The following is a 576,716-nucleotide window of genomic DNA, read 5'->3' on the forward strand; positions in this document are numbered from 1 at the left end:
ATGCATATGTGAGTGCTACGTGTTTATATACAGTATGTGTCTCCCCATGACAATAGCAGAAAATTGCCAATATTAGCATGCTAGCAATGCTAATGCTAAACAGATAAAGCTTGGTGTAGGTACTAAAACGATTACATTCTGGGGTGTTCAGGGTCCTAGAATTTACAGGTGGATAATTGTGTATGAATTATGGTAATGAATTGATGAAGTCTACTTCAAAGATTCCTAACAGTGAAGGGCATCACATTTACACTTGCACAATTGGGACATGTCCGATAGGGAGTATAGGAAGTAGCAGTACTTATACGCAATTACTTTAGAAATACAGTTTTGTGCTCTTATCTTTTATAAACTAATGCAACACTTAACTCCATAACACACATTTACTGTTTTCATAAAGAAATATGAAGTGCACACATGAATTATTAACCATTGTAGCTTCAGGCGACCCAAACATGAATTATTGACCTTACAGCTTCAGGCGAGGGTGTATTCATAGGGGAGAATATGTGTGCTCCATGAATAAATGATTCAATAGCAGCGCATAGCATGGAGAGTCGTTCACTTACATGTAATTGTACTTGATCTCATTAGATTATGTATTTTTGATTCAATAGAACAAAAAAGAGAAACACCATCTGTTGGTTTATTGCAGGGGTGTCCAAACTTCTTCCACTGGGGGCAGAATGCTGAAAGTTGACGGATGCGGAGGGGGGGGGGGGCTACATTGATATTTTTCACAGATTGTAGGTAATTATGGGTGTAATTGTAATTACAGATTGTAATTGTAGGTAATTTAACCGCTATATATAGTGGTTAAAACATCTCGCTTGTGTATGCATGTTGGGTTAATTGACGACTCCAAATTGTCCATCCCGCCTCTCGCCCGAAGACAGCTGGGATAGGCTCCAGCACCCCCACGACCCTCGTGAGGAAAAAGCGGTAGAAAATGAATTAATGAATGAATTGTCCATAGGTATGAATGTGAGTGTGAATGGTTGTTTGTCTATATGTGCCCTGTGATTGGCTGGCCACCAGTCCAGGGTGTACCCCGCCTCTCGCCCGAAGACAGCTAGGATAGGCTCCAGCAACCCCCGCAACCCCCTTGAGGAAAAAGTGGTAGAAAATGAATTAATGAATGAATTGTCCATAGGTATGAATGTGAGTGTGAATGGTTGTTTGTCTATATGTGCACTGTGATTGGCTGGCCACCAGTCCAGGGTGTACCCCGCCTCTCGCCCAAAGACAGCTGGGATAGGCTCCAGCACCCCCGCGACCCTCGTGAGGAAAAAGCGGTAGAAAATGAATGAATGAATTGTCCATAGGTATGAATGTGAGTGTGAATGGTTGTTTGTCTATATGTGCCTTGTGATTGGCTGGCCACCAGTCCAGGGTGTACCCCGCCTCTTGCCCGAAGACAGCTGGGATAGGCTCCAGCACCCCCTGTGAGGTTAAGAAATTAAAATGAATGAATCTCAATATGGGGGGATACTGTAGCATCTGGCTGAGGTCCGCGCCGTCCGAATGCTTTTTGGGGAAAAAAAAAAACAATAGATGAATAAAAATGAATCAGGGAAAAAAAACGATAAATAGCTTCCCGCCATCCTAAGACATGCAGCATTTGACGTGTGTCTTTAAAAGAGATGAAAATACAGGAATAAAAAAAGGTGGCTTTGACCTGCCAATGGGAACTTGTTTACGACTGTGATGAGTCACTGTTGAGAGATGAGTCAGCGTGATGAGGTCATTATTGTTGTCATGTCTCTTTGCGGGGCAATTCCTCGCCATCTGTTCCCCCTGCCACACTGATGGAAACAACGCTGCCCAGCCAGGCGTGGACCAAACACACGCATACACACACTACCGCGCTGCGCTTCCTCTCTCCTTCCTTGAGGGACCTTGAGGTAATGATGCCTGCAGCGGTCAATAAATGCAAGCAGGTAGAATCCTACTTCATTAGCCTGCAAGAAACATCTACCTACCTTCTATGGACTAAACAAGGCCAGCTGTGAGACAGTTACTCCAGGTCAAAATATCTATACATATATACATTTTTATATTTATAAAAAATAATAGTAAAATAATGAATCTAGCATTTTATGTTTCATCATTAAATATTCAATAAATAATCGCATCCGTATGATAGCACGGTACTCAGTATTTACATACGGCGAGAGGCGGGGTACACCCTGGACTGGTGGGCCAGCCAATCACAGAGCACATATAGACAAACAACCATTCACACTCACATTCATACCTATGGACAATTTGGAGTCGCTAATTAACCTAGCATGTTTTTGGAATGTGGGAGGAAACCGGAGTACCCGGAGAAAACCCACGCATGCACGGGGAGAACATGCAAACTCCACACAGAGATGGCCGAGGGTGGAATTGAACCTTGGTCTCCTTGCTGTGAGGTCTGCGCGCTAACCACTCGACCACCGTGCTGCCTTTGTTTTTTTAATTAATACAAAATTCTTTTGACTTGTACGTATTTTTCCATTATTTTTTTTACAATCAAGGCCTCACAGCTGGGAAACTTGAGTTCAATTCCACCCTTATAACTAAGGATGGGAATATTGTAACAACGCTATTTCATTGACCGCCAAGTCTACAATAGCAAATGCCAATAGAAGCAATATAGCAATAAAAGAGCTGCGGCTGTAGGCAACCTCCCGATGCCATTTTTTTTGCACTTTATGTTGTCACAAGATTAAAACGTGACAAGATTTTTTGTTCCTGTGGGCACAAGACTTAATTATTAGACTTAATAATTAATCACACAATAAATGAAAATGGGGCTGTACGGCGGGCCTAGTGGTTAGCACGCAGGCCCCACAGCTAGGAGACCCGAGTTCAATTCCACCCAGGGCCATATCTGTGTGGAGTTTGCATGTTCTCCCCGTTCATGTGTGGGTTTCTCCCACATTCCAAAAACATGCTATTATTTATTATTATTTCTATTATTAAACACTGATCCACGTTATTCTTTGGGTTATGTAATATCTAATGATTATTTTGTGCCTTCCAATCTGGTTGTGTTGGCACATTACAGCCAAGAGACACAAGCAAACAGAAATCCCTTTCACAGATGAACCACAATGAGCTTACATAACCTTTCCCTCCTCTCTCTTTTTGTAATAACGACAAGAAAGTGAAGGAGTGCGTAATACGAGGCCTCCTCTGACTCCAGTCGGCCTGAGGCGGCTTAAGACTGATGTTTCATTTCTGCACTTTTTCATTTGAGATAACGACCTGGTTACAGCCGACACCTCCAGGGTGGAAACTACCTTGTCATCCTACGAGAGGAAAAGTTATGACTGAAATCCATCTGTACTCCAAAGTTCTTCTGCCGACACTTTGTCAAAAAAAAAAAATGCTGGAAATTCTGTGTGTGCAGATAAACTGATTTGTTCATATTTAAGAGTGGCCTTTTATTGTGGCCAGCTGAACCTGTGAGGTGGATGGATCGTCTCACAAACACAAATTTTGACTTTTTGTGCACACAGAAAAAGATGGGAGAAAATAAAAAAATGTTTCTATTTCAGTTCAGTGTCATTTCCCTGGACATCAACATGTTGATTAACGCTGATGTCAGCTAACGCTAACAAGCTCGCGTGGCTTCGCACGGAACAGATAATGGGCCGTCAGCGCGCTTAATGGCCAGCGGTCGTTAACTGCAATGAGCCGAAGCTAATGGGATTGTCCTTTTAACTTTAACCAGGAAGGAAGCCACTCGGACTCGACCAAAGGCGACATTTAAGGTGCCATTTTTGGATTAATCATGCCTGAAAATGCTAACATTTTAAATTGAAGTGGAAAGTTTAGAAAACAACATAAAAAAAACAAGCATGATAAGTGAGCAGAAAAAAACTGTTTCCGACCTATATTTTCTTGCCATTATTAGAGCCCTCCATACATGAAATAACACCCCTATAGTCACCTTTACGCTAGTATTATATAGGCGACATGATCCACAAAAATACAGTAAGACGTGAATAAGACTCATGTTCATGTGTGTTGGGAGCTGAGAGTGGAGTGGGGGGCAGACAGGAAGTGACACTGGGGGTTCGGAGTTTTAGCTTGGCAGTAGCTCATATCTACCGTAGGTAGGAGTACATGGTAGAAATGTGTCCTAACTGTCAGAGACCATTTTCACTGGAAGCCGAAATCCAAAGAAACACAGCTGAGTAGGTGCAGGTTCTGGAAGAACTAGAAATTGAGGAATAGGTGCAGGTTCTGGAAGAACTAGAAATCAAGGTGTTTTTGTGCCTACCAGATTACCAGATTTTCAGCAGCTAATCAGAATGATGAACATACTAGCATTATTAAGCATCATTTTTGGTTCTATACTGTACTATAATCTTTACTGTATATTCAATGCAAAAACTGTTTTAATAGTATTTTATTTCCTGTCATTGTTATTGAACCACAGCTAGCAACATAACAATTTAACATAACTATTTTTTAGTTTAAATAAAATTACCGCTTGATTCGTTCTTTTGTGTGTTTCTCATAATATGGACTTTTTTTTAATGGGTATTTTGTCATTAATATTTCGACTTTAAGCTACTAAAATGACATTTTTCATACTATTAAAAAAATATTTACAGAAAATATGAAATTTTCTCATTGGATTACAATTAGTGATGTCTGATAATTATCATCATAAAAATGTGAGATTGGTTGTGTTGATCGATAGATTTTTTGCCCATCGTGAAAAACGATTTTTAAAATGTTTTTTTTTTTTTAATGTATACAACACATATGTGTTCATTCCACCATACTGGTATCGGCTGATATCGGTATCAGAAACTGAGAGTTGAACAATATCGGCATATCGTTTTTCGGCAAAAAAGCTAAAATTGGAAAACCCTAATTCCAACTTTTTCCTCTTAGTATTTTGACTTTATTCTGATACAATGACAGATTTTTAAAAAATTGTTGCTGTTATTTTCCCGTTTATTCCAGGGTATTTTTTAAAATTACATTTTTAGAATATGCTACAGTCTAATAATAAAACAGCCACGGGTCGCAAATGCCCCCTGCGCCACACTTTGGATACCCCTGACTCAGAACCTCCTTAAAATCCCAAAGTGTGTGCGGGAGAATGTTCTGAACTCCTGTTTCCATTCCAGTGCATTCTATTGAGAAGAACACTGCAGCCAGGAGAACATCAATCTTTTTCATAAGCATCGCCAACGCGGAATAAAGAAACACAATAAAGACAGCAGTCAAAAAGAGTGTAAAACATTGACGTCATAGCTTTTTGTATTGTAGCGTAAAAGCGAGTTTTGTATACGCGCATGCATCCATTTACATTCTGTACAAAATGATCAATATACATGGTAGATATCGTCATGAAGTAAATACTGTTTTCCTGTACGTTTACCTTCATGTCTAACACACACAAAGCAAGAAGCGGCAACCACGTTTACGCGCTTGTTTCTGCTACACTGACAGCAATGGATAACTTCTTCTCAGCTTTGGACTTGTAAAATACTTTAGGGATACGTAAGAGGGTAAAGGTTTATGTCTGCGAGGTTGACTCATCCAAACACACTTTATTATTATTATTATTATTATTATTATTAATTGAACCCCTTTATATGAACATACACCACATCTGGAAGGCATTCAGCAGGAAATACACAATGTCCAAATAAGGAGTTGATTGTCAGTTTTAAGCTAGTATCTTTTATTTCCGCCCCAAAAACGGTCCTTGACGATTGCTTAGTCTGCCGACTGTTGCTAGGCTAAGCTATGTTAGCTTAGCATAAAACTGAAGAATAGCTTGCTAGCGAAACGAGCCTCTTGACGTTTGCCTTTGTTTAGATGAATAGAAATATTGTCATTTTTCTCTGATTAATCAACTTTTAAGTAAACGGTTACGATTTTATGCTAAGCTAACAGCTTTGCGTCTGCCTACCGTTGCTAGGCCAAGCTATGTTAGCTTAGCATAAAACTGAAGATTTGACGTTTGCCTTTGTTTAGATTAATAGAAATGTTGTAATTTTTCTCTGATTAATCAACTTTGAAGTAAATGGTTACGATTTTATGCTAAGCTAACAGCTTTGCGTCTGCCTACCGTTGCTAGGCCAAGCTATGTTAGCTTAGCATAAAACTGAAGATTAGCTTGCTAGCGAAAAATGAGCCTCTTGACGTTTGCCTTTGTTTAGATTAATAGAAATATTGTCATTTTTCTCTGACTAATCAACTTTTAAGTAAACGGTTACAGTTTTATGCTAAGCGAACAGCTTTGCGTCTGCCTACTGTTGCTAGGCCAAGCTATGTTAGCTTAGCATAAAACTGAAGATTAGCTTGCTTGCGAAAAACAAGCCTCTTGATGTTTACCTTTGTTTAGATTAATCAGAGAAAAAATTACAACATTTCTATTAATCAACTTTTAAGTAAATGGTTAGGATTTTATGCTAAGCTAACAGCTTTGCGACTCGGACGTCATCACATTTAATGCACAGTGGTATCTGCCTTAGCTGAATGGCGAGGCTAGCTAGCTTGTTATGCGAGTTTGCCTAAATTAATCACATACAAATGACAAGATTATTTATTAATCAATAATATTAATTTCGTGCAGCAAATGTAAACAGTTTTATACGACGCCAACAGCTGTGCGGCTATGGGCTCATTATTTGAGTGGTACCAAAGATCTTGTTTACAAAATACAGTACAGTCGTCCCCAAATTGGAAGATCTGATTACGTTTGCCGTTTTTAATCAGTAGTTTAGGAGGTAAAAAAAAAAAAAAAAGGAGAAATCCAACAGGAAAGCTAGCTTGAAACTCAAAGTCATCAATAACGTACGGTATCTCTCAATTTTGGAATTTTTGTCAGGAAAAAAAAACAACACAAATTCATTTCCAGATAAGAAATAACGCACACAATTTGAATAAATACAAAGTGCATGTGTGAACAAGTTGTAAATTAGAGCACTTTTATATTAGCGAGCTAACTAGCTTTAACATCATGGGAATTATATTCTTGTATTCTAGTTTGAGGAATGAAAATACAAATTTCCCCACTGAGGGGCGAATAAAGGCATATCTTAATCTTAAAAGCAGCATTTTTTTAGGACGTAAGCAGCATTGCGTCGACACAATTCCGATTTTTTAAAAGTTTAGCACAACCAAGCTAGCTAGTTTGCTAGCTAGCTTGCACCGAATGCAGGATCAGCCGACATTTTCTATCGAAATACTATAAAAGCATCGTAAATGTGCTGAAATAACGGCCACAAGCCAACATTACATTAACAAAGAATGTTTGTGGAAGTGGGAAATGGAACTAGAAAAGAAGAACACAACTTTTTTTTAGGGGGGAAGTGAGGGGTCAAAATATTATACCAGTATTATTGGCTTTTTGGCACAAGCTAACATGATTGAATGCAATGTTTAAAAGCTTAAAAATCCTTTTCAGCACTTTAGGGATTGACTTTTTGCACTGATTCAGACAACGTTTGTGTCTTTTAAGTTGTTACTGTTCTACAAGGCAACCTGGCAAACTAATTATGATATATCGCCCTCTTGTGGCCATCCGCTTTATATACTGTACATCAATTTGACAGGCACTCACAATAAGCGTCATTCGCTCCACTCTCCGCCTTTTGAAATCACAAAAGCAATACAACTCCTGAGCCACATTCAAACCTGTAATAGCGCTCCATTGCAAGTTGCCAGCGTTTTTTTTCTTTCAATAATAAATAAAAGGATTGCTTATGAGACACCGCTTTCCCAGTTCTAGGTACAATATGTGCAAAAGTTCCACAGGTTGGCCGCGTAGACCTTAAAGACAAACCCGTATTTGTTCTTCTTGAAGATATACAGGGAGAAGAAGTGGACTGCAATGCAGGTCTGTTGGTCCGGTGGACTTTTTTTGGGAGGTTTTGATTGTTGAAGTCCAACTTATTAAGGCCGGTGGAATCTGAAAATGCATACAAAATATATTCTTAATATTTATATGTCATTTATTTCACCCATAATAAATATTTGGACAGAAACATAAACCTTTTCAATGTTAAATTCCGCAACGGTTTCAACAAATCTGGTTTATTTTGTAAATATTTTCATGTGAAATAAATATTACAATTAAGTATAGGTTGTTTTTCGAGATAATGGCCAATAATAAATAACTGGAGAGCCACTCCAAGACACCACAGCGGGCCGACGTAACAACCCAAGCACCCCCGTTACCTGGTAAAATGTTTGCTGTCTTCGTGCACCTCCATTTCTCTGCTCTTGAACTCATTGAGCTCCTTGCGGATAGCGGCCTGCAGCGGCGACACAAAAAAACGAAACCACACAAAAACACACACAGAAATGAAAAACCATAACAAGTGTTCAATGGCCACCCGCACTTCCTGACGTGCCATCACCTGCGGTGCTTGTGTTATCTTATCTGCGCTCACTGGTTTGTTTTGCGGCGGTTTGAAGGCCCTTGTGGGTATGCTGGAGCCTATCCCAGCTGATTTTGAGCGAGAGGCGGGGTATACCCTAGACTGGTGGCCGGCCAATCACAGGACACATATAGACAAACAACCATTCACACTCAAATTCATACCTATGGACAATTTGGAGTCGCCAATTATTCATTCATTCATTCTCTACCGCTTTTCCTCACGAGGGTTGGCGGGGGATGCTGGAGCCTATCCCAGCTGACTTTAAGCGAGACTGGAGGCCAGCCAATCACAGGGCACATATAGACAAACAACCATTCACACTCACATTCATACCTAAGGACAATTTGGAATCTCCAATTTAGCTAACATAATTTTATATATATTAAAAAAAAAAACCTTATGCTCAGGTAGCATAGGAAGTTAGCATAGGAATTATGCAACAACAACAAAAACAATACAAATGTGTGTGGTAGAAGATGTTTAGTTTGAGCCTAATTCCACTTTTTAAATATATTATGAGCAGTACCATATTTGAGCAGCAGAGGGCATGCCTGTCGTGTGAACTATCCCCTCCAACTAAATCTGGGTTTCAGATAAACATTCTGTGGTTACAATACATTTTTGTTCCAAATACAATAAACAGGCTTATGCATATGCTTGGCTTTGCTTTGAATGGCTTGTATTTCAGTGTGAAAAGTTCAAATTATGTAGAAACGTCAATGCATAGCCATGAACAAAAAGAACGGCTGGAGAGAGGAGGTTAAAGAGAGGCTTCTTTGGGTGCGGATTCATCCATCTTCTACGCCGCTTATCCTCACTAAGGTCATGGGGGTATGATGGAGCCTATCCCAGCTGTCTTCGGGGCGATAGGCGGGGTACACCCTGGACTGGTCGGTCAGCCAACCACAGGGCACATATAGACAAACAACCATTCACACTCACATTCATACCTATGGACAATTTGGAGTTGCGTGTTTTTGGAATATGGGAGGAAACCGGAGTACCCAGAGAACATGCAAACTCCACACAAAGATGGCCGAAGGTGGGATTGAACTCGGGTCTCTTAGCTGTGAGGTCTGCGTGCTAACCACTCCAGAAGACAATCAGAAGATCAAAATGGAGATACACCACACCTTGTCAGCAGGCGTGAGTCGCGTCCACGGCTTGTCTGCTCTGCGGTCGTAGTCCTTGGCGTCCGTGACCTCCACGTACTCGTTGAAACGCAGGATCCTTCGAGCGATGAGCTCCGCCACCGACGGCCGCACACTCAGCTGCAAAACACAAAGCAGACATTTGTAGTCTCTACAGTACTTTCATGATGTTGTTCAAACATGTCCCGTACCCATCTGAACAACAAAATTGTGTCTAATCTGGATCTGATTCAGTTTTTCAGCTAATTAAAATGAAATTTATCAATTTTCGAGCATCTTAGACAGTGTCACTTCACTTTGCCGTGTGTAAACAATCTGAACCATATTCAGTCCAGATCTGATCCAATTTCACAACAATGTAAATCTACTTGGATTTGATTCAGATTGGCTGCAATTTAAATGTAAAGCCACTTTAGACACATTTCTAAGTTTTTCAGCAAATTAAAATGAAATTTATCAATTTTCGAGCATCTTAGACAGTGTCACTTCACTTTGCCGTGTGTAAACAATCTGAACCATATTCAGTCCAGATCTGATCCAATTTCACAACAATATAAATCTACTTGGATTTGATTCAGATTGGCTACAATTTAAATGTAAAGCCACTTTAGACACATTTCTAAGTTTTTCAGCAAATTAAAATGAAATTTATCAATTTTCGAGCATCTTAGACAGTGTCACTTCATTTTGCCGTGTGTAAACAATCTGAACCATATTCAGTCCAGATCTGATCCAATTTCACAACAATGTAAATCTACTTGGATTTGATTCAGATTGACTGCAATTTAAATGTAAAGCCGCTTTAGACACATTTCTAAGCTTATACCGCTAAGATGAGGTCTTATTTCTACCTTGGCCACGTGTCGGCCATCAGAACGTGCGCTAAGACATGGCTACCTTTCTGGAGAGTTTCCTTTTAAGCTCCTGCTTGGCCTCGTGCGCCTCGGCTTCATTCTTCTCTGCAAGCACACAGACAACACAGTCATTTCACACCTACTAAGCCTGCGTTAAGAGTACGCTTCTATTTACGACTGTGATGATATTTTGTTCTGTTGAAAGCATTACGCTTGGTTGCTTCAATGCACGCCTGACGGGCAAATGATGTTCTTTTAATAGCAGCACAGAATAAATACGTCCTTTTAAATCCAGTCAAACGTGATGATGGAGCGTTATTAGCACTACCCGGACAAAAGAACCTTTAATGTTGAATGTCCCTAGAGTGGTACAATTTAGAGTTGGGATTATTATATGTAAAATATGTCTCGGTATCATTGTGTGCATTTTTTTATGTGAGCAAAAACTCATTTTTGCTCCCATTTTTAAACAAATAACCAATTAGCTAAAAATGTCATCTAATACTTCTCTACAAGAGCGGAGAAATTTGATCTCAGGGAAAAACTACATTTGAAACACTTATATGCTAGGACTACGTTAAAAATCCATAGCATTTCAGTATGTGGAATCAAACTATGGAAATGGCAAACTATGGAAATGGATACAAGCAGTTGATGTTTGCTAAATATGGTGTATGGTCATATCACCTCGTACTTCGGTATCGGACAAAAAATTACAAAATAAAAAAAAAACAACAACCTTAAACTGTATTAGGAAAGCAGGAAGTGAACAAAAGTAACAGTTACTGATTGTAAAAGTACCAGATGGAGGGGTAGGATTTAATAAGCTTTGCTTCTTCCTACTCCTTTTGGACATGTGGAACTGTGAACTGATTATGGGATGCATTCAATCTGATGCATGTTCTAATGAAATTAAACCATTACCATTACCATGACCAAATACAAGGATGAAGAGTCTTGAACCAGTCATGATGTGCTATATATATCACTATATTGACGGTTACTATGGTACCCATCATGCCATTGGATGGTCATATCACCTCGTACTTCGGTACGTGACAAAAAATACACAAAAAAAAACCCTTAAACTATATTAGGAAAGCAGGAAGTGAACAAATGTAACAGTTACCGATTGTAAAAGTACCAGGTGGAGGGGTAGGATTTAATAAGCTTTGCTTCTTCCTACTCCTTTTGGACATGTGGAACTGCGAACTGATTATGTGATGCATTCAATTGTAATCTGATGCATGTTCAAATGAAATTAAACCATTACCATTTTTCAAAGATCCACCTCACAGGTGTGGGATATCATGAATGCTGGTTAGACAGCTTCAAGAATGCACAGGTTTGCTTTAGGGTGGCCACAATAAAAGGCCACTCCAAATTGTTCGCTTTCATTCATTCAACTCCAGACTGTGACTGAAATATATATTTTGGTATGACTTACGTTTGAGGATGTTCCTCTGCTCCAGTTCCTCTGTGGTTGGTCTTTGACTCAAGCTCCTGAAATGAGAAAACCGTGTTGACTCCATGCGGATCAAATAGGAAAGGATGTCTTCATGATGTTACATCTACGGGAACATCCAAGTTCACCTGACAAGTTTGGAGCCGATCTGCTGACGGAGCTCGTGTCTCTCCGTCTCGGAGCTCCGAGGCAAAATGTTCTTCTCCTCCAGCTCTTTCTTGCTGGGCCGGTTGCCCAGTTTGATGTTAAGCGTGTCTCGTCGCCGGATCTTGCTGGCCAGAGAACCTGGAGGTGGTCGTAGGCACAAATGTAGGTCAAACACACTGAAGCACTCCTCTGAGGAGTGGATCTGCGTTCAAGTATCTCCGTACTGTTAAGGTACTCGTCCTCCTCGTCTTCTTCCTCGTCGTCACGGTACAGGATTGGTCCGTCAGAGTCCGAGTCGCTGGTTTGGCATTCTGTCGCCGGCCTATCAGGGATCACCGTCACCTCGGCGTTCTCGGTGTTCACGCCGTGTGGCTTCACGGTGTCCGACTCAACTGGACTAGATTGTACACAAAGGATAATCATGCATTAAAACTGGATTCAATTAATGTGTACACAATCAGAAACAAATCTGGATTGGTGCTAGATTGGTAGCAATATGAATGTAAATCAACCTTAAATGTGTTTAGATACATTTATTATTTAAATCAGGTTGTCATTCGTATATCAGTCTTTTTTGATGGTTCTGAACTCCTCTTTCCATACTAGTCTAATATTGGGATTGACTACATTCAACAGTCAACATCACCAAACTAGTCCACACAAACGATTGCAGAAAAACCCACCTGGAGCACGTCTCTTCTGCTGACTCTCCATTTTTCTCCCGTGTATCATGCCCGTCTTCTTCCGTTCTCCTTAGTTCCTCCTTCTTCTCCTGGGAGTTGCTGTCAGCGTCCGCCTCAGTGAAGGAAGTGTCCTCTGTGGCAGTGTTCACATGGGGAGAATGGGTAGCCGGGGGCTCGGGGGTTGCGTCTTTGTGGGTCTCTTTTCCTTCAGAAGTATCACCGCAGGCAGGTTGGTTCTCTGGAGCGTCTTCTTGAGAAGCAGCAGCAGCAGCAGAAGAAGAAGCGTCGTCAGCCTCAGGGAGGGAAGCTTTAGACGAGAGGATATCAGAGGAGTTTGGTTCCTCAGGCTGACTGGGAGTCTCTGAGGAGGCTTTCTGAGAACCGGAGGATGCTCGAGATTCTGCTTTCCGACCGGTCTGAGCGTCTGCGTTTTCGCTCTGTGCTGCAGCGTCCTTTGGTGGTCGAGAGCGAGCCGGGCCCGTGGAGGTGGTGGCTTTTGAACCGCCTCCTTGGATCTTCTTTGGATGAGAGGATTTGGCTGAGGACAACAAGAGAAAGTTCTTATTTTGGTGTCTATTAGAGAGGAGGCCACTATTGAGGACACACAAGAACCGCAAACTACACTCTAAAGACAAAACAGTGAAATAAAACCAAAGTGTGTAGAGGAAAAAGAAAAGAAAATAGTGCCGCAAGTCCCTTGAATCCATGCACGAGTGTGTCTTTACGCATGCGGTCAAAGTACACAGCACTTACCGATTGCACGACTAGCGTTATTAGCGCTCCGCGTGGCAGAGCCCTGCTTCCCTGGGGGTTTAACAGTCCTTTTCGCCACAGAGGAAGCGTCTCTGTGCCGGGCTGTGGTCGCAGTGCCACCCGCAGGCTTGTAGGAGGCAGGCGGCGGGGTGGCGGCGACGGTGGCGGTGGCGGCACTGGGCTGTTTTTTAACTTGAGCGTCCCGAGGGCGTGACTGAGCAGCCCGGGTGATGGTTTTAGAATCACGTTTCTCTGAGTGGGTCAGATGAGGAGGACAGAGTGGGGTGTTTGAGTGGTTAAATGCGGGAGATGGAATAAGTAGGGCGGGTGGAAGGTTAGAAGCGGAGTAAAAGGTTAGGATGTTAGCAGGTGAGTGGTAAAATTAGGACACCTCATCTGTATGACAATTGTGGCACCTCCTATTGATTGATGGGTAAATTTAATACATATATAATATAATATCATATTGTCTTTATGGCCATTTGGCTACAGAGCACATACTGTAGACTAGGGATCGACCGATATGGTTTTTTTCCGGCCGATGCCGATACCGATTTTTTTCCATCACCCTGAGCCGATGACCGATTTTGCTTGGGCCGATATTTGTGGCCGATACTGCTTTTGCTACCTCAATTTATATGAAAAAATTACTATGGGGGCGGCACGGCGGTCGAGTGGTTAGCGCACAGACCTCACAGCTAGGAGACCAGGGTTCAATTCCACCATCTCTGTGTGGAGTTTGCATGTTCTCCCCGTGCATGCGTGGGTTTTCTCCGGGTACTCCGGTTTCCTCCCACATTCCAAAAAACATGCTAGGTTAAATGTCGACTCCAAATTGTCCATAGGTATGAATGTGAGTGTGAATGGTTGTTTGTCTATATGTGCCCTGTGATTGGCTGGCCCACCAGTCCAGGGTGTACCCCGCCTCTCGCCCCAAGACAGCTGGGATAGGCTCCAGCACCCTTGTGACCCTCGGTAGAAAATGAATGAATGAAAAAAATTACAATGATAACAAATATTACAGGTCCCAAGTTTTAAATAATGCGGTGGAAAAATATATCGGCGAACTCACGCGCGTATCGGCCGATACCGATTCAAGTAATAAAAAAAACGCAAATATCGGCCCGATATATCGGCCGGCCGATGTATCAGTCGATCCTTACTGTAGACATTTTTCTTGATGGCGGCCATGTTTTCTGATCAATCATCTTGCTAAGATTTTACACAAATATGCTTGTCAATCCCATAAAGGTATGTACCAAATTTCATAGCGATTGGACAAAAAACACCATGAACTTACAGTGGGTGTTTTGTAAATTTCACATCAATCCGGCGGTTAACAACAGCGCCACCTTAAGGTGCATTCGTCAGAAAAATAATAGCGCAGCGGTTCAGTAGTGGAAAAAAAACATCAAGTATTAAAAAAAAAGGAGTCACCTTTCTTGTCATCATTGCTCCCAGGGTCAGCAGCCTGGTCGGCGGGTCGCGTCACCAACGACTCAATCTCCACTTTGATCTGCTCTGGCGATACGCTGGATGTGGCGTGTCCGTTCAGATTTTCCCTGCTGAGCGGCTCGTCTGTCGAAATTCAGAAGGTTTAATTTAGCAACCTGAGTTTTACAGGTACATGTCCACTTTGGGGGGGGGGGGTACATGGAGGGTGATAATGTGTATCGCAAACAGCCGGTTCTGATGTGTGTGTGGTGTAAATAAATTAACATGCTAGATCAAAAAATGGCTTCTACCTTGACCAATGACCCTACCCCTCTACAACATTTTAAATAGTCTTACTAAGTTTTGGGAATGAAGGATCAGACAAACCCTGTTCCGGAATGAGCACTCCCTTCTTGATGAGCTCCTCTCTCGTTTGTCTCGTTGAGATCTTCCTCTCCAACACTGCAAAGATGAACGATCAAGGTCAAAGCCCGCACGTCTCAAACACTGAAAGATGAAAAAAAAAAAAAAACTTACCTTTTGAGAGATCCTGGAACCTGTCGCTGGTCTTCTTCTTCCTCCACTTCCAGGGTTTGAACAGTCTTCCGAGACTGGACAGTTTGCCTCGCTGCTGCTGCTGCCGTGACGCAGGTGCATTGTGGGAATCGGCGCCGCTGTCCACCACCACGTCGCAGCTGGCCAGTGATGACGATTTCTCCAAAGCATCAACTGGAGGGAACATGTCCAGATGACCAAAACATGAACATGTATTACAATTACAATTAAAAAAAAGGAATAGTGAAACAAAAAGACTAAAGTTTTATTTGTTATGATAATAAGCCAAAATATTATGAGAATAATCATTACTTTTATGAGTACAAAGCCATAATTTTTGGGAGAAAAATATTACATGACAACATTTTATGAGCATTAAGTCTAAATATTACAAAATTAAAGGCAAAATATCACAAGAAAATGTTATTTCATTACAACAAAGTTGTACAAAAAGGACAAAGTAAAATATGTGAGACATTTAAAAATAAAGAACAAAAATTATGTGACAAGAAAATCTAAATATTATTTTGAAACATAAAACTCAAAATATTACACCAAAGCCCTAACTTTACATGCGAATAAAGCCACAATTTAATAAGACAAGAGTCAAAATGTTACATCGTCAAAGTGATGTAAGAATAAAGTTGCAATTTTAACATAATGACATCGTCGTAATTTTACAAGGAAAAAGTAAAATAAGTAAATAAAAGTAAATAAGTCTTAAAAATAATTATTTTATGAGTGCAAAGCCATAATTTTTTTTAGAAAAATCTTACATATGACAACCTCTTATGAGCATTAAGTCTAAATATTACTAAGTTGTACTTTTACAAAAAAGGACAAAGTCAAATATGTAAGACATTTAAAATTAAAGAACAAAAATTATGTGACAAGAAAATCAAAATATTATTTTGAAACTCAAAATATTACACCAAAGTCCTAACTTTACATGCGAATAAAGCCACAATTTAATAAGGCAAGAGTCAAAATGTTAAAACATTGTCAAAGTGATGCAAGAATAAAGTTGCAATTTTAACATAATGACATAGTAATTTTAAAAGTAAAAAGTCTTAAGAATTACCACAATTAAGTCAGAATATTGCACACAAAAGGTTTTAGTATGAGATGACATAATATATTTAATTCCAACGTTTCTTCTATTAAAACGAATAGTTTATCATAATCATAATTTCCTGGAATACAGTTCTAACATTCCAAGAACAAAGAGAGCGTGATGATTCATTGACACCAAAGTGAGTGACGAGGCTGGCTGCTGGAGAATGTGGCAGAAAAGAACAGCGAGTACACACGCTCGACACTGCAATTAGACAGCAATTAAGCTGATAAAAATAACAAGAATGAAGACATGAAAAGTACCGCGCGGAGATCAGCACACTCCTCCAGACATTAATCTGCTCCTTTCACACAAACACACAGCAAAATTGTTGTATTTACAAAGACGATTCAGACAAACAAGAAAAACCATGTCAAAGATGGCGGTGGTTTGTTTCTGATGCCTTCAGGTGTAAAAAAACAACAACATTGCTACATCGGGAAAATTGCAATCATTCCAACATAACATTGAGAATGACTTCAGTCCAATCAAGGCACGCCCTCTTAATGCGCCGCCTCGTCTCACTTCGCCCGGTGAGGACTTCAAGTTGTCGTCGTCATTACAAAATGCTGACTCGACGGCACGATTTCATGCTGGATTTCACAAGGAGGTGTTTGAGGCAGATGACTCGTAACATCACGGCAGATGGGCGAGTCTGTGTGTGTGTGTGTGTGTGGCGAGACGCCCAAGTTAAAGCCCAGCAGACGTGACATTAAAGTAATCGCACGGAGTGTTACTCGGCAAAGCCAACTGTTAGTACTGAACTATGGTGAAAACCGTCCTTGCAGAGCAGACATTGAATGTAACAGAGTAGTTTGTTGTGCATTTTTAGATTTTATACATATGGACCAAACCACTTGGGGAAAAATGTCAAATGACACCAAGTGGGGACTGAGTAGTCAACCATGAGGGACTCCACTTCCTTAATTTTGCATGGAATGAGGAACAAAGACATCAGAGATTATATACATCCATTATGAAAGTATATTAAGAACTGTATTATTTGTATTTTAGGTCTGGGAAAAAAATCACTGCGTTAAATATGGTCAATGAAAACCCTCAGGGACCAAATGGTGAACCTTGAGGTACGCCACTTTAGATAGAAGCTAATCAAAAACCTGATTAGAAGAGTAGTATATCAGTTTTGGAGCTTTGTATGAATTAACATATACATTAAGAAAAAGAAAACATCATAATATCACTAAAATAAAAGTAAAAATATCAAAATAAAGAGTAATTCAATGACAAGTCAAGGTGTAATTTTGCAAATCAAGTCAAATTGTGATGACAAAAAGTCAGAAAAACAATATTTACAAGACAATGTTGTGAGAGGCGGTCCAGTGGTTAGCACGCAGACCTCACAGCTAGGAGACCAGGGTTCAATTCCACTATCATGTGGAGTTTCTCCGTGCATGCGCGGGTTTTCTCCGGGTACTCCGGTTTCCTCCCACATTCCAAAAACATGCTAGGTTAATTGGCGACTACAAATTGTCCATAGGTATGAATGTGAGTGTGAATGGTTGTTTGTCTATATGTGCCCTGTGATTGGTTGGCCACCAGTCCAGAGTGTACCCCGCCTCTCGCCCGAAGACAGCTGGGATAGGCTCCAGCACCCCCCGCGACCCTCGTGCAGAAAAGCGGTAGAAAATGAATGAATGAATGTTGTGAGAAAGCAAAAATATTTTTAAAAAAAGTTTAAATGAAACAATAGAGAACAAACGCTAAAAATATCGCCATAATTCTGTGAGACCAAAATCAGAACTTGAGAATGAGAAAAGAGTTGAAATATTGCAACACAAAAGATGAAATTAATTGACATAAAAAGACTTTCATGCAACTTAATATGCTTAATTTGACCCAAAAAAAAAGATGTCACAATCACACAATCATACTTTTTCCTCATAATTCTGACAAAAATTTCATTCACAAAGCATAATTTGAAGTTGTTACTTATGCAACATTATGGTTGGGCTACATTTGAATTGAAACGAAATCCAGTTCCGATACCGATTCCGTGTTTTGATCTTAGTTTGTAACCATTTTCAATTCCAGTGCTTTCAAGAAGCAGAGTCATAAAATGAGTTCTTTTTGGATGAAATGCCTTAACTTCCCCATTAATGTTCCCCCCCCCCCCCCCACATCTACTTTCACAAAAGATGTTTACTTTTAAAAAGCTCATGCAAAAACATCTCCACATACATATGCTGATATTTATGCTAGTGAGCGCGTGATGCTGCAGGCACTGAAACACAATATCAAACAACTTGTAAAAAGGTTTACAAGTTGTTGTCTATGAGCTACGAGCCTTAGCCGAGTCTGTGTATGAACGAGTCTTCAGCTACCATTTTAGTAGTTGTATACTTTGCTGCCTCAATGTTAGGTTTTTTTTTAACAGCACCCTTATTTTGTCGTTACAATTAAACAGGATGTAGTGCAAAAAAACTCTAATTTTGAAAGTGTGTTGCGTGGACTGACTTTTGCTAGTAAAAGAGACTCGCTGTGGACAGGACGAAACTGCATACTGCAGTCAAGTCAATTAATTCTATATTTTCTAGAAGTATGTGATGTGTAACTGTAGTATGTTTTTGTGTAAAATTGTATATTATGTAGCCAACAACTGGACACCAACCCTTATAATATAGTTTCTTTTTAAGGTCTTCTAATGGGGGGATCCATTATTCCAAGTTTTTTGCCATTCGCATAGAGCATAACCACTTGAAATAATAATATAATATTGAAGGGGGGATGTTTTGTACCCGCTTATGACAGGAACAAGTGTTGCAGAGGAGGAGGAGAGGAAAGGGAGAGGCTTCCTTCCTATGCTGCATGTCGTCACAAACAGAGGAAGAAGGATTTAGGTTGAGAACGATCAAGTGCGTGGACGGGGTGGGGGGTAATTGAAAAATCGGGTATACACACACACCATAACACGTCAAAGAAGAAGCCTCAACTGGGATAGCGGAGGAAGTCATTGCAACACAGGCTGGGCATTCTCTGCGGTTTTTAACACTTGGTCTTACAATCCTTGATCCAACTAAAGTAGGTCAGAGCCCTTAAACCTGGATTCTACAAGGACCACGAGGTGTGGATTATGTATGATTATGCTGCAGCATAAAATAGTTTACTGATGTGGGGGGAGGGGGGGGGGAGTAAGGCATAAATACAATCACTTCCCTTTCCTCTTATTTTAGTTTGTGGACGCACTTTAAGAGTGTTGTCCCATCATGCAGCAAAGCAATGACAAGGTTTATTTACAAAAGGCTTGTTCTCAAATATTCCCATTAAAAAAAAAAAAATGTTTACTTTTCGGCACCGCAGACCTGCAGCCAAATTAAAAAAACATGATAGCATTACAAAAAAAAAAAAACACGCCAATGCAATTCTGAACGGACAAGAATGCGCACCTTACATTTCACCACCTTGCTCGCCATCAGTCTGCACAATCTGCAGTGACGCTGTAGTTTATCTAGTTGCTGTTGCTCAAGAGGTGTCAAACGTCAGCTGAGGAAGGGCTTTCATAAAATTAAAAAAAAATAAAAAAACAAACATGCTCACAAAAATATGTAAAGAACGTCCCCCCCACTGTGAGGAAACTATGGCGGAATGTGATGCAACACTTGTCATAGTATGCTTATTTAGTGCTTTCGTTTCTGCACTTGGAACTATTATGCTGTTCTGACAGCTGTTTTTAAAATAAAATGTATAACTACAATGAAAGTTATATATTTTTATTTGCTGTTATACTACCTTGGCTGTTTTTTTACCTTTACCTTGGCTGTTTTTAGTATTTTTGGAAAAATGCACGGTGGAACAAAAACTAGCAATCTTTTTGTTTTGTTATTATTTAAATATAGAATTTAATTGAAAAGGCAACATCTTGACACTATTAATACAAAGCTTTATATAAAAATATGTATGCAAAATGTGCCTGATAAAAAATATAAAAGTGTCCTTCTGCATCCTTTGATTTATTAATTGGACTGGTTGGACATCCCTGACCCTGACTAAGGTATTAAGTACAAGTTCAGACCCGCTTCTAAACAAAGGGTCTTCTCTACATTGTTCGATTTCCTTGCACAATCCATTCCTTAATTTGACTCCACGGACTGATATGATGAAAGTGTTGCGTGGGCATGCACAGAAGATGCCAACTGCCCCCCCCCCCCCCCCCCCCCACCATGATGTATTCCTCCGCTTCCAGAGCTGTGGAAAACAAGCATAAACACACATGCTACCTGTGCAAGACGTCAATCTTCAACTCCAGCTTCCTGTGAAGCTGTAAAGCCAAAATGCCTTATTGCTTTCAAATGAGTCTGTCAAGTCAAACAGGTTCCCGGCTGGTCGCCGGGTGTAGATTTAGCTCATCTAGATAAACTCCCACACGGACCATTGGTTTGTTCTAGTGCTAACACGCCGTCTAGTAGTTGCGATGCTATGTCCTCCCAAGCTAAAGCCACTCACGCCTTAACAATTGTTAGCAGCGACAGTGCAACTTCTGTAAACAATCCATTAACACAACAACAACAACTCCGCTTAGCATATTAGCAGTAAACATTTCACACTTTTATCTAATCCAACTATATCAATGCGTTAATACGGTGTGAGATAAAGCGGAGGCGGTTTAAAAAAAAACATTTGACGGCTAGCACGAGAGTTAGCATAGAAGTTGCTATGCTGGCTAATGTTAAAGTTAAAGTCAATGTAAACTACTAATGTATTTACACTTCCTGGGGGTAAAGATAGCGGAAAAATAAGCAGAGAGCAAACACTCACCGCTGGCGGTGTGAGACACGGCAGACACAGCGGTCTGGCCCATGTTCAGCTTCACCGGGTTAAGGGGGGGGACCCCTCCTCGACCCTCAAGCCGCAATCACCGCTCCCTATCGCCGCATAAATCCTCACAGCATCCGCCCTGAGAGTTCATGTCCGCGGTATTCGTCGCCGACTTGGGCTGGAAACTTTTTTTTTTTTTTTTGCTTGGCTGTCTGCAACTACGTCGTAACACTCCTCCTCCTCCTTCTCCACCTCCTCCCATTACTGTGGATGCTCGGACTGGGCGGATCAATTCAAACATCGATCATCACGTCGATACCAAGGGTAGTATCCTTATCGGATCGATAAGCGTCATGAGCTCGATATACATGTTTTAATTGTATTCCATGTTTATTGTCACAATTTGGAATTTTATCAATTATTTTTTCTTTTCTTTACTTATTTTTTTACACTAGTACTGTGAATGCATTGTATGCAACTGTATGGTCATATCACCAAAAAAAGACCTTTTTTTTTTTTTACTATATTAGGAAAGCAGGAAGTGAACAAATGTAACAGTTACTGATTGTAAAAGTACCAGATGGAGGGGTAGGATTTAATAAGCTTTGCTTCTTCCTACTCCTTTTGGACATGTGGAACTGTGAACTGATTATGTGATGCATTCAATTGCAATCTGATGCATGTTCAAATGAAATTAAACCATTACCATTACCAAATACAAGGATGAAGAGTCTTGAACCAGTCATGATGTGCTATATATATCACTATATTGACACTTACTATGGCACCCATTATGTCATTGTATAGTGATATCACCTCGTACTTTGGTACGTGACAAAAAAAAACAACTTTAACTATATTAGGAAAGCAGGAAGTGAACAAATGTAACAGTTACTGATTGTAAAAGTACCAGATGGAGGGGTTAGGATTTAATAAGCTTTGCTTCTTCCTACTCCTTTTGGACATGTGGAACTGTGAACTGATTATGTGATGCATTCAATTGTAATCTGATGCATGTTCAAATCAAATTAAACCATTACTATTACCAATACTTGTATGATTATATCTTAGCGGATGCCTCTCATTCCTCTATGCCAATGAGAGTGTGTTGGGGTCAAAGTTCAGTGCCCTCACCCCTTTAGGCACCTGTAGTTTAAGAACAGTTAAAGAACTGAAAGAGGAACGGCGCTCTAAAGATTCCCAATGTGACGCAGCAGCGAAAATGAGTTAATTTGAGTACAGTGCAGCCTCACGGGGATGTATTAGAATTTGTCTGACCGTCATAGTAGCACGCCACAGAAGCGCGCGTTTAATATTAGTTGCTTGACCTCAGGCAGGCTAACGTGGCCGATCACACGCTCCTGCTTTCAGCTGATAAAAAAGCAAACAAACAAGAGTGTGTGTGTGTGTGGGTGTGTGTGTGCTGCCGTCGCTGTTGACAGCATGTGGAGTTGAGACCTTGCAGAACCAACCCAGCCGCTATGTAACTCATTCAGACCTTTTCCACTAAGACCAAGGCTGCCACCTAGTGAGGAGGAACAGCACCTCACAACCTGAGCGCCGCAAGTATTGCTGTGGGCTGGATTACCTTCAGTCTTTGTGCCACACCCTAACTCTAACTCGCTCCGCCACAGCTACTTTTAACGCCAGCAGTCATTTCAGCTAATTTACTGGGCTGGGACCGCCAAAGTAAACACGACAGAGTCACTCATGCAAAAGTAGTCTCAGGTCTTAAGCCTGCATCTTGGTCCATTAGTCCATACTGTATGATCCAGAAAGAACCCAGAAAGACTCCCATACCACATCATGTGACCAGCATGGTTGTCTACTGGAATAAGTGCTCCAAAATTCATTCATTCATACATTTTCTTCCGCTTTTCCTGACGAGGGTGCTGGAGCCTATCCCAGCTGTCTTCGGGCGACAGGCAAGGTACACCATGGACTGGTGGCCAGCCAATCACAGGGCACATATAGACAAACAACCATTCACACTCACATTCATACCTATGGACAATTTGGAGTCGCCAATTAACCTAGCATGTTTTTGGAATGTGGGAGGAAACCAGAGTACCCGGAGAAAACCCACGCATGCACGGGGAGAACATGCAAACTCTACACAGAGATGGCCGAGGGTGGAATTGAACTCGGGTCTCCTAGCTGTGAGACCTGCACGCTAGCCACTCGACCGCCGTGCAGCCATTTTAATATTATGACTTCATTCATTCATTAATTTTCTACCGCTGGAGCCTATCCCAGCTGTCTTCAGGCGAGAGGCGGGGTACACCCTGGACTGGTGGCCAGCCAATCACAGGGCACATATAGACAAACAACCATTCACACTCACATTCATATCTATGGACAATTTGAAGTCTCCAATTAACCTAGCATGTTTTTGGAATGTGGGAGGAAACCGGAGTACCCGGAGAGAACATGCAAACTCCACACAGAGATGCTCGGAATCGAACTCGGGTCTCCTTGCTGTGAGGCATGTGCGCTAACCAATCCACCGTGCAGCCTTCAGAACTATCAAAGTACCAATATTTCAGTATCGATTAGCACATTACTAGCGTGCTCTACTTAAAGTGTTAATTTCAAGGATTCTGTGCATCGAGAGGGAATATTTTCCCAACTAAATGATTCCGTGTAGGCGATGAAGAAGAAAGAGGGTCAAACTTCTTGTGGGTTGCGGGTTGTGGGGGGTGCTGGAGCCTATCCCGGCTGTCTTCGGGCGAGAGGCGGGGGTACACCCTGGACTGGTGGCCAGCCAATCACAGGGCACATATAGACAAACAACCATTCACACTCACATTCATAGCTATGGACAATTTGGAGTCGTCAATTAAGCTAACATAATTTTATTCATTCATTCATTTTCTACCGCTTTTCCTCACGACGAGGGTGGCGGGGGTGCTGGAGCCTAGTCGCTAGTTAACCTAGCATGTTTTTGGAGAACATGCAAACTCCACACAGAGATGGCCGAGGGTGGAATTGAACCCTGGTCTCCTAGCTGTGAGGTCTGCGCGCTAACCACTCGATCACCGTGCAGCCATTGCTCCAAAATTGATGCTAGGAAATGAACCAAAAACTCAAACAAGAACAGCTATGTCCATCTTGTGGACTTAGCCGTAGCTTTTTTGGAACAGCCGCTTATTGGAAACCCGGCTGGTTACATACTCTCATCGGAGCACAGACCAACACAAACGTGGCACAAATGATTGTGACTATTTGGAGCATGGGGAGGCCGGTGACATCATCACGGGACATCGTTCATCTTGAATAAATCAAAAAGTACAACAGCACAAATAATCCTTTCAATGGCACAAACCAAAACGGCACACAAATGGGGGGGCCGGGGTTGATCTTTGTATTCCAACAGAGCGTTTTCACGAGAAGCACAAAATCCAAAGAAAAACACCTGAATAGGTGCAGATTCTGGAAGAACTGGAAAGCTTTTTGTGCGGGTTATTGTGTGTAGCTGCTCTATAGAAGTCCACAACTCAATACAAATAGCATAATAATTCCCTTTTAAGATAGTAGTAGTAGTGTAGTGAAGCCTGCTGTTTTTAAAATGAAAGGTGGTGTTTATCATTTATAAATGAGCAATCGCACATTACTTCCTGTTCATTAAGGTGGCATTTTTTTTTCAGGACGTTAAATAACAGAGATCACATCCAAGGTTCCTGACCTTCTTATTGACCGGAGGAGGAGGAAAAGCTCTGAAGGGAAAAAGGGGAGTCATCAAATATTAAAGAGGTGGCCTCAGCGGAACAAGGGGCTAATAATTGTTTAAGTGCTACTTTTGAGAGCCCCCCCCCCCCCCCGCTCCTTACCTTGACTTATTCATTAAAGTCAGCCGTTTAGTCCCAGCGAAAAGTACGAGCTAATTACCAAAGAGATGCATGCTTTGTAAAATGATCCGAGTGGATGTATTCAGCGGCTATACTGGGATTGGGATTGTTTAAGAGAGAAGTGTGAACTCCAGTTTGGCTTTCCAAACGTGGCAAATTCCTGCAGAATATTTAATGAATAATGAATAACCTGCAAGCACCGTCTCCTTTGGTAGTATTATTACGGGATTGGTTACTGTCATTTCTCCTTCTCTTCCCATCTGCCAGCCAGCTTGTCTGCAACCCGATCTCCTGTTTGTTGTGTACTGTTTGGCACCGGCCGTAATGCTAAAATGTTGCCTGTATAAATCAATAGCTGACATCCTGCCAGACGGCCAGCCGGAGGGTGAGATGCAGCCAAGGCGAAGCCCCAGAAAGAAAGGAGGCTGTAGTAGAAGGAGAGGTTGGTAACAAAGCGCTGAATAAAGGCCACCGTTACAGGGAAATGAGGCAGCGGACGTGGCTGTGTGTTACAGGAGTATTAAGCAGCTCGCATTCCTTCATATTTGACATACAGACCTGTCTGAGCTTAACACAAACACTGGAGAAGCAGACTTAATATTGCTTTCTTACCCAAACAATGTTGTACTATGGTTTGCTTTTAAAGCGTTCTCACTGGTTAACAAAGTTGATTGATATTGAATACGTTGTTACACCAATAGGACGGTGTTTTTTTTAATTAAAACATGACAAAAAGTGTCTTCAGATAGCATTTATACTATATAGGGGAAAATGTAGTAATCTGTTTTTTCAGACATGTGATGTACCTGTATCTAATACCTAATGATATTTTTATTTTTGTAGTTGTTATTGATTTTTTTGAGGCCATTGAAATTGTCCTAAGTTATCCTCCTGACCATCACAATTTATGAAGTGACGTAAACATGAATGTTTCAGTTAATATTTGCTCAATATCCATTTTCTATGCCGCTTATTGTCATCTAAAAACAAAAAAAAAAACACAGGGTTAAGCTGGAGCCTATCCCAGCTGACTTTGGGTGGGAGGCAGGTACATCCTGGACTGGTGGCCAGCCAATCACAGGGCACATATAGACAAACAACCATTCACACTCACATTCATACCTATGGACAATTTGGAGTCGCTAATTAACCTAGCATGTTTTTGGAATGTGGGAGGAAACCGGAGTGAAAGTTATGTTACGTTTGTTTCTCATAATGTTACCACTCAAAAAAATAACATGTTTTCTAAAATGACCTTATTTTTCATCATATCACAACGTTATTTTCATACAATTTTGACTTTTTCTTGTTTGATTTTTTTTTGTTTGCTTTTTCAATGTGCCAAGGGCCAATTAAAAAAAAAAAAAAGACTCCCAATTTGGTCACACCTACACTTGATGGAGCCACATACCAAACAACAGTACTGACTTTGTTTTGCCCTGAAGGGCTACCACTCATCTGGTACAGGCAGATTCATATATTAATTGCAGCACTCATAATTATATACATACATGGATATGATGGCATATGATATGGCAATGATATTATCCAATGCTGCGTTTGGTGAAACTGGAAATGGGAAATGCAGTTTTCATATTATCCGGTATTCGTATGATTCGGGAATTTTTTTTTCTCCAAAATTTGGTCTCAATTTTTGCACACTGTCTCAGTTTTCCTACAGCATCACACGTAACACACTAATTCAACCGCTAAATAATCCACCATGGGGCCAAAGAAAGTCACGAGTGCCAGCACTTTGACAAAGAACTTGTCATTTTATCACTTTCGCACTTTGTCATTTTAAATTATACTTGAATAATATTTTTTCATGTAAAAGTACATTTTTTTGTGATGTGGGCAGTCAAATGATTAAAAGTTTTAATCAGATTAATCACAGTTTTCAAATGAATTAATTATTCATTTCGCACTTTGTCATTTTAAATTATGTTTGAATAATATTTTTTCATGTAAAAGTAAATTTTTTTGTGATGTGAGCAGTCAAATGATGAAAAGATTTTAATCAAATTAATCACAGTTTTCAAGTGAATTAATTATGATTAATCACCATCTGCAACTATGTGTGAAACATGGCCATTTTTACTGTATTTTATGAACACAGGACATGGAATGTATGTATGAAATGTTTTCCCAGAAATAGCCTCTTTAATAATAGCAGAAGACTCAAATTACATTTTTATCGTGCCATTATAAGTAACAACGAGTTGCATTCAAAGACACCAGGTCATTTTAGTTGTGAGGAGTGTATTTTCTGCGATTTCTAGGCCGTAAGCGCATGCTCAAGACCTACTTGTGATGTTCGGAGTGTCTTTGAATGCACCTCACAGTTGTCTAGTGAGGAAGTGTAGTTCATACGTTGAATATTTCGGACTTTTCAACAACAAAAAAATCAAACGCGTTGCTACTCGACTAGTTGAATAGTTTGTGATGTACATATTCCATTCTTGTCAGGCTGGAATGTTGTTTTCACACAACTAAGAAGTGCAAATAAATCCTGCCTGAATAGCGAGGCACATTGTGTTCTTTTTAAAGCTTAAGTTGAGTTGTACTGTACTCTAATGTGGAGGTGGCTGTGAGGAATAAATGTTTTTTGTCTGCTTGCAGCCAAATTGTGGATACATTCAAAACAGCACAGATAATTCACTTTAAGGCCACTCCAGAACACATAAGCATGTTTAAAGATAACAAAGTCATCAGTCAAGCACATATTCCGGGTTCAAATGAGCACAGGAAACATGAAAAGGAGACTTTTTCTCCTGGTCACCATTAATGGTGCATTCACACTTTGGTTAAAAGGAACTTTTCCTCTGCTAGTGCGGCTCCTTTCCTCAAATGTGAATGCACTGCTCTTTAAAAGTACATTTTAGAAGCTTATTGTGAAATCTAAGTAATATACTATAACACCAGTGTGGACCACATCAAAGTGCACCAGGGTACCGAACCACAAGTGTGAACTCGGCTGAGATAAACCATATAAACTTGTGTCGTCAACCCGCCGCCAATGACATATATGACATGTCGCTCCATTACACCCAACATGGCTAACAGCAGCAACAACAACAACACACCTGACAATGGCTGACATTATGTACAGTGCAAACACATTATGCCTGCTTCCTGCTACTATTTAATGTGGCTTAAAAGGCGGATGCTCCCACTAGTCAGCAAAAAAAAAAAGGCCACTGGTTAAGTGAAAGGTGTGCGCTCCCTGAATATGATGATTATAAATATTGCAAAAAGTACATAGTACAGCACACAATTGACTAGAATTATCTTTAAAATGAAGCAGCCTGGTCTAAAAGCTGATTAGAATGGAGACTAACTCACCATCATGTTCCATGACTTGACCCTGCGGGGGATATTATCAGCAGTGCGAGTCGATCCTCGCCTCTTCCCGACATCCCTCCCCCTTCCGCTGTCCTCCTCACTCCTCTCCCTCGCTAGGCTCCTCCCACCTGCCTCCAATAAGGAGCATTAAAACTTAATGTCTCTTTCCATCTCAGGTCCTCGTTCTCCCTCGCCCTTGCCTCTCCCTCATGTGCCGAGGTCCCACTCGGACGCAAAAAAAAAAACAAAAAACAAATCATAAGTAAAAGAAGGGGGCCAAGCAGAGGTGTGACCAATGTTTACCTGCCGGTTATGATTTATTACAGCCGCCTGCAATCAGTACATGTCAATACGGCACACAGATAGTCGGCACTAAAAGTCAAAGTTCATGTTCTAACCATTGCGGTGACTACGCCTTTAATGTTCATCTTCTGCGTTGCATATTGAAGATTGCAAACATCTCACGGCACAATGTCAAACAAGAAGGTCACCAAAGGTATCGTCTTTAATTAGCATTTAATTGTTCTGCCTGTCAAAATGTTACTCTTATTGTGGTTAACTGGTTCCAGAAGTAGGATTCAATATTAATAAATTGAATATTTTCATTGTTAGAGCATAGAAAACCTGTTTATGACTTTCTAAATAATATTTTTACACCTTGTGTCACCCTGACACTCCTATTCTTTGTTTACACATATTGTTTTCAGGCGAGAGGCGGGGTACATGGACTGGTGGACTGGTGGCCAGCCAATCACAGGGCACATATAGACAAACAACCATTCACACTCACATTCATATCTATGGACAATTTGGAGTCGCCAATTAACCTAGCATGTTTTTGGAATGTGGGAGGAAACCGGAGTACCCGGAGAGAACCCACGCATGCACGGGGAGAACGTGCAAACTCCACACAGAGAGGGTGGAATTGAACTCAGGGCTCCAAGCCGTGCTAACCACTAGGACACCGTGCAGCCAGAATTTAACATTCATTCATTTTCTACCTTTATCTCATTTAGGGTGCCTATCCCAGCTGTCTTCGGGTGAGAAGCGGGGTACACCCTGGACTGGTGGCCAGCCAATCACAGGGCACATATAGACAAACAACCATTCACACTCACATTCATACCTATGGACAATTTGGAGTCGCCAATTAACCTAGCATGTTTTTGGAATGTGGGAGGAAACTGGAGTACCCGGGGAGAACATGCAAATTCCACACAGAGATGGCCGAGGGTGGAATTGAACCCTGGTCTCCTAGCTGTGAGGTCTGCATGCTAACCACTCGACCGCCGTGCCGCCCACATTGTAATGTAATCAACCGTAATGCATGGGCAATGATCAATACAGGGACACGAGTGACGCCCACCGCTGTAAACATAGTATGCCACCGAGCTGACTAGCAAACCTCCAATTGATTTATTCTATATTACAAAAGAAGGGATTCAAACAGAATGAGGGAGACACCAAGACACCAAAAAAAATAATACCACTTCCACACTGAATGGGAGGAGAACATTTGTTGCATGCAGTGTGAAGGCAGTATAAATCGAAGATAATGTCTCTTTATAATGAACATTACTGGCGCCGACTGACAAGAATACTACATGCAAGTATTCTTTCGATATTTTTTTTACTAATAATAAGCCATAATCAACCACCAAATCATAGTCATTAATTAATTTTCAAAAGTCAGGGAGCGATTTTCAAACCGCGAGGTAGTGATGGACGACTGTATATGTCACTAGCATAAATACAACAATAAATAACAATTTTCAGACTAATTTGATGATTTTTAGGTCTAATGTGTGGTTGGGAATCACTTGCCTAAGGAATGTACGTAGATGGCTAGCAGCAGAAATAAGCACAAAATAATAAGTATTCATAAAAGTATTCAAAAAAACAGTAGAGTCACAACACAACACAGCAGTAATGTGCATTTCTTTTATCGGAATAAAGCAGGATGTTATGGAAACATAGTGCCCTGTATACGAGCAACCACAATGAAACTAAATGGGGCCACAGCTTCTCCATATGCTGATATGATGCATTTCAGCATCTATTAATACACTTAACGGCCTTGGTGAGTAACCAATTACAGTTACTGATCAATGGGAAAGTAAGGCTTTAACTTTACACACAGTCCGGTGAAAAGAGAAAAAAAGCTGACTCACAGCATCAAATACTAAGTACACTAGAACCTTGGTTAGCGTCATTAATTTGACTCTAACCAAAACCGATGAGATATAATGTAAATTCATTAATTAGCCTGCAGAGTCAGCTTTTTCCAGGCTATTTTCCTTGTGAATCTGTACTGTGCGCACAGACACCACACACAATGGAGAGGACAAAGTCAACCTGCTAATTTTCTGGATTCTGAGGCGTGACCAAGGTTGTGTAGCCCCTTTCAGATCGCAGTTAATTTTTTTTTGCTGTATGACTGTTCTGTGTGAAAGGATAGGAGAAAAATATCAGCAATTTGCTGCATTCTAAAATAGTATCTAAGGTGTCTGAGATTGTCTGAAAGTTGTAACAGAGGCGGGATGGTGACTGGTAACGGATGGTCCGGTGTAGCCCCTTTCACACTGCGCTGAAAAGCCGGCTTTTCCGTGTCAGTAACGTTAAATGGGTTAAGGACAAAGTTGACCTGTCAAATTTATGGATGGTTGTGATAAGGTGGGAAGGCCCTGTATTGCCCCTTTCATACTGCCCTTAAAAGCCAGCATTTTCCAGGCTTCTTCCCCGGTGTCAATGTTCTGTGTGAAAAGCACCGACACAAAATGGAGGACAAATTTTCCAATTTGTTTAGGTAGTTTTTAGTTCGTAACAGGAACGGGACAGTCACTAGTGTAGCTGTTTCACATTCTTCTTAAAAACTCTTTTCTGGCTTTTTTCCGCCAGTGTCAAGTTGTCTGTGTGAAAAGCACCAACCTTGAATGAGTAGGACGAGGACAACTGTCCGTTTTTGATAGCCTTGGATGGTGCCTTGTGTAAATACTTACACACTCACACTTAATCGCTGGTTGCTGTTCTGTGTGAAAAGCACTGACACTAAAAAATGAAGGACAATATTGTAATTTTTAGGGATTCAGAGGTAATATTACAGATGTAACAGACACCCTAACAGCTTGCAAGCTTGGAACAGGGACTAGAAAGAGTACTTGTAAGTAGCTAGTACTGCCTGTGGAAAAGTGTCAGTACCTAGCAGAGCCAAGTAAGTACCTAGCATATATGTATGTATGTCCAATTTATCCACAAATATAATAATGCTGTTGGGTTTTCATTTAGAATTGTCAAAAGGGGCTTGCATAGTTTAGTCGGAGGCGCTACGGCTGCTCTGCGCGATCATAAGACAGCATTTAACAAGTGGTTATTGTCGACTCACAAGCTCTGTAATCTTTGCTATTTCGAGGAGCAAGCTGACACTCCCCTCCTCTTCATTTCTTCAGCCTTTTCCATCTGCCTCCTCTTCCTCCTTATTCATCCTGTACGTGCATTTCATTTCACACACTCCGTTTCGCTTTATTATCACTTTTTTTTTTAACATTACGGCTTCTACCTCCAGTAAATCTCGTCTTCCTGTGGACGTATTCTTTATTCCTCCTCTGCCTCTGTAATTACAGACACATAATAACACGGCCATTTGGAGGAGCAGTCCACCCGTCCTCCAATATAGACGGAAATTATTTCCCTGATAATGACGATGCTCGCGCTTGATGACACGCCGTCCACAAGTGGGCCCACATTGCTCTACACAAAATAATGCAGTGCAAGGTTCTCGTCTGGGGACGCCTCACACACACACACACACACACACACACACAAATGGAGCAGGAACAGGAAAGTGTTCGCAGAGCAATACTGCCACCCACTGGTGTTTTATAGGTAGTGCTGGAATTGGTGTTGTGTATAATATTCACGTTAAGATTGTGTACAAATTGTCACTTCCAAAAATTATTCATTCATAAATTATCACTTTTTAGTAAAAAAAAAAAAATATATATATATATTCTCAAACACAAATTAAATGAACTAAAATAAAAATACAAGGCAGAAGAAGCATTGTAATTGTGAATGTAATATTATACATTGGTCACTAGGTGTCAGTGTTCAGTAAGGCATTGATAGCAGGTTTAAATGATCTCATAACAGGATAATAATACGGGCTGCTGTTGGGGCCATAACCCACGACAAGCTAAAACTCAACTCCAGACCTCTGATGTCACTTCCTGTCCTCCACATATCCGTCCCTAACTCTTATTATGTCTACTATTTTGGGTAATACGAATGTATGTTCTGTGGTTCTGAACTGGTAGGGTCACGGAGCTATTCTGGGTGGGTCGACAGACAGCTAGTCATATATACACGGTACACATACATATACTGCAGTCGTGGGAAAAATGATTAGACCACTTTGTTTCTTTTGTATCTTGTTCATTCTAATGTCCGGTACAACTAAAGGTACAGTTGTTTCGACAAATATAGCAATGACAACAAATATTTTCATTTTTTTGGAAGTACAATCTCAGGGAATAACTAAATTTGAAACACTTATATGCTAGGGCTACGTTAAAAAGCCATAACATTTCAGTATGTGAAATCAAACTATAGAATGGATTGAGTAAGGAAATCAAACAATGCACAACGATGAGCCAATTCAAGAAACAATACAAGCAGTTGATGTTTGCTAAATACAAGGATGAAGAGTCTTGAACCAGTCATGATGTGCTATATATATCACTATATTGACACTTACTATGGTACCCATTATGTCATTGTATGGCCATATCACCTCGTACTTTGGTACGTGACAAAAAATAAAAAATTATAAAAATTATTTAAAAAATTGAAAAATTATAAAAAAAAGAAAAATTATTTAAAAAATTATAAAAATAATGAAATATTTTTTTATATTAGGAAAGCAGGAAGTGAACAAATGTAACAGTTACTGATTGTAAAAGTACCAGATGGAGGGGTAGGATTTAATAAGCTTTGCTTCTTCCTACTCCTTTCGGACATGTGGAACTGTGAACCGATTATGTGATGCATTCAATTGTAATCTGATGCATGTTCAAATGAAATTAAACCATTACCATTACAATAATTATAGTCATTCATAAGAATATAAGTCATTTTGGAAAAAAATTAAGAAAACGATGGAAGTTGCTGGATATCATCTCTTAAATTAAACTCTATTTATGTTATCATCATTATATGTGCCCAAACTGTACATAAAGTGAAAGGTGGTCTAATATATATTTTTTTTTAAAGAGGAATGAAGGCTGCTGATGAAAAGCTCAGTAGGAAACGCTTTTAACCACAGTAACGATTCAGGTTGCAAAACTGGAACAGACTGACATTTCAGAGCAAGACAACCAGAAGAGAAACAATCGACAATGCCATTTGCCTTGGACAGTGCATTTGGGTTGCTGGTGTCGAGGTTGAAAGTCAGATATAACGAGTCAATTCAGCACCGATGACTTCCAAACGACACATAAATGCTTTGGTGAATCAAATATCAGAGCAAAAGCAAATGTCACTCAACTTTAATATAGAAGACAGTTGCAACTTGATGCTATGCAAATGAGCTTTTCTGGAAAAAATGCATGAAATCTCGCAGAGACTTCGGCACACCTCGTGGGAACTCGTGTGAGTGAGCGCCGACGATTGAGCTTGTTTGGCTTTTTCTTTGGCTTTTACTTCCAAACTATACACCGGTTTCATGCAGAAAGGCTAATACACTGACTGGAATCACAGTGAAAAAGTAAACAACAATGGCGGCTGCTTGTGTGTCATGTCTGCTCTTACCTGAGCTGATACCTCTGAGCCTCAGCAGGATCCTGGCGCCAAAGCCGGAGGCGTCACTCTGAGAGCGGAACCTGGGCAGGGGTCGCAGGGCAAGTAAAGACTTTATCTCTGAGCGGGAGTCCTCATTTTCCTCCATGGTAGCCCTATGCCTAACAAAGTGGTCGGAAAGAAAGCGACGGGTTCATTGAGTGGAGAAAGTAACGCCGCTGCACCTTCCTTTCCTGCTCAGCTTGTTCAAACTTGACGTGTGCGCGTCTGTGGCTGCGTGTCTTCCTGTGTTTGTCAACGCCTGTCAAGCGTGGAAGTTGAAATGCGACCTGAATGCACTGAAAAACCTGCTCTTTGAATTTGGAGGTTGCAGTAAAAAAATCATTTTAAACATGAAATCAACAATCTTGAATATTTGAAGCACCTTCATTTTGAATTATAATTATAATAGACACGCATGAAGCCAAGTTTTACTGGCTATGTTGGCCGATTCTGAGGTATAATCATGTGTAGTCACTTCCCTGAAAGACGGCCTTTCTGTGTGAAAAGCACCTGACACAAACTGGGGTAGCGAAGTCACCAGTTCACCAGATTTAGAGGCAGCATCACAGCCAGAACAGAAACAGGAAGCCGGCTTTGTGCTGTCACTGTCATACTTCCTTGATAAGCCACATTTTTACGTGTCGCTGTTCTGTGTGAAAAGCACCAACAAAAACTGAGCAAGAAACAAAATTTAAAAAGGCAATTTTCTGGATTATAATGTGGTATTAAAGCTGTAACAGCTAGAGGACGGCACCTTATGTCACCCTTTTTATACTTTTCCTAAAATCGAGCCTTTTCTGTGTCGCTGTTCTGTGTGAAAAGCACCGACACAAAGTAGAGAACACACAGGTTTACTGGCTAATTTTGTGTGGATTCTCAAGTAGTATCAGAGCTATAACAGGCGGTACGGTGACTTGTGTGGCCATTTCATACTTCCCCTAAAAAAAATCTAATTTTTCCGTGTCGCTGTTCTGTGTGAAAAGCACACACAAAGTGGAGAACACAAAGGTTTACTGGCTAATTTTGTGTGGATTCTCAAGTAGTATCAGAGCTATAACAGGCGGGACGGTGACTTGTGTGGCCATTTCATACTTCCCCTAAAAAAACGACTTTTTCCGTGTCGCTGTTCTGTGTGAAAAGCACACACAAAGTGGAGAACACAAAGGTTTACTGGCTAATTTTGTGCGGATTCTCAAGTAGTATCAGAGCTATAACAGGCGGTACGGTGACTTGTGTGGCCATTTCATACTTCCCCTAAAAAAAGGACTTTTTCCGTGTCGCTGTTCTGTGTGAAAAGCACACACAAAGTGGAGAACACAAAGGTTTACTGGCTAATTTTGTGTGGATTCTCAAGTAGTATCAACGCTATAACAGGCGGGACGGTGACTTGTGTGGCCATTTCATACTTCCCCTAAAAAAAAACTACTTTTTCCGTGTTGCTGTTCTGTGTGAAAAGCACTGACACACTGGGATAGTCAAGTCGTCAATATTCAAAATTTGGTGGTAGTATCAGAGCCATAACAGAAATGGGACACTGCCTTGTGTTGTCACTTTCACACTTCCCTGAAAAGCCGGATTTTTCCATGTTGTTATTCTGTGTGAAAAGCAACCAAAGGAACGCAAACAAAGGAAGACACAAATTTTATGAGGTAATTTTCTGAATTCTAAAGTAGTATTAGAGCTGGAATAGCTAGCTAGTATCGTTGCTTTCATACTTTCTGTCACTGTTCTGTGTGAAAGGCATTGACACAAAATGGGGAAGTTGAGTCTTAATTTTTTGAAGATTGTAAGATAGTAAATGAGATGTCACGGTCTTTGTCATTCTGTGTGAAAAGTCATAAAATTTCCTAATTCTGAGGAAATATCAAAGTTGTAAGAGAGGCGGGACGGTGACTTTGTGTTGCCCCTTTCACACAATTCTTGAAAGCCAGCCTTTTCTCCTTTGTTGTCCTGTGTATAAAGCACGCACACAAGGGGGGCAGAGTTGCACATTTTCTAGATTCTGAGGAAGCATCAAAGTTGTAACACAGGTGAGACGATGGCTTTGTGCAGCCCCTTTCACACAACCCTTGGAAACAAACTTTTCCCCTGTCATTGTTTTGTGTGAAAAGCACAGACACAAAATGATGAACTGGAGTTGCCGATTATTCTCTGAAGTGGAGCTGCAACAGAGGTGGAGCTGCACTTGGCCCCGTTCATACTGCCCCTAGAGGTCGCTGCTTCTGTGTTGCTGTTCTGTGTGAAAAACACCAACACAAAAGGGGGTAAGACCAAGTTTGAGTGACTAAATTGACTTCAGGCTAGAGCCGGGGTAGGGTGGATAAATTTAACTGGCTCATTAGCCAGATTCTGGGGTCCAAATATGTGTTTTTTTAAACTTGAATGAGTTGGGCAGCCAAATGTTAAATAGTGTGCATCAATCATACTGTATAATAATAATCAAAGCTGAGAAGGCCTTAAGCAATGCACAATGTGGCCACTAGATGTCGCTATACAGACACTGAGTTTTGCTGCATCTTCTGTGACCAATTTTAACCAAGAGCACAAAGGTAAAGTAACCTCACTTCTTTTTAAATAAATTAATAGATAAACAAATAAAACCAAAAAGGTGGGGAATAAGGCTTACTTACTTAACATCTGTGGCCAGCATCTGCGATTACATCAGCCTAATCAGAACAGTGGAAGTGCTGTAATCTTCGCTTGAGCGCCGCTCTTCATTTGTGACGATCTAGGCTCGTCAGTGCTAGCAAGCCTTCGGACTGGAGCGCCGTCCTCCGTGTTGGTGGGTCAGAGATGGGCTGAGGCGGAGAACGGCGACCCCCAGGCAGCTCCCAGTGAGGCGGTTACCGAGCCCACAAACTCGGGTAAGGACGTGTTCGTCGCGGTGGTAAACGTAGCCGTGTGCTTGTTTAAATTCTGTTTGGAGCTGTGTTTCGGTTGTCGATGGCAACGCCTCGTAGGACCAGCGCTAGCTGGATCGGGTTAACGTGTCAAATAAACTTCTCTCATTGAGTTAGACACCATAGTGTATGAATTTTTAAAATAAAATATAATTGTCAATTTGTGTTCTAGATAAAAACGACTAGCAGATGTGTAAACGGGTGCAGCTAACAGTAGCCTGCATTCCTGTTAAACTTGTACGCTAACAAGCTAGCTAGTTCGGCTAATGATTTCGCTAACCCAGGTAATAGTCGGTGTCACCAGTTAGGATAAATAATATTGCTGTACAAACTTAAATCAACACCTGTGGATAGACAGAACCCTTGAATGCGAGAATGACCAACTACGCGGAGGGAGGGAGGCCGAAGCCTGTCAAACCTGTTCGGCCGACATGCTGGCAGAAAGTGACCATGAATGTTTAGCCCTGATGCGAAGTACTAGACTGTGACCTTTGACCTTTTTTTGACCTCCTCGATGTCACTTGTGACCTTTGCAAAGTGGACCCCTGTTACGTTCGCACTTAGTATATACAATGTTTATTTTTATAGATTAAGGTTACAGTGCAGCACTGTACGAAAGCCACATTAGCTAGCATTATGTTCATTATTTTAGTGATGCAATGCTAGCTGACATTTATTTGCCCATTCTGTTCTTTGGTACCATTATAGCTAACATGCTAACTGATGGTGTTCATCGGACATTTTTGGGTTTAAAAAAGTAATCAGGAGTGGAAGAGGGATAACACCTTATAGCAGTGCTTCTCAAATAGTGGAGTGGGCTTCCGTGGGGGGGCGGTTACTGCAAACCTGCCAACAAGTAAGAATTAGTTGTACTTGAAAGGCAACTTTTGGGTGGACTAAGTATTTTACTGGAGTCCATTAATTGACTCACTGACTTCAACATTGAGTTGCATTTGGTTTTATGTTTGTGACTGGTTTAACAACAATTTTAATTGTATCATGTAAATAAATTAAATCTCAATTAAACCCCCAGTTTGGTCATGAGAATAGGAGACAATGAAAGACAATGAAGAGTCTAACAATAATGATAATAATACCAAACGGTGGGATTTCAGATAATTTCCATATGAAAAACTCTTTGCCAACCCATAACCTTTGTTTTTGTCCTATTTACAGCTTATAAAGGCTATTTATTTACTCTACCTGGAGAAAAAAGGGCCTGTAAAGCCAGTTGAGGTCCTTAGATCTTTATGTTTATGTGTAACAAACATGCTTGTTACACACATGCACGTAACCGCTTCACAATACAGCCTTGATCAGAACGCGCTGACAACCATCAACAAGAATGGCTAACTGCTTTGTTATAATCCACCGCGGTAACAGAAAATTTGTAAAACTGTTGTCAATTCATCGAAAGACTGCGGCGTCTCTGTAGTAACAGTGATTTGAATCATACCGCTTAATGGAATTCGAACAGCATTGTACCCGAGCTCGGCTACCTTGCTCAATAGCACATCAACAATAAACCTTAGGCCTGTAAGCAACCACAAACTAAAGTCCCGACAACCTCTCCTGACGAACACAACACAAGCCCTGCTGTCTAAGCACAGTCGCCATCAGCAGCTGTTCCCCACGACAGAGATGGTGGTCGTAATGAAAATATTGACTCTGCCGAGGTGCCCAGCTGGCCCGGGCTGATTTTATGGCCCGTCCTGCGTGACCAGTTGGCCGCCATGTGATGCTGGACAAAAGCCCCAGCGTGGCAAATGTTCACTTTCTGTCCCAGTCGGTTACATGGACCGTACCCCCTTTACATTTTCCCCTGTAGCCAAATGCCTTCTTTTACATTCACCAAACAGTTCAGACATGTCACCCATCAATACAAAAAATTTCAAAATTCTTCCAGAAATATTATCAAATCATGTCTTAAAGTGTAGAAGACGCTACTACTCGTGGACACAATGTTTACACTGACACATGTGTTTTGTAAAAACATCCTAATAGTGCTAGCTGGCTCGAAAATACAATTGCAGGCTGTCAAACACAACAACAGGTGCTACAGTAGGACAAGTTAAGCCAATCAGATGACCCAGGGCTCGACAATAACGATGTACCGATGGTCCGGGGTGAGTTAAAACAAAATTCGGGCAAGTAAATCCAATCAGTGATATTCCCGTCGGGCAAGTGCACTTTGGCATGCCATACTGGGACAAGTTTTTTTTTAAAGCGGTTCTTGTTTGGTGTTGGTAAAACACGGACTGCGTAATTCCGGTGGTAATTTGCAAACCAATCCTTGCAAATCTTGAAATGGACCAATCAGAATCGTTTATTTAGACCGCGGTCCGCAGTCCGCGTTTTACCCACACCGTTCTTGTTCGCGATCAACCGATCGTTTGACTACGAAAACATCTATCATGGCGTCCCTGCCAATGGTCTAATTCTTCAACAACTTCTGAAGGAAAACACCAAAAACCGATAAACAAGTATTTTATTAGCGGCAGCAAATCAAATGATGGCACAGGTGAGTGAATCACCTTGCTGTGACAATTTGAAGCGGTCACAATGAACCACCACCGATTAGATCCAATACCAAGTGCTGATTTTGCACAAGCTACAAAATCTAGCGGTTCCCCAATAGCGTTTACCCAATAACTTGTGTTGTCATTGATTATTTAATAAGCACAATGTTTATTCAATCATGAATGTACTTTTATTTATCAAGGCAAAGTGCCTAGAAGTCTCTTGACAATCCAGATTTCCATGCAACGTCATGATCTATGTAGGAAAACAACCACAAGAAATGATAATCATTTCATCTTTATTTGAGATTCTCATGTGATGCCACAAAAAATGAGATGATATCATTATGGCAGTGTTTTCATTTTACATTGGGGCATGTTCGGGCAAGTTCTCACCTTAAGGATTCCCCATGCGCAAGTAATTTTTGTTTTTAATGTAGAGCCCTGTGACCACATGGGGCCAGTAGTTGGTCATCGGCAGTGAATGTTAATTTTGTTGTGAGTCGTGTCAATTATGTGAGCGGCACAAACCTAACAACAGGCCTCCATTGTCGTGGACGTTCCCGCTTGTTACTATTTTATCAGACCACAAAACTTTAATTACTTCAGAGCAAAGAATTACGAAGATTTCTAGAAATCTTCAAAACTTTGCAGAATAACTTAACACAGCCACATCTCACAGCCGCCCGACAATCGATGCTTATGTCGGTCGTAATCGTTGTCTTTGACAGCGTCGCTGCCTTCTCCTGACTGTGTGTGTGTGTGCGTGTGTGTCTGTTCAATTCCCTGAGATGTGCTCTGACTCCATACTGCACAACAAGCGGGTCTATTGTCGCCTGGCTCTGCCTCCCGTCCAACAGCACAGAGCTCATAATGTCCCAACGCAGAAAGAGCGTCTTTATCCGCGCTTTCCAAAGAGCTGTCCCGCTTGCATATTTTAGCCTCAGCCCAGAAGGACAGCGGCTTAAACAGGCCGATGTCACAATATGCTTACAGTAACGCTTGCTCGCCCACCCACCAAGGCCTTGACATTACTGTCTCTCACACACTTAACTAGTTAACACTTGTATAATTAATGGTGTCCATCCTGAAAGAATCAAGTGTCTTGACTGAACAAGTTCAAACTTGTCAAAGAATAAAATGTATGCATCGCTTATATAAAGACAAAGTCTTTTCTTGCAGACATCGCTGTAGACCACAATCACAGTAAACGTACAGGTAAGGCTCCCATGTTTATTGCTGGGCGACCTGCCGTTGGTTCATTTTGCAGAAATTGAAATAATCTGGGGCGGCACGGTGGTCGAGTGGTTAGCGCGCAGACCTCACAGCTAGGAGACCAGGGTTCAATTCCATCCTCGGCCATCTCTGTGTGGAGATTGCATGTTCTCCCCGAGCATGCGTGGGTTTTCTCCAGGTACTCCGGTTTCCTTCCACATTCCAAAAACGACTCCATAGGTCCATAGGTATGAATGTGAGTGTGAATGGTTGTTTGTCTATATGTGCCCTGTGATTGGCTGGCCACCAGTCCAGGGTGTACCCCGCCTCTTGCCCGAAGACAGCTGGGATAGGCTCCAGCACCTCCCGCGATCCTCGTGAGGAAAAGTGGTAGAAAATGAATGAAATAATCTGCTCATAATAATCTGCTCATAAATCTTGTGATAATAACAAAAATTAATGACACAATAAGTAAAACTGAACTCGAAAATTTTGCTGGCCTCTATATATTGCCATTTATATGCGTTTTCTTCATCACTCACCTCCAAACAGGCATGGAGAGGGTTCACTCTGTGCATTGGTTGAGCACCTAGATGCTTCAAGGTATACAGCAGCATACAGAGAGACGTCTTGTCAGTTATACATTCGCTTTGTCTCAGTGTGTGTGTGTGTGGGGGGGGGGGGGGGGGGGCGCTACACACCGGAACAGTGCAAAGTGTGTCATCGCAAAACAAATGTTGCTTTTTTAATAGAGTGGAAAAGCCAACTTTGCAAGAAATGCTGCAAACGTTTGACAGACAGTACGAATTACCTGTGAGAAAATACATGTCAACAACACCAATTCCACAAGTTTGCAAAGTGAAAGACTACATATTGAAGAAAATCATGTACTAGTTGAGGTACCGTTTACCAAGCTATCGAATAATACGTAAAGAATACCCAACCCAAGTGAGTGTACATACTACATATATGAAAAATATAGTTTCTTGATCGAGATGGAAAAACTAGAGCAGGTGTGTGTCATATGTCTGCAGGTTAAATCGTGCTCACTCTCTCTCTCCGCCTGCGAGCATGCTCAGTGAGGTTTTTTTTGGTCTTTTCTGCTTTTGCCACGCTCGAGTGGGTGCTCGGCTTTCGCAGGGAGGAGGAGGAGGAGGTGGGGGAGGAGATTGAGTGGGCAGGCCGGAGGCTTGCCAAATCAGATGAGAGTGCAGTTGGGAGGGGATAACGGAACAAAAAAAAAAACGTAAAGAGACGGAGAGAAAGACTGAGCGAGGACGGCAAGCAAAAAAGCAGAAAGAAAGAGCAAGCCAGGGTGGGTGGAGGAGATGGAATAGAATGTGACAGTGTGTGTGTGTGCGTTTGTGTGTGAGTGTTACTGGGGAAGAAAAACAGGGACGTGGAGACTAAAAAAAAAAAAAAAAAAAAGGGAGCGAGAGTGGGTAGGGCTGATATAAAAGGCGGGTTTTGGTCCGGGTCACGTGATCCAGCAGCACACTGAAGCTGTAGGTATCAAAATTATATGAAAGACATTCTCTTTAAGGTAAACGCAACACAAAGACACATTCTGATTCTTCTTCTCTTGTTTGTTCTCCCAGGATTTCTTCCTCCTCTTCCCTTCCGCTCCCTCTGTTTTTGGCCCGTGCAGGCCAGGGAATGTCCCGGCGGCGCCATGCCTTACGTGGACCGGCAGAACCGCATCTGTGGCTTCCTGGACATCGAAGAGAACGAGAGCAGCGGCAAGTTCCTGCGGCGCTACTTCATACTGGACACTCAGCAGGGGAGCCTAGTGTGGTTCATGGACAACCCGCAGGTAATTAGTGTTAGCTTAGCACGTAGCATCCTGTTTGCAAGGGGCCGCATCTTTTGTGTTATTGAGGGAGTACTGCAGGCTTGCTTAGTCTCTTTATCAGTCCGATTGTAGCACTTGGATTTTACAAGCGAGCATTTGAACGCATCAGTTAGGACCGGGACTGCAATCAGCTCAACCCTGGCTGCGAGTCGTCGGAGTACGTCTGCAATTTTGACTTTGTGTAGTCACGTTTGCATTAGCGTGGTTCTTGTAAGTGCTCCGTCAACATGAAGTATTCATAGATTGTGTAGTGCCGGAGAAAGTTTGAATAATTCAGTCAGTCCCTTTCTTTTTATAGAAACAAAACGCTTACATTTTAATGACGTTCAAATCAGAATCCCACAACTTGCGTGCTTCCAACTCTTGATTTTTGTTACTGTAAACATACTTTTTATTATTTTTGTAAGTTTCTCATCGTTATTTTCTGCAGAATCTTCCAGTGGGTGCCGACTGCGTGGGCTCCCTGAAGCTCACTTACATTTCTAAGGTAAGCCGGCGAGTCTTATCTCGAACCTAACACGAGATTCCATCGCACTGGTATCAGATGTGACGTACTTCGGTTTTGTTCTCCTTCAGGTCAGTGATGCTACTAAGCTGAGGCCAAAGGCAGAGTTCTGCTTTGGTAAGAAAATCCACTTTTATCACACTTTCAATGTCTATAACAAATGGCTGACGTGTTTGACGTGTGTGACATCAAAGGATTCATTTTCTTTGTTTTTTTTTTTGCGTCTTTTTGTGCGACACGTATTCCAAAAAAGAAAGTGCAGTAGTTGCAAGATTTCAGTATCAACGCACATGTTGTGGCTTGTTATCAAAGTTAGGCTTTTCAATGTCTTGCAGCAGCTTGAGAAAAATGAAGACATCTTAAAAGCTGCTTTGATAACTTGAGTTATGTGATAGTGTTTTTTTTAATCAATGAAATGCGTGATACACTTCTTCTTCTTCTTTCTTTTTGGGCTTTCCCCATAAGGGGTCGCCATAGCAAATCAACCTCCTCCATCAAGTTGAATTGATCGAAGGTTAAAATGTTCTCTATAACATGTTTTACAGTTAGTAGAATCTCGAATGACAACAGTTTGACCCTGTAACAGATCATTTGGGAGTAACAGAAGGTAGCCTTCAAGTTATTTCCTTTAAACTTAAATAGCCAAAAACTTACCACTTCCACACGGATAGGGAGGATAACTAATAACAGTAATTTAATCTTTAACATGAACATTAATCAAACGTAATCATTTTTTCTGGGTACATGATACCATACAGCATCCATATCAAACTTGCGCGGGCCGCACTAACATTAAACTTTCATATCAAGGCGGGCCGCGTGTTTGAGACCCCTGCATTACATTCACACCAACGTTTTAAAGCACATGCAGAGGTAGATGAAACTGCTGGATGCTGACCTCTCATGGTCAAAGGTAGCTACTGCCATCTTGTGGAGTTAATAAAACAAAAAATCAGGAAGTCGCCTACAGCCATGACTGCCAAAGTTTTTTATTTTTTTATTTTTTATTTTTTTGACAGGGCACTATTTCGAGACCACTGCAGTTTATTTGCTTTTATATGGATCACACACCCAGCAATTGTAGGAGGGACTGCGGTTAATTGAACAGAGGCGCTAACGGGAGTACGCACGGCACGAACGTCCTTTTGACATTTTGATATTAAAAGGCAACAAAAGCCCCATAAAGGTTTGGGCCTGCACAGCAGCGCTGTTTATGTCATCGCACTGTTCCGCTGCTGTCAGTTGCACACACACCGGACACCAGTTGCCATGGTCACAGTGCTTCCCACTTGAACTTTATACATGCGGCTTGGCTTTGTTAATTGCTTTAATCCGCGTACTGAGCTACATAGCAGGCCAATGAGGAATTGTAATTAGCGCTTGGACGCTAAAACGCAGCGTAATGTCATGCTGTTACATTTGTGTCAACGTCCTATTATTCCCTGTTGTTGTTTAGCCTCCTCTTTTCCAACGCTTCAATTGCAGGAAGTGCTCGTTTGTGACAAGAAGCTGACTTATAGGAGTGTGTGTGTGTGTAAACCGGTGGCCCTGCCGAGGTCCTGACAGGATGTCGCCACTCAAATCGGAACCTGATTCACAGATGTCAGGGGGGTTATTTTTAAACCACCGTCGTTTGTAGGCCACATGTTTTTACATACATCAGTGAGTTCCGACTGCACCGCCTCTTTCCCGCAAACACCCAGCAGCCTAGCTTAAACCAAGACAAGTGGTGCCACCACCACCAAACAAGTGGCGCCACATTAGGGCACAGAGGTCACGCTCGCAGGTGGGTTTTTGGACCATTGTATCTGGCGCTGACACCTCCACCGTCTGTGTGCTACGTTTCCCAGCACACATTTCACTTCTGTCGGTGCTGCTGTGAGTCACACAGGACACGGGACGCTCCCACGCCTACATCTGTCCAAAGACCAGTACACTCTCACAGCACCGGTTCACACCATTATTTACAGCAAAGTGAGGGAAAGTGGAAGAGTGAAGAGGTCTTACTCGTGCACGATTACCTGACCAGATGTTCTCACGTAGAAAGCGCTCATCTCAGTGCTCCCCCAGCACTCTTTTAATGCCATTTAAATGTAAAATGATGATCTGCCCTGCTAGAAAGGAGCATGAATTTTCAGTTGAGGTCGAAGGCTGTCATGCTGAGAAATGAGTAGGCGGTTGCAGAGTGAGGCAGCTGAATCGTGCAGCGTCATCCACACGTGGACGAAACTCCATCTGAGTCAAATTGTCAAGAAAGCCATTCTTGTAATACGTCCAAGCAAAAGTCGGAGATTGTCACTGCATTTTTTTTTGTAGTACGGAGAAACCTCTACAGTTGTTAAATGGGAACATGTACTTCTAAAGTAGCACAAAACTTGAGTTTGAATGCCATTGTCCTTGGTAAACCTTTGTGAACATCAAAGGATTAATTTTCTTTGTTTTTTGCGTCTTTTTGTGCGACACGTATTCCAAAAAGAAAGTGCAGTAGTTGCAAGATTTCAGTATCAACGCACATGTTGTTGCTTGTTATAAAAGTTATGGTAGATAATGGCTTTTCAATGTCTTGCAGCAGCTTGAGAAAAATGAAGACATCTTAAAAGCTGCTTTGATAACTTGAGTTATGTGATAGTGTTTTTTTTTTTAATAAATTATCCAGGTTTTTTCCAAAGGTTTCCAGGATCATAATGGAAAGGGGTTATGCTGTATGACGTTGCCATCATGTGACGTGATCTCCTTGTTATTACTTTTTTCTTTTTTTTTGTCTGCGTTAGTCATCAATGCCGGCATGAGGAAGTATTTCCTGCAGGCCAATGATCAGCAGGACCTGGTGGACTGGGTCAACGCTCTCAATAAAGCCACTAAGATCACGGTGAGAAGTCACCTTAAGGAAATGATCAGTATTTCTTGAGTGGACTGATGTTGTAAAACTTAGGAGTGAGCAGGTTTGACAAACAGGAAGCTGTAGAGATGTTGTATGGAGTCCATGGATCAGAGGATTTTCTGAGCAGCACAAAGAACATATGTTAAGAGGCTTGCCACGATCTCCTCGTGCAGATGTTTCAACTTTAGGAAAAGGGTGTTTTCCCACTTTTTTTTACTGCATGTTACAGTAAGAGCGGCCATTATCATAATAGTCTGTCTGTGTCTTTCCCTCAGGTTCCAAAAGCATCAGACGGCCAGCAGAACTCCGAGAACCACAAATCTTTGCTGGACGCGGTAGGACCCAAGAAGCAAGTGTCTTATAAGACTGAGATCATAGGAGGCGTCCCCATTGTGACCCAGACGCAGGTAACCGCAACACGTGTGTGTCTTCATGCTTAAAAATATGTTGACACACCATCAGTGTTGTGTTGTTGACAATGTTTAAACCCCACATTGCTATATTTTGAGTTTTAAAGACAAAACAGTGAGTCAGTTTCTGTTTACGACTAATTTTTTTTTTTCTCAGCGAGAACACATAACATAAAATTAGAAAGGCACGCAGTTGATTGCGAACCTCCACCAATGCCAAACAACCGCAAAAGTGTGTGGCAAACTTGTTTTATTTGAAAAATCCCAGGCAGCTGTGTTCCACTCCTGTCCTGTAGGTGGCAGTAATTTCAATGCAGCAATCTACTGGATCTGGACAAGTGCACAACTGTAGGGGTGTGACAAGTCAAGATGATCCTTTCATTTATTATTATTATTATTTATTATTATTGACGTATGGCTAATTTTAATGACACTTTTTATCCATGGTTTCGGTCAGTAGGCCCCATATGTTTTGATTTAATTTATTTTTTTTTTTTATTGAACTTTTGCTGGCTGCACGTCGGAAGAGTGGTTAGTGTGCAAGCCTCACAGCAAGGAGACCCAAGTTCAATTCCACCCTCTTTGTGCGGTTTCCTCCCACATTCCAAAAACATGCTAGGTTAATTGGCGACTCCAAATTGTCCATAGGTATGAATGTGAGTGTGAATGGTTGTTTGTCTATATGTGCCCTGTGATTGGCTGGCCACCAGTCCAGGGTGTACCCTGCCTCTTGCCTGAAGACTGCTGGGATTGGCTCTAGCACGTGACCATCGTGAGGATAAGCGGTAGAAAATGAATGAACTTTTGCGTATTTGAAAAATAATTTATTAATATTAGACACTGACAATGACATTCATAAAGTAGATGTTGCACAAATTTGCTTCATAACACAAAGTTGAGATTTCATTCATTCATTCATTTTCTAACGCTTTTCCTCACGAGGGTTGCGGGGGGTGCTGGAGCCTATCCCAGCTGTCTTTGGGTGAGAGGCAGGGTACACCCTGGACTGGTGGCCAGCCAATCACAGGGCACATATAGACAAACAACCATTCACACTCACACAAAGTTGAGATTTAGTTTTGTATTTTGTACATTGTTCACATAGTTAAGCATATATTGCTTCTAATATACAAAAATATATCAAATTTTCCCCCAGCATCCTTGAGTTTAATTTTTTTTATGTGCAGCCCTCGTACCATCAGTCCCGATGGTGTAAATGTTGCCTCAGGATTCTCACGGTGTTTCTCAATCTTCCAGCACGAAGGCGGCGATGGCGCAGACAGAGCGGAGCGGGAGGCCATGCACCGCTCGCACAGCCAGCTACCGTATTTCCTAGCCAGGCCGGCCCAGGACAACACGGTCATCAAGTCGGGCTACTGCGTCAAACAAGGCGCTGTGGTGAGTCCTTGCACTTCTCCTATTTTCATTTCCAGACTTTTTTTTTTTTTTAACTTTGTAGAGTTGTTGGACGCAACATATTCTTAATAGGCTGCTCAAGCTGCATCGCAGAAATCAATAGCGGCTTGTTCAAGCGGAAATGTAAAGTCCTATGACTTGTGGAATATAAAAATAAATGTCCCTGCCTCAGGAGACAAACAGGCAGAATGCACATTTCTATGTTCCTCAGTCAGCTACTGTGGTCTCACCAGCCACTTCTTTAAGTACGGTCTGCATTTACCAACACGTTCAGATCATAAATAAATGCAAATAATAATAATTGTACATTACATCATATTATGTGCCGGAAATAGGATATCCATATAGAGTTCTTTAGGGCTTATGTCAAGGTCAAAGGGTTAAAGTTCTTAATCTGAATGCAAAATGACATTATGATGCCATGCATAATAATAACCATGTTGGAAATGAATACCTGTCTGACAGTGTCAAAAAAATTGAGCATTATTTTATTTCTATATTTATATAAGACAGAATTTCTGTATTGTATTATGCATGTTATCCAAAAATAATGTTTTTCTTCCTTTACCAGATGAGGAACTGGAAACGACGATATTTCCTTCTGGAGGAAAACTCGATGAGCTACTTCAAGTCCGATCTGGTAATTGACTCTTGACTTATAATAGACTCTTAAGGACTCAGCGTTGTGTTAAATTCATTACACGTGTGGAGGAGAATCAAGGCCCCCGCCATGCTAGGTGGGGTCAACACAGCAAACGCATAGTTGTGTGTTGTGGCATGTTTTTACCAGCGAGTCAGTGGAATTTCATGGCCTTCTCTTCACATGTCCTGTCATGCCTTGTTACCGCTCCTGTCTCCTGTTAGCTAAGCCTTTCTTACACACACACACACACACACAATTATTGTGTTTGAGATAACGCCGCATGTCCCTTGTTGATCAGATTTATCCGTCTTTGTGGCCCTTGAGGACATAGACTCTCTGTCTGCTGCACGACAGTATCATTATTATCAGCCTTTGTTTTAGAGCAATGCGCCCACAAATGAAGCCGTTTATCCAGTCGCCGTTTCTATACAAACCACCGTGTCATGCTCTTCTCGCCTTCAGGAGAAAGAGCCGCTGAGGATGATCCCGCTGAAGGAGGTTCACAAAGTGCAAGAGTGCAAACAGAGGTACTTGACCAAGCGCACTGTATTGCTTCCACATTAACCATGTAACAACCTGTCTTGTTGATGCAGTGACATCATGATGCGTGACAATCTGTTCGAAGTCGTCACCACATCGAGGACATTTTACATCCAAGTAAGATCTACGTATCTATAAATACAGTAAACATGAAGCAATGCCTTGTATTTAATGCTGCGCTAATAGACTACAGTGGAGGAAATACTCCTTTGGAGCTGGAATTGAAAGAAAATTACTTTTATAAGCCCTCATGGGAACATACTGTTATGTGTGTCTGTAGGTTTCATGCTAATGATCTGTGTAACAAACATTACGGAGAACGTGAGCAACAATAGCATAGCTACGATGCTAAAATGTTATTATCACGCTCACATTAAAATAGCCCCAACCCGTTAGGTTAGCCCAGGGGTGGGCAAACTACGGCCCGGGGGCTACATCCGGCCCGCCAAGTGTTTGAATACGGCCCGCCCAATCTTTCAAAAGTATTTAATTTAAACTCAACATACAACCTGGCATCATGGCCTGAGCCAACCTTTTGATGGTTTTATCAGTTTTGTTGTTTGACATGGTCTATTGTTTACAAAGTTCTCCTGAAAAAAGAGACACAAGCACATAATAATAATAAAAATTTAAATAATAATTATTATATTATTATTATAACTATTATGATTATTATATTTATTATATTAATGCTAATTATTATATTAATTATATATAATAATATTGTCATATTTGCATATTTTACATAATAATATAATAATTATTATTTAAATTTTATTTTAATTATTATAATATTTTATTATTTTAAAAATATTTAAATATAAATATAAAATAATAAATAATAATAGCAGATTGCATGACAATTTTACAGATACAATAATACCAGGTGGACTGTTACGTGTAAAATATATAGTCTGCCCCCCCCCCCCCCCCCCCCCCCCCCCCTCGGAAATTTTGTTATATCAATGCGGCCCGCGAGTCAAAAAGTTTGCCCACCCCTGGGTTAGCCTGTTGGAAAAACAAAACGATCAACCTTACAGCTCTCAGGTGTGAAGTTGACAGATGGATCAGTAGCAGAGCTCCAGGCTTCATTTTAAGATGTGTAGTGAAGCCTAGTGGGCTCATGAAGACAGGGTTGTTTTTCCTTTTGAAAAGTGGAGCTAGCAAGTGAGGGACGGTACATATAATAGTAATAAAAATACATTTTCATAATACTTGATCTTCTCTGTATCCACTAGGCAGACAGTCCAGAGGAGATGCACAGCTGGATCAAGGCCGTCTCGGGGGCCATCGTGGCCCAGCGTGGGCCCGGGAGGTCCGCTGCCACAGTATGTTGTCACTCTTTAGAGGAGTAGAGTTGTAGTATAATTACTTTTACCGTAACAGACTCAACACTTAAAGAACATTCAGACAGTCTGCTTGGAGCCTCCGTGAACTTTGGCAAAGCTGCAAGCTCATTCTGCCCCCCCCCCCCCCCCCCCCCCCAGACCACAGGTGCATTGTGGGTCGGGAATGAGCTGCACTTCAAAGTTGGATTTAAATGTGCTCACTTTTACCTTTTAAGTGAGAAGCCTGGTGTCCAACAAGCGGTACAGTTCACTTTGCGGTGTTTGTGGTGTATGTTGATGGTAACATCATCATGGCTCCTGGTTTCCATCATGTTGACTGTGGTGTGGACCATTTTGACACCATAGCTTTATTATATTGGCTCTTGGCATATTCTATATTTTTTATTTACATAATGAATGAGGGACGGCACGGCGGTTAGCGCACAGACCTCACAGCTAGGAGGACCAGGGTTCGATTCCACCCTCGGCCATCTCTGTGTGGAGTTTGCATGTTCTCCCCGTGCATGCGTGGGTTTTCTCCGGGTACTCCGGTTTCCTCCCACATTCCAAAAACATGCTAGGTTAATTGGCGACTCCAAATTGTCCATAGGTATGAATGTGAGTGTGAATGGTTGTTTGTGCCCTGTGATTGGCTGGCGACCAGTCCAGGGTGTACCCCGCCTCTCGCCCTAAAACAGCTGGGATAGGCTCCAGCGGTAGAAAATTAATGAATGAATGAAGTCATAATATTAAAATGGCTGCACGGCAATCGAGTGGCTAGCGCGCAGGCCTCACAACTAGGAGACCCGAGTTCAATTCCACCCTCGGCCATCTCTGTGTGGAGTTTGTATGTTCTCCCCGTGCATGCGTGGGTTTTCTCCGGGTACTCCGGTTTCCTCCCACATTCCAAAAACATGCTAGGTTAATTGGCGACTCCAAATTGTCCATAGGTATGAATGTGAGTGTGAATGGTTGTTTGTCTATATGTGACCTGTGATTGGCTGGCGACCAGTCCAGGGTGTACCCCGCCTCTCGCCCAAAGACAGCCGCGACCCTCATGAGGAAAAAAGCGGTAGAAAATGAATGAATGAATGAATGAATAATGAATGAGATATGTTATTACATATTAAAAATAATAATTGGCTTTGTCACCTTCAACACAAAGATAAGATGATGATGTTCAACATAACATACACTGCATACAATGCTTGAAATGTATCAAAACGGTCCACATGCATCCTTCATTTTTTTCTGTATCGATGAAAAAAGTTGTGGTTGGTCCTTCAGAAGGAGGCTGCCAAAAAGTGATCCGGCATTGATCTGTTGTGTTTCAACAATGAAGTGAACAGTCCTGCTAGGCGGACACAGGGCATCGAAAGAGAGCATGAAATGGATGTAATGACTTGTGACTGACACCGCATGACTTAAATGTTTAGCGTATAGGAAGCGGCGCGGACAGAGCGCCAGGATGTCGTCACCGGCGAGAGGAGACGGCCGCTCTGTTCCCGCCCTAATGTAGTTGTTTTTGTTTCAACACTGTGACGCAGCTGTCGTATTCCCTCCTCCTCCTCCTCCTTCTCGGACACCTGTTGTCTTCCTGTTTCTCTCTCTCTCTCTTTGTCCCGCATCCTTTTCGTCACCTCTTCCTCCCATGCCCCTCTTCTCCCCCCCCCCCCCTCCCATGTGGGCAGACGGCCCATCTGCTCTAACCCTGCTTTGCGCTGTGTTGTTGCAGATGCGGCAGGCCAGACGGCTGTCAAACCCCTGTATACAGAGGTATACGTCTCGAATTGGGGAGTGCAGCAGCACGTACGTCAGCTCGTCTAAAAAAAAAAAAAAAAAAATGTTAATAGCAACCAAAAAAACAAGCATCACTCCCCTTCCTTCTTTTTAAAACTTTTATTTTTTTGTGCTTTATTTCTTATTCACTGGCCGGCCCTTCCTTTGGAGACCAGATCTCATCCCGGCACATCTGATGCTCCTATTTTTTTTTTTGTCTTCTAAAAAAAAGAAATGAAAAAACAAATAACAAGCGCTGCTCCTCCCTTCACACCTCTTACATCCACTTCTCGCTTCTCCCTTTCGCTGCTTTACACGCAGTTCAAAGTTTAAGCTGTCGTTTTTTTGTCGCCTAGCTACTGGCTGAATAGACATAGACATATAAATACACCTAACCACTGGAAAGACTTGCCCCCCCCCTCCTCCTCCTTCTCCCCCGCCGCCTGCCCTCGCCCTCCAAAAAGTATACAGTATCTCACGAAAGTGAGTACATCGCTCATATTTGGCAAGCGTGTTCTTATATCTGCTCAAAGCACAATACTATTCAGTGGGGGTCATATAACTAGAGTAGTCAGTGTACAGCTTATATTGCAGTGTAGATCTACTGTCCACTGAGTCAACAAACAGCCATTGTTTATCCTGGGTGTTACTAGAATCCTCTTCCACTCCTCTACTGGTGGACACCAATCCTCCCACCTTATTTCCTTCGGGTGTGTTGACTCATTTTCAGTGGTGCTATACAAGCTTTACACTGCCTACTCTAAAGTATAAATATATTTACTTTCTATCGCATTGTTCCTTGACAAAGCTTGCCGAAATATGAGGGGCGTACTCACTTTGGTCAGGTGACCGTCCACACACACACACACACACTGGCTGCATGAAGGTGTTTCTTCCTCCTTTCACATCACTCTCTTTCTCTCCCCTCCGTTGCCCTCTGTTTTCTCTGCAGCCTGCTGCAGCTGTGCACCTGTCTTAGATGTATGACATCCTGCTTGTGTCTCCTCCTCCCTCCTGTTCGATGCCTGTATGTCTTTGTTTTTTTTTCCTTCCCCCCACTTCTCTCTTTTTCCTGTAAAACACAACACGCGCCCATTTCTAACCATTAATTGAGCCTATAGGTACACACATGCATACACTCCTAATACCCAGTTTATTTTTACATAGTGTCATGTAGTGTAATATACTATTAACAACTGCTTGTATTCTATTTGAATAGTAATACTTTATAATTAATAACCAAAACATCCTACATAAGCACACAAAGATGCAATTTGAAACGATAAAAACAATTACAATTGCTAAGTGCGGGAATTGGCATGAGAAATTACTTCAAACTGCACTTATTTGGGGTGGAATTTGGGTTTACTTAAAATGAGCGGTCGAGTGGTTAGCACGCAGACCTCGCAGCTAGGAGACCAGGGTTCAATTCCACCCTCGGAGTTTGCATGTTCTCCAAAAACATGCTAGGTTAATTGGCGACTCCAAATTGTCCATAGGTATGAATGTGAGTGTGAATGGTTGTTTGTCTATATGTGCCCTGTGATTGGCTGGCCACCAGTCCAGGGTGTACCCCCGCCTCTCGCCCGAAGACAGCTGGGATAGGCTCCAGCACAACCCGCAACCCACAAGAATTTTTACCCTCAATCCTCTTCATCGCCTACAAGGAATCATTTAGTTGGGAAAATATTCCCTCTCGATGCACATGCCTCACAGCTAGGAGACCCGAGTTCGATTCCGAGCATCTCTGTGTGGAGTTTGCATGTTCTCTCCGGAAACTCCGGTTCCCTCCCACATTCCAAAAACATGCTAGGTTAATTGGCAACTCCAAATTGTCCATAGGTATGAATGTGAGTGTGAATGGTTGTTTGTCTAAAAAAAAAAAAAAGAATGAATGATAGTTCTGGGCGGCATGGTGGTCGAGTGGTTAGCACGTAACTCGTTCTCCCCGTGCATGCATGGGTTTTTTTCCGGGTACTCCGGTTTCCTCCCACATTCCAAAAACATGCTAGGTTAATTGGCGACTCCAAATTGTCCATAGGTATGAATGTGAGTGTGAATGGTTGTTTGTCTATATGTGCCCTGTGATTGGCTGGCCACCAGTCCAGGGTGTACCCCCGCCTCTCACCCGAAGACAGCTGGTATAGGCTCCAGCACCCCCGCGATCCTGGTGAGCATAAGCAGTAGAAAATTACAGAATATTAGTTTATTTATTTTAGTTTTATTAACTAAATAAAACTAAAATAAATTAGATTTTAACTATTTTTATGCTGGACAATGGAGGTTTCCATGTTCTCCCCGTGCATGCGTGGGTTTTCTCCGGGTACTCCGGTTTCCTCCCACATTCCAAAAACATGCTAGGTTAATTGTCGACTCCAAATTGTCCATAGGTATGAATGTGAGTGTGAATGGTTGTTTGAGGATAAGCGGTAGAAAATGAATGAATGTATTATTTGCGGACAGACATTGTATTGAAAGACCTAATCCTGCACAGGCGCACATTGCACATCTGTGTACAGTATTTGTGTAAAGGACCTGTTCCTTCCTGCTGTGTGACGAGTGTGCTGTGTGTTGCAGAGACTAAAATCTGAGAGTGACAAGCTCCTGAGCAACGAGGCCTTCTAAGGCTGCTGCTTCTTTTTCTTCTTCTTCTTCCACTGCAACATGTCCCGACTACCAAACTAAAACCCCCGCTGACTCTCCACTCCTTCCACTGCTACTACTACTACTACTACTTGTGCTACTTCCACCAGCGCCACTCTAACAATGCTACTACGTTCTCCAACCTGCAGCACCAACACTGCTAAAGCCTCATCAGGCCTCACAGGCTGGTCCACTCTTTCTAACATATTTGCATTTGGCGCCAAGTCGCCAACACAAGGAGTGAAAACCTGTTTGCTTGTCTTGCAGGAGCACAGCGGCCGCTCCACATTCTACCGCAGCTCTACCGCGGGCCCCCCAGTCCCTCGCTCGCCCGTATCCGCCATGCCACCCCGTCAGCCAGAGCGGGGGGCCGCCGTTGTCGCGTGCGGCCCATGCCCGCAGCCTGGCGTGGGACAGCGAGCACTTCATGAGCCTGCTGCCCCGGCCTACTCGCAGCCGCACGCCGGCACGCCTTTCCCTGCAGGAGGCCCGCTTGGCAAAGTGAGCGCCGGCGCCGAGGACGCGGAGGAGTCACCGTGGCGGCGGCGGAGCACCTTTGAGCCGTATGCGCTCAAGCAGCCCTTGGATTTGGATGACGCCGACCTGCCAGTGAGCGAGGTCTGAGCCGAACTTGTAATGAAAAATGGCGGACACACACACACACACACGCAGAGGAAGCTTCGCTGGACTTTTAAAGCTCCTCGCCCGGTGCTGTCGGTGCTAACAGGAAAACAAAAAACAAAAAAAAAACATGGGGTCATCCACTGAACTGTGCTTGTGTCAAAAACGACCCAGTCTTCTCCACCCTCTCATTTACGGCGACGAACGCGACTATTTACCGTGACATCACACAACTTTTGCTCGCCTCTCTTCGCCTCCCGCTAGCTTTATCTGCACTTTTTATAAGACTGACTAACAAGGTTTAGAGTTTGCATCGCGTTACTTAGCCAAGAGTGCTGATGCTCGCCATAATTGCACCCTAGAACAAGCAACCTGAGGTTTTCCCTCACCTAAAAAAAAACACACCAATCGTGGAGTGGAACTCTTAATTTAGACCTCCATCTTGGAGGTTGCTTTACACATATCTACTTTAGTGCTCCTCATCGGTCAAATAACATGATTTTTTTTTTTTATGTTGCCAGTATTTGCAGCAGTCACAAATGCACCACTAAGCCCGTCTTATGGTATCTTGATTGATTTATAGCTCTTTGGCGGGGGGGGTTGATGTGTGACTTCTCCACCAAAACAACTCTTGTTGATGAGCTACTTAGCTTCCTGTGTAGAAGTAAACAGTGGCGATGTCGACGTCCATATTGTCGTTGGAAAAGTAACTAATTGATGTGGAACATCACTCACTTTTAATGTAAACAGTAGCGATGTCGACGTCCGTATTGTTGTTGGAGCAGTAACTCACTTTTAATGTACAATATGTATGCTGTGAATTTGTTGCCCATATTTGCTTTCTGGCATTGTGACGCTGAAGCATAATTCTCCTTCTCGAGCGCTTCTTCCAACCTTTCTCGCTGTAGTATCAGCCGATATTTTCATACAAATTAGATATCATATCAGTATCTTGATATCAATGCGAGCATCAAGCTCAGTTTCTTTATCGTCCATGTTATGCCGGAAGCTCTACTGATGAGAAACGGGTACCGCGGTACGCACTTTTCAGTGACCACAAAGCAGCTGCACATCACGCCAAACAGGAAACAAAACCAAAATAAGAGCACAAAACAGGAAACAACCTGACAACTGTGGAAAAACCAAAAGTTAAGTCCGACATCACATGAAGTCCTAGCGTCCACACGCATACTGAAAAAACCAAAGGATGCAAGGCCACTTTTACCTTTAGAACATGTAAAACCCATGTAGAAATGCAAATACATGTTTTACATTTTAAGAAAAAAAACAACCTTAATTTCAGCTTTGTGTCATGTTATTAGTAGGAACCTTTTATTCTGAAATTCATTCATTCATTCATTTTCTACTGCTTTTTCCTCACGAGAGTCGCGGGGAGTGCTCGAGCCTATCCCAGCTATCTTCAGGCGAGAGGCGGGGTACACCCTGAACTGGTAGCCAGCCAATCACAGGGCACATATAGACAAACAACCATTCACACTCACATTCATACCTATGGACAATTTGGAGTCGCTAATTAACCTAGCATGTTTTTGGAATGTGGGAGGAAACTGGAGTACCCGGAGAAAACCCACACATGCACGGGGAGAACATGCAAACTCCACACAGGGTGGAATCGAACCCTGTTTATCCTAAAATTACACTTTATTTAAATAAAATTTTGTTTTCATAGTTTTTTTTTTGTAATATGACACTAATACTTTTACCCAACCTTTTACCCTCCCAAAATTGCGACTTGATTTTTTTTTTTGTTTCTCAGAATATTTTGACCTAAAAAAACTTGACTCGCCAAATATTTCATCTACGTTAAAATTTCTGCTTTTTTTTTTTTTTTTTTTTTGTAGGCAGGGTTTTGGATGCATCCAGTAGAAGCAGCATAAAGTGTCCCATACAGTTCCACAAATTAGCTCTTGCCGGTATCGGTCAGGAAGTGCTGGATGATGTGCACTCTAGTTTTGTCCCTTGATTATTCATCGGTTGCCGTCTTTAGGAGCGAATACAGATAGCGGCAGTGAAGAGAGAAGCAGAAGCGGTGTGACGTCACAGCGGATAGACCGCTTTGACCACTAAGTGCCAAGAATAAAAGGGAGCGTTTAGGGATCATGTCTCAAAAAAAAAACAAAAAAAAAACAAAAAAAGGAGGACTGGACTTGGTGTCTCTCTACTAAATAAGCTGTGTGTTTCTTACACTCAACACTGGATTTAACTCTTTTGTTTTGTTTGCCAGTGTTTTCATTTCATTTTCACCCACATATGGACAGGTTCAGGACCACCTGCAATTAAGCATAATATAAATATGTGTTGTGTGTGTGTGTGTGTGTGTTTGTTGCAGCCATGTTGAATTTTCTAACAGTCCCAGTCACATGTTCGTATTGTTTTGAAGCACCCTCGGAGACTCCGCGGTACAATTATAATTTCACAAGCTGGTCGTTTTGCTGTTTTAGTTCAAAACCTGTTTTAAAATGGACAACAAAACAGAATGCTTTTTTAATGCAAACTAGAGATGGGCATCATAATCCGTTTGTTGATGAAATTGTTTAATTTGTGTGGAATTGCATCCATTTTTGCAGCCACTGCTTAACCTGTTGGAAGATTCAAAGCCAAATACCAGCGTGCGTCACTCTGCAGCAACCAGCAGAGGCGCTGTTGAGTCGATCTTTGACCGCTTTGCTGTTCTAAAAGAGGCGTCACATGACATCACCGAGCTATTCCATTGGGTACATAATTGTCAAAGCAAAGTTTATTCCAAGGATTTATATGCCCATCCCTACTCAGTATTTTTAAATTCGCTGTGTGCGTGTGCCGTGTTTGCAAACAATTTTTTTTTATTTTTTAACGTGTACTATATGTATGCTTCTTTGCTCATGTGTTCCAGTAGCAGGCAGCTGCCACCATCCCCCTCCTCCCCCGCACTCTTAAGTCCTGCCTGCCAAACAAATGTACAGTACTCACAAAAAAAAAAAATCACATCAAAAGCTATTTTAACCCCAACCCCTTCCAGTCTAATCTGGTGTAATTGCTTTGAGAATTGTCTCTATTTATTCTGTGGATGAAATAAAACACACTTGAAAATGTCCCATTCTGCCCCCTTGTGGTGGCAACCAACTTCACTCTGGTGCACTTCCTGCTTCCTTAAACCTGACAGCATCATTGGTGGATTGTGTTAGAATGGGGTTAATATTATTTGCAAAGGATGTCTGTATAAGACTGTAATGTTATTCAACCCAGTGTAATCATGTTAAATTATTTTTAATTTTTCTGCAATATGAAAGTGCAATTTATTTCTATACTGTAACAATTGTATTATTTTTTTAAGCTATATATAATGGAATGGTGCACATGTTTTCCTGTCATGGCAGAAAACATGACTTCATTTCCTACCCAGGGTTGTGTTAGGAAGGGCATCCATGTGATAAACTCGCAGTGGTGACCCCTGACAGGCTGAAAATTTTAAAAATAATTTTTTGTATATCTTCCTCAATAGGTACTTTTCTATGTAACATATGGAGCAACATCGCTGCACATGTTTGTTTCTGCTCTTTTCACTTGCAGGACACACTTAGCGGCTTCACGCACGGATTAATTAAAGCCCAGACATCACAACAACCTCAAAACGAGGTCACGACGCCCAGCCCCGGCCTCAACAGGGGTGTTCCTTATATTATGCACGCAGAGGTCCTTTTCATCTCCTGTTGTCTGCTCGCCATTTGTGGCCCTCGTGCGACGTCTTTCTCCTGCCTGAGTGAGTGGATGCATCCTTTTATTTCATACACTTGGAACTCTTATTGGACCAAATGCTAAAGTATTATTCATCAATATGTTTATTGTCATTGTAGTTTGCAACGGTGTAGCCGCTTTAAAAACAAAAACTAAGTCAATATGTTGTTTTATGAATATTGCACTTAATATTTTACTGACATTATTTAGCTACGACATGACAGGGCAGGCTGCACGGTGGACGAGTGGTTAGCGCGCAGACCTCACAGCTAGGAAACCCGAGTTCAATCCCACCATCGGCCATCTCTGTGTGGAGTTTGCATGTTCTCCCCGTGCAATGCGTGGGTTTTCTCCGGGTACTCCGGTTTCTGGAGTTAGTGCACAGACCCCCCCTTCCCCCACTCAAAGCCAAACGACTGAATGCGTACATATACACCTGCTGCATGCAGTTATGTCTCAGATGCATGTATTATTCCTTCAAAAGTGAAGGGAAATGTCCTACAAAGAATAGAATAATGTAATCCCAATGTCCACCCGCATTAAAGCTACCTCATAGACTTTCATTCATCCATCTTTTTGTGAATATGTTTCATAAAGCCAGTCCACCTTGCAAACAAACAACTTCTTTAGAGGAGGTAACAAACTTGAACCCTATTCGTGGCTTCTCCTTCAAGAGGTCTTCAGTTGGCAAGTGCTCACCAACAAAGCTCCCCACATGCTGAACGCCTGCTTCCCAGTCATTTGACTTTACCAGCCTTGCTATAAATTAGTCAGTGCTGGCCTCAATGCAAACCTTACGGCCTAATTAGGATTAGCAGCGGTGGAAAGTGGAGGTCAATTTATGACTTCACAGGATTGGGTTAAACTTCAACTAGACAAGGACACGGTTCATCCGCGAGGCGGTGATTGTTTGTGAGTGGATTATAGCGCTGCGTTCACTTACTCCACAGACGTGGGTTGTTATGTTACTCAGCAAGAGCCATAAAAACAAGCGCTATAGGAATGATTCGATAAAATGACACACTTTCCCCAAGATCCGGTGCCAGTAGTAAACACATAGCGAGTCATTAAACGCCTCGCAGCACAATGACTGTGTGTTTGAATGAGTCTTTCCTTTCAAATACAGTAGCTGGATGATGGGGGGGGGTCCGGGAGGAGGCTGCGGAATTTGAGCATCTTGGCCAAGAGGAGATGAATGCAGATTTACCCTGTACACAATTTCACTTTTAAAGTCAAATTGTGTAGTTTTATTATTATTATTTTTTTACTTTTATTATTTTTACTTTTATTTAACTTTTACTTTATTCATCAAAAATGACTATAGTGATGTAATGGTATCCAATATCACTAAAACCAAACTTATTTTCATATAGTTTTAGAAAGCTATCCTATGAGTAACCAGAATTTGACTTAAAATTTTTATTTTATTTTAATTTTTTTGTTGCCCTGTCGTCTTAATTTTTTTTTTAATCACACATCAGTACTGGACTGTACAAAGTAAAAAAAAAAACTATGCCCCTGTCATTCATTCATTCTACCACTTATCCTCAAGAGGGTCGCGGGGGTGCTGGAGCCTATCCCAGCTGTCATCGTGCGAGAGGCGGGGTTACACCCTGGACTGGTTGCCAGCCAATCACAGGGCACATATAGACAAACAACCATTCACACTCACATTCATACCTATGGACAATTTGGAGTCGCTAATTAACCTAGCATGTTTTTGGAATGTGGGAGGAAACCGGAGTACCCAGAGAAAACCCACGCATGCACGGGGAGAACATGCAAACTCCACACAGAGATGGCCGATGGTGGAATTGAACTCAGGTCTGTGTGCTAACCACTCGACCACCATGCAGCCACAATAAAATTCATTTTACAATAAGGAATGAATATGGGGTATTTACAGCAGGTCTGTATGAAGATGGACACATTTCATTGGTTGGCCTTGGGCGGGCTTCTGTGTGCTTTACTCTGTTTTAGGACGATTCCCCTTAACTTTATGTACAAATATCATGCATAGTTGCTGTGTAATGTACTGTAAATGAAAGTACACATGGGCGAGGTTTGTGATTGTTTATTTGTGCTTGTTCTTAGGGACACAATTCAGGCATACAAAGCTTATATGGAGGTCTGCTGTCTACTGGGACCCGTTCTAGTTGCATGTAAGTGACTTTTTTCTCTCTAAATAATGCATGAATTGTAAGTATAAAGACATATGTAGCAGATAAGTACTGTATCTACGACGTGTATAACTTGATTCTGATCCAAATGTGTAGTATTTGGCCTTGGAGGAGGAATTATGAGGCATCACGCTCTGCTTCCTTTGAGTGCGTCACAGAGGCCCAGCCAATCAGCAGCCTTGTTGTGGTGTTCCAAAAAGAGAGAGAGTGGGAAGTCAGCCAACAGAGAGTAAACTCAGCTGTAAGGAGCTCGTCTTCTTCTGTCCTCATCCTGCACCGCTGCAAAACAGCAAACCTTTTTAAAGTTCACTTTTTTAAAAAAAATCATGTTTTGGTCACTGGTCCTCTTCCTGGCTTTAGCGTCATCGCAGGCAGACGCGCAGACATCCGGCCGCTTCGTGGTAGGCTGCCCCTCCCGGTGTGACAAGTCCATGTGCCCCCGACCTGCAGCGGAGTGCCCCGCTGGGAAGACACTCGACGCCTGCCAGTGCTGCCCGGTGTGCGCGTCCGGGGAGGGGGAGGCTTGCAGCGGCAGCGGTAAGCTCGGCGACCCGGTGTGCGGAGAGGGGCTGGAGTGCTCCGTGTCCGGCGGCGTGGGCTACACAGGCACGGTCCGGAGGAGGAGTAAGATCGGGATCTGCGCGTGTAAAGTCGCGGAGCCCGTCTGCGGCAGCGACGGCGTCTCATACCGGAACATCTGCGAGCTGAAGAAGGTCAGCCGCCGGGCGCAGAAGCTCCAGCAGCCGCCGGTCATCTTCATCCAGCGTGGAGCATGCGGGAAAGGTACGGGCGATGGCACATTACACAGTATGGTCATATGCTAGTAGACAACCACTGGCTATCCCACGGGGCATCTTGTATAACAAATATTTAAATTCACAAATTTCAGTGACAAAATACACAAATAGTAATAGTAATATATATATATATATAATATATAATAGTAATAGTTAAGGAATCTGTGAATATGTAAGATTGCAAAGGATGACTAGGCAATGTACACAGAAGGGGAAAAAAATGCCAAAACTTCAAAATGAACGAAAAGTAACATTTTTGGTCCAATGTTGTAAAAATGTATTTTTCCATTTCAATCCCTGAAAATATTGAAAATATTACCTTGAAAATAATGGTTTTGGATTTAATTTGCACAAGATTTTAAGCAGATTTTAAGTCGTCATATCATTTTAAAGCGTTTTAAAAGTACAAGCAAAGTACAAGTAATATATGTTACGCGCTAACGATGGATCTGCGCAATCGATTGGATGATGGATGATGGATGATTGAGATGGATCCATCGTTAGCGCACAAATCGATCGATTTCTTCCGCTCACGATCGATGGTATATTACTGCGTGTAGTTTGTTTAGATGCCAACAGATGGCAGCGCTGAGCGTTGTTACTCACAAGAATCAACAAGAAGTCCTTTCGTTCATTTTCTACCGCTTTTCCTCACGAGGGTCGCAGAGGGTGCTGGAGCCTATCCCAGCTGTCTTCGGGCGACAGGCGGGGTACACCCTGGACTGGTGGCCAGCCAATCACAGGGCACATATAGACAAACAACCATTCACACTCACATTCATACCTATGGACAATTTGGAGTCGCTAATTAACCTAGCATGTTTTTGGAATGTGGGAGGAAACCGGAGTACCCAGAGAAAACCCACGCATGCACGGGGAGAACATGCAAACTCCACACAGAGATGGCCGAGGGTGGAATTGAACCTTGGTCCTCCTAGCTGTGAGGTCTCGCTAACCACCACACCCTAACCCTAACCCTGTCATTGTATGCAATTAGCAGATCAACGATTGTCATTGTATCGTCAGCGCAGTGTCAAAGCATCGGTCTCCAGCGCAAGGCAGTTAATCGATCGATTTGTGCGCTAACTATGGATCCATCTCGGGCGCAGCGCTATCGATCGATCGCGCAGATCCATCGTTAACGCGTAATACAAGTACAAAAACTTGCATGCTGACATTTCCTTTTATGTTCATGTCATTTCTTTAAATACAACAAAACCACTGATCCGTGACCTCATGAATTGGACGTTTGTGGTTTCAACATGGGACAATCGTACTGAGACGCGGTGCTTGTGTGTCTTTCACAACATCAACTCCTATGCTATTGTGTTTCCACATGTTTAAACATTTGCACCACTGATGAAGTCATGAGTATATACAGTATATACAGTAAGCCGTGTGTGGATGTAAAGCCTGAGGTGGGGGGGGGGGGGGGTGCAGCCGGCACTCATACGGCCCTTTCATGGGCTTGATAGAAGACAGGCAGCCAGAGTAATTTCATTACCTGAAATCCACATGAAAGGTACTGTATGGTACAACGAGGCTATACAGTATATTTAAAACACTTTGCAACACTCAGCCTGCACTCTATTATAGCAAGTCATGTGAAAAGCATTCACTCTTCAAACTTGGCTGTCTTTACGTCTGTTCAGTCAACTACAAAGCCCAAATACTACTTTAGTGGGACCCCTAAAGTCCAAAAGGGTCCATTCCCTTATCAAAATGGAAATAATCAATTCCAGATACAATCTGACACTGTTCTGAAACAGTATTAAATATCATACAAGTGTAAAAAGTGGCATATTTTTTCAGTTTTTAGAGGTTCCGCTGAATTTTGTTGCCTCGACGGGCTGCGGGAAAAGTCTTAACAGGAAATATAAGTCCCTAATTGAGCAATGGTTGTTTGAGTGCCAATGCTTTTTTGAAACTTTAGAGATGTTGTATGTGGCTTTAGAGATTCCACTGTGTTTGGTTGCCTCGACGGGCTGCAGGAAAACGCTTATTAAGAAGTACAAGTCCCATATTGAAAAACAGTGCTTTAACCTCCAATTTTTTCCGACTTTTTTTTTTTACAATTTCAAAGTTTTCACTGTGTTTAGTTGCCTAAACAGGCTGCAGGAAGACTCATAACAGGAAGTAAAAGTCCCATGTTGAGCAATGGTGGTTTGATTGCCAACATTTTTCACCCAAAAATCCCAATGTTTTGTGAGTTTAGAGATTCCACTGTGTTTGGTTGCCTCGACGGGCTGCAGGAAAACTCTTACCAAGAAGTACAAGTCCCATGTTGAAAAACGGTGGTTTAACCTCCAATGTTTTTTTCCGATTTTTTTTCAATTTAAAAGCTTCCACTGTGTTTAGTTGCCTAAACAGGCTGCAGGAAGACTCTTAACAGAAAGTAAAAGTCCCACATTGAGTAATGGTGGTTTGATTGCCAGCATTTTTCACCCCAAAATCCCAATGTTTTGTGAGTTTAGAGATTCCACTGTGTTTGGTTGCCTCGACGGGCTGCCGGAAAACTCTTGACTAAGAAGTACAAGTCCCATGTTGAAAAACGGTGGTTCAACCTCCAATGTTTTTTTCCGACTTTTTTTTTTTCAATTTAAAAGCTTCCACTGTGTTTAGTTGCCTAAACAGGCTGCAGGAAGACTCTTAACAGGAAGTAAAAGTCCCATGTTGAGCAATGGTGGTTTGATTGCCAACATTTTTCACCCAAAAATCCCAATGTTTTGTGAGTTTAGAGATTCTTCTGTGTTTGGTTGCCTCGACGGGCTGCAGGAAAACTCAGACTAAGAAGTACAAGTCCCATGTTGAAAAACCGTGGTTTAACCTCCAATGTTTTTTTTTCCCGACTTAAGAGACATTTTTTTCAATTTCAGAGGTTTCACTGTGTTTAGTTGCTTAAACAGGCTGCAGGAAGTCTCTTAACAGGAAGTAAAAGTCCCATGTTGAGCAATGGCGGTTTGATTGCCAACATTTTTCACCCAAAAATCCCAATGTTTTGTGAGTTTAGAGATTCCACTGTGTTTGGTTGCCTCGACGGGCTGCAGGAAAACTCAGACTAAGAAGTACAAGTCCCATGTTGAAAAACGGTGGTTTAACCCCCAATGTTTTTTTCCCCAACTTAAGAGACTTTATTTTCAATTTCATAGGTTTCACTCTGTATAGTTGCCTAAACAGGCTGCAGGAAGACTCTTAACAGGAAGTAAAAGTCCCATATTGAGTAATGGCGGTTTGATTGCCAACATTTTTCACCCAAAAATCCCAATGTTTTGTGAGTTTAGAGATCCCACTGTGTTTGGTTGCCTCGACGGGCTGCGGGAAAACTCAGACTAAGAAGTACAAGTCCCATGTTGAAAAACGGTGGTTTAACCTCCAATGTTTTTTTTCCCGACTTAAGAGACTTTTTTTTTTTTTTTTCAATTTCAGAGGTTTCATTGTGTTTAGTTGCCTAAACAGGCTGCAGGAAGACTCCTAAGAGGAAGTAAAACCCCTATGTTGAGCAATGGTGGTTTGATTGCCAACATTTTTCACCCAAAAATCTCAATGTTTTGTGAGTTTAGAGATTCCACTGTGTTTGGTTGCCTCGACGGGCTGCAGGAAAACTCTTGACGTTGAGCAAAAGTTACATATATGTAACTTAATGCAAATAATTTAGTCCCTAAAGTACGTCTATACCTAAAACGGAGGCAATTGGAACGTTCCACAGGCTGGAAAAAATTCCGATGTGGATACTGGACTACTGGACTGACTAGATTGGAGTCTTTATGTTTATCTTCTTCTCATGTTCTTTTGGCAAAAAAACTGATGAAATCCTGAATGGAGGACACCTGTTGTCTCCAACCTGAGGCTAGCTGGTCCCCTTCGCTCTCCGACCATCATCCCCTTCCTGTCTGGATCGACTTCTCAGCGCTTCAATCATAAATCACACTCGGCAGTCACATGACGACATGTCTGCCTTTGATTGGAAGCCACATGTCCCTCCTCGGGCAGACGGCACGGAGGAAAACACAAAATTAGCAACCCGTAGTTTTGGGGGAAGGTTTACACGCACATCAAAAAGCAGCGCGGGCGCAGCGGTCGGGCGGCCCGTCGTTTGTTTGCCACTCATGTAAGCGAGATGCAAATGGTACAGTCTGCGAGGGCAGCCCAGCCTGTGGCAAGGGTTACTGATTTTTTTTTTTTTTTTTTGCAAAGCTCCCACAGTGAAAATTTCCACAGCTGCAGCGAAACGTGGAACATTTTATTTGGCAGGAGTAGAATAACGCAGCTCTCAAGAGATGTTCATGTTGAAAGGAAGTGTTAAAGCACATGCAATGCAGGCCTGTCTTGACCCCCTCGCCCCCCCTCTTATTAAAGGTGCCCCATATTTTTAACAAAAGCAACTTTTATATGGCGTCACTTTCAGTCATGTAAAATTATACAAGTGTTGCTCTTGGCAGGATAACTGGACCCAATGCTGCCTTGGCCAGTTTGACTTTTGCACACATTTTAAAAACATTATCTACAATGGATGATGATGATGATGATGATGATGATGTTGAGAGAGGAAAATATGCATATGCAGCGTTCTGGAACAGACGCCACAAATATTTGCCAACATGAGGAATTTGTATTGGATGTGGACACATGCACTTTATCGATAACGGCTTCATATTATAACATTGTGTGTTCATAGTGGTTGGAATGATTGACAGGGGCGGCACGGCGGTGTAGTGGTTAGCGCGGAGACCTCACAGCTAGGAGATCAGGGTTCGATTCCACCCTCGGCCATCTCTGTGTGGAGTTTGCATGTTCTCCCTGTGCATGCGTGGGTTTTCTCCGGGTATTCCGGTTTCCTACCACATTCCAAAAACATGCTAGGTTAATTAGCGACTCCAAATTGTCCATAGGTATGAATGTGAGTGTGAATGGTTGTTTGTCTATATGTGCCCTGTGATTGGCTGGCCACCAGTCCAGGGTGTACCCCGCCTCTCGCCCGAAGACAGTTGGGATAGGCTCCAGCACCCCCCTCCGCAACCCTCGTGAGGAAAAAGCGGTAGAAAATGAATGAATGAATGATTGACAGATTGGAGCATGAATGCTAGGACGCATCATGACACGCTCCGCTTGTTTTTGGTTTTCCTATGTTCCTGCCGTGCATTTCCTTTACCCCTCAGCTGGCGCCTTTCTGCTAGCTGTCGCTTCATTGTCGCTTGCTTATGAGTGTTTGCTAGCACGACTCCTCCAGGAGATTGCTTCACGGTCACATGTTTATTGTTTGGGAGTCTGGAGCCCGTGCGCCAGCATCTCCGTGGCAATTGCTGTGTCGTCGTGATGACATCCTGCGGACTGCGGCGCCAAGATCGTGCGCTAGACAGACTGACATTCCCAGGCCTACACACACATGCATATGTATGCTACACACATACCTTACCCCCATCACAATGCCGTCGCCGCTTCATCATCCTGGTGCCAAAATATGCCCTCAACTGGTGCAAGTCTTCCAGTTCTTTACTTGTAAAGTGTGCTTATGTATTTGTATTGTATTGTATTATATGTATTATGGGTGGCACGGCGGTCGAGTGGTTAGCGTGCAGCTAGGAGACCAGGGTTCAATCCCACCCTCGGCCATCTCTGTGTGGAGTTTGCATGTTCTCATGCGTGGGTTTTCTCCGGGTACTCCGTTTTTTTCCCACATTCCAAAAACATGCTAGGTTAATTGGCGACTCCAAATTGTCCATAGGTATGAATGTGAGTGTGAATGGTTGTTTGTCTATATGTGCCCTGTGATTGGCTGGAGCCTATCCCAGCTGTCTTCGGGCAAGAGGCAGGGTACACTCTGGACTAGTGGCCAGCCAATCACAGGGCACATATAGACAAACAACCATTCACACTCACATTCATACCTATGGACAATTTGGAGTCGCCAATTAACCTAGCATGTTTCTCCACACAGAGGTGGCCGAGGGTGGAATTGAACTTGTGTCTCCTAGCTGTGAGGTCTGCGCGCTAACCACTCGACACTCGTCCACCGTGCAGCCCCCCCACCACTGTTATTGAATCCATTATTCATCCAAACGTATCATTGAAAATATGTCAGATAAGAGTGATTTAGAGCTTGTACCACATCAAATATTCAGTTCGTCTTTGCAGCATCTCTCAACGCTTTCCAGCTTTCAATAGGGGGCTTTTTTCCCCTTGACTTTAAATCTAAATTCTGTCTCCCGGGAGCCATGATAACTTTAAATTACCCTTGCGAATCAAAGCAGCGTTGGGGCTTTCAATATAGAAAGACGATGAGAACTGTGCTAAAAGTGTCTCCTGGCTGGAGAAGTTAATTACCAGGTGTACCTCGCAACATTTCCTGACTTGCCCGGCGTTGCACGAATGAATGGGTGGTTGCCGGGTGGGGACGGGCCCCAACCATTCAAATTAGCAGCTAGAAGCCAACAACCTAGGCATACATTTATATATACTCTTTTGTATATATAATGTGTGTGGTGTTACATGTGTGAGGGCTATTTAAAAAAAAAAAACTAGTGGTAAAGTTAAAAGTGTTTCCAGTTGACATACTAAGGGTGAAGGTCAAGGTGAGGAATGTCATGTTTATGACCATGGTTAAGTAGTAGTGTATGTGTTCTTGTTTTTCTATCATGGCGGAGGACAACCTATGACTTCCCAACAGTACTAGGATGACCTCTGTGTGTGTGTGAGCGATTGTTCTTGTCTTTGTATCTTAGAGTGGCCCAAACCAACCCATCCTTTGCTGGATGGCCTACAAATTTCTGCAGTTAAACATGGAAAAGTCAGAAGTCATTATCATTGGCCCTGACAACAACAAAGTAGCGCAAATATATCCAAACACTTGCCTGCTGACCCCCAATATCTCTCAGAAATGTAAAAATTCATTTTTGAGTAATTCCCCGTGTATAGCCCTTGTCCACTTCCAAGGCACTCAAAGCACATTGACACTGTGAACACAATGGGTCTCAAACTCGCGGCCCGCATTTCCTCATATTAGCCCGCGGGCCGCGAGCCAATATGAGGAAACAATTTTAGAAGCAAAAAATAAATTTTTTTATTAGCAAAAACTTGAACCATTAAAAAAACAATTTTTCAAATATTAGGAGAAACATAAGTTGAAAATTAGGTTTGAGAGAAAACATCGTCAAGACTAGTAAGCTTACAGGTTGACCTGAAATTTATTTCTTCTAAACATAACAAGCCAAAAAAAAAAAAAATATCACCACTTCCACACTACATGGGAGGAGAACTTGCCTACAGCCACCAATGAAATATATCAGTGATCATTTGCTTTGGTAGAACACGTACAAAAGCAATTACTATAATAGAGGTGACAACTGGATGCATGCATGTTAAAGCGTTAAAAGAATGAAGGATGACTCGGACATGATCACGGAGGATGGAACCCTCAACCTTCCTGAGCCATGCCCCCATGTCCCATTAGTTATGACTGATCCACACATGAAAAATGCTCAGATACGCTCTGTTCCCTTTGTGTGTGCGTGGAATGGAATGGCCTTTATTGTCTAAAAAAGACAATTTAACAAGATACTATATACAAGATATATACAAGATATATACAAGATATATACAAGATATATACAAGATATATACAAGATATATACAAGATATATACAAGATATCCAAAATATACACATAGTATTGCACAGGAGCATATGCAGGAGCAGACATATTGCAGATATATTCATTTTAGTGCAATGATAAATATAGTTTTTAACATTATAGAGCCCTCTATATAAGAGATAACACCCCTATAATCACATTTACACTTCTATTACCCAAAACAATTTAGCTTTAAAAACAAATTTGCTAAAATATGCATTTTAGCGGCGGCACGGCGGTCTAGTGGTTAGCACACAGACCTCACAGCTAGGAGACCAGGGTTCAATTCCACCCTCGGCCATCTCTGTGTGGAGTTTGCATGTTCTCCCCGTGCATCCTCCCGGTTTCCTCCCACCTTCCAAAAACATGCTAGGTTAATTAGCGACTCCAAATTGTTCATAGGTATGAATGTGAGTGTGAATGGTTGTTTGTCTATATGTGCCCTGTGATTGGCTGGCCACCAGTACACCCTGTACCCCGCCTCTCGCCCGAAGACAGCTGGGATAGGCTCCAGCACCCCCCGCGACCCTTGTGAGGAAAAAGCGGTAGAAAATGAATGAATGAATGCTTGTTTTTCTGCGTGTCTATGTAAGTATGTATGTGTTTTCCTCTTGTCGTGACAAAAGTTTTGGACATACCATCCTTATTGTGGGGGCATTTGGACCGGCCCATGTCGGAAAAATGCAAGGATAAGTGACTTTCCGCGTATTAGGCACCATGCACACGTGTGTGTGTGTGTGTGTGTGTGTGACATCCCACCTTTTATTGTGGCGACATGTTTTCTCGGTAGGGACATTGTGACTTGCTCATGCAAGAAAAATACTTGGATGAATTACTTTGAGCACATGAGACAGCCTGTATGTGTGTGTGTGTGTGTGTGTGTGTGTGTGTGTGTGTGTGTGTGTGTGTGTGTGTGTGTGTGAGACCCGGTGGAGACAGTCTGAACCACACGAGAAGCGTCATTTCCTCACGTGTTATGACAAAGGGAAGTTGTTTGTGTTCTCACATCACTAAGCATGTCGCTTTGACTTGTGTTTGTTTTTAATTGTCTCACATCCAACATTTGTGTGTGTGTGTGTGTGTGTGTGTTTTGCATTTTTGCAGCTCAGGACAACCCAGACAGCCCGAGACACAAGTACAACTTCATTGCCGACGTGGTGGAGAAAATTGCTCCAGCTGTGGTTCACATTGAACTGTACCGCAAGTAAGGAGCAATGCACCACCTGTGTGTGTGTGTGTGTGTGTGTGTTTTTTTTCTCTCTTTTAGAATGTGCACGCTCGAATTTATAGCCCACCTGTGGACTTAACCACCAGAATGCAGAGCGGTTTCCTATCCAAACATTTTGTCTTTTCATCAACCGGCTTCCAACTTCCTCTACACTTCATCCTGGCTTGACTCCTCATCGTAGCTTAACCAGCTTCTATACTCGCTACGCTGCTTATCACGTGTGTACTACTTCTTATCACATACTACAGTATTAATTGGCCCTGTACCCTAGAAAGCGCCCATGAATGATACGGGAAAAGGCCGAAATGATACTGTGTCAAAGCCCAGGGTAGTGATACTTATAGGTTATCACATGGTTTGTCTGGTATCAGGCCCGGTATCATGCCCCCAAGTGTCAGTATCAGCCCGAGACCGAAGGTCGCGGAAGAGGTTGTAAATTTGAACCCTGGGATTTAGAATTTGGATCACAAAGCGCCATCATGCAAGATGTTAGGTAAGCTTCACCAGACCTCAGATAGGCAAACCTGCTCTTGCGGCAAGACAAAATGTTAATTATGATCATTGTTGTATATTATGCCTTTTGTATAGCTGTTACAAAATTACCAATTATCCCTGGATGGAAGGTTTGTGGAAAATTCCCAGAAGTCCTTCTCCCCACTTGCAACCCTAACTAGTGTCAAGTAAAACAAAAGCCGCACTTTAACGAAAGAGATATTCGAGTAAGATGACACAGACAGATGGAAAAGAATTAGAGGTTATCAAGTGTCAGTATTGACCTTCAGTCTCGGGCTGATACTGACACTTGGGGGCATGATACTGGGCCTGATACCAGACAAACCATGTGATGATCTTATTATCACATACTATTTAATCATGAGCTTATTATCACGTACTATTTCATCAAAAGAAGAAAGAGATTTTGTTTCCAGAAAAAAATCAGTTTATTACATGTATTATATCTAAATAGTGTAAACACAATAATTGCAAAAATATTTCGACAATAATATTTTATCAACAGTCTTATCTTATCAATGTCTGACAATTAAAGTTCCATTAATCAAAGTTTGAGTTTTTTGGTGACTGGAGAAGCACTAGGCACTAAGCACTCGTGCGCTGTTCTCTGATTGGTTGTTTCACGGGCACGATACTAGAGCAGCGCGCTCTGAGTGGACAGCTACGGGGGCTGATACTGGACATGGTTAAACTCTATATTTTATCAGTATCACTGCGCTGGGCTTTGACACAGTATCATTTCGGCCTTTTCTCGTATCATTCATGGGCGGTTTCTAGGGTACAGGGCCAATTAATATTGTGATAAGAAGTATTATCACATACTACAGTATTGGTCAGGGCCAATTAATATTGTGATAAAAAGTATTATCACATACTACAGTATTAATTGGCCCTGTACCCTAGAAACCTGTACCCTAGAAATGTGATAATACTTCAAATGTCATAATATACAACAATGATCATAATTAACATATTGTCTTGCCGCAAGAGCAGGTTTGCCTATCTGAGGTCTGGTGAAGCTTGCCTAACATCTTGCATGATAACGCTTTGTGATCCAAATTCTAAATCCCAGGGTTCAAATTTACAGCTTCTACTGCGTTTGATGCCTCCTGTTCATTTTACCTTCCCTACTTTTGTGAAGAATGACATACTCCAAGCGAGAGGTAGCCGTCGCCAGCGGCTCCGGCTTTGTGGTGTCGGAGGACGGTCAGATCGTGACCAACGCCCACGTGGTGGCCAACAAGCACCGTGTCAAAGTGGAGCTCAAAAGTGGCGCCACCTATGACGCCAAGATCAAAGATGTGGACGAAAGGTCCGATATCGCCCTCATCAAGATCGAGGCCCCGGTGAGTAAGCCATCCGCAATATCGGGTACATCCGCACATGTCTATGTCATCACAGGGCACATATAGACAAACAACCATTCACACTCACATTCATACCTATGGACAATTTGGAGTCGCTAATTAACCTAGCATGTTTTTGGAATGTGGGAGGAAACCGGAGTACCCGGAGAAAACCCACGCATGCACGGGGAGAACATGCAAACTCCACACAGAGATGGCCGAGGGTGGAATTGAACTCGGGTCTCCTAGTTGTGAGGCCTGCGCACTAACCACTCGATTGCCGTGCAGCCATTTTAATATTATGACTTCATTCATTCATTAATTTTCTACCGCTGGAGCCTATCCCAGCTGTCTTAGGGCGAGAGGCGGGGTACACCCTGGACTGGTGGCCAGCCAATCACAGGGCACATATAGACAAACAACCATTCACACTCACATTCATACCTATGGACAATTTGGAGTCGCCAATTAACCTAGCATGTTTTTGGAGAACATGCAAACTCCACACAGAGATGGCCGAGAGTGGAATTGAACCCTGGTCTCCTAGCTGTGAGGTCTGCGTGCTAACCACTCGATCACCGTGCAGCCGCTAAAATGCATATTTTAGCAAATTTGTTTTTAAAGCTAAATTGTTTTTGGGTAATAGAAGTGTAAATGTGACTATAGGGGTGTTATCTCTTATATAGAGGGCTCTATAATGTTAAAAACTATATTTAGAATATTTTAAACATGTTTTTTATAGTCATATGAAATAATTTATAAATAAGGAATTTAGTCATTTAGTTTTCATGCTTGAAAATGCAAATTTAATATAAATCTGATAAATCTAAATGAAGATACAAGACCGCTAATGTAATTTAATGGAACAAATACTTCAATTTAAGTTTAAAATGTAGCTCAATTCCTCTGGTAGTGGTCAGGCCAGCAGAGAAGGCTTTGCTAGCCCTGATTGCACATCATTGCACTACTGTGGGACCTTTAAGATTGATTTAAAATGCTTGAAAAATCATATAATATTGGGCTTTTTAACACTGAGTGCGACAAAGCTGGAATTCCCAGAAGGAACCAGGAAAAACATGCAAGTTCAGCAGAGAAACACCACAGCCAAGATTCCGAAGCCAGAGATTGTTAGTGCTAACCACTCTTCCTGTATCATACCATAGCGCTACACTTGTGTGTGTCCTGGTGTTTTGTTCTTGTGTGGTGTGGAAAAGGGTATTTATTAAAACACCAAAACTACTAGTGGTCCAAGACTACATACGTAGGTCTCCCTGGATGACGAGAGGCATCCACGTTACATGTTCATCACGTCACGGACTGCCTGGCATGAAGCCAGCATGTTTATCAGAGTGACAAGACGGCACAAGAAGCTTGTGACATTTTTTTTTGACAAGCGGCGGTTTTGTTTGTTGTTCGTTTGTTTTATTCTTCCAGTCCTATAATGAAAGCAGGCAAGCAGGGAGGCGATCGGGCGGGCGGGCGTTTTGATGACAGGCTGCGCTTTTCCTTCTGGGGGCTTTCCTGGGTCGTCTTGCATCAGATGTGAGAGTGCTGTGGCGGCGTCTGCGCTGTTATTATATGCTGTGTTTTTATTGTGGAGATGTGAAGAACGATGTGGAATCACTACACAAGCCAATAGAAGAGGAATTAAACAGCAGGTAGTCCAGTACTATTTTAGCGTTTTAGTACATTTAAATGTAGATCCTAATAACCCCAGATCCTAATAATTACAGTTTACATGATAATGTAAATACAGGGTTGGCTAAGTAACCTTCAACACGAACACAATCCACATCCAAATCCAAATCCTCAATGGGATTTCGGGGGTGTGCTGGAGCCTATCCCAGCTGACTTTGGGCGCACACACAGAAAGAACATGCAAACTCCACACAGAGATGCCCAAGCGGATATTCCAGCCCATGGCCAACATGCTAAGTAGGGGAACCTGTTGTCGTTCTATATACACTGTAACCTTCCAAAACACAATCCACATCCAAATCCTCACTGGGGTTACGGGGGTGTGCTGGAGCCTATCCCAGCTGACTTTGGGCGCACGCACAGAAAGAACATGCAAACCCCACACAGAGATACCCAAACGAAGATTTGAGCCCATGGCCAACATGCTAACCACTCGGCCCAATAAAACTCAATAAAACTAAAATAAAGTAAAAAGGACTCACCATTTTGTTCAATTCCACCCTCGGCCATCTCTGTGTGGAGTTTGCATGTTCTCCCCGTGCATGCGTGGGTTTTCTCCGGGTACTCCGGTTTCCTCCCACATTCCAAAAACATGCTAGGTTAATTAGCGACTCCAAATTGTCCTTAGGTATGAATGTGAGTGTGAATGGTTGTTTGTCTATATGTGCCCTGTGATTGGCTGGCCACCAGTCCAGAATGTACCCTGCCTCTCGCCCAAAGACAGCTGGGATAGGTTCCAGCACCCTCGTGAGGAAAAAGCGGTAGAAAATGAATGAATGACTCACCATGTTAGCACACCTCACAGAAATGTAACACAGAGAACAGTTATCTGTTTGCTGGCAACGTTTGTGGTCATTTTCACGCTAGTCATTAGCCGTTGTGCTAAATGCTATTTACAATTAAGTAAAGTTATTTTGTTATTTTGTTTTTCTGAAAAAAAAGTACACACATAAAAATGAAAGTAGTAATAATATATGCTTGGTAACGTTATTCATTTTTATCTGACAAAATTACACACACAAATAATATATACAAACAACACAGTTGTTAGCTGTTATGCTACATGCTATTCATGTCAGAATTTCCTCGGTAAAGTTACTATGTTTTTATGTCATGGCTAATTACAATTTTTAGGGGAAAAAAATGCAGACACAAATATAATACATGTCTTCAGATCGTACCGCTCGCCTGAAGACAGCTGGGATAGGCTCCAGCACCCGCGTGAGGATAAGCGGTAGAAAATGAATGAATGAATACACTATAAAAATAAAAGCAATGAAATACTGTATAAAAAAATAATAATTTCGCCGCATTTCTATGCTAGTTGTTAGCTGTTATACTACATACTCCAGTTCCGTTCTATGGTTATCATGACACTTTTGCTCTTGGCCATCCCTGGTAACTCTCTTTGCTGGCATCACAAAAAAAACACCAAAATAAATCCCCATAATCCTTTTAGAGCTGAAGTCTGTCATGATACATGTTAACATTATGAAGATTTGTTTAACTTTTGAGGCTTTTTTTCCTCTTTTTACCAGAAAAGTTGAAAATAGTCGAATGCAAAAATGTCTGTTCCTCCACTGGTGAAAGTGGAGTCAATTCCTGAGGCTGCGCTCAAGCCTTCAACTCTGGGGAATACATTAAGTCTGGAATTGTAGAGGGGACGGGAATTAGAGGGAGGGGAGTCCTGTAGGGAATACGCTGGAGGATGGTGGTTATTTTTTCGGGAGTTGGGGAGGGGGGGTAATGGGGGGTTCCGAGACAGAGCAGCAATGCGGTCAGTCTGCTTGGAACGTGCATCGTCTGCATCACAACACGGCGCGTGCAAGCGAGTGATTCTTATTATTATTATTGTTCTCATTGAAAACGTGACCTCTCCAACTTGAAAGCGAACCATCTCAGCATCTTAACACACCAGTTTAGTGGTTGCCATGGACACCGCCTCAAAAAGTCATTCATGATCCCGCGTTAGAGTCTGGCTTTGAGTGGCAGCCAGTGCAGGCTTCAGTAACGTAGCTGAGTTCACAGGCGTTCATAGCGTTGCAAACCCATTGGCCTGGTCGCTACACTGTACCCGTTCAAAACCTCAAAACCTTAATATGCAGTGGAACCTTGGTTAGCGTCATTACTTTCTCCTAGAAGGTCCGACTCTAACTGAAACGGATGTAAACCAAATCAATTTTTCCCATACTAAATTTAAAAAAAAAACAGAAATGGAACTTACTGTGACGCAGGAAAGGGTCTAGCTCAGGGGTCTCAAACTTGCGGCCCGTGGGCCGCATTTGACCCAGTAATTCCCCTTGTATAGCCCTTGTCCACTTCCAAGGCACTCAAAGCACATTGACACTGTTAACACCAGGGGTCTCAAACTCGCGGCCCGCGGGCCACATTTGGCCCACGAGACGCTAATTTGAGCCCCCCACCTTGATACCAAAGTTTAATGTTGAAATGACAGCTTAAAGCTGTGTGCACACCGGACACAATTAACATGATTTTGCCCCGCCCATACTGTTACCCTACCCTGTTACCCCGCCCTGTTTTTGCTTTGGATTAGCAATGAAGCTAAAGGCTTATGACGCTGGGTACAAATAAATGCAGGAAATGATTTGGAATAAAAACGGAAAATACACATCAAGATAAAGCATCTCATCAAACTTTATTTTTGTTGGATTAAACAGCTTGGCTTCTTTTTACACTTGTAAGATGTAGTCGCTTTAACATGCATGCATCCAATTGTCACCTCTATTCTAGTAATTGCTTTGTATGTGTTCTACCATAGCAAATGATCACTGATATCTTTCATTGGTGGCTGTAGGCAAGTTCTCCTCCCATGTAGTGTGGAAGTGGTGATTTTTTTTGGCTTGTTATGTTTAGAAGAAATACATTTCAGGTCAACGTGTAAGCTTACTAGCCTTTTTCTCATTAGAAGACGATGTTTTCTCTCAAACCTAATTTTCACCCAATGTTTCTCCTAATATATGAATATTTTTTTCAAGTTTTTGCTACTAAAATTTTTTTTCTTCTAAAATTGTTTCCTCATATTGCAACATTCCTATAAAATTATGACTTTTTCATGTTTTTCTCTTTACATTTTGACTTTATTCTTGGAAAAATTACTTCTGATTTTTCAATTTTAGCCGTCAAACTCCGTATTTCCTTCCACTTTCAAAAAGAAAACTATTTATCCATTCCAGAAAGCCAAAAATGTTAACACAAAACACGTTTTTGTAGTTTTACAATGCAGTAATGCATGTAAAATCATATACACGATGAATGAAAGGGATTAATGAACATTTATGGTTACTTTTACTTTCATTTGAAGACGTGAAAACCACCTTCTTGTTTTGTCGTGACTTATTTCTTGAATCCTCACCTCAAAATGGAGCCACAAAAAGTTTCAAGTGCCAGCATTTTGATGAAGAGAAAGTGAAAAACTATTGAACTGACACGGGTATCGTGGTATCATGTTTGCATTACAAGAATGGCCCCACCTATTATTACAAGGGGGAAAAAAAAAGAAAACATTCTGTCTGGGAAATTTGCCTGCTGCTGGTTTTTGGTTAAGCCGCTTTAGGAAACATGTCCGCATAAAAAAAAACAACGTATATCCTGTCTTCATATACAGCATGAAATGTGCTCCTGCCATTATCTATTTATCTGCTACATCGGGTAAACGTTTCCTCAGGAAATATGAGATTCCGACATTGCATCCGTGGTCCCTGGTTGAGGACGTGTGTGTGTGTGTGTGTGTGTGTGTGTGTGTGTGTGTGTGTGTGTGTGTGAGTGAAGACGAGTCAGTCGGGACAAGGAAGGCTAAGTGTGTTGCCAGTGGAAAGACCTTCATAGACAAGGCCAAGAGGAATGAATCACATCCTTGGCTCCCTCTCTTTGACCCCTGTCTTCTCATCTCTTCATCTCTTGTCCATGAAAGCAAAATGGCTCTTCCAGGATACTTGAGAAGGAACAATTGTGGGAAGTGTTCCAAGGGAAATAATCACAAACTCGCTCTCTATGTGATGGGTGGGGGGGGGGGGGGGGGGGGGGCTCTAGAAACGGTGTAATTTTACAATTTTGAAAACTACGTTTACATTTGATCCCCGCTTTTTGTTAGGGTTACAATCTGGGATCAACAGCATTTTTTAATTATTATTTTATTATTATTAAATTATTAATTCGTTATTATTATATTATATTATATTATATTATATTATATTATATTATATTATATTATATTATATTATATTATATTATATTATATTATATTATATTATATTATATTATATTATATTATATTATATTATATTATATTATATTATATTATATTATATTATTTATATTATTTATATTATTATTTATATTATTTATATTATTATTTATATTATTTATTAATTATTTAACTTTTTTTTTTCATTATTTGGACACACATTGTCCAAGTCTCCAATAGAATTATTATAGCATTTTTTAATTATTATTCAATTATTAATTCTTTGTTATATGATATGATATGATATGATATTATATTATATTATATTATATTAGATTAGATTATATTTTAATATAATATTAGATTATATTACATTATATATTATATTATATTATATTATTGTTTACTAATTAACGTTTTTTTCATTATTTGGACACACATTGTCCAAGTGTCCAATAAAAATATTATAGCATTTTTTAATTATTATTATTAAATGATTAATTCTTTGTTATATTATATTATATTATATTATTATTTACTAATTATTTAACGTTTTTTTCTCATTAGAAGAGAATGTTTTCTCTCAAACCTAATTTTCCACCTATATTTCTCCTAATATTGTGACACAAAACCTAATGCTAAAATGCTAACATGCTAAAGCTACTTACCATTGAGAGACATCTTGACGTAACCTCTTTTCTTCAGAAACTTAGGACTGTCCAGTCTCTACTTCCGGATCAAATTCGGGATCCAACACATATGGTTGTATGTTCAATGTGTTGGACACATGTTGCTCTTTAATGAAAAACAGGTATTAATATTATTCACCCCCCCCCACATCTTTTTCCCATTTAAGTACATTTGTGTGTCCAGTGGAAAAACCTGTATCTCTGTTTTTCATTCCATTTTTTCAATTAATCATTGAAAAAAAATGCATCTTAATATTGGTAAAGAATGGAAATCATACCCAATTGAAACCCAGGCCTCAATTTGATGAATAATGTAAAAAAAAATGCTACAAAGTAATGAAGTGGAAAAAACTGAGACGGAATTGCCTCTCAAGTGACCTCTAAGTATAATCAATCCCAGCATGTAGCCTCATCCATCCATCCATCCACATGAGATGACTTGTAATTGAGTCAGTCATATACTGTACACTATAAAACCACTGCTTTCTCAGTTCCCGGGTCTTATTTGAGACTTCTGTGTCCAAGCACATGTCCACATCCACCCCGGGGCTCTCACGGGTGACATGTGGCCAGCCGGTCAGCATCACTTAAGAACGCCGTAAGTACACGTTTGACGGCAAAGAAAATGGCCACACCATGCCTCATCTCTTTCTCATCATTGTGATTTGGGCACTTCAAAGCTTTTCTGTGGTGTCTCGCCCCAGAGCGGGGAATCGCACACACACACACACACACACACACACACACACACATGTGAACTGCTAGTCCTTCAGCAGCAACACATGGAAACCAGAGTGGTTTGATGTCAACAACATTAGCATGGCGGGCTAGCAGGTTTGACCGCCGCATGATGATGATGGCGGCTCTGACTAACTCCTGGAATATGTACTTTGTTGTTCTGGGATGCTTTGCATACACTTAGCCTCTGATTCAAATGTAAAAAAGCTCTTTTGTTTTTTTTTTTAAAACACCACCACAGATGACAAAGGAATGTGTGATGATAACCGTAGAACCAAAAATAGAATTTACTGTGACGCAGGAAAGGGTCTAGCTCAGGGGTCTCAAACTCAATTTACCCTGGGGGGCACTGGAGCTAGGGTCTGGGAAAGGCTGGGCCGCATCAGGTTTTTTTAAAAAAAAAACAACAAAAAAAAACGCATTAATTAAAAACAGAAAAATATACAAACTTTTTCAGTGCTTTGGTTCCGATTTTCCACAATAAAAGCTCTGATAAAACATTCCACTGTTCTCAAATATCTTAATTTTTATTTGTCTGAACAAAATAAGATGAAAAATAAACAAATCAAGAATAAAGAAAATCAATCAATCAGTAGTAAATAAATATAATAATAATAAAACGGCAAATAATAAAAAATTAAGAAACCACATATAGTATTTATTTATTTTTATTATTATTTATTTATTATTATTATTTATTAACAAAGCATTATTAGAGCCCTGTAGACATGACAAAACACGACTATAGTCACATTTATACTTTTTTTTATTTACAACATATTGCGCAACTGCAGGGTCTCTGAGACACATGCTAACTCGCAAACTCGAGAGCTAGCGACCTAAACGGTAGCACTCCAAGTTATTTCCTTTCAACTTAAATAGCCAAAAACTTACCACTTCCACACGGATAGCGTTAATTTTTTTTTGCTACTAAAATTTGTTGTTGTTTTTGCTGCTAAATTTTTTTTCTCATATTGCAACATTCCTATAAAATTATGACTTTTTCTTGTTGTTTTTCTCTTGATATTTTGACTTTATTCTTGGGAAATTACTTCAGATTTTTCAATTTTAGTCGTCAAAGTCAGTTTTTTCTTCCATTTTCACTTCCTGTAGGTGTCCGCGGTTGTCATGTAAGTCTGCGTGACACTCGAGTTGTTACACATGTGCCCTCGAAGGTCGTGAACTGAAGCATTCAAGGGTTGGTGGTGGCGCTTTGATACACAACCAATCCAACGTAGACCAAACCATGCTATAAGCTATAAGCTATCTGCACAAAACACCATTGGTTTTGTACTATAAGCTAATTAGTGTCATATGTAGTCATATATCTTATTCATAATTAATTCATTTTCAGTTTTAGAATAATCCAAGGGGCAAACATGTCCCCTGAGCCGCACTTTGGACACCACTGCATTAACCAGAAGCTTTTATTTGGACCTCTAAGGTTAAACAATGACACCCTCTTTCTGTTGCAACACCGGCGTTTATCCTGTCCATCCGTCTCCTCCATCCCACTTCCCTTTCTGCACGCTGGGAAAGTGTGTGTGTGAGCTCATTGATTCACTTCACGCACCACTTGTTCCCCGCGCTTGTTCCCCCTCGCCAAAAATAAATAGTTAATCCACTTTTCCGACCTTATCTGCCAGACGGTTTGTGAGTCACTGGTGTGCATTTTCTGAGCGCTCGGCTTCTTCTTTTTTTTTTTTTTTTTTTCTAAATTCTGTGTATGTGGATTTGACTCACACGTGTCACGTTGTCTTCCTGTAATTTGTGGTGCAACTTGTTGCCTTCCTGCTCTCCTGTTTGAGTATCTTTGGGGTGAAAAGCCAGTGCATGGCAGCTGAAATAGCAGCACCAGACTGAGTCACGCTGGGTCTCTCTCTCTCTTTCTCTCTTTCTCTCTCTCTCTCTCTCTCTCTCTCTCTCTCTCCTGGTTTTCCACAAGTTCTTGGAGTTTGCTGACTGGTCACATTGGAAGAGCTTAGCAGGTCTACCTTCACACCTGGGTGCTGTCATCTTGTTTTGTTTAGTCTTTGTTTTGACTAGCATAGCCATGACCCTCAGCTGTAGTGTGGAAGTGGATGTTTGTTTGCTTGTTTTTTTTTTTTAAATAATTTTTTATTAATTTATTTTGGTATTTTGGTTAATATTACTTTATGTTTCATTTACTCTGTGATTGATCTGTGACGCCCGAACAGGAAATTAAAGGCCAACCGGAATCCAGCTCACATGAATAGTTCTTAATAATCAAATAATCAATTAAATAAAATAATATTATTTTGTTGAACTGTATTCAGCGAGTTCATTTAATTTGGTTTTAGTTCGGTTGTAATTTTAATTGAATTTACTTATTGAATAATTTTTAATTGTATGCAGAAAATGTAATTTCATTCATTTTTGAACATAGCATTGCATTTTATTTAATTATTAATGTATTCAATTTATTTAACTAAATAAAGAAGGGTAAAAATTAAATAATAAAATTAAAAGAAAAAATATAATAAAAATGATGACATTTAATTTAATAAATTTTAATTAAATGTAATAGTAAAATAATAAATAAAATAATAAAATAATAAAATAATATAATAATATAATAATATAATAATATAATAATATAATAATATAATAATATAATAATATAATAATATAATAATATAATAATATATTATATATTATATAATTATATATATTATATATTATATATTATATATTATATAATTATATAATTATATAATTATATGATAATATGATAATATTTATTAAAAATAAATTGTTATTTTTTACATCTAATGTAATTTAAATATTTTTTAAATCAAATGGTTTGATTATAATTGTTTTATTTTATAATTAACTCATTGATAACCTGATTAAAAATGATCCGCAGGCCCCCGTTTTTCATGATGGGCAATCGACACGTGAGTGTGCGTTGCCATAGAGACGGCTACGCTGGTGTCAAGTGCCTGTTTGTGTTTGTACATGACAAATACCCTACAGACTCCTGCTTTCTGTACATATATGCATCATATTTGCTTTTGCACTGACCCGCTAAACGCCACAATGTCCCGGTTGGGGGGGGGGCGGTTGCCCGTTTTGGATATACATGTTTGTGTTTTATTGGAAAACGTGTCAGTGTCGTGTTTTGAGTCCATAAATAGCAGAAGAATCGTTCATTGCTTTTTGATTCCTTTTCCAGTCTTCTGTTTGACTTTGAAGCTTCATTTAGCTTCCATTCATTTACGGAGTAAATAGAAGGGACACAAAAGGAGCAGAGCTTCTTAGGATTTCTTTGAAAGATATGCAAGAAGTTCATAAAGAGGCAGCTTGATGTGGCTTCCCATGCAGTAGGCGATGATTTCACCAGTGTGCAAGGATAAATATATCCTTTCTCTCAGTGTGTGTGTGTGTGTGTGTGTGTGTGTGTGTGTGTCAGTATGTAACCCAACTCACCACACTGTCATTATTTACCTACACAAGCTCATTTGGTTCCACCATCTGTTTCCATGCAGGCACAAATGCTTTGTCAGCAAGGCTTCCATTGCAAGAAATAATCGAACCTTTTCTGGCTTTATTTGCTCGTTTTGGGGCTTCTGTGGGAAGAGGAGTCATTGTTTTTTTTTTGCATGGGAGAGTTGAGTGTTCAGTGCAGGAAACATCATAATGAGAAGGTCAGCGGGGGTTTTAAAAATGCACCCTCATTCCTGCCGTGATGCAGCATCAAACACGAGGCTTGTAAATGGAACACATGTGATTTACGAGGCACTTTTCATTGGCTCCTTGTTGAATAGAATGGAACTTTATTGGTGTTGTGAAAAAAAAATACAACAATACAAGACTTGAATGCTTTTTTTAAGCATAATATTAATTAATCAATAATTAATTATATTAATGAATATATTGAGTCCGCTACGGACAGTGCCTATTCGGGTAAGGTGTTGATTTGAGGGAGGACTTTATTTGTGGAAATGCATTTTCTTAAGGTATTTTTTTGCAAATAAATAAATACATTATATGATGAACAAATCCAAATAATTTAAAAATATATATATATTAATAATATAATAATGATATAATATTAATAAAAATGTATATTAAAAAATAATCTATCATATTATTTATTTTCTATGCCACATCATAATGAGAAGGTCAGCGGGGGTTTTAAAAATGCACCCTCATTCCTGCCGTGATGCAGCATCAAACACGAGGCTTGTAAATGGAACACATGTGATTTACGAGGCACTTTTCATTGGCTCCTCGCTGAATAGAATGGAACTTTATTGGTGTTGTGAAAAAAACAACAATATAAGACGGTTTAGCATCTCCAGGTTGGACATAAACTTGAGAGAAATATGGAATTATTAAATTAAAATTCTCTAATATGGTAAGGCATTGATTGGGGGCGTGGCCTCTATGAACCTAAAAACATTTTTTATCATGATATTAAATGTTAATCCAATGCAATGAAATATTGTTGGATACCTTTATTGTATAGTCAGTCAAGTGCGTTGTACTACCTTATTATGTATTACTGCAACTGCAAAAAAACTGCCGTCTGATATGGGTAAGGTATTGATTAGGGGCGAGGTATTTATTCCCTAAATGCTTTTTTTTTTAGCATAATATTAATTAATCAATAATATATTATATTAATGAATATATTGAGTCCGCTACAGAGAGTTTTTTATACGGGTAAGGTGTTGATTTGAGGGAGGGCTTTATTTGTGGAAATGCATTTTCTTATGGTATTTTTTTGCAAATAAATAAATACATTATATGATGAACAAATACAAATTATTTAAAAAAATAAATTATATAATAATATAATTATGATATAATATTAATATTAATAAAATGTATATAAAAAATAATCCATCATATTTATTTATTTTCTATGCAGCATGTCCTCATCAAAGTGGACACCCGACAATTAATGGAGGCCGTGGGGTCTATTAGAGTGGAAAAAATGTGTGATTTCCGCCATGAATGTCCGACTATTCCAAGTATTCCACTCCTGTCCCCTCCGTCCGCAGACCAAGCTTCCGGTGCTGCTTCTGGGCCGTTCGTCGGACCTGAGACCGGGCGAGTTCGTGGTGGCCATCGGCAGCCCCTTTTCCCTCCAGAACACGGTCACCACGGGAATCGTCAGCACCACGCAGAGGGGGGGCAGGGAGCTCGGCCTGAGCAACTCCGACATGGACTACATTCAGACGGACGCCATCATCAATGTACGGGTTCCTTGATTGGTGATGGCGGTGGTGGTATCACGCACACGCACAATTGACACGTGTCTTTTTGCTTTTTTACAGTACGGCAACTCCGGAGGTCCTCTGGTCAACCTGGTAAGACGTGAAAAAAAAAAAACCTTGCAAGACATTCCCACTGCTCATCGTCAGGTTCTGACCTCAAGGATTCTACTTTCAGGACGGTGAGGTGGTCGGAATCAACACGTTAAAAGTGACGGCCGGCATTTCCTTCGCCATCCCTTCGGACAAGATCCAACAATTCCTGGCCGAGTCCTACGACAGGCAGTCCAGAGGTACGCGTACACGGACCTGCGCCAACTCAGCACATTTTTTCCCCTAAAGCCTTCCATTGTAATGATTTGACACAAGCTAATGCAGCGAGTAGCTTCTCACGAAAGAAATCCTGTGGTGTTGGAAAAACGTAATGGCCTCCATCCACACGCAGCAAAAGAAAACAACGAAGCAGACTAAAATTAGCTTGAAGACGGTCCAAGGCATTATTAAAACGCGGAAGGAAAGTGGTTAACCGGCATCTTCCAGGGGGAAAATATGGTTCGCTGTGTTTTTAATAGTGTGGAACATTTCCATAAGTACAAAGAAGAATTCAAGGGGGTCGGGATTAAACAGATGCGTCGTTTTTTGGAAAATCGCTCGTCTTCAGTGAGGCTAATTGGGGTGGGGGGGTTGAGGAATTGTTAAAAATCAGGCGATGGCACAATGGGGAAAAGGTAGTGGCGGGCGCTCAGGGCCAGCAAAGCCTTCTCTGCTGGCCTAAAACACTATGAGAAGCACTGACCTACATTTACAATTTAAATTCTAGTATTTCTTTAACAACATTGTTTTGATGTATTCTCAACAGTTTATTATCTTATTATCTTTATTATTTTTTCCACCGAGGACCACATAACGGAAGTTCCCTTTAATGGCGGCAAATTTTTCGATGCACGATTAACATGCATGCTTCCTGTTTGAACCTCGGCCCCCGCCGTAGTTTGATTGAAGCATGGTAACTCTGTAGCCACAAGCTGGAACAAATATTGATGTGAAATAGAGAAATAAAAGAATATTTACATTGGTAAAGTTAGCTTTAAAGCCCCGGCAGATATTAGAAAAATAGTAATACAAAAGTATGCTTGCTGACCGTATTTTTTAAAAGTAATTCCCAAATTAATATCCCTTTACATAAAATTTTATGTACTTATCGTTGTAGTTGCACATCGAATCGTTTACCACAAAGAGATTTCCCCTGCTTATTATAGATAAAAAGTTATTTCCATCTGCGATTAAATGTGATTAATTGCGAGTTAACTATGGACAAATGTGATTAATCATGATCAAATATTTTAATCGATTGACAGCCCTAGTAAAAATGCTAAATCTAGATATGGCGGCGCGGCGGTCTAGTGGTTAGCGCGCAGACCTCACAGCTAGGAGACCAGGGTTCAATTCCACCCTCGGCCATCTCTGTGTGGAGTTTGCATGTTCTCCCCGCGCATGCGTGGGTTTTCTCCGGGTACTCCGGTTTCCTCCCACATTCCAAAAACATGCTAGGTTAATTAGCGACTCCAAATTGTCCATAGGTATGAATGTGAGTGTGAATGGTTGTTTGTCTATATGTGCCCTGTGATTGGCTGGCCACCAGTCGTTCTAAATGTGAAATTTGTAAATAGTTAATGGTGTTATATTAGTAAATGAGTAGTTATTTTCATGTAAAACAACCATTTTTGTGTTGTTTATGCTGTAGCCTATCCCAGCTGTCTTCGGGCTAGAGGCGGGTGTACACCCTGGACTGGTGGCCAGCCAATCACAGGGCACATATAGACAAACAACCATTCACACTCACATTCATACCTATGGACAATTTGGAGTCGCTAATTAACCTAGCATGCAAACTCCACACAGAGATGGTCGAGGGTGGAATTGAACTCGGGTCTCTCAGCTGTGAGGTCTGCGTACTAACCACTCGTTCACCGTGCAGCCAAAAAGAAAATTAACGAAAGTTAAAAATGTCAATTTTAGTTAGCATGCTACTTTCCGGTTTATGGAAGCGACCATTTTTGTCTCCCAACGCTGAAAAATTCTTCTAAATCTTCATTTTTTTCCGGCTTTGCACCAAATTTTAATAGGTTTTCCTTCGGTACTCGTGCTGACGTTCCTTAAAATGTGATGGATGTTGGTGAAATCTTTTTTTTTTTTCGGAATGCTACTAATGAAACTGACACACCAGGATCACAACAGTACTTCTCATCCAGAACAAGCACATAGCCAAAAAAAATGGCCGTTGGGGGTATCAGGCAGTTTCTAATGCAAGCCAACTGCGGCTGACAAGCGGATGAATGATGTCCTTTGCGGTGTTCCCATCCCTCTGCAGGCGCGGCAGCTGCTAAAAAGAAATACATCGGCGTGAGGATGATGACGCTCACCCCAGCGTAGGTTGCACACGCCTACACATCGTACAGCACATACGCGTTTCCCGTGCTGCGTGATTGATTACTGCACTCTCACCTCTACGAAGTCACATATGGTTTCTTTTTTTTTTTTTACATTTGCAGACTGGCCAAAGAGCTGAAGAGTCGACATCGAGACTTCCCTGACATCACCTCTGGCGCTTACGTTATGGAAGTCATTGCTAAGACGCCAGCTGCGGTGTAAGTGATATTTTTCACACGTGCTTCCAAAAGCACAAACTCATTTTAGGTGAAAAAAGTTTTATTTATTTTTTTATTGTGCCCATTCAAACTATATTTGTGGCGTGTCTGAGTACTGTTAGTTTACAGCAGGGGTCTCAAACACGCGGCCCGCGGGCCAAATGTGGCCCGCAGGACACTAGTTTGAGGCCCCCGCCTTGATATAAAAGTTTAATGTTAGTGCAGGCCCGCGCAAGTTTGATATGGATTCAGAAAACGCGTTGTGATATGTAGCATTCTATGCTAGGCACTAGATGTCAGGAATGTTACATTTTGCTACATTGATAGCCCGACAATAGCCACCACGGAAAGTTCATTTCTGTTTGCTATTTTGGATAATACGAGTGTAAAGGAGATTATAGGGGTGTTATTTCAAGTCCAGATGGCTCTAATACTGTTTAAAACTGGATTTAAAAGGTTGGATATAGTTTTTTGTGCTTTAACTATGAAAATATTCCATTCATAAATAAGGAATCTGACTTCCCTGACGGGTCTGGAACCAATTAACTATATATAATACTGCTAAAGTATATACAAGTGTACTATCTATAGCAGGAGTCTCAAACACGCGGCCCGCGGTCAAAATGTGGCCCGCAGGACACTAGTTTGAGGCCCCCGCCTTGATATAAAAGTTTAATGTTTAAAGTTTGATATGGATGCTGTATGGCATCATGTACCCAGAAAAAATTATTAAGTTTGATTAATGTTCATGTTAAAGGTTAAATAACTGTTAATAGTTATCCTCCCTATCCGTGTGGAAGTGGTAAGTTTTTGGCTATTTAAGTTTAAAGGAAATAACTTGAAGGCTACCGTTTTAGGTCGCTAGCTCTCTAGTTTGCGAGTTAGCATGTGTCTCAAGACCCTGCAGTTGCGCAATATGTTGTAAATAAAAAGAGTATAAATGTTTTTTTTTGTTTTTAATAAATGCGTTTTTTTTTGTTTTTTTTTTTGAAAACCTGATGCGGCCCAGTCTCACCCAGACCCGAGCTCCAGTGGTCCCCAAGTAAATTGAGTTTGAGACCCCTGGTTTACAGGCTACTTCCTGCTGATAAAAGCTAAATGCAGCGTGTCACTTTGATTCTGGTGCAGGAGGAATGGTTTCAATGTGACACAAATAGCAAAAAGGAAAAATAACCCCCTCAAAGAAATGGAAGATTATTGTGGTAGTTAGCCAATTACTTCCTGGTTCATGAATGACAGGAAAGGATTGGAGCGTGCCAAAAACAGCAAATATCATATATTGGACCTCTTCTGGGTGTACAAAGGATGATGTAAGATGACCGGAACGTACCATTTTTTTATTTTGGGCCCGGTAAAATGTTCCATGGTGACACAAACGGCAAGAAATGAAATTCTCAAACAAAAGGAGCGATATATTTTTTGTTTGTGTGACCATTTTAATTCTTCCTGGTTGACTCAGGATGATATAAGACAACTGGACCATACCATTTGGTATTATGGTGCAGGGGGAGCGATTCGATTGTGCAAAAAAAAAAAATGTGTTTATGGTTGTCCATCCATTTGTTAGTTAGACGGCTACTTCCTGGTTCACAAAAGTTAATATAAGACGGTCTGATAATTAGCGGTATCGAAATTATCGGCCCAATATCAGCATAAAAATGCAATTGATATCAGTATCGGATTTTTTCCCTATTATGAAAAACGAAAAAATGTGGTATACACACATATCGGTATCGGAAATTGAGAGTTGGACGATATCAGCATATCGGTTTTAAGCCCCCCCAAAAAATCCAATATCGGACATCCCAAGTTATGAAGTGATTCTACCGTGTTTTGCTAAACAAGGCCCCAAAAGACGGGGAACACAAATAAATCTACGGCGTTGACAACCCTCCTCCCTTCTTCCACCATGGTAACCCCCACTATTAACGCCCGTACCACAGCAGTGAGGGTCCTGCAAAACGCTGATGTCAGCAGAAACCTCATACCAGGACGGTGCCTCCTTGCCAAGCCGTGTTTTTTTCCCCGTGCGTCTTGTCAGGGTCTGTAGTTGTTTTTATACTCGCTCTCGTTGTCTAAGGTACACTTTAGTGGTTTTTAATCAGACTTCAGGGGGGGGCTGGAGAACCTTCCATTAGCGTGATTGGAGACAGAGCCGTGGCACAGCCTAGTTGGCACCATCGGTGGAGGGCTTCACATAACAGAACATTAGAGTAGAAGTAATAGCAGGGTTTACTTGCCACATATGAGTGGAATAATATCGGGCAGGGGTGTCCGACCAAGGGCGCCGTAATGGGGGGGAATGTTCGGATAATTCCAAGGGTCTTAAAGTACTATTTAGTCTGGTTTTTGTTCTAAAAATAAATAATTGAACCATTTGTTTCCTATAATGTACATTTGTTTGATGATTTAAAGATGGATGGGTGGATGGATGGATGGATGGGTAGATGGATGGATGGATGGATGGATGGATAGATGGGTGGATGGATGGATGGGTAGATGGATGGATGGATGGATGGATGGGTAGATGGATGGATGGATGGATGGATGGATGGATGGGTAGATGGGTGGGTAGATTGATGGGTGGATGGATGGATGGATGATGGATGGATGGGTAGATGGATGATGGATGGATGGGTAGATGAATGGATGGATGGGTGGATGGATGGATGGATGGGTAGATGGATGGATGGATGGGTGGATGGATGGATGGATGGATGGATGGATAGATGGGTGGATGGATGGATGGATGGGTAGATGGATGGATGGATGGGTAGATGGGTGGGTAGATTGATGGGTGGATGGATGGATGGATGATGGATGGATGGGTAGATGGATGATGGATGGATGGGTAGATGAATGGATGGATGGGTGGATGGATGGATGGATGGATGGGTAGATGTATGGATGGATGGATGGATGGATGGGTAGATGGGTGGGTAGATTGATGGGTGGATGGATGGATGGATGGATGGATGATGGATGGATGGGTAGATGGATGATGGATGGGTAGATGAATGGATGGATGGATGGGTAGATGGATGGGTGGGTGGATGGATGGATGGATGGATGATGGATGGATGGATGGATGGATGATAGATGGGTGGGTAGATTGATGGGTGGATGGATGGATGGATGGATGATGGATGGATGGGTAGATGGATGGATGGATGGATGATAGATGGATGGGTAGATTGATGGGTGGATGGATGGATGGATGGATGGGTAGATGGATGATAGATGGATGGGTAGATGAATGGATGATGAATCGATGCGTAGATGGATGGATGATGGATGGATGGATGATGGATGGATAGATAATTATATAATATAATTATAATAATAATTATTATAATAATAATAATTATTATTATTATAAATTTAATAAAAATAATGTAGAGAATAGACATATATTTTATTTATTATTTTAAATATGTATTATTATTTAGTATTATTTATTATATAATATTTATAAATATATATTATTAATAATACAATGTGAATGAATTAATACAAAATACACATGAAAGCTTTTTCATGTCTGACTTATGAGGATTCTTTCTCTAATGTGAGCTCCAATGGGAAACATGAACTTTATTTTCATTGGACAATGTATGTATTCTGCCTAGCAACAAGTATCCACCCGTGTGTATCACATGATACACTTTCATTTGTGATGTTTGACATCTCCCTCTTGACCTTCTAGGGGCGGCCTGAAAGAGCACGACGTCATCATCTCCATCAACGGCAAAAGGATGTCCACGGCAAACGACGTCAGCGCAGCCGTCAAAAAGGACAAAACCTTAAAAGTTGTGGTGCGCCGCGGGAACGAGGACGCCATCGTCACCATTGTTCCTGTGGAGATCGACCCTTGACCTCGCAGTTGGAGCCAAGTTGTACCAGTTATTTAAATAAAGGGGTGGGGGGGAGAGGCAATTCTATGGACATGCCATCTTCATGTGACTTCAAGGTCAAGTTGCCAGATTGTGGAAAGTTCTGGCCGTATGACTGTACCGTTGCTGTTAAAAGCAACGCTGTACTTTTTATTTGTTTAATGTGTGTTGTCACTTTCTGCTCTACAGGAAGCTATTGTTGTTGTTGTTGTTGACTTTTGCTCAGTCAGACCTCCTTCCTCTGCACATTTATAGCTATTTAGGGACTCGCTGAGCTCGTCTCATGTGTATAATTGTTTTCTAACCTCTTTTTAAACAACAAAGTACTGTATAATATTTTATTACTTGATATTTGCTCAAATGAAATAAAAGATTCACCATTTGTTTTTGTTTTTGACAGTTTTGCTCATGTACGTTCCACCAAAAGATACAGTATTTGTGGTTTGAGGGTCAAAGGTGGCATAAAAAACGGGAGGTTTTGCTGCCATCTCATGGTTGAGAGTCATAACTGCAGGCACGTGAGCAATGAGCTAAATACTTCACACAGGACTGTTTTTGATACAGACTCGAGATTAATGTGCATAATTTGATTATCTCAAAAAATAGAGTGAATAAATTTTAACCAGTATGTAATCAAACGATTTAAAAATAACAAATTTAGAACTCCGTTTGGGCGTTAAAAGTAGTGCAATTAGAAAATATACACTTCAGTTGTGTCATAATCCTCATAGTCGACCCATAACAGTATTGCTGTTTTCATATGGTCCTCTGTTGCCCCCTATCGTTTATTATGACTCTCATTTTTTAAGCAAATCAGCGTCTTGTTTACTCAATCCACTACAAAATATCCCAACATCTGATTGGTCACTTTGCGTCATGTGGCGTATTACATGTTGGCTGTGCCAAGACAGCGAGGAGGGAGGGGATGTTTCAATGGCCGCCACTAACGCTCCAAAATGCGAAAGTCCGGATTACCCACTGCATTTACACCGTGCTTGAACGCCCAATATTGTTTCTTTTGGTAACCAGGGGTTTCTCTGGATAATTTACCACACGGGTATGTGTTTTTAGTATTGTTTCAAGTGTACGACACGGACTTTAGCCGCTTGGTTTGTCCGCGAGTGGGGGATCAAGGCCTAGCCGGCTGGCTAACAAACAAGCCTTCGCTCAGCTACTCGCCGGAGTTGAAAGGTAACACAGAGTACTCGTCAAACTCTTCTCATTTGGACTATTTTCGAAGCTTTAAACTCACACTTTTGAAATTTTCTTATTTAGTCTCCCCTACGGGAACGAATTTTTAGCACCCTCGACGATGTGCGTGGCCAAATGTAAAGTGTAAACTAACGTTAGCACACTAAGCTAACCGCTATTGGCTAACTTTAGGAGAAGTTTACAGGCAGGGCGGCACAGACTGAGCTGTGTTGCACACATAGTTGCACGCAAGTTCGTTGTACCCACCTTATGTTGAGTCTTTGCGTTCTTAAAAAGCCCCCATATGACGTATCTTTCTACGTCTCCCATCATTAAGAGCAGCCGAGACGTTGAAAGCCGCTGTGCTAACTTTTAATGCTGTCACTTTTGAAGTACAAGTAAACAAGCCCGATTTTACTCAACCTCTTGCGATTAAGTTGCATATTACAAAGCTGCAATTAGTATAGTAAAGGCTTTGCACGGAAAATGAAGCAAAAATAACGGAATAAATGCACGATTTTGAGTGAAACCAGCTTTAAAACGCATATGAATCACCTTAGTCCCATCATGTTCGACTTTTTAAATTATATCCAGACACCAAACTATTCGATTACAAACCAAATTCAGTTTGCATGTTTACATATGCTAAAAATCCACGAGGTGATTACATTAATTTTGTAGAAAACATTCTTTTAAAACTACTTTATCCAATTCAAAAGTCTTTATTTAATTTGAGTCTGCATTTCACTTGTATGCACTTTTGGCACATTTTATAATTGAAGAAGACTGAAAATCCCATGTGTACTAAAAGTTGTGTCACTTAATCTCGCAAGTAATAAATGAGATTAAATGAGAAAAAAAAGAATTAATCAAATCACTTCAAAATATGACTGGAAACAATCCACAGTCAGTGAAATAGCATTAATACAGCAGTGTACAAGTAATGGCACAAGCAAATTAGCTCAATGTGATTGTTCCTCCACTGTTATCGGTAATAACTGACACATTTTTAAAATAAATAAAACGGTCCAAAATAACCCACAAAATCAAAACAAAAAAATGCCATATAAAAATGTAATTGCCCCGCACCAATTATATATACCTGTCGCATTTCACTAATAAAAATCAATCCAGAAAGTCCTAAATTGACAGTCAAAATCTACAGAATGCCTGCTTGACTAAAGTTGTCTCGTATAATTAATGACACCGCTCCCCACCTTTTTATCTTATCTAACCATCACATTTTATCAAATCACTAGGCTCCAAAATAGCCTAAATAACAATAATGTCTTCATACCAACCTTTTGTCCACCTTGTGCTCCAGTTCACAGGTAATATGTAACATAAAGCCACCAGCATGACATCCAGATTTGGCAAAACGTATAACCGCAAAGGAGGGGAGGCTAACTCAAAGTTCGAGGAGGTCTTCTCCAACCGAAAGCCCACCCTCTCCACCAAATGGGGCGAGACCACCTACAAGGCGCAGCTGGGTGCCAAAAGGCCTCAGCTGAAGTCGGATGTCCCGGCTGAATTGTCCAAGAGGCCCCGGCTTGAGGACAGCGACAGCGGGGATGACGACCCCTTTGGTTTCGACAGTGATGAGGAGTCCAAAGGTGGCGTCGAAGGCGTCGTGGCGACGGCGGCCACTGTGGCGACCGTTGTGACGACGACGACCGCGCACTGCACAGGAAGCGCGGCAGCCAAAATGACAAGTGAGTGAATTTAATTTTATTCAGTTCGTTTTGAATTGTATTCATCTGTGTCATTCAAGTGTAAGAAGAAGTTAACCACTATTTCTCAGCTTTAGAAGTTTTTTGTGGCTTTACAGACATATGAAATGTCTTGGAACACTGTGCCATTGTTTGATTCCCTACTGTGTATGTACATTTTTAACTGATGGGTGTATTTTTGTCCATTCACAGGCAAGCCACCACCAGATGCAAAAGTTGTTGAGAATAACAAGCTGTGGTGCGCACAAGAGAGCAACCAGAAAGCTGCGATTGTGACCTCCTTGTCAAACACAACCTCCTCAGGAACCCAGAGGACCGCCTCGGCTCCGACTGCACAGGCTTCCGTCACGCAGCCCGCCGATGAATCATGTGGCAGCACAGACCTCCACACCTCCTCTTTGAATGATGCACCGCCGCCGGAAGAAAGTTCCGAGCCACCCCCGGAGCCCGTCGACAACACCCCGCCATCCCCCTTCACCCTCAGAGCCTCAAACTGCAAGAAATATCAGCGGCCGAGTCGCTACAACAAGTCGGTCTCACACTCCGCTGAAGGCGAAGGCGACGCCGACGTGGTCCACAAAGTGGCGGACGCTCAAGCGAAGCCCAACAGTGCCGTTTCTGCCTCCACAAGCAACGCCACCAGCGCCGCCAAACCCGCGGCCAAGCCTGCCGGGCGGGTGCGGGATTACACCGTCTTGCACCCCTCCTGTGTGTCTGTGTGCAACGTCACCATCCAGGACACCATAGAGCGGAACGTGGAGGAGCTGGTCACCCCAGCTACACCTGCTGACCTTGGAGATGCAGGACAGATGAAGAAGAAGTCTGATGCTCCTCCACCCAAACCTACAAGGTCAGTCATTCAAACAAATGGTCCCATATACAGTCATGTATTTTTGTAATAATGACGTGGATAATAGACTCAACCAGCCACTATATTACCTTCTTAGATTCAGACCCACTCAGGTGAAAGCCAAGAAAACCAAGACCGAGTCAAAGTTGGAGTTCTTTGGCTTCGAGGACGAGGAGGCCCAGGAGTGTGCGGCGTCTTTCGACGGCGGCGCGGCCGCGGCGGGCAAGAGCAGCTACAAGATCAAGTATTTTGGTTTTGACGACCTGAGCGAGAGCGACGACAGTGACGATGACGACAGCTCGGCTCAGGCCAAGGAAAAGAAGGCCAGGAAATCTGCGGTCGCGCTGGCCGCTCTGAGCTCCAGCGTGGACAGCCCCCACACCAGTGACTCCCAGGACAGCCAGGCCAGCAGCAACACAGGTGAACTGGCCCTTTAAATTGTTATGGTTCAAATGGAGAGCTACCATTTTTACACAAATCCCCCCCACCCTTGTTAACTTGCTACTGGAGTTCATGTCACTTGCCATCACCACTGTTGTTTCTCCTGCAGACAATTTTGACTTCTCTGATGACTCCAGTCCGGGGGCCACGGAGGGACAAAAAGGACGCTCGGGGAAGCAAAGCGAAAAATCCAAGGAGGTCGGCAGCGGCCTGAAAAAGATCTTCAGCGGGCCCAAAAAGGTTGGCGCCAATATGCAAATTATTCTTAAATGAGTCACAACGCTGCAACCGCTCCGTCTAATTGCTGAGGTCAAGGCCTTTTCACCCTTTAATGTTGCATGAAGAAGGGGTTAAACCTCAGCGGCCATGCATACCTTTTGGGCAAGCTCATCTGAATTATTCCGCTCCAGTTTGCCGTGTAGCATCGGCCTGTTTATCTTTATTATGTTCTGCAGTGGCTTTGGGTTGTTTGTTGTGGTCCCGTCTTCCTTTTTATTCAGAGTCTACTATGTCTCACACACACACACACACACACACACACACACACACACACACACACACACACACACAAAATCCCACAGTGCTGTGCCTGTACGTTGTGTTATATAATTGCATAGCGCACTTTGTCATTTTCAGGAAATAGTTTTGTAGCGCTCGGGGGACTCATCGTGCCTGTGTCTTGGCCTTGTCATTGTGATTGCGGTGTGCAATATTTATGTGTTCGCTTGTGTTAATCTACAGCAGTGGCTTATGTTGTATGCCACTGTGGTTCATTCAGATGACACTAAAGTCCGTACTTTTTTTTTTTTTTTTTTTTTGTAACGTTGCATCTTTGGTGGTGTGTTTTTTCATTGGGATTTAGATTTAAAATAATTTAATCAACAGACAAGCTGTCATCACCTACAGTAACTGTTGAAGAAAAGTATTTTTTTTAACATTCCTGACCTTCATATATCAAATAACAAATAATCCATACATAAAATACAATTATTTTAAATGTAAATTCATTTAATTGATGAATTTACACATAAATTAAATAATATAATAAATCTAATAGTAGAAATTAACAATGAATTAATTACATTAGAGGTAGCTGTGGCCCACACTCACAAGGGAAGAAAGTTACAGAAGCATAGTTAGCATAGCACATGTTGACCTATACGGTTTTTCTGTACATTGCCCTCTGTACACAAAATAGCCAAAGAAAAAGCACACTTATATTGCTGTTGATACTCCCTGAGCATGTATAATGGTGGCTATTATTAACTATTACATTGCTGCACATTATGGCATTAAACCCTCTAATTGTCTCCGTCATAGTCCCCTGCCAAGGCGGTGTACAACGCCCGGCACTGGAACCAGCCGGAGCCCGAAGAGATTCCCACCCCGCCGCTCTCTCGATCTCAAACGGCCCCGGTAAGACATCACCTTTCCCGCAGCTTAAAAAATTGCCTCCTCCGCCCCTTTTTTGCTCCACAAGATATTCATCAAGTGCCACTTAGGGCCGGTGTTGAAAAAGATGAAGCGTGAGCCTTCACTCAGCACACAATACGTGCCGCATTATGGAATCATTACCATTTGTTACACAATTCCCCGCTGAGCCCTCCGAGCACAAGCTGAGTTTTGTTTATTGGCCTCACAGTAGTCAACAGTTCTGCTTTTAATTGCTCTAATTAGTCTCTTTCGCTTCATGTGGAATCGTTTGCCCAGACAGTGAACTTCCATTTACCCAAAAAAAAAACAAAACACCCCTTTCCATGCGAGTAAATGTTTGCTCAGCGATGGACAAATTGCACTTTGGCATCTGGGACTTTTAAAAGTTGCCTTTAACTTTGCACTACCTCATCTGTTAACAACACTTAAGGACTTAACAGACTACTCGGCTGCATTAAACTGTGAGGACATGTCATTACACAGATTTTCTAGCCGCCGTATGAGCCCCCGTTTCTTTGCCTTTTTCCTCCTCAGGCCATCCTATCCAGTAGCGGCGGCGGCGGCGGCAGCAGCAAGGACAGCAACTCCCATAAAGATGATGGCTTGTTTAAAGCCCCTCCGCCTCCGCCCAAAGTCATTAAATCAGAGACCATCCCCACGCGACCCTACCAGGATATCGTCACGGCTCTCAAATGCAGGAAGGAGCACAAGGAGGTGGGTTTACTTGTACAGTGGTCCCTTCTTTATCGCGGTTAACTGGATTCCTTTAGACATCTAATAACATCTAAAAAATGTACAGTCAATCCATGCGATCGATATCGGACGAGCTCACTAATGGATGATCGGGTTTGGATTCGGCAGCATAAAACCCTGATTGGAGCGTCCCTGCTTAAAACATGTGTTTTTATTCTCACAAATTAAAGTGACAGATTAAAATGGAGTGCAGAGGTGTGTAGATATGTAGTGTGGCACCGCTCTATGGGGGTTACTAAATGTAACCCTGGAAAAGGTACACAAATCCTTAAAAGTGGCCTTTCATGACAATTTAGTGTTTTTTCTGTTTTGCAAGTGCTTCTTTAATTTGAGAACACGGCTAAATAAACAAAAGCGAAGTAAATGAGTCATCTGGGACTTGATCGCCTCCTCACTTGCACCCTTGGCTACCCGAGCCAGATGCTGCAAGGTGCGTAGGCGCCATTGTTTCTGTTAATAGCGCCATTAGACAGAATAAGATGGAGTAAACAGTCAGAGCCTTCGCAAAGTGTGTGTGTGGGGCCAGATGCCCTGCGTACCAATTAGCTGTAATTAACCTTTATTTGCCTCCCGCCCAGCTGTACACCGTGGTGCAGCACGTGAAGCACTTCAACGACGTGGTGGAGTTTGGAGAGAATCAAGAGTTCACAGACGACTTTGAGTACATGGAGACGGGCTTGAAGAGCAGTCAGCAGCTCAACACGAGATGCCTTAGGTAAGGTGTAAGGAGATTTCGTCGCCAGTGAACAATGAGAATTGAAGAGTCGGGATTCCAGAACTGAAGCTAATGTAATAATTCCAACAGTCACTTTTTTAATACTTTATTTTAATATATTTTTTAAACAAAACGTCAACAACAATACAAACACACTCAAAACAAAAAGGGGGCACTGGACATACACAGCGCACAATTTGGCTATCCCACATTCCCTGTCGTGCAATTTGAGTCATTTCCTTGATTTTTGTCAGTGAACAGTGTCCATTTCACCCATTTTTCTCCACACGACTTCTTCAGTCCTCAATCTATGTGCCAATAGTTCCACGTCATGTATTGTGTTCATCACACAAAGCCAGGCCTCCAGTACCGGGCGTCTCCAACAGTCACTTTTATTGCAAATGTTGTTCTGACATCGTAAGAGAATGCCAAGCTCGGAGGTGGCGGAGCAAGCAGTGGACATTTTTAATTTGCATATCATTTACTCATGGATTTTTGCCATAATGTAGCATCCGGGAAAAACAGGGATCAACTGACAACTAGCGTAATTTTTTTGTTTTTTTTTTCCATAGACCCAATCCCGTATCTCGTCTTGTGACAATACAATATGACTATGCACTGTTAGTCATTTGGCGAGGTGGAAACGTTACGGTACGGCAGAGCCCTGCATTGACACAATGTACAAAATAAAGAATAATAGCGTAGGGAGTAGTCCGACCCATCCCGGTACTTAGCTTTTTGAAATGTGGCCCCCATAACAATTTAGTCGAATAGCCCTGCCTCGGTGGTATTACACCGAGGGAAGTACTCTGATACAATGAGTCTGCCTTCACAGATGTGATGTTGTCCTCCTCCCGTGGCACATTAATGTTACTGTTTAGCATGAGCTCCAAGTAGAACATTAAATTTGATTGAACGGTACAAGCACTTGTCACTTAACATTTGTTCTTGTCGCTGAATATTAGCCAATTTTTAAAAGCCAGTAGAGCTTCTGCCAAAGCCCACACTTGAATGCAAATCTGTGTCTTAATCGCATCTGGAAACGCTCCAGGTTTTTGAAAAGGTTTTACATTAAAATAATTTGACCTACTGGAGAGCGCGCGGCAAGGCTCTGAAATCTTGATTTGGATCATCACAAAATAATCCACATTTTTAAGATACCACTTGTACATGCCGGCCGGAATGCTGTCATTAAGAATAATGCAAATGTCAACAATAGTCTGTACTGTGTCATGTCTCTCATCATCTACTCTACTTGCTATTACTGCAGTATAATCAGCTTGGCAACAAGGTGTGCCATGCCCAGCTTCAGGATGCATCTGCGGGCCAGAGGGAAGGTGGCGCAGGTCTTCAAAATGCTGAGTGACGCCGCACAACACCCAGTCAGTACCACTTCCTGTTTTCTGCCCCACGCTCAAGTGTACAAACTTAGCCACGCTTATTTCCTTCCGTCAGAACCTTGCACTCTGCACGGCTGCCCTCATGTACATTTTGAGCCGCGACCGGCTCAACATGGACCTGGACCGGTCCTGCCTGGAGTTGATGATCAAGCTGCTGGAACTCGACCAGGACTACTCTGCCCACCAAGACCAGCTTACGGCCAAGGAGATGGAAAAGGTCAAGGAGAAGATCAGAAAGCTGTGCGAGACGGTACACAACAAACACTTGGACCTGGAAAACATCACGGTGCGTCGCCAAAACCGATACAATTTCAGCTACCAGAGACATGTTTTTATTGCTTACTAGTATGATTTTATTTGTAGACGGGCCACCTCGCCATGGAGACGCTGCTTTCTCTCACTTCCAAGAGAGCTGGTGACTGGTTCAAAGAAGAACTCAGGCTCCTGGGAGGTTTGGACCACATAGTGGACAAAGGTAAGTGTTTGTTTTGTGTGCTTGAAATAACTTGTATGCGCCACTCCCTTCTTATTGTTAATTGTTTTGCAGTAAAAGAGTGCGTGCAAAACCTGAGCCAAGAGGACGACAAGGAGAACCTCGTAGCATCTTTATGGGGCGCCGAAAGATGCCTGAGAGTACTTGAAAGTGTGAGTAGGTCTTTTCTTAAGCAGGTGACTTTGAAGACCAAATTGAGTGCTAAAGCTATGGATGGTTGGTTAAGTTTTATCTGATTGATGGATGCTCACTCCTAAAAGTGTCAAACTGTCAAAAAGAAAAAGAAAAAAACCTGCTTTACTCCTTCATGGCCCAGACTCTTCTTCTTCTTCTTCTACAACAGTTACTGTACTTGCTCCTAATTGATGTCTTTCCCCTATGGGCCAACAGGTGACTGTGCAGAACCCAGAAAACCAGAGTTACTTAATTGCCTACAAGGACTCACAGCTCATCGTCTCGTCTGCAAGGTGAGGACCTCAAATCATTTGCAGTGCAGCCTCCTGTGGGTTACGTGGAGAAATTTAAGCATCTACATATTTCTCTTGACCATCTTCAGAGCGCTGTGGTACTGCGAGGACATGATCCAGCGCTACAGCAGGGCGTTGGACGGCTCCCTGGCGTCGTCGGCGTCGTCGTTGCCTCACTGTAGCTTCAGCAACGTGGGCAAGGCCGTGGAGGACTGCATGAGGGCTGTCATCGGAGTGCTGCTCAACCTCACGCATGACAACGGCATGTTTTTATTTTTTTTTTGTTTCCTTTATAAAACCTCTAAGAGTAACAGTAGTAGTAGCTCCACTCCACTCTTGTTTTCCCCGGAATAACAGGAATCTGTTTAAGTCCACCAACTTCATAAAGTCGACATACATGGTTACGCTTTTGACAGTCACTTAGATCTATGCAAGCAAGACATGTTGTGTCCTAAAACAACACAAATGCTTTCATTTCTTATTTTGTAGTGTCGACTCTTACTAAAAGCGTAATCAAGTGATATTACTCAGAATACTGTAGGTATGAGAAAAAACTGACACATTTACTTCTTTGAAACGGCACTGTTTTGGAACCATTTATAATCGGGCACATTCATGATAACATGCAATACTTAAAGTATTTTGGTCATTTTAAGCATTAGCAGACTTTCCTTCCTGGGAAGGAGGGGAGAGAAACAAACACGTACGCTTGGTGTTTACTCTTCCAAACTCAAAAAACAAAACACGGCAACAATGGCGGCAGCTCTAATGTGTAGCGTTACCTTTTCCGTAGCGGCCTGAGGCGTTGTGAGCGAGGATGTTGTTAAGCTGGTTGCTAGCTGGTGTGGTGTGGCTTTTCCCTAGCTGGAGCTTCACACTGTCTACATATGAGTAAATGCTGTAGTTTATGATGTATAACGTATATTAAATGTCTTTTTTTTGTTACAGAATGGGGAAGCACAAAGACTGGTGAGCAGGATCAGCTCATCGTAACTGCTCTAAATTGCGTTCTTCGCGTTCCACGCTACATCCCGCCAGAGCAGCGCTTTGACATACGAGTCCTGGTGAGGCGCCTTTGAACTATTACATCCAAAGAAGAACACGGCGACCTTGTTTGTTGCATACCATAGTATGTGACATTTATGTATTGTTTCCCCATACCAGGGTCTGGGTTTGCTCATTAATTTAGTGGAGTACAGCTCCCGAAATCGCCACTGTTTGGTGGACATGGAGTATGACATTGACGACTTCTGCCTGGAGGACAGCCTTATGCAGGCCGCCGACCAGACGCAAACGGACACGATGGCCACGGCCGAGACTCAGGAAGACGGAGCGGAGAAGCCGAAGGCCTCTGGAGCGTTGGCTGCCCTGGTGAAGGTAAGGAACTTCATCCTAACGACTGTCTAAACCTCTTGAGTTTTAAATGGCACTTGGCTCTAGGTTTAAGCTGTTGTTGTTGACTACCTAGCTCTTCCTGGAAAGAGAGCGCGCTGCCATTCAAGCCGAGGCCAAGACCGACGACCTCATCAGCGAGGCGCCCAAACCGCAGGACCAGAGCGGCGAGTGGAAGGAGACCATGGGCGAGATCCAGTGGGTGGCGGCCGAAACCAACGACAGCCAGCCTGAAAAGGAGAATCCAAAGAAGGAGGAGGATGATGAGGAGTTGGACCTAAATAAAGGTAGCTGTTGTGTTTGACAGCAAATATTTCTCTTGTTGTCAGAATATTCAGCTGATTGGTTATTACCATTTCCATAACTTCACACTGTGGAAAGGTCACGCTGAGAAACACAAAGGACTTTTCCTCTCAAAACCAATTTGTAATTATTTTCTTCTTCTATTCTTCTCTTTTTCTTCTGATTTGTGAAGCTCTGCAGCATGCAGGCAAGCACATGGAGGACAGCATAGTGGCCTCCTACACGGCCCTGCTGCTGGGATGCCTCTGCCAAGGCAGCCAGGTCAGCATAACACACACACTCACACACTGGAATGTCCAAGATGGAACATGACACTTGGTAGGCCTAATATAAATGATTCATCAGTTTCAGCATCAAACTGTCACCTTCATAACACTTTTATAAACCTTACAGACCCAATGTTGAAACATTTGAACATTTTTCAACTCTTTTGAAAGTGTAAAAAGACTTTTTTACTGGTGTTAATGTCAACACAGAAGCACCTGGTGTGACAAATAAAACGGCGACAATTGCTTTCAACACAACAGAAGTGAATGGCGGGTCTTAAACCTGACACCCCAGTCCCATCACTACCTTACTTAGAAGGTTCACATTTGGCCCCTGTGTCTATCTGTCTGTCCCGCAGGTTAACGTGACTACTGTGAGAGAACACCTCCCTAAAGGAGATTTCTCCATCATGACGGAGATGCTGAAGAAGTTCTTGAATTTTATGAACCTCACTGTAAGTACCACACACTAAAAAATGCAAAACACAAACTTTGTATTAGCTGTCGAGGCTGCTGTCAATCAAAAGTGTAAGAATAACAGGCTGTCATTGCAGGTTTGAGTTATTTCACAACAGCCACATTAACCCCCACCCGCTACTGTTGCGGCCATTATCCACACGCGGCACATCCTGTCCATGTCTTAGATGGCTTACTATATGGGTATTAAAATTGTAAATGTGACTATAGGGGTGTTTTTCATGTCTACAGGGCTCTAATAATACGGTTAACAAGAAAAACCTATTCAGAAGGTTGGAAACCGGTTTTATCTGCTCCTAAGAAAATATTCCTACTGGTTTAAATTCACTTATCACAGTCAGGTCTAGAACCAATGAACTGCGATAAATGAGGAATTACTGCACATGGTCATGACACCCAGTTGGAGATTGGATTTATGGCGCGTTGGAGGGAGACGAATCTTGAGACCGGCTCATTGGCCTGATGGATACTGAATTTTAAGTTTGCGTTATGTGGAAGCCATAATTGTATTTATTTACTGTTAGGAAAGGCTTATTCATAGAGAAGAGTAACTCACCCATTTACTTCTTTTATGCACAAGGGGTATAGTTTTATCCACAATATAGGGGTGGCACGGCATTATATAGCAAGGCTGGAGGTGCTCAGTGAGGTGTTTAAACCCGACATTACTCACCACCGACATGGGGATCGCTTTTTTTCCCCGTTACGGCTAATGACTTTTTGCACGTCCCGTGGGAGTTTCTCATGTGATGGCGCTTTTATATGCACAGTTCTGCGCCTCTAAAACGGGAAACTTGTGCATGACAAAAGTTTTGGACCCGTCTTTTTACTACCACACCTGTGACATCACTCCTCACTGGTACGTTGTTAGCACGCTAGGAAGTACAGTTGTTGTGATCACATGGGCTCTATCCTGTTGAGCTGAATCGACGTGCAGGAGTGTTAGTTTTTCAACCAAATTTTCCACATGTGATTGTCAAAATTTATGGTTAATCTGACATATTGTCGTTAGATACTGCAACAGTGATGTATGTGTCAGAAAAATAATGGCGCATGCTAGTGTGGGTGCATATTTTGACAGTTTTTCCACTCTGTTGCGTGAACTGGTTCAGGAGTACAAGACTTTGTTGCTATGACAATTTAACAATAAGGCATTTATTTCCGTGCTCTTGTCTCACTTTTTGGCAGTGTTCAGTGGGCACCACAGGGCAGAAGTCCATCTCCCGGGTCATTGAGTATCTGGAGCACCTCTAACAGACGCCCCGGCAAAGCTAACACACTGACTGACTGACTGCACACTGAAGCGGGGGACGCCAAGCAGACTGCAGCTGGTGATCACCCTACAAGACCCCCCCCTACACAAGGGAGTCATTCGGGGTCATTCCAATGACTCCACCCTCTGACCACACCCAGGGCCGATGATGTTGGGGAAAAGTTTAAAGAGGTCGCACGGCCTCCTACCAAAGCTCACAGTCAAGATAGCACGCCGTCGTCGTCGGGGGGGGAAGGTTCTCGACGGAGCGTGAAACCTAACCACCCCCCCCCCCGACCCCCCGAATGAAATTTCACGGATGGTTACATTTTTAATCTTCACTCATTCTCATCAAAGCCGAGAGTGAAATCACTGATTAGCATGAGGAACAATCACGTTCATGCATGTCACAATGATGTCTCAATGCATATGGAATTTTAATTTTAATTTTTATGACTACATGAATTCAGTCACCCTCATGTTTGCAGTTTGCCTCGAATGTCAAGGGATGATGTATTTCTCAGTCGTTTATGTTCCCTTGTCGCCCATTCATTTTTTTTTTTTTAGGACATTTTTCTTTCCTTCCTTGCTTAATGAAATGTGGATTGTGTGACTATTATTTGGGTGATAATGGCTTCAATAGTTTCTCACACATTATCAACTTGAACATATTTACTTGGTGTGTGTGTGTGTGTGTTTTAGACTATTTAAATTTAAGAATACGTAGTTTAAATTTAACCTCACAGACATGAATTGCTTTGTGCACCCCCTGCCCTTCCTCCAGTTCAGAATCATATTTTTAATGTATTTAATTTAATACTCCTTTATTTTGTACCATCTTAAATTCTGCATATTGATTATGTCATTGTGGACAGGCTGGGCATAGTGTAGTTTGAAAAAAATTGAATTGAAAATTGAAAAATCGAAGATTAAATTAGACCAGATATAATTTGCAGGTCTAAATTGTAGTCGCTGGATTATCTGCAAATATAGGATCTTTCTGATTTAGACGGAGAAGTGCTACATGTATTTCTGTATGTCCAGCCACACTCCACACATGTATTTATATTACCATGTGTGTCACTATTACCTGTGAAAAGGTACATTTGATAGCCATGCCCGTCTAGGCAGGCAGACGTCACCCGCTTCTTACAATAGAGGGTCTGATGAATGAATTTATTGTTACTCTCCTTTGCTCTAAATGGAATTGTAGACTGTAAATACTGGTGTACATAGGTGCTTGATGGACATTTAAGATGCTTAGACTACTCTTACCCTCGCTCCCTTTTTAACCCTCCCAGGAAACTGATATTTTAATTTTATACAATGTTTCCCTGAGTTGGAAAAACACACACACAAAATGAGAAAATGGAGTGGAAAAAAAAAAGTTTGTACCTGTTTCCATGTAAATAGTTGTATTCTGGAAAAAGTAAAAAAAAAAAAAACATACCCGCTTTCACAACATTCCTATTGGGATTTATTTGTCGGCTTGGAAGCGGCACAACACCAACATTAACTACATCAGAATCTTAAATGTATGGGATGTATCCTGCTCAAAATGAGACACAACATCAGATGAAATGATGCTGTGCTCTGGCTTTCATTTGCGGTCTGTCAATCAGGAAAAAAAACATCTCAGCATCCATGTCTGCTTCCCCGCCATTGAATCTGTCTGCAGGTATGTTTCCCACCACTAGGGGGAGTGAGTGCTCTGCCCCAACTTGTTTAAATTGAATGTTTTATTTATATTTTTAATACACATCAACGCGCACATCCTCTCATCAGTGGTGTTGCTTGTTGATTTGCCCTCAAGCTGTAAGGACCCCTGTCTTTGGAGAGAAAATATCCTCATCTTTACTCATGCAGACTGGTGAACGGTGCGTGTTTGCAGAGCATCAACACACACCCGAGTTGTTCAATTTTTGGTGGATTAATTTCACCTGTGGCAATCCATAAATGTCACGAGCTGGATCGTTATAATATGAACACAATGTCAATATAGTGCAAATAGACGTGCTTAAAGCTGGAGGAGAAGGCGAAATATGGCCTGTTTTGCAGTAAAACATAATTTTAATTATATTCAGGTATAATTGTACATTTAATCTAAAGTTAAAGTATTATTGGTTCAACGTGTTTTCGGTGAATTTAACGATACGCCGCCCATGAACAAAACAGGAAGTTAACCGGAAGTAGGTGGTCTAATTGGAGCACCTCCATTGGTCCTCCCATCAAATATGCCCGCCTACCGTCGGAAAGTTCGACCGCTACAAAACTACGAATATCGAACAATAATTCGATAGAAACTCTACAACTTCGAAGTAAGTCGGCGGAAAGAAAAGGTACATTTTTATTTAATACTCTGTTAAACACCTGACTGTAAATATTTGTTTTTATGGTTTTTTATATGTGATTGTACAAGTGAATATACTTAACAAAGTCACATTGGAGTACGCGAAAATGAGTGGGAAAAAGCAAAGCAGAACGAATGTAATCTTAATGTCATAAAACATTTAGTGCTGTAAAAGACTGAAAATGTATCTTTAAAGTGCTTAATAGGTGCTTAAAACACACAACAGTTCACATAGTATGCAAACCCAATCATCAAACAGGAAGTTAACCGGAAGTAGGTGGTCTAAATTGGAAGTTCGTTCTTCGTCCAGGCGAGCATCTCCATTGGTCCTCCCATCAAATATGTCCGTCTACCGTCGGAAAGTTTGACCGAACAAATGTTCGATATAAACATTACACCTTTGAAGTAAGTTTGCGGAAAGAAAAGGTACGATTTTATTTAATACTTTGTTTGTAAATATTTGTTTTTCAATAATACTTTTGGTTTCTGGTTTTTTATTATGTGATTGTACAAGAGATAGTTGAGTTTGAATATACTTAACAAAGTCACATTGGAGTACATCTCTTGTTTACATTGTAAACAGAACTAATGTAATCTTAATGTCTTAAAACATAAACATTTAGTGCCATAAAAGAGTGAAAATGTATCTTTAAAGTGCTTAATAGGTGCTTAAATGTGTAAAATGAGTCCTGCCTATGGCTTCCTGTAATGTAAACGCTTTTACTGCAGTGATATACTCATACACAAACACACAACAGTTCACCTAGTATACAAACCCAATCATTTTTCTACTCCACTTTTTGTTGTCACAGGGTTGAGTGGCGGGAGGTCTTTCCACCCCCTCCCACCCCCAGTCTGTATTCATGCGTGTACGTGACTTGCACTCCATTGGTCGGGTTTTTGTCCACAGACGACTAGCAGAGCAGGCGCCATCACCACATTCGCGCACGGACTTGGCCTGTTTGGTTCCTTGGACCTCAAGGGTAGCAGCCATCTATCGTCCTGAGGCGTCGGAGTGGAGGGAGGCGGGCAGCAGGCTAGACGTACGGATGTGTGTGTGTGTAGATGGGTTATGTCCTTCTGTGTTTTCTATGTTGAGTATGTGAAAGTGGACGGAGTTGTTGGCTACGTCAACAAGGCTACGTTCACATTGTAGGGTTTGATGCCCAGTTCGGATTTTTTGTTGAAATCAGCGAATTACTAAAAAAAAGAAAAAAAAAATGAAAAAATTATATCATATTTCCTCGTTCTTGTATCTCATTGTATACGTTCAACTCCAACGCTTGCTCCTAAAGACGTATTTTACAGTATACGCCTTTTACGTTTTTTGCGCCGGAGGCACAAAGAAGAGATGATGCAACTCCACAATAGAAAACATCATGTTTGGTGCAGTTTTAACCTGTACAAACAACCACAAGGTGGCAGAATACATTTTATAAGACCTCAGCATGCATCTCTCCCATAGAAATCCATGCTTTGCAGCAACCAGGAAGTGAATAGGCATCTCGCCGTGTAGCGTGAAGGAAGGAAATTTCAACGCAAGCACACACAGTTCGGTTCTATTGCTGATTATTAAAGAACGGAAAAAGACGGTAAAGTAAAGTAAGTTGAGACTGACTCAATAGCGCCTCTGATGGTTGCAGACTAGTAATGCACTCCATTTTTGCCTCGATACACCATCAATTCCGGGTTTATTATGTCCACCTTTACTCAATCAAGTGAAATAAATAGTACACAAAGCTCTCAGTAAAGCATTACCACCATAATAAAGTAATATTTTCATATTTATCTCCTCGGTATTAGCATTGTGTGCTCTTTTATTCCACCCTCTCGCTCTCGCTGCTGTTGCTACTGTTGCTGGATCTCTGAGTGATTAACTGCCACTGTGCAACCCTGGAGGGCAAGGCAGTCCAACTAACCAGAGACCCCCGTGGCTTCACAAAAGCAAAGCCTTCTAAACGCAGACCTTAATGGTCGGCACAATGCTTCGCCGCGGGGGGGGTCGCCCTCCAGTCAGACTAAACTTTTCAACGCAGAGAGGTAGCAAACATGGGCTTTTGTTGCATAAGGTGTTTTAGACGTATGAGATGTTGTACGACCTCGGGGAGGAAATGAAAATGACATAAAAACCGTTCAGCATATCAATACGTGGAATAAAAAGATGGACGTCATTAAGCAAGGAGCGGAAGACCAGTTCAAGAAACGGTACAAGCATTTAGTGTTTACAAGATACATGGAAGAATGTTTACAAAAACAGTGTCTGATTTTAATTACCATTTTTTTTACTCCAGTTGTTTTATTTTACATTTTATTTGTTTTTTATTATTATTTTTAATTTATTTTATTTTTAAACACTTTTTATTTTTACATTTCAACATAGGAAGTGAAAAGACGAGCAGTAACTTTTTTTGTAAATTTTTTTCAACTTAATTTGTATATTCTGTTAGCATTTTTTCATTTAATATTTAAACACGGGAACATTTTAATTTTTATGTATTTGCTGATGTGTTTTGTCTTTGGTTTTCCCATATCTTTCCAATTTTATTCCATTTATTTGTATTCATTTGTTAGGAATATTTGCTAGATTAGCGATTGGATAAATTACTTAATTAATTAAGAGCAGGGGTGTCCAAAGTCTGGCCTGGGGCCTTTTGCGACCCACAGCTTGTTTTTTATTTATTTATTTATTTATTTACATGCAGCGTATTTATTAATAAATAAACAGATATTCCGGGATTATTGCGTTAAAAATGAAACCCAATTTAATTTATTTTAATTTAAGTCAACTATGACTGCACAAAAAATTTATTCTCTAATAAATAAATAAACTAAATAAATAAATAAATTAAATAAATAAATACAATGAATGGATTATTAAAATTAGATGTTATTAAAATTAATATTATTATTTATTATTATTAAAATTAGTTCACTAAAATTGTGAACTCCCAACAGTTAAATTTGACTTAATTCAACTAAAACTAAAACTAATATATGGGAAAAAAATTATATATGTAGTGTTAAGAGAATTATGAGGAACAATGTATTATATTAACATTACTTACTCAATTTCTTTAAAAGAATTCAAGAAAATAAAAAGGTTATCAGACCCCTGGCAAGGAGCCGTCATCCAAGCGCTATATGAATATATCCAGTATGCAGTAACTGGAATAAGAAACCACTCCTGAGATACTACAAAGCAACAAGAAGGGAGACAAACAGCAGACAAAACTTTTTCAAGTTGGATAATTTCAAATAAGTATACTTTATTCCTTAGGGTCAAAGACGGGGCGGGAAAAAAACAGTTTCTACAAAACAAAAGTATCGATTTGGGAGTTTTTTTTTTTTTCTCCTTTGCCGACAAATGGAATAGTTTTACATTTATTAGCGTCTGAGCTGATTCACTGCCGTGCTTTTTACGCATACTTTTTACTTTTAACCTGCTCAGATAGCCTTTTTCATTTAGCATCTTGCTTGAACCGAATACTAGTGACACCAAGATAGCTCCCCGTGCGAGGGTTGGCACTTTGGAGCGATAAAATAGTAAACACTTCATGCCTGCTTGTCCAAAGTGTGGTAGTTTTCAAGCAGCCAAGAGACACTGGAACTTAGTCTCTTACTCAACCAGCTAGCATTTTTGGTGTAAATCATGGACCAACTTATTCAGTCGCTTTGTTTCCATTCCGTTCTTTATTGTCCAGAAAAGGGGTGGAGTGCCATATCCGGGTCCGGGATGGGATCTTGTCCCAAGTGGACGAGTCTAAGTACCTCTGGGTCTCGTTCACGGGTGAGGGAAGGATGGAACGAGTGAACATCAGGCAACGTCTGCAGTGACGCTGATTCTGCATCGGTTCTTAGTGTTGAAGACGGAGTCTAATTTACATTTATCCACGTTTCGACCCTCAGCTATGGTCATGAGCTTTGGGGTAGGGGACCGAAAGAAGGTCTGGTTGCGATGCCTCCTGTTTCCAAACTGTAGGAGACCCCAGGGAAGACCCAAAGAGACTAGTCTTTCAACTGACCTGGGAACGCCTGGAATGCAGTACAGTATTCTTCTGGTTCTGGTTTTGGGGGGCGCAATTCCCGGCCTCTCTTGATCATCCAAGACTGTCTGGGCAATAGTAGGATCTGTTCACTTGGGTCTTGACTAGGTACCTTTGGTGCTGAACCAAGCTCTGGATACCATTAAGGCCTACGTTGCCAGTTTTAAAGATCTGATCATTTTCTCAGACCAACCGTGCTCCTTGGTACCAGTCCCAACAATGGGGTGTTGTCACTGGGGACCATTTGCAACCGGTCGGCACCTTTCATTCATACATTTTCAATCGCTTATCCTCAGAAGGGTCGCGGTGGGTGCTGGAGCCTATCCCAGCTGTCTTTGTGCGAGAGGCGGGGTACACCCCTGGACTGGTGGCCAGCCAATCACAGGGCACATATAGACAAACAACCATTCACACTCACATTCATACCTATGGACAATTTGGAATGAACGCTAATTAACCTAGCATGTTTTTGGAATGTGGGAGGAAACCGGAGTATCCCACGCATGCACGGGGAGAACATGCAAACTCCACACAGAGATGGCCAAGGGTGGAATTGAACCCAGGTCTTCTAGCTGTGAGGTCGGCACCTTGTAATAGGGAAACACTGCAACGTTAAAGAGAAGGGACGAGGGCCTTTAAAAAAAACTTGTTTCATTTGCATAAAACATGACACATTTTTCTTAACTTTTAAATGAAATTTCTCGGTGAATAATGCATGAATCCTAATGACAAAATTGGTATTCATTGTCAGGACGTTGGCATATGCGAGGGTGCTGATCCAAGTATTAGTGTTGTGGCTTTCTGTTCCAGTAGGTACTCAATAAAGCGATGTAACACAGTCTGCGTCTTCTGGTAACTGCTGGTCGGGAACACACGAGGTCATCTCTCTTCAATACGCTGTTTGCTGAAAAGAACGCTCCCTCTCTCTCTCGCTCTTTCTCTCCTTTCTCGGTGAGTCGAATGAGAGCGCGGATCCATTATTAATAAGACTATGTTTATTCATGACCCCGGGCGGCCGTTATTCAAATGCACAAAAAGCAGGCTTTACTTTGGGCTACATATCAAGAGATTCGCAAAATGTATTCTCTGTAAAACAAAATAATGAGCCCCGTCAGTTCATATAATTATGCAGACAGTCTTTAAAATGTGATTATTCATTAATCACGGAAGCCCGTCTCATTAAACCTACCCTTGATAGCGCATAATTACGGGAGAAATCTCTCTTAATGACATTAAAAAACACTCTCGTCTGCTGTATTTGCAATGTTTACATATTTTAGTCAACTCTTCACACTCTTGTTTCTTTTCCAAGCAACAGTTGCAGGAATTATTATTATTATTATTATTATTATTATTATTATTATTATTAAAGAGCAGCTTCAGGCTTTCCTTCTGCCGTTACAAATTATATATACATATTTACGTTGGTTACGTTAGTCACTCCAGTTTAGAATAATAAACTGTGTCTTCTTAATACCTTCTATTTGTATTTTGACATTTCTTCAGTTGCTTAAATATGCAAGCGGACTAATAATAGGCCCTAAAAAACTGAGTGGACACCCCTGGTATAGCGGGTAAATATGTTCCGGAGTGTAGTCATTACAGTTTAGAATACTAAACTGTGTCTTCTTAATGCCTTCTATTTGTATTTTGACATTTATTCAGTTGCTTAAATATGCAAGCAGGCTAATAATAGTCCCTAAAAAACAGCGTGGACACCCCTGGTATTGCGGGTAAATATGTTCCGGAGTGTAGTCATTACAGTTTAGAATACTAAACTGTGTCTTCTTAATGCCTTCTATTTGTATTTTGACATTTATTCAGTTGCTTAAATATGCAAGCAGACTAATAATAGGCCCTAAAAAACAGCGTGGACACCCCTGGTATAGCGGGTAAATATGTTCCAGAGTGTAGTCATTACAGTTTAGAATACTAAACTGTGTCTTAATGCCTTCTATTTGTATTTTGACATTTATTCAGTTGCTTAAATATGCAAGCAGGCTAATAATAGTCCCTAAAAAACAGCGTGGACACCCCTGGTATAGCAGGTAAATATGTTCCGGAGTGTAGTCATTACAGTTTAGAATACTAAACTGTGTTTTTTTAAATGCCTAAAGAGCAGCTTCAGGCTTTCCTTCTGCCTTTACAAATTTTTGATCTGATTTGTATTGCCAGGCAGACGTCCGTTAATGCCGTGGTTATTATTACGACTCAATCTGGAACCTCTACGGCGCCACATTTACATACACTGCATGAGCAGGATATTAGAAGCACCTCAGAGTATAAAATACAATTATTTCCGTGTAGGATTGACTTAGAGCAGAAATCTATTGTCTCTTTATGTTAAAATAACTTTTGAATCAGGTTGAGGGGACGAAAAAGAGCAACATTGTGATGTGTCTCGTCCAATTAATTGATGATTGAATAACCGCTTTGTCATATTTACATTGGTAAAACAGTGTATTAGGGCCGCATTGAAAAATAAAAACAAATCTGAGATTTCCAGAATACAGTTGTAAATTTATGATGAAAAAAAAGTCCTAATATTATGACAATGAAGTAGTAATTTCACAAGAAAAAAAGTTGTAAATACGTATATGAGAATTAAGTCATAAATTTATGAAAAAAGTCATAATATTACAAGAATATAAATGACAGTCGTAAAGTTACGAGAAAAAAGTTTTTCAAAAAGAAGTAATTCATTATTTATTATTTATTGTAAATTTACAAGAAATAATTAGTAATATTACGAGAATGAAGTCATAAATTCACGAGAAAAATTTGTAAATTTATCAGGTAATAAGTAATACATTTATGAGAAAAAAGTCATAATATTACCAGAACAAATTAGCAAATTTATGAGAAAAAAAAGTTCAGAGAAAAAGTCCCTAAATTTATGAGAATAAAGTTGTCAATTTCAGAGAAACTAAATTGTAATAATACTAGAATAAAGTTGTAAATTTATGAACAAAAAGTTGTAAGTTACGAGAAAAAAGTTGTACATTTAAAAGAAAAAGTCATTAATTTATGAGAAATAAGAATAATAAATAATTCGAAATAATTCGTAATATTACGAGAATGAAGTCATAAACTTACAAGAATGAATAATGAATAATGAGAAGAAAAAAAAATCAAAATATTAGAAGATTACATCCGTAAATTTATGAGGAAAAAAATGTGTAAATTGACAAGAAAAAACTAGTAATATTACGAGAATAAAGTCGTAAATCAACAATAATATAAGAATAAAGTTTTAAATTAATGAGAAAAAATGGATTTTACTAAGAGAATACATTTGTAAATATACAAGAAAAATTCTAATGTTTATGAGAATAAAGTTTTAAATTCCCCCAATTTCTATATTACGGTAATATTTTTGGGCCAAACATTGCAATAAAATGATTTCAGTGTCTTATTTACGACACCCAAGCTTAATTTTGCTTCAGGGCGATAATGCAAACGGTAACCATTATTAAAGTATGAAATATCTAGTAGTGCAGTTATGTTTTTTTTTCAAGCACTGCATCAAAAATCCCCTTCATTATTACCACATTGGCCTTTGTTGTGTTTCATAGGCTGTGTACCTGTAGCCTGCACCATGATAATAAAGTCAACAGAGAAAATGTTAAAAAAAAAAAAGCTAATTAGTTGTGAAACAGGATGGCAGGGCACAAGGCGAGGAAGCTTAATTGGCTTTGTCTCGACACAGCTTTAATAAAGTAACAGCATTTGTGTGTCACGGCCCAAACACGCTTGTTTGGCCTCGTGCTGCAGCGCTTTGTTTTGACTCCATCATCACTCACGCAGAAGAAGTATGCACCTCTGTACGTTTCTTCCTCTGTGTAGGATTCCTTATTCATAAACGGAATATTTTCACAGTCAGAGCATTTCTAAATGTGGTTATTAACATTATTAGAGCCTCCAAGACATGAAATAACACCCCTATAGTTACCTTTATACTCGTATTACCAAATATAGTAGACATAAAACCAGTAAATATGTTCCGGAGTGTAGCCTGTGTTATGATTATTATGATTATTATTATTATTATTATACCCCGCCTCTTGTCCGAAGACCGTTGGGATAGGCTCCAGCACCCCCCACGACCCTCGTGAGTAAAAAGCGGTAGAAAATGAATGAATGAATGAACATTATTAGAGCCTCCTCGACATGAAATAACACCCCTATAGTCACCTTTTAGTCACCTTTTACTTGTATTACCAAATGTAGTAGACATAAAACTAGTAAATATGTTCCGGAGTGTAGCCTGTGTTATTATTGTGATTATTATTATTATATAATTACTATTGTGCCAGTCGTGATGTAATCCAAGATTGTTGTTCCGGCCATCATGTGGTCACCGAACATTACAGTAATATTACTGACACCTCGTGACCAGTTTAGAATACTAAACTGTGTCTTCTTAATGCCTTCTATTTGTATTTTGACATTTATTCAGTTGCTTAAATATGCAAGCAGGCTAATAATAGGCCCTAAAAAACAGCGTGGACACCCCTAGTATAGCGGGTAAATATGTTCCGGAGTGTAGTCATTACAGTTTAGAATACTAAACTGTGTCTTCTTAATGCCTTCTATTTGTATTTTGACATTTATTCAGTTGCTTAAATATGCAAGCAGACTAATAATAGGCCCTAAAAAACAGAATGGACACCCCTGGCTATAGCGGGTAAATATGTTCCGGAGTGTAGTCATTACAGTTTAGAATACTAAACTGTGTCTTCTTAATGCCTTCTATTTGTATTTTGACATTTATTCAGTTGCTTAAATATGCAAGCAGACTAATAATAGGCCCTAAAAAACAGAATGGACACCCCTGGTTATAGCGGGTAAATATGTTCCGGGGTGTAGTCATTACAGTTTAGAATACAAAACTGTGTCTTCTTAATGCCTTCTATTTGTATTTTGACATTTATTCAGTTGCTTAAATATGCAAGCAGGCTAATAATAGTCCCAAAAAAACAGAGTGGACACCCCCGGTATAGCGGGTAAATATGTTCTGGAGTGTAGTCACTACAGTTTAGAATACTAAACTGTGTCTTCTTAATGCCTTCTATTTGTATTTTGACATTTATTCAGTTGCTTAAATATGCAAGCAGACTAATAATAGGCCCTAAAAAACAGCGTGGACACCCCTGGTATAGCGGGTAAATATGTTCCGGAGTGGAGCCATTACAGTTTAGAATACTAAACTGTGTCTTCTTAATGCCTTCTATTTGTATTTTGATATTTATTCAGTTGCTTAAATATGCAAGCAGGCTAATAATAGGCCCTAAAAAACAGAATGGACACCCATGGTTATAGCGGGTAAATATGTTCCGGAGTGTAGTCATTACAGTTTAGAATACTACACTTTTTCTTCTTAATGCCTTCTATTTGTATTCAGTTGCTTAAATATGCAAGCAGGCTAATAATAGGCCCTAAAAAAACAGCGTGGACACCCCTGGTATAGCGATTTCTTTATTTCTATGCTGTGCTGCTGCAACTGACAGCCAAGATCCAAGCTCAAAAACCTCTCCAAAGTGGACTCTCAGACCAAACAGAATCTTATCAGTGCCAGACCTGAGAGGTCTCCTTCAAACTGCGAGACAGAGAATCTTTTCAAAGGTAGCGGTGAAAAGAATACGCTTCCACTGCTTTCTTTTGCTTTTTTTGCTCTCAAGCTGTGCTAATGTCTGGACTGGCACGGGATACTGTGACATGAAAAAACACCACTCGGAGACCACTTGAAAAAGTTTTAGGGCCTCACAGATCGATTCGGTATGGATGAGCGACGCAGACGAGACATTGGCATCGAAAATGCAAGGGTGACGGAAAACGTGGTAACAATGAGACCGCAAACTAGTACTCATAATCCTTGCAACTCCTGTTTAAAGATGTCACCTGATTCACTGGTCTTTCTCAGCATTCCGGCCCCCGACGTTAGTAGACAGCAGTACGGCCATCTTTAGAGGGTTTCCCGTCATTGACGAACGCATTGCAGTCGCTTTCACTTTTGCTCACTTGCTCGTGTTCCCGTGACTTCTTCATGCATGCGTGACCGGGAATGCAAGCAAATCGGAAACAACTTCCTGAGCGCCGCTCCCCTGAGTTCCCAACTCGTATCGAGCGACCTAGACGGTTGACTTTGCGGAAAAGTTGACTCTGACTTTGTACGTTTGGTTTGCTGTGATACGGAAAACGATGCATGACTTTGATTTTCTTGACGTTTTTGTTTATGAAAGCAACGCAGTAGAGGTCAAAATATGCCGTAACTGTCCCTGCGTGATGTGGGCCGTGTTAATTATAGATATGTATATTTTAATATGCCGTCGACTAATATTAGAACGTGCCCCCCGGGACGGACTTTGGACACCCCGAATGCAGGCTGTGCTCCTCCATGATCATGTCTGTTCCCTCAGTGCCTATTTGTGGTAACCATGGCAGCAGCAACAGTGGACTGTAATGAATGAAAATGTGTGTGTGTGTGTGTGTTCCCCTGGCTGACCCCTCCGACCTGATGTGCGCTCATATGTGTGTGTGTGTGTGTGTGTGAAGCCTTTTGTCAGAAGTCATTTCTCCAAAAATCACACACACACACACTCAGTCTCATGCACAATTAATGCTCCGTCTCCTTTAATTACCGTCTCCATCAGAGCTTTAGCTCAGCAATCAAGCCGCGTCCCCTCGCGGCCTGCCCTCCCGCTGACCACGAGGTCTCATTCCAAGTCCGCCGGGCCCCCTCGGCGAGGGTGGCCGCGCACAGGGGGAGGGGGCGTCATCGAAGGTGTCTCACGATCCCCGCAAATCATGGCTGTAAAAATAGGTTTTATTTTAAGAAAGCGTTACTTAACACCTGGGGAGGACGCATGAGTCCTCTGCTTCATTAGGCTTCCTAACAAGACGGAGACGGAACACCACTCGGCATGGAATCACTAATCAAACGGCTAATTTCATTAAGCTCGCCTCAGGAATGTCATCATCATTCCCATGACTGGAAAAATAATTGGATTTACTTTACTCCGATGTGGGCCGTTGTGGACATACGTCAGGAGCTTTCTAAGAGCTCCGGAATTTTGTCGGATTTTCTCCAAAAAGTAGGAAACCAAATGTAATTTTTATGTTACAGCAGAACCTTCAAAAGTTGGTTCACACCCCCAAAAAACAAAACAAAAAATCTGGGGACCTTGGTTAGCATTCATCCCTGTTAGCATATTTTCAGTTAGCACCAAAATTTTGCTTTTGTTTGTGAGGTTATTGTGTACGTCTTCTTGTGCTATTAATACACCATGTTAGCATCTTTAGCTTGCTAACAAAATGCCAACTAAGTCACCTGTCTAAAAACCAAAACAAAAAAATGTGGGGACCTTGGTTAGCATTCATCCCTGTTAGCATGTTTTCAGTTAGCACCAAAATTTTGCTTCGGTTTGTGAGGTTATGGTGTATGTCTTGTTGTGTTATTAATACACTGTTAGCATCCTTAGCTTGCTAACAAAATGCCAACTAAGTCACCTGTCTAAAAACAAAACAAAAAATGTGGGGACCTTGGTTAGCATTCGTCCCGGTTAGCATGTTTTCAGTTAGCGCCAAAATTTTACTTCGGTTTGTGAGGTTATGTTGTATGTCTTGTTGTGTTATTAATACACTGTGTTAGCATCCTTAGCTTGCTAACAAAATGCCAACTAAGTCACCTGTGTAAAAACCAAAACAAAAAATGTGGGGACCTTGGTTAGCATTCGTCCCGGTTAGCATGTTTTCAATTAGCGCCAAAATTTTGCTTTGGTTTGTGAGGTTATGGTGTAGTATGTCTTGTTGTGTTATTAATACACTGTGTTAGCATCCTTAGCTTGCTAACAAAATGCCAACAAAGTCACCTGTCTAAAAACCAAAACAAAAAAATGTGGGGACCTTGGTTAGCATTCATCCCGGTTAGCATGTTTTCAGTTAGCGCCAAAATTTAGCTTCTGTTTGTGAGGTTATGATGCATGTCCTAGAGTTGAAGTTCTACAAGCGGATGGTTTCATTTCCAGGTTTTGTTTGACTTTAGAGGCAGATTTGAACTGAATATTTTGGTATAACAACAAACTTTTTGGCGCGTGAAAACCAAATAACTTTATTTTAGGTTACAGCAGAACCTCAAAAAAAAAAACAAAAAAAAATATGGGGACCTTGGTTAGCATTCGTCCCGGTTAGCATGTTTTCAGTTAGCGCCAAAATTTTGCTTCTGTTTGTGAGGTTATGATGTATGTCTTTGAGTTGAAGTTGAAGAATTTTTGAGGCAGATTTGACCTGAATATTTTGGCATAACAACAAACTTTTTGGCGCGTAAAAACCAAATAACTTAAATATATTTTGCAAATATGGCAAAATATATATATATATATATATATATTTTTTTTTTTGGACAGGATATAGTATTTGCTATGACATGCGTCACCATCCTATACATTGTGATCAACTTTGAGACTTTGCTGGTTGATTGCGAAAATGTAGGAAAAATAAATAGCCTCTTTGAGAGTGACCAACAGGGGTTTTGGGTTCCACACCGCCTCGTTTCGCCCCCAAAAATATCTAATCAACCACCATTTTTAGTCTTTTCAGTCTCAAGTTTTTAAGAATGTCCAAATAAACATGATTGAAATGCTTTAGTTGGCTTGAACGATCCGTTTCCAAGATATTGCTATCGGGCTGAATAATTCGCTTTGCTATAAATCAAATGAAATGTTTGTATGATCGATCTGTTCATAAAACATCTTCTCTCTGCTGTTAGAAAATATAACAAAAACACCCAATCCTTCCCATCACACCATTGTAAACTACCAACAGGGGACCGACCACCTTTGGACTCTTTGTTGTCAACAGGCTTTCAAAGTCCTCCACAACTTCTTAGACCTTGCTCACCTATCTGGGGTGGCACAGGTGGTGGTTGTTTTTTTTTTGGGGGGGGGGGCATTGTGAGAGACCCCATGGGGAGGGCTGCGGAGTCAGGAAAGGCAAACAGAAGCAGCAGACAGCGGGAAGAAAGACGAAAAAACAGTCAGGAATCCTAACGAGCTGCGAGGTCTCGTAGCGACTACAAATTTCAGCAACCGCACACACAATAGATACCGCATCATTTATTAAATACGACCATATCTATTTCTCATACAACTTTGGAGATTCAATCAATCTCCTAGAATTTTGATTCTAATAAATTAGGTAAAAAAATGTTTTCTGGAATAATGGTCTTCCAAAGCCAGACATATTTTTTCTATAGTAATTTGCTAATAACTACTATACTGTACGTGACCATGATAAATGACCAGAGAAACTTGCCAAAAACTGCTCGTTATGCTAATTAATGCCGTCAGTACCTTCAAGAGACCACTAGGTATCTAGTATCGATCCGAAAACATCGGATCCATCATCCAAAAGTGACTGAAAACCTGGAAATACAGTAAACCTCGGATAAATCGGATTCAATTGTTCCCACTGGTTTTGTCCGATATAAGCGAAATCCGTTATATGCGTATACCGGAAAATGTCAGTTTTACGCATATATCGGATTTATATCTTGTATATGCGTAAATCGGATTTTATCCGTTATAAAAAGGCACTTCCTTGACTATGTTTCCAATGTACCTGGACGCGCAGGCAACGCTGCAAACGCTGCAAATGACGTCGTATAGCGGCCTGTCACGATTCGGCGAATCGGAGCGCCACGATGCGGCCATCCGATATATGCGAGGGAAATTTAATGGAAATGCATTGGAACGGGACTGGAGATTTTGTCCGAAATAGGCGAAATCCGTTATAAAAAATCCAATATATGCAATGAATTTTTATTGGAAATGCATTACAGAAAAATCGGTTATTTTTTTATCTGTCCGTTGTGAGCGAATTTCCGATATATCCGAGTCCGATATATCCGAGGTTTACTGTATTGACATAACTGGTGCAGGTGTCCACGTCATAACATGGGATATTTAGTCAACAAAATATTTTTTTTACTTAATTTTATAAATGCTTTTTTTTTTTCCCAAACATTAGCCTAGCATAAAAGTCATTAATCACCGTGCTCCTCCTGGGAAGTAAAACCAATCAAGTCATTTTGACGAGCATCACAGTTGAGCAGCCTCATAATTCTTTCATCACACACTTTGTCAGTCTCTCTCTCTCAGTCTCTTTGTTGTCTAAATGCCCTTTAGCTTCAGCTATCTTCTTCATTCAGTCCAGCCTTTTGAAAACCCGATGGTGGACGGTTGGATGTCCGAGTAGCTTAAAAAGAAGCTTCGACACTCGGATCAGACTTACTTAAAGAAAAACTGCTATTTTTGGGCCATTTTGTCAATCATACGCAATCCTGATGTTAGACATGAATACATGTCATTTTATTATTTTTTTTGGGGGGGGGGTGGTGGTTAATTAACCTTCTTTTTGTGTTAGCTTTCTGGTATCATCTCTTATGTTAACGGGTCGGTTTTGACCCATGTATTAAATCAGCTATAAAATACACTAAAAACAATAAGTTACCATCAAATTTTTTTATTATTATTTATTATTATTATTTGGGCGGCACGGTGGTCTAGTGGTTAGCGCACAGACCTCACAGCTAGGAGACCAGGGTTCAATCCCACCCTCGGCCATCTCTGTGTGGAGTTTGCATGTTCTCCCCGTGCATGCGTGGGTTTTCTCCGGGTACTCCGGTTTCCTCCCACATTCCAAAAACATGCTAGGTTAATTGGCGACTCCAAATTGTCCATAGGTATGAATGTGAGTGTGAATGGTTGTTTGTCTATATGTGCCCTGTGATTGGCTGGCCACCCGCCTCTTTGTCTCGATGTTAATGGGATTAATTCAATATTCGAAGCGTTTTCACGTCATCTGTTCAAACGACATTGAGCGAATTTGAGCACATTTTGAGTAGTTATGTTTTATTGCACTCAAAGAAGCTGATATTCAGCTCAGCCAGAAAGAACTGACTTAGCCTCCACGCTCAAATCCCAGTTTACTGCTGGCGGGACAGTATCATCCCTGCTTTGTGAGGCTTCAACATGAAAGCCTGAGGGGGGGTTCATCCCTGATGGCATTTTCTCCCTGAGACTATATATTTCACTGAGCCTGTGAGGTTGAGTATTATTTTATGTTTTTTTTTCTTTTTTTTTTTTATTCTGGGATGGCTTCAGGCGACACCCGTGCTTGCAAGTGGAGATGTGATGTGGATGCTGAGTGACAGCGCCACAGTGATGCACGCCCAGGACACAAAAAGGGGCTGGGAATTTGATTGTGAAGGAAGAGGAAGGACGGGGAGATTCATAATGAACACTTTACCAACGAGGAAACGACATTATTCTGGCAACCGCAGACCTCCAGTAAGGCCAAAAGACTGGTCAATAAAGTTGAGGTGGTTTTAATGTGCATTAAAGAGTGACTGACAACTGCCAAATGTTAGGAATGGAATATGTTCCACTGTTAGGACTGCAACATATTTGGTGGTTGTTCATGACGTAGCGATAACACACGATGACAACAAACATACCCGATCTTTGGAGCCAATCCCAGCTGTCTTCGGGCGAGAGGCGGGGTACACCCTGGACTGGTGGCCAGCCAATCACAGGGCACATATAGACAAACAACCATTCACACTCATATTCATACCTATGGACAATTTGGAGTCACCAATTAACCTAGTATGTTTTTGGAATGTGGGAGGAAACCGGAGTACCCGGAGAAAACCCTCGCATGCACGGGGAGAACATGCAAACTCCACACAGAGATGGCCGAGGGTGGAATTGAACCCGTGTCTCCTAGCTGTGAGGTCTGTGCGCTAACCACACAACCGCCGTGCAGCCACTAAACTTTTTAAAGCTAAATTGTTTTGGGTAATAGAAGTGTAAATGCGACTATAGGGGTGTTATGTCTTATATGGAGGGCTCTATAATGTTAAAAAAACTATATTTAGAACATTTTAAACATATTTTTTTCACAGTCATATGAAATAATTTATAAATAAGGAATCCTACGACCGCCATGCAGTCGCTAAAATGCATATTTTAGCAAATTTGTTTTTAAAGCTAAATTGTTTTGGGTAATAGAAGTGTAAATGTGACTATAGGGGTGTTATCTTTTATATAGAGGGCTCTATAATGTTAAAAAATATATTTAGCACATTGTTTTTTTTATAGTCATATGAAATAATTTATAAATAAGGAATCCTACGACCGCTGTGCCGCCCCTGGTCGGTTATTATCAAGTATTATTATTAAGTATATCGCGCAACAACAGAACCAATGTTGCATTCACGGCATATTATCAATTCCTTCAGTTGCTAGGTAGTCCGCAACCATTTTGTAATGCACATTACCGTCATCCAGGGGTCTTGATCTCGAGAATGTGCTGGAGCATGGCGGGTATTTTTTGTTGTCATTTCTACAGCGGTACCTTTGTATGCGCATGTTTTTTTTTTTTTTAGATACCCATTAAATGATCTTCTTCTGCTTTTAGTACTGCGAGTCCGTAGTGAAAATACTGAAAAACAGCATTCTGGTGCTTGGAGGCCTTGTAGCCTCAGTCACGGATCGCTCGTTGACGCGATAATACGCAGCTATTTTGCTCTATCAGTCACCTGTATCCCTCCGCCGCCGATGCCGCCGATGCCGCCGATGCCGCCGCCGAGAATTCCGTCTTTCTTGTCTGGGCTGAATGCCTCTCTCGACAGGGGACCACCTAAAACACGGGTTAGGATGTGACGGCTGCCGGTTGCTCTCAGGTTCACCTCCCAGCATGCCTTAGCAATACTCCCAGGCATCATTTGCAAGTCTGATGCCGACGAGGCAAACCCCTTTTTTTTTTTTTACACGTGTGAATTGCAAATATGTACAAACACGGAAACACGGCTTTTCAAAGCGCCGTGTTTGAAATGCACTTGAGCGCTTAGCTGTCTGCCGAGGCCATACGCCCGTGTTGCTCAGGTAGCGTGTAGCGTTCAATAACATCAGCAGGCACATTAACGTGTATGTCAGCATTGCATTCATTTCCAAATGAGTTAAATTCGGTAGTGCTGGTAGAGAACATACTAACTCCTTATTTCTAAAATGACAAAACACTTATATGCTAGGACTACGTGAAAAAGCCTTAGCATTTCAGTATGTGGAATCAAACTATGGAATGGATTGAGTAAGGAAATCAAACAATGCACAACGATGAGCCAATTCAAGAAACAATACAAGCAGTTGATGTTTGCTAAATACAAGGATGAAGAGTCTTGAACCAGTCATGATGTGCTATATATATCACTATATTGACACTTACTATGGTACCCATTATGTCATTGTGTGGTCATATCACCTCGTACTTCGGTATGTGACAAAAAAAACCAAAAAACATAAAAAGTATATATTTTTTAATATTTAATATAATATAATGTAATATAATATAAGTGAGTGGGAATGGTTGTTTGTCTATATGTGCCCTGTGATTGGCTGGCGACCAGTCCAGGGTGTACCCCGCCTCTCGCCCAAAGACAGCTGGGATAGGCTCCAGCACTCCCATGACCCTCGTGAGGAAAAAGCGGTAGAAAATGAATGAATGAATGAATATAATATAATAAAATAATAATAAAATAAAGTTTAAAAAATAAATTATATTAGGAAAGCAGGAAGTGAACAAATGTAACAGTTACTGATTGTAAAAGTACCAGATGGAGGGCTAGGATTTAATAAGCTTTGCTTCTTCCTACTCCTTTTGGACCCATTATGTCATTGTGGGGTCATATCATCTCGTACTTTGGTACGTGACAAAAAATTAAAAATTATAAAAATTATAAAAAAATATTTATTAATTTTTTTTTAATTATAAAATTATTTTTAAAAAATGTAAAAATTATAAAATAATAAAATAAATTTAAAAGAATTTAAAATTATATTAGGAAAGCAGGAAGTGAACAAATATAACAGTTACTGATTGTAAAAATACCAGATGAAGGGGTAGGATTTAATAAGCTTTGCTTCTTCCTACTCCTTTTGGACATGTGGAACTGTGAACTGATTATGTGATGCATTCAATTGTAATCTGATGCATGTTCAAATGAAATTAAACCATTACCATTACCATTACCATCCCTCAAACTCCTGGAGACAAAGCTGTGTCATCTCCGGGCTTTTACTGTGAAAGTCCGGGCACGTCTGAACACCAGTCTAACCCAGACCGGGTCCCTCAAGACTACTCAAAGGGCGCCCGTGTTAGAATGTGGTGCGGCACGAGCCCGGGCCCTCCTCCTCTTGACGGGCAGGTATGGAAGCGGGAGCTGGCCGGCACTCAGCACAGCGCGGCTTCTCCGATCTCATTCAAGAAGAGGTTTTCATTCCCTGCACGCCTTGTTTCATTTGCTGCTCTTTTGTTAGGTGCAAATTCAACCCCCCCACCCCCCCCTCCACCTGCGAATGGTATCCATTGCTATTCCGCACACTTCCTCTAGTTGCAGTGCATTGTTGCTCCATAATTAATTGATAAGTCCCCAGTCTTCCTGTCATCATGTGCTGTTATTTCCTCCTTTTTTCCCCGTCCCTCAGCTTCCTCTCCTTCCTCCTCCTCACTTCCTCATTCCATCTTCTTCCAGCCCTCTCCTCACCTAATTAGAAACCCCCCCGCAGGTTTTGGTTACAAAGCAGAATATTTACTCTCAGCGGTTCAGTCAAGGGTTTCTGGGTCACGCGAGGGGAAAGTGAAAGTGATAAGCCTCAAATTTGGAGGGGTTATCTCGGCCAATTCAGCCCTGACGCCGCCGCCGTCGCCACCGCCGCTGCCCCGACTGTCGCCCCTTCCGCCGCCCCTTCCGCCGCTTTCTAATAAAATCACGCTTCAGCCATTTTGGGGCCGCGCCACTGAAAAACACTCCTATTATAATGGAACTACCTATCCTGTTTCCCCCTCACAGATCACCGAATACCGTGATGGAGTGGACGGTTACCTAGCAACAGCATGGATTGATGAATGCCAGCCAAAATTTGACAAGGGAAGCGATGAACAGGAACTTCAATAAATGGAGAGGTAGTGTCACCGTATGTCATCACTTGTTGTTAAAGTTGATAAACAATGAAGATGGCCACAGTTTGACCTCGGAACGGATTATTTGTGCTATTTCCATTCTTCTCTATAGGCTCACGCTTTTTCAAAAATATATTCATTCAGCCTGTTAGTCAAAAAGTATACATATGTAAGCACATTTTACTTACATTGTTACCCAAATGAAGGATTTATAAAAATAATATAATAATTTAAGGCATTCAAAGACGCTCATTGGTCACTAGGTGTCAGTAATGTTACGGTAATGTTACGGTGAGACACACAAGCACCACGCTACACAAATTTATACCAACTATAGAGCCTATCCCCGCTGTCTTGGGTAAACTTTTGGACTGTTAAGTTGCTGTGTGATGAGTTTAGTAGCAGCTTCATTCATTTTCTACCGCTTTTTCCTCACGAGGGTTGCAGGGGGTGCTGGAGCCTATCCCAGCTGTCTTGGGTATACTTTTGGACTGTTAAGTTGCTGTGTGATGATTTTAGTAGCAGCTTATACACTGGAATTAACAGTCGCCCATTAGTGTGCTGCATGTAAAACCAGAATTCATTCATTCGTTCATTTTCTACCGCTTATCCTCACAAGGGTTGCGGGGGGTGCTGGAGCTTATCCCAGCTGTCTTGGGTATACTTTTGGACTGTTAAGTTGCTGTGTGATGAGTTTAGTCGCAGCTTATACACGGGAATTAACGGTCGCCCATTAGTGTGCTGCATGTAAAACCAGAATTCATTCATTCGTTCATTTTCTACCGCTTATCCTCACGAGGGTTGCGGGGGGTGCTGGAGCCTACCCCAGCTGTCTTGGGTATACTTTTGGACTGTTAAGTTGTTGTGTGATGAGTTTAGTAGCAGCTTATACACGGGAATTAAGGGTCGCCAATTAGTGTGCTGCATGTAAAACCAGAATTCATTCGTTCATTTTCTACCGCTTATCCTCACAAGGGTTGCGGGGGTGCTGGAGCCTACCCCAGCTGTCTTGGGTATATTTTTGGACTGTTAAGTTGCTGTTTGATGAGTTTAGTCGCAGCTTATACACGGGAATTAACGGTCGCCCATTAGTGTGCTGCATGTAAAACCAGAATTCATTCATTCGTTCATTTTCTACCGCTTATCCTCACGAGGGTTGCGGGGGGTGCTGGAGCCTACCCCAGCTGTCTTGGGTATACTTTTGGACTGTTAAGTTGTTGTGTGATGAGTTTAGTAGCAGCTTATACACGGGAATTAAGGGTCGCCAATTAGTGTGCTGCATGTAAAACCAGAATTCATTCGTTCATTTTCTACCGCTTATCCTCACAAGGGTTGCGGGGGTGCTGGAGCCTACCCCAGCTGTCTTGGGTATATTTTTGGACTGTTAAGTTGCTGTTTGATGAGTTTAGTCGCAGCTTATACACGGGAATTAACGGTCGCCCATTAGTGTGCTGCATGTAAAACCAGAATTCATTCATTCGTTCATTTTCTACCGCTTATCCTCACGAGGGTTGCGGGGGGTGCTGGAGCCTACCCCAGCTGTCTTGGGTATACTTTTGGACTGTTAAGTTGTTGTGTGATGAGTTTAGTCGCAGCTTATACACGGGAATTAACGGTCGCCAATTAGTGTGCTGCATGTAAAACCCAGAATTCATTCATTCGTTCATTTTCTACCGCTTATCCTCACGATGGTTGCAGGGGGTGCTGGAGCCTATCCCGGACTGGACTGGACTGGTGGCCAGCCAATCACAGGGCACATATCGCCAATTAACCTAGCATGTTTTTGGAATGTACGCATGCACGGGGAGAACATGCAAACTCCACATGGGGTTGGATCGAGGGTGGGATTGAACTTTAGGGATTGAACGCTAACCACTCGACCGCCGTGCAACCCGTGCGTTATTGTTTGTGTACCAATTCCGATGTCTTCATTTGCATGTATTTATTAGCACAGCATGCCCTTCGATGCCACGCTTTTTACGCATTGGCCACAAAAAAAAAATAGAAAATATTTCAACCCTGAGCTGAGGGATTGACAGAGGTGTCTCATGTCAGATTTATGTGTTGTCTATCACCGACAGCACCGTGTTTTTATTCCACGGCACACTCGTCTCGTGAATTATGCAACACTCCAGGTAGAGATACAGCCTTGGGCGTCTTTTTTTTTTTTTTTTTACCTTGCAGTGTGTTTTTTTTTTCACAGGGAATTTGCATTTCAGCCTCCAATTTGCTATTTTCAAGGGGATTGCGAGTTGTGCAAAAGGCGGAGACATGAGCAGTGCTTTGTTAGATGTTTCTGGTCTAATCGCAGCCTTTTTATGTGGCAATCATCGCTCTCGCACTGCAAGAAGGACAATGGGGTATTTTTGGCTTTGTTTTCTATTAGTTCTCTCCTAGAGGTGTAACGGTACACGTAGTCCTCATCTGACTTTTTGGGACGGTATGCAGAGGCGTACCGAGTGTACCTCTACAGTGGTACCTCACGTTTTTGTTATTTATCTATGTGATGTAAATCTATGCCATTTATTCTAATGTACAAAATGACCTGACACATTTGTAGGTTAAATAAAACGCAAATAAAGTAAAAAAAACAAAAAAAGTGTTGAAAGCGATTATCATTGTCCAACACTGTACAATCTACTCTAATTAACTGATGGATAATTATATGACAGAGTGGAAAAAAAGTTCTCCCATTCCATGTGGAAGTGGTTAATCTTTGGTTTCTTAGTTTGTCTTTCTATCCCACTCCATTTAAAACATTTTAAGTTTAGAACTAATACACAGTTAGGCAAAATGATCTGACACATTTGTAGGTTAAATAAAAGGCAAATAAAGTAAAGAAAAAAAAAAGTGTTGTGTTGAAAGCGATTATCATTGTCCAACACTGTCCAATCTACTCTAATTAACTGATGGATAATTATATGACGGAGTGGAAAAAAAAGTTCTCCCATTCCATGTGGAAGTGGTTAATCTTTGGTTTCTTTGTTTGTCTTTCTATCCCACTCCATTTAAAACATGTCAAGTTTAGAACTAATACACGCTTAGGCAAAATGATCTGTCACATTTGTAGGTTAAATAAAAGGCAAATAAACTAAAGAAACAAAAAAACAGTATTAGAGCCCTCTGGACTTGAAATAACACCCCTATAGTCTCCTTTACACTCGTATTATCCAAAATAGCAGACAGAAATGAACTTTCCCTGGTGGCGATTGTCGGGCTGTCAATGTAGCAAAATGTAACATTCCTGACATCGAGTGCCTAGCTTAGAATGCTACATATCACAATGTGTCCAATGTGTTTTCTGAATGCCTATTGGTATTTTAGTTCATGTAGCCATTGAAGGTGCTTAATTTCAGCCCAAAATACATAAAATGTGGTACATATGTACATATATACGGCTGTACGGCGGATGAGTGGTTAGCGCGCAGGCCTCACAGCTATGAGACCAGGGTTCAATCCCACACTTGACCATCTCTGTGTGGAGTTTGCATGTTCTCCCCGTGCATGCGTGGGTTTTCTCCGGGTACTCCGGTTTCCTCCCACATTCCAAAAACATGCTAGGTTAATTGGCGACTCCAAATATGAATGTCAATGAATGAGTGTGAATGTGAGGGTGGTGTACCCCGCCTCTCGTCCGAAGACAGCTGGGATAGGCTCCACCACCCCCGCAACCTTCGTGAGGATAAGCGGTAGAAAATGAATGAATGAATAAATTCTGGTTTTAACCGTTAATTCTGGTGTATAAGCTGCTACTAAACTCATCACACGGCAACTTAACAGTCCAAAAGCATACCCAATAAATATAGGAACATGTACCTACTCCTTTGTCCTCCATGTTTTCATTGATTTAAATCCAGAAAGCAGTACCCTGCCTCTCGCCTGAAGACAGCTGGGATAGGCTCCAACACCCCCCGCGACCCTCGTGAGGACAAGCGGTAGAAAATGAATGAATGAATGAATTAATTCTGGTTTTACATGCAGCACACTAATGGGCGACCGTTAATTCCGGTGTATAATCTGCTACTAAACTCATCACACGGCAACTTAACAGTCCAAAAGTATACCCAATAAATATAGGAGCATGTACCTACTCCTTTTTCCTCCATGTTTTCATTGATTTAAATCCAGAAAGCAGTTACTTTTGCATTTTATTTCTTTACTGTACCCAAAGTGAACCATAAAAACGAAGTACACACCAAAGGGTGATCATGACGTACAATTTGCATGGTTCATACCTTTGCAAGGTCTGAAGTCCCATGCCTCCTCGCACCCTTGAAAAATTTAAACAGGCATTTCTGCTCTAGTTCTGGCCTTTTTTTGTGTTTGTGTGTGTGTGTGTGTGTGTGTGTGTGCTAGAAGTCAAGCGCTGCAATGGAGGTTATGGCGCCTCTTGGAGCATCCCTTACACATGATTACACACCTTTTTTTGTTTCTGCTGCTCCACTGCCGACATCCAGTCCTATTTATTGACCTTTTTTTTTTTTGCTACATATGTATTTGTTCTTCGCTTAACCTCTTCTACACTGAACCTAAGAACCTTTTTTTCTGTATGGTCTTACACCAGCCACTAAGATATACAGTAAACCTCGGATATATCGGATTCAATTGTTCCCACTGGTTTTGTCCGATATAAGCGAAATCCGTTATATGCGTATACCGGAAAATGTCCGTTTTACACATATATCGGATTTATATCCGGTATATGCGTAAATCGGATTTTATCCGTTATAAAAAGGCACTTCCTTGACTATGTTTCCAATGTACCTGGACGCGCAGGCAACGCTGCAAATGACGTCGTATAGCGGCCTGTCACGATTCGGCGAATCGGAGCGCCACGATGCGGCCATCCGATATATGCGAGGGAAATTTAATGGAAATGCATTGGAACGGGACTGGAGATTTTGTCCGAAATAGGCGAAATCCGTTATAAAAAATCCGATATATGCAATGAATTTTTATTGGAAATGCATTACAGAAAAATCGGTTATTTTTTATCTGTCCGTTGTGAGCGAATTTCCGATATATCCGAGTCCGATATATCCGAGGTTTACTGTACCAGAGATAATGTTAGCAAATGTGAGCCTATTACTAAATGGAATGTTTTTTACTTCCCTTTGGGTTATGCCCCGCCTCCTTGGCGCTCTGTGAAAAAGGCTGAGTAGTTGTACACAAACAAGGTCCAGCTTTCTCTTCGCAATAAATCACTTTACCAAAGTGTTGCGTCCAAGAGAGGAAAATGGCTGCCTTCTCATGATGCAGCCCTTCAGCTCTTCTCTTTTAGATTTCTGTTGAGTCGCTTGACCTAACTGTCTAATCACCGCATCCCAACCTCCCGTCGAGTTCCGGGGCGGCGCTGAAAGGGATAAAAAGAAGAAGAAGAAAAAAAAAAAATCATCCCGCTGTGTTTCCTCCTCCGGGCCGCACACGCCGGGACACAATTAATTCATCCTTGGCTCGCAGGCCTTGGACCGTCCCCCCTGCACCCCCCCTAGTATGGACATCTCTAATCCCACAAGCTTGCCTTTCTGTTCTCTATTTGCATATCAAAACGTGCTACACAACGCCGCAATTTAGCAGGGACGTGTGTTCATAATTCAAACGCCGTTTGCCGTGGACCGCTACAGAAGCTCGACTCACGGCGGTGTGGAAGTGCTGAAGGGAAGGCCGACTCCGCACGGGTTGGGGGGGGGTAGAACACAACATGCATGAGTGCTTTAAGAGAGACCGCCAAGACCTCCAGCGAGAGTCTACTGTGTGAAGGAGGGGAAGGTCCAGGAGTTCAATCACAGAGAGGCAAAACTGGTGGAAGTGGAAGTGCTGTGAGCTTCCTGTGGTGAAGAATCCTCCTTCCAGCCCTCTTCATTTCATCACAACCTTTGACCCCCCCCTGAGCGCAACATGAAAAATGAAGACATGTGAGCTTTGGAAAATAGCAGAGGGAGACGATTACATGAAGTAAATCAAGTTTTCTCACAATGAAAGTGCTAAGATTGGATTGACTTAGGCTGCTTTTACACTGTAGTGTAGGCCTGTTCAACTGGGGAATCAAACTGGCACACAATTCTGGAATTTCTTTTTCCATCCGTTCATTTTTTTTCTGCTGCCCGACTCTTGAGAGTCTGGATTGGTCACCATTCATCAGTCAACCCAATTATTCATTCATTCATTCATTTTCTTCCGCTTATCCTCACAAGGGTCGTAAAGGGTGCTGGAGCCTATCCCAGCTGTCTTTGGGCGAGAGCTGGACTGGTCACCAGCCAATCACAGGACACATATAGACAAACAACCATTCACACTCACATTCATACCTATGGACAATTTGGAGTCGCCAATTAACCTAGCATGTTTTAGGAATGTGGGAGGAAACCGGAGTACCCGGAGAAAACCCACGCATATATTTATTGGGTATACTTTTGGACTGTTAAGTTGCCGTGTGATGAGTTTAGTAGCAGCTTATACACCGGAATTAACAGTCGCCCATTATTGTGCTGCATGTAACACCAGAATTCATTCATTCATTCATTTTCTACCGCTTATCCTCACGAGGGTCGCGGGGGGTGCTGGAGCCTATCCCAGCTGTCTTTGGGCGAGAGGCGGGGTACTGCTTTCTGGATTTAAATCAATGACAACATGGAGGACAAAGGAGTAGGTACATGTTCCTATATTTATTGGGTATACTTTTGGACTGTCTAGTTGCCGTGTGATGAGTTTAGTAGCAGCTTATTCACCGGAATTAACGGTCGCCCATTACTGTGCTGCATGTAAAACCAGAATTCATTCATTCATTCATTTTCTACCGCTTATGAATGAATGAATGAATTAAGGTTTTTCATTCATTCATTCATTCATAAACGGTAGAAAATGAATGAATGAATGAATGAATGAATTCTGGTTTTACATGCAGCACAGTAATGGGCGACCGTTAATTCTGGTGTATAAGCTGCTACTAAACTCATCACACAGCAACTTAACAGTCAAAAAGTATACCCAATAAATATAGGAACATGTACTTACTCCTTTGTCCTCCATGTTTTCATTGATTTAAATCCAGACAGCAGTTAGTTTTAAGCTCCAGCACCCCCGCGACCCTCGTGAGGATAAGAGGCAGAAAATGAATGAATTCTGATTTTACATGCAGCACAGTAATGGGCGACCGTGAATTCCGGTGTATAAGCTGCTACTAAACTCATCACACTGCAACTTAACAGTCCAAGCGGTAGAAAATGAATGAATGAATGAATTCTGGTTTTACATGCAGCACAGTAATGGGCGACCGTTAATTCTGGTGTATAAGCTGCTACTAAACTCATCACACAGCAACTTAACAGTCCAAAAGTATACCCAATAAATATAGGAGCATGTACCTACTCCTTTGTCCTCCATGTTGTCATTGATTTAAATCCAGACAGCAGTTAGTTTTAGGCTCCAGCACCCCCGCGACCCTCGTGAGGATAAGAGGCAGAAAATGAATGAATTCTGATTTTACATGCAGCACAGTAATGGGCGACCGTTAATTCCGGTGTATAAGCTGCTACTAAACTCATCACACTGCAACTTAACAGTCCAAGCGGGAGAAAATGAATGAATGAATGAACAGGATTAAGCTTGATCACCCTGCAGTTGGCCGCCTTTGATGAGGGTGTCTGGTGTTGCAAAGCCGAAAACGCCCACCAAAAGTATTCAAAGGTACACGACTGATGGACTTTTTCCATCAAGTGTATTTGTGAAGTGCAGACACCTCGGCAATCAGCCCAAAGGCACATCCATTAATGCTCCGGCACACCGCTTTATTAGCATAATTACAATATGCAAAAAACCTTGGTCTGATCTCCCGCCTTAATGAGCCCGTAATGTTGTTTGACTTGGACGCCACACAGAAGAACCTCTTTTCACGCTGTTTCTATTCTTAAAGACAAGCACGGGGCTGCAGGATCATCCGGCGGGCGGGCGGCGGGGTGGATGGATGGGTGGGTGGACTGAAAAAATCGGCAACAAATCATCCCTGCACGCATGACCCCGATACTCATTTTGGGCGTCGGCGCCTATATGAGGTCCGTAAACGCTCTCCGCTCACGTAACTACTCTTGCCTGCAGCGAGGGTCCCTGAGGCCCCCCCCCCCAACACCCCCGTTTCATCACCTACCACTCACTTTGCCTGGCAACAGATGCTCCTTTTAAAAAGGGAAGACTAAGAGAATCAAAGCTTTGCTCTCTTTGACCTTTACTGTAAAGTATATTTAGTTAGCGTTTGTCTGATGTTCTCGCGTGCACCACTTCCTGTCTGCAGTGATTGAAACAGCAACGCTGGGTATCATATTTTAATGATTGGTAGCTTATCTACCAAGGCTGGATGTTGGTGAGAATCAACAAACTGATCCACGAGAGGAAAAAAAATCATTTCCTTGATATTTTAGCGCTACAGATCACGGCCAAATTCCATATGTTTTGAATGAAGCTTAATATTTGAATGCAACTGGAGGAGTCCTAGCGGCATAGCGAGTTTCATTCAATTCCCATCTACACCGCACTGCAGAGAGGCGGGGGTACACCTGGGACTGGTGGCCAGCCAATCACAGGGCCACATATAGACAAACAACCATTCACACTCACATTCATACCTATGGACAATTTGGAGTCGCTAATTAACCTAGCATGTTTTTGGAATGTGGGAGGAAACCGGAGTACCCGGAAAAAACCCACGCATGCACGGGGAGAACATGAAAACTCCACACAGAGATGGCCGTGGGTGGAATTGAACCCTGGTCTCCTAGCTGTGAGGTCTGCGCGCTAACCACTCAACCACCGTACAGACGCTAAAATGCATTCATTCATTCATTTCTACCGCTTTTTCCTCACGAGGGTCGCGGGGGGATGCTGGAGCCTATCCCAGCTGTCTTCAGGCAAGAGGCGGGGTACACCCTGGACTGGTGGCCAGCCAATCACAGGGCACATATAGACAAACAACCATTCACACTCACATTCATACCTATGGACAATTTGGAGTCGCTAATTAACCTAGCATGTTTTTGGAATGTGGGAGGAAACCGGAGTACCCGGGGAAAACCCACGCATGCACGGGGAGAACATGCAAACTCCACACAGAGATGGCCGAGGGTGGAATTGAACCCTGGTCTCCTAGCTGTGAGGCCTGCGCGCTAACCACGCGACCACCGTGTAGCCGCTAAAATGCATATTTTAGCAAATTTGTTTTTAAAGCTCAATTGTTTTGGGTAATAGAAGTGTAAATGTGACTATAGGGGTGTTATCTCTAATATAGAGGGCTCTATAATATACAGGGTCAGGTAAAATAATCTGCCACTTTTGTAGGTTAAATAAAAGGCAAATAAAGTAAAGAAAAAAAAATAAGTACATATAAATGCCATTTTTTTTCCCACGCATGCACAGGGTGAACATGCAAACTCCACACAGAGATGGCCGAGGGTGGGGCTTAATCCAATTTCTGTGTTAACAGAGCCCCTCGGACCACACCTTGGACACCCCTGCTTTACAAGAATGTTATTATTGACGACTCTAAAGTACTCCTGTGTGTCACTCGAGCTTAAATGACACCTCCAATTTGGATTGCACCATCACTTTTCTCATAATTTGATCATACCATCACATGCTTGCATCTTTGATAAAGTACCGGTTGTCTTTCATTCCCGCTCCACATAGCGGCACTTCACATGCGACACATTATCGGAGTCCATAACCACCACGAAGCCAACATAAATACACCCATGCTGACACCTATATGGAAAACATACAGATGCATCAACAGTCTTTTTGCTGTTTTCCCGAGCATTAACCCTTATGAGAAATATAAACAAACACGGATGCATATTATCTCCTTGATTACCAGGAATGCTCCTCAAAGTGACTCAAATATATCCACACAATGAACGGAAATGTGACAGATACTCACTTATGCAGTTTTTCCATACAAGGACACTTCCCATATAAGTCAAGGTAAATCTCCTTTATTGTGACGTGCATCTGCCGCCGCTTTCGCACCTTCCAACCCATTTGGGAAATCAAAATGACACATACACGCAATCAAATCCTTTCGGCACTTACTGTACATGTTTTAGCAGGTGCATGTATGCAGATAATAGGCTTCAGGTGATGTATGTATATGTCAGATATGCGGCACGGGAGGAAATCATGTGCCGTTTTCAGGCAGGCAGGCCGATGACAATCTTATCAAGCGTTACACTTCAGTTCAAAGGTGGAGAAGACCGGAGCGACTGAATACGTAAGAGCGCCACGTTTGCCCCGTGACCTTTTCGATTTCTACCCACGCGGAAAAGATGTTCACACATGTTGATGCATAAATAAGTTGAAGTGCATATAAAACGAGGGGAGGTAAATTATGGAGCATGAGCGCCGTGTGATGATTTTTAACGGGGGTGTTTTTTTTTTTTTTTTTTGAAGAAATGATACTGGCTTTTTTTGCGAGATTGCAAGATTTTTATTTTATTTTTTTGCACTGTAGTTGAAGTGATTTGAAAACAAATGCCCACGCTAAATATCGACAAAAAGGAGCAAAACATTCATTCATTATCTACCGCTTATCCTCACAATATCCTCACGCCTATTCCGGACCGGACTGGTGGCCAGCCAATCACAGGGCACATATAGACAAACAACCATTCACACTCACATTCATACCTATGGACAATTTGGAGTCGCCAATTAACCTAGCATGTTTTTTTTGGAATGTGGGAGGAAACCGGAGTACCCGGAGAAAACCCACGAGAACATGCAAAATCCACACAGAGATGGCCGAGGGTGGGCTTGAACCCTGGTCTCCTAGCTGTGAGGTCTGCACGCTAACCACTCGACCGCCGTGCAGCCCCCAAAGCAAAACATAACTGTTTTTTTGTTTTTTTTTTAAGAAATTAGCGGTCAATTTAAAGTCTTGGTTTTTATTTCGCAGAGAGCAAAAAAAAAAAAGAAAACATTTTTAAACCATAGAAGTACTGAAAATCAATGTATTTTTTAAAATTTATTTACCTATTTTCATTTACTTTTTATTGTTTTTAATTGAATATTATTTGTTACTGAATTGCCTTTATTTAATCAAATTGGGGAATGAACCTATTTTTAACCCTGCCAAAAATTACAAAATTTGAAATACCGGTTGCCCCCACGCCCCCAAACATTTGTAGGCTCCCAACATGAAAAAAAAAAGGATTGTAAATCTTACCGACTGCAGGTGCAAACTGAATATTTCATTTGATCATTCAAGTTAATTAAAACAAAGACCGTGTTTTCTGGGGAATGCCAGAATTAATGTGCTCATCCAAATGGGTGCAGATGGCTAGAAAGGGTTCATAAAAATACATTTCTGGGGGCCGTGACAGATGGAAAAAAATCATTTTGGAAGCCAAAAAGTAGACATAATGTACAAAGCAAACAATCAAGAAGCATTTCACTTTTAAACAAAGCAAGGTGGCGGAACATATTTCACTCCGTTTCCTGCACTATTATTCAAATATGCAGATATTGGGAAATTGCAAATGGCACAAATCATGCACAAAGCTAATAATAATAATTTTGCAAACATTAAAAAGACTAACTATAACTATAAGACATGACTTTTCTGCAGTCATAGAAAGCTTAGTGTCTCCCATAATTCATTCATTTGTGGTGGCCCTCCACTAACAATTTTTTTGTTTATGTTTTTGTTTATGTTTACAGGTTAGGTGTTAGCATGTTTACAGTCAACATGTTAGTATGCTAACGTCAGCGCATTTACATGGGTCCATTTTCACAGATACAAACTTGCACAAAGGTTGAGCTAGGTTTTAGCACGCTAACGGCTAGCATGTTAGCATTGCTAGTATGCTAACATAAGCATGTTAGCTTTTTTGCTATTTTAAAAGGCAAAAACTTAGAGAGTGTTTTCATTTAAGGTTTTGGCATGCTTACCAGTGTTATCAATACAAACTTACACAAAGGTTTTAGCACGCTAACGGCTAGCATGTTAGCATTGCTAGTATGCTAACATAAGCATGTTAGCTTTGTTATTATTTTCAAAGGCAAGAACTTAAATAGTGTTTTCATTTTAGGTTTTGGCATGCTAACATTAGCATTTAGACATTTTTTGAGAAAATACTTTACACAGACACTTAGTGCTAGTTAGCATTCTCGCTATAGCTTTTCAGTCCGGCTTCGGCTAGTTGGTTTTTGGGCATGGGATTCGACAGCTAACATTCACACGCTCACATTAATACCTCGGGACAATTAGCATGTTAGCATTGCTAGTATGCTAACATAAGCATGCTAGCTATTTTTTTTTACTATTTTCAAAGGCAAAAACTTGTGTTTTAAAAAGACTAACTATAACTATAAGACATGACTTTTCTGCAGTCATAGACAGCTTAATGTCTCCCATGATTCATTCATTTGTGGTGGCCCTCCACTCACGAATTTTGACCGCCACTGATCAATGGGTGACCATACTGTATGTCACCCATAAAAGAATGGAGTGCCATCTCCGGATTGGATGAGTTTAAGTACCTCGGGGTCTTGTTCATCGGTCCTGTCCACATTCCTACCCTCCCGTATTGTCATATCCAGACGAATATGAAAATCAGAATAAAGTTACTATCCATTAAAGAAACCCCCGAGGTTTATTTTGTTGAGCTCGCATCAAACCAGGGTCCGATCTATAAGGATCCTATCATCCTGATCAAGTCCAGAAAAGGCCAAACTGTTGCATGAGCGTTTGCTGTGGCGGATCTGACGATACGTCCGACTCAACACTTAATGACTAGATAATCCGTCAAAGATCAAGATCAATAGTCGTCATGTTGAGGCAGAGTCTTAACCAGTCGACATCGTTAAAGGCGAGCGAGCTGTCAGGCGGTCTGTCGGACATGTTTTATCCAAATGAGGGCTTTGAATGTAACATATGCTTCCAGCTAGGGAGCTGCAGAGGAAAGATGGAAATCGTGGGATCAAGTGTGCATCCTTTGGATATTTCCTTCACCTAACTCCTTATTTCCTGCCACGGCAATCAGGAGAAATCAGATATTAAAACTGGCAATAGTGTCAATCTAGGTCGAGTGGTTAGCACGCAGACCTCACAGCTAGGAGACCAGGGTTCAATTCCACCCTCGACCATCTCTGTAACATTATAGAGCCCTCTATATTAGAGATAACACCCTTATAGTCACATTTACACTTCTATTACCCAAAACAATTGAGCTTTAAAAACAAATTTGCTAAAATATGCATTTTAGGGGCTGCACTGTGGTCGCGTGGTTAGCGCGCAGACTTAACAGCTAGGAGACCAGGGTTCAATTCCACCCTCGACCATCTCTGTAACATTATAGAGCCCTCTATATTAGAGATAACACCCCTATAGTCACATTTACACTTCTATTACACAAAACAATTTAGCTTTAAAAACAAATTTGCTAAAATATGCATTTTATGTCATTGGATGGTCATATCACCTCGTACTTCGGTATGTGACAAAAAAAATATAAAAATTATTTAAAAGTTTGAAAAATTATTTAAAAAATTATAAAACATTTTAAAAAATATTTAAAAAATTATAAAACATTATAAAAAAATATAAAAAATTATATAAATAATAAAATAAATTATTTAAAAAAAAATGATATTAGGAAAGCAGGAAGTGAACAAATGTAACAGTGGAGCCTATCCCAGCTGTCTTCGGGCGTAAGGCGGGGTACACCCTAGACTGGTCGCCAGTCGCATGCACGGGGAGAACATGCAAACTCCACACAGAGATGCCCGAGGGTGGAATTGAACCCTGGTCTCCTATAAAATAAAGTTAAAAAAAATAAATAAAAAATAACTTTTTTATATTAGGAAAGCAGGAAGTGAACAAATGTAACAGTTACTGATTGTAAAAGTACCAGATGGAGGGGCAGGATTTAATAAGCTTTGCTTCTTCCTACTCCTTTTGGACATTAATACCTCGGGACAATTAGCATGTTAGCATTGCTAGTATGCTAACATAAGCATGCTAGCTATTTTTTTTTACTATTTTCAAAGGCAAAAACTTGTGTTTTAAAAAGACTAACTATAACTTTAAGACATGACTTTTCTGCAGCCATAGACATGTGGAACTGTGAACTGATTATGTGATGCATTCAATTGTAATCTGATGCATGTTCAAATGAAATAAAACCATTACCATTTTAATGTAAATGCTAAGTAATAGCAATTGTTGTCAAAGCTAAGTGAACAATTTGTCATAAGTAGCAAACTTCCAGCCATCTTTGGTGGACATTTAAAAGGAAATGAGCCGCATCTCTTTCCGTGTATTTATAAAAGTAATATCATACTCAGCATATATATTCCAAGAAGGAGAGTAGTTGCATAACTCGGTCCAGATCTTCAGGGAGACATCGTCCCAGCCCAGCTTTAGCTTGAGGCTCTGTGTTTAGTGATAGTGGAAAAAGGGTGAAAAACAAACAAAAAAAGAAAAGTATGCATAGTCCGTCATGTCATTAGACTGCTGCCTCTTCGCTGGTGGCGCCGCTCATCCGTCACAGATGGATGCTGATGCGGCTTTTGTAATATAGCGACGTTGGGATGAAGGCAGGGTTGAATCCCTCGACAACAAAAGGCACAGATACACCTTAGAGCGTGCAAAGAATTGGCTTGGTTTGACCATTTATCACTTTTTATTACATTAGGCTCAGTTGCTACTGCGTGTTTCTTATCAGACGATGGTATCAGTAGCGTAAAACTGCCAGCTGAACTGATAATAATAATTATAGTACACGTTTTGTTTATGTTTTTACTTCAAGGAGTTCTTATAGAGTCACAAAATCTTGGCGTTCTTCTAAAATTGTATTGCTAACCTTCACTTTAGTTCAGGTAGTCAGGCAGCCCCAACTATTTTATAAATTAAAAACGTAAATATAGCATGTTTACAGGTTAGGTGTTAGCATGTTTACAGTTAACGTGTTAGTATGCTAATGTTAGCGCATTCACATGTAAGCCATTTTCACAGATACAAACTTACACAAAGGTTGAGCTAGGTTTTTGCACACTAACGGCTAGCATGTTAGCATTGCTAGTATGCTAACATAAGCATGTTAGCTTTTTTATTATTTTCAAAGGCAAAAACTTAAATAGAGTGTTTTCATTTTAGTTTTTGGCATGCTAACATTAGCATTTAGACATTTTTTAAGAAAATACTTTACACAGATACTTAGTGCTAGTTAGCATTCTCGCTATAGCTTTTCAGTCCGGCGTCAGCTTGTTGGTTTTTGGGCGTGGGATTCGACAGCTAACATTCACACGCTCACATTAATACCTCGGGATAATTAGCATGTTAGCATTGCTAGTATGCTAACATAAGCATGTTAGCTTTTTACAATTTTCAAAGGCAAAAACTTAAATAGAGAGTGTTTTCATTTAAGGTTTTGGCATGCTTGCAGTGTTAACATGTAAGCCATTTTCATAGATACAAACTTACACAAAGGTTGAGCTAGGTTTTAGCACGCTAACGGCTAGCATGTTAGCATTGCTAGTATGCTAACATAAGCATGCTAGCTTTTTTACTATTTTCAAAGGCAAAAACTTAAATAGAGAGCGTTTTCATTTTAGGTTTTGGTATGCTAACATGAGTATGTTAGCTTTTTTACAATTTTCAAAGGCAAAAACTTAAATAGAGAGTGTTTTCATTTAAGGTTTTGGCATGCTTACCAGTGTTATCAATACAAACTTACACAAAGGTTTTAGCACGCTAATGGCTAGCATGTTAGCATTGCTAGTATGCTAACATAAGCATGTTAGATTTTTTATTATTTTCAAAGGCAAAAACTAATATTAGCATTCAGCCATTTTTTTTTAGAAAATACCCAACACAGACACTTAGTGCTAGTTAGCATTCTAGCCATAGCTTTTAAATCCGGCATCAGCCTGTCGGGTTTCGGGCGTGGGATTCACACTCTCACATTAATACCTCGGGACAATTTAGAGTCGCCAATTAACCGAACATGCTAACCCAGGTCTTCCCGATCTCCTGACATGCGAACCACTCATTAACCACTATTCAAGCTGTTTTTAATTTGTATACATGTACCCCCCTACGGCAAAACTGCGCACCCCTACGCTTACCGTGTCGTTTCCATAGCCAGTGTTGCATTCATGGGGTTCACTTCCTATGTAAAGGTCAACGTTATGCGACTGCTGCTGATGTGAAATCAATAGTCTCGATATTTAATGTAGTCATCGGTCACAGCAAAAGCAAGCAACCGCATCTTGAGTTTTGTTTTAGATTTTGTAAAAAAAAAAAAAAAAAAACGGTCAATGACTTAATGACCTTTTGCGTTGCATGAACCCCTCCCCCACGCAACCGTCTCGCTGCAGTGCTTTTCACTGGAACCTACACATCACGGCGGACAGAAAATCAATAGGACATTAGTTTTTATTTTATCCAGCGGGCATGCATCTGAGTAATAATGTAAAAGTTTTTAGAGCGCATTGCTACTGTGGTGGTCTTTAAATTCAGACCACATGACCGCTCCACTTAACGTAATTTTTACCCGACTTTAATGGTCGGGAGGCGGCTTCTCATTTATTTTCACCCCCCCGCGTGACATATGAGGATATACACCTTTAGAGTGTGCCGAGTATATCCGGCCTGAATAGAAATGAGGTTTGGTCCGAGTGTTTGTTGGGGTAATTAACTCCAATGTTCTTCCTGCCGGAGCCCAGGCAGCAGTAATGCGGGGCACGCCGTGTTCCCTGCGGAGGTTACGGAGGAGACTTAGCCGTGACGATCCAAGCGTCCGATGAACTTCCTTTTCATGCCTGAAGGTCAGGGAAACATTTAGTTGGCTCGTCGCTCGATAAATAAACTCAGAGGAAGAAAAGAACTGCAGAGATTGGAGTAAATATTTATATGAAATACAACGCAATTAGATATATCGTTTTCATGAGTGCAGGCGCTTTAGGGGAAAGCAGGAGGGACTCGGACAAGCAGCCATTAAGTCACAGGTACAATCTTGTATTTGCATTCAGCCCTTGTAGTCAGCAAAGTGAGCACACCCTTCACATTTCATTGTCTTGAGGCACAATACTACAGATAGTACATTTGTATATACTTTAGCAGTATTATATATACTTAATTGGTTCCAGACCCGACAGGGAAGTCAGATTTCTTATTTATGAATAGAATATTTGTTGTAGTTACAGCACAAAAAAACTATATCCAACCTTTTAAAAACAGTTTTAAACAGTATTAGAGCCCTCTGGACTTGAAATAACACCCCTATAGTCTCCTTTACACTCGTATTATCCAAAATAGCAAACAGAAATGAACTTTCCGTGGTGGCTATTGTCGGGCTATCAATGTAGCAAAATGTAACATTCCTGACATCTAGTGCCTAGCATAAAATGCTACATATCACAATGCGTTTTCTGAATGCTTATTGGTATTTTAGTTTATATAGCTTAATTTCAGTTCAAAATACATAAAATGTGGTACATATGTACATATATACAGCTGCACGGTGGTCGAGTGGGTTAACGCGCAGGTCTCACAGCTAGGAGATCGTAGTTCAATTCCACACTCTGCTATCTCTTTGTGGAGTTTGCAGGTTCTGTCATGTTTGCGTGGATTTTCTCCGGGTACTCCAATTTCCTCCCACATTCCAAAAACATGCTAGGTTAATTAACGACTCCAAATTGTCCATAGGTATGAATGTGAGTGTGAATGGTTGTTTGTCTATATGTGCCCTGTGATTGGCTGGCCACCAGTCCAGGGTGTACCCCGGGATAGGCTCCAGCACCACCCGCGACCCTTGTGAGGATAAGCGGTAGAAAATAAATGAATGAATAGTATACATATACGTACATATCCGGAAGTTCTTGAGAGCGCTCGGGAATGTGACCAATCACAGCGGAGTGGGCGTACCTAGAGGAGGGGCGGGAGTGGAGTAAAGTAAAACAGTAAACAGTTTGGATCAGGAACAGGAAGTGTATAGAAACACTGCAGAGGTGCAGAATCTGGAAGATCTAGAAAGCTTTCCGTGTGGGTTATTGTGTGTCGCTGCTCTATAGGAGTCCACAACTCGATCATAATAGGTCCCCTTTATTGTCAGGAGTAGGGCGGCCTGTTAGTCAAAAAGTATACATATGTAAGTACATTTCACTTGTATTGTTACCCAAATGGATGGCATGGCGGTCGAGTGGTTAGTGCGCAGACCTCACAGCTAGGAGACCAGGGTTCAATTCCACCCTCGGGCCATCTCTGTGTGGAGTTTGCATGTTCTCCCTGTGCATGCGTGGGTTTTCTCCGGGTACTCCGGTTTCCTCCCACATTCCAAAAACTAGGTTTTGGATCAGGAACAGGAAGTGTATAGAAACACTGCAGAGGTGCAGAATCTGGAAGATCTAGAAAACTTTCCGTGTGTGTTATTGTGTGTCGCTGCTCTATAGGAGTCACGGGGAGAACATGCAAACTTCACACAGAGATGGCCGTGGGTTGAATTGAACCCTGGTCTCCTGGCTGTGAGGTCTGCGCGCTAACCACTCGTCCACCGTGCCAGTATATCCACATTTACTTTCTATATTATTGTCTAATATGAAGCTATACGGTCATAAAAATGCCTTATAAAGAAGGTCTAAATGTGAAATGTTTTGTTTTTACCTTCATTTATGAAGCACTAACTACCTTACTGGTATTTGACAGCAAACACTTTTTGCAATATTTGTTATTGGCAAATAAATCCGACACGGAATAGAAGTCTCCAATGCACCGCCAAGCCAAGCTCATTTGTCCCCGGCCCGAAGACGTGCTTCTTAATACATAATTTCATTTCCAGAAAGACAAAATGCTTTCATGAAACAGTTAGCAACGTGTATCAATAATTTAGTACATAAGTGCTCATTAGTTTTGGGACAACGAGGGTAGAGACGGTTTTGAGGGAGCTTAAAGCGGCAACAAACAAAAGCTCCCTTATTAAAACCATGTCTGCGGTGCCGTGCATCCGACTCATTATGTTTGCGATAAAGTGTCCGCAGGCGTACAAAAAAAAAACACCCGCATCATCATCATCATCTTGTATCCTTAAACTATCTCTCCTCCCTGCGGTCTTTTTGACTGACAGCGTCCGCTTGTTTTCCAAAAAACAAATTTCCACTCGGATATAAATTAGGAACGGAAATTACACGAGTGCTTCTGTGTGATTATTCACCTGCGCAATTGAACGGTGTTGAGCGTAAATGTCACAAAGGTTGACAATTGTATCCATGCTACGGTAGATTTGCGTCTATGTCGTTGCCATAGTGACCCCAGCTCACCCACTTTGGTGAACCACTTGTGGGGAAGCACATTAAAAATTGCAGTTAAAGGAATAAAAGAATAATACTACTTGATGTAGATTACATGTAAATATGCCCCCTAGTGTATATAGACGGGTATAACAGTTTGGATCAGGAACAGGAAGTGTATAGAAACACTGTAGAGGTGCAGAATCTGGAAGATCTAGAAAGCTTTCCGTGTGGGTTATTGTGTGTAGCTGCTCTATAGGAGTCCACAACTCAATCCATAATAGGTCCCGTATATTGTCAGCAGTAGGGCGGCACAACGGTCGAGTGGTTAGCGCGCAGACCTCACAGCTAGGAGACCAGGGTTCAATTCCACCCTCGGGTATCTCTGTGTGGAGTTTGCATGTTCTCCCCGTGCATGCGTGGGTTTTCTCCGGGTACTCCGGTTTCCTCCCACATTCCAAAAAACATGCTAGGTTAACTGGCCACTCCAAATTATATATGTATTACGTCATTGTTTTGCCAAAAAAGCCCAATATTTGAACTCGATTAAGACAAAAAGTCACATGACCGTAGTGACGGCAGCACAGCCTCCGTCCCTTTAAGTACTTCATTTGTCTCCAGCGTGTCTTGTGTTATTATTTGATGTATTATTTGGCTGAACTTTGTTGCGTTCACAGGCCTGGGGCAACACTTTCAAGATGTCTCCCACTCTTCATTTCTGCCTCAAAACGCCTCCGCATACACACACACACACACACACATACACTAATAAATACAGTATATGTATTCTTTTTCTTCCATGACGGACCTTTCTTCAAAGTGTAGCGCCGCATTCGCACGTCTTGATGCGCCTCATGAAAGCGGGATGAAGGAGGAAGACATCCTTTTCGCTTCATTTGCCTTGACTGCCGAACTTTAACACGTGGAGGAGGTACTACAGGGTTATTGTACTACTACGGTTATTGTATCTTGAAGAAGTAATTACTGAAATGTGTACTATATGCTAGTCATTATCATTATCATTCATCATGACAATCATATTACGGTGATGAGTGGTTAGCACGCAGACCTCACAGCTAGGAGACCAGGGTTCAATTCCACCCTCGGCTATCTCTGTGTAGAGTTAGCATGTTCTCCCCGTGCATGCGTGGGTTTTCTCCGGGTACTCCGGTTTCCTCCCACATTCCAAAAACATGCTAGGTTAATTAGCGACTCCAAATTGTCCATAGGTATGAATGTGAGTGTGAATGGTTGTTTGTCTATATGTGCCCTGTGATTGGCTGGCCACCAGTCCAGGGTGTACCCCGCTTCTCGCCCGAAGACAGCTGGGATAGGCTCCAGCACCCTGCGACCCTTGTGAGGATAAGTGGTAGAAAATGAATGAATGAATGCTTAAGTTGCATTCAGGAACATCACGTGGTTACATCTTACCCACGCTCCATATGATTCATTCTCATTCTAACGTCAACACTTTTTACTCGCTGACATTTTGTTCATTTTCTGTGCGAAAAGAGGATATTAATATGTAATATACCCAAATACGAGGTCAAATAATATCTATAATGAATGAATGATCAATAATGACACTAATTTGAGCAGTGTTAAAGGAAACCTCCCAAACAATCATGTCATCGCTAGCTTGCTAGCTTGTAAATATTCGGTTTAAAGGAGTGACCGAACAATGGCCGACTGATTAACATGTGGCTTGGCATCGGGAATGGATGGATTGGTTTGGAGAATTAGGTCTGCTACTGCAGCAATATTGTATATTTTAACAAGGATACAAAAACGCTACAGAGTGAAACATGCATGAGTGCTCGAATAATTTTGTGTATCAGACCTGAAGGTTGATGATTAAAATTCAAACAAAGTTTTGGAACTTTTTTGCGAGTGTTTCAACAAGAGAGAAATGTGAGAAAACATTATTATTTACAGCGTTAAAACACGTATAATGTCTCCTGCATGTGTCATCGCTAGCTTGCTAGCTTGCTAGCTTGTAAATCTTCGGTTTAAAGGAGTGACCGAACAATGGCCGACTGATTAACATGTGGCATGGCATCGGGAATGGATGGATTGGTTTGGAGAATTAGGTCTGCTCCTGCAGCAATACTGTATATTTTAACAAGGATACAAAAACGCTACAGAGTGAAATATGCATGAGTGCTCGAATAATTTTGTGTATCAGACCTGAAGGTTGATGATTAAAATTCAAACAAAGTTTTGGAACTTTTTTGCGAGTGTTTCAACAAGAGAGAAATGTGAGAAAACATTATTATTTACAGCGTTAAAACACGTATAATGAAGATGGCGACTTCACTTATTACGGGATAAAGGAGGGAACTTTGTATTCTTTTAAAACGTCATCTTTCACTCTGTAAAGTTGTGGAAATGTCACCTGTGACATATATATTTTCTCACAGACAATTCATTCTGTCTGTGAAACCTTTGCAGCATTTCTTTTTAACTGCATTAAAGTAAATGACTCTCTGTGAACAGACACATTTGGGCATACTGGCTCACTTTGCTCGATTCCCACAAAGGGGGCTATGCCTTTCGACTCCTCCATTGCTCCTCACGACGTTCCACTCTTGTGTGTTTGCTAGCGGCCCCGCCTCCCCCCATCACAGTTCATTTTCATTTTATCGTGTGATTACTTCATTATTTTTTGTGATTGCGATACTACTTGCCTTAGTAATAAAAACATGTATAACATGTCATATGTTGTTAAATTAGTCTTGTGAGATCGGTGGTCATAATTGTATTAGTTTGTACTCTTGTAGTCTTGACAATATGATGAGTTGCTCTTGGAAAAAAAAGTATTACATGGACAGCAGCGCCACAATGTTAATAAAAGGGAGTGGATCCATTTTTGCACTGGGGAGACTAATAAATGAGATGACAGAGACGTTTAGTTTAAAAGGATTCACTTTAATGATGGCGACACGCTTCCAGTATCTTTTGGCAAGGACTGAAAGCGCTGAACCCGACTGACCTTGTTGTTGTTGTTCCTCATAGTTCCAGTGCAGCAGGTGCGAAAAAAAAAACAAAACATTCGATTACCTTTTTCATAAACAGCTCGTGCGTTCCTCCCTGACGTTCTGTTTTGTCGCCTATGCTGGTGTAATTCTCAACGGACAGCATATTAATTTGGGTCTTATCGCTTCCTTGCAAGAAGCCGTGGTGTCAGATTGCATTAGTGGAAGAGAATCTTCTCCAGCGGCTCGACAGGAGACCGTGTTTCACGTATTAGTTTGGCTCATTCTAATCGAGACTTTTCATTTAGTTCCATCACTGATGAGTAATTTTCCCGTTTAGCGGCGGTTAAGACCGGATCAGCAGTACCTCTCTTGTTTTGGAGCCAAGTGCCGCACCTCCATGAGGAGCATTAATCAATTGGCAGACTCTCCTACCCGGCGATATACATATGGTGTAGATCAGTGGTTCCCAAATTGGGGTACCTCAATTGCCATAGGGGGTACATGAATAAAAGTGAAAATCAATTAGCGCCTAACAGTCCAAATGACATGTGTGCCTGAACGCCTCATGGTGCCAGGAGACGCAGCAGGATGAGTTGTTCCTCGCTCTGTGTGCATCGTATCAACAAATAATTAAGTCTGAATGATGAGTCTTGAAGATTTCTTTTATATTGTTGTTCCTATTCATCACAATTCAAAACCTGGCACTGTGAGTGGAGAATCGAACATGAGGCTTTATTGATGGTTGTATGTATTTTTGTATTTTAGATACTACTAAGAAGTGGGTAGTGTTTTTTTTTTTTAGAGTTGGGGCACTGTGGAATTATTCCAGTCAGATCAGGGGTGGGAAAATATTTTGACTTGTGGGCCGCATTGAATAAACAAAATTGTCCTGGGGGCCTGCATATATATTTAACACACACACTATTTTATGCGTATAATATTCCTTGAATTATTTGTCTAATTTTATCTGTAAAAGTTAAAATTAAATAAAAAAAATTAAATTAAAAATAAACTAATTAAAAATTAGTTGTATGTTCTCATGTCCCTTTTATTCAGGAGCGCTTTAAACATCAGACCACATCAAACTATCTCATTTAATTTTACAGGTTTATTGTTTTTTTTTTTTTATACTAAATAAGACATCCGACTTGCCAGTCATGTTTCCAGTTTGTATGTTAAAAGTTGAAATACTTAGAAAGCAACTGGCGGGCCTCATTCAAACGCTCAGTGGGCCGCATTTGGCCCCCGGGCCGTAGTTTGCCCACCCCCGAGTCATGACGATCATGAACACTTCATGCTCAACAAGCAGAATCAAAACTAGTAAACTGCTGTCATGCTTTATTCTAAAATGGTGCATTCAAGTGCATCACGTGACTCCTGGGACACAAGTTGCCGCTGCATTCAGGGACACTTGTAAATCACAGCAGATGTTTCACTTGTTGCTCATACAACAACGTTACCAAATGTTCTACTTCTAACAGACGTCAATGTTAAACAAACCTGTGACGGATACTACTTTTTCGTCATGAATGAATATGCAGACTTAAATAGTGATGGGAATAAAGGCATTACTAACGCCATTATTTTTTTTTCAGTAATCTAACTAATCTAACAAACAGTGAGGATTGGCACAGGTTTTAGTAAAATTGCGTCTTCAGCCAATCAGAGAACTTGAGTGGGCGGGTGTTTAGAGAACATAAGCAATGAGGATTGGCTAATGTTTAGTAAGATTGCGTCTTCAGCCAAACGGCGAACTTGAGTGGGCGGGTATTTAGAGCACATAAGCAATGAGGATTGGCTAATGTTTAGTAAGATTACGTTTTCAGCCAATCGGCGAACTTAGGTGGGCGGGTGTTTAGAGCACATAACCAATGAGGATTGGCTAATGTTTAGTAAGATTGCGTTTTCAGCCAATCGGAGAACTTGTGTGGGCGGGTGTTTAGAGCATGTCCAAAGTCGTACCTGCACAGCGAGAGATGGCGAGTGAGGAGCACTCTAGTGAGAAGACAGCGTTTGCCAAATGGAAGAACAGACACTACTTTAACTTCGTTGATGTCAAAGGTAAAATATACTTTATGTCCCCGTAAAAAAACTTTGTCCACGTCTTGTGTGAGCAACTCAAACCCACAGAAACACCTGTCGACTAATTGCAAACCTCTGTAATGGTAACCGTCTGATGCTGACGTCATAGAGGAATAAAATATATGTAGCATGATAACTTATGTATTTATTAGTGCTCATGTCAAACTTTATCCTAATGTCACTAAGTGTTCAGTAGCATGGCTTCAGGTCAAATGTCAGAACCCCTCAGTGTTTTCCACTTGATTGTATCAATAATAAATATGTCTATATCTGATACAGATATATGGAAAGATATGTAATTAGTCCAGCGGGTTGACTGATTAAGTAACAACATGATTTCCAAGCCCCACAGTGACGCTCCAAGGCCAAAAGTGCTTTATTGATGCCCGTGTGGAAAAAAAATGACTTTTGTGTGGTTTTCCTTGGCGGGTCAGAGCTTCCTCTTCCTATAAATAACAACAACAGGAGCGGCGGCGGCGTGGATAGATTCAGTAGTGCGCTGAAGGCCAAGGAGGCACTTTTCAACTCCTCATATGAACTTCTGAGAACACATCGACCCCACGAATCCACCATGTAAAGTAAAAGTTAAAGTATCGATCGGCAGTGTACTCAGAATTAATGTTTTTTTTTTTATTTTTTTTGGCTGCTGCAAGAGCTTAAAAACTAAGGATTTGGCTTCGGACTAGAGAGTCGGTCCAAAAATTGCTTTGCAGCAGCATTTTGTCAACAACATAGTAAAAAAAAAAACAACAAAAAAAACGCATTCATTAAAAACAGAAAAATGAAAAAACTTTGCTTTGGTTCCAATTTTCTACAATAAAAGCTCTGATAAAACATTCCACTGTTTTTCTGCACAAAATAAGATGAAAAATAAATAAACAAATCAATAAATCAGTAATAAATAAATATAATAATAATAAAACAGCAAATAATAAAAACTTAAGAAACCACATATAGTTGGTGGGTAGACAAATTATTTTTTTCAGATTAAAATGAACAAAGCATTATTAGAGCCCTGTAGACATGACAAAACACGACTATAGTCACATTTATACTCTTTTTATTTACAACATATTGCGCAACTGCAGGGTCTTGAGACACATGCTAACTCGCAAACTAGAGAGCTAGCGACCTAAACGGTAGCCTCCAAGTTATTTCCTTTAAACTTAAAAAGCCAAAAACTTACCACTTCTACATGGATAAGGAGGATAACTATAACAGTTATTTAACCTTTAACATGAACATTAATCATTAGTAATATTTTTTTCTGGGTACCATACAGTATCCATATCAAACTTGCGCGGGCCACACTAACATTAAACTGTTTGAGACCCCTGCTCCACGCTATTATTACTGCACGTGTTGAAGTAAATATGGCCATCACATGTTTAAGGGACTAACGGATTATGGTGGAGCAGTCAAGCAGGTTGAAAATAATAATGAAAATCATAAAAAGTAGTAATCTGTCACAGGCAATTAGGTACACGTTGGCGTCTTGGCGCTGTCACAAAGTAGTGACGCTTGAAATGAATGAGCATAGCACGGGGGGGGGAAAATGTTTAAAGACGTTTACAGATGGCGTTGCTTTATGTTCCTACACGTCGGAGGAGATATTAAGAACAAAAATGGACTTTTCACTTATGCTTTGCTCCGTTAGGCTTCAACCCTCGGGGTGTTTCTTCTATTGCATCTTCATTCAGGAGCTGTGAAAACAGGCGGCATGCTCGGCTACTCTGAATGATCGCTTCTTAAAATAAAAAAATAAAAAAAAAATCAATCAATGAGCTTTGTTTTGTGCATGGCCAAGTCATCTTGGTCCCTTTTCTCCAGTCTAACTCCTCTAATGGAGTGATTTGGAGAGCATTATGAAGCTAAGCTACGCCAGGCGTTGTGGTCTCTTTGATGGATATCCCTCTTCTGATTGCCTGAGCTGGAGGCCGTAAGGAACGTCTCGGCCGTGCCTCTGAAGAGCGTGTGACTGATGCTGAGATGGAGCTATCTGAAAGGAAGGGAAGGGGGGCGAGGGGGAGGTCTGCACGTGGATAATGAAACTTCGAGCAACACGCAGCCGCGGAAGACTCACCGGGAGCCCATCAGGATGTTCCTCAGCGGGTGTGAGGTGCCTGTGCACGTCGTGCCGAAAGTCATTTTCTCTTAGACCGGTATCATCCCTGCATGGACCGAAACCACTTTGCCAGTAAATACTCACCTCGATTCAGTTAACCCAGTGTCCCATTGTGGCTGTAGGAAACCCGAGTGATCAGCATCTTTATGCATATAGCTCTGCAAGTATTGCTACTCATGTAAAACGCAAGTGTGTTACTCTTCTTGCAGCTATCTTTTTTATTAAACAACAACAACCAAAATGGAAAAATCTGCAGTAATTTTGCAACAATAAATCAAATTATAATTTCCTAAGAATTATGACAAATAACGTCATTTTAGTAGCAAATATTCTTTGTATCTCTGATCAAGTTCCACGTGCGATATCAAGCCCTAAGTGCAATATTCATAATGCCTCATATTTCATATTGTATTCACTAGCAAGATCTCATAGTGTATATACTGGTCATATATTTCATATTTCATATTATCTTGTTTAACTGTATTTGTAGCTAATCCTGGGTAAAATTGTTCATCTTTTAGGTTGTTTATATTGTTTATTTTTAATTGTTTAATTTTTTACTGTTAAGTGGTTCTGGCTGCAAGGCGGTTGGGTAGTTAGCAAGGAGACCCGAGTTCAATCCCGCCCTCGGACATGAGGCAGCTTTGATGTAAAAAATATATATTTCTGACTTTATAAAAAAATACTTTTTTAATGACATATTTTAAAATCACAATCAAAATCACCTTTTTTCACAAGATGAACTAATTAATGACTGTGCTGGTTAGCTAAGATATTTAACCATGTTGTTTTACATTAAGCCGAGCGGTTAGCACGCAGGCCTCACAGCTAGGAGACCCGAGTTCAATCCCAATGCGTTCAATGCGTGTGTTTTCTCCGGGTACTCCGGTTTCCTCCCACATTCCAAAAACATGCTAGGTTAATTAGCGACTCCAAATTGTCCATAGGTATGAATGTGAGTGTGAATGGTTGTTTGTCTATATGTGCCCTGTGATTGGCTGGCCACCAGTTCAGGGTGTACTCCGCCTCTCGCCCGAAGACAGCTGGGATAGGCTCCAGCACCCCCCACGACCCTCGTGAGGATAAGCGGTAGAAAATGAATGAACTGGTTCTGTCAAATTTGCCCACTGAGGGAGGACTCCTATCCATCATGGTCACTCCCGCCTGACACTTCTCTCCACCAGTTCCATCCTGCCTGCACACGATTCTTCACCTCCTTTTCACAATCTCTGACCGGAAGTACGTACTTAAAATTCTCCACCTTCTGTATCTCTTCTCCCGGTAACCTCACTCTTCCACTTGGGTCCCTCTCATTCACACACATATACGTACTATGTCTTTCTGCGGCTAATCTCCAGTTGACTACTTTAAATGTTGATGAAAGTCATCTGAAATGCAAACGTGAAAAGTGAACAGTCACCTGGTACGGATTGTGTTCAACTTCCGACAATAAGACAGCAATATGTGTGTGTGTGGTGGAGGCCGGAACCCCCCCCCAAAAAAAGCATATATCTACTCTGACATTTGAGAGGCGTGTGTTTTCTCCGGCGTGTGCAGTCTGGCTGAAATGTTATTGGTGGAGCGTGAAAGTAAAAGAGTCGTGTTGCACAGTCGGGAAGGCGTGGCTGAAACGCGTCTTTTCCGCTCTCTGCAGAGTTCTCATCATTCCGTGTCCGAGAGATCCTAAGTCAGTCAGGCAGGCAGGCAGGGAGGGAAGGCAGGGAAAGTTGGAGGCTTTTGACTCGACTTAACTCTCCGCTTTAGAGGAGCACTTTGCCGCGCTGAACGACTCCACCGTAGGGAGTCGGTGACGCCTGAGTTAGCAGATGCTTCTTTTCAAAATAACGGAAGTAGAAGCTGTTATTGACAATACAGGCAGCGTTTCGAGTCACACTGCGTAATGTGAAGTGTAACCATTGTATGGGAAAAACAAATAAAACTAAAATACTCAACATAAAAGAGTGATGCAAAGCCCAACAATAAAAGCTGTCTCATAAGATTTACTGAGTACCCGTTCTGATTATGTTTTCAACGCCAGGACTTTCAAGGCATAGGTTTTTATCTAAAATTTTGGCTCTATTTGCTGTTCCACTTCAGAGGAAAAAATACAAAAGCAAAATGGCACTTTAAGTTTTATGAGAACTGATTTTGTTCACTTTTAAGGCATATTTTTTTTCTTGAAATTTTGGATTTAACTTATTTTGTACATTATGATTATCATCACTGGTACCGCTTCTGTGGTGGCATCACAAAAATGGGGAAAAAAGCGAAACAATAAAAAAATAAATTATGTTTTGTTTTTGTTTTGTTTGACTTATTTTTCTTGAAAAATTTGGTTGAAATCCGAATTGTTCCTTTGGAAAAAAAAGCACTGTTTCATTATATTTACTGACATCATTTATGATATTTTGACCTACAAGTTTGACTTTTGAGTCTTATTCTTCTTGAAAATTTGGGTTGAAATTGTTTTGAAGTCACCCCCTCCCCCCAAAAAATAATAAGAAAAAAAAATGTTTTTGTTTGAACTCCAAATTTTCTCCAAAAATATTGATTGAACTCCAAACTGTTTCATTTCCTGTCATATTCTTCTTTATCATACCAGTACAACTTTTGTCTTGCTATCCTAAATTTTTTTTTTTAATTTACTGACTTCACATATAATATTTTGACCTCCAAGTTTGACTTTTGAGGCTTATTCTTTTTGAAAAATTTGGGTTGAAATCCAAATTGTTGCTTTTGGAAAAAAACATGATATTTACTGACATCATTTATGATATTTTGAAGTCCAAGTTTTCACTTTTAAGGCATAGTTTTTTGGTTAAAGTCCAAATTTTTCCATTTGTTGTTCCATGGTTATTATCACTGGTTCTATTTTGGAAATGGAAAAGACGAAAAACAAAATAACAAATTGCCGTTTTATGAGATTTGCCTTTGTTTGAACTCTAAATTGTTTCTGAATTTTGAGGCTAAATTTCCCTCCAAATTTTGATTGATCTCCAAATTGACCAATTTTGTATTTTACGCTTATACTAGTACCGCTTCTGTGTTGGCATCACAAAAATGGAGAAAAAAAATTAATAAAAACCAATTGTTTCATGAGATTTACCAACAAACACAAATGTATGACGTTATTTAAAATTTTTTAAGGCATAGTTTCCCTCATTTTTTGGTTAAAGTCCAAATGTTTTCATTCTCTGTTCTGTGCTTATTATCTTATTATTCATTGAGCAAAAACAACATTAAGTTTAATGAGTTTGAATTCCAGGTTTTGTTCATCTTTCGAAGCATATTTTTCATAAAAATTTGTTTTGAATTCCAAATTGTTCCATTTCTTGTATTACTACATTTTTGACACCCAAATGAACATAAATCTGTTCCTTATGTCATCTTAGTTAAGCCATTTTTGTATCATGAGTGACAACCACGCAAGTTAACGTACGTTTATCTGACTCATCCACGCGACTGCGGCTGCGCTGCATTTATGCCAAAAATAATCGCAGCCCACCGACGGCGAAAATAATAAGCGTCTCAATCGTGTTTGGGTCACAGAATGGAACGCTTGGCACCTCGTCTTCACACACCACGTGGGCGCCATCATCCGCCAATTAATTAATCCTAAGGAGCCTGGATGTGTCGCTTATTAAACACTATACTAATGATCAGATGCCAGCAGGGAACTGTCACCACAATTGTGACGGATAATCGCCCAAATCCGTGAATGTAAGACGTCTGTCACAAGTGAGAGTTGGTTGTCAGGGTATGTTTGCATTGTATTGGATGGCGGTGCCTTTAAAGACATTAGATGATTTTGTCTTTGGGAGTGTTTAGTTTGCATAATGGAGACCAAAGTTTTGCTGGGCCGTGTGCTTGAAAGTGTTAGCTGTGTGTGTCTTGGTTATATCAATCCTCTTGCTCAATTTCCTCCCTCCGGAAATTTCGATTTCAATTAGTTCGATGAGTTAAACGGCTGCTGCAAGCATTCCGCAAGATAGAAATCCCTGCTGGAGGCTCATACTAGTTCCGCGCGGTGCAGCTTTGTCTGGGGTTGAACTTTTTTTTTTTCAGATGCCGGAGCACTCTCTGGTCAAGCTACCGCTACCGGAGTCAGTGTGAGTGGCATTTCATGGCAAGACGGATTATGGGAAATTTCAGTTTTACAGCAGCATAATGTAGTACAATACATAGTACACAAGAGCAGATAAAGTGCATAAACAGAGTAATACAAATCAGAAATTATACATATATTAGGAAAATTTACTATTAGGAAAATATCATGAAAAATTGAAATGAATAATAAATATAAAACCTCAAGATAAATCGGTCATGATATGAATATATTGCTCATAAAATAATAAATTCAGTGCAATGATTTGATTCATTTAACTAAAGGATTTCAGACTTTAATAATGAACTCAGACTGAAGTGAGCTATTATCTTTGCCCCCCCCCTCCTACCCCCATCCCCCCAAGAAGGCAAAGCTCCTTTGCATTGTGAAACGAGCTCATCCCTTAACGACCGACTGGCAGTCTGTGTTCCAGTGAAATGTAGTTCGCCCGTCAGCGGGTTCGATAGCACCGCCCAGGGCACGCGCAACAAATGACCCGGCGGTCGCTGCTAGCCACATAAATCGTAAACATCTCTGCAGGCCAAATTCATTTGATATCGCCAGCCGGCTCGTGCCAGATAAGGGGGGGGATCTCCGGAAAAGCTATTTTTATTCCATGATTCATTCTTCACTGGATTACCCTGATCAATATGGCTGCTTAACGAGCAAGGGAGGAACTTTGGAGATTGGGAGTAATTCATGTTTTTGTTTTTGTTTTTTAAATAATTCAGGACATTTTTTTAAAGAGATGCTTTCCAACACCATGCAGATTATTTTTCATTTTTTCGTGTGATTTTAATATCAGAAAACACTGTTGGTCGTGAAATCCTAACATTCATGCTATATAATTAATTTACAGTTGAAAGGTAGTTTCACATTATTCAAATATAATACATGATTTTATTGATTATTCATTTATATTTTTATAATTAAAATGTGCAATAAATAAATAATCCATGAAATAGTTGGTTATGAAATTAATAATTAGGTTCGAGTTTCAACATAATAATATGAAGTATTTAACTGGTAATTAATTATTTGTAACTATTATTTGTTTAATACACTATTATTAAATATTGTGAAAATAATATTTTGCTGTTTTTTTAAACATTATTTTAACAAATAAGACATTTTTCATTTCTAATTAAATTTAAATAAAATTTTAATTTTAAATCATTTTTCTCATTTTTCAGTTATTTCCAATTACTGCCATAATATTTTACACTATTTTATAACAGTAAAAAAAATTCACAACCAAATTTTTAGCAAATTACAACTTTAAAAAAAAATGTTTTGTGTGTTTTATTGTAATATTAAACTTTTTGAAAAAGTCCAATATTTCACCTTAATGCTATTAAAATTAAATAAACTGAAATTTTCTTTATAAATTCTTTATTCTTGTAAAAAATTATGACTTCTCTTAATATTTTGCTGCTGATTTTTTCATCACATTTTCTTTTTTTTTCTGATTAAATAACTTTGGACACTCCTAATTTAGGATGTAGTCTCAAAGTACAATTTGTTATACACTCCCAACCACTAGGGGGCACCAGACTGACAATAAAGTGCTGTTAACATGCAACATGTGAGTCTAACAAAGCAATTAGCTATTTTACATAATCTCTTTGATATCCATTGTGCTCACTGTTGTCCCCTAAAGGAATGAGACGGTATTACAAGTGCTGTAGTGATTCACTATTTGCAGCATAAAAGCCATGTTGTGCTAATTGAAGGTCAGAATTGCTTAACTAGAGAAGAAGCAGCCCATAGTTATCTTTTTTTAAAGGTCGAATGCGAGGGAATTTCTTTTTTTTTCTTTCTGTAAAGCTGACAGAAACTTTTGACGTGCTTGTCATCCGTCCAAATTTCTTCCTCGAGGTTGACAGAAACATCCAGCGCTGTCTCGCCTCTTTTATTCGCCAGCATATTTCACCACACAACTTTTTAATATTTCACCAAAAATATTTGGAGATGGGGAGGGGGGGTTATACGTCGCACTCAACAGTTAGCTTATTGAAATTCGTGCGGTGCGATGGAGCTCATGCTTGTTCTGCCATAACATGATTAATCTATAATGTTACCTGGGGCTGTGTATTTGGAAGAGAGAGCGCCGCTTCTTCACCTCCTGGATCTGCAGACACCATTTTGCTATTCCACGCACATTTTCTACCCTGACATGAATGAATTTTATTCCATCTTGTCCACCCTACCGATACAAAAAAAAAAAACGAGAAGTGTACGTCTGCTTCAAATTGGCAGGGAGTGGTAACGCGGGGAGTGGGAATCCCCAGAGAGCGATGAGACGGACAGGGCACAGACGGTCTGACCTCAGACAACCCATAATATTATCCTGCCGTGCTACTTCATTGCGGGTCATTTTACTTGCTAATATCTCTTCTCCGCAGTAATATTGAGTGACAGGTTGCATGTATATGGCCGCTCTGATGACGTTATATTGAACTGCAGGCTTCGCTTACTTCTAGGGGGGGCCGTACTTTTTCCACTAAGGGCTGCAAAAAAAAAAAAATCAAAGGATGCCAGAGGCAACTTTGATATAAAAAATATATATTTCTGACTTTATAAAAAATACTTTTTTTAATGACATATTTTAAAGTCACCATCTAAATTACCTTTTTCACAAGATGAACTCATTCATTCATTCATTTTCTGGTTGCTGGAGCCTATCCCAGCTGTCTTCGGGGCGAGAGGCGGGGTACACCCCTGGACTGGTGGCCAGCCAATCACAGGGCACATATAGACAAACAACCATTCACACTCACATTCATACCTATGGACAATTTGGAGTCGCTAATTAACCTAGCATGTTTTTGGAATGTGGGAGGAAACCTGAGTACCCGGAGAAAACCCACGCATGCACGAGGAGAACATGCAAACGCCACACAGAGAGGTGGGATTGAACTCGGGTTCTCCTAGCTGTGAGGTCTGCGTGCTAACCACTCGGCCTAATGTAAAACAATATGGTTAAATATTTTAGCTAACGGGCTGCACGGAAGTTATTTCCTTTAAACTTAAATAGCCCAAAACTTACCACTTCCACACGGATAGGGAGCATAACTATTCAATCAATCAATCAGTAATAAATAAATACGTATAATAATGATAATAAAAACTTAAGAAACCACATATAGTTGGTGGGTAGACAAATTATTTTTTTTCAGATTAAAATTACCAAAGCATTATTAGAGCCCTGTAGACATGACAAAACACGACTATAGTCACATTTATACTTTTTTTTATTTACAACATATTGCGCAACTGCAGGGTCTTGAGACACATGCTAACTCGCAAACTAGAGAGCTAGCGACCTAAACGGTAGCCTTCAAGTTATTTCCTTTAAACTTAAATAGCCACAAACTTACCACTTCCACACGGATAGGGAGGACAACTATTAACAGTTATTTAACCTTTAACATGAACATGAATCAAACGTAATAATTTTTTCTGGGTACATGATACCATACAGCATCCATATCAAACTTGCGCGGGCCGCAATAACATTAAATTTTCATATCAAGGCGGGGGCCTCAAATTAGTGTCCCGCGGGCCGCGTGTTTGAGACCCCTGGTTTAAACATTCCTGCTTGTCGGACGTGTAGAGCGGCCTCAGTATCTCTTCTGCATGGACGTGACACTAAAAAAAAGCGGTGCTAATCGATAAGGTCAGAGAGCAGCCACAGCGGGAGGGGGCGGGGTTGGGGGGGGGCATGTATATTACCCCTGTAAACATCCCACATAGAGTGCACCGCCTCCAGCAGCGCTGTCAAGGGATAATTTAAATGTGGCCGTGCTGCATTTGAATAAACCTGGGGGGTCAAGCTGGCCGTTACATCACGACAAAAGGCTTTTTATTTTTTTTGGGGGGGGGGGTAAATAAAACAGAAAAGGGTTTTTTTATCCGAGAACAGTGGACTATTAATGAGTGACTAATCCAATAGCGGTACTCATCCATGACTAACAGCTTGGCTTTGCTTCTTGTGGCGTGCTCTCATCATTTAAATCCACTTTTTGGGGCCTCTTGAGAATAGTCGAGTACTCGCTAATCACCCACATCCCCACCGTGACACCCACAGACGTAGCGGAGATGCACACGGGGCCGCAATAAAGACGGCTTTTTTTTTTTTTTTTTCTGTCATATGTTAAGCCTGCTTATGAATGCATGGTGCCGGCCAGGCCGAGTTATGGCGCAACAGGCGCTGTGTTGTTTTATTCCTGACGCTCATAAATAATTTCCCGGAATAAATATTTGAAAAGGCAACTTCTTCCAGGGCATGTGTGTCCGATATGCCGCAATATGAAGGGTTGCGATGACCAACGTTGCCTCTCATGCTTGTCTCAGCACTTGGCAAAAGGGGTGGAGCAGTACTATTTTATATTTTATATTTTATATTTTATATTTTATATTTTATATTTTATATTTTATATTTTATATTTTTTATTATTTTATTATTTTATTATTTTATTATTTTATTATTATATTTTGTATTTGGCCTTTTTTCACAGCACAGAGCCGTACCAGTTCCCCTGCACTGACATCTACAAGGGTGTCAAAAGTGCGGCACATGGGCCATTTGCGGTCATGCAGCTGCGGGCCTGTGGCACATTTGAAAAATATAATTTAACAAGAAAACTAAAAAAATTAAAATATGGAAAATCTGCAGTAATTTTACAAAAATAATGTTTTTTGGCCGATAAAGCTGAAGTATTAAAGAAAAAAAATATTTTTTTAAGTCATAAAAACAAAACACATGAATAAAGTTGTAATTTTTGGAAAATTAAGTTGCAGGAAAAGTTATGTTATAAGAATACAGTGGGAATATTATGGGAATAAACTCAAAATTATGAGGAAAAAAATGTTCAAGAAGAAAGAAATAGCGAGAGTAAATGCAAAATATTCAAAAGAAAGACAAGTAGTAATTTTACAAGAGTAACGTCTATTATTATTATTAGTGTTATTTTTTAATATTATGAGAAACAAACAAAACAATGAATTTTGTTGTCATTTCTGGAAAATTAGGTTGCATAAAAATGTTTGAAGAATGACATCAGACTAAATATTATGGGAATGACATCAAGAGGAATATTTATAAAAAGAAAGTTGAAATTTGAGAAAAAACACAACAGCAGAAATGGGAAAAAATGTCTGTAATTTTATGAGAATTAAATCAAAATATTAAGATAAAAAAGTTGTATTCAAACAAGAGAAAAAGTCACAATTTTCCTAAAATAAACTGGTAATTTTATTAGGAAAAACAATGTCATTTTAGTGGCATAGCATTTAAATATTAAATAACCACTTTCACAGTAACAATGGTTATTTTTTTAGCAGTAATCTCAGCATAAATTCTAAAAGAAATATAGCATTACTGTTAATGATGCAGTCATATATACGTATATAACATTCCCTCACTTTTATCCTCCCTCCAACATAATGAGCAGGCGGTTTTTCCTTGACTTCGTCGCCAAAGTGCTTGCTCATGGGGTTCTTTAACGCCACGTAAATTGCCTTGATAGAACGTCTGCGGGGGAATCATAAAACTCCCACGAAAATGACTTTTACTCTCCTTTTTAAAACGGCAAGCTGTCCATAACAAAACAATGCACGTATTCATTGTACGATATGTTGATTATTGTGCTTTGCAGTGGCAAATTTGCATATTATTGTACATAATAATCAACATATTGTGCAATGAATACTTTTATTGTGTACTGTGTACTTAGCCATGTACTGTATAGCTACAAGGACATGTATGTATATGTCATCCTGATTGTAGAAGGTGACACCTCCTGAGAATACAGTAATATCAGCAACATATTGCCACATAAATCAATAGCAGCAAGTTTTTTCTGCTTCCTCTGCTATTACTGACTGATTTTTGATATTTTATATAGGATCAATGCCTATGTACCAAGATTAATGTACACACACACACACACCAAAAAGGTCCAATCTTTTATTCTTGCAGCCTAAATATTCACACTAAATCCAGCTGGTGCCAAGGGAATATCATCTTTCAAATAATTATTTTATTTTTCAAAGGCACCGTACTAAAATAGCTCGCTTTGTTTTGTCTATTTTTAAACACAAGAGGCTATAAAAAAAAAAAAAAAAAAAAAAGCTGCAAGGAGTCACCGCCACTGCCACAACTGCAGTAGCCACCAGTGGCCACTAGGGGCGGTGTATGACTTTGGCAACTTTTGCGAGATGCATGGAAAGCAGATGAGGGTGGGATTACTGCATGAAAGAAGAGGAAAAAAATAGATTTAAATGCAATAAATCATAAATATACACATATATATACATTACATATAAGGTAATTATTGTCTTTATAGGCGGTCATCTTGCTGGGTGAAAGTTTGAACGCACTTAACCGAACAATTAAGAGATATTTCCGTCCTCGTCACACGCACACGAGAAATATCCTTTAATTGTAAGGCTACGTGGGTCCTTCCTCAGCTTCCTCTCCTGCGTCGCGATCTATCTATCCACCCCACTAAAAGAATCCACTCAAAAGTACAGGATGAAACGTCCGTGGATTCTCGCATCCATCTCCGGGAATCATGCGCGCGCACCACCACCTCCTCTTCTTCTTCTTCTTCTTTACTGCTGCTGCAACTTCTCCAAAAAAAAAAAAAGTAAGGTGCACGTGCCCCCACGTGCACGCCTGGCGTCTACCAGATCAGCGGACGCGCACGTGTGTGTGTGTTTGTTTTTTTTGGCGCATGATGTGCGTCTTTCTCCATCACCTCGCAGTCTTTTTCTAGTCGGCTCGCCGGCGCAGCATCAGCAGCATCCACTCGCTGAAGTCACGTGATGCCTAACCGGTTTTTTGGTCGCTTGTGTGGAAGCGCGCTCCTCCTCCTCTTCCTCCTCCTCCTCCTCCTGCTCTTCATCCTCCCGCATCTTCCTCCTCTCTCCTCTTCTCCTCCTCGCTGGCTTGTCACGCTGGAGGAGGGCGGGAGCATCAAGTCTCTCTCACCGGACTTGCGCGTCCTTCCTCTCGGTCCTGCATCATCATCATCATCAGCATCATCAGCATCAGCACCACCGCCAACATCCTACTAGAGTCCAATCCTCTCTGGAGCGCTTTTTATTTCTCCGGACTATCTAAGCTAGTCTTTCCTTTTGGAGTGGGAGGGGTTGGAGTGTTTTTGTGTGTGTGTGTGTTTGTGTGTGTGTGTTTGTTTGTGTGCGCAAGCGGGTTCTTTCCTCCATTTGGACCACTTGGACTATACTGGACTGGACTGGACCTGAGCTTCTTTTTCTTTTTTTTGTCGGCTTTTTTTTTGTGGATGTGCTACTGCTGCTGCTGCTGCTGCATGAGCTCGCCATGGAGCTGCTGCTGGTTTGCTTCTCCTTGTGGATATTGCAATGCAACTCGGCTAAAGCGGACTCCATCATACACATCGGTAAGCTAGAAAAAAAAAAAAAAAACACGACAAGCTTTTTTGTGTGTGAAATTGTCTAGTGGAAAAGTTCTTCTCTTTATACGTTCAACATCTTTTAGAGTGTTGCCATTCAAAGTGCTGAGAAACGAGCTGTGTGGAAGTGGTTCCCGAGGCGTATATCTGCGTGTCTTTTAGCCAGCCGGCAAGCCTCAACTTCCACCGGGACGTGACTGCAATGTCAATACAGAGATCAGCGACGGGTGGCAAAAAAAAAGGGGGACGTCAGGGGGACTTTTTTTTTGACGTACATAAAGAGCCTCTTTGTCTATTCAGACCACTTCAAGCCAAAATCCCCCACCCCCCCAATCATAAAGCTATATATCCTGGAACTGCGTCCTATATCTGCGTCCACATGTATGACGTTGCGGCGTCTTAAGTAGTAAAGCCATACATGTTACCGTTATATGTGATGTACGCCTGCCGCGGCGCTCACTTCTTCTTCTTCTTCTTCTGCTGCTGCTGCAACAGTCTGGCCAGCAGCAGGTGCTCCGTCATCAGCTTAGTGCAGCACTGGGACTCCGTCCAAGTCATTCATATCGGCTGACGCCAAATATACTTCTCCCTTTTCCGGAAAACCGCTCTCTCTCTCTCTTTCTCTCTCTCGGCATTGACATATATACGACGTGTCTGACAGTGATGCCGTAAAGAGACAACAAGGGTTGTGTGTGTGTGTGTGTGTGTGTGTGTGTGTGTGTGTGTGTAGAGAGAGAGGATTATGGGTACTATTTGGTATGCCTAACACACATACATGTATACAAACACAAGGCCCCAATCCAATCATGCTTATTTATTTATTTTTTGCTTGTATTCCCTTTATTGTCATCAACTTGTGTTGTTGTCCACCAACCTGCAATGAACTTATATACATTTGATTTTGTTTGTTTTTTTTAACCTCCACAGGGGCCATATTCGAGGAAAACGCGGTGAGGGATGACGAGATATTCCAGCTCGCCATCTCGGACCTTTCCCTCAATGATGACATCCTACAAAGCGAGAAGATCACCCACTCTGTGAAGCTGGTGGAACCCAACAACCCCTTCCAGGCTGTGCAGGAAGGTAGGCGCTGGGGTTTTTGTTTCTTGGACTGAATGTGTTCCTGTGTTTTGAAAACCATACTGGATTACATGGGAAGGAGCGTATGGAGGAGGTTTTGAAGTCAGAGCGTCGGCCAGAAGGCAGAGAGGGAACAAGGAGACAGGCAAGAAGGAAATGAGGAAGCAAGTAGCCATGACTGAAGGACAACAGTCAAAGGAGCAAGGAAAGAAGGGGGTTGAGAAGAAGGAATGGAACACAAGGAAAGGAAGTCGGATAGGAAGTATAGTAGTGGGGATCAGTAGGAAAGATGCAATGCCTGAAAAGGAGATAAAGGTTGAGGAAGGAAAAGGGTGATAGAAGTAGGAAGGAAGGGAGTATTTAAAAAGGAAGGAAAGGGGTGCAAGGAAGGAAAAACAGGAGCAGGAATGAGGAGGCAAAAGGAAACACGGAGGAACAAAAAGAGGTCAATTTGAAGGAATGAAGGAGGACATAAAGACTTGTAGTAGGTAGGAAGGGAGTAGAGGAAGGAAATGAGTGTGAAAGGAAGAAACCAAGGAACATGAGCAAGATTAAAATGGAAACGGGAAGGAAAGAAGGCAATAAGAACGGGAAAAGAAGCAAGGATGAGAAGCACAGAAAAGGAGGAATGGTAGGATGTTTTGAAGGAATGAAAACAGGAACCAAGGGCAGGAAGCAAGGAAAGAAGGCAATAAGAATGGGAAAAGAAGCAAGGATGAGAAGCACAGAGAAGGAGGAATGGTAGGACGTTTTGAAGGAATGACAACAGGAACCAAGGGAAGGAAGCAAGGAAAGAAAGGGAAAAGAAGCAAGGATGTGAAGGACAGAGAAGGAGGAATGGTAGGACGTTTTGAAGGAATGAAAACAGGAACCAAGGGAAGGACGCAAGGAAAGAAGGCAATAAAAATGGGAAAAGAGGCAAGGATGAGAAGGACACAGAAGGAGGAATGGTAGGATGTTTTGAAGCAATAAGAATGGGAAAAGAAGCAAGGATGAGAAGCACAGAGAAGGAGGAATGGTAGGACGTTTTGAAGGAATGAAAACAGGAACCAAGGGAAGGAAGCAAGGAAAGAAGGCAATAAAAATGGGAAAAGAAGCAAGGATGAGAAGGACAAAGAAGGAGGAATGGTAGGATGTTTTGAAGGAATGAAAACAGGAAGCAAGGAAAGAAGGCAATAAGAAAGGGAAAAGAAGCAAGGATGAGAAGCACAGAAAAGGAGGAATGATAGGACGTTTTGAAGGAATGAAAACAGAAACCAAGGGAAGGAAGCAAGGAAAGAAGGCAATAAGAATGGGAAAAGAAGCAAGAATGAGAAGCACAGAGAAGGAGGAATGGTAGGATGTTTTGAAGGAATGAAAACAGGAACCAAGGGAAGGAAGCCTGAGTAAGGAAGGAAGGAGAGAAGGTCTTCTTGCTGTTGTCTTCTACCAGGCTAAAGCTAGGTGGAAGCAGTGAGTCAGATGCTAACAGCTTCACCCAGGGAAAAAAAATGGATATTTTTGTCTTTATTATTACAATTATTGTTTTTTTTACGCCGGCTTGAACCAAGGTTACCCCTCGCTTTGTGAAAAGTGACCCAATAATGTTGCGATTAAAAATTCCTGGGCTAAATGAATCATTAAGACTTTAATGGCCGCCAAGGGACCTTCAAAGTCTGTCTGCTGCATTTAGTCCTTTTTAGTCGCCTTTCAGTGGTAGTAGCTCATTGCTATTTGTGCTTGTTGTTGCTGCGCTAAACGCCGTTTGCCCATGGTGTCGGGTGACAAAGTTTGCATGAGGTCGACATGGAGTTGTCGTAAGACACGCAACATTTTCCACCTCAAATTTCTCAAATATATTTAAACAGGTTTGAATTTGAGGTAACAAATACGACAGTATTTCAGCACTGAACAGTTCCCGGTGATTCAGCACTAAACAGTTCCCTGCTGACATTCAACATAAACGAAATGCATTGAAAGTAATGCGATAACTCATTGCTCTTTACATTGAAAGTGCCATACACATGCTAATGATTAGCATTTTACACCTCCATCCGTCTATTCCTGTGTGGCTAACACATGCTAACCACTTGTACACCGTGCGGCGAATTTACACCTCCGAATGTGACAATTCAACAGACGCACTGCAACAGCTGGTATTTATTCATTCATTCATTTTCTACCGCTTTTACAGCTGGGTTTTCTCCGGGTACTCCGGTTTCCTCCCGCATTCCAAAAACATGCTAGGTTAATTATGGTAATGGTAATGGTAATGGTTTAATTTCATTTGAACATGCATCAGATTACAATTGAATGCATCACATAATCAGTTCACAGTTCCACATGTCCAAAAGGAGTAGGAAGAAGCAAAGCTTATTAAATCCTACCCCTCCATCTGGTACTTTTACAATCAGTAACTGTTACATTTGTTCACGTCCTGCTTTCCTAATATAGTTTAAGTTTATTTTTTTAAATAATTATTGACTCCAAATTGTCCATAGGTATGAATGTGAGTGTGAATGGTTGTTTGTCTATATGTGCCCTGTGATTGGCTGGCCACCAGTCCTCTCCCCCCCGAAGACAACCTGGATAGGCTCCAGCACCCCCGCCACACTCATGAGGATAAGCGGTAGAAAATAAATGAATGATGCTACAAAAAGTTGCTATTTTTCACCATTTTTTGTCACCAAAATTTTAATATGGTGGTCTTATGTCGTAGGTTCTCAATGTCGGCCCAAAATGAGCCATTTTCTACTAAATGTGCTGTTTTTGTAATGCTATATTGTTCATATATAAGGACAATGTCACTCAGAGTATAGACCTCCGCCAAGGCCAAAGCTGGTGGAACTATAACATTCGTGTTGCATTATATTTGTATTTTTTGTCATTCTGTCCATTGGATAGCTAGTTTTTCTTGGTACAGCAAGCGGCGCCATCATGCTTCCAGATCCTCATCAACTTTTAATGGCGCCACCTCTCTTCAGACGGTTTTGGTGTAATCCTGTGTAAAACTGTATGTCCTGCTGCATAAAGAGCTTTACTTTTTTTTTTTTTTTTTTTTCTATTTTAGTCCCAAAAGTCCCCTCGTAGTCTATTGGAATAAAAGTGCTTTTAGTAAGCCCTACTGGGAACACACCATTTTGTGTGTCTGTAGCTTTAAGGCTAATGAATGGTGTTTGTCCACTCACTTCATCCATCGACTCTGCACTTGTCTCCTGTAATATATGCCTCCTCTTCTGTGAGGCTCATCGGGTCGGAGTTGTGGGTGGGTGGGGGGAGGGGGGTGCTGTGTTTGGGTTGAGGGTCGACGGGTGGCCCATCCTCACACCAGACCGGGGTGGTGACTGTTGAGTGACAAGCGGGTTAATTGACCTTTCTCTTTGCTCTTTCGTTGGCCGTGAGTGGCGGTCAGGAACTTGCCACCAAAGAGCGGGCGGGCGGGGATTGGGAGGGGGCTGATGTCGAGAAACTGCAGGATTTGTGGCAACAGTTGGACTGGAGGAAGTTGAATAAACATGAGTGGACATTGGGGGGGAAGCGTGGGGAGCTCGGAGGTGCATTGATGAGGAAGCCAAGTGAGAGCAGGACATGCAGTGTCATGCTTCCTTCTCTCCTTTATCCTTGCCGGCCACTTTGAGGTGCTCTTGTCATGCAAAGCTGACTTGGAGAAGAAATAAACAAACTCGGAGACCGTCCGTTGCGTCCCGTCCTGAAGGGGGTTGTTGTCATGCCAACCGGCGCTCATTGTGTCATATTATCTTTACTGTGCTTTAAGATCTGCCATGTACGATGGCGCCAGATTACTGGGACTGGAGAAGCGAAACGCAATTTGACCAGCATAACTAGCTTTCTGATCAATCCTAACAGTATTGTGCCACTTATCCGCTTTGCAATCACTCAGGAGGGCTGATCTTAAGGAAGCCTAACTTTGGATCAGGTGTTTTTGGGTCTTAAAGGGATTGGTACTCAGTAGCTATGTTTCAGGCCTCTTTTGGGAGGCAACATTCATTTGAACGTGCATCAGATTACAATTGAATGCATCACATAATCAGTTCACAGTTCCACATGTCCAAAAGGAGTAGGAAGAAGCAAAGCTTATTAAATCCTACCCCTCCATCTGGTACTTTTTCAATCAGTAACTGTTACATTTGTTCACTTCCTGCTTTCCATAATACAGTTTAAGGTTTTTTTTTGCTTTTTTTTAATAATGTACCGAAGTACGAGGTGATGTGATGTCAAGTCAAGTCTATTTAAATAGCCCTTAATTACAAAATAGCCTTTCCGTATGTCTTCTGAATGCCTTATGTTGGGATTTTTATGCTTAAAAATGCTTAATCTAGGCCAAAACAAACCAAAAAGATTAATTTAACCAAATAATAGACCATAGTATGCCGCAAAACAGCATATGATTTAAAAAAAAAACATATTTTGAAAAAAACACCAGTGAAGCTGCGAAAGTCGAAGCGCATATAGCGGCAAGGGACGACGGTAGTCGGCTTTATATTGATTTAATTTTAGCATGAAAACCTCCGTAAATGTCAACTTCATGTATTGAACCAAGTATTTTTATTTCATAAAGTACAAAATAAAGTTGCAAAGTTAACTTTGCAGAAAAAAAAGTTCCTCCTCTTGTGTATTACTCATACGACTTGAACGCAACCTTTTACAATTGATTACCAAATACACCGTAGGTGTTCCCGTGTTGCTTGGTTATTTCTGTTCTCGGAGCGGGTGGGAGGAAGTTTTGGACCGCACGTAAAGTACTTTATGTAAGTGAAGGCCAGGTGATAGAAGCAAGAGGAGAAGATTGACCCAAATGATGGAAGAGAAGTTCTTCAACGAGGGAATTAAAGAAGCTGCGCTGGTTGAATGTGGAAAAAAAAAAACAGCAAGAGCGAGTAGCTATACTGGGAATTGTCTTCTAATTGGTATCCAACCTAATAAGACCCGCGTTGATCCTGTTGTAATTGCAATGTTTTTAAGTAAAATAATGCGCTCTTTTGTCCAGCACAGCTTTCCCGGGAATGAATCCGCAATGGAAAACCACTTAGCGGCAGGTAGACGCCGGCTCCTCTGCCGTGCAGTAATTTGTTGAGTGTTCTGCCCCACCGAGTCCACTTTACACCCCACACCTCCCAAGCACGTCGCCCCACTCCCCCCTGCCAAGGTAAAGTCAAGGACGGCTTCGTCCTTTTGGCTTCTCCTGGTTCTCCAAGCCAATTTCCACAACTTTCCCTCCTCTGCTCCGCTTAATCCTTATTTTTTTTTACGCGCTTGTGTGCAATCTGTCATGACAAAAGGTGAAAAGATGGTTCATTTGAAGATGTTGGCACGGGTAATTTAATCCGCCATCTGATTGTGGGGGCTTATGACAACTCATTACTCGCCGTGCTCTAAACGTGATGGAACGCTGCCTGTTCAGTATTACTCTGTCTGGAAATTTAATAATGTGGCATAAATCTTAGTAATGGATTTGTTTTGTATTTTGATGTCTTTTCTAGCATATTCAACACAAAGGCCGGCGGAATGTTCCATTTCGCTTTGGCCGTGCTAATCACGGCGCGGTTATTTGAATCCAATTCACGGTCTTGATCAACTAGAGTGCTACTGCGGCAGAGTGGAGTCGGCCACTCTGAAGGGTTAATCTCCCCGTGGGTTACAAACAGCTGCTGGTTCCTCGCCTCCGAGTCGGCACGATTCTCCAGTGTGAGTGGGCTGTTCAAAGCGTCTTTCCAGAAACCGCCGGAGTCCGTTTCATGGATCGGAACGGAGGTGCTGGAGGTGCCTCTTGCTTGTGTTTGCACCTAGGAATAGTTAGCTATATGCAGTACAGGTTGTTCAACAGTCCAGGATGTATGAAAACCATCAAAGAACCTAGACCTAGATGGTAGTTTTTTTCATTTCTTAACCCTCTTGTGTTAGAGTCGGCGCCGACCCGTTTTACATTTTAATGCATAAAAAGAATCACATAAAATTTGTCTATTTCAACAAAATAAAACCAAAAAAATAAATTTTACCACCTTTTAAAATGGTCTGGTTGAAATTATGACCACTGTATTGTTAGGGTCAGTTTCGACTCGGTTATAATAAAATGACTATAAAGCAATATTAATATAAGTGTACAATTAGCCAACACAATAACAACCAGCTCCTCTTCTCATCATGTAAGCTTCAAGGGATTCTCATTTTGACCGTTTTTTTCCAGTATACCAGCAGAAAAACAAGGTCCAGTATACATGGGAGGTGAATTCACTCATTTGACTGATGGCTGATTTCACTTTTACAATTCAGATCATGGAAATAATGGCAAGAAGTGCAGTGAACCAAGATCTGGAACTGTTTTGCTTTTTGATTTTCAGTTTATACTAAAGTTCTGTTGCTGAAAACAATAACTTTTTGACCCGAACACCATAGATATTTCTTTAGTGATTAATACTAAAATGAGAAAATAAATAAAACTAGTTGATTTAAGAGATATGTTCTATAGCCCTCAGTAATAGCCACGTAACAAAATCAATTTATTTATTTTTTGATATTTTTTATATGTAGTTATGTTTATATATATATATATATATATATATATATATATATATATATATATATATATATATATATATATATATATTTATTTATTTATTTATTTATTTATTTATTTATTTATTTATTTATTTATTTATATATATTTTTATATATTTTTTAATATTTATTATATTATTTATTTATAACAAACTTCAATTTATTAATATGATTAATATGATTCTTTTGAGGTTCATTTTACCATTTTCGGAAATTGAAATTGAGGGGTATAGTGACAAAAAAAGGCCTCCATGCCCAAACCAAAAGTATTAAAACCAACATTTTCATGGATGAGGAAGCCTAAGAAGGTAACCAAGACATGATAAGCAAATTTGATGGTAACTTATTGTTTTTAATATATTTTATAGCTGATTTAATACATGGGTCAAAACCAACCCGTTAACATAAGAGATGATACTAGAAAGCTAACACAAGTAGCTGCATTTGAAGTATCATGAGCGGTCAGCTTTATCTACCTCTAGATGCGCTTTAAATGTTTAAATGATGTTTAAATGAAAGTCATACGTGTTACAGTTGGTGTAATCTACCGTTATACGAATGCTAATAGACCAGTTTACAACTATTACAACACTGGTTCTGTTGCTGCTGTGTTGTGTAAATTTTCTGCACATGTTCATAAAGGACCATGTGGTCCAAAATTCATCGCCGCAATGCGTTGGAGTTCAGTGTGGGTGCGGGTAGCCGCCTTCGGTAGATGTTTGGCAACACGCAGTCCAGGTGGGTTGTTGTCACGAGGCATCGATGAGTTTGCACTTGTGAGCAATTAATCCCCCATCAGGCTTTGGGGTTGTTTGCAGAGCTCTCCCCTGGCTTCCAGACAAACACGGCTGATGTTGACTCATCAGTCCAGAGCACCTCCTGACATTTTTCCTGCTCAGGCGTTATGTTTTCATTGCTATTTGTTCTTTGTCATTTGCAGAGTAATATTCATTAATTCATTCATTTTCTACCGCTTATCCTCACGAGGGTCGCAGGGGTGCTGGAGCCTATCCCAGCTGTCTTCGGGCGAGAGGCGGGGTACACCCTGGACTGGTGGCCAGCCAATCACAGGGCACATATAGACAAACAACCATTCACACTCACATTCATACCTATGGACAATTTGGAGTCGCCAATTTGAAAACCCATTATATACTTTAATAATGATTTGGGGTGCATGAAAAAGTCAAAAGCCCATATGGTCATTCCTATGGACAATTTGTAGTCGCCAATTAACCTTGCATGTTTTTGGAATGTGGGAGGAAACCGGAATATAGCATAGAAAGCATAGAAAAATTACCTACAATATGGTTTTTACCACTATTAGAGCCCTCTAAACAAACACTAACACCCCTATAATCAGCTTTTCACTCGCATTACATGAAAACTTACACATTAGTATTAGGAATACTAACATTACTGACACCTAGTGACCAGTATAGAGTACTACATATCATTTATTGTTCAATAGTCACAAAACAATAATCATTCATTCATTCATTCATTTTCTACCGCTTATCCTCACAAGGGTCGTGAGGGGTGCTGGAGCCTATCCCAGCTGTCTTCGGGCGAGAGGCGGGGTCCACCCTGGACTGGTGGCCAGCCAATCACAGGGCACATATAGACAAACAACCATTCACACTCACATTCATACCTATGGACAATTTGGAGTCGCTAATTAACCTAGCATGTTTTTGGAATGTGGGAGGAAACCGGAGTTTCCGGAGAGAACATGCAAACTACACAAAGAGACACTTGGAATCGAACTCGGGTCTCCTAGCTGTGAGGCATGCACGCTAACCACCTCCACCGTGCAGCCGTCGGAACTGTCAAAGTACCGATATTTCAGTTCTGCGGTTCTCCCCGTGCATGCGGGTACTCCGGTTTCCTCCCACATTCCAAAAACATGCTAGGTTAATTAGCGACTCCAAATTGTCCAAGATTTTTTTCGATGGATATCATAGATCCCCATATGAAAGGGGATCTAAAATAGATCCCCATATTAAAAGGGATCTATTATGCTCATTTTTGACCCTTATAGTATTGAGTTGTGGACTCCTATAGAGCAGCTACACAAAATAACCAGCACACAAAGTCAGAATCTGACCGAAGACAGCTGGGGTAGGCTCCAGCAGCACCGCGGCCCTCGTGAGGATAAGTCCTGGGTGTACCCCACCTCTCGCCCGAAGACAGCTGGGATAGGCTCCAGCACCCCCGCAATAGAAAATGAATGAACGACTTATCACGGCCTGGTCTGGCACCAATTAATTGCGAGGAACAACTTCCTTTAGTTTTACTTGCTCGACCTTTCCTCTCCTCTCATCAGTTGCTGACTTTTTGACTGAAAGTCGTCCACAAGAAAGTCCATTTAGGATCAGATATTTCTTTTGGAAATCGAAAACAAGCACCCTGTTGGGTTCAGCCATTTCCAAGCTCAATGACCCCCGCTGGACATCTCCTGTGTCCTAATGGCTGTCAGCTTGGAGTGGCTTTTGTTTGCTTCGCCACTCCATGTCCTTTTTTTCATGCTTCTTCACGCTTTTGGCTTCACAAAAAAAAACGTTGCGACGTGTCCTTCTAGTCTTGAGGTTTTTCAGCCCGTCACTGCAGAATAAGGAGCCGGTGGCATGGTGCTGTGCACCCCTGCTGGGGTGGAAGATTGTCCGATGGGGCCGTCAGTTCCTCTGACAGCTTCGTGGTGCCTCTATTTTCTTTTAAGAGTACTTTTTGTATGCTCGTATTTGATTTGTTCAATTGATTGTGCTCCCCAAAGCCTTGATCCAATCAGAGGCAAACAATAACACCAATGTGACCAATTAACCACAATGTGCTGCACATGAAACTCTATTATGTCATGTTCATTTTATTTCTAATACAATACAATCTGTGTCTAATAACGTTTGCTTATTAAAAAAGTCACATGATGACATTTAGGACATGATGAGCCAGTTGAAGCAGAGGGTTGGTTTCATCCAATGAATGCAGTGATACAATATTGTGTATGACAAAGGTTTTCTTTATGAATTAGATTTTGTTTTCTTAAAATAAATACAGTATTCTTTTTTTCAAGTTTTTGAACTGTTTAGTGAATTTATTATATAAATGCAGGTAAGATCTAAAGTCATTGTACATTCACAATTAGAATGCTTTTAATGGCTCATCCATCCATCCATGCATCCATCCATCCATGCTTCCATGCATCCATCCATCCATCCATCCATCATCCATCCATTCATGCATGCATCCATCCATCCATCCATGCGTCATCCATGCATCCATCCATCCATCCATTCATCCATCCATCCATCCATCCGTCCATCCATCCATCCATCCATCCATCCTTCTGTCCATCCATCTGTCCATCCATCCATTCATGCATCCATCCATCCATACGTCCATCCGTCCATCCATCCTTCCTTCCATCCATCCATCCATCCATCATCCATCCATTCATGCATGCATCCATCCATCCATCCATGCTTCATCCATGCATCCATCCATCCATTCATCCATCCATCCGTCCATCCATCCTTCTGTCCATCCATCTGTCCATCCATCCATTCATGCATCCGTCCGTCCGTCCATCCATCCATCCATCATCCATCCATTCATGCATGCATCCATCCATCCATCCATCCATGCTTCATCCATGCATCCATCCATCCATTCGTCCATCCATCCTTCTGTTCATACATCTGTCCATCCATCCATTCATGCATCCGTCCATCCATCCTTCCGTCCGTCCGTCCATCCATCCATCCATTCATGCATCCGTCCATCCATCCTTCCGTCCGTCCATCCATCCATCCATCCATCCATCCATCCATCCATCCATGCATCCACCTACCCATTCATCCATCCATCCATGCATGCATCCATCCATCCATCAGTCCGTCTGTCCGGCCATCCATCCATTCATCCATCTGTCCGTCCGGTCATCCATCCATTCGTCCGTCCAGCCATCCGTCCATCCATCCATCCATGCGTCCATCCATCCATCCGTCCATCCATGTGTCCATCCATCCATTCGTCCATCCATGCATCCGTCCATCCTTGCATCCATCCATCCGTCCATCCATGCATCCATCCATCCATCCATTTTCTATACCACTCATCCTCATTATTTTTCTGCCTCTTATTTTAGTCCATTTAGTTACTTCGTTTAGCCATTCTCATGTTTGAAAACCTGCACGGTTGTCAAGTGGTTAGTGCGCAGGCCTCACAGCTTGGAGACCCGAGTTCAATTCCACCCTCGTTCATCTCTGTGTGGAGTTTGCATGTTCTCCCCGTGCATGTGTGGGTTTTCTCTGGGTAGTCCGGAGAAATGAATGGATGTTTGAAAATGCTTAATTTAGGTCAAGAATAGGCAGGATTTGCTTTAATATCCAGTTAATTATTATTTTTATAATTCAACCATTCAACCACAAAACAGCAATCATTTTGTAATGAAATAATTTTGAGAAAACACAGTCAGGGAGTCGTGTTTCACTAAATACTAACCTCTCCTTCCAATTGTATGACAGTTCAACTTATTCCAATGCGACTTCAAAACAAAACGTTTTATGATGGCAACAGTTTGACCTACAGTCTATTGGGTAGAAAAAAAAATATTTCGAAATAAAAAGAACTCATAAGTCAAGTGATGGTGTTTGACTTTAAAGCTTCAACTCCACACGCGGTCTTGACCACATCTTCAGATTTAAAGCCGTGGTCTCGTGTTCGGAGAGCCCATATATAGAGCAAAATGACAACACGCACTCATGCTTGTGATGGATGTCCCGCCTCCTGATAACCTTGTGAAAGCTTGAACATCAGTCCTGAGGATTTATGCGCTCTGCCGTGCCACTGTGCAAACAAAGTGCACGTGTGATTTCTCACTATATCAGAGTGCATAGTGATACTTTGTCCGTGTAAAAAAAAAAAAAAAAAAATGCTGTATGGATTATACAACCTGTTTCAAGTGTCCGAGCTCTACGACAAGAAGGTCCGTGGGGCTGCTGTGTAGTAGCTTAAGAGGTGATGCTTGAGTGAAGCTGCTGTGCATGTGATGCGAACAGCAGACACACTTTTTTTGGGGGGGGGGGGGGGGGGCTTTTTAAAATAGAACAGCCATCGTCAGCAATGTCTGCTAAAACTGTACCTTCAGAGGGATTGGATAATGTGTGTCATGCACTGGATGGCACTTTAAGACACTCTATTGGCTAGTCTGTACCCATGTACAACCCCCCCCCAAAAAAAAATATATATATATGAAGAATCGTGGTGCAATGTGGTCTGCAAACACTGAAAAATGTATGTTATGTTATGTAAGATGGCGGACTGTTATTTGGAGATAATTACAGACAGATTTCATTCATTAATTCATTTTCTACCGCTTTTCCTCACGAGGGTGCTGGAGCCTATCCCAGCTGTCTTCGGGCCAGAGGCGGTGTACACCCTGTACTGTTAGCCAGCCAATCACAGGGCACATATAGACAAACAACCATTAACACTCACATTCATACCTATGGACAATTTGGAGTCGCCAATTTGAAAACCCATTATATATACTTTAATAATGATTTGGAGTGCATGAAAAAGTCAAAAGCCCATATGGTCATTTACGTATATCCAGTATACTGCTTACACAGTACAACAGCAGCAGAATCAATGTTGTAATAACAGTAAGAAGCAACCAAGTCAGCCGCCATTAATAGTATTAATGGGCTCATTGTAAACAACAATAAGGTTTGTTGTAGCATGCATGGGTTTCAAACCAACAACACCACCAGCATTTTGAAGCACATGCAGAGGTAGGTCACGTTGCTGGATGCTGATGAATTATGATAAAGTAATCCTGTTAATTACTAAATAATATTTTGTGGATGGGCGGCACGGCGGACTAGTGGTTAGCATGCAGACCTCACAGCTAGGAGATCAGGGTTCAATTCCACCCTCGGTCATCTCTGTGTGGAGTTTGCATGTTCTCCCCCCACATTAATTAGCGACTCCAAATTGTCCATAGGTATGAATGTGAGTGTGAATGGTTGTTTGTCTATATGTGCCCTGTGATTGGCTGGCCACCAGTCCAGGGTGTACCCCGCCTCTCGCCCAAAGACAGCTAGGATAGGCTCCAGCACCCCCGCGACCCTCGTGAGGAAAAAGCGGTAGAAAATGAATGAATGAATGAATCCTGTTAATTAATAATATTTTGTGGATGGGTGGCACAGCGATCTAGTGGTTAGCACGCAGACCTCACAGTTAGGAGACCAGGGTTCAATTCCACCCCTCTGTGTGGAGTTTGCATGTTCTCCCCGTATTTCTCTGGGTACTCTGGTTTCCTCCCACATTCCAAAAACATGTTACGTTAATTAGCGACTCCAAATTGTCCATAGGTATGAATGTGAGTGTGAATGGTTGTTTGTCTATATGTGCCCTGTGATTGGCTGGCCACCAGTCCAGGGTGTACCTCGCCTCACGCTCGAAGACAGCTGGGATAGGCTCCAGCACCCCCGCGACCCTCGTGAGGAAAAATGGTAGATAATGAATGAATGTTTTTTGGTTGAATGTGGCTTATTATTAGCCAAAAATGTGCATATTTAAAGAAATTATTTGTATTTTTTGCCTAAATTAGGCAATTTCAAGCATAAAAATTGCAAGCGGAAATGTACTCTAAGATATATTCCACACTAGTGTGACTGCCATCTTGCTTGCGAAGATAATAACGCAACTACACGAGGAGGTTGCTGTTGTTAATAGCAGTGTTTTTGACCCAGCGCTAATCAGAGACCTTGATGGTTGTTTGCTTTTGCAGACCACGTACCTGGAGACTGTAGGAGACTGCGGTTAATTGGATAGGGGCGTGAGCAGAAATGAAAAATAGCTTTCTGTCAGGTAACATCCAAAATGTTTATCGCCGAGAACGTCTGCACAAACAATAAATTAAATTTGCTGTGTGAGCAGAATGTAAAGAAATTAGGATAAAAATGAGAATAATAAAACACTCGATGGGGTAAAGTCTGAATGTGCGGTACAGGTAACGGTATACACATGCAGTATCTCTACATTGGGTTAAAAAAAATCAGTGGCATCAAGCAGAACGTCATACTTTCTCACGGTGCAACAAAAGGAAAACACAACACATCCAAGTAAGTAAGTTAACGCATCACATAAATAAAAAAAATAACTAAAAATAACACATAAAAACAGTTAAAACAGTTATTTCCAAATGCCCGCAAAGCATGCTGGGTAGTCCAGCTGTAACAACAATATGACCTTGCATTGGAAAATCTGACAACCTGCTTAACGTGTTTTGCAAGCGAGCAAAAATGTTTGGACACACATGTTTGGAGAAAGCTAAGCTACCCAGCATGCCTTGCGGGCGGAGTATAAAAATGTTTTTTTTGTTGTTTTTTTTAACATGGGTGTTGTGGGTTGACATTTGCACTGCATGTCATGTTGCCAGGAAGGAATTCGGAAATGCCTGGTGCGTTGGATTAACATACTTGGCGGGCCTGATGTGGCCCGCGGGCTGCAGTTTGCCCACCCCTGTTGTAGCTTATTAGATTGAAAACATGCAAAATTCCACATCAATCACCAGAATTATGCTCTTGGGATCTTGAAGGTTAGGTCGTCTGCTTAATTGCTTAATTGCTTAATTGCGATGAAGCGCGACAATATGAATGGAAATCATCTTCTTCAGATCTTTTAATCTGAAAAGGTTTGACGCCATCGTCTGTGTCGTGCTAAATGTCACCGCCATGAGTGAGGGGTTTTACTCTGTGTACACACAACAGTACATACTCCTCGAAATACGCAAATAAATGATTGAATGGAGCGGGAGAAAGATATGGCAATGCATTGCTTCCTTTCACTTTCTTTTTATTTTTTCATCTGTAATCCGAGTGGGCTTTTTTTTTGCGATGAAACGATGCTGCGCCAATTAGCACGGGCGACTCGTCGTGTTTGGGTTCTCGTGTGAATTTGTATTCAACGCACATAGCGGCAGACGTGGAGGGTTTGATTTCAACGTAGTCTGGTATGGCTTTCCATGCTGGCGCATTTGAATGAAGATGCTAGTGGAGGAGGTTGCTAATCATTTGTGGTTGTCTAGAAAGCGTGGATGGTATAAAAGTGAATTCACAGAGACGTTAACTGGGAACAATTGCCAAAATGATGGATTCGTTATCGTTGTATCGCTAAAAAGGAGCGTCTACCAGTTAATCTTCAAAGAATACATCGTCGGCCATTATCATCATCATCGAATGAACACAAAGACTTCCGGTCATGGGAGGCATTTGTACCCACTTCCTGTCAAATTAAAACTTCATCCAGTGGCTTCAACCTGGAAACTGCATTTTTAAATTGGCCCACCCAAAAAAATAGTATTTTTTTTTATTTTAATTGAAGCCATTTTAATTTATTTATTTATTTATTTATTATTTGTTTCATTTTAGTATTTTTCATTTGCACTTTTTTGAGGTTATTCAATTTTTACTTTGTTTTTTTCCTTTATTTTGATTTAAGTCATTTTATTTTTATTATTCAAAGTTTTTGTTTGAAGTCATTTTATTTTATAATTTTTAAACTTTCAGTGGTTTTATTTTTATTAATTTTAATCATTTTTTACAGTTGTATTCATTTTTATCTCATATATATGTATATATATTAATTTAATATATTAATTTTAATCGTTTTTTACAGTTGTATTCATTTTTTATTTCATATATATATTTATATATTTTTATTTCATATATATATATGAAATTAAAAAAATAAATACAACTGTAAAAAATGATTAAAATTAATAATAATAATAAATTATATCATATATATGCCTTATTTTTATTGTAATTGTTTAAAATTACATATAATCTTTGTTTTTTTGGTTATTTTTTGTTTGTGTGTTTTTTTTTTTTAGTTTTCTTGTTAAATCGTATTTTGAGAATGTGCCGTAAGCTAATAAAAAAAAAAAAAAAAAACAGTGGCAGGCCGCAAATTGTCTCAGAGAGCCACAGTTTGGACACCTCTGGTTTCCACTAAAATCCTGTACAGGGGTCCCTTGTTCTCCATTATTATTATAGTTTGTTGTTTATCAGAGCTTCTCGCTTTTGGGTGATGCGGTCAGTGAGGCATGGTTTTTCCAGGTTTTGGGGGTATTGCACTGGAAATGTACTACAGTGACAATATCCATATACGTATACCTGAATAAATACACATCCAATCCAATTCAATACAATTGCCCTATTAGCTGAATAAATCAGGACAATAGGTGTAGACTACACTGAGGAGATGTACTTGCATTATTTTCAATACAGGAGCAAATGGCTAGGAACGGTATTGACTCTCCGGCATATTTTATTTTATTTCCTAATGCTGGATAAATGATTGAAAGCCCAACAATGGCTCAGCTATTCAGGAAGCTTCACGTGTCACTCATGGCCACCATCAGGCCGTGTGTGTTTTGCATAAAGAGCGACATGTGTTCTCCCTATCACAAAGCCCGATATCTCACACACGTCGCTTTCAGCTGTAGAGCTGTAGAGAGCACGGTGACAGATGTCGGCGCCGTGCCTCGACCCCGCTGCTGGAGCTCGGCCGTCAATACCGCCGTACCTGTCCTCCAAAGAGCGGTTGGCCCGCAGGATGTGTCCCCGTCCAGTCAGATTAATGCTAAGGCGTGTGCGGTGATGAATCACCTTCCCACATGTTGGTTCCGCCATCCCGTCTTTCATTCTTATTCGGCTGCGTAAAAAATAAAATACGCCCAGAGATGATGGAGGCGGGATGGATGGATGGCGAGTGGGAGAGGGTTTGTTTGTTTGTTTGTACATCCTGGCATGAGGGAGTGTGTTGTTGCAGGTGAGCTCCACTGGAGCGCTACGCAGGCGGGTTTTGTCTTTTGCAGCGTAACTTCAACAACCGATTTCCGTGAAACATTGTGGGGGTGCGTGGATTGAGACATGGAAGAAATCTTCTGGGATTCAGGATCAAGAAATGTCTTTTTTCGAAAAGATGCACCGAACATGGCTTGTTTTTTTTTGTTTAGATTAGATTATTATTTTTTATTTGTACTCAATTGTCACGATTAATTGGTTGGATTTCCACAAAGTAGGATTCCTTATGTATAAATGGAATATTTTTGGAGTTATAACATAAAAAAATACTTTTTAAATACAGTTTTTAACATTATTAGAGCCTCTAGACATGAAATAACACCCCTATAGTCACCTTTACACTTGCATTATGCAATATGTTTTTGTTTAGATTAGATTATTATTTTTTATTTGTACTCATTTGTCACGATTAATTGCTTGGGTTTCCACAAAGTAGGATTCCTTATGTATAAATTGAATATTTTTGTAGTTACAACATAAAAAAAAAACGTTTAAATACAGTTTTTAACATTATTAGAGCCTCTAGACATGACATAACACCCCTATAGTCACCTTTACACTCGCATTATGCAATATGTTTTTTGTTTAGATTAAATTATTATATTTTGTTTGCACTCAATTGTCACGATTAATTAGTTGGTCATATCTGTATTTCCACAAAGTAGGATTCCTTATGTATAAATTGAATATTTTTGTAGTTAGAGAATAAAAAACCTGTTTAAATACAGTTTTTAACATTATTAGAGCCTCTAGACATGAAATAACACCCCTATAGTCACCTTTACACTCACATTATCCGATATGTTTTTTGTTTAGATTAATTTTTTTTGCACTCAATTGTCACAATTAATTAGTTGGTCATATCTGTATTTCCACAAAGTAGGAATCCTTATGTATAAAAGGAATATTTTTGTAGTTAGAGCATATAAAACCTGTTTAAATACAGTTTTAACATTATTAGAGCCTTGAGACTTGACATAACACCCCTATACTCACCTTTACAGTCGCGTTATCCAATATGGTAGAAATAATAATAGCAAATACGCCATTTAAGACATAAAATAGAGTCGCTGTAAATGTGTTCCGGTGCACTGGAAGCTGATTGGTGGATTGACGACCCCGAATCATCCATAGGGTGTACCCCGCCTCTCACCCGGGGTAGGCTCCAGCATTGTGAGGATAAGCGGCATAGAAAATGAATGGATGTATAGTTCTTGTCACGTACGTCAAATGTGCTTAATGTCTAACATAATCACTTATCTAATCATTTCCTCATTCTCGTCAGAGCGTACACTGCTCATTTCAGAAACTGTTGCTCAGACATCCAAACCTGATTGTGGCTTTGACGTTGAGTTAACTATTGTCGTGTTTAGTCCCGGTCGGAGGTGCTGTTAGCGACCATTAGAGGCCGGGGGAAGGGTGACGATGTGTGTTTGTGTGCGGTAAAGTCACTTCTAATGGCGCCTGGCCGCGGGTGTGTGTGTGTGTGTGTGTGTGTGTGTGTGTGTATAATTTACTAGGCAGCGCCTGCACCGCTGGCACCTCCAAGACTCTTTAATTCCAGGACAAGACAAGAAGCAGAGAGTGAGCCCACGGCTAAATCCTACGAGAGGCTAAACAGGAGTCAGCGGCTCAGGAGGAGACATGTTGAGAAGGGTGCAAAAAAAAAAAAAATAATAAAAAAAAGACAGGTGAATTCAGTCGAAACAATGGACTCCGCCTCGTCAATGAGGTGACGCCAAAATGAATTTGGGAGCAATTGTTTGCATTACTGCCCACAGACAGGATGAGCCAGCGAGGCCATCTGTCACCGTGGAGCTTCCTCGCTCGCCCTCTCTATTTCTTCCCGCCCGACCGACGAGGAGGCTAAGCTGGTGTGTAAGCTCGCTGAAGATGAAATCAAAACCCAGCGCCGTAAAAGAGTTGAGACGTGAAAACGTGCAGACGTCAGGGGAAATCGGGTCAAATATGCATCTCGGTATAAATATGCATCATAGCATTTGGCTCATCACACACCATCACATAATTACTCTGCTTTTTTTTTTCTTGACCTTGTAATCATTTCTTTGGCTTCGTGTTCATTCAGCTGCCTTTTTTTTCTCCCCAACCAAGCTGTTTAGTGTTTTTTAAACTGCTTGTTTAACAAATTATTCCCAACGATGAACAACATAAGGAGCACTTGATTGGATGGGTACTGGGAACAATGTTTTTCCACTCCAGTCCACTAGATGGCAGTAAAGCGTATATTGCAAACGTATTGGATCTGTTGGGTCACTGCCCCACTTGGCCCCAGTGTAAGTAGATTTTAAAGGCAGAAATGAAAGATAGATCATTTGATTTGATTTGCACAGTTCACCCAGATTCCCACCAAAATGTGCAAGGCTCTGGAAGATCTAGAAATCTATTGGAGTCCTTAACTCAATACAAAGGGCCCCTTTTAACGCTTCTGACAACATTCATTCATTCATTTTCTACCGCTTATCCTCATGAGGGTTTGGGAGGGGGAGTGCTGGAGCCTATCCCAGCTGTCTTCAGGCAAGAGGCGGGGTCTACCATGAACTGGTGGCCAGCCAATCACAGGGCACATATAGACAAACAACCATTCACACTCACATTCATACCTATGGACAATTTGGAGTTGATAATTAACCTGGCATGTTTTTGGAATGTGGGAGGAAACCGGAGTATAGCATAGAAAGCATAGAAATTTTTAATTTAGCCATTTTAATTTATGTATTTATTTATGTATAATTTATGTATTTATTTATTTATTTATTATTTGTTTCCTTTTAGTATTTTTTATTTGCACTTTTTTTAGTTTATTGTGTTCTTTTTACTTTTTTAATTTTGATTTAAGTCATTTTATTTTTATTATTCAAAGTTTTTTTGAAGTCATTTTATTTTATTATTTTTAAACTTTCAGTATTTTTATTTTTTTATTATTTTATTTATTTTTTACAGTTGTATTTATTTATTTAGCATTAGGAATGCCTAATGGTCACCTTACTGACACCTAGTGACCAGTGTAGAGTACTACATATCATTTATTGTTCAATAGTCACAAAACAATGATTATTCATTCATTCATTTTTATTCACGCTTATCCTCACGAGGGTCACAGAGGGTGCTGGAGCCTATCCCAGCTGTCTTCGGGCGAGAGGTGGGGTACACCCTGGACTGGTGGCCAGCCAATCACAGGGCACATATAGACAAACAACCATTCACACTCACATTCATACCAATGGACAATTTGGAGTCGCTAATTAACCTAGCATGTTTTTGGAATGTGGGAGGAAACCGGAGTACCCGGAGAAAACCCACGCATGCACGGGGAGAACATGCAAACTCCACACAGAGACGGGCGAGTGCGGAATCGAACTCAGGTCTCCTAGACACTCGGCCTCCGTGTGTTATTGAAGTTGTGTCAATAGCATTTGATGGCTATGAGGTCTAAAGTGCACAATTGAGTCGTCAGAGGTTTTCTTTAAACGAGCGGGGCCCAAAAAGGTTGGTCCCAGTAGTGTAAATGAGTCGCTGCGGTGCGGTCACCCCCGCTGATGGCGTCTGAGGAGCCACTATAAAGCTCAAAAAGTCTCTCCACCGCGCAGTGACCTTCTCATGACGAATACATTTCCTTCTTCGGGGGCCATTTTCTCTTGCTGCATCTTACATCACCTTTTTTTGTACTTTTTCTCCCTAGAATTGACGTCTTTACTTTTTTTGTACTCTTAACATTTGTTTGTTTTAGCGCTCATAGCATAGTTTGCTCGCTCATCTGCGTGAAGGTCTAATGGGTCCACATTACTCAGAGACAGAGGCGTCGTAGAGAGCGGCGTTAACGGCGTGTTTACGTCTACAGGGGCGCTTCAAACCCGAGGCGACGTGCATGATTCATGGTTTTCTCTCCAACACGAGCGACTCGCATTATCATGTCACAAAAAGAGAGACGGTTTGTGTCTGTGTTTGTGTTGGGGCAACGCCGCTTGTAACACCGCCATGTTTTTCCTCGCAGGAAAATAATTCGACGTCAGCTCATGTATGGAAAACCGTACGGAAAGTTAAGCTGTGTATTGTGTCCCAGTCGGATTATTTTCCAAACATGAGTGTCACCGTACCTGAGGATGTGCAAATCGCGGGGATTTGCACATCCTCTGATGCCTTTCAAAGACACAAATATGTAAAATTCTGCCACGGCACAAACAATTTGGGGAATAATAATACATTAATTGATACTTTAAAAATATGTAAAAATATGAATATGTTAATAATAACATTCACACAGCTCTTATTTTGACTCATTAGTTTGGAATATACAATAATTTATAAAAAAATTTAAATATGGAGTCAATAATAATAATAATAATAATAATAATAATTATGATACGGTTTGTTGTTGTTATAATTAATTCTAAGACAAGAAAAAAATTGTATGAATAGTTAAGAACAGAAAAGACGATTAAGCATCGTTACTTTTTTCTACAATAATTTATACAATTTTGCAAATATGGAGTCAGTAATAATAATAATAATAATAATAATAATACAGTTTGTTGTTATTATAATTAATTCTAAGACAATTAAAAAAAAATTGTATGAATAGTTAAGAAAAGAAAAGACAATAAAGCATCTTTTAAGCATCGTTACTTTTTTCTACAATAATTTATACAATTTTGTAAATATGGAGTTAATAATAATAATAATAATAATAATACAGTTTGTTGTTATTCTAATTAATTCTAAGACGATTAAAAAATTGTATGAATAGTTAAGAAAAGAAAAGACGATAAAGCATCTTTTAAGCATTGTTACTTTTTTCTACAATAATTTATACAATTGTGTAAATATGAAGTTAATAATAATAATAATAATAATAATAATAATTAATAATAATTAATAATAATAATAAATAATAATACAGTTTGTTGTTATTATAATTAATTCTAAGACAATTAAAAAATTGTATGAATAGTTAAGAAAAAAAGACGATAAAGTATCCTTTAAGCATCGTTACTTTTTTCTAACTTTATTTTAATCGTGCAAAAAATAAAAGAATTCCTAAGAATAGGAAGTATTACACATTGTAAAAAATAATGACAGAACCAATGCTTTGTCCTTTAGGAAGGACACAAATATTCACTTTCACAAAGTCTGCTGCCTCAGCTTTAATGATAATATTTGTATATATTATAATGATGATTTGCATATACTCCAAAATGTAATGAAGAATCATATAACGAATGGCAATTAATGACAAAGTCCGTCTTTGTTGTGAAAATTAACTTCATCCAAAAAAACATTTCCACTGCATTTCAGCGCTGCCACAAAAGGACCAGCTGACATCATGTTAGTGATTAACATAACATTGTTAACATCGGTGAGAGTGTGGACAAAGACAAAGGCCGGACCCTGACATGAGTGACATTAACAGACTGGAAGCTTTGTTTTTCCTCTGTTAACCATCGGAAGGAAACACAAAACCATATGGTGGCACCTATATCAAACATGGATCGGATCATTAAGATCTTCAAGGAGAGAGGTTCAAGTGTCTGTGAGTTTCCTTTGTAGGATGACTGGCCTCATCTGGGCAGGCCTCAGAGTAGATCCACTACTCCTTCCCGTGGAGAGGAGCCAGTTGAGGTGGCCCAGAGGCCCCCCTGGTGAGGCGTTCTGGGCATGCCCAGCCAGGAGAAGGCTGTGAGAAGGCGTGAATGCATCTGCATGCACAGAGAGGTTGCTTCTAAGCCAAGGGAGACTTCTCACTCACAGTTTTGCCCAAGAACACAGTTTATGGATAAAGAACGGTACAAAAACATTCCCCGGAAGCAACTTCTCTCAACAAAAAAGTAAGGAACAATTCCTTTTCTGAAGGCAAAAGTGATAACCGGGTGGGATGGGGAGAAACCACATCGTAACAAAAAAGATCTAAAAACACGGAAGCAGCAAAGTTGTGTCTTTCTTCACATTTCTGGCTCACGACGGTCGGTAGGCCGTGTTATTGTAACAAGTTCCACGCTGAAATATGTCTACGCTCGGGAGAAATACACAACTAGACATATTTCATGTTTGACGCGGTGGAGACCAGGAAACAGCGTGATGACGCCACATGCGGCGTCTGCAGACGAATCATCCCGACATGAAGCGAAAGGAAGTGACAGTTTGCACAATAATCCGTCATGATTTTTCGGTATGTTATATTTACTGCAGGGCGGCACAGTGTCCAAGTGGTTAGCGCGCAGACCTCACAGCTAGGAGACCAGGGTTCAATTCCACCCTCGGCCATCTCTGTGTGGAGTTTGCATGTTCTCCCCGTGCATGCGTGGGTTTTCTCCGGGTACTCCGGTTTCCTCCCACATTCCAAAAACATGCTAGGTTAATTGGCGACTCCAAATTGTCCATAGGTATGAATGTGAGTGTGAATGGTTGTTTGTCTATATGTGCCCTGTGATTGGCTGGCCACCAGTCCAGGGTGTACCCCACCTCTCGCCTGAAGACAACTGGGATAGGCTCCAGCATTTCCCCGCCATCCTTGTGAGGATAATCGGTAGAAAATGAATTAATGAAATATAAGTCTAAAACCGGCTGCACGGCGGTCGAGTGGTTAGCGCGCAGACCTCACAGCTAGGAGACCAGGGTTCAATTCCACCCTCGGCCATCTCTGTGTGGAGTTTGCATGTTCTCCCCGTGCATGCGTGGGTTTTCTCCGGGTACTCCGGTTTCCTCCCACATTCCAAAAACATGCTAGGTTAATTAGCGACTCCAAATTGTCCATAGGTATGAATGTGAGTGTGAATGGTTGTTTGTCTATATGTGCCCTGTGATTGGCTGGCCACCAGTCCAGAGTGTACCCCGCCTCTCGCCCAAAGACAGCTGGGATAGGCTCCAGCATCCCCCGCGACCCTCGTGAGGATAAGCGGTAGAAAATGAATGAATTAATTGTCCATAGGTATGAATATGAGTATGATAAGCGGCATAGAAAATGGATGGATGGTTTAGTCGATGCCACACCTGGTGACTAATTGAGCAAATCTATTTCAAATGATGGAGATATTTGCTATAAATATGGTTAAATATGTTTCCTTTGGGGGCTGCACGGCGGTCGAGTGGTTAGCGCGCAGACCTCACAGCTAGGAGACCAGGGTTCAATTCCACCTTTGGCCATCTCTGTGTGGAGTTTGCATGTTCTCCCCGTGCATGCGTGGGTTTTCTCCGGGTACTCCGGTTTCCTCCCACATTCCAAAAACATGCTAGGTTAATTAGCGACTCCAAATTGTCCATAGGTATGAATGTGAGTGTGAATGGTTGTTTGTCTATATGTGCCCTGTGATTGGCTGGTCACCAGTCTAAGGTGGAAATCGGTAGAAAATGAATGAATGAATGAATATTTACTGCAGTTTTTATCGCCAACAAAGAGCAGAGTTGTTTTTGCGGATTCAATTTATGACCTGAAATAGTAGTTGTTGTGTGTCATATTATTCATATAATATCATAAAGCCACTTTGGATGTGAATAATGCATCCGACTGACTTGTGGCCTCACTCTAAGCCAAAATATAGCTCTATTATCCTTTGGATGGGTCCCACCAGAGCCCTTTTGGGGCGGGCTCCGTCATTAGAGGGGGGTAATTTCCTGGTCATCATAAGGCAGAGTGTCTTCCACGTGACGACATATATTTAATATATGAGCTCATAAAGCCGGCGCCTCCGACGTGTAGCGCTTGGAAATTAAAAGCATATGAGTGAAGTCCCGCGGCGGACATTGTATCACGGATTAGTGTCCCCGGTGTGTGGAAGGGACTTGGAAATCCGACTTCAGGAACCTCAGGTTGAGGTTAGCATACAGTGAATATATGCATAAATAAATTTATGGTTCTTTATGAAATAAAGTAGTTGTATTTAAGTGGTATAAGCGGAATACTCAGGAACCAAATTGCGTTATACCTTTACGAGTTTTAGTTTAACAAGAGAAGTAATAAGCAGAACGCAGATCTCCGCCAAGGTAGGACATTCCTACATTCTGACCCTTTTGTCTAAAAAATGAAGGTGCTTTACTCCTCCAGTCCAGTAGGAGGCAGTACTGTACATGCACATTGGTAATGGTAATGGTTTAATTTCATTTGAACATGCATCAGATTACAATTGAATGCATCACATAATCAGTTCACAGTTCCACATGTCCAAAAGGAGTAGGAAGAAGCAAAGCTTATTAAATCCTACCTCTCCATCTGGTATTTGTTCACTACCTGCTTTCCTAATATAATTTTTTTAAATCAATTTATTTTGTATTAATTTTATACTTTTTTATACTTATACTTATACTTTATACTATACTTTTATACTTTTATAATTTTTCAAATTTTGTTTATAATTTTTTAATTTTTTTATAATTTTTTAATCTTTTAAATAATTTTTATAATTTTTAATTTTTTGTCACGTACCGAAGTACGAGGTGATATGATCATACAATGACATAATGGGTACCATAGTAACCGTCAATATAGTGATATATATAGCACATCATGGTAATATATGGTACGGTAATGGTAATGGTTTAATTTAATTTGAACATGCATCAGATTACAATTGAATGCATCACATAATCAGTTCACAGTTCCACATGCCCAAAAGGAGTAGGAAGAAGCAAAGCTTATTAAATCCTACTCCTTCATCTGGTACTTTTATAATCAGTAACTGTTACATTTGTTCACTTCCTGCTTTCCTAATAAAAAATTTTTTGTTTGTTTTTTTAGAATTTATTTTATTACGTTTTATTAATTTTATTTCATTTATTAATGTTTAAGTGTTTCAAATATAGTTCTTCCCTGAGATCATATTTCTCCTCTCTTGTAGAGAAGTATTGGATGACATTTTTAGCTAATTGGTTATTTTTAGCCTTATGCATTATTTTAGCTGTTTGAAGATGAACTATATCAGCAAGTTGAAGTATTTGTCATTTTAGAAATAAGGAGTTAGTATGTTCATTACAAATGAGTGCTCACACTGCCTGGTGGGTCCCCGATGCAAGTGGACTGTAAAGGCAGAAACGTGGACCTGGTAGAACATGTAACACATTCTTTCTTGGCCCCTCTATGTAGTTTGTTGGAAACTAGTACCGCAGTTTTTGCAACTCACGTCCATCAAAACAGAAAATGTCGCCTTCTGCCTCCTGTGCTTGGTGGAAGTAATTAGGCTCAGTCCTCAATGGAATAACATTTCCGTGACCCCGTAGCAGAGGGAAACGTGCACACAACTTGGCTGGAGAGCATTATCGCCTCGGAGGCAGCGAGGAACTATCGAGTCGGATGAGAGCACAGTACGGCTCGGCTCGTTGTTGTGGGGTAGCGTAGCGTAGCGTGGGAGTTTGGATGAGATCTTCACTCCATCATCCCTACATCTTTTTTTAGCCTTTTATCTTCGACAGCAGGGGCATGTCAATCAAGTTGATTTTTTTTGGAGGGGGGCGGGCAATATGTTCATGTTGAATGTTTGCCTTCATGCCGACTCACAGACACACAATATTGTTAACAATATGCACGTCATTCCAGGGTACACTCCGAGACCGATCTAATGAGTTGAGTGAATGCCTTGTTGGCATGGCAACGCTTCTCCTCACCCCAGTATCTCATGACCACCTGTTAGTAGTGGCTACACAAGTAGGAACTGCCATATTTTGTTTATGTTTTTTTATTTTTTGCACATTGTCCTGTGCAGTGGAAACTCCAAAGCTGTTCTGTGACGCTGGTTGACTTCCAAATTATTGCACTTTTTTTGGAATAATTCCCACATATTTCTTTCTTTTTTTGTGTATTCTAGTGCAAGAAAACGAGTTAATATGAGCTAACTAACAACAAACGTCATTGGAAAATACCTATTTTGACGCTAAATCCCTCACAAAAAAACGGCAACAGTGTTCCATTTACATAACTGACTCGAATATTAATGATGTTATTACTGTAGCAGCTCGTTTGCCGTCAGCATTTTTTACTCGAGGACTGGAGAACTGGAGTCTTGTGCTGGAAGACACAGCCATCCCAATAAGAGCAGACATTGTAAGTGTTGTTGCTGTATTGATGCTGCTGTTGTTGATGGAACTAGCATAAGTATGTGCATCAATGCGGCTGATAAGAATTTCATACAACTTCATGTAAAAAAATCCCAACTATCTTTAAAATAATACAGGTTATTATTTACATAAATACATAATATAATATAATATAATATAATATAATATAATATAATATATAAAATTTTAATTATTTGTTAAAATTATTTTTAAATTGTAATAATAGTAATTGTAACAATAATAATAATAATAATATTAATAACAAATTATTTTTAAATTGTAAAAAAATAATAGAATAGAATAGAATTTTAATTATTTGTTAAAATTATTTTTAAATTGTAATAATAGTAATTGTAATAATAATAATAATTGTAACAATAATAATAATAATAATAAATTATTTTTAAATTGTAATAAAATAATATAATAGAATAGAATAGAATAGAAAAGAATAGAATTTTAATTATTTGTTAAAATTATTTTTAAATTGTGATAATAGTAATTGTAATAATAATAATATAGTATATTTTAATTATTTGTTATAAATATTTAAACATTAATTGCTAATAATAATAATAATAATAATAATAATAATAATAATAATAATAATAATAATAATAATAATAATAATAATAATAATAATAATAATAATAATAATAATAATAATAATAATAATAATAATAATAATAATAATAATAATAATAATAATAATAATAATTGTATTATACAGTTTGTGGCGTTCCACATGATGTTTTCCATAGAGTGATGTCAATCCCCAATGGAAGCGCACACAGTCATCAATCATGCTCGGTATTAACATTTGATGCTTGTTTGTAGAGCGATACAACAAAGACGCTGAGCAAGCTGAGCCGTAGGAATATTCTCTCTTTGTTAATGAAAGGAAGCGAGCTGTAATTACTGTGTTCCTCCTCCTCCTCCTCCTCATACTCGTCGGAGCCCGCGGGAAAGAAAACACATCAGCCTGAAAGTCAAAAGTTGCTGCTCGGTTTGGGGCTGCAGGGATTTCCTTTGCTGCGTTTGCTGCTTCTCCTGAGATGGGAATGATGATGGGATCGTTGCAAGCTTTCCATCTCAACACTTTCAAAGGCCCGGATGAGTTTTTTTTTTTTTTTTGTTTCCCGTTCATTTGCACATAGTTTTGGGAGGAAATGATCTCGGGTGTTGTGTTATTGTGAGTGATCTAATTGGATAGGGGTGCTCAAGCTTGACAATTGCTTTGCCTTTTATAAGTAACTTTAACCTGAATAGCTAATAGCCTTCATATCTCTGTGATAATCCAAAATGATCACATCATTTATGCTATCAGTTCCCAGACTTTGTTTGGTTTGAGCTGTCGCGCGGCTTAAGAACATTTGCAAGGGATTTCTGCGTATTTATTTTTGGCCGCTATCACGTCCAATAGAGAGGGGGGGGGGGGGGGGGGGGACTGTAAGCTTTTGTTGGGAGTGTAAAATCTCTGATCACGTGTTCCGGCTATCGGAGCTCTGGGCCTCAATGGAGCATGCTCTCGCCCTCAAAGGTCCTGAGATGCTTACAGATGCGCATTTTTAAGGATTAGCAGTCTATCACACAAGGGGTTTGATAGGATTTCATACTAGGAAGAAATAGAATGTTTTCAAACCGCCATGTTTGTGCAGGCTGAGCGACACTCTCACAGCATTTTATGATATTTTCTACTATACAAAGGACACTTTAGAGTAGTCAGTGTACAGCTTGTATAGCAGTAAATGTCTTCTATCCAAGTCCAACTCATGTCCAAATTGAACAATTAGTTCTTCTCTAGCCCCGCCTTAATCCTCTTGGGCATGATGACATAAGTTAAAGTTAAAGTGTGGATACTTTGATGTCCGTATCAGGAATACAAAGCATTGAAGCTGCATGGTCAACACTGGCAGCACTCGTGTAGCCCCAGATTGTGATGCGACTACAAAAAGACAAAAAATAAAATAAAAAAATGGCCGGATTTTCTGCTATTGACAATTAAAGTGTGGATTCTTTGATGTCCATATCAGGATTACAAAGCATTGAAGCTGCATGGTTAACACTGGCAGCACTCGTGTAGCCCCAGATTGTGATGCGACTACAAAAGACAAAAAAATAAAAATAAAAAAATGGCCGGATTTTCTGCTATTGACAATTAAAGTGTGGATTCTTTGATGTCCGTATCAGGAATACAAAGCATTGAAGCTGCGTGGTCAACACTGGCAGCACTCGTGTAGCCCCAGATTGTGATGCGACTACAAAAAACAAACAAAAAAATGGCCGGATTTTCTGCTATTGACAATTAAAGTGTGGATTCTTTGATGTCCGTATCAGGAATACAAAGCATTGAAGCTGCATGGTCAACACTGGCAGCACTCATGTAGCCCCAGATTGTGATGCGACTACAAAAGACAAAAAAAAAAATGGCCGGATTTTCTGCTATTGACAATTAAAGCGTGGATTCTTTGTCCGTATCAGGAATACAAAGCATTGAAGTTGCATGGTCAACATTGGCAGCACTCGTGTAGCCCCAGATTGTGATTGGACTACAAAAGACCAAAAAAAAAATGTCCGGATTTTCTGCTATTGACAATTAAAGTGTGGATACTTTGACGTCCGTATCAGGAATACAAAGCATTGAAGTTGCATGGTCAACATTGGCAGCACTCGTGTAGCCCCAGATTGTGATTGGACTACAAAAGACCAAAAATAATGTCCGGATTTGCTGCTATTGACAATTAAAGTGTGGATTCTTTGATGTCCGTATCAGGAATACAAAGCATTGAAGTTGCATGGTCAACATTGGCAGCACTCGTGTAGCCCCAGATTGTGATTGGACTACAAAAGACCAAAAAAAAAATGTCCGGATTTTCTGCTATTGACAATTAAAGTGTGGATACTTTGATGTCCGTATCAGGAAGACAAAGCATGGAGACTGCATGATCAGCACTCGTGTAGCCCCAGATTGTGATGCGACTACAAAAGACAAAAAAAAATGTCCGGATTTGCTGCTATTGACAATTAAAGTGTGGATTCTTTGATGTCCGTATCAGGAATACAAAGCATTGAAGCTGCATGGTCAACACTGGCAGCACTCGTGTAGCCCCAGATTGTGATGGGACTACAAAAGACCAAAAAAAAAAGTCCGGATTTGCTGCTATTGACAATTAAAGTGTGGATACTTTGATGTCTGTATCAGGAACACAAAGCATGGAAACTGCATGGTTGATACCGGCAGCACTCGTGTAGCCAGACTGTGATGCGACTACAAAAGATTTAAAAAAAATCGCAGGATTTGCTGCTATTTACAATTAAAGTGTGGATGAGTTTTGATTTGATAAAGTAGTCAGTGTACAGCTTGTATAGCAGTAAACATTTTCTATCCAAGTGAGTCCAACTCATGTCCAAATTGAACAATTAGTTGTTCTCTAGCCCTGCCTTAATCCTCTTGGGCATGGAATTGAGCATGATGACATAAGTGGTGGGTGTTACACACCCTGCGCCAAGGTCCTCTCTCTTTCAAGTGCTCAAAAGAGTTGAGGTTTGAAGGAGACACACCTGGCAACGCTCCATCACCTTCACCTTCAGCTTCCTCAGCAGGGCACTTGTCATCTTGGAGGTGTGTTTGTGTTCCTGATCATCTTGGAAAACTGCCATGCGGCCCGGTTTCTGCTTCACAATGTCACAGTACATTTTGGAATTGGAATTCATCAGCTCCTCAATGCAGACAGCACTCGTGTAGCCCCAGATTGTGATGCGACTACAAAAGACAAAAAATGGCTGGATTTGCTGCTATTAACAATTAAAGTGTGGATACTTTGATGTCTTTATCAGGAAAACAAAGCATGGAAGCTGCATGATCAGCACTCGTGCAGCCCCACATTGTGATGCGACTGCAAAAGACCAAAAAATAAATAAATGGCCAGATTTGCTGCTATTGACAATTAAAGTGTGGATTCTTTGATGTTTGTATCAGGAATACAAAGCATTGAAGCTGGATGGGCAATACTGGCAGCACTCGTGTAGCCCCAGATTGTGATGCAACTACAAAAAAAAAAAAAATGGCCGGATTTTCTGCTATTGACAATTAAAGTGTGAATACTTTGATGTCTGTATCAGGAAGACAGAGCATGGAAGCTGCATGGTCAATGCGGGCAGCACTCGTGCAGCCCCAGATTGTGATGCGATTACAAAAGACAACAAAAAATGGCCGGATTTGCAGCTATTGACAATTAAAGTGTGGATACTTTGATGTCCGTATTAGGAAGACAATGCATGGAGACTGCATGATCAGCACTCGTGTAGCCCCGGATTGTGATGCGACTACAAAAAAACAAAAAAAATGGCTGGATTTGCTGCTATTGACAATTAAAGTGTGGATACTGTGATGTCCGTATCAGGAAGACAAAGCATGGAGGCTGCATGATCAGCACTCGTGCAGCCCCAGATTGTGATGCAACTACAAAAGATCAAAATAAAAATGGCCGGATTTACTGCTATTGGCAATTAAAGTGTGGATACTTTGATGTCTGTATCAAGAAGACAAAGCATGAAAGCTGCATGGTCAATACTGGCAGCACTCGTGCAGCCTCAGACTGTGATGCGACTACAAAAGACCAAAAAAAAAAAAAATGTCCGGATTTGCTGCTATTGACAATTAAAGTGTGGATACTTTGATATCTGATGTCCTGGCAGCACTCGTGCATCCCCAGACCAAGGCAAACTTACAATATTTTACTACTCTCTTGTTTCCATGTGTTGACTCCTTTTCAGTGGGTAGTAAACCTATACTGCTATACAAGCTATATACTGACTACTCTAACATAAGGCTGCTTTTGGGAGCTACTTTAGCTCATCAGGACTGTTTCTGGTCTTTTGCTTCAACATCCTTTGCTGACCAGGAAAAGTTTTGGAATATTTACTATCGCTGTTCTCAGCAAGAAACTGAAAACCGGGCACGGGCTTTGTCCGGGATCAATGTTGGATTTAATGAAGGAGGAAGAGAGGTGAAAATACCACCGGCTGCCATATTGCATGTTCCCTGACCCCGGGACAAGCGTGGCGCTTGTTGATTATGGATCGTGCTGGCCTGTCACACGCGGCTCATATTAAAAAAAAAGGGGGTGTGCATCATTAGCCCCTGAAATATAACATGACCTCAATAAAGGTTTGTGTGCTCAATAAAAATGACAGGAAGTGTTATGTTTGCATTGGATACTCGCCAGCATTCGCGAGTCATTTGCTTTTCTTGTTTAATTTAACATAACAGATGGGTGATAAATGTATTAATTGTCCAGAGCTTTACCGTCACCACACAATTACCTGCATTATGGTGTATAGTGGAATAAATCACTGCTGCTGGTGGAGCTTTCACCGTGTTTCACTGCAAACTTGAAACCAATTACACCAAATACACATGACTATGTGACTATAATTAGTTGGGTGACATGCGACTAACTTGTTTTTTTAATTTTTTATGACTTTGGACACGGTTTGGTCTTTGACATCAATAAAGTAAAATATGCCCCTATTCATAGTACTCAACTAACATGATTGTTATTACGTCATTTTGGTTAGACACCATACTTTTCCACGGAAAAGTTGTGATAGGAAAAGTTGTGATACTTTATCGGAAGAGTCTGATCGCTTTCTGTTGAGCTTGTCGAGCTATTAAATCCATCATGGCGGTCAAATTAATCAATTCATTCATTCAACACAGCATACAAATATCTTGTTTAATACATTTGACTTGCTGCTAATCAGCAAAAAAAAAAGACAAAAAGCTGGCATTTCCTTTCTATGGAAGGACGGCAGTGACAAGCACAAGGGAAGGTGGTCATAAGCAGGAAGCATATGACATTTGTATGTATTTTATTGTCCCAATTATCAGTAATAATACATTGGCACAAGCGATTTTTACTTAAGAAAATGTAAAAAAAAAAAAAGTGTCATACTGACATTTAGAACACAGTTAATATTCATGTTTCATGTTTATTTCATGCTAGTATTATTTTTCTGCACTGGTCTAGATTAAATTAAATTTAAATTGAATTGAATTGAATTGAATTGAATTGAATTGAGTTAAATTAAGTTAAATTAAGTTAAACTAAGTTAAACTAAGTTAAACTAAGTTAAACTAAGTTAAACTAAATTAAACTAAACTAAATTAAACTAAATTAAACTAAATTAAACTAAATTAAACTAAATTAAATTAAATTAAATTACTAAAACTCAACTAAACTAAACTAAATTAAATTTAATTAAATTATTTATTGTTTAAATGCAAGGAATCACCCACATATCTGTCCCTCTTCCCAATAAGTGTATCCTAATAAATGGTTAATAAATTCCCTATTTTTATTGTACATGCATTGTTAAAACTGAGTTTGTTTAATAACACCTTTATATGTTGGTGCACATTTTGCTTTTAAATGGCACCAACAAACAGTAAAATCATGTAGTAAATGTAAATGTTATAGTTAGCAAATAAGTTTAGCATCGTTTTAGGACATTTATGTATAAGCAATATAATGTGTATCCATATTTTAATCAGCCACTCCATTGACCAAATACAGCTCTTCGCCCGACATGCAGGCAATATAATAAAAGTTTTTTAATTTGTTTTTACACAACAAAGACTTACACAATGCGATAACTCTCGAGAGGACCAGCCTGACAAAGCGCCCTGATCAGGATGTGTTGCACACGCCATGCCGCTCTCATCCCCGCACTCATCACAGTCTTAACCATCAGTCGCTTGAATGTTGGCCGTTTAAGCCTCCTCCTTCTCCTCTGGGGAGGTGGCTCCTAAATGACCTCACCTCGCTCCCTCCTCAGCTGTAAGCATCAAAAGGAAAGGATGTCTTTCTCTCTAACGCAGCACAAATCATTCGAGACCCCCGGTCTGCCTCGCACGATTCATACTCACCCCTTTGAAGTCCTTCTTTTCTAATATATGTAATGTTGGATGAGATTGCAGACGAGCATGAATAATTGAGACATAATAGATTTTATGTTCAAGGGGGCTTTGTTCTCTCCCTCTCATTATATTAATGTATATATTTGCTTTGTGTGTAACGCAATCATTTTAGAAGCAATGGAAATACATGTAAACATTTATTTTATTTTATTTTATTTTATTTTATTTTATTTTATTTTATTTTATTTTATTTTATTTTATTTTATTTTATTTTATTTTATTTTATTTTATTTTATTTTATTTTATTTTCATTCATTCATTCATTTTCTACCGTTTTTTCCTCACGAGGGTCGCGGGGGTGCTGGAGCCTATCCCAGCTCTCTCTGGGCGAGAGGCGGGGTACACCCTGGACTGGTCGCCAGCCAATCACAGGGCTTTATTTTATTTTATTTTATTTTATTTTATTTTATTTTATTTTATTTTATTTTATTTTATTTTATTTTATTTTATTTTATTTTATTTTATTTTATTTTATTTTATTTTATTTTATTTTATTTTATTTTATTTTATTTTCATTCATTCATTTTCTACCGCTTTTTCCTCACGAGGGTCGCGGGGGGTGCTGGAGCCTATCCCAGCTGTCTTCGGGCAAGAGGCGGGGTACACCCTGGACTGGTCACCAGCCAATCACAGGGCTTTATTTTATTTTATTTTATTTTATTTTATTTTATTTTATTTTATTTTATTTTATTTTATTTTATTTTATTTTATTTTATTTTATTTTATTTTATTTTATTTTATTTTATTTTATTTTATTTTATGTTCAAAGGGGTTTTGTTCTCTCTCTCTCTCAGTATATTAATGTATATATGTACAATATATATAATGTGTATATATTTGCTTTGTGTGTAACACAATAATTTTATAACTAATAGAAAAACATGTAAACTTTTATTAAATTAAAAGAAATTTTATTTTATTTTATTTTATTTTAATCAAAAATCCTTTCCAAATTTCAAGTCAAATCCGTACTTTTCGGCTTCAATAACAGCGCCACCATGTGGTGTACTGGTCAGAAATATCGTAACATGAGCATCACAGCAGGGGTGCACGTTTTGACAGATTTGCACCCTGGTGCAGCGGTTCGGGAGTACACGAGGGGTGACTATACTTCTGGATAAAAATAGATCCTGATGTCATCATCGCCATGGTGATTCCACTTGTGCATCCTACTCACTCTTTACAACATTAAAAAAGAAAAAACTACTGATAGATTCCTCTTTGTATTTATTTGTCTGCGTTTTCATCCTCCATCTCTCTTCCTGTATGGATTAGCCGAGGGGTCAATTTCCTGCCGGATTGCGGCTAATGCCAAAGCCTGTCAGAGGTCCTCTATGTGTGTGTATATATCTCGCGGATCACAAATGGAGCTAATGCTAATTAATTCCACTGTATCAAATATCAGCGGGAGCCGATTTGAAGCGGCGGCCTCCGCTTTTTAGCGCTGTCTGGTGCAGATATGAAGTCTGTGTGTGTATCTGCTTATAAGCCGCGATAAAGCTTTGCTGTCATTAAGTTGGATAGACTTTAGAATGCATGGCAAACAAAAAAGGGACGTAAAAAAAATGAAAAAAAATTGGGTAAAATAATAATTATTAATTCGTTTACATAATGATTGGGAATCATGGGCTAAATTCCCCAAAAAGTGCACTACATGAAGTCATGAGGTCAGTCCTGGCATGTCTGACATGATAGAGTGAAAAAAACGTTATCCTCTCATCCCATGTGGAAGTGGTAATTTTATGGCTTCTCAACTTTATTCATTCATTCATTTTCTACCGCTTATCCTCACAAGTCACGGGCATGCTGGAGCCTATCCCAGCTGTCTTCAGGCGAGAGGCGGGGTACACCCTGGACTGGTGGCCAGCCAGCCAATCACAGGACACATATAGACAAACAACCATTCACACTCACATTCATACCTATGGACAATTTGGAGTCGCCAATTAACCTAGCATGTTTTTGGAATGTGGGAGGAAACCGGAGTACCCGGAGAAAACCCACGCATGCGCGGGGAGAACATGCAAACTCCATACAGAGATGCCCGAGGGTGGAATCGAACTCGGGTCTCCGAACTGTGTGGCCTGTTAACCACTCGGTCACCATGTAGCCCAAACAATAATGAATAAATACATATGTTGTGATGCATTTTAGTAGTTGTATGCAACACTAATATTGGTTTCAATATAAACAATCAAATTAATCTTTTATTAGTTTAAGTTTGGTTTAGTTAATCCATTTTGGTTGAGTTAAAAGGGATCTATTTTCCACTTTTCTGACCTACAAATGTCGTTAAAATGTTGTATTCTCGTGGTAAATGATGCCAAATTTTCAGATAATGAGGTTTGCCAATTTGGAAGTGAGCCCTGAAAGACGTTTGGGATGGCTCAAAATGCTCGATTTCAAAAGGTGTCGTAAAACTGACTATAGGGGTGTTATTTAATATATAGAGGACTCTAATAATGGTTATTAAAAAAGCCATTTCTATGCTCTAATGCTGCGATAACTGCAGTGTTTAGAAGAGTTTTCATTTGTTTTGTCGGAGAAAAAAAGTCACATTTTTCATGGAGTGGCGTTACCGTTACCATTACCGTCACCATTACCGTCACCATCACGTGGGGATGCAAGGTTTTTTATTAAATAAGTTCCAAAATGAATTACCATCTATTGTCCATCGAACAAGCTATCATTCCAAGCATTAAATCCACAATCCTAGTTCTTTTAATCCTAAAAACATTCCGACATTTCCAAGGAGGAAGAACCCCAGGGAGTCTTCTCGCTTTTTTTACAAGCTCGTTTCCAGCACGCCGTCCTCCAAGTCAACCCCTATGTCGTAATTATTGGGCTTTTTGAAGGCAAGCTCATATTCGTTCAGAGTTATTAATCTCATTGTAACATCCGCGAGGCCTTTTGACTTTGTGGCAGCAGGCTTTAGCTCTTTGGACGCGATCGTCTCGAAAATCCCTTTTGAAAAAAAAAAACACACAAAAGCTGTTAACGTACTGCTTTGTAAGCGGGTTTTATGGTTTGCGCTGATGGGCAGATAATCAAATGTAGGTCGCAGGGGGGTTAAAGAAATATATTGTTGCAGCGTGTGTGTCCTTTAGGGTTGTGATTTACGTTACAGATCAAGCAGCCGTTTGGGACCAGCTATTATCCTGCATATGATTATCATTACTCTCACTTTTTTTTTTTTTTTTACTTGTTAATCATGGCAATCTTTGGCGGGAGAGAAGGATTGTATTTAATCTGGATGTGTAAAGACCACTTCACATCGGAGTGGGTGATGTGCATTATCCGAATGACAAACAAGCTAGTGAAGAGCTTGATTCGTCATATAGGCTGATTATATGATGCTCTTCAAGGGCAGCGCGTGGCCGATTGGAAATATCTCGCTCATTGGTGTCATTTCTTAGAAAAACACTTCTTGTCTCGTGTTGTTCACACCATTAAGCAGAGCATTGCTCGGTCTAATTATATCATTTACATGTGTGGCGCTGTCCATGGTGGGGTTTTTTTTTTTCCTACTACAAGCCGTATTGTGGAAGACGTTATGACATCAAACCTTCTTGGAAACCCGAGCAATGACAAAACACATGTTCTTTAAGTGATGGCTGCCTATGATTGTCTTCTTAAGGTGTCATCAGACCAGATCGGCAGCACTCGTGTAGCCCCAGATTGTAATGCGACTACAAAAGACCAAAACATGAATAAAAAATAGTAGGATTTGCTGCTATTTACAATTAAAGTTCTGCACCGGGGGTCCAAGAGGAATGAAATTTCATGTACGCTGTATGTTGAGCAATGTATAGCATATTTGACAATAAAGTTGACTTTGACTTTGAATTGAATTTGACTTGACTTTGACTTTTATTCCGCATTTTGAATTGGTTTCTGCATGTAAAACTATCATGGTAAAAATATAAAAACTTGTTTTGTGGGGACATTTTTGGCTTTCTGGGACAGATTAATTGGATTTAAACTATTTCTTATGAGACCTCACAGCTAGCAGACCCGAGTTCAATTCCACCTTCGGGCATATCTGTGTGGAGTTTGCATGTTCTCCCCGTCGTGCATGCGTGGGTTTTCTCCGGGTACTCCGGTTTCCTCCCACATTCCAAAAACATGCTAGGTTAATTGTCGACTCCAAATTGTCCATAGGTATGAATGTGAGTGTGAATGGTTGTTTGTCTATATGTGCCCTGTGATTGTCTGGCCACCAGTCCAGGGTGTACCCCGCCTCTCGCCCGAAGACAGCTGGGATAGGCTCCATCACCCCCTCCGCGCGACCCTCGTGAGGAAAAGCGGTCGAAAATGAATGAATGAACTTTGCATGTGGCCACGCAGTCAGGAGATCAGGAAGACCTGGGTTTGAATCCCCGCTCAGGGTATCGGTTTCCCTCCACATTCCCAAAACATGTTTGGTTAATTGGCACCTCTGAATTGTCCATAGGTATGAAAATATTAAGCAAATCTATTTCAAACGATGGAGATATTTGCTATAAATATGGTTAGATATGTTTCCTTTGGAGACCAGGGTTCAATTCCACCCTCGGGCATATCTGTGTGGATTGCATGTTCTCCCCGTCGTGCATGCGTGGGTTTTCTCCGGGTACTCCGGTTTCCTCCCACATTCCAAAAACATGCTAGGTTAATTAGCGACTCCAAATTGTCCATATGTATGAATGTGAGTGTGAATGGTTGTTTGTCTATATGTGCCCTGTGATTGGCTGGCCACCAGTCCAGGGTGTACCCCGCCTCTCGCCTGAAGACAGCTGGGATACGCTCTAGCACACCCCCCCTGCGACCCTCGTGAGGAAAAGCGGTCGAAAATGAATGAATGAATGAACTTTGCATGTTGGCCACGCAGTCAGGAGATCAGGAAGACCTGGGTTTGAATCCCCGTTCGGGAATCTCTGTGTCTGTTTTCTCCAGGTACTCTGGTTTTCCCTGTTAATTGGCACCTCTGAATTGTCCACAGCTTTGAAAATATTGAGCAAATCTATTTCAAATGATGGATATATTTGCTATAAATATGGTTAAATATATTTCCTTTGGCTGAGCAAGAGATCCTGGACACTAATTGAGGCGTTCATTGAAGTGCGCCTATTTGAGGAGCAGATCAGAACAGATCACCGGAGGGGTGCTCATGGATTGAATAATAAGGACTTTGTAGGCCCCATTATAATAATAATCATTAAAAATAATACACCATTAAAAATAACACGCTTTAACTGGGTCACTGGGTCAGCTGCACAGTCTCCATGAACTCCAAGCTGACCTCCATGGTATTGTATCCGACTGCAGTTCCCGGGAATGCTGTAGTAAACAAGGAAAATATCTGTCTCTGAAGGTGTATATCGACTTTGGATACAACAAACAAAGGAAAATGTCTTATGGAAAAAAAAAAACAAAACAGAAAACTGCCGCAGCAGTTGACATTTCCGTGGCATCTGATAGGTAAAATAATTGTCCAGTTCATGGAAAAACCGCCGAGAGACGAATCGATAAGCTCCCCCCCCCCGCAGGAGATGATGTTTGGCATCTGGACGGTGACCTTGTCATGCTCGTAATGATCGCAGCGAATGAGGAGTGACGATAATAAAGGCCCTCCCGAGGGTGGGTTGGTGGGAAAGTGGCACTTGGAGGGCATATGTCGATGCTATAGATGCAAGGGGGGGGGGTTGGGGGGGGCGTCCATTCAGGTGAGCAATGTATTGCTCCACTGAAAGGATGAGCAAGCAGCGCTCCAAAGACTTAGCGTGCGTGCCCCGCCTCTGTGATTACATATCAGGCTGGAGTCCTACGACCCGTACAGGACTTGACTGAGCACGTTTTTGTATGGCCGCTTCTTTTTCAAGGCTTCTTCCAATTTTCTCGGAAAGCACCACTGCTTTCCATATCCATGCATTTTCTCCGACGCTTATCCTTCTCAGGGTCACGGGGGGGAAGCTGGAGCTTATCACGGATGATGAAGGGCAAGAGGCAGGTATACCTTGGAATGATTGGCAGTCAATCACAAGGCACATACAGTATACAGTATACATGTATGTATTTGTTTGGATAGCTAACTCATTTACTGTTACACAAACAAAAACAATGTCATGACCTACATCCCTACACCATTGCTGCTTTGTGGAATCTGCCTATAATTAGTCCAAAAATGCATATTTTAGCAAATTTGTTTTTAAACCCAAATTTTTGGGGGTAATATAAGTGTAAATGTGACTATAGGGGTGTTATTTCATGTATAGAGTGCTCTATTTCATTTTAATTCATTCAATTTCTACCGCTTATCCTCATCCTGGGATAGGCTCCAGCATCCCCGCGACCCTCGTGAGGATAAACGGTAGAAAATGAATGAATGAATGCAAATGTGTGAGATGCAACGTGAGCAGTTTCTTACTGTGTACAGATATTTGCATATGCAATCACTTAACCTCTGCCGCATGGACAAATATGGCCGTCAGACATGATTAGCTGTCATGTATAAATGGACGTGTCCATCTCTGCCTTACACATCCACGCTGAGAAAACAGGTGACATGCGAACAAACACGCGATTACGGTAATGGAAAGGGGGAGGTGGTCACAAAAAGCAACCACATTCATCTGGCCTGGCCTGGCCTGGCTTGGCCTGGACCGGCTTGCTTGATTAAAGCTTCCCTTACAGTTTGTTTGCAGCCAAGAAGCCATCCCAGCGTACCCGTGGGAGACAGACCCCCACGTAGGCCATCGCTCCACGGGGCCGGCATCAATAGTTGCTAGCACAACGTCGATAAAACGGGAGTGGAATCACCTCCAGCCAGCCTACATCTAACAACAGTTCAAGTTTATTTAACTTAATGACGCCAAACAGCAGCCGCCGGCCTCCTCGGAGGAAGAGCATAAAGAAGAAAGAAAGTGTTTTTTTGGAGCTTTTAAGTCGAGCCGACTGTGAAGCAACAGAGCCGAAAAACACCAGATGACACTTTTAAATCTTAACTTGCTGTTTTTTTTTTTATGTATTACGTTGACAAAGTAGGTCCTTTGGATCCCCGGCATGGCATACGAGATGTTGTAGCCGAGAGTCTCTGCAAGAGAGTTCAAACATTTCTCCGCTGAGTAATGAACTGTGTCCATTTCTATTGAGAGGACTCCTTTGTAGCGACAAGATGTGGGAATGGAAATAACTTGCTAAAACAAGATCACAAATAGAAAGCCATATCTTCTCCGAAGGGAACCAATGAGCCTCGGGGAGCGAAGGGAGCGAGCCCAATGACAAAATTAACTCGGGAAGAGCCGACCAGCTGGGAAGAAAATAGCGACAAAATGTAGGAAAACAGCATGGTTTGTGCGGAAGAAATTGCTAGCCACAGCCTAGCTATGGAATGTTGGGAATCAAAAAGTCATTCATTAGGTTTTCCGTCAGTTGGGAAGATGATTGGATGAGAAGAGACGAGTACATAGCGCTTGCTATACGACACGGGGTTGGTGTCTTGTTAGAAGCCCTGTTTTCTTCGGAACTGTTTTCAGGGTGGGGCTGCACGGCGGTCGAGTGGTTAGCACGCAGACCTCACAGCTAGGAGACCATAGTTCAATTCCACCCTCGGCCATCTCTGTGTGGAGTTTGCATGTTCTCCCCGTGCATGCGTGGGTTTTCTCCGGGTACTCCGGTTTCCTCCCACATTCCAAAAACATGCTAGGTTAATTAGCAACTCCAAATTGTCCATGGGTATGAATGTGACCCGTGTTCGATTCCACCCTTGGCCATCTCTGTGTGGAGTTTGCATGTTTGCATGACATCTGGGATAGGCTCCAGCATAAACAACACAAAAATGGTTGTTTTACATGAAAACTATTTATTTACTAATATACCATTGTTACTATTTACAAATTTCACATTTGGAACTGAGACCCGGGTTCAATTCCACCCTCGGCCATCTTCTGTGTGGAGTTTGCATGTTCTCCCCGTGCATGCGTGGGTTTTCTCCGGGTACTCCGGTTTCCTCCCACATTCCAAAAACATGCTAGGTTAATTAGCGACTCCAAATTGTCCATAGGTATGAATGTGAGTGTGAATGGTTGTTTGTCTATATGTGCCCTGTGATTGGCTGGCCACCAGTCCAGGGTGTACCCCGCCTCTCGCTTGAAGACAGCTGGGATAGGCTCCAGCAACCCTTGTGAGGATAAACAGTAGAAATTTTTTTAAAATTAAAAATAAAACAATACAGTAAAATGGGGCAAACCAGTTAAACAGGTGGATAAATATCAACAAAGATAGGCCAAGATGAAATTAACCACAGGAATAAACTTCCAAGAGAAGGCAAAGTGTTGCAAATGGAGAACATTAACCAAAAAGGATGGCACGGAACCCCCAAGGCCAAGAACAGTGCTAAAGGTAACATAACAATCAAACAAGAACCATCAACATTGAAGCCATCTCCCTTCTAACAACAGACGCAGGCAAACAACAAGGCGGAGAACTATCCACCACAGAGATCGATGAACTATTCGGGGCTGTTACTAAGTCTAGACACAAGGCACAAACAAAAACAGAAACAATCAGCATCGAACACACCCTGGAGAGACACCATGCTGAGAGAAATCCAGAAACTTAGGTCCACCTGGATGAGAACTTATATCATCAATTTCTTTGTACCAAGAAAAGCTACACATAGAATCCTCTCTGCAGACTGAAATCTTAGTCCAGATCTCAAGATTGTTACATGTTTTGACAAATATGGTAAAATAGTAATTTATATGTTTATTTACTCCATACTACAAATAAGTGTCTAATAGTCAGGTTGATATCCACCTTCGCCAAGTCAAAATGTCTGAATTGTTAGTACCAAAGCCGCAACGTTTTCATCCGAGCTCAATATAATGTTGTCTGGTACACCGAATAGTCCATCCTTTCATTGTGTCCCGAGTCCATGGTCCGACTATCAAAGAGAAAGGATCCAATGTCAAAGAAAATGAACGGAAGCAAATATCAAAGACAAATCAGGACATACCCAAAGATCTGATCTCAGAAATAACAAATCCAGTCCATACGACATTCCACGTTGCAAAAATTTGAAGAATACCATACCAACCAACCATATATCATCGGACTGATACAGTTCTGGGAAAAGAACAACCTTCTTTCAAAGTCGTACCAAGGATACCGGAAAAAACGCGAACTTTGGTCTGAGACCGACCAGTTTTGATATCATCAAACTGGACATAAACACATTCATCCAAGACCTGGGATAGTAGCCACGTTTACATGGACCCAAATATTCCAATTCCATTCCATTTATTTGCTCAAACGGAGTCTAATGTTTGAATCTAACCTTTGTATACACGTCATTCCGAAAGAAAAGTGCCAATCCGAATGAATATATAATCGGATTCCCAGGGGTGGAATATTCCTTTCCCCGATCCGATTGAGATATCTTGTACCCGCTCAATCGGAACGTTGTCAGACTGCGTTTTTCTTCTTCTGTTGTTTATTGGCGGTTGCCAAGCAGCTTTCGTGTGCATTAGCGCCATCTGTGGAACAGAATCTAAACCAGTCTAGTTTTATTAAAAAAGAAAATATATATTTATATAAAACATATGCCGAGCTTAATTATAAAATATTAGCAAAATTGAACTTTATCTTTTCCTGTTCCCGGGTGTGTTCTTTCAGGGAATGCTGAGATATGACGTAACACGCAGCTGGAGATGTTCTTCGATTTTTTAAAAAATGGAGTCGACACTGGACTGCTAAGGAAAGTTTTTTTTTTTTATTCAAACTAAATTTCAAGACCGGATGAACGAAAAACCGGCAATCCGGAGTTATTCCAACAAGTGAAAGAAAAACTCGAGGAAGTCGGTATCACGTGATGTTGGTGTTTACGTCTTACTGCGTATTCCCCATTGACTATTCTGGTTGATTATAGACACGCGATTGGAATATTCCTTTCCATGGATACCATTGCTTTTGGAAAGGTCATTCGGAAAGATTCCATTCGGAAAGAGAAAAACTCCTCATGTAAACGTGGCTAACTGATTCTCAACTGGTTGGCTGATTTTGGATCGCGATGATGAATGGAAAAATACTTATAGGAAGTACTACCAGACAGTCGGAATGGTCCTGGAAACTCAAGTCTCCCAATCAATTTGAAGCAGTAACACCTCGGCTTTGCCACTAACGACTTAGGCCTGACCACCCAAAGTCAAACGTGACTACACTTACCCTGAACCTGTATCGAAAATAGCCTCTTTTGCTATTTGTCGGTGGTCCCGGGAACGTCAGCAGCTAGATGGAAAATCTAATAAAATACATCATTGGGTTTCTCCTTCTTCTTCTCACAAACAATCCAAACAGTGATGACCTCCTTGGCAGAGCTAATACTTTGCTCGTGCTGCTGGAATCAAAAACGAAACAGAGCGCCTGTGTGCATGCCAAAGTGTGTGTTTGTGCATGTGTGTGCGTGCAAACGAGACAGCGTGTTGTGTAAGAGGATGTGTCAATAAGAGTTGTGTTCCTTAAGAAGCCTGCTTGCCGTCCATTCCGTGCATTCTTTGTCGTTCTCTGGAGTCTGCAACTTCTTTTCTTTTTTTTTTTTGTGTGTGTTTTTGTTTGTCCTGCGTGAAGAGACCTTAAATCATTTAGATGGCGGGATTTATTAGGATTAACCCCGCTGACAGGCATTCACACGGGCACACGGTGGGGAGGAGGAAATGTGGGTATTTGCGCCCACCGCAGATGCCGGTGGAAGAAGGCTGCACATGAAGCTGTGACACATTAGCTCTAATTTTGACAGATTGCAGTGACTAATTCCACATTTTTTTTTTGTCACTTTTGCTAGCCTACAAATTGGATTACTTTCTGCTCCGGCATCTGCTTTGTTGTTATCACTTCAAAATATATTCATTCCTAACGTCTCACACTTTAATTGTTTACTTCCTACAGCATTTCTCCACAATTATCACACAAATAAGTTTTAAATATGCTCATTAAAAGTACATTTGTCTTCTAAAGATGAACTGTTGAAGACAGGAGGGGGGGGGCAGGCAATGTATGGTAATGGTAATGGTTTAATTTAATTTGAACATGCATCAGATTACAATTGAATGCATCACATAATCAGTTCACAGTTCCACATGTCCAAAAGGAGTAGGAAGAAGCAAAGCTTATTAAATCCTACCCCTCCATCTGGTACTTTTACAATCAGTAACTGTTACATTTGTTCACTTCCTGCTTTCCTAATATAGTTTAAGGTTTTTTGTTTATTTATGTATTTTTTTATTTTAATTTTGTGTCACGTACCCAAGTACAAAGTGATATGACCATACGATGACATAATGGGCACCATAGTAACCGTCAATATAGTGATATATATATAGCACATCATGTTAATGTATGGTATGGTAATGGTAATGGTTTAATTTCATTTGAACATGCATCAGATTACAATTGAATGCATCACATAATCAGTTCACAGTTCCACATGTCCAAAAGGAGTAGGAAGAAGCAAAGCTTATTAAATCCTAACCCCTCCATTTGGTACTTTTACAATCAGTAACTGTCACATTTGTTCACTTCCTGCTTTCATAATATAGTTTAAGTTTTTATTTTTTTAATGTTTTAATGTTTTAATTTTTTATTTTTTTTTAATTTGTAATTTTTAAAATTGTTTATTTTTTACATTTTTATTTTTTATTTTTTGGCACGTACTAAAGTACGAGATGATATGATCATCCAATGACATAATGGGTATCATAGTAAGTGTCAATATAGTGATATATATAGCACATCATGACTGGTTCAAGACTCTTCATCCTTGTATTTAGCAAACATCAACTGCTTGTATTGTTTCTTGAATTGGCTCATCGTTGTGCATTGTTTGATTTCCTTACTCAATCCATTCCATAGTTTGATTCCACATACCAAAATACTATGGCTTTTTGCATTACCACTAAAAGAAGCGCAGGTGTAAATGCAGTAACCGCAACCAGAGTTTTTTTTTTCTTCATAAATCACAAAAATATTGTGCTTTTGAGAATCCATTGGGTTGTGAAAAACACCCGACAGCAATAAGGGGCTCAAAAACGTCACTCACACTGCCAAAGCGATTGAGTGTAATTGAGACACGAGCAAAGGTGAACAAGTGTGCTCAGGGAGGACGGCAACAAAGTGTCAAGACGGCCGCTTGTTTATTGGCTTTTTTCAACAGAGGCTCAACATGACAGCCATAATCCACCAAAGCAAACAAAACACATCACAGCGTCCAAAAAGAGCAGGAAAACTAAAATGTTTATACTCTATTACATGGAAGTGTATTTAGTTGTTGAACAATAATGGTACTACTATTGTCAAATACTATGATATTGTGTACACTGTGTTTTTATTATGAAGCAAACAAAGTGAGGATATTAACAGTTTTAAATAAAAAAACAATTAATTGAATGGAAAATATGGGCTGCACAGTGGTCCAGTGGTTAGCGCATGGGCCTCACAGCTAAGAGACCCGAATTCAATTCTTCCCAAAAATTCCAAAAATCGGCGACTCCAAATTGTTCATAGGTATGAATGTGAGTGTGAATGGTTGTTTGTCTATATGTGCCCTGTGATTGGCTGGCCACCAGTCCAGGGTGTACCCCGCCTTTTGCCTGAAGACAGCTGGGATAGGCTCCAGCATCCCCCGCGACCCTCGTGAGGAAAAAGCGGTAAAAAATGAATGAATGAATGAATAAAAAAACAATTAATTGAATGCAAAATATGGGCTGCACAGTGGTTCAGTGGTTAGCGCATGGGCCTCACAGCTAGGAGACCCGAATTCAATTCCTCCCAAAAAATTCCAAAAATCGGCGACTCAAAATTGTCCAAAGGTATGAATGTGAGTGTGAATGGTTGTTTGTCTATATGTGCCCTGTGATTGGCTGGCGACCCGTCCAGGGTGTACCCCACCTTTCGCCTGAAGACAGCTGGGATAGGCTCCAGCGTCCCCCACGACCCTGGTGAGGATAAGCGGTAGAAAAATGAATGAATGAAATGAATAAATTAATAAACTTGAGAAGCTATAAAATTACCACTTCCACATGGGATGAGAGGATAACTTTTTTTTCACTCTATCATGTCTGACATTATATGACCGATTTCATGACTTCATGTAGTGTTAAAGGGGAATTGCACTTTTTGGGGAATTTAGCCCATGATGTAATACATGAACACATATTTATTTCCTTTTTCTGTGCATTCGATGGTGGTGATATAGTGGAATATCTGTTTTATACATGAACTAAGTACAGTATTTGTTTATGAGTAGTACTGCTTTCCATTCCTATAGAGGCTTGTTTTATTGTACCTTAGAATCTGTGTGCAAACTGTTCATGCTTTCCTCTTGTATGTGCCAACATATTCCAAGCGGAATATTCTCTTATATGCTGTTGTAACCGTATTGTACAGCCTCCATTTTTTTTTTTTTTTCTCATGGAATCTCTGAGGATCTCGTTTCCCCCTCCTTTTCCATCGCTCCTGTTTGGCATTCAAGCCTTGAGGTGCTGCTACACCTACTGTCAGAGTGGGTGGGGAGTAGAGATCAATGTTTCTAATGCAGTGCTTTAGCATACAAAGAGAGAGCTTGATACACCCCATTGGGAAATCATGTAATGGACTATTTATACAGTAGCAGCTTGCATCATGTTGTATTTCTTTTTTTTTATTATATACAGTATATTCCCCATCTTGTTGCACCGAGCGTAATGAACACAGCCAGTCTTTAATTTGAACGTCTCCATCATGGCATGCTATTGTGCGGTGTTTGTGGAAGGGACGAGAGAGGGGGGTGGGGGGGGGCGGTTCTCCATGCCCTACAAGTCCATACCTGTCGTTTGTTTATTTCCAATCCGGGCAACTCCTCTTGATTCAGCCCAGATGACATTTATCTTGCTGCTGACCTTTCCTGGGGACAACCGGCGGATCACATCACTGCACCTGAAATGTGCGGCTCCTCCGTGCTGATAAACGACTTTGACAAAAAGAAGCTGTCCTCCTCGCGGACGCCCCCGCCGGTTGTTACATAAGAGAAAGTCAAACAAAATGAATGACTTGATCTGCACTTTTGGGGGATGTACACCCTTAGGGGGATAAGGCAAGTGACATGAATCCTAAATGTGGCTTATTTTTACTCGTATTTATGATTGAATTGAACACAGGGGGACCAGGGTTCAATTCCAACCTCGGCTATCTCTGTGTGGAGTTTGCATGTTCTCCCCGTGCATGCGTGGGTTTTCTCCGGGTACTCCAGTTTCCTCCCACATTCCAAAAAAAAAACATGCTAGGTTAATTATCGACTCCAAATTGTCCATAGGTATGAATGTGAGTGTGAATGGTTGTTTGTCTATATGTGCCCTGTGATTGGCTGGCCACCAGTCCTGGGTGTACCCCGCCTCTCGCCCGAAGACAGCTGGGATAGGCTCCAGCACCCCCTGCAACCCTCATGAGGAAAAAGCGGTAGAAAATGAATGAATGAATGAAAACAGGGGTGACCAACCTGTAGACCGTGGTCCACGGATCACGACTAAGAATGTGCCGATCATTCCGCCACCGATCAGTATAAGCCGATCACCTGTGGTTAGCGGCCTGCGGCGATCCCTGCGTGCAGCGTAGCATCTTAACGTCCAGGCCTACCAAAACAAAACAAACATGTCAAATCCTGCTAGAGCTTTACCGAGTATGTTTAACTTTATGCTTAAAGACTTGATCGCAAAGTACTACTACGGTGTTAATAATAACAATAATAATAATAATAATAATAATAATAATAATAATAATAATAATAATAATAATAATAATAATAATAATAATAATAATAATAATAATAATAATAATAATAGGCAACATGGTGGCGTAGTGATTAGCATGGCGGCTCAACGTGCAAAGATTGAGGGTGGAATCTCTGTTGCAATGTGCGTGGAGTTTGCGTGTAATAATAACATTAGTAATAACAATAATATCTGTTGGTAATGCACGTTAAGTCAGTGCAGATGAAAATAATCATTTTTAAAATGACAAAGTCAAAACAACCTAAAACGAGAATAAAGCAGCATCACATTATTTAAAAATAGATATGTTTGGAGAAGTTGACAGTAAACATTAAAGTAATGTCGTGCTTGCAAGCAACAACACATGAAAGAAAAAAGGGGGTGTTGGTTTAGATTGTTTTTATTCTGAATATTTTTGCTTTTTTTTATTTATTTTGTTCTTTAAGAAACAATGCAGGAACACAAATCCCCCCCCCCCCCCAAAAAAAAAAAAAATTATATATATATATATATATATATAATGACATGGTTGAGTGACTATTCACAGGTAAGTATGATGAAGTGTCTGTTATGTAATGGTAATGGTAATGGTTTAATTTAATTTGAACATGCATCGGATTACAATTGAATGCATCACATAATCAGTTCACAGTTCCACATGTCCAAAAGGAGTAGGAAGAAGCAAAGCTTATCAAATCCTACCCCTCCATCTGGTACTTACAATCAGTAACTGTTACATTTGTTCACTTCCTGCTTTCCTAATATAGTTTTTTTTTTTTCATTTTATTTTTTAAATTTTAATTTATTTTTATTTTTTTGTTCTGTATCAAAGGACATATGTATTTATCACAACTGAGCAATATTACCTTCCAAAATCCAAAATATTGTATTATAGGATATTATGTATCATTTTCCACCCTCGGCCATCTCTGTGTGGAGTTTGCATGCTTTCCCTGTGCATGCGTGGATTTTCTCCGGTTTCATTCCAAAAACATGCTAGGTTAATTAGCGACTCCAAATTGTCCATAGGTATGAATGTGAGTGTGAATGGTTGTTTGTCTATATGTGCCCTGTGATTGGCTGGCCACCAGTCCAGGGTGTACCCCGCTTCTCGCCTGAAAACAGCTGGGATAGGCTCCCTCGTGAGGATAAACGGTAGAAAATTAATGAATTAATGTATCATTTTAGCATTTTGTCTTTATTGTAAGGTATACTATACATTCAGGAAATTCAGTTTTAATGTGATACCCCATGTAGGATATCATACCCCAACTCTAATGAAAATGAATGGACTCCTGGAGGGTGGGGTAATCCAGGTATAGGCCTTTGTGTTTGTCCGACAGGATGAACTTCCAAGCTGCCAATTACACAAAGACTTCCATAGATGCATGCCTACTTCCTATGGATTTCCTGCTGGTGCGTGGCCTCCCCATTGATCAGCGTTACTTGGAAACCCGTGGCATGAGCGAGAACGCTGACAGGCAGATAGCCTTTAACGTGCGCACGTGATCGCAGCTCCATCACTTGACATTGACCGGGTCTTGTTGGTCCCCCCCAAAGGGGAAGAAAAGCCATCCCCTCCCTCCCTGTCCGCCCGCCTGCCCCCTTTTTTCAGAGTGACATCCATGATATATGTATGAACACACATGGCTGTGTCTTTAAATGAAGTGCGGCCATTCAAGCGTCCAGCACGTTGTTGAAAGGTTTCTATAAGCTTATAGGATTTGTATCGACTCCTTTTTTTTACCAAACCTGAAGCATACTAATCAGAAAGATGCGGCTTAGCGCCCCCCGCCCGACTTCATAACAACATATCATTCCTCGCATCCATTGTCATGCTGTCCGGCTTCGATGCTGACGGAACGTGCAGAGGTGTCGGGTATCGGGTATCAGACACACACCGGATGCTTCATTAAGCGCACGCATGCACAAGCCGCATATGAGCTGATAATGGGAACTGTCTGGCAGTTATGCAGGTATGTGCAGGGTGAAAGCGAGGGCATCGCACTCGTTTCTCATCCATCACTAGCGAACCGGGGATCATCTGCATTTTAATAGCGTGGCGCTAAAGACAATGTTGCGGAAAACACCTTCGGGCAAATATTGGCGGCCTCTAACCCGAGGACTTGTAGCCATCTTGGCTTTTCGTCTAGCCGCTTTGACGTTTTATGGGCATTCAGAGCCACTGTAGTTCTTTGACCATGTGGTTTTTTGTTTATTTGTGTTATGAGCACCAAAAAAAAGAGCATTCTATCACCTCCTTTTCAAGTTACCAAGGAACTCAAACAGTCACTTATGAATTTGTTGAATAAATAAACGTGTTTTGTTTACTTCTTTTATATTCAACCTTGTCCTCATCTTGCGTCACTACCACCGCACTACATTTCCTCCATTTGTGGATTTATTCTCGCTCTATCAAATTAATGAAACGCTTCAAAAATAAATCCTACATTTTTATTTTGACATGGTTTATGAAATCATATTATTTTCATTGTTGTCTATCGCCGTGCAATATCGCGGTGATCCGGTGGGACCTGGATAACGGGCCGCAGACACCCGCCCACCGCTCCTGACAGGACCCGGCGGGTGCCCGAATGATGTGTGCGCCCCGTCCCCTACCGCGCAACACATGACATGGATAATGCTAAATGCATAAGGCTAAAAATAACCAATTATTACATAAAAATGTCATCCAATACTTCTCTACAAGAGAGGAAAAATATGATCTCAGGGAAGAAGTACATTTGAAACACTTATATGCTAGGACTACGTTAAAAAAGCCATAGCATTTCAGTATGTGGAATCAAACTATGGAATGGATTGAGTAAGGAAATCAAACAATGCAAACAACGATGAGCCAATTCAAGAAACAATACAAGCAGTTGATGTTTGCTAAATACAAGGATGAAGAGTCTTGAACCAGTCATGATGTGCTATATATATCACTATATTGACACTTACTATGGTACCCATTATGTCATTGGATGGCCATATCACCTTGTACTTCGGTACGTGACAAAAAAAATAAAATAATAAAATTTATAAAAAAATTATAAAATGTATAACAATTTATAGCAATTAATACAATTGATAAATTTTTTTAAAAAATAATACAATAAAATAAAAAAATAACAAAAACAATAATTATATTAGGAAAGCAGGAAGTGAACAAATGGATGAAGAGTCTTGAACCAGTCAAGATGTGCTATGGTAAAATTTTAAAAATAAAAAAAAATAAAAATTTTAAAAATTAAAAAAAATAAAACTTAAACTATATTATGAAAGCAGGAAGTGAACAAATGTAACAGTTACTGATTGTAAAAGTACCAGATGGAGGGGTAGGATTTAATCAGCTTTGCTTCTTCCTACTCCTTTTGGACATGTGGAACTGTGAACTGATTATGTGATGCGTTCAATTGTAATCTGATGCATGTTCAAATTACCATAATCTAAATGGGACTTTTCGATACCTATAGTAGCTTCTGTGTGTGATGAATGTACATAGTTAGGTTTTGCGGACTGCTTGTAGAATGCAATCCACTGACGGTTTTGCTTGCATAGGCTCAGTAGGTTCTTTCTGTGGTGTTTTTTTTTTTTTTTTTAAGTATGAGTAGTAAGGGTGACACCCATTCTTATGACTTCAATTATATTTTATTCCAGTATGCCCCTTTCATATAATAAGATGTTACTTTCTGTGAGTCGCCCTTACACTTTCCGAATATTTTTGCCGATTTTTTTTGTCTCATTTACTCTTTTTTGTTTTTTTTGTCCTGAATTTTTTAGTAAGAAGTTAGACAACCTCCCGAGCAGTGCTTCAACATCACCTCTTATCACATAGACTTATCTTTGATTTTCTTCTCTTCCCTGCAAAGCTTCTGAAAAATCCAACACATGATAAAGGCTCTTTTTCTTTTGCATATGCATAAAATGTCTTATTTGTTGGCCTCAGCCTTGTGTGTCTTTTGAACAGTTTTTAAAGGCTTTCTCTGATGAAGTTTCTGCTACTTCCTCTGTCTAGTCGCATATTCAGTTTTTATGCAGTAATCATAATATATATATATATATATATATTTATAGATATAGTTTTTGCTCATTTACTACTTGAATGCTACTTTGAAGGCTTTTCTGATTTTAAATGGTCTGTTTTCCCGGATGTGTGTGACAGGAGGTTAAGCTAATAGCCTGAAAAATAATAATAATTCATCCGAGTAGATGATATCATTTGTATGTGCATTTCAGCTTTACAGTTTCCACCTCTATATCATTGTTTGTCCAATGTAATATTGTGGACTATTACAGCATAAACACGGTTTCATGTATCATGTATCATGGGGAGTATGCATAAGTGTATCATGTTAATAATGCACAGGTGATGGTTTGTTTAATGCCACATTTTCAAAACACTAAAGAATGATCACATGAGTACTGCCGCACAAAAAAAAGAAGAAAAAAAAAAGAAGTGGTAGAGCTTAAATGTCATGCAATAATGAGCTTCGAGTTCCTCTCAGCAGTTTTTTTTAAATGATCTTTTTTTTCCTAAAACCAAAGGAAAGAAGAAACGTTCTCCCAAAACAACTGAGAAGATTTCCATCATGATCGGAATTTTTTTGTACAGTTGAAAATTCATCACAAAATGAAGAAAGGTTGTTTGAAAACTCGGAGGAGAATTCACAATCCTTATGATAAAAACATGAATATTTATACATATTTATTTACCTTTTCTGTGCATTATAAAGCCAAACAACAAGTTAATATGAGCTAGCTAACAATGCACATCATTGGGACGCACTTATTTACACTATAAAGCCCTCTAAAAAAAAACTCTAACTGTCATATGATGTACTTGCCATGATCATAAATTTATGATCGGCGGTCGAGTGGTTAGCGCGCAGACCTCACAGCTAGGAGACCAGGGTTCAATTCCACCCTTGGCCATCTCTGTGCGGAGTTTGCATGTTCTCAAAAACATGCTAGGTTAATTGGCGACTCCAAATTGTCCATAGTAGGTATGAATGTGAGTGTGAATGGTTGTTTGTCTATATGTGCCCTGTGATTGGCTGGCCACCAGTCCAGGGTGTACCCCGCCTCTCGCCCAAAGACAGCTGGGATAGGCTCCAGCATCCTTCCCGCGACCCTCGTGAGTAAAAGCGGTAGAAAATGAATGAATAAATGAATGACTCGGCTGTACGGTGGTCGAGTGGTTAGCGCCTCACAGCAGACCTCACAGCTAGGAGACCCGAGTTCAACCCCACCCTCGGCCATCTCTGTGTGGAGTTTGCATGTTCCCCGTGCATGCGTGGGTTTTCTCCGGTTTCATTCCAAAAACATGCTAGGTTAATTAGCGACTCCAAATTGTCCATAGGTATGAATGTGAGTGTGAATGGTTGTTTGTCTATATGTGCCCTGTGATTGGCTGGCCACCAGTCCAGGGTGTACCCCGCCTCTCGCCCAAAGACAGCTGGGATAGGCTCCAGCATCCTTCCTGCGACCCTCGTGAGGAAAAGCGGTAGAAAATGAATGAATGAATGAATGAACATCAGGAGGTTTCCTACAGCCACAGTTGTTAATGCCAATGTTCTTGACCCGGTGCTAATTTGACACGCAGGTGGTTATTTGCTTTTGTACTTGGATGCGGGGATGCTTTATTATTGATGTTGTATATAAAATCATGTACACAGTATTACATCTCACTAGAAGTACACTGTTGAGTAACAGAGCGTGTACTGACACATTTACCTCACAGTTTGGCCACGTCGTCCACAAGCCAGTCGGCAGTCACAACCACCCCCCCACCCCGGGTTAACGCAACATCACAAACCCAGCTGGGCTGAAAGAGTGTGAGGCGTTTAATCACATCACCCTGGCAAAGATATGAAAAGAGGGCTTGCGCTGCAAAGCAAAAAAAAAAAAGTAATTATTGGAATAAAGGTGGCATGACTCGAAATATCCGTTTTGATCAGACTCTTTTGGAAGCCCCGCAGATTGTATAAGCTCTGTAAAAGTACCCGATTGTGTCCGTGTTGGCTTCTTACCACAGAGATCAATAAAGCCGATCAGCAACAGGAAGTGGTTTTAATGACACTGCTTGACTAATCAGGTGTAATTTTCACAGGTCAACACACTCCACTTGTAATGTAACCTACAATACAGACAACTTTAATGGTCATGTGTTATAGTATTTTTCAACACAAGGTGACTGTAGGGGTGTTATTTCATGTCTTGAGCTCTCTAATAATGATTAAAAAAACATATTTAGAAGGTTGTAAACAGGTTTTGCTGTGAAATATTACATTTATATGCTTACTGACAGATAGTGGGCGGTGCATTTTAAGATGTGTAGCAAAGCCTGCTTTGATTTTATTTACTGACAATTTTGGGGAAAATGTGTTTTGAATAATTTGTTAGCAAGAATATACATATGCTTCTTAAAAAAGCTTCCTGTTTAACATGAAAAGGCAGAATTACTTGTAAAACATTTTCCCGAAAATTGTTCCTTATTCTGCACGGCGGTTGAGTGGTTAGTGCGCGTTCAATCTCACCCTCCGCCATTTCTGTGTGGAGTTTGCATGTTCTCCCCGTGCATGCGTGGGTTTTCTCCGGGTACTCCGGTTTCCTCCCACATTCCAAAAACATTCTAGGTTAATTAGCGACTCCAAATTATCCATACGTATGAATGTGAGTGTGAATGGTTGTTTGTCTATATGTGCCCTGTGATTGGCTGGCACCCCGCCTCTCGCCCGAAGACAGCTGGGATAGGCTCCAGCACCCTCTGCGACCCTCGTGAGGATAAACGGTAGAAAATGAATGAATGAATAAACTTGAGAAGCCATTAAAATTACCACTTCCACATGGGATGAGAGGATAACTTTTTTCACACTATCATGTCAGACATGCCATGACCGATTTCATGACTTCATGTAGTGTTATAATGAATGAATGAATGAATAATAATAATGATAAGGCTGCACGGCGGTCGAGTGGTTAGCGCGCAGCTAGGAGACCCGAGTTCAATCCCACCCTCGGTCATCTCTGTGTGGAGTTTGCATGTTCTCCCCGTTCATGCGTGGGTTTTCTCCGGGTACTCCGGTTTCCTCCCACATTCCAAAAACATGCTAGGTTAATTAGCGACTCCCACCCCAAGACAGCTGGGATAGGCTCCAGCAACCCTTGTGACCCTTGTGAGGATACGCGGTAAAAATGAATGAATTGTCCCTTATCACCTCGTTTTACGGTACCTTTTTATGTTTCCGCAAAGCTATCCTCCGTGAAGTGGTAGGCGTGGAGTGGACTCTTCTAGGTAGGCGTGTGTTTTCGGTGCATGAGAAGGAAGTTTTTCCCTTCATGACTCCATGAAAAGCTGCCACTTCAAAAGCAAACACATGAGCGCCTCTTCTCTTAAAGGAGGGGGATGATAGATGATAGATTTCTCCGGTTTGGTGCTAATGAGCAGATTCTGGGGACTTTGCATATTATTGGAACATCCCATTTTGCACAACAGGGGAACATAGAAGCTCCATATAAGGCATTTGCTGGAACAACACCAGCATCAAGGTTGTTTATTTCTGTTGACTTCACTGCGACTTCACCTTTGCATGCTGGTGACGAGTTAGCACTAAACATGTAGCAGCTGCGTCTCTTTTCCACTGACCTCTACCTGCAATTGCAGTGTAGCTTATCAGCTTCTCCGTCACGTAACTCATGTAATGAATCCTGGTGCCAAATATGCACCATTTATGCTTTAAATGACACATCCATACAGATTGTAATCAAAGCAAAAACACTCCCATGTAGCAACCAGGATTGCATGATTCACTAAGATGTCATCCCGCACACAAATAGAGAAATATTTGTGGATTTTAAGCCATGCAAATGTGGCAACGGCGTAAATAGACACTTGAGGTAGAGTGAGATGCAGAACGGCAAATTGCACCTCGCAGCATTCCGCCTATTGCTTCAAATAAGCCTGTCACAATCCGGTGTTCTTTGACACCTTCTGAGAATTCTGAAAGGAACATTGAAGCCACTTTTGCATCTCAGCAGGGAATGCTGTGCTGCTTTAAAAAATTTTTTTTTTCAGTGATAGCGAGCACAATAATTATTGCTAAGTAGCACAATCTCTCAAAAAAAACAATACTGTTTGCTTTTCATTTAATTGTAGTATTGCAACTGGCTTGTATTTTAAGCCCAAAAATATAAGAAGATCACCGCTGAGTAACAGATTTAAACCGTTTCGGGGTGTCGCTGCATGCACATACATGAAGGGAGTCTCAGAGATGCACCCAACATATGCTGTTGTTATGATAAGCCATACTTTACATTCAATTATAGCCAACATAAGCAGCCAAACTTTGCCAAATCACTATCAGTCTCCGAAAACTATCATAAATAATACTGTGTTTATATGTTACATTGGGCATGACTTACATGCTCGAAGCAGGAAGAGAGCGGAACATAATGCTTGTAGCACATTGGAAAGTTAGCGCCATCTAGTTAGCGGACCTTATAGTTGCATACAGTCAGGATAATTTTGATTTAAATTTAAATTTTCTTTGCAAAATTAATGAAGGAATGGAAATCCTGCTATATTTTTTAAAATTAAAATTAAAATTAAAATTAAAATTAAAATTAAAATTAAAATTAAAATTAAAATTAAAATTAAAATTAAAATTAAAATTAAAATTAAAATTAAAATTAAAATTAAAATTAAAAAAAAACTCTCCAGTTGTCCCTGGCAATTACCTTAACTTACCTTAAATTACCTTAACACTGTATGAAGTCAGCCATAGCATGTCCAACTAGATACAGTGGAAAAAAAAAAAGATTTCCTCCCATCCTGTGTGGAAGTGGTACATTTTTGGCATCTTAAGTTTAGAAGAAAAAAACATTCAAGGCTAACCGGTTAGCTCCCTAACTTGCTAGCTAATGGCCGTTTAGTTGTGCAGTGTGTTTAAAGGTTTTCTATGCTCTTAACTACAAAAAAATTACATTCATTAACATTGAATCCTATATTTTGCGGAATATATTTCTATTTTCTAATGCAAATACTAAGACAAGAGTATCCAAAGTGTGGCGTGGGAGACATTTGTGGCCAGTGATTTGTTTTTTTATTGTAGAAATAAAATGAAACACTTTGAAAAACAGCAACAAAAATCAGAAAAATAGAGCAAAAAGGCACAATGTAAAAGAAAACAAGCTCAATAACACATATTTATTTTATATTTTATATTTTTATAATATGTATATTATATATTTTTTATATTTAAATATTTTCATCAAATATGTAAAAATATATATCAAAGCTGTCCTGACATCCTTTGATTTTCCTGAGTGGAAAAAGTTTGTGCACCCCTGAGAGATAATATCTGTCAAAGTCAATGGAAGAAGAGGACAGGGCGGGCCTCCTACGTCGTGGCTTAAAGACGTTAAGGACCGGACCAGCATGGTCTTGGCGGAGGCTGCCTGGATGGCGGAGAAGGGAGAGGGACGGAGGCGTATTGTGATGGCCACAGCATCGCATGAGGCAACCGAATGAGAAGACGAAGAATGATAATCCTATCATTGATTCCTATGCAGCCTATGCAAATCCATGATACATCTTAAGGTGTAATATTTTGGTTCTTTAAATATGATAATATGATAATATTAGCCAACTAACGGTTGCAGTTGTATCTCTGTGCAAATCTCCGGACCGTCATTTCTCAAGTTAGTTTTAGCGGTCCCAGGCTCGTCTTGGCGGTGCTGCGTCGCTAGAAATCACAGCGCACTAAATCTCCTCTCCGCCTCCACGCTCTCAAAAGGCACCTTTCATCCCCAAATGCTCACCCGAGTGCATGAAATGGCTTCCCTCTTAATAACGGCACTACGAGAAGAAGAAGAAGAAGAAGATACGGAATGTGAAAAAGAGAACGACATCTCCATCCGATGGCGGGCCGCGGTGGGAGCTGATGAAGTGGCACGTGAGCATTAGTTACAGCTGCTGGCGCGTGGAGGACGCTTATTGATAATGTGGCGCCATGCCTCGGCGCACTCTGCGCAAACATTTAATTTATTCCTCCAAACATACACAGGACATTTCCAGCACTATTTATTCCCAACCTGTAAACACAACCAGTTGACATGATCTTCTATTAGATATAACTTTATTCGTCCCTCAGTGGGGACAATTACATTTCTATGAGGTCAAAGCAGTGGTGCCCAATTATTTTCTGTCATACCCCCCACCTGGGGACGCATATGTTTTTGTCCCTCTGATTTGAAATACTAGTGAGAAATTGATAATACCTACTCAAAAGTGAAACCAACCAAATGCACCACAATGGAGAACATTGAAGAATACATACAAACTATATATTCAAAATAAAATTAAAAAATTGCATGCTGAGTACGACAAATTCATGTTGACAGTCAAAATAATCCAAATCCAAAATGGCTGACACCGAGAGGGATTGCTGAAATGTAAGGGAAGTACTTTAAGATAAATGATACTTTGGCTTGGCTGCACGGCAGTCGAGTGGTTAGCGCGCAGGCCACACAGCTATGAGACTAGGTTAAATGATTATTTTTGTCATCGATTAATCTACAAAATATTTTTTTTGATGCATCGATTAATCTAGTGATTACTTTTTAAATCCGATTTGATACAATTTAGATTCGATTACCTCCCCATAATTGGAACTAAGTAGCAATTAATGCTAATTTATCGCAATGAATAAAACACACATTTAATTTTTATTAACAAGTAAAAAAAATATTTTTATTGAACAGTACAACAAAGTTCACAATTAAATCATAATAAATAATAAATAATAAATAATAAATAATAAATAATAAATAATAAATAATAAATAATAAATAATAAATAATAAATAATAAATAATAAATAATAAATAATAAATAATAAATAATAAATAATAAATACAACTTTTTTCAATAAATAAAACTATTGTACAAAAAACATAATCTGACTCAAAAAATAAAGATAAAATAAATCAAAAATAATAGCAACTGTGTGTGTGTTTTTTGCGTCGACGTCGTCGATGTGTCGTCCCAGCCCTGTAGGAGACCTGAGTTCAATTCCGGGTACTCCGGTTTCCTCCCACATTCCAAAAACATGCTAGGTTAATTAGCGACTCCAAATTGTCCATAGGTATGAATGTGAGTGTGAATGGTTGTTTGTCTATATATGCCCTGTGATTGGCTGGCCACCAGTCTAGGGTGTACCCCGCCTCTCGCCCGAAGAGTCCAGCACCCCCCGCGACCCTCGTAAGGAAAAGCGGTAGAAAATGAATGAATGAATGTTAATCATGACAGAAGACACAAAAACCAAATAACCAATCCTGTAAGAAACATTCATTTTGGCCTGTAGGTGCCATTTTTCGCCATTTCCTGGAGTCTCCTTTATGAATATGCCTGATCATCTAAAACCTGTGTCCTAGCCTAAATTGCAAAAAAGGAGTTTCCTGGCCAGGATAGCACGAGGTATTCTCCAGCAGGACAAAGCCCTTCCTCCATTTTAGTCGGCGTCCTCATTCATAACCTTAGATGGCTTTATCAGGTCAGACCACGCTTGGCTTGGAGGGAAGAGGAGAGCGAAAGACTGATAAGGCGGTGATGGAAGCGAGGGAAGAGAGGGAGAAAAAGATGGAAAGATAAACCGATAATGAAGTAGGGTTTGGATATGAGGGAGATGGTGATAACAAAGATGGTGTCGATGTTGGAGATGTTTTTACTCGATGCGGATGACCGTCCGAGGCTCGAATGGGTAAGGAATGAAAACATCCGTGGACTCTTGGGTGCATTTTGGATCTCCTAGCTGTGAGGTGCGCGCTAACCACTCGACCGCCCTGCAGCCCTATCATTATGATTATGATTATTATTATTCATTCATTCATTATAACACTACATGAAGTCATGAAATCGGTCATGGCATGTCTGACATGATAGAGTGAAAAAAAGTTATTCTCTCATCCCATGTGGAAGTGGTAATTTTATGGCTTCTCAAGTTTATTCATTCATTTATTCATTCATTCATTTTCTACCGCTTATCCTCACGAGGGTCGCCGGGAGTGCTGGAGCCTATCCCAGCTGTCTTTGGGCGAGAGGCGGGGTACACCCTGGACTGGTGGCCAGCCAATCACAGTGCACATATAGACAAACAACCATTCACACTCACATTCATACCTATGGACAAGGGATTGAACCCTAGTCTCATTGCTGTGAGGTCTGTGTGCTAACCACTCGACCACCGTGCCATGCCCGTCATGATTAACATGAATACTGAATATCAGAAGCACTGGTGGAATCCCGGAATGTCCAAAAAAACAGAATTCTGTGAATAAAGAACAAGTCCTGTTAAAAAGTAATGGACGCCGTGCAGGAACACGAACCAGCTGTTGCTTGAACTGATCTTTAAACATTCAATTGGACACTTGGGTGGAAGCCTGAGAGCTGCTAACACATTTCAGAGAAGAAGAGAATGAATTAACTTTTCAAGGAACGCATGAAGTGGAAACAGAAACAGGAATAAGGCTATGTTCACACTGCGGCTCAATTCTGATTTTTTTTTGCTCATATGTGATCTGAACAGTATGATTCCGATTTTTTTGCATGTGACTCAGGCAACCTAATTTTATTCATTCATTCATTCATTCATTTTCTACCGCTTTTCCTCACGAGGGTCGCAGGGGGTGCTGGAGCCTATCCCAGCTGCCTTTGGGCGAGAGGCGGGGTACACCCCGGACTGGTGGCCAGCCAATCACAGGGCACATATAGACAAACAACCATTCACACTCTGAGAAAACCCACGCATGCACGGAGAGAACATGCAAACTCCACACAGAGTTGGCCGAGAGTGGAATTGAACCCTGGTCTCAGTTCCAAATGTGAAATTTGTAAATAGTTAATTGTGTTATATTAGTAAATAAATAGTTATTTTCATGTAAAACAACAATGTTTGTGTTGTTTATGCTGGAGCCTATCCCAGCTGTCTTCGGGCAAGAGGCGGGGTACACCCTGGACTGGTGGCCAGCCAATCACAGGGCACATATAGACAAACAACCATTCACACTCACATTCATACCTATGGACAATTTGGAGTTGCTAATTAACCTAGCATGTTTTTGGAATGTGGGAGGAAACCGGAGTGCGGCCTAATTTGTACATGGATATAAACGCGATGCGACTATCCGACCTGTACGTCATGGAGGGGTATGTACTGTCCTCAAAAAAGACTCACTCCGGAATATCGGCAGTCATGAGTAGGTGTTGTGTATTTTGCAAAAGTTGGAAAAAAGTACTCACCCATGTCGGTAAAAGTTCTTCTTGTCATCCAAATATTATTTTAAAAGGTGTTAGCATAGCAGCTCTCGTCATGTCTCACCATTCCCGCCGCCCACACAAACCTTGGAACAGACAGCGAGTTGTCTTCAAACTGCCATAGCCAGAATATTTACCCTCTTTCCTCTTCATCGCCTACACGGAATCATTTAGTTGGGAAAATATTCCCTCTCGATGCACGGAATCCTTGAAATTAACACAAACACTTTAAGTAGAGCACGCTAGTAATGTGCTAATCGATACTGAAATATTGGTACTTTGATAGTTCTGAAGGCTGCACGGTTAGCTTGCATGCCTCACAGCTAGGAGACCCGAGTTCGATTCCAAGTGTTTCTTTGTGTAGTTTGCATGTTCTCTCCGGAAACTCCGTTTTTTTCCACATTCCAAAAACATGCTAGGTTAATTGGCGACTTCAAATTGTCCATAGGTATGAATGTGAGTGTGAATGGTTGTTTGTCTAAAAAAAAAAAAAAGAATGATAGTTCTGGGCGGCACGGCGGTCGAGTCGTTTTTTTTCTGATCCTGTATATTAGCTTAGCTATATTGTAAATAACCATCCTCTATAACCTCATTAGGGTCGTAGTTGTATACCCTGTGGTATACCCTGGACTGGTCACTCGTCAATCACAGTACCTGAGTATATCTCAGGGTTTAAAATACATAAATACACGAGTACGAGGTCTTGTATTCCTTATTCTATGATTTGAAATACTGTATACTACTTTTTTGATGTTTTGATGTGAATTTGCACATTGAATCATATCAATATCGCCGATACCCGCCTAACTTTTTACCCAATATCGGCAACTACTTCCTTAAACACACGGAAAGGGGAGTGATGTCGTGCTTCTAGATCAGGGGTGGGCAAACTACGGCCCGGGGGCCACATGCGGCCCACCAAGCGTCTGAATCCGGCCCGCCAGTTGCTTTCTAAGTATTTCAACTTTTAACATACAAGCTGACAACATGACTTGCAATGTCGGATGAAAAAAAAAAAAAACACACAAAAAATGTAAAATTCAATTTTGTAATTTTTGTAATGTGGTCTGATGTTTAAAGTGCTCCTGAAAAAAGGGACACAAGAACATACAGCTGATAGTATGACACTTTTACAAATAAATTAGACAACTAATTCAATGCAGAATGTTAGAATAGAATTATAAACGTAAAATATTGTGTGTGTTAAATATATTTTCCGGCCCCCCCCCCGGACAGTTTTGTTAACTCAACGCGGCCCACAAGTCAAAAAGTTTGCCCACCCCTGTTCTAGATGCTTTGCGTTCAAATTAACATGTCACATTTGTTTTGGTAATGTGAACGACAACATAAAAAAAATCCGAAAATGTACTGACTCGCAATGTTGGCAATTCATCACAGTGCGTTTTCGGTTTTTGTACGTCAAATTAGACACACTTGTACATGTTTCCACCTTGCCCACTGAATAAAAATTAGTGTAAAAATCCAGAAACAGCAATACGCCATCATATTCTATCACAACTACCAATGCTTGTCATTTATCGAGGGATCCTCTAATAGATTTCCTGGAAAAAGAGACCACTTAAACAGTGACGCATGCAATGTAGGTACAAGAACCAGCTGTCGCTTTAAATGAGTTTTCCATCGCTATTTGCAATTTTTTATAATTTATCGCGCCACATCTTTTTGATGACTTCTGCGTACGCGCTAATAAGACGCAGCGGCGGTAGGCGTGGGATCCTCTAACGGATTTCTGAGTAAGAGAGAATGACTTTTTCTTAAGACGTGACTCATGCTGTGCAGGAACAGGAAACCAGCTGTTGCTTGAACCGAGTACCGTGTTCCATTTTAATGCACCATAGACAGAGTCTCTATTGTGGATGGAGTGCCGAGGCTCCCATTTGCATCTTGTACACTTTGTAAGAACCTTTGAAAATATGAGCGCATAAAAAGCCTGATGTGCATTATTTGCAGATGAAAAGCTCAGCGGTGATTGTGCGTAATGAGATGATGAGATGCAGAAAACAAAGCGTGACAATGCGGAGATTTCGTTGCAAAAAAAAAAATGCAGAGCGCTTCTCTTTTTGCTCGCAGTCAAAGCCTCGGCTGCTGCACAAGATAGATAACAACCAAAAAAAAAAAAAAAAAAGGTTAGTATTTGCTGCGGTATCGAGCAAAGTGTGTATTCAGTGGTGATGGATGCATGTGTAGGTTTGGTAGAAGTGATTGGCTTTGAATGTCGGTTCGGTTTTGGGTTTTTCACCAAAGGTTCACACCGGCTGGAACCGCTGAGACGCCAATCTACCCCAATCGGGCAACAGTGCAACAACAATGGTGCCCGTGCAGCAAAAAATTCAAATGAAGCCTTTATCCCATTTTCGTCTTTTACAGCAAAGTGTTCCCTTGCGTGTAATTGTCATCCCACAGCTTGCTCGCCTCGCTCTCTTTCTCCCAGAATAGATGAGAGATAATCTTCCATCTAATTTCTCTTTGTGGCTTCGCATAAGCACTTGATCCCTGCTATTACTTATTCTGCTTTTTCTTCTAAGATTGTTAGATAGCGACTCTTTAAACCATACATTTGTTGTCTTGTTTTCGAAGTGCTATATAAGTGTGATAGTACACACTTAGTTTTGGTAACAAACCGACCGAGTGGCAAAACATCAACGATCAATAAATAACCTTCTTGGAATTTATGCTTGGCATTATTAAATACTAATATGCACCCATACTGTGTTGCCTGAGCTGTTATGTTTCTGACCAATACACCACATTAAACCCCATTAGACCCCACCCATAAGTAGGATATATGTGAAAGTGAAGCAAGATTGGTTGAAAAACACAGGGCTTAAAGTAAAAAAAATCCTGAGCCTGAAACCCCCCCCCCCAAAAAAAAAAACCCATATATATATATATATATGAAATCACAAACACAATCAGCCTGAACCAAAAAAAATACTAAAATATGAAAATGACCCCCCCCCCCCAAAAAAAATATCAAATCGCAAACAAGATCGGCCTGAACCAAAAAAATTACTAAAAAATGAACATGACCACCCCCCCCAAAATATATATATATGAAATCACAAACAAGATCGGCCTGAACCAAAAAAAATACTAAAATATGAACATGCCCCCCCCAAAAAAATATATATATATGAAATCACAAACAAGATCAGCCTGAACCAAAAAAATACTAAAATATGAACATGACCCCCACCAAAAAAAATGTTTGTGAATTCATATATATATATATATATATATATATATATATATATATATATATATATATATATATATATATATATATATATATATATATATATATATGAAATCACAAACAAGATCGACCTGAACAAAAAAAAATCTAAAATATGAACATGCCCCCCCCAAAAAAATATATGTATATCAAATCACAAACAAGATCAGCCTGAACCAAAAAAATACTAAAATATGAACATGACCCCCCCCAAAATATATATATATGAACTCACAAACGAGATCGGCCTGAACCAAAAAATACAAAAATATGAACATGCCCCCCCTCAAAAAAAAAAAAAAAAAAAATATATATATATATATATATATATATCAAATCACTAACACGATCGGCCAGAACCAAAAAATACTAAAATATGAACATGACCCCCCCACTTAACCCCCCACTAACTTAAGAAGTGCAGAAGTGTATCCAATTCTACACAAGTTCCCAAACCTTACTTACTTAACCGTTTAAAGCCAATGTAAACGTTACACTGTCAACAGCCTTAACGTTAGCTAGCTAATGCTAACAGAGGCAACGCAGAACGCCCAACCGCAGAAGTAAATAGCAACTAAATGCAGCCCAACACAATAATCTCCCGGCTATTACTGATAGTTGAAAACAGAATGAAACCCAGTTGAGGTGAAAGGTAGTATGTTTACAAAGCAAAATATGGATGCTAACTAAGTCCAAGTCTAAGTCGTTTTTGTCTGGGTCCAGCATATTGAAACGCCGGAGATCCGGCACGGTGCCGGAATACTTTAAATACTTTAAAGCAGAATGTCTTTTTGCAAAGCACTAGCCATCGCTCGACTGGGCATGCCCATATAAGGAGGTAATATCTGATGTGTTAGCATTGTTTAACATGAGAATACATCATTGTAACAACATTTATAAAAAGTAAACAATTCTCCTTCTGGTCGGACGCCAGTGAAACACTCCAAAATTGAATCTACTCCATGTAAAAGATTTCTCCGCCGCTCCAAGTGTACTCGACCATGACCGCCATCTGTTTGTACGTGTGCCTGCTTGCTATAGCCCCCCACCCCCGGGGGGGGGGGGGGTACCCTTGCTTTGCTTGGCACTGGTCCTCTGTGGTGGCATGCTGGCGCCTATAGGCTAATAAAATATGTAGCGTGTCTTGGATAACAACACAATCACGATCCTTGGACTTGTGAGAATTTTCTTGGATATTGTCTAGGGAAAGGAAGTAGCAGAAAACGTGTGTACTTTGTGAGTACTTTATTTCATTGAATGCAATTTTTCCGACGAAATGCCTTTTTGATTTTGCTTGTAGTACACTGACGATCTTTGCTTTGGGAATCTGTGTATGTCAATTCTGTTCGCAATTCCGATTTCTGGTTTCAATTCCGGGTCCTAACAAAAGTTTGCATGCTTTATATAAAGTCTTATCCAAAGTTGTTTTTGTAGGATCTGATGTTCTCCATGAATGTTTTAACAATATCAACATTACTATGAATTTCTCACAGGGCTACTTTCAACCAGCATACAAATATCAAACCAGTTAACTTGAATAGAAAGGATTTTTGTTTGAAAAGCTCATTAAAATAATCCCCTGTATGCTGTTGTTGTTGTGTTAGTGAGCGTGCGATGCTGCAGGCACTAACCTGGGTGTGGGATATACAACAAACAACTGGCAAAAGTACACAGGCTGGATATTTGAGTATTCGTAGTAGTATACTTTGGATGTGGTGCACAGCACTCTTACCATTGAGAAGTTTTACTAAAAGACAAGCTGTTTGTTTACATCAGCATGCATCCTGAAACCCTGTTTTACATTGGCATGAGACAGACGCCATTTATGGTTTCGGACTGCATAAAGGAAGTTCGACATCCACCACAGGAAGTACTGTACAGAAACCAGAAATGAAAAGGAAGTCACCCTGTACTGACATTTCAAAGGAGTGTATTATCCAGGGTCGGGCTAAAGGTTAAATAAAAGTAAAATAAAGTAAAGTAACAGTAAAGTATTTCTAAAAAGTACTTATAATGCCATTGTGGAAACGTTTGCCTGAACCCCCCCAAATCAAAAACACGATCAGCCTGAACCAAAAAAATACTAAAATATAACCATGACCCCCCCCCCCCCAAAAAAAAAAAATCAAATCACAAACAAGATCGTCCTGCACCAAAAAAATACTAAAGTATGAACATGACCCTCGCCCCCCCCAAAAAAAAATTATTTATATCAAATCACAAACACAAACAAGATTGGCCTGAACCAAAAAATACAAAAATATGAACATGACCACCACCCAAAAAAATACCAAAAAAATATATATATATATATCAAATCACTAACAAGATCGTCCTGCACCAAAAAAATACTAAAATATGAACATGACCCTCGCCCCCCCCCCAAAAAAAAAAATTATATATATCAAATCACAAACACAAACAAGATTGGCCTGAACCAAAAAATACAAAAATATGAACATTACCCCCACCCAAAAAAATACAAAAAAAAATATATATATATATATATATCAAATCACTAACACGATCAGCCTGAACCAAAAAAATACTAAAAATAACCATGACCCCCCCCCCCCCCCAAAAAAAAAAATATATATATATATCAAATCACAAACAAGATCGTCCTGGCATTACTGGCATACAGAAAAAAAAAAGTGTCAACATGTGGCCTGGGGGCCATTTGAGGCCTGTGCCTATTTATTTTGTTGGCTTGTGGCACATTCCAATAATGGAATTTTAAAAGAAAATCTAAAAACAAAACAATAATGTCAAAATATTATTTGTTCTGTGTGTATTTGTTCTGTGCATATTTGTTCTGTCCTCCGGTTTGTAGGAACATGAGCCAAAATGTTGGGGACCGCCGCTATCCCGTGACATCGCGATCATGTGTGGTAGCGAAACCCATGCATACATAAACAATAGTAACTTCCATTTGTATTCATGATTATATTAAAATATTTGTATTCATTTACATATATAAAATAATACCAGATAGAGTTCACGGAGAAGCTAAAAGGCAATTAAAGAAAGTACACAGTAAAGCAGTGGCAGGTTGATATTGGCATCATTTTAATTGAAACCATTGAGATCCATGCAACATATTCAATTAGCAGCCTGGTCACTCTAAATAATTACCGTGCAGCCATAAAGTACTTAATAAAAACTCTCCGGAGTGAAACTATATACTATAACATATAACATATACAGTAACATATAACTATAACATAAATACTTTGTGTTGCTCTGTCATCCCCAGGGTTCAATTCCACCCTCGGCCATCTCTGTGTGGAGTTTGCATGTTCTCCCCGTGCATGCGTGGGTTTTCTCCGGGTACTCCGGTTTCCTCCCACATTCCAAAAACATGCTAGGTTAATTGGCGACTCCAAATTGTCCATAGGTATGAATGTGAGTGTGAATGGTTGTTTGTCTATATGTATGTGCCCTGTGATTGGCTGGCCACCAGTCCAGTCCTGAAGACAGCTGGGATAGGCTCCAGCATCCGCTGCAACCCTCGTGAGGATAAATGAAATGAATGAAATTAATGAATGAATAAACTTGAGAAGCCATAAAATTACCACTTCCACATGGGATGAGAGGATAACTTTTTTTCACTCTATCATGTCAGACATGCCATGACCGATTTCATGACTTCATGTAGTGTTATAATGAATGAATAATAATAATAATAATAATGATGATAGGGCTGCACGGCGGTCGAGTGGTTAACACGCAGACCTCACAGCTAGGAGACCAGGGTTCAATTCCACCCTCGGCCATCTCTGTGTGGAGTTTGCATGTTCTCCCCGTGCATGTGTGGGTTTTCTCCGGGTACTCCGGTTTCCTCCCACATTCCAAAAACATGCTAGGTTAACTAACCACAGCGCCTGGTTGGATGTGTTAGTTGTGTTGTTGTGTTAGCGTAGCGCTAATCTGTTAGTGATGACTGCCATGACATGAACATTAACGTAGTCATAATCCGACACATAATCATCACGTTTCTCCAATTTCCAGGAATGATTTCCATTTCCAAGTGTTCTGTCGTGAAAGGTCAAAGGCCACCAAAAGCTGTTAAGGCGGTAAAGACGCAGCATTAACGATCTGGCATTAATGATCCATGGTGGGGGGAGGCTGAGTAGCAACAGCAATGTGTAATGTACTCCGGTGCTAATCACTTAAGGTCAGTGAAATATCATCCTCCCGTCTTAGCCATCCCCTTCCTTGTCGTCTTTTCAGCGCTGAAGGCCAAGCAACTTTTCGGGATAAAGGCCGGCGACATGTTTACGGCGTTGGCTGCTTTCCAGCGCGGCGCTCTGCAAAGGTAGTAAATTGTCGGCGTACAGCTCGAGCTCTCTCACCTTATCCTTCACGCTTATTTTCCACCAGAGTCAAATAAAAGCTTCGAGTTGTAAAGAAAGAAAAGAACAATGATTATTGACCGTCCATTAATTGCACCACCACACTAGAAATTAGATAAAGACGGGCCGGCAAATTAAAGAAATCCGCTTCCGTCAATTGATTTGGCTGCAGATATGCTAACATGTTACATTACACTGATGCAGCATGCACTCATTATAGCCATTAGGAAGCTAAGCGTAACCAACCGCTGAGTTCGAGTCCCATTCAATCAGCGTTAAAAGCAGAAAAAATACAATAAAGAATAATACAAATGGGAATGAATGCATTCCAGCGTCCAACCGGCGCCATTCTGAAGCCGCTTGTTAGCGTTGTTAGCGTTACAGATGGTGTTAATGGGTCATTGGAGTGGGAAAAATAAGTTAGCCAATGGTAGCCTAATGTGGGGGCATCACGTTAAACACACACAAAAAAAAAACAAAACACAAAACAAATTCTAAAAAATGTTACCTTACACCAGCGGTGTCCAAAGTGCGGCTCGGGAGCGTTAACGATAGAATTTCAATACAAGACACACAAAAAAAAACAACAGCAAAAATGGAAACATCTGCAGTAGTTGTACAAGAATAAAGTCAAAATATAAAGTGAAAAAAACAACGTAATTTTATTATTTTGAGGAAAAAAAACTTAATTTTAATATTGCATGTCGCTGAAATATTAAAGAAAAAAATAATTATGTTTGGAAGTTGTTTAATTAAAAAATATATAATTATGAAAAACAAACAGAAGAAAAAATAAAGTTGTAATTGTTTAAAAAAAAGAGGTTGCAGATAAGCAACAGAAAAAAGGATAAAGGACTGAAATTATAGGAAAATATTACGGGAATATATTCCCCAAAATATATTATAATATATATATGTATATATATATATATATATATAACTATATTATAATATTATGATTTCTTTCTTTAATATTTCAACGACAAGCAAAATTAAAATTACGTTTTTTTTCCTCAAAATAATAAAATTACGTTGTTTTTTTCACTTAATATTTTGACTTTATTCTTGTACAACTAATGTATATAAAATAAAAAAAACAGCTGCAATTTTATGAAAAAAAGCCAAAATAAGACAAATAAGTCATATTCTAGCAAATTTTCTAGCCACAATTTTACAACAATAAACTGGCAAGATTATAAAAAATAATACAGTAGCATAGCACAAAAATAGTACCTTTTAAATAATATTTTTAATAAGTTGTTATATTTTGAGAAACAAAAAAAAAGTTGTAATTTTTGCCAAATTTTGTTGTGCAAAAAGTTATATTATTGGAAAAAATTCAAAATATTATGGCGATGAGAGGAAGAAAATGCAACAGATTATTTAGTTGCTATTAATCCAAGGGCTACGTCGTGACAACAAAGCATATAAAATGGAAATGCCAGTCATTTGGTGACAAGTTCAATTCCTTTGGCTTTCAAGTTAACACAGTTTAAAGTAAATGCAGCTGATCCTGCCTGCGTTCAGTTTAACGATCATCTGAAGCGACCTTTAAAATGTCCTTAATGCTAATGCCAATAAAGTAAAGCGTGAAGGCTAAACGATGAAAGGCAGAGCGTCGTGAAGGTAACAGTCGGTATCGACTTAACTTAACTTGCAGCATTTGAACGCCTCATCCCTACTTGGGCGTCTTTTCTTAAGTTTGCCATGCAAGTCAATGCGTTTGTTTACGTTTGTGTTTTATTTATTCCTGATTATTTTGATGATGATTAATTATAAGTATTTTTATGTCAGTTTTCCCCCCTTTTACCTCAAAACCAATCAGCGGGGGGGAGGAAAAAAAAAGAGAAAACAACAATTTATCTGGTACATTACGCTGTCCTGTCGTTTTAGGGTGAATTGTTGTTTGCATATATTAGCATTAAGAGTGTCGGGCGGCGAGGGCGGGGGGGCGGGAAGATTATTCCAGGTAAAGCAAACAAAGCGTAAAGTGATTGTTCGCCAGATAGAGACTTAAAAGTTGACTTGAGTGGTTGTCATGGTGACAGCGATGCACCACCCATCCTCTTCTGCTTCTCTTGGCATCAACTTGCACATTTTTGTACATGCATTTTTATGCTTTAAGGGTCATTTTAATGTAAATTGAACTTACATGCTGTTTTCCATACATTCACCACAAATAGATACGGCGCTACCTGTTGCACTCGCTCAAAGAAATGCATGGCATTTACCTTCCCACTTTACACCCGAGCAATGATTGCTTGCTATGCATCAGTAAATGGAAGCTCCAAATAAGTAAATGATGCATGACCCCCCCCATCTTTCCCAGCATCTTCCCCGGGAGGCGCCCCCCCCCCCCGATCGACAGGATCAAGTCAATTTCATCTGCGGGGCCAGAAATCACACACATGCATTATTAATAATCACGTTGAATATAAATTGTGTTACCGCGTGATGGCGGTCGATGGTGGGATCCGAGCAAAAACATTCCTTTCTACCAGTTGGCTTCTATAAGATGAATAAGCTCCGCTTCTTCCTACTTCTTTTTGGGTATGTTGGGTTGTGTAACTTCAGTGTAACTTCAATAAACCAAATCAGAGGCGTCCAAAGTGCAAACAAATGGAGTATTACTGGCATACTGAAAAAAAGTGTCCAACATGTGGCCTGGGGGCCATTTGAGGCCTGTGGCTGTTTATTTTATCGGGCTGCGGCACATTCCAAGAATGGAATGTAAAAAATGTAAAAACTAAACAATAATGTCAAAATATTAAGAGAAAAAAGTTTAAGGAGTAATTTTTCAAAAAATAATTTAACATGAGAAAAAATAATGTAATTTAAGGAGCATCAACTTTGAAAAAGAAAAAGAAAAATCAGTTGTAATTTTTGCTAAATTAATTTCCAGAAAAGTTATAATCTTACAAGAATAAAGTCAAAATATTATTAGAATATAAGGCTCAATTACAAAAAGAAAATCTAGTTAAAAAGTTTTTAAAAATCCAGCCAAAATAACCAAAAATAAACCATAATTATGCAAGAAAAAAAGTCTAAAAATGTTTTTTTATTTAATGACAAAAGTCATAATTTTACGTAAATAACATTATACCATTATGAAAAATTTTAATTTTAGTACCATAAAGTTGACATAGTAAAAAAGAGACATAGAGTCATGTTACAGGAATAAAATCAAAATATTATGAGATTAAAGTCATAATTACAAAAAGAAATCTACTAAAATCAAGAGTCATTTTGCAAGAAAAAGTCAAAATATTTGGAGAAAAAAATTGTATTTTAATGACAAAAAGTCAGAATTTTGCCAAATTAACATTACATTAAAAAAATGAGGAAAAATTATGTAATTTTCATAAAATTGACATTTGTAAACAAAATACATAAAAAGTTACATTTTGAGAATTAAGCAAAATATTATGGGCATAACATCATAATCACAAAAAGAGACGATTATTTAAGAAGTCGAAAGGTTTTGAAAAAAAAAAGTGAAACCAAATAACCAAGATCAAAGTAATGATACTAATATACTAAATATACTTTTTCACGTATAACACAAAGCTAAAATGCAGGTTTTTCTTGAAATATTTATATACTGTACCTCCTTAGCATATGTACATGTGTTATCAAAGTGGCACTTATTGCATATTTCCATATTTCACCATGTGGGCCCTGCTGGAAAAAGTTAGGACACCCCTGATTTAAGTATTTGCTTGACCTCTTCAGATATGATGATCATAACAACCAATAAAATGAAGAACACCAATGTGGCGTCTCGCATCTATTCTCGGTGGGAAAAGTTTGGTTTAAACCGGAGTTGCCGGTTTAAACACTTCAGCTGGCGGCGACAATACGAGAGGCAGGAGTCACATGATCCCCGGAGAAGCGTAGCGGTTGGTGCTGATGGAAAAGTCCAAGTGGATAAACGGGTGTAGGGAGATAAGAGAGAGAGAGTCTCGACAAACATCTCCGCTGGCAGCGCCAACGCACGAACAGGCTGTCGCTCCCCGCCTGTTGCCCCTCGTCGGATTTGGCCAAAACCACGAGTGCCCTGTTTGTGATTGGAAGGCCGCTGTTTGCCCGCGACGCCTCCAGAGGCGCAACCGTTGTTCAACTTGAGCGCTTTTCATTATCCACCCCCGAGGCAACTGGGGACTATTTTGATTGGCGTGTGTGCGCTTTGGGCGTGACTGGCATGAGCCTGTTCCGTTATAGCAAACCCCCCCTGTGGTCCATTTGGGTCTGATGGGTGCTGATTGGGTTCAAACACTCCCGGACAGCAGATGCCATCGGAAGATTGTGTTCGTGTTTCACCCCCCCCGTTCCCGGTGAAACACAAGGACGGATAAAACTCGCGAGCACTCCGGGGGATTTGAACAGCTCACATGAACAGAGCGCCGGTGTTTACCTCTCGCCTAGCTTCCTTTCTTCTATACATGCAAAGCAAATACGGAAAAATGATGTTTGCTTGCTCCCAGGCAATTCCCGAAAAAAATAAAAAATGAAAAGAAACAAGAGATGTTGGGAAGGATTGGTCTTGAAAAGCCTTTTTTTTATTCTTGCGGCACTCCAGCATGCCATCTTATCTTCCCCCATGCAGCATGTTAATCAAAGGCGGTCAAGCCCCGGTATCTACCCGTGTGATCCCGGGCTTTGTCTAAGCCCCACGCTGTCAATGACTTAAAGGTGTAGCGTTCGCCTTCTAATCTCATTTCTGTCAGGTTCACCGCAGCTCTCCAGACAGGCCCCCGCCACTCGTGTCCGATAGCTCCTTTTGTTTCGCTTTTGCTTTGCAAGCAGTTGATGGCATGCCGAGCTTCAAGTCCATCCCGGTGTTAGAATCTCTGCAGAACCGCGTGAAGGCAGCGCTGGAAACGGATTTTTCTCAGCGACCGTGACGTTGCGAGTAAGCAGTGATCGGATTTTTGTAAAAAGTCAATATTTTGTTTAAGAGGACTGGTGTGGAGCAGCTTTTTGTGTAAAACCGAGTTGGGGTTTCTGAGACGGGAATTGCACAGTTGAGTTTCATTCATCTGCCAAATAGGAGCACTGAACGAAAACGCTAGTTAGCTTCGCTATCCATCAATGAATGAATGAATAAACTTGAGAAGCCATTAAATTACCACTTCCACATGGGATGAGAGGATAACTTTTTGAACTCTTTTTTTTAAACTCTTTGACTCTTTGAACAATGGAATAATTCATTCATGGAGCCTATCCCAGCTGTCTTCGGGAGAGAGGCGGGGTACACCCTGGACTGGTGGCCAGCCAATCACAGGGCACATATAGACAAACAACCATTCACACTCACATTCATACCTATGGACAATTTGGAGTCGCTGATTAACCTAAGTTGAAATATTAAAGAAGTTGCCATAAAGTTGTAATATAATGATAAACCAACTAAATCTAGAATTACAGTAGCTTTGGGAATGTTAAATATTAAAGAAATATTATGGGAAGAACATGTAGTATGAAGATTCATTCATTCATTTTCTACCGCTTTTCCTCACAAGGGTGGCGGGGGGTGCTGGAGCCTATCCCAGCTGTCTTCGGGCGAGAGGCGGGGTACACCCTGGACTGGTGGCCAGCCAATCACAGGGCACATATAGACAAACAACCATTCACACTCACATTCATACCTATGGACAATTTGGAGTCGCCAATTAACCTAGCATGTTTTTGGAATGTGGGAGGAAACCGGAGTACCCGGAGAAAACATGCAAACTCCACACAGAGATGGCCGAGGGTGGAATTGAACTCAGGTCTCCTAGCTGTGAGACCTGCACGCTAACCACTGGGTCACATTTTTATGATTTTTAATGATTCAATGAATAATGACACAAATATTGTGCTGTTGCTGTAATATTATTGTTCAATTGTTTTTAAAAACTACTAATGAAATACACATATACAATTTCTTATCGTGTAAATATATGCTATATTTTTATAGTAATTTATAATAATTATTTCATAATTATATTAAAATATTTTTTATTATATAAACAAATTATTATATTTTATTTTGGAATGTGAGAGGAAACCGTAGTACCCGCAGAAAACTCACACATGGAATTGAACTCGGGTCTCCTAGCTGTGTGTCCTGCATACTAACCACTCGTCTACAATGGAATCTACATGGGTTTTATTCTCGCAACCAGTCAAGACCAGTAGCCAAAAAAACACAAATGCACATTGAAATTGGTGATGTGTGATGTCGCCATGGTGTCCGTTTCCATGGCGTCGACACAATACGTGCTTCTGTAGCGTATTTGGTGGTTTAGATGATGTGGTCACATGCTGCACCGTATCATCCATGAGATGCTTTTGTTGCTTGTCAGTCGGTGCACGGTAGTACTACTAATACTACTATTGTTGGAAAATATGTGGAAACAGATTTTTTTTTTCCTTGTTTTTCTTCCATGTTGGTGCAATGAAGAATGACCAGAACTATAGGAGGCCTTGCTTGTCATGGAGAGAAAAACTTGTTATATTGTCTGAGTTTTTATCACACAGTTGAATAAATATAAACCATTTGTTGAAACGTGGGAGAATTTATTTAATCGGCTATGACTTCATTAGCTTCCATCCAGGGCTGCACGGTGGTCGAGTGGTTAGCGCGCACACCTCACAGCTATGAGACCAGGGTTCAATTCCACCCTCTGCCATTTCTGTGTGGAGTTTGCATGTTCTCCCCGTGCATGCGTGGGTTTTTTTCCGGGTACTCCGGTTTCCTCCCACATTCCAAAAAAAAACATGCTAGGTTAATTAGCGACTCCAAATTGTCCATAGGTATGAATGTGAGTGTGAATGGTTGTTTGTCTATATGTGCCCTGTGATTGGCTGGCTGTGATTGTACCCCGCCTCTCGCCCGAAGACAGCTGGGGTAGGCTCCAGCATCCCCCGTGACCCTCGTAAGGATAAACGGTAGAAAATGAATGAATAAACTTGAGAAGCCATGAAATTACCACTTCCACATGGGATGAGAGGATAACTTTTTTTTCACTCTTATCATGTCAGACATGTCAGACTGTGATTGTACCCCGCCTCTCGCCTGAAGACAGCTGGGATAGGCTCCAGCATCCCGCGTGACCCTCGTGAGGATAAGCGGTAGAAAATGAATGAATGAATAAACTTGAGAAGCCATGAAATTACCACTTCCACATGGGATGAGAGGATAACTTTTTTTCCACTCCATCATGTCAGACATGTCAGACTGTGATTGTACCCCGCCTCTCGCCCGAAGACAGCTGGGATAGGCTCCAGCACCCCCCACAACCCTCGTAAGGATAAGCGGTAGAAAATGAATGAATGAATGGATAAACTTGAGAAGCCATGAAATTACCACTTCCACATGGGATGAGAGGATAACTTATTTATAACTCATTCGTCATCACAGGTCCACCTCTCCTGTTGTCTGCCTTCCCTCCTTTTAATAGACGTCAACCACTTGCCATTTCTACTGTACGCCCAGCCTGTCTTTCCTCTTATTTCCTCTCGCTACAAGGATTTATGCTCGTGCTCGAATGAGAGCGATCGGGCTGACCATCAGAAAAGGCGAGGATGAATTGTAAACCAGAGATAGCAAGCGAGAGCACCCAATGGCGCACTAATTAAATTCCGCTCCGTCCTTTCGAGCAGCAGTCATGAGTGGAGAGCGGAGGAAGAGGAGGAGAAGAGTGAAAGTTAGGCAAGAAAATTGGATGACAAACATAAAGAGAGAGAAAGAAAAATAGCTGCGCTGGCCAGACTAATTGAATTCCAATTTTCCCTCTGAGATTGGTTAGCGGCAGCAGGGGGGCAGACAGCCGGTGGCCCCCGCACACTCCTCCGACCGCCCTCCCCAGCGTGTATCAGCTCCAAGCCAAGCAATCCCGCTAATATGGTGTTTATGTCCCATCTAGTGTAATGTCGTCAATACAGGCCGAGTTCAAGGGGGCCCTAAATGAGAAGAATGACGACACGCATTATTGACCATTATTACACATGAAGGACAACTTCCTTGCATTATGTCTAACCTGTCATTAAAAGTTAACATAAAACATATCAATGTAATGCTAAGAGTCCACTGGGCCAGTGCCAGGTGGCGCCAATGCAATTTGCTGTGGCGCCGAGTGTCGCCAATAAGGTGCCTAGTGGCGTGCAGTGGCTCAAACTGCCTCCCAACTGGCTCGTGGTGGCCCATAACGCCGGCAAAAATTGAGTTTGGCGGCAAGAAAATTTCAAAATGTTTAAAATTGACAAAGTGTCCACCAAGTGGAACCAAATGTTGCAAACAATCCGCCTATTGGAATCCACTGGAATGTAATGGCGCGAGCCAAGTTGCGCCAATGATGCTGGGGTCCACTGGGCCGGTGCCAGTTGGTGCCAGTTGGTGCCAATGCAATATGCTGTGGCGCCTAGTGTCGCCAATAAGGTGCCTTGTGGCATGCAGTAGCTCAAACTGCTTCCCAACTGGCTCGTGGTGGCCCGAAAAAATTTAGTTTGGCGGCAAGAAAATTTCAAAATGTTTAAAATCTTCGGCGCGCCGATTGCTTGATGCGAGTGGCGCGACAAAGTGTCCATCAAGTGGAACCAAATGTCGCAAACAATCCGCATATTGGAATCCACTGGAATGTAATGGCGCGAGCCAAGTCACACCAATGATGCTAGGAGTCCACTGGGCCGCCACCAGCTGGTGCCAGTTTGCGCCAATGCAATTTGCTGTGCCAATAAGGTGCCGAGTGGCGTGCAGTGGCTCAAACTGTCTCCCAACTGGCTCGTGGTGGCCCTTAATGGTGGCAAAAATTTTGTTTGATGGCAAGAAAATTTCAAAATGTTTAAAATCGTTTTAAAAAGTGTCCACCAAGTGGAACCAAATGTCGCAAACGATCCGCTAATTGGAATCTACTGAAATGTAATGGCACGAGCCAAGCCACGCCAATGATGCTAGGGATCCACTGAGACGGCGCCAGTTGGTGCCATTTGGTGCCATTTTGCACCAAAGATTATGTGATTGGTGCGTAGCCGAACATTAATTCGGCGCCACAGCAAGCCACTATGCACCAATCACATAATCTTTGGCGCAAACTGGCACCAACTGGCGCCGGCCCAGTGGACTGGTAGCATCATTGGTGCAACTTGGCTCGCGCCATTACATTCCAGTAGATTCCTATCGGCGGATCATTTGCGACAATTGGTTCCATTTGGTGGACACTTTGTTGATTTTAAACATTTTGGAATTTTCTTGCCGCCATACAAAATTTTTGCTGCCGTTACGGGCCACCACGAGCCAGTGGGGAGGCAGTTTGAGCCACTGCACGCCACTAAGCACAGCATTAATGTGCTCCCCCTATACTGAAAAAGAACAAGTCAATGTTGAAAGAAGTGTCAGTGCGGGTGACGAACCACCGACAGCAATATTTTATCCCGACAATCAGACTACATCAAAAACCACAACCCTGAACAAAGTGTTTTTCTACGTCAAACAGGATCCCCAGTCAAAGTCTCTTTGAGTCTCGTTTGCGGAGTCCTCCGCGATCCCACACTTGTAGCTGCATTCCTCCAGCTGTGTCCTCAAGCCGTCTCGCTCCGTGCTCATTACTCGCCTCTCTCCTTCCTCACACCCCACCCCACCCCTCCGAGCTCCTTCACCGTGCAGCCTTTATGAATATTTAAGCACTCCTCCGCTTCCTCTGCTGCTCTTCTTCTTCTTCTGCCACCCGCCACCAACATAAACCCTATATGGCGACACCTCGCACCCCTTGTGTACGTTATGTCCTTGCCATGTCTCCTTCCATCCGTCTGGCTCCCTAACGCCGTGTCCACACGAACGCAGCATTTAGAACATTAGAAAAATACATAAATGGACGGAAAATGTGGGGGGAATGAATATTTAAAAAAAAAAATATTTATATCATAACATACTTTATTCATGATTTACTCAGCCAAGTCAATATGGTTCACCTCACTTCCATATTGTTGTTATATTGTCTTTTCCTTCAGGCTTCTGATTTGTTAAAATGGTCTTTTACCTCGAGATTTTTTTTTGTTTGTTTTTTGTTTTTATGGACCCCAGAGTGAAGTAAAGATTCGCTTTTGCGTGTGAACATAACACAACTATCGTATTTTCTGGACTATAAGTCACTTCAGAGTATAAGTCGCAGGAACAGCCAACCTATGAAAAAAAAAAGCGCAACTTATACTGTATTTTCTGGACGATAAGTCGCTCCGGAGTATAAGTCGCAGGAACAGCCAACCTATGAAAAAAAGTGTGACTTATACCGTATTTTCTGGACTATAAGTCACTTCGGAGTATAAGTCGCAGGAACAGCCAACCTATGAAAAAAAAAAGCGCAACTTATACTGTATTTTCTGGACGATAAGTCGCTCCGGAGTATAAGTCGCAGGAACAGCCAACCTATGAAAAAAAAGTGCGACTTATACCGTATTTTCTGGACTATAAGTTACTTCGGAGTATAAGTTGCAGGAACAGCCAACCTATGAAAAAAAAAATTGACGTATACCATATTTTCTGGACTATAAGTCACTCCGGAGTATAAGTCGCACAAGGCCAAAATTGCATAAGTCGCACTGGAGTATAAGTCGCATTTTTTGCGGGTAATTTATTTTCCAAACTACTTGACCAAAACAGACATTACCTCCTCTTGGAAGGCAAGTTCTAACAATAAAATAATTCCAGCGTTTATGTAACATAAACAGTTTTTTAATTTATAAGTTGCTCTGGAGTATAAGTCGCAGGAACAGCCAACCTATGAAAAAAAGTGCAACTTATAGTCCGGAAAATATGGTATTTGCACATACTGGAACGATATACCTTCAAATTTTTGTGTCGTATACGTGTACCACTCCACAGAGGAGAGCTTTTTTAATAAAATGTTACGATAACACACGCGCTAACACAGAGAAGCTAACACACGCGCTGATGCAACTCCTCGCCGATGGATTAGACTTGAGAGCAAATTTAATGCCATGAAAATGGCCATTTGGTGGCACATGGAAGGCGAAATAAATGATAATATTGTGGTGTTAAATTGATAAATACATTCTTTTTACAATTATTAGAGCCTTGTAGACATGATATTACACCCCTATAGTCACCTTTAAAGTCCTAATATTCGTTGCTTTGTGCCGTCTTGTGTCGGAATGACCCCTTGACGTGCTACATTGTCTTCTACCGTACATTTATGGTGTCTTCCTTAATGCGGTGCATTTTATTGAAGATAATTATCTCGGAATAATCAACCAGGAGAGGAAGGAATTCAGCTTTCAAGCAGCAAGACGCTGGAAGTGCCCACCGGAGGAAAAGAAAGAGAGGATTTCTATTTCTGAGGCAGCCGCAGTAAATAGCTTTTTCTGTGCAGCACATTCATCACTCTTTGAATCCTACAGTTAACTGCCGGCTGCAGATGGACGCCTCTCCCCTCCCAGGCCCTCGAACGCACCGCGGCAATCACAATGCATATGTTTGAAGTGGCGGGCAAGATCAGGACTTTTTCTTGAATATTCTTGTGAGGCGTGACAGGTGGAAAATCGCTCTCATTTTCAGCACGTGTGATTGCGCGTGTGTGTGTGTGTGCTGTTTACCTTCTCATATCCATACCTTGAAAAGACAGATTCAAGTCCAGCGCCGGGAGGCGACGGAAGCAGAGTTGTGATGATGTCCAATAAGCTGACATCTCTTTATATGGAAATGCGGCTTGTGGTGGATACCAAAGGAAACATGGTCACTGTGAAATACATATATATGTAAATATATACATATATAATAGGGCTGCATGGTGGTTTAGTGGTCAATGTGGAGGCCTCACAGCTAGGGGATCCGAGTTCGATTCCACCCTCGGTCATCTCTGTGTGGAGTTTGCATGTTCTAGTTCTTGTGTACTGTCCTTCTTTAGTTTGTACGCTGAAAAAACTGAAACGATTATTCCTTTAAAGTGCATTTTTTAATAAAAAAAATTTTTTAATTAAATTTCCAGGTTAAATCTGATTTTTCTACTTTGCTTTAATGCAAACGACACTCGACGACAAACGACATGAAATGAAACAATTCTACTTAAATGGTACTTAAAGTTTTTTTTTTTTCGTAAACGGCCTGCTGTACTGCTAAGAACACTGTTTTTTATGTTTTTTATTTATTATTATTTTGAAACATGATACAATTTTCAAAATCATCACAAATAAATTGTTTTTTGAAGATAATTTTGCTTTTTTTTAGTTTTATTTGCAGTAGATCAGTTCAGTGAATTATAGTTTTATATTATAGGGAATTTAGTTTTTGTTTGTGGTGAAATTTTAGGTTGTAAAAACGTAAAAAAAAAAGATTGACCTACATTAAGTAACACATTGGCTTTGGACTAAATATAATGCATTGATTAAGTTATAATAAAAATAATATTTTGTACGGAATCAGAAATTTAATTTGAGAAAAATATAAAATATAAAAAATGCATTAACAAAATCACAGAAAATCAATTAGTTTATAACAAAGTAAAATCAATACTTATATGTAATACTAAAAATATTTTTTTTTCCAAATTAAAAAATTAAGTTGTAACAAATGTAAAAAATTGTTTACAGTATTTGTTATGAATTATATTTTTTACTTTGTATGAATGCAGTTTCTTTCTTTGTCTTAAGGTCAAAAATGTATTTCCAGAAAATTAACATTATAAATTTAATTTAGGTAACAGGTAACAAATTACAGTAATTTTTCAAGTTGATCCAAAGTATAATTTTTTCAGTGTAAGTATTTGATAAGACATTAGTTATGTTGTTATACTTTTATGGCCGCCTGACTCACATATGAACATTGCCATACATATCACATATAACGTGACACCAGCAGACGTTATTGACAGACAATTCATTCCGGTGCGAGCGTGAGGATGATTTGTCGGCGGCCGCAGGTGCAACGCTAGTCAAGGTTCACTTGTTTGATTCCTTGATGGAAACGTAGCCATTCATTTCCTGTTTGCGCCTTGTGAAGCCCTCTCAGGGTCAGACCCTGCAGGTCCAAGACTCGTGTAGCTTCAGCGCTTCCGTCAAGGACCTTGTCAAGGTTTGTTTGTGCTCACAATTTGACGTGTTTGAGCAGATTCAACGTGGCAAACTGACATTTCTGCCGTATTTGCCCTCATGTCGGATTTGCAGCGGGGAGGCTTTGGGATCAACAGGGTGATGCTGATATTTGAAAAGGGGCCGCTAACAACTGCAGCATGCAAGGTGAGACACAAAATGCAAGAACAGGAATCCATAGTCCGTTGGGGCGACCGACTTAGGGAAGGAAACATAAATGGCAGGAAGAAATAGAATCAATATTCATTCATTCATTTTCTACCGCTTATCCTCAGGGTCGCGGGGGGTGCTGGAGCCTATCCCAGCTGTCTTCAAGCGAGAGGTGGGGTACACCCTGGACTGGTGGCCAGCCAATCACAGGGCACATATAGACAAACAACCATTCACACTCACATTCATACCTATGGACAATTTGGAGTCGCTAATTAACCTAGCATGTTTTTGGAATGTGGGAGGAAACCGGAGTACCCGGAGAAAACCCACGCATGCACGAGGAGAACATGTAAATTCCACACAGAGTTGACCGAGGGTGGAATCGAACTTGGGTCTCCTCGCTGTTAGACATTTTTAATCATAAAGACGACCATTCATTCATTCATTTTCTACCGCTTTTCCTCACGAGGGGTGCTGGAGCCTATCCCAGCTGTCTTCAAGCGAGAGGCGGGGTACACCCTGGACCGGTGGCCAGCCAGTCACAGGGCACATATAGACAAACAACCATTCACACTCACATTCATACCTATGGACAATTTGGAGTCGCTAATTAACCTAGCATGTTTTTTGGAATGTGGGAGGAAACTGGAGTACCCGGAGAAAACCCACGCATGCACCGGGAGAACATGTAAATTCCACACAGAGTTGACCGAGGGTGGAATCGAACTTGGGTCTCCTCGCTGTGAGACATTTTAATCATAAAGATGGCCAAATGCACAAAAATACAATTATAAGGCATTTGAAAGGTGCATTCATTGATGACATGTAGTATCCTACACTGGTCACTAGGTGTCACTAATATTACTTTAATATTTGGTGAATCAAGCAAGCAATAATCGCAAATAAAAATAGCGAATAAAAATCGGAACTGCTGTTATTGTACAACAAACGGCAAACAAAAACCAATCACTTCCTGTCCATCACTTCCTGTCCATCAGCGTAGGGAACTTATTTATAGCAACACACATCTTAAATGGCGTCTTTTCTCTTATTATGTTAACTATACTGGATAATACCAGTGTATTAATAAATGTTTGGAGGTCTCTAATGTTAAAAAAAACAAACTGTTTTTATATGCGAAAATATTAAAAAAATTATAAAGAAGGAAACTTACTCTGGAAACACAGAGATCTGAGGCAAAGCAAAATGATCCATATTTCATATACATATTTCATACATATTTCATACTGTACTGATCACTTTTTTTCATGGTTTGGTTGGTCCTGGGCTGCATGGCGACCAAGTGGTTAGCACGCAGGCATCACAGCTAGGAGACCCGAGTTCGATTCCACCCTCGGCCATCTCTGTGTGGAGTTTGCATGTTCTCCCCGTGCATGCGTGGGTTTTCTCCGGGTACTCCGGTTTCCTCCCACATTCCAAAAAACATGCTAGGTTAATTAGCGACTCCAAATTGTCCATAGGTATGAATGTGAGTGTGAATGGTTGTTTGTCTATATGTGCCCTGTGATTGGCTGGCCACCAGTCCAGGGTGTACCCGAAGACAGCTGGGATAGGCTCCAGCACCCTCTGCGACCCTCGTGAGTATAAGCGGTAGAAAATGAATGAATGAATATACATTTTTAAAAATGATCATGTGACTTCTTGTCATTTTGTAACCTGAGAAATTCAGTACAGTTATACATATTTAAAAGTACATATTTTTTCATGTTTTTTTGCCCTTTTTGTCCAAAGAGCGGGCGAAGGCGTATGTGATTTTGAACAAAGCACTATCGTAAAGGCCAGGGGGTGGAGAGCCGTGCGGCCATTTTTGTGAAAGCCTCAATAAAAGGCGGCATAATGCATTGCGGCACAATGACAGCGGTGAAATACTTCTTTAAGTATAGCTTTGGAAGGTCATAAAACTTCCCTGTTTGTGATTTGTGATGTTTTATTTATTTTTTTTTTTTGGAAGGCTCCGCTGATTTGTTTCCTAACAGAGCTGACAGTTTGGATGAATTTGACTTTGAGTCATTAAAAGTTGGTCATTTGTCGCGGATTTATTGGAGTAATCCAAACCGGGTTTGCTTGTAATTAGCTAAAAATAAATGAATAAAGGCAAGCTGGGTTGGAAGTGAAACACCTGTAAAAGAATGTGAGGCGGTATGAGCGACTTTCTTTGCCTGTTTTTTTTGCTCTCAATCTTTCCCCAAACCATAAAATGGAGTTATTCCACAGCAAAGCAATCAGTCAAGGCCATAAGGGACCTTAGCGCCGCCGCCGTAGCAATGGAGATGACATCAGCAAGCGGAATAAAGCTGTAGGAAGTGCAGCATGCATTGTTTTATTCATTAGGGGCAAGTGAGACAGTGCCCCACCACATGTGGGTGATTAAAAAAAACAAACAAACAAAAAAAAAACTTTACTTGCAGCATAGCAATTCATATTTGCAACTTTTTTAATGTAGAAATTACGTTTTTGGACTTAATTCTGCTCTCATAAAGCTAAAATAAAACAAAACGCTCGTACTGTAAATGGTTTATTTTTTTATTATGTCCACTTCATTGGTTAATTCCAATGCAATCCAGTCTGGAAGCAAATAATTGAAATAAACGATAGATTACTGCATATATTTAGTGGCCCTTTTACTATTAGTTTACTATTTTTATTTTGTCATAGCATTGCTTGCCTATGCTAGGAGTCCACTGGGCCGGCGCCACATCGAGCCACTACACGCCAATCACATAATCTTTGGCACGAACTGGCACCAACTGGCGCTGAGCCAATGGACTCCTAGCATCATTGGCGCAACTTGGCTCGTGCCATTACATTCCAGTGGATTCCAATAAGCGGATTGTTAGCGACATTTGGTTCCACTTGGTGGACACTTTGCCGCGACAAAGATTTTAAACATTTTTAAATTTTCTTGCCGTTGTTACGGGCCACCCACGAGCCAGTTTGAGCCACTGCACGCCACTAGCTACCTTATTGGTGACACTTGGCGCCACAGCAAATTGCATTGGCGCGAACTGGCACCAACTGATCACGGTCCAGTGGACTCCTAGCATCATTGGCACAACTTGGCTCGTGCCATTACATTCCAGTGGATTCCAATAGGCAGATCGTTTGCAACATTTGGTTCCACTTGGTGGACACTTTTTTAAACGATTTTAAACATTTTGAAATTTTCTTGCCGCCAAACTAAATTTTCTTGCCGCTGTTACGGGCCACCACGAGTCAGTTGGGAGGCAGTTTGAGCCACTGCACGCCACAAGGCCCCTTATTGGCACGGCAAATTGCATTGGCGCGAGCTAGCACCAACTAGCGCAGGCACAGTGGACCCTTAGCATCATTGGCGCGACTTGGCTCGTGCCATTACATTCCAGTGGATTCCAATAGGCGGATTGTTTGCAACATTTGGTTCCACTTGGTGGACACTTTGCGCCGATTGCTTGATGCAAGTGGCGCAACGAAGATTTTAAACATTTTAAAACTTTTTAAACAAAAATTTTGCCGCTGTTACGGGCCACCACGAGCCAGTTGGGAGGCAGTTTGAGCCACTGCACGCCACTAGACACCTTATTGGCACGGCAAATTGCATTGGCGCGAGCTAGCACCAACTAGCGCAGGCACAGTGGACCCTAGCATCATTGGCGCGACTTGGCTCGTGCCATTACATTCCAGTGGATTCCAATAGGCGGATTGTTTGCAACATTTGGTTCCACTTGGTGGACACTTTGCGCCGATTGCTTGATGCAAGTGGCGCAACGAAGATTTTAAACATTTTAAAACTTTTTAAACAAAAATTTTGCCGCCGTTAAGGGCCACCCCGAGCCAGTTGGGAGGCAGTTTGAGCCACTAGGCACCTTATTGGTGACACAAGGTGCCACAGCAAATTGCATTGGCGTGAACCTGCCGGTCCAGTGGACTCTTAGCATTATTGACTGTACATAACAAACAACGACAGACATTTTGTAGCACACTTAAGTAGTTGGTGCCTCACTGGTTTTCCATACGCGGAACCACAACTGTACTACTTGAATGTCAGTATCATCTCTTATATCTTTGCAAGAATTAAGCAAGTTGCATTTTTTTGGTTTTGGCATCGACAAGGTGTCCATCTCCAGGAGTGTCTTTATCACTACGGGGACGGCGATAAGCCATTGTTGGGCCTCAGTCTCTGCACAAAAGCCTTTTTCATTATAGAGCGGTATTGAGCTGAAGATCATTCTTCACCTGGGATCACGCAGGAGGGATTTTTCAAAATGTCAACTGCTCAGTGTGATTGCTCAGCGTGATACAGCTATCACATTTGGTAAGGCCCAGATTTACAGTGGGACTCCAGCCCCGCCATGCAAAGGAATCCGGCTTAAAGGTCCCTGTCACACTAATGGAGAGCGGCTCCGTTGTTCTTCGTCACGTCTTGGTGACATCTTGGAGCACGCTAGGGTTTGTTTTTGCTAATGTAGTGGATACACGGATCTGTTTGCACCGTAATATTGACTCTAACAAGCAGGTTGTTAGCTACAATTACAGTAGCAGTCGGGACTCAATTGCTTGCACCTTAAATGCTGCAGTAATAATAATAATTATGTTATGGCGCCGCTGACAGTGGACAACAATGGAGGCTTTGCTGTTTATTTACTATAGATTTTTAAATGGTGTCCATTTTTTTCAGTCATTCATTCATTGTCTGCCGCTTATCCTCACAAGTGTCACAAGGGTGCTGGAGCCTATCCCAGCTGTCTTCAGGCGAGAGGCGGGGTACACCCTGGACTGGTGGCCAGCCAATCACAGGGCACATATAGACAAACAACCATTCACACTCACATTGGGACCTATTATGCTATTATGCTATTATGCTTTTTTTCCTCACCTCACTGTGACGACTTCCTTATATGGGCGTGCCCGGGGACAAGCTGAGTGGGCGTGCCCAGAGCCGGGTCATGGATAAATGAATTGAAACTGACCGTTTTGGATATCTAAGGAAAAACAGCTGGAATAGGTGCAGATTCTGGAAGATCTATAAAACTTTGTGCGCTGGTTATTTTGTGTAGCTGCTCTATAGGAGCCCACAACTCAATACAAAGGGTCAAAAATTAGTATAATAGATCCCCTTTAATATGGGGATCTATAATATCCATCGAAAACATCAGAACACGTTCATCTTGGACAATTTGGAGTCGCCAATTAACCTAGCATGTTTTTGGAATGTGAAAACCCACGCATGCACGGGGAGAACATGCAAACTCCACACAAAGATGGCCGAGGGTGGAATTGAACTCAGGTCTTCTAGCTGTGAGGCCTGCACGCTAACCTCACACACTCACATTGGACAATTTGGAGACTGGTTTTGGATATCCAAGGAAAAACAGTTGGAATAGGTGCAGATTCTGGAAGATCTATAAAACTTTGTGTGCTGGTTATTTTGTGTCGCTGCTCTATAGGAGTCCACAACTCAATACAAAGGGTCAAAAATGAGCATAATAGATCCTTTTTAATATGGGAATCCTTTATAGATCCCCTTTAATATGGGGATGGAAAACATCAAAACACGTTCATCTTGGACAATTTGGAGTCGCTAATTAACCTAGCATGTTTTTGGAATGTGGGAGGAAACCGGAGTACCCGGAGAAAACCCATAATGCAAACTCCACACAAAGATAGCCGAGGGTGGGATTGAACCACTGCTTGTTTAAATAAATAAATAAATAAATCGAAATTAAAAAGCGCACTTTCGATGCGGGCCGAACTCCACTCTGCTCTCAGGTCCTCCATAGTACTTAAGGACGTTTACAGGTGAAATAACAAGGACGCTAGTTTTCATCTAGTTTGAATCTACGGGGACAAAAATGAAGCGGGGAGGACATGCGGTCCCAGCTGGCGCCAAGTGGCTCAAACACCACGACTTGCTGCCATATGGCCGGCGACATATTGCTCTTCATTACGGCTCAAAGCAACAACAACCCCCTAGGGGCGAACCCTAACCCTGCGTCACATCACAGACGCTCCCCTATACCAAAGTGCCCTAAATTAATATGACTTGTAAGCATTGTCTATGAGAAGAAGTAGAAATAGAAATATCGCCACAGTATGAATAAGATGATGCAATGTTATGATGAGGAATGTCTCAGCTGTGCATTTTTGTCTGCAAAGTATGCATTTCTTTTTTCCCCACAGCAAGTCGTAAAAAGCCAGATAAGTGTGCCTTCAAATGGTATTTACCGAGCAGAAAGCAGCACAAGTCAACACAATGGCGTAGAAAAAATTCTCACATTCCAGAAGCACTACTTCACTGTCAGAATGGAAGAATGTTCAACTACAAACTTTACGGCAAATAGAAAAAGAAAAAAAAAAAAAAAAAAAGACAAGCAAGTGTTTTGTATACAAGTCATTTGCATGAAAGTCGGGATGTTCCATTCGTGTTGGAAAGCTCATTAACCCAGAAGAAATGAGACAGTCAGGGAGAGGAGAGGAGAGGAAAAAAAAAAAAAAAAAAAGGTCCGGACCTCCTTGTTGCAGTCCCATTACCATGTCAGCTTGCTTGCTACAGGAAGAGTGCGTCTTCTCAGTGTTTGTTTTCAGCCGCTGGCATAAATATGACAAACAACAGAAATCACAACCAAAGCGCATTTATTTTTCTTAGTTTTTCCAATTTGCAGACCTACGTCTATGTACTCATAATGTACAGTACCAATAAGTATGCCTGTACCGTATGTATGCACACGTTATAAGTAGCAACACTATGACTATTAATAAATAATAATGATAATAAGGAATGCTCATAATAAAAAAATAACAAAAATATAAAAATTATACAGATAAAATAAACATAAGAATGAAAAATAAAACTTTTGTATGAACAATAAGTTATAACACATGTACAAGTGATGTGTAGGGCAAACAATTTTAGAAAGAAATTCATAATTATAATACAATAATTATTATTATAATTATATAATAATGTTTTATATAATATATATACATAAAATAAAATATATTTTTATATAATAAAACATATTTTAATATAATTACAATATAATTATAGATATAATAATTATAACTAATAATAATAACATAGTCGTATTTACACGATAAGAAATTGTACATGTGTATTTCATTAGTACATAGTTTTTAAAAACAATAATATTACAAAACTGCAAGGCTGAACGGTGACTAGTGGTTAGCACACAGGCCTCACAACTAGAAGACCTGAGTTCAATTCCACCCTCGGCCATCTCTGTTTGGAGTTTGCATGTTCTCTTCCGTGCATGCGTGGGTTTTTTTCCGGGTACTCCGGTTTCCTCCCACATTCCAAAAACATGCTAGGTTAATTGGTGACTCCAAATTGACCAAGATGAACGTGTTTTGATGTTTTCGATGGATATAATAGATCCCCATATTAAAGGGGACCTATTATGCTCATTTATGGCCCTTTGTATTGAGTTGTGGACTCCTAAAGAGCAGCTACACAAAATAACCAGCACACAAAGTTTTATAGATCTTCCAGAATCTGCACCTATTCCAGCTGCTTTTCCTTGGATATCCAAAACGGTCAGTTTCAATTCATTCATCCATGACCCACTTCTGGGCACGCCCACTCAGCTTGTACACGGGCACGCCCATATAAGGAATTTGTCACTATGAGCTCTCTGACATGGAGCGTTCATAGACATCCCGAGGTTTGCACTTCTTCGAAATGTGCAAACCTCGTTATGTGAAACTTTGTTATTGTTTAACTGTAGAGTACAATATTTTAACTACATGTACTGTATATGTCATAGAAGTGGAAAAAAAGCATAATAGGTCCCCTTTAATAAAAGATGGCTATATCATGCATGTGCCAAAGAGGCTCAGATGGGAACAGACGGCCTGGTCGTTCTTTACTTCTGGTCAGTGGATGAGAGTCCACCCCGAGAGAACCTGCTGGGTGGACAGACGCATGGAGGAGACAAATGGGGCTATGGCCATTGCCTGGGGAGGAAGGTGGGGGCGGGCATCTGATGAGGTCAAGGGTCACTCGTAGCTCGTCTAGCCACATGTGATGGTTGTTGGATGCAGAGCGTGTGGATGTATTGCACCATGGGATGCGTTTGCTGTCTTTCTTGAAATGTCATTGAGTTTACATTCAAACTTCTTGGGTTAGGTAATGGAAGTTTTTGTTTTTATACAAACTCTAATCCCAAAGTGTTTTCAATAATGGAACTTCCTCAAGAGGAAGACCTTTTAAGACTTTGATCCGAGCGACTTCTGCCGTTTTGTGTCCCAAAAAAACTAGGTACTCAACCTATAGAAGCATTTTTTCAAGAAAACTGATTGGAAATGTTGACTACTGCTGCTCGAGTGCGGAATAGAAACATGTACTCATTTGAACTTTGAAATACCCGTGAACCATCTTTTTTTCTTGTTTACCTATAGAAGCATTTTTTAGAGGAAAACTGATTGGAAATGTTGACTACTGCTGCTCGAGTGTGGAATAGAAACATGTACTCATTTGAACTTTGAAATACCTGTGAACCATCTTTTTTTCTTGTTTACCTATAGAAACATTTTTTTTAAAAGAAAACTGATTTGAAATGTTGACTACTGCTGCTCGAGTGTGGAATAGATTTTTCCTCTTCATCATGTCATATTGTGGCAGCTGGCAGTTTTATCTGAACCTAACTTGAAGATAGATGCTCACTGGCATAGTTTCCTTTAGAGGTAATTTTATTGGCTTCATTTCATATCAAAATCTGGGTGTACCCCGTCTCTCCCCGAAGTCGGCTGGGATAGGCTCCAGCATACCCGTGACGCTATTGAGGATAAGCAGCATAGAAGGTGGATGGGTGGGATTTTAACACTGTCACTGACCCCAAAATAAAACATTATAAACCAAATTAAACGGATGGATCATATTTAGCCCGAGTTGCTTGAAAATTAACGACTGCTGCTAGAGTGCCGAATAGAAACATACCAGGATGTACACTTCATACCAATACATGTTATGGTCCAAATATGGTCTATAAATAGTACCTTTTTCTTCTGTTTTGATTGGCATTGCATTTGTTGTTATCTACTCCCATGTTTTACCATTTACTTTATGGCTAGCATTTAATATCAGAATGTTTTGATGTGTAGATGCTGGCAGGCTCGTAAAGCCAAAAAATATATATGCAGGAGTCGTTCCTTTTAGTGTACACTTGAGATAATCTGTGTCGAGCAGGCCTTTGTGATTTTATGCAGAGTAATCTGCACCAAAATATAAAACCGCAGCAATAAAGGAGATGGATGATACATCTTAAAGACTGCCTGTTCTTTCAGTCACAATCTCAAAAGACTTTAAAAGACTGAACAAGTCGATGGTAATAATATGAAAGACATTAATGAGCTTATTCATTTGACACTATAACAGTTGTGGGTTCAAATGTGCTTGCTTTTTTTTTTCCGGGAAGAGCATCACTCCCTTCAATATGCAAAGATCCATCTCACAGTTTGATTCGCCGTCATCCCAACAATACACGCACCAACAAAACGCCCATTAAGATTTAAGAAGAGCACCGCCGCGAACAAGCGTGAAAGTGCAAGCCGGACTAATTAGCGGCTTGTTTTTTGCTGAAGGAGCCCTGCTAGAGAGATGTGTTTACCAGATGATCTATGTGCGGAGCGCTTTGCCAGCCCGCGATGAGGGAAAAATGATCACACAAACAGCCTGCATCTCATAAATACATCTGCATTGATTTGACTCCCCGCCCGTCCGCCATTGCACGTTCGCCATTGCACGTTCGGACAGAGGTGATAGCTCACCTCCTCGGCACGGCTGGCGTCTGTCGAGGCGGAGAAACCTGAGGAACATGAGCGCAGATAGCGATGATGAGTCTCGCCATCTGGAACTCGAGGTAGAATGAACCCACCCCTCACATTTCAGCAACATTCTATTACGTTTTCAAGTTTCATTTCTACAGTATTGTCCCTGGAGAAGATATCAGAAAATACTTGCTAAAATGTGAGTGGTTTTGTGTGATACAGTATAGTACAAGCAGCAAAAAAAAAAAAAAAATTCTGTATTATTATGGCCGGTCTTGTGGGATGTATTCGGCTCTAATGTTCAGGCTGCAGCAGCATAACGTAGCAAAACATATGCTAAGCAGTAGCGGTGTAACATACTGTGTTTGTACAGTATATCACACTCTTGCATTATGGCAAATAGGCCTTGAGGTCGCCGGCAGGTCAAAGCAGTAAAAGAAAAGTAGAGTGCGACTCGAGTGTGACGGGAATGAGAGATGCAGTATGCTTTATATGTTCTGCTGACATTTGTTTCCGGTGAAAATTGTAACCGAATGCAAGCTGACAAGATGTACAGTATGTGCCGATGTGACCATGGGTTGGATTCTCGACGCCTTGGAAGTTTGACGATTAGGTAAATAATTAACATCTGCCATCTCAGTGTAAAATGAATAGGGTTCTTGCTTTAAGATGAAAGGGCTCAAAAATATTATATTGTTCCTAGCAATAGATGACCTTTGACATCAGCCTTATTTATTTGGATTCAATGTGACCTTTGGTTTTAGTTCATATGAACCTGACCTGCCACTGCAATTGGGTATCGGATATCATTCAAAATCAATAGAGTTCTCGAGCATGCTGGTAAGGAATCTGTACCGACCTCAGCTACCTTCCTTCAATAGGGTTTTTAAGAAGACGTAATCTTTAATAACCTTTAATACTATGCTACTAGAGTGCCGAATAGAAACGTACAAGCTCAGTATACCATAACACAATATTCATTCATTTTTTTAACCGCTTTTCCTCACAAGGGTCGCGGGGGTTGCCTATCTCAGCTGTCTTCGGGCGAGAGGCGGGGTACACCCTGGACTGGTGGCCAGCCAATCACAGGGCACATATAGACAAACAACCATTCACACTCACATTCATACCTATGGACAATTTGGAGTCGCTAATTAACCTAGCATGTTTTTGGAATGTGGGAGGAAACCGCAGTACCCGCAGAAAACCCACACATGCACGGGGAGAACATGCAAACTCCCCACAGAGATAGCCGAGGGTGGAATTGAACTCGGGTGAGGCCTGCGTGCTAATCTCTTGACCACCGTGCAGCCCCGAGCATGAAGATTCATTCATTAATTTTCTTACCCTTTTCCTCACGGGGGTTGCTGGAGCCTATCCCAGCTGTCTTAGGGCGAGAGGCGGGGTACACCCTGGACTGGTGGCCAGCCAATCACAGGGCACATATAGACAAACAACCATTCACACTCACATTCATACCTATGGACAATTTGGAGTCGCTAATTAACCTAGCATGTTTTCGGAATGAGGATGGCGGAATACCCGCAGAAAACCCACGCATGCACGGGGAGAACATGCAAACTCCACACCGAAGGAGGAATCGAACTTGGGTATCCTAGCTGTGAAGCCTGCACGCTAACCACTCGACCACCATGCAGCCACATAACACAATATACAGTATGAAATAACATCATATACTGTTAGACAGTGCAATGTAAGTATCACATAAATATAAAAATAACACAACCTAGGTGTATGTAAGTATAATATAACAAAACAGAAAAACATAACGTAGTATAACACAGTATAACATGAGTATAACATAACCAAACTATAACATAAGAATTAGCATTTCAGGTTATTTCTTTATGGAATAATATATAGGTTGTTTGTTAGCATTGTCATATACAATAGTATTTCTAGGTAATCAACAATAGTAACCTTGCAATCACACAATATGTGGCGACTCCCATGCTGCCGTGTCGGTCAACACTCCACGTGCACACCACTCCCCCTTATCTTTAGCGCTCTTAAAATGTCCGCTGTGTGTGTTGTTGAGTGTTTGAAAGCTTTGCCACCCGCCTCTCTGGGAAAAAAAGAACGATCTCCCCAAATTGTGAAGATGGCATACGATGGAGTAGGTGCACAATTGCGTTGGTGCACAGCATTAGCACAGCCAATACTATTATGCAGCGCGAGTCAGGACCCCACTTAGCACTTCCCTGGCGCCATCCCCATCAGCCGTGATGAACAGGTGCGGGACGCCCTTTTGCTGATTTAAATCCGAGATGGAGGTCCCGTTGCTGATGATGCCTGCGAGGTTAAGACTATTACGTTTTTATAGCGTTGTAAAAATGTTGATGCACGGAGCAGGCTGGCTGATGTGCGTGACATTTTTTTTTTTTGTACATCCAAGTAGCGTCGAGGCTATTCTTAGTACAATAGTTGGGCGCTAAATTTACATTAAAGATTTTTTCTGCAGATTCATTTGTGACGCCACTTCCTTTCATGTTTTATACCAATTTAATTGAATTATTTTGCTTATTAAGACTTATGAATTCGTCCGTCTTCAGCATCAAACTTGTCTCCAGATTTAATCCTCTCTTAATCTGATAGTGCCACATGCTTTTTTTTTTACTACTCAATGGAAAATAATATATATAAATATAAAAAAAAAATTGTAATAAGCTCGTATTTTCTTTATCTACAAGCGGAGGTGCACAGCCACCTTGACGAACTTAATCCCTCATTTCCAAATGGGATTATTATGGTATGTTTTATTAGGTAAAACGACTCAGACTGCATGTCAATATTAAATCCGCTTAAGGGAATATGAAACATGCTGCACCGTTCATAGTAAACATGGCAAATACAGAATATTTGTTTGTGGTAAGATAATGTTTCTTCTCCTCAACCGCTGCACATGAAAGGCTGAAAATGTGTCAAAACATGCATCCCTGCCTGTGTTATTATGTTTCTGATAAACACACACCCACGTAGTGATGTTGTTATTAACCCCACATGGGTGGCTGGGCTTGAAATTTCTCACACAGCTTAAGAATTGCCACCAAATTTGACAAAGATGGGTTGATGGATTGCTATCATGTACCAACCCATTGATTGATGATTTCTTTAGGGTGGGACCTTCTTCGAGAACATTAAATTGTGTTCAGATCCAAGATCCAACCCGAATGGCATCTTGTTTAATGATTTGTCCATAGTGAATCTTGGTTAACGTCATTAATCCATTCTAGAAGGTCAGACCTAAACCAAAACGGACTCTAACCAATGACATAATGGTAATTTCCAATCCTCCAACCGGACGCTCTATGTTCTATCTCTTTAGGGTGGGACCTTCTTCAAGAACATTAAATTGTGTTCAGATCCAAGATCCAACCCGAATTGCATCTTGTTTAAGGATTCGTCCACAGTGAACCTTGGTTAACGTCATTAATCCATTCCAGAAGGTCAGACCTAAACCAAAACGGACTCTAACCAATGACATAATGGTAATTCCCAATCCTCCTGCCGGGTGCTCTATGTTTCATAGCAAATCAGCAAACTAGCAGCTAGCATGTACCAACCCGTTAAGGGTTGGGACCTTCTACAAGAACATTAAATTGTGGTCAGATCCAAGATCCAACCCGAATGGGTTCTTGTTTGAGGATTCGTCCATAGTGAACCTTGGTTAACGTCATTAATCCATTCGAGAAGGCCAGACCTAAACCAAAACGGACTCTAACCAATGACACAACCATAATGTCCAATCCTCCAGCCGGATGCTCCATGTTTCATGGCAAATCCGCAAACTAGCAGCTAGCATGTACCAACCCATTGAGGGTTGGGACCTTCTTCAAGAACATTAAATTGTGGTCAGATCCAAGATCCAACCCGAATGGCATCTTGTTTGAGGATTCGTCCACAGTAAACCTTGGTTAACGTCATTAATCCATTCTAGAAGGTCAGACCTAAACCAAAACGGACTCTAACCAATGACATAACGGTAATTTCCAATCCTCCAGCCGGGTGCTCTATGTTTCATGGCAAATAAGCAAACTAGCAGCTAGCATGTACCAACCCCTTGGCGGTGCAGCAAATATTTATGATCTCTTTAGGGTGGGACCTTTTTCGAGAACATTAAATTGTGGTCAGATCCAAGATCCAACCCGAATGGCATCTTGTTTGAGGATTCATCCACAGTAAACCTTGGTTAACGTCATTAATCCATTCCAGAAGGTCAGACCCAAACCAAAACGGATTCTAACCAATGACATAATGGTAATTTCCAATCCTCCAACCGGACGCTCTATGTTCTATCTCTTTAGGGTGGGACCTTCTTCAAGAACATTAAATTGTGGTCAGATCCAAGATCCAACCCGAATGGCATCTTGTTTGAGGATTCGTCCATAGTGAACCTTGGTTAACGTCATTAATCCATTCTAGAAGGTCAGACCTAAACCAAAACAGACTCTAACCAATGACATAACGGTAATTTCCAATCCTCCAGCCGGACGCTCTATGTCTCATGGCAAATAAGCAAACTAGCAGCTAGCATGTACCAACCCATTGAGGGTTGGGACCTTCTTCAAGAACATTAAATTGTGGTCAGATCCAAGATCCAACCCGAATGGCATCTTGTTTGAGGACTCGTCCATAGTGAACCTTGGTTAACGTCATTAATCCATTCTAGAAGGTCAGACCTAAACCAAAACGGACTCTAACCAATGACATAATGGTAATTTCCAATCCTCCAGCCAGACGCTCTATGTTTCATGGCAAATCAGCAAACTTTGTTGACAAGCCACACCTTATGTGAATGGCATCTTGTTTGAGGATTCGTCCATAGTGAACCTTGGTTAACGTCATTAACCCATTCTAGAAGGTCAGACCCAAACCAAAACGGACTCTAACCAATGAAATAACGATAATTTCCATTCCTCCAGCCGGGTGCTCGATGTTTCATGGCAAATCATCAAACTTTGTTGACAAACCACACCTTACGTGAATGACATCTTGTTTGAGGATTCGTCCATAGTGAACCTTGGTTAACATCATTAATCCATTCTAGAAGGTCAGACCTAAAGCAAAACAGACTCTAACTAATGACATAATGGTAATTTCCAATCCTCCAGCCGGGTGCTCTGTATTTCATGGCAAATCATCAAACTTTGTTGACAAGCCACACCTTACGTGAATGACATCTTGTTTGAGGATTTGTCCATAGTGAACCTTGGTTAACGTCATTAATCCATTTTAGAAGGTCAGACCTAAACCAAAACAGAGTCTAACCAATGACATAATGGAAATTTCCAATCCTCCAGCCGGGTGCTCTATGTTTCATGGCAAATCAGCAAACTTTATTGACAAGCCACACCTTACGTGAATGACATCTTGTTTGAGGATTTGTCCATAGTGAACCTTGGTTAACGTCATTAATCCATTCTAGAAGGTCAGACCTAAACCAAAACAAGACAAGCCACACCTTACGTGAACTCTGATAATTGTCGTTATTGATCATCGAGCATCTGTCTAGTATATAAAGATTAATTTTGGAGATGATCGGGCAAATTCCAGAGGAGTTTCTTTGGATAAGACCCTAGGAAAAGCCCCAAATCCCCTAACACTCATCGGGGGTGCCCAACGAGTGCATGTAAATAATAATCACGTACTGATCAATGCAAATACAGCCTTGCGCTTTGCGATGCACAAAATCCGGCTCATATTTGCTCGCGCTGGTTCCTGCGGCAGTGCAGGTGGCTCCACGTGTCTGCTTGAGATTAATCAGACGCTGAGAAATTCAATAAGAGCCTGCTGCTGAATCCGGCCTGTGCAAATCCATCAGCCAGACGGGGGACTCTGACACAGCAGCAGCAGCAGAAAGCCGACATCCTTCATCGCACTGACAAAGGAGGAGGTAGAGGAGGAGGAACATTCCGCCACTTTGGACTCATTTCATAAAGTCCCTTCTTATGAGTGGACTTGCCGTATGAAACGTATACAATAATCTCGGATATTTGGGTTTTGGTTCATTTTCAGTACAGGAAAGGAAGAAATTGGTGAAAACACGACAATGTAGTGTATTAGCGGTTAGCATTTTTCTTATGTTTGGTTCTCCTTAATGGGACTAGAGCAGCATTTTGCTTGGCTTGACTTTTCTGTTGTGTTCAACCTCCATAGCTCATTTGTTTTAATCCGTTCATCTCAGTATTAGCCATTTTTTTTTATTATTTTGACAGAATTAAGGCACACGGAATATTGTGTTCTTGGACTAAAAAAGGTGAAGAGTCAGTTCAGATGTCTCCTGCACGCCTTCCTGGTGAGGTATTCCGGGCATGCCGATCCGAGAAAAGGCACCAGGTCATTCACACTCACATTCATACCTATGGACAATTTGGAGTCGCTAATTAACCTAGCATGTTTTTGGAATGTGGGAGGAAACCGGAGTACCCGGAGAAAATGTTCTCCTATTAGAAGAACATGCAAACTCCACACAGAGATGGCTGAGGGTGGGATTGAACTCGGGTGTCCTAGCTGTGGGGTCTGCGCGCTAACCACTCGACCGCCGTGCAACTTAGCGATATATATTCAGGCAAAATTTTCAACAACGATGCTGCAACATTCATTCACGAGGGTCGCGGGGGTGCTGGAGCCTATCCCAGCTGTCTTCGGGCGAGAGGCGGGGTACACCCTGGACTGGTCACCAGCCAATCACAGGGCACATATATGCAAACAACCATTCACACTCACATTCATACCTATGGACAATTTGGAGTCGCTAATTAACCTAGCATGTTTTTGGAATGTGGGAGGAAACCGGAGTACCCGGAAAAAAATGTTCGCCCACGAGGAGAACATGCAAACTCCACACAGAGATGGCTGAGGGTGGGATTGAACTCGGGTCTCCTAGCTGTGGGGTCTGCACGCTAACCACTCGACCTCCGTGCAACTTAGCGATATATATTCAGGCAAAATTTTCAAAAAAAATTCAAACAATGCTGCAACATAAACAACACAAAAATGATTTAAATGAAAATAATAATATTTTTACAAATATAATTTCCAACTGAACTGTGTGTGTGCATTAAAACTTCCTGGTTGCTGTACAGTCTATTCCAATGGGAGAAATGCAGGTAGAGTTCTTATAAAATGCACTTCTGCCACCTTGTGGTCATTTTTTCGGCTTAAAACCGAACATGGATGGATGAATAGGAACTGCATCAAACATGCTCTCTTCTTTTAGTAGAGTTGCATCATCACCATCATCATCATCACTCACTTAAAAGACATTAAAAACATCTTTAAAAAAAACCCTATAAATTAAAGTGTCATTATCAGAACATCTGCTAGAAAGTAGCAAGAACATTATTTGCGTATTAGCAGACATGGAGAGGACCAGGTCCTGGGGGTGTCTGTCCACACAAGTCACGTTGACGCCGTCTGACTCACACTGTGAGCAGCGGAAACGGGGGCTGGGCGGCATCTCAGAGCTGCTCCCACCTGAGGATCTGCTGCTGCTGCTGCTGCTGCTGCTGCAACGGTAGCGCCTGGACAAGCGCCAGCGCACTCCAACCTCTCTGAGAAGTTTCTGTATCTTGTGCCATGTGCTGCCGCCTGTGTGACTCACAATCAGCCAGCATGCAACAGCATGAGCTGTGCTAAAAACAGGCGGGGGACACCCACGTGGACGCACGCATAAACGTAGTCACGGTCGCATCATTTCACCCACGAAAGCTCTCAGGAGCTAATTTGATCGCGTTTTCCAACCTTTTAGCAGACTGCAACTCAAGTGGAGGCAAGATAACTGAAACTAATGAGACTCAACTCATTACTAAAAGTGCAATAAAAAGCACTCAAAATGTACACATGAGCACATTAGTGCTTTGCACGGAACACACACACACACAGAAAAACATTTCAATACACTTTGCCAATCCAAAGCGTGGCTGTTACCTTCATTTTACTAGAAACTGAAACATCTATTGTTGGTGGGAAGAAGTGTTTCAAGAAGTCTCACAGTCTCCAGTTCTTGTTTTTTTTAATGCACAAGATTATATGCTAGGACTACGTTAAAAAGCCATAGCATTTCAGTATGTGGAATCAAACTATGGAATGGATTGAGTAAGGAAATCAAACAATGCACAACGATGAGCCAATTCAAGAAACAATACAAGCAGTTGATGTTTGCTAAATACAAGGATGAAGAGTCTTGAACCAGTCATGATGTGCTATATATATCACTATATTGACACTTACTATGGTACCCATTATGTCATTGGATGCTCATATCATCTCGTACTTTGGTACGTGACAAAAAATAAAAAAAATAATAAAAATAATAAAAATATATTAAAAAAAATATTTAAAAAAATTGAAAAATTATAAAATAATAAAATAAAAAAAAATAATAAATTATATTTAAAAAGCAGGAAGTGAACAAATGTAACAGTTACTGATTGTAAAAGTACCAGATGGAGGGGTAGGATTTAATAAGCTTTGCTTCTTCCTACTCCTTTTGGACATGTGGAACTGTGAACTGATTATGTGATGCATTCAATTGTAATCTGATGAAATGAAAATCAAATGAAATCAAATGAAATTAAACCATTACCAAGATTAGACACATGCAATCCAGAAAATTATATGTAAATGTTACATTTAGGGGGAAAAAGTGGGCAAAAAATTAACAATAAAGGCAAAAATACTGCGGAATTCAGAAAACAACAGATGGAATGATACACACTCAATGAAAAAAATTAAAATTAAATAATGAAAAAAATCCAAAAATTAATTGTTACAACTATAATGATGAAAATGGCAATATTAATAATGATTAGAATAATGGTGATAATAATAACAATAATAATGATAAAGATTATAACAATAATGATAATGTGAGTGTGAATGGTTGTTTGTCTATATGTGCCCTGTGATTGGCTGGCCACCAGTCCGGGGTGTACCCCGCCTCTCGCCCGAAGACAGCTGGGATAGGCTCCAGCACCCCCGCGACCCTTGTGAGGAAAAACAGTAGAAAATGAATGAATGAATGAATAATGATGACAATAATAATATTACAATAATAATAATAACAAGACTGTGGCATGAACATGATTATATCTTGCAAAAAGGGGTAGGCATTTATAAGCTTTTGCTTCAGCCTACTACTTTTGGGCTTGTGATCAGATAGTTGAATACCAATGTAAATAAAATAAAGTTATATTTTGATTCATGTAAGAAATGCACTGTAATGTTTCATATATTTGCCCAAATAAAATAAAAAAAGAAAAGCTTTTCATTAAGTACATCCACATTATTGATTTCATGATCTGACTGAAAAAGATGCCAATCAGATATCTTGTATATTGCAAGAGTTCTGCTATTTTAAGGACTTGTTGCAAAAACAACAACCGTCAAAGATCCTTTAAAGGCATAAGGACTGTTTACATGGCACTGCAAAACAAAGAAAACACCAAAGATCCTTTATATGATAGGAGGACTGTGCTGTTTGCTGTTGCTGCTTCAAAGTGAACTTGCTTTATCCGTGGGCCAGCTTTGACCCGGAAAGAAAAGCCTCCCTAATAAATTACCGCCACATAAATCTGCAGTCTTTCTCGTTAGAATTCATGCCATCAACTTTAGTAGCAACCCACACAAGTTTTGGCTTCAGGGATGGAACCCTAATTTGTCAAAGCTGTCAATCATCTTTACATGAATATTCAAGATTGTGCGCCATTGATTTATTTAAAAATAGGCGACGCCGCGCTTTGGACGCCGGGGATGAGAAATCCACCAACAAAAACAAAGTGGGGTGTGTGTAGTCATCTGCAGGGACGTGCTGTTTGGAGGGCGCCATTGTTTAAACAACATGTTTATCAGCGACATGTCCGGCAACACCCCCCACCCCCCACCCCCACAGTCAATTAACCAATCAATAGATGGGGTGGAGATATTTTTTTTTCCTTGAAAGCAGGCCATTTTTTCACATGTTGCCATTTAAACGGAGGAAGTGAACAAACTCTGCTGTTTTAAGAAGGGGCAGGATTAAATAAGCTCAGCTTTTTCCTACTCCTTTTCAGACATGTTTATTTGTACAAGTCTAAACGAGCTGTACTTCAGTGAAAAACAAATAATACTATGACCATGTGTTTTGTTTTATTTTATTTTATTTTATTTTATTTTATTTTATTTTTACAATTTCTTTTTTATTATTAATATTATAATATCATGAACAATACAAAATGTAAGTATATTTATAAAACTAAATAAAAATGACAAATGGCTAAAAGGCCAATGTTTGACCGCTTTTTGCCATTTTCTCAGGTATTAAGTTATATAAACAGTGATATCATGTTAGGTGTCAGCATGCTAAAAGCTAGCATGTTAGCATCCCTAGCAGGCTAACATTAGCATGTTCGATTTTTGCTATTTGTATGTCAAGTATTTGTATGTTAGCTTTGTTAGTATGCTAACATTAGAAGCCATGATCATAAGTATAAATGTAATAATAATAGCATGTTCACATTGCTAACATGTTAACTTTTTTCTATTTTTAAAGTTTATATACACACTTGTGTTTTCATGTTAGGTGTTAGCATGCTAGCATGTTAGAGTGTGAGCATTTTAAAGTTGTTACTATTATAAGCCATTTTGGTAGGTGTAAACTTGCGTAAAGACAAAGCGCTATCATGCTTGGTGTTAACATTCTTCCAGTTAGCATGTTAATATTGATAGCATGCTAACACTAGTATTTTACCGCATATTAGAATTTAAGCCATTTTCGTAGGAATAAACTCAAACTAAGCGCTATCATGCTTGGTGTTAACATTCTTCCAGTTAGCATGTTAATATTGATAGCATGCTAACATTAGTATTTTAGTGCATATTAGAATTTAATCCATTTTTGTACGAATAAACTCAAACTAGGCGCTATCATGCTAGGTGTTTGCATGATATCAGTTAGCATGTTAATATTGATAGCATGCTAACATTAGTAGTATTTTAGCGCATATTAGAATTTAAGCCATTTTCGTCCGAATAAACTCAAACTAAGCGCTATCATGCTTGGTGTTAACATTCTTTCAGTTAGCATGTTAATATTAATAGCATGCTAACATTAGTATGTTAGCACATATTAGAATTTAAGCCATTTTCGTATGAATAAACTCAAACTAAGCGCTATCATGCTAGGTGTTTGCATATCAGTTGGCATGTTAGCATTGCTAAAATGCTAAGATATACGTATATACTTTTTTGTTTAAAAATTATATATATATATATATATATATATATATATATATATATATATATAAAAAACACAGACAATCACACTTTTCATGTTTGCTGAGTTGCACATGTGCGGGGATCCGCTGTATGGCGCTTTGTAAAAGGGAGGCTAGGTCTGATAAGCAGAGTTAATTAGCGGGATGCAGGGTGGCTCTGGGCTTTATGTAACGTTACACCCACTCTGTCAGGACAGATTAACCCGTAACAGAGGACGGACATGGACATGAACACGGGGAAATAAAGGCATGCCTTCACTTGCTTGGTTTGGCTGCCTGCCATGCGGGGAGCGCCTGGGTGGAACACCTGCATCCATCCTGGTGGGACGAGACCGCATCCCAGAAGGATTGATGCATCATCGGTGCATTTAGTGATGCCACATGTCTGCAGGAAATTAGACAGCTATACACGTGTGTGTGTGTGTGTGTGTATGTGACAATCGTCTGAAGGACACCTGGGAACATTCCAGTGGATGTCCGACATCCCAGCTCGGCGCTAGGTGACGTCTGACAGCCGCTCGGGTTCTTTTTCTGTCCTCTTCCACGTGTCCTCTGGACTCACCCGGTTTCTCTGTCATGACGATTACCGGAAGAAAGCAATGGCGGTGAATTGATTCTCATGCTTGGTGTCACTCAAGAGGCAATGGTGTTAGGAGGAGGACATAGACATTACACTCGCGTTTAAATCGCAACATCAAGTGAAAGTTTTGAATTTTTTTGGAAAAAAAATATAGAAATAAAGTCAAAATATTCCTATTAGGTGTTAGGTTCCTATTATGTTTACTTTTCGGTCCTTTGTATTTTGGTGCAAACTCCTATGGAGCAGCTACACGATAAAGCTTTCCACTTCTTCCAGAATCTGCACCTATTCAGCTTTATTTCTTTGGATTTCATGCTTCCCACTAAAATGATCTGTTTTAATGTATTCCAAATCCGTATTCTTAATCTGATCCCGAAGTTTCCGGAAGAAAATAGGTATTTTTATTTAATTTATATTTATTTATTGTAGTTTTTACTTTTTAAACCTGTATTTCTTTTTTCACTTTTTACACCTTTTATAATACTTGCAATATATTTTTTATGGATTTTTTTACATAGAAATATTTTTTTTAATATTTCTCGCAGAAATATATATTTCTAAAATATTTATTAATTTAATTTAATTTAATAATAATAATATTTCTACAGAAAATATTATTTTGATGTGTTATTTCATTGATTTGATTTCATTGACACGACTGCGTGCATCCTTGGGTGAATTTATTTAGTTTAATATTCAACTTATTTTGAATTTGATGAACAATTAGAAACAAGAAGTTGCAATTATAGTCAGCGGAATAACCAAGGTTGTTATCCAACTCTCTCCGACATTGACCAGCTGCGATAAAGGTCGTACGCTTGTGAGATGATATTATTTCAAGGCTTTTGTAGGGATCAGGCATCTGCTGAGGTGTTGCAGCAAAGGTCATATAAGAAGGAGGGCAGATGGGAGTCACTGTATGATATTTTTACACTAATAACAGCTTGTTAGTGGATGCATAACCAATGTATGGAGAAGACCTCAGAACGGAGAACACTATATATTAATTTTTTGTATTAAAGGCTTGAAAACCACCAAAAATGATGTCCCAATGGGCGGCGTGTGTGCCCACAATTAAAAACCATCCACCCTCAACTTGAGTGGTGTCAATTATCGTCTGATTACAATGCGATGGCATTGTTGAGCAATGTTCTGCTTTTAATCAGGTTAGCGTAATTAACGGCCATGCAAAGAACACGCATCTCACATTTTACCTTCACCCAATTAAGGGAAATAATTGAGCGAACGTGTGAGCGCCCTCGTAAAGGCGCTACGCTGTCGTTTGTCTCCGTGATACGACGGCTGCACTTGACTGACGTTCCCATTTGGGCATGAAACTGTGGCGTTTTTACGGCTTTAATTATGGACAACAATAAGCTCAACTCAATTGAATCATGCCGCAATCATGTAAAATCTATTTGGAATTTTTTTAAAAAAGATTTAAGAAATTAAGAATAATAAATAAATAATAATAAAATAAATAAAATAATAAATAAATAAAAATATTATTATTATTATTATTATTATTATTATTATTATTATTATTATTATTATTATTATTATTATTATTATTATTATTATTATTATTATTATTATTATTATTATTATTAAATACCAGAAAAGATTAAAAACAATAACAGACTTAGCTAATGTTAAAGGACCACACAATATATGGACATATATCATGTTACACATATCGGTATTCGTATCGGCTGATATCGATATCAAAAAATTGAGAATTAGACAATATCGTTTTTTGTCCAAAAATCCAATATCGGACATCCCTACTTTTTTGTTTTTTTTTGTAGCATTAAGACTGAAAGTGAAATATTTTTTCCGTAAAATTTTGTATCCTGGTCAGGCGATCAGGACGACCTGGGTTCGAATCTCCGCCTGGGAGTATGCACGTTCTCCCCGTGCATGTGTGGGTTTTCTACGGGTACTTCAGTTTCCTCCCACATTGCAAAAACATTCTAGGTTAATTAGCGACTCCAAATTGTCCAAGATGAACGTGTTTTGATGTTTTCGATGGATATAATAGATCCCCATATTAAAAGGGATCTATCATGCTCATTTTTGGATCTTTGTATTGAGTTGTGGACTCCTATAGAGCAGCTACACAAAATAACCAGCACACAAAGTTTTATAGATCTTCCAGCATCTGCACCTATTCCAGCTGTTTTTTCCTTGGATATCCAAAACGGTCTCCAAATTGTCCATAGGTATGAATGTGAGTGTGAATGGTTGTTTGTCTATATGTGCCCTGTGATTGGCTGGCCACCAGTCCAGGGTGTACAAAGACAGCTGTGATAGCCTCCAGCATGGAGGATAAGCAGCATAGAAAACTGATGGATTTTGTATTCTGTAATTTTTGTTTTTTTGTAGTATTTCAACTCTATGCTCTAAATATGTTTATTACAGGTTTATTTTATTGCTAAATATATTTGTATAAAGGACTGCATATGGTCTGTATCGCATCATATTTGACATACGACCACCATTGAAAAGCCCAATGTCCAATTTGAAGAAGTCGGTACAATCAGACAAGAAAAGATGCAAATCTCCTGGAATACGTTTCTATAAATACAAACCATCTAAGACATTTCATAAGAATTGTGCTTGTTTCGTCACCATCGCGTTCAAATATTCACCTCACGTTTCCATCCCATGAAAGACGAGTAGCATGTTGGTAATCCCGTGAAGTCTGACCTTCAATTTAACTAAGAACTGAGGAATCATTTTAAGCCCCAATAGATCAGAACTCCATCTTTGGGAAGTGCTGGCCTTTATGTATTTTTTCCCCAAAGTCGCCTTTCATCGTGATGCGTGTGTGACAGTTCCAATCTAGCATAGCGACGGTGACATGGTGGCCTACATCAGCGTTGACGTGATGATTAATGATGAGGAGTAGTGTATGGACGCTGATGGATGTCACATCCTTAAGTGGCGCATCAATGCATTTCATACAATAAACGACTAACTTGTCTTTCTTTTTTTTTTCTCCTCTCCTTCCTTTGTCTCTTCCTTCTCCCGCTCTCTCCTGCCAATGGACGCCGACACCCATTAGGTAAGTTTGATTGTTTTCTACTCGGCGTGAGAGCGCATCTGGCACGTCACAATAGAAAAATGTCACTTTGCCAATATTGTTGCTGAGGAAGACGTCTTCAGCTTTTTGGAGAGAAAGCTCCTGTGGCGTTCACTCTTTCAGAACACAGTGGAATCACGTTGGCCCACTTTGTCATAATCCACGCTAACGGCGCAGGGGCTCAGCCCATATGTGCTCGTAATTACATTTTTCTGTGCCTAAAAGGCAATGGCGACGCTCTCTGTCTCTTTCTCCCGCTCTCATTGTTTATAATCTGTTGCATGAGCACATTTCTAAAAAAAAAAAAAAGTCCTGTCGTTTAGACAATCTTTCACTTTACTTTTGGTAGCGGGTCCTTAAAAATAGCCCTTACCTTATGGAGGATCGTTAGCGATTGCCATTTTGCAGTAGGTCCGTGAACACTCCTGTCAGTTAGACAATCTTTGCAGTAGCTCCTTAAAAATAACCCAGAGCGTCTTTGCGTTAAGTCATAAAAAATAGCAGAGTGCTCCTGTTATGTGGAGGATCTTTGACTAGCATTTTCACAGTAGTTTCTCAAAAAGAGTAGAGCACATGTGTCATATTGACAATTTTTCACCAGTGATTTTGGAGGTTGGTTCTCAAAAATAGCAGAGCGCTGCTGTCATATTGATGACCTTTGATCAGTGATTTTGGAGGTTGGTTCTCAAAAACAGCAGAGCGTTGCTGTCATATTGACGATCTTTGACCAGTGATTTTGGAGGTTAGTTCTCAAAAACAGCAGAGCACATATGTCATATTGATGATCTTTGACCAGTGATTTTGGAAGTTGGTTCTCAAAAACAGCAGAGCGCTGCTGTCATATTGACGATCTTTGACCAGTGATTTTGGAGGTTAGTTCTCAAAAACAGCAGAGCGCTGCTGTCCTATTGATGATCTTTGACCAATGAGTTTTACAGTTGGTTCTCAATAACAGCAGAGCGCTGCTGTCATATTGATGATCTTTGACCAATGAGTTTTACAGTTGGTTCTCAAAAACAGCAGAGCGCTGCTGTCATATTGACGATCTCTGATCAGTGATGTTGGAGGTTGGTGCTCAAAAACAGCAGAGCGTCGCTGTCATATTGACGATCTTTGACCAGTGATTTTGGAGGTTAGTTCTCAAAAACAGCAGAGCACTACTGTCATATTGGACTTTCCTTCACCAGTGAGTTTGACAGTTGGTTCTCAAAAACAGCAGAGCGCTGCTGTCATATTGGACTTTCCTTCACCAGTGAGTTTGACAGTTGGTTCTCAAAAACAGCAGAGCGCCGCTGTCCGATTGACAATCTTTGACCAGCGATTTTGGCGATTGGTTCTCAAAAACAGCAGAGCACACGTATCATGCCGACGATCATTGACAGTCCTAAAAAGTGCTCCTGTCGTATTTTTGCAAGTCCAACCCAAGATTTCTGACTCTTGGTTTTGCAGTACATCCATGACAACAGCTCCTGATGAGGATGTTTGATGAAGGTTTTTGCAGTAGATCCTTCCAAAGTACCAAAGTTCTTATGCCATAGAAAGAATCTTTGACAAGTTTTTGTAGTACTGGAGGTCTGTAAAAAGCAGCAGAATCTTTGAACGGCATTGTTTGCTGTAGTTTCCTACGACCAGAAGTCATATCGATGATCTTGGACTTGTGTTTTGCGTGTTCCTCTCACGTGTTTTTGCAGTCGCTTCTCAAAAACTGAAGCTCACCCCTGTCATATGGATGATTTTTTTAGTGTTTTTGTTGGTATAAATTTCCTAAAAACAGCAAAGCTCTCCTGTCATATTCTGTAAAGGATCTTTGACTAGCATCTTTGCATCGTTAAAATCAGGTACTATCAGGATCTTTGACTCACATTTTTGTACAGTTGGTGCTTAAAAACAGCAGACCGTTCCTGTCATATGCATGAGGATTTTACTAATATTTTATCGGTATTGTCTGAAATTTGAAACAGAATGAAATTTGAAATAGTCTTATTCTCGGGAATAGTATATTTCATATTGTATATTGGCAATATGGTAACCTGATCCACGACCCATTCAACTTCAGAACCGCTGCGTCGGGTTGCGGTACTTACAATGTGTCAAATGTGTGGGTGTTTGGGCAAATCCTGATTGTATAGACCGGACTACGGAGTCCAACGCGGATCGTGTGTAGCCTTTTAACAGCGTTTGGATGGACAATAAGCAGGGGGAGGACTGCGAGAGACGTGAAGGGAAGGATGAGTGCAGGAACACGGGGTGAGACGGCAAGGCGGAAGGAGGTTTGGGGGCAGATAGAGAGATAGGAGCTAGCCAAGTGTGAAGACTTCTCTATCAGTATTCCGTCTCAGTGTCGCTGCTCCGGGGCTTTAAGGCAGCGAAGCTCGGCGTTCTGCACAGTTGCTCTTCTCATGCATACACATGTGCACACATATATGTAGTCAAGGTTCCGGAGAGAATCACACAAACCATCTTTCCCAATCTTTTGGCTTTTCCCAACCTCTTGTAGTATCATGAGAATGCTGGAAATGCAGCCTTTGTGTCTCCATCCGGAATGATACCTTTGTTATGTTGGAATAAGTGAGGCTGCTGGCGACCAGGACTCAATCCCAGCATGAAGACATCATGCGGGAAATATGGAAATCACATATGATAGGTTTGGTAGGATTGAATTTTGGCAGAAATGCTGTCTTGTGATCATGTTTTATTCTCATATGATCTTGTCAGGCTGCAAGGTGGTCGAGTGGTTAGCGTGGGTTTTCTCCGGGTACTCCGGTTTTCTCCCACATTCCAAAAACATGCTAGGTTAATTGGCGACTCCAAATTGTCCGTGGTTAGCACGCGTACCTCACAGCTAAGAGACCCGAGTTCAATTCCACCCTCGGCGACTTCCACCTTGAATCTCATATGATCTTGTGAGGCTGCAAGGTGGTCAAGTGGTTAGCGTGGGTTTTCTCCGGGTACCCCGGTTTCCTCCCACATTCCAAAAACATGCTAGGTTAATTGGCGACTCCAAATTGTCCATAGGTATGAATGTGAGTGTGAATGGTTGTTTGTCTATATGTGCCCTGTGATTGGCTGGCCACCAGTCCAGGGTGTACCCCGCCTCTCGCCCAAAAACAGCTGGGATAGGCTCCAGCGGTTGAAAATGAATGAATGAATGAAGTCATAATAATAGGGCTGCACGGCGGTCGAGTGGTTAGCACGCAGACCTCACAGCTAGGAGACCCGAGTTCAATCCCATCCTCGGTTTGTATGTTTTCTCCGGGTACTCCAGGTACTCCAGTTTCCTCCCACATTCCAAAAACATGCTAGGTTAATTAGCGAATTAGCAAATTGTCCATAGGTATGAATGTGAGTGTGAATGGTTGTTTGTCTATATGTGCCTTGTGATTGGCTGGCCACCAGTCCTGGGTGTACCCCGCCTCTCGCCCCGAAGACAGCTGGGATAGGCTCCAGGACCTTCCGTGACCCTTGTGAGGCAAAGGGGTAGAAAATAAATGAATGAATCTTCATACTACATGTTCTTCTTCTAATATTTGGACTTTGTTCCCATAATATTTATTTCATATTTAACATTCCCAAAGCTACTATAATTCTAGATTTAGTTGGTTTATCATTATATTACAACTTTATGGCAACTTTTTTAATATTTCAACTTAGGTTAATTGGCGACTCCAAATTGTCCATAGGTATGAATGTGAGTGTGAATGGTTGTTTGTCTATATGTGCCCTGTGATTGGCTGGCAACCAGTCCAGGGTGTACCCCGCCTCTCGCTTATTATTATATAAAAGCATCTCATAATGATACATGGATGGCCCGTGCTGAACACATAACATTTACAAATATGATCGTTTCTTGTCTGACACATTCTGAAAAAGAAATGAAACACAGAAATGTGTGAGAGCCTGATTGCTTGAAAAAAGGAATAACACGAGTTACTTTGCCGACATGTGTCCCAGAGGATTTGTTTTGTTTTGCTGTATTACTTGTGAGCCTGCTGTCTCCAGAGAAGCGGTCTCACCAGAGTCCAGCTTCGGCTCAGTCCACTTATTCTGCTTCCTCTACGGCCAACTGCATCTTTCCAGCTATGGCAGCCACCTGCGGCCGAGGCTCGCTTTAATAATGAGGTTTTCTATCAGTATACCCCCACCCACTCCCACTCCCGAGTGAGTAGCACCAAAGTGTTTTCACAGCCTGGAAGAGAGAGCGTGATAGCAGGTAATGGATTCATGCTTTTCTACGAAAAATGGCCTCCTGCCATTATGGACCCAAAAAAAAAAAGAAAGAAGACAAGAAAGAAATGGGCATTGATGGTTTATCTAAGTGGATTATCTTGATCATGAGTAGGCTGCTCTTCATACGGATAATAACGTACTTTTCACTCCGTCTTTTATATCAAATCCAAGTTTTCCTGCTACTTCTTGTAACGTCACAATGAATCCGATGCTCCGGGATCTTGCAGGAGTTTCTTTTATCACAATAAAGGCTTCATTATGATGCCGCGTCGTCACGGCGCCGGCCTTTCTGACCCCCCCCTTGTCCTGATCCTCTGATAGGGACTGAGCGTGTCACTGAGAATTCTCTTATAAAATGCATTTTTAGTTCTATTTTTTTAATCACATCACATAGGAAAACACAGAACAAAAATAATTACTTATTAAAATGTCACATTAATTATAATAAGTAATATTTACATAGTTTTATTACATTTTACAATAATAATAAATAATTAATATAATAATAATTATTATATATTATTATTATATAATAATTATATATAATACTTATTTGTAATAATTATAATAATTTATAATATTATTTTATTTTTATTTTATAATAATAATTTATAATATATAATATAATATAAGAGTTAATTGATTAATGAATCATTATTAATATTTATAAATAAATAGTTATTAATAAATATACATAAATACGTAGTTAATATTTTAATTTTGAATAATTATAATAATTTATAATAATACAAATATTTCCATATTTCAGTATTTCCAGATGTTAAATATTGCATTGAAAGACAATAAAATAAATGAATGAGAATGAAAAAACATACATGAACTGAAAATGTATAAATAAAATATAATTCAAATAATGAAAAAAATAAAGAAATTCATTATAGATATATATATTTTTTATTTTATAATGACCATATTTATTCTTACCTGTGAGCCATTGCATACAAGACATATGTTGTTTTTTACTAATGAGATCACAGCTCTGCAAATGAGATGTGTAGAGAGATGCTAAAAAAAAGGTATAGGGAGAATGCAATGTCATGGATCCAGTATCAAGCTGCCAGATGCTCGTTAAAGCATCAACACCTATTGAAGTCAACTGATTCGGAGTAGCAAGACTACGGGATGGCAGGTGGCGAAACGAGCAACAACCTTTTTTTTTCAAGCCTCATTTAGCCCAACAAGAGCGTAGACAACACGAGCTATGAATATTTACATGGAGGCAACGTGGATGGCAGCAGGAAATCCGTACACTTTGCAACAACACACATGCGGCATACACTGTTCTCCCCGTGCATGCGTGGGTTTTCTCCGGGTACTCCGGTTTTCCTCCAAAAACATGCTAGGTTAATTTGCGACTCCAAATTGTCCATAGGTATGAATGTGAGTGTGAATGGTTGTTTGTCTATATGTGCCCTGTGATTGGCTGGGATAGGCTCCAGCACCCCCTGCAACCCTTGTGAGGATAAGTGGTAGAAAATGAATGAATGAATTCGGGTTAGTTTATTTTTTTGAGTGTTAGGTTGCTGCGTGATGATTTTAGCCTTCTATCTAAGACGGGTAGGAAAACATTTTGACTCGTAAACATACAGTATTTTCCCTTTGAATCTACATTACTGGCTTATTATTTACTTATCACAACAATGGTCTTTGTCCGTTTATGTACTGTAGTATTTCACCAGGAAGGCAAAGTTTTTTTTAGGACAGAAGAGGGTTTTCCGGGTCTAGCTACTCCTTGGTATTAGGTTGTGTTGCACTGTATTTGCTTATCATAAAAATTCACTGTGTAGGAACTCGATACCCCTCTGGACCGTACCAAAAAAAAAAATCCATTCCGAATAGATGTACTTTTACTTTTACCCCCTGGTGTGCACTGATATTTATTTGTATAAGTGCTACAAACCTTTACCTCACTCATCCTGTAGATATGATAATATGATATCTGTAGTAGCTTCAACTTACTTTTCATATCTGTCACTACTGGCCCCTCCGGTGTATGTATGTGATATGCCTGACTGCAAGATTATGGCAATAAAAAGTAGATAAGAGTACTCTCGTAGAAGCTCACTCAGCCTCCCGTCTTCTCCCTCAAGCGTATCCACACACCTTGGACCGACTCGTTTAAAAATTCTTTATTACATATGTCCGCAGACGCTCTCTTTCTATCAGCGTTTCTCTTGGGCTGCATTGTTTACTCAGACTTGCCTTATCGCCGCATCATGTGTTTGTGCTGTCCCGGGGGCCTATTAGTTCCTTTGTGGAATTAACAGCATGAGTAAGTTGGCTATGCAAATGCCAACAGGAAATGAGTCACTCTGATGGGTTTTTGTGCGCAGGGTGCTTTAAGGTAACGTTGGAAATTACACAACTTTATTGTCATTATTCATTCATTCATTTGAAAGTTTAAATATTAAAGAAGTTGCCATAAAGTTGTAATATAATGATAAACCAACTAAATCTAGAATTACAGTGGAAATATTATGGGAACAAAGTCCAAATATTACAAGAAGAACATGTAGTATGAAGATTCATTCATTCATTTTCTACCGCTTATCCTCACGAAGGGTCACGGGGGTGCTGGAGCCTATCCCAGCTGTCTTCGGGCGAGAGGCGGGGTACACCCTGGACTGGTGGCCAGCCAATCACAGGGCACATATAGACAAACAACCATTCACACTCACATTCATAACTATGGACAATTTGGAGTCGCCAATTAACCTAGCATGTTTTTGGAATGTGGGAGGAAACCGGAGTATCCGGAGAAAACCCACGCATGCACGGGGAGAACATGCAAACTCCACACAGAGATGGCCGAGGGCGGAATTGAACCCGGGTCTCAGTTTCCAAATGTGAAATTTGTAAATAGTTAATGGTGTTATATTAGTAAATAAATGGTTATTTTCTGGTAAAACAACCATTTTTGTGTTGTTTATGCTGGAGCCTATCCCAGCTGTCTTCGGGCGAGAGGCGGGGTACACCCTGGACTGGTGGCCAGCCAATCACAGGGCACATATAGACAAACAACCATTCACACTCACATTCATACCTATGGACAATTTGGAGTCGCTAATTAACCTAGCATGTTTTTGGAATGTGGGAGGAAACCGAAGTACCCGGAGAAAACCCACGCATGCATGGGGAGAACATGCAAACTCCACACAGAGATGATTCCGAGGGTGGAATTGAACCCTGGTCTCCTAGCTGTGAGGTCTGCGCGCTAACAACTCGACCGCCGTGGGAAAACATTCATCATCCTCGGTCTACGTTGTTGTGACTTTTGCTGTTTTGTGGTTGGGTACGCACTGTTCCTGAACTTATGTGGGAACGGTGACTGTTCCCAAAGATACGTTGTGGCAGCAAGACACCACACAAACACCATCTTCCTGTTTAGTGTTGACTTATTTTGTGAATTCAATCGTGTTTCTCACCTTCTTTATCAACATATTTGGGCTATTGAGGTGAGCAGCACTTTGTTGAATTGGAGAAATAACCCACGGCAGAAGTGGAAGGTGGTGTTCTCGCTGACACATTGTGTCTTTGGAAACATGTCCTGTCAAGAATCCCATCTTCAGTGAAGGTAAAAGTAACCTTAGATGTTCATTTATCGCATTTCATTTTTAGGCTGGGGCCACGCTGCATATCAATGTACTTACGTATATATTAAATTAATTTTTATAAAACATCTGAAGTATAATTGGAAAATTATAAAAATGTGTTTTTTTTGTTTTTGGCTTTCTGGAACAGATTAATTGGATTTACATTGTTTCTTCTAAGAAAAATGGATCCAATTAGCAAGACCTGGGCAACTTTGTGTGGAGTTGCATGTTCTCTCTGTGTGTTTGTGGGTTTCCTCCCACATTCCAAAAACATGCTAGGTTAATTGACTTAATCGACTCCAAATTGTCCATAGGTATGAATGTGAGTGTGAATGGTTGTTTGTCTATATGTGCCCTGTGATTGGCTGACTGGACCCTCACCGCTAAGTCAACTAGAATAGGCTCCAGTATATGCTCGTGACCCTAGTGAGGATAAGCGGCATAGAAAATGAATGAAAGGATGGATTCGGTTAGAGTCCGTTTTGGTTAGAGTCTGACCTTCTGGACAAATTAACGTCACTAACCAAGGTTCCACTGTATAATTAATTCTTATGGCACCGAGTACAAATGTCAGACTTTGGAAATGTAGGATCTGCGGTCCTAGAAAGTTTTAAGAACCAGTGCAATCGAGGGTTGAAAACTACGTGATCCATGATGACATTCAAAATGAACAATTCTTTATTTGATTCTTGTAGAGGATCAGTTTTAGACAATATGGACTAAGACTAAATCCTTTTGTAATCCTGGCACTTTGCACAGACAGTAACTCTTTGTTTGAACTTCCCAGTATCCTATTAAGTACAAAGACCCTCTTAAAGAGGGAAATGGTACGTTAACGACAAACTCAACAATTATCAGGAAGGAAATAAGAAAATCCTTAAGTCTTAAGATCTTTTAGGGAGTCTCCATTCAACATCTTGTCATCGGCTTCCTCTAATAAGCTCCAATTGGGTTCAACATCTGTAGCTGCCTCGTTTAAGACCATATTTCTGGTCTATCCAAAGACCCCACAGAACAAGTTCTGTAGCTGTCAATCACAGTCGACATAGATTATTTTTCTGACAGTTTTTTTTTTTAAATAACAGCACTTGTCTCTGGAACCGTGATGTTTTTATTTACTCGCCGTCAACAGTCACTCATCAAGCTTGATCACTGTTATTCCTTCTCTTGTCTCGACAACCGCTCTTTTTTTTTTTTTTTCCATCCCCGAATAATCGCCTTGAGCTGATCCCAGAAACCTAACTGTGGCGAAACAAGCTGAGCTCCCGTGTGAGAAGACGCTTAAACCGAGGCGCCGGGGTCTCCTGTTTTCGCTCTGCAATTTCATGTGCCAATCGATTGACGTCCCGAAGGAAAGGAAAAGTCCAAATAAAATCTGTCTTATTTGTCCAGTCTGTTTCAACTGGACTGAAGCGGGTTTTGTTTAATGTCAGAGTGAGACCTCGTCTGTTCTCGCAGTTGCTTTCACCGTCCTGATCATCTCCATCGTCAGCGGATCTATAAGAAAACTATTGATTGGCACCAACAGTTTAATAATGAAATGCAAGAGCTGCGGGTTCCATTTCAATCTGTTTCTGCGCTTGATATTAGAGAACAAACGTTATTTGCAGAGAGACAATATGTGCTTCTAATCCAATCTAAAGTCGACCGCATCGCAGCTACGATTGGGTGAAAGTGAATTTCATTCAGACTTTTAGATTGGAAAATATAGTGCGGAGAAGTCACGGACATTACCTGCATTTCCTCACTCAGATGAAAGGTCCACGTCTGCGCTTTGATGTGGATTGATTGAACGCAAGGATATGTTTTGCTAGGTCACGGTGCGTTTGGTGTTACATAAAAGCTGGGATAAAAAGAAATGCAGCAAACGGTGTCTCACTCGTGAAAGGTGGACAGGACAACTGATACGTGCATCCAAGGAGGATGTGTTGTATTGTTGTTTGTTAGCAGGATAGCTTAAGAAAAGTCAACGAAAAAGTAAAAAAAAAAAAAAAAAGTAGGCTTTGCTACAGATTTTAAAAATAAATCTTATAACAGTAATGTCTGTCAATCAGCTACAGACATGGCAGCTGTAAGTTTGATCAGTTTTGTTGTTGTTTTTCATCAAATCGGCTAACCTGGCATGATGCTAAACTATGACTGTAATATTAGCCCTGTAGCTCACATAGCTAGCATTGCTAACATTTCTGTTCTCTTGTCCCAATTCTTAATGTCACATTGTTGTTGTAATGATTGGCATTTCTTATGTAAGTGCAAAATTACAGCATATTTTTACGGTTAGCGTATTTTAGCATTTACGTAAAACGTTTAAGCAAAAATGTTGCCTCGTTTGCGGATATTTCACTGCTTTCGCGCCGTATGGTGCACATTTGTATTTGTTATGCCTTTTCTTAGAAAACATGAGCATGTTAGCATGCCATGTTAGCATGCCATAGTCTATATTGTTTATTATTGTTTATGATGGTTAATTAGCATTTACGATGCTAACAAAGTCGGGCTGCAGTTATCGAATATTTTAGTCATAGAGTAGTCTAATGAAAATGTTTTCAATTAGTTGAATAATGCAGAAAAAAACACACTTTTACTTGGTTAAGGTACAATTATAAGTACACAAAAGAAAATAAAACATTTCAATAAATTGACTAACAGAAAACCAATTTCAAAAAGTGGATAAAGTGCACAATAGAGCTTCTTCTTGTTTGTTACGCCTTTTCTTAGAAAACATGAGCATGTTAGCACATGTTAGCATGCCATGGTCTATATTGTTAATTATTGTTTATGATGGTTTATGATAGCATTTACGACGCAAAGTCGGGCTGCAGTTATCGAATATTTTAGTAATAGAGTAGTCTAATGAAAATGTTTTCAATTAATTGAGTCATTTGGGAAAAACACACTTTTACTTGGTTAAAGTACAACTGTAAGTACACAAAAGAAAATAAAACATTTCAATAAATTGACTAATAGAAAACCAATTTTAAAAAGTGCAGAATAGAGCTTCTTCTTGGATAATAATAATGATAATAATAATAATAATAATACATTTTATTTGTATAGCGCTTTTCAAAATAATCAAAGACACGTTACAGAAAAATGGAGTTGAATAAAAGGAAGTCAACAGAGTAAAAGATACGTCAAAATACAACATTACACTCTGTTGTAGACAGGCGTGGACAGTTATTAGCATTAAAGCTACAGACACGTGTATTCCCAGTAGGGTAAAGAATAAGGCTAGCTTCCGAGCACTCCGAGAGTTGGACCTAAGCAAAATGCGAAAATTGACTTGACAATCTCATACAAGTCAAAAGGAATTTCAGAAATCAATGCTGGTTAACGGGACTACCCCAAACGTTTACTCGTCATTCCATATGTTGGAACCACAGTCCACAGTCCAACGTATTGTTTGGCTCAGAACTCCCTCAAAGGTCTTAAATTCCGCTTCACACTACCTGCTCAGCATCACGCAGCATTTAACAGCTAAGGAGCCAGAAACTCCCCCAAGGAGTCCCACACCGATTAATCTTTCCCGAGCAGACACTTTGAGCCCCCAATGCACGGTAGCGTTGCTGCGAAAGTCTTAGATGTGAAAAGGAGGCAAATGTTCACTTGATCGACGCTAAAAAATATGGCCTTTTATGAAAATGCTTTTTCCTCCTTTACTGATTCACATTTGATTGCCGCTTCTCGACGCTTAATGTCAGAGTAGTCGGTTGTGGTTTTATTTGTTTCTCTTGTCACGTGTTCATACTTGCACTTTCACTGAAAAGAAGTAGGGAGAAGCAGAATACGTCTCAGCAATTACTGATGGTTTGTTCACTTTCTGTGTTACCATTTTGGAATGGGAAGAAAAATGGGGCGGGAATAAAAACAATACAAAAAAAATAAGAAGCATTAACAATGTAAATTCATACAAAAAAATATTTAACATTAGAAAAAATACATGAAAATCATTCATTTTCTAACGCTTATCCTCACAAGGGTTGCGGGGGGTGTTGGAGCCTATCCCAGCGGTCAGGTACAACCTGGACTGATGGCCAGTCAATCACAGGGCACATATAGACAAACAACCATTCACACTCACATTCATACCTATGGACAATTTGGAGTCGCTAATTAACCTAGCATGTTTTTGGAATGTGGGAGGAAACCGGAGTACCCGGAGAAAACCCACGCATGCACGGGGAGAACATGCTAACTCCACACAGAGATGACCGAGGGTGGAATTGAACCCCGGTTTCCTCTCTTCTCCTACCTATTATTTGTCAAAAATGTTGAACGACAAGTTCTAGAATACGTAGTATTGTGGTCACAAGGCATCAGTCCTGTTAGAAGACATGAAGATAGAATACACTGCATAGCATGAGCTAGCATGCCATGACTGAGATCAAATGAAAAGAGGTTTTCCTCTCATTCTGTGTGGAAGTGGTAAGTCCAGAGAAAACATGCAAACTCCACACAGAGATGGCCGAGGGTGGGATTGAACTCGGGTGTCCTAGCTGTGAGGTCTGCATGTTAACCACTCGACCACCGTGCAGCCTTTACCGATTTCAAAACCACTAAAATTTTCCGTCATGCGTCTCCTGCGGTAAGAGAGAAAGTGGAGGTCCAGCGTCTTGTGTTGTTCTTCTCAGCTTGAACCAAAGAAATGTTGTTGTGAAAGAAGCATCCCAAAACATTCCTGTACAAACATCTTTGTTGTGCTTTACAAAATATTTTTTTTTTTTCTTTGCACAATATGTCAGCGTGCATCACATCATTGAAGCAGAGAGCGGACCCAACAGCGTGCAATGCAGCCAGTAACCGAAGGCCAAAACCAAATGACCAACCAGCGTGAACATCCATCAGGGGGGGTCCTCCTATCCGCCCCTCTAGTTTTGCGGTCTTCCCGTGTGATTGATTGCCAGGATAACTGTGACTAACATGTTGTCCGACTTCATTAACGAGGATTAATGACGGCCGGGTGTTGACACAGTGTCAGGCTCGGTTGGGAAACAACAATGAAAGGTGTAGAGATGCCCGGCCAAACCGATGAGCGAGAGACCGCCGCACCTTGACAGGAGTACTTGGCGATTGTTGTTCGCTGTGAAAGGCGAGTAGAAGTTACTCAGATTGTTCAAGCAAAGTTAGCCAAAGAATTATCACTATTCTCCCTAATTTATGTATTATCTGCTACGTTTTTCCTACACACAAAGTGTCAGAAAGTGACAACTGAGAGCGACAACGAAAGAGAGAGAGGGATTACAACGGAACAAAGTAAGTGATGAAGGAATTGTAAGGAAGGATAAATAAAGGATGTTAATGTGTAGGTTTCCGCGTGACAGTTTGTTTATGTTACCTTCTTCGGCTTTAGTTTCTGTTTGGACGCCCTTATTTTGTATTCGCTAGTACCCGCTAGTAGTAGCTGGGCAAAGCAGGAAGTGAATACAAAATAAGGGCATGACAGTTCAGTTCCAACAAGGTACTGTCAGACTTTTCTATTTAACCGGTCGTATTACACACACTGTTTGGCACAGTTTGGCAAAAACAAAAAAAAATATATATATATTTACTCAAGAGTTGATGTTTACAAAATACACCGAAGAAGAGTTGTAATTTATCTATAACTAAATAAGTTATTGGATTTAGCTTAATTGATTTTTATATTGGTCCGCACTTCGGATGAGTGTTTAGCGCGCAGGCCTCACAGCTCCACCCTCGGCCATCTATGTGTGGAGTTTGCATGTTTTTTCCGGGTACTCCGGTTTGCTCCCACATTCCAAAAACATGCTAGGTTAATTGGCGACTCCAAATTGTCCATAGGTATGAATGTGAGTGTGAATGGTTGTTTGTCTATATGTGCCCTGTGATTGGCTGGCCACCAGTCCAGGTTGTACCCCGCCCCTCTCGTCCGAAGACAGCTGGGATAGGCTCCAGCACCCCCGCAACCCTTGTGAGGAAAAGCGGTAAAAAATGAATGAATGAATGAATGAAGTCATAATATTATGAGGAAAAGGCCTGCATGGCGGTCAAGTGGTTAGAATGCAGACCTCACAGCTAGGAGACCCGAGTTCAATCCCACCCTCGGCCATCTCTGTGTGGAGTTTGCATGTTTTCTCCGGGTACTCCGGTTTCCTCCCACATTCCAAAAACATGCTAGGTTAATTAGCGACTCCAAATTGTCCATAGGTATGAATAAGAGTGTGAATGGTTGTTTGACTTTATGTGCCCTGTGATTGGCTGGCCACCAGTCCAGGATGTACCCCGCCCCTCTCGCCCAAAGACAGCTGGGATAGGCTCCAGAAAATGAATGAATGAAACCGTGATCAGCCGTTTTCATATGTGCATATGTTCTTTAATGCACAGCCTTTGGTTATTTTGGTAAAATAACCAGTGTAAACGCTAAGCCAACCCCAATCAATCCAGATCAGCCTAGAGTTCGACGAGACCCGCTTAGTTCATCCCTCAATCTTAAGGAGTCATCTTTACAAGACATTTTGGACATTGGTGTGTTTCTAACTTTTTGAGAACATTTTAATGAGGACCCGGCGTACAAGGCAAGGTCCATAAAGTCATGCTTAGTTGAGTTTGGTGTGAAAGACATCCCTGAAAGCCCGACGAGATAGCGAGCCGGCAGGCCCGCTCTCCCACGTCTCCAGAAGTAATCACATCGAACACAATTATTGACTCTCGGCTAGTCTAAGAAAGGCAGCGGTTGGTCGTATCCTAGGATGCTATGCAAAACACCTTGACAAGCATCAGTTAGAGACTTATTTCATTAGTTGATACTACAACAGAAATCGACCTTTGAGGAAGTCAAGTATCTGAACCTTCGGGCTTTCGTGGCTCTTTGCTGTCGTTCTTCGCCTGGGTTTGCGGAGATCAATGGCGTGCAATCAGCTCACGGCCTGCCCATCAGAAATAGCGAGCCAGATTGAAGGATTACAGCGGAAAAACTCGGGAAAAATGCTGAAGATGGAAAAAACTATATCTGCAACCAGGAGGAACCTGGACCCTGAATGACATCCAGTGGATTATCGGGAAATACCGTATAACGTATTGACCTGGAAAACAGTCTATAGGGGGTCCAGAAGTAGACCAAACAACTTCTCTTCAAATGAGCTTTTCTTCCTGTCACTCACTCACCAGTGACGAATAAACACGGTCTCAAAGCTAGCTAGCAAACAGAGGAGTTATGATGCAAATAAATTTGAAAATAATGGTGATTGACAAAACAGCTAAGAAATACGATGTCCTTAAACGCAATTCGACATGACATGACAGTGGATTATCGGGAAATACCGTATAACGTATTGACCTGGAAAACAGTCTATAGGGGGTCCAGAGGTGGACCAAACAGTTTCTCTTAAAGTGAGCTTTTCTTCCTGTCACTCACTCACCAATGACGAATAAACAGGGTCTCAAAGCTAGCTAGCAAACAACAGAGAAGTCATGATGAAGATAATGGTGATTGACAAAACAGCCATTCAACAGCTAAGAAATACGATGTCCTTAAACGCAATTCGAGGGGAAAAAGATGACTTATACTCGTTTGAATGCAAGTTTTGAGAAGCCAGACTCCAGCAGCTAACCGGAACTACGTCCCTCATCATGGAAATCCGACCAGAACTCACGGGACTAAATCACCGTTGATCCACTACACTGCTAATAGGGACGTTATACAGCGTCACGTCAACAAAAGACTGATAGGATGTTCCACAGTGTGGTGTAGTCGACTTTGTCAAAGACGACCTTGAGATTAGCTCGAGGCGATGAGGAGGTGCTTGTCTTCGCGGAATTCTTTGGCCTTCTCAGCGAGGAGTCTCAGAACTTAGATGTGGTCTGCGGTTGATCCGGAGGGCATGAATCCGGCCTGCTGGGAGGTGGTGTCTTGGCCTGATTGTGGCTGGATCCTGATTCCGGAGAATCCTGGTGAAGACCTTGTCTGGGATGGAGATGAGAGTGATCTAAGCTAATTGGAGAATTTCGAAAACGGACGGATGGACTTCAAAGTGAGGTGTGCTGGATCATAGAGTCATTGTGTTCACATAAAGCTAACGAGGACATTAAAGCCAGATCTTGTTTAAGATGTTGCATCATCACGTCCCACTTCCTTCCTCCTTTGGGATCAGCTGTTGTTGTGACATCATGAGAGACCATGGACCAGATCCACACCACTCATGAGGCCATTAATACTGGTCTAATTAGACACATACAGCAGATCTAGTGTCATTCGCCGCCCTCTAAAATTCGTCGAGTGGACTCGTGACATTGACAAAACGTACCGCAACCTTTTTTAATGCATGTCAGGAGATGTAAGCTTCCTGGTTTTATGACCTTATATAGTTGACAGAGAGGAAGCGATAGCAGTAAACATCCGGCATTATGTTACAGCTGTGTCCAGTTCCAGGGAGGCCACACGTTCGAGGCTCCTCGACCGGCATTGTGAATTTCTATTGTTGTGAATGCTGAATTACAAAGTACCTCCTTGTAGATCAGCGTGTTTCAAACACGCGGCCCGCGGGCCAAATGTGGCCCGCAGGACACTAGTTTGAGGCCCCCGCCTTGATATGAAAGTTTAAGCGCAAGTTTGATATGGATGCTGTATGGTATCATGTACCCAGAAAAAATTATTACGTTTGATTAATGTTCATGTTAAAGGTTAAATAACTGTTAATAGTTATCCTCCCTATCCGTGTGGAAGTGGTAAGTTTTTGGCTATTTAAGTTTAAAGGAAATAACTTGAAGGCTACCGTTTAGGTCGCTAGCTCTCTAGTTTGTGAGTTAGCATGTGTCTCAAGACCCTGCAGTTGCGCAATATGTTGTAAATAAAAAAGTATTATTGTGACTATAGTCGTGTTTTGTCATGTCTACAGGGCTCTAATAATGCTTTGTTCATTTTAATCTGAAAAATAATTAGTCTACCCACCAACTATATGTGGTTTCTTAAGTTTTTATTATTTACCGTTTTATTATTATATTTATTTATTACTGATTGATTGATTTTCTTTACTCTTGATTTGTTTATTTTTCATCTTATTTTGTGCAGAAAAATAAAAATTAAGATATTTGAGAACAGTGGAATGTTTTATCAGAGCTTTTATTGTAGAAAATCGGAACAAAAGCACTGAAAAAGTTTGTATATTTTTCTGTTTTTAATAAATGCGTTTTTTTTTTGGGGGGGGGGGCTGCCTTGCCCAGACCCTAGCTCCAGTGGCCCCCAGGTAAATTGAGTTTGAGACCCCTGTTGTAGATAATAAGATCTGTTACAGTAAATCAAGCCTGGATGGAGATGTGTGTTATTCCTTTTGGTCTACTTGACTCTATACTCGACTTTGACCTTTGCACCATGCAGCGTTGAGATAACAGAGATAGAATGACAGCTGGCTCTCTTCTCCATCCATCATCCTTTTTAAACGTAAACCAAAGAGCGGGAGCGTCTCAGCGTGAAGCCTATTTACTTGAGGATGGAACCGCTTAAGAAGCATTGTCTCAGCGTCCGGCTCCGTGGTGTTTGGACTTCCAGCTGCTGAGGCAGGCTGAATGTCAAGTGTCAGTTCACAAAGTGTATGTCAAGACTCCCGCGGATGACTCATAGCTTGAAGCGCGGCGCAACCTTTGCAAACGTTTAATTATTAAGATGGCTGACAGTCCACCTGATTCAGCAGTTATGATGATTGCCCCTTTCCTGGAATGTCGAACTTCCCGTAGTAATTAGTAATTAGTTGTCAAATTTGATGTATTGCTACAATGTTAAAATGGCGTTTTATTTGGTGACACTGTGCTTATGACTTGTAAGGACTCGGAAATGTCAAGTTTATGACTTCAGACTTGACTCGACGTGACTTGTTTTGATCTGCTCCCATATATGGATTCTACATGGCAAGTATTTTTGGTACCAAACATCGGGTACGGTACCCAGCTCCCAAAAGACACGCATTAAGTGAGGGGCAGGCTGTAGTTCTACGGGCAAGCCAGAGCTTGAACACCCTCTATGTTATGTTTTGTTTGGGAACACAAGTGGATAAATGGACTACACAAAAAATTATTACTTTTATAGTTGAAATTTGATTCTATTACTGTATTGGTAATGGTAATCGTAATGGTTTAATTTCATTTGAACATGCATCAGATTACAATTGAACGCATCACATAATCAGTTCACAGTTCCACATGTCCAAAAGGAGTAGGAAGAAGCAAAGCTTATTAAATCCTACCCCTCCATCTGGTACTTTTACAATCAGTAACTGTTACATTTGTTCACTTCCTGCTTTCCTAATTCATTCATTCATTTTCTACCGCTTTTCCTCACGAGGGTCGCGGGGGTGCTGGAGCCTATCCCAGCTGTCTTCGGGCGAGAGGCGGGGTACACCCTGGACTGGTCGCCGGCCAATCACAGGGCACATATAGACAAACAACCATTCACACTCACATTCATACCTATGGACAATTTGGAGTCGCTAATTAACCTAGCATGTTTTTGGAATGTGGGAGGAAACCGGAGTACCCGGAGAAAACCCACGCATGCACGAGGAGAACATGAAAACTCCACACAGAGATGCGCAAACGGAGATTCGAGATTCGTGGCCAACATGCTAACCACTCATCCACCGTGCTGTCCAATATTAGCAAACACAGTTAGTATTTTGCATAGTTGAAAGCGTCTATAATGAATAGGAGTCATTTTAATGTACATAAAATGATTGATGACAAGGAAGGAAGATCTATCCGTGCGTTTGGTTGAATAAAAAAAGTGAGTAGGCTACAAGGAGTGTAAATGAATCAAACTAGTGCGTCTACACCAATGAAGATGAAACCTCTTATAACCATGGCAGGCTCGTATGCACACGAGACAATGAGATAATCAATACAAAAAAAAGGCTTGACAAACTAGATTCCAATAGTTATAATTACAATTTAATTTTCTTGCTCAGTGAGCAGATGAGGAACGCTCTCATTTGGACCTGTCGCTTCTCTCCATGTTGGAATCCCTTTCATTTCCGCCACGACGGCTTTTGTTCCAGATCCGCTCGGCTTTCTTGTCAGCCTCCATCCTTCTTTCTTTATCTGTTCTGCTCGCTGGGAGTCTTCGCTTCTCTTTCCTCTGACATCAGCCAGGGAATGTGGGACGGCACAAGGCTTCCTTTTCATCTCCGCCTCGTAAAAATGCACAGTGAGGAGGCATGGAACCCCCCCCCCCCCCATCCCTCCTCCTTTTTAACATTTGCCTCCATCAGTGCCTCCGCAAACTACATCCAGGTATTCACGGCGACAGCCAAACAGCTGATGGTTATCAGCTTTTTCTAATTACAAAGTTACAATCATTGGAAAAGAACCAAAAGGTTGAGGAATTACAAAACGCTTGTGGCCTTGAATGCTAACGAGATGCAAAAAAGCTGCACTGACTGATCCTTTGAATCAATTAACGATGCATAATCAATAGGGATGTAATGGTACGACATAATCAGTGCAAGTCCTGGTCTTGTTCATTTTCAATACATTTTCAGCAGAAAGGACACGCACCAGCAAATACAAATAGACGGTGTCGACATTGAAAGGGTGAAGGGAAATACATTTCTGGGGATTATAATAGATGAAAATATGAGCTGGGAATCTCATATTACAAATATACAACATAAGGTGGACAGAAATATTTCAATATTGAACAAAGCAAAATTTGTTCCCGGTCAGAAATCACTCCACATTCTTTATTGCTCTCTGGTTCTACCATATCTTACTTATTGTGTGGAAATATGGGCTAATAACTATAAAAGCAATCTTCACTCGCTAAATGTACTGCAAAAAAGGCCAGTAAGGATAATTCATAATGCCGCCTACAAAGAACATACTAACTCCTTATTGCTAAAATCCCAAATACTTCAACATGCTGATATAGTTCATCTTCAAAAAAAAAAAAAATTATAAAATCTTTTGAATAATTATTTTAAAAATTATAAAAAATCTAAAAATTATAAAATAATAAAAATAATAATAATAAAAATTATATTAGGAAAGCACGGCGGCACGGTGGTCGAGTGGTTAGCGTGCAGACCTCACAGCTAGGAGGACCAGGGTTCAATTCCACATGGTTCAAGACTCTTCATCCTTGTATTTAGCAAACATCAACTGCTTGTATTGTTTCTTGAATTGGCTCATCGTTGTGCATTGTTCGATTCCCTTACTCAATCCATTCCATAGTTTGATTCTAAAAAGTTTCAAATGTGGCTCTCACTGGAAAAAGTTTGGACACCCCTGGTGTACACTTTTACAGTTATCTCAATATCAAGCGCGCTCTTAATAAAGATGTGGCGAAACAAAGATGGCTGATAAGTGGAGGAAATTGCCAAAAAAGGGCTTCTTCACACAACAAACACAACGTTCTATCCTCAAGGGTATGACACCAAAACGAGGCCATCAAGAAAAATATTTATTGCCTCAAAGAGGTGTCGACACGCTCTTGGGGCGTGGAAGCAATGCTTCCGTCATTCAAAGTTTGAGTGGCGTGAACGTAAAAATAGCCGAAGGTGAGGGCATTGCCACAATTACTTAGGAAGGGGGGGAGGGGGGCGGAGGAATTCAATTATGGCTGTGCATGCATGTGTGAAGGGATTTGGAGGCGAGGTGTGTCACTGACGGCAGCCAGCTTGGAAATTGAGGGGGAAGGTTCTTCCCGAGACATTAAATGATAAGAGAATTAACAGCACACATTCACAAATGCTTGCACCCGCACGGAATTATCCTCCCAGGAGGAAAAAAAAAAACGCCATCTTTTTCGGCCCTCCTTATCCTATTCAACCTCCAGATGTCTTAGACATGTCCGGTCCACGGTGCTCATATGTGCGTCTTTAATAGGACTCTGACGGTATCACCGTATATTATTTGGTTATAGTTTTGTTTAGCTAGCTAATAAGATGCTAACCAGGAAGTACATTTTGGGATAAAAATAATAAGTTAAGTAAGGATACAGAATGCATGCACACTGAAGCCGTGGATTTTTTTTCGTTAACCAAAAAACACACTAATGGTACACTTTTTTTTTTTTTTTTTGGTTTCAAAATTATATTTATTGCCAGCAATACACAATCTTATGGTTTCCATTCTTTTTAGGGGCTAGAGTTTGGACTATTTTCCTGGTGATAAAGCCCTCTATACATTAAATAACACAATATAGTCACCCTGACATTTACACTATACATGCGACTTATAGTTCAGAAAATACAGTAAATATAAAATATATATATTTTTTGAAATCATTAATTAATAAAAAAATAATAATTAATACAAATAATTGATAATTTAAAAAGTCAAAAAAATTATAGAAAAAAGTTGCCATCTCATAACCACAAGTCATATTTTTTAGAAAATAATTCTCATATTATAAGAAATTATGATGACATTTTAATATCATAAAGTTGAAATAGTAAAGAAATACATTATTGTTTAAGTCATAATATTGTGAAAAAAAAAAAAAGACTGAAGATGGTTTATTATTTTTTATAGAACAAATTACCTGTCAAAAATGCGAATTATACTCCAGTGTGACTTATGTATGTTTTTTCTACCTAATTATGCATTTTTGGCCTTGTGCGACTTATACTCCGGATCGACTTATAGTCCAGAAAACATAGTACATATATGTACTACAGCTAATTACTCTATGCAGTATGTCAGCATTACTTTGCCCATGTGCTGTGAGTGCCCATATGGAGGTGTGTACTTCTATTGGTGTGCATATTCATATATGTGTGCGTAATGTTACACTTCCTGTCCCTCACTTAAACTGACACGGCTCTGTAACACATGTACCGTTACACGCCTAGGTTGCAGATAAAGGTTAGAGATGAAATAAGGTTTCCATCTTTGTGTTTTGTTGCCAGTTCAGGCTCATTTGTGAGAGTCTAGATTTAATAGCCGGGGCTGTGATAAGTCTGCGTGTTTTTTTTCCTCCCTGTGGCATCTTTGCACATTGATTGGAGAGGCAGTGTGGCTGTGCTCTTGGTGCTAATAGCCTCCTGATGTGCCAAGGGAGAGGCTGACCTTTTACCACACACACACACACACACACACACACACACAATTAATCCAGTCAGCTACAATGCGATCACTGTGTCATACGCCATCTTACTTTTTACCTGTCTGGGTAATCATTTCAGGGTAATCAATCCATCCATCCGCTTTTCCTCATGAGAGTTGCGGGGGTGCTGGAGCCTATCCCAGCTGTCTTCGGGCGAGAGGCGGGGTACACCCTGGACTGGTCGCCGGCCAATCACAGGGCACATATAGACAAACAACCATTCACACTCACATTCATACCTATGGACAATTTGGAGTCGCCAATTAACCTAAGTTGAAATATTAAAGAAGTTGCCATAAAGTTGTCGTATAATGATAAACCAACTAAATATAGAATTACAGTAGCTTTGGCAATGTTAAATATTAAAGAAATATTATGGGAACAAAGTCCAAATATTAGAAGAAGAACATGTAGTATGAAGATTCATTCATTCATTTTCTACCCCTTTGCCTCATGAGGGTCGCGGAGGGTGCTGGAGCCTATCCCAGCTGTCTTCGGGGCGAGAGGCGGGGTACACCCTGGACTGGTCGCCGGCCAATCACAGGGCACACCACCATTCACACTCACATTCATACCTATGGATAATTTGGAGTAGCCAATTAACCTAGCATGTTTTTGGAATGTGGGAGGAAACTGGAGTACCCGGAGAAAACCCACGCATGCACGGGGAGAACATGCAAACTCCACACAGAGATGGCCGAGGGTGGAATTGAACCCTGGTCTCCTAGCTGTGAAGGAAATCAATTGTTCCTTTTCATTTAATTCGAATTTGCTGAAAAAAAAAATCAGAGTAAACATCTTCCTTCCCAAAAAACGTCCACCTCCATCATTATTAGTATAACTTAAACTTCAATTCCGACGGCGCCGCAGCCACCACAGACGCCGCTGACGTCATCGTGATCATTATTCTGAACCGAGTGACACTAAAGAGGGCCAGTCAGTAATAACAAACGTGACTGCTGTTGATTATTCTGTCCCCGACGAACCAGCCCACTAATTTGCAACGAGCTTTTCCCTTCATGTATCGCCCCGATCTTCTCCACAGCGTCTTCATCCGACTGCACAATTATAGAAATTGAAATGAATACAAGTAGTCAGTCAGTATCTTTACTTTAGCCAGCTTAGTGAGCATTCGTGTCATGTAAAATAAGCTTGAGAGCTCCTACAATACATATGTATATTTTTCAGACGTGTTCATAAGCACACATACACTCTTGCACGTCTCTTGCCTGGATGCATGTCTAATGGAGTTTTTGCAGCCAAGCACACTCCCTTCCCGGTGTACGGTACATGCTCCCCCTCATTACCGAGGCCAAAGTAGGGATTAGTGCCGCATTTTGTTCTGGCATTGTAAGCCATGCCGGTGCTCAATGCCAGTATGGAGCCTGGTGCTTTCTTGCCAGTATACTGTATATAGTATGTATGTACATAAGAGGGGCAGTGGTGAGAAAACTGCATGGCTGCGTTCACAGTGTGTACTTGGTACACATTTGGTGATGTTTGCTTAGATTTTACAAAAAGCTTTTACAATTTTAGCAAGTTTTGAAAAAGAATGAACTGATGCATTGCTTCATTTTTTTGGCATCATTTTTGGAATGAGTTGGAAGTTTTGGAAGTTTGATGTTTGCAGTTGATTTTTGCCAAATACAAGGATGAAGAATCTTGAACCAATCATGATGTGCTATATATATCACTATATCGACACTTACTATGGTACCCATTTTGTCATTGTATAGTCATATCACCTCGTACTTCGGTACGAGACAAAAAAAAAAAAATAATATTTTTTTTATAAATTATATAATTTTTAAATTTATTGAAAAAATATTTTTAAAATAATATTTTAATATTAAATTATAAAAATAATAAAATAAATTAAAAAAATATATTCGGAAAGCAGGAAGTGAACAAATGTAACAGTTACTGATTGTAAAAGTACCAGATGGAGGGGTAGGATTTAATAAGCTTTGCTTCTTCCTACTCCTTTTGGACATGTGGAACTGTGAACTGATTATGGGATGCATTCAATTGTAATCTGATGCATGTTCAAATGAAATTAAACCATTACCATTACCAAGTTTTCAATTGCTATAGTCACATCGTTCCTTCGGCAACGTTGGTTAAAAGGTGGCTCCAGACCTTGCTCTTTGTACCGGATCCCCAGACTATTCTATATTACTTTTGACACACAATACTGGTCCATGTTTTTGGTCCGTGTTGCGTTTACATCTGAGCTTAAATGACCCAAACCGCTACAGAGTTCACTTACATTTTCAAACCTGCCTGTCAAACATGTACGCTTTATTCATTCTTGACTTAAAGCGCTTAATCAATGTTTTGGGGGGTTTAAGGACCCCCCAAAAATAATTATATTGTTTTTTTTTATTTTCTAAAAATATAATTTAACAAGAAAAAAATATATCAAAAAAGGAAAAAAAAATCCAACAATTTTACAAGAACAAAGTAAAAATATTAAAAGAAAAAAATTGTAATTTAACAAGAAAATGTCATAATTTGACAAGAATAATATGGCAATATTATGCGACAAAATAAGAAAGAAAATTGGTGATCCATGTCATTGTTACGTTTAAGCCATGGCATTCTGCAAGGGCACATTGGCAGCGATACTCACAAAATGTCGTCAAGGCTGGTGGGTTCTGCATTTGGCGGTTTGGTGCACACCAGGGTTCCAAACAAAGCGTAGTGGCAGAGCAAAGGCACTTTAAGTTCCCTTAAAGTGACACAACTAATCTTATCGAGACTCATTATCGAGATCTCACAGAAGCAAATCTGATGCTAACATTTAAACAGTCCCTACAATGAATACTTTTACATCAAAATATGATAATAATGGCATCACTGGAAATGCAATATGTCTTCTGTTTACATCCATGTGATGATAGCAAAATGAAATTATACTTTTCCAGACAGTGATCAATGGTCGCTAAGTATTTGTTTGTGACTCTGCAGCTTATCTCTTTGTAAATTCAGTTTTCATACAATATTTTTATTTTAGGCTTAATCTCTAAACTTTGTCATGATACTGTAGGGTCAGCCATCTTCTTCCACATTCACAGCTCATTATGAATTTCTAAAGTGTGCCATTACGCTAATCTTTTAATGTTATTTGTTCTTCTTTGACCCCAACATTGTTGAAATGACCCATAAAGAGATAAATAAATAGAGTTGTCCCAAGTATAAAAGGTCACCTGAGTCAAAGTGTTAAGCAGGCAGAATGACGGATTCCATGGACGGCGTTCTAAGAAGCTCATGTGATTGATTATTGCAAGTGGAATTGTGGACTGTGACCTCTGTTTTCGTGACGGATGATGATCTGGTTTCCCCCTGTACAGTGGGTAAAGATCTTTGAAAGAACGTGACTTATGGCGACTCAGAAGGTCAAATACCAGCCAATGACCAGTCAGCGAGACGGGATGGAACCTGGAAGACCTTAAAGTAGGGATTCGAGAATTTAATTTAATTTAATTTAATTTAATTTAATTTAATTTAATTTAATTTAATTTAATTTAATTTAATTTAATTTAATTTAATTTAATTTAATTTAATTTAATTTAATTTAATTTAATTTAATTTAATTTAATTTAATTTAATTTAAATAAACAAACAAACAAACTTAAACTATATTAGGAAAGCAGGAAGTGAACAAATGTCATGATGTGCTATATATATCACTATATTGATGGTTACTATGGTAACCATTATGTCCTTGTATGGTCATATCACCTCGTACTTCGGTACGTGACAAAAATAAAATTAAAAAAAGAAAAATAATAATAATAATAACTTGAACTATATTAGGAAAGCAGGAAGTGAACAAATGTCATGATGTGCTATATATATCACTATATTGACGGTTACTGTGGTAACCATTATGTCCTTGTATGGTCATATCACCTCGTACTTCGGTACGTGACAAAAATAAAATTAAAAAAAGAAAAATAATAATAACTTGAACTATATTAGGAAAGCAGGAAGTGAACAAATGTAACAGTTACTGATTGTAAAAGTACCAGATGGAGGGGTAGGATTTAATAAGCTTTGCTTCTTCCTACTCCTTTTGGACATGTGGAACTGTGAACTGATTATGTGATGCGTTCAATTGTAATCTGATGCATGTTCAAATGAAATTAAACCATTACGTTATTTGTCATAGAAAGGCTTCAAGTGCTACCATATACAATAATGACTATATGTTGACTTATTTTCAGTGGGTATTAAATCCATACAGCTGTACAAGCTGTACTTTGAGTACTCTAAAGTATATCCAAGTTTCCTTTTGTCCTTTGACAGGATGTAATAAAACCCAGGTGTGTACTCCTTAGCATTTATAGATCAGGCATTGTTTTGCGGCCCCACTCCCTCATTAAATGTTGCATTCACATTTATTATGCATGTCCTCAGGAGAGTTCACAGACTCTGTTTGTCACAGTGGATGTACTTTTTTACATGCTGTTCATGCTCGGATCCATCTTTGCACCAAAAAAGAAGGAACCAAAATAGCAAGTTGTGGAAATGTTTAAAGGAAGGTTACAACTCACAAGTTTGTAAGATATGACTCCGACATGGCAAGCTAACACACGCAGCTGACACGTCTTTTTACACGACTTACCCCAAAAACTGAAAAAGACAGGCTGTCTTATCCTAGAAGTGTAAAGGTTTATACCGGGGTTTATACTGTATTTGTAAAGGAACAGGTGGCCCCAAAACGACCTCTACACAATTGAGTCGGAGCTTTTCTTGCTGGCGCACACACCCAACAGTAACCTGGACAGATGATCCCACGGTAGTCACTTTTACATTCCGATTATACTTTGTTTACATAATATTGTGGGGTCACTGAAAGGACATAACACACAGGCGCCGCTAACATAGCAAGCTACGAAATTGCGACAAGCAACATTTCTGAATTTTGCCCTTACATATGTAATACTTTACACCGTAAGATCTGTAAATTTAATGCCTAAAGTGTTAAGAAAGTGTCTCAAACAGAGTAGCAAAAAAGGATGGAGAATGCCAAAACTTACCACTTCCACACAGAACGAGAGGAAAACCTCTTTTCATTTGATCTCAGTCATGGCATGCTAGCTCAGTAGCCCGTCTCTAACAGGACTGATGAGGTACTCTAGAACTTTCAACATTTTTCACAAATAATATGCCGTAGAGGATGAGTGGTTAGCACGCAGGCCTCACAGCTAGGAAACCAGGGTTCAATTCCACTCTCGGCCACCTCTATGTGGAGTTTGCATGTTCTCCCCGTCTATGCGTGGGTTTTCCGGTTTCCTCCCACATTCCAAAAACATGCTAGGTTAATTGGTGAATTGTCCAAATTGTCCATAGGTATGAATGTGAGTGTGAATGGTTGTTTGTCTATATGTGCCCTGTGATTGGCTGGCCACCAGTCCAGGGTGTATCGTCTCGCCCGAAGACAGCTGGGATAGGCTCCAGCATAAACAACACAAATATGGTTGTTTTACATGAAAATAACCATTTATTTACTAATATAACACCATTAACTATTTACAAATTTCACATTTGGAACTGAGACCCGGGTTCAATTCCGCCCTCGGCCATCTCTGTGTGGAGTTTGCATGTTGTCCCCGTGAATGCGTGGGTTTTTTCGGGGTACTCCGGTTTCCTCCCACATTCCAAATATGCTAGGTTAATTGGCGAATTGTCCAAATTGTCCATAGGTATGAATGTGAGTGTGAATGGTTGTTTGTCTATATGTGCCCTGTGATTGGCTGGCCACCAGTCCAGGGTGTACCCTGCCTCTCGCCCGAAGACAGCTGGGATAGGCTCCAGCACCCCTTGCCAACCTCGTGAGGATAAGCGGTAGAAAATGAATGAATGAATGTGCTATAGACAACCACAAAACAGCGAACACTTATTAATTATTTTTGGTAAAAATGCAATATAGTAAAGGAGTGATATTCAAACTGTGATATAGCTGTATTTTATTTTTGTTGTATTTTTTAAAAGCATCATTGTCCGTCGAAAAACAGAACGATTGAGAGAGACATGTTGATCCTATTGCAATAATAGTTTTTCCATTCTCATCTGCAAGATATGATTTTACTGCTATTGAGGGATTGTATTTTGGGGAAGCTCACAGGGACCTTTTGACATCTCATTTCATCTTCTGCAATGTTTTGGAAGTGAAGTGTTTCTAGCTAACATTCATAGCTTTCCCTTTCTACCCCATCTGGACTCTCTACTTGGTATCTCCTCTTCTCGAAATTGATCTTCGAAATCTAACTATAAACACGCAAATGAGCTTGCCCGGAGTCGATAATTGCGAGAAGTCATCTCTAGCCAAGCTGTTTTGACAGGGCAAACTGTGACACGAGCCGTCGGCGTACACCGCCGTGTGACCGTCGGCGTTCTCGTGTGGAGTATAAAGATGATGTGATTATTTGCGGTAAGTGAACGTGACTGATTAATGTGGATGTTTCTGAGCAGATGTAATCAGGCTGTCCATGAATGTGAAAACAGCTTGGTGTGTCGGATGCGCGGTAGCACGACGCCAGGATGATGAGAGCCTTGAACATGAATTAGTATTTCATTGCTGCTGTGTGCTGCTTGCTCAAAAAAAAAGAACTTAAACGACTTTTTAATAAGACTCATAGGGATGGGCATCATGGTCGTTTTAGTCGATAATTAAGAATATTGTGGTTTATATGGAGTTGATTGTTGATTCATTTCATATTTTAACCATTTTATTTAGTTCATTAAATGGATTGCAGTACTGAGTTGCAACCAGCAGAGGCACTGTTGATTCTAAACTAGTTTGCTGTCTAATTTAACAACATATATATGAAATAATATTTTAAAAGACTAATTATTGATTTACTTCCTGGATCTGCTTGTCTATTTGTCTATTGTCTATTTTTTTCTTTTTTTTCAGTAGTTTCAGTAGATTATTCTTGAAATAAGAAAATTTTTGTTCCACACTAAAAAAAAAAAACACAATATTTTGTGACTCAATTGAAGGTAAATTTAATGCAGTTGATTCAGTAACTATATGCCCATGCTGTTAAATAGAATAGAAAAACTAAAATAAACTAAATTAAAAATTAAAATTTCTGGATAAGAATATTTTTGTCCAATGCATAAGTGAAATTCCGCAAAGGAGGATTCAATATTAATATTAATATTAAATATATTCATAGTTATAGCATAGACAATCTGTTTATGACTTTCTAAATAAAGGTTTTAACATTATTAGAGCCTGTTATACATGAAATAACATCCCTATAGTCACCTTCATTTCATTCATTTTCTACCGCTTATCTTCACAAGGGTGCTGAAGCCTATCCCAGCCGCCTATAGTCACTTATATGCTCTTATTATAATTTTCTTACATCACATTACACCGGCTACGGGATCACTACAGGGACATAACAGACGGACGTTGCAAGCTAGTAAGCTAACTAGTTAGCCAATTTACTTATTCGAAACTTAAATTGTTTCGAGCAGAGGTGGAAATAATGAACAAAGTAACCAAAAACTTACCACTTCCACACAGGATGAGAGGAGAACCATTTTTCTCCATTCAGTGGGAAAAGTAATGTAATCTACCGTCATGTCTCATAACAATTATTATTCTCAACTAATTTGTTGTCGAAAAAAACATCCCTGGATCTGTTTTTTACGATTAAATGAATAAGCTCCATTTTGACCGAAAAGTTGGACTCCAAAGCAAAGACACACAAAAGGCATTAATTTGTTAGCATAAGGGGGCACACAGGTATGACAAAAATGATAATACAGAGAAGTATGAAAAGTCAACAAAAAGGTTGCTGTGACTTAAAAATTAAGGCAGAAAGGCTAGAAGGAAAATTGACAGGCAGGAGCATGACATGAATAAAATTAAATGAAATTAAATTCCTGGCAAAGATAAGCTAAACTAATTGGTTAATAAATTTTAATAGGATTATTCCTGAAATGACATGTTTTTGTCCAACACAAAACTCACATTTCCCATTATTTTCTGCAATGTACTCCTAATATAAGAACATTATGCAAAAGATAACAAATAACTCATAATTTTATAATACATTTTCCCCCATAAGCGGCTCATATCATATTATTAGTAACCCTATTCCAATTTTCTTCCTAAATCATCTTCATATATTTTCTTCTCATAATATTATACATTATTCCCATAATAATATGGAATTATATAAATGTTATATATATATATATTTTTTCCTTTTTTATTCCATAATATTTTGGGTATTCACCCTAATATTCAGAGTTTATTCTCGTTTTTTTTTTATTGTCACAATAAAAAAAAATTTCTTAATATTTGCACTTTATTTTTGTGAACTTACTGCTTTTTGACTACACAATTCCTTTGTCACACACGTTGTCAGCCTCTCTCTGTTGTTGTTGTTGTTAGTCTCTTTGTCACTTTCGTCTCGAGGCAAATTAACCCTTTACCTTGTGCTGTCCTCTTCATCATTCAGTAACCCAGCCTTTCAAAGCCTGTTTATTCCCATAATATTTTGACCTTATGCCCATAATATATTATTTTTTTGACAACCAACTTTTCCCCAAAAATATGACTTTTTTTTTGTTTTGTTTTGTTTTTTAAAAATACTTTTATATTTTCTCATAATATTGCAACATTATTCTCATAAAACGATGACATTTTCTCTTTAAATTCCAACTTTTTTCTTATTTTTTAAAATTTATTTGTTTTTTTCTTGTTATATTTGTAAAATGGGCCACATATTGGACACCCTTGGACTTGTGGAATATGACAGTGCCTCATATCAATGTAACATGGCAGTCTATATTTTTATCTATGTGCTTGTATATCTATATTATTTAATATTTAATCATTGTTGTGTCCAATCCTGCCAAAATTGGACAATCCTGTGTCCAATTTTTCCCCAAAAATATGATTTTTTTGTTTTATTTGTTTCTTATATTTCTATTTTTAAAAATACTTTTAAATTTCCTCATAATTTTGTAACGTTATTTTCATAAAACTATGACATTTTCTCTTTAAATTCCAACTTTTTTCTTATTTTTTTAATTTTTTTTTTTTCTTGCTATATTTGTAAAATGGGCCACATATTGGACACCCCTGGACTTGAGGAATATGACAGTGTCTCATTTCAATGTAACATGACAGTCTATATTTTTATGTGCTTGTATATCTATATTATTTAATATTTAATCATTGTTGTGTCCAATCCTGCCCCCCCTCCCACGGCACACAATACATCAAAAACACGTCACTAATTGTTCACATTCATTCTCTCCTCAGTGGTTCATTCAGGTTTTTCTTGGCCTGGAGGTTGCCACCGCAAAACATAATGACCATGAGAAAAGTGCGCGTGATTGATGTGCCGTAAGTGGGCGTCTTTGTTCCTTCAGCCAGTCGCGCTACTCAGGAGCCTATTAGAGCTTCCTGCGCCTGCCAGTGATGTTTTGAAGCATTTGTTTTGACCCGCCAAATTAAATGTCTTTTCCTATCAGCACCTTGAGGGAAAGACGGGGAGGGGGAGATGTCTCTGTCTGTCCTTGTCAGGTCAGCAGTCTACGTGGTGGGGTGTCAGCGGGAGTGGAGTGGGGGTGTGTGGGGGGGGGGCTCCCTGCTGCTGTCAAAGCAGAGAGCGCTTTATGGACACGAAGTGCTCTGCTTGCCTGAACTTTGATGCTAAGACGTTCGTTGTCGGAGGAGACACTTTTCACTTGGTTATGTCAGTGGGAGACTGTCGCAGGTGACAACCTACCGGCGTGATGTTCATGGGTCACTTGAGATTTCAGACTTCCAACAGATTCTCGCTGACACTGAGTGGACCACATTTCCTTCCGGTATTTACATTCTTTCCCTTCACTCGGTTTACATTGTGGCTCCTCCCACTAGGAACTCAGTCATGCAGTTAAAAGAATACAGTTAAAAGCATATTTGTGAAAAGTTCCTCATGATTACTTGAAATACAGAAACAAAGCAGCTGGCTATATGATTGACAATAGGTCTCACTCTTGTTGCCATTGTTCTATAAAATATCCGGGTGCTGAACTAATGCACAGAGTGAACTCTCTTCCTGCCTGCTCATGGTAATATTTACAGAGACCGGCAAAATGATCATGTTGATTGTAATTTATTATTGCATTTCTGAACCAGAACTCCCTGGACTGGTGGCCAGCCAATCACAGGGCACATATAGACAAACAACCATTCACACTCACATTCATACCTATGGACAATTGAGAGTGGCCAATTAACCTAGCATGTTTTTGGAATGTGGGAGGAAACCGGAGTACCCGGAGAAAACCCACACATGCACGGGGAGAACATGCAAACTCCACACAGAGATGGCCGAGGGTGGGATTGAACTCGGGGCTCCTATCGCGCTAACCACTTGTCCACCGTGCAGCCAGAATTTAACATTCATTCATTCATTTTTTTACCGCTTATCCTCACAAAGGGTCACACGGGGTGTGCTGGAGCCTATCCCAGCTGTCTTTTGGAGTCGCCAATTAACCTAAGTTGAAATATTAAAGAAGTTGCCATAAAGTTGTAATATAATGATAAACCAACTAAATCTAGAATTACAGTAGCTTTGGGAATGTTAAATATTAAAGAAATATTATGGGAACAAAGACCTAGTATTAGAAGAAGAACATGTAGTATGAAGATTCATTCATTCATTTTCTACCCCTTTGCCTCACGAGGGTCACGTAGGGTGCTGGCGCCTATCCCAGCTGTCTTCGGGGCGAGAGGCGGGGTACACCCTGGACTGGTGGCCAGCCAATCACAGGGCACATATAGACAAACAACCATTCACACTCACATTCATACCTATGGACAATTTGGAGTCGCCAATTAACCTAGCATGTTTTTGGAATGTGGGAGGAAAAACCCACGCATACAAACATGGCCGAGGGTGGGATTGAACTCGGGTCAAACCCTTCATGGTAAACTTAGATTTTTTTAAGTTTTCGGAGTGATGTTTGGGTTCCTGACAGAGCATGTAGTACAGAGAAAGGTTCAACTGCAAAACGAGAAATCGGTGTTATTTAGTGATCTATAGCATCTATAGTCGCCCACCTGCATGGACATGCATTTAAAATCGTCCAGGACGACACCTGGGCGGCACGGCGGTCTGGTGGTTAGTGCGCAGACCTCACAGCTAGGAGGCCAGGGTTCAATTCCCACCCTCGGCCATCTCTGTGTGGAGTTTGCATGTTCTCCCCGTGCATGCGTGGGTTTTCTCCGGGTACTCCGGTTTCCTCCCACATTCCAAAAACATGCTAGGTTAATTAGCGACTCCAAATTGTCCATAGGTATGAATGTGAGTGTGAATGGTTGTTTGTCTATATGTGCCCTGTGATTGGCTGGCGACCAGTCCAGGGTGTACCCCGCCTCTCGCCCGAAGACAGCTGGGATAGGCTCCAGCACCCCCCGCGACCCTCGTGAGGAAAAGCGGTAGAAAATGAATGAATGAATGAATGAATGGACGACACCTAATTAGGCCGTGCGGCCCTTTTTGCACAGGATGTCCTCACCCCCTGGACTCGAACTAGACCCTCCCCTTGTTAGCATGCACCTTGTTGGTCTCTATATGGAGCGTTCAGGGTCAGTCAAAGGTGCATGACTCATGCTACATAACAATGAAGCCGCTACCTCACACGGACTCAAAAAAACGTTTTCTTGTTCCGAGCCTTCATCTGATCATCTCGTCGTTTTCTGATACCCACCGGCCATCTGTCCAACCAGCTCTCTCCTGCTCTTTTTCATTTCCACTATCCATCATCTTTTCTCTTTTTCTTATTTATTTTCCCCCGCGCTCTCTCAGCCGAGGACCTGTCTTCTCGCCCCAGAGCGCCAACCTCTAACTAGGCTTTGCCGCCGTGGTGCTCATGCACTCCCGTCGTACACTTGCTTTCTTAATGGGACTCCTAGGATCGATTTAACAAAATAGGCTGCGCTGTTATTACCCCACGGGGACGGACGTTTGACAGATCCCGTTTCCAGGAGGCGTGTGCCAGAAAACACAATGGGCTAGATTGAAGAAAGATAGTCGCTGACAACTAACAAATAGACCCCGGGGACGAAAGAGAGTAAAGTGGGCAAGTTGGAGCACACTAAAAAGCTGATCTCTTCACTGATAGGGAATTACCCAAAAGTGGCATAAGGATGAAAGTGTTAGGGGCAACGAGGAAGCAGTGGAACCTTGGTTAGTGTCCGTCCCGGTTGGCAGTTTTTTGGTTAACGTCAAATATTTACGCCACAATTTTGCTTTGTTTTTTTTTTTTTTTTTAATGGTTTCACGTACAATATGGTGCACATAATGGATGTTAATATATTGGATTTACATGATTTAGTGTATGAAAAATTGACTTGGTTGATGTCCGTTTTGGTTACAGTTGGACCTTAATGTTAAGCAAGGTTCCACTGTAAATAGATTTCCTGAGGTTTCCATATAAGGACCTTTGGGCATGCAACAGGAAGAACAGCCTGGAAAATATTACGTCACACGGTGGACGAGTGGTTAGCATGTCGGTCACACAATCATGAGACCTGGGTTCGAATTTTGATGCTAAATTGTCCATAGGTATGAATGTGAGGGATTGGCTGGTGACCCGTCCAGGTTGTACCCCGCCTCTCGTCTGAAGTCAGCTGGGATAGGCTCCAGCATACCCGCGACCCTCGTGAGGATAAGCGGTAGAAAATGAATGAATAAATGAATGAATTCGTGTTAGCTTATTTTTTGGAGTGTTAGGTTGCTGCGTGATGATTTTAGCCTTCTATCTAAGACAGGGGTAGGAACAAATTTTGACTCGTGGGCCATACTGGGTTAAAAAAATTGCAGATATATATAGGTGGTTTAATATATTAAAATACAAACCTTTTTTGTTTTTTTTTAACTTTATTTTTTTGTTTGTATATGTAGTGAAAAAGCACATAAGCTGCATAGAAAATGACTGGATGGAGATAAGACTCAATCAAAGGACAATGCCATACTCCTGTCTGGGTGAGCCCCTGTGTAGATCATTAGAATGTATCTATGTATCTACACAGGCTGTGAAATACACAACCCCCCTCTGAAAATGCACCAAACTTCAACATTGAAGCTGACATCATGCATGGCGGCGCTTCAGATCTCATCAACCAGAATCAAAGCTTTCATTCCTTTTGCTTTTTTTTTTTGCAACATTTGTCCCAAAAAAAACATGAACAGCATCACTAGAAGAAGAATAACATTACTATAAATTAAGGTAACATTTTGCTAGTGGTAAACTTCTGATTTATATTTAGAAAGTATAACGCATTCATGTGCATGTCAGCATTCGAGTGGTTAGCGCACAGACCTCATAACTAGGAGACCAGGGTTCAATTCCACCCTCGGCCATCTCTGTGTGGAGTTTGCATGGTATGAATGTGAGTGTGAATGGTTGTTTGTCTATATGTGCCCTGTGATTGGCTGGCCACCAGTCCAGGGTGTACCTTGCCTCTCGCCCAAAGACAGCTGGGATAGGCTCCAGCACCCCCTGTGACCCTCGTGAGGAAAAGTGGTAGAAAATGAATGAAAGTGTAAAGCAGAACATAGCTGGCCTTAACCTAACAGCAGCATGCTAGCAGTTTGCACCAAAAACTGCTGTGTCAGCCTTAATAAAGCTGATGTGTTCTTTGCAAACAACAATACAGCAAGTGTAACATGCATGAGTTTCACACCAACAACTGAGTAGCAACGTTTTAAATCACATACATATTCCAACCACTCGGATATTTTTATTCAAAGATGATTTATGTGGGAAAAAGTCCCTATTTTGTGGCTTTTTTATCCTGTTTATTAATAATTAATACGCATACAGTATGTCGTAAGTAATTATCAGCGTAGCTGCATGGAAAAGCACACTGTGGCAATAGTCAAACTTATTTGAGGAGGTTCTGTGTATTTGCAGTGAATCAGCTTGATATTTACACCCATGCTAACGCGTCACAAACCAACAGGAGGTTATCAACCCGAACGCCCACCTCACTCACGGTGCAATCCAAAATAACACAAGTGAAACAATGTGGAACACTCAATGTTAATACATCATTTCTGTGATATAAACGACGCTTTGAACCCTGCGGGTTATACAGTGTCGCGGCTAAAAAAAAAAAACTACAGTTCCAATGATACTTGTACTATGGTTTGAGGTCTGGTGCAGCAATCGTGTTTTCAAATCTTAAGTATGTTTGATCAAGTGTAGAATTACCACATCTACTGTTTGGACTGCTTGGATGGACGGCAGATGTAGAACTCATTTTCCACTCATTTGCACTAACGAGTAATGCTGGGGACACCGAGTAGTGGTAGATTGCAAGGTTTATAGTGTGTTTTTCTTTTTAGTCTGACACCAACGGGTTTTGAAAGGCTGGGTTACTGAATGATTACTGAAGAAGATAGCTCAAGGTAAAGGGTTAATTTGCCTCAAGATGAAAGTGACAACAAAAGAGAGAGCGAGGCTGACAACGTGTGTGACAAAGGAATTGTGAAGCTGTTCAGTTCTGATGCTGAAGAAGACAACTTTAGTGGTTTTAGTTTGCGACAACAGCACTCATTCATTCATTCATTCATTTTCTACCGCTTTTTCCTCACGAGGGTCGCGGGGGGTGCTGGAGCCTATCCCAGCTGTCTTCGGGCGAGAGGCGGGGTACACCCTGGACTGGTCGCCAGCCAATCACAGGGCACGACAACAGCACTCCTTTAGTGTATTTAGTGTACTCCTTTACACGTTTTTTGTGGAATTTTAGCTGGTAAAAGTATTAAAATATAAAAATAATCACATTTTGGTTTGGAATATTTGAGTGACGTTACATACGTTACATAATATGAATGTTATTTACTGTGCAGCCTTTGGTCCTGTGACAAAAATACCAATATCACGGTTTAAATATCACTACTTTACTATATTGCATTTTTACCAAGGATAATGAATAAGTGTTCGCTGTTTCGTGGTTGTCTATAGCATTGTCATTCATTCATTTCTAATGCTGAAGAAGACAACTTTAGTGGTTTTAGTTTCCAGGAGTAATTACTTTTCTGGTAAGGGTTAACGACTCCACTTCTCACTCCAACCTCTCGTTTCCTCCCCAACCGTTGTGCACTCCTAAGTAAAATGTTCTGTGTCCGTTCAAAAGTACCAATTCAGGACAGGTCATGGTCACCCTCCTAAAATAAAACCCCTGCGATTGGACAGTTTGTGTGATACACTGCAGTCAGCCAAAGACAGTCCACTCGGCTTCAATCGTTAATACTTATCCAGTCTCCTGCGAGGGCAGTGTGGAACGGGGACGGTTTATTGTTTGCTGTTTAGAGAGACTATATGTCATTTGGGGAGGGTGCTCCAGGAATGGTGGTAGTAAGCAACTTCCCCCTTTTCATAGCTCGTATGTTACACCCTTTTTTATTAAAAGACACGTTGTTTCATTATAGGGGTGCTGTATCCGGGAAAGGTATGTGGCTTCTGATCAAGTATTTGTGATGTATCATCTATTTCCTAGGCGCTACACACGTCCTAATAAGGACAGAGAAGGTTGCTTTTTTTTGTTTTTTTTTTGTCTTTGAGCCTTGATCCCAGCAAAGCAATTTGTGTTTCCCGTCCAAGCACACCATCTATGGCCTGAACACACGCCATTAAATCAATGGAAATTGACAACATAGGCTCAGGCAGGTAGATTTAACATAGCCATCATTCAGTCTGTATGGAAGCCCGTTTCCGCCACTGGAAAAAAAAAAAAATATTCCAATGGTAAATCGAAATTATGAGATAAGAAAGTTGAAATTACGAGGTAGAAAGTCAAAATTTTGAGATAAGAAAGTCGAAATTCTGAGTTACATGTGTCGTCTTCGTCACTTGGCAAAATGGCGAGACAGTTGAGAACAGACAACATCCCTTTTATTATTATTTTCGATGCCTCAAAATTGTTTCCAATGTGCGTTTGCTGGTACAATTCCATGTGAATTCATCAGCAAATGAAGTATTTCATCACTTAAAGTACTCCTCGATGTACTCACAATCCATGTCTGAACAGGAGAGAAGAGCTGCTGCTGTGACTCTTCTACAAAGCTATCTCGTTATTTTGACTTTTTATGTCATAATTTCGACTTTTTATCTCATTATTATGACTTTCTATCTCATAATTTCGACTTTCTTATCTCCAAATTTTGACTTTTTATCTCGTTATTTTGACTTTCTATCTCATAATTTTGACTTTCTTATCTCAAAATTTTGACTTTTTAATCTCGTAAATTCGACTCTTTATCTCGTTATTTATCTTATTTCGACTTTTTATCTCATTATTTTGACTTTTTATCTCAAAATTTTGACTTTTTATCTCAAAATTTTGACTTTTTATCTCGTAAATTAGACTTTATCTCGTCAATTAGACTTTTTATGTCATTATTTTGACTTTTTATCTCATTATTATGACTTTCTATCTCATAATTTCGACTTTCTTATCTCCAAATTTTGACTTTTTATCTCGTAATTTTGACTTTTTATCTCGTTATTTTGACATTCTATCTCATAATTTTGACTTTCTTATCTCCAAATTTTGACTTTTTATCTCGTAATTTCGGCTTTTTATCTCGTTATTTTGACTTTTTATCTCGTTATTTTGACTTTCTATCTCATAATTTCGACTTTCTTATCTCAAAATTTTGACTTTTTAATCTCGTAATGTCGACTCTTTATCTCGTTATTTTGACTTTTTATCTTATTTCGACTTTTTATCTCATTATTTTGACTTTTTATCTCAAAATTTTGACTTTTTATCTCGTAAATTAGACTTTATCTCGTAAATTAAACTTTTTATCTCATCATTTTGACTTTTGACTATTTTGACTTTGAATTTTTTTTAATAAAATACTAAAATATGGGTTTATAAAATACTAACAAGTCACTCCCTCACCCTATCATGTTTTTTTTCAAAATGTAATTAATAAATAAATGATTGCTGTTTTGTGGTCGACTATGGCCTATTATTAGTAAAAAAAAAGTGCATATTTAACCAAAGATTACATTATATTGGTCTACATTTAGCATTTAAAACAAATACGGATTAAGGCATCATTTTTAGTCTACTAGGTGTCACTAGTAACACGCACTATTTATCTCACAACAGGCACTTTAATGACTTAATAACAGTCATCATATTCATCATAATTATAACACGTACACTGTTACTCTTACCCGGAATGTATTATTGTATTTATTGCCTTAAATTGCTTATGTTCTCTGATTATATCTACTATTTGGCGTAATAAGAGTGTCAAGGTGACTATAGGGGTGTTATCTCATGCCTCGAGGGCTCTAACCGTGGTACAAATTGTATTTAAAAAGTCATAAACAGGTTTTCTCGGCTCCAGCTATGAAAATATTCTGTTTATTAATATTGTATCCGAGTTCCGGGTCAGTTCTGGAACCAATTAACTGTAATTATCAAAAGATTTATATATTTAGTTGTTAAATTAAAAGACTAAATGCAATTAATGCATTAGTCAGATTGAGTATGTTATCTTTTGAATTGCATTAATTGAATTTTTAATCTATAATATAACGTTCTTGTTGAGTCGAGTCATATTTTTTTGAAGTGTTGATGTGTGCAGACTTTGTTCATGCTATCATGGAGGTCCTTGTCAAATGATGGAGAATTCCAGAGTGATGCACGAACTGATCCTATTCCCATGTCATGAATTGATTTGATTTCTTATGGGAAAAAATAGTTTCTGTTTTGTTATGATTTGTTTTTTCGACACAGCCTCTTGAACGGGTTAATAACACTAACCGAGGTGCTTCTGTACTTTGATTCTACTGTGATGTTGATATTTTATTATCATTGGAGGCGGAATTTGAAGTAAGATTCCCAACATAATATAATTAATATTTATTTTCAACACTTTCAATTAGATGTCAGCGTGTTAAAATATAGATATTAGTGATACCATTATGGGGAACCCGACACACACTCTTTACGCATGGTGTCTCCCAGTGGCTGCGGTTGGATGATTGTTTTCTCCTCCTCAGGTTCAGCCATGCCGCCATTAAATTTTACCTTAATATATTACGCTGTAATTTCAACAAGGCGATATCGTGCCAGGCAACAAGAGTTATGCCCGGTGCACTCAAGTCTATTGGGGAGCTCAGTGATTGGATGCATTGCATAGCTGACTGCCTGGAAAAAGATGTTTTTATTATAAGTTGCTCCGGCGGCTTGGTATAATAAGCTCCAGAGGATAACGCTATGTGAACACAACTCATTAGCTAGTCTATAGCTTATTCTGCGCCACCGGGGGAAACCTTTTTGTAAGTTATTCAAGTCATCTGGTTCGAGAAAAAGCAGAAAGAAGGAAGGGGTAAATGAATGTGGAACCTTTTTGCTCTACGCTGTGTTATTAACACAAGAAAATATTACTCTCAGGACACATTACCGTATCTTAGGTTGCGTTCCCTTGACTGGGGTATCAACTAAAGTCCTGAGTCTGGCTCGATGCTCCTCTGGGATGGGTTAAATGCACAGAACAGATCCTACTTAGAGCTAAAATATGTATATATGGGAGGCCTGAATGCCCGTAAATGTACATCAAATTGTATTTGGGATAGGGATATGTAATTGGGATAGGCTCCACCCCCCCGCGACCCTCATGAGGATAAGCGGTAGAAAATGAATGAATAAATGAATGAATTTGTGTTAGGTTGCTGTGTGATGAATTTAGCCTTCTATCAAAGACAGGGGTAGGAAAACTTTTTGACTCGTGGTCCGTTTTGTTTTTGTTTTTAGAAAGGTGGAGGGCCATTAAATTGACCAGCAATGACGCAGTCCTTAGGCGGATTTTTGAATTAATGCTGCCAATCAATGCTGTCAACATTACTTCCTGTCCTCCACACGTCTGTCTGCCTGACATTAAGCTCCAGTGGGGAACACATTTACTGTGACACACACAAACAGGAGTTTCATTTGTGTCTTAAAAGGTGTATTTCCTCTTATTATGTCTATTATATTGGGTATTATGAGTGTAAAGCCATGTAACAGCGCCATTAGAGGGAGGCTGATGTCATTGCAGCACCCCAAATAATGCTTTCTCAGACGCAATGCATTATGGTAAAGCTTTAAAAGAGTTTTTTTTGTATTTTAAATCCATATTGGGGCTGCACGGCGATCGAGCGGTTAGTGCGCAGACCTCACAGCTAGGAGACCCGAGTTCAATTCCACCCTCGGCCATCTCTGTGTGGAGTTTGCATGTTCTCCCTGTGCATGCGTGGGTTTTCTCCGGGTACTCCGGTTTCCTCCCACATTCGAAAAACATGCTAGGTTAATTAGCGACTCCAAATTGTCCATAGGTCTGAATGTGAGTGTGAATGGTTGTTTGTCTATATGTGCCCTGTGATGGGCTGGCCAATATATGAAAAAATAGCATTTATTGAAAGCGTGGGCAAACACAGCTCATTAGCATTAAAGCTACAAACACACAAACCTTGCATGTAAACAGTAGTGCTCACTAAAGTACTTTTTAAAGTATTTTTTAAATTGTTGATAAATACTCTAATATGGGTCATCAGTCAAAGTTATTCAAGTCTCAAGAATGCATCTACAGTCTGCAAAAGCAACTACTCGTTTCTCACGGGCGAAGCTCATAAATGATGATTAGCAACTGCAGAGTGACAGAAATAACAGCAATGATGGAAAAAAAAAGGGCAGCGAAAAGCAGCATGTGTGACATTTTAAGATCAGGCAGCCGAAGAGGAGGCTGCAGGAGAGCCAAAGCAGATGGCAGCTCGGTCGTTCACACGTCTGATGGCAGCAGCGCCGTAAAGAGGACAGGCCACCTGTGTCTCGTAACAGGAGAGAAAACAATTGTACAGTATACGACACTCATAAAGCCAGGGCATCACACATCTGCTTTGTGCCGTGCATGTGTAACCCTGAACACTTGAAAACTATTTTTTTTTTTTATAAGCAACGTTGGGTTTAACCTAAGAGTCAAAGCTAGCGTCAAAGCGTCAAAGCAAAGTTATGGATAATAATCTCTTGTCACTTTGCACTTGGAATGAACTGCTCAGTTTACTATAACGCATAGGAAGAGGTTTAAAATAGCAGTTGTTTTTTTTAGCTTATTTTTGAGTGTTAGGTTGCTGCGTGATGATTTTAGCCTTCTATCTAAGACAGGGGTAGGATAACTTTTTGGTTAAAAAAAATTGCAGATATACGTATATAGGTGGCATCAAACTCCTCCTTGTTTACTTCTCTGATGACCTCCTAAAACATATTTTGCAATCAATCAAAAATGCGACAAACACAGCAAAATGTCGGAAAAATGAGTACCACAAGCTATCTGGCATTAAATATATTAAAATTGTTTTAACTTAAATTGTAGTGAAAAAGGGCTGCACGGCGTACAAGTGGTTAGCGCGCAGGCCTCACAGCTAGGAGACCCGAGTTCAATTCCACCCTCGGCCAACTCTGCGTGGCATTTGCATGTTCTTTCTGTGCATGCGTGGATTTTCTGCGGGTACTCCGGTTTCCTCCCACATTCCAAAAACATGCTAGGTTAATTGGTGACTCCAAATTGTCCATAGGTATGAATGTGAGTGTGAATGGTTGTTTGTCTATATGTGCCCTGTGATTGGCTGGGATAGGCTCCAGCACCCCCTGCCACCCTTGTGAGGATAAGTGGTAGAAAATGAATGAATGAATGAATTTGTGTTAGCTTATTTTTTGAGTGTTAGGTTGCTGCGTGATGATTTTAGCCTTCTATTTTGACTCGTGGGCCATACTGGGTTAAACAACATGCAGATATATATAGGTGGTTTAATATATTAAAATACAAAACTTTTTTGTTTTTTTTTTTACTTTAATTTTTTTTCTGTATATGTAGTGAAAAAGCGCAACATTTATTTGCCTTTTTTTTTAAACAATTTTTACAATTTTGTTGTGTATTGTTGTTTGTTTTTTGGGTTAAAGTGTAACTATTAATGAATGCATCAAAAAGTACAGTATCTTTGATTTGTTTTCGACATGCTTAACAAGTTGCATGAAGGACCATCTGGTGGTTAAACCGTATTTCTAATTTTACCCCAAATCCCACATCTAAATCTCAAATGAAAAGAGAATCCTCCCTTTTAACTGCATCTCCACCAGATTCCACATCTCCAAAAACTTAAAGATCCAAACAAGTTTTTGAAGACGTTCCTTTTCTTAAAAGATGACGCTTTGACATCAGAGAGTCTTCAAAGATCAGAGCAACAAGCCGAGGAGTCTGGGAAAAAGCAAGTCGACTTTCCACACTTTTCCCAGCAATCCCTCGCAGCAACAGTTGGGCCCTGACCTCCAACCAATCAAACGCTCGAATACATGAAGGCTATCACAAACTCCATTTGCAACATGTCTCCTTGCGGAAGCAGCACCCTTTATCTCTATCTCGAGTGAAAACACCCTGCAGCATCTATATAAATCTAATTGCTGTAGGAGGTAGTCCGGGCATGGAAGAATGGATGGGCTAAGATTCTAATCAAAGCAGAAACCTTGTGGCTCAGCGGCGAGTGAGCAACCGCGCCGGGCCGCCGCTTTGACTTCATCCCATTGTGACAGCCCAAATTGATGTTATCAACATGGTAATAGAGCTACTTTTGTCAGCTCCTGCAATGCATTATGGGGGATGACAGCTTATTTAGGGGTGACATAAACTAAATCATATTTTCACCTCGGCAGATGGGCCGGCCCCCGTGCCCCCCCCCCTGCTCCGTGTCGCCAAACAAACACTCCAGAAAGATTCGGAACTGTTTTCCAGTTTCACCTGCAAATGCATTAAAGCTTGTCGTCAATTAAATTGGACGTTATGAACAGCCACAGGGATGATTTTGTTAACGTGACCAAGAGGGAAAAATATGAAATATCTCATTTTAAAGGCTCCCTATTGTGCAAAAGTGTCAACTATCCGTCAGTCAGCTGTTTTTTTTTTAATACGTTAACCTAGTGTGACGTTGCTGTTAAAATGTCAGTGTAATGTGTACTGTTGCTAACGTCGGACTCCATTTGTGATGGCGCTTTTTAGATGGGATCGATCAGGAATTCCAAATTCTTGCCCACGGCTGATTTTTTTTTATCTTTGCACATTTTAAAAATAAAATTAAACAACAAAAATTGATAAAAAAGCAGAAATTTAAGTTCAACTATTTGAATGAAGTCATAATAATAATGAAATTTAACATAACAGTCCAAGAAAAATAAGAAAAATCCATAACAAAACACTCACAAAACATAAAGAAGCACTCGGAGTCCTCCATTTTTCTTTTTCATCAGTCTTTTCATCAGTATTTTGTAGAATCTGTTACAAACTTGTGCTGTATTTTTTTTTACCATGTGCTATGACCGTTTTTTGTGGCGTTACATGCACAAATACCGAAATAATATAATAATATATTATTAATAATAATAATATAATAAATATTCTGTGTCTCGCATTGAATCCTGGATCCAGACGGCGATCCGGATCAGCCCCGAAATTGAATCAATTCTTTTATATCCCATTCCTGACAATTCCGACAGGTGTATTTTAGCTATTTTCTGGTGAGATCATCTTTTTTCTGTTAATATTTTCTCTTAATTCTTGTCAAGTTACTGCTTTTCCATTTTTGCTGGCAAAAAAGTTTTTACTTTACTTAAATTTTTACTTGCTTTTAATTATTATTATTATTATTATTACATTTATTTTTGAATTTTTACTTAAGTTTTTGCATTACTTACATTTTTACTTGCTTGTAATTATTATTATTATTATTATTATTATTATTATTATTATTATTATTATTATTATTATTATTATTATTATTATTATTATTATTGCATTTATTTTTTAATTTCTACTTGAGTTTTTACATTACTTAAATTTTTACTTGCTTTTATTATTATTATTATTATTATTATTATTATTATTATTATTATTATTATTATTATTATTATTATTATTATTATTATTATTATTATTATTATTATTATTATATTATTTTTTTTTAATTTTTTTACACAGTAAACACTGTGCCACAATGTGGCGTATGTGTGTTAAATATGTATATTAAAAAAGTGCAGTATAATAAATAGGTACATTATGTAATAATTCAACAGTAGTATAATGAAAATGCAAATGTTGCTTGTGCACATCAAGGAAAATATAGCAACATAATAAGTTTTATATGGCTATAAAGGCAGCTATACTAGTAGACATACAAACATGTTTACCGCAATGCAACAATAACCATATGCAGTATTTACATTATACTGTACGTATAGCCAAATAATGCAAATGGAGACTGATGCATATCTCCTAAAACATCTTCAATGGTCCTGTTGCCAAGGTAACCAACACTTGTTCAAAGGTTTCCAGGAATCCCCCCCCCCCCCCCCCCCCCCCATTAAAATTAAACAGGATGTATGTTTTGGAGGGCAGCCAACACAAAGCGTCTTTCACCTTTATCATCGTATAGGTCTGCACGGAGACCAAAACTCTTTTTTTCATTTCATGCATGAGGGACCTCCTCTTGTTGTTGTTGTTGTTGTTGTTGTTACCACTCATTTCCCAAAAGAGGAAATTAATAAGAAGTGAGTAAAGAGAATAGCTGATGTGTAGGAAATTGGATTCCAAGGCGTGATTTGTATGAAATCCTCTTTTCTGCAGTTAAATGATTGTTTACCTAATGCATAGTTTCATTGCTGCATGTTTGGATACTATAATCATGTCACATTGGGTATAAAAAAACTGCAAAGTGCATTAGTAAAATAGTCCCGGAATGATGTATCGACGCTTTTTACCTTCGTTACTACTTCACTCTTTCCGTTTATTCAAGCAATAATTAAGAGGCGCTGTGCTTTGATTTAATTGAACCCGATGACAACACGCCGTGATTAGCATCTGTTTGCGATGCGGTGGATTAATAAAGTGAAAGGAGCCCATGCTAACATGTTTTTTGGGCCAAAATGCCTCCGCAAAAAAAAAAAAAAACAACATAAAAACCGTGTCTGGTGAAAGAGGTGGGAAACGTAGCGATATGCACAGATGCTGCACCGCATGTTTTCTGCAATGCCGCATTTGCGACTCAGTCCATCCAAACCTGTGATATTTTTTTCACAAGTCTTTTCTCAAATCTGTTTAAAGCACAAACGCACCTGTAAAGCTGCATCTGCATTCCTATACAGTACATGCATATACTGTACATTTATATATATATATATATATATATGCATACATAAGGCTTGATATTAGTGATATCAGCAAATATTATTAGGGGACATCTCATGGATCAACACATAATCTTTTAATATTTTTTTTACATTTATTAACATTTTCACTGGCTGCACGGTGGTCATGTGGTTAGCGTAGACCTCACAGCTAGGAGACGAGGGTTCAATTCCACCCTCAGCTATCTCTGTGTGGAGTTCTCCCCGTGCATGTGTGGGTTTTCTTAACATGCTAGGTTAATTGGTGACTCCAAATTGTCCGTAGGTATGAATGTGAGTGTGAATGGTTGTTTGTCTATATGTGCCCTGTGATTGGCTTGGCCACCAGTCCAGGGTGTACCCCGCCTCTCGCCCCGAAGGCAGCTGGGATAGGCTCCAGCACCCCTGCGACCCTTGTGAGGATAAGCGGTAGAAAATGAATGAATGAATTTGTGTTAGCTTATTTTTTGAGTGTTAGGTTGCTGTGTGATGATTGTAGTCGTCTAGCTAAGACAGGGGTAGGAAAACTTTTTGATTTGTGGGCCATACTGGGTTATATACTGGGTTATATACTATTATACTGGATATATATAAGACAGCTGGGATAGGCTCCAGCACCCCTGCGACCCTTGTGAGGATAAGCGGTAGAAAATGAATAAATGAATTTGTGTTAGCTTATTTTGTTAGTGTTAACTTTTTGACTTGTGGGCCATATATGTATAAGATATATATATAAGACAGCTGGGATAGGCTCCAATGAATTTGTGTTAGCTTATTTTTTGAGTGTTAGGTTGCTGCGTGATGATTTTAGCCTTCTGTCTAAGAAAGGGGTAGGAAAACTTTTTGACATTTTGGCTCAGGCTCTCCAATCTCCGGGGCTGAGGTCGTTAAGAAGCTCCTCAGTGGCAGGGCACCGGGTGGTGTGGATGAGATCCGCCCGGAGTTCCCTGGATGCTGTTGGGGTGACATTGGGGGCAGTGCCTTTGAATTTTTTTAATTGGCGACTCCAAATTGTGCATAGGTATGAATGTGAGTGTGAATGGTTGTTTGTCTATATGTTCCCTGTGATTGGCTGGCCACCAGTCCAAGGTGTGCCCCGCCTCTTGCCCAAAGACAGCTGGGATAGGCTCCAGCACCCCCCACAACCCTTTTGAGGAAAAGCAGTAGAAAATGAATGAATGAATGAATATAATGAATTTTTTTTGGTTTGACAACCCAGACAGGATATTCTCCCTCTGAGGTAAATTGTTCATCTTTGTTGTTCCTGTAAGCTGTGGTTTCATATGCAAATAACACATATTCAAAATGTCCGCATCAATTCCTTTCCTTGGATTTCAGGGTTAATAATCAGGTCGGCGCACACGTGTTCAATGTCATGATGACTTGGATTCATTATTGTCACAAATCTCGTTTATGTTCGTTCACACTGGGGGCGACTGCGGAGTTTTATGTTCCTCCGCGACAACAACAACAATTTGCACAGCAAATAACATTAAATGTCAATTGGAAGCCCAAATAATGAAGTCAGAGCGACTCTGCACGTCTTTAATCTCCAAGGAGCGGGCTAAAATACAATAATGTCATTTAATCAAATAGTACAAAAATGAATAATAATATTCCTCAACGGGGTTAGCTTATACAGTATGGGAATTCTTTTTTTTTCGTGGATGTGTGCCGTGGAGATGAATCCTTTATCTGCCCTTTATCGCCCGTGTAGATCCCCATTGAGGTTATGGTAATCTGTAAAGGTTGAATTGAGGCAACTGGACTTTTCTTGTGTGCTGAAGACGTGTCACCTTTAAACCAAAAGGCTTTTTCGGTACAGAAGGTTGAATAAACCATCTTCAGTCTTTTCATTTGTTTTTTTTACAATATTATGACTTAAACAATAATGTATTTCTTTACTATTTCAACTGTATGATATTAAAATGTCATCATATTTCCTTATAATATGAGAATTCTTTTCTAAAAAAATATGACTTCTGGTTATGATATAGCAGCTTTTTTCTATAAATATTTTGACTTTTTATTATTAATTATTAATGATTTTTTTAAATTAATTAATGATTTGAAAAAAAATTCCAAAAAAAAAATTCCAAACTACTTGACCAAAACAGACATTACGTCTGTAAAAAATACAGTACTTTTTTTCTATAAATATTTGGACTTTTACTTTAAATTACTGCTGATTAAAAAAATATATATTTTTTATTTACCGTATTTTCTGGACTATAAGTTGCTCCGGAGTATAAGTCGCACAAGGCCAAAAATGCATAATTAGGTAATAAAAAACATACATAAGTTGCATTTTTTGCGGGTAATTTATTTTCCAAACTACTTGACCAAAACAGACATTACGTCTGTAAAAAAATACGGTACTTTTTTTCTATAAATATTTTGACTTTTTCTTTAAATTACTGCTGATTAAAAATATATATATTTTATATTTACCGTATTTTCTGGACTATAAATTGCTCCAGAGTATAAGTCGCACAAGGCCAAAAATGCATAATTAGGTAGTAAAAAACATACATAATTTGCATTTTTTGCGGGTAATTAATTTTCCAAACTACTTGACCAAAACAGACATTACGTCTGTAACAAATAAGGTACTTTTTTTCTATAAATATTTTGACTTTTTCTTTAAATTACTGCTGATAAAAAAAATATATATATTTACTGTATTTTCTGGACTATAAGTTGCTCCGGAGTATAAGTCGCACAAGGCCAAAAATGTATAATTAGGTAGGAAAAAAAAAACATACATAAGTCGCACTAGAGTATAAGTCGCATTTTTTGCGGTAATTTATTTTAACTATTTGACCGAAACAGACATTTACAAAAAAAAACCATACATAAGTCGCACTAGAGTATAAGTCGCATTTTTTGCGGTAATTTATTTTAACTGTTTGACCGAAACAGACATTACGTCCTCTTGGAAGGCAAGTTCTAACAATAAAAGAATAGAGAACAGGCTGAATAGGTGTAAGATATGCTAACACAATGGTTATTCAGCTACACAAAAAATATAAACATAAACAGAAAAGGTGTCCAGTGTTTATGTAACATAAACAGTTTTTTCATTTATAAGTCGCTCTGGAGTATAAGTCGCAGGAACAGCCAACCTATGAAAAAAAGTGTGACTTCGTTCAGCAAATACGATATTCATTTTTGTGTTTTTAAGATCCTTTCTAGTTTGACGCAACTGGCATTCCTCATATTTATTTCAAACCAGCAGATCTCCATATTTGGCATTTGCACATAATTGTCCTTAAATTAATGTCCTTTCTTTATGAGATTGAAATGAACTTCGGACGTTTGTATGAGAGTCGCTTGGTCTCGCCAATGTAGAGGTCATTGCACTCCTCAGTGGGGACACCCCCACCAGAGACATAATTCGGGTGACACCATACTTAAAATTCAGAACTGAAGAAGCCTTTGGATTGAAGGTGACACGTCTTCGACAAACAAGACTCCAGAATCTTTGCGGGTGCCTCTTGGTTTGTACACGGACACCGGTGTTCCGTGGTTTTTCATGCTGTGGGAACAGGTGGCTGTCGGCTTAAAGTGCCAACGTGAGTCCTGGTCAGTCCTCCACTCATGCTGGACGGTGTTTGTGGACAACAGACGTCTGATGAGGGTTCCAATACCGTGAATAATTAGGACCCAATGACACGTGTGATGCCGTCCCCACAGGTTGTGTTCAAAATACTTTTTATTACATGTGCAACGAGTGCTAAAACTGTAGTTTTTCCACACAACTTTCATTTACAAGCTAACCATGCTAACAAGCTGTTAGCAACTCAAAGTCAAACTGATTTTCTGAATTAGAATTTTTTGGTTCTACTTCGAGTTTCTTCTGGATCACAGTGCTTCTCACGTGAAACTTGCTCTGGATTCATGTGGCTCCCTCTGGTGGACACAGGCAGCATCGCAGAAATCCAAAAGCTTGTCAACCCGTCCCCTCTGGAGGCCCCCTGTTTTGAACAAAGGCAACAAACCACAAAAGCAAATGTTTTCTGTTTTAAACTTGTATTGTAGATTCCATAGCTACATTTTGAGTGTTAAGTCGCTGTGTGATGATTATAGTGCTTTTTGTAAGATGACACCATGAGTCATACTCAAAGTGCTACATGGTCCTCACAGACGCGTGTGGATCACAATATGCCATTTCCTGTCGTGGACATCTCTCTAAATTTTATGGGTGTGTCTTATGGTAATAATACAGTAAACCTTGGATATATCGGACTCGGATATATCGGAAATTCGCTCACAACGGACAGATAAAAAAGAACCAATTTTTCTGTAATGCATTTCCAATAAAAATTCATTGCATGTATCGGATTTTTTATAACGGATTTCGCCTATTTCCGACAAAATCTCCAGTCCCGTTCCAATGCATTTCCATTAAATTTCCCTCGCATATATCGGATGGCCGCATCGTGGCGCTCCGATTCGCCGAATCGTGACAGGCCGCTATACGACGTCATTTGCAGCATTTGCAGCGTTGCCTGCGCGTCCAGGTACATTGGAAACATAGTCAAGGAAGTGCCTTTTTATAACAGATAAAATCCGATTTACGCATATATCGGATATAAATCTGATATATGCGTAAAACGGACATTTTCCGCTATACGCATATAACGGATTTCGCTTATATCGGACAAAACCAGTGGGAACAATTGAATCCGATATATCCGAGGTTTACTGTATATCAAATGCAAAAATGGCCCCCGTGTGCTTTGACTTTGGACCTCACTGGGAAAACTATGGACAGCCCTGACATACAGGCTTCCTAATTTTTGACCAACCAGACAATTCATTACATAAACGTAGCATTAGCTCAAGAAAAACAATCAGCCTTTATGTATACCGTATGTAATATGTTTATGATAGTAGAGCTCCTCATCCTCATGCAGTACCTGCCTCGTGTTGCCTTCAGGAAACAAACACTGACATCCCGCTGAATGCAAAGGACGACATTAGACTCATTAGAGTGAGTGCAGCAGTCGTGCCAAACTGATTGGAGAACAAATAAAAGATTTTAAAGCCTTTAAAGAAGAAGAAATCTAACAAAAAAAAAAAAATGCACGGTTGTTTGTGGTGAAAAAAGATAATCCTGGCATCTTGTAATGCTGACACATCAGACATATCATATTTATTTGTTTTCAATGTCAGTATAGGACTTTGCACCCACGTCTGTTTTGTCAAACAATCCAGACACTTGAGGTGGGGGTGGGTGGGGGGGGGGGGGGGGGGGGGGGGAGCTGAGTCACTGCAGTGTATTCATGAGGTGAAAGCGATGCTGCAAGACATGGCAGCTAGTTGTGTTGCGCTCACGCCGTCGTCGTCAAGTGGCATCAGGATCACTGGCGCAGTCAGTGATTCAGCACTGTGAAGTGTTTGTGTGTGTTTATGTGTGTGTGTGTGTTTATGTGTGTGTGTGTGTGTGAGAGAGAGAGAGCGATCCCCTACATGTTCATTACCTCTGATAAATACTTTGTGTAAACGCCGATATCTTTTATCAACATTTTATCAAAAATAAGTGACATTTGTGGCGCCCCCTATGGGCTGTGGCTTCAGACGACTATGCTATTATGCCGGTTATGCTATTACTATGCTACCCATTATGTTATTGTATGGTCATATCACCTTGTATTTCAGTACGAGGTACATTAAAAAAAAAAAAAAAAAAAACTTAAACTGTATTATGGAAAGCAGGAAGTGAACAAATGTAACAGTTACTGATTGTAAAAGTACCAGATGGAGGGGTAGGATTTAATAAGCTTTGCTTCTTCCTACTCCTTTTGGACATGTGGAACTGTGAACTGATTATGTGATGCATTCAATTGTAATCTGATGCATGTTCAAATGAAATTAAACCATTACCATTACCATTACCATTACATGTAATATAGATATTGGATAACAGTTAATTATTTTTCTAATTAGTAGCCAAGCCCTGTTCATCCCACCCCTGCAAGGATGTTTTGCTTGATGCCAGCTGTGTTTTTTAACCAATCTTACTCAAATTGGCCCCACATATGCTTATCAGTCCCTTAAAAGTGTGGACCAAATTTTGTGCCGATTGGGGTAAGCAGTCTCAAGTTCTAGTGGTCGTTTTGTAGACCGCATTGATGTCAGCTATTTCAAGTTGAACTTTTACAACAGGGCTGCACGGTGGATGAGTGGTTAGCGTGCAGAACTCACAGCTAGGAGACCCGAGTTCAATTCCACCCTCAGCCATCTCTGTGTGGAGTTTGCATGTTATCCCTGTGCATGCGTGGGTTTTCTCCGGGTACTCCGGTTTCCTCCCACATTCCAAAAACATGCTAGGTTAATTGGCGACTCCAAATTGTCCATAGGTATGAATGTGAGTGTGAATGGTTGTTTGTCTATATGTGCCCTGTGATTGGCTGGCCACCAGTCCAGGGTGTACCCCGCCTCTCGCCCGAAAACAGCTGGGATAGGCTCCAGCACCCCCTTGATCGACTCCTTACACTGATTGATTGCCCACCTTGCCCCACTCTTACTCTGCAGTAGTGGTGTGTCGGTCATGAACGAACGGTTCAAAAGAAGTAGTTCTTTTTTGTGAACGGAATGAACAAGGTCAAAGCCACTAAAATACCCGTTCAGTCCGTTCAGTTGGCTGGGGAGTCAGTTCACCGTTCCTTTTGCAGGGCGGGACTATCTGCGTGCTTGACTGTCTTATCCTATCGTTGCGGCTCGCTCTGTGGGTGGGCGGGGTTAGCTGATCGAGAGCGAGAGATTGACCGACACTCGTTGACTGTTCATTCATGACCGACAGTTGAGTCGGAATGAACGTGAATATTAGTGAACGGACTGACTCGAAATAGTTGACCGGATCTATGCACCGGTGAGATCACAGGCTAACAACCAATTGACCGAAATGAACGGATCTTTTTAAATGGGCCGGATTGATCCGGTTTATAACGGATTTGCCTACCACTACTCTACAACATTGGACATAAAAAATTGTGAGCTGGAAAAGGTGCAGATTCTGGAAGATTTTTTGTGTGGGTTATTGTGTGTAGCTGCTCTATCAGAGTCCACAAGCGTGGATGCTTTTGCATGCTCGGCAGGTCCTTGCTGTTTATTGGACGTGCCCTCTAATGAACTCATTCAATAGGGCACTGCAGCAGCTGGTCAGCTAACTAGAAATACACCAACACCGCCGCATATGCAGCTGAGCAGCTTCTGAACGCAAAATGACTCCATAAGTTGCACCACCTGGTCGGGAAATTTTTGTTAATTTTCCTGAATGTAAGCATGTTTGAAACATGTATTCCGAATAGGAGTATATTATGAAGGTTGTGATATGGACATCATTTTCAATGTGCATCCATCCAATGCCAAGCTAGGACAATATTTACTACTCTCTACTATTGTGATTTATTTCAAAAACAGCTGTAAATCTTGGATTAAACCGGCAAAGCAAAGATTACACTACAACCCCCTGTCCCTCCCGAGCCACTGAAGGTCATATTGACGACTAATTCCGAATGAAATCCTCTCCGCTAAGTCAATTTCTACCACGCTGCCTGTCACTTGTCTGCAGGGAACAATTTTACAGCTGTGAAGCACTACATCACGGCTCAGATGACACAAGCGCCTTGGCATCGATAGTATTGACGACAATATACTCTCACCTTAGTGTGACAGCCGGAGTGAAAGCAAGGATGGAGGGCGGCGGGTGTTTATCTCCCTAAAAAAGTGGGGGCACGGCGAGATTTAGTGCGGATGATGCAGGGATGAGTCATTGTCACGGAAAGTGGAGTCTTGTAAGACGTTTAAATGTTAAACCAAGCGGCGTTGTCGGTGATTTAAATTGCTGATCGCTACATTTCCCTCCCAGCTGGTCGGCTGACGAGTTGTTGAGAGCGAAACCAGGATGGAAGGATTCTGATACCATCCATTCTCTATGCTGCTTATCCTCATTACGGGTATGCTGGAGCCTATCCCAAGATTAAGATTTAAAAGTACATTAGACTTTTACTGTAATTATTAACTAAATTTGTGTAAATACACTCTATTTTTTGGGCCTAGTATTTTTTTGAATTTTTTTAGAATTTTTTGGGCCTTCCTCACGAGGGTCGCAGGGCGTGCTGGAGCCTATCACAGCTGACTTGGGGCTTCAGACTTCATATATAGATTGGTCAGAATAAAGTTTTAAAAGAGTGTTAGACTTTTACTGTAATTATTAACTAAATTTGTGTAAATACACTCTATTTTTTGGGCCTAGTAATTGCATAACTGGAGTGTTTCATGCTGGAGCCTATCACAGCTGACTTGGGGCTTCAGACTTCATGTATAGATTGGTCAGAATAAAGTTTTAAAAGAGCGTTTGACTTTTACTGTAATTATTAACTACATTTGTGTGAATACACTCTATTTTTTGGGCCTAGTAATTGCATAACTGGAGTGTTTCTTCTTCACGAGGGTCGCAGGGGTTGCTGGAGCCTATCACAGCTGACTTGGGGCTTCAGACTTCATGTATCGATTGGTCAGAATAAAGTTTTAAAAGAGTGTTAGACTTTTACTGTAATTATTAACTAAATTTGTGTAAATGCACTCTATTTTTTGGGCCTAGTAATTGCATAACTGGAGTGTTTCGTGCTGGAGCCTATCACAGCTGACTTGGGGCTTCAGACTTCATGTATAGATTGGTCAGAATAAAGTTTTAAAAGAGCGTTCGACTTTACTGTAATTATTAACTAAATTTGTGTAAATACACTCTATTTTTTGGGCCTAGTAATTGCATAACTGGAGTGTTTCTTCCTCATGAGGGTCGCGGGGAATGCTGGAGTCTATCCCAGATGACTTGGTGCTTCAGACTTCATGTATAGATTGGTCAGAATTAAGTTTTAAAAGAGCGTTCGACTTTTACTGTAATTATTAACTACATTTGTGTAAATACACTCTATTTTTTGGGCCTAGTAATTGCATAACTGGAGTGTTTCTTCCTCACGAGGGTTGCGGGAAATGCTGGAGCCTATCCCAGCTGACTTGGGGCTTCAGACTTCATGTATAGATTGGTCAGAATTAAGTTTTAAAAGAGCGTTCGACTTTTACTGTAGTCATTAACTAAATTTGTGTAAATACACTCTATTTTTTGGACCTAGTGATTGCATAACTGGAGTGTTTCTTCCTCATTTGTCTCTTTCTGCAAGATTAGCTTTCTTGTAAGGCGAGCATTTTCCAAATCCATTCTAATCTCACTCATGTTTAATTCACCAGGCACCCCCCCCCCCCCCCCCCCCCCCGCACCCCCCCAAATATGTCCATTTTAGATCACAAATTGCTTAAGCTCTCTCCATTAGATCAGTTACGGCACTTTCACAGCGGGTCAGACAGCGTCGTCAACATCGCGGCATGCATCTCCGCCGTGACTCCCGTGTCGAATCCCGGGACTTTGCTCCGAGTCACAGCACATCTTGTAAATGAGAGCGCCTTATTTGGGCTGTGAAATCAATGAGACAGTCTGGATTCATGAAGTATTCACTGCCCTTGTAGCGCTCCGTCGTATTATGCTTGTAAAAATGAGGACAAGACGACAGGCAGATGACATGCTGTTTTCACGGGCAAAAGAGATGGACCAAATTGAAATGTCTGTTTCGTAATATTCAGCTTCTTTTGCTTGTATTTTCATTTTCATCTGTCTATGAATGACTGAACTGGTGCGGCGAGACATGGAGTTCTGAGGAAAAACATGACATCGCTTTTGTTGCACTGGAGATGCTTCGTTGCTAGATTGCTAACCATCCATTAATCAGTTAGTACTAGTACTTCTCAATAAACGGGGTGGACCCCCCTGGGGGAGCACGGTGAACTGTAAGGGTGGAGCCTGAGATGCAGGGAGTACTTTCAGTGTTAAAGCAGACCTGCCAACATGTACACATTTATCTTACTCGGTAGGCAATTCATTCATTTTCTACTGCTTATCCTCATGAGGGTCGCGCGGAGATGCTGGAGCCTATCCCAGCTGTCTTCGAGGCGAGAGGCGGGGTACACCCTGGACTGGTGGCCAGCCAATCACAGGGCACATATAGACAAACAACCATTCACACTCACATTCATACCTATGGACAATTTGGAGTCGCTAATTAACCTAGCATGTTTTTGGAATGTGGGAGGAAACCGGAGTTCCCAAAGGGTGGAATTGAACTCAGGTGTGAGGCCTCACTGTGAGGGCTGCGTGCTAACCACTCGAACACTGTGCAGCTGAGCTTTGTCTGTGAAATCATTACTTTTTTATTTATTAATAAATGTATTAGGGCGGCACGGTGGTCTCACAGCTAGGAGACCAGGGTTCAATTCCACCCTCGGGCATCTCTGTGTGGAGTTTGCATGTTCTCCCCGTGCATGCGTGGGTTTTCTCCGGGTACTCCGGTTTCCTCCCACATTCCAAAAACATGCTAGGTTAATTGGCGACTCCAAATTGTCCATAGGTATGAATGTGAGTGTGAATGGTTGTTTGTCTATGTGTGCCCTGTGATTGGCTGGCCACCAGTCCAGGGTGTACCCCGCCTTACGCCCGAAGACAGCTGGGATAGGCTCCAGCACCCCCGCGACCCTCGTGAGGAAAAAGCGGTAGAAAATGAATGAATTAATAAATGTATTAATTTTTTTAAACCGGAGTACCCGGAGAAAACCCACGCATGCACGGGGAGAACATGAAAACTCCACACAGAGATGGCCGAGGGTGAAATTGAACCCGGGTCTCCTAGCTGTGAGGTCTGCGCGCTAACCACTCGACCGCCGTGCAGCCCCAAACCAACTGTCCTGAAAAATCGGATTACGGATACATGTACTGGACGTTGCGAAGACGCAAATAACATTATGTAGTCATCGACAATCGTTTTGAAGATGTATTTATAATAACGGCTGACATATGGTGACGCAGGTGTCACTTAGCTTCCAGAAAATGAGCAATGGCCGCCGTCCACTTCAGAGGGACCATTTAAGGGACATTTTTCCATCGTTATCATGCTTGGCAATGACTGCCTTGCCCTCTTCTTCTCTCCCTCTCTTGTCAGCGGGCTTCCTGCACTGTAATGGGATTGAGTGGGTTGGGGGGGGGGGGTGTACATTAAGATGCCAAAATCAGATCATGAAAAATACATTTTGGTTGTGTATGAGCACAGACGGAGACGGTTGGGTTAGGATTTTGCTTATTAAGGTTCTGCGGTTGATGGCTGTGTTTTACAAAAAGCAGAACAACAAAGCCGACAATAATCAGTCCCTCCAGGATTTCGCAGATTTGTGTGATTGTTGCGGCCTAAAATAGCTGAATTTTTGCGGTAGCTTTTTGTTACGGAAAAAAGTTGCAATATTTAGAGACTGTTTAGAGCAGGGGTGGGCAAACTGCGGCCCAAGGGCCACATCCGGCCCGCCAAGTGCTTGAATACGGCCCGCCTGTTCTTTCCAAAGTATTTCATTTAAACTCAACGTACAACCTGGCATCATGGCTTGAGCCAACCTTTTGATGGTTGAAGTAGCTGGTTTATCAATTTCGTTATTTGATGTGGTCTGTTGTTTACAAAATGCTCCTTAAAAAAAGGGACACAAGCACATAATAATAATAATAAATATAAAAATATATATTCCAATAATATTAAATAAATAATAATTATATTAATAATACAATCAATAAAATATTATTAATTATTACCATCAAAAATATTGATTAATAATAATATTAAATTAAAAATAATTATTAATATTAATGATATTAATTAATAATAGTACTAAATAAAAATAATTATTAAATAACAATAATAATCATTATTATTATTATTATTATTATACATTTAATTTCTAACACACTTTATATCAAATAAATAATTTCAAAGTGCACATATAGCAGATTGCATGACACTTTTACATGTAAAACGTGTGTGAAATATAGTATGTGTAAAAACTGACCGTTACGTGTAAAATATTATAGTCTGGCCCCCCCGTCAATGTTGTTAAATCAATGCGGCCCACAAGTCAAAAAGTTTGCCCACCCCTGGTTTAGAGCCAATATTTGGAGACTCAGTTCGACGTGCAAATTGAACGATACCGAGCATACCAGATGCTTTTTTTGCCTTGGACTCTATGTGTCTGTAAGTTATGTGCAACTATAATTAGTACATGATACCTGTGTGGATTGAGAAATGCCACAACACGGCCACATAAACAGCAGTGTTGTTTAATTAGGACACTAATTATATGTAGCTTTGGGCGTGTACTGGCTGTGTAATTCACTTGTTTATACAGAATTAAAGTTTGGGTGGTTTTATATGGTTCTACACATACTAAAAATGACATTTCTTAAACAAGTTTTAATATCCAAATAAAGCATATTTTGTTAGTTTTGCTGACATCATGTGCTTTTGGGGGTTAAGGTTACAAACAGCACTTCAAAAATTTATAACAAATTAATAAAATTGCAGTCCAATGCAATGTTATTGACAAAAAAATAAGCCTCAAAACATTGCAACTTTTGCCAGAACTTTGTGAAACAGCTGCCGTAAAATCAGATATTTCAAGCCGCAGCAATCCTAAAGGGACTGATTATTTTTTAGAAGAGTAGCCGAGGCTATTGTGTGGACTTTATGTTGAAGTATGCTTAAATTCCAGTGCTGTCAATTGAGGGATGTTGCAGAGAAGGCCCTCCAGTCTTAATCTCTGCAGCCTGGGGGTGCAAACATTGACCTAATGCAACAAAATCCTCCCTTCGTTTTTTTTTTTTACACAGCCAGTTTGACAAACAAACATCTCGATATACATTTTCTATACCGCTTATCCAATTATAGGTAAGTGGATTCCACACGGGGTGGGGTGCATCATGTCACAAAGAGAGGACTAGATCTGATCAACAGTGTATGGCATAGTGCATGGGGTCCTCCTGAGGTAAGAAGTAACTCATTTGGGCCATCAAACATCACCCAAATAACTCAGTTTAACTCCTTCATGCAGTTCTTACTCCGCTCGGCAGGGGGCCACAGCGAGGCATACGCATCAGCAGCATTAGAACGATAACCCACATTTCATTATTATGCTCATTTCATATCCTATTATGCTCATTTGTATTTGTATTGAGTTGTACACTCCTATAGAGCAGCTTCACACAATAACCCGCACAGGAAGCTGGATATATCTGGATGATCTATTTAATTTATTTCAAGGCACGCCCACTCCGCTGTGATTGGTCACACTCCCGAGCGCTCCCGAGGACTTCCTGTTTACCGAGTGCAGGCAATCTGCAGCTCATATAAGGAAGTCTGGGTTGCAGTATACATTAGAAGTCACTGTTTAAATAAAAACTGTAAAAGCTAGCTTGCCGATCCAAAACGTCTTTCAGGATTCACTTCCAAATTTGACATGTTAGCATCTTTTAACATAATAATACAACATTGTAACAATATTTATAGGTCGGAAAAAGCGTAATAGGTTCCCTTTAAATGACTATGGTGCTATCAACTCTAAACAGAAATGTTGGAATTAATGTTAAAATTAGACTTTTAACAATGACTGGACTACTAAATATGCATGGAGCAAAAAATGCAACGGGGAAGCCAATGGATTTGCTTTGCTTGCAACTACGTATGTAAACACTCTTTGGAAAGGACCTTGCACAAGCTCACTCATCCGCTCTGATTATTGATGGGTGGATTTCAACACAGGGACTTGTACAAGACTGTGGAATTGAATGACATTCTGCACTACAGGTACAATGACCGTGTACCTTTATTCTGTCATTTTCATTTTAATGCACAAGAAAATACAGTAAACCTCGGATATATCGGATTCAATTGTTCCCACTGGTTTTGTCCGATATAAGCGAAATCCGTTATATGCGTATACCGGAAAATGTCCGTTTTACGCATATATCGGATTTATATCCGGTATATGCGTGAATCGGATTTTATCCGTTATAAAAAGGCACTTCCTTGACTATGTTTCCAATGTACCTGGACGCGCAGGCAACGCTGCAAACGCTGAAAATGACGTCGTACTATAGCGGCCTGTCACGATTCGGCGAATCGGAGCGCCACGATGCGGCCATCCGATATATGCGAGGGAAATTTAATGGAAATGCATTGGAACGGGACTGGAGATTTTGTCCGAAATAGGCGAAATCCGTTATAAAAAATCCGATATATGCAATGAATTTTTATTGGAAATGCATTACAGAAAAATTGGTTCTTTTTTTATCTGTCCGTTGTGAGCGAATTTTTGATATATCTGAGTCCGATATAGACGAGGTTTACTGTATTATTACCATAAGACACACCCATCAAATTTAGAGAGATGCCCACGACATGGAATGGCATATTGTGATCCACACGAGTCCGTGAGGACCACATCGCTCTTTGAGTCTGACTAATGGTGTCATCTTACAAAAAGTACTATAATCATCACACAGCGACTTAACACTCAAAATCTGTCATCTGTCCGTTGTGAGCGAATTTTTGATATATCCGAGTCCGATAGATCCGAGGTTTACTGTAACTGTCATTCATTTGTCACTGCTCGGTCCAAAACAACCCCACAGCACGACTTCCTTGTTCTTTTTTTGTTACTTAGCAGCCAGCGCCTGCTATTGTGATTTATATTGTGATTTAATGTAGTCGCATGCTTTCAGTGCAGCCACGAGACTTCCTTTTCCAGCAGCCCTCCTACCGTTGGCATCGCTATTGATTTGCCTTCACCGCTTTGTACCTGTAGTTTCTTTTCCATTGTCAACGCTGTACTTGGCTTTTGGACAAGCTTTGTATCGGAGGTTTTCAGAATGTAATGTGTCACTTTTACTTTTGTGTGAGAAATTGCTCCAGTATTGACACAGACTGTATAATTGCAAAGCATGAAAAGCTATGAGAGAAATGAGAGCATTGGGATTGCTTCTACAATGTGTTCTTCGCGTTTGTGCTGCAATTTTTCCGAGTGTGAGGACGGGTGTTTTTGGATGGAAAATGCTTCGTCTTAGTGTAGTTTTTCTTGAAGATGACAAAGATAAAATAACATATTTGGACGATCGGGTTCTAAGGGTGTGTTCATGTTTGGCTCGGTTAAATGAACGCTGGTGCATTTACTCTGCTCGAGTGGCTTTTTTCAGTTTAGTGTCATCCATCCGTACCCTGGTTTGCACCAAACCAGTTGAGACATGGACAACAACAAAGAACAATAGAGACTGTAGAGATGAATGAATCTAATCTGGTAATAATCTGGTAATAATCTGGTAATAGCCAGTATACAGTTACTTTTATCACAACTGGTGATCCAAAATTGGAGGATAAATTCAGCGTCAAGCTAGCAGAAAATTTTGTAGGAGGAGGAGGGAGTCGGCGTAGTTGCACCTTGATTCCACGGCATCATTTTTTTAATGCAAAAAAATTACATTTTAGCTTTATTATATAGGTGAAATGCGAATAAATGCGACTACTTTTGTTTGCCCGTGATATTAAAGATTTATGATTATGAAATTGTGAATTTTTTTTCTCGTCCAATAATGTTTTTTTTTTTTTATCTTAATAGTTTGAATTGTTATTCTTGTAAATTTATAGCTGTTTTTTCCCAACTATTTAAATTTTTGCTTGTGAATTTTTTTTCCTCACAATGTTCCAGATTTATTTTCCTATATTTTTGACTTTTTTCTTATTTTTTACTTTATTTTCGTAACAATTTATTTTGTTTTTTTTTCCATTAATGATGTTGCTTTTTTCATGGAATATTTTAACTTTATGCTTGTAATATTATAACTTTTCCCCTTTAGCTTTATTTAACTTTTAGCTTTATTAGATAGGTGAAATGCGAATAAATGCGACTACATTTGTTTGCCCATGATATTAAAGATTTATGATTATGAAATTGTGAATTTTTTTCTCGTCCAATAATGTTTTTTTTTTATCTTAATAGTTTGAATTGTTATTCTTTATTTACAGCTGTTTTTTCCCAACTATTTAAATTTTTGTGTGTGAATTTTTTTTCCTCACAATATTCCAGATTTATTTTCCTATATTTTTGACTTTTTTCTTATTTTTGACTTTATTTTCGTAAAAATTTATTTTGGTTTTTTTTCCATTAATGATGTTGCTTTTTTCATGGAATATTTTAACTTTATGCTTGTAATATTATAACTTTCCCCCCAGCCTAATTTTCCAAAAATAAAACTTAATTTAAAAAAATACTTATTTCAACTTTACACTAAATTGACACAATTTTTACTTTATTATTTTATTGTGAAATTATCACTTTTTCCTTGTTAATTTTCATTTTTTTCTCAATATTTTGACTTAATTCTTGCAAAATAAGAGTTTTCAATTCGGTATTTATTTATTTGTTAAATTACATTTTTAGAATATGCGGCGGGCCAGTAAAAAAAACTATCACGGGTCACAAATGGCCCTTAGACTGCACTTTGGACACTCCTGTATTTTTTCCAGGTGTCTCAATCCCTCATGTTTATTTGCTACTCTTCGATATCGACTGTAGGAAAAGAACAAGGCGAGGAACTCTTCTGGGTCAATTCCCTATCCTTATCGAAATCCTGATTTATTATGCAACAAAGTGTTCTCCACTGGGCTTCCGTAGATCTTAGCGTGTCACCCACGCCCCCTGCACTTGAAACAGACTCAGCAGGAGTGCACCCTATTTTCCAAAATGACACAGATGAACATTTTTTTTGGAACGGGAGCTTTGTGAGCGTTTGACATGGTCGGAATACTGTAGGTTAATCAGCCCAGATTAAAACCGCAGACGACAGCGTCTGACTGCCTCTTATTTTTATTTACATATGTCACCCGAGTGGAAAAAAAAAAAATCTACACTTTATCCTCTTAGGGTGGATCAGGACGTCTGCCGGGAAACACGCCAACAACGATCTTTGAAAGATGAAGACAGTCAGTCGCAACATTATTAATCTGTCAAAAAAAAGAAGTTTTGTCTGGCTTGGGCTAAATTATATATGATTGTGGATAGACTTGAAGGGCATGTTTGTCATCTATTATTGACTTGGACAGCTCTATTACGAGTCTGAAAGGATGATAGCGTGGCAAAATAACATGGCGTCCAAATAGTTTGCTGTCTGAAGGAGATTGTGTGTAACAAATTGAAAATGTTAACCTGTTAATTAAACCTTACGTCGGCGCTTCTGATGGTAAATAGACAGTCCAAACACACACAAAAAATGATGCTACGATTATCCCGACTAAATCAGAGGGGCTAAAACTCAAAGCCGACTTTGAGTGGATAGCTATCACCTACACTGGAAACCCGAATAAGTTAGCAGAACTAAAAAAAAGTGCTTTAATATTTGGAGTTGATATTAAATATACTTTGTTAATTTGGGGGTGAAAAGAAAAATAGCTTTCATTTTCATATTCTCTCTGCCATGCATTCTCCATTCTTTAATTTTCGTTCTCTCACACAGTACAAATCTATGTGATGCAATGGATTTATTCTTCATTTATTCTTGGTTTGATTTATTCATATTTAATAGATACTTTATTTTATAATTAACTACGAATTATTTTAAGTAGGTTACACAAATCTGCAAAAAGTTCATATTAATCAAAAATTAAAAATTAAATAAACTGAAAAGACAGATAATGCAACCGGCAATCAACATTTATAAGTAGAACTTTTAAGAAAATTTTAAATTAACTATACTTATACCAATTAATTATTCGGATTTACAGTGTCTTAAGTTGTATGAAAAGTATGTTTTTAAGTTAATCTTACTTAATATAGCCATAGTTCAATTTAATCAAAACATATTAGTTAAAAGTACTCAAAATGGAACAATATGTTAAATGAACTTGACATAATGAAGTTATTAGAACATTTTTTAAGAACTTTGAGTATGCATAATTTCATTTATTTAAGTACTTTCATTTGGGTTTACAGTCTATTTATCCTGAAAGCAACAATAAATCGAAATGTTTTTTTTCTAGTCCAATAATTTTTTTGTCTTAATAGTTTGAATTGATATTCTTGTAAATTTACAGCCTTTTTCCCCCCCATCTATTTCAATTTTTTCTTGTGAAATTATTATTCTTTTTTTCCTCATAATATTCCTCGTTTATTCTCCATTTTTGGAGAATTCTCTACATTTTTGACTTTTGCATTTTACTTTTCTTATTTTTGACTGTAAAAATTTCTTGTTTTTTCCATGAATTATGTTGCTTTTTTACGGAATATTTTAACTTTATTCTTGTAATATTACAAATTTTCCCCCCAGCCTAATTTTCAAAAAATAGAACTTAATTTTATTAAGAATTAATGCAATTAATGCAATTGGGCCGTTTAAGCTGTCTAAGACGATGTTTCACCCCTCATCTGAGCCTAAGTAGGACAAACACTAGTCAGACTAGATAGGACAGCTCTAAGGTGAGCGCTTGGTGCAAGATCCAGCGTATTTGTCTTCTAAAGGAAGGGTGTCCACACGTGTCAAATGATGATGATGAGAATGCAATGGGGCGGGGCCTGTGCCTGCCAACAACGATTGTTTTGGATGTATGACCTTCGCTACCATCCATCCAGATGTAATGATGGTCGTGACCTCTGTGGAAACTAAGGTGGCTGCGGCGTGTTTATCCCTTCCAGGCAAAATGATTGAATCATTTAGGAAGGGATAAAAGGACAGCAAAGTGGTGACGCAGACCCCCCCCCCCCCCCCCCCCCCCCTGTTTAGAAATGGCTTCTCTTCCCTCATTCCTCTGTCAAAGCATCTTTCTTAGTCCACAATATGTAATTTTTTTTTACATATTAGTTAAAAGTACTCAAAATGGAACAACTGAACAACTGGAAAAAAATAAAATAAAAATAAAATGTCAATAAATTTATCATAAAAACTAAATAAATAAATAATACATAATAAAAATTAAAAGAGTAAAAAAAAAAGTTAATCTTACTTAATATAGCCATAGTTCAATTTAACACAAACATATTAGTTAAAAGTACTCAAAATGGAACAAGTGAAAAAAAAATAATAATAAAATAAAATGTCAATAAATTAATAATAAAAACTAACTAAATAAATAATACATAATAAAAATTAATAAATTAATAATACATTTGATATCAAATTTAATTGACAGTTTAAAATAAATTAAAAACTAAAAAATACTATACTATAATTTATTGTATTGATATCTCATTAATTCATTGTATACATATAAAAATCTGATTATATTTCATATTTAAATGAATTAATGAAATACATTTTCATCATCAAAAGAGCGCTCTGTTTGGCATCTGTTCAAGTATGAGGTACTATAGTACTATAACTTGTTTGGTTTTGCAAAATCAGATATGTGGTCATGACAAAATTACTCTTTATTATCGGCCATTTGTGGCCAGTTAGGTGTAACTGTATGGTATATGTATATGTATATGTATGAAGGGTATATATATATTTATATATCCCTTTGCTCAAATACTATCGTCTGTTTTCTTCCCTATTCAGCATGTGAGTTGATGAACCAAGGTATTCTGGCCCTGGTCACATCCACGGGCTGTGCCGCTGCCAGCGCCCTGCAGTCTTTGACCGACGCCATGCACATCCCCCACCTCTTCATCCAGAGGAACGGCGATGGTGCCCCCCGCACAGCCTGCCAGCTCAACCCCAGTCCGGATGGAGAAAGCTACACCCTGGCCGCCCGTCCCCCGGTTCGGATCAACGACGTCCTGCTCACCCTGGTCTCGGAGCTACACTGGCAGAAGTTTATCATCTTCTATGAAAGTGACTATGGTAAGTTTGGATATTTTTTATTTAAATTTAGTGTACTTGGGAAACGGCTAACATTAGCATTACATTAGCATTACATTAACCACCAGTTACAGCATCTCGCTCCCAATTAATAGGACTACATTAAAAAGCCATTGCATTTCAGTATGTGGAATCAAACTATGGAATGGATTGAGTATTAGGAATATTAGGAATGGTCATATCACCTCGTACTTCGGTATGTGACAAAAAATAAAAAAATAATAAAAATTATACATTTTTTAAAAAAATTATAAAAAAATTGAAAAATATAAAAACATTGAAAAATGATAAAACAATTATAAAAATAATAAAATATTTTTAATAATAATAATTTTAAAATAATAAAAAAAAATTTATTATTTTTTTATTAATTTTTTATTATTTTTTTTATTATTTTTTTATTATTTTATTTATTTTTATTTATTTTATTATTATTATTTATTATTAGGAATGGTCATTTCACCTCGTACTTTAGTATGTGACAAAAAAATAAAAAAAAATAGTTTAATTAATAATTTTAATTAAAAAAATATTTTTTTAAATCTACAAAATTTGAAAAATTATAAAACAATTATAAAAAATAATACAATTAATTAAATTAAAAAATATATATATTAGGCAAGCAGGAAGTGAACAAATGTAACAGTTACTGATTGTAAAAGTACCAGATGGAGGGGTAGGATTTAATAAGCTTTGCTTCTTCCTACTCCTTTTGGACATGTGGAACTGGGAACTGATTATGTGATGCATTCAATTGTAATCTGATGCATGTTCAAATGAAATTAAACCATTACCATTACCATAATTCATGACAAAGACAGAAAGTTAGTCGTGAAAGTCGCCGCCCTTTTCCAGTGTTCTACATTTCCTGTTGTATCTTTCCCAGACATATTTGGGAAACTAAGCATCTGCCTTGTCAGACTACACTTTTTAATGAAAACAATATCATCAGCGGCGGTTATTAGCATACAGACAAGAGAAATCCGACCCTAATTAGATAATCTGTGGCACCATGAAAGACAAGAGCATCCCAATAGTGTCTTATGTTGTCTCACACGTTCTTCATTGTACTTCCACCGCTCTAATTAAGGTGGCTCTCCGGACCCGTGGCCTTTCATGACAAGCGCAAAAAGGCAAATGGTCGCGTATGACGACTTGATTGGCAAGAAAACAATACATGGTTGTTATCGAATCCCCCAAAAAAACACAATATGAACTTTGGAGGAGTGCCGTGGAGAGTGTTAATGAGCGCTACGTTGATATTGTTTTCAGTGCCGTGGAATAAAGCAAGAGGGGACTCAGAGGCAGCGCTTCACCTGAAAATAACTTTCTTGGTTCTTTTCATCAATCCCGGAATCGAGCCTCAAGGCTTGTTATGCTGCAGAATGGAATACAGAATCAAAATATTACTATACCTATTTAAGAATTATGACACTGTAAATTTGCTACAGTATCTACAGCCAGGGTTTGGTTTTCTTAAGTCACAAACAAGGTATTATTTTTATTTATATTACTATTATTTTCCATTTAGATTATGCTTTGTTAGGCTGTAATAACCGACCCATTTTGGGCTTTGGGTTAGAATGAGGTTGAAGTAGGGAAATTTTAACGCAAGCACTCAAATACTTGCACACATATAGTTTAATTGCAAATATAAAAATTGTAAATAGTTCATGGTATTATCATTTTAAATAAATTGTTATTTTGATGTAAACAAACCCCTTTTTCCGTTGTTTACGTTGCTATAGATATTTATATATTTCACAAAAGCATTTCACAATTTGCACGGAGGAAAGTGGTTAGCACGCAGGCCACACAGCTAGGAGACCCGGGTTCAATTCCACCCTCGGGCATCTCTGTGTGGAGTTTGCATGTTCATCCCGTGCATGCGTGGGTTTTCTTTGGGTTAATTAATAAATTGATTAATAAATGAATGAATTAATTATTTCACCGACGAAGCTCAGCTGCACAGTGGTCGAGTGGTTAGCACGCAGGCCTCACAGTGAGGCCTCACACCTGAGTTCAATTCTGCGGTTTCCTCCCACATTCCAAAAACATGCTAGGTTAATTGGCGACTCCAAATTGTCTCCAATTGTCTCCAATTGTCATTGAATGAATGAATGAATCTTCATACTACATGTTCTTCTTTCTTTAATATTTAACATTCCCAAAGCTACTGTAATTCTAGATTTAGTTGGTTTATCATTATATTACAACTTTATGGCAACTTCTTTAATATTTCAACTTGGGTTAATTGGCGACTCCAAATTGTCCATAGGTATGAATGTGAGTGTGAATGGTTGTTTGTCTATATGTGCCCTGTGATTGGCTGGCCACCGGTCCAGGGTGTACCCCGCCTCTCGCCCGAGGGACAGCTGGGATAGGCTCCAGCACACAATTTATGAAAGTTATGCTTGAAATGTATTTTTTCACAAAAAGCTGTATTTCTCTTTGTTTTTAGTTGGTAACTGATATTTTCCTGAAACTTACCTATGTTCTAATGCTGATTACTAAAGAAAGGAAATAGATAGATGAAAACAAACTGGTATTTTTTCTAGTTCGTGTGCGTTGAAATATCAGTCAACATGATCTAAAATTGGCGATACTAAAGGGGAAAATTTTTGAAAAATGTCTGGAATTGAATGAGTTAATGTGTCCTATCCTATATTTCCAACTTTTCAAGTATGTATTAGTGATGTCCGATATTGACTTTTTTGCCAAAAACTGAAACCTCTCAGTCAGCATGAATAGCGCTCATGTGTGAACACAAGTACGGCAGGAGTAACACGCATAAGTTTCACTTCAACAGTTGAGTAGCAGCATTTTAAAGCGGGGCTGAAAATGATACTCAATGCAATGAATCAAATGAGCTCACAAAAAAAAAAAAAAAACATATCAAGCACATTTACTGCTTCACCTCCTCTGATTCAGCTTGTCATTGTAAATTTCCACACATAATTTGCTAATGTGGGGGAGATCTTATCGCTGCTGCAGCACACGCTAAATGTATTTTGATTTCATGAGAATACTGAACAAGCTATAAAATGTAATGACTGAGCAAATGTGAATTATTTCTCTTGTCTTAAAGTTCAGGCAAATTCCTTGTCAAACATTACATTTAGGATGTTTGAATGCCCCCCTGGATGATGATGATGATGAAACTGTTAACCAAACTTGGCTGTCAATTAATTGCATTCCCAGTAGTTCCAGCGCATTTTGTTTTCAGTGCTAATTAGCCAATGCTGGCATGCTAACGTGCAAAATATGAGCTATGAGATATGTTAAAACGGTGCCAAGAAAAGAACGCAAGATGTTTGCCAGGATGTATTTATTAATTTTTTTTCATCATCAAAAACAAAGCTGACTCATGATTTTAACATTTAGTCAAATTTGTAAAAACATGAATATATTACATTAATTAAATTAATATTATTTATAATATATTTTTTATTTGTTTATTTTAAATAATTGTTTTAAAGCATGTTTTTGTATCATTTACAATAATGTAAAAACATTTTTTTAATGTATTATGCAATTTATATTATACAGTGGTGTTTCCCCCTTCCTAAATTCTTTTTTTTTTGTCACACTTCAATGTAACACATCATCAGAAATTTAAATATGAGTCAATGCAACACAACTGAACATAAAATTATCATTTTTAAATGAAACTTTTTATTGTTAAGGTCGGGTAAAAAAAAAAAATCCATATACTTACATTGCGCTGTGGGAAAAAGTGACTGCCCCCTTTTACCCCTCCAGAAAGAAAGTAATTGCCATTTCGCTATTTGGGACTCCAGCAAACCACAGTAAGAGCCATTATCCACAAATGGCAAAAACATGGAACAGTAGTGAACCTTCTTAGGAGTGGCCGGCCAACCAAAATGACCCCAAGAGTGCAGCAACGATTCGCCTAAGCGGTCACAAAAGACCCCACAACAACATCCGAAGGACTGCAGGCCTCAGTTAAGCTCAGCGTTCATGACTCCACCATAAGTTCCAAGGCAAAAACCACTGCTCTCCAAGACCTTCGGCAAACTACACTTGTATGTGTCCCATTACATCTAGCGTAAAAATAATACTACCAGTAAAATATGGTGGTGGTAGTGTGAAGGTCTGGGGCTGTTATGCTGTTTCAGGAAGATGTACTAGGATAAATTGAACCATGAATTCTGCTGTCTACCAAAAAAAAATAAAATCCTGAAGGAGACTGTCTTTCTTAAGATGGAGTCATGAACACTGACCTTAACCGAGGTGAGGCAGGTCTGCAGTTATTTGGATTTTGTGGGGTCTTTTATGACCTCTTGAATGAGTCTCTGCTGTTAGCGTCATTTTTGATTCGCCGGCCACTCCTGGGACGGTTCAAATTTGTCAAAATTTGCCATATATATAAATAAATAATATTAAATATGAAATTAAATATTAATTAAATAATATTAATTTTATTTAAAATATTTATAAAATATTTATATTTATAAAAATATTAATAATATAATTCATAGAATATTATATATATATATATATATATATATATATATATATATATATATATATATATATATATATATAAAATAACGTAATAGAATCATGTTTTTACAAATTTGACAAATTTATTCTAATTTCCATGTTTTTGCCATTTGTGAATAATGGCTCTTACTGTAGTTTGCTGGAGTCCCAAAGCTTTAGAAATGCCTTTGACAGACTGTACATTCATCACAGTTAATACAATGAATACATTGAATCAGCATTAATGTATTATTGTGTGTTTCTATACATAAAAGGTTCCATCATAGTAGAACAAGAAGACATTTTGTTTGTTGACAGGCTAAAGTGTTAGCAGTGTTAGCAGTGTTAGCAGTGTTAGCGCAGGAGAGAATTAGTCAGGGATCAAATGTGAGATTGATTCAAGTGCTTCAGGAGGAGGTGCTGCCATTTATAACACGTGCGACAAACTCAAAAGGAAACCTCCCGCAGTGACTGTGAATTGTGGGCAAGGTTGCCGTCGGTGACTGATCGCAAAGGGGGGGGAGAAAAAAAACAAAACAAAGACAAGCACGGAGGCCCTTGATGCGTAACGACGCGCTCTCTTTTGTAGGCTTCACACTGAGTTACTTGACTCCCGTCTCACTGAATCTCTCACTAGCGTCTGAAGGACCATATCGCCGCTGACTAGCTTGTCGAGTCATGTCACCATGAAAGGGAAGGTGTGTGTGCGTGTGTGGCCTTCCGGAGGTTTCCATGACCTTCTGCTCATTAGCTTCTCATCAACGAGCGAAAATGAGAAGATGTGAGTGTAGAAAAGCGAGTAAAAGCCAACTAGTATCAACATTGTTTACATCAGAGAAGGATTTCTGTGGTTGGCATCCACATAAAATAACAAAGAAAAAGCAAAATACACTTGTAGATGTGATGTCTTGACAGAGAAAGGTCAGTTTCTGGTTCTATGGCTATCATCACACTTTCCCTTATTGTCATCACTGCTAGATTTCTGTGGTGGCATCAACATAAAATAACAAAGAAAAAGCAAAAACACACGTGTGCAAGGGATGCCTCGTCACAGAATGTAATTGTCAGGTTCTATGGCTATCATCACACTTTCCCTTATCGTCATCAATGCTAGCTTTCTGTGGTGGCATCCACATAAAATAACAAAGAAAAAGCAAAACACACATGTGCATGGGGTGCCTTGTCACAGAATGTAATTTTCAGGTTCTATGGTTATCATCACACCTTCCCTTATCATCATCAATGCTAACTTTCTGTGGTGGCATATACATAAAATAACAAAGAAAAAGCAAAACACACATGTGCATGGGATGCCTCGTCACAGAATGTAATTTTCAGGTTCTATGGCTATCATCACACTTTCCCTTATCGTCATCACTGCTAGCTTTCTGTGGTGGCATCCACATAAAATAACAAAGAAAAAGCAAAACACACGTTTGGATGGGATGACCGTCACAGAATGTCATTTTCAGGTTCTATGGCTATCATCACACTTTCCCCTTATCGTCATCACTGCTAGCTTTCTGTGGTGGCATATACATAAAATAACAAAGAAAAAGCAAAATACACTTGTAGATGCGATGCCTTGACAGAGAAAGGTCAGTTTCTGGTTCTATGGCTATCATCACACCTTTCCTTATTGTCATCACTGCTAGATTTTTGTGGTGGCATATACATAAAATAACAAAGAAAAAGCAAAACACACGTTTGGATGGGATGCCCGTCACAGAATGTAATTTTCAGGTTCTATGGCTATCATCACACCTTCCCTTATCATCATCACTGCTAGATTTCTGTGGTGGCATCCACATAAAATAACAAAGAAAAAGCAAAACACACATGTGCATGGGATGCCTCCAGTGTTAAATATTAAATATGAATTGAAATATTCTTTTTCTCCCTCACAAGCGGATATATTTCCATTTAAAATCTATTTATCGCGTACAATGAAGTCACGTTATTGTCGTAAGCACAGCAGTGATGACTTTAAACAGACTCATCTCTGTGTTGAGTAAACACGGCCTTAAAGCGTCGCCACGTCTCAGGCTTTTCCGCTCCGATTGCGACGCGGCTTGACAGCTCAGTAAAAACCTCTGAGCCCTTTCATCATGATACGCTCGTTTCTGCACCAGCACTCCACACCGAGCGGGAACTCCGCTACCGTTTGGGCTCCAGATGGAGACGAAAAAAAACATGCTCTCATTATCATCACATGGAAAACATTCCCATCCAAAAGTCAATAACAAAATACGTCTTTTAAAGTGACAGTCGTTTCGTGTTTTGGGCTTGACTGGATTACGGTGACTCTTGCTCGGTTTGCTGGTCGGGTTGAAACGGCTGCTGCGTGGGTGGGAACCAGAACCAGAATAACATCAGATGACTGCTCAGTTCCAATATCGGTCCATAATGACTATTGGACTCGAGTCTTGACCCAGTACAAACATGGTCGACTGCTCAGCGTAACTGGCTGTTATTCCAAAGGTTAGGCTGGGTTTTCCCACATTTGATTTGGTCCCTATATCTCTATTTTTGTTCTTGCACTGACTTCTCGAAAAGATATACCGCAATACAAATGCATGTACTGACTTTAGATAATATATGTGCACATCTATATATATATATATATATATATATATATATATATATATATGGTCTGGAAAACTGCCACATAAGTAAATTTGTTCTGCTTTTCTGTGAGCGTGAGATGAAGAGTTCAAGCTCCTCAGCTGGTGAGTCTCCAGATGTCACACACACAGAGAGAGAATTGGATTCCCAAACAGGAGAGCAAAGGTTAGGTTATGATATGCTTTCACTCACAGACCAGCCTTCACACTCACATTCACACCGCCGGACAATTTCAGTCTTCGTGCATGGTTTTTGGACTGTGGGAGGGAGCGGAGAATCCACGGCAGGCACATGGGGAACCATCGACCCCCCCCCCCCCCCCAAAGTATATTCTTCTGCAGCAGCCAACAATGCAGATGATCATTTAAGGAATTATTATTATACATCCATCTTTTTTCTATACAGCTTGTTGTCACTAGGGTCATGGCTATGCTGCAATACTTATTTATAATATAATGATAATTATGGATATAATTTATGTCAAATAAATCCGGAATCCACATTAGCATTTTTGGTTAATTTGGTTAATTTTTGGTAAATTTTTGAGTAATAAAATTATAATTACTAATAATATAGATTATTATATGTTTAATTGAGGATAATGTACTAGTTCTATATACATTTTAAAATTATTATAATATTTTAAAAAATCAGAAATATTTTTGTAATAATTTCATACGATTTTTTAACATTTTTAATTATTATGAAATTATTAAAAATAGAAAATATTAGGATTTTTATTCCATCCATACAATTTCTATACCCGTTGTCACCACAAGGGTCCCGTCTGTGCTGGAATCACTATCATATGATTATGATGATGATTATTATTATTGTTTATTATTATATTATTTTATTATTTTTATTACTGTATTAGTATTATTCATTTTATTGATATTGTTAGAATATTTTTTGTATTTTTTTAATCCACACCTGCATTTTTTGGTAATATTTTGTATATATACTTTTCAGATTGGTGCACTATTGCTATTATAGTACATTATTTTTTATATCATATATTGTTAATAATGTAATTATTATTCACATGAGCATTATTATTATTATTTTTATTTAAAACATTTATTCAAAAATCCCAAATCCTCACCAGCCATTCAGGTTTACTTTTTGGCCTTTTCCCAAACTATCGCCATGTTTACGGCGCACTAAAATACTGTAAATAAACACCTCCACTCGTAAAAAACCTCCTCACATCTTGTGCTTGGGGGAGGTAATAACACGGAAATACCACTAATAACTTTACCCATTTGAGAAGATGTTGTGTGGTGCTAATCGCATCGTTCGTCACACGGCATTGAACTTGATGCTCGGTATAAGCAAAATCACTTTTACTGGAAGTGGGAGCCTCGGTGTTGTTATGCCAATATCTTCCCGCCATGAATCATTCTCTTGCCAGAATGCATTCGTTTCACTCGCTCCGTGCGGGAAAAAGGGGGGGAGGCACATGTTGATGAAGTCACAAATCATGTTTGTACTTTGTCAAAAAGTCTTCAAGCTAATGCCCGCCGCATTCAAAATAACACCACGGACAGTGTGGGCACATCAATTTAGACCCACTCTGTGTGTGTCTTGCTACTGTGGGAGGTTGCCACAGCTTCCCCGCTTGATAAATGATTTAATTTCTTGTTTGGTTCTGCACGCTTTTATTCCGAAGAGAACGCGGCGCCGACCTCTTATTATCTACGCCACCTGGAATAGAACAAAAATGGAACAATATTGCATTCTATCTGTGATGCCGTGCTATCTCGTATTTTTTCTCCGCTTTGGAGTGGCCTGAGGAAATGTTAGCTGCATGTTGGACCGGGTCACAAAAACTCATTTTCGCCTCCTGAGCATTTAAGCGTCCACTCCATTAGACCTCAAATAATCATCCTTTTTAATGTTACAGTGAAACCTCCACTGTTCATCAACTCCACCAAATAATAAAGTCTATTCATTTGTACCAGACACATAAAAGCCTCCATTTAAATAACTGTGTACCATGTTTAACTGTAACTGTTATGCAAGGGTATAATCTAACTCAATAAAAGTAAAATAAAGTAAAACTACTCACCTTTTCATGGAGAAGAAACAGTCAAACACTGTTAATTGGTACTTCTACGACAAAGTAATTGGATTGTTATTTGTATTTTTTTTTGGTACACAACAGTAAGGTCCATTCCTGGTACGACGGCTTGACACTTGTTGGCATCAATCCCAACCTTCAGTCGTGGAATTCCTATAAAATAACAAAGAAAAAGCAAAACACACTTGTGCATGGGATGCATCGTCACAGAATGTAATTTTCAGGTTCTATGGCTATCATCACACTTTCCCTTATTGTCATCACTGCTAGCTTTCTGTGGTGGCGTATACATAAAATAACAAAGAAAAAGCAAAACACACTTGTGGATACAATGCCTTAACACAAAATATAATTTTCAGGTTCTATGGTTATCATCACACCTTCCCTTATCATCATCACTGCTAGCTTTCTGTGGTGGTATATACATAAAATAACAAAGAAAAAGCAAAACACACATGTAGAGGGGATGCCTCATCACAGAATGTCATTTTCAGGTTCTATGGCTATCATCACACTTTCCCTTATTGTCATCACTGCTAGCTTATTGTTTGTGGCATCCACATAAAATAACAAAGAAAAAGCAAAACACACTTGTGGATACAATGCCTTGTCACAGAATGTGATTTTCAGGCTCTATGGCTATCGTCACACTTTCCCTTATTGTCATCACTGCTAGATTTCTGTGGTGGCATCCACATAAAATAACAAAGAAAAAGCAAAACACACTTGTGGATACAATGCCTTACCACAAAATGTAATTTTCAAGTTCTATGGCTATCGTCACACTGCTAGCTTTCTGTGGTGGTGTATACATAAAATAACAAAGAAAAAGCAAAACACACGTGTGCATGGTATGCCTCGTCACAGAAGGCACCCTACTCGTCGTGGAATTCCCCACAAAAAAACAAAGAAAAAGCATAACACTTTCAGATCAGATAGAAACTCCTGTTTCTATGGCCATCATCACACTTGTCCTTGTTTCCATTATTACACCCATTTGTGGCGGTATCCCCACTCCCCCACAAAAGCCAAATAAAAAGCACATTTGTGCATCATTACTGCTTCTATGGTTATGATGACGTGTCCTTGTTGCCTTTTTCTGAGCTTTTTGAGGCATATTTACCGTAATATTTTGGTTGACCTGCAAATTGACCGACTTTTACTGTATTGATTTTTAATGATGATATTTTCTGTGTGTTTCAGCAAGTCAAATTCAACTACTGCGCACAACATCATCCTAGTTCTTGGAGATTTTGTGAATGCGTAGGATCTCCATATAGTAGATCTCTCTGGTGTCCAACTCCGTGCGTTTGAAGTGGTGCTTGCAAACCCACACAAACGCGGTTATGACCTCCCCGTCCGCCTGCAGCCTTATCTGCCGCTAACGTGAAGCAATCTGGAACACGGAAACACTTTTTTTTTTGTCACAATCCTGTGAATCCTAAAACTACTTTGCAGATGTCTTAACGGCATCATTTATTACAGACCACGCATATTTCATATTGGGATTATTTGCTTTAAAGTAGCATCTGCCTAAAAATAGCTGAAAGAGAAGTCAGCTGTGAGGGGGTTGAAATTGCATTTCACGTGGAGATTTTTAAACACATCTCTGCAGTCTGAGCCAAGGCAACGATTTATCTGCCGACCTTTTGGAATTATGAGTATGCTTTTTCTATCTTATTGATTCAGTTCTCAAAACCTGAAGGATAATACGTATTGCATACACTTATAGTGTAGTGTAATATACTATATTATTGTATATTGTACCATGTGAATGTGCTTTTATAACACAGATATGATGCAGATTCCAGATTCAGATGCATCACAAACATAAACGAAACAATTTTTTTTATTGTTATTATTAATACAAACAGGGCGGCACGGCGGTCTAGTGGTTAGCGCGCAGTCCTCACAGCTAGGAGACCAGGGTTCAATCCTCGGCCATCTCTGTGTGGAGTTTGCATGTTCTCCCCGTGCATGCGTGGGTTTTCTCCGGGTACTCCGGTTTCCTCCCACATTCCAAAAAAAACATGCTAGGTTAATTAGCGACTCCAAATTGTCCATAGGTATGAATGTGAGTGTGAATGGTTGTTTGTCTATATGTGCCCTGTGATTGGCTGGCGACCAGTCCAGGGTGTACCCCGCCTCTCGCCCGAAGACAGCTGGGATAGGCTCCAGCACCCCTCGCGACCCTCGTGAGGAAAAAGCGGTAGAAAATGAATGAATTAATTAATACAAACAAAAGATTAATTTAATTTCTATCTCCTCCTATGTCTACTAGATATCCGTGGTCTGCAAAGCTTCATGGACCAGGCTTCCCGACTGGGCCTCGACGTGTCCCTGCAGCGGGTGGACCGCAACGTCAGCCAGGTCTTCACCGACCTCTTCAGCACCTTGCGGACCGAGGAGCTCAACCGATATCGGGACACACTGCGGCGGGCCGTGCTGCTCATGAGCCCCCGCGGAGCACAGGTGTTCATCCACCAGGTAGGATACGTTATTGTTGCTATTGACGGACGCCGTGAGCTCTACCTGCAGGTAGAGATGGTCTATTTAACAGATGAGCCACGATTCACAGCGGAGTGGGGTGGAATACATGAAAACAGGCCGCTATGGCAGGAAGCATAAATCCAAGGAAATACAACTGGAATAGGTGCAGATTCTGGAAGAACTAGAAAGCTTATGTGCGGGTTATTGTGTGTAGCTGCTCTATAGGAGTCTGCAACTTAATACAAAGGGTTGAAAAATGAGCAACTCCACGAGATGCTACATTTGAATGAGCAGCTAAATCCAAGGAAATACAACTGGAATAGGTACAGATTCTGGAAGAACTAGAAAGCTTTATGTGTGGGTTATTGTGTGTAGCTGCTCTATAGGAGTCTGCAACTTAATACAAAGGGTTGAAAATGAGCAACTCCATGAGATGCTACATTTGAATGAGCGGCTAAATCCAAGGAAATACAACTGGAATAGGTACAGATTCTGGAAGAACTAGAAAGCTTTATGTGCGGGTTATTGTGTGTAGCTGCTCTATAGGAGTCCACAACTCAATACAAAGGGTTGAAAAATGAGCTTAATAGGTCGCTGTTAAAATGAACTCCACAAGATGCTACATTTGAATGAGCGGCTAAATCCAAGGAAATACAACTGGAATAGGTGCAGATTCTGGAAGAACTAGAAAGCTTTATGTGTGGGTTATTGTGTGTAGCTGCTCTATAGGAGTCTGCAACTTAATACAAAGGGTTGAAAAATGAGCAACTCCATGAGATGCTACATTTGAATGAGCGGCATAAATCCAAGGAAATACAACTGGAATAGGTGCAGATTCTGGAAGAACTAGAAAGCTTTATGTGCGGGTTATTGTGTGTAGCTGCTCTAGGGGAGTCCAAAACTCAATACAAAGGGTTGAAAAATGAGCATAATAGATCCCGGTTAAAATGAACTCCACAAGATGCTACATTTGAATGAGCGGCTAAATCCAAGGAAATACAACTGGAATAGGTGCAGATTCTGGAAGAACTAGAAAGCTTTATGTGTGGGTTATTGTGTGTAGCTGCTCTATAGGAGTCTGCAACTCAATACACAGAGTTGAAAATTTAACATAATAGGTCGCCGTTAAAATGAACTCCACAAGATGCTACATTTGAATGAGCGGCTAAATCCAAGGAAATACAGCTGGAATGGGTGCAGATTCTGGAAGAACTAGAAAGCTTTATGTTTGGGTTATTGTGTGTAGCTGCTCTATAGGAGTCTGCAACTTAATACAAAGGGTTGAAAATGAGCAACTCCATGAGATGCTACATTTGAATGAGCGGCTAAATCCAAGGAAATACAACTGGAATAGGTGCAGATTCTGTAAGAACTAGAAAGCTTTATGTGCGGGTTATTGTGTGTAGCTGCTCTAGGGGAGTCCGGGGAGCGGCTTCCTCTGCCTTGTTTTTTCCCAAAATAATTATTACGTAATAAATCTTGCTGTTTCATAATATAATATGATCTCCTATTAGTTCAAATGTAAGCTTTTTAAAACAAATTGTGCGAATATTTGGCTTAAATTAAGCATAAAATGTTTACATTTACTAAAATGTGCCCTAATTTCTCTTATTTTGTCGACTATATTGAGTAAAGCAAGTGTAAATGTGACTATAGGGGTGTTATTTCATGTCCACAGGTCTCTAATAACATAAAAAAAACATACTTAGAAGGTCATCAGCAGGTTTTCTGTGTTCTGACTACAAAAATAGCCCGCCTATGCAGGCTACAATACAGCACAAGTCAAGGACGCACGGAGCCATCTTGAAAAAATGCCACTTCACGGCGCCGTAAGAGGCTACTGTGACTCTGCCGAGAGGTCGCCTCACAGTCGAGGTGCGCGAAGGCGTAGAGGGGTGTCAAGGAGGGAGGCCAGACATGAGCTGACATCAGACGCCACACCCACTCAGGGGCAATGTGAGCGCAAAGGCGGTGTGGCAAGTGTCTGGATGCTGTGGGGCGAGCGCGTGAGGTGAGGATGGCGTGCTTCAAAATATGAGAGGACGGAAGAAGGGAAAAAAAAAGAAGGTGTGTTGTAAAAAGACATGGAAGGATGATGTCATGCACTTCAGATGATGAATCACGTCATGGAACGGTTCAATTCCAACATCCTTAAAGGGGTTACATGTGTATATTTGCGCAATTCAACATGACCGAAAAGTAATAATAATTGAATAATCTGAGTTTATTTAATTTAGTTTTGGAAAGAAAAGCTAACCCTATGTTACAAAATGTATTTAGCCAGTGACAAACAGGAAATCTATTGTCTAACTACAAAAATAATCTGTTATTAATATTGAATCCTACTTCACAGAAAATCAATTGTCGCCGTCGGGTCCGGAACCAATTAACCGTGATTATTGTATCCAACTAATGCGTCTGTTGTTATGTTATCAAATTTCCTAACAGAATCTGCCTCATAAGCCATGTTTACATGAGTAGTTTTTCTCTTTCCGAATGGAATCTTTCCCGAATTACCTTTCCGAAAGCAATGGTATCCATGGAAAGGAATATTCCATGCGCCGCTATAATTAACCAGAATATTCAATGGGGCATACGCAGTAAAACGTTAACATCAACATGATATCAACGTGATACCGACTATTTTTGTAGTGTTAAGTTGCTGCGTGATGATTTCAGCCTTCTATCTAAGACAGGGGTAGGGCGGTTTCCTCCCACATTCCAATTGGTGACTCCAAATTGTCCATAGGTATGAATGTGAGTGTGAATGGTTGTATGTCTATATGTGCCCTGTGATTGGCTGGCCACCAGTCCAGAGTCTACCCCGCCTCTCGCCCGAAGACGGCTGGGATAGGCTCCAGCATTCCCCTGCAACCCTCGTGAGGATGAGCAGCAGAAAATGAATGAATGAATGAATTCAGGTTTGCTTATTTTTGGAGTGTTAAGTTGCTGCGTGATGATTTCAGCCTTCTATCTAAGACAGGGGTAGGAAAACTGAATGAATGAATGAATAATGATTTGGAGTGCATGAGAAAAGCAGGAAAGAAAATGTAGATACCTTTAATGAGCAGTGCTGTATTAGCATGTAGTTAAAACAACACAGCAGCAACACAACCAATTTTGTAAAAACCGGACTTGTGAATGGCGTATAGAAGGGTTTAGATTCTGTTCCACACTAATGCGCTAATGCACATGAAAGCTGCTTGCCAACCGCCAATAAACAACAGAAGAAGAAAAACATGTTAGCTTATTTTTGGAGTGTTAAGTTGCTGCGTGATGATTTCAGCCTTCTATCTAAGACAGGGGTAGGAAAACTGAATGAATGAATGAATGAATGAATAATGATTTGGAGTGCATGAGAAAAGCAGGAAGGAAAATGTAGATACCTTTAATGAGCAGTGCTGTATTAGCATGTGGTTAAAACAACACAGCAGCAACACAACCAATTTTGTAAAAACCGGACTTGTGAATGGCGAATAGAAGGGTTTAGATTCTGTTCCACAGATGGCGCTAATGCACACGAAAGCTGCTTGCCAACTGCCAATAAACAACAGAATAAGAAAAACACGTTAGCTTATTTTTGGAGTGTTAAGTTGCTGCGTGATGATTTTAGCCTTCTATCTAAGACAGGGGTAGTAAAACTGAATGAATGAATGAATAGTGATTTGGAGTGCATGAGAAAAGCAGGAAGGAAAATGTAGATACCTTTAATGAGCAGTGCTGTATTAGCATGTAGTTAAAACAACACAGCAGCAACACAACCAATTTTGTAAAAAACGGACTTGTGAATGGCGTATAGAAGGGTTTAGATTCTGTTCCACAGATGGCGCTAATGCACACGAAAGCTGCTTGCCAACCGCCAATAAACAACAGAAGAAGAAAAACACGTTAGCTTATTTTTGGAGTGTTAAGTTGCTGCGTGATGATTTTAGACCAAACAAGGAGGGTGTGTCGTACATTTTTGATTGGCAGTGATGAACACCGCCATTTTATTTGCTTTTACAAATTACGAGACCAAGTATTTTATATGCTAAACACTTAACCTTTTTTTTTTCTCTGACTTGGGATGTTTTTACTTGAGTCTTCACTTGCGATTAAAGACTGGAGACGTAGCAAACACTGACCTTCTCCCACCTCTGTGTATAAAAGTGATGAATGGTAATTGAATAAAAAGTGAAAAGGGGGATGTAATGAAGCCGAAAAGTCGGAATAGAGTACAATCCCGGAGGCTCATCTGTAATTAATTTCAGAGATGAGACTTCCAGCAAGTTGTCGTCCTCTACTCCAAATATCCAAACCCTCCACCTGAGGAGCGTCTCAGGTGTCTGCTCTCTGACAACAGCTAAACAGATATTAATGAAGCTCGGATGGATTATCAAAGCGTGGCGGCACAGCGACTCATTTAACATATTCATAGTCATGAAACGTGATGTCGGGGCTTATTACCCGCGACGCCTCAGATGAATTCTAAAGCGGGGAAAGATAAAGAATGTAAACGTGGAGATTAAATGCAACTTTGGGAGGGGAAGTAAAAAAAAAAAAAAAAAAATCAGAAAATGTAAAAGCTGTGTAGTGCAAGGAACGCTCAAAGACAGGTCATTAATAAAAAGTAGCGAGCGAGTTCAAACGCTGATTGATGTCTTTGTAAGGCCTTCCCTTCCGTAGGCATGCAGGGACGCTATTTGCAACTTGCGAATATGACTTTTACGCTGCTTTGTTAGCCAGGCAGGATACAGGAACAAACATTGCGTCATGTCAAGAAACGACACACGCATGGCCCGACACGCTGCGCTCAAAATGCTGTTTCCACCACAAAAAGCCATTTTAACAGGACGGAGCAGGGAGTTTTATTTTCATTGATGTTGGCTGACTTCCAAGCAGTTTTTCCCCCATACTAAAGTGAATTGATCTGTTCCGGGGTCAAGCTGTGACCCCCGCATGAAAGCTTTATTAACTGTGCGGGCGATGCTGCCAGGCACTCTAAAGGTTCGACTTGAACAATTTACTTGTCCAAACTGCGAGGAGGACGGGGGCGGGCCGTCACTGTATCGTGTCTTTTTGACTTGAGTGATGAGAAAGAATATTTACAGGAAGAAAGTTGAAAGAGTTGAAAATAATAAAAAAACAATAAAAAATGAAAAAAAACAAAAGCAGAAATTGATTTTAAAAACTTTTAGCAAGAAAAAAAGTTTCAATTTTACGAGAAAAAGTGTCATAAGGAAAAGTAATATAATTTTAGTAGCATAGAGTTTAAATATTAAAGAAAAAAAAGAAATATTAACAAAAGAAATCTGTTTTTAATATTATGAAAAACTGACAAAATAAATTAAAGTTTTATTTTGGGAAAATAAGGTTGGGGAAAAACAAAAAATAATATCAGAAATGATCAAAAAATATTTTTTTAATTATTAATTAAATTAATATTAAAATTAATATTAAGGCAAAAAATACTTTTTTTCAAAAAATGTAATATAAGAAACAAACAAAACAATAAAATTATTTTAAAAAGTTATAATATTATGAGAATCAGGTCAAATACTATTGGAATAAAGTCATGATCATGAGAACAAATTTCACTTGAAATATAGCTGGAAAATTTAGAAAAAAAGCAACAAATTAATATTAAAATTAAGGCAAAAAATACTTGTTTTCAAAAGATGCAATATGAGAAACAAACAAATCAATAAAGTTGTAAAAAAAAAAGTTATAATATTATGAGAATCAGGTCAAATACTATTGGAATAAAGTCATGATCACGAGAACAAATTTCACTTGAAATGTAGCTGGAAAATTTAGAAAAAAAAGCAACAAATTAATATTAAAATTAAGGCAAAAAATACTTTTTTTTCAAAAGATGCAATATGAGAAACAAACAAATCAATAAAGTTGTAAAAAAAAGTTCTAATATTATGAGAATCAGGTCAAATACTATTGGAATAAAGTCACAATCACAAGAACAAATTTCCTTTGAAATATAGCTGGAAAATTTCGAAAAAAAACAACAGCAGAAATTGAAAGAAAAGCTGTACTTTTAAGAGAATAAAGTCAAAATATTAAATTTAAAAAGTTAGAAAAGTGGAAATTTTATATGAATAAACTTTGGACATTATGGCGGGAAAATAATGTCATTTTAGTAGCATTTCACCTACAGTATATCCCAAATTTGAAATGCACTATATATAACTTCCTAGCATATCTATAAGGGTTTTTTTTTTTTTACAAAATATCAAATACAAACATTTATTGATTTATTTTCTTCTAGTTCCAAACAAATTCATGCAATCCTTTATTTTTTTTAATTTTATAATAATATGAGGGTCTGAGCCTGTGAAAAAGCTGACTTCCTGAAACTACATTGTACGTACATTGTGTCACACCTCCAGTCTACTGTACGTCTTAGCGTATAGGACGCCATAAAAACATGACAGAATCCAATTAAGGCTTTTTGACAGCCGTGAGACGTCCCTTTGTCCCACATAGGTGTAAAATGCTTCTCCTGCCACGTGCATCATGCAAATACGCATTTACAGCTCGTTTTAAAGTTAATTACTTGTGCACGTCTGCCTGCTGTGACAGTTAGAAGTACTTTCCTCATGTTGCACCAATAAAAGTAGTGACAGTCCTTTTTCCACTGAGACTAAACCAGTGCCTCGGTTTGTGTTATTGTTCATTTTAAATGTCATTCAAATAAAAAAAAAAATATATATCAAACATATCTGTATACCGTTTCAGGTCATGTCCAGGTCTGGTCAGGTCAGGTCTTGCTGCTGTTTTACTTACGTCTTTTATAGAGTACCTCGCTGCTGGTCGTTTCTCAATATGTGACTTTATGGAGCGTCCTGGCCAACGGGGGGCCGACGGTTTCAGACGTAGTTCTCTTAAAGGGAATGAGACATGCAATCACTGAGAAAATATTATACACTGATTGTAAACTCCTTCACAGGCTCTTCAGCTTAACAACGTGGGGCCCGCTTTTATCCACTTATGGAATTCAATCCGGCGCCAGTTCAATACGTCTGGCTTCACAGTGTGAAATATTAAGACGATAAAAAGGTCCTTTTATTCCGATATTCTGCAATTTTCAGATTGGAATTGCAGCATAGAGAATTAAGGCGCCTCTTGGTAAATAACATTTGTGGCTAAAAGGCCAATTTTTTGCACAATGCAAAGGTGAAAGGAACAAGCCCCGGGCATTGTAGTGATGTTGGTGTTTCAGGTGGTTAATATGAAGCATTTGTTGCAACTTGCAAAGTGTTAAAAGTGAGTTCAGGGGAATTTGTGACAGGCAGGAGGAAAAGGAGCGCTTGATTTGCTTACCAGTATCAACCAGGGAAATCATTGGTTATCAGAGCTATTTTTTTATGTTATTGGCTTCGTTATCGGTATGACATAATGTCATAATTCATAAATAAACTTGACCAATCATTATCATGCACCTCTCGAAAAAATAATTTTTTGGAGGGAACAAAAAATGACAACTGCACGGTTGGGGAAGTGGTTAGCGTGATGGTCTCACAGCTAGGAGACCCGAGTTCGATTCCACCCTCGGCCATCTCTGTGTGGAGTTAGCATATTTCCCATGTGCACTCCGGTTTCCTCCCACATTCCAAAAACATGCTAGGTTAATTGGCGACTCCAAATTGTCCATAGGTATGAATGTGAGTGTGAATGGTTGTTTGTCTATATGTGCCCTGTGATTGGCTGGCCACTCGTCTCTCGCCCGAAGACAGCTGGGATAGGCTCCAGCATCCCCTGCAACCCTCGTGAGGATAAGTGGTAGAAAATGAATGAATGAATGAATTTGTGTTAGCTTATTTTTTGAGTGTTAGGTTGCTGCGTGATGATTTTAGGGGTAGGAAAACTGTAGAAGAGCTGTAGAAAATGAAGGAATGAAACAAACACAGACATTGTTTGGCCCCCCTGCATGTTTTTACATGCCCCCTGCGTGTTTTACATGCTCAAACCAACCTGTCTCTTTTAGGCTATTTTTCAGAGACAAAATTGTCAAGCAGCACGACGGCCACGTTTGTGGGGAGTTTTGAAATTAAATTTAGTGAGACTCATATTGCTAAAATAGTCCAGTCGTCGCCCTCCTTCTGTATTTGTGCTGTGAAACTAAGACCTCTTAATGTCATGGCTGCCAATGGCTGTCAGTTAAAGAGCAGCGTGAGCTGACACACTGCCAAACTTTATATTGTGTGTTTTTTTTTTTAAAGCTTTTGTCAGGGTGAATAGACTCAACCTGGACTGCAACAAGCCACTCAAGTCCAGAGCTTTGCGTGGGTCCTCGTTTTAAAAATCCACAACCATGTCACTCGTCAATAATGAGAAGGAATAGGGGAGGGGGTGACTGAGTCTGAAAGTTCCTCCGCAGGTTTATTCTGCATTGAGTTTGTTACTATGTCAACCGGTTTTGTGCTGCCAAGGGAAACTAGCACTCAATTGCAACGTCTTTTTCGGAACTGATTTCTTGTATCCGAGTGCCGGTATCGGAGATTTTAGATGCAGGCTGATATAATCAAATGCACGTTTTTTGGGGGGGGTGGGGGGTTACTGATATAGCGCCAATCGCTGATGTCAATATCGGATCGAAAGACCCCTAATTTTAACATTAATTTAAAGCACAAAGTACAAATATGTAGTATATATAAATGACAAATATGAATGGATAAACTTTTTTTCCCCACAAAACTATGTATTTTGAAATGTTTATTGTCTCCCAAATTGATGCTAAACAATATTACTGCTAACCGTTTTTGAGGGCAAATAAACCACTAATGTTATGACAAGGTATAATAATAATAATAATAATAATAATAATAATGCAATATTTCTTTTACTCTGTAACGTGGTGGAAGTGCCATTTGTGACATGTATTTTTTTCACAGGCGATTCATACTGTCTGTCAAACATTTGCAGCATTTCTTTTACAATGCCTTTCTGTTACTAAACAACCATTTTGCACTGTTCTGTTGGTATTTCGTTACAGCTCGGCATCTCGATGTGTAGTTGTTTTTTTCTCGAATGTGAGAACCATGTCGTGTGGATATATCCCCTGTTGCGGAATTCCAGAGCGGAATATGAATGATCACTCCTCCAGTCCTCTTGGACTGGATGATTTACATTATTTGATGTAATGTAATGTAATAATATTTTATTATGAAGCAAGAGGAGGAACCGTACCTCGCCCGGATGTGGGATACCGGGGCCCCACCCTGGAGCCAGGCCCGGGGGAGGGGCCCGCAGGTGAGCGCCTGTGGTCCGGCCTTCAAATATGATCCGGCCACCCGTGGGGCCCGGCCGGGCCCAGCCCGAAGAAGCCACACGGGATCTCCCCCTGATAGACCCACCACCTACGGGGGCAAGCATAAGGGTCCGCTGCATTGTGTGTTGGGTGATGGTCAAAGGCGGGTGCCTGGGCGACCTGGTCTTCGGCAGCCAAATCTGGTTCTTTGGACATAGACGCGGATGCCTTTCTGGTGAGGTGTTCTGGGCATGCCCAGCCGGGGCATACCTAGGACACGCTGGAGGGATTATGTCTCACAGCTGGCCTGGGAACGCCTTGGTGTCCTCCCGGTGGAGCTGGAGGAGGTGGCTGGGGACCGGGAAGTCTGGGCTTCCCTACTGAGACTGCTGCCCCCGCGACCCGGACCCGGACCCGAATAAGCGGAGCAAAATGGATGGATGGATGGGTGATGTTTGGCAGCCTCAATGACGGGCTTTGATGAACCGAACGTGGCCCGCAGCCCGCTTATTGAGAACCCCTGCCTTATCAGCTTTTGACAGCCGCCTTCCATTTAATGTCTCTTTCGCCTTCATTTAGTCCATGCCTGAGGTTGAAAGCACTAATGTAGAGAAATTGATGGCTGTTGCCACTTAACTGTGCTGGAAGACAGGAGGGGGGGGGGGGGGGGGGACACTATTTAAACATGCTCTCACACAGAGGCAGAATTTGTCTTAAAGGGACCTTTTTTTATGCCATTCGCCGTGCGTCAGTACACTTATTATTATGACTCTTTGCTATCTGGTGCACCTTGTGATGTTATCAAAGCAATGGCACAGGTCCACGACCATTTTTCACCTCTGTGGCTGCAGCTAATATCCCCCTTGAGCTGACACCTGCTTCATTTCCTGGATGCCATTTATACCCCCTCCCAAAAAAAAAAAAATTTTTTTTTTTTTCCACTTGCTTCCATTCAGTTTACTTCTCACCAAAATGTATGACCATTCATTAATTTTCTACCGCTTTTTCCTCACGAGGGTCGCGGGGGTGCTGGAGCCTATCCCAGCTGTCATCGGGCGAGAGGCGGGGTACACCCTGGACTGGTCGCCAGCCAATCACAGGGCACATATGTATAGACAAACAACCATTCACACTCATATTCATACCTATGGACAATTTGGAGTCGCCAATTAACCTAGCATGTTTTTGGAATGTGGGAGGAAACCGGAGTACCCGGAGAAAACCCACGCATGCACGGGGAGAACATGCAAACTCCACACAGAGATGGCCGAGGGTGGAATTGAACCCTGGTCTCCTACCTGTGAGGTCTGCACGCTAACCACTCGACCACCGTGCCGCCCAATGTATGACCAATAAAGTTTAAATGGCAAGCCTTTCATAAACGCATGCTCTAAATATCCCAGCATGCATGGCAGGTACGTGTTGGCACAGATAAGATGAAGCTGGCCAAAGACAGCATGACTCATTAACCTGACACACAAGAGAGCAAGGTGATGGTGTCAGGGAGGGTTGGCACAAATAACACACACTTTCCCTCCCTATTAGGAGTGGAGATGCCCTAGAAATGATGCATTCATGTTACATACCATTCATGCTATAATTATACAGTAGATGGGGTTTATTTACCTGAACTGAACCTCAATTGGAGGCTGGTAATAATTGTAGAGGAGCTATTATAGAAAGTCATTGTATAGAACATTCATTTTCAACTTATCCTTACTATGGTCGTAGGGGTATGCTGGAGCCTATCCCAGCTGACCTCGGGCCGGGTACACCCTGCATTACAAGCATTATTCATTCATTTTCTACCTCTTACCTCACAAGGGTCACAGGGGTATGCTGGAGCCTATCCCAGCTGTCTTCGGGCAAGAGGCGAGGTACACCCTGGACTGGTGGCCAGCCAATCACAAGGCACATATAGACAAACAACCATTCACACTCACATTCATTTCTATGGACAATTTGGAGTCGCTAATCTCGCTGATCATGCTAACCACTCGACCACTGTGTGGCCATATAGAACTTTATTTTTTTAACTTTCATAATGATTTGGGGCCTGCACAGCTCATGAATGAACAAATGAATTAATGAATTTGCATTAGCTTATTTTTTGAGTGTTAGGTTGCTGTGTTCCCGAAGACAGCTGGGATAGGCTCCAGCATCCTCAGCAACCCTCATGAGGACATGCGGTCAAAAATGAATGAATGAATGACTGAATTTCCGTTAGCTTATTTTTTGAGTGTTTGTTTGCTACGTTCCCGGAGACAGCTGGGATAGGCTCCAGCATCCCCTGCAACCCCCGTGAGGATAAGGGGTACAAAATGAATGAATTTGCATTAGCTTATTTTTTGAGTGTTCGTTTGCTGCGTTCCCGAAGACAGCTGGGATAGGCTCCAGCATCCTCCGCGACCCTCGTGAGGACAAGCGGTAGAAAATGAATGAATGAATGAATGAATTTACGTTAGCTTATTTTTTGAGTGTTAGGTTGCTGTGTTCCCGAAGACAGCTGGGATAGGCTCCAGCACCAAAATGAATGAATTTTTGTATTTGTGGCCATCGTTTTCGCGACAATATGGCGAGTCATTCATGAAACCCACTAAGTCGGGGGTGTCCAAATTGTAGCCCGAGGGCCATTTGCGGCCCCAAGAGTGTATTTCTTTAATTGTGTCATTAGGTTGCGTCATTAACTTGCTTTGGGTGTGATATTTTTTTGTTGCACCGTGAGCAAGCTTGTCATTCAGTACATATGTATAAAGGTCCCCTCTCCAACCCAATGTGGTCTGGATTGTAAAGTTCATAAAAGTGTACTTTTAATCAAACGGGGGTCCCAGTCTACATAAAATCACGACTACAGGTCTGAGGTCCACGTGGGGCCGAAGGTTCCTAGGAGTCTATCAGCCCGCCGTGACCTCCGTGTTGGTCGAGCCAGAGGCGGCGAGGTGTGTAGTCTATCTCGCTAACCATCTGCTCCCTCCTGGCTCTACGTAGCCACCCCTTGGACCCTTGTCCTCCGCCCGCTGCACCCCAATTCCATTTCCCTCCCAATAACAGCATGACAAATTGAGGCTGCCAGAAGATGATCTATCATTGTCCTACATCTCATCCTTTTGGGCCCTCCTCCCTATCTCTCCTGCTCATTGTTTCTCTTTCCCCTTCTGTCCCCTTTACAGGACATTCCCTCATTTCCTCTGTGTACTTTTTTTTCTCCACATCTTAATGGCCCCCTCTTTCTCTCCTTTACTATCTTTCTGCCCTTGTCTTTACTCTTCGTTAACCTCGGCCCTCTTTTGTCAATGTCTCCATTTCTCTTTAGCTTCTCCGTGTACTGTTTGCTTGTCTCATAGCCCTTGAAACATAATGCTGATGGTAATCCTTTACTTTCTTTCAAAGCTGCCTATCAAAGTTACTTCAAAGTACGTTGCGTGTTTACATTTGCACAATTCAACATGTCTGACGGGCGGTGGACGAGTGGTTAGCACGCAGACCTCACAGCTAGGAGGACCAGGGTTCGATTCCACCCTCGGCCATCTCTGTGTGGAGTTTGCATGTTCTCCCCATGCATGTGTGGGTTTTCTCCTGGTACTCCAGTTTCCTCCCACATTCCAAAAACATGCTAGGTTAATTAGCGACTCCAAATTGTCCATAGGTATGAATGTGAGTGTGAATGGTTGTTTGTCTATATGTGCCCTGTGATTGGCTGGCCACCAGTCCAGGGTGTACCCCGCCTCTCGCCCGAAGACAGCTGGGATAGGCTCCAGCACCCCCGCGACCCTTGTGAGGAAAAAGCGGTAGAAAATGAATGAATGAATGAACATGTCTGACAATAAGCGGGTCTTTCAGATTTGATACTACTCCTTCTCCGTGTCCCCGGGGCGTTGGCATTTACTGCCACAAATATTACCATTTTCAAACAAGGAAATACAAGTATAAGAAAGAGTGATACAAGAGAGAACTTCATAAAGCTAAACTTTGTATTAAACAATTTGTTTATAGCGCTTTGCATACACAAAACGCAACACAAAGTACTTCACAGCGCTTTGCACACACCCCCGCGTCTTCACACACACACACACACACACACTTACACACAAATAAAAGCATGTATGGCTGAGCACAGAGGAACCAGTTAGCATACTGATATGCAAAAAAGGTTTTAGTGTTTAGTGTACATGCATACAGATGTGTTGACAATTTTTTCCCTGAGGTTTTATTATAAAAATGTTGGGTTGTTAACAACTGCAGGTTGTTATTGAAAATGTAGCATTGCTTTTTGTGATGCTACACTATGCAGTGCATCATGGTCCAAATGAGAGCACTTTAGACTATCTTTGTCCCTGATGTGCTTATGTTTTCGGTCAGAAAAAGTCACTGGCAAATGTGTTTTTTTTTTTTTTTTTTTAACACAACACCATCAATCCAACCTACCAGGAGCGTAATTAGAGCGTGGAGAAACAGTAATTGCTTCGTGTGATGAATAAATCCAAGATATGGACAGATACAGTATATAGCAAGCATGCTAGGCAAAGTGTAAATAAAACAAAACGTCTTTTCGCACTTCTGAGGAGGCTTGAATAATCAAGAGATATTGTTTTGCACCCAAAGACTGGTATTAAAAGCTGGCGAGCTTTTCACTTGATGGATGGCGGCGGCTCACACGTGAATGAATAGCAGGCTAATGTTAAAGGACTTGTTATAAATAATTTGCCTTCACATTACCTGTGCTGGGGAATTAAAACTGTAAGGCAGGGGTCTCAAACTCAATTTACCTGGGGGCCACTGGAGCTAGGGTCTGGGCAAGGCTGGGCCGCATCAGTCCCCCCCCCCCCAAAAAAAAAACATTTATTAAAAACAGAAAAATATACAAACTTTTTCAGTGCTTTGGTTCTGGATAAAAAAATCCACTGTTCTCAAATATCTTAATTTTTATTTTCTGCACAAAATAAGATGAAAAATAAATAAACAAATCAAGAATAAAGAAAATCAATCAGTAATAAATAAATATAATAATAATAATAAAACGGCAAATAATAAAAACTTAAGAAACAAATTATTTTTTCAGATTATAATTAACAAAGCATTATTAGAGCCCTGTAGACATGACAAAACACGACTATAGTCACATTTATACTTTTTTTTTATTTACAACATATTGCGCAACTGCAGGGTCTTGAGACACATGCTAACTCGCAAACTAGAGAGCTAGTGGCCTAAACGGTAGCCTTCAAGTTATTTCCTTTAAACTTAAATAGCCAAAAACTTACCACTTCCACACGGATAGGGAGGATAACTATTAACAGTTATTTAACCTTTAACATGAACATTAATCAAACGTAATAATTTTTTCTGGGTACATGATACCATACAGCATCCATATCAAACTTGCACGGGCCTGCACTAACATTAAACTTTCATATCAAGGCGGGGGCCTCAAACTAGTGTCCTGCGGGCCACATTTGGCCCGCGGGCCGCGTGTTTGAGACCCATGCTGTAAGGTGACGACACATCAGTTACAGTCGCTCACAATTTCAGAAAGCAGCAGTAGAAAGTGACCTTGGATGTACAGTCAGCGTAGTAGTCGTTGTACAGGTTATATGGCAGCCATTATTGTCTAAGTAGCTGGCAATGCCATTGAATAGAAAGATTATCCATGACGGTTGTACCCGTCATGGACTGAGGCTGCATGAGTGACGCCGACACTGATGAGATGAAATCGTGGATTCTGGCAAAAATCTGTGTTCAAGCCTGTGGACTGAAAACTAGTAAACATTTCGTTAAGCATGGTGATGGTCGTGTCATGGTCTGGGGCTGCAAGAGTGCTGCCGATTTTGGGGGAGCTGTGGTTAATTGAGGAAAACATGATTAGCGCGTAGGCCTCACAGCTAGTAGACCCGAGTTCAATTCCACCCACCCTGAATCAGCACGGACATAGCTTAAAATGTTGTGAATAAAATTCCATAGACGTTTTGGATGAAGAGCTATGTGAACCGGGCTGCACGGCGGTCGAGTGGTTAGCCCGCAGACCTCACAGCTAGGAGACCCGAGTTCAATTCCACCCTCGGCCATCTCTGTGTGGAGTTTGCATGTTCTCCCTGTGCATGTGTGAGTTATCTCCAGGTACTCGGGTTTCCTCCCACATTCCAAAAACATGCTAGGTTAATTAGCGACTCCAAATTGTCCATAGGTATGAATGTGAGTATGAATGGTTGTTTGTCTATATGTGCCCTGTGATTGGCTGGCCACCAGTCCAGGGTGTACCCCGCCTCTCGGCCAAAGACAGCTGGGATAGGCTCCAGCATCCCGTGTAGAAAATAAATGAATTTTTGTTAGCTTATTTTTTGAGTGTTAGGTTGCTGCGTGATGATTTTAGCCTAGGATAGGTGCCAGCACCCCCCGCGACCCTCGTGAGGAAAAGCGGTAGAAAATGAATGAACAAATATTTAGTACTTTCCTTAAAAGTAATGGTAACATCTTGTCTCGTTCTCATAGACCCAACCTCGTACATTGTCTCGTCATGACACCCCAATGGCTTCATGGAAATCCCAAATTCAGTGTTTGGGAAAAATTATCATATTACATAAGATCAATTAAAAGAGAAATGTCTGTTCATTGAAGTCTGTGCACTTGTTGGGTTTCCCATCGACGCGGCGTGGCATGGAAGACATCCGCCCGCGCATTGGAACCCCAGGTTGTTTCGATCGGGTCATCTGCATAGTTGAGTCTAATGTCTCTCATCTTCCTCTTGGCAATACCGTATGGATTCTCAATGAGGTTCAGGTGAGGAGAGTTTGCTGCTCAATCAAACACATCGTATTCATTGAACCAGTTCTTGGTACCTTTGGTAGTTTGGGAAGGTGCCAAGTCCTTTGGGAAAATGAAGTCAGCATCTTCACAAGGCTTGTCAGCAGAAGTGCTCGAAATATGTCCTGGTTGATAGCTGCGTTGGCTATGGAAGCAGAAACACAGCAAACCAACACCAGCAGATGCCTTGGCAGCCCTAATCGTAACAGACTGGAACTGTTACACTCGACTTCAAGAAACATGGATTCCTTCTCCAAAATCGGTCTAGTTCTTCTTCTCCACAGTGCAAAAAAGACGCCTATGACTTTGTGAGGAATGAGACTTTCTTAGCCGAGTTTAGGATTTGTCTGTGTATAGTGGTTCTTGATGCGCTAACTCCAGCTTCAGTCCACCCCTTGTGAAGCTACCCCCCCAAATTCTTTAATGGATTTTGCTTGATAATCCTCTCAGGGCCGCGATTATCCCTTTTGCCGGGGCACCTTTTCCTTCCACACTTTTTCCTTCCAGTCGACTTTGGATGAATCCGCTTGGATACGACACTCTGTGAACAAGCAGCTTTTTTCAGGAATGACCTTTTGTGGCTTACCCTCCGAATGGAGCGTGTCAGGGACTGTTTCCTGGAAATCTGTCTTCCCCAATCATTGTGTAGCCTACTGACCCGGACTGAGAGATCATTTAAAGGCTCAGGAAACATTTGCAGGTGCTTTTGCAGGTAATTAGCTCATTCAGGTGTGATGCCGTGACTTTCCAATCATGAACTTTTTTCCACAATATTCTTATTGAGACACTGAATTTTGGGTTTTCATGATCTGCCGTAATGTCAAGGCAAAATCAGCTGCTAGCTCCAAAATAGACAAGAAACCAATGAGAGGCGGGGTACACCCTGGACTGGTGGCCAGCCAATCACAGGGCACATATAGACAAACAACCATTCACACTCACATTCATACCTATGGACAATTTGGAGTCGCTAATTAATCTAGCATGTTTTTGGAATGTGGGAGTACCCGGAGAAAACCCAGGGAGAACATGCAAACTCCACACAGAGATACCCGAGGGTGTAATCAAACTTGGGTCTACTATCTGTGTGGCCGGTGCCCTAACCACGCATCCGCCGTGCCGCCCAAATAATACTTAATTTATTCATTCATTCATTTTCTACCGCTTATCCTCACAAGGGTCGCAGGGGTGCTGGAGCCTATCCCAGCTGTCTTCGGGCGAGAGGCGGGGTACACTCTGGACTACAGTTTTTTACAGTTTTTTTTCTACAGTTTTCCTACCCCTGTCTTAGATAGAAGGCTAAAATCATCACGCAGCAACCTAACACTAAAAAAATAAGCTAACACAAATTCATTCATTCATTTATTTTCTACAGGGGATGCTGGGGCCTATCCCAGCTGTCTTCGGCCGGGAGGCGGGGTACACCCTGCCAATCACAGGGCACATATAGACAAACAACCATTCACACTCACATTCATACCTATGGACAATTTGGAGTCGCCAATTAGCCTAGCATTTGAATTAAACTAGCAATTGAACTCGGGTCTCCAAGCTGTGTACTAACCACTCACCCACCGTGCAGCCCAGGTACAATTTAAAAGGAGACAATCAATACAACCTGAACAACAAAGAAACACTTAGAGAAAAATAATTATGCTAAAATGTTATTTAGTGGAGGGTAAGTTACCGTTGATGCACTACAGTTCTGATTGGATGTCATACAACTTCATGTCAAAAATCCAAACCATCCCCTCAAGCCATTTTGGTTCCACATACATTATACCGGGTTATTTTTTTCCTGCATGTGTGATGTACAGTATTTGATGCAGAACCTTACAAACAGTCCCTTTCCAAACATGAACACCCTCAGAGCTGTGTATATTTGTCTCCCTGCAGCATCACATGACATGCAATTATACCAAAAGCACACAATACTGTCAGAGTGAGAAAGAGAGTTGGGTACCATGAATATGTTGTCCCTATTCTCTCGAAGTGGAGTCTAAAAATATAAAGAGAGGGGTAATTGCAAAGCCAACCACTTGGAAAACAAATGCGCCTGTGTTTTCTAATACGTAGTCTATGCAAAAAAAAAAAAAAAAAAGGCTCTTGAGAGAATGTTCAATTAAAGTGCAGCACACAGCCGCAGCAGAAAGCATATAAGTACTTTTTTTTTTTTTGCCCTTTTCTCTCCTGTTTCTACGTAGTCTGCTACAATTAAGTATTTGGTGTCTTTTGATGCTATTCACAGGTTTGTTTATGGAGCATGGAAATTATATGCATACATAATTTGTGCACATTAAAACATGGTCTTATGTCTTAAGTGGGCGGATTTAACTGTATGTATGGATGTATATACGGATGGTCAGGTGGGTGGCTGCATACAGTATATGGATGGGGAAGCTAATTCCGTTCTTTTCTTCCCCTTCATCCAGGGGTCTCAAACTCAATTTACTTGGGGGCCACTGGAGCTCGGGTCTGGGTGAGACTGGGCCGCATCAGGTTTTCCAAAAAAAAACAAAAAAAAAAAACGCATTTATTAAAAACAAAAAAATTAAAAAAAAAACAATTTTCCACAACAAAAGCTCTAATAAAACTTCCACTGTTCTCAAATATCTTACTTTTTATTTTTCTTCACAAAATAAGATGAAAAATAAATAAACAAATCAAGAATAAAGAAAATAAATCAATCAGGAATAAATAAATAAATAAATAAATATAATAATAATAATAATAATAAAATGGCAAATAATAAAAACTTAAGAAACCACATATAGTTGGTGGGTAGACAATTTTTTTTTTTTCAGATTAAAATGAACAAAGCATTATTAGAGCCCTGTAGACATGACAAAACACGACTATAGTCACATTTATACTAACCTTCAACATGAACATTAATCAAACGTAATCATTTTTTCTGGGTACATGATACCATACAGCATCCATATCAAACTTGCACAGGCCGCACTAACATTAAACTAGTGCCGCAGGCCGCGTGTTTGAGACCCCTGCCTTAATCGAAAGCGAAACAATCATTATAATGCCACCTCTCTTCTCATCACTTACTTATTGAGCTTAAACCTAACTGCACTTTAATGACACTGTTTCACCGGTGATTTATACCCAAGACGAGACCCCAAAACACCCCCGTGTGTCACACTAAAGGGGCGCAAATACTCTCTTTATTGTTCCTTTTCGAAGGATGAGTCGACTTGCTGTAATCACGTCGGATTCCGTCCCAAATTATTCAATTAGGCCCGCCGTTCAACACTGAGTGCAAAAAAAACGGTGCCATTCTCAGAGGAGGAGTGGGGGATCCACAAGTGTGACTCCATTAGTGGATTTGTTTTGCGGTTGGAGTGCAAAAAGGAAATCCCTAACTGTGTTTTGCTATAAAACCTAAAGAGCACTCTTGGTGAGAATGAGTGTAAATGCTAACGTGATAATGAGCTCAGCAGGACATGCTTAGCGCCAGTCTGTGCCAAAAACAGTACCTTCTCTCCGGTTGAGAGGAAAAGTGCCAACTAACCCTGGTACTCTTGCCAAGGAAGTTATGTTTTGTGAAGAAGTATTGTTATGTTCTGTTTGGAGTACTTAAAAATTGGTTGTGGACGTTTTGGTTCAGAATGTCTCCTCCCATTATTAGCTTCATCTTCAGGGTTTAGGGTTACTTCATTGGTTGCCATTTTCGTTCGTTCGTTCATTTGTTTGTTCGTTCGTTCGTTCGTTCGTTCGTTCGTTCATTCATTCATTCATTCATTCATTCATTCATTCATTCATTCATTCATTCATTCATTCATTCATTCATTCATTCATTCATTCATTCATTCATTCATTCATTTTCCACAGCTTTTCTACAGTTTTCCTACCCATGTCTTAGATAGAAGGTTAAAATCATCATGCAGCAACCTAACACTCAAAAAATAACCTAACACAAATTCATTCATTTTCTACCGCTTATCCTCACGAGGCTTGCAGGGGATGCTGGAGCCTATCCCAGCTGTCTTCGGGCGAGAGGCGGGGTACACCCTGGACTGGTGGCCAGCCAATCACAGGGCACATATAGACAAACAACCATTCACACTCACATTCATACCTATGGACAATTTGGAGTCGCCAATTAGCCTAGCATGTTTTTGGAATGTGGGAGGAAACCGGAGTTCCTGAAGGGTGGAATTGAACTCAGGTGTGAGGCTTTGCTGTGAGGCCTGTGTGCTAACCACTCGACCGCCGTGCAGCTGAGCTTCGTTGGTGAATTCATTAATTTATTTATTTTCTGTACCGCTTATCTTCAAGAGGGTCGCGGGCATGCTGGAGCCTATCCCACCTGACTTTGTTACCCGGATTACCCAGACTGTAGTAAACACAAGTAATAATAAGACATAATAATAATAACTCACATATTAGCATTTGGAAAGTTCCTTGTTGTAGTCGACATCAGTCTACCATCCATCCTCACTAATATAAAATAATGGCGGCACTAATGCAGTACACTAACGCGATCTCTACAGGGACACAAGAGACAGTCGTCGCTTAAGCATAGCAAGCTACCAAGCTAACTAGTTAGCCTCTAATTTATTTCTAAACTTAAGAAAAGGTTTGAAAACTGAGTGGCGAAAAAGTAAGGAGCTAAGTAAGAAGCTAAATATTTACCACTTCCACACTGAATGGGAGGAGTTTTACTAAAAACTTCTACAAAAGCATATAACCGTCTCAAATTACCAGTGAAACTACTACAGGTGTGTTACATAACACATATAGACAAACAACCATTCACACTCACATTCATACCTATGGACAATTTGGAGTCGCTAATTAACCTAGCATGTTTTTGGAATGTGGGAGGAAACCGGAGAAAATCCACGCATACACGGGGAGAACATGCAAACTCCACACAGAGATGGCCGAGTGTGGAATCGAACCCTGATTTCCTCGCTGCGCGCTAACCCCTTGTTAGAGTGTTGTATTCTCGTATTTTACAATGCCAAAGCAGGTTCTGAATGTTCGGTTTCTTTGAACGCCGACTTCCTTATATGGGCGTGCTCGGTACAACCTGTACAAACTGAGTGGGACCAATCACGGTGGAGTGGGTGTGCCCGCAGATTGGAATAAATTAAAACCGACCGTTTTGGAAAAATCCTCGGAAATACATTTGGAATAGGCGCAGATTCTGGAAGATCTAGAAAGCTTTCTGTGCGGCAATTGCTTTAACTTGCTTTAATTTGGCTTTAATGCTGACTGAGCACTTTGCTCCTTATCCTTATGCTTCTGTTGTTGTTCGTAAGTCCGCCTTTGGTCAAGAGAGCTATGTTTATCTTTACAATTTCTCATGCACTCCAAATCACTATTATAATTAAAAAAATTCAATTGCTATATACAATATAAGGAGTTTCCTAATGTAATGTAATAAACGTTGAGGCTATAATTGCAGCATTTAGAGTGCATTGATGTGACCGCCTTAAGGGGCGTAGTTCTTCACCCAGTAGTAATTAATGCAATATTTGGCTGAGCTTGTCCCAGACCAGCTAGAAGGTCTTTGTGTTCCATTCAACTCTGGACAAGCAGATAATAAAATAGAAAGAAACGAGCGTTTAAGGGTCTGCCAGCTGCCACACGGGTTGTAAAATAGACATTTGATGTCTCCGTACAGTCAAAATCGGGACCCCCCACCCCACCCGACCGACTGAGTACACACAGTCGTCAAAGCAACAGAAGAGAGAGAGTAAAAGAGGAAAAAAACAAAATACTGTTTGGCATTTGAAAATGTTTTGCTGCCCTTTCTGCGTGTTGATTGTTTTTGCCGAGATCCAGACAAGTAAAGACCCTGTCGGTTTTCACTCCTCTAATTTCGTTTCCTTTTCCAGTTCAGTGTCCTGGCGGTGAGCTCATCAGTAGTAGTCTCGACACCGACACATTATTGTGAGTCCAAGTCCCCCCCCCCGTGGTCCTGTCCCCTTCACACCGCAGCTCATAATAGCAGAGTGGACAAGGCTGTTATTATTTCCCTGCGCCCTATCGCCTGTGAAGTTAATTCCGGGTCACGTCATGATGAAAAGCTTTAAAAAAAATGCACCTCCGGTCGGCTTATACGTGAACATAAAATATAAATAGGAAGAAAAAATGCACTCATGCGCAACATATGCCTCATTTCTGTACTATAATCTCATCTCCTATGCTATCTTGATTATATATGCATTTATGTTATTACCTTAGAAACTCTAATTTAAGCATAGAGGTTGTGGCATTAATGGAAGCAAGCGGTAATTGGAGAGCGGCTAACGTGTAAATACATAACAACTTATTATTTATTAATTTAACAATGGTTTGGACTGCATGAGAAAGTATATTGCATAACGTAGTAGTATAAGTAGTAACAGAACCAATGTTGTAGTGCCATTGCAATGCCATTAATGCCGCCGATGAGTTCATTGTCAACAACAGCATGTACTAGCATGTACTATAAGTATAAGAGTACTATATGCATGAGTTACACATTTGTAGCTCAGTAGTAACATTTTAAAGCGCATGCAGAGGTAGATAAAGCCACTTTTCTGGCCTATAAATGTTGTTTGAGTATCCATTCAAGAGTCGCGGGGGTTGCTGGAGCCTATCCCAGCAGTCTTGGGGAGAGAGGCGGGGTACACTCTTCTTCTTCTTAATTTATTTCAGACATGCATACTATGTTACATTATATATATACATATATATATATATATATAGAAATTATATATATAGAAATTTATATAGAAATGTATATATACATACACATATACATACACACATATATACATACATATACATACACACATATCTACATACATATATATGTATACATACATATATATACATACACATATACATACACACATATATACATACATATACATACACACATATCTACATACATATATATGTATATATACATATATACATACACATATACATACACACATATATACATACATATACATACACACATATCTACATACATATATATGTATATATACATATATATACATACACATATACATACACACATATATACATACATATACATACACACATATCTACATACATATATATGTATATATACATATATACACATACACATACATGCATACACACAACACCTCATTACTACACATGTCTGAAAAGTAGCAGGAAGAAGCAAAACTCTGGACTGGTGGCCAGCCAATCACAGGCCACATATAGACAAACAACCATTCACACTCACATTCATACCTATGGACAATTTGGAGTCGCTAATTATCCTAGCATGTTTTTGGAATGTGGGAGGAAACCGAAACATACGGATGCAAACAAATCACTATATATAGTACGATGTGCTCCCAGTCAAGCACGCCGCTAAGCCTGATGGACTTCCTCCGAGAGAAAGAGGAAGCTATCGAAGAAGAATCGCAGGGGGGCTTCAGGGTGTGTAGCAGTGGGTGGCGACTGTGGAGGAAGCTAGATGGATGAAGAAGTGGTCGTCAGCTGTCCGGGACGCCCTGTAGAATCTCCGACAGAAGCGTCTTTCACACAGGCCTTTTCAGCCTGCTATTCAAAAAGCAGTAATTGCATCATCTTTCAAGCCCTTTGCCTGCGTCTGACTGGGAGACTGGATCCATTAATCAAACTAATGGAGAAGTAAGTGATTTCAAAATATAGGCTTTGATCACGCGGCCGTCATCGTTGCTCCCTCCCATCACCTCCCCGCGCCCTCGCTTATCTTTCTATTCTCACAGTCATTAAAGCGCCTCACATGTGTGGACCAGCCTGCACCAGAGATTAGCTCGGTATTAAACTTGTGTTAAGCTGCACAAAACTTTGCTTTTACACATTCGGGCCGCTCTCCACGAGTGATTGGACTTGATTTGAAATATAGCACAGCAGCGAAGGGAGTATGAGGTTATAGAAAAGGCTCTCTGTAAAAAAAAAAAAAAAAAAAAAAAAATCACTGTAGCTTATTAACTAGCAAGCAGCATGTGGCGAAGACTCGCTATTCAAAGCGTTGTATTGATCCCGAAGAGACAGATTACATTTTTAGTGCTCCTTTAGGTGTATTGAAATGTGCGCACCAGCTTTATAAAAAGTGGAACTTGGGTCTACGGGCGTAGCACGCCGTTAAAGATATAAATCAGAGCCTTGTGTAAATGCCTTAGCATGTTTGATGCCGCCACAAATGGCCTGACAAGCATTTGCACAAGTACTTAATTTATTTGACTAATTTACCGGTCATGACTTCACTCCAAGGTTTTGACGAAGCTTAATTAGACACGTGTGCACTTTGTATGCTTTTTCCGTGAAAGCCAGTTGAACAAAATCCCGCTTCTGGTCATACTTCCTGTTTATGAGATTCTGTGTAGACTTTGCATTGCGTCAACGGTTTTGACACTCCCACTCACCATGGCAGTTTGTGAAAACACGCATCATGCATGCCGGATGACACTCGTGGTCATCTGTGAGCCGTGTCTTGCCAGCACGACATGAGGGAATCAAACACAAAGAAGGCTTGGTGTTGAATTTGGATCAGCACGGACATATCTTAAAATGTTTTGAATAAAATTCCATAGACGTTTTTTGATGAAGAGCTATGTGAACCGGGCTGCATGGTGGTCGAGTGGTTAGCGCAAAGACCTCACTGCGAGGAGACCCGAGTTCAATCCCACCCTCGGCTATCTCTGTATGGAGTTTGCATGTTCTCCCTGTGCATGTGTGGGTTTTCTCCGGGTACTCCGGTTTCCCCCCACATTCCAAAAACATGCTAGGGCTAAGCGGTAGAAAATGAATGAATGAATCTTCGTACTACATGTTCTTCTTGTAATATTTGGACTTTGTTCCCATAATATTTCTTTAATATTTAACATTCCCAAAGATACTGTAATTCTGGATTTAGTTAGTTTATCATTATATTACAACTTTATGGCAACTTCTTTAATATTTCAACTTAGGTTAATTGGCGACTCCAAATTGTCCATAGGTATGAATGTGAGTGTGAATGGTTGTTTGTCTATATGTGCCCTGTGATTGGCTGGCCACCAGTCCAGGGTGTACCCCGCCTCTCACCTGAACACAGCTGGGATAGGCTCCACCCCCCTCCCCGCGACCCTTGTGAGGCTAAGCGGTAGAAAATGAATGAATGAATCTTCATACTACATGTTCTTCTTATAATATTTGAACTTTTTTCCCATAATATTTCTTTAATATTTAACATTCCAATCCAGGGTGTACCCCGCCTCTGGGATAGGTTCCAGCACCCCTTGCAACCCTCGTAATGATAAGCGGTAGAAAATGAATGAATGAATGTTGGCGCTAATTCTACATCAACAGAAGTATTCCTTACAGAAGTAAGACAGCTGGGATAGGCTCCAGCATCCCCCCCGCGACCCTCGTGAGGATAAGCAGTAGAAAATGAATGAATGAGCTAGTATGTGAACCAAGGACAAATTGATAAAGTTTTGATCCCAAGCTGGATCATTTCTGTGACACTTCCATCACTCAAAGCATAACATGATTGAATATGTGGCATTGATATATTTTACCCCCAAGGACAAATTGATTAACTCATGATTATGATGTGGATAAGATTCATTTGTAAAATAGGCCAAACTCAGAAGAAACGTGGTGTAACTTTATTATGAACTAAAGGTAGCTAAGGAAACGGTTCAATACTTGATAAGGTCTGTGTGTGGTCGTGATTTACTGCGCGCCCCCCTCTTGTTATTAAAGGCTGAATTTTTGATACCATATAGGATCACAGTCAATTGTGCCGGTCCATCAAATAAGATCAAACGCCAGCTGCCGACTCCAGCTGATAATGAACAAGATAAGTGGTATAGAAAATACATTCATTCATTCATTTTCTACTGCTTTTTCCTCACGAGGGTCGCGGGGGTGCTGGAGCCTATCCCAGCTGTCTTTAGCGAGAGGCGGGGTACACCCTGGACTGGTCGCCAGCCAATCACATATAGGCACAACAAAGAAGTTGCCATAAAGTTGTAATATAATGATAAACCAACAAAATCTAGAATTACAGTAGCTATGGGAATGTTAAATATTAAAGAAATATTATGGGAACAAAGTCCAAATATTACAAGAAGAACATGTAGTACGAAGATTCATTCATTCATTTTCTACCGCTTAGCCTCACAAGGGTCGCGGGGGGTGCTGGAGCCTATCCCAACTGTTTTCGGGGTACACCCTGGACAGCCAATCACAGGGCACATATAGACAAACAACCATTCACACTCACATTCATACCTATGGACAATTTGGAGTCGCCAATTAATCTAGCGTGTTTTTGGAATGTGGGAGGAAACCGGCGTACCCGGAGAAAACCCACGCATGCACGGGGAGAACATGCAAACTCCACACAGAGAGATGGCCGACGGTGGAATCGAACCCTGGTCTCCTAGCTGTGAGGTCTGCACGCTAAGAGTGTTGTATTCTCATATTTTACAATGCCAAAGCAGGTTCTGAATTCTCGGTTTATTCGAACGCTGACTTGGGCGCACTCGGTACAACCTGTACAAACTGAGTGGGACCAATCACCGTCGAGTGGGCGTGCCCGCAGATTGGAATAAATTAAAACCGACCGTTTTGGAAATCTAAGGAAATACATTTGGAATAGGTGCAGATTCTGTAAGATCTAGAAAGCTTTCTGTGCGGCAACTGCTCTATAGGAGGCCACAACTCATTTGGAACTGGAATTGAACCCTGGTCTCCTAGCTGTGAGGTCTGCGCGTTTACCACTTGTCCGCCGTGCTGCCCATAGAAAATACAGTCCAACAAAAAAATGAGCTTCATGTAGAGAAATATCACCCTTCCTTCCCTGGGTGAGGGTATCGTTACATGGAAAATTACTCCGGAGGCTTAATAACGTCTCCATTTGTGAAATAGGTCCATTATATCTGCTCTTGTATCAAGGTTACTTCATTGACAAAAGCAAGCGTGATATTATATCTTCTCAATACTACAGAAATGAGCCATTATTATCTAAACAGTGAACAAATTGTCACCAAATAGTAAATACAGTAAACCTCGGATATATCGGACTCGAATATATCGGAAATTCGCTCACAACGGACAGATAAAAAAGAACCGATTTTTCTGTAATGCATTTCCAATAAAAATTCATTGCATATATCAGATTTTTTATAACGGATTTCGCCTATTTCGGACAAAATCTCCAGTCCCGTTCCAATGCATTTCCATTAAATTTCCTTCCCATATATCGGATGGCCGCATCGTGGCGGTCCGATTTGTCGAATCGTGACAGGCCGCTATACGACGTCATTTGCAGCGTTTGCAGCGTTGCCTGCGCGTCCAGGTACATTGGAAACATAGTCAAGGAAGTGCCTTTTTATAACGGATAAAATCCGATTTACGCATATACCGGATATAAATCCGATATATACGTAAAACGGACATTTTCCGGTATACGCATATAACAAATTGCGCTTATATCGGACAAAACCAGTGGGAACAATTGAATCCGATATATCCGAGGTTTACTGTATTTTCTGTGAGCACCGTTATATTCAACAAGGAATCACAGCTCCCCATTGCAAGCAGCACTCATGCAGCCCCAGAGTCCCCGAATGCTTGATTCTAAGCAACACACACCCTGCTAACGAAACAAGCGTGGTTGACTCTCAAACCTGAAGGTTCTGGGTTTGATCCTTTGTCGTCGGGTGATCACGTTGAAGTATCTTTGGGCCCCCGGTTTTCTCCTGATGCTGCATCATCAGTGGGTAAATGTAATAGTATGAAAGCACCCACAATGTTGACGAAATGGGTTACACCGTCAAAAATACCTGCAGTCACACCCAAAAGAAGGAGGAAGAATAAGTTATGGCAGCAAAGCATCATTACAGAAGGAGGAGTAAAATAGACATATATGGGAAAATACGACAAAAGGAGCAATACGGTTTAACGAGGATACAAAAACGCTACAGATGAGAGAAACAAACGTAATAAGTGGTTTTGTTAACTTTCGTTTTTGTTTAAACAAGACAGAAATGTAAGAAAGTGTAAAAGTTGATTACTTTGCAGTTACCTTAACACTGTACTAATACATTAACGAGGATACAAAAACGCTACAGATGAGAGAAACAAACGTAATAAGTGGTTTTGTTAACTTTTGTTTTTGTTTAAACAAGACAGAAATGTAAGAAAGTGTAAAAGTTGATTACTTTGCAGTTACTTTAACACTGTACTAATACATTAACGAGGATACAAAAACGCTACAGATGAGAGAAACAAACGTAATAAGTGGTTTTGTTAACTTTTGTTTTTGTTTAAACAAGACAGAAATGTAAGAAAGTGTAAAAGTTGATTACTTTGCAGTTACTTTAACACTGTACTAATACTAATACTAATACTGTACGGCCTATTGGTAAAAAAAAAATATGCATACTGAAGCGGACTTAAAATTCCTATATTTGCATTAAAAGGGATATTCTTCCCACGTTCTTCTTTAGACAGCGAGTCACTGCCGGCCAACTTGTGGACATCACCGATGCTTCCTCAGAGGCCTTGATTGACATAAGAGAAGAAAGAGGCTTCATCAGACATGTTTGTCATGTCTCAGCATGACATTTGGCTTGATGGAGAAGCTGCTCCTCGTCTAATGTGATGCTAATGTGTCCGCCCGGCCCGGCATATCAAAGTCTCTCCATTTCTTTCAAAAGGAGCAGTCATGTCTTCTCATTGTAACAGCAAAACAAGGTGACGAGGTCAGCTCTCTTCCCCTTCTACTCCATTTGGGCTTCCAACTGTTTTAAGAAGTTCTTTGACAGATTTCTGTTCGTAGCGCCTACTTACATATTTATCCCGGTAAAACCCTAGATGTATTTTGCTGCGTGAAAAAGGGAAGTTGTGTGCTTCATTAAAAGTCGGGGCGCTTTCATTGCTGGGATGCTCGCACCTGAAATCTGAAGGCGACATGCATTATTCACATGCATTTACATAACATTCTTCGTTTTTTTGACCACAGGCGCTCCTTACCTGCCCAGATGCATTAAAGTATAACTTTAAATGAATGCTTCTTACTTGTTTGCACTTGTTTCTTCTCAGTTCATTCTTTAACCGTGCAGTAACCTTACTTTTAATGGTGTCACGGAACATCAAAAAAAAGTCCCGAATGCAATTAAGTACAGACATTTCCGGGACAACACATCTTAATGTTTTATTTATCTATTTTTACTTCAATAATTATACTGACAAGATTGAATAAATTAAAAAATATGTACAAATGTGTCAATAATTACAGAAATTATTTGATTTAACATGGATTTCATAAACTTAATATGATTAATTATTAATAGCAAGTAGTATTAGTATAAAAAAAAGTCCCAAATGCAATTAAGTACAGACATTTCCGGGACAACACATCTTGATGTTTTATTTATCTATTTTTTCTTGAATAATTATTCTGACAAGACTGAATAAATTAAAAAATATGTAAAAATGTGTCAATAATTACAGAAATTATTTGATTTAACATGGATTTCATAAACTTAATTTGAGTAATTATTAATAGCAACTAGTATTAGTATTAAAAAAAAGTCCCAAATGCAATTAAGTACAGACATTTCCGGGACAACACATCTTGATGTTTTATTTATCTATTTTTACTTGAATAATTATACTGACAAGATTGAATAAATTAAAAAAAATATGTAAAAATATGTCAATAATTACAGAAATTATTTGATTTAACATTTCATAAACTTAATATGATTAATTATTAATAGCAAGTAGTATTAGTAAAAATTCTGACATTCATTACAGTAGAAAAATGTGTGAAAAATACATAAATATTGGGCTAAAAATATATCAATATATGATGTACATTTATTTAAATATAATAATTACAATATTATGTACAACTCATAAATACAGCGAATTATTTTTTTATATAAAAATATTTTATAGATTTTTTTTCTGACATGGTAGTCCATTTCTGTTAATGGCCCTCCAAAATGAATTAATGAAGTATTACATAAATATATTCGATAAATTATTTATATATTCTCTGTATCGTGTTTTTTTTTTTAAAGCTTGTGTCATTAAAATATTTTAAAATACAGCTTTTTTGGTGTTCTAGTCGCTGTCCCCGCAGTTAATTATCTCCATCCATTAGCATCTATTAGCTTGCCAATGGAAGTTCATCATCAAAGATTCACAACCTAGATTTCCCTCTGGTGTAAAAAGTGTGTTCAATTTATGCCGGGTGCCTCCCAAAAGGGAATCCCTTCAGAAATGCAAATTCATCCTCTGCTAAGGTGTACTTTTCAAGTGTGTAGTGTTTAAATCGTTTTGCTTCACACTTATTATGTAATCATTAGAACTGTGGGAAAATGAAGTACAGAATCACTAGGACTCACAGTTCAGTGGGAATTGTCATAAGCGTTTAATAATAATAATAATAATAATAATAATAATAATAATAATAATAATAATAATAATAATAATAATAATAATAATAATAATAATAATAATAATAATACATTTTATTTGTATAGCGCTTTTCAAAATACTCAAAGGTACTTTACAGAAAAATGGAGTTGACTAAAAGCAAGTAAACAGAGTAAAAGATACATTAAAATACAACATTATGCTAAGGTCTACTTTTCAAGTGTGTAGTGTTTAAATCGTTTTGCTTCCTACTTATTATGTAATCATTAGAACTGTGGGAAAAGTACAGAAAAACTAGGAATCACAGTTCAGTGGGAATTGTTATAAGCGTTTAATAATAATAATAATAATAATAATAATAATAATAATAATAATAAGAAGAATAATAATATTATTAATAATAATAATAATACATTTTATTTGTATAGCCCTTTTCAAAATACTCAAAGATACTTTACAGAAAAATAGAGTTGACTAAAAGCAGTAAAAGATACATTAAAATACAACATTCATTCGTTTATACACAGTTAAAACATGAGTAAAAGCGAGGCTGGGCACAGCAGTCAGGTATAAAAAGTATATATTAATAGTATATAAAGTAATATTAATAATATTAATATAACATTTGAAAAAAATACACATAAAAAACTTGTGCGAAGGTATGAAGCTACTAAGAAAAGCTAGCAGCGCAAGCACAGTGACATACGCTAGGAAGCTAACAGCAGCTAATAGAAGCTAGCTTTATTAAGTTAGCATCATGCTGCTTTAGCGGCATGGCGTACGCTATTCCAGCGGATGCTAGCTGCTTTAGCTCCACGACAAGTCTTTGGGAAGCTAACGACATGATGGGAGTCATGATCTGTTTTTAATGTAGTGCTCATTTACTTTCACCTTCATTAGCGTGGATGATGCCTGGCCTTGGAAAAAAAAAGTCATTTATTCCGGAGGTTGGTTTTATGCTTAATCTCTAACCATTATATGTTAGTAAGATATATAGAGTCCAAACACTAGCGCTAATTGGCGTATATGTATTGTATATATTTATTTCAGTATTGAACAAAGCTAAACTTGTTCTCAATCAGAAATCACTCCACACTCTTTATTGCTCTCTGGTTCTACTATATATTACTTATTGTGTAGCAATATGGGCTAATAACTATAAAAGCAATCTTCACTCGCTAAATGTACTGCAAAAAAGGTCAGTAAGGATAATTCATAATGCCGCCTACATAGAACATACTAACTTCTTATTTCTAAAATCACAAATACTTCAACTTGCTGATATAGTTTATCTTCAAATAGCTAAAATAATGTATAAGGCTAAAAATAACCAATTAGCTAAAAATGTCATCCAATACTTCTCTACAAGAGAGGAGAAATATGATCTCAGGGAAGAAATACATTTGAAACACTTATATGCTAGGACTACGTTAAAAAGCCATAGCATTGTGCTATATATATCACTATATTGACACTTACTATGGTACCCATTATGTCATTGGATGGTCATATCACCTCGTACTTCGGAACGTGACAAAAAATTTGAAAAATTTATAAACAATTATACAAAAATAAATCAACAAAATTTTATTTTTTTTAATTATAAGAAATAATTAAAATATATATAAATAAAAATAAATAATAATAAAAAAAACTTAAATTATATTAGGAAAGCAGGAAGTGAACAAATGTAACAGTTACTGATTGTAAAAGTACCAGATGGAGGGGTAGGATTTAATAAGCTTTGCTTCTTCCTACGAGCGGCACGGCGGTTGAGTGGTTAGTGCGCAGACCAGGGTTCAATTCCACCCTCGGCCATCTCTGTGTGGAGTTTGCATGTTCTCCCCGTGAATGCGTGGGTTTTCCAAAAACATGCTAGGTTAATTGGCGACTCCAAATCGTCCATTAAAGGTATTAATGTGAGTGTGAATGGTTGTTTGTCTATATGTGCCCTGTGATTGGCTGGCCACCAGTCCAGGGTGTACCCTGCCTCTCACCCGAAGACAGCTGGGATAGGCTCCAGCACCCCCCGCGACCCTCGTGAGGAAAAGCGGTAGAAAATGAATGAATGAATGCTTCTGAACTGTGAACTGATTATGTGATGCATTCAATTGTAATCTGATGCATGTTCAAATGAAATAAAACCATTTCCATTACCATATATAGGTTAAAAAACTGAATGCGTCCCATATCAAAGTGAAAATGGACAATCAAAAAGTGTTGTAAATTTTTTTTCACCGTCCCAGATGGTGAAAGTGGGACTCTACTGTATTTTTGTTTGCACCAAATAATCCTCCTAAATGTTTTCCCACCAGAGAAACTTATCCGTCTGGAGCGTGTCCAAGCTCCACCCCACACCTGTTTCCACATATGCTACCGCAGTTCCTCTCAATCCCTTCCTGGCTTCCTCCTCTTTAAATTGGACTTGGCATTCCCAGGCCGCCTTTGTGCTATGGCGGGCGTATTAGAACACGCCTTGGGCTTCTCTGTCTCTCTGATGAGAGATCTTAGCGGGGGAATATTCCTCAGATGTCACTTGAGGCTGTCGTCTTGTGCCGCCTTTCTTGTGCAGAAACGGCGTCGCTCTCCAGAGTTTCCCCCTTTGCATCATCTTTTCAACGCCGCCGCGCAAAACGCCAAAATGACTCAGCAGGGCTTGTTGACGGCGTTTCAACTCCTGAGTGAATTTTCCAAAGCTGTGATAGATTCCAGTCGAGGAGGGGGGTTGCTCGATTCTATCCGATTCGATTAGGAAAAAGGGTGATTAGGCGCATTAGAACATGGAGGAATTGTGTCGAAGCGGGAGGCGGCCATTGTGTTCTAAGTGGGGCTTGTTTGGAATCATAATGAGCAACCCACTTTATCATCATAGGCCACATGTCACTGTGTGCCACACGGTGCTCCATTCTTATGAAACACTGAAAAACTAACCAATACTGCTGTTGATGTAGAATTAGCACCAACATTCATTCATTCATTTTCTATTGTTTATCATTACGCGGGTGTGCTGGAGCCTATCCCAGCTGTTTTCGGGTGAGAGGCGAAAACCCACGCATGCATGGGAGAACATGCAGACTCCACACAGAGATTGCCCGAGGGTGGGATTGAACTCGGGCCTCCTACCTGTGAGGTCTGCGCGCTAACCACTCGCTACCGTGCAGCCAAAACAAAATTCTAAATTCCTCACGAGGGTTGCAGGTGTGCTGGAGCCTATCCCAGCTCTCTTTGAGCGAGAGGCGGGGTACACCCTGGACTGGTGGCCAGCCAATCACAGTGCACATATAGACAAACAACCATTCACACTCACATTCATGCCTATGAGAACATACAAACTCCACACAGATATGGTGGGATCGAACTCGGGTCTCCTAGCTGTGAGGTCTGTGCGCTAACCACGCAACCACCGTGCAGCCAAAACAACATTTATCACATAAAAAAACATGCTAACTGAGGCGTATGTTAACCGAGGTCATGCAAAACAAAACCAGTTGATAATTTCACTGATATTGAAATCGTGATACAAACTCATTTAGTGTTTGTTTTTTTCCCAAAAAACAGAAACAATTTGTAATTTGTTTTGCAAACATAGTGTGAGGTCTGCACGCTAACCACTCGACCGCTGTGCAGCCAAAACAAAATTATGACGACAAACAAAAAAAAACATGCTAACCGAAGCGTATGTTAACCGAGGTCCCACGCTGCATGCAAAACAAAACCAGTTGATAATTTCACTGATATTGAAATCGTGATACAAAGTCATTTTGTGTTTGTTTTTTTTTCTCCCAAAAACAAGTCATGAACAAGAAACAATTTGTAATTTGTTTTGCAAACATAGTGTGAGGTCTGCGCGCTACCCACTCGACCGCCGTGCAGCCAAAACAAAATTATGACGTAAAAAAAAACCATGCTAACTGAGGCATATGTTAACCGAGGTCCCACACTGCATGCAAAACAAAACCAGCTGTTTTTTTCCAACAAGAAACAATTTGTAATTTGTTTTTGAAACATAGTGTGAGGCCTGCGCGCTAACCACTCTACCCCCGTGCAGCCGAGCTCCAATAATAATTAGATTATTATTTTAAGATCAATTGAAAACTTGCAATAATTTACCGTACATTTTGCACTGTTGGCTCTTGATGGCTAAAATTGTAATTTTTGAGCTAGTTTTAAAATTCGGATCCGTAATGTAATCTCCTGTCTACCTTTTATAATGATGTCAAAGAAGGACATGGAAAAAAATAATAAATAAATCACAAAACACAAATAAGAAAAAAAAATCATTGACGTTCCAGCAAGCTTGTAACAAGTTTTTCTCCCAGCGCTGCCTTGCCGGCACTCCTTCATAAAAAGCTAGCGTGATTTGGAGAACCAGCATGCGGCTAATCTTCTCCTCCAACCTCCGAACAGTCACGCTTAAGAGTTTAACGCCTCTCTCATTTCCACATTTCATCAAGCTGAAAGATGTCCATTGGAGTCCAAAAGCAATATTTACCTCCACGCTTGAGACCACACATCTCCAGGAAAACCTCATTTGCGCACGACTGCTCTGAAATTCAAATGGAGAGCGAAAAGCCAGCAAAATGTTGCTGCGAAAACATTAGCGCAAAAACTTAAAGACGCGTTGCTTATGTGGAGAAATGAGAGCGTCGTATGTAGTTGCGTTTAACTGAACGTTTAACATACCGCAGGTAAGAGTTCACAGGTAATGGCGGTACTGTGAAGTGAAGAATAGACAGGAGCTGAAGGTCACCTTCATGTCTAATGTGTGTGTGTGTGTGTGTGTGTGTATCACTGCAGGGAATGTGCATTTGTACAACAAAGACAGGTGGATGGATGCTGTACTTGAAATGAAAGAAGCCATAGGGGCATGTTAGTAGTAGCGATATTAGTAGTAGTAGTAGTAGTAGTAGTAAAGAAAGACAAACAACAAAATGCATATACAGGAAGCCAAGTGTAGTTCTCATTTTTCGCAAAACAGACTGGAGCTGGAAAACATTATTCCCAAAAAAACAGGGAATTTAGAGGGAATTTTGGGGTATCAAAATAGTTCAGAGGAGAAAAAGCGGAGTTGATCGAGTACTCTTGCTACTATCGGCTCTTGTTTGACTTGTTTTTTATTGGCCCTTAATTTCGTTTCTGGGAACGATCTGAAGGACGGGCAGTGCATCAGAATTATTACTTTAAAAATTATTGTGTTTTCAAAAGAAATTATCTTGAAATTGGTTTTCGAATGGACATACGTATATGACAGGGGTCGGCAACCTTTTTCTATCAAAAGAGACATTTTACTCCCTCGCTCGCTAAAGGAAAATAAACTGGAGCCGCAAAACATAATTCAAAAACAGGGAATTTAGAGGGAATTTCGGGGTATCAAATTAGTTCAGAGGAGAAAAAGCGGAGTTGATCGAGTACTCTTGCTAGTATCGGATCTTGCTAATATAGAAGATAAATGTACATACGTATCTATGTAAATTAGATATAAACTGCTTACATTTGTTGACAAACATGTTTAGTTCGGGTGTTAAATACTTGAGCATTGCGAAGGGAGCCACAATAAAGAGGCTGAAGAGCCACATGCGGCTCAGGAGCCGTGGGTTGCTGACCCCTGGTATATGGAATAGACAATTTACATGAATGGACACTGGGTGTATGTGAATTGACAAACAGGCGTTTGTATATGAACGGACCGACAGATGTGTACATTATATGTGTATGTGAATGGACAGACAAATGTTTACACCATGCGTATGTGAATGGATAGACGTACGTATGTTTACATTGTGTGTACAGTATGCGGGTGCACATATAGATGTTTTCAGTGTGGGTGTATGAATCGATCAACAGATGTGTACATTATATGTGTATGTGAATGGACAGACAGATGTTTACACCACGCGTATGTGAATGGATAGACGTATGTTTACATTGTGTGTACAGTATGCAGGTGCACATATAGATGCTTACAGTGTGGGTGTATGAATGGATCAACAGATGTGTACATTATATGTGTATGTGAATGGACAGACAGATGTTTACACCATGCGTATGTGAATGGATAGACGTATGTTTACATTGTGTGTAGAGTATGCGGGTGCACATGTAGATGGGTGTATGAATGGATCAACAGATGTGTACATTATATGTGTATGTGAATGGACAGACAGATTATTTACACCATGCGTATGTGAATGGATAGACGTATGTTTACATTGTGTATACAATATGCGGGTGCATAAAAAGATGTTTACAATGTGGGTGTATGAATGGATCAACAGATGTGTACATTATCTGTATACCATGCATATGTGAATGGATAGACGGATGTCTATCAAGTTTAGTTCTCATTTTTCAAAATTTCTGGATGAAATATTTTCCCCGTCATCTTGAATCACAAAAAATAACAAAGCGGCGAGGCTTGACTGACCTGACCTCCATGAATTTCTCATCATGTTTTTAAAAGCTCTATTCGCTAACACCCCCCCCCCCCCCCCCCCCATCCCACCTCCCACACTCAATGTTCTCTTTTGCTTTCTATTTCCAGGCTGTGGAAACCAACCTGGCATCCAAGGACAGTCACTGGGTCTATGCCAACGAGGTGAGTCCAAACCACAAACAAAGCTGAGTCGACGCATTTCTTTGTTGTTTGTCCGTGTGACCGTACCCTTGGCAGGATGTTGTACATCAGCCTTTCTTTCAGCTCTAAATGCTCCCCTGAAAATGGACATAATAGCACGCAACAGTCAAGTGCGCCACTCTGTATGTTCCCTATGATTTCTCCAATTATCTTGAAAATCAGCGGATGAAAGGGAATAAAAAGGGTCGCTCCCAGTTGACCTGCCTCACAATTAGTATGTCAGTTCCCAGCAGGAGCTCGCCGACTACAGAAAAAAAAAGATAAAGAAAAACTTGTTTCCGTTTATCATGCAGAAACATCAGCCACGTATACATGGACCCAAATATTCCAATTCTCTTTGGATTATTTGCTCAAACGGAAAGAATGTAACCTTTGTATACACCTCATTCCGAAAAAAAAAATGTCAATCCGAATGAATATATGATCGGATTCCCAGGGGTGGAATATTCCTTTCCCCAATCCGATTGAGATATCTTGTACCCGCTCAAACGGAAAGTTGTCAGACTGCGTTCTTCTTCTTCTGTTGTTTTTTCGGTTAGCAAGCAGCTTTCATGTGCATTACCGCCATCTGTGGAACAGAATCTAAACCAGGGGTGGGCAAACTTTTTGACTCGCGGCCCGCATTGATATGACAAAATTTACGGGGGGGGCAGACTATATATTTTACACGTAACAGTCCACCTGGTATTATTGTATCTGTAAAATTGTCATGCAATCTGCTATTATTATTTATTATTTTATATTTATATTTAAATATTTTAAAAATAATAAAATATTATAATAATTACAATAAAATTAAAACAATAATTATTATATTATTATTATGTAAAATATGCAAATATAACAATAATATTATATATAATTAATATAATAATTAGCATTAATATAATAATTATAATAATCATAATAGTTCTAATAGTAATTGTAATAATATAATAATATAATAATAATAATAATTATTATTATTATTATTATGTGCTTGTGTCCCTTTTTTCAGGAGCACTTTGTAAACAACAGACCATGTAAAAAAACGAAATTGATAAAACCATCAAAAGGTTGGCTCAGGCCATGATGCCAGGTTGTATGTTGGCGGGCCGGATGTGGCCCCCGGGCCGTAGTTTGCCCACCCCTGATCTAAACCCTTCTATACTTTATTCACATTATTAAGTCCGGTTTTATTAAAAAAGAAAATATATATCTATATAAAACATATGCCGAATTTAATTATAAAATATTAGCAAAATTGAACTTTATCTTTTCCTGTTCCCGAGTGCGTTCTTTCAGCGAATGCTCAGCTATAACACGCAGCTCGAGATGTTGTTCGGTTTTAAAAATGGAGTCGAGCAATCGGGACTGGACTGCAGCGGAAAGTTTTTTTTTAATTCAAACTAAATTTCAAGACCGGATGAACGAAAAACTGGCAATACGGAGTTATTCCAACAAGGGAAAGAAAAACCCAAGGAAGTCGGTGTCACGTGATGTTGGTGTTTACGTTTTACTGCGTATGCCCCATTGACTATTCTGGTTGATTATAGCAGCGCATATATACACACAATTGGAATATTACAATATGTGTACCATTGCTTTCGGAAAGGTCATCCGGAAAGATTCCATTCAGAAAGACAAAAACTCCTCATGTAAACATGGCTATTGTATCCTTGGACTATATCATATCTATCAAAGTAACACAATAATCTCTAATCTCAATAATCTCATTCAAGTTATGGCAGACTTTTGTTCTTAAAGCCATTTTCTGAATGTTCTGCACTCTTGTTTCCATGCCAAGTCGAAAAATACTGCCTTTTTTTTTTTGCCATCGGGCAACTGTCGCTCAGTTCCCCATGTCTGGCGTCATGTTGTCTTCTTTAGACAGCAAAGGCTGAATCTATAGTAGTGCAATCCACTTTGCCTCCGCTGCAGACATGAGTAATCAATGAGTTCCAACAAATCAGTTCATCCATTATTATACCCCTGTCATGTTGCTAGAAAATACTCCCCCTTGAAACATAATATAGTGTATTTTTATTGTAATTCTTGCAAGAAGCCGTTGCTATGTTTTCATGTTACAGTACAAAGATGCTGTCCATTGCTGCTTGTTTGTTAACCAAGGGGGCAAATATTGATTGGTAAAGGTTAATGCGGCTTTTAGTATTCTTGCAATCCACATGTGCCTCACTGATTTATTTACCAGAATTAGCAGCCACTGCTTTTTTACTACTACGTATAACACAATAGAATCTCAAAATAAACAATGAATTGGTCATTTCAACAGCAGAATGTGAATGCCAATTACACCAATGCCAAGCGATATATGTCAATATATGTTTATCATTAATGAATGTTGTTGTTAAACCTGTGTCCTGCATTTATTTACACATTGGTAATGGTAATGGTAATGGTTTGATTTCATTTGAACATGCATCAGATTACAATTGAATGCATCACATAATCAGTTCACAGTTCCACATGTCCAAAAGGAGTAGGAAGAAGCAAAGCTTATTAAATCCTACCACTCCATCTGGTACTTTTACAATCAGTAACTGTTACATTTGTTCACTTCCTGCTTTACTAATATAATTTACGTTTTTAAATGTTTTTTTCATGTTATTAATTTTTATTTTTTTTTAATTTGTATTAATTTGTATTAATTTGTATTAATTTGTATTAATTTGTATTAATTTGTATTAATTTGTATTAATTTTTAATATTTTTTTATTAATTTTTATTATTTTTTATTATTTTTTATTAATTTACTTTTATTTGATTTTTTTTGTCACGTACCAAAGTACGAGGTGATATGACCATACAATGACATACTGGGTACCATAGTAAGCATCAATATGAATGTTTTTAAATGTTTTTATGTTATTAATTTTTATTAATTTAATTTTATTTGATTTTATTTTTTTGTCACGTACCGAAGTACAAGGTGATATGAGCATCCAATGACATAATGTGTACCATAGTAAGTGTCAATATAGTGATATATATAGCACATCATGACTGGTTCAAGACTCTTCATCCTTGTATTTAGCAAACATCAACTGCTTGTATTATTTCTTGAATTGGCTCATCGTTGTGCATTGTTTGATTTCCTTACTCAATCCATTCCATAGTTTGATTCCATATTATACGCTGTTTCTGTCAGTTTTTTTTACTTCTGTACTTTATTTACTTTATTATTACGAGATGAGATGACGACACTGGGTCCACAACAACAATAGGAGACGAGATTTTGACATTAATTTGAACTAAAGTATAATGACGACTGGTTAAATCTAGTTCTACACATTTTCTTTCCCTATTAGAAAATTGGTGGCATTTAAACACAGGAAGTTAACAAACTATCAGTAATACTCAGGCCAGATAAAATAAACTCGTTTTCGGACATGTTGACAAGTACAATCACGTGACATTCTTTAATGACTTGACTTATTTAATGACTAATGCCTTATTTTGTATTGTTTTAAATCAATTCATTCATGCATGCAGGTAAAATATGGATTTGCAAATGCCCAGAGAGGCCTCAAGCACTGTGAAAGGCTTCTCTCGCTACCTTTTTAATTGCTATTATTGGATTTGTATGCTTCACAAAGCAGCACCAAAAAGGGGTCTTGTGCAGTCTGAGCCCGTTTGATAAGTGACTGACTGTAATTTTTAATTTAACATTCAGGCTTATACGTTTCTTTAAGTCTTTTTGTTACAGATGTGCAGACATTACAGTATGCATGAAGCAATTTGCTCCCTTTAGGGCGAATGTGATGTGTTATTAACAATAACCTTCATCCCCTTTTACCTTCTTCTGACCTTTCAACCTCATTCTGAAGACCATGAAAAAGCTATAGTTATCTTTCTCTTGTAATGCGTCCTCTTTTCTTTTTTTTATTATCCAAAATAAACTGCCCATGAAGATGGCATTCACCTTGAAAGGAGATGACACTTGTTGTCCTTCAGAGCGCCGCACTTGTCTCGCAAAGAGCTACAGTAAAACAGCGAATTTCACTGAAATGTTTTTATTTTCACTTCAGGTTTTTTTAATAGGCACCCCTTTAACTCAACCCTAGCATGAATTTATTGTAAAAATATTGTTTTACATCTCGACAGGGTAAGGAGCATAATGACGGCACGCTGACTTGTTTTTTATTGGCCCTTAATTTCGTTTCTGGGAACTTCCTGAGGCGATCTGAAGGACGAGCAGTGCATCAGAATTATTAGTTTAAAAATTATTGTTTTTTTTTTTCAAAAGAAATGTTCTTGAAATTGGTTTTTGAATTTGCCATAGCAGTCAGGCGTTACATGTGAATGGACATACGTATATGACAGGGGTCGGCAACCTTTTTCTATTAAAAAGAGCCATTTTACCCCCTTGCTCGCTAAAGGGAAATAAACTGGAGCCGCAAAACATAATTTAGATGTCATTTTGGGGTATCAAAGTAGTTCACAGGAGAAAAACCGGAGTACTCTTGCTAGTATCGGATCTTGCTAATATAGAAGATAAATGTACATAAGTATCTATCTAAATTAAATATAAACTGCTTACATTTGTTGACATACATGTTTAGTTCGGGTGTTAAATACTTGATCATTGCAAATGGAGCCACAACAAAGAGTCTGAAGAGCCACATGCGGCTCTGGAACCGTGGGTTGCTGACCCCTGATATATGGAATAGACAATTTACATGAATGGACACTGGATATATGTGAGTTTACAAACAGGTGGTTGTATATGAATGGACTGACAGATGTGTACATTATATGTGTATGTGAATGGACAGACAGATTATTTACACCATGCATATGTGAATGGATAGACGTATGTTTACATTGTGTGTACAGTATGTGGGTGCACATATAGATGCTTACAGTGTGAGTGTGTGTATGGATCAACAGATGTGTACATTATCTGAATATGTGAATGGACCGACAGATTATTTACACCATGCATATGTGAATGGATAGACGGATGTTTACATTGTGTGTACAGTATACGGGTGCACATATAGATTCTTACAGTATTGGTGTATGAATGGATCAACAGATGTGTACATTATCTGTGTATGTGAATGGACAGACAGATTATTTACACCATGCATATGTGAATGGATAGACGTATGTTTACATTGTGTGTACAGTATGTGGGTGCACATATAGATGCTTACAGTGTCGATGTATGAATGGATCAACAGATGTGTACATAATCTATATATGTGAATGGACAGACAGATTATTTACACCATGCATATGTGAATGGATAGACGTATGTTTACATTGTGTGTACAGTATGTGGGTGCACATACAGATGCTTACAGTGTGGGTGTATGAATGTATCAACAGATGTGTATATAATCTGTATATGTGAATGGAGAGACAGATTATTTACACCATGCATATGTGAATGGATAGACGGATGTTTACATAGTGTGTTGAGTGTTGGTGTATGAACAAACACATGCATGTACTATTTCTGTATGTAAATGACATATGATGTCATCATGTATGCGTGAATTGACTTACAAAGGTTTAGATTGTGTATGTGAACCGACAGTAAGTATGTGAATGGACAAAATGATTACACTAAATGCAATCTTAGACCATAAATTTTTCAACTGCATGGCATTTAATGACACGCTAGTCGGCGTGTTGGACCTGAAACCAACTGCAGTGGTGTCGTATCTTAGAATCTTGCAGGGGATAAAAATAATTGTCTCTTGTGCGCTCCGCCATTCTGCTCCCTGGTGATGACTCAGCCGTGACATTCATTTCAAACACATGATCTCCGGACCCACAAGTGACGGCCCTCTTTTGGTCCCCAGCATTCCCAACAGACGTGGCCTAACATTTCATTGGACTCCCGCATCCACTGGAGGACATGTTAATCTGAGACCAGCTCACCATTATGAATATTGAATGCTGCAAATGGAACAGCAGTGAGCGATTGTAGTGAATGATGGAAGACGATGAGGAGGAATGACGAGTAACATCAGTAAACTGGTGGCCGTTGGCTTATGTGTACAACAGAATGCCATTTAAAGATACTTAATAATACGTGTTTTGTGTAGAGATGTGTACAACAAGTACTTAAAGGGTATATTGTGCAGGTAACGTCTCGTAAGTCACTGAGACACAAATTCTCTTTTTTAACTGTACTGCAGGGTGGCACGATGGTCGAGTGGTTAGCGCGCAGACCTCACAGCTAGGAGACCAGGGTTCAATTCCACTCCGGTTTTCTCCCACATTCCAAAAACATGCTAGGTTAATTTGCACCTCCAAATTGTCCATAGGTATGAATGTGAGTGTGAATGGTTGTTTGTCTATATGTGTCCTGTGATTGGCTGGCCACCAGTCCAGTGTGTACCCCTGCCTCTTGCCCAAAGACAGCTGGGATAGGCTCCAGCACCCCCACGACCCTTGTGAGGCTAAGCTGTAGAAAATGAATGAGTCTTCATACTACATGTTCTTCTAGTAATATTTGGACTTTGTTCCCATAATATTTCTTTAATATTTAACATTCCCAAAGTTACTGTAATTCTAGATTTGGTTGGTTTATCATTATATTACAACTTTATGGCAACTTCTTTAATGTGAATGGTTGTTTGTCTATATGTGCCCTGTGATTGGCTGACCACCAGTCCAGGGTGTACCCCGCCTCTCGCCCAAAGACAGCTGGGATAGGCTCCAGCACCCCCCGCGACCCTTGTGAGGATAAGCGGTAGAAAAAGAATGAGTCTTCATACTACATGTTCTTCTGGTAATATTTGGTCTTTGTTCCCATAATATTTAACATTCCCAGAGTTACTGTAATTCTAGATTTAGTTGGTTTATCATTATATTACAACTTTATGGCAACTTTTTTAATATTTCAACTTGGGTTACTTGGCGACTCTAAATTGTCCATAGGTATGAATGTGAGTGTGAATGGTTGTTTGTCTATTTTTGTGAAGAAAGCACAACCACATATTGTGAAAATACCCTTCTGCAATCACTCAGAGCTCTGTCAGCCCTCGTCCTTCGCTATCTTCGCTATCATGTGTTCCACACTTCTGAGAACGACTCCCTCACGTAATGAAAACGCTGATGAGAAATGGTGCTCCAGGCTTTATGAGAGCCAGTGAGAGGAACCCCCTGATCGGAGGGTCTTGATTGGCATTATAGCGAGTATTTTCGCTCCAGGGAGCACCTAATAGCTCCAAAGTAATTGGATGAAAAGACAACGGTGAAAGGTTTTGCGATTACAGTTTAAGGAGAGTGGACACACTCTGACGATGTTACCCAAATCCACGTTTTACTTTAACAGTTTGGTAGTTTTACAGTAATTTGGATTCAAAAATATACACAGTGGAGCACCGCAACGTGTACTTTACTATGCAAAAGTACAGCAGTGGCTTATTTATATAGCCGGTACTGGAATGAAATAAACAAATGACTGAATTACTTACACATCATTCCGCCTTGTTGGAGGTATCCTCGCGCCAATTAGGTCGTCTTACAGACACTCGAGTGTTAAGTGCAAAGGCAGTTACGATGCAATACTCCCTGGACTATGCTACTACTCCGTGTTCTGCAGCCTGCCATGAAATAACGCCACATTTCCTGCTTTTTTCCCCCCGTCGTGGCCCATTGTTCTCAAATAGTTTACAAGAACGCCATAAGAAGCGAAGATTCCTATAACTGCTTTTTAATGCCCCTACATAAGCGTTTTTTTTTTTTTTTTTTCGCTCTGCAATTGCAGTTTCCGCAAGCTCCTTGATGTCCAATTAATTAAAAAAAAAGGCTGGCCGCCATTACCGCTAAGTTATTTATTTATTTCTTGATGAAAGATTAATGGCTGAGGACTGAGTGGCACAAAGAGGATCACTTAGCCTTTTTTCTGTCAGGCAAGCGTGATTTGATTAATGCCTGTGCTCATCGCGCTGTCATTGACACAAAGTCGCAGCGCTACGTTGGCATTTTTTTTTTTTTTTCGAATTTCATTCCCTTAGCTTTTTTCGAGTTGTTCAACATCAGTATAGATGCTGTTAGACAAGAGTGTTTGTGTCCTGATAATGTACTGTCACTTTAATTTGCCTCTGGATCTACTGTAAATTGTGTGAAAAGTTCCTGAGATCCAAAATATATCCGATGCCCAGTTTATATATTAATACTAAATTGGTAATCATGTTTTTGATTTGATATTTATTCAAGAACTATGTCTAAGCGGCATACAGTTTAACAAGCTTAAGCCAGGCTATCAATTCATGAAACTCATCAAGCTTCTAAAAGAATTTTGATTAACACAAAAATAAGTACAATATTTTCCGGACTATAAGTCGCACCAGCCGAAAATGCCTAATGAAGAATTAAAAAAAACATATATCAGCCTCACTGGACTATAAGTCACATTTATTTTAAAAAAATCAAAAACCTGGTTAAGGCGGCACGGCGGTCAAGTGGTTAGCGTGCAGACCTCACAGCTAGGAGACCAGGGTTCAATTCCACCCTCGGCACATCTCTGTGTGGAGTTTGCATGTTCTCCCCGTGCATGCGTGGGTTTTCTCCGGGTACTCCGGTTTCCTCCCACATTCCAAAAACATGCTAGGTTAATTGGCGACTCCAAATTGTCCATAGGTATGAATGTGAGTGTGAATGGTTGTTTGTCTATATGTGCCCTGTGATTGGCTGGCGACCAGTCCAGGGTGTACCCCGCCTCTCGCCCGAAGACAGCTTGGAATAGGCTCCAGCACCCCCGCGACCCATGTGAGGAAAAAGCGGTAGAAAATGAATGAATGAATGAATGAAAAACCTGGTTAAATCGGAGTCTGGTAACTTAACATGAATTGGTGGTTAACTTAACATAACAACTTCAGATAAGTCGGACTTATAACGTAAAGTACAGAAAATATGGTATCAGAATCAGAAATTGTTTTATTGCCATGTATGATCAAACACATACTAGGAATTTGTTTTGGTGAAGTAGGTGCAGACACATCTATTAAAAAATGAAAATACAAAATATACAGAATAACAGTATAAATATATATACACAGTCACAGTTTTTTGTTTGGGGGGGGGGGTCCGGGCCTTGTTGATGAGGCTGACAGCAGACGGGACGGGAAGAAACTGTTCTTGAAGTGGATTAGTACCAATCAAATGAATCAAATGCGTTTTCATCTGACAAATCTTAAGTAAGTTTGATCAAGTGTAGAATTTCTTCAGAATTTGTATGTGAATTAATTTTGAATGAGTGACTCTGTGAAGGATTGCAAGGTTTATAGCGTGTCTTTCTGTGTAGGTATATACAGTATATATTCATGAAATTTGTTTTCTCTTTATATACGTTCAATGACTTATTATATTTTAAGGTCATTTTTAAAAAAAGTATGGTAGCTAGCCTGCTTTGATGCAAGGTGACGTTTTCCCTGTGCTAAAATTTGTGTGTCACACCGTGATGACAAAAAAGCAAGACAGTGAAGGTGTTTGGCGGTAGAAAAAAAGGTTTGTTGTCCTGTCTGTAAAGTGTGAATATAAGTGTACATGTGATGCGTGCTGCCAAAAATAACATATTTGTGTCATTTCTGCAGAAATAAAAGTTAGTTGGGGTACAACGTTCGTCGTTGCCATAGTGACATAAAAACCCTCTAACAAGACACCTGACATTGTTAAGCAAGGATCCATTATATTACTTTCTCTCGTTTTCGGGCGCGATGCCACAGCGTCTCGTCTATGCTGGGTCAGCGCCCGACACACAGGTCAGCTGTGATGGTGACAGAACGTTCGAAGCGGGCATCAAAGCTGGTTATTACCTTGGACGCCAGGTTTTGGCTCCGTGAACCGTGAAGCATAATTTATCTGATGAATGTGTCACGACAACTCATGAATATTCATGACTTTTTCCACCTGAGTGGAATATTGTCTTGTACAAGAATGGAACACTTTTGCTTTGCTCATCAGAGGCAGTTAGATTGTTCCTTGTATTTTGGCCTCTAAGATACATTTTGGGTTTACATTGGGGTCAAGGTGAGGATTTTCCAAAATAAAGGCAAAATTATGTTCTGTTCTTTTCGTTCTTGATTCAGGAACATGAAAGTCATCCATCACAATTTTTTTCATTTTCTAAAATAGAGTGTGATTATTTGTTTATGTGTATTTCTGTCAATTTTATTTGTAATTATTTAATATTTTTTATGATTATTTAAGTTAATTGTAGTTTTATTTATTTTTATTTGAAACTTTTAATTGAATTATACTTTTGTTTATTTGTATAATTTTTTTACACTTAAGTCATTTTATTTATGGTTGTAGTGATTTTTATGTATTTATCTTTTTCAATTACATTTTATTGAAGCAATTTTTGTATTTATGTATTTCAGTACAATTTATTAGGATTTACATTTATATTTTTTTTACATTGAAGTAACTAAATTTTATTTTCTGATATTTTTACCTTTCACAGTATTAAGTGATGTTTATTTTATTTTATTTTTTACATTGAAGTAACACAATTTTATTTTCAGATATTTTTACCTCTCACAGTATTAAGTGACGTTTATTTTATTCTATCTTTTAATATCTTTTTACACTTTCATCTAAGTGACTGTTGTTTTTTTACACATAAGTAAATAGTATTATTTTTTTATCACCAATAAAATACATAATAACATTTATTTAAAGTGGAAACAATAAAATAATAATATAGTAAAGTGTAAGGAAAGAATACAAATCACATTGGCATTAATATAAATGTTTTTACACTTTCATTATCAAGTGAAAGATGAGTACAATATTGCTCATTTTGACTAAAAAATAAGCAATATTTTAATGCCATTTTTGACTTGCGGTTGGCAACCCACCCAGAATACACTTTTGGGTCCTGGCCCACTAGTTGTTAACCAATCATGTATATAATAAAACCCCCATTGTTGTTGTTTTTTTCCATTCATGACTTTCTTCAGGCTTCTCATTGGCTGAATGGGCTTTCCTTGGGTTATAAAGCCACATGTTGCTTTAGCATGCATTTGCCTGCCTATAAAGCCTTTTTCCTGTGGTCTAATAGCAATGGAGTGGACTGGAAGACTCAAGGCGTATTGTTTTTGAAGATAACCACATAGCCTGTCAGTGATGGTGATGTGATAAGGCATCAAGGAAGGATGAAGGCGCTACGAGAAAAGGGGGGGGGGTTGTAGTCATGAATCCCGATGAAGGCCCAGACAACAGCGCTGATGACTCCATTCCGTGCAGCAAGGCTGCATACAAGAGGCAAAGATCAAAATGTCTCATTAGGGAAGCAGAGAGGGAGCATGGATTCAGGGAGCATGGATTCAGGGCCCCATGTGCGGAGGGCTCGCCGTCAAGGCGCCGCTCCTTAAGTTGCGACCCAGCGGTAACCCCACAGTGTCGTTGTCAGATTGTACATGAACTCAACGCCTCTACGCAGAATCCCCCCCCGGGAGCCGCCTCTTACATTGACCACTGCAAGTTGACGTCTCATGAATATTGATGGTGCATCCTCGCCGCTGACACCCTCGTCACATACGACACCCCCCCCCCCCACACACACAGCAAATAACTGAGTGTCACTAGTAATATTACCAAGGATAATGAAACGTTTATTGAGTTGCTTGTATGAGTAAATGACATAATTGAAGTTTGCGCTTTACAACTGCACTAGCTATTGAGTTGGTGTCTGCTTTGAAATGTGCCACTTTCAGGAGTGGAGTGGAACCTCTTTGAGAGTCAAAATAATATGAGAAAAAAGCTGTAATTTAACAAGAAATATTCACAATTTTACAAGAATTACAATGTAATATTAGGACACATGACATCCTTTTACCAGCGTGAAGTTGAAATTTTGAAAACAGATGTTTTAATATCCTAAAAAATTTGAAAAACAAACAAAACCACTAATTTAAAAAATTTGAAAAAAAATTTAAAAATTAAATTTGTCTGTGGAAAAAATGTATAATGTTACAGGAATGAAGTAAAAATATTACGGTAATAAAATAATAAAAAATTTAATTTAAGAATTTAATGAGAATAATGTTATGGTATTATAAGGAAAATTAATGTCATTTTAGTAAAATGAATGACCTTTTTAAAAGTTGAAATATTATTTAAAAAACAAAATAAAATGATGAAGTAATTTTGGGGAAACTTGGAATGGTGTAATGTTACAAAGGACACTCAAATCATCACACTGCAACTTAACACTCAAAATGTCACTAAGAAATATACAAGCAATTTTATTTTTTGTTTATTCATTTTTCACACTATGAACTGCACCCACAAGGAGTGGGTGAATTTAGTCGTCCTGGCAATTTGCCCGCCTTCAGGCTAGTATCAGTGCTACTGCAGCGGAGGTGGGACGCTACCTGTGTCAAAGGGCTTTCTTCAGACTGGACTTGTTGCCGCCTTGTTGTGTTATAAGTAATTATTTTATACATAAACACACAGCAATAGTTCTAATATTCGATGTGAAAGGTGAAAATTGCTCAATGGTGGCTCTTCTGTGTGAAAGAGGATTTACAAGTGCTGCGTCCCAAAAGAAAGACCCTAACACCGTGTCTTGCCCCCCCGACAGGAGGTGAGTGAAGCTGACCTTATGGAGCTGATCGACAGCTCCCTGGGTCGCATGACCCTCATCCGTCAAGTATTCCCGATGTGGAAGGACACCAACGTCCGCTGCATGAGGAACAACCATCGCATCTCCTCGCTACTGTGCGACCCCCAGGAAGGCTACCTGCAATCCCTGGAGGTAACGCTGCTACCGACACATTCCACAACCATATGACGCGCCGACATGCTCATTGATCATATACGGGGCGTGCGTAAAATGGCCATCAATCATGATTAAATCGGTTTGGAGACTTTGTGTTAAACCGAAAGCAAATGGTGCATGACGCAGTGACATTTTAGCAAATGGCGCTGAAGATTGCGTTCAACAAATGACATAAATAATAGTCAGTTAATGACTGATTGCAAAAAATAAAAAAAAAATCATTTAATGGTGCCCAAGATTGCAGGTGACATTGACTTGAATAATTCCAAAATGGAAGAAAGGCTGAACATGTGGCAGCAAATATGTTATACATGTTATGTTATATATATTATGTAATTATTATTCATTAATTCATTCATTTTCTACCTCTTGTCCTCACGAGGGTCGGGGGTGCTGGAGCCTATCCCAGCTGTCTTCAGGCGAGAGGCGGGGTACACCCTGGACTGGTGGCCAGCCAATCACAAGTCACATATAGACAAACAACCATTCACACTCACATTCACATTAAAGAAGTTGCCATAAAGTTGTAATATAATGATAAGCCAACTAAATCTAGAATTACAGTAGCTGTTGTTAAATATGTTAAATATGAATGAATATAAATGTTAAATATTAAAGAAATATTATGGGAACAAAGTCCAAATATTCCCAGAAGAACATGTAGTATGAAGACTCATTCATTTTCTACCACTTAGCCCCACAAGGTTCGCGGGGGTGCTGGAGCCTATCCCAGCTGTCTTCGGGCAAGAGACGGGGTACACCCTGGACTGGTGGCCAGCCAATCACAGGGCACATATAGACAAACAACCATTCACACTCACATTCATACCTATGGACAATTTGGAGTCGCCAATTAACCTAGCATGTTTTTGGAATGTGGGAGGAAACCGGAGTACCCGGAGAAACACGGGGAGAACATGCAAACTCCACACAGAGATGGCCAAGAGTGGAATTGAACCCTGGTCTCTTAGCTGTGAGGTCTGTGCGCTAACCACACGACCGCTGTGCAGCCCTATGTAATTTTTATTTTATTTTATTTTATTTTATTTTATTTTATTTTATTTTATTTTATTTTATTTTATTTTATTTTATTTTATTTTATTTTATTTTATTTTATTTTATTTTATTTTATTTTATTATTTATAGTATAGTATTTCCTGTAATTGGGATCTTTAAAAAAAATGTACATACACAAGCATGTTATTTCATTGATATGGCTCGGGCATCTCGTCCGGATGCCTCCCTGATCCGGTATTCTGGGCATGCCCAGCCGCGAGAAAGCCCCGGGGCCGACCTAGGACACGCTGGAGGCATTATGTCTCAGAGCGAGCCTGTAAACGCCTTGGCTTCCCTACTGAGACTGCTGCCCCCCTCATCCCAGACCCGGATTAGTGAAGGAAAATAGATACATGGATGAACAATCAGTCACTAATTTCTGGATACTGAAATAACAGGTTATTAGGTGAAATGCGTTATTGACAAACATTATTATCTGAGAACCGCGGTGGAGAAAAATGCCAAAATTGTTGTCCTAATAAAAGAAAATGAGATGAATAAAAGTTTTAAAACCCCATGTAATATTTTAATGAATGCCCTTTCAAGCACCACAGAGATTTTGTTATCACTTTAAGAGAATTAATATTTAAATGTGTTTTTTTTTTTTTTTTGGTTTGTTTTATTTTTATGGCTGAGTAGCATGGGAGCGTTATGAAGACAACTTACTCAATTACTAAATAGCTTTTAGGAAAAACAACATTCTCGCTGAGCTGCCCCGCCTGTAAGGGCGCGTTCATGTTTGGTCCGTTTAACGGGGACTCTGTTGTAGGCTCACACTAGCTCCATCAGCCACGCGACCCGCGGGCCAAGTGTGGCCGCAGGACACTAGTTTGAGGCTCCCGCCTTCATATGAAAGTTTAATGTTATGAATGCTGTATGGTATCATGTACCCAGAAAAAATTATTACGTTTGATTAATGTTCATGTTAAAGGTTAAATAACTGTTAATAGTTATCCTCCCTATCCGTGTGGAAGTGGTAAGTTTTTGGCTATTTAAGTTTAAAGGAAATAACTTGAAGGCTACCGTTTAGGTCGCTAGCTCTCTAGTTTGCGAGTTAGCATGTGTCTCAAGACCCTGCAGTTGCGCAATATGTTGTAAATAAAAAAAGTATGCCCAAAGATAAGGGAGGATCACAGTAGGATGGAGAATCGAACCTGCAAGTTTTCGAGACGACCACTCCACCACATGAGCCATGCCTCCCAATGAAGAAAAACAAAACCCCGGCCATCTTTGTGTGGAGTTTGTTCGACAGTGGAAAAAGGTTCTCCTCGCATTCCGTGTGGAAGTGGTAATTTTTATTTTTATTTTTAGCTTCTTAAGTTTAGAGGAGGCTGCACGGCGGTCGAGTGGTTAGCACGCAGACCTCACAGCTAGGAGACTAGGGTTCAATTCCACCATCACAGTAGGATGGAGAATCGAACCTGCAAGTTTTCGAGACGACCACTCCACCACATGTGCCATGCCTCCCCATGAAGAAAAACAAAACCCCGGCCATCTTTGTGTGGAGTTTGTTCGACAGTGGAAAAAGGTTCTCCTCGCATTCCGTGTGGAAGTGGTAATTTTCATTTTTATTTTTAGCTTCTTAAGTTTAGAGGAGGCTGCACGGCGGTCGAGTGGTTAGCATGCAGACCTCACAGCTAGGAGACTAGGGTTCAATTCCACCATCACAGTAGGATGGAGAATCGAACCTGCAAGTTTTTGAGACGACCACTCCACCACATGAGCCATGCCTCCCAATGAAGAAAAACAAAACCCCGGCCATCTTTGTGTGGAGTTTGTTCGACAGTGGAAAAAGGTTCTCCTCGCATTCCGTGTGGAAGTGGTAATTTTTATTTTTAGCTTCTTAAGTTTAGAGGAGGCTGCACGGCGGTCGAGTGGTTAGCACGCAGACCACACAGCTAGGAGACTAGGGTTCAATTCCACCATCACAGTAGGATGGAGAATCGAATCTTGTTTTTATCCTCCCAAAGACACATTTATTCTTTGGGATCATCAGCATGTTTCATGTATTGTCTCGTTGTAGACAACAAGAGGGCTCGCACGGCCATAGCAACAATAATGTTGAAGATCTTCTTTTTTGTCCTGTGCGTGTTGCTATCAACACACGTTCGAGTCCCATGTGTTTTGGAGTGCATTGGAAGTGATGATGGACATCCGCATACGACGTAAATGCAGATATTAGCTGATTATGTATGCAAGTGAACGTAGATGAAAGGCCCTTGATAAGGTAATTATGAGGCACATGAATGCCCATGAATATAAATGACTTAGAACTCAATGTGTCGAGGGAATAAGTGGCACAGAGGAGTCAAACGTTGTTATAATAAAAGATTATTTGTGTGTAGGCGAATGTTTGTTATTGCAGCTCTTAGATGTATCTTGCAGTAAATCCTGTCAAAGCAGAACCCATTTACTGTTTGCTTTTAATGGATTATGCCTTGCTGTAATTTGATGTACACATTTATCCTCCAAGGATCCGCTCACATGTTCAGTTATCTTACTGTCAATAATGGCTGTCATTTAAATACTCATAGTATAGACCAGGGGGGTTCAATTCATTCATTTATTTTCTACCGCTTATCCTCATTAGAGTCGCGGCGAGGTGCTGGAGCCTATCCCAGCTGTCTTCAGACGAGAGGCGGGGTACACCCTGGACTGGTGGCCAGCCAATCACAGGGCACATATAGACAAACAACCATTCACACTCACATTCATACCTATGGACAATTTGGAGTCGCCAATTAACCTAGCATGTTTTTGGAATGTGTGAGGAAACCGGAGTACTCGGAGAAAACCCACGCATGCACAGGGAGAACATGCAAACTCCACACAGAGATGCCTGAGGGTGGAATTAAACCTTGGTGTCCTAGCTGTGAGGTTTGCGCGCTAACCACTCGACCTCCGTGCAGCCGCTCTTTCCAGTTATTTATTCATTTTCTACCGCTTTTTCCTCAAGAGGGTTGCGGGGGGTGCTGGAGCCTATCCCAGCTGTCTTCGTGCGAGAGGCGGGGTACACCCTGGACTGGTGGCCAGCCAATCACAGGGCACATATAGACAAACAACCATTCACACTCACATTCATACCTATGGACAATTAGCCTAGCATGTTTTTGGAATGTGCGAGGAAACCGGAGTACCCGGAAAAAACTGACACATGCACCGGGAGAACATGCAAACTCCACACAGAAATGTCCGAGGGTGGAATCGAACTCGGGTCTCCTAGCTGTGTGGCCACAAAACCAAAACATGTTCTTGGTAAATAGACATCCAGACTATGATTAGAGCATTTATGGTATTGGGATGGGTCGCAGGGGTGCTGGAAGTGTGCTGGAACCTATCCCAGCTGTCTTCGGGCGAGAGGGGCGGGGTACACCCTGGACTGGCCAGCCAATCACAGGGCACATATAGACAAACAACCATTCACACTCACATTCATACCTATGGACAATTTGGAGTCGCTAATTAACTTAGCATGTTTTTGGAATGTGGGAGGAAACCGGAGTGGAATCGAACTCGGGTCTCCTAGCTGTGTGGCCACCAAACGTAATTGAACAACACCAAACAAAAGGGATTCTAATTCTAAACAGATGCTAATGAGACCTAGCTCTGTATTTTCAGATTTTTGGTCAAGACAGAAAAAAACATTATGTTGCTTTGTTGCAAAGATACGCTTTAATAAGGTGCTTCACAGATAATAAAGTGCATGAAATGAATTTGAGTTTTTTCTAATGAAATAATAGGTGTAATAAAAAGTGCTCTCGGCAGTCTGATTCAATGACGCTGCCTCCGTTGGGTCTTTGTATCAAGCTGCTGTAATTACAGACATTAGCTCATGTCAGAGCCGCATGGAAACTTTCACCTGATGCCAAACTCACACTGCAATTAATTCCTCAGTACAAAAACGTTTGCCATGTTTTTCTACCAATTTTTCGGTGCTTTTCAGTGCCTTAAGGTGTTTTATCAAATTTGGTGGTGATTGGGCGAAGCATCCTACCGTTTTAGTGGGTGTTTTGTGGAGTAGCTTTGAGCCGTGTGACGAATCTCAAGTCATTGCGACTTATGGGGTCGGATTTTGGGGTTTAATAATAAGAGCTGGAAGCAAACCGGTGTTTTGCAAGTCTTTAATTTGAAGTCTCCGGTAAATTCATGCAAGTCCAAGTCCAGGTTGAGTTAAGTCCTTCTTGGAGTTTTTACAGGTCATGAATACTTTTTACTGTCTCACAAATAAAATGCTATTTTCAACAATGTAATACATTTTTTTTTATTTTTTGCTCTCATAGCATTCAGGATTGAATCCACACATGTGTTGTTTGTTCCTAAACCTGATTGGACGTTGAAAATGACATCACATCGCATTCCGTGTGGAAGTGGTAATTATTATTATTTTTTTAGCTTCTTAAGTTTAGACGAGGCTGCACGGTGGACGAGTGGTTAGCGCGCAGACCTCACAGCTAGGAGACGAGGGTTCAATTCCACCCTCAGCCATCTTTGTGTGGAGTTTGTTCGACAGTGGAAAAAGGTTCTCCTCGCATTCCGTGTGGAAGTGGTAATTTTTTTTTTTTAGCTTCTTAAGTTTAGATGAGGCTGCACGGTGGTTGAGTGGTTAGCGCGCAGACCTCACAGCTAGGAGACTAGGGTTCAATTCCACCCTCGGCCATCTTTGTGTGGAGTTTTTCCGACAGTGGAAAAAGGTTCTCCTCGCATTCCATGTGGAAGTGGTAATTATTATTTTTTTTTTTAGCTTCTTAAGTTTAGAGGAGGCTGCATGGCGGTTGAGTGGTTAGCGTGCAGACCTCACAGCTAGGAGACTAGGGTTCAATTCCACCTTCGGCCATCTTTGTGTGGAGTTTGTTCGACAGTGGAAAAAGGTTCTCCTCGCATTCCGTGTGGAAGTGGTAATTTTTATTTTTTATTTTTTTAGCTTCTTAAGTTTAGAGGAGGCTGCACGGTGTGGTTAGCGCGCAGACCTCACAGCTAGGAGACCAGGGTTCAATTCCACTCTCGGCCATCTCTGTGTGGAGTTTGCATGTTCTTCCTGTGCATGCATGGGTTTTTTCCGGGTTTTCTTCCTCCCACATTCCAAAAACATGCTAGGTTAATTGGCGACTCCAAATTGGTGTAGAAGAAGTCAAATCGATAACCTAACAATTGGACATAAACAAACAACATCTTGAAGTAGAAAGCCTTCCCAAAGGAGTGGAAGCTCTGCAAAATTCCATATTTTCCTGCTATTTTTCCCAATTGGTTATAACATGCTTACAAGTGAAGACAAGTTGACTTAGCCGTGTCTCGCCGCTGAGAGTCTTGTGCGGAATGCCCCGGAGTGGCAGCCGATATTGCTTGCACAGGTCTCTCGCTGTGCTGTAGCGGAGGGGTAGGGGGGGCGGGTATTTGACCCGCGGGCCACAAAATGCACTCTCGCACCTCGACAGGAGGTTGCAGACATGATTCCTGACAGGATGCACTGCAGGTATGGAGACAGTTATGAGCGGGGGAGCAGAGATAAAGCATGTTTTCACAATTTCTTTGTATTTATTTCCACTGCTGGCTCTCAGCAGAAGCTGTCATGATTTAATTCCCGTCTTTTCTGCATACATCCACCACGCACAGAAGCCCACAGTACAAGAATGGATTTATTAATAAGTCATCTTTCAGTCTACTCTGCCTCCTCAAGGCGAGCGGCGCTTCGGTGCCGTCACAGGACATAAACGCTTAATTGTCTGCCAGGCTGTGATCAATATGAAAATACGCCACCTGAAAGTGGCGTGCAGCACCGAAGGGCGAACTCACCGCTGACTTTGACAGGCGCTGGGAGACAGCAGCTTGCGTCTGCCAGTGCAAGTTATTGACCCAGCCTGACACGAAAAAATAAAAGAGCTGACAGATATTTTGCTTCATTTCAGCGACGTACAGTCTGTCCATGGATGGAATTATTCACTCAAAGCTTCAAAATAACATTTTAGCACATTGAAGGGACAATATATTACAATATATGCTACCTCGTACTTCGGTACGTGACAAAAATTTAAAAAATAAAAATAAAAATAAAAATAAAAATAAAAATAAAAATAAAAATAAAAATAAAAATAAAAATAAAAATAAAAATAAAAATAAAAATAAAAATAAAAATAAAAATAAAAATAAAAATAAAAATATATATCACTATATTCACACTTACTGTGGTACCCATTATGTCATTGTATGGTCATATCGCCTCGTACTTCGGTAAAAAATACAATTAAATAAAATTAAATTAATAAAAATTAATGAAATAAAAATAAAAAAAAAACTTAAATTATATTCGGAAAGCAGGAAGTGAACAAATGTAACAGTTACTGATTGTAAAAGTACCAGATGGAGGGGTAGGATTTAATAAGCTTTGCTTCTTCCTACTCCTTTCGGACATGTGGAACTGTGAACTGATTATGTGATGCATTCAATTGTAATCTGATGCATGTTCAAATGAAATTACACCATTACCATTACCAATATGTATCTATATCTCACCTATAACCTTTTTGTTATTGGATAAGGTCACATGTTTAGGAGCAAGATCTTTTCTTCTCGTTAGAATATGACTTTTAACTTCATTCTCCTAAATTTAAAGCTGTTCTTTTTCATTTCTGCTGTTTGTAGTTTTTTTTCATAGTATTAAGACTTTATTCCCATATCTTGTCTTTAGCTTTTTCCCAAACCTGATTTTCCAAAAAATGACAAGGATTTTAGAATGTACTCCGAGTCAATAAAAAAAAAAAAAAGCCGCAGACAGCACTTCCTGGTCTAATCCTAAATGGCTTAACAGTCCTTGTCTTCCCTGTCCAGGTCTCCAACCTGTACCTGTATGACAGCGTTCTGATGCTGGCCAACGCCTTCTACAGGAAGCTGGAAGACAGGAAGTGGCACAGCATGGCCAGCCTCAACTGCATGAGGAAGTCCACCAAGCCATGGAACGGAGGGTGGTCCATGTTGGATACCATCCAGAAGGTATCTGTCCGTTTTGTCTTATTGTTGCGTGCATGCTGTATGGTTTCCAGCAATCCTCTTTGATAGACGTCTCACATCATTCGAGTTGTTGCTTTGGACTGCGAGGAAAACAAAATGCACATCGAAGCTTCTTATGACGAGTACTTTCAAGTACTGCAGACAAAAGTCTTTTTTATGTCGTTGATCGAGTGGGACCCCTGGCAGGAACTTGTAGGATATTCCCAGCAGTCTTCATTTCATCTTGCTGAATCTTGATAATGGAGTTTGTCAAGGCTGCAGACAGTCATGCTGGTTTCATCTCCGGACTGACAGGAGATGACCAGACAGGACATGCGCCTCTGATGTATACTCTTCTAAATGTGTCATTCTCAACAAAGTACAAAAAGTGAACAAAAAGCTACTTTTCATGATATAAAACGCTCAGATATGCTTTATACATAATGATAACATGACTTACACTGATTAATATCATGTCATTTCATTAAGCTGTGATGCAAATCAGCTTTGGGACTGCAGGCGCTTTTCTTCCAATAGAATTATTTGAAAAAAAAAAAAAAAAAAAACTCACCCCAGTAACAGAATAAAGTATAAACACGGTTACCGGGTTCTCTTTTCGTTGTGACATCTCCCATTTCTCCCGCCCTCGCTCGCTGCAGGGACGCATCAGCGGCCTGACGGGAATGATGGACTTCCGAGCGGAGGGCTCCAATTCTCACGTGCAATTTGAGATTCTGGGAACCAGCTACAGCGAGACCTTTGGGAAGGGTTTCAAACGGGTCAGTCGTGAGTAATTACCGCATGTTTCATCCGCTTTCGTCTTTCATGGGCCGCCTCACGGGAAGCTTGCCACAAAACATCCTGATATGTTCCACCACGGGTGTCCTTACACCGAAAATGGTGGTGCGATGCCGGCTGTGCCAGGGGCTGTTAAATTGTATACACAAAATATTGGATAACTGAAATATTGACTTTATAGGTATCAAAAAACTCACTAAACTACACTGGAACTTGGATTAGCATCAGAAATTCATTCCAGAAGGTCAGATGGAACCCGGAACAAACCAATGAATGCATAACGGACACAAAAGAATCATAACACAAAATATATTTTACATAAAATGACTTATTTCTACATTTCAATTGTGTTTCTAAAATGCTAGCACTTTGGCGCCAAAGAAAGTTGTTTTGCGGCAGTGAAAAAAAAATACACTACAAACACGCTAATCTCAAAATGTACACGCACCGCAGCAAAATGTTTGTGTCAATTTTCAATGTAAACTGGAAAAGCTGTTAACCGAGGCGTACGCTAACTGAGGTTTCTCGGTTTTGAGAGTCGTTTGGGGAACGTGGCAATAGAGCCGACTTCCGCTTCGTGTTTCCATGTTGTGGCAAGCTAATAAAACTGCTAACAGGGACAACTGAAAAACCTGTTAACCAGGGCGTACTCTAACTGAGGTTCCACTGTAATTACCTAGTATAATGAATTAACATCATTAACGATGTCCAAATGTAGCAGAGTACCAAAACTACTTCCAGCTCTGGTTGCCATTTTTGTATAGCTAGCTAATAGGATGCTAGCATCATGGTGGGTTTTTGCGGCCGTGATCAATAAGAAAAGCAGAGGCTTAGTTAACAAAGAACTCCATAGTCAACCGTTGATGACATCATAAACGGGCGATAGAGCCGACTTCCGCTTCCTGTTTCCATGTTGTGGCAAGCTAATAAGACTGCTAACCGGGACATTTTGTGATAAAAAATACACTACAAACTCGCTAATCTCAAAATGTACATGAACCGCAGCAAAATGTTTGTGTACATTTTCAATGTAAACTGGAAAACCTGTTAACCGGGGCGTACACTAACTGAGGTTCCACTGTAATACCCTTGTATAATGAACAAAGCCTTGAGAGTCGTTCGGGAAAATGTCATCTTGCCTCAATTCGTCAAAACGACACATTTCTACCAGCATCATCAAAACTACTTCCAGCTCTGGCTGCCATTTTTGTATAGCTAGCTAATAGGATGCTACCTTCATGGTGGGTTTTTGCGGCCGTGATCAATAAGAAAAGCAGAGGCTTAGTTAACAAAGAACTCCATAGTCAACCGTTGATGACATCATAAACGGGCGCTTCCTGTTTCCATGTTGTGGCAAGCTAATTGACTGCTAACCGGGACATTTTGTGATAAAAAAAATACACTACAAACATGCTAATCTCAAAATGTACATGCACCGTAGCAAAATGTTTGTGTAAATTTTCAATGTAAACTGGAAAAACTGTTAACCGGGGCGTACTCTAACTGAGGTTCCACTGTAATACCCTTGTATAATGAACAAAGCCTTGAGAGTCGTTCGGGAAAATGTCATCTTGCCTCAATTTGTCAAAACAACACATTTATACACCATATTTACTCTGAATTAACGTCATTGATGTCCAAATGTAGCAGAGTACCAAAACTACTTCCAGCTCTGGTTGCCATTTTTGTATAGCTAGCTAATTGAATGCTAGCAAGGAAGGATAAAATGCAACACAAACACTGTTACACACGCAATTTATTCACCATATATCGTCTATATTGTATATGACCTACAAAATGTACATAAACCAAGGCAAAAATATTGGTGTAAATTTTCAACATAAACCTTAAAACATACCGAGTACATACCGAGTCGTTCAGGTAGCCTGTCAGTATGCATAAATCCGTAAAAATGACAACTTTCCACAAAGATTTCCAAGTACTGCACTGATATTTCACACTGAAATTAACTTAAATGCGACCCTAATGAGGATAAGCGGCATAGAAAATGCATGGAAACAAGCTTAATTTGTAGACCAGATGTCCACCTGCAGTCTCGGTCTGAAGACAAAGTACTGCAAATGCTTCAATTAATCCCTCCATTCGAATAATGAGACCCGAGATGAACAGTCGTGTTTTGACACTATCTGGTATTCAGTTGTCACGGTAACATACATTGGCAAGATGTGTTTTCATGCTGGGTCCACATTATTGTTATCTATTTGTTTTGCATCTAACGATATGTCAACGAATAGCTACGCCGTCGACCACGGGGCGCCCCCTTACATCACATAGCATCGTTTGCATATACAATAAATCTATTACATAAAACCACAGTATATCACCACAGCGTTGGCCTTCTGCCAGCCCATATTATTTATTTTCTAGTACCGTATTCTCTGTAAATGATATCATGGATCATTTTCCCCGAGACCTGGCCGCAAACCTCCAGCATTCAAACAAGACACCTTTGCCTCCGCTGTAAAGGTAAATTGCTCATATGGGTGTCACCTATAGATGCGGTACATACAGTAATGTTGTACGGCTCATTAGGCATCAGAGACGAGCGCATTAAGGGCGCATGTCATACTTAATCACAATGGATGCTTTGGAGGCGACGAGAAAGCAACACGGATCAGACGCCAGACAACCTTGTGAGTGAAGTATACTCGTGACGTGCAGGGAAGACATCATGAAAAATTAGAAAATGAGTAATAATAACATCGAATAATAAATACAACATCAAATAATACATACTCCACACAGAGATGGCCGAGGGTGGAATTGAACTTGGGTGTCCTAGCTGTAAGGCTGGATGGATGGAAGGAAGGAGGGAAGGATGGATGGATGGATGGAAGGAAGGAAGGAAGGAAGGAAGGCTGGATGGATGGATGGAAGGAAGGAAGGAAGGAAGGAAGGAAGGAAGGAAGGAAGGAAGGAAGGAAGGAAGGAAGGAAGGAAGGAAGGAAGGAAGGAAGGAAGGAAGGAAGGAAGGAAGGAAGGAAGGAATGATGAATGAATGAATGGATGGATGGATGGATGGATGGATGGATGGAAGGAAGGAAGGATGGATGGAAGGAAGGAAGGAAGGAAGGAATGAAGGATAGATGGAAGGAAGGATGAATGAATGAATGGATGGATGGATGGAAGGAAGGAAGGCTGGATGGATGGAAGGAAGGAATGAAGGATAGATGGATGGAAGGAAGGAAGGAAGGAAGGAAGGAAGGAAGGAAGAAAGGATGGATGGATGGGAGGAAGGAAGGAAGGAAGGAAGGAAGGAAGGAAGGAAGGAAGGAAGGAAGGAAGGAAGGAAGGAAGGAAGGAAGGATTGAAGGAAGGAAGGAAGGAAGGAAGGAAGGATGAATGAATGAATGAATGGATGGATGGATGGAAGGAAGGAAGGCTGGATGGATGGAAGGAAGGAAGGAATGAAGGATGAATGAATGAATGGATGGATGGATGGATGGAAGGAAGGAAGGCTGGATGGATGGAAGGAAGGAATGAAGGATAGAAGGAAGGAAGGAAGGAAGGAAGGAAGGAAGGAAGGAAGGAAGGAAGGAAGGAAGGAAGGAAGGAAGGAAGGAAGGAAGGATGGAAGGAAGGAAGGAAGGAAGGATGAATGAATGAATGGATGGATGGATGGAAGGAAGGAAGGCTGGATGGATGGAAGGAAGGAAGGAATGAAGGATGAATGAATGAATGGATGGATGGATGGATGGAAGGAAGGAAGGCTGGATGGATGGAAGGAAGGAATGAAGGATAGATGGATGGAAGGAAGGAAGGAAGGAAGGAAGGATGGAAGGAAGGAAGGAAGGAAGGAAGGAAGGAAGGAAGGAAGGAAGGAAGGAAGGAAGGAAGGAAGGAAGGAAGGAAGGAAGGAAGGAAGGAAGGAAGGAAGGAAGGAAGGAAGGAAGGAAGGAAGGCTGAATGGATGGATGGATGGATGGATGGATGGATGGATGGATGGAAGGAAGGAAGGAAGGAAGGCTGAATGGATGGATGGATGGATGGATGGAAGGAAGGAAGGAAGGAATGAAGGAAGGAAGGCTGAATGGATGGATGGATATATAGAAATGTCGTTGCCTGGCTCTCGTATAATACCATTGACAAAAGAAGATAAATAATAATAAATAATAATAATAAAAAGTTGCATGTACTTTAGAGTAGTCACTGTGCAACTTGTATAGCAGTATGATTTGTTCTCCACAGCAAATGATTCATCTCACAGCCATTATTGTCTAAATAAGGAAGGACAGTCAATCTATAATACTTTCTGCTATACAATCTATAATACTTATATATTATATAATACTGCAAATCATCTGACAGTGTCAATTCAAATGGGGCATTTTAATATTCCTCTTTTTCTGATATAACTCTTGTATTGGAAGTCATCAGATGAAGTATGAAATGTTTGAGTCCGAGATGTTTTTCTCAGCACCACTGAGAGAGACTGAGCGCATCATCATCATCATCATCATCATCTCAGCCTGTAATTTGTTTGCTGCCACCAACGTCCCGAATCGGTCAGTGGGGGCTTCCCATTGAATGAAGAGGAATTGACTTTTTGGCGTGGGGGTGGCGATCTATGCGGAGCACTGACCGGAAGCTATAATGAAGATTTAATCACCACTCGGCCTAGAAGTGAAATCACGACTCAGATTCATCATAACGACGCCATTAAGGAGTCATGGGGGGTTCGGGGGGGGGGGGGGTGTATCACGTGGTTGGCCACACACACACACACACATACACACACAGTTTATCTTGGACACACTTGACATACCAGAGGCATCTAGCCCCAGACCACATAGCTCAGAGGATCACTCAGGCACTCGAACCCCCCCACCACAATAAGGAGTTCACAGAGGAGGGGATTCTCCGCCTGTCCCATAATTTTACCCAGCATCCACCTGGCATCCACACTTGTACGTCCAATTAGAGGCCGAAAGAGCCAGCAATGGGATGCCAGATGTCATTACCTGCCGTGTCTGCATGCGACACCATTCTCCATTAGGATGCTCCCATAAACATTCAGGAGGTTCTGCCCTGCCCGTGTTGCGTCAATCTAGTGGCCGTCATCAAGATGAGACACGCCATTACATCCCATCCTCCTCATCCTCGCCTCTAACTCACTCCACGCCATCATTTTCCTCCCCTCTCCATCATCGTTTATCTGCCTCCAGTCCATTTTCCCTCCTGGCCTGATGGCTCTTAGATGAGGCGTCTCTGCTTAGAAGACGCTAATGAAGACTGAAATACTATTTCCTGGATGGCCGCTGTGAGTTTTTGCCACCAAGAAGCGCCCATGCTTCTTCTGTTGCCGCCGCCGCCGCCGCTGCTGCAGAGTGATCGATGCCATTCCCGTTGTTGTTTTGCTTCCACGCTTTGCGATTATTGATGTGTCAGCTCCTTCCTAAGCAGATATTGCAATTGACTTCCAGTTCACGCCAGGCTCTTCACGGAGCAGAGTCCCGCTCGTTGAGATGTAATCGTTCCTCTTAGCCGAGCGTCTTTCATGCATCAGTCAGAATTGATCCCCTTCTGTGTAACTATGGCAGCCATCTCGCCTCAGCGTGGCGTTATGAAGAAACGTGGCTTTGTAATGGCGCTGCGTTAAGCTCTCACACTTTAGTTTAGTGGACATTTAGAGAGGAAAGATGACAAATATGTTTGTTATTCAAACTCAAACCCAATGGTACCGGGGATGTAGGCAGTATGTGCAATCAAACTATGGGATGGATTGAGTAAGGAAATCAAACAATGCACAACGATGAGCCAATTCAAGAACCAATACAAGCAGTTGATGTTTGCTAAATACAAGGATGAAGAGTCTTGAACCAGTCATGATGTGCTATATATATCACTATATTGACACTTACTATGGTACCCATTATGTCATTGGATGCTCATATCACCTTGTACTTTGGTACGTGACAAAAATTTAAAAAAATTAAAAAATGTAAAAATTAAAAAAAAAATTGTACAATTAAAAAAAATTAAAAAACAAAAACAAAACAAAATTAAAAAAACAAAAACATATATATTAGGAAAGCAGGAAGTGAACAAATGTAACCAATCATGATGTGATATATATATATCACTATATTGACACCTACTATGGTACCCATTATGTCATTGTATGGTCATATCACCTCGTACTTTGGTACATGACAAAAAAATAAAATTAAATAAAATTAAATTAAGAAAAATTCATTCATTCATTCATTCATTTTCTACCGCTTTTCCTCACAAGGGTCGCCGGGGGTGCTGGAGCCTATCCCAACTGTCTTCGGGCGAGAGGCGGGGTACACCCTGGACTGGTGGCCAGCCAATCACAGGGCACATATAGACAAACAACCATTCACACTCACATTCATACCTATGGACAATTTGGAGTCGCCAATTAACCTAGCATGTTTTTGGAATGTGGGAGGAAACCGGAGTACCCGGAGAAAAACCCGCGCATGCACGGGGAGAACATGCAAACTCCACACAGAGATAACCGAGGGTGGAGTCGAACCCTGGTCCTCCTAGCTGTGAGGTCTGCGCGCTAACCACTCGACCGCCGTGCCGCCTTAATAATAATTAAACGAATAAATAAAAACAAACAAAACAAAACATGACAAAAAAAAACAAAACAAAAAAAACTTAAATTATATTAGGAAAGCAGGAAGTGAACAAATGTGTCATAACTGATTATGTGATGCATTCAATTGTAATCTGATGCATGTTCAAATGAAATTAAACCATTACTGTATCTTGTTGTTGTATCTATATTGGCAATTGCAGGGTGTCTAAACTGCGGTCCGGGGCCATTTGTAGCACATCACACATTGTAAATAGAAATATAGAATTTAGAATCAGAATTTAACAGGAACAACTACAAAGAAAAATGGGGAAATGAGCAGGAACATTTACAGGAATAAAGTCAAACTATGCACTGTGATTGGCTGGCGACCAGTCGGGGGTGTACGCCGCCTCTCGCCTGAAGACAGCTGGGATAGGCTCCAGCAACAGTCAGAGTTGCTACACCAGATCGACACCAGAATACAATGATAATAATACAGTAGCGCTTCATGGAAATCAGTTTGCGTAAGGCGTCCCAACATCGATTCTTCCTGAAAAACAAGCTGGGCGTCGTCTCCGCAGAGTCGCCAAGACAATTTGTCATCACTGACCTCAATCTGGCACACGCGGTCGCCAGGTTGTTTCGCCAGGTTTGAAGAGCAAAAAAAAAACAGCAGTGTCTGCCTAATCAGTACAATAATTCACTTATGGCTGCCAGTTATTGGTCCAAGCGCCGCTAACTGGAGCCCAAATGAGGCCCAGTGGTGCCCCCACAACACCCCCCCACCCGCCACCCACTACCCCCGCTCCTCCACCTCATCAAGCCAAATTGGACAGCCACTTGCTGGTCATGGAGATGCCTGCCATTTTTGTCCTTCTCTGCTGTATAACACAGCTCGTTTGCGCTTCTGTTTGGCCGTAACTTTTGTTCCCTGGAGAAGACGACATCCTTTTTTTTTCTCCGATGTCGCCACAAACACGAGCGACAGATCTCATTTGCTTTGCTTTGCTGGTTTATGAAGCCAGCAACCAGATATTACGTTTACCTCTGCCAAGGAAAGGATGTTTTCAGCTGTTTGTTTATTTTTCAGGATTATACAAAAGCTATACTATTAGGTTCTACAAAACCTTGTACAGTTTGGTGCAAAAATGAAATACCCAATAAGGCTGCAGGTCTGCTTGGCGTTCACACTAGCATTTTGCCATGGGCACCAAAATAATACCGTATTTTCTGGACTATAAGTTGCTCCGGAGTATAAGTCATACAAGACCAAAAATGCATAATTAGGTAGAAAAATACATACATAAGTCGCACTGGAGTATAAGTCGCCCAAGACCAACCTATGAAAAAAAGTGCAACTTATACCATATTTTCTGGACTATAAGTCGCTCCGGAGTATACGTCGCAGAAGGCCGAAAATGCATAATTAGGTAGAAAAAAACATACATAAGTCGCACTGGAGTATAAGTCACATTTTTTTGCGGGTAATTTATTTGAACTACTTGACCAAAACAGACATTACGTCCTCTTGGAAGGCAAGTTCTAACAATAAAAGAATAGAGAACAGGCTGAATAGGTGTAAGATATGCTAATGCTAATGCTAATAGGTGTAAAATATGCAATGGTTATTCAGCTATATGTAACAGCTTATGTAACATAAACACTTTTTTTCACTTATAAGTCGCTCTGGAGTATAAGTCGCAGGAACAGCCAACCTATGAAAAAAAAGTGCGACTTATATTCCGAAAAATACGGTATTTAGTAGCTAGTAGCTACTACTATTACTACTATTTAGTAGTTATTTAGTAGCTAGACTACATTCAGGTTCCCAGCATGCTTTGCGACACCTTCTAGTAAAGAGTAAAATGTGTAGCGCTACATTAAGTTGTTGTTTATCATCCCCCATTGTACATTCCTGATCAAAATGTTAAATCCAGTTAAAAAATTTACATTTAAATAAATTTTAATAAATTAGCAATTTATTCCAAACAAGATTTAAAGCGAATTAGGATGCTCATCATCTGATCACAAGCTTAACACCACAGTCTTTAAAAGCGAGAATCATTTTCTGTCAGATATTCATAATGATGTCATAATAATAATAGTAATAATAGTCATAATTTCTTGATGGCAAAGGTAAAAAAAAAAAAAAAATGGCCTCTCGCCATTGCTGCTGAGGTTGGCCGCATTTGAAACTTCTTCAAACATCCTGAAGGTTATGGAACAAAAGAGTGAAGTGCAGTCACGCGAGCATCTTGGGCCCAAATGATGGTAGTTACTGGTGCCGAGTGCAGTCCAATAACCATCACACTGCATCTCCAAAAGAAGGCCTTCAAAGGCCTTGTCTTCAAAAATGCCACAAAATTGATAATTTGGAATTTGCACAAGAGCACCCAAACAAGACATTGAAAGATGGAAGAAAGTTTTTTTAGGTGAACTTTGACAGTCCTGATGGTCTCCAAAGTTCCCGGCATAACAAGAACCTGCTTAAGATCCGATATTATAAAATGTAAACACTGGAGTTGATGTTTATGTCTCATTTATCTCTTATTTACTTGGCAGCATGATTGTGATTAGTGAGCTGTGCAGTGACCCCGCTTGTTGTTTTGTGGAGTTGTCATATATATATGTTGTTATATAGGACATATGTCATTTCTATATGCTTCTTGCTGTCATTTCAACACTGTTCCATATCTTTCATCGACTCTAATTTCACATTTCAATGCAAAAGTCTTTATTTTAATACACCCACCAACTCCCAAGTGTCATCGATCTGATTGCTGATGCAGTGTTCTCGCCGCGGAAAAACACATTCTTTTATCCTCACATATTCAACTCAAGTTGTGTTAAATGGAGATAAAATGTAAGATCTGAAAGCCCGCAAGTTGCCTTTTTTTTTTTTTGCATTTTCAGCAGTACATAACGATAAGAGCGTTCACTCCATGTAATGCAAGTCTTTTCTTTGCCTGCCGCCGCCGTGCATTGAGATATATAAACGCTGCTGGGAGATGTCATGGTGACAGACACGCAGCTCGCGTGTCAGCCTATCGCTGCAGATAAGACATCCTTTGACTTTAAATCATCATGACATTTTTTTTTTTTTTCGTCCCGGGTGTCTGGCTATGAGTGAGGGCACAGCTGTAGTGAAAACATTAAAGCTTGCAAAGAAAAAAAAAAGAATATATATATTTGATATTTGAAAAAATATATATATATAAATATGTTATATGTTTTTATTTTATAATACACTGCAAATTATTATGAAACAAATTGCAAATATGGAATATTGTAATTATTTTATGGTAAATTGGCACTAAATTAAGTCATTCATTGTTATTTTTTTACAGATTGTAAAAAATTATTATTTTAGACAATCTTAGATAATCTGAGATTTTGAGAATAAAGTAAATTTATGAGAAAAAAGGATGGTAAATTTACGAGAAAAAAAAAAGATAAATTTGCAAAAATGAAGTCTTAAAGCTATGGGATTTATTCGACATTTGGCAATATTACGTTGTACTATTACGTCTTTGGCAATAAGCGGTAATATTTAGGTAATATTATGACTTTTTTTGATTAATCCACTGTTGAGCTGTAACAATTAATTGACGCAGCAATAATTAATTGATAAGCCAATTAATTTTTTTTATTTAAAAATGTAAATATCTTATGATTTGAGATCTGATATCAAAAACCTTGCACACTATGGGAGGTAGTGGATGTGTCAAAAACCGCGTTAGAATCCGTGGCAGATAATGTACTGCTAATAACGGCGGAGGCAGCATTGGGGTTCAAAATTCCACTGTAAATGACAATGATGATGGCCAGGTTTGCTTGAAAGACGAGTGGATCAGTCATTTTCATGAACCTGTTGAGTATCCTGGAGACAGGAATCTGACAAATTCTGGGCCTGGATCCAATAGGAGTGTAAAGTTGACTATAGGGCTGTTAGTTCGTGTCTAGATGGCTCTAATCATGTTCAAAAATGTATTTAGGAGGTCATAAACAGCTTTATTATTGAAGAAAATATTTAGCGGAAATTCATATATCACAGTTTTGGATGTAATTAACTGGTAATTAACAGGTAATAAAGTGTAACTAACGCTTGCATTTGTTAGATGGACAAGTTTATTAATCCCCTGCGATCAATGACGCCCATACAAGCTTGAGCGTAAGATTCTGTTGCAGCACGCAATTGACTCGACCAACAAGACGATAAGATTTGCAACGAGCACCAACCGTCTTTCCATAATGACGCCGTTTAAGTGGTTCATTGTTAGGAAGCGTCGGACATAACCACATCCTGTAATTGAGGCTCTTCTGATGGCTTTTCTATTTGAATTCCTGCCTTTTGTCAGCGGGGAATTGATTTCCACAGACTCGCTCATGACTCGACAGATTGCGCTTAGCCAAATAGCTGCCCTGTCATAATTATGACATTTTAAAAAGGCAAATGTCACATCATTTCAATATGTCAATATAGTACGGGGCCTCTTTTTGAGCCGAGATGTAGGTTGCTGGGTTTGTTCGATACGTTTCCTTCGGAAGATCAATCTAAAGCGCAAATGCTTGCTACATTGTTCCTTTTATTATAATGTCCAGTGGGGGTATATTTTATACAATAAGACCTTGAAAAAAAGAGTCAGTTTTCTATATTAAAAAAGTTTGTTGGGAAGTTTGTGAGGGAAATGCTTTAAATATTAATCATTTTTTACTTTTTAAGTATGTGTCACTGCCCGGAGTATTAATCGTTGCTGGTTTTTGTCTTCCTGAACTGTGCATCAATGAAAGCTATTTAAAAGTTTGTATCATTGACACAAACCAGCATACAAATGACACATTACAACCCCCCCACCACGAAACACACACACCCACTCTGAAAGAAGTGTCTATAATTCATGAAGCTGAGGTTCAAAGTTAAGTGCACGGTAGACTTATGCAACACTGAAGCTTCAAAATAGCTCACCTGCTGCATACTGCATTTTTTAAAATAATTTTGGGAAAAAAATAAATAAATAAAATAAAATGATTTAGAAAAAATACATGCATCTTAAAGGAAGACCTATTATGCTCATCTACAGCTCTTTGTATTGAGTTGTGGACTCCTATAGAGCAGCTACACACAATAACCAACACAGAAAGCTTTGTAGATCTTTGAGAACCTGCGTTTATTCCAGCTGTATTTTCTTGGAGTTCCAAAATGCTCTGTTTTAATGGTTTATGGGTATGCCCACTCCACTGTGATTGGTCCCACTCAGCTTGTACCCGGGCACGCCCATATAAGTAAGTAACCAGCTCGACTAAACCGGTGATAGTGGTGGGCATAACTGTTTATTTCAGTGAACTGGATCATTCCGGTTCATTCAGTAAAAGATCCGTTCATTTCGGTCATTTCGGTCAATTGGTCGTTAGCGTGTGATCTCCCCCTTGTGCCCCTTGTGTAGACTCGGTCAGCAGTGTCGAGTCAGTTCGTTCACTCATGTTCACGTTCGTTTCGACTCAACAGCGCACGCAACAACACTTGATGACTAGTGGTGTTGTCATGAACGAACAGGTCAAAAGAACAAGTGTTTTTTTTTTTTGTGAACGGAATAAACAAGGTCAATCTCTCGGTCTCGGTCAGCTAACCCCACCCACCCACAGAGTGAGGCACGACGATAGGATAAGACAGGCAAGCACGCAGATAGTCCCGCCCTGCAAAAGGAATGGTGAACTGACTCTTTAGCCAACTGAACGGACTGAACGGATATTTTAGGGGCAGTGACCTCGTTCATTCCGTTCACAAAAAATAACTAGTTCTTTTGACCCGTTCGTTCCGACTCAACAGCGCACGCAACAACACTTGATGACTCGTGGTGTTGTCATGAACGAACAGGTCAAAAGAACTAGTTTTTTTTGTGTGAACGGAATAAACGAGGTCAATCACTCGGTCTCGGTCAGCTAACCCCGCCCACCCACAGAGCGAGGCGCTAGGATAGGATAAGTCAGGCAAGTACACAGATAGTCCTGCGCGACAAAAGGAACAGTGAACTGACTCTTCAGCCAACCGAACGGACTGAACGGATATTTTAGGGGCTTCGACCTCGTTCATTCCGTTCACAAAAAAGAACTAGTTCTTTTGACCTGTTCATTCCGACTCAACAGCGCACGCAACAACACTTGATGACTAGTGGTGTTGTCATGAACGAACAGGTCAAAAGAACTAGTTTTTTTTTTGTGAACGGAATAAACGAGGTCAATCACTCGGTCTCGGTCAACTAACCCCACCCACCCACAGAGCGAGGCGCGACGATAGGATAATATAGGCAAGCACGCAGATAGTCCCGCCTGCAAAAGGAACGGTGAACTGACTCTTCAGCCAACCGAACGGACTGAACGGATATTTTAGGGGCAGTGACCTTGTTCATTCTGTTCACAAAAAAGAACTAGTTCTTTTGACCCGTTCGTTCCGACTCAACAGCGCACGCAGCAACACTTGATGACTAGTGGTGTTGTCATGAACGAACAGGTCAAAAGAACTCGGTTTTTTTTTGTGAACGGAATAAACGAGGTCAATCACTCGGTCTTGGTAAGCTAACCCACAGAGCGAGGCACGACGATAGGATAAGTCAGGCAAGCACGCAGATAGTCCCGTCCTGCAAAAGGAACGGTGAACTGACTCTTTAGCCAACTGAACGGACTGAACGGATATTTTAGGGGCTTTGACCTTGTTCATTCCGTTCACAAAAAATAACTAGTTCTTTTGACCCGTTCGTTCCGACTCAACAGCGCACGCAACAACACTTGATGACTCGTGGTGTTGTCATGAACGAACAGGTCAAAAGAACTAGTTTTTTTTGTGTGAACGGAATAAACGAGGTCAATCACTCGGTCTCAGTCAGCTAACCCCGCCCACCCACAGAGCGAGGCGCTAGGATAGGATAAGACAGGCAAGTACACAGATAGTCCTGCGCGACAAAAGGAACGGTGAACTGACTCTTTAGCCAACTGAACGGACTGAACAGATATTTTAGGGTCAGTGACCTTGTTCATTCGGTTCACAAAAAATAACTAGTTCTTTTGACCCGTTCGTTCCGACTCAACAGCGCACGCAACAACACTTCATGACTAGTGGTGTTGTCATGAACGAACAGGTCAAAAGAACTAGTTTTTTTTTGTGAACGGAATAAACGAGGTCAATCACTCGGTCTTGGTCAGCTAACCCCGCCCACCCACAGAGCGAGGCGCTAGGATAGGATAAGTCAGGCAAGCACGCAGATAGTCCCGCCCTGCAAAAGGAACGGTGAACTGACTCTTCAGCCAACCGAACGGATATTTTAGGGGCAGTGACCTTGTTCATTCCGTTCACAAAAAAGAACTACTTCTTTTGACCCGTTCGTTCATGACCGACACACCACTAGCCGGTGAGGTCTCACAAGACTCACGGACCACAGGCTGACCGTCCAAAGACCGGGTCTTAGAAAAAACTCTATGAAACCTGAAACTTCTTTTTGGACTTTTCTTTTTTATTCAATATGTTCATAATATATATTGTACACTTGGACTTTCACTTTTCCTTTTATACATTTTGTAAATGAAAAGGAACCATTTTTTGGGGGGTAAAAGTGACGTTCCACGTTTGAGTCACCGAGGTGTTCTGTGGCCACCGAGGCCTGTTGTTTGTCCTCAGGCCATCCTTCTTGTCCTGTCTGCTCCGATCTTAAAGACACATGAAAGTGACGTGTCGCCATCCTCCTGCATCCTCGTCCAGCTCGCAGCGCTGATTAACAATTTAAACGACATCAACCTTCATGAGTGGACGCGGCGCTCAGAGAGCTGACATGGTGGAAAGGCGAAGCACTCAACCTCAAATGTCACATGGGTCTGAAATTGTATTTCCACGACATTCACGTGGCGTTTTATGATACTAATGACATCTGTTATCAGACGTTCTTTTCCTGTAATCATCAAGTCCGTCCTGTCCGCATCGCTGCCACTCTGGACGCTACGAACGCTAAGTACACAGCAGATTGCAGCAAAAGCAGGCGGCGTTGACTGCTGGATGCTGGAATGAGGGTCCTGACAGCATGCTAATGGCTGACACTTGTTGCCTTGGTAACCGCATGTCTTTGTAGATTCTGCTGTTGTTTTTTTTCCCCCCCAACACAACCGGTATTACAAATGGGTCGCTGTTAGGATGATGACTTTTGTTATGCTTTGGCTCGTCTTTTGCTTTTTAAGACGGTTATTATTTTACATACTGATCGGAACATCTCAATTCTTCATCTTATTAATACATTTTGGACATTTTGTGTGCTTCCAAGGCCCTTTTCTGTTCCCGGTGAGGAAGGAGACCGGGAATTTGGGATGAAAGGAAGTCTTCTCTATTTATGGACATTGTGCATCAGACATTTTCATGAACCTGTTGCATATCCTGGAGACAGGAATCTGACAAATTCTGGGCCTGGTGTCATTATATGCAAATTAGATGAGCTAATTCCTCCCACCGGTTATTATTTGTGACTAATGGTTTCCTTAAAAAAACAACCAAAGAGACTCAAAATAATCCACAAAGTCAAAGGATCGCTGATGCACAAACACTCAAGCAAGCACACCCAATGCTTTCATCCCCTCCCACCAGTTATTATTTATAATTGCCACGTTTTCTTAATGTAAACAAATGGTCAAAAAGATCCAAAATAATCGACAAAGTTATAGCATGCTACACTCAAGCAAGCATACCCGAACTGTATGTGTCATATACTCAATGTGTCACTCCTCCCACCAGTTATGAATAATATATTAATTGGTAGTAACCAGAAGAGTTCAAGGTAATCCACAAAATGTCTACTATATTGGATAATAGGAGTGTAAAGGTGACTATAGGGCTGTTAGTTCATGTCTGGATGTCTCTAATAATGTTCAAAAATTTATTTAGGAGGTCATAAACAGCTTTATTAATGAAGAAAATATTTAATTTATGAATCTGTGATTTTGGACATTTTGTGTGCTTCCAAGGCCCTTTTCTGTTCCCCGGTGCCAAAGTCTCAAAGCCTGAGGAACGAGACATTTGGGATGAAACAAAGTCTTCTCTATTCCGGGCTAATGTTCATCTTTCCTTCTTCCCCTTTAGTTGGCGGTGTGGGATTCCACCCGAGGTCTGAACGGAAGCTTAAAGGAGAACCGGATTGAGAGCGGAATGCAGGGAGTGACGCTCAAGATCGTGACGTTACTGGTGAGTTGGATTTACCGTACAATTGATGGGATTTGGTCGAAAACTGAGGGTAGTTATGAATGTTTGAATGATAGCCGGGCCGTTTATAGACCTAAACCCGAAAAAAAGGAAGGAAGCAGCTGATGGTGTGGCTGTTATTTCATAAAACTCGTTAAAGTAATCCCAGTTCATGGGTTCCAGACCCAAGCACCATAGGTACATTTCCACAAGTAGTAGTACTTGTAATTAAGTAGTACTCTTAATTCATAAAATAGGATTATTTTAATTGTTAGAACATGGAAAAACTTCTAAAATCTGGTCTTAACATTATTGGAGTGCTCTAGACAGAACTAACACCCCAATAGTTGCCTTTATACTTGTATTATACACAATAGTAGACATATAAATATTAAATTAGTTAAAACTTAAAACTTAAAAATTTTTAATTTTAAATTTAGCTGGGATAGGCTCCAGCGACCCTCGTGAGGAAAAAGCGGTAGAAAATGAATGAATGAATGAATAAATTTTAAATTTTAAATTTTAAATTTTAAATTTTAAATTTTAAATTTTAAATTTTAAATTTTAAATTTTAAATTTTAAATTTTAAATTTTAAATTTTAAATTTTAAATTTTAAATTTTAAATTTTAAATTTTAAATTTTAAATTTTAAATTAATTGGAGTGCATGAGAAAGTGGACCACGCAGCTCTCTTACTCTTAGCCACATAGTCATTAGCTACTTTACTGTACAACACAGCAGCAATAGAACCAATGTTGGAATTGCGACAAGGAGCAAATTGCAGATCAGTTCATTGCAAACAACAGTATGTAAGTATGTAAGTAAGTAAGTGTAACACGCAAAAGTTTCACACCAATAGCTGAGTAGCAACATTTTAAGTGCATGCAGAGGTAGATATGTTGGACAGCTAAATATGCTATCAAATTATTTGTACAATGTATTACGTTTTTATTTTAATATTTATTTTGGCGTGCCTGAGAAACTGGAAAGGAAAACATAGCTTTATTTTAGCATATACTCATTCATTAACGCGTAAATTGCCCAACACAGCAGCTACAGAACCAATGTTGTAATCGCTGTAAGGACAAGTGTAACTCGCATGACGTAACGGCTGAGGAGCACGGCGGACATTTTAAAGCGCATGCAGTGGTAGATAAATCTGCTGTGATACATCCAATGTGGAGGTTGCCTACAGCCACGGCTGTTAATGCCCATGTTTTTGGACCTGTCGCTAATAAGGTACTAAAGAGACTTACATGGATTCACGTTATGAATATAAAAAAATTCATACAAAAAGTGCAATACTCTGCTATAGCTAGTCCAGAAGTGCTACAAAAATACGTCCTTGAGCAAAATTGTGTACAGAAACATGTCATCAAAACACATAATGATTGTTTTTTTGATTGCTTGAGTTGAGTAAGGTCACAGTAATGTACAAGAAATTCAATATTCTACCGGGTCCAGGAAGCTTTTATGGCAGGGGAACGGAGAAGAAAAACCAAAGGACAGTTCTAGACGGCGTGACAAAGCTTGGTCACTTCATCGCCTGAGCGGATCTTTTCACAAAACGGGCTCGTTGAAAAAACCCTTCAAAGTCAGTTCGTCCTCCACCAACTTTCTTCCAGCTACCTCCCCCTCACTGCACTTCCTCTTCATGCACGGTTTCCTCACACTTGTGTTTACTCGTCCAAGTTCAGCCGAGCACTGTTTACAGTGTCGCTTTATCACGCAGATGGCCTCCCTCGCTTTTCTACCGTGTGTGCCGCTTTAGTCCACCTTCAGCACTCTACCCTGGCACCTCATAAAGACGAACAATACGCCGTGTTAAATGTAGCAAAAAAAAAAGGAAAGGTCCATTTCCACTTTAATGAAGCATCACTGTTGCCATGGCGCCGTAGCGCCACGGGTCAACAGTTACTGACTGGACTATTTTTATCACAATGAAGACTGCCTTAGAGGCGCTTCATAAAGGTGTCACCCCAAATTTCTTAAGAGTAAATATGGAGTCCAACAAAATACTAAATTATTAAAGCAACAGTTTATGAACAATTTAGTTTTTTTGTGGGCACTGGCAAATAAACAGCAGCTAAATAGACCAAACTGGGGGGAGGGGGGGCAATCTACGCAGGCTTGAAGTGTGCTACACTTCCCTAGCCCCGGTTGGAGTCATTCCTCTCACCAGTTATTATTTCTAACTGCCACCTTTCTTTATAAAAACCAACCAAAAATGATTTCCATATTACTCACATATGGAAGAGCACAAAAGAACGATCACACAAACTATATGCATCATATACTCAATGCCTTCATTCCTCCCACCGGTTATTATTTATGACTGCTAATTTCCTAAATAAAAACAACCAAAGAGACTCGAAATAATCCACAAAGTCAAAGCCTGCTGGTACAATCACATATGGAAGAGCACACGAGAACAAACACACAAACTATATGCGTCATATACTCAATGCCTTCATTCCTCCCACCAGTTATTTATGACTGCTAATTTCCTTAATAAAAACAACCAAAGAGACCCAAAATAATCCACAAAGTCAAAGCCTGCTGGTACACTCACATATGGAAGAGCACACAAGAACAAACACACAAACTACTGTATATACGTCATATACTCAATTCCTTCATTCCTCCCACCGGTTATTATTTATGACTGCTAATTTCCTTAATAAAAACAACCAAAGACACTCAAATCAAAGCCTCGCTGATGCACAAGCACTCAAGCAAGCACACCCAAACTCTACAGTGTCTTCATCCCCCCACCAGTTATTATTTATAATTGCCACGTTTTCTTTTAAGTAAACAATCAAAAATATCCAAAATAATCCACAAAGTTATAGCTTGCTGCGCTCAAGCAAGCATACCCAAACTGTATGTGTCATATACTCAATGTGTCACTCCTCCCACCACTTATGAATAATATAGTAATTGGTAGTAACCAGAGGAGTTGTACATAAATATGCGGTGTACTTCAATGCACCTTTATTAAGCGTGTTGAAAATAGCAAACCATTATGTGTCATATACTCAATGCCTTCATTCCTCCCACCGGTTATTATTTGTGATTGCTAATTTCCTTAATAAAAACAACCAAAGAGACTTGAAATAATCCACAAAATCAAAGCCTCGCTGATGCACAAGCACTCTAGCAAGCACACCCAAACTCTACAGTGTCTTCATCCCCCCACCAGTTATTATTTATATTTGCCACATTTTTTTCAAAGTAAACAATCAAAAAGATCCAAAATAATCCACAAAGTTATAGCGTGCTGCACTCAAGCAAGCATACTGTATGTGTCATATACTCAATGTGTCACTCCTCCCACCAGTTATGAATAATATATTAATAGGTAGTAACCAGAAGAGTTCAAGGTAATCCACAAAATATACTTGCAGTCATGCAGTGTGTTCCCTTTTTGACCCCCCCCCCCCCCCCCCCCCCAAAAAAAGTCAGGCTTCAAACCGCATATTGATGAGAATCTCATCTCATTTCATCCTCTGAACAGGAAGAGCCTTTCGTTATGGTGGCAGAGAACATTTTGGGCCAGCCCAAGAGATACAAGGGCTTCTCCATTGATGTCCTGGATGCCCTGGCCAAGATCCTGGGCTTCAAGTACGACATCTACCAAGTAGAAGACGGCAAGTACGGCTCAGTGCTCCCCAACGGCTCCTGGAACGGAATGATGGGCGAGCTCATTGGCAAGGTTTGTAACGCTGTCTTGTTTTCACTATCATAGAAAATTTTGTCCAGATTTAGATCCAAATGATTTTTTTTTCAGGGAGCAATTAGGAGCCACAATTTCTCGGAAGAGAAACAGAAAAAAAAAACATCACACACCCCAAAAGCTTTTTTATCTACAAATCAGTTGCAGTTTCTGAAGCAAAAAAGAACGGACAGAGTTTGAGAACGTGACTGTGAATTGTAATATTCACTCATCTCTTTCCTTAATGGACTCACGTGTTACTTTTCCATCCCATTCAGCCTTTCATCCACTCTTTTCATTTTTAATTTTGTCTCCCTGAAACATAACACTCCTCATATAATTAAGACCAGCGGCTTGCTTTCACCAAGATGATCACCTCTCGCTGCTGAATAAAATATCTATTTTCCATGAAGAGAGTCCACCAGACTGTATGCATTAGCCATGAATCATATTCATCTCACATACACTGTGTAGCATTAATAACCATATTGTCCACACGAGTAATGCTGAGGTTATTCTGAGTTCCGGTCCAGAGATAGCAGAAACAGGACTTGATCATAATAATAATAGTAATATTCTACATGTTTTTTTTTTTACAGTATAGGGTTGCAGTATAGGATTAAAGCATCCATCTATCAATAATACACATTAATAATCATCTCTAAATATATAAACATGAAGAAGACCATAGCAAGAATGTTTAGAAAATAGCAAAAATGTATATAAATGCAATTACTATGACTAATATTCCAAATTTGGGGTCCTTAATATGTCCCTGGTATTTAAAAAAAATATTTTATGTTTTTTTTAATAGATTTGTATTAATTTTTTTATTGGTATTTATTATGCTGATTATAATCCCACAGTTGTTTTGTATTTTATGGCCTTTCCGGTGGTCTCTGTTGTTTTCTTAAATATTATATAGTATATATATACATATATATATATATAAGTATAATTATGTTCTTTATGTATTATTTATTTATTCGGATTTGGATGTATTATTGAAAAATATTATGATTAATTAATATATTATTACATAGGTTGTATGTTTATATTTTGTTCAGATTTTGTCACACACACACACATGCTGTATTCGAAAAAATAATACATTTGTATTTTTTTAATGCTTTTAAATAATTAGAATGAAATACTTTGCCTGGGAAGACAATGGGAAGAAGTTAAAATAGTTGTTTTTATTTTAAAACTTTTATTGGTATTTGTACTGTATATTTCTTAGTTACCTTTTGAGTGTTCATTTGCTGTGTGATGAGTTTAGCGTCGTTGTAAGATCGAACAATTTCCAATTGGTTGACGACTTTGTCTTGAGTTCATTCGTAGCTTGTGATTGTAGTAGTTCCCAAGTAAAGGAGATGTAATATATTAGAAGTCGAAATTGTGGTACTTTTAACATTCTAAGTTCTTGCAGGATTCTTTGTTAGTATTGTATTGTAAAGCTGTTAATTATTATTTACTATTACCACGAGTAGTACTAGTAATAGTATGACTCTTCTTCTTCTTACCATTATTATTTTTACTATCATCATCCTCCACAGAAAGCCGACGTAGCCGTGTCAGCCATCACCATCACACCAGAGCGAGAGCGAGTGGTGGACTTCAGCAAACGCTACTTGGACTACTCGGTGGGAATCCTGATGCGCAAGTCAGAAGAAAAGATCAACATCTTCTCTTTGCTGGCCCCGTTCGACCTCGCCGTTTGGGCGTGCATCGGCGCCGCCATCCCGGTGGTGGGCGTCATGATCTTTCTGCTCAGGCGCATCCAGGCAGTGCGTTGCCAGAAGAGCACGGGTGGCCACCCGCCACCCTCGGTGTCCACATCATTACAGAGCGCCATCTGGATTGTTTACGGGGCTTTTGTCCAGCAAGGTATGATAAATAATAAGATAAATAACTTGGATGTACTTTCGAGTAGTAAGTGCTTGTGTGCAACAAGCTGGCAAAAGGCATGGGTGCATGAGTGCTTCTGACACGGAGGAGCTGCGGTTCACTGAGGGGAAATTCCAACATGTAAGAATAAAACAAATTTGTGTAAATAAAAAAAACAACCAAAGAGACCCAAAATAATCCACAAAGTCAAAGCCTGCTGATACACTCACATATGGAAGAGCACACAATGCCTTCATTCCTCCCACCGGTTATTATTTGTGACTAATGAGTTCCTTAATAAAAACAACCAAAGAGACTCGAAATAATCCACAAAGTCAAAGCCTCGCTGATGCACAAGCACTCATGCAAGCACACCCAAACTCTACAGTGTCTTCATCCCCCCCACCAGTTATTATTTCTATCCATGTTTTTTAATGTAAACAATCACAAAAATCCACAAAGTTCTAGCGTGCTGCACTCAAGCAAGCATACCCAAACTGTATGTGTCATATACTGAATGTGTCACTCCTCCCACCAGTTATGAATAATATAGTAATTGGTAGTAACCAGAGGAGTTGTACGTAAATATGCGGTGTACCTCAATGCACCTTTATTAAGCATGTTGAAAACAGCAAACCATTATGTGTCATATACTCAATGCATTCATTCCTCCCACCGGTTATTATTTGTGACAACTAATTTCCTTAAGAGAAACAGCCAAAAAGACTCGAAATAATCCACAAAGTCAAAGCCTGCTGGTACACTCACATATGGAAGAGCACACAAGAACAAACACACAAACTTTATACGTCATATACTCAATTCCTTCATTCCTCCCACCAGTTATTATTTATAATATCCACATTTTTTAATGTAAACAATCAAAAAATCCACAAAGTTATAGCGTGCTGCACTCAAGCAAGCATACCCAAACTGTATGTGTCATATACTCAATGTGCCACTCCTCCCACCAGTTATGAATAATATAGTAATTGGTAGTAACCAGAGGAGTTCAAGGTAATCCACAAAATATACTTGCAGTCATGCAGTGTGTTCCCTTTTTGACCCAAAAAAAAAAGTCATGCTTCAAATCGCATAGTACCAATGTAGTAATTGGTAGTAACCAGAGGAGTTGTACGTGTACTTCAATGCACTATTATTAAGCATGTTGAAAACAGCCAAACCATGACATAGTTTTTCAGGCTGTTACTTCAAGGTCAAACTATCACACGATGAAGACGGAAGGCTAAAACACTTTAAGTGATTAAAGTGAGCGCAGGGTTTGAATAAAGAGCGCATCAATTAAAAATACACGCATTAACGAGGCACATAGTGATTTGAGTCATGAGTCATTTGAACAATGCACACCCTTGCATTTTCCTAAAGGTGTCCTTCCTCAAGGACACCATGCCGTCTTTCCATCTGGTGGACATGCAGCTCCTGTACGTTCCCGATTTTTTGGATAAACGACTACTTCAGCAAGTGAGCTGCATCATCATGGTGGCATGTTGCCCGTGAGCCAACTGGAACCCAAAAGAAGATAAATTTGGTGTTTTTTTCTGGCTTTGCCATTTTTATTTTCTGTCAAGTGGGCTGTTTCTTTTTCCGGGCATGACATTGGTCGGAATGCTGATGTATTCCCTCAGCATTCCGTGTGGGTTTAGTAAAATATCAACTCATAGACAAACTGCCCTTTTCTTAACTCGTTTTCCAATCCACACAAGGAAACAGGTTTTATTTGTAATTATAAACTTTATTTATAAGACAAGATGCACTTTTCGTATGGGATGACCTCGAGAGATCACTCAAAGCCACACGGAATAAAAAGACGGAGCAGCGCGCATCCCACGAGGCTTTTCACTTCAGTCCCGAGGCCCCAGCTGCGTCAGTGATGACACACTCAGCCAAATACGCTCTCATCACATTTTGCGGTGCGTTCGCTTTCTCGTGACATTTCTACAGCCTAACTTTTTTTTTTTTAACCCAAACTTGAATGTATCCTGACATTTCTTTCTCATACGCCTCATAAGCTCTTTTTTATTCAATTCATATTGAGAGTCAGGATGGTAGGGCAAGATTGGAATTGGAAGAAGAATGAAAATGAAATGAAAGGAAGAAGTTTGCGGAATAAAAAAAAAAAGATTATTAATGATGACTGCACTGTTTGGAATCCATGTTTTTTTCCCACAGTTGGTTTAATATGAGCTTATTTCCGTTGGAACACAGGCAGCGACTCCATCCTGGGATCGGTGGCACTTCGTATCGTGATGGGCAGCTGGTGGCTCTTCACACTCATCGTGTGCTCATCCTACACCGCCAACCTGGCCGCGTACCTTACCGTGTCCCGCATGGACAACGCCATACGGTAAGGCGCCATCCAGCCATAACTGTAATCAGTACCTATCATCAGATTGTATACATTCATTGGGGAAATATTCATGCAGTCATTTTCTACCGCTTATCCTCATGAGGGTCGCGGGGATGCTGGAGCCTATCCCAGCTGTCTTCTGACGAGAGGCGGGGTACACCCTGGACTGGTGGCCAGCCAATCGCAGGGCACATATAGACAAACAACCATTCACACTCACATTCATACCTATGGACGATTTGGAGTCGCTAATTAACCAAAGTTGAAATATTAAAGAAGTTGCCATAAAGTTGTAATATAATGATAAACCAACTAAACCTAAAATTACAGTAGCTTTGGGAATGTTAAATATTAAATAAATATTATGGGAACAAAGTCCAAATATTAGAAGAAGAACATGTAGTACGAAGATTCATTCATTCATTTTCTACCCCTTTGCCTCACGAGGATCACGGGGGTGCTGGAGCCTATCCCAGCTGTCTTTGGGCGAGAGGCGGGGTACACCATGGACTGGTGGCCAGCCAATCACAGGGCACATATAGACAAACAACCATTCACACTCACATTCATACCTATGGACAATTTGGAGTCGCCAATTAACCTAGCATGTTTTTGGAATGTGGGAGGAAACCGGAGTACCCGGAGAAAACCCACGCATGCACGGGGAGAACATGCAAACTCCACACAGAGATGGCTGAGGGCGGAATTGAACCCGGGTCTCAGTTCCAAATGTGAAATTTGTAAATAGCTAATGGTGTTATATTAGTAAATAAATAGTTATTTTCATGTAAAACAACCATTTTTGTGTTGTTTATGCTGGAGCCTATCCCAGCTGTCTTTGGGCGAGAGGCGGGGTACACCCTGGACTGGTGGCTAGCCAATCACAGGGCACATATAGACAAACAACCATTCACACTCACATTCATACCAATGGACATTTTGGAGTCGCCAATTAACCTGGCCGAGGGTGGAATTGAACCCTGGTCTCCTAGCTGTGAGATCTGCATGCTAACCACTCGACCGCTTCCACACGAATGTGAGCGTGAATGGTTGTTTGTCCTGTGATTGGCTGGCAACCAGTCCAGGGTGTACCTCTGCCTCTTCCCCAAAGACAGCTAGGATAGGCTCCAGCATATCCACCACCCTAGTGAGATTAAGCGGCATGAAAAATCTATGGATGGATGTTAAGTTAGTACATAAACTATGAACCAGAGTTTAAACTTGTCTTTTCTAGCAAACCTACAGACACTGCAAGGCATGTAACTGCAAATAATTGTGAGTGCACACAGAACCCTAACAAGGAAAATACAGGCTTGTCAGAAAATGTTGGCTTGGCTGTTCCCTGAAGTAACTACTTTATAAATCATGTAGACCGTACGGGGGGATTATTTGCGGAGAACATGCTGTAATCTTTGTAAACATACAACAATCCCGGGAAGGTATTCCATGTTGTTTGTTGGGGAGAGAATTCAAACAAAGTGCAGCAAAAGCGGGAAGACAAAAAGAAGGGGGAAAATAAACAATAGCCACGTTTACATGAGTTTTTCTCTTTCCGGATGGAATCTTTCCGAATGACCTTTCCGAAAGCAATGGTATACATGGAAAGGAATATTCCAATCTCTTGTCTACATGCGTCGCTCGAATCCAACAGAATAGTCAATGGGGCATGCCCAGTAAAACGTAAACACCAACATGACGTGATACCGACTTCCTCGAGTTTTCCTCCTTTCACTTGTTGGAATAACTCCGTATTGCCGGTTTTTCGTTCATCCAGTCTTGAAATTTAGTTTTTTAATCAAAAACGAATTTTCTGCAGCAGTCCAGTCCCGATTGCTCGACTCCATTTTTAAAACCGAAGAACATCTCGAGCTGCGTGTTACGTCATATCTCAGCATTCGCTGAAAGAACGCACCCGGGAACAGGAAAAGTTCAATTTTGCTAATATTTTATAATTAATAAATAATTCAGGGTGGCACGGTGGTCTAGGGGTTTGCGCGCAGACCTCACAGCTAGGAGACCGGGGTTCAATCCCACCCTCGGGCATCTCTGTGTGGAGTTTGCATGTTCTCCCCGTGCATGCGTGGGTTTTCTCCGGGTACTCCGGTTTCCTCCCACATTCCAAAAACATGCTAGGTTAATTGGCGACTCCAAATTGTCCATAGGTATGAATGTGAGTGTGAATGGTTGTTTGTCTATATGTGCCCTGTGATTGGCTGGCCACCAGTCCAGGGTGTACCCCGCCTTACGCCCAAAGACAGCTGGGATAGGCTCCAGCACCCCCGCGACCCTCGTGAGGAAAAAGCGGTAGAAAATGAATGAATGAATAAATAATTCATAAATAATTATTAATTAATTATTATAATTAATAAAACTGGACTTGTGAATGGCGTATAGAAGTGTTTAGATTCTGTTCCACAGATGGCGCTAATGCACACGAAAGCTGCTTGCCAACCGCCAATAAACAACAGAAGAAGAAGAACGCAGTGTGACAACTTTCCGATTGAGCGGATACAAGATACCTCAATCGGATTGGCGAAAGGAATATTCCACCCCTGGGAATCCGATTATACTATATTAATTCGGATTGGCACTTTTGTTTCGGAATGACGTGTATACAAAGGTTACATTCTTTCCGTTTGAGCAAATAATCCGATTGGAATTGGAATATTTGGGTCCATGTAAACGTGGCTAATGTCCTAGAATCCATGCAGAATATTCAAACAAAAAGAAACTGAATTTGAGAGCTCTTTTGATGTTTTGCTAAGGACCCAAAACTAGTTAACTGTATTAGTAAGAAGGTGGACCTCATGGTCATGCCCCCGCGGACGCCATATTGTGTGCTAACTGATCTGTATGTGTATTATAAGTCAACAATACAAAGTCTGGAAGCTAGTTTGTAAACTTCCCCACTAAAGTTTATCTCTATGCTGACCATATGGTCGCTCAAACACAGTTCATCCCTCACAGAACCAATCAATAACGCCTCCAAATATTCTGCAGCAAAACCTCTTCTCTGCTCTAAAAAAAACATTACAGCCATCTTGTCCTACTTTTAAACGCCAAAGTAAAAAGAAGAGAAGTGACAGACGACGTAAAAACCATCATATTTTACCAACTAGACTGAACAAGGTGTAGTTTGTGCCCCCCGTCTAGTTCAATTGGAAAACAATAAAGCTCCTTTACAGCCGTAGGAGTAATCAATCTCTTATCTCCCTTAAGAGGCTGTCATCCTGCCAAAAAAAAAAGCACAAGCAAGAGGTGAAGTGGCACAAATGGGCCAAAATATCCATCACTTATGTCCATCTTTTGGCAGATAATGCAAATTTAGACATTTCACTTATCGCCATTGAGCAGAAACCGAGAAGGATTAAATGAAATCGATGTGGATGTGGTGCTCGGGTTACAAACGAGTTCCGTTCCCCGTGTGGCAAGTCGAGTTTTGGTGAAGTCATTCCCTCCCTCAAGTGACGGACACATAAAACGTACTCATTAAAAGATAGAATACCAGAATAAAATGAAATATTCATTCATTCATTCATTCATTTTCTACCGCTTTTCCTCACGAGGGTCGCGGGGGGTGCTGGAGCCTATCCCAGCTGTCTTCGGGCGAGAGGCGGGGTACACCCTGGACTGGTCGCCAGCCAATCACAGGGCACATATAGACAAACAACCATTCACACTCACATTCATACCTATGGACAATTTGGAGTCGCTAATTAACCTAGCATGTTTTTTTGGAATGTGGGAGGAAACCGGAGTACCCGGAGAAAACCCACGCATGCACGGGGAGAACATGCAAACTCCACACAGAGATGGCCGAGGGTGGGAATTGAACGCTGGTCTCCTAGCTGTGAGGTCTGCGTGCTAACAACTAGACCGCCGTGCTGCCCTAAAATTAAATAGTAATGATAAAATATGACATTTGTCTACTAGTTCTGGTCTTCCAGCCAATAATAACAACACTTTCACTTTCATAGGAGCAGATCCTTTAACATAATCAAGGATATGAGATCTTTATCCTTCATCATGGTCACCAAGGAAGTCTAAGTTTAAAGAGAGAAAGCTTGTTTGCCTTTGCCATCAAGAGATCATGGCAGCATAACTTTTTAGATACCGAAAAGTACTAAAAACTTTCATATTATACTATTACTATACGATACTATATAATACTACTAGTGTTGTATAGTATCATAGTATTATATAGTATTATTCATTCATTCATTCGTTCATTTTCTACCACTTTTCGTCACGAGGGTCGCGGGGGGTGCTGGAGCCTAGCCTATTGACTGGTGGCCAGCCAATCACAGGGCACATATAGACAAACAACCATTCACACTCACATTCATACCTATGGACAATTTGGAGTCGCTAATTAACCTAGCATGTTTTTGGAATGTGGGAGGAAACCGGAGTACCCGGAGAAAACCCATGCATGCACGGGGAGAACATGCAAACTCCACACAGAGATGGCCGAGGGCGGAATCGAACTCGGGTCTCATAAAGATGATGAAGATTCTTAATATTTTGACACTTTCTTTCTTTATTTTTTTAATTTTCTACCGCTTATCCTCACTAGGGTCGTGGGTATGCTGGAGCCTATCCCAGATGACTGCTACACCCTGGACTGGTGGCCAGCCAATCACAGGGCACATATAGACAAACAACCATTCACACTCACATTCATACCTATGGAAAATTTGGAGTCGCTAATTAACCTAGCATGTTTTTGGAATGTGGGAGGAAACCGGAGTACCCGGAGAAAACCCACGCATGCACGGGGAGAACACGCAAACTCCACACAGAGATGGCCGAGGGTGGAATTGAACCCTGGTGTCCTAGCTGTGAAGTTTGTGCGCTAACCACTCGATCACCGTGCAGCCCTGTAAGCTAACGTCTACTGTTAGGAGATATCGGTGCGAAAGTCTATAGTGCCCTCTTGTGGCTGTCTGTGAAATTGTATATATATTTTTCATTTATAAGTCACTCTGGAGTATAAGTGGCAGGAACAGCTAACCTATGAAAAAAAGTGCGACTTATACTCCGGAAAATACGGTACATTTTTCCAAAAAATGAGCAGAACCTCTATCAGAATTTCCACCAGCACCATTCCATTTTTATGATAGTTCAAATACGGGAAAACTATTCAAATGGGGGGGGTGAGGGCACCAAGTAAGAAGAGTAAAACAGGACCGTTGACAGGCATAATCAATGATAGCGCATCATAGCTACTACTGTTTAGAATTGGGTTTACCTAAAAAAAAAAAAAAAAAAAAGGTCCAGTTGGCTGACTCTCCAAAAAAAAAAAAAGTCCCATCTCCTGCATGCCGACCCAACATCTGCGTAATGGCGTTTTGTGTCAGACGGGACTCATTTCCACATATGAAGTATTGTTCATGAAAAGTACATTAGACGTTGGCACACTGTCTTACGGCCAGTTAATGGCCAATCGATCACACTCACAACCTTCTTCAAATTCTGGTAGTTGAATTAGCGTACAGTTGCAGCAATGATGCTTGGGGGGGGGGGGGGGGTGAAAGCATCTTCTAGAGAAGCTACAGGTGCGTCTCATTTGCTTGATAAAGGGCAGGCTGATTTACGGCGATGCTCTCCAAGTACTCTGAGTTGTCGTTTAAGACGTACTGATTGGACGTGGAGCAAAGCTGAGCAAACATAAACATGGCTACCAAAAAAAACTGTGAAAACCGTTTCAGTCAAAGTACAGTTCGGTACTCCGGTTCTTGGGGTTCGGACGATTGCGTTCAACCAACGAACCAAACGCACCCTGATAACAAAGAACCACCACCGTTTCTTATAACGACGCTTGTCCTCCAGGTCTTTTCAGGACCTGTCCAAACAAGTGGACCTGGTCTACGGTACAGTGAGGGACTCTGCTGTGTACGACTACTTCCAAGCCAAGGGCACCAACCCTCTGGAGCAGGACAGCACCTTTGCCGATCTCTGGAAGACCATCAACAAGAACAATGGATTTGAGAACTCCGTTTCAGGCCCTGCTGAAGGCATCAAGAAGGTAATAAGTTCTTTCCGTCTTTGGTGAGAAGCGTTAAATTATGTTTTTTCTTCAGTTATAAAATTTAAAGTTAGCGTCGTAGGAAAGTTTTAAGAAATCTTGTGGTACATCATGCCCAGAAATGTTCCTTATAAACATAATGATGCCTTTTTTGGGGCTGTTTTCGAATTCTAGTGCTTCCTACAAAAGCAGCAGTGAAGTAATATTTTATGACGACTCCTTTCCTGTCTGTCAAACCTGCTCACCACAGGCCCACGTAAGCTGCAGAGACGCGATCCATAATTTAACAAATATCAATGAATCCTGCATGTCTAACTAGTCGAGGGCAGACATCCAGCAGGCCTAAGAAAATCCTAATTTGGACACCTTCATAGATGGACACTTTTTTTTTACGCTTGTTTTTTTAGCTTATTAAATCCTACCCCTCCATCTGGTACTTTTACAATCATTAACTGTTACATTTGTTCACTTCCTGCTTTCCTAATATAGTTTAAGTTTTTTAAGTTTTGTATTTTTGTACGGTGAAGTACGAGGTGATATGACCATACAATTACATAATGGGTACCATAGTAACTACTGCTTTCCTCATTTAATTTTAAAATTTTAATTTTTTTTAATTTTAAAATTTTTTAATTTTAAATTTTTTTAATTTTAAAATTTTTTAATTTTATATATTTTTATTCATTTTTATACACATTTTGTACACATTAAGGGCCATATAAAGTCTTCAAAAGTGTTTTTTTTTGTAAAAATGGCAGATAATTTTGCCTTCAGTGAACCTAATTGACAGTTTTTTGTCAACACTGTTTTTAATGAACCCAATATACATATTTTTACAAGCAATAAGGACCATGTAAAGTCTTCAGTGACCTTAAAATATAAGTTTTTGCAGATAATTTAGGTTTTATATAACTTAATATACATGTCGTTGTAAAACCTGAAGATAATGAAGTCCTCAATTAACCAAATATATGCATTCTTGTAAACATAATATCGATAATATTTGAATATTTGAATTTTTGAAATTTTGAATTTTTGAATTTTTGAATTTTTGAATTTTTGAATTTTTGAATTTTTGAATTTTTGAATTTTTGAATTTTTATCTCACATTTTGTACACATTAAGGGCCAAGTCGTAAGTCTTCAATGAATTGTAAAAATGGCAGATAATTTTGCCTTCAGTGAACCTAATTGACAGTTTTTTTGTCAACACTTTCTGTGCTTCGTCTTGCAGCTCATCAGCAAAGTTATAGAAATGCAGCGTTAGCTTGTGTAGGTGTGGCTAATGTTGCAAGAGTGTAATAATCATAACATTGTAAACCCCTTAGCAGTTAATTGCATTGGGAGGGAGTGTCAAATTACTTATTGTTAATTATATTGTTCTTTATTTTCCACTGCGCCATTTTGTTCCCCGACAAAAAAAAAAAAAACATGACAATCCTCATCCTATGTGTGCGTTTTTACCACGGCGAGCAAACATTCCTACTTTTTCTAATGAGATGTGAGGTGAAAAGGTTGGTTGTCATTTCTGGAACTACTCAGGATGAGGTTGAGGACACCACCAGTAAGGGCGTCATCAACAACAACAACAACAAAAAAAGAAATAAAAATCCAAAAGGATTTCAGACCCATTCTCATCTTCTTTGCGTGCAGTCGGCGCCGGCGGCGCTTGTGTATAGTTGTCTCTCAAGTAACAGTTTTCATCATCTTTGCCAGGAAATGCAGCCTTGTTCGTGCTGTGCGTTTGCAGTAATTCCATGCAAATTGCCCTCCATCTTACTCCCTAACACATTAAGAACTGACGCCGGGAGAGAACCTGTTGAGTTCCACTGTCAGGGAAATGACATTTGGCTTTAACGGTACACGTAATTGGGAACAAGATGTGAAGGATGGAAACCGGGGGAAAGTTCACAAAAGTACATAAAGTAAAGCAAAGATGCAGGAAATTATACAAAATGTGTGTAAACAAAATGTATTTGTTAGCACACTGAAAGCAATTTAGTCCTTAAGTAACCTAACAAACCCTTTTTTGTAAACATTATGGACCAGCGAGTCTTCAATGGCGCTGACATACGTGTTTTTGTAAACACTGCAGATCATTTAGGCTTGAATGAACATATTATGCATGTTTTTAGAAATACTGAAAACCATTCAGTCACTTATTATATGCAATTTTAGTAATGGTAATGGTTTAATTTCATTTGAACATGCATCAGATTACAATTGAATGCATCACATAATCAGTTCACAGTTCCACATGTCAAAAGGAGTAGGAAGAAGCAAAGCTTATTAAATCCTACCCCTCCATCTGGTACTTTTACAATCAGTAACTGTTACATTTGTTCACTTCCTGCTTTCCTAATATTTCTTTTATTTTTTTAAATATTTTATTAATTTTTATACACATTTTATCTCACATTTTGTACACATTAAGGGCCATATAAAATCTTCAATGACCTTACGTATGTTTTTTTTAAGTTTTTAAGTTTTTTAAGTTTTTTATTTTTGTCACGTACCGAAGTACGAGGTGATATGACCATACAATGACATAATGGGTACCATAGTAACTACTGCTTTCCTCATGTAATTTTAAAATTTTAACATTTTTAATTAAAAAAAATTAATTTAATTTTTTTTATTTTAATTTTTTTATTTTTTAATTTAATTTTTTTAATTTTAAAATTTTCTAATTTTAAAATGTAAATATTTTAAAATTTTAAAATTTTAACATTTTAAAATTTTATATATTTTTATTTATTTTATACACATTTTATCTCACATTTTGTACACATTAAGGGCCATATAAAGTCTTAAAAGACTTTAACGTTTAACGTTTTTTTGTAAAAATGGCAGATAATTTTGCCTTCAGTGAACCTAATTGACAGTTTTTTGTCAACACTGTTTTTAATGAACCCAATATGTATATTTTTACAAGCAATAAGGACCATATAAAGTCTTCAGTGACTTTAAAATATAAGTTTTTGCAAACATTGCAGATAATTTAGGTTTTATATAACTTAATATACATGTCGTTGTAAAACCTGAAGATAATTAAGTCCTTAATTAACCAAATATATGCATTCTTGAAAACATAATGGTAATAATTTTTTGTTTTGTAAACACAGCAGGTAGCTTATGCTTCAATTAATATAATATAGTAAGTGTTTTTGTAAACACTGAAGACAATCTAGTCCTTAACGAACCTAATTGTTTATCTTTGTAAACATTATGCAACCTAACATACATGTTTTGCAACACAGAAGCCAACCGAGTCGACTCCCAATGTAATTGGGAATGTGGGAATGTGGGGAATATGAACGGGGAAAAGTTCACCAAAGTACAAAAAAGTAAGGCAAAGAAAGAGGAAATGATTGTGTGACACTAATGCAGCACTTCAGCCGGCATGAAAGTCATTCCGATTCTTTCTTCCAGTCTTGTGAAGCTGTCGACTTGTCATTTTTGCTCGTCTCCACCCAACAATGCCAAATTGATCTCTGTGAAAAATCAATGCAAGGCATACATATTAGAGAGATTTCCACAGCCGTGGAGATGTCACTCGGCTTTGCGCGTACTGTACTGTCATTATTTTTTTTGTGTGTGTGTGATCAATCCAGGCAAAGCGGGAGTCGTACGCCTTCCTGTGGGACATGGCGGTGGTGGAATACGCCGCCCTGACAGACGACGACTGCACGCTGACGGTGGCCGGTAACAGCATCAGCACCAGAGGCTACGGCGTGGCCCTGCAACACGGCAGCCCTTACAGAGACCTCTTCTCACAGAAGTACACACACTTCACACCTTATTATTCACACCGCCGCCTGATATGAGACGGTCATTATCGCCGCGTCTCACGTACGCGCTTTAATATGAAGCTGCGGGCGGGTCGCGTGGTTAAGTCAAGGAGCAAGCCACCCTGAAAGGCTGCGAACAAAAAGAGAACGACTCTGCACCTCATAAGCTCGATAATAAATGTGTTTTATGGATTCCAGTATTGGAAAAAAGGGAGAGAGGAAGACGCTTTAAACCAAAAGTAGTTCTTTTAAAGTGACTGATATTCTCTCGGTCTGCTTTCTGGACTCTGGATTGGTTGCCTGGCAACCTCACAGTGACGGGAACATCCATCCATCCATCCATCGAATTTAAAGTCTGCAATCAACCTAACACACATGTTGTTTGTAAACGATGAAGACAATTTAGTCCATAATCAACCTAAGGTCCATGTTTTTGTAGTCCTTACTCAACCTAATGTCCATGTTTTTGTAGTCCATAATCAACCTAAGGTCCATGTTTTTGTAGTCCTTACTCGACCTAATGTTCATGTTTTTGTAGTCCATAATCAACCTAAGGTCCATGTTTTTGTAGTCCTTACTCAACCTAATGTCCATGTTTTTGTAGTTTTTACTCGACCTAAAGTCCATGTTTTTGTAGTCTTTACTCAACCTAAGGTCCATGTTTTTGTAGTCCGTAATCAACGTAATATCCATGTTTTTGTAGTCCATAATCAACCTAATGTCCATGTTTTTGTAGTCCATAATCAACCTAAGGTCCATGTTTTTGTAGTCCTTACTCGACCGAATGTTCATGTTTTTCTAGTCCATAATCAACCTAATGTCCATGTTTTTGTAGTCCTTAATCAACCTAAGGTCCATGTTTTTGTAGTCCTTACTCGACCTAAAGTCCATGTTTTTGTAGTCTTTACTCAACCTAAGGTCCATGTTTTTGTAGTCCATAATCAACGTAATATCCATGTTTTTGTAGTCCATAATCAACCTAAGGTCCATGTTTTTGTAGTCCTTACTCAACCTAAGGTCCATGTTTTTGTAGTCCATAATCAACGTAATATCCATGTTTTTGTAGTCCATAATCAACCTAAGGTCCATGTTTTTGTAGTCCTTACTCAACCTAAGGTCCATGTTTTTGTAGTCCTTACTCAACTTAATGTCCATGTTTTTGTAGTCTTTACTCAACCTAATGTCCATGTTTTTGTAGTCCTTACTTAACCTAAGGTCTCTGTTTTTGTAGTCCTTACTAAACCTTAAGTCCATGTTTTTGTAGTCCTTACTCAACTTAATGTCCATGTTTTTGTAGTCCTTACTCAACCTAATGTCCATGTTTTTGTAGTCCTTATTCAATCTAATGTCCATGTTTTTGTAGTCCTTACTCAATTACTTACTCATCTATATTTTTATACTTTCACACAACTGGAAATATATATAAATATATATAAATACATCACGTCTTCAATGAATATTTTTATAAACATTGAGGACAGTTGTGTGGTAAATAATATACACATTAAACTATTTAGTCCTTAATGAAGCTAATGTTTTTGTTTTTACACACCCTGAAGACTATTTAGAGTCTGTAATTAACTTAACGTGCCTGTTTTGGTCAACACTTAAGGCAATTTAGTCTTTAATGAACATAATTCATGCATTTTCGGAAACAGTAAGTAATCTCCGGCGTTACTATTTGCTGTCTTGGGGTTTTTTACCTGTTGCTTCTGTAACGACGCACACGAAACCGAAATACTCCCAGATGATGGATGGATATGAATTTCAATTCCGGCCTACGAAAACGAAAGCACCATGCAGGTATCATCGGAACCAAGAGGATTGATCTCCCCTCAAAGCACAAACGGCTTCTGTGCAAATGATCTTGAATGCATCACTTGTAGGAGAATGAATGGCGCGTCTGGAGCGGCGTTATTCGTGTATTAATGTGGATAAATTACTCAATGTCAAACGCTTCAACATCTGTGATCTGAGTGCGCTTCTTTTTTTTTTTTTTTTGTCGTGCTGGTAATAAATGTGCAGGATTATGCTCAAATATTTATGTGGCAGGCCTTGTTGATGGCGTTGAAAAATCACTGTGAATAACGTTAAACGATGCCAAATGCGAAGACTCAAGGCCGAGTCTTTGTCGTCCTTCTTCGTCCGCTATGTCCATCTGTTCTTCCGCTTTCTTGGTGGCCTGCAGAAAGTGTTTAATACACGCTTATGTGCTTGAAGCGACACACATCAGTCCACGTTACGTGTTCGATACCCCTACTGTATGTATGTGTATGCTCTGTACAAACACAAACACAGTACATCTTTTGCTTTACAAAATATCACATAATAATAAGTGGTGGCTGCACGGTGGTCTAGTGGTTAGCGCGCAGACCTCACAGCTAGGAGACCGGAGTTCAATCCCACCTTCAGCCATCTCTGTGTGGAGTTTGCATGTTCTCCCCGTGCATGCGTGGGTTTTCTCCGGGTACTCCGGTTTCCTCCCACATTCCAAAAACATGCTAGGTTAATTGGCGACTCCAAATTGTCCATAGGTATGAATGTGAGTGTGAATGGTTGTTTGTCTATATGTGCCCTGTGATTGGCTGGCTACCAGTCCAGGGTGTACCCCGCCTCTCTCGCCCGAAAAAAGTTGGGATAGGCTCCAGCACCCCCGCGACAAATTTAGCTATACTGTATATATTTAGCCAAACAACGATGCTACAACATAAACTGTGATTGGTTGGTGATCGGTCCAGGGTGTACCCCGCTTCTCGCCCGAAGACAGCTGGGATAGGCTCCAGCACCCCCGCGACAAATTTAGCCATACTGTATATATTTAGCCAAACAACAATGCTACAACATAAACTGTGATTGGTTGGTGATCGGTCCAGGGTGTACCCCGCTTCTCGCCCGAAGACAGCTGGGATAGGCTCCAGCACCCTGCCACAAATTTAGCCATACTGTATATATTTAGCCAAACAATGATGCTACAACATGAACTGTGATTGGTTGGTGACCAGTACAGGGTGTACCCCGCCTCTCGCTTGAAGACAGCTGGGATAGGCTCCAGCACCCTGCGACAAATTTAGCCATATTGTATATATTTAGCCAAACAATGATGCTACAACATATACTGTGATTGGCTGGCCACCAGTCCAGGGTGTATCCCGCCTCTCGCCTGAAGACAGCTGGGATAGGCTCCAGCACCCCCGCCACAAATTTAGCTATACTGTATATATTTAGCCAAACAATGATGCTACAACACAAACGGTGATTGGTTGGTGATCGGTCCAGGGTGTACCCCGCCTCTCGCCCGAAGACAGCTGGGATAGGCTCCAGCACGAATGAATGAATGAATAATAAGTGGCCCAATTTTTTTGCCTATACTATATAAAAACATACATCATGTAAAAACCATATTGTTTGTCCTCCTCAGGATATTAGAGCTTCAGGAGAAAGGCGACCTGGACATCTTGAAGCAGAAGTGGTGGCCGAAGAAGGGCCGCTGCGACCTGCAAAGCCACGCCGACGCCCAGACCGAGGGCAGGGCGCTGCATCTCCACAGCTTTGCCGGGGTCTTCTGCATCCTGGCGGCGGGACTTCTTCTGGCCCTGCTGGTGGCGGCGCTGGAGACCTGGTGGAACAGCAACCAGTGCCGCAGGAAGGAGCCCAAAGAGGTGACCAATGACAACTCGTCCGGCCCGGGCCCAAACCTGCTTACCCAGAACCGGGCCGTGGTGGTCACCGCCGCGGGTCCCCCCGCCCCGCCGAGGCCCCGGTCGAGACCCAGACCCCCGGGCCCCCCGGTGCTGCCCAGAGACGCCACTGCCACACTCTACTTTATGGATCCAGCAAGCACAGACGCCAGCCCCGATTTAGTAGAGCTGCAGTACACGCAGCTATAATAGGTGTGCCTCGATGATAGTCCGGAAGTCATGTGATCAGTCTGTGATCATTCCTTCTCATGGTTGTGATTCTCTCTCATGTATGAACGGTTCTCATGTGAGAGAGAAGCTTACGGCAGCTTACGAACAAACTCCTCACAGTGTTAATTTGACCAACTCACCATTGTACTTCTGGGTCGATGCGCGCTTCAGTGGTACAATAGCTCTCTTTAGCCAATCCATTCAAGTCTTAACGCCGTAGAGCTCCGACTCGGCAGCCCCTCTGCATCCACACGAGTAAGGCTTGACATGGATCCCTAAACTAAAGTGTGAGCACGAGCAGATGACGTAGAATTTGAGCCTTGACCCCTCCCCTCCCGACCCCGCACAGCCATACCCGCCACCCACTGTTTGACTTGACGTCCGACATACTCCGGTACTTACCCGCCGGTGTCAAGGTGTTAAGGTACTGCCGCTGACTTTATTTGTCGTCATGCATTCCAGGATTACCCTTGTAGTTACTCTAATGATGGCAGGTTTTCACCATAGACATCATAGAGAAAAGAAATACAGCACTTGAATGCAGCATCCCGCTGCTGTAAGATAATTACATCAAGCTCAAGGGTCACTGCCGGGATTAATGACTTGGAAATGTGTTTATACGTTTTCCAAAATAGGGCAGTGTTATTGTAAATCCGACATTTTTGCAATTTAAAAACACAGTTATGTGATTATTTTTCTATATTCTTTATTTAAAAAAATTGCATTTTTATTTTTTTTGAGGAAAAAACATTACATGAAATTAATTTATGTTCATATAACAATAATAAAAATGTAGATAATGATACTTGAAAACTGGAAAATATTTTTATTCATTTATTCTATTTTCTTTAATAATTAATAATATAATAATAATACTATATAATATTGATGTAAAGGCCAAATCCATACAGATTGCAGATTCCTCAATCTTTTTGTAAAAAAGTCTAAAAAAATTAGTAATTAACTAAAACAACAATATTAGTAATAATATATGTGTAATTTTGACTTTTTATTTGCATTTACAGTATTTGTGTTATTTATTCAATAGTCTGAATGTAATGTTTATTTATTTATGTGTGATTTCTTTTTTATTTGTAGTTTATTTTTTTTATTATGTAGAAATATGTCGTTATTGAAAATACACATTTTTTGTATTTCTAAAAAAAACATGTTTAAGTTTTCTATTGATAAATATTACATAACATAATAATAATCACAGGTCACATTCATACCACATACCTTTTCTAATAATAATAATAATAATAATAATAATAATAATAATAATAATAAATTTAATTTACAACACACTTTACATCAAATGAATGATCTCAAAGTGCAACAGTTACAATAAAAAAAAAAAAAAAAAAAATAAGAATTAACAGCGAGTATCACAATAACAGAATAAGAACATCTAAAATAAATTTCTGGGTGCTCAATGTGACCCTATAAGGACATATCACCTGAAGGGAGGCGGGACATGTTGACAGTCAAACAGACGCAAGGCTCTTGACTCCAAATTGTGAGTGCTGATTGGCTGTGTCGGACCAAAAGGGGGCAGGGCACACAAGGCCGGGGGTAGGGGTCGATTCTAGTCGCTTCATCCGTCATCTCACCTCGTCGTTTGGTGGTGTCGTCTACTGTGTATCGACCCAAAAGGGTGCATGACGTCCGAAGACGGCGGCAACGGCGGCATGCTCGTGTCGTGAGAATTCATTAGGATTTGTTACAAAAAGTTACTGAAAACATACTGCAATTTTTGTACGATTTTCTAGTAAATTCTCACGATAAGTCGCTGACTTTGCTCACATTTATGTTGTCATCATTGCCGTATGTGTTCTAAATGTTTTTTTTTACCGTACTTTTAAACCATTTCCGTCTTCATTTGAGTGTTACTGCATGCGTCTTGTCAGCCGACGTGTTCACTTTTGAGGCTTTATGTTTTTTAACTGGAACTTTTTGATTTTCTTAAGAAGTTAAGAAAATGATATCAGGATTGTTACAACATCAAGCCTCAAATACACACCAAAGAATTTCTCTCAGGCTGGATTTACACTAGTGTTCATAGTCATAATGTCAAATTAAAAGCGATATATTTACACGAAACAAAGATCCTCTATGTGACAGGAGCATTCTGCCGTTTGCAAGCATCTACTGCAAAAACTCTACCCAAAGATTATCTATATGACAGGATTGCTGTGCTGTTTTTAAAGACCTACTGCAAAAACACTCTTCAAAGATCCTCTATCAAACAGGAGCGCTCTGATATTCTTAAGCATCTACTGTAAAAACACTCGTCAAAGATCCACAATGCGACATAAGCACTGTTGTTTTTAAGGATCGACTGCAAAAATGTTAGTCAAAGCGTTTTGCTGTTTTTAAGCATTGACTACCATATGCTGTTTTTCAGAACCTATCGCACAAATGCTTGTCAGAGATTCACAATACGACAGGAGCAGTCACTTGGGACCAATTGCAAAATGTAGTTCCTCTTTTTTCGATGGCGGGGTGTACTGCTGTTTTTAGTAATCTGCTGAAAAATGCTAGTAAAAGATCCTCTACATAGTATAGTATAGAATCTGATCCTTTTAAATACGTAATGCTAACACACACGTCAAAGATCCTCTATGTGACGGGAGCATTCTGCTGTTTGCAAGCATCTCCTGGAAAAACTCTAGCCAAAGATTATCTATATGACAGGATTGCTGTGCTGTTTTTAAAGACATACTGCAAAAACACTCTTCGAAGATCCTCTATCAAACAGGAGCGCTCGGCTATTCTTAAGCATCTACTGCAAAAACACTTGTCAAAGATCCACAATGCGACATAAGCACTGTTGTTTTTAAGCATCGACTACCATATGCTGTTTTTCAGAACCTATCGCACAAATGCTTGTCAGAGATTCACAATACGACAGGAGCAGTCACTTGGGACCAATTGCAAAATGTAGTTCCTCTTTTTTCGATGGCGGGGTGTACTGCTGTTTTTAGTAATCAGCTGAAAAATGCTAGTAAAAGATCCTCTACATAGTATAGTATAGAATCTGATCCTTTTAAAGACGTAATGCAAACACACACGTCAAAGATCCTCTATGTGACAGGAGCATTCTGCTGTTTGCAAGCATCTACTGAAAAAACAAAGATTATCTATATGACAGGATTGCTGTGCTGTTTTTAAAGACATACTGCAAAAACACTCTTCGAAGATCCTCTATCAAACAGGAGCGCTCGGCTATTCTTAAGCATCTACTGTAAAAACACTCGTCAAAGATCCACAATGCAACATAAGCACTGTTATTTTTAAGGATCGACTGCAAAAATGTTAGCCAATTAGCCTAGCATGTTTTTGGAATGTGGGAGGAAACCGGAGTACCCGGAGAAAACCCACGCATGCACGGGGAGAACATGCAAACTCCACACAGAGATGGCCGAGGGTGGGATTGAACCCTGGTCTCCTAGCTGTGAGGTCTGCGCGCTAACCACTCATCCGCCGTGCAGCCAAGAAAGATTGAAAGATATTTTAAACTGATGTTTACTGCTTTTTTGTAGTAAAGTTTTCTGACCCCTGACCAAATGTAAACACTATATGAGAGGAACACACACTGGCAAAAAAAAAAACATGGAGTATCCTGAATCTGCTGTACAAATACTAGTCAAAAATCCTCTAGTCTAAGTAGTGTAAATCCAGCCTAAGTACGTAGACTAGATTGCATGGACTTGCAAAGATGTTTGATGACAAAACAAAAGTGTAACCTTTCTACTTTCTCTCTTTCCATTCTTTTTTTTTGACATATTTTCTATCCTTTAATCGCATCCCCTCCGTCTTACCCCCCATTGGTGCATGGTCCATTGTGGTTGCAGGACAAAGAAGTGAACCTGGAGCAGGTCCACCAGCGTTTAAACAGCCTCCTGGACAAAGACCTGGCCCACAAGCAGCTGCCCGGCCAGTCTATCGAGATCTCCGCTCTGGACATTAGCAGCATGCAACCCAGCCAGTCTCTGGAGGTCTTGTCCGCTCGGGAGTACCCCACCCACCGGGGGCCACCGCCACCCCTCTCGGTGAGCACCTTCCTGCGGGAGGGCCACGGGGCCGGGAGGACACTAGGCGCGGTGGGCGGCCGGACCTTGCCCCTGCCTCTCAGCAGCGCCACAATGCCCTCCATCCGATGCAAACACAGGGCGCCCAACGGGGGGCTCTTCCTCCAGAGCCCGGTCAAGACGCCCATGCCCATGTCCTACCAGCCGGTGCCGGGGGGGCCCATCTCAGAGGGGGAAGCCAGCCACGGGACCTCCATCTGAGCATCTGAGGTGACTCTGGAGACCGGCGTGGATGAGAGCTATAAATAGAAAATAAGAAAACATCTTTTTATTACCAGTGGAGACACCAGACAAGACAGAAGAGACTCTTAATGTACATATTTGTAATTATAAAGAGAGAACAAGCCACATTACAAAGTGTATTTTGAATATTCTCCAGAGTTGAGTTTAAAAAAAAAGAAAAGTATTTAAAAAAATACTGTTTGAATGGCTTTGTATTTTTTTTTTGTTTTTTTTTTTGTTCTCTACAAAATAAAGGTGACATTTTTTTGTGTTGGTTGTTTTCGAAGTGCCAAGATGTTTTCTTTCAGATAACTGAATGTACTGTGAGAAGAACTCATGAACAACAACAACTAAAAGACATTTGACAGGAAAAGACATTTCAAAAACAATGATTTGTTTCCTATGAAAAGAATAAAAGGTATATTACAAAAATGGGAGCTGTTCTGCTGCTTGTGTGACAATTACATTACTAGGGCTACTACTTCCATTTTGGGGTAATTTAACCATATGTTTGTTATTACTAATGTCGTTTGTGGGTGCTATTTCCATTACTTCAGTGTATCAGTTTATGCGTTAGCTCGTGAGAGTAAGTAAAAATATATCCTGCTACGTTTATTGTTTGAAATTCTGTTATTTATTTGAGCAATAATGTAACCATTCCCCCTCACCTGATTATAGATGGTACAGTCCAGTCTATATTGCAGCAAGTGCAAGTGGATGGCTGGCAGCCATTTTAGATGTGATCATGTGAAACCTGTCGAGTATGTACTTCCTCTTTTCTCTTCCTCTTTCATTCATTCATTCGTTCATTTTCTACCGCTTCACATAACTGTAATTACTAATGAACATGTGTAAGATAAAATATATAAAATGTAACAATTTGTGAGAATAGTAAGTAATAGTAAGATAAATGATTTGTACAAGCATAGCACACATTAGCACCAGAAGGAAAATGACCGCCGTCATGATTATCGAGCCGCAAATGACTCGAATAGTGCATATAATTGACTTGTGTGGACGCTGTGGGGCAATCTGCTGTTAAATAATCTCTCTTTTCCCCTACAGGGAACATGGATGGTCGGCTGACGCCCCGTTACTATTATCAACCACTAAAACTAGCTAGTTGCTAGCATACGCCATTACCTAGGTAGGTTACAAAAAGGTAGGATTACACTTGATTTTCAGGGACTCCCCCTGCATCCTGTCATCCACACTTTATATTATCCAAGCCTCTTATAACAATGTAACAAAGTAACAATCAATTTACATGTCTTCCTATTAAGGCCTTGTTTTATTACCGTAGTTAATTTTGTCATTCTATAAATGCTTTGATGCTAGGTCAGGTTTTGCTAGCTGTCATTGTTGCACTTTCATTTATTCAGCGCCGTAAAACTACTGAAAGGTTTTTTTACAAGCTCATGGCTTATTGTATGTCTTATACAAGGTGACACGGTTTAAAATCTGGACAAGATAGCACAGGGCGATTCAATTGGAGGGTTCAGCCCTCGAATGACTTCGGACTTTGTGAACTTTATGAAAATACGGCCCCCAAAACAATGTAGTTGAATAGCCTTGGTTTAGTATGTAAAATGTTAAATTGTCACTAAAAACACGATAAAACTATAAAATATGGATATGAATATACATTCACCGTTCTGCTTGCATTTGCTTCTCTGTAAAAAAAGCTAATTTGTTCAGTTTTTTGGTCAAAATCGGGAGTTTTTGCTACCAACTTATAAAGACTCCAAAAGGCTAGAAACAAACTATTTTTTCTGATGAAAGAAGAGAGTCGAAAGTTTCTATTAGTGCAAAATTGGTCTTAACATTTTGATCAGAAGTGTAAATAAGTAAGGTTGTCATTGTTTAGTTTTTTTTTAAACTTTTATATGCTTGGAAAAAGGCATGTTGACAAGGTCTGTAAGCTTCTAAAATAAAGTTTTTGGAATGTGGGAGGAAACCGGAGTACCCGGAGAAAACCCACGGGAGAACATGCAAACTCCACACAAAGATGGTGGGATTGAACCTGGGTCTCCTTGCTGGGAAGTCTGCGTGCTAACCACTCAACCGCCGTGCAGCCGAGTCATATAATACATTCATTCATTCATTTTTTACCGCTTATCCTCACAAGGGTTGCGGGGTGCTGGAGCCTATCCCAGGTGTCTTCGGGCGAGAGGCGGGGTACACCCTGGACTGGTGGCCAGCCAATCACAGGGCACATATAGACAAACAACCATTCACACTCACATTCATACCTATGGACAATTTGGAGTCGATAATTAACCTAGCATGTTTTTGGAATGTGGGAGGAAACCGTAGTACCCGGAGAAAACCCACGCATGCACAGGGAGAACATGCAAACTCCACACAGAGATGGTGGGATTGAACCTGGGTCTCCTAGCTGTGAAGTCTGTGCGCTAACCACTCGATCACCGTGCAGCTGAGTCATATAATACAGTCATTCATTTATTCATTTTCTACCGCTTATATAGGGTTGCGGGGTGCTGGAGCCTATCCCAGCTGTCTTCGGGCGAGAGGCGGGGTACACCCTGGACTGGTGGCCAGCCAATCACAGGGCACATATAGACAAACAACCATTCACACTCACATTCATACCTATGGACAATTTGGAGTCGATAATTAACCTAGCATGTTTTTGGAATGTGCGACGAAACCGGAGTACCCTGGGATTGAACTCGGGTCTCCTAGCTGTGTGGCCTGCGAGCTAACCACTCAACCACCGTGCAGCCGCTTCTGTAATATTTGATGTTAAATTCACAATCCAATGTTAACCTGATAAACCAATAAAAAACTCTGCTAAGTCACTAAACCGCCATTGATTTCCGACAAGGGAATAATTTAGTCCACCATGTCCTACCAAAGTGCCAACAGTGCAGAAAAGAATACCGGGAACAAAAAGCAAGTGCACACTTTTGGGACTAAAAGACTCAGCGGGAGGGAAACTGCACTGCGACTTGAAAAAAGTGATGCATTTTTCATGAGGCCCCTGTGAGATTACAGGTATAACACACTGTTATTTAAGTTAAGATGAATAAGTGCTTTGCTGATAAATTATGCATCTTTTTAACCTTATTGCCTCCAACGAGGAAATTATGTCCCGCCCGCCCCGTGCTATGTCTTGCTACATAGCCACCCACGGACTTCTCCGTTTCTTCATGATGTTCAATAAGACTTTAATCAATATTGTTTTAGTGCCGCCATCGCTTCATTAGGATTCTGTGTGATGGGTGGACTTGGCAGAAGTCACCCCTGTGGTCGCTGACCTCACCCGGGCTCATGAAGGCATTAATTAGGATTAATTAATTAGAATGAATGAATAATGTCCTCACAGCTGGGGTCAGTTGACAGTGACCTCCGGAATGCTTGTTTGTTCTTTGGAAGCGTCGTCCTCGATTCCATTTTGGAAAAACGGGCTGATTATTATCTCCTCATTAAAGCTTCTATTCCAGATGTTTTGGATGTTTTTTTCCCCCCAAGCTGGCCCGAGAGCCAACATACCTGAGTAACACTATGTGTGTAATAAACAAGTTCACGCTACTTGATAAATAATCCAGGAGAAACACAGCATCCTGACAGAGCCATGAAAGTTTTATGGCTTCTGCTGCGCCGAGCGCCAGACATGAGGCGGGCAGTCGGCAGAATTCTAATATCTTCCACGCCTCGCTCCTTTTCTTTTTCTCTCTGGCTGTAATATTCTGAGAGATTCCGTCTCGCTGCTCGGTGTTTGTGTTTTGCTTTCCAAATTCTTCAGAAGATGTAAACAGGGCAACATGTTGGCCTCCGCCAAGGCAGAACTTTGTAGCTTACTGTACAGTGTTTCTCCATGGACATCAAATCGTTTAGCATCTCCTAATAGACATCTGAATGGGATGCTAACAAAAGTGATACCTTGTGGACCTTGCACCAAGCTCTGAGACTAGACGAGAGCTGTCCTATCTAGTCTTTGAGCGTGAACTGATGTAGCCTGCTAGGATGAGAGGGGAAACGTTCTCAAAGACAACCTGAACAGTCCAGTTGTAATCAAAGAATACACTCGTAATAATATGAGGGGAAAATTTTCAATTTAGTGGCATAAAGTTGAATTATTAAAGAAAAATGTGTTTTTTTTTAAGTGATTATGAGAAACAAACAAAACAAAATATGTGTATTTTTCGGAAAATTAGGTTGGGATAAAACAAAAAAAATATTCTTAAACAATCTTGTAAATTTTCTTGTCATAATATGATGACTTTATTCCCATAATATTATGAAAAAAAAATTATTCTTAAATAATCTTTGTAATTTTTCTTAGTCATAATATTATGACTTTATTCCAATAAATTATTTTAATTTAATATTTTAATATTTTAATGTTTAATATTTTAAGAAATGTTAAAAATAAAAAATTATTTAAACATTATTCTTAAATAATCTTTGTACATTTTCTTGTCATAATATTATGACTTTATTCCCATAATATTATGACAATATGACAATAATTAAAAGAGTTAATAATTAATTAAAAGATTTTTTTAACTATGACAATATTATGACTTTATTATGACTTGATTCCCATAATATTATGACAAAAAAATTTACAAAGATTATTTAAGAATATTTTTTTAATATTTGGAACATTTTAAAAAACAACAAAAATTGGGGGAAAGGAGCAAAGATCGAGTTAATACTAAAATTGCCTTTTTTTAATTTTTAAAATATACATACCTCCTTAGCATATATTAAAGTGGCCCATCCATCCTTTCATTTTTTTAAATGTGGCCCTGAGTGGAAAAAGTTTGGACACCTCTGCTTTGGCATGAACCAGCAAGTTGCCTGTCAAGGAGATGAATGGCCGCCATCTTGGATGTGCCAGGTATATACTTCAATCATTTCCTTACATGTCTTCTATTAATGCCTTGTTTAATAATAATGCCTTGTTTAATATTTAGTTGTTCATGTTGTCATCCTATAAATGCTTTGTGTGCTTTTCTGATGGGTCGGGTTTAGCTAGCCAGTTGGTTCTATTGTACTACGAAGCATTTGCTGGAGTGAGACATATAAACACTTGGCCAGCAATTATGTGGTGCGCCTTTAATGATAACACAGCATGTAGCTTTTTTTTTTTAGCACCCGAACCTTGCTGGGGGTGCTGGATAATTACCGTAGTATAAAGACATCAAAACAAGAAAGTGTAAAAACGAAAGCAAACGAGGAATAAAAAAATAGTATTTGGTGATGATGATTGCAGCGCATTGCAGCAGAGAATGTCTACTGAAGGTATTCTGAAGGCTTCTCCCGCTGTAAACATCGTGCAATAGCTTGCCTTTATTTTTGGACTGACATGAGATTATTTGGAAGTCAGACTTTTAAGACTTTTTAGAAATCAGCACCCCTGCTTTCACGTCCTGTCCTGGCCGTCATGTTTTTTTTAAGAAAGTGATGAAAATGTTCTGTTTTTTCTTTTTTGGTCATCAAACTGGCCATGAGGGCACTTTGCCGCGCGTGACATAATCCCCTGCAGATAATATAGCTAATGTTATTTCATGTTTTTTTCATGAAATAAGTTATTCATCCGGGCTGCACGGTGGTCGAGTGGTTAGCACGTAGACCTCACAGCTAGGAGACCACAATTCCACACTCGGCCATCTCTGTGTGGAGTTTGCATGTTCTGGATGGATTTTTTTTTTTTTAAATATTAGGAAAGCAGGAAGTGAACAAATGTAACAGTTACTGATTGTAAAAGTACCCGATGAAGAGGTAGGATTTAATAAGCTTTGCTTCTTCCTACTCCTTTTGCACATGTGGAACTGTGAACTGATTATGTGATGCATTCAATTGTAATCTGATGCATGTTCAAATGAAATTAAACCATTAACATTTATTTCTGCTAAATATAGGTGACATTTTTCAGTTGGGGTGCCGAAATTTAGGCACCTGCCTTCTTTTGTTTAAATAATTTCTGTAAAATCTTATATAAAACTTATATTTTAAGGTCACTGAAGACTTTATATGGTCCTTATTGCTTGTAAAAATATATATATTGGGTTCATTAAAAACAGTGTTGCCAAAAAACTGTCAATTAGGTTCACTGAAGGCAAAATTAAGTGCCATTTTTACAAAAAAAAAAACATACGTAAGGTCATTGAAGATTTTATATGGCCCTTAATGTGTACAAAATGTGAGATAAAATGTGTATAAAAATTAATAAAATATTTTTTAAAAATTAAAAAAATATTAGGAAAGCAGGAAGTGAACAAATGTAACAGTTACTGATTGTAAAAGTACCAGATGGAGGGGTAGGATTTAATAATTTTTGGTTCTTCCTACTCCTTTTGGACATGTGGAACTGATGAACTGTGAACTGATTATGTGATGCATTCAATTGTAATCTGATGCATGTTCAAATGAAATTAAACCATTACCATTACCATTAATGCAATATTGGTCAATGGGCAAAAACGATTTACAGTACATGCACAAATATTATACCTGTAGGTGATCAAGGGCACATGAGGTTTCGATATTGGGAACAACAATGTATTAACGTCCACCAAAAGGTAGTTAAATGCAGATTTTAGTTGTTTGTTTTCCTAATAAACAGAAAATATACTCCTCTGTTATCCATCATGACGCCTCAAGCTCCGTTATAAACACACAGAAGCGTCTCCGCAGTGTCCGACAACATTCATAACCCAACTTTGTAGACATGATCATCTACAAGCGTACCTTGTCAAATTGCTGCTGACAATATGTGCCTCAGCATCGGGCCTAATGCTCCAAAAATAAGCGATAAGCATCTTATATAACTACAGGCGCTGGAGAGCATACGCCAACGTTGGCTTCACAGAAATAGTTCCAGGGAGAATGTGAGCACTTTCCTGTAGTAAAGAAACAACTTTTTTTTTTCCATTATGGAGTATGTCCGATTTGCTAATCAGACATTCTCTTATTTCACACACAAGCAATTTCTCAGACACAATATTTGTCTTGCAGCTTTTGATGAATTGTGTTGGAGAGGCAGAAGTTGTATAGGAAATAATTGGTCCCACTCTGGGTAGCGCTGTTAGGCCTTGTAGCGGCAAAGCGGCAGATGTCGGATGAGTAATGGTGTCAGGCAGACAGCGCTGTCGCTTGAATATTAATCTCTGACTCCGCAGGAAGGACAAAGCACAAACGTAGCAATGAAGCGGACACACACATATGTCACAACAACACACTGTTCAGTTTTCACATGATGTCCTTCCGTCCCGAGCCGTCCCCGGTCCGACGTGTCAAGCTGTGACCGATGGGGTAAGTCAGCCCGTCCCATCCTCGGCCAAGCCGGTGAGGACAGAGGACAGAAGGAGGAGAGGAGGATGTAGAGGAGGCGACCGAAGCTCGATTCCAAGTGGCATCCGCTGCACGGCGGCACGCAACGCTGTGGCAGTCGGGCAGAAAGAAAAGGCTGCAAGCCCTCGCTTGTTGTTACGTCTGCTGAGTTACACGGGCGAGTTGAATGAAGGCAATTCCTCCCGCGGTACAAAAAAAATTGGACATTGCTTTGAAGTTGAAAAGTTGTTTCTTTCCATTTAGTTCACAATTTGTACAGTCATTGTCAACCCTTTTGTTAGCCTAGAAACATCAGTTTAAGAATGCAATGGGACAAAAAAAACTTTTTAAAAAATTGGATAACACTACAACACTACATCACCGCATGTTTATGTACTCCATGTTGGATGTTGGACCAATGCAAAGAAATGCATGGCTGGATGGACGGATTGAGGTTGTCTGGACAGTAGGCATTTACAACCGGAGGGACAGACCGATTTTAGCCTTACAAACAGACAGATGGACACATAGCTGGATGAATGATGGACGGATTCATGAATGCATACATGAATGCATCACTGATGATTGCAGGACAGTAAAATGAATGATAGATGGATGGGTGGAAGGATGAACGGATGGGTGTTGGATAGACACCAAAGCAATTTCACTTATGGAGTCCGTATAAGTCCAGACCTTGGGTTACCAAAGGGGGTACAACAGTTGTCATAGAGGGTACGTGAAGAAAAATTGGTAATGGTAATGGTTTAATTTCATTTGAACATGCATCAGATTACAATTGAATGCATCACATAATCAGTAATCAGAAGAAGCAAAGCTTATTAAATCCTACCCCTCCATCTGGTACTTTTACAATCAGTAACTGTTACATTTGTTCACTTCCTGCTTTCCTAATATAGTTTTTTTTATTAATGTATTTTCTCATTTTATAATTTTTTTATATAATTTTTTTAATTATTTTTAAAAACATTTTTAAATTTTGTAAAAAAATATATTTTTTTATTTTTTATAATTTTTAAAAAATGTTTTATAATTTTTATTTTTGTCACATACCAAAGTACAAGGTGATATGACCATACAATGACATAATGGTTACCATAGTAACTGTCAATATAGTGATATATATAGCACATCATGACTGGTTAAAAATTAAAATTAAAAACAATTAGTGCGCAACACTCAAAATTACAAGTGCACCTGAACACCTCACGGAGACCAGAGCAGAAAGGACAAAAAAGCATGAAGTTGTTCATTGCTCTGTGTCCATCATATAAACAAATATGTACATTTGACGGTAGTTTTGTGCATGAAGGCTGTTTAATCCTTAAGTTTTCATTCACATTCGTGTTCCAATCCCCGCACTGCACAACGACAACCTATCACTGCCTACGGGGATGACCCCGAAAATTATGAAACGGAAATACGTCAACATGAAACTGTACTAAAAGATATGTAGCATGTTACTTAGCTATTGATCAGTGCTTATGGGAAAATCTAAATCAAAATGTGACTATGCAAAATACACATTTTGACCTGGGATCAGCAACTATGTTCAATATTTCAAATTAATTAAGATAAAAGTGTCCAGCAGTAGGGGGCACATGACTTTAGGTCAAATGTCTGAAGTGATACAGATCTGTAAAAAGTTTGTGATGGATAAAAAATGGCTGATGAATGATGAACAGATGCATGTTTGGATGATGAAGGGACAGATGGATGTCCGGACAGATGGATGGATGGATAGACAGATGGATGGATAGACGGATACAGGTTGGTGGAATAAATGGATGATGCGTGTATTGCTCTGTGGATGCACATACTAATGAATGGAGAGTGCTCCAAATTTCAACGTTCTTATGTACTTAAGTCCCACTGTGGTCGCTTCTTAAATAGTCAATCCTGACATAATGAGAGACTTACGGACATATTTTATGAACTGTAATGATATTCCGCCTGCTTTGCTAAAAGAACTCAATGTTGCGGACTTTCATGAGGAAAAAGACGGAAATGTGAGTGCTGAAAAGGCCATTTTAATTCAAGGTCGTCTGCGAAACCTTCACATGTGATCACCTAAATCCAAGAACATGCTTCTGATTCAGGTGTCCCAGTCTGGGAGAACGTGATTGGACTTGTGAAAAGTCTGTGATGGAAACAAACATTCTCGGTTGAGTACAGTTTATTTCCGAGGGGTCAACACCATCTACGCACCTGCTAAAAATGATGATTTCAGGTTTGTTTCTTTTGACCACGATAACGTCACATGCAATATATTCATTAAAACTACAAAATTAATCTATTAGAGCTACATTTTTAATGTTAAAAGTAATAATGAAGAATTCTACCCATTAAAACATCTCGAGAGGAGAAATATGATCTCAGGGAAGAACTACATTTTAAATACTTATATGCTAGGACTACGTTAAAAAGCCATAGCATTTCAGTATGTGGAATCAAACTATGGAATGGATTGAGTAAGGAAATCAAACAATGCACAACAATGAGCCAATTCAAGAAACAATGCAAGCAGTTGATGTTTGCTAAATACAAGGATGAAGAGTCATGGTGTGCGAAAAATATCATTATATTGACACTTAAAATTTAAACTTTAACTTAAATTTAAAAAATGTAAAAAAAAAATGTAAAAAAAAATTTAAAACACTAAAAAAATTTAAAAAATTTAAAACATAAAAAAAATTAAAAATTTTAAAACATTAAAAAAACAAAAACAAAACAAAATTTAAAAAAAACAAAAAAATATATATTAGGAAAGCAGGAAGTGAACAAATGTAACAGTTACTGATTGTAAAAGTACCAGATGGAGGGGTAGGATTTAATAAGCTTTGCTTCTTCCTACTCCTTTTGGACATGTGGAACTGTGAACTGATTATGTGATGCATTCAATTGTAATCTGATGCATGTTCAAATTAAATAAAACCATTACCATTACCATGTGATGATAGTTTGAGTTCCAGGTTGTGGTATAGATAGACGGACAAATAGACGAACAAATCGATGGCCAGACAAGTAGACGGACAGATGGTTGTGTGATGGATGGAAGGATGATGGGGTTTTATTGGACGGACCGATGGATGTACAGACAGAGGATGGACGGGCGTACGTAGAAGAACGGATGATTGATGGACTAATGAACGATGGACGAACAATTGAATGGATGATGGAAGCATGATTAAATGGATGGATTGACAGATGGATAGAGCTTGGATAGACGACATTTGATTAAATGCCAAATTGTTCCACATTTCCACCGCGATTACATGTATTTTAATTACTTTTTCCAAGTCTGAACGAACGAAAGGTCAAAGTCCTGTCCACTATATCTTGAGTTTGAGTTTTAAACAGTCAAAAAGACAGCTTGACTCTTAAACGACTTGACTCAGGTCCAAAGATTGTGATCTGGCAAGACGTCTCGCTCTGCTCTGTGGCAAAAAAAAAATAATCCTGTAGAAACACAGTGTGCTATTTATAAACGTTCCCTGTGACCTCCCTGCTCAAGCCGAGAGTCGTCAGGTGAGAGCAGCGTGTCGTCCGTGTCGACGTCTACCCACCTACTGTACTGACCAGCCTGAGCTACCTCCACATAGCCCACGGCGGGCCACCATGCGTCACTTCGGAGTGCGGAGACAGCTTAGATCTCATTAGCCAAATACTCCCGCACTTAATCAACATCCACACTATGGAGCAGCCTCAGGGTACCTCCTGACTCCCACTCGGCCTCGTCGTCCACAGCCTTCATTTTCGCTCACGTCTCACACAAAAAAAAGGCGGGGGGGGGTATAACTGCAGCAACATGCTACATCTTTAACAGCCATGCTTTGACTCACTGATTCATACTTAAGTCAACTTAAGTGTCAGTGCTCTAAGCCTGTCTAATCATTACGTTACAATGTAAATGTCACTTCTTCAAAAAAAAAATCACCATAATGTTACGCTTTGAAAACATTCATTTTGGCATTACTAGGCTGGAAACTACTATGTGTATGAATATCTTATTAGACTGACTGCTTTAAAACACATTGTAAGTATAGTAGTAACTATAGTAATAATAAATGAAATATACGGCGGTTGAGTGGTTAGCACAGCGAAGAGACCCGAGTTCAATCCCACCCTCGGCCATCTCTGTGTGGAGTTCCCACATTCCAAAAACATGCTAGGTTAATTAGCGACTCCAAATTCTCCATAGGTATGAATGTGAGTGTGAATGATTGTTTGTCTATTATTTGTTGTTGTTGTTGTTGTTGTTTGTTATTACACCCCCATAATGTGCTGGTTCAGCATTTAGTCCAGGTGTGTCCAAAGTGCGGCCCATGGGGCATTTGCACCCCATAATTGTTTTGGCCTTCAACACATTTTAATAATACAATTAAATAAGAAAACAAAAAAAATATTTTTTTAAAAGCAGATATTTTAGTAGAAATATTTCTAAAATTAGTAAAAAAAAATAATAATAAATAATACTCTGTCACCTATAACCTATAAGCAAAGATGCAGTTTTTTCTGTAAACACAAATGACGTAGGGGCTGCACAGCGAGGACACCCGAGTTCAATTCCACCCTCGGCCATCTCTGTGTGGAGTTTGCATGTTCTCCCCGTGCATGCGTGGGTTTTCTCCGGGTACTCCGGTTTCCTCCCACATTCCAAAAACATGCTAGGTTAATTATCGACTCCAAATTCTCCATAGGTATGAATGTGAGTGTGAATGGTTGTTTGTCTATATGTGCCCTGTGATTGGCTGGCCACCAGTCCAGGGTGTACCCCGCCTCTCGATCTGAAGACAGCTGGGATAGGCTCCAGCGGTAGAAAATGAATGAATAATTTAACGACAGTTTTCACAGCATTCATTTTAACACTTTAAATAGGAGAACAGACACAATTGGAGGGATTACTCAAAACACAAAATCGGTTTCTGTTGTCGAGTGGGGGCACGTGGAATAAGGAAGGATGAAGAGGAATAATCCAGGAATGTATTACGTCTGTCATCCTCCGTGAAACAAGAAGTAGGCTGCTTACTAACAATCAGACAAATACAGTACACATACATTCCGCTATTGTTATTTTTCTGCTGAGCTGTTAACAAAAAAGACAATAGAAGCAATAGAAACGTGTATTTGTTTCTTTGTTTGCTCATTTTGACTTTAAGGAACCAAATATGGTTCTTTGCCGTCTTAAAGGCTACAGTTGTTTAAAAATAAATACCGTTATCGCTGCACGAGTTGTAATTGTAATTCTCTTGAGTCTTTCTAAATAAAAGCCTCATCACGGAGGGAAATCAGACCGCCGCATGTGGTGATGCAAAACAGGATTTGATAGTGATTGTGTTGTTTGGAGTTCATGATTGTCTCTTTGTGTAATTGTGTGACATCTGGACAGATGCTCATTAAAGCTGCTGTTAAACGCTCAAGATGGGACGTGGAAAATAAGCACATCGGAGTAAGGGCCAGGTTGTGCACGGGGTCGCTCACGCTTTGAATGAATTAGTATTTCTGTCAGCGAGGCTGATTGTCCTCTTTTGCATTCGCCGACTTGAATGCGCAACCTTTGTCACCCCCTCAAACCTGCGGCGGAGGAAAAAGCAGCATAATGTCGTCAGCTCCTTCGAGATGTTTATCCTCAGCATCCAATCACATCCAAACCACACATGCCCTCCCTTCGCCCATCAATGTAGCTGTGGCAGGTCCAATCGGCACCACCTGCCAGCAAAATCTAACTTGTCTCTTCTTGTCACGCGTGAAAGAAAACAGCCTTCATTGCCGACACGGAAGGAATCAGTTGCTTTTTTTCGGCATAAAGAGGGAAGGTTTTTTATTCAGCCGTTTGATGGTGTGTCGTTTATTTTTAAATGTTTATCACAATGAATTGGTTCCATTAATTGGACCCAATCATGCTAAGTGAATTTCCACTTATTCATAAATGGAAAATGTATGTAGTTAGGTTATAAAACACTTCTTTATGACCTTCTAAATTCGGTTTACAACATTGTTAGAGCCCTCAAGACATCAAATAACACCCCTACAGCCATGTTTACATTTATATTACCCAATATAGCATACATAATTCAGAAATAAGACTCATACTCATGTGTGTTGCTATAATCATCACTTTCTGGTTACCTTACATGAACTAATATTCAAATACTATTTGTTCATTTTTATGCTTGAAAATGCCTAATTTATGCTAAAAACTACATAATACAGTATTTGCCTAAATACGCATTTTTTAAATAGGCCGCAGGGCAGTGGTTTCATATCACATTTCATAGGTAATATAAAATGTTGTGTAATGTTACAGTATATTACACGTATTTACATTAGCATGGTCTTCCTAAATATAACTTGTGTATGTACCATAAATTTCAGACTAACTCACCTGAAAATAAGCCACGCCCACCACATTTAAAGAGGAAAAAAAATGTTAGCCGCAGGTGTCAACATTGTAAAATGCGATATTTACACATTATGACCTTATTATTATAATAATATATTATTATATATGTATATATTTGTATATTATCATATATATTATTTTATTATTATTATATTATATACGTGTAATTATATATATTTTTATTAATACATTAGCATTATTTATTAACCTTCTTATAATTTAACCTTAACCTTGCAATTCACGCTTTAGTTCTGGCAAGTAGACGCTTTTTTTTCCATCAGAGTTCAAAAGCTGCCACAGTCCAAGCAGAAGCTGTAGGGATTCTACATTCGATCAAACTTACTTAAGATTTGTCAGATTAAAACACCATGTTTGCATAAGACTTGAAAATGTAATATTAGTATCCCGGTCATTTGTCCATGTACTATTGCCTTAATCTGCACTCTAAGCATCATGGGTATTGTAGTTCCTTTAGCCTCAAATTAGCGTCATTATTGTTTCAGCTGTAGCGTTCAAAGCATGTGAAAAAAGAAGCATCTTATAGTCCGCAGTTTACCGTAATCTAAAATCGAAAAGCACTCACACATGACTCCGTTTTGCGTTTGACATAACAAAAAAAGCACAAAAAGTTTCTTTTTGTTTTGCTTTTACTGTTTAAATTATTTCATTTCATATTTTAATTACAAACATGAATACATAAACTACGGAAAAATGTATATTGTATCATCCCATGCAATTTCAGCGCGGAGGTAATGAAATACAGTATAATCACATTTTTAATTGTCAATCTATAATTGAATTGTCAGCAACCGAAAACCGACCATTTCCTCACAGCAACAAATATGATTAGAGTATAATTAAACAGTTCATTCCATCCAGCGTGCAGCATTTCTATTATAATTACTTTCTAGACTTTAATTTAAGGTTTCCAGTTAAGCCCTTCATTCTTCAATTAACCAAAAGCAGCAGAAGTAAACAGTCCAAGCTGGAGAACCACTTTCAAGCGGAAACATACATAACATTAATATAAACACAACACTTTTATTTCTGCTCACAAAACTTTTTTATGTCTTTTTCCTTCAAATATTGTTGATAAATCAGTCTCAATCTGTGATAGGAAGCACTTCTTCTTCACCGAGATAATCCATCCACCTCACTGGTGTGTCTTATCAAGATGGGGGCCTGCAGAGGCTTGCTGACTGCAGGAACATCCGCAGTGAGATGTTGCCCATGAAATTAATGTTCATTTCTCTGCTGTACGCAATCTCCATCGGCGTTTCACAGAATTTGGCAGTGCATCCAACACACGGGCCTGTCTCTTTAAGTGGCCTTCAGGTGCCTACTTATTGCATCTTTCTTTCAGGGACTCCTGAATGTCAGCTGAAGTTTTTTGCTTTTTCTTTGCAAACCCAACAATTTTTCCTGGCAGTTGCGGCTGAAATTGTTCTCGGTCTACGTGACTATATCTGGGTTTCAAAAGTTTTCCACTTCTTAATTAGAGTTTGAATCCTCCTGACTGACATTCTCAATTCTATAGATTTCCTCCATATTTTATATCCTTTTTCTGTTCTATGCAGTTCCACCATCTTCTCCCACACATTCTTCTCTTTTGCTACTTGGAATCTACCAAAGTGAGTGCAGCACTGCAGGGGTCTGTCATGAGCCCAGAAACCCACTGACCTTTTATACACACATAGACACACACACACACTGATTCCAAGTGAAAAGATATCAGGTGATTACAGATGGTTACCTACAATTTGGAGTCGCCAATTAACCTAGCATGTTTTTGGAATGTGGGAGGAAACCGGAGTACCCGGAGAAAACCCACGCATGCACAGGGAGAACATGCAAACTCCACACAGAGATGGCCGAGGGTGGAATCGAACTCGGGGCTCATAAAGATGATGAAGATTCTTAATATTTTGACACTTTCTTTATTTTTTAATTTTTCTACCGCTTATCCTCACAAGGGTGGTGGGTATGCTGGAGCCTATTCCAGATGACTGCTACACCCTGGACTGGTGGCCAGCCAATCACAGGGCACATATAGACAAACAACCATTCACACTCACATTCATACCTATGGACAATTTGGAGTCGCTAATTCACCTAGCATGTTTTTGGAATGTGGGAGGAAACCGGAGTACCCGGAAAAAACCCACGCATGCACAGGGAGAACATGCAAACTCCACACAGAGAAGGCCCAGGGTGGAATTGAACTCGGGTCTCCTAGCTGTGAGGTCTGCACGCTAACCACTAGACCACCGTGCAGCCTTGTTGTACATTTTGATCTTCTAGTATTACTTTATTCTCATAATATTTTGACTTTATTTTGTAATTTTAGAACTTTTTTCAACCTAATTTGCAACCTCATTCTGTTTGTTGTTTTTTTTCTGTTAATTTGATGTCTTTATTCATCTGATATTTTGTCTCAATTCTCTTAAAATTACTGCTATTTTTCTACTTCTGCTGTTTTTTTTTTAGTTTTTGTTTAGTTTAAATGTGTTTTTATAATGAGGACCAAAGAGAAGCAGCCATGGGTCGTAAACGGCCCCCAGATCCCACTTTGTACACCCCTGATGTAGAGTTGACAATAACTTGTCAACACAGGCGCCCCCATTGTGTTGCCTGTGTTGTTGGGCGTTTAGCCAAATTAACAGCAAATATGACAGCCATCTTTAAGGAACTCATACGTAAGCACATGTGTGCAGGATTGGTTGGAAAAACGTGACCGACATCAAGCAAAACATCTTTGCAGCAACTGTGTACTGATGGTAAAAGATGGAGGATATATGATGGCACGTCTTCCAAAGCATAAATGTCATTTGGTGGTAAAATTACATTTGGATTCCAATAACAACAAAGACGTATTGTTTTGGAAAAGACATACTGCCAATAAACGCATCCCGTCCTGAGATGAGCTATGAGCTAACCATAGTATTAGAAACAACCTGTTTTCAAACAAACCTACGCTCTTCCTTCATGCTTTTGAGAGCGACTGGCGATTCGCCGACAGGCATTTTCTGTCCTTACATTGTTGAACAATCACATAAAAGTCAAAGCCATTATGTGCACCAGATGGAATTACATTTGCCATTTGAAAGTCCATTAAATACACCAAGGCATAATATTAGCCTTCCCTTTACACTGGCTTTCCGTAATAACATCACTTTGGATTAGCTCCCGCCGTGAACCGTGTCGGATGTTAATAAGCTAACGTGCAGCATCCTTTCTTAAATGGCGCCGCGTCTTCCAGCTTAAGGTTCCATCGGATCCTAATTAATTTGGAAGTCACAATGGATGGGAGACTGCATTCTCAAATGCATCAAATAACAAAAAAGTAGTCTCAAGACAATGAATAAATATAATAATTAATAGTAATAACAATATGTAAAATTGATCAATTCTATATGTTTACTAAAATTCTACATATTGTGTTTTAAATTGATTTTTTTATTATTATCTCTTAATTTGTATGAGATTACTGTTGTTATTTAATATTTTCAAATATTTTACATATTACTAGGTGTGTCCAAACTGTGGCCCCGGGGGCCATTTGTGGCACGCAGCTTGTTTTTCATGGGCCTGTGGCACATTGTTGGAATAAAATAAAAATAAAAAAACATCACACTGTCTATGAAAAAAATGGAGCAAAAAGGAAAATTGTAAAGAGAGGACGCTAACAAATAATAATACAAAACTTTGTCTTTTTGAGTCTTTTTACAAAATGTTAAAATATATAAAATAAAATGTATATTATATATATATATATATATATATATATATATATATATATATATATATATATATATATATATATATATATATATATATAATTATATATATTGTATAATATATATTATTATATATATTGCTCCAATTCGTTGGAAAAATCCAACAACTTTGAATTATATACAAAATTATAAACAAAATAATATATTGTATAATATATATTATGATATATAATATATAAAATTGCTCCAATTCGTTGGAAAAATCCAACAACTCCAATTAAATACATAATTATATCCAAAATAATTATGTAAATACAATATTTATATGCTCCAGCATAGCGGCATATTATTTATTAGAATAAATGCACAGTGTTCCATACTTATTTTTGTGTTTTGATTTCTTTCTGGCCACTCAGCAGCTTTATTTGGACGGCTCAATTAGCTGCAACCGCATGTTCCCATAACTCCTGGCTTATTAACACTATACCAAAGGTAATTTAGCATGCATGGAAGCAATATTATTTGATGTTCCAGCACAGGAACAGCACTTTAAAGAAGTACCGACTGTGGCCTAAATGATTAAAATGAATGAAACGAGGAACAGAGAGACGGTCTAATGAGGAGGGCTAATCAGGAGAATGGATTGGCTGTCTGGAGCTCCGCTATCCGGCAGTCCACTCTATCAAAAAACACAAACAGGCACTTTAGTGTCGCCATGGCAATGCGTCACCCGCTTTTTATCTCTCTTTCTGAAAATTCTATTTAACAACTATTTCATTAACAAGGTCCTTTTAATTGTCTTCTCTGTGCGGTCCAATCATTCCAAAGCATCATCACAACCTTTAGCTGCTCTATGGCGCTGCTTTAATTCAACTTTTAGGACAAAAAACATAATTTTGCATAACAGGGCTGCACTCTACCAAAAAAAAAAAAGCCTTTATGATGACACATAAATGTCACTAAAAAATGCATAAAAGGGCTTCATATGGAAGAGAAACACGTGAAGTAACAAGGAAATAGCATCTTGTAATCATTACATGTCCTCTAAACAGGCAAAAAAAAGACAGCTAAAAGGGATGTTTGTGGCTTACAATGGCGTGAAGTGAATGGTGCACATGGTCGTGTGAATATAAAAGCATTCAAACCATTGAAAACAGTCCAGGGACAGAAAAGAGAGCAAAAAAAATGTCCTTGCCTGTCCTTTGTCCGTAACCTCTTAATACACTTACAGACCGCGACCATGCAGTGGAGCAGCATGCACTCTATAGTGGAGCAGCATGCGCTCTATTGATTAGCAACACAACAGAACATCTCAGCTGGTCTAAAGTGGAGCACCCCTAAGGTCGTACCAATTGGAATTTGGACAAAGTTCACGGGAAATGGTTTGGTTGGTGGACAGCTAAAGACTGTGGGATTGGGTGGAGGCTGTTGAGAAAATGCTAAAAAAAAAACAGTTTTGAAATCTGTAGTTATTGATCATCAAAGAAACCGTGTTTGGACCATTATTATTAATCCATTCATATTTATGGAATAGAAAACCTGTTTACCTGCTTTTTAACATTATTAGAGCCCTCTCGACATGAAATAGCACCCCTATAGTCAACTTTACATTTTTATTGCCCAAATAGCTGACATATTCAGACAAAACCAGACCGCCAAGTGATATTCAATATTAATCCATTCATATTTATGGCATAGAAAACCTGTTTACCTACTTTTTAACATTATTAGAGCCCTCTCGACATGAAATAGCACCCCTACAGTCAACTTTACATTGTTATTGCCAAAATAGTAGACATATTCAGACAAAACCAGACCGCCAAGTGATATTCAATATTAATCCATTCGTATTTATGGCGTACAAAACCTGTTTACCTACTTTTTAACATTATTAGAGACCTCTCGACATGAAATAGCACCCCTATAGTCAACTTTACATTTTTATTACCCAAATAGTAGACATATTCAGACAAAACCAGACCACCAAGTGATATTCAATATTAATCCATTCATATTTATGGCGTAGAAAACCTGTTTACCTACTTTTTAACATTATTAGAGCTCTCTCGACATGAAATAGCACCCCTATAGTCAACTTTACATTTTTATTACCCAAATAGTAGACATATTCAGACACCTAGTGGATGTAGAATACTACATTCGTAATTAGAATACTTAATTCATAGCAAAAATAACTTGCTCAGATATACATTTGTTTCTATGAATAATAGGCCCTAAACCTTACTGTCTGAAACTTTGGCATAGTTTAACACGAAAATACAACATTTTGCCAACATCTAGGTGCCCTTTAACCACAAAACAGCAATTTATGAATTAATTATTCTGCGATATAGTGAAGCACGCCTGTACAGCAAATGTCAGCCAGCATATTTTCTCGGGACCTGAATATGAGACCTGGAGAAAGGTTGGGGTGGCTGTTTGGGGTAAAAGTACAGCAGGGATCTAAAACTCAATTTACCCGGGGGAGGGGGGGGGGGGCATTGGAGGTCAGGTGTTGGTTTGCGGTAATTGTTTAGTAAAAAGTTGCATGTTTTAAACGTACATGTTTAGTGTTAACATACAGTAGTATGTAGTAGTATGAAATTCCATAGACAAATTTGTCTGAAGATGTAGAAAGTCAACATCAAGATATTGCCTTGGGGAACACCTAAAAAGATGAATGTTCCACGATGGAAGGTGTATACAGTATAATACAAACTGTTATTCTTTCACTCCAAAAGCTCGTCTTTCTCTGCAACGTTGGAAAATAGACTTTTGCACAGAGCCATAATGGCTGCCGATGGCTGCAGACATGTCATTTCCCCTGGCAAACATCCTGTTTGACTAACACCCCCCCGCCCCCGATATCCCCTCTGCTAACTGACTGGCATGCAATGAAGAATGAGTGTGACAGTGTTGACAGCTTAGCACACGGATGCGCCTTTATCTGATGGAAATGCGGCAGTGGCGGTCCTACGGCAACACCTGTGCGATTTCGCCCAGGATGAAATTAGACCAGGTCTCTTTAAAACGTTGTAAACATCTCATGTCCATGGAAGTGGACAAGATGGCTGGTTTATGTTGGCGGAAAGCTACCTTTCAAAGCATATACGTATGGCATCTCCGTGTGTGGAAAGTCATGCATCATTCACTGACACTGGGATTTATGCAACACTTGACAGCTTGATAAGCTCATTATGATTTTATTGCTTATTCATGGCAACAACGGTTGTTAGACTTTTTTTTTGTTTGACTCGGTGCTTGTTATTTTGTGTCAGAATATGTTGCTGCTAAGTGTAATTATGCACCATTGCACTTGTCTTGGACAGTTCATCTGGCAACCCTGCTCTTTGCTAGTACTTCAAATAAAACAGGCGTCATTTTTGGGCATGGTTAACTCAATTTTGGCTAAAAATATCAAATAAAAATATAAAACTGCTCATTCATATTAAACACATATATTGTATAAATGTATATATAATATTTGTGTGTATTGTATTAATTATTTTTATTAATTTTGTTTAAATTTAATCATTATTTTTTATTATTGTATTATTGTTTTTATTATTTTTTTTTACATTTTAAACTATTTTTTATTATATATTAAAACCAAAAATCATTGATTGATGATTCCGTATTTATGCAAAGCTAAGCATCTAGTTCTTATTTGCCGAAACTATCCACATAATTCCTGAAAAATACTAATATTTAAATGAGAAAATACTTTATTTAATATTAGTATATATTATTTGCCAGTACGTATTGTTTTTATTAAGGATGTCTGATAATTATCGGCCCGATAGCAGCATAAAAATGTGATATCGGTTCATATTGGTATCAGATTTTTATCCCGATCATTAAAACCTGAATTTACAAAAATGTTTTTAATGTGTTTTAATTTTTTTTGCCAGATTTTTTTTTATTCTGTAGCAATTTTTATTATTTAATAAAAAAACACTTTTATTTTTATTTATTAAATATTCAGGCATTTGCAGAAATTTGGTGAGAATCAAGGTAAAGGTGCAGCTCTTTTTGTTACTGTTTTTTCATGAAAATACTCCACCTTCCAGAAGTGTCCTTTACTTTCCAGCAATGAAATCCTGAATCTTAATGACACATACAGGCATATGCAGCAGGTGCTTATCTAGGAGGAGGTCTGCTCTCCAACGAGTGTCGCTGGTGTTGTGTTTAGGAAATAAACCACATGAACAACGGGTACTCATGCTGATGTGAGCGAGCAGCTGCGAGCAGCAGATGGATGTGATGATTTTGGACCCGGAACTCAATGAGAACCCACCAATTTTCACACTGGACGCCCAAATATTTTTGTGTTCCATAAACAATCACCAAGCAGCAAGCAGTAGCCACTGAGTGGAGCAATTTGATTTGATGTGACGTTGATTGGAATACTCCAAGCTAATGTGGCTAGTTCATGATGGCGACGAGGGCACTCGGCTTGTTGGATGTGCTGCTGTTTGAAGGACAATTTAAAGTCGGAGTGCTTCAACCCTAGAAGGGGGGGGGGGGGGGGGGCACGATCACAAGCCATGACTCCAAAGCAAAGCCAAACGCTGGGCTGCACTGATTTGTTCACGGCAGGGGTGTCCAAACTTATTCCATCAAGGGCCACATGCTAAAGAATAAAAGTAGAAAATGAAAGATTGCAAGGAGCATTTTAATATTTAGCTAAACAAAGCATGGATGTCGCTATGCTAACAATTGCATCTCAGCTTTGGGTTCTACTGTAGGTGAAAAAATCACATTATTACTATAAACTTCACTCTTTCCAAGTTTTGTTGTTTTGTTTTTTAATTCTTCAAAATAATGCAATTAAATGAAAATGTTATATTTTCATAGTATGACATGATTCCCATAATCCATAATATTATTCCATATTGTTATTTTGGTTAATTTCCTTCTCATTTTTGTTACTATTTCAACAATTTTTTTTTCAAACCTAATTTTCTATTATGACTTGAAAAAAACATTTTATTTCTTTAATATTTCAGTTGTGTAATACTAATATGATGTTATATTGTTACAACATATTTTTTACTTTATTCTTATAAAATTACTGAATAATTTTACTGTTTCAGTTTTTTTTTCTGTTTTGACTTTTTTAATTTTCTAACAAATTACAACTTTTCTGTTTTTTTTTGTTCTCCGAATATTATGACTTGAAAAAAACATTTTCTTTAATATTTCCCTTTTGTAGTACCAATATGATTTCATATATATGATTTTATATTGGTATAACATATCTTTTACTTTATTCTTATAAAATTACTGAATAATTTTACTGTTTCTGTGTTTTTTTTTGTTATTTTTCTGTTTTGACTTTTTTGTTTAATTTTCTAACAAATTACAACTTTTCTTTTTTTTTGGTTCTCCGAATATTATGACTTGAAAAAAACATTTTATTTCTTTAATATTTCAGTTTTGTAGTACCAATATGATGTTATATTGGTACAACATATTTTTTAATTTATTCTTATAAAATGACTGAATAATTTTACTGTTTGTTTTTTGTTTGTTTTTTTTTCTGTTTTGACTTTTTTTATTTTCTAACAAATTACAACTTTTCTGGGGTTTTTTGTTCTCCGAATATTATGACTTAAAAAAAACATTTTCTTTAATTTGTTTTGTAGTACCAATATGATTTTATATATATATGATTTTATATTGGTATAACATATTTTTTACTTTATTCTTATAAAATTACTGAATAATTTTACTGTTTCTGTGTTTTTTTTTTCATTTTTCTGTTTTGACTTTTTTGTTTAATTTTCTAACAAATTACAACTTTTCTTTTTTTTTGGTTCTCCAAATATTATGACTTGAAAAAAACATTTTATTTCTTTAATATTTCAGTTTTGTAGTACCAATATGATGTTATATTGGTGTAACATATTTTTTACTTTATTCTTGTAAAATGAATTCTGTTTTTTTTTGTGTTTTTTTCTGTTTTGACTTTTTTGTTTAATTTTCTAACTTTTTTTTTTGGTTCTCCAAATATTATGACTTGAAAAAAACATTTTATTTCTGTAATATTTCAGTTTTGTACTACCAATATGATGCTATATTGGTATAACATATTTTTTACTTTATTATAAAATAATTTTACTGTTGCTGTTTTTTTGTTTGCTTTTTTTCTGTTTTGACTTTTTACATGGAAGTGTAAGTGAACACAAAAAATTAGCTGTGTGAGTCATCACCACATGACATCTTTGTCATGAACGCATCATATTAATAAGCATTACCAATGGAAAGTAAGCCCTACTGTATATCGTGACACAAAAGTAGAAAATAACTTGCTGTGCTGTGTTTTTTGTTTTTTTTTTCCATGTTCTATTGCTGATCTTGCAAGAAAAAAGCCTTTCCTTCCATTTGTGGCCTCTGCAAGCAGCTCATTACCAGGCTGTAATTTAAAAGCAATAGTTGGATTCTAATTACCTCGGCTGCTGCAAGGCTCATCAGGTGTGGTGGTCATTGCTCGGGGCCTGGCTGGTACACATCAGCACATTGCTTGTGAGGTCTGCGGCAAAAAACTGGAGCAAGCTGTGTCTTTGACGCCCCCCCCCCCCCTCTCTCCCAAATGAAAATGATGAAATCCACTTGAAGTGAGGCTGCTGTCCTCCCCTGACGATATTCGGCCTCTTAATATCTCACAGTTTGCTCCGTTTTAAAGATGATTACGTTGGAGTTATTGCTTGCCACTGCTCCGCTCAGCATCTGTCCTCTTCTCCCCTCACATTCCACAACAACAATTCTCCACTCCAGTTGGCCCTCAAGAGAGGACAAACTAAATGAAGTTAACCGGCAAGGCATTCAACTCTCAAACGAGTGCGCTAAAAATGGCGGAAATTAGCTGACTTTAATGAAAGCATGACACTGATCATTGGGCCACTCCAGAAAAGTGGATTCTCCCCGTGCATACTGCTTGTTACCTTGTTTGTGTTTTTTTTTTTTTTGTGGTATAGTTGCTTATATATTGGAGTTGTCACAAAAGCAAAAAAAAAAAAAAAACAACCATTCACACTCACATTCATACCTATGGACAATTTGGAGTCGCCAATTAACCTAGCAGGTTTTTGGAATGTGGAAGGAAACCGGAGTTCCCGGAGAAAACATGCAAACTCCACACAGAGATGGCCGAGGGTGGAATTGAACTCGGGCCTCCCAGCTGTGAGGTCTGTGCGCTAACCACTCGTGCAGCCCTATTTTGTCAGAAAAAAAGTTTGTTTCTACCTTTTTCCGTTCCTTAGTAATCAGCAGTGGAACATAGATAAGTTTCAGGAAAATATCAGTTCCCAACTAAAAAAAAGAGCATAACTTTCACTTTGACACAATTTTTTTTTTTTGCTTTTGTGACAACTCCAATATATAAGCAACTATACCACAACAAAAACAACACAAACAAGCAGCATCCTCAGCATGCACGGGGAGAACATGCAAACTCCACACAGAGGGTGGAATTGAACTCAGGTCTCCTCGCTATGAGTTCTGCGCACTAACCACTCAATCACCGTGCAACCCTATTTTATCAGAAAAAAAGTTTGTTTGTCTTTTTTCCGTTCCTTAGTAATCAGCAGTGGAACATAGATAAGTTTCAGGAAAATATCAGTTCCTAACTAAAAAAGAGCATAACTTTCACTTTGACACACATTTTTTTTCCAATATATAAGCAACTATACTACAACAAAAACAACACAAACAAGGTAACAAGCAGCATCAGCAGCATGCACAGGGAGAACATGCAAACTCCACACAAAGATGGCTGCGGGTGGAATTGAACTCAGGTCTCCTAGCTGAGAGGTCTGCACACTAACTACTCTAGTCCACTGTGCAGCCCTATTTTATCAGAAAAAAAAATTTGTTTCTACCTTTTTCCGTTCCTTAGTAATCAGCAGTGGAACATAGATAAGTTTCAGGAAAATATCAGTTCCTAACTAAAAAAGAGCATAACTTTCACTTTGATAGAATTTTTTTTGTCCAATCAACAACAACACAAACAAGGTAACAAGCAGCATGCACGGGGAGAACATGCAAACTCCACACAGAGATGGCCGAGGGTGGAATTGAACTCGAGTCTCCTAGCTGTGAGGTCTGCGCACTAACCACTATCCACCGTGTAGCCCTCCCCTATTTTACCAGAGAAAAAAGTTTGTTTCTACCTTTTTCATTCCTTAGTAATCAGCAGTGGAACATAGATAAGTTTCAGGAAAATATCAGTTCCTAACTAAAAAAGAGCATAACTTTCACTTTGACACAAAATTTTTTTTTTTGCTTTTGTGTAGTCGTGGCCATTTTCCGATGGCATCTCGTACTAATTGTGGTCCTTTATTGCCCCTATTTAAAGGAACGCTGACTAGCCCTGGTTTAGGTGATTATGGGATGTGTACTATGAAGATTGTAACTTTTTGGGTGGGGGGTGTTAGAACATCTTGCGTGAATGTTCTAAGAGTAGTGCTAAAAAGTGCAAAAAATATGTATTAATGTCCCCTCAGAAGGCCTCGTGCTCGTGGAGGGGCTAAAAGCAAAGGCGGTCAAAAGAAATCAGACGCTTTTACTCGTCACAAGCCACATTATTTGCTCACATTACCGTCGGGCCGATCATATTTGCCTCGCCTCCCTCCGTGCACTCTCTCTGTCACGACAAATATTTTAAAGGCGAACACCAAGACGACGCAGCAGGGAGCAGCTGGATCGGAAGACATCATTTAACGGCTGCTACATGCGACTCTCTTTTGCCCTCCGCGGGAGAGCAGGAGTGTGAAAAGTTAGGCAAATGTGGTTGCAGGGCCTGCACGGATAAATATTTTAGGAGTAGGACTTCGCCTCGTCTCTCTGCATCACTTCACGCCGTCCTTCTTCTCCCCCCGCCGCCGTCGCCCCCACGAGCTCGCACTTAAAGCACACCGCACACACAAAAATAAGGCAGCGCTCATGAGGACAAGACATATGAAAAAAAAAAAAAGGCTGCAGTGGACAGGTAACCTTTTTTCTGCTGCGGCGGCGGTGGCGGGCGTTTCATGCGGGCAGCGGCCGTTTGCCGAAGGCGAAGCAGACGGTGACGACGAAAAGGGAAGTGGACAAGCTAGGACTTCACTCCGTGTGTAATTTAGCGACCGTGTGAGGTGAATCTTTGAAGAGAGATGAGCACATTCTAAACATGGCTGCTTTTTTTCTTCACTTTGGTTGAAAAAGATGAAGAACGTCCATTGGGTCCTTCATAGTCCACCACAAAGACCTAAAAACTGTACCAATAAGAATCTTTGATGTGGTTAGTTTTGGTCTATGGATCAGGGTTTTGGTTTGGGTTGGGTTAGGGTTCCGGTTTTGATAGAATTAATATTAAGAGTTTGTCTATGGATCAAGGTTTTGGTTTGGGTTATGTTTAGGATTAGACTATTGGTTTGGGTTGGGTTAGGGTTCAGGTTTTCATAGAATTAAGATTAGGATTTGTCTCTGGATCAGGGTTTTGGTTTTTGTATTAGACTATTGGTTTGGATTAGGGTTCAGGTTTTGATAGAATTAATATTGGGTTTGTCTATGAATCAGTGTTTTGGCTTGGGTTATGTTTTGGATTAGACGGTTTGGGTTGGGTTAGCGTTCAGGTTTTGATAGAATTAAGATTAGGATTTGTCTCTGGATCAGGGTTTTGGTTTGGATTAGACTATTGGTTTGGATTAGGGTTCAGGTTTTGATATAATTAATATTGGGTTTATCTATGGATCAGGGTTTTGGTTTGGGTTATGTTTTGGATTAGACTATTGGTTTGGATTAGGGTTCAGGTTTTGATAGAACTAAGATTAGGGTTTCGTGTATGGATCAGGGTTTTGGTTAAGGTTTGGATTAGACTATTGGTTTGGATTAGGGTTCAGGTTTTGATAGAATTAATGTTAGGTTTGTCTATGGATCAGTGTTTTGGTTTGGGTTGTGTTTAGGATTAGAATATTGGTTTAGGTTGGGTTAGGGTTCAGGTTTTGATAGAATTAAGATTAGGGTTTGGTGGATGGATCAGGTTTTGGTTTGGATTAGGGTTCAGGTTTTGATATAATTAAGATTAGGGTTTGGTAGATGGATCAGGGTTTTGGTTTGGGTTAAGGTTTGGATTAGAGTATTGGTTAGGTATAAAGTTTAGGTTATGGATAAGAGTTCTTAGGTCTCAGGTTTGAGGTAGCATTAAGGTTTGGGTTTTGATTGTGGTTAGGATTTAGGAGTTAGGGTTAGGTTTACAAGTTACTGCTAGGATTAGAGTTGGGCTTTGGGCTTTTCTTATTGTTATGATTTGGGTTAGCGTATTAGGGATAAAGTTTGGATTACAGTTTGGATTTGGGTTCGGATTATGGATTAGGGTTAGGTTTTGGGTTTGAGGTAGCATTAGGGTTTGGGCTAGAGTTTGGGTTTGGATAAAGGTTTTGATTAGGGTTAGAATTGAGGAGTTAGAGTTAGGTTTACTGGTTACTTCTAGGCTTTGGATTTATGCTGAAATACGTTGTTGCCTCATACTTCTTAATCCCACTTAGAGGCTTCCGAAGACAGCATCAGTGGAAATGAGTGAAGTTCTTTCCCAGACCACATTCCGGTGAGAGAGTGCAACACAGGTGCTGACTCATCCTGACCTGGACAGCGAAGGTCATACGCGAGTGAGTCCTCTTGTCACTCGAAGTGCTCGTGCCAAAGACGCGGAGATGTCCTAAACAGACTTGATCGGGCTTCTCCTCGGCTGTCTGATGAACTTGACACTTTTCCACCTCTGTGCCATTTCTGCGAGAGCACTTTACGCCAAGCGTCACTCTGCATCAGCAGATCTGGATCTCGCCAGGAAGGCCCCACCTCAGCATCTCCCCCGCGTTGTCCCGTGAAACATCGCTTGGTAATTGACGAAAATGTGGGAGGCCCAGGCCGGCGTGACAGCTCGGGAAGTCTGCTTCAAAGCACAAATAGGAAATCTGGGATGGAGATAAAGTGGAGTATTAGCAATGTAGCTTTTTACCGGCGCTTCCAATCACGCCCGAGTCGGAGTATAAATTGAGCTCTTTGAGGAAAACATAGGCAGAATTTATGAACTCGGAAAGCTTCCCGAGGACCTTCAGTCGGAATTTGTTTGAATTCAAAACAATCAATTTGTGTATGATAACTTTTTCAAATGCAGGAGAAACGATCCGCAAGTTTTGACTTGATACCAAAATGTAACCCACTGATCCTTCGCTTGATCAGGAACAGATGTTTCACATCCGCTTTATCGATTTTTGGAGCGGAACGTTGGAAAGTTCGCTGTCAAGGTTCAAGGGTGCATTGCATCACCACCGATAAGTGGACCAAAGCCAAGTTGTTTAGAAAAAGCTCTTTTGTTCCGGCAGAACGGACGACTTGGCGTCTTCGCCAAGTCTTTGGCGAGTCTTTGGCCCCACCCCCCACCTCACTCCCACTCCATTTGTCATCGGTAGCGTTGCATTCAAGGCTCTCTGGAGAGGCTGCCATTGATCTGTTCGGACCTGGCACCTCCAACCAGTTCTCCTCCAATTAGAGGCTTGAGTCTAAGCTGCACCTGTAATGAAGGCGGTGTATGGTGTATGGATCAGGGTTTTGGTTTGGATTAGTGTTCAGGTTTTGTTATAATTAATATTAGGGTTTGTCTATGGTTTGTATTAGGGTTCAGGTTTTGATAGAATTAATATTGGGTTTGTCTATGGATCAGGTTTTTGGTTTGGGTTATGCTTTGAATTAGACTATTGGTTTGGGTTGGGTTAGGGTTCAGGTTTTGATAGAATTAAGATAAGGGTTTGTCTATGGATCAGGGTTTTGGTTTGGATTGGGGTTCAGGTTTTGATAGAATTAACATAAGGGTTTGTCTGTGGATCAAGGTTTTGGTTTGGGTTGGGTTAGGGTTCAGGTTTTTATAGAATTAAGATTAGGGTTTGCGGTATGGATCAGGGTTTTGGTTTGGGTTAAGGTTTGGATTATAGTATTGGTTAAGTATAAAGTTTGGATTTGGGTTGTTAGGTCTCAGGTTTGAGGTAGCATTACCCACCTCACCCCCACTCCATTTGTCATCGGTAGCGTTGCATTCAAGGCTCTCTGGAGAGGCTGCCATTGATCTGTTCGGACCTGGCACCTCCAACCAGTTCTCCTCCAATTAGAGGCTTGAGTCTAAGCTGCACCTGTAATTAAGGCGGTGCTGATGAAGTCTCACTCTGACCACTTTTCAGCGAAGCACCCCCACCCCTGCTGTGTGAAACATCTTTTGATCTGTAAAGCAGTTTGATTTTTCTCTTTCTTGTGGAATTAGTCTCCGCGCTCTCCCCTCCGCTACCTCCTCCGCTACCTCCTCCTCGTCTGCAACTCATTACGTTTGATTAATGGTGATTTGGATTTGATGTAGACCGTGGAAATATCAAATGCGGCGTTAGATGATCGATCCTTTATCATCGCCTTTCAGTAATTGTTAAATAAAAGCCAGCGGCGTGCCCGTTAAGCTCGTTCATTAAGAACGGAACATTAAGAAGCGTTTACGCAAAGTGAGATACGATTACGGCGCCAATAGCAAAGAGCGTCGCTAAGATCTCCACAATATGTCACAAACTTCTTCCAGGGAGGACTGAATACAGAAACATTGAGGGAGGGGGGCCACTTCAGGTAACAACTCAAAACAGGAAGGTGGTGGTGGTTGATCTTGATGCCACATTGTGTCTTTGGGAACACATTCAAATTTAAATTATTATTATATTATTGTACTAAAATTATTATTTATTCAAAAGTATTTAAATTATTTGTACAAATTACTGTTTATGCTGTACATTGTCACATTATTATTATTATTAGTTATTATTATACTTTCTGCATGGAAAACATGAAAAAATTTATTTGGTTAAAGTCTGTTTTGGTTAGAGTCAAACCATCCATCCATCCATCCATCTACCCATCCATCCATCCAAAAGTTCATTAATCCCTTCCATTTGTCATTTACATGAATTTCCAATTGCTTTCTGCATGGAAAACATAGTTTTCCAATGGGAAATTTTTTTTTGGTTAAAGTCCGTTTTGGTTAGAGTCAAACCTTCTTGAACTCTAACCGAGGTCCCACGCTATTGCACAAATAGAAACATTCAAGTTCAGGGTTCAGGTTTTGATAGAATTTAGATTAAGGTTTGGTGTATGGATCAGGGTTTTGGTTTGGGTTATGTTTTGGATTAGACTATTTGTTTTGGGTTAGGTTAGGGTTCAGGTTTTGATAGAATTTAGATTAGGGTTTGGTGTATGGATCAGGGTTTTGGTTTGGGTTAAGGTTTGGATTAGAGTATTGGTAAATGTTCATTTATCCCTTCCATTTGTCGTTTACATGAATTTCCAATTGCTTTCTGCATGGAAAACTATGTTTTCCTATGGGAAAAATGTATTTAGTTAAAGTCCGTTTTGGTTAGAGGCAAACCTTCTGGAACTCTAACCGAGGTCCCATGCTATTGCACAAATAGAAACATTCAAGTTGAGCAGAAAATTTGGTCAAAATAAAAGACGAAATACATTCCCAAGCTTTCATAGGGCACATAAAACGATGCGGCAGACCACATCTGGCCCCCGGCCCTTGAGTTTGACACACATCCATTAGAGGTTCCACTTCGGGAAGTCTCCATTTGTAACATAAAAGTGCTACAGTCGATGTTCTTGTCACATAATAATAATAATAATAGCTAATTCCTGAAAAATGCTGCAGACGATGGCCAGTCAGCAAACGCTCATCCCATTTCCATCCATTAGCCGTTAGCATAGTGACAGGAAGATGTGGCCGTTGCATAAATTGCTGCTTTATCTAAAATAAAAGCCATATATGAAGTAATTAATCAAAGCGTATCTACCTGCACATGCTTCCTTTGGGAGACGGAATGGATGTAACGCGTCCCGTCACGGCGCCCTGATGGAAAACACTCAGTGAATGAGCCTGTCCATCAAACATCTCCATGTAGACAAGCTTGTTTCTCTGCTCTCGCTCGGCGGGGGAGAGTGTTAGCGGATCACAGAGTGTCAGTGTTAGAACGCCACACAGCTGCGTCTTTGGATATTGGACAAGCGCTTCATGTGTTCCCAGACAAGAAAGGGATGTGTTGTTGCCAATTCGGAATGATGTCGGTGGATTTAAACAACAACCGGACAATGCGACTTCCTGATCAGTTGTGATTGGGAGGGGGGTTCTGAAAGGTGCAGTCCGTGGGCTGTTTGCGGTGCAGATTTGGTCACAGTGAAATGAGCCGTGGAGGGGTTTCTTGGGGAGGACAGTTTGGAGGTGCTGAGTCTCATCAAACCAAACCCGACCGTGATGAGGTCATCAGGGTCACATGGTCTGCTAATAAAAACCTGATTGTTTTCCTTGTGAGTCTGGGTTTGGATAAAGGTTTTGATTAGGGTTAGAATTGAGGACTTAGGGTTAGGTTTACTGGTTCCTTCTAGGCTTTGGGATTGTGTTGGGATTATGAATTGGATTTTAGTGTTCCGATTCCAGGTTAGAATAACGTTTGGTACCACTCAGTTTCAAATAATCTTGACTAGTATGAGAGTCGCATGGTGGTCAAGTGGTTAACATGTAAGACACACAGTCAGAAGCTCGGGAAGACCTAAGTTCGATTCTCTGCTTAGATATCTCAGCATGGAGTTTGCATGTTCTCCCCGTGTTCGTAGGTATGAATGTGAGTGTGAATGGTTGTTTGTCTATATGTGCCCTGTGATTGGCTGGCCACCAGTCCAGGGTGTAGCAGTCATCTGGGATAGGCTCCAGCATACCCACGACCCTAGTGAGGATAAGCGGTAGAAAATGAAAAAAAATAAAGAGTCAAAATATTAAGAATCTTCATCATTTTTATGAGACCCGAGTTCGATTCCGCCCTTGGCCATCTCTGTGTGGAGTTTGCATGTTCTCCCCATGCGTTTTCTCCGGGTACTCCGGTTTCCTCCCACATTCCAAAAACATGCTAGGTTAATTGGCGACTCCAAATTGTCCATAGGTATGAATGTGAGTGTGAATGGTTGTTTGTCTATATGTGCCCTGTGATTGGCTGGCCACCAGTCCAGGGTGTACCAGTCATTTGGGATAGGCTCCAGCATACCCACGACCCTAGTGAGGATAAGCGGTAGAAAATGAAAGAAATAAAGAAAGAAAGTGTCAAAATATTAAGAATCTTCATAATCTTTATGAGACCCGAGTTCAATTCCGCCATTGGCCATCTCTGTATGGAGTTTGCATGTTCTCCCCGTGCATGCGTGGGTTTTTTCCGGGTACTCCGGTTTCCTCCCACATTCCAAAAACATGCTAGGTTAATTAGCGACTCCAAATTGTCCATAGGTATGAATGTGAGTGTGAATGGTTGTTTGTCTATATGTGTCCTGTGATTGGCTGGCTGGCCACCAGTCTAGAAGTACCCCGCCTCTTGCCTGAAGACAGCTGGGATAGGCTCCAGCACCCCCCGCGACCCTCGTGAGGATAAGCGGTAGAAAATGAATGAATGAACGATTATCTTCGATAGCATCCGTATTCCTTACCAGCATTCCTTGGAGACTTCCGGCAGAGAACATCCCCATCTATCTCATTAGTCTTCTGTTGTTGATTCCTGAAGACCCTCCTTTAGGTTCCTCTCTGGTTTAGTCACATTCCACCAATTCCATACATTCCGTTCCTCCAGCATCTTAACTAATTGGAATGATTGACGACTTCAACGTATTGATTGTATCATTCCAGCATTCCGTACACAAACATGAAATGTTAGCAGAGGTACAAGTAAGCTCAGGTCTTACCTTCCTGCCGTCTGGATGCTTTAGTGGATGTCGGCGGGTCACTCAGGCAGCAGATATGTCTCTGCAGCACACTTGACCACACGCTGAGATTGGATTCATGCGAGAGAGGGGAGGCCAGTCGGAGGTGATGGAGGGTGCCTGCCGTGTTGCGGCCCCAGCAGCTGATCTGTTACCGACTAACACTCTCTTCGAGTGTCTTCTTCATCTCAGCGTCGCGGCTAAAGCACTCAAAGACAAACAATACCGGGAGGAATTTTCCATGGGAACGCTCCTCGGATTTGTTTGTGAAAACGATATCTTACATATAAACGCCCACACGGACTATTCCCAACCTCAACCCGAATGCCGTCCGCGGTGTACAATCAAACGTTGTACAGACATCGACCCTTCACCCGCTAACCGCAACCACAAGCCATCTCCTCCAAGCTGGAGTTGGACCGTCTCGCCTGCAGCCTCGCTGAATATTTGAAAGCATTGCCGGAGGAAGCGGATCGGGACTTTTGGTTCCGGATAAAAAAAAAACTTCCATTCAAAAGGTTTATCAATCATGTATTTATTTCCACGGTAACACGACCATAGAGGAAGAATACACACGGGAGAATGTCCTTCATGTGTCCGACATGTACATCAACTGACCCGCTTATGGCGTCCGCTGTGCGTAGCACGTAGCTTCCACGTAGCACGTAGCTTCCACGTAGCACGTAGCTTCCACGTAGCACGTAGCTTCCACGTAGCACGTAGCTTCCACGTAGCATAGACATCATACACAATCATTTAAAGTGCATCAAGTTAGGATATTTTAGCTTGAACAGTCACAATATTGCACAATCCACATCCACATCCAACATGAAATAAAAGCCATGACGGTCTTAGCACTTTGACACTTTCATGCTAAGCTAACTTTACATTTACAACGACTGACGTTTCAAGCTTTCATTTTCACCTCAAAATCATTGCAGGGAAGAATGAGTCGATGGATTGTGATACTTGTTATGGCCACTAGAGGCAGCAATGAGAAGTCCCAACTTCCTTTTTATATTAAGTTGGGATTTCATTTCATTTGACCATAATATTATTTTTTTATTGTATTATATATTAAAATATAAAATGTACATGCTGTGTATGTTATGGCTATAGAACAAACATTTCACAAAAATAAGCAAAGAAAGAAAATAAATATACTTTGATGATTATTTTGTCTTTAAATGTCTTAAAATAAATAAAAAATATTCCTATAGTTTTAATAAGGCTATATAATAATAAAAATAACATAGAAATAATAATAATATATAATATATTATTATAATAAATTATTATTATATTATTAAATTATATATGATAGGATTTAATTTCATTTGACCATAACATTATTTTTCTTTATTGTAGTATATATTAAAATATATAATGTACATGCTGTGTATGTTATGGCCATTTAACAAACATTTAACAAAAATAAGCATAATATAACAAAAAATATATATATACTTTGATGATTATTTTGTCTTTAAATGTCTTAAAATAAATTTAAAATATTCCTATAGTTTTAATAAGGCTATATAATAATAAAAATAATATCGTAATAATAATAATAATAATGTATAATATTATTATTATACATTATTGTATTATTAAAATATTATTAATAAATTATTATAATATATAATATATTATATACATTTATTTAAAAAAATATTTTTTTATTTTTATTATTTTTTAATGACATAATCACTCTAATGTGTTCATATATTAAAATATATTAGCTCTTAGTCAACTGTAAATATTGTAAATACACCCACAAAATAGTCCTGATAACACCACCACTAGATAAAGGTAATATTAACACTTTTCTCATAAAATTCACGACTTTATTCTCCTAAATGGACTTTTTCCTCGTAAAATTTCTGACTTTATTGTTTTAAATCGGCAACTTTTTTAAAAAAAAACATTATTCTTGAAAGTTTTTTTTTTTACTACTCTGTCTTACCTATAAAAGCTATGACTTATTGAGGTCTTTAATGTGTGAACCAATTCCAATATTTGTCATCTACAGCCAAGTTGAGGTGAAAAGGAAAGCTTGAAAAGTGACAACATGCTTCCATCTCTCCATCCCTCCATCCCTCCATATCTCCATCCCTCCATCCCTCCATCTCTCCATCTCTCCATCTCTCCATCTCTCCATCTCTGGAGGCCCCTTGGTGGCCTTCCTGTGAACGTCTTACTTAACTCCACTGAATGCTGCAATCCAACTAAACCATTTTTTTGCACCTTTTGGTGCAAAAGCAGCTTCAGATTTATTTTTTCTCCCCCCAACACAAAAAGTGTTGTTGCAAAAACAAGTTAAGTAAGTTCCCTGTGTGGGAATTGATCCACGGCTGCTGCAGTGTTTTTGTTTCTGGCTTTACCCGAGACTGATTGGCCAGCCTCTTAAAGTGACCGAGGAGGACATTGATTAGGAGATTACAGCGGAGGATTGCGGGGGCCTCCTGCCTCTTGTGCCGCTTCTTCTCCTTGGCATCATGTTTGTCTTGACAAACACAAACAGAGGACATGGATTCCTGGCTGGGCATTAAGAAGTGATGAGTGACAACAGCTGAGAGGGGCCGGGGCGACTCCTCGCGTCGCAAACAAACCCATTCCGCCTCACGCTTTTTCTACAAATAGCCTCAACGGCTCCATCGTTTATTGTTTTTTTTGGGGGGGGGGACGCTCGGCTCGGCATGCAGTAGATGTTTGATGGTAACACGGAACATAAACCTCTCGCCGTTTAGAGGACTTAGGGCACGCGGTCGGTCCGAGTCCTCCTTTGGCACCAATGGAAGAGTTGGGCCAAGGCAAGGAAGCATCGTCATCGAATGTGATAACGAGTAAAATATGATAACGAGTAAAAGAAAATAAGCACTTGAAATAATCCAATAAGTAAGCGTCATTTAATTAATGCGATCGCTCCCCTTCATCTTATTTTGACTTTCTATCTCATTATTAGGACTTTCTATCTCAAAATTTTGACTTTTTATCTCGATATTTCGACTTTTTAATCTCATTATTATGATTTCTATCTCATAATTTCACCTTTCTTATCTCAAAATTTAGACTTTTTATCTCGTAATTTCGACTGATCTCGTTATTTCGACTTTCTATCTCATTATTATGACTTTCTAACTCAAAATGTTGACTTTTTATCTCATAATTTTGACTTTTTATCTCGTTATTTCAACTTTTATCTCATTATTATGACTTTCTATCTCATAATGTCACCTTTCTTATCTCAAAATTTTGACTTTTTATCTGGTAATCTTGACTTATCTCATTATTTTTGACTTTCTATCTCATTATTATGACTTTTTATCTCGATATTTCGACTTTTTATCTCATTATTATGATTTCTATCTCATAATTTCACCTTTCTTATCTCAAAATTTTGACTTTTTATCTCATAATTTCGACTGATCTCGTTATTTCGACTTTCTATCTCATTATTATGACTTTCTAACTCAAAATTTTGACTTTTTATCTCATAATTTTGACTTTTTATCTCGTTATTTCAACTTGTATCTCATTATTATGACTTTCTATCTCATAATTTCACCATTCTTATCTCAAAATTTTGATTGTTTATCTCGCAATTTCGACTTATCTCGTTATTTTGACTTTCTATCTCATCATTATGAATTTTTAACTCGAAATTTTGACTTTTTATCTCATAATTTTGACTTTTTATCTCGTTATGACTTTCTATCTCATAATTATGACTTTTTATCTTGTAATTTTGACTTTTTATTGCGTTATTTCGACTTTTTATCTCATTATTTTGACTTTTTAACTCGTTATTTCGACTTTCTATCTCAGAATTTCAAATTTTTATCTCATTATTTCAACTTACCATTGGGATTTTTTTTTTTTTTTTTTCAGTAGAAACGGGCTTCCATACTCAACAGAAGTCATTTCAGGATACTTTTCTTACAGCAAGGCGATGTTGAGCAAGTCTCAAGTCTTTAAATGGGACCTATTGTGCTCATTTTTGTATTGTGTTGTGGACTCCTATAGAGCCGCTACACACAATAACCCACACAGAAAGCTTTCTAGATCTTCCAGATTCTGCACCTCTGTCTGCAGTGTTTCCATGGACTTCCTGTTCCTGATCCAAATGGGTCTGTTTAATTTACTTTAATTATTCACACCAATAGAATTTCTGTTTCCTAAAACAGATTCTTCTGTATCATGTTGGACGACAGTTTTGATACAGGAACTCACTTTGAAAACAATCTGTGGTCCCGAATATCTGTCCTCAACCCAGACCTAGTAGAAGTTCCACTGTGGAAGGAAGTAAACCCACCTTTTTTTCTACAGGATATATTGTACTAATCATAGCGTAAGAATACTAGTTTTTCAGGCGAACTAAACAGGTACCTCTGCTCACTCGTCTTGTATCTTCCAGTTTCCTGTCATTGAACTACATACCTATTTATATATACCCAATCTACTCATCACAACAACACACCAGTCAATGTTATTACCGTATATACCGTATATATATATCTGTGTTTTGATTAGTCTGGTTGCCTGAACGCATCCTTGCATCTTTTATGTTTGCAGTATGACAACAAATTGCTTTGATTTTCTTTTGTTATTGTTTCTTTCCCGACGTTTTTGCTGCCATTAGAATATAAATATATAAACAAAATAACCCTACTTTATTGTTTTTTACACAATGGCATGAAAGCGATCGCATTAATTATATGATACGTTTTTTTAATCGGACGGTTTTGACTATTTTTGGATTAATTTAGACTCTTTTTCTATTATAATATTTTTATTTCTTTGCGATCCGATTCTTTGGCACAGTTGGACGGGATGTACTGGCACAACTTAGGAAGTCATAGCATCGTAGCTTCGTAATGATAACAACATATTTCATAATGGAAACTAATAATAATAATAATAAATAATCCAAAACTCGAGCGTTCAATGAAAGAAGGATCGAATCAAAAGTGATTGTACTAGCAAAGAGTACCGTAGCACGGTACGATTGTACTCCTTCATAAAAAATCGTGGAAGGGATTGTTATGTGTGCATAAAGGCATAATTTGAGTAGAATATTATAAACGTGTGAAGGTGTACCTCATGTCCAGTCAGATAACCTCCTTCCTCTCTCCTCCTTCTCCTTTCTTTTACGCTGCCTGGTTCCTGGCCTCCGTCCTTCACCCACGGGGCCGTTCAGCTCTACACAGTAAAGGTCACGTCTGTCTGAGCCGTCTTTAATGTTTCCGTGCATGCGGGTCGGCGGGGGCACGGCTCCGGCGTAGCTTTAAATTGAGTTAATAAGTTAGACGGCGGCGTGGGAATAAAAAAACGACACGTTCCGTTCGCGTCCACATGCTGCTACATATTCCGAGCTAGTCCGCAGTGATGGCTATTTTGGTTCGCCGGAAACCTCCTCAGGGGTTTTTTGGCTTGGGGAGACACGAGCGACCGGGCGTTTTGTTCTCCGAGTTGCCAAGCCGAAGCGGCGAGGTGCGACGCAGGTTCGGAAGGTGAGGCCGGGGGCCGGCGTTAAAGGAAGGAAGACCTCTGGACGGAGGGGGCAGCTGCCTGCTTCTGTCAGACGAAAGCTTCAGGGAAGACGATTTGACGGCAGGAAGCAACGTGCCTGTGCGACGGCGAGGAGGTTCCGAGGATGTAGGAACGGGCGGGTGGAGCGGCGCAGCTGCCGTTTGAGCCCCTGAGCTTAAACCGACGAGGTGACTCAGCTTCAGTGCCGACGTGAAGGCATCAAGAGGACCGTCATCATCAAAACGGGCTCCTGCGTCCGTCGCGTCCCTCGTCGAGTCACTGCGGCCCTCGGTGAGAGTTCTTACCGGTCTTCCCGGTTGGGAAGGCTCGCTGAGGTTGAAAGGTATTTGAAGCTGCAGGAAAGAGCAAAGATGAATCCAAAAAGATTAAAAAAAAATGAAGATAGTTATGAAACTGCATAATGAGGCTGATGGTGAGATGTTTTTTTCATGGTGCTCCAGAAATGACATCTTTTTTTTTTTTTTTTTTTTTTTTTGGAGGGGGGGGGGGTGTTGATCAGACACTTTGATATTTCTGAGAGGAAAATTCTGAATGAAAGCGGGACGGAATATTCAATATTTTCTTTGACTTGTTTATTTGCCGCTAACATCACAACGTGTGTTTGCGCTGCCAGTCATTGAACTATTCCTGGATGAGGAGACGCAAAGTCAGACAGGAAGTCCTGAGTCAGCATTTCGAGGAGAATAACCTTGCCGTGGCCGGCGGCTGGAGTCACCTCTTTGGATAAAGATGGGCTTTGGAACGTTTCGGAGACGCACATGGTTGTGACGCGTGGAGCCTTTTTTCCCACGGAAAACGTCATGTGGAATAATAATATATATAATAATAATATACATAATAAACAAAATATACTATATGATAAGTCGTTAAGATCTTTTAACGACTGCAATTTTGCACCACAAGAATGACCTACATGAATGACAATGGAAGCATGTCTAGACGCTCCTCGTTAAGGACTGTCGTTTTTACTTCTTTTCACTTTTTAAGGTGCAAATCTGCAGTCATTAAAAGATACGTTAAGGACTGTCGTTTTGTACCACAAACAAGTGATGCCGAAGCATGGCCAATCAAGAACGTTTCACTCCTTTCACTCTTTTGTAACGCACTGCAGTTGGTAGAATATATTTTAACGACTGTCGTTTTGCCTCTCTTCACTCATTTGTCGTCCAACTCTGCAGTCATTAAAAGATACGTTAAGGACTGTCGTTTTGTACCACAAACGAGTGATGCCAAAGCATGGCCAGTCAAGAAAGTTTCACTCCTTTTGCTCTTTTCACTCTTTTGTAACGCACTGCAGTCATTAAAAGATACATTAAGGACTGTCGTTTTGTACCACAAACGAGTGATGCCCATGCATGGCCAGTCAAGAATGTTTCAGTCCTTTCACTCTTTTGTAAACACACAACTGCAGTTGGTAAAATATATTTTAATGACTGTCGTTTTGCCTCTCTTTACTTGTTTGTCATGCAACTCTGCAGTCATTAAAAGATACCAAACACGTAGGTCCAAACACGCAGTCATTTAGGACTCTTTAAGTGGCAACTCTGCAGTCATTAAAAGATACGTTAAGGACTGTCGTTTTGTACCACAAACGAGTGATGCCGAAGCATGGCCAGTCAAGAACGTTTCACTCTTTTGTAACGCACAGCAGTTGATAAAACATATTTTAAGGACTGTCGTTTTGCCTCTCTTCACTTGTTTGCGGTGCAACTCTGCAGTCATTAAAATACCTTAAGGACTGTCGTTTTGTACCACAAACGAGTGATGCCCAAGCATGGCAAGTCAAGAACGTTTGACTCCTTTCACTCTTTTGTAAAGCACAACTGCAGTTGGTAGAATATATTTTAATGACTGTCGTTTTGCCTCTCTTCACTTGTTTGCGGCGCAACTCTGCAGTCATTAAAAGATACGTTAAGGACTGTCGTTTTGTACCACAAACGAGTGATGCTGAAGCATGGCCAGTCAAGAACGTTTCACTCCTTTCACTCTTTTGTGACACAGAACTGCAGTTAGTAAAATATATTTTAAGGACTGCCATTTTGCCTCTCTTCACTTGTTTGCGGTGCAACTCTGCAGTCATTAAAAGATACGTTAAGGACTGTCGTTTTGTACCACAAACAAGTGATGCCCAAGCATGGCCAGTCAAGAACGTTTCACTCCTTTCGCCCTTTTGTAACACACGACTGCAGTTGATAAAATATATTTTAAGGACTGCCGTTTTGCCTCTCTTCACTTGTTTGCGGTGCAACTCTGCAGTCATTAAAAAATACGTTAAGGACTGTCGTTTTGTACCACAAACGACTGGTAAAGTAGATCCATCTCCAGGCAAAAACGGTTTCTTGTCTGGACATGCCTCATCCTTCAGAGGACACCTGGGATCCTGCACCAAACCGTAAGACTTAGGGCTGTCCTATCTAGTCAGATTAGCGCTGTCCTACCTAGTCTTTGAATAGGAATCGTGAATTCTGCTTGAATGAGAGGGAAAACATGAAGAATGCCCTGGGAATATACAGTATTGGACCAAATTGTTGAATTGATCCGGGCCATCATGCAATTCCATAAAAACAGACCAAATATATTAAAGCCATATTTAGTAAAAACACACTTTTGTCCTACCAAATCGTTTAGGGTTCTATGGTTCTATGGTTCTAGGGTTCATCTACAGTATATCAGCTTGTTTTTGTCACTTTGCTGTTTCCACAATTTAATGGTCTGCCACCAACACAATTCAAGTGGAAATGATTAACCAGTAAAGCAACAATCCTGGCCCCCCGTGACCTGGCTGGTCCAACACATGACGCACGGCGCTACAACTACCGACTTCTTGCAAGCATTCAGGCAGCCGAGAAAAGCTTATTAGATGAATGCCACGCTACAGCTGCTCAGGTCAGAAGAAGAATACAACATTGCAGCAGCAGCAGCATCTCACCGTGCATAAATGCAGCTTCCTGATGACCCGCCACCTCTGCAGACATCAAATCCTACTTAGGAGACTTGGCTTGTTAGCTTGTTTTGGGGGGGGGGGGGGGGGGGGGTTCTTTACTATATATCCGCCTGAAGCTATCTAAAGCTATTAAAAACATGAACTCTCTTAACGCGGCCATCTCTGAGGATGATGTGTGAAGATGGGAGTTGGGGGCTCTGATGAACACATGCAGCACACTGAAAGCAGGCTGTGAAGGACCACAGCGCCCTCTAGTGGGGTAAAAAGATATTTCAACACACCTCATCAGCATTTTCATTCATTCCTGATGTACATTTTTTTTTACTTTCTTTCCACTTTTTTTTGCTTTTTTTTAGGTGCACTCGTCCTAGATGCATCTTTACAAATTTTAGAAATGTCTGAACATATGACTATATACATATGCTATATACAATATCACATACAACAACGTAACATTAAGGATTTGGACAGGAAGACACAAACAACCCTTGTATCGCACTGTGAGCTAAAATGCTAACAGGCTGCATTTTAAGATTTTTTTTTTTTATTTTTATTTGTTTTGTCGCTCTATCCAGGGGTAGGTCAGTAGCGGTAACATATTCATTAATAAACCATCAGTTATGTGATTTAATACAGCCTATTATTAGCCAAAAAAATATCCATATTTAAGTACATTTTATTTGTCTACATCAAACATTTTCAAGTGTAAAAATAACCAAATAAACTAAGATACGGGCTGCACAGTGGTCGAGTGGTTAGCGCGCAGACCTCACAGCTAGGAGACCTGGGTTAAATTCCACCCTCGGCCATCTCTGTGTGGAGTTTGCATGTACTCCGGTTTCCTCCCACATTCCAAAAACATGCTAGGTTAATTAGCGACTCCAAATTGTCCATAGGTATGAATGTGAGTGTGAATGGTTGTTTGCACCTTGTTGTCTATATGTGCCATGTGATCGGCTGGCCACCAGTCCAGGGTGTACCCCGCCTCCCCCCCAAAAGACAGCTGGGATAGGCTCCAGCACCCCCTGCGACCCTCATGAGGATAAGCGGTAGATAATGAATGAATGAATGAATCTTCATACTACATGTTCTTCTTGTAATATTTGGACTTTGTTCCCATAGTATTTCTTTAATATTTAACATATATAACAAGCGGTAGAAAATTGAATCAATGAATGAACTAAAATACAAATATAAAGCACACAGAAGACATTCAAAACCACTATGATGATATATAGTATTCTATAGGTGTATTATACTAGGTGTGAGTAATGTTACACTGAATAAAGTAGTGTACATTACAGCAGTACAACACAACTTTATATGTCTTATTTCTATCTCTGTCTATCTATGTCTTCTTGTCTATGATTATGTCTACTATACTGGGTAATATGACTATAACTGTGACTATAGGGGTGCTATTTCATGTCAAGAGGGCTCTAATAATGTTAAAAAGCATATTGAGAAGACCATAAGTACTTCTATAATAATAATAATAAAATAATATATTATAATAATAAATATAATATATTATAATAATCAAAAAATCAAAAATTCAAAAAATAAAATAATAAAATAATAAAATAATAAAATAATAAAATAATAAAATAATAAAATAATAAAATAATAAAATAATAAAATAATAAAATAATAAAATAATAAAATAATAATAAATCTAACAATGACAATATTAAATTTATAAGGAATTCTACTTATCACCGATAATTAACCACAATAAACGATTTAAAATGGTTTTCACACTGGCGTAAAATCTGACAATTTGAATGGAATATTATAAATGTATAAATTTGACTACTAGTCAGGGTAATGGTAGCAAAGTAAATAGCTAAGTACACTGTAAGTGTACGTGTTTATAGCCTCTCCAGCAGCTATACAACGTCATGTCATACAGGAACAATAATAATTTGCCGTCTGCCGCGCATTAAAAGCTAACATTATGAGCTCCTAACTCCATCATGTAAATAATGGCCGCTCCCAAACAACGACGAAGACATCCTTCGATGGCCGCCAAGCTCATACGCCGCTTTATATCTCTCTTTAAAAAAAAATATATATACACTTTTAACGGCCTCCTCTTCACAAATCTGAACACGGAAATAAATATTTCCAGAGTCGCCGCAGGAGTAGAGTGTCATTGTGGCACATCATCATCATCCTCATCATCATCACACCAGCACGCTAATGTGGCACCACTCCATTCCCAGCCTGGATTAGACGGCTGTGGCGTTTATAGGCGCTCGTGAAAATGGTGATTTGGACGTGAGAGCGTGGTGCTCTGCTGCTTTAGTGAATCACAAAGACAGTCAATCACCGTCCAATGACACATGAATTTACATGACGGGCGGCACGGTGGACGAGTGGTTAGCGCACAGACCTCACAGCTAGGAGACCAGGGTTCAATTCCACCCTCGGACATCTCTGTGTGGAGTTTGCATGTTCTCCCCGTGCATGCGTGGGTTTTCTCCGGGTACTCCGGTTTCCTCCCACATTCCAAAAACATGCTAGGTTAATTAGCGACTCCAAATTGTCCATAGGTATGAATGTGAGTGTGAATGGTTGTTTGTCTATATGTGCCCTGTGATTGGCTGGCCACCAGTCCACGGTGTACCCCGCCTCTCGCCCCGAAGACAGCTGGGATAGGCTCCAGCGACCCTCGTGAGGGAAAATCGGTAGAAAATGAATGAATTTACATGTAATTTTAGTAAAATTAGTTGTATGTATTTATTCTTTAATAAAATATTATAATATAATATAATATTTTCTTAATAACAAAATAATTAAATTAAATTAAATTAAATTAAATTAAATTAAATTAAATTAAATTAAATTAAATTAAATTAAATTAAATTAACATGTTCATGTTTTGCAAAATTTTTTACAGAATTTATAAAATTATCTAAAAATGTAAAATGATATTCTTCAAGCATTGCTGGATTTCAGTGAAAAATAAGAATTATTAAAAAAAAAAACAGAGGAAAAAAAATGTCTGAATACAAAAATATTTTTAAATATTTAATTAAGACTTGGACAGTTTATCCTGAGCTATTTTTTTATTTTATTTTATTTATTTAATACATTTATTTAAATCATTTTAAAGCATTTTAAAGCATTTTAAAGCATGCTCCGTAAAGGTTTAAATGCAGCAAAAAACCAGACCATTGTTGGTGGCGAACGGACATAAAACATGCACCAAAACAAATAAATAGTGATGCATGCATTGTTCTGACTTCCTTTGATGACATGGAACAAATCAAATAAATGTGCTTGTATAGACAAAAGTCATGGGACACATGTCTTTTTGTTTTTAACTACACTGGGTACAACCTGAACACAAGAAGCCGTTTTTATTATCAGTAATGATGATATGTCCCAATACTTTTGTCCTTATAGAATGACCGAAATCAAATCGGATATGATCATGACCGAAATAAATCAAATATAAAAAAATGTCACTGGCATGCAGAAGAAAACGAAGAAGAAGAAAAAGAAGGTCATGCTTAAGAAGCACGTTAGAGAGAGAGAAAGGTTCTACTGTACCATGGACGGTCAGTGAAGTACTGCACTAGGTGCTCCACTCCTTGTGTGGGCAGTTAAGATAGCGAGAGCAGCAGATGAAGGAGAAAAGAAAGAAGAAGGAGGCACACACACACACATTTCATCCAGAATTAAAACCCTCCTAAATGAGAAGATCTTCTCATCAAACCTGCCATTCTTGGTTAGATACCAACAACTCAGGCTCGGTTTTAGTTCTGGTAGACCTAGTTCTGGTAGGTCTTTTTTACACAGTTGACCATGTGATCTTCTTTGAGATGTTAGGGAACTAGGTGGGGATCTCTGGTAATGCTAGACACTGATTCAGGTCCTATCTGGAGGACAGGAACTACGAAGTAAGAAGGCTTTGACATGAGGAGTTCCCCAGGGGTCAATCTCGGAACCCTTATTGTTCTATCTGTACATGCTTTCTTTAGGCCAGCGAATACGCAGCTGCAATGTGTGTTCCTAAATGAGAAGATCTTCTCTGACCCGTCATTCTTGGTTAGATACCAACAGCTTACTGACTTTGTGTTTGATGCCGGTAAGGGGACAAATGAGATCCATCATAAACACACACTTAGGCTCGGTTTTAGTTCTGGTAGACCTAGTTCTGGTAGGTCTTTTTTTACACAGTTGACCATGTGATCTTCTTTGAGATGTTAGGGAACTAGGTGGGGATCTCTGGTACTGCTAGACACTGATTCAGGTCCTATCTGGAGGACAGGAACTACGAATTACAAAGGCTTTGACATGTGGAGTTCCGCAGGGGTCAATCCCGGAACCCTTATTGTTCTATCTGTACATGTTTCCTTTAGGCCAGCGAATACGCAGCTGCGATGTGTGCTAACTATGCTAACTATGCACCGATGGGCCTGCAGATTTACTTTAGCATTGCATCATATAAACAGATCAGTTTGTGGATGAACGACCACGGACACAAAAGGCTCGCTCTCGAGAACCTATCAATCCGTTTAGAAATATGGAAAAATGTGGAAAAATATGATATAACTCAAACAGAAATACATTTTTAAATATGTACATTTTTAAATATGTGCCTTTCACGTCTCTCTTAGCCAAAAAGGTTCCCGACCCCTCCCTTAAAGGTATACCGTCAAAAATATATATATATATACCATAGTTAATGCCTGTAATTTCCAGTGCACACTAAACAATAAAATCAAAACCGTCTTCAATTTCTGAAGTTCTATTCTTTCCCACTTTCCTTTTCTCTCGCTGCACGCACATCATTCCACTTATGCAACGCGCCGCTGGTGGTGGTGGTGGTAGTGATGGTGGGAAACTAAATGTGGCGTTGACGCATTTGTCAGGGAAAAAAAAAAAAAAGAGCTGATAGAAATCACAAGAGCACTCCACGACGCCGAAATAAAACCTGGCACGTTCTCCAACAATGCGATGCGTTTATTTTCACCTCCTCTTTTGATTCCAAAGCACCGTGGGGGATTCATGAAAAGAGGAGAACGTAGCTTCTCTTTGTTTCCTTAGTCTTTTTTTTTTTTTGCTTTTCAATTGCGTATTTCCTGCCATGCAATTGTTGTTATTTTTCACCTGCTTTCTATTGTAGCGACACCGCAGCTTTGTTCCTGTGTATTGTGAAATCATAGTATTCGATTTTTAAATACATGTACTGCTATTTGAAAAAAAACTGCTCTGCTGGGTGTGGAATTTTGGGGGATAAAGTACATCTGGTGGGCGGCACGGTGGGCGAGTGGTTAGCGCGCAGACCCCACAGCTAGGAGACCAGGGTTCAATTCCACAATGCTTGTTTGTGTTGTGTTGTTTGGAGTTGTCACAAAAGCAAAAAAAAAAAATTGTGTCAAAATGAAAGTTATGCTCTTTTTTTTTAGTTGGGAACTGATATTTTCCTGAAACTTATCTATGTTCCACTGCTGATTACTAAGGAATGGAAAAAGGTAGAAACAAACTTTTAACCGGTAGAAAATGAAAAAAAGAAAGAAAGAAAAAGTGTCAAAATATTAAGAATCTTCATCATCTTTAAGAGACCCGAGTTCGATTCCGCCATTGGCCATCTCTGTGTGGAGTTTGCATGTTCTCCCCGTGCATGCGTGGGTTTTCTCCGGGTACTCCGGTTTCCTCCCACATTCCAAAAAAACATGCTAGGTTAATGTTTGTCTATATATGCCCTGTGATTGGCTGGCTCCAGGGTGTGGAATAGGCTCCAGCATCCCCCCGCGACTCTGGTGAGGATAAGCGGTAGAAAATGAATGAATGAATGATCATCGTTTTGTGATTATTGAAAAATAAATGATATGTAATACTCAGTAATGTTAGCATTCGGCATTCCTAATGCTAATGTGTAAGTTTTCATGTAATGCGAGTGTAAAGCTGACTATAGGGGTGTTAGTGTTTGTCTACAGGGCTCTAATAGTGGTTAAAAAGTGCATTGTAGATAACTTTTCTATGCTTTCTATGCTATACTCCGGTTTCCTCCCACATTCCAAAAACATGCTAGGTTAATTAGCGACTCCAAATTGTCCATAGGTATGAATGTGAGTGTGAATGGTTGTTTGTCTATATGTGCCCTGTGATTGGCTAGCGACCAGTCCAGGGTGTACCCCGCCTCTCGCCCGAAGACAGCTGGGATAGGCTCCAGCATAAACAACACAAAAATGGTTGTTTTACATAAAAATAACTATTTATTTACTAACATAACACAATTAACTATTTACAAATTTCACATTTGGAACTGAGACCAGGGTTCAATTCCACCCTCAGCCATCTCTGTGTGGAGTTTGCATGTTCTCCCCGTGCATGCGTGGGTTTTCTCCGGGTACTCCGGTTTCCTCCCACATTCCAAAAACATGCTAGGTTAATTAGCGACTCCAAATTGTCCATAGGTATGAATGTGAGTGTGAATGGTTGTTTGTCTATATGTGCCCTGTGATTGGCTGGCCACCAGTCCAGAGTGTATCTCGCCTCTCGCCCGAAGACAACTAGAATAGGCTCCAGCACCCCCCTCCGCGACCCTCGTGAGGAAAAAGCGGTAGAAAATGAATGAATGAAGTACATTTTGGTCTATTTTGATATATGACCGTAACATAACATAATGCGGAAACTAATTACAGTACATTATGATACTAAATTCTTGTGAGAATTACTCTAATTGTAAAATCGAGATTCAAGGGAGAAAGCCAATGTGCTGTGCACAGCGTGTAATTAAAGTAAAAAAATATAAATAGAGACCATAAAAGCCTGGAAAATTGCAGGAGATGAGAAAAGTAGTTTTGTGAAAAGACAGCAAAAAAAAAAAAAGCATTGTTGTGTTAGTGACTCACTCTGTCTGCGCTGGGGCATGCTGGTACAGGTCAAGGCCTGGTGCTGTGCCTGCCACGGGGGTGGCGAGGGGGAGGGCAGCGCACCCTACGCAGAGAGAGAGAAAACACACAAGACAAAGCATGACAAACACACACACACACACACACACACACGCCAACACAACATCAGCCATCCACTGTGTATATTTTCACAGCTAATTCAACAGGTACGACGCGCAACACGAGGCCAAACATTCCCCGCTGCCCTCTGCGAAGGCATCAAACTCACACGTAGCATCCTTTGGCCCACAGCGCTGTGTCACCTGTCAACGTGACGTGCTTCCACGGTGCAAGATGAAGTAGACATATTTTATCCATCACCGTGCGGCTTTTAATGAGATCCCACAGAGAATCGACCCTTAAAGGCCGATTCGGTAATGACTTGCAGAGAGCGACTCAACCACGCCATCAAAACAACACTGTTGCGTAACTACCTAGTGAGTATCACTAGTACACCCAGCGTATCTTGTTAATACTACAAAAAAACTTTAGTAAGTACACTTGGGAGTAGTTAGTATTTGGATAAGTTACTAGCAAAATAATTGATACTTGACTACAGTTAAGTATAGTGGATGGTCTGGGGCAACACGAGTGCTGCTGACACTTAAGGGGAGATGTGGTTCCTTGAAGGTGTCGGTAATGTTACTGTTACTGTAATCTCCACTGAGATACACAAGCACCAGACTTGATCGCTGCAACAACAGGCTTTTATTGCAGGTTTGATTTTAGAATTAGAATAATATAATAATAATAATAATAATGATAATAATAATTGCAATGCTAATATGTTAGCATTTAGCCCAGCTAAAACTCAACTTTGATGTCAACACTGACTGCAACACGCACAAGCATGAGTTTTATTTATGTGTTATATGTCATATTTTATGTTCGGATGTCGACTATATTGGGCGACAGGAGTGGAAAAGTGACTATAGGGGTGCTATGTCTCCAGAGTAGTACTCATGTTAAACAGGTTTTATATGATGGACCTAGGGACAATTTGGAGTCGCCGATTAACCAAAGTTGAAATATTAAAGAAGTTACCATAAAGTTGTAATATAATGATAAACCAACTAAATCTAGAATTACAGTAGCTTTGGGAATGTTAAATATTAAAGAAATATTATGGGAACAAAGTCCAAATATTAGAAGAAGAACATGTAGTATGAAGATTCATTCATTCATTCATTTTCTACCGCTTATCCTCACGAGGGTCACGGGGGGTGCTGGAGCCTATCCCAGCTGTCTTCGGGCAAGAGGCAAGAGGTACACCCTGGACTGGTGGCCAGCCAATCACAGGGCACATATAGACAAACAACCATTCACACTCACATTCATACCTATGGACAATTTGGAGTCGCCGATTAACCAAAGTTGAAATATGAAAGAAGTTACCATAAAGTTGTAATATAATGATAAACCAACTAAATCTAGAAGTATAGTAGCTTTGGGAATGTTAAATATTAAAGAAATACTATGGTAATAAAGTCCAAATATTACAAGAAGAACATGTAGTATGAAGATTCATTCATTCATTCATTTTCTACCGCTTATCCTCACGAGGGTCACAAGGGTGCTGGAGCCTATCCCAGCCGTCTTGCGGTGAGAGGCGGGGTACACCCTGGACTGGTGGCCAGCCAATCACAGGGCACATATAGACAAACAACCATTCACACTCACATTCATACCTATGGACAATTTGGAGTCGCTAATTAACCTAGCATGTTTTTGGAATGTGGGAGGAAACCGGAGTACCCGGAAAAAAAAAACATGCACACTCCACACAGAGATGCCCGAGGGTGGGATTGAACTCAGGGCTCCTAGCTGTGAGGCCTGCGTGCTAACCACTTCTCCACTGTGCAGCTTCATGGTGTCATATTTGTAAATAAATGTTTTTTTAAATGTAAATGGCTAAATATATACAGTATACGGGTACATTTGTGCCAAAATTATATTTTCCTGAAACCTACTGATATATGTTCTACTGCTGGTTACTAAAAACATTGAATGACAAGCGTTTAATGTTTCTTTTGGCGTGCTCCATGTTTATATAGCTCTAGAACACAATATTCCATGTTCCTTGAAATATGAGTCCAAATCCTCCAAAAGGCCGACACTGGAAGGGGGGGGGGTGTCTGGTAGTGGCTGATAATATTTGAGCGAGATAGGCCTTTGGTGACCAGAGAAAAAGTTTTCCATCTTTGAGTTGAGCTCAACCTAAAGTGTCGCCTTTTATATATATATTTTTTTTTTTGCGGAGTATAAATAGCGCGTGTCTCTGATGGAGAACTGCTGGCATGTCACCAGACGTCACCTCACCGCAGGGGCCCGCACGGTCCCACAAGCAGATGGTGCAAGTTGATGAAGCAGGACGGGAATTTAAATGCAAAGGGAGAGAGAGATTTGGGCTGTGATCTTACATCACATCAGTAATTTGGGAGGAGGAAAAAAAAAAAAAAATGGAGTGCCCCGAGGACACACACACACACACACACACACACACCTCCTACTTGAACTGTCTAATCCACTACACACAGCTCTTGATACCTTTTGGTCTTTGTCCACGATGTCTCACTTCCCCGAGTTTGGATCCTCACCTGTCACCGAGCGTGTGCTGTGACTGTGCATGTGTGCACTGATGCAAGCGGACAGAAACACTGACAGAGAGAGAAAAAGTCCTCCATTTCTGACGGCTTCTTTTAACATCATCATCATCATCATCATCCATCAGCTTGATCACTAACTCCCTTCAACTCAATCCTCCTGATTCCCAACTCATGTGGTGTGTGTGGATGGATGGCATCAAGCTAATTAAAGAAGAGTTAAAAGAAAGTAAGACCAAAAGCGAGGCGGTCACAGCGGGGGACGGATGAAGGGAGGATGTTTGGAAAAGGAGAGCGAGAGATAGAGAGAGAGAGCGTAGGAGGTGATCCACCTTTGCAGCCACTGATGATGATGACAACGCCACGCCACCTGTGTTGCCCTTGTTTGCCTTATCGCCGCCGCTAACGAGGCGAGCCGCACACTCCTTAAGTGTGATTAACTGCTGAGTCACCCGCAACACACACGATGGTGTTTCGTCATGAGGTGGCTTTACTCAACAGCAGAGAGTGCCAGGAGCAGAATGTAATCATCACGTTTTTATTCATGTGTCATTTCCAGATTTTTATTGATTGTTATGCGTTCATTGTATTATGTATTGAAATTATGTTTTTTTTATTTATATCATGAATTCTACATGATTTATTATTTATTATTATTTATTATTATTTATTATTATTTATTATTATTTATTATTATTTATTATTATTTATTATTATTTATTATTATTTATTATTATTTATTATTATTTATTATTATTTATTATTAATAATATGTATGATTTATTGCGTTACTATATTAAAAACTTAGCGGTAATAATCATAATATTTAACGACATATATATTTATAGTATTAAGAGTGTATTTTTTGTTATATTAATTTATATTTTATATTTTATTTATTAGCATACCGTTATTATTTATGAGCCACTCATATGAATTATACAATGAACAAGAGTATTATGTTGATATAGTTATCTTATCACTAATTATTGTACTCAATTAAGAGAAGAAATTTAATACATAATTTTCATTATATAAATACATTAATTTAAAAAAGTAAACACCATTTATTTCACTTTATTATTGAATAAATTATTAATTACATTTACATTAAATTAATTTAATTTAATTACAAAAGTTTATAAATTGTAAAAAATTATATACAGTATATATTGTATGTACAATATTTATTTATTACATATATATATAAAATCGGATGTATATTTTATATAATTGTTTTTTATATACACAAATAAATTGCAACAAACCAAGTGCTATCATAATAATCATAATAATCATAATAATCATAATAATCATTACTTACAGTGGCATTTTTATTTACCCATTGTTATATTTATTTAAATGATTTAGTGCATTTTGTATGTGTCTGAATTATTCTACAAATTATGAATACTATAGTATAATATATACATATATATAATACATGATATTATTATTATTATAATAATATTAATATATTATAAAATGAAAAGATTTATATAATATGTAATGAAACAAGTTCAATGGATAAATAATATGCAGAGAACACTGTGTTATAAAATGATAAAATGATAATAGTACAATACTCGGGTCAGGATGAACAATTGAAGCACCAGCACAAAATAGCATATTACAGCTTTTGGTTTGGTTTGCCGAGAGGCTGAGTAAGCAGAGAAAAACATTTCCCTCTGCTCAGATTGCCTCTGGGAACCATTCAACAATATTGTTTTTTGGTTTTTTTCTCCCTACAATTGACATTTAAGCAGCAGCAGTTAGCTTCAATCAACAAGCGCTTCCTGCTGCGACAACGATTTCCAACATTTGCCACCTCCAAACATCACGTCTCTGCTACTTTTCCTCATCGTAAATTTGGACTGAAAATTAGACTGAAGACAGACAGACTGAAATGAGAGCAGTCGGGAGTGAACTGAAAAAAAAAAACGTAGACTCTAATCAACCTTCAATCATTCGTCATCGAGTACTGAGCTGAAATCACCACTTCAAAACATTCCAGATTGACTCATCAGCACCCCTGCTGGTTGCAGCCGAGTACTGCACTAGTCTACTACTACAAATACTAATCCACAATAAACTCCACACTGTTATTTACTGTAATCTACTGCAGCGCCTGCTCGCTCACTTAACCTGCTGCTGCTATCGGCATTAAGGTAGTACAATAAAAAAAATCATTACCGCCGGTGACCTTTGACATGAGAATGTTGCATGGCTGATCTCCGCACTCCGTAACACCGCCACGGGGCATCGGGCCACTCCAGCCGCCTGATAAGGCAGCACTTTAATAAATGTCACAGAGAAAAATCAACAGGAAAAGGGCACTTTAGAAAGGAAGGAGTGTGTGTGTGTGTTGGGGGGGGGGGGAGAACACAATACTGATGACGCCATGTTTAGGTTGACGTAGCTGTATGGCTGACGAGATCCTGGGGACGTTTTGTGCTGTGTCAAAACTTCCTTAAATTAGCCTAAAAACCCCAAAACTGACACATTTATTCTTTGTGTCCCATTGGAAATTAATTTATCTTATCATAAACTAACATAACATTTTATGGTAAGATTTGGTTAGCAAGTGGTTAGCGTGCAGACCTCACAGCTAGAAGACCAGGGTTCAATTCCACCCTCGGGCATCTCTGTGTGGAGCAAAAAAAAAAAATTTGTGTCAAAATGAAAGTTATGCTCTCTTTTTTTAGTTGGGAACTGATATTTTCCTGAAACTTATCTATGTTCCACTGCTGATTACTAAGGAATGGAGAAAAGTTAGAAACTAACTTTTAAGTGGTAGAAAATGAAAGGAAAAAAAGAAAGAAAGTGTCAAAATATTAAGAATCTTCATTATCTTTATGAGACCCGAGTTCGATTCCTCCATTGGCAATCTCTGTGTGGAGTTTGCATGTTCTCCCTGTGCATGCGTGGGTTTTCTCCGGGTACTACGGTTTCCTCCCACATTCCAAAAACATGCTAGGTTAATTAGCGACTCCAAATTGTCCATAGGTATGAATGAGAGTGTGAATGGTTGTTTGTCTATATGTGCCCTGTGATTGGCTGGCCACCAGTCCAGGTTGTACCCCGCCTCTCGCCCGAAGACAGCTGGGATAGGCTCCAGTGGTAGAAAATTAATAAAAGAATTAAGTCATAATATTATGAGGAAAAGGGCTGCACGGCGGACGAGTGGTTAGCACGCAGACCTCACAGCTAGGAGACCCGAGTTCAATCCCACCCTCGGCCATCTCTGTGTGGAGTTTGCATGTTTTCTCCGGATACTCCGGTTTCCTCACACATTCCAAACTTAATTAATCATTTAAAATTAATTAATCATTATTAATCACGGGCTGCAATGCGGTCGAGTGGTTAGCGCAGACCTCACAGCGAGGAGACACGGGTTCAATCCCACCCTCGGCCATCTCTGTGTGGAATTTGCATGTGCGTGGGTTTTCTCCAGGTACTCCGGTTTCCTCCCACATTCCAAAAACATGCTAGGTTAATGGACGACTCCAAATTGTCCATAGGTATGAATGTGAGTGTGAATGGTTGTTTGTCTATATGTGTTTCTATATTGACGTTTGATAAAAGTGTGTATGTGTTTCTATATTTTTATGCGTTTACTGTAGTGCTTTTTTTCTTAATTAAAAAAACTGCAGTTTTGTAAACATACTAACCCTCAATTAACTATTAAAATATTCTTTCATATGCTGGAGTAGTTTTAAATGACTGGCTCTTTAAAAGTAGAAAAAAGTTATAAAAATCTTCTCAGTACCAAACAACAATAATAAAAAATCAAATACTGATATTAATTTCTGACACTTAAACATGTCGGCATGTTTATTTGTCAGCTTCTTAACTTCTTAAGGGTTAATGAATGTGCATCACTTCAGGACACAAGCGGCAAGGAGGATGCTGCTGCTGCCCATTGGGAAGAATAAGCTAGTTGCCATGACAACAGTAAAAGCACACAACAGGGTGCTTACCATAGTTCGGAAGCTTGCCCAGTCCTTCCCATGGAGTCATAGAAACAGTTCAGGAGGGTGTTTGCTACACTTTTTTAAATTCCTTCCATCACACGCCTCCCAAGCCGCCCCGGCTATTAAAAGCGTGAGGCAATGTGACAATAAAATGTCCTCCTACGGGGAGGGGGGGGGGGGGGTCGTCGCCCCACACAGGAAGCTGGCAGTTTATTATAGTGACTCAGCGATCTGTTCATGATCATTTAGATTTTGTTAAATAAAAGTAGACCCAGGCGGGGTTAACCCTAGGGGTTAGCGCGCAGACCTCACAGCTAGGAGACCAGGGTTCAATCCCACCCTCGGGCATCTCTGTGTGGAGTTTGCATGTTCTCCCCGTGCATGCGTGGGTTTTCTCCGGGTACTCCGGTTTCCTCCCACATTCCAAAAACATGCTAGGTTAATTGGTGACTCCAAATTGTCCATAGGTATGAATGTGAGTGTGAATGGTTGTTTGTCTATATGTGCCCTGTGATTGGCTGGCGACCAGTCCAGGGTGTACCCCGCCTTACGCCCGAAGACAGCTGGGATAGGCTCCAGCACCCCCCGCGACCCTTGTGAGGAAAAGCGGTAGAAAATGAATGAATGAATGAATGAAAAGTAGACCCATGTGGACTCACGGACTGGTTTGGAGGTCTCCAGTGTGTCTGGGTGGCTTTGTCATAACGGTGATGCGTTCGCTTGTCGCCGGGCTGTCGTAGAAGCGACGGCGCCCTCTGCTGGTGGCACTGACACCGTACCTGCCGTCCTTGAGCGATCTGAAGAGGCAAAAAAAAAAAAATGGAACCAAAACAGAAAGTCCACATAAATGTCGGAAAATCACAGTGAATTCAAAACCACAATCCTAATTTAGCCGCGCCTGCCACGAGGCAAAAAGGATAATCTCGGAATCTAGTGCAACTCAAAGCGTCAAGGCGTCTTTGGTGTTTTTTTTTTTGAACAGCCAGAGTGGAATGAGGCCAATCTAAACTCCTCTGTTAAATAATGTAGAGCCTGAAATCTCTTCATTCGATATGCTTTTCAGTCTGTGCTACTTTTAACAAAGCACTCCCGTGCCAAGCGTAGGTCAAGTGGGTGTATTAGAATGTTAAAAACACGGCCGAGAAACCACCCACGCGCACATTGTACACAGTAATCACCAATCAGTATAGTCTATATTGGTCTAAAACGGGACTTAAAAGGTGGTTTCACGAACGCATCACGAGGTCACACTATATAGTATATTGGACCTTTTCCAAAAGATGCTGGAATTTACTGTTTAAAAGTCCTTTTGGTTTATCCCTACTGGGAATGTGCTGTTTCTGTGTCTGTTTTGTACTTTAATGCTAACAAGCTAACATATATCACGTACTATATAACATAACAGAACTCCTTCAATCCCAGCCATTTTGCACGTGTGCATGCGTTCAAATTACACAAGTTGAGCTGATTTTGGTGCTCATAAACACATATAAACACAATAAACACAATAGCACATATTGCTATTACAATAGCATTAAATATCATTCTTGCATAACAGGGGACCTTTAAATGTGGTCAGAAAAGCTCTCTTAGTTTTCCTCTTTTCCTCTGTTCCTGTGTCTACGCCCTTATTTTGCCACTACTTCCTTTGTTCCCTTTCGAGCTCAGTTTCCTTTTCGTGCCTTAGTTCCTCTTATTTTGGTACCCACTTCCTCCTGTCCTGCCTTGTTTCCGTTTCCCTGCTTTTGTATCTTCCATACCTGTTTCTAATTTTCAACCAGTCTATTTAGTTCGGTGTGTGCTCTTTCTGTTGTAATGGTTTAATTTCATTTGAACATGCATCAGATTACAATTGAATGCATCACATAATCAGTTCACAGTTCCACATGTCCAAAAGGAGTAGGAAGAAGCAAAGCTTATTAAATCCTACCCCTCCATCTGGTACTTTTACAATCAGTAACTGTTACATTTGTTCACTTCCTGCTTTCCTAATATTAAGTTATTTATTATTATTTTTTAATTTTTTAAAAAATTTTATTTTTTTGTCACGAGTACGAGGTCATATGACCATTCCCAATATAATTTTTAAAAAAAATTAATTTGTTTTATTATTTTTTATAATTGTTTTTATGATTTTTCATTTTTTTTATAATTTTTAATTCTTTTTATAATTTTTTAATTATAATTTTTATAATTTTTTTTATTTTTGTCACATACCAAAGTACGAGGTGATATGAGTATCCAATGACATAATGGGTACCATAGTAAGTGTCAATATAGTGATATATATAGCACATCATGACTGGTTCAAGACTCTTCATCCTTGTATTTAGCAAACATCAACTGCTTGTATTGTTTCTTGAATTGGCTCATCGTTGTTTGCATTGTTTGATTTCCTTACTCAATCCATTCCATAGTTTGATTCCACATACTGAAATGCTATGGCTTTTTAACGTAGTCCTAGCATATAAGTGTTTCAAATGTACTTCTTCCCTGAGATCATATTTCTCCTCTCTTGTAGAGAAGTATTGGATGACATTTTTCAGCTAATTGGTTATTTTTAGCCTTATGCATTATTTTAGCTGTATGAAGTATTTGTTGAAGTATTTGTGATTTTAGAAATAAGGAGTTAGTATGTTCTCTGTAGGCGGCAGTATAAATTATCCTTGTCGGATCATTGTCGTTTTTTTTTTTTCCGTCGGGCATGCAAGTGAGTAAAGCCATTTTTATCTACATTTGGATCCTCCTCATCTGTGCATCGTGGGGTCGCTACACTACACGACCATGCCAAAACGTGACACACCCCAGGCTTCATTTTAACATGTATGGCGAAGATGTTTGTTTTTCTTGAGCATGTACACGAGCCGGGCTCATCTAAAATCGTTATCGTGTTGGAAGTTTTTTTCCATTATAAGGTCATGAAAAGTCGCAACTTCTTGTACCTCTTCTCTCAAAAGTGAAGCAAACAAGTGATATGATTTTTCTCAGTATCGGTGCCCATAAACAGATTCTAGGGACCCATATTGCTGTTAGAAAAGCATTAAATAAATCATTTTTGGATGATGGGGGACCTTTAAATGTGGTAATAAAAGCTCTGCAGGTTTTAAGATGTGTAGCGAAGCCTGTTTTGTTTTGTTTTTCTTGGGCTCAACTAACTACAGGCGGATCTGAGGTGGTATCGTGTCCATGGGGAAGGAGGTTTTTACTTCAGGATGTCACAAACAGTCGCAACTTTGTTTTGTGAGGGACGTGATAGAGTACATACTGTATTACAATCACTAAAAAGTGACGCTAACAATACCGTGCTGATGTTGACAAAAGCTATTAACACGACTGAAATTACTGAATTGGCAAGATTGTCGTTAAAAAGTGTGTCAGTAGCTCGCCGACATCCACATGAATGCATTTGTTACTAGTTGTCGAAGCACAACAGTAGCTTATTAATCAACTAATGAATCATCTGCTAAGCAGTTTTGTGGCGCCGGGGCTGAAGACGGGGGGGGGGGGGGGCTCTAAATCTCACATCTTGCGTGGCAAAGCTGCAGACTCAACAACTTGGCTCCGCGGCACAAAACAGACAGGAAGTCACAGTTTTATGCCAGCTTTAGTGGAAACTTGATGCAGCCAATTTCAAGGCCAAATAAACAAGGATTTTTTTTTTTTTTTTTTTTGCAAGGGGATGACAGGCAATTTGAAACAGCCCTGCCAAAAAAAAAAAAAAAATCGTATTTTTCCTCAAAGGTAGGTTGGTGGGTTCTCACCTCGGGATGCAGAAGCCAATATAATCAGAATATCCTATATATTTTCTTTTAACTCCCTGTCTGCTTCCATATCCAGTAATGCCATTCCTCCTTCTATTCGCCTGTTGAGGGCGAGGGTGCAGCAATATTGCGCGGGGCGGAAGACCCAGCTGGGTGGGTGGTAGCTCTAATTGGGATACGTCAAAAAAAAAAAAAAAAAAAAAATTGGAAGGCCTCGTTTTGACATTTTGGTATTTGCCGAACGTGGCGGTGGATTTGAATAATGTCAGTCGGGCGTGCGGTTGTTTGGCTCACAAGGGGGAGTCTCTTCAAGGAACTAATGAGCGTTAGGCTGCAGACGGAGGGAACTTAAAGCAGACGGAACAGAGGTGACTGGCCGCCGCTGGTCTTGCATGTCCACCCCCCATTTGTGAGCGGCGTAGTGTTTCATTTTTACCATCATGCCACCGTGTGTATTTTCATCCATATTATCTATTATTTGTATCCATTATTTGTCTGATATATACACCACATAGCAGCAGTATTATTAACCCTTTGGGGGCTGGGGCAGTTTTTGTGTTTACTTTTATATGTCGTCTTATTTTCCCATGTTGACATAGTGGGCATAAAATCACCCCAAAAGTAAAATTTGGGGTCAGCGGAGGCTCACCTGTCATGATGAAAATGTTATTCATTCATTCATTTTCTACCACTTATCCTCATAAGGGTTATCGGGGGTGCTGGAACCTATCCCAGCTGTCTTCGGGCGAGAAACACCCTGGACTGGTGGCCAGCCAATCACAGGGCACATATAGACAAACAACACACTCACATTAACCTAGCATGTTTTTGGAATGTGGGAGGAAACCGGAGAAAACCCACGCATTCACGGGGAGAACATGAAACCTCCACTGTCCAGTACAAAAATAGTTAAAATCTAATTTAGTCTATTTTAATCTATTTTAGTTTTATTTAGTTAATAAAACTAAAATAAACAAACTAATATTCAGTCATTGTCTAATGCTTATCCTCACAAGGATCGCGGGGGTGCTGGAACCTATCCTAGCTGTTTTTGGAATGTGGGGCGGGGTACACTCTGGACTGGTGGCCAGCCAATCACAGGGCACATATAGACAAACAACCATTCACACTCACATTCATACCTATGGACAATTTGGAGTCGCCAATTAACCTAGCATGTTTTTTTGGAATGTGGGAGGAAACCGGAGTACCCGGAGAAAACCCACGCATTCACAGGGAGAACATGAAACCTCCACTGTCCAGTACAAAAATAGTTAAAATCTAATTTATTTTAGTTTTATTTAGTTAATAAAACTAAAATAAATAAACTAATATTCAGTCATTGTTTACTGCTTATCCTCACAAGGATCGTGGGGGGTGCTGGAGCCGATCCCAGCTGTCTTCGAGGCGAGAGGCGGGGTACACCCTGGACTGGTGGCCAGCCAATCACAGGGCACATATAGACAAACAACCATTCACACTCACATTCATACCTATGGACAATTTGGAGTCGCTAATGTTTTTGGAATGTGGAAGGAAACCCACGCATGCACGGGGGAGAACATGCAAACTCCACACCGAGATGTGGGATTGAACTCGGGTCTCCAAGCTGTGAGGTCTGCGCGCTAACCACTCGACCACCGTGCAGCCCATGAAAATGTTAGAAAAACTGATATATTTGTCCATGGAATTGTACTCCAGGGGGTGACGTCGCTCACATGGTAATGTGGTAGAGTGGATGCTGCCCCCCCCGCCCCCCAGTTGCTATCAGTGTCAAACATGGAAAAGTGCTATACAAGTGAAAGACTATTGACTTTAAATGTGTTTTCGGCCAAGATGGAGCATTATATACAGAAGCTCATCAAGACACGATCAGGCTTTTACAGCAAAATATCTGAGCTTTTCGTGGAGAGAAATGCAGTACTAAGTAAATTATACTTGTATTTTTCTTGTTATCCTCTCAATGACCAACCTGTATTAACATAAAAACAGTGTTTCCTTTCCTTTTGTGTGAGTTCCTTACTTGGAGTCAAAATCCCTAGGTAGACAGCTAAGAATGTTGCAGTCATAAACAGTCAAGGAGTTCCTCGGAATTTTTACCGTTTGCTCCCGCTTTTGCTGCTCCAGCTGCTGACACTGCAGAGTGAGCTGAACAATGGTCTTGTCTCTTGTCTTCACTTCTTCTCTCAGCACGTTCACTTCCTTCAGCAGCTCCTCGAGCTGCAGACACACGTTTACATATATTACAATATATGCTATGTATAATATAAACGACGTATTTTTCCTACCTGTGTCGTAGTATTGGTATTGCTTTCAATCGCCTCAGTAACATCTGCTGCTGGCGAGTCTGTATCCTCGAGCTGGAAACACACAAAAACGCACAAAGTACACGGTGAGTACAATCAATGACAGTAGCCTTAGGCATGCCTCAAGAGCAATGTTGTGAGGTGGAATAATTTTACTTCTTCACACATTCACTCCCTATCTGGCCTTGGACTGGCAGCCACCGACGGCACATACCTCACCCTAGGCGCAATCTCCAAGAGTATATTCTTGGAACGTTCAACGCCTTTATTTCACAATGAAGGATAAATGTCAACGAGTTGCTGGAATACACGCGGTAATGAATTTGCATGTTGTTGTTTTTTTTTTTGCCAGAAGGCAGATCAGAGGTTATCTTCTGTGTGCAGAATAAGCTCACAAGCCAACTTATTAGGTTGACAAATTAACTCTCGGGATGTGGAAAGCTAAGTCTTCCGTTCCTAAACCAAAGCACACAAAAGGGGGAAATTTGCCAAAACATGCACCACTACTGTGTCGCCTGTGTTATCGTTTTTATGACTACTACACCCCCATAATGTGCTAGTTCAGCATTTAGTCCAGGTGTGTCCAAAGTGCGGCCCAGTGGGCATTTGCAGCCCATAATTGTTTTGGCCTTCGACATATTTTAATAATACATTCATTCATTTTCTACCGCTTTTCCTCACGAGGGTCGCGGAGGGTGCTGGAGCCTATCCCAGCTGTCTTTTGGACGAGAGGCGGGGTACACCCTGGACCGGTGGCCAGCCAATCACAGGGCACATATAGACAAACAACCATTCACACTCACATTCATACCTATGGACAATTTGGAGTCGCCAATTAACCTAGCATGTTTTTGGAATGTGGGAGGAAACCGGAGTACCCGGAGAAAACCCACGCATGCACGGGGAGAACATGCAAACTCCACACAGAGATGATCGAGGGTGGAATTGAACCCGGGTCTCAGTCCCAAATGTGAAATTTGTAAATAGTTAATGGTGTTATGTTAGTAAATAAATAGTTATTTTCATGTAAAACAACCATTACTGTGTTGTTTATGCTGGAGCCTATCCCAGCTGTCTTCAGGCGAGAGGCGGGGTACACCCTGGACTGGTGGCCAGCCAATCACAGGGCACATATAGACAAACAACCATTCACACTCACATTCATACCTATGGACAATTTGGAGTCGCCAATTAACCTAGCATGTTTTTGGCATGTGGGAGGAAACCGGAGTACCCGGAGAAAACCCGGTGGAATTGAACCCTGGTCTCCTTGCTGCGAGGTCGGCACGCTAACCACTCGCCCACCGTGCAGCCTTCAATAATACAATTAAATGAGAAAACAAGAAAAGATTTTTTTTTTAAGCAGATATTTTAGTTGAAATAAGTTTAAAATTAGTAAAGAAAAAAGTAATAATAATAATAATAAATAATAATAAGCTTTTTATGTAAACACAAAACCTAAAATATCCTTCTATTTTACCGTGGGTGGTCATCACTGGGAAAACATCTAGACACATTGTGTAGTATTTAACATTACAACAGATAACAACAGATTTCCTCTAAAACGTGAATAAAAACTAAGTAAAATATTACATTACTTTATACTGTACTTTTACAAATTGAGAATTCAATCAAAACAAATTCAATAAAATTATCTTGCCGGAATGTTTACAAAATATTGGTATCCACAACTCACTTTTTGTACAAAAAAAAGGTTTAATCTATATGTTGTATTTCAGGATGCATTTATTTCTAGTGCAGGTTCTTTCCAACTTCCATCAGTGTTAGAGTGAGTTATTGGTGTTTTATTTGTATGACTGGCAACATTCAATAGAGACTTTGTCTCATCCATCCGTACTATAAAAGCCCAAGCCATTCCACACTTTCCATTTTACTACACGGGGCATGTTTCCGTTTAATTCCGCTGCTCACATCCCTCATTGAGCTGTTGTTTGAGTTTTCTTCTTCTTGTCATCTCAAAATGGTCATAAACACAAAAAAAACGACCCACTTGAGGCTGAATTTGGCCTATTTGGGGGAAAAAAATACCACTTAATTTGATGAGTCATGCAGATGAGTGGGTTCAAAATTTGGTATAAACAACATTAGTGTATTGTTTTGGCACACTTTGAGGACCTCATTCATTACTGAGATCCTCCACTGGTGGGTTATGACCCAATGAGAATCCGAGAAGTCACAAAAGACCCCACAACAAAATCCAAACAACCGCAGGCCTGCCCACAGAAGTCAGGCACCCACTCAAAAAGTAAAAAAACAATCATGGCGTGCGTGGTTTGTACCTGTAGTAGTTTTTTCAGCCTGAGTAGCTGCTTCTTGACCGAGCTGCAGTCCTGGCTCATGTGTTGCAGCGACGCTTCATCCAGCACGGTGAAGCCCTGCCGTGTCGCTTCAGAGGGGACGGCCTGTGAAGATTTGAAGCTGTCGTAGTGCTGGAAGAAATTTGCCCTGCGAATGACGAGACAAAAAAAAGGCTGTCAAGTGTGGAGCCTTACTTTGTGCAGAGTGCGGTGAAGCCTCCAAAAAGACAAGATTTTGAAAACGTTGCTTCCAAAGTGACACAAATGCACGGCGTCCTGTGAGGTCGCGCAAGACGAGATCATAGCTTGTTGTTTGGCTTTTTGTGGAAGTGACGTGAGTTCTTTCTGAGTTCCATCAGTTCTTTTTAATTAAAAGAAAGAATGAAGCTAAAGAAAAAGCTAACATGTGGATGTTTTATTAAAATAACCTAGCATATATAAACTTAAAATTGATTGAATTGGCCATCTTTAATGCACAAAATGGCAAAATATTTTCTGTATAGAAAGTTTGGACACTACCGACAACTATTAACAGTGGTTAACTTCTTTTTACACTTGCATGATAATAATTACTAATGCTAAACTGCCTTCTTACACTTGTATGACAGTTGAAAAAGTTACTCTAAAAGAGCGTGTACAATTCATGGTGACCACAGTTTGACCCTGGAACGGACTATTTCTACTGTTAAGATTGGGTTTTGGTCCTAATTTTTGGCTAAAATCCCATCCATTTTCCATGCCGCTTGTCCTCATTAGACGCTGTTTAGACACGGACTTAGACTGCATTTTTTGTACCGACAACTATTAACAGTGGTTAACTTCTTTTTACACTTGCATGATCATAATTACTAATGCTAAACTGCCTGTGCAGTACTTCTTCTTACATTTGTATAAAAGTACTCTAAAAGAGTATGTACTATTCATGGTGACCACAGTTTGACCCTGGAATGGACTATTTCTACTGTCATAGTAAAACCTAGGTTTTCATAAAGCCCAAATTTCCATTAAGATTTGGTTTTGGTCCTAATTTTTGGCTAAAATCCCATCCATCCATTTTCCATGCCGCTTATCCTCATTAGACGCTGTTTAGACACTGACTTAGACTGCATTTTTTGTACCGACAACTATTAACAGTGGTTAACTTCTTTTTACAATTGCATGATAATAATTACTAATGCTCAACTGCCTTCTTACACTTGTATAACAGTTGAAAAAGTTAGAGTATGTACTATTCATGGTGACCACAGTTTGACCCTGGAACGGACTATTTCTACTGTAAAGCCCCAATTTTCATTAAGATTCGGTTTTGGTCCCAATTTTTGGCTAAAATCACATCCATCCATCCATTTTCCATGCTGCTTATCCTCACTGGGGTTGCGGGGGGTATACTGGAACCTATCCCAGCTGACTCCAGGCGAGAGGCGAGGTACACCCTAGACTGCTCGCCAGCCAATGGCAGGGCTTTGCTAAAATTCATCATTTATAAATACTTTGCATTGTTTTCTGCATCTAAAACTATACTGTCCGCTCACCCCTAAGGTCCGCTAAGGAGCACAGTTACACTGACCACCATTGCAATTATGATGAGAGAATAGCCACCAGAAAAAAAACAAGGCACTACCAACATGTGAGTCTATGTTACCTTATTTAAGTCTAATATGTCTTATTTTCTCTTATTATATCTACTAGATCGGGTAAAACAAATGTAAAGCTAACTATAGGGGTGTTATTTCATGTCTAGAGGGCTCTAATAATGTTAAAACTGTATTTAGAAGATAGTAAACATTTTATGCCATGAAAATATTTAATTTGTAAATATTGAGTCGAAATTCACTAATGGTGGTCGGGTCCGGAACCAATTAACCACAATAAACAAGAGTACTATATGTAGTAATGTGTACTATGCCTCTTTTTGGTACCCTACATTCAATTTGTGTTGAATTCACGATGTCTGGCTGTCTTAATATCGTACACATTTTTGTTGGGGGTACTAAATGGGTGACCAACCGTCCATCGAAGCCATCGGATCCACTCCAGCGTTGATGCTTACGCCGCGGCCCTTGCCGACGGGCTGTGCTCGGGCCGTTTGACATCCTGTCAGCATCTACGAGCAAAAGTTACAAACATCAGAAAGCGAAGGGAAAACCGCGCCTGTCTGTTTGTGCAAATGGTTTGCTTGTGAAAGATGAGACGTTCCATGCAAAAAAAAAAGGTAGGCAGGAATTTGTTCTTCTTTGGGTTTGACTCACACAGACACACATAAACATTTCATTATACCATGAATAAAATGTGCACCTTTCAAAATGTTCAATCCCATCCATCTCCCTCCTGACTCTCTCGCTCGCTCACTTGCTCGCTCAACAATATCAGATGCAAACGAGTCATTTCCACATTAAAAAAATGTTTGGAAACTCTGAACCATGGCTACAAAATGTAAAATCTGACAAATAATAAACGCTGACCTCCCTTCCGGAAAAACAAGGAAGACAGTGGGAAAACAACAACAACAACAAAAAGTAACAATAATGCTGCTGCTTAAAATACTTTACCCAATGTGTCACCGCGCAACGCCGCCCAAGCAGGCACCTCCTTTCATACTCAGGCGTTACATTCCTGGAAACGTGCACAATCCAAATCATTAAGGGAGCCAAACAATGGGAATATAGTCCAAGGGAGGAAGGTCCATGAATAGGAAAACTGAGCGAAATGTCCAAAGATCCCAAGTCCACCCTGGCTGTCCCTGTCTACGTTGTCAGGCTTGTTTTCCTGGGACCTCTCCAAAAAGGAGAGACCGCCGCTGCTTCAGTTTGGATTCCAAGCAAAAGCGGAAACTGCGGGGCCTCTATTCCATACACAAGACTTGACAGCTCGGCTTAGAAGGAAAAAAAAAAAAATCATCCGATTCTGATTTGGCCTATGCTTTTCTTCCTGTTGTGTGGCAGAGTCGGGGTGTCTTTGGGAAGCAGGAAATGAACGACAGAGCCAGCAAGGGAGGGCCTGGCGGAGACTCTTGAAGCAAAACAAACAGTCTTCCCGATCCCGGCGCTGAGGGGCGGCCTCGTGGGTTGGGTTTGGGTTCACCTTCCCAGTGCTTGCCCTGTCACACGAGCTATAAATACGACCACTTCCCAAAAAGGACGACGAAGGGGACGTGGCTACCAGTCACATTCCTACATTCCTTTGGCTGATTCCAGTCTTAAGGACAACATTATGACGCTTACCGACAGTAGCAGCGCCATCTGTGACACATTCCAATAATATGATACCCTTCGCTACATGTTGGGGTCGGTGTTTATTTACTTATGAGGTCATTTTGGATGGCCGAGGGTGGGATTGAACTCAGGTCTCCTAGCTGTGAGGTCTGCGCGCTAACCACTTGTCCGCCGTGCAGCCCTTCATCATGACATTGAGCCCAATAATACCTCCAAGATGATTCCAAGTACTTCGAAAGAAAAGAAAGAAAGAACGACAAATCTTGTCACGTGTACAAGCTAGTCTGTCACTTCACTTTTCCAGCAGTCTGCTTCCACGGCTTATTACGGCTTGATCAAATCCCCGCTTCTTTTTGGCTCGCCAACATCTGTTTAAACGCTGTTCCCATCTATTGTGTTGTCTGTGCGCTAGCACACGAGTTATTTATAGGCTGTTTATCCCGCTTGAAATGACAGCTCGGTAGCAAACCTGCGTGGAAGGGGATGATGCCAGCTGTCTGTGAGTGTCGCCGCACACACATGCAACACATACACACGCGTGTGCGAGCGGCATCGGCAGACAGCGTGATTGCCTTGACAGTCGTAACAAGGTGATTACTTTCGTGCCTCATTGTCCCGCTTCACTACCGCCGTGACGTCACGCCTTTTGTCGACTTTTCTTTATCGCTTCTGTGAATGTCACCAAATTCTCGTCTCTTTATAAAGACGTGAAACGGGCTTAATTGTATGTGCTCAAGGTAATCAGGTCATGTTTGATTGTGCTGGCAGCGTTATTATGAATTGATCAGATAGCCGTGTGTCATATACAGTACACATGAGAGAATGAACGGGGGGGGGGTTAGAAATGTTGACCTCAGCCGTCATGAATTTTAATGACTTGTGTGAAGATAATTCACACTTGTCAGCACTGAAACAAACTAGATTAGCAATTCTTGGCCCGGGTTGTTTATTGGGCTTAGCTTGATACCGAATGTCTGTGACACATCCCGGCTTGGTATGTATGACAAGGGCTCCTTCACTGACGCAAAATCTAATATAGACGCGTCACTTGGGCTGCCGTGCACGCGCGAGCTAAGCATGGCGAACAGGTTCTAAAGAAATCAGAAAATATTTGAAAAACAAAATGAAGAAACCGCATCACTCCTCGGGATTTTGCGGCTTCAAAAGATGCATGGGAATTTGAAATTATATTATAATAATCCACTAATTTAATTTCTTCTACGGTGCACTCTTTTATAAAGAGACCGTATGACAGACAAAAGGGCTCACTCCATTCACATTGTTCTATGGAAGAAAGGCTTCAAGGTGATGAAAACAATGCACAGATTGAACCCAGATTGAACACAGATTAACTTGATTAAACTTGATTAAAATGAAAAAAAGAGCTGCACGGCGGTCGAGTGGTTAGCACGCAGACCTCACAGCGAGGAGACCAGAGTTCAATCCCGCCCTCGGCCATCTCTGTGTGGAGTTTGCATGTTCTCCCTGTGCATGCGTGGGTTTTCCTCCGGGTACTCCGGTTTCCTCCCACATTCCAAAAACATGCTAGGTTAATTAGCGACTCCAAATTGTCCATAGGTATGAATGTGACCCGTGTTCGATTCCACCCTCGGCCATCTCTGTGTGGAGTTTGCATGTTCTCCCCGTGCATGCGTGCACAAAGACAGCTGGGATAGGCTCCAGCATAAACAACACAAAAATGGTTGTTTTACATGAAAACAACTGGTTATTTACTAATATAATACCATTAACTATTTACAAATTTCACATTTGGAACTGAGACCCTGGTTCAATTCCACCCTCGGCCATCTCTGTGTGGAGTTTGCATGTTCTCCCCGTGCATGCGTGGGTTTTCTCCGGGTACTCCGGTTTCCTCCCACATTCCAAAAACATGCTAGGTTAATTAGCGACTCCAAATTGTCCATAGGTATGAATGCGAGTGTGAATGGTTGTTTGTCTATATGTGCCCTGTGATTGGCTGGCCACCAGTCCAGGGTGTACCCCGCCTATCGCCCGAAGACAGCTGGGATAGGCTCCAGCACCGCCGCGACCCTTGTGAGGATAAGCGGTAGAAAATGAATGAATGAATGTCACGTTGAAAGGCTGCATGGCGGTCGAGTGGTTAAACCTCACAGCTAGGAGACCAGGGTTCAATCGCACCCTCGGGATGCGTTCTCCCCGTGCATGCGTAGGTTTTCTCCGGGTACTCCGGTTTCCTCCCACATTCCAAAAACATGCTAGGTTAATTAGCGACTCCAAATTGTCCATAGGTATGAATGTGAGTGTGAATGGTTGTTTGTCTATATGTGCCCTGTGATTGGCTGGCCATGCAGAAATTACAGTAAAAGACGCATAATTAGTGACTGGTCATTTAACTAACGATCACCAGGGGGAGTACATTAACGAGTCAGTAAAAAACTTGCAACTTATTCATGGCCCGCCCATCTCCAGGGTCTACAGGTCTTTTGTGTTGTTGGCAGCATTCCTGTTTTCATGTTTTAATCGCCGTCTGAAGCTTTAATTCGTCTCCTTGTCGGTGTAAACATTGCCGACCCCCCCCCCCTCCGGCTTCCTCTTCTTCTCCTCTTAATTAATGTTGTTAAGAACACCACCAAAAAAATCGCTCTATTGACCTCTCGATCAAAGATTAAAAATGCAAGTTTCCAATGATAATAATAATCTAAGCATATTAATCTGTTCTTTCAGATGTCCGACACGATCTAATTTAAATGTTTACAAAGCTGATTTTAACCAAATGTATGCAATAATTCATTTCATTCCAATGCATGTAAACATGCTGATGTCACGGTACATGGTAGATACTTGGCAGCACTCGTGCAGCCGCCACCGACACCATGTAATTATCTTGGTAGTCACTGGTGTTGTCAGCTATGTAGAATAGAATATAACTTTGTCTCTGTTACAGAAACAATAACAAATTAGTTTCTCTTTGTAATTAGTTGCCCTGCAGATAAAAATAAAAGATTAAAAAAAAAGATTAATTTTTCAGAGTGGTGTTATTTATTTACATTTGGGGATTGTACTTGCTGATTGTATTGGGAGGGGTTAAAAGCTGTTTTTGAGACTGTTGGTTGTGCTCCTTAATATCCTGTCACGTTTTCCAGAGGGAACTGGGGGGGAAAAGTGAGTGTCCGTGGTGGGAAAGGTTCTCCATAAATCCACTGGCTTATCGCAGGAGTCTGCCAGTGTAAACGTCTTTGAGTTAGCGTGGAGTGGATCCAATCAAGCACTTGCTACAGCCCCCCCCTGCCACCCCCCCAACCTGTACAGCAGTAGGTCAAGAAGTTTATCAGTTTGGGGAGTTGGGCTTGACGTATAGTGTGTACTTTTCTGAGGAAGTACACACTTTGACGTGCTTCGGTCACCTGATGAGAGATGCTGGTGGACCAGGTGGTCTGCGAAGATGTGGACTTCGAGGAACTTAAGAGCTTTCCACACGTGCATGGAGGGTAAAAGCATGTTGGGGGCCGTCATCACTCCACTTCATCACTGGGCAGTGATGAACACTTTCCTGCATGCTTTGCGGCACTTGTTTTGTTAAAAAAAGTTGCTCAAGTTACGTCTTCAACCCTTAGATCAGGGGTCTCAAACATGCGGCCCGCGGGCCAAATGTGGCCCGCAGGACACTAGTTTGAGGCCCCTTCGAGGAACTTAGAGCTTTTCACACGTCCCAGAGGGTAAAGCATGTTGGGGGCCGTCATCACTCCACTTCATCACTGGGAGTGATGAACACTTCCCTGCATGCTTTGCGGCACTTGTTTTGTAAAAAAAAGTTGCTCAAGTTACGTCTTTAACCCTTAGATCAGGGGTCTCAAACACGCGGCCCGCGGGCCAAATGTGGCCCGCAGGACACTAGTTTGAGGCCCCCGCCTTGATATGAAAGTTTGTGCGGCCCGCGCAAGTTTGATATGGATGCTGTATGGTATCATGTACCCAGAAAAAATTACTACGTTTGATTAATGTTCATGTTAAAGGTTAAATAACTGTTAACAGTTATCCTCCCTATCCGTGTGGAAGTGGTAAGTTTTTGGCTATTTAAAGTTTAAAGGAAATAACTTGAAGGCTACCGTTTAGGTCGCTAGCTCTCTAGTTTGCGAGTTAGCATGTGTCTCAAGACCCTGCAGTTGCGCAATATGTTGTAAATAAAAAAAAATTATAAATGTGACTATAGTCGTGTTTTGTCATGTCTACAGGGCTCTAATAATGCTTTGTTCATTTTAATCTGAAAAGCTATACTCAAGTTTTGTAAGCGACTGTATGTCAACAATGGGTCTGGACTCACCGTGCACGCTATCCTCTGGGAGGTCAATGTCCAGCATGAGGTCATCATCATCATCATTGTCGTCATCCACCCCTCCAGCTCCAGCGGGGTGCAGGTTGTTCAGGATATCCTGGGAATCACACAAAAAAAACATATTTTTGCTACGTCCATTGTAATCCCCTGCAAAAAGCGGGGCTCTGCAGTAATATGGAAGCAATAAAAAGCAATAAGTGTGAGGTTTGAATATACAAACACTAATATATACGGTATATACTGTGCAGACATGAAGTGCCACTCTTTGTCAATGCCAGTCCTTGCATGGTGCATCATAAAAAATGCTATCATAAGCTCCAGTCGCCCACTCAGTAATTTTACACAGAGGTGTACTAATGTAGATAGAGCCAAATATAGCCAAAACCATGACTAGTGCACACACATATATATATACACACACACACACAAGGAGCAAGTTTCAATGCACACACCTTTAGGTGTGTTATTGTGGATGCACAGTGCCCCCGTGTGGAATGAGCATGCTATTACAGCATAGTCAAGAACCAGCTGTGTACTTTTGTGGGGAAAACAAACTTTTATTTAACCCAGGGGTCTCAAACTCAATTTCTGTGAAGCCGGGCCGCATCAGGTTTTAAAAAAAAAAAACCAAAACGCATTTATTAAAAACTGGAAAAAAAATCAATAAAAAAAACTATCTTCAATACTTTTGCTTCTGCTATACCCTACACTTTTTCAGTACTTTGGTTCCGGTTTTCCACACCAAAATATCTGATAAAACATTCCACTGTTCTCAAATATCTTAATTTTTATTTTTCTATACACAAAATAAGATTAAAAAAATAAATAAACAAATTAAGAATAAAGACAATAAATCAATCAGTAATAAATATAGTAAAAATAATAATAATATACATACAGTTGGTAGAGAAATTATTTTTTTCAGATTCAAATGTACAGTACTAACAGTTATTTAACCTTTACCATGAGCGTTAATGAAACTTAATCATTTTACCCAATTAGCAAGTTAGCATCGTGCTCAGTTCCATCTGGGAGCAGCGTCGTAACTTTAACAACAAGTTTGATGAGATGCTTTATCTTGACGTGTATTTTCCATTTTATTCCAAATCATTTCCTGCATTTATTTGTACCGGGCGTCATAAGCCTTTAGCTTCATTGCTAATCCAAAGCAAAACAGGGCGGGGTAACAGGGTAGGGTAACAGTATGGGCGGGGCAAAATCATGTTAATCGTGTCCGGTGTGCACACAGCTTTAAGCTGTCATTTCAACATTAAACTTTGGTATCAAGGTGGGGGCCTCAAAGTAGCATCTCGCGGGCCGCATTTGGCCCATGGGCCACAAGTTTGAGACCCCTGATTTAACCTTAAAGTTGTTAATGGCACAGAAAATACAAAAAATTTAAAATAAACCCCTAATCTATGCACAGTTAAGGAATGTAAAAATCCCCAAAGCTCGAGTACACCACATGATGTCGGCTGTACTAATCTAGTACGTAAACATGGGCGCAGAATCCTTAAGATATGCTAAATAACACGTAATCGGATATGCATGGTTCAGGCATGTGTCCGTAAGGAACACACACTCACATTAATCTCACATTCTCTTGTTAATGATTATTTATTGTTGTCAATAACAACAATATTTGGGTCGTTAAACTCAACATTTTAGGAGCTATAGCCAAAAAAATAACATGCTATTTTTAATATTGCAATTCCTAACAATGACTCAATCTAATTAGTAATCTATGCTGCCACTTATTCCCATTGCACACATACAACTAATGACAAAAATACTTATATGTCATATGTAAATATTACATGTTACTAAAAAGAAGTAACAAGACAAGGCTTATTATTATTATTATTATTCAATTTCTAATCAGGCTTTGTGGAAAGCTCTTTATCTGTGCCCCAGATCAGACGCTATGGTACGTGAACACAGAGAACCAAAGGCTAGAAAGGCTATTACAGTACAGTTGGTGGCTGGGACAGCATTCCTCCCGGGGGATATTACTTAACCTCTTTGCTTAATGAGGAAGTGGTAGTGGGTACCAAGTCTTGGTGAAAATCCAGGTAGTTGGAAGGTGGCCCGAGTATGGAAAATTGAAATGGAAATTGAGTTAAACCACAAGTTTTGGTCATTCAGGTGATCATCCACGCATTAATTTATGGCTAATTTATGGCTACAGGAACTACATTTCCCATGATGCTAGGACTACAGATTTAGGAAGTATGAATTGGACCGGTCAAATGGACGCAACTATCACATGTTTTGAAGTCTTGTGCAGAGTTTGTGTTTTGATCTGACAAATATTAAGTAAGTTTCATCAAGTGTTTGGACTGAATGACTGAAGGCGTCTCATGTCTCATCATCGAAACTACATAACAAGTGATGCTGGGAATATGGAGTGGAAGTAGGATTGTTAGTGTAATAGTGTGTCGGTCGAAGAGGACAGCTTAAGCTAAAGAGCTAATTTGCCTCCAATCGAAAGTGACACCGAGAGCGATAATGAAAGAGAGAGACTGACAAAGTGTGTGATAAAGGAACAATAAGGCTATTCAAATTATGACGACTTTAGTGGTTTTAGTTGGGACGCTGGAGCAGACTGTGGCACAAAAAAGCTCCTTTATTTGATTAAAAGTTTAAAATAATCTTTCCATGGACTAAATATTCCATGTTATGACGTGGACCCCTGTAGCCTATTTGCTGTATGTAATATGTACAGATCTTTTTTTCTCTTGAAATTTAGTGGGTGTATGTAAAATTTTAACACCACTATATTGAAAATGTCATATTTCCAATGAAAAGTGATTTTTGACGTTGGTAGTTTCATGTTCCATATACAGACCTGAACAGAAACAGGTTGGTTTTACCCTGCTCCGATGTGAAACACTGACCCAGAATCAGATTGTCTGTCATTTAGCACCACGAAAACTACATTTTGCTCATGGAAATTGAAATGTGCATTTTTCTGCAACCAGTCTTTTTGTATGGAAGAATTTGCTGTATTCATGGTCACACTTAAGGCTGGGTTTTTTTTTATCCACTTCATATAAGTCCTCACATTCCAGCAACCATTTTATTACATAATATCAAGTTATAATACTACAGAAATGGAACTTGGATAAAGGAGTGGATCATGCTCTGCTTTTCTATGACATAATACATGTTGGACTCCGTATCTCCCTTTATTGAACTAAAGCTCTGGCAGCACTCGTGCGGCCCCTGACCTTGATGCGACCATGCTTGCCTCTATGCAAGACGCTTGTGCGGCCAGCTATTTCGACAATGATGGCGGTTTGTTGACGTGCATAGTAAATCTACGCTGCTATAAAGTACATCCAAGTTTACTTCCTGTAGTAATATCACATGGGAAAATATACTGTCGGAAAAATACTTTGCTGAAATGTGAGTAGTGTATTTATTTTGTTATTTTGTTTATGTTACGCACCGGGCGGCACAGCGGACAAGTGGTTAGCGCGCAGACCTCACAGCTAGGAGACCAGGGTTCAATTCCACCCTCGGCCATCTCTGTGTGGAGTTTGCATGTTCTCCCCGTGCATGCGTGGGTTTTCTCCGGGTACTCCGGTTTCCTCCCACAGTCCAAAAACATGCTAGGTTAATTAGCGACTCCAAATTGTCCATAGGTATGAATGTGAGTGTGAATGGTTGTTTGTCTATATGTGCCCTGTGATTGGGTGGCCACCAGTCCAGGGTGTACCCCGCCTCTCGCCCAAAGACAGCTGGGATAGGCTCCAGCACCCCCCACGACCCTCGTGAGGAAAAGCGGTAGAAAATGAATGAATGAATGTTACGCACCATGCTACTGAGGTCGGAGTCATCATATAAATCACATGGATCCATGGTCCCGGGGCCTCCGAGTGGTTCCAGACCTTCTTCATCCCACATATAGGTCCCCCCAGAGCTGTTTGAAGGTGACAGCTCCAAGGATGAAGCCTGGCAGACATCACCCTCCACCACAGACCTCACAAGCGGTCCCTGGGAGTCCTGCATGGGGCTCTCTTCATCCTGGTCTGCACCAGACATAAAAGAGTAAACGTCCATCAGGAGAACAAATTAGCTTGAATTGATTGATTGATTGATTGATTTACCTGCCAGATCCCAGTCACAGTTCTCACTGATAAAACTATCAAAGTCAGACTTCTTGTTATCATGAAGGTCTCCATCGCTCAATACATCTCCAACACTGTCCAAGTCGTCTGGAAACTCTTCACTAGTGTTCTCTCTGTCGAGGGAAGAAGCAGAAGACAGGGACATGTCCTCCTGAGCATCACCTCCTCCATGATCTGCTGACGTTTGGATCGGACCGTTGTTGTACTCTTCTTTTCCATGAGAAGGAATCTGACCATTACCGGAATCTTCAGCATTTCCAGCTGGCTCAGCATCTCTTTCAGTCTTTGAGAGAGTTCCACATTGAAGTGCAGACAAAGGTTTGATGTCTCCTTTAAGCCAACCTGGAAGAAAAGACGTCTTCCCTTGTTTGGTCTGTCCCGCTTTTGCCTGCCTGTAGCCTAAAGATCCGTTAGTATTCCCAAGCGTCTTGTTCAAAGTGGAAAAAAGAGGTTTCTTCAAAGCACTGGGAGTACTCGGCGCTGGAGATGTCGATGTGGAGCTACCAGGAGGGGTTCTGCTATACTGAAGAGCTCCGACCCCACCAGCAGAAGAACCAGACCCTGCATGGTTTACATTCAAACCTCCGGGTCCTAAACTTAATCTACCGTTGCTGAGCTGTGGAGGTTTGAGGAAACTACTCCGAGGCGGTTTGAGCTGAGTGTTGGTTAGAGGTCTGGCCAGTTCCACGGCCCGGGTAAAGGAGAAGGAGCGTATCATTGGCTGGCTGCTGGGAGAAGGAATCTGCTTGAAGTGTGTGAAGCTGTTTGAACGCACCATCTTGTCCAGCGCCAAGGTTTTCAAGCTTTCGCTGGACTGGGAAAGGCTGTCTTGGGAGCTGCTTCTTGGGGAGTGTAACTTGGGTCGTGCAAGGCGGGACTCAGACCCTGTGGAGTCATTTTGGTCTGTTTTAGGTACTCTGTTCATAGGACCCGGTTTGGTTCCTTCTTTGGGACCAAGCTTTAAGGATTGCTTAGGGACGGCTTTGGGGCTCGAGACAGCCACCATCAATGCACCTGACCTCCGCATTATAGGTGTCCCCGGGGCTTTTGCCGGTGTGGAAAGAGTTCTCGAACCCTGGTCCTTACCTCCATCCACAGGGCTGGTGGGGGCAGTGACACTGGAGGGGGTCATCCCTTCATCTTTCTTCCATTTCAGGGAAAAAGGAGAGCTCCGAATCACGCCATTTGGCTGGGGTACCGCAGGAGGAGGAGAAGTGGTCTTGGTATCTTGGGTAGGCAATCCGTTTGAAAGGGGGGCGGCGCCGCCACTCGCAGAACGCCCGCCAAACTTGGGTAGTCTCGAAACCATGGTCAACCTGGGGGATGCTTTATCTTCCATTAGATGCCGAGGGAGACATGGATGAGCAGAGCCTCACAACTGGGGACAGAGCAGAGACAAAGGACATGTTATGATTTATGTTCGGAAGTCGGGCTGCACGGCGGTCGAGTGGTTAGCATGCAGACCTCACAGCCAGGAGACCCGGGTTCAATTCCACCCTCGGCCATCTCTGTGTGGAGTTTGCATGTTCTCCCCGTACTCCCGGTACTCCGGTTTCCTCCCACATTCCAAAAACATGCTAGGTTAATTACCGACTCCAAATTGTCCATAGGTATGAATGTGAGTGTGAATGGTTGTTTGACTATATGTGCCCTGTGATTGGCTGGCTCGCCCGAAAAATGATTGTTTGTCTATATGTGCCCTGTGATTGGCTGGCCACCAGTCCAGGGTGTACCCCGCCTCTCGCCCGAAGACAGCTGGGATAGGCTCCAGCACCCCCCGCGACCCTCGTGAGGAAAAGTGGTAGAAAATGAATGAATGTATGTTCTGAAGTCATCGGTTAGCAGTATGCTAACACGCACAAAAGTACATGAAATGCAGTAAACTGTTCTTTGTTCATCTGTATTTAACCACATTGTTCCGAACGCTACATAGCACGCCTACAAACCATGACCTGTAGCTGCTAGCGGTGTTCAGGGAATACGACAGCAGTCAATAACAAAAAAAAAGAGCCCCAGCAGATACAATGCCTGTGGGATGAATGGGAAACTGGGAAGACAGCCAGCACAGTTTGAACAGTAAATAGGCTTGAGGTCCATGTTGGATCCATTTGTCTCGACCCAGTAGCCCAATTGGGGTTAGAAAACAACTTTAATAGTACAATGGTTAGAATGTTGGTTGGTTATATGTAATTACTTGGCTGTTGTCACGTCACCTTGCTAATCATGCTAACACTCAACAACTCTACAGTTGCTCAATGATGTCACACACATTAATTCAAAGGCCCCGCCTCTTAAAGGCACACACACACAAAGTCAAAGGAATTGTAATAGAGATATAACACCTTCTAAATGCCTTATATTTGTATTTTGGTTCATTTAGCCATTTTTTTATGATTGAAATTTGTTCATTTGGGACAAGAATATGTACAAAAAGGCTATGTTCTGTGTCTGCGGGTCATTTTTTTGCTCATAAATATAATTTTTTTTCCACGTTTGGTTGGTTAATATGGAATTACTTGGCTGTTGTCACGCCACCTTGCTAACCATGCTAACACTCAGCAACTCTACAGTTGCTCAATGATGTCACACACATCAATTCAAAGGCCCCGCCTCTTAAAGGGACACACACACACAACGTTACAGGAATTGTAATCCAGATATAACATCTTCAAAGTACTTTATATTTGTATTTTGGTTCATTTAGCCATTTTTTTATGATTGAATTTTCTTCATTTTTCTTTTTTTTTTTCATTTTGGACAAGTTTGTGTCCATCCCTACATTCGTTCCAAATGCACCTGCTTTAATGGTAGACAACAGTTGACCAGCAGTTGACCTACAGACTATGGAGAAATAGTCCACATTTATCTGTAAATTGGTTAGGCGGGGGTTGAGGGGGGGGGGATCCTCTGGCCTGTGCTGGCCCACATTCCCAGGCAGCAACACACGTCTACACTCATCCCCGCTCGCCACTGGCACAGAAGTGTCCGACCCGTACTAATCTGCATCAATAAACACACATGGGCACAGAAACGCAAGGGAAATCAGGTCAACTTGCCGAAGGCAGGGCCACCAAAGCCTCTTTGCCCCACTCCCGGGAAGGGCGTGCATCTTTGTACAGCGCTGAATGGGTCCAAATTGGTGTTTGCAAACCGAGAACCTCCCAGGTTTCAGTCACATCACATACGTAAAGGAAGCGGGAGGCTAACGCACGGGTGTGATGGATGTTTATGTGGGTCACCGCACTGATTACATCGCCAGTCCAGATACACACAACTGGCTGACACACATTCATAAAGGTGGGGCGGTAAACCACACACACCATCTGTCAATCTCCCTGCCCGGCCCCACCTTCTCGAAAGTGTACATGTATGTATATGACACAATCATATCATGATGAGATTCTCCTTTCCTTCCGTGCTTATCGTTCATCTTCATAGAACCAAAGCCACCATCTTACTCCACACATCATTTGGTACCCTTGCATATTCTAATGAAATGCTATACAAAAATGGTACCCTGCTGGGAAAACATCCCTCATACACAACGACACATGAAATGTCAGACGCTGTTTTGAATACTATTTTCAATAATTTCTTCTAGAATAGTGTAATATTCTGACAAAAATAACATCACTTTAGTAGTATAAAGTTAAAATACTGAACAATGTGGGAATATTATGAGAAACAAAGTGAATAAAGTGGTAATTTTAGGAAAATTACATTGCAGAAAAAGATACAAGAATAAGGTCCAAATATAAATAAAGTTATATTTAGGAAAAAAAATTCATGAAAAAAGTTGAAAAAGAAAAACAGCAGACATGGAAAAAAACAGCTGGAATTATTTTGAGAATAAAGTCCAAATACGGCACAGCAATTGAAATATTAAAAGAAAAAAAATGCATTTTTTTTAAGTCGCAATTGTATGAGGAACAAAAAATTAAAATTAGTAATCATGAAGACAAGGTGGTAATTTTTCGAGAATAATGTAATATTCTGAGGAAAAATAACGTCATTTTAGTACAATAAAGTTAAAATACTGAAGAAAGAACATAATGTTTTAAATGTTGGAATATTATGAGAAACAAAGCAAATAAAATGGTCATTTTAGGAAAATTATGTTGCAGAAAAGTATAAGAATATAAGGTCCAAATATTATGAAAATAAAATCATATTTACAAAAAAATGTCGGAAAAAAAGTTGAAAAGAAAAACAGCAGACATGGAAAAAACAGCTGTATTTTTTTTTTTAGAATAAAGTTGAAATAGTACATGTTCTTAAGAGACAAAATTAAGTAGCAGAGCAATTGAAATATTAAAAGAATTCTGAATAAAAATTCTGTTTTTTTTTTATCGGAATTTTATGAGAAAAAAAATTACATTTCTGCCAATTTAGATTGGTGAAAAAAAAATTAATTTTATGGGAATAAAGTCATAATATTCTGATAAGAAAATTTATAAGAAATATTTGGGGAAAAAACAACAGCAAAAACGGAACCAAGAGTTGGTGTCAGTATGTTTTTTCCACTATATCACTGAGCTGACATTCAGGTTTGTTTGTTTTTTTTTACATGCGCTGCTATAGAAAATACCAAAGTTGCCCTTGCATCCTTTCCTGTTTCACTATGCATGTATACCACATCACCTCTCATCTTTACTAAGCACACCAAAGTGCAGCAAGCATCTATTGACATCCCAGCACCCCTGTGGAGTAATAAAAACCAGGCCGGTCATCTGGAACGGGCGGAGTCGGGCGAGCGGTGCTCTCTCCCTGAAGCGATTAACAGTCGTGGCATTAGAGCAGGCTAATAGAACGAGGCGGGGATGAAAGCAGCAACACCGACGCCCATCTAATGTGCGCTGGGTGAAAACAATACCGGCTCTGATGGCCGAGCCACGCTAATCCAATGAGACGACAAGAACGAACGGTCAATATGACAGCATGGAGGTGCACGTGGAGAAAGTAAGGGAGTGATGCAACCTGCACATACCGTATATATATTTACATCACAAAAGATAAGAAATAAATCGAAACCTTACCCTGACGTGTTCAGTCAACCGCTTCCACCGATAACTAAAATGAAAGTAATCGACTGAAACCGAACTATGCGTGTATCTCTACTGACATTCCCTGTCTGGAGGGGGCTATAAATGTTAATGCAGTATTGGTGGGACCCACCTTCTGTTTGGGGACCAAAACAATCTACTTGTGATGTAAATCATTACATTTTAAAGTTTGCCTTCAAGGTAAGGTGATGTGAGGACGTTTTAGCATATTTTAGAGATGGAGAGGCTAAGTTTGAGTTCAAGTGATACAAATATCATTGCCAAAAGCAGACGGAATATGGTTATGGTAATGATAATAATAATAATAATTTTATTTCATTTGAACATGCATCAGATTACAATTGAATGCATCACATAATCAGTTCACAGTTCCACGTGTCTAAAAGGAGTAGGAAGAAGCAAAGCTTATTAAATCCTACCCCTCCATCTGATTTTACAATCAGTAACTGTTACATTTGTTCACTTCCTGCTTTCCTAATATCATTCATTCATTCATTCATTTTCTACCGCTTTTCCTCACGAGGGTCGCGGGGGTGCTGGAGCCTATCCCAGCTGTCTTCGGGCGTAAGGCGGGGTACACCCTAGACTGGTGGCCAGCCAATCACAGGGCACATATAGACAAACAACCATTCACACTCACATTCATACCTATGGACAATTTGGAGTCGCCAATTAACCTAGCATGTTTTTGGAATGTGGGAGGAAACCGGAGTACCCGGAGAAAACCCACGCATGCACGGGGAGAACATGCAAACTCCACACAGAGATGCCCGAGGGTGGAATTGAACCCTGGTCTCCTAGCTGTGAGGTCTGTGCGCTTTCCTAATATCATTTTTTAAAAATTTATGTATTTTATTATTTTTTATAATTGTTTTAATTTTTCAAATTTTGTATAGTTTTTCAAATGTTATAATTTTTCAATTTTTTTATATTTTTTCTAATTTTTTATAATTTTTCTAATTTTTTATAATTTTTCTAATTTTTTATAATTTTTCTAATTTTTTTTATAATTTTTATTATCTTTTATTTTTATAAAACATATATAAAAAAAACTTCACACTTCTTGTTCTTGTCAAAGCTTCTACATGTTGATCTTTTTCTAAGTGAGAGCCTTGGTTCAACCACTTCCTCCTCACATACGAGGCAGGAACCTGAAGCAAACAACCGCCGTGGTGCAGCACGTTAAATATTTAGAAAGATCACATGATTGCCTCAAGGTTGCGCATAATAATGAAAGTAAGCTATGGAAACACATTGTCACATTGGCAACAGGAGTTCAGAACATTCAGCTCACGCATGATATATTTTGAAGAATGTTGTGGCACATGGCGAGTGTCTGCTCCACGACCTCCACTTGATCCACACTGACGAGATTAATGCGCATTAAAGAGCTACATTTAATTGCCACGCTTGCGAGGTTACAAGGATTTTACCCAAGTTAACCTGTCGAGTGTCGCCGCGCCACGAAGCGGTTGTCAATCAGTGGTAGCGTCTTCTGCTTTTCAAATACGACCAATGAAAGTGAAAAAGGATGCTGGTGCTGACTCCGTGGTAAGGATAGATACACACACGAGGCCCAATATGGCTGTTGCCAGTCTGTAAACATCTGCGCTCTTGCCGAGGAGATGAAGAAGAGGCGATCAGCGAGGCTAAGTTTAGCGGCAATGACAGACCGCATGGAGAGAGAGAGGGGGGTGGGGGGGGGGGCCTTGGCGGATGAGAGAAAAGTCACAGCAAACCACCACAAGTCTTCTGGTACTTACACCAACCTGTGACCACAGTCAGTTATCCTGATTGACCTCTGGTTGCTGGAAGTCAGGGTGTCCAAAGTGTGGCCCAGGGGCCATTTGCGGCCCATGGTGCATTCTAAAAATATATTTTAATAAGAAATCTTTAAATAAAACACAACAGATTTTTTTTTAAATCAGCAGTAATTTTAAGACAATCAGGTAAAAATATTAAGATAATATATTCATATATTATATATGTATATATAATACATTATAATATATTATACAAATATAAGGAAAAAGTCGCAAAAAAAAATAAAATCAGCAGTAATCTTAAGACAATTAGGTAAAAATATTAAGAGAAAATATTATATATATATATTATATACGTATATATATATATATAAGAAAAAAGTTGCAATTTTACAAGAAAAACATTGTAATATTATGAGGAATAATAAAAAATAAAATATATATAAAAATAAATAAATAACATAATTTAATAGCGTGACATTGAAATGTAAAAAAAACAGCTGAATTTTACAAGACAAAGTCAAAATATGAAGAGAAAAAAGTTGCAATTTTATGGAAATAAGAATATTATGAGATTGAGATTATGAGTTGCAGAGTTGAAATAATAATTAAAACAGTCATAAAATTAAAAGAAACGCTGTCATTTAAAAAAAATAGGTCTGGGAAAAAGTTAAAATATTATGGGAATAAAGTCAGAAAATGGGGAGGATGATGATTATTATCTTTTAAAAAATGTTTAAATATTTGATTAAAAAAAAACTATAGGAAAAATTACAAAAAAAGACCCAAGATCCAAGTTTAAACTAATAAAAATAATAATAATAACCTTTTCACAAAGCCGATGCATTTCTGTTTTGAAATATACGTATATAACTTCTTCAAATATCTACATATGCTTCCCTGCATATCAAAACTCTTCCAGTGTGTGTTCTTTGTCCTCTGTGGGATTTATTTACCCACAACTCACGCAAAAGGGGCACTCGTCTTAAAGTCCACAGAGTCCAGACAGAGTCTTTCATTTTTCACTGACTGGAGCCGGGGGGGTCTCAGTAAAGCTTATCCCAGTAATCCTGTCTCCACATGATGCAGTACTTTCACAGAGCTTTCTCTAAATGTTTTCAATGCAAAAAAAACAAGATGGTGGTGAATGAGGGTCGGCTATACTGGTACGGGCGCTGCATTTAATATACGTATGCTTAGCCAACATTGATTTCTTAGCAAAGTCTCATTATATATTTGCCAGGGGCCACACTTTGGACACCCCTGGGTGGTACGCCCTCTCACCCCAAGCCAATCAGGCCCATGTTTCTCCTAGTCTAGCCGCAACAATGATGTCATACTTTACTGTAACATATATATATGTCTATTTTTAGCACAACATGAGTACACGTTATCTGTCTGCCTCAACGTTTTAGCCGTTTGTGAACTCGGGTCGGCCATTCCCACACGGCGCCCACAGCATGGAACACTGCACTCGTATAAAAGTACAAAGATCAGCAAGCAAACAGACAACAACAACAAGTCAAGGATGGGGGGGGCTTGCTTGCAGTTTGAGCTATTCAGCTGTTTGTGGGGAAATAAAAAAACACACACACACATACACATACACACACACTCCCCGCCAAGGTGGCGCTCTCCAACCCCAAGCCAACAGGTGTCTACAGAACACACACACTGTCTATTCGGGATACTGTATGTTGACGTGCCGTCTGGCCTGGAACAGATCATATTCAAACATGCATTTGATTGACAGCGACTTAAGTCACGGTGTAAAAATACAAATAGGAGGTGATGCAAGGGATAAAATATAACTCATGTCTGCTGGAGCTAACTTTAACAAGATGAGGGCATGGAAGTCGTAGTTAAAAAGTCTCATATGTGAAATAACCAGGCCCAGTTTGATTATTATTATGGTCAAAAGTCAACTTGAACCATTAAAATTGACAATATCCTTATTTTAGTGGTTACAAAAGTACAAGTTCATGACACAAAATGCTGTTTCTAACCATTTTGGCAGCCTCATTGAGTTACATGAGGTAAATAATATTAAAAAACAACTTGTTATTGTGCTATACGGTGCTAGGCTACTTCAGTTTATCTTCATTATGTAGCCTTTTAAAGCAGTCACGTGACTCCTTATGTGAAGTTGCGTTCATTGACGTCAGAAAATCACAATTTTTTACGCATTTAGATGATTCACATTAAATTACAGTAAACAAAACAACAAAAATGACATGAATAAGCAGTTTCATTGTACTTACCTAAATTTGGAACAAACAGGAAGTAGTAAACAGTTCTCTTGTTGGTTGTAGTGTTAGCTAGGTTAGCTTGCACAAGTTCAATAAACCGTATTTATATTTAAGTCACATGAAGTTGCTTCCATTTAAACATGGAAGCACTTTACTCTTGTTACTCTTGTAGAGTACGAAAAAAGAAAAGATGAAAATAACGGTAACAAAGTGGAGGAAATGCTGGGAAGTAGCAGCCAAGCTCCAGACGGATTCTTCCAGGCAACGCAGCTACTTCTTCCACAGCCGGGCATCAAGCATGATGTCGGGCATTCATGTGTGAAAGAAGCATCCGTTCTGATTCCAGAGTAAGCAAAACCGTCCTAAAAAAAACCACGAAAAGGCTCAAAATTAAATCCAAGCGATGTAAACACCCTACTTGTAGTAGTAGACGATCATCACTAGTAATACTACTACCTAGTAGTAGCCACCCTAAGGCTTCTCTCACTCCCAAATCCCCTCCAGCTCCAGCGGGGCGGAGCGAGTCTATCACCGGCAACTTGCAGTGGTTCCTTCCACCTCGAAAGGCTACAATTTTAATATTATCAGTTTGTTTACGGAAATAATAATTATTGTAGAAGCGTCCTCGTTTTCCCTGTTTTTCGTCCTTTTCCGGTAAAGTCTTTTCGCTTGCCGTAGATATGACGTCATCGGGAAAAAGCATTTTTTTCTCTCATTTTAGTTTAAAGTCACCCGTCAAAAAACACTGTAAATAAATGTTATAAAACGACAGCATGTAACACATATATCTGAATAAAAATGTAAAAATTTTACTGTACCTCACTCACTGCTAATTGAAATGAATTCGCGAAAGTGTAATTCTCAAACTTAACCACCAGAGAGAAGCATTTTACTTTTATAGTGAGGTGTGACTGTATACTGTATTTTTTGCTTTGGAATATTAACTTCTATTTTATTTAGGATATTTGTTTAATATTTTTTTTTTGCTTTGCATGTTTAAAAAAGATAAATACAAAAATTCCACCTTGTAATAACACATGAATGTGACATAAATATATATAAAATAAAATATATATATATAACTGAACTTTTATTACGTAGGCCACACAGCAAGGAGACCCAAGTTTGATTCCAACCTCAGGCATCTGTGTGGAGTTTGCATGTTCTTCTTGTGGGTTTTCTCCGGGTACTCCGGTTTCCTCCCACATTCCAAAAACATTCATGTTATGTTAATTGGCGACTCGAAGACAGCTGGGATAGGCTCCAGCATGCCCGCGATCCTCGTGAGCTAAGTGGTAAACGAATGAATGAATTAACTTTTAGGAAATCTTTCAATAAATTATTTATCGAAGTGATCTGTGTGGTTTGCCTTAATTTATTTTTTATTAAGGGTAATTACATATGAAGAGTTGCATGTTTTTTTTTATAAATTTATTTTTTGATTTTTAATTTATTTAGAAATGTAACAAGAGTTGGTCATTTTTTTGTTTTTTTTAGAGCAAGTAGCAAAATACATCAGAACGAGAAGAAAAAAAACACAAAATGACAATAATTATTATTATTCATCACATTGTTGCAGGAAACAAGGCGCTGCCCCCAGTGTTTTGGAGTGTGTACTGCACTTGTTTCTGATTGTTTTGGATTTTTTTTTCCAAATCCTACTAAATCCTTGAAAACTAATACAGGCTCCGTAGATAAGTGAAAGTTGAAAAACAAAGACGAAGGGATCTGTGTCCTCCCCTAATGAAACCTGAGTTCACTGTAGTTTTGGACCCCAGACACTCTCACCATGTCGAGCAACATGAGTCCACAATAAAGACCGACGACGTGTTCTTGTCCCTTTTTGCGCTCGTTAACGTGGACGCTGGACAGTACACACAATGTCAATAAGCACTAAATTATTCAATGAGAGGCTGAATGGGGGTGTAATTTAAGACTCTCTTGTGGCTTGTCCTTGCTTGTAACACAAGTAGCCAACTGCTTTCCATTATTATTATTTTTTTAAAAAGGTTATTTTTTGTTGGTGCTAGTTTGTAGGTATTGTTTGATTGGGTCTTAGTAATACACAGACTATTTTTATGTATTAAAGCTTGTATTAGATGCTAAAGAAGGACAAATTCAATTTGGGGGCAAATTCAGATAAAAAAAACATTGAGGATGTTATTTAAAAATATTTTAAAAATGTAATTACATATTATTTGGATTTAATAATTTTTTTTAAAATATATAAAAATTTATATTTACATGTATTTAGTTTCTTTTTTTAAAAATATTTATATTTATTTTTATTTTAGCTTTAGATATATATTTTTAGTAATTTTTTAATGTTAAACCTTGAAAAATAATAAATTACAAATTAAATTTTTTAAAATATATTAAAATTTATATTTACTACATGTATTTAGTTTCTTTAAAAAATATATTTTTATTTATTTTTATTTTACCTTTATATATATATATTTTTTTTAAGTAATTTTTTATGTTAAACTTGAAAAATAATAAATTACAAATTACATTTTTAAAAATATATTAAAATTTATATTTACATGTATTTAGTTTCTTTTAAAATATATATATATATATATATATATTATATATATATATATATATATATATATTATATATATATATATATATATATATATATATATATATATATATATATATATATATATATATTGTATTTTTTGAATGTTGAAACTTAAATATTAAAAACTTAAAATAATAAATATAATGATTTTTTTTACAGGATCTGATCCAGACTCAGCATTTATTTTATTGAATTGTCTTATTTTATTTAATGCATCTTTTAAAATGTTTGTTGATTGAATTTAATAGTAATTTAAATTCAACATTTATGTGAAATTTTCTGCTTTTTTGTGGATTTTTTTAACTATTAAGATGCTACATTTCAAACCAACATTTGAGCCTTGTCGGCGGCCTCTGTGCTTTTTAATAACCACGCATGCTTGCCCGTGCTATACATTTGCGCCATGCAACACCATCCATATGTGGCTTTCATGGCTGACACAACAAGGGTTAAAAATGTCACACGGAAACCAGGCAGCGCCTCCCACCATGCTGTTCTCTCTCTCTCTCTCTCTCTCTCTGCGTGACATCCATCCCTCCATCCGCCATGACAAGCCCTGTTTCCTGTATCCTCCATCCTCCTCCACCCTCCTACATCATCTTCTAGATCTGTCTTCAGTCTGGATGTTCACACTTCTGACATACCATCATGTCACACACACACACACACACACACACACACACACACACGGAGTGTCACAGTCTGCAGTGTCAAAGTCAAGCCATTCCCAGCAATGATAATGTTTATTACCCACGCTGCCCATGGCTTCACACAAATTGACGGCGTACCCTTCATGGGGGTGAAGTGAACGACTGCACGTGTTTGTGTTATCTATTATCATATTCAAGCTATAACCTTTTGAAATAATATAAAAACTGAATATTTTAATATTAAATAAGGGTTAATAATGAAACATGTTATCTTGCAAATTAAAACCAATGTTGTAACCTGCAGATGGAAGGGGGCGGGGGGGGTGATGGTCGGGTCGGCTCTGATCAGAGTGCATGCATGTATAAAGTCAACATACCCTTTAATTAACATGCTGCGTTGAGGGTCATGTGACCATATGCTGGAATGTCGCTCCCAAAGCCTGATTTTGTCGTCTCTAAAGCAATTTTTTTTTCTTCATCCTGCAGCTTGCCGATGTTGTAAAATACAGTCAGTCATTAAAGATTCAATAAGTCTTTATTAGCTCCACTCATCCTGACATTTTAAAAAAGTTTTTTTTTTATATATTTTTTTATTTTTATTTTACCTTTATTTATATATATATATATATATATATATATATATATATATATATATATATATATAGTAATTTTTTATGTTAAAACTTGAAAAATAATACATTACAAATTATTTTTTAAAATATATTAAAATTTATATTTACATGTATTTACTTTCTTTTAAAAAAATATTTTTATTTATTTTTATTTTACATTTATATATATATATTTTTAGTAATTTTTTAAAATACAGTCATTCATTAAAGATTCAATAAGTCTTTATTAGCTCCACTCATCCTGACATTTAAAAAAAAATTATTTAAAAAAAATATTTTTATTTATTTTATTTTACCTTTATATATATATACATATATATATATGTATATATAGTAATTTTTTAATGTTAAAACTTGAAAAATAATAAATCACAAATTAATTTTTTTTAAATATATTAAAATTTATATTTACATGTATTTAGTTTCTTTAAAAAAATATTTTAATGTATTTTATTTTACCTTTATATATATATTTTTTACAGACTTTTTTACAGACTCCATTAAATAAGTCTGATGGTGTCATTAGGGTTTGTTTCTCCCCGAGGGGCTTGCACTAATTTGGGAGATTTGCTATCTATTTAATCGTATCGCTACACGGTATCCAGATTAATTCCTATGGATTATGACACAATCTAATGAGATGTATGACGTATGTCTATTATTATGTCAATTATTGTGGCTGTAGTTTGCATCATTGCATCATACCGAGCACTGGTTACCTTATTTGGCTAAAGTTCCAATGTGCAAAGAAGACTTTTTCATCCAAAAGTCTACTTTAGGGTCTTAAAAAGTTTTCCAAGCGTTCTCTGCTTTCATCATGGAACGTATTCACCGCTCACTCAGCTCTTTTATTCCGCAATATATCTTTGATTTATGCACTCGTCTGTGCAAGCCTGCATTCAAATAGACAAGATCGTGCGGACACACGCTGCCTTGCGAGGATTGTTCAATAAAGTCGCTGACATTTGTGTTACAAGGGAGCGGATCCCCAATAAGGAATGCTGTAAATAAGCCTTTAAAAAAAGAAGAATATATTGACAGCAGCTAATAAAGAACAGTGAAATGTATGAGCTACAAGGAGACGTGAGCGGATAAAAGACAAGATAATAAAAGACGGAAAGAATCAGAGGCCGAGAGCGCTGAGTGAAAAGTACAAAGTGTGTTTGTGAAAAAATGGGGTTGTAAATGGGAGTAATGAATAAAAAATGGATGGCAAATGAGGAGGAAGGCAGGATGGAGGAGAAGAAGGGGGGGAAGGGACGGCTGAGAGCGGAGGAAAAGCTGCAAAAAGAGCAGTTGAACCTGATGGATATGGAGGGGCACTGCCCCACTTGCCCTTAATTTCCGGTCCTGGTATGTAATATAATCTGTTTTACAATTTAAACCAAATTTCCATCCTATTTTACCTCACACGCAAAAGAAACATAAAAGTCGACATAATGGTTCCACTGCCCTGCACAGCGTAACAAAGGACAGGGAGAGTCGGCAAGGAGCAGAGAGGAAATGACTCCAAAAACACAAATTTTTCTAAGCATTAATTTCAAGTAATTTACTGTAATTCAATCTTCACCTAAACATGATCTGCTGGAGATGGAGGGGCACTGCCTCGATTGCCCCTAATGCAAAATTACCACACATGATACAGTACATGCTAAAATCTCAGCATACGTTTATATGTAAATAAAAGAGCACAACATTTTTCAACAGTTCTCTGTTACAAAATAAAACTGAAATGATTCAGCATTGGCTCGACTTTAGGAGCAGCAATCTGATTGGTCACTTGTTGCTAAGCAGAATTCATGGGGGCAGAAAGCTGCGGTGCCCCGCATATCATCAAAGGACATGGAGGGTTGGTAAAAACACAGCATAAAACAGACACAAGATAACAAAAGTAGAGTCGTTCACCGTTCGAACATCGCACCCTCGCTCTATCGTGGTTTTTCAAAAATATTTTATATTAAAAAAAATATTTTTTTTTATTTTATTTATAATTTTATTTATTTATAATTCTGTGTGCACGGTGGTCGAGTGGTTAGCATGCAGGCTTTGCAGCTCGGAGACCTGAGTTCGATTCCAGTCTCGGTTATCTTTGCATGTTCTCCCCACATTCCAAAAACATGCTAGGTTAATTAGCGACTCCAAATTGTAGGTAAAAGGTATGAATGTGAGTGTGAATGGTTGTTTGTCTCTTTGTGCCCTGTGATTGGCTGGCCACCAGTCCAGGGTGTACCCCGACTCTCGCCCGAAGACAGCTGGGATAGGCTCCAGCACCCCCATGACCCTTGTTAAGTACGCAGTAGAAAATGAATGAATGAATGTTAATTCTGGCTGCACGGCGGACGGGTAGTTAGCATGCAGGCTTTGCAGCTAGGAGACCCAAGTTTGATTCCACCCTCGGGTATCTCTGTGTGGAGTTTGCATGTTCTCCCCCACATTCCAAAAACATGCTAGGTTAATTAGCGACTCCAAATTGTCCATAGGTATGAATGTGAGTGTGAATGGTTGTTTGTCTATATGTGCCCTGTGATTGGCTGTCCACCAGTCCAGCCCGAAGACAGCTGGGATAGGCTCCAGCACCCCTGCAACCCTTGTGAGAATAAGCGGTAGAAAATGAATGAATGTTAAATTCAACTTTTTAAGTGTGCTGCGAATGGCCCGCGGACTGCACTTTGGACACCCTCCCTTAAGGTATGATAACAATAACATGTTTACATGCAGCATGTTACACAAACAGTGAACTAATGATGCACTTTAGTTGGTAAGTGCAGGGAAAAAGTCATTAATTTGCTAATAATGAGTGACGAGCGTTTAATATAAATTTTTATAATCTTGTATTTCCCCCGTGGGGCAAGTAAGGCTTTTCTTTATGTGAGAAACATACATATACATATACATACATAAATATAGAATGATAGGGATAGACACACTTTGCTAATAGAATTCCTCTCATTACTTCTGGGACAGCATCTCTTCCTTATGCCCCCCCCTCGAAAAGATGAGATGGATCGGCCTAATCCTGCTTTGCCTTACAAACGAGCCCCTCATGTCACACCTCGGAGTGGATGTAAGGAGCCACAGATGATGTATGGCGCCACCCACTCGCCACCCCCCTTTAACCTTGTCACCCGAGTCATGTGTGACACACTTGGACCAGAGAGAGCAGATGGGCGCCTGCTGATGATACGTCTTTGGCGAATAAAGATTCCCGTTTAAGTCACTGTCAATCTCCCGCACGAGGAAGTGGCGGCATCATTAATAGCCCAAATGAGACCCCCCCCCCCCCCCCCCGGTCCCCCACCCCCCAACCCTAGAACGTGATATTTAATACATGCTAGTCCTCCATCGGTTATCTCTGCATTATATATAGCTTGTAAGCGCCCATCAATAATACATGAAAAGCTGCTTTTGCTGCAATTATGACAAGTGAGATTTAACATCAGCGCCCTGCAGATAGATAGATAGATAGCTAGCTAGCTCGCTAGCTAGATGACTCCATGTAAGTCCATTAATTATTAAATGGCCACACAAGCGAGGGGGTGGATCAAACAAAATATTCAGGCCGGTCATGAAGAGAGAGATTCAACGAGAGGAAAAGGATCCATCACTTCATGGTCAAATGTAAGGGAAAGTATAATAAATTACATTAAGGGAAGGCTCCGTAAGGACCCTGAATGCATCACATTATGAGACAGTACAGTCATTGAAATGAACCAGCCTATCAGCTAAGACAGATAATGGCAATAATAATGGAATATAATGAAATATACCAGTAGGAAGTAACTTAGAAAGTCACGTCTAGGTCCCTGAATGCATCACTATAAAGCAGTGGAACTATGTGTTGTCTCCGGACCAGCTAATCACACAATAAATATAATAACAATGATTAATATTATAAAATATCATTCTTCGAAAGTCACATCGAAGGCCCTGAACGCCTCGCTGTCACATCAATTCATTCATTATCTTTAATAATATTAGCATGAAATTATTTCAATTATATACAGTATATATATTGTATAACATTGTAATAATAACTATATATTATATATAATTATCTACAGGCGGCACGGTGGACGAGTGGTTAGCGCAGACCTCACAGCAAGGAGACTAGGGTTCAATTCCACCCTCGGCTATCTCTATGTGGAGTTAGCATGTTCTCCTCGTGCATGCGTGGGTTTTCTCCGGGTACTCCGGTTTCCTCCCACATTCCAAAAAAACATGCTAGGTTAATTAGCGACTCCAAATTGTCCATAGGTATGAATGTGAGTGTGAATGGTTGTTTGTCTATATGTGCCCTGTGATTGGCAGTCCAGCCCGAAGACAGCTGGGATAGGCTCCAGCACCCCCCGCGACCCTTGTGAGGATAAGCGGTAGAAAATGAATAAATGAATGTTAAATTCTACTTTTTAAGTGTGCTACTTTTTAAATGGCCCCCGGGCTGCACTTTGGACACCCTCCCTTAGGGTGGGATAGGCTCCAGCACCCCCCGTGACCCTCGTGAAGAAAAAGCGGTAGAAAATGAATGAATGAATGAATAATATAACAAAATACCATTCTTCGAAAGTCACATTCAAGGCCCTGAACGCCTCGCTGTCACATCAATTCACCATTCATATCAAAGTACTGTATCATTACCTTTAATAATATTAGCATGAAATTATTTAAATTATATACAGTATATATATTGTATAACATTGTAATAATAATTCTATATTATATATAATTATCTACCTTGAGACGTTATTAACTTCAGTAACCAAATGTAGTTTCTTGGCCAATAAAGAGTTAAAAAAAAACATCTAAGACATATTCCACATCCTTTGAATCCCTCCAAGGTTAATTAATCACCATCCATCTTCAAAAGCACCCCCCCCCCCACCCCCCTTCTCCTATCTTGCGCCGCCAGACCGGCGACTTTCAGAACTTCTTAGCGGCTGCACGAAGCGGGCCAACAAGCGGAGACCAAACCAGAGTGGAAAAAACTTTGAAGGCGGGTCCAGCCCGGCCGCAAAGGGCCCTCCATTAAAAAGCACTAAGAGCGGCCGTAGTGACACGTTTATTCATAGCGCTCTCCATTCCTTGGAGGCTGCACTTGAAAGGCGGAGGGAAGGAAGGATAGAAAATGTACCCCCTTGGAGGGTGGGTTGTTGGTGTGAGGGGGGGTCCTCGATAGTGGAGTACCTGCTCAGAGAGGCCACATCGTAGGAGGGGGAGGTGTTTAGGGCAGGGGGGGTCTCCTATTTTTCTGATGATTATAATTAAGAAGCTGAAGAGAGAGCGAAGCTGGCCTTTTGTGTGAATATCAAAAGCCCCCGCATTCCCCTGAGAGACACACTTGACCTCTAGGCGGAGGACACAGAGCTTGCAATATGGCCGCACCCCCCTGTATGGAGCCCACTTCCTGTTTGTGTCACCCTGCACAGTCTTATGGTTGCAGCGTGTTCTCACAAGGATTTAGTTGGGAAATCATAAAAAAGTGAAGCCTCTCGCCCGAAGACAGCTGGGATAGGCTCCAGCACCCCCCCATGACCCTCATGAGGATAAGCGGTAGAAAATGAATGAATGAATGTATATTCATTCTCATTTGAAATATGTTTTTATTACATATGTCCGACAATTATCGGTACGGTAATTATCGGCCAGATATCCGCATAAAAATGTGATATCAGTCGGAATCGGTAGCTGATATCGGTATCAATATTGGCATATCGGTTTTCAGCCAAAAAAGCTAATATCGGACATCCCTGTGTACTTATTTGTTATTGATTATAGTATATAAATACGTATTTGGAAATCTTATACTGTTGGAGTAATATGCAAGTCAAATTTCATTAATGTATCTATATTTCATTGATTATTGTTTCCATAACTTTTCCATTGAGAGCCACTTATATATATTTGATATATATATATATGATATTTTGCAAAGCAACACATATTGATACGCTAAGATGTTATATATTTGTCAAAGACTGAAAAAGACTATTAGTATGAATGTTGCATTTTTTTCCATCTTATCTTACATATATTTAATTCCCATAATATTTTCACTTTATTTCATGTTTGAACTTTTTCCAACTTTTAAGAATACTACCTATTTCTCATATTACAACTTTTTAAAAAATTACTTTTCTTTAGTATTTCAACTCGCTCCTAAAATGATTTTTCCGCATACTATTCTGAGTTAATTCTCCTAAAATTCCATCTGTTTTTTTTTCCATTTCTGATGTTTTTAATGTAATTTTCCAACTTTGTAAATTTTGAGATGGGATTATTTGAGGTTATTAATGAAATTATTATCATTATATTTTGACTTTATTCTGGTGACATTCTAACTTTTTCCTCAACCTAATTTCCCCAAAATTATCATTTTGTTTGTTTCTAATAATATTATATTAATGCCTTTTTTATTTAATATGTCAACTTTATGCTACTAAATTTCTATTTATTTATATGCATTATACAATGTTTAGGTGACATTTTTATTTATTTTATTTGTATTATTTTTAGTAGATTATATCTTTTATTTATTGAAATTATTTGATTTGCTTGACCGAATAATTTCACTGACTCCACCTCTTCATTTATGATGTACTTATTAAGACACGACGTGACTAGTAGGATAGGTTTAAATACGCTCTGCTTCTTCCTGCTTCTTTTCAGCCATGTTGGATTGTAGAAGTGTAAACAATATAAGTTTGTTAAGCATGTTGGAAATTACCTCTGCTGTGTAAAAAAAAGCCAAGGTGACGTACATGAATCCTATTGGGAAGTTTGAAATTCCCCATTACGGACATTTTCATTAGTTTAAAGTCACCACACACACACACAAAACACATTGGCATAAAATCCATGAAGTGTCTGATGGGCTTTTTCTTTGCATTTAAACATGTTCAATTAGAGGCGGGCCTTGATTAAGCAGGTGATAAGCGGCCCACAAAGTCACCTCTGAACAACACGCCGCCTGCAGCAGCAGCAGCAGCATCAGAAGCAGCAGCCTGCCTGGTTTTTTAATACATACAGATGTTATCGCACAGCGAGCTGGATGAAGAGAATTAACTTCCTCCTGCATCCAATGACCTCATCATCTTCACACACACACACACACACACACAACCAGGAGGTAAACACACAAGAGAAGAGAGCAAGGAGGGAGGGGCTTGGAGGCGGACCTGATGACATTGACGTTTAACAGCAGGACAAACCTCCACGTGTGTGAGAAGAGAAGAAGAAACAGTCGCTCCTCCTCTTCTCACTGTCATCCACTCCTCTTCTTCTTCTTCTTTTTCTTCTTCCTCCATCCCTGACTTGATGCCATCCCGGTGAGGAGCCTGCACGGCGGAGGAGACGGTAAGACATGTGTTGTTGCTATTGAACTTGTTGGGCTTGTTTTTTTTGCATGCGCGCATGTTGTGTTTGACCTCGTGCTTTGCGACGCCACAATGAGGACAACCTCAAGTTGCACGGCACCCGTCACCTTGTCAACCGTCCTCTTTGGGGATGCAATCAAACCCTCTCCAACCACCCTCCACCACCACCACCACACTCCACCCCCCTTCCTAGTGCAACTTAATCCGTCCCTGCCCACAAATAACAGAAGGCAGATGGTCCCGGCAGAGAGGAGATAGAAGAATACAACGTGTGAACGGATACCACACGGCTCCCAACCTGTCTGTCCCTCTGGCTTCCATCTCAGCACAGGAATAAAAAAAAAAAAAAAAAAAAAAACAAGGGAAAAAAAAAGATATGTTTCATTTTATTTTAAAAGAAGTGGTGAGCTGCAGTCCTTCAAGTGTGTATTTATAGAGGCCGCTGGTTAACTTCACTAAGCTCCTGCCCTCCCTGTTTTTTTTTTTTTTTTTGCCTTATGAAAATTCAGCTGCTGAGGAGCCGAATGCATATTTCATCAGCGGGGCTGCAATTTAGAGAAACACATCACATAATGTGGACGGAGATGTCTGTGAGGGCATCAGTCAGTTATCCTTAAACCATGAGAAGGCCTGGAAAACTCTTACATTCCACTCGAACAAGCCATATGGAAGATCTTTGACCAGTGTTTTTTGCAGTACAGCAGAGTCCTTAAAAACAGCAGAATGCCGCTGTCTTATAGATCTTTGACTAGCATTTTGGAAGAAGGTCGTTATAAGCAGCAAAGGGGTTCGATCATTCATTCATTCATTCATTCATTTTCTACCGCTTTTTCCTCACGAGGGTCGCGGGAGGTGCTGGAGCCTATCCCAGCTGTCTTCGGGCGAGAGGCGGGGTACACCCTGGACTGGTGGCCAGCCAATCACAGGGCACATATAGACAAACAACCATTCACACTCACATTCATACCTATGGACAATTTGGAGTCGCTAATTAACCTAGCATGTTTTTGGAATGTGGGAGGAAAAACCGGAGTACCCGGAGAAAACCCACGCATGCACGGGGAGAACATGCAAACTCCACACAGAGATGGCCGAGGACGGAATCAAACTCCGGCCTCGTAAAGATGATGAAAATTCTTAATATTTTGACACTTTATTTATTTTTTCCATTTTCGACCGCTTATCCTCACTAGGGTCGTGGGTATGCTGGAGCCTATCCCAGATGACTGCTACACCCTGGACTGGTGGTCAGCCAATCACAGGGCACATATAGACAAACAACCATTCACACTCACATTCATACCTATGGACAATTTGGAGTCGCTAATTAACCTAGCATGTTTTTTTGGAATGTGGGAGGAAACCGGAGTACCCGGAGAAAACCCACACATGCACGGGGAGAACATGCAAACTCCACACAGAGATGGCCGAGGGCGGAATCGAACTCGGGCCTCATAAAAATGATGAAAATTCTTAATATTTTGACACTTTATTTATTTATTCCATTTTCTACCGCTTATCCTCACTAGGGTCGTGGGTATGCTGGAGCCTATCCCAGATGACTGCTACACTCTGGACTGGTGGCCAGCCAATCACAGCGCACATATAGACAAACAACCATTCACACTCACATTCATACCTATGGACAATTTGGAGTCGCTAATTAACCTAGCATGTTTTTTTGGAATGTGGGAGGAAACCGGAGTACCCGGAGAAAACCCACGCATGCACGGGGGAGAACATGCAAACTCCACACAGAGATGGCCGAGGGGGGAATTGAACCCAGGTCTCAGTTCCAAATGTGAAATTTGTAAATAGTAATGATGTTATATTAGTAAATAAATAGTTTTCATGTAAAACAACCATTTTTGTGTTGTTTATGCTGGAGCCTATACCAGCTGTCTTCGTGCACACATGCACAGGGAGAACATACAAACTCCACACAGAGATGGCCGAGGGTGGAATCGAACACGGGTCACATTCATACCTATGGACAATTTGGAGTTGCTAATTAACCTAGCATGTTTTTTTGGAATGTGGGAGGAAACCGGAGTACTCGAAGAAAACCCACAAATGCACGGGGAGAACATGCAAACTCCGCAGAGATTGAACTCAGGTCTCCAAGCTGACCACTCGTCCACCGTGCAGCCCAATAGAAACGTTAACTACTGTTAAAGTAAAGAATGTCATTCTTAAATGGGACATTTTCTGCCATGAGGAGCAAATGCGTCACTTTTTGTGTAGCGCTGACATGTAAGACAAACTGAAGAAACAATTCCAAAATGTAAACATGAGTAGGCTCTGGCAAATTTCACCCAAACCAAACCGAATGGCACAAAATGTCCCGAGGATGTCTTAAGTCTTTTAAAAACAGCAACCTACTCCAGTGTTTTTCTTATTCTTTCTGATTGCAACCATCTTTTTTTCCTTCCCCTCTAATTACTCCCGAATCCAACATCCCTCCAGTTCCCCTCCCTGCTGCACGTCTGTCACTTAAAGCTTCACGGCTCAGTGAGAGAATAATGAGCCGCCGCCTCTTTTTGTGCCACTTTGTAGCTCCCGGTTTTGGATGTGGCTCAGCGAGAGCGTCCCGCAAGACTTAGATGTGTCGCGTCTGTGTAGCCGCCTCCGTTGTTCCGCCGTGATCCACGGGGGCATCTAACATCTTGTTAGAGGAATACACTCTCGCATGTGTGTGTGTGTGTGTGTTTGCAGAGACGGTGTCACTTTGAACAAATGTGGACTCTCTGGGGAGGCAAAAGTACACGCAGACCTGTAATCATGCAGTCTGTTAGCGCGCTAGCAGGGTTGCATACACCTGCACGGGACGGAAATAGACAGAAAGAATGGAAGAGAAACTTATTTTAGTAAGTCAGAAAGCAAATGCACAGCCCACACTACTTTTGCTAACTCTTTCACACAAATAAAATTGTGTCTTTTTGTCCCACTGGTGGGACTTTGGCGGGATATTGTATGTGCTGGGTGTTACTTTACACCCCTGTCCTGGCTGGCAATGTGGGATCCACTTTCACACAGGACCCGTCCCGCCTCTGTTGCTGCTCTCATGGGACTCATTCATTCATTCATTCATTTTCTACTGCTTTTTCCTCAGGAGGGTCACATGGGGTGCTGGAGCCTATCCCAGCTGTCTTTGGGCGAGAGATGGGGTATACCCTGGACTGGTGGCCAGCCAATCACAGGGCACATATAGACAAACAACCATTCACACTCACATTCATACCTATGGACAATTTGGAGTCGCTAATTAACCGAGCATGTTTTTGGAATGTGGGAGGAAACCGGAGTATAGCATAGAAAGCATAGAAAAGTGATTTACAGTACGGTTTTTATCACTATTAGAGCCCTCTAAACAAACACTAACACCCCTATAGTCAGCTTTACACTCCCATTACATGAAAACTTACACATTAGCATTAGCGGGGTACACCCTGGACTGGCCGCCAGCCAATCACAGGGCACATATAGACAAACAACCATTCACACTCACATTCATACCTATGGACAATTTGGAGTCGCTAATTAACCTAGCATGTTTTTGGAATGTGGGAGGAAACCGGAGTACCCGGAGAAAACCCATGCATGCACAGGGAGAACATGCAAACTCCACACAGAGATGGCCGAGGGTGGAATTGAACCCTGGTCTCCTAGCTGTGACGTCTGCGCGCTAACCACTCGACCGCCGTGCAACCAAATTGTATAATATTTTCCGATATTACAGTTTGTATTTCTACTGTTCATCCATCATGCATCCATTTTCCATTAGGGTCGCAGGGGGTATGCTAGAGCCTATCCCAGCTGTCTCCAGGTGAGAGGCGGAGTATAGCCTGGACTGGTCACAGGGCACATATAGACAAACAACCATTCACACTCACATTCATACCTATGGACAATTTGGAGTCGCCAATTAACCTAGCATGTTTTTTTTGGAATGTGGGAGGAAACCGGAGTACCCGGAGAAAACCCACTCATGCACGGGGAGAACATGCAAACTCCACACAGAGATGGCCGAGGGTGGACTCTCATGGGACTTTCATTTCAAAACTTGGGAACGAGCAACAGATTTGGAGCGGTAAAAATAGGAAGGCACGGCTTTGTATTGACATTATATACAAAATGAGTCCACCTGGTCTATAGGGTATGGCCGTCGCCCACTAAGGATAACCATGAGTGTGACTTCCAGCTGAGAAAATGTCCACTGAGAACCACTTCGACTAAAAATAGACATGAAGGTGTAATGTCACTCTCAACCACACCTCACACTGTGAAAAGTGCTGCAAGTGCCACACACACACACACACACACGTGTCCAACCATCCTGTAAGTGGTAATGGGAAAATGACATGTGACCTTTGCCTCGTGTCTTTCTCTCCGCAGGTGAAGCAATAAAAAAAAAGTGCATGAAAAATGGCACTCACGTCCCTGTTCGGGTATTTGGTGACAGTTCTGGTGCTGTTCTGGAGCACGTCCTTGGTCAGTTCGGCCTTGGCGCCGGAGAACGAGGTGCCCCTGCGACCCACCGCATGGCTACCAGAGGGGAAGATCACCACTGTGACTTTACCTAAAGGACGGACACGCAGGTAGTCAACACTACAATTGTACCATGCATTCATTATATTTAGGTTTAAACCAGGGGTCTCAAAGTCAATTTACCTGGGGGCCACTGGAGCTAGGGCAACGTTGGGCCTTTATTAAAAACGCATTTATTAAAAACAGAAAAATATACAAACTTTTTCAGTGCTTTGGTTCTGATTTTCAACAATAAAAGCTCTGATAAAACATCTTAATATAATAAAAAAAATATCTTAAAAATAAATAAACAAATCAAGAATAAAGAAAATCAATCAATCAGTAATAAATAAATATAATAATAATAATAAAACGGCAAATAATAAAAACTTAAGAAACCACATATAGTTGGTGGGTAGACAAATTATTTTTTTCAGATTAAAATGAACAAAGCATTATTAGAGCCCTGTAGACATGACAAAACACGACTATAGTCACATTTATACTTTTTTTTATTTACAACATATTGCGCAACTGCAGCGTCTTGAGACACATGCTAACTCGCAAACGAGAGAGCTAGCGACCTAAACGGTAGCCTTCAAGTTATTTCCTTTAAACTTAAATAGCCAAAAACTTACCACTTCCACACGGATAGGGAGGATAACTATTAACAGTTATTTAACCTTTTTAACATGAACATTAATCAAACGTAATAATTTTTTCTGATACCATACAGCATCCATAGCAAACTTGCGCGGGCCTGCACTAACATTAAACTTTCATATCAAGGCGGGGGCCTCAAACTAACGTCCTGCGGGCCACATTTGGCCCGCGGGCCGCGTGTTTGAGACCCCTGGTTTAAACACAATTTTTTTTCTGCTCTTCATTTAACTCTTTGATGTCAATTTATTAAGATTGGAAGACTTGGTTCCAGTATTTCAAATGCTGGCTATTGGAATAGCATTAAAATGAATCCAACCCTGGTCCCTTCCTCCACAGGCTGTACTTCACGCTGAGGAAGACCCCCACCGTGTCTTTGACCGTCAGCCCATGCGACCCCCCCATCGAGTGGACCTTGGCGGCCCGCACTCTGAAGAACAAACCCCTCAAGAGTCTGGAGTGTGAGTGGCGCCCCGACACCATGTTAATTCATTCACGAGGGTCGCAGGGGAATGCAGGGGAATGCTGGAGCCTATCCCAGCCGTCTTCGGGCGAGAGGCGGGGTACACCCTGGACTGGTGGCCAGCCAATCACAGGGCACATATAGACAAACAACCATTCACACTCACATTCATACCTATGGACAATTTGGAGTCGCTAATTAACCTAGCATGTTTTTGGAATGTGGGAGGAAACCCACGCATGCACGGGGAGAACATGCAAACTCCACACAGAGATGACCGAGGGTGGGATTGAACTCGAGTTTCCTAGCTGTGAGGTCTGCGTGCTAACCACTCGACCACCGTGCAGCCCCGACACCATGTTAACGTGCACTTTAAAGCAACAATATGTAAAGGGTTGATGTTGTGCATCACGGACCAGCTAGGACAACTCTTTTGTTAGCATTAGCATCAATGCTAAGAGACTGGGACAATCTTGTCCACATTCTGGAGAAGTGACGTTATAAAATGACGCATCAATCATTCAGTTTGCGTCGTTCCAAATTGGACCGGAGCTAAATTATTCACTTTGATTCTGTAACGTTTCATTTGCCGAGTGGTTCCTCCTCGCCTGCAAGGAGAGGAACATGAAGACGACTGGGTTTCTTCAATTCCCAGATTTCCCAGTCTGTATAAAAAAACTGGGTTTGTGTTCAATATTCATCTGATGTGAATTGGATGCATGCTGTGCAAATGTAGGACTGAAATAACAAAATATTACTGCTACATCTCATCATTTTGAAGCTGAAATAAGATAAATTATTTCATAATAATGGTTTATTCAAACGATTCCTTTCCTCTTTCCCTGATAGGGAGCTCCAAAAAGAGCATCCCCGAGGTGTGGTGGAGGGGTCCCGGGACTGAAGAGAGAATACACAGCTTTTCTGGCAACATTGCGGACACCTACAGCGGCCCCGCATCCCCCCATGCGTCCGTCTACATCCTGAGGCTGCGTTCCAAACAGCAAAGCAGCAGAGCCACGGTATACCTTCACCAAGGCCCCGGGATATCAGGGGCCTTCCCTCGGGTTCCGGCTGACACTCGGGTTCACACGCTCGGAGTGGGGATGACCAGCGTCACACTCAGCTGGACCCCCAGCACCTCGCTGATAGGCGTCCCTCAGACGAGTTACGAATACTGCGTCCTGGTTAATTCCGAACGCAACTTCCCCAGTGTTTGCGCGGCCCGGGAGAGCGCCAGGAAGGCGGAAGATAAAAGGAGGATGGAGAAGAAGAAGAGGGTGATGGCGTGGCCGATCCTGAAGGAATGGTGGTGGGAACAGTGGGAGGCGGAGTCTGAAACGGACGCCGATCTCCAGTGTGCGTGTCAAGGGACGGAGAGCGTCTGCACCGTGTCCGAGCTCCTGCCTGACACCCAGTATTACTTTGACGTTTTCGTGATGGACCGCGTTAACGGCACCAGCGCCGCCTACAAGGGCACCGCCGCTCGTACGCACGAGGAAGCGCGGCCGTCCATTACTACGTTGGCTGAAGGTGAACTGAGGTGGGTCACCTTCCACGACAGAGGCTCCACTTCAGAGCAGTTCTTCAGCTTCCGTCCACACGGCGTGCAGCAGAACGGTCTCCTCACCCTGCAGAGCTGTGGCGGCGGTGATAAGGTCAAGGTCACCGTCTCCAGTAAAGGTGTTGTTCTGACTTCTCAGGCCGTGGGGAAGGACTTGGTGCAGATTTGGCTGCAGGGAAGCCCGGTCTATGTCATCCACTTGCAAAGTGAAGGAACCACAACTGCTAATTTACCGGCGGGGCTTACGGCTTCTGTGAAAATGCAGACCTCTTCAGCCTACCACCGTAGAGGGGTCCCGTCCTTGCCGTCCACCTTGCAGGTAAAATCCTTCAACCGCTTGCGTGGGTGCAACAGCGTCACTCTAGCTTGGATGGGCACCGAGGAAAGGAGCCTCTACTGTGTGTACAGGCGAAAGCTCGGCCCGGACGCCTTAACTGCACCGTGTCTGGGCCCAGAGTCCCGCTCCGATACGGAGCGGGTCCTGTGCAAGTATTTCCAGGAGCTGAATCCAAGGCGAGCAGTCACGACAGCCGTGATCGGTAGCCTCGAGCCGGGGACCACTTATGTGTTTGATGTCTACTTAATGAGACGCTGGGGGATCCCTATCAAGTATGCCAGCAAGACGGTCAAGACCAGGAAGGAATGCTGAAATACTGCCCCCTATTGGAGGGTTATGGAATAGACGCTATAAAGACTGACCATGAGAATGAAGCCATTTGACTGTTGTCCACCCTCGCAGAGGAGCAATGGTTGGACTCTCACAGGAAGAGGAGGGTGATCTGGACACCAGCAAACGTTCACAATATTTACAACAGGATGCTCATTGTTGCTTTCCATCGTCGATCCCGATAACGATGCGGCACCGGTCCAAGTGCTCGTTTTGGTGCATGGGTACAAAAAGGACAGATGAGGTTTGTGAAGTAGAGTGCAAACACAAAAACAACAGCGACTGCGTGCCAAATATGCAACAGCAACAGATGGGGTAATAATAATTGGATGACATCTGAGACATTGGAGGGGGGTTGGAGTGTATATTTCCGGTGCTGCGAATTGTACGGACGCAGGCGGGTGGAATCTACAGATGCTTAGTTCAAAGTGTGTATCTTTGTGTTCTGCTTTTGCATGAAGCAGGAAGAAAAAAAAATACTTGTGGCTATAGCCTCATTATTGTTTTTGATGTATTCTTGTGTTGCTTCAAATGCACCAATAAATACTGGGGTATCTCTATACTTAATACAATACATGCACTTCCATGTTATACTATATATAAAATTATTGAAGTCATTTATTATTAAATTCAACATAATCTCTTGATACTTTGTATATAAACCCCCAAGTTGAAGTGAATGGAATTTGAAAGGATAAAGTATGTGTTTTCTGATTGGATGCCTTGTAAGTGCTATGATATACAGCACCAGGAAATGTCATCATTGACGCATCATTGCTTTTCTGTCCATGATCTCACATTGATACTTTTTTTCACATAAAAACTCCATAATTCTAGAGTGAGTAGTTGCAGCCAAGAAAAATAATAAGTCACCCATTACAGAAGAGGTGCATATTTTGCTTTTTGTTTCCACTGAGAAATTATGGATGCTGCAGAGAGCTTTTAGACAACAATAAATCTGTCAATTATTAATAATCACGTTGTGCAGTAGGCCTACTAGAAATGTGCAGACTGCGAAAATACATAAGAATTGTCCCTCTTTCATAGTAATTAACTGGTTCAACACACATCCGCGATATAGGATTCTATGTTAATGAATAGTTTTGTGCTTAGAGTATATAAAACCTGGCTTTCTAAATATAGCTTTTAACTTTTTTAGAGCCCCGTAAACATGAAACAACAGCCCTACAGTCACCATTACACTATATTCATTGTTTACACCGGCTTACACAACTATGATGCTAAAGAGACTCTGGACGGCTGCTAGCTAGCGAGTTAGCCTCAAATTAATTTATACTAAACTTAAGTGTGGAAAAGAAGAACAAAGAAAGAAGCCACAAACTTACCACTTCCACACGGAATGGGAGAACCTTTTTTTCACTCCATGGCTGGCTACATCGAGTGCAAGGTATAGAATAATTACATTTACATTACTTGCATTTCAATGTTTTGATGAATAATAGACCATGGACTACCACAAACAGTGATTGTTAATTAATGATTTTTCTGAAAAACGATAATCGAACCGAGAGATTGGAAGGGACGTCTATATTCACTAAGAAATTAAGGAATTATGTGAATATTTTAATTAAAGGTTTCATGCTCACAAACAAGTGTGATTTTACATATAAACCTCTTTAGTGGGTATAAATTGTTTATTTACAACATTATTAAAATATAGTACGTCCCATAGTTTAAAAAAGTCACTAAAAATAAACAATTCCCTCTTTCTATGACGTTGGTTATTATCCAATAAGAATCCGTCACACCAAGGTCTGTCGCGACCATATGACGTCAGAAGTCCCTGTAGCCAATAGGTGAGTACGTATGACTATTGCGTCAGCACGTTCGCGTCCATGTAGCTGTGTGAGACATGCTAGCGCGCCAAAAGTGTCCAAACAACAGCAGCAGCAAGAGGTAACGGAAGGTAGTGATTAAATTTAAGTGAAGGTTTAGATAAAACAAATATTAAACATCGTGGGGTGATTTTCAAAAGGGGGGTTAAACTAATCAGTGTCAGGATGGGTTTGCTCGACCGGTGTCAGGAGCTGTTTAAGACAGCCAGCCTGTACGAGGTGCTGGGCATCAATAAGGAGGCGACCGAGGCAGAGATCCGGAGAAGCTACTACAAAGTGTCTCTAAAAGTCCACCCTGACCGGGCCCCAGAAGACCCGCTGGCCACTGAGAAGTTCCAGGTAACCCCTCTTCCTCCCTACTATCATTTACCTGTTAGCAACACGTACTAGCAAGAGTCATGGCGGAAACACACTAGCTAGCTCTTGTCTCTGCTAATTTTTTATGTTGCCGCTGAGAGTCTAAGGCGAATTACGGCTCAACCTTATTAATGAACCGGCATCCATCAGTGCGGCGTGTTTTTAATTCATTGGCTGCATAATACACCGAGGTTCAGGCTTGATAAACACTGAGCACTTAGGTACACCTGCACAATCTTGCCTTCAGCTGCATCAATATTTATGCAGAGGCACGTATTGATTGAAGAATAACATGTGCAAGTTCACTCGAATGCATCATAATATATCCATATTAATAACTGATGGACTGTAAAGCTACTTCACCTGTTTTCCTTTCCTTTGGTACAGGTCTTAGGAAAGTTGTACGCAGTCCTGAGTGACAAGGAGCAGAGGACAGTTTATGACGAGCAGGGGGTGGTGGACGAAGAGTCTGATGCTCTGAGTCAGGACCGCTGCTGGGAGGACTACTGGAGGCTACTCTTCCCGAAGGTGAGTCTTGGAACACGTCATGGATGTCGAGGCCTTTTGAAGAGAGACGATACAACAACGTGATATGTCCGTCACTTAGATCACCCTGCAGGACATCCTTGATTTTGAGAAGCAATACAAAGGTTCTGACGAAGAGAGGCAGGACTTACTGCAGCTGTACACACAGCACGAGGGGGACATGGACGCCATCATGGCCTCGACGCTCTGCAGCTCCCAGGAAGATGAGCCCAGGCTGGGTGACATAATCCGGGCTGCCATCGAAAGTGGAGAAGTCTCAGAGTTCCCTGCCTTCGCTAAGGAGAGCGATAAGAAGAAGAGAGCTCGGAGGAAGAGAGTAAGTGGCACTTGAACAAAAACAGGAATTTGTGTTCAAATTCCTTAATAATGTGATTTTCTCCTCCAGGCTGACAGAGAGCGACAAGAAGCAGAGGAGATGCAGAAGGAGATGGGGCTGGGTCAGGAGGACGACAGTCTGGCGATGATGATCAAGGTAACGTTAAGTGTTTACGGGGCAGGTTTAGTTTGGTTGCTTTTCTCTCTCTAAATCTCCAATTTGTTATTTTGCAGCAAAGAAACAAATCCAGGGAGCAGAACTTTAATAGTTTCTTGTCCGACCTGGAGGCCAAGTACTCAAAAAAAAAGTGGAAAATCCCAAAAAGCACGAAGAGGAAAAAAGTGAGGAGACATTCCTGACATCCCTTTATCTTTGTTTTTGCATTTTAATGTTCTTGTAATAAAATGTAATTGCACTTTTTGTTAGTGCCGTTATAGAACAATAAAGTTAATATTCTTGTACATGATTTGCATTTTTCCACAGTTTTGCACCTTTAACTGTCTACAATATCATAAAATGCTAATTAAGGGAGGTGGGGGGGATAACGGGACTGACTTTATAATGAGTGAACATGTCACAAAGTGTTTTTAGAAAAGTACAGTACTAAAAGTGTTCATCCCCGTCCTGCTTGTTGTGTTGTTCCCTGCTTTGTCACAACAGAACACTTGTCACGTTCACACATTCAAAGAAGCACACATCTTGCAGATCCGAGTGTTCCTGTTTTGTTTTGGCAGCCGCAACAGCTGATTTAAAATACAAAAATAGACCTTTTATGAAACGGTTTCTGTAAAATAAAAAAAAAAAAAGGAAAAGGTGGGCACTTGACTGCTGTTTTTAAAGAAGAATGGCTAAAGTGCATGGAGGCTTTGAAATCCACCTGCTACAGTCCAGGTCTGCTGAGTCTGGATGAGAAGCCGCCTCGGCTGTGAGCGCGAGGTGGGACAGACACGGGCACCAGTGCAGCTATGGGACAGAGGGTTAAAGGGGGGGAAATTTTGATTTAATCATGGACAAAATGGTTTGTGTCTTTGATGCTTCTTGCCTACTAACCTGTGGGCAGGGCTTTCACGTCAGGTTCCTCTTCCTCATCCCTGATAGGCCAGTGACCCGAGGGATGGTGGTGGGAAAAGGAGTCTAGAAAAGATGAGCTAGCGATGCCGAGGCTGACACCGGTTACGCCGATCCCAAGGGAATCTGAGAAGCCAGGAGAGGGCGTTTTCCCAATTTTCCACAAAATATAATGGAGGTTTGTGGTGTGTGTCCAGGGTAAACCCATGCACTTTAGAAAAAGGGGCATTTTTTTTACATTTCCCTTAAATTCTCTATAAATAATGCATGGATTCTATCGAAAAATTCAGGCCAGGAGGAGGGTGTATAATTTTGTGTAGAGTTTCGCTTTGGGATGTGATACCTTTTCCCATCTTCAATATGTAAAGTTGAGTTAAGTCTCTTACCCGTGGCGATGGAAGCTCTGCCAGTCCTCCCCTGCCCGATGTTGTCCAACACCGTGAAGGACCGCCGGTAAGGAGTATCCGACTGAGGCGGAGGAAGGACATCACCACTCAAGCATGCTGTAACGTCTATATGTCCACAGTCGGTGACAACTTACCCTATATGTGTGCGTAGTGTTGGGGCGGGAGAAGACTTCAAGGGGATAAAGACGATCCCTTGGGATTGAACTAGCAACCTCGTCGTTTATAGCGCTGTGGGCCCGGCTGACGATTGACGGGCCTTTCTGGCGCTGAAAAGGTTACACAATTTTTTAAGACAGTTTCTGATAGGCAGTTTTGAAGTTGAAGTCGTGCAGTTACCTGAGCGGCTTTGGAGTGCTGCCCCGAGGGGGAGAGCTCCACGTCTCCGGTGCCAATGGGCGGCAGGAGCGTGTTCCTGCTCAGCGCAAACAGTGGAGACATCAGCCGGTCGCTGGCTGTGGGTCTTTTGGAGGAAGACACACACTTGTAATAGAATGCAATATTTTGACGCCTTTTGTGTTGTAAAGAAGAAATTATTATTTTGATGTTTTTCTTTGATTGATACAAATTGATACATCACTGCTGAGCATCTTTGTATTTTAAAAGTAGATTGCTTTGATAAAGTTTATTAGATTGGGCATGTGTTCCTAATTATATGTCCTGGGTGCTCTATATTTAAATAGATACAGTAAACCTCGGATATATCGGACTCGGATATATCAGAAATTCGCTCACAGCGGACAGATAAAAAAGAACCGATTTTTCTGTAATGCATTTCCAATAAAAATTCATTGCATATATCGGATTTTTTATAACGGATTTCGCCTATTTCGGACAAAATCTCCAGTCCCGTTCCAATGCATTTCCATTAAATTTCCCTCGCATATATCGGATGGCCGCATCGTTATGCTAATCTTGTTGATGTCACTGGCTATTGTCTTTCTCCTGGCTCCAGATTTAGGACAAATATAAAAGTGAGTGACGTCAATAATACTAGCACAGCAGTGAATGAGATCTTAACCTCACTATTGGAAATAACGTAGGCCTGACGGGCGTAACAGGGCCTAGCTTAATTAACAATTTGTTATGCTCAGAGTCCAATAAAGTTAAATTCTCATTACCTTACGTCTCTTTTCATTGCCCAGTCCAGGTACATTGGAAACATAGTCAAGGAAGTGCCTTTTTATAACGGATAAAATCCGATTTACGCATATACCGGATATAAATCCAATATATGCGTAAAACGGACATTTTCCGGTATACGCATATAACGGATTTCGCTTATATGGGACAAAACCAGTGGGAACAATTGAATCCGATATATCCGAGGTTTACTGTACGTTTCTGAGCTGTTATTCCAGAGTTTGGTTTCTACACTTCTACTACTGGCATCAGTCCCCCAATTTTCAAATAATCCTTCATAGAAATGTTCAATAACAAATGTTACCTTTCCATTTGGAGTTCATTATGAGTTCATCTGCTATATATGAAACGTCTACCACTGTTATTCTACACTGCAGCACCAAAAGTAAAAAAAAAGTCTACTTTAAAAGACTACACAGTGAAATCCATGCAAAGTGTGTGTGTGTGCCCCAACTCACAGCCGTGTCCCCCGAATGACCTCATCCATGGATCCCACTGCGCTGGACTGACTGAGATTAGGAGCCAGAGGCTGCAACGTGCGGGGCGGAAGATTTCTGCGTCGTGCCGACTGAGGCGGGCGCGTCAGCGACGACGAACTCTGCTCCAGAACCCGGCGAGTGCGAGGCTTGCTCACAGGTGACAAGCTGGAGCCCGGTCTCAGGGGTGCGCGCTCCTCCGGCTCCCTGGGTAGAGAATTGAGAGTGTGGGTGAATGACGAATGAGCGGGGTTCTAGAAGTGCGTCCTTACTGGGTTCTGTCCAGAGCGGCCAGATTCCGCTGTTGTAACGGGATGCTGTGGATCATGATGAGGTCGTTCAGGTTGTGCTGGGCCTTTCCTGCCTGGTGGGAAAACAAGTGATGTGGAAGGTGGATTACACATAAAAAGGAGGGGGGGTCTTGCGGTTAGTTCTTTTTTATAAGGTGAACTTGTCAAGAGTTAATTAGCATGCAAAAAGCACCATAATCTGCATGGGGACTAACATAAAAACTTTCACAAGGCTTATTAAAAGGCAAACAAAAACATCTAATTTAGTGTTAATGGACAGCCACAAGCACATTCAGTCTAGAACTAAAAGCGGGAGGCGCAGAAATGGAGGGCAATGACCGCCAGGCGGCATCTTGGCAATTTTACATACACTGGGCGGCCTTTTCTGCCTTTTGGATTTCCGTCGGGACTTGTGCTTTGAGTCCCTTGACCTCTTTAAGTGAGTGAGCAGTGGAGAGCAGGAGAGATGATAATAGGACAACACAAGAAAGGAGAGATGAAGAAAAGACAGGTAGAAGACGGTGTCAGGGCGAAGGGGGACACATGGAAGAGGGAAGGAAGGAAAACAAGTTAACGAATTTGAGGGTGATGACAGAGCAACAGTGAAAATCAGTTTGGACTCTTACTCTAACTTTACACGATCATCAGACTACCACTTCAGGCTTCGCTGCACATCTTAAAATACAGCTGCTCTCCCAACGATACGTCAGCAAATAAGCTAACCTAGCATGATGCTGCTATTAAAATGTGAGCGTAAGTACACTGCATTTACACGCTCGTCAGACTACCACTTCACAGAGGAACACTGTGTAAAAAAAGAGGCTTCGCTGCACATCTTAAAATAAAGCCAGCCGCTCTCCCAACGATACGTCAGTAAATAAACTAACCTAGCATGATGCTGCTATTAAAATGTGAGCGTTAGTACACTGCACTTACACGCTCGTCAGACTACCACTTCACAGAGGAACGCTCTGTAAAAAAGCAGGCTTCGCTGCACATCTTAAAATACAGCTGCTCTCCCAACGATACGTCAGCAAATAAGCTAACCTAGCATGATGCTGCTATTAAAATGTGAGCGTAAGTGCACTGCATTAAGTGCACTGATGACTGTAAAGATGCAGGAACACTACAGTGTATTACAGTCATCCTCAGATTACGTGAAAAAATGCCCCCTAGAGGCCCCTATGAGTAATGTTACTCTGTCTGTGACCTCTCCTTTGACCTTGGTGCAGAGTAAGTGCCAAATAAGGTACAGTAAACCTCGGATATATCGGACTCGGATATATCGGAAATTCGCTCACAACGGACAGATAAAAAAAGAACCAATTTTTCTGTAATGCATTTCCAATAAAAATTCATTGCATATATCGGATTTTTTATAACGGATTTCGCCTATTTCGGACAAAATCTCCAGTCCCGTTCCAATGCATTTCCATTAAATTTCCCTCGCATATATCGGATGGCCGCATCGTGGCGCTCCGATTCGCCGAATCGTGACAGGCCGCTATACGACGTCATTTGCAGCGTTTGCAGCGTTGCCTGCGCGTCCAGGTACATTGGAAACATAGTCAAGGAAGTGCCTTTTTATAACGGATAAAATCCGATTTACGCATATACCGGATATAAATCCGATATATGCGTAAAACGGACATTTTCCGGTATACGCATATAACGGATTTCGCTTATATCGGACAAAACCAGTGGGAACAATTGAATCCGATATATCCGAGGTTTACTGTATATACTTTCATCTCTAACTGAGTTTTAATATGAGAAATGACGCTGAGTAGTAGTATTAGTGTAAATACTAACAGTCCACTAACTAACCTGGAACTGCAGGCTGGTGGCAAGCATAGGCAGATGCGGCGCTCTGCCGTGTCCAAGTTTGGGCAGCATGGTCGGGATTGTGGAGAGCGTAAACGGTGAAGGACTCGCGTTCCCAGAGGTCCTTTCATCATCTGCCAATCACGCAATGTGAAGCAATCAAGCTACGGTCGCCAAATCAAAATAATCAAGGATGCTGAGTGGGCGTACTTATGGCGTGGCACTCCCACTGGCGCTGGACCAGCTCCCTCATGCAGCCCACAAGTTGCCTCCACACGTCGTCAAACAGCTGGTCGAGGACAGCCTGACGGCGACACTTGTATGGCGAGACGGGAGGCATGCAGCGGTGTCTGAGGGACGGCTCCGAGCACTTCCATTCGTCCTCCCTGTGTAGGGAAAACAAGGTTGCGTCGCGACCTTAAAACACGAGCGTGCGGCTAATGCTAATGCTAATGCTCACAGGCTGATGCTGTCAAAGGCCAAGTACTCCTCCATGTGACCTTCTGCCTCGATCACTCTGGGCCTGTCCTTGCAGTTCTTTATGGAGACGTCTAGATCGGCCGAGCTGGACTTGAGCAGTGCCGCGCTGCAGCCTTTCACGTTCAGTCTTCAAGACGCACAACCATGAATACATGATAATGTTGATGAACGTATGACACCGCAACAGAAAACTCACTCTGCCCCGCTCTCTTCTTTCTCCATTGACTTCTGGCATGCTGATGGGATGCTACTGCTGACCGCCCCTGATGTTTTGTACCACTGAAAGCCCTTGTCACTGGGGCACAGCAGCTGGGTCCCGAGGATCCTAAGTCACAGTAAAATATTCCTTTAAAAAAATATATATATTTTTTTTAGATTAAAAGGTGATATCAGGACAATAGGTGACAAACCGAAGATGCGGAAAGCGTTCGGCCCACTGCTGACACTCGTCCTGCAGTCCCGGCAATATCCCTCCGCCACTGCCTTTCCCCTCATACAGCTCTTTGTCGATCTCCTCAAACATTCGCTGCACTTGTCGTGACGCTGCGTTGTCAAACTCCTGAGAAAATGAAGCAAATGAAGCCTGTTGTTTTCATCCACCAAGGAAAGTTTGTGATACATTAATATGGATTTTACTCTTCACAGTGCAGTTATTCTTACAAAGATATTTTGGTTACACTGTCATGATATCATTAAAAAATTATTTGAAAAAATTGAATGGATGAATTTTAAAAAATAGCATTAAATTGTAATATTTTTAAATTATTTTTTTAATTGTATTCTATAAAAATATGAAAAGGTATTTTTATAATTGGATGAAATTGATGACGGATAAGTTTGTGATACATTAATATGGATTTTACTCTTCACAGTGCAGTTATTATTCCAAAGATATTTTGGTTACACTGTAATGATATCATTAAAAAATGATTTGAAAAAATTGAATGGATGAATTAAAAAAAATAGCATTAAATCGTAATATTTTTAAATAATTGTTTTAAATTGTATTATATAAAAATATGAAAAGGTATTTTTATAATTGGATGAAATTGATATTGATATTATTGGTTAGGTTTAGGGAAGTATAGCACTGATGGAATAAGAGAATAACAAAGACATTTTTTTTAAATTATAAAAAGTAGCAATTCCCTATATTTTATGACGGGAACAAATAATATTACTTCCTTTTGTTAAATCTCGAAAAATTGTATGCAGGGTCAGGATCCAAACACATCACAGCAATTTAAAAATGAACAAAGAAACACTGCCATAAGGACATATAGTACGTAAAGACATGCAGGACAGCGTTGGAATGGGATGCTGTAAGTTTCTTTCTACTAAGAGTCGTGTTTCTTAGAAGCAGCCAGAGGAACTCAAAGATAAATAACATTTGGAGTCCCTTTGAAAAAAAAAGCACAGTAGACTAACTGTGTCAACAATCAATACCCAGCGGGCCCGGGCCTTGTGAATACAGAGCAGTACAGAGACAAACCAAGAAGCTAACACTCTATATTGTTATATTTGTTACAACTTTCTGTCTCCAGGCTCAGCATATTTGTAATTAATGTTTGAATTAATACATCCAGGCATAACAGTCAATGAAATCCTTCACTAAAATTGCATGGCTGGCTTACATCGTAGCCCCAGGAGAAGACAGAGCTCCTCTCAGTGGAGATGCCCGTATCCGTGGAGCTATGGATACCCGACCAGGACCGGCTGGAGGCCACTGAGATGACTGTGGGACAGTCGGAATGGCTGGAGGAGCAGAATGTCTCACAACTAAACAAACATAAGACAAATATTTAAGCTAACTTAAATATACATACAAGACAAATACAAGACACACAAAATGTATAAAAGGGCTTGGTGACGGACTCAAAAACACTGTGGAAGATAGTAATTGAATATTCCAACAGGCTGTCTTCATTAGTCATTCTTTTAGTCGTACATCTGAAGGAGGCAACATGATATCAATTAATCTGACGGCTCCTATTTCAAGAAGCTAGAACTCACCGGTGTTGTTTGATTCCCAGTACAGGGAGCCAGTCATTTTGTGGAAAAAGCCATGTTTACCTGTTGTGGATGGGGGTGTCTTCCTCTACATCTTGGAGGGAGCATTGAGGGGGTTGGGTGTCTGCTTCCTCAGGGAGAGGGTGGTGGTTGAGGCTGCTGTGAGACAAGCCACGGCTGCAAAAACACACATTAGTGAGCACAAACTAATTTAAAATAATAATAATCACTTTTTAGCGACCTGCTTTGAATGTAATGATGCACCAGGGCCATGTTATGATAACCCCTGCACCTGTAATACAAGACTTGCATCCGAAATCTGTCATTTTAAAACGTAACAATGCTTTGGTTGTAATTGGCAGTAGTGTTGAACTACAATAATGCTGAATTGTGTCTCTCGCCTCCATATAATAAAGTAATGCAGGTGTACCTAATGTTGTGACCAGATAGCGATACAGTATTACAACATAAGTCGTTTGCTTCGTACTCACATTTCCAGCTTGTGCGACACAGGTTTCCTGTTGTACCGTGAAATCATTCTCCGTCTTTTTAAAGACTTAAGCCCTTCCCGTCTCGTCGTCTCGTCCCCGCATTTTGAACCCACAAATAACAGTAGGACAACAAAGACATTTCCTACAGCACCACAAATGTTGCTAACGCTATGTAGCGGCTACCTGCTAAAGGTTAGCTAACATGTACACTAGCAGCGGCATAGTTATTCCCTCAAAACACACTTCCTAGCACTGCTACATCTAAATAAAAAACATTTTTGCATCACGTATACAGTCGATTTACGTATTAAAACGCTAAAGTTGGCTTGAATTGACTGTATTGAGCGGCTATGCTACTAGCTCTAGCACCAACAACAACACGGCTGTCATGGTTACTGCCTCTGTACTACCCGGCATCATGGGAAAGTGATACAGTTACACAGCACTTTATCTTTTAAATCAATGGTACTTTAACTACATTTCACAGCATGCATTGCAATAACATTGCGCTTCTGATATATGTTCAACTTCCGTTTGTGTTATGGTTCCTTCAGTGGATTTGGACCTAGAAGTAAAATTCTTACGATGTCGTATGAGGAAATATATGTGTATAAATTCAATATTCATATATTATTTTCATGTTTCTTGTGTGATGAAATTGTGCAATTTATCGCATAAAGTAGGAACTATTGTTTTGGACTCTGTTTCGATCAGAATTAAGAGTAGGACCCAAAATACGGAAGAATGGCGTGACAGAGACGTGCAGATACTAGCGTCAATTTCAACATTTATTCATAATTATTCAGTCGTCATGAATTTGCGTCTTTTACACAAGTAAACAGGTATGTTGGAAGATACACGGTACTAAATTATATCCAGACTTACCGTGTTTGGCTTGTTAAAACACAAGCCAAACACGCAATTAGAAAGAAGCTTAATTGTAAGTACAAATATACATCTCACACGTATGAACCCTTTTCCAGTAATTTAAATCAATTGCCACAATGGACGAACTGCAAAGTAGAGTGGTACAGGAGGACGCGGTCCACTATAAGCTCTTTATGACCCAGCCTGGCGGTTCTACTGAAGAGGAGCATCTCTTAAGTCTTGTGGAGGATCTTCTTGCTACAGTGGCGCCTCTCTCAATGCAGTACATTTGGCAAAATCAGTCATTCAACCTCAAGTATCACCCGGAAGAAGGTAATAGTACTTATCAATATGGCTGTTCTGCAAATTTCTACACCCCAGTGATGATTATGTTGTTGTACCTTTATATCTAGGAGATGTTCCGGCTCACATTGGTGGCAGCACCCAGTTTGGGGACAATGTGGAAGATGAATGGTTTATTGTTTACCTTCTGAAGAAAATTACTGAGGTTTATCCACAGCTTGCAGTGAGGTGAGGTATAAATTGTGTATAATAATAATAAATGTGATTTAACGTTACATTAATTGGTTAAAGACTTGGTTCTCATTTCTTCTTTTATTATTGTGCAGAGTGGAGGACAACGACGGGGAATTTCTTCTAATTGAAGTAGCAGATCATCTCCCTAAGTGGGTAAATCCGGATACAAGTGAGAACAGGGTGAGTGTACACCAAACATAGTGCATAAGTCATAATTTATATATGTAACGTGTATATTTTTATAATCTTATACTCATTGTCAGGTGTTCCTCTACCGGGGTGCATTGCATATCCTGCCCTGTCCCTCGCGTTCCAGTCCAATCGGGTTCCCAAAAGATGTGGTCCCCAGTGTTAGGCAAGCTGTGGCGCTGCTCTCCGAGCAGCCGGAAGCCTGCCGGGCCAGCCATGAGATTATTTTGGCCCTGGATAAGCGTCTAGATGGGTGAGAAGACACACCTTTCCGGTCAAAGTAACTGATTATATACAGACTTCATTCTTAAGGCCAGAGAATCGCTTCTTTTGGGTGCTTAAGTTTTAATTGACATCATTGAAAATAATATTTGCGACAAAGTAACCAACAGATTGTGTCCTTGAACAGAGGAGAGATAAAATGAGACACAGCTGCCTGGCTTGTTATGAGATCATTCAGTTAATGAATGAATGCGTGCATCACAGGACCGTCGGCTCCTTAGCAGCGAGCGTGGCAGACATTCATTCTTTTTGAGTGGTTCCCAAACTTTACACAGCCCTGTGTCAATCGCCTAGCATCTTTTGAAACATCAGCACGCATAATTACAAAGTCCAAAGTGCAGTTTAGAGGAATTTATGAAGGTATTTTGCCAAGGAAATACGGAGGAATATGATAAATTCGGTAATGGTAATGGTTTAATTTCATTTGAACATGCATCAGATTACAATTGAATGCATCACATAATCAGTTCACAGTTCCACATGTCCAAAAGGAGTAGGAAGAAGCAAAGCTTATTAAATCCTACCCTTCTATCTGGTACTTTTACAATCAGTAACTGTCACATTTGTTCACTTCCTGCTTTCCTAATATAGTTTAAGTTTTTTTTGTTTCTTGAATTTACTTAATCCATTCCATAGTTTGATTCCACATACTGAAATGCTATGTTTCAAATGTAGTTCTTCCCTGAGATCATATTTCTCCTCTCTTGTAGAGAAGTATTGGATGACATTTTTAGCTAATTGGTTATTTTTAGCCTTATGCATTGTTTTAGCTGTTTGAAGATGAACTATATCAGCAAGTTGAAGTATTTGGGATTTTAGAAATAAGGAGTTAGTATGTTCTATGTAGGCCGCATTATGAATTATCCTTACTGGCCTTTTTTGCAGTACATTTAGCGAGTGAAGATTGCTTTTGTAGTTATTACCCCATATTTCCACACAATAAGTAAAATATGGTAGAACCAGAGAGCAATAAAGAGTGTGGAGTGATTTCTGATTGAGAACAAATTTTGCTTTGTTCAATATTGAAATATATATATTTGTAATATGAGGTTTCCAGCTCATATTTTCATCATTCATGCATAAAGTGAATGAAGTACGACAAATATCACAAAAACGTATATTCCACTTCTAACTATGCAATGTACTTATACCAATAAGGAACAATGACTAAATATAGCTTAATTTTACTTCAAAGTACATATTTTTATGTCATTTTTGACTAGCTGTCTGCGACCCACTTTTGGCTCCTGACCCACCAGTTGAGAACCACTGTTGTAGATGACATATAAAGTCATATCTTAATTGCAGATATCCCGAGAAGGTTCAAGCCAGCCTGCATCGTGCCCACTGCTTCATACCCGCAGGGGTCGCCGTAGTTTTATCTCAGCGACCCGACCTGGTGGCCCCGGCCGTGTCCGCCTTCTACCTGCGGGACCCCGTGGATCTCCAGGCGTGCCGGAACTTCAGGATATTCCCTCCTGACACGCGAGTCTTGACCTCGGTAACAGTTATCAAATGTTTTAATTTAAAGTAGTACCTTGTCGGGATTAATGTCGTAGTACTATCTTTCAGGTGACGTTCACCCGCTGCCTCTACGCTCAGCTGCAGCAGCAACAGTTCAAGCCAGACAGGAGGAGCGGCTTCACCTTGCCCGCTCGCTCTCACCCCCAGTTCAAAGCACACGAACTTGGCATGAAGCTGGTGAGCAAAGGCTGCACCATTTTCTTTGTTTTGCGTCTTGAGTTTGAGAAGGTACCAGCCTTTCTGTGTGCGGGATGTGTGTCCCCTCTTCCAGGCTCACGGCTTTGAGATCCTGTGCTCCAAGTGCAAGCTGCCATCTTCAGAAGATGACGACTCTGTCAGCTGTAACCCTCAGTGGAAAGGATTCATGCAGAGTCTAAAGAGGAACGACTACTTCCGGGTTGGTAGACTCCAATGCGACTGTGTGTGTATACAGGTTGTACGAGTACGTTTACAGCGTGTTGCCTTTTACCGCCTGTTAATGTAAGCTAGCATGGTTAGCAGTGTGGAGAGTGACTGAGTTGTGGCTGACAGCAGCTCCTGTGTGAAGGTTCACTGCGCCATCGCAGTAGTATTGTAGTACAATGGCCACTAGAATGTAACATTGAGACAATGTAATGTCTCATTTATGTCTACTATGTCAACTATATTGGGTAATACAAGTCTAAAATTGACTGTAGGGGTGTTATCTGGAGAGCTCTAACAATGCTTAAAAAACTCTTACATTGAGACAAGGTATTGTTTTATTTAGGTCTAAGGCCTCTTATTTTCTATTATAATGTCAACAATATTGGGTAATACAAGTGTAAAATTGACTGTAGGGGTGTTATCTAGAGAGCTCTAAAAATGCTAAAAAAAAAAAAACTTTTACATTGAGACAATGTAATGTCTTATTTATGTCTAAAGCGTCTTATTTTCTCTTATAATGGCAACTATATTGGGTAAAACTAGTGTAAAATTGACTATAGGGGTGTTATCTAGAGAGCGCTAACAATGCTAAAAACCTTTTACATTGAGACAATTTAATGTCTTATTTATGTCCAAGGCGTCTTATTTTCTCTCATAATATCAACTGTATTGGGTAATACAAGTGTAAAATTGACTATAGGGGTGTTATCTAGAGAGCTCTAAAAATGCTAAAAACCTTTTACATTGAGTTAATGTAATGTCATATTTATATCTAAGGCGTCTTATTTTCCATTATAATGTCAACGATATTGGGTAATACAAGTGTAAAATTGAATGTAGGGGTGTTATCTAGAGAGCTCGAACAATGCTAAAAACTTTTTACATTGAGACAATGTAATGTCTTATTTATGTCTAAGGCGTCTTATTTTCTATTATAATGTCAACGATATTGGGTATTACAAGTGTAAAATTGACTGTAGGGGTGTTATCTAGAGAGCTCTAACAATGATAAAAGCCTTATTTAGAAGGTTTTAAATAGTTTTTTTATGCTGGAACAACAAAAATATTGCATTTATGAATTAGGTATCATCCTACTCGGCGGAAATTCCCATATTTCCGTCTGAGCTGGAACCTACTAATCGCAATAAACGAGGGATGACATTTTAAAGTGCATGTAGAGATACAAGATAAGGCTACTGACCATTCGATACTTCAAATTGCAGCTGCTGTCATCTTGTGGAGATAGTTAAAAAAAAAAACACACACACACACACAGGAGGTTGCCTACAGCCACAACTGTTTTTTTATCCCTGTGCTATTTAGAGACTGCGGTGGTAATATGTATGTATTTGTAGACTACACAATCTGCGACTATAGCAGACCTATCTGTATAGACGTTTTAATTGGAGCATTTACAGTATCTACATAGTAACATTTCGTACCCAAACGCAGGGGGAGATGGAGGGTTCGGCACACTACAAACATCTGATGAAATCAGCCGAAAACTTCTTTAAGCAGTCCGTCGCCTCAAAATCCAGGTGAGACCTCGTAAATGTAAAGCATATATGCATTAGGTGACATCGTAATAAGATCTCGTTTAATATGTGTGCCTTCCAGTGGCATGTCTCCAGGGGAGGAAGTTCTCCAACTGCTGCGCACGTGTCCCATCGACATTGAGGAGCTGAGGGAACAAGAGTCACAGCTCCCCCAAGAGGACAGTGAGTGCAATAGCAGCCAACGTTACATTTGATTAGTCATTAGATCAGTACCAAACTAAATGTGTCTTTTCCAGGTGACAGCTGGCTAGATGTCACCGCCCAGGATCTGGAACGTATGCTGGATGAAAGGGGCGGAGCCAGAGCACACGGCAGCACGGCGAGACGGGTTCAGCCCGTCGCGGATACGGAGGTAGGCGAGGAGAATGAAGAGGAGGCGGGTTACAGCCTGGTATCAGTCAGCCAGAAGATGAAGAGCTTCCTCAACGCCATGTCGTCACACGAGGGTGCAGAGTTGCCATGGTGAGAAGACAGCGTTCTCAACTGACGGATGACCTCTTGCGGTATTTTTACTTCCTGTTTCTTTCTCCATCGCAGGTCCACTTCATCTCAACCTTTCAGCTTCGACACAGACTCCATGACAAGCGCACTGGACCGACTCTTGGGTAAAGAGATGATTGGTTATTAATCATTAATTAATTAATCAACATTGTTTTTTAATCTTACTGAATCTGCCTTATTTGTGGTCCAGGAGGCAAAGATGAAGAAGAGCTAGATTCAGATGATCTTGATGATGACGAGGAGGAGGAGGATGAGGATGGAGAAGAAGTTGTGGAGGAGGAAGACGAAGAGAAAGAGATGAATGGAATGGAGGCTTTGGACACACTTCGAGAATATATGGACCAAATGGACCAGGAGCTGATGAGCACAAATATTGGACAAAGTTTTAATCAGACGGTAGGATTTGTAAAGAGAACATGGAAAATGTCCTCTCATTTATATCTGGGTGGTTTAGGCTTGTGGCTCGGTACTAATCAGTTAGCATTTTAGTGACTCTCGTACCTCTCTGCAGAATTACAGCAAGACCACGTCAGACAAAAGCTCAGCCCAGCCCCCCGCCACAAATCTCCTCCCGAGCCAACCGACAGGGGCGACAATGACCGAGGAGACGGCGGAGATTCAGCCCCTGGACGTGGACCTCAACTTGGTCACCAACTTGCTGGAGTCCCTCAGCTGCCAGGCCGGGCTGGCCGGGCCTGCATCCAACCTGCTGCAGAGTCTGGGAATACGCCTGCCTCCTAACTCCGATTGCTCATAATGGGCAAGAAGTGACGAAATATCAACACTTGCTTGCAACTAAAGCAAAAAAAACAGGTAAATGGTGTTTTATTGTGAAAGCATCATGGAAGGAAGTGTGTAGGAAGTCCTAAAAAAGATCTATGTGGAATAATTCAAAGTTCACCAGCATTTGAGTGACTAAAAATACTTTATGTAATGTAATGTACACACCTTCATTAAGGCATTCAGTAACTTTTTACAATAGCTTGTGTTTTGTGTGAGTGTGGAGATGATTGGCAGTAACACAATAAATATTTTTGCATTAAAAGTGCATGGTTTCATTCTGACAGTGCCATAATTACTAAGCAAAACTTGTTTGTATTGACAATGTTTGTATTACATGTGCTTAAAAAGCATTTGCAGCACAACCCATAGGGGGCGCCATTGAAGTCATTCATTCATTTTCTACCGCTTTTCCTCACGAGGGTCGCGGGGGTGCTGGAGCCTATCCCAGCTGTCTTTGGGCGAGAGGCGGGGTACACCGCTGGACTGGTGGCCAGCCAATCACAGGGCACATATAGACAAACAACCATTCACACTCACATTCATACCTATGGACAATTTGGAGTGGCCAATTAACCTAGCATGTTCTTGGAATGTGGGAGGAAACCTAAACATGCAAAGTCCACACAGAGATGGCCGAGGGTGGAATTGAACCCAGGTCTCCCAGCTGTGAGGTCTGCACGCTAACCACTCGACCTCCGTGCCGCCCCATTGAAGTCATTGCTATAATAAATACCAGTCCTTCACACTAAAGCCGGAGTAGCAGCACAAACGGTTGCATCAATAGTCCAGCTGTGTGCAACAGACCTGCAGCCAGCGGCGACTTGCACAGCGCCGTCATCGCCACCGCCAAGTTGAGCAGCATCCCCAACAGGAGGATGGCGAGCAGGTACCCGTGGAAGAGCAGGCTGTGCCAGCTGGCCCGACTCAGCACCAGCAGGGGGCCGTCTGGGTGCAGCGTCCACAAGAGGCCAAGCAGCCAGCACTGGTTGACCAGCCGGGTGTAGTAGATGTCCAAAGCCGTGGCCTGGTGCTCACATTCGGATACTTTGGAGAGCCAGGTGAGGGAGAGGCTGAGGAGGATGGCGGCCAGAGGTGCATACGTGTACTCCAGGGGTTCTACAGGCGATGGGCCACGCCAGGCTGTAAGAAGACAAGTAACAAGGTGCAAATTTTGCTTTTTTTTTCGTCTTCTTGTACATTTTTTTCCTCTTAATATTATGACTTTATTCTCATGATATTTTGACTTTATCATAAAATTATAACAGACTCCAAATTGTCCATAGGTATGAATGTGAGTGTGAATGGTTGTTTGTCTATATGTGCCCTGTGATTGGCTGGCCACCAGTCCAGGGTGTAGCCCGCTCTCCTCCAAAGACAGCTGGGATAGGCTCCAGTGTCCCCCATGACCCTAGTGAGGATAAGCAGCATAGAAAATATATAATAATAATATATATATATATATATATATATAAATATATATAATATTATGTATGTATTATATATAAATATATATATATAATATTATAACTTTTTCCAAACCAAACTTTATACTGCCATTTGTTTTTAACTGACTTTTTAGAAAGCATTTTAGTCTCATATTTCACCTTTACATTATTTTTTACTCATAATATTATTACCTTATTATCCTAATATTTTGGAAATGAGGTTTGATGCAGTTTTGAGCCCGCCCACAAGGTCACAAGGTGGCAGAATTGCATTTTATAAGAACTGGTCATGCACCTCTCCCATTGAGAACAACAAATTTGGAGTCGCCAATTAACCTAGCATGTTTTTGGAATGTGGGAGGAAACCGGAGTACCCGGAGAAAACCCACGCATGCACGGGGAGAACATGCAAACTCCACACAGAGATGGCCGAGGGTGGAATTGAACCCTGGTCTCCTAGCTGTGAGGTCTGCGCGCTAACCACTCGACCGCCATGTAGCCCCTTAGCTAAATATATTTGGCTAAATTTATGTCAAAGAGCCTCCCCGTTGAGAAGTAGTATTTTGCTGCAACTTACTTATGTTGTACTGCTGATTACTAAAGAACGGGAAAAGGTAGAAACTAACTTTTTTTTTTGATGAAAGATGAGAGTCTAACGTTTAGGCACCAATGTGGGTTTACCTGTGAAGACCAGCGACGACCCAGTCAGGATGGACACCAACACAGAGGCATGGCCTGAAGGCGCCGCTGTCACCTTCAGCGCATAGCTCAGGCCCACGGTGGTAAGAGGCAGCAGCCCCATGGCAAGGGGGAATAGGCCCCCGTATGCTCCACTGGCCTCGGCCCACATGGCCAGTACAGCATGGACGCTGCTGCAGATGGAGGGCACCAGGAGACGCTCGCCTAGAGGACGATTGTACCGCCTCAATGGCGCCACACCCAGGATGTGGAGGACGTTGAAGAAGGACACGGATACCAGAACCTGCAGAAGGTAACATTGTTATATAATATTTATATGTTTTATTATATACACTTCACAAAGATAGTAATGTACTTTGTATTAATTTAACATTACATGATTCATTATTATTGTTGTATAAAGTAGTGCAGCACTGCATTGCATCATACTTACTTCTATAGTTTGGTTGCCTTATTTAGCCCGATTAAAGGGCGGGATCTATAATCACAGATGGTGTGTTTAATGGAGCACTGAGATGTGCATCAACTACTGCACCATAAAAGTGAGCCCAGCAGATGGCTCGTCTGAAGTAATGACGTCTGAACTTTAACAATAATAACCACGGTGGATGTCATCACAATTTCAAGGTCAAAACTTTTCTTTTTTTCTTAACTTTTTAAAGAGACAGCATCAATATTTGCTCTCTTACGAATATCTAATATACTTATATAATTATATTTCCTGTCTAGTAGTGAACAATGGTGACCAAAGCGACACCCAGAGCTTTGTTGGTAATCAATGTTATGGGATACTTTTTCATTTGCTTCATTCTTTCTTTGTTTTGAATGTTTTAAAAATGCCACTTTTGCACCAGTGAAGGCTAAATACCAAAATTCCCGACATTGGCAAGGTTACATTTTATGGAAGGGGGAGGAGCCAGCCTTGCTGCAGAAGCATAAGGCAGGCTTTAGCCAGGAAGTGACCTGCCAGCTAACAGTTGGACAGATATTCATTCATTCATTTTCTACCGCTTTTCCTCACGAGGGTCGCGGGGGGTGCTGGAGCCTATCCCAGCTGTCTTCGGGCGAGTGGCGGGGTACACCCTGGACTGGTCGCCAGCCAATCACAGGGCACATATAGACAAACAACCATTCACACTCACATTCATACCTATGGACAATTTGGAGTCGCTAATTAACCTAGCATGTTTATGGAATGTGGGAGGAAACTGGAGTACCCGGAGAAAACCCACGCATGCACGGTGAGAACATGCAAACTCCACACAGAGATGGCCGAGGGTGGAATTGAACCCTAGTCTCAGTTCCAAATGTGAAATTTGTAAATAATAAATGGTGTTATATTAGTAAATAAATAGTTATTTTCATGTAAAACAACCATTTTTGTGTTGTTTATGCTGGAGCCTATCCCAGCTGTCTTCAGGCGAGAGGCGGGGTACACCCTGGACTGGTCGCCAGCCAATCACAGGGCACATATAGACAAACAACCATTCACACTCACATTCATACCTATGGACAATTTGGAGTCGCTAATTAACCTAGCATGTTTTTGGAATGTGGGAGGAAACCGGAGTACCCGGAGAAAACCCACGCATGCACAGGGAGGACATGCAACCTCCACACACACTGGTCTCCTAGCTGTGAGGTCTGCGCACTAACCACTTGACCGCCGTGCCGCCAGGTAAACCAAAACAAATAGTGTTACACAATGTTTTGTTTTTTTTTACATGTATCTACATCGCATTGTCTTACATCAGGGATAGTGACTTCATGAGAAGTAGACTTCATGATCCATAACACCACTCAAGGTTCGCTCCAGTGATTGTCCTTCAGTCACTGGCATCGACCTTTGGACTTATGAATGCAAAGACTTTGAAGCATTTGTGTAAACATACAACGCCCCTCATTGAATATCCTTCATCAACAGCCCCAAATACTAAACACTGTAAAATGGTGGCTCACATCTGACACCCACCTCTCCGAAGCAGAGACTCACAACGTACGGGTAGTGGTACTGAGGGATGAAGATGCGGACCACAAAGGCACGAAGCTTGTCGGCCAGGCCATACGCAAAGACAGCCGCCAGGCCGAGGATGGGCATTAGCGGCTTCAGGGTGTGGTTGGAGGAGTGACTCGAGGCGCGG

The 576,716-nt window shown here is 40.2% G+C and overlaps 11 protein-coding genes across 32 annotated transcripts in view; 7 read left to right on the top strand and 4 right to left on the bottom strand.

The window, feature by feature from the left end:
- Positions 1 to 5,253: 5,253 nt before the first annotated feature.
- On the bottom strand, positions 5,254 to 37,726 carry phactr2 (phosphatase and actin regulator 2). 4 transcript variants are annotated; one of them, XM_058057982.1, is made up of 14 exons: positions 36,996 to 37,726; positions 34,336 to 34,484; positions 15,433 to 15,624; positions 15,283 to 15,357; positions 14,899 to 15,039; positions 13,462 to 13,713; positions 12,709 to 13,246; positions 12,250 to 12,422; positions 12,007 to 12,163; positions 11,861 to 11,916; positions 10,457 to 10,518; positions 9,542 to 9,679; positions 8,203 to 8,279; positions 5,254 to 7,933 (listed from the first exon to the last, which is right to left on the bottom strand). In XM_058057982.1, exons 1-14 carry the CDS (start codon positions 37,013 to 37,015, stop codon positions 7,918 to 7,920), a joined length of 2,046 nt encoding a protein of 681 aa, XP_057913965.1. In that variant the 5' UTR covers positions 37,016 to 37,726; the 3' UTR covers positions 5,254 to 7,917. The 4 variants fall into 4 exon arrangements, with proteins under 4 accessions (XP_057913965.1, XP_057913968.1, XP_057913967.1 ...); XM_058057985.1 differs by lacking the exon at positions 13,462 to 13,713 and having other exon boundaries at positions 36,996 to 37,722; XM_058057984.1 differs by lacking the exons at positions 34,336 to 34,484; positions 36,996 to 37,726 and adding an exon at positions 28,531 to 28,590.
- On the top strand, positions 36,403 to 57,280 carry LOC131107729 (pleckstrin homology domain-containing family A member 1-like). Of its 8 annotated transcripts, none has more exons than XM_058057992.1 (14): positions 36,403 to 36,629; positions 37,098 to 37,229; positions 42,598 to 42,812; positions 43,282 to 43,338; positions 43,428 to 43,473; positions 46,128 to 46,225; positions 46,513 to 46,644; positions 47,905 to 48,045; positions 48,635 to 48,703; positions 49,169 to 49,233; positions 49,300 to 49,363; positions 50,485 to 50,574; positions 52,310 to 52,383; positions 55,264 to 57,280. In XM_058057992.1, the coding sequence occupies exons 3-14, from the start codon at positions 42,672 to 42,674 to the stop codon at positions 55,499 to 55,501; spliced, it is 1,215 nt and encodes a 404-aa protein (XP_057913975.1). In that variant the 5' UTR covers positions 36,403 to 36,629; positions 37,098 to 37,229; positions 42,598 to 42,671; the 3' UTR covers positions 55,502 to 57,280. The 8 variants fall into 8 exon arrangements, with proteins under 8 accessions (XP_057913975.1, XP_057913971.1, XP_057913976.1 ...); XM_058057993.1 differs by lacking the exon at positions 55,264 to 57,280 and adding an exon at positions 54,931 to 55,179 and having other exon boundaries at positions 36,414 to 36,629; XM_058057996.1 differs by lacking the exon at positions 36,403 to 36,629 and adding an exon at positions 53,306 to 53,380 and having other exon boundaries at positions 37,085 to 37,229.
- A 154-nt stretch (positions 57,281 to 57,434) lies between these two features.
- On the top strand, positions 57,435 to 92,537 carry LOC131107728 (serine protease HTRA1A-like). Of its 2 annotated transcripts, XM_058057987.1 has the most exons (12): positions 57,435 to 59,377; positions 61,447 to 61,514; positions 61,629 to 61,773; positions 61,893 to 62,315; positions 71,060 to 71,159; positions 72,838 to 73,042; positions 85,402 to 85,596; positions 85,678 to 85,710; positions 85,793 to 85,907; positions 87,986 to 88,043; positions 88,167 to 88,262; positions 91,969 to 92,537. In XM_058057987.1, exons 4-12 carry the CDS (start codon positions 61,964 to 61,966, stop codon positions 92,135 to 92,137), a joined length of 1,323 nt encoding a protein of 440 aa, XP_057913970.1. In that variant the 5' UTR covers positions 57,435 to 59,377; positions 61,447 to 61,514; positions 61,629 to 61,773; positions 61,893 to 61,963; the 3' UTR covers positions 92,138 to 92,537. The 2 variants fall into 2 exon arrangements, with proteins under 2 accessions (XP_057913970.1, XP_057913969.1); XM_058057986.1 differs by lacking the exons at positions 57,435 to 59,377; positions 61,447 to 61,514; positions 61,629 to 61,773 and having other exon boundaries at positions 61,780 to 62,315.
- A 512-nt stretch (positions 92,538 to 93,049) lies between these two features.
- Positions 93,050 to 107,100, top strand: wapla (WAPL cohesin release factor a). Its single transcript, XM_058057981.1, has 20 exons — positions 93,050 to 93,346; positions 94,671 to 95,058; positions 95,269 to 95,926; positions 96,024 to 96,346; positions 96,477 to 96,607; positions 97,688 to 97,783; positions 98,336 to 98,515; positions 99,133 to 99,269; positions 100,540 to 100,651; positions 100,725 to 100,955; positions 101,033 to 101,144; positions 101,217 to 101,314; positions 101,553 to 101,629; positions 101,719 to 101,891; positions 102,578 to 102,693; positions 102,794 to 103,006; positions 103,098 to 103,308; positions 103,497 to 103,585; positions 103,950 to 104,045; positions 105,256 to 107,100. The coding sequence occupies exons 2-20, from the start codon at positions 94,704 to 94,706 to the stop codon at positions 105,319 to 105,321; spliced, it is 3,474 nt and encodes a 1,157-aa protein (XP_057913964.1). The 5' UTR covers positions 93,050 to 93,346; positions 94,671 to 94,703; the 3' UTR covers positions 105,322 to 107,100.
- A 43,867-nt stretch (positions 107,101 to 150,967) lies between these two features.
- On the top strand, positions 150,968 to 451,860 carry grid1a (glutamate receptor, ionotropic, delta 1a). Of its 3 annotated transcripts, none has more exons than XM_058058873.1 (16): positions 150,968 to 151,044; positions 165,662 to 165,817; positions 338,557 to 338,841; positions 350,355 to 350,560; positions 387,565 to 387,618; positions 400,211 to 400,384; positions 408,287 to 408,448; positions 409,105 to 409,224; positions 424,927 to 425,028; positions 428,543 to 428,740; positions 430,297 to 430,627; positions 432,854 to 432,992; positions 438,828 to 439,023; positions 442,637 to 442,803; positions 446,232 to 446,472; positions 450,579 to 451,860. In XM_058058873.1, exons 3-16 carry the CDS (start codon positions 338,568 to 338,570, stop codon positions 451,014 to 451,016), a joined length of 2,802 nt encoding a protein of 933 aa, XP_057914856.1. In that variant the 5' UTR covers positions 150,968 to 151,044; positions 165,662 to 165,817; positions 338,557 to 338,567; the 3' UTR covers positions 451,017 to 451,860. The 3 variants fall into 3 exon arrangements, with proteins under 3 accessions (XP_057914856.1, XP_057914855.1, XP_057914854.1); XM_058058872.1 differs by lacking the exon at positions 150,968 to 151,044 and adding an exon at positions 163,984 to 164,722 and having other exon boundaries at positions 446,232 to 446,703; positions 450,579 to 450,706; XM_058058871.1 differs by lacking the exon at positions 150,968 to 151,044 and adding an exon at positions 163,985 to 164,722 and having other exon boundaries at positions 450,579 to 451,859.
- Positions 451,861 to 485,976: 34,116 nt separating this feature from the next.
- ccser2a (coiled-coil serine-rich protein 2a) lies at positions 485,977 to 536,071 on the bottom strand. Of its 5 annotated transcripts, none has more exons than XM_058058271.1 (12): positions 535,419 to 536,071; positions 526,311 to 527,709; positions 526,018 to 526,232; positions 522,187 to 522,295; positions 516,679 to 516,775; positions 514,654 to 514,819; positions 512,336 to 512,407; positions 512,148 to 512,267; positions 506,946 to 507,083; positions 499,671 to 499,755; positions 496,360 to 496,399; positions 489,978 to 490,189 (listed from the first exon to the last, which is right to left on the bottom strand). In XM_058058271.1, exons 2-12 carry the CDS (start codon positions 527,668 to 527,670, stop codon positions 490,138 to 490,140), a joined length of 2,454 nt encoding a protein of 817 aa, XP_057914254.1. In that variant the 5' UTR covers positions 527,671 to 527,709; positions 535,419 to 536,071; the 3' UTR covers positions 489,978 to 490,137. The 5 variants fall into 5 exon arrangements, 4 of the variants coding, with proteins under 4 accessions (XP_057914253.1, XP_057914255.1, XP_057914254.1 ...); XR_009120354.1 differs by lacking the exon at positions 496,360 to 496,399 and adding an exon at positions 502,257 to 502,366 and having other exon boundaries at positions 490,144 to 490,189; XM_058058270.1 differs by lacking the exons at positions 496,360 to 496,399; positions 499,671 to 499,755 and having other exon boundaries at positions 485,977 to 490,189; positions 535,419 to 535,768; positions 535,863 to 536,071.
- Positions 536,072 to 546,386: 10,315 nt separating this feature from the next.
- On the top strand, positions 546,387 to 555,134 carry ndnfl (neuron-derived neurotrophic factor, like). Its single transcript, XM_058058516.1, has 4 exons — positions 546,387 to 546,628; positions 551,044 to 551,246; positions 552,175 to 552,296; positions 553,148 to 555,134. Exons 2-4 carry the CDS (start codon positions 551,074 to 551,076, stop codon positions 554,506 to 554,508), a joined length of 1,656 nt encoding a protein of 551 aa, XP_057914499.1. The 5' UTR covers positions 546,387 to 546,628; positions 551,044 to 551,073; the 3' UTR covers positions 554,509 to 555,134.
- A 1,240-nt stretch (positions 555,135 to 556,374) lies between these two features.
- On the top strand, positions 556,375 to 558,062 carry dnajc9 (DnaJ (Hsp40) homolog, subfamily C, member 9). Its single transcript, XM_058058900.1, has 5 exons — positions 556,375 to 556,721; positions 557,127 to 557,267; positions 557,347 to 557,601; positions 557,671 to 557,757; positions 557,835 to 558,062. The coding sequence occupies exons 1-5, from the start codon at positions 556,548 to 556,550 to the stop codon at positions 557,958 to 557,960; spliced, it is 783 nt and encodes a 260-aa protein (XP_057914883.1). The 5' UTR covers positions 556,375 to 556,547; the 3' UTR covers positions 557,961 to 558,062.
- Positions 557,433 to 566,264, bottom strand: fam149b1 (family with sequence similarity 149 member B1). Of its 3 annotated transcripts, none has more exons than XM_058058893.1 (16): positions 565,788 to 566,264; positions 565,360 to 565,473; positions 564,921 to 565,041; positions 563,697 to 563,845; positions 563,483 to 563,611; positions 563,267 to 563,413; positions 563,017 to 563,192; positions 562,810 to 562,940; positions 561,353 to 561,415; positions 560,965 to 561,056; positions 560,675 to 560,899; positions 559,413 to 559,536; positions 559,211 to 559,342; positions 559,056 to 559,137; positions 558,652 to 558,795; positions 557,433 to 558,564 (listed from the first exon to the last, which is right to left on the bottom strand). In XM_058058893.1, exons 1-16 carry the CDS (start codon positions 565,832 to 565,834, stop codon positions 558,482 to 558,484), a joined length of 1,959 nt encoding a protein of 652 aa, XP_057914876.1. In that variant the 5' UTR covers positions 565,835 to 566,264; the 3' UTR covers positions 557,433 to 558,481. The 3 variants fall into 3 exon arrangements, with proteins under 3 accessions (XP_057914876.1, XP_057914875.1, XP_057914877.1); XM_058058892.1 differs by having other exon boundaries at positions 557,435 to 558,564; positions 564,921 to 565,065; positions 565,788 to 566,263; XM_058058894.1 differs by lacking the exon at positions 561,353 to 561,415 and having other exon boundaries at positions 557,743 to 558,564; positions 564,921 to 565,065; positions 565,788 to 566,261.
- A 218-nt stretch (positions 566,265 to 566,482) lies between these two features.
- On the top strand, positions 566,483 to 572,690 carry ecd (ecdysoneless homolog (Drosophila)). Its single transcript, XM_058058896.1, has 14 exons — positions 566,483 to 566,629; positions 566,771 to 566,987; positions 567,068 to 567,185; positions 567,284 to 567,371; positions 567,455 to 567,633; positions 568,971 to 569,163; positions 569,235 to 569,363; positions 569,458 to 569,583; positions 571,044 to 571,129; positions 571,209 to 571,309; positions 571,384 to 571,609; positions 571,685 to 571,752; positions 571,839 to 572,044; positions 572,160 to 572,690. The coding sequence occupies exons 2-14, from the start codon at positions 566,792 to 566,794 to the stop codon at positions 572,403 to 572,405; spliced, it is 1,962 nt and encodes a 653-aa protein (XP_057914879.1). The 5' UTR covers positions 566,483 to 566,629; positions 566,771 to 566,791; the 3' UTR covers positions 572,406 to 572,690.
- si:ch211-248a14.8 (uncharacterized) overlaps positions 570,892 to 576,716 on the bottom strand; it is an 8,104-nt gene continuing 2,279 nt past the window's right edge. For 2 of the 3 annotated variants that reach the window (XM_058058897.1, XM_058058898.1), the window contains 3 exons: positions 576,548 to 576,716; positions 574,558 to 574,858; positions 570,894 to 573,571 (listed from right to left, as the gene is read on the bottom strand). The exon at positions 576,548 to 576,716 is cut by the window's right edge and continues 18 nt beyond it. In XM_058058897.1, the coding sequence (XP_057914880.1) occupies positions 573,177 to 573,571; positions 574,558 to 574,858; positions 576,548 to 576,716 (865 nt within the window). In that variant the 3' untranslated portion in view covers positions 570,894 to 573,176. Of the gene's footprint in view, positions 573,572 to 574,557; positions 574,859 to 576,547 lie in introns of all 3 variants that reach the window. The other variant, XM_058058899.1, reaches the window with a different exon arrangement.

The sequence above is a fragment of the Doryrhamphus excisus genome, chromosome 20 (assembly GCF_030265055.1).
Source record: "Doryrhamphus excisus isolate RoL2022-K1 chromosome 20, RoL_Dexc_1.0, whole genome shotgun sequence".
Taxonomy (NCBI): domain Eukaryota; kingdom Metazoa; phylum Chordata; class Actinopteri; order Syngnathiformes; family Syngnathidae; genus Doryrhamphus; species Doryrhamphus excisus.

Bases quoted from the DNA above. Each gene is read 5' to 3' on its own strand.
- phactr2 (XM_058057982.1), bottom strand. From the start codon at position 37,015: ATGCTGGCCACAGATGTTAA. The intron at 11,917-12,006 runs GTGAACTTGGAT...TTCTCATTTCAG, and splicing joins ATCGGCTCCAAACTTGTCAG to GAGCTTGAGTCAAAGACCAA. The intron at 8,280-9,541 runs GTGTGGTGTATC...TCGCCGCTGCAG, and splicing joins GACTCACGCCTGCTGACAAG to GCCGCTATCCGCAAGGAGCT.
- LOC131107729 (XM_058057996.1), top strand. From the start codon at position 42,672: ATGCCTTACGTGGACCGGCAGAACCGCATCTGTGGCTTCCTGGACATC. The intron at 43,339-43,427 runs GTAAGCCGGCGA...GTTCTCCTTCAG, and splicing joins AGCTCACTTACATTTCTAAG to GTCAGTGATGCTACTAAGCT. The intron at 46,226-46,512 runs GTGAGAAGTCAC...TCTTTCCCTCAG, and splicing joins ATAAAGCCACTAAGATCACG to GTTCCAAAAGCATCAGACGG.
- LOC131107728 (XM_058057986.1), top strand. From the start codon at position 61,859: ATGTTTTGGTCACTGGTCCTCTTCCTGGCTTTAGCGTCATCGCAGGCA. The intron at 73,043-85,401 runs GTGAGTAAGCCA...CTCCGTCCGCAG, and splicing joins TCATCAAGATCGAGGCCCCG to ACCAAGCTTCCGGTGCTGCT. The intron at 85,597-85,677 runs GTACGGGTTCCT...GCTTTTTTACAG, and splicing joins AGACGGACGCCATCATCAAT to TACGGCAACTCCGGAGGTCC.
- wapla (XM_058057981.1), top strand. From the start codon at position 94,704: ATGACATCCAGATTTGGCAAAACGTATAACCGCAAAGGAGGGGAGGCT. The intron at 101,145-101,216 runs GTAAGTGTTTGT...ATTGTTTTGCAG, and splicing joins GGACCACATAGTGGACAAAG to TAAAAGAGTGCGTGCAAAAC. The intron at 104,046-105,255 runs GTAAGTACCACA...ACTTTTTGGCAG, and splicing joins TGAATTTTATGAACCTCACT to TGTTCAGTGGGCACCACAGG.
- grid1a (XM_058058871.1), top strand. From the start codon at position 164,644: ATGGAGCTGCTGCTGGTTTGCTTCTCCTTGTGGATATTGCAATGCAAC. The intron at 400,385-408,286 runs GTAACGCTGCTA...TTCCCTGTCCAG, and splicing joins GCTACCTGCAATCCCTGGAG to GTCTCCAACCTGTACCTGTA. The intron at 432,993-438,827 runs GTAAGGCGCCAT...CTTGTCCTCCAG, and splicing joins CGCATGGACAACGCCATACG to GTCTTTTCAGGACCTGTCCA.
- ccser2a (XM_058058270.1), bottom strand. From the start codon at position 527,670: ATGGAAGATAAAGCATCCCCCAGGTTGACCATGGTTTCGAGACTACCC. The intron at 507,084-512,147 runs GTAAAAATTCCG...TTGCCTCTTCAG, and splicing joins AGCAAAAGCGGGAGCAAACG to ATCGCTCAAGGACGGCAGGT. The intron at 490,190-506,945 runs GTGAGTCCACAT...TCTTTCCTGCAG, and splicing joins GGAGACCTCCAAACCAGTCC to CTTCAAATACCTTTCAACCT.
- ndnfl (XM_058058516.1), top strand. From the start codon at position 551,074: ATGGCACTCACGTCCCTGTTCGGGTATTTGGTGACAGTTCTGGTGCTG. The intron at 551,247-552,174 runs GTAGTCAACACT...CTTCCTCCACAG, and splicing joins CCTAAAGGACGGACACGCAG to GCTGTACTTCACGCTGAGGA. The intron at 552,297-553,147 runs GTGAGTGGCGCC...TTTCCCTGATAG, and splicing joins ACCCCTCAAGAGTCTGGAGT to GGAGCTCCAAAAAGAGCATC.
- dnajc9 (XM_058058900.1), top strand. From the start codon at position 556,548: ATGGGTTTGCTCGACCGGTGTCAGGAGCTGTTTAAGACAGCCAGCCTG. The intron at 556,722-557,126 runs GTAACCCCTCTT...CCTTTGGTACAG, and splicing joins TGGCCACTGAGAAGTTCCAG to GTCTTAGGAAAGTTGTACGC. The intron at 557,268-557,346 runs GTGAGTCTTGGA...TCCGTCACTTAG, and splicing joins GGAGGCTACTCTTCCCGAAG to ATCACCCTGCAGGACATCCT.
- fam149b1 (XM_058058892.1), bottom strand. From the start codon at position 565,834: ATGATTTCACGGTACAACAGGAAACCTGTGTCGCACAAGCTGGAAAT. The intron at 561,057-561,352 runs GTATGTAAAATT...TTTTCCCACCAG, and splicing joins GGCAGAAAAGGCCGCCCAGT to GCAGGAAAGGCCCAGCACAA. The intron at 558,796-559,055 runs GTAAGAGACTTA...CTGGCTTCTCAG, and splicing joins CAGAGCTTCCATCGCCACGG to ATTCCCTTGGGATCGGCGTA.
- ecd (XM_058058896.1), top strand. From the start codon at position 566,792: ATGGACGAACTGCAAAGTAGAGTGGTACAGGAGGACGCGGTCCACTAT. The intron at 567,372-567,454 runs GTGAGTGTACAC...ACTCATTGTCAG, and splicing joins CGGATACAAGTGAGAACAGG to GTGTTCCTCTACCGGGGTGC. The intron at 567,634-568,970 runs GTGAGAAGACAC...TCTTAATTGCAG, and splicing joins CTGGATAAGCGTCTAGATGG to ATATCCCGAGAAGGTTCAAG.